Source organism: Triturus cristatus, chromosome 2_1, assembly GCF_964204655.1.
Source record: "Triturus cristatus chromosome 2_1, aTriCri1.1, whole genome shotgun sequence".
Lineage (NCBI taxonomy): Eukaryota > Metazoa > Chordata > Amphibia > Caudata > Salamandridae > Triturus > Triturus cristatus.
In genome coordinates this window covers 975496717-976073432 of record NC_140581.1, presented here as the reverse complement: position 1 = coordinate 976073432, position 576716 = coordinate 975496717, and the positions used below count along the sequence as shown (strand labels likewise).

Below are 576716 nucleotides of genomic sequence, written 5' to 3'. Positions count from 1 at the left end.
GTGGCTCTTCAAACGTGATGAGTCTTTCTGTTTGAACTTCTTGTATTGTAGCTAGAGAAGGGCATCTGCTACAGTGGAGTCCACTAGGCCTACTGTTTAGTATCGGCCACATAGTGTGGTTTGATTAAGTCGATTTAGACAAATCTTTTCTCCATTTTTCCGGCAAGAGGCGGGAGCAGCACAGTTCTTGTTCCGTGTACTGCAAGGATTGGTACAGGTTTTCAGTAAGAGGGTCAAATTCCTTTTTGTCCGCAATTTTCTCTCTTACCAGATCCCCGACTTTTGGGATCCAGACCGGTCTTCCCATGACTACCTTGACTTCCTGAGTGACGATCTGCTTTAGATGGACATTGCTTTGTTTTGTCCTGGATTCATTTAGATCCTGTTAAACAGCCAAACGATCATGGATATCAAATGGTTTTTCATCCGCCACTGCACCTTCACAATCAAGATCAGGTACCCACATTTGTGTCCCAAAGAGTACCTCATATGGAGTGACACCCCCTAGAGAGCTTCTTGGCTGGTTGTTTAATGCCCGCTGAACCCCATATAGGGTGTGACCCAACTACCGCCCTTGCCTAATACCCTAGCTGTTAAAGATTGCTTTCAGTTCCATCTTTTTCTCTCCACAACCGAATATTCCTCAGGATGGTACGGAGATGAGAACCGCAATTCTACGCCCATTCCTTCCATGGCCTCTTTTAAGCCCGAGAGCTAAACGGAGGGCCGCAGTCAGAATGTAAAGTGCTAACTGCGTATGTGCCAATAAAGACACGCAAATCTTTTATAACAGTTTGAGCATCAGCCGAACGCTGAGGCCATACCCATAGGAATCTTGAGCATGATTCCACTGCAACCATAATATATCTGTAAGCCCGTCCATGTGTAAGGGGACGCAGTGCTCCAAGTACACACATGCAAGAGGTTTGTCAGATTTTAGTAATGGCGTCTGTGCCAGGCGTGCAACGGTGGAGCCTTTCATTTGCTAGCAGATGTCGCATTTCAAGACATAGGGGCCTATTAGGATGGCAGGTGGAAAACCACCCCGACCACCATGGATCCGTAAATCAACCGCCTGCCGGCACCGTGGAAAAACCACCGTCCAAATTAAGGACAACCGCCAAAAAACACCAACCACGGCGAAACGAGGCCAAGAAAAAACTAGGCCTGGGCGAAAATTTCGTTCCATTCGCAGAAATTGCGATAATTTGACATTTTCGCGTTCCGCGGAGAGCGCGAAAATGTCAAAAATTCCGGTTTCCGCAGCTTGGCGATAATTTGTTTCGTGCTCGCGCTGTAAAATAGTACATTCTCGCGCGATCGCCTTACCTGAATCCCTGCGTTCGCCGACAAGTTTTCTTGATCCAGCCGCGTTCTCCATGAGATGTTGTATTGTTTTTAGCCATTTGCGCTGTCTCGTGACAGTTCGCACCCGCAGTGACGTCATGCGTCGCACGATCACGTCTTTCTTCTCGCGATCATGCACCGCGAGACAACTCAAAACAAGATGGCCGCGCCCGCAAGCAACCACATGGGTAAGTTGGCGACCCGCAACAATGCAGAAAATCTCGCGAACATGCCGGAAAAAAACTTCCGCATCTTTGCGATATTTCCGCTTGTTTGCGATAATTTTAAACATTTTCGCGATAATTTGCGAAAGTTAATTTCGCAAGTTCCGCCCACCCCTAGAAAAAACACCCGTAGCGGGCAGAGATGGCCAAAATCCGTTCGCGGCGGTCGCATTCGCAGCGGTAAACAATCAATCTGCCGCCAGGTCAGCGGAGACACCGCACGTCAAATTAAGATAACCCCGATGCCCCCGCGGTACGTTCCGCTGTTTCCGACCGCCGCGGTCGCAAACAGTGATGAATGGGAGAGCCGGCGGAAGAGCTTGCAGCACAGCCACCGCTGCAGACGCTCCGTGACAAATATGGCGGATGAAAGAAAAAACCCACAACAAGGCCACAAAGTGCACACAGCAAACTAGCCATGCACCCAAAAATACAGAACACACCCCAATGACACAACCACATGGCAAATACAAAAATACAAATCCCAGGACAACCCACACAACACACCTGACAGCAAAACCTCATTTGGACGCACCCACATAGCTGAGTATAAAACCAGCCCCTTCCCTGACCATAATCCTTTCCAACATTCCAAGACTGAAGCCACTAACCCTGACAACAAAGGATAGGCAAAGCAACACACCAGCACTACTCACACCACACACAGCATCACCACCACTTCCACACCTGTACATCTGACCCCCTGCACATCACACACCATATACATCACCCCCACCCCACCACTCACACCTCTGCACCCATAACCCCTTTGCACGACACACACCATGGCAACACATAAAATGCCAACATTCACAGAGAGTGAGTTGAAGGTTATGGTAGATGAGATAGTCAGAGTGGAACCACAACTGTTTGATAGCCTGGTCCAACAGACACCATTAGCCACAAGAGCACAAACGTGGGCAAGGATAGTCGATAAGGTCAATGCAGTAGGGACCACCCCGCACTCAAAAAATGAAATCATGAAGCGGTGGAAGGACCTGAAGAGGGTTGTCAAACAGAAGAGGAGCAAGAACCGTGAGCTGGCTCAGAGGACTGGTAGTGGCCCTCCCATCCCACCAAAACTATTCAATGCATGGGAGGAGAAGGTGCTTGCCATACTGACTCCAGAGAGTCTCACAGGAGTAGCCGGGGGAGTAGAGGCTGGTAAGTACAAACAAATGCCTACCACCACACTTCTATGTACTGTCTTGCACAACTACAACGCTACACCTCCTAGGCCCAAGTACATTAATCTGTACCACACACTCCCCAACACATGTCTCACAGATCCAACATTCACACACTCACATCCACCCCAAACATAGCTAGCAACATTACCATGGGGTCATGTGCACAGGCAGCCAGCACAACAACTTCCACCAGGCCCCCTTGTCCCACAGCTCAGCAAGATGGAGCACTCCACACCCAGAAGCAGTTGGACGCCATTGGCTCACCACAAACAAACTAACAGGTAGGTAGCCATCTTGCCATGGAGGCTGTTTGGGGGTGGGAGGCCTGCACTACAACTCCCACCATGCACCCTTGTCACCCAGCTCAACAAGATGGAGCACTCCCTCCCACCCAGATGCATGTGGCAGCCATGCTCTCACTACAAACAAACTAACAGGTAGGTAGACCACATCCCTGGGAGGGCTGTTTGGGGGTGGGAGGCCTGCACAATAACTCACACCAGGCTCCCTGACACACACCTGAGAAGGATGGAGGACTCACCCACACCCAGAGGCATTTGCCAGCCATTGAATGATTCACACTCACCTAACAGGTAGGTAGACCTCTTCCCTGGGAGGACTGTTTGAGGGTGGGAGACCTGCACAACAACTCATACCCGGCCCACGGACCCACCCCTGAGAAGATTGGAGACCTGCCCCCCACCCAGAAGCATTTGGAAGCCATTGTCTCACTACAAACAAACTAACAGGTGGGTAGCCATCTTCACAGCGAGGGGTGTATGTGGGTGGGAAGGCTACAGTAATACTCCCACCAGGCACCCAGGCACACACCTGAGCAGGATGGAGCCCTCCACAGCCAGAAGCAGTTGGAAGCCATTGTCCCACTACAAACAAACTAACAAGTAGGTAGCCATCTTGCCATGGAGGCTGTTTGTGGATAGGAGGCCAGCACTACAACTCCCACCATGCACCCTTGTCACCCAGCTCATCTAGATGGAGCACTCCCTCCCACCCACATGCATGTGGCAGCCATGCTATCACTACAAACAAACTAACAGGTAGTTAGCCAGTTACCAAGGAAGTACCGTTTGGGGGCGGGAGTCCTGCACTACAACTCCCACCATGCCCCCTGTCCCACCCCAGAGCAGGATGGAGCACTCCCCCCTGAAGCAGTAGGAAGCCATTGTATCACTACAAACAAACTAACAGGTAGTTAGACCACATCCCTGGGAGGGCTGTTTGGGGGTGGGAGGCCTGCACAACAACTCACACCAGGCCCCCTGACCCACCACTGAGAAGGATGGAGCACTGCCCCCCACCCAGAAGCATTTGGAAGCCATTGTCTCACCACAAACAAACTAACAGGTAGGTAGCCATCTTGTCATGGAGGCTGTATGGGGGCTGGAGGCCTGTACTACAGCTCCCACCATGCCCCCTGTCCCACCCCAGAGCAGGATGTAGCACTCCATACCACCCAGAAGCATCAGGAAGCCATTGTCCCACTACAAACAAACTAACAGGTAGGTAGCCATCTTAACAGGGAGGGGTGTTTGTGGAGACTGTACTACAACTCCCACCATGCCCCCTGTCTCACCTCAGAGCAGGATGGAGCACTGCCCCCCACCCAGAAACAGCTGGAAGCCATTGTCTCACTACAAACAAACTAACAGCTAGGTAGCCATCTTCACAGGGAGGTGTGTATGTGGGTGGGAAGTCTGCAGTAATACTCCCACCAGGCCCCCAGGCATACACCTGAGCTGGATGGAGCACTCCACACCCAGAAGCAGTTGGAAGCCATTGTCCCACTACTAACAAACTAACAGGTAGGTAGTCATCTTCACAGGGAGGCTGTGTGGGGGTAGGAGGCCTGCACTACAACTCCCACCATGCCCCCTATCCCACCCCAGAGCAGGATGTAGCACTCCACACCACCCAGACGCATCAGGAAACCATTGTCCCACTACAAATAAACCAACAGGTAGGTAGCCATCTTAACAGGGAGGGGTGTTTATGGGTGTGAAGACTGTACTACAACCCCCACCATGCCCCCTATCCCACCCCTGAGCAGGATGGGGCACTGTCCCTCACCCAGAAGCAGTTGGAAGCCATTGTCTCACCACAGACAACCCAACAGGTAGTTAGCCAGTTACCAAGGTAGTACTATTTGGGGGTGGGAGTCCTGCACTACTACTCCCACCATGCACCCTGTCCCACACCTGAGCACGATGGAGCACCACCCCCACCCAAAAGCATGTTGCAGCCATTGCATTGTTGACCATCATCTAACAGATAGGTAGCCATCTTCACAGGGAGGTCTTGAGGGGGGTTGCACTACAACTCCCACCAGACAGCCCTGTCCCAACACAAGTAGGATGGAGCACTCCACACTCAGAAGCAGTTCCAAGCCATTGGCTCGCTACAAACTAACAGGTAGGCAGACATCTTCCCTGGGAGGTCTGTTTGGGGGTGGGATACCTGAACAACAACTCACCCCTGGCCGACTCGTCCCCCAGACCATCACGATGGAGCATCCCCTCCTACCCAGATGCATGTGTCAGCCATTGTATCACTACAAACAAACTGACAGGTAGGTAGACATATCATGCTTGCTTGTCACACCCCTGAGCAGTATGCAAGCCTCTACCACACACACACACACACACAGATGTGTGAAGTCAAAGCCAAATGGAAAAACATTACAGGTAAGTAGCCAGTATGTGCACACAGCCATTCTCCTCAAAAAGCATGGTGCCATATGACAACACCAGCCCTCTCATTGCACACACATACACATCGATCCTATTGCCACTCACAGTGTGCACACAGCTAAGCAAATGAAACTTTCACAGCAACCAAAGTGTGACACACCAATGCACATATGGAAGAAAGTCTGGGCACAATCATGCACAGCACTGAATTCCATGTGTAAGTGCCATGGGGCCAGAGCAGCAAGGACCAAATGAGAAAAAAGAAAGCATGGTTGTAGGTACAAATCCAGATATGCACATGACAAGACAAAGGTATGCAGGAGGTGACAATGGCCAGTTCATGCCCAGATGTAACGTCTGACAGGGCAGAGTAAGCCAAAAATAGTTCTCACCGAAATTTGTTTTTTGCTGCGCTAATCCCTAGATAGCACCATGTCCCTGTACTCACAAATTTTGCACATTGTGCATGATAGGTATTGACAACTCACACCAAGTGATGCATGTACCACAGCATCACATCAGGAGGCACAGTAGTGCACATAGAAAAAAATGTGATGATTAGTCAACAGTGTGGTGTACAAACAGTGAATGATATAGAGCTAACACACAGCTTTTGGGGTGCACTACAATGACCATCTCCCATCTGACCCACAGGTGACCAAGAACTCACTGCAGAGGACAACACCAGCAACCTGCAGTGCCAGTCACCCCCCCGTACAGGGACTCTCGGATGTTGACTCTGGGGATTCTCTGGACGATGAGCTCGAAGCCGGCCCATCTGGTGTGCCAGGGCACAACAGGTCCCAGGACCCCATCGTCCCCCCACCACATCTGCTGCAATACCAACGTCTCTGCAGACCCCTGCTGTCACGGCCTGTGCGTCCTCCACCACCACTATCACCATGACCACCACCATCACCACCACCAGTGCTGCCTGTAATACTCCCCCTGTCCCAGAGGATTAACACCCCACACCACCGACTGAGGGGGACAGGGAGAGGATGCGGGTGCCTACAGTGGTGAGGCAACAGGTCCATGGCAGCAGGGAAGGTGGGAGGTGCAGGTTCACTCATAGACACCAAGAGGCTGGGACCCAATCCCTGGACCACATTAACAGAGTCCTTGGGGCATATGAACGTGCCCAGGGACGAACGGGCCGGTCGGAAGAAGTTTTCCGCGAGCTCATCCTGCTGATGAGGTCCATCAACACCCGCATGGGACAAATTGTGGTCCTCTTGGGCCAGCAAGTGGCGGTACTGAGGGCCAGGCCTACGCCACAACCAACACCTCCACCTCCCTCTGGTGGGCTGCAGGATGACAGTTCACCATCCTCCCATGCGGCCACAGAGAGGGGTGAGTCCTCAGACCCCACTTGCCCTACAGCTGGGCCCCTCCCTGCCAAGCAACAAAGGGGCCGTCTGAAGAAAACCCTGGGAGTAACTGGAGGCAACGCACCTGCCAAACGCCAGTCACGGAGCCAGCCATGATGGCAACACTCTTCACCACTGCATTGACTTTTTGGACTGTCCTTCCGCACACTGCTTTGTGAATGGCATCTGTCTGTTGGACTGGGTCACCACATCAATGTTGTGACTACTCGATTATCTCATTTACCACAACTGTCAACTCACTGCTCCACTAATCACATCAATGTAAATGTTCACCCCCTCACATGTCACCATGGAAATAATAAATCCTTACACACATGTTGTTGTGTCTGCTCTGTCTTTATTCCAGAATGTACAGTCTTCAAAATGATTACAATGTACCAGGAGTATGGAATGTATGTAGGCAAGGAGATTTGAAGGCACCTAGGAAAACACAACAGAACAACATTCACTAGTCTGGGTGTGGCATCACAGACATCACACAACACCTACCATTAAGATAATCCAACATGCACACATCACAATGGGCAACAAGTGTCGACATACACATCCTCTAGATGTTCCTAAATGACCTGTCCCAGAAACATTGTCAGCCACCACTAAGTCTACAACCGGCTGCTGTCACAAATCTCACATACACCTTCACAACAACAGCAACATCATCAGAGAATGGGTACGTTGTACATTGTCACCCACCTTCAAGAGAAGTTGCGGGTGATGGTCTGTTGACGCAAGTCAACACCATCCTCCTCCAGGCGAGTATATCAGTGCACTTCCGGTCTTGTCCAGGCAGCAGAAACGTGACTTCAGCAGACCAAAGGTACGCTCCACCACACGACGTGTCCTCCCATGGGCATCATTGTAGCGGACATCAGCTGGTGTCCTGGGATTCCGCAGTGGGCTCCGCAACCAAGGACAGTTGGGCTAATGCGAGTCACCTATGTGTGACAAACACAGATACACATTGCAATGTTGCTGGGTCAGAGGACAGCATGTCACACACACAGCACGCTATTTGACTAGGCATACTCACCCACAGTTCATGCACACTCGGGATGCAGATTAGCCATCAGCTGTGGTACAATGCTGTTCTGCAGGATGTAGGAGTCGTGGGCCGAGCCTGGAAATTTGGCACACACGTGCAAGATGATCATATCTGCCTGGCACACCACCTGCACATTTATGGAGTGGAAATGTTTCCGATTCCTGTAGATGTGCTCACGTGCCTGTGGTGGTACACGCCCAACATGGGTGCAATCAATGGCACCAACAACATGTGGGATGTGTCCAAGGGGATAAAAATCTCCCTTTACAGCAGCCAATTCCTGCCCCCTGGGGAAATGGATATATGTGCCCTTGTAGATCATCATAGTGGACAGAACATCACGCAGCACCATGCTGAACATAGGTTGTGACATCCCACCTGCGCTGGACACCGTATGCTGGAATGATCCAGTGGCAAAATAATGCAGGGCTGCCATTACCTTAGACGTGGGGGTGAAAGCTGTTGGATATGTTCGGCGAGCCTGCAGGTGGGGCTCCAACTGAGCACAAAGGGTCTGTAGGGTGGCTCTATACAGACGGAATTTCCGGATGATCTCCTCATTCTCCATGTCTGCCAGCACGGTGAAGGGACGATGCAGATTTGGTCTCCTCCTAGTTGAGATGAAAGTGGACACATATCAATGCAATACATCATGAGATGGGCACAGCATCTCACGTTTTGGCGGACACAACACCAACAATGACTGTCATCAAAATTGTGTTACAGACCAGCTGACATGTAGGGACTCCTTCAGCTACACTAATCGTACACCTGTCAACTGACTCACAGCAAGTACCTCCAAATAATACTCGCCATATGAGAATGCACATAGGGATATGGCCACATTCACCATGGTAACGCCTGGGAGTATATCATCCAGCATTTGTGTAAAAATGCAACACCACTGTCTCACACCTAGCTGCTGCACCTGACACACCTTCAGGCGTTAGTCGAACCTGGCACACATCAACAACACAATGACCACAGGCTGAGCGTAGATGACGGGTGTGTGCATGGTCAAGGATAAGTGAACAGGCACATATGGACAATCTTCATCTTGAAAAACATCAGAGTGATTTTCCCTGCACTTTTGCATCTTTTGACATGTGCACACATTGGGGAGTCCATAACAACACTGTCCTGTGTACAGGCTCATCAATATCACAAATGACATCTGAGGGAGTACATGTCAATCTAAGAAATCACATACACAAACATGGCATGTGTAGTCAGCAGTGGGGTACATGGCACATTGGCATTGTGTGCACTATGACGTGCCATCAACCATGTGGCCACTGTGCACTGTGGATGACTGCCAGATGGCCATTGACACAGCATGTGTCCATTGGTGCTGTCACAGTCATCTGACACCCAAATCCTGTTCACCAATGTCACTGTATGGCACCCAACTTGCGGTAGCTACCGCCTGGCCCTGTGGTGTGTCACCGCCAATGCCCGGGACACAATCGCGGTAGTGATAGGCATATGCACATGGAGAAATGGCAGCTGGCATGCTCCGTCACCCAAATCTCGGTCACCCATGTCACTGTATGGCACCCAACTTGTGGTAGCTACAGCATGGCCCCTGTGGTGTGTCACCCCCAATGCCCGGGACACAATCGCGGTAGTGATAGGCATACGCACATCATCTTGAATGATTCGGTGGTTGTCCCATCCTCCTAGGACCACCCCAAGCACAGTTATTGGCAAAAATACAATCCCAACCAAAGGCCCTGCAAAGCATTATGGGACGAGATTAGCAGTGGGCAGTGAATATTATAGTATCCAATATCAAAATAATTCTACAAAGAACTGCAGTTCAAGTAGTCATTACTAGATGTTCCTCATGAGTCAAATGCAAAAGAATTGAAATTATTATTACATCAAGCTGCAGTTCCACTAGTCGTTACTAGATGTTCCTCACGAGTCAAATGCAAAAGCTTCATGAAAGGGTTTCAATGCTTTTGCATTGGACTCGTGAGGCACATCTAGTAATGACTAGTGGAACTGCAGCTTGATGTAATAGTAATTTCAATGCTTTTGCATTTGACTCGTGAGGGACATCTGATGCCAGTGGTGACGCATCCATGTTGGCGGGCACAGGGAACGGGGACTCTGCATCATCTTCCACCACACAGCGTACAGTGCCCACCCTCTCAGCCACTTCCTCTGGTGCTGTCCGTGTTCGCACCAGTAAGAGGGGAAGAGTGTCCTTCACCCCAGGCTCCACAGCCCCTGCCTCTGTCCCCCCTGCTGCCATCAGTGCTGAGTCTGAGAACTTTTGCGCCAGCTGTGTGTAGGCCAGACAGCTCTCCTCAATGCATTCATAGACCATGACAAAAAGTTGGCTCAGGTGGTTGCTTTCATGGAGGGCATACATTCAGACATGGGTGGGCTGCACCAGACTGTCCTGTCCGCAGTGATGGCAGCCCTTCAACTGGCACAATCTCGGAGTCCAGCTCCAGTCCCTTTGTCCACCCCCATGCCAGAAGCCACGTCTGATGATAGTGACCATGCTCCAAAGACCTTAAGGTCACGATACAGCACACGTAGCACACAGCAGCAGCCGAAGCGGTGCAGGCCGCAGACACCAACCACACAGAAAACCAAAGCCACACCAGAGCACAAAGACAAAAGCCCGTCAGGCGACACCAGGGGCCAAAAAGCAAAGAAGCAGACCTCAGGGTCACATGCCTCAGAGCCATCCCCAGCCAAGGACTCTCCTGTCCCAAAAGCATCTCGCAAAGACAAGCAGACAATTTCCGTGCCCACTGAGAAGGTGGTGCCTGACAAGGTTACACATAAGAAGGGCTCCAAGGCAGATTCACCCACTACCTCGACTCCCATTCCAAGGCCAGTGAAGTAGGGAAAGGAGGGCACTGTAGGGGGAACACCAGGTAGACAGGAGATGGAGGGGCAAAGGCAAGGCCATGAGAAGCGTAGTACTGGACCCATCATGTCCCCAGAGGGAGGGCCAGCATCTGCACCTAATGCAGCCTTGGTGGTGAGTGTGCCTGTTGTGTCCACACCAATTCCCATTGATCCAAAGTCAGGCAAGCCATTTAGAATCCCCAAGAAGTGGAAAGGCACCCCTCCACAATCTCCCACCCACACTGTGTCTCACATCTGCATGACTCCACCTCCACGTGCCACTACACCACCTGGTCCAAGCAGCCAAGCCACTGATAGCTCTACCTCAGCTGGGCCTCTCTCTCCCCAGTCAAGTGCTCCAACTGTGCCCGACACACAGCCAGCTCCCAGTCTGATTGACAGCCAAGTCTGAATGTTGGTCAAACTCACACACCTATTTCTCCCACAGCGGGGCCTGTGCTGCCCATCGTGACACCCCAGACTCTGTTGCTGACCATGGCAGGGTACAGTCGTACACATTCCCTGTGCAGCTTCTCATGGACTCACTCTGCACTTTGTCCTACTCACTGGCCTTGTCCTTCACTGCTGTGTGCCCCTTGCCTGTGCAGCTTCTCATGTACCTCAGCTGCACTTTGTCCTGCCCATTGGCCTTGTCTTTCAATGCTGTGTGCCCCCTGACTGTGCAGCTTCTCATGGACTCGCTCTGCACTTTGTCCTGCCCACTGGCCTTGTCGTTCACTGCTGTGTGCCCCTTGCCTGTGCAGCTTCTCATGTACTTCAGCTGCACCTTGGACTGGCCACAGGCCTTGCTGTTTGCACCCTGCCTGTGCAGTGTCTCATGGACTCCCTCTGCACTTCGTTTTGACCATTGGCCTTGTTGCTCCTTGCTGTGTTGAACTATTTCCTGTGCAGCTTCTCATGGAATCACTCTGCACTTTGTCCTGCCCACTGGCCTTGTCGTTCACTGCTGTGTGTCCCCTGCCTGTGCAGCTTCTCATAGACTCACTCTGCACTTTGTCCTTCTCACTGGCCTTGTTGTTCACTGCTGTGTGCCCCATGCCTGTGCAGCTTCTCATGGACTCACTCTGCACTTCGTTTTGACCACTGGCCTTGTTGCTCCTTGCTGTGTTTAACTATTCCCTGTACAGCTTCTCATGTACCTCATCTGCACCTTGGACTGGCCACTGGCCTTGCTGTTTTCCCCCGCCTGCGCAGCTTCTCATGGACAAGCCCTGCATTTTGTGCCTTGGTCTTCTCTAATGGAGCCTATCTGTGAAATTTGTGAATAAAGACAGTTGCTCCTGTTGTCTGTTTTGTCAGTGTCCTTACTGAATAAAGTTTTTCCTGTGTGTATATGGTTTAATGTGCCACATGCCCTGTGTGCCACTTCAACATTGCCAATGGCTTGTCTGACTTATTCAATTTTGTACTGGGGTGGCAGGGACTTCAGTTCTTCCTGACTGTGATACTTGTGGGTCCAATGATGTTGTTTTTTGATGGTACGCCGTTGTCATTATCATTCTTTGTTCATGTTGGCTATATTGTACACATGTCAGGTTTGGGGGTACTGCCAGCACTGTGTGGGATTCTTTCCACAGGATTGTAGGCAGGCTGGCCAGGGTCATCATGTCTGTATGTCCTTACTTCCTCTGTGCCCAGCAGTGTAGGTGTATGGTTATGTTGTGCTGGGCAGTCATCACATGGGTTGCTTTCAATGTGTGCACTTGGGTGGTCAAGAAGTGAGCAGTATGAAGGGGTGAGATTGTCGTGAGTGTTGATGTGTGTGTGTGCCCATGCAATGTCAACTACACACACATGTGTCACCCAGGAGTAGAGTGCCTGTTTGTGTTATTGTTCAGGGCTGTGATTGTGTGCACATGTGTGAGTTGTATGTTGTGCCCTGTGCTGTGTGTTGGTATGTCCTTGCAATTCTGGCTGACTCCTACTTGTTGCTTTTGTCAATTGTAAGTATGCAGAGTGTGTGACTGGCAAGTCAGGGTTTTGTTTTGTTGAACAGCTGTGTGTCTTGATACTGTTTGTACTCACTGTGCATACCTGCTCAACCACACTGACATTGTGTGTGTTATGTTCTCATGTATTGCTGTCACATGGTGCTTTGTTGCCTCCCGTGTGGCATGTGGTGTGCGGTGTCATACCATCCCCTATCTGTGCTTCAGATGCCTTGACATTGTGAGTCAGCACTCCCTCTATTTGTGTATGGTACACTCCTGCCATGTCCACTACTGAAGTGCACACCACTTCACTTTGATGTCAGCTGTCCCCTTGTGATGCCTGTGTGTGTGCCTCCCCATCACTTTATTTGTGACACTGTGCTTTGTGTTGCAGATCTTTGGCCAGGAGCACTGTGCCACTCATTACATTTTCCCAATTAGTTATATGTGTTTTTCTTGTACTGTTCAGCAGTCATGGTTGCTCATGTGCAGTTCAACTGTTTGTGCTGCCCAGTCCTCTGGTCAAGTTGTTTCCACTTTTGTGTCCCAGACATGTACATCTGTGGGTGTTGTGTTAGGTGTATGTGTGTATGCTGGGGTACTGCTTGACTTCCTGAGTGTGATGTTATCAGGGTGCTGTTTTGATCTTTGTTGTGGGTGTTCATGGTGTGTCACTCATGGCTGTGTGGGACTGTTACGTTTTGTGTGCGCACACTGCTTGTTGTGCATGCAGTGCTGTGGGTGTATGGTGCCTTGCCCTGGCCTGTCGTGCATCCCCTGGTGTCCTGCTGTGTTTGCTATGTGATTTATTGTCATGTGCATCTGTTATGTGTTTGATGTGGCTGTGTTGTTCTGTGATGGTGCACTTCTTGTCTGTGCTGTGGTATGTTGTCTGTGCATTGTTCCTGACTGATGAGGTTGTGCACTCCTGTTGTGTCTGTGCTCCCATTGCCTTCCCACAGTTTGGCTGCAGAGGTCATGTGTGGTCTTGTTGTGGTTCTGTGTGTGTTTCTGTTGAGTTATGTGTTTGGCTGTTGTTTCTGTGCAGACATTGGTTCTGGCATCCCTGTGTGTGTGTGATGTTTGTGGATACCCCCAGGGAGTGGGATTGTTTGCCTGTGTATTGATTGGCCATTATTGACACCCTTCTGTGTGTCTAACACTGGGGTTGTGTGCTGCAGGTGTGAGGGGGTATGTGTGTAGATTCCTACTTGTGTTTGACAGTCCTGGAGTGTGTCAATGTGCCCTGTGTGTTGTGCTGCTAGCATACTCCTGTGAAGTTGTTGTGTACATATGTGTGGCTGTTCACAGTTTGACTTCAGGGCCTTCCTTTCATCCCTGTGCCTATACATGGGTTGCCTCGCTGTCTCCCTGAGTTGTTGCACTGAGGTGACTGTGGTTTGAGTTCACTCACTGTACCAGCCATGTGTGCTTTGTTGGGGTGAGGGTGTTGTTCTGTGTTCCTTTTCTTGCATGTGATGTACACATGCTTGTTGGTTGTCTCTTTGGCCTTCCATTTGTGTGAACCTCACTTTGGCTTTCCTATATGTAGTGCTCCATTGGTGGTGGCATGTGGTCTGTGTATGTGGCTGTGTGTCAGTGTGGGGTATTTCTGTGTGACTTGGCAGGCTGTGTGTCCAGTAGGATGTTTGTTAATTGTATGTGTGTGTGTTCATTTTGTGCTTGTACTCAGCTTTCTTGCCATTAATGTGGTGCTGTTGTGGTGTGTGGGTTGCCCTGGGCCTGTGCTTCTGTGCTGTGTGTTCCTCTGCAGCCACTCCTGCTGTGGCTGTCTCCCTAGTTGTTTGTTTTGTGGTGCAGGGTTTGGATTCAATTAGCTTGGTGTTGGGCATGCCATGTGCACAGGGGGTGCACATGGCATGTCCCTTCATGTGGGGGGCCAGTGTGTGGAGTGTGGATGTGTCGCCCTGTGTACTTTATGCCCTGCCCATGCCTGGTGCTGGCCCTGCCTTCTGCATTGTGTGACTGTTTTCCCTTGTCTTCACTGCTGCGGTGACGTGACCGGGACATTACTTGGAAATCGCAGTGATGTGTGACCTGGCTGCAGAGGGGTGACTTGGTGGCAGGTAGGACATGTGTGGGTACATTTGTGGATGGGTTCCTGGTCCCACCAGGGTGTCTGGTGTGGCCAGGGACCCTGTATCAGCCCATGAGTTGTATTTTGTGGTTGTGTGTGGGATTGTGTTGTTGCGTACCTGCGGCGGCGTCCGTGGCAGTCCATGAGTTGCTGGTGATGTATCAGGTACAGCACCAGTAACAGGTGAAGAGCTGGATCCATTGAGGTCGGGACCGGGAATCAGGTTTAGCGCTCCGCTGTCGAGCTTCCGCCATCTCTGGTTGGCCGGTTTCTCTGCTGCGGTGCGACTGGCTTTTTGGGGCATCCTGATTTGTACAGCGGACGGGATATCATTCCGCACGGCGGTGAGTTTCCATTGGCTCCCACCACTGTGGTGGCGGGCGCACTTTGATGGCGGTGACAGCTACGATAATATCTCCGTCTATTCACGTTTTTGAACGAGTCCGCTCAGCTATGGAAGTTGTGCGGACAGCCCCCTTTGTGGCTTCATCAGCCAATGAATTCCCTTCAACGTGAACGTATGGATCATGCGAGTACTCGGTAGCTTGGTTTTCAACTCTGCTACCTGTTCCCATAGCGTTTTATGCTTAATTGTGCCACCTTTTGAGTCCCTAAACCTGTTTTGTTCCCAATGCTGTAAGTACTAATTGTACGACTGCACACAGTAAAAAGAATCACACACGATCAGTGTGGGGAATTGGTGATCCATATTTTCAAGTGCCAGTATCAGTGCTTTTATTTCTGCCAACTGAGCTGTGCAGTCTCCTAGAGATTGCGTCCTTGTGCAACTAGGATGGAACTTGCCATCACGCATGCGACCTTTAACGATAGCACATGCCAAAAAATATTGCTGCTTACTTCCTATAGCCGGTTGCGCAGATCCGTCAGTGTAAATAATATATTCATATTGATCTAGAGGCAAAATTTCATTTGGTAGAGGATATTCTTGTTCATATTGCAGGAATGCTTGAGTTTTTAAACTTGGATCACATCTGTATTCAACGTCTGTTGCCGTAAGAGAATTAGCCCATTGTATCAAGCTGGTACCAGAGTTACGACAATAATGCGTTTCCCCTGAGCCAGTGCTCTTTCTCTTGCTACAGCAGTCTGAATGGCTGTCAGTATTTTTTCTGTTGAAGTGAAACCCATTTCTGCATTCGTGTACGTGTGTGATTTGTATGTGATTGGTACAGTTTCTCCTTAATTGAAGGTCAAATAAGTGTATCCGCTTTGACCCACAATTATTCGTATCACCAAGTGGCATACGTTTACGCGTGTTTGGAAGTGTTTGGAAGCAATCATGTCTTCCTGAAGTAAACAAAGAATATTAGTATGTTCTTGTGTCCAATCTCTGGCTGAAAAGTCAGGTTTTATTAAGCCATAGAAAGGTTTTACCCTTTGTGCATAATCTAAAAAGTATGTCCTGACAAAATGTAGGAATCATAGTATTGATTGTACATTTTTTAATGATTTTGGAGGCTGGAGCAGCGAGCACTTTTCTAAAAAGTTAGCTGCAGGACTTTTGCCTTTACTTGACAGCTCATATCCCAAAAATAGGACATGGAGGTGGGCTACTTTCGATTCTTTTAAGTTGAATTTGTAGCCCTCTCTGGCAAATCCCGTAATTATGGTGCTTACCCTGGTCAAGTGCCTCTCTAATTTTCGTCTGCCAGATAAATATAATCCACATAGGACAACGCTTCTTCATCACATTTTTGAAGTAACTCTGTTACTCTTGCTGAAAATACACCGGGGCTGTTTTTATACCATTGGGCAAGTCGACAAAATTGTCGTTGTGACCCTAACGCATTGAATGCCCTCAGATACCTGCTTTCAGGCGCTATATTTTGGCAGAAAAATCCATTTGAGAAATCAAGTGTGGTTTTGTATTTTTTGCGCACAATGTTATTCATTAATGCAACACTATGTGCATTTTGGACAGCAAATGTCTTTGTGCATGAGTTTAAATGTCTGTAATCTAAAACTAGACAATTTGTATTGTTGGGTTTAGGGACAGGAAACAAAGGATTGTTCATTGGAGAGGTACATTTTTCAATGACCCCCTGGTATTCAAGTTGATCTAAGATCTCCCTGACCTGTTTTTTAGCTTCTTGCTTTATTGGATATGGTTTCTGAGCATTAGGTGAAACTTTTAATGGGATACGTGGTAGGTTAAGTTCTCATCCCCCCTGTGTGATTTTTGTACAATGCTAGAGCTTGAGCTACTGCCCACTCCTATGCATATGTATGTTTAAGGTGAACGGGAACGTGGTTGAAAAAATGCAGGAAAAATTATACTTTCTCCCCTGGGGCACTCCATTACAAATGCAGGCGGAGAATCTTTTTCTGCTAATAGGATGTCATAACCAGATGATAAGTACTTCCAAATAAGACCCTTTACTTTCCTGGGCTTGTCCCCTCCATCCGGGGTGTTATTTCATATAACTTTTGTGGGACACTCACCCTGGTGTCTGGTGTTTCCACCGTGATGTAATCATTCAACTCCGCTGTCACAAGAAATTCCTTCAGGTTCAGGTGAGCTATTGTTACTTCTGCCGCACTGTCTAGCATGTCAGAGCCCATTCCCCGTTCAGAAGTTGTGTCCTCAGAATTCTGGGCATGTCTGATTTTCAGACCAGCAACTTTCTTTTTCTTAAATTGAGGTTTTAGAAGTAAAGTATTGAGCGCGCTGCTTGTCTCTGGACTGTGTGCGCTCCTCTCTATTTTCTGACTGTCCTTCTCTTTCTGAGCTTTTCTTCGAGCCCTGAACGGAACAAGATGAACGTGTATCAGTATCCTGATACCTGTCAGGTTTCCTAATATTATCCCTATTCCTAAGATTGTACCTCTTTTCAGAGGGCTGCTGTGGAAGAGACCTACTTTGGGACTGAGATCTTTTTTCTTTAAAGCTTTCTTTTTTATTATCCCACTTCTTTTTAGAAGAAGTAGGTGTCTGCATAGAAATGTCCTTTTCAATACTGCCCTGTAGTTGAGGTTTTAAAGCTTTTCCCGCCAAACTATCCCTGCCTAATTCTGCATATGCAGTTTCAATTATTTTGGGTAGTTCAACCCCCTGTAATAACTGGCCGAATTCCCTTAGGCGTTGGCGGATTGCCACTGATGCAGCTTCCCCTTTAATGTTAGCTAGTATTATGGCTGATACCTAGTCGTAATTATTTAATAACTTCTTCCCTAAGTTTAGAGCAGGTTCTGCTCCATACTCATTTTGTATTTGTCTTAATACATCAGGAATTACTGTTAATATAGAATACCATGAGTTCTGGTATATATGGCAGCACAGACTGTACCCCAAGAGGTGCAATCCTCTAACTGTGGTGTAATCCCCATGGGCAAACAGATTGTTAACATTGTGTTTTTTTCAAATGGTGTGGTGTTTGGGAATACTGCTTCTAACTGGGTTATTTTCTGAGCTTCCCAGAAAGGAATTTGTTCATGTTTTGTGGGCACTTTGCCCATTACCGCGTGTAATGTTTGTGGAGTATTTTAGTTCCTGAGCTCTGTGTAGGAGCTGTATTTGGTGTAATTACTGTTGGTTGGACCACAAGTGTCTTTAAGACGAAGCGTGTCATGTTTCTGTAGAGTTTCATCAACTCTTTGTATTGAACAAGCAGTTCTTCACCTGGCATTGTGTCAATGTCTGGATGTGGTGCATAGGTTGCTAATATCGGCCATTTTGCTCCTGGTCTTCCTAAAGGACCAAGCCTTGCTCTTGTTCTTGTATGTGGTAGGGCGCCATTAAACAAAAAAATATGTTCCTGGTAGGTAAGCAGAATTTCAGTCTCCTCAAACGGAGTGTAGGCCACTGGAACGTCTTCATGTGTGTAATAATGAAAAGCTTTTGTTACAGCATCTGCTTCGGGGAATGTAACCCATGAGTAGAATACCTCTGTTTTGAAATCTTCGTGTGCCTTAATCACGAATATTACTACACCTTCTCTGGGTGATAACCCATGTTTGACAAGTGTAACTGTCAGAGTTTGTCTCACTTTGGCTGCAATTTGTATTGCATCTACATCTTCCTCACCAGACTGATTAAGTCCCTGGGCTGGTTCGTTTATTGGGTTTATGACTCCCTGTTCGTCAGTCATCGTGTTTAAGACACAGAATAACTGTCTAAGGAAGTTATGTAAAGGATTTATGTAGAGGTTTTTTGCACAATTTTGGTAATATTTCCTTCAAGCTTGATTATCCAACAGCCAATAAATACGATATCTAGCCTACTCAGCTGTGGCGGAGTTTCTTCCCACTCCAGACGTCTCTGGGTTTTGTAAGTAGGGTCTTTGAAAATAAGCACGACTGAGCTACTCAGATTCTACTGTTAAATATGTACCAAACCAAACGGTTGGTTGCCATTAGACCACGTTGGGCGCCATGTAGTATAGTTCCAATAGTACCCTTCATGCAGGAGCTACGCATATGTGGATAACATAAACTGTGGGTTTGGTGGCAGACTGACTCTGTACACCCCCGCCGAGTATGTTAGCCTGTTTTTGCATTAGCTAGCTCGCAGTGCCACTAGAATCTCCTTCAATCAGCGAGATTAGTTTTTGGCAACCTCAGAACACAACAAACCATGATTCCTCAGACTCGTGGAAACAATATACTACTTTTCACCCAGTCACTCGTGCTTGCTTGTTTTGCTCTCAAAGAGATACACAGAAGGAGCAGTCGGGCATGTTTACAATAAGAATTTATTGTACCGTTGTTCTTCTCATGTAAAACAAATGTGGTGCTACAACTGTAACACAGTAGCAGAGATATAGAACCAGCAGTACAGTGAATAAAAAGGAATAGTATTGTTCTACCATTTTGCAATAGTCATGAACACATACATGAATATAAAATGCATTTATACAGTAAAGTGCGTACTCCTAAGATGCCTGTCTAGATGTACCTGAGTGTACCTAGCATGTAAGTAGGTGCGAAAGAGCTAATGAGCCTAATTGCCTAGAATCTAAGAGTCAAGAATCCCGCTAGGATTTAGTCAAACCCCCATACCTGAATAGTGAGAGTGTGGGACTTTGTCCTGGACTTGAGTTAGACACCCCGTCAGGGACAGTTAGACCACAGTCAGCTAGAGCGATGACATGCCAGAGCCGCAGCATCCCTGGTGAGTGTGTCGGCCTTGAAGTCTCAGTTCCCTCCTGCTTAGCTGATAGCAAGAGGTGCTGTATTTATACAGTCTATGTGCGTATGTTACCAATTGTTCAGTAAGAGGACGACATTGGGGATTAAACCTTTGTGCGTAGATAGGAGAGGTGAAGTATGCCCCCCTGGAGTGTACTCATAAATTATTCATATGTGCTAAGGATGACGTCGTAGCAATATCGATCAGGCATTACCCACTCTCGTCATAGAACTAGGTGAAAGGTTTAGTCCTGAAAAGGCATCAGTCGTTATAAGGCGTTCAGTCTGTTGGACCCGGCCTCGTAGAATGGCCCTCCGTGCCCCCGCACCACCGAAACCTGGTACCTGCAGCCCAAGCACACGGCCCAGCCGAACCTCCCCACCAGGACACACGCACCGACCCGGACATCCCCGTCCATGGCCTCTCTCCTTTCGGCCACCCCGGCCCGCGTGCCCACTTCATGCACCAAGATGGCCGCCCGGCCCCAGCGCGACCCGGGCCTAGAGGCGCCAGTCCGGCTGGAGGACATCACGCTTCCAGGGGATGAGAGAGGGAGGAGCAGTTTCTATCGCACCTCTGAACTCCCCCGGGACGATGGGTTTCGATCGGCCCTCCGGCCTCCCTGAGGGCTGGCTCCATGCCTGCTGGGTGTCTGGGACTCCTCCCGACCCGGCCCTGAAAGGATCAAAAGACAATAGCAGGAAATCCCGACAAGCGACCCCCAGGTGACAAGACCCCTGCCTGCACAGACTCCGGACATCAAAGAGGGGTCGACCTATAACAAGGGGTGCTCTGGGTCTGTCCGGCAGATTCGACGCTGGAACAACGAGAGCCTGCCGACGTGGTCGCGGCTCCTGGAACTTGGACCCTCCTGAGCCCTGCTGAGTGACTCGCGGCTCCCTGAAGATCGTAAGACCTCCGAACTTGTACCTGAGCCTGCTGAGTGACTCGCGGCTCCCTGAAGATCGTAAGACCTCCGAACTTGTACCTGAGCCTGCTGAGTGACTCGTGGCTCCCTGAAGATCGTAAGACCTCCGAACTTGTGCCTAAGCCTGCTGAGTGACTCGCGGCTCCTTGAAGATCGTAAGACCTCCGAACCTGTACCTGAACCCGCTGAGTGACTCGCGGCTCCGACAGACTCTCACGGTCCCGCCGGACCCCGACTACAACATCGTATCCCCCAGCTCGAGGATTGTGAGCTGTGCGCCGGATACGTCCCTGCTTTGAACCTTTACCAGAGACTGTCCCGCTACCCCCTACCCCTTCCGAGACTCTTGAGCCCGTGCTCACCTTGTACATATTTGCAGTGATAACCTACTTGATAAAGATTGTTTTCTCAGAATACCCGGTGTGGTCACTCTGTGTCGTGTGGTGCCAGAAGTACGATCCTAGATACGAGATTCCTCCCCCTGGGGAGTCTCCCGCCAGTGCCCGGCTACGATACTTCGAGGGTGGGTCTCAGGGTAGTCAGGACCCCTTCCAGGCTCCTCTGAGGTCGCCGTCTAACATTGGTGGCAAGCGACGGGATTCGGGCCCATCACCTAGAGATCGTACCGTGAACAACGGAAGCACTACCGACAAAGATGGCAGAAGGAAGCGCCGTGAGCCCCGCAGAAACCAATGCCAACAGGGTGTTCCAGGTGGAGCAGCTAGAAGAATACACACACAAAGAGCTAAAGCAATTTTGCAAAGAACTTAAAATCGCTACCACTGGTCTCAACACTAAAGAGGATTTGCAGAAAGCACTGAAAGGTTGGGTGGAGACCGGGGCCTCCCGCCCGGAAGGCACGGGGGAGCGCCCCGACGAAGCCGAACCCCCCCAAAGTGAAAGCGGTAGCAATCAGGTGCGAGGCATCGTACCAGACGGGGGCCTATCCCCGGAAGAGCTCGCGGACAGAGAGAGAAGCCGCAATCATGAACTTGAGTTAGCCAAGCTCAAAATCGAGGGCGAATTGAAGTTAGCGGAAAAAAAGCTAGCAGTAGAGCAAATGCGTGTACAAGGCGAACTAGAAGAAAAGAAGCTCCAACGGGAGCACGAAGGAAGGAAGCACCAACTGGAGCACGAACGCAGCTTGAAGGAACTCGAGCTCAAGGCCAGAAACGAGGAAGGGAGGCCCCCGGGAAACCGAGAGACGGCCTCCCCAGCGGAACAGAAGGTCCACATCCCCAAGGATGTGGTCAAGGAATATTATAAAAACGATGACATTCAGCAATGGTTCAGGGCCTACGAGGTCGCCATGACCTCCCATCGGATCCCGCAGAAGGACTGGGGGGCGGGGTTGTGGGGGCGGTTTCTGAGCGAAGGAAGGGACACCCTGCTCGACCTACCCCTCTCCCTGCAGACCTCCTACAGCCACATGAAAGAGGCTCTACTCACAAGATACGGCCTCACCCCAGAAATGTACCGTCAGCGATTCCGGGACTGCAGGAAGATCCCGGGCACCACCTGGGTGGAGTATGTAAACTTTTTCAGTCGGGCCTTCGATGGGTGGATCAAGGGCAGCAAAGTCACCACCCTTGCCGAACTCACTGACCTCATGTTGTGGGAACATCTGGCTGCGAACTGCTTCATAGAACTACGCCAGCATCTGCTTGACAGCAAGCTCACAGATCCCCGGAAGCTGGCTGTTGAGGCCGACCGCTGGACCAACACCCGGGTCTCCCGGGGCATGGTAGGAGAGTACCCCCGAGCCAGCCAGGGACCACCCCGCCAGAGAGGGGGAGGGAACCAGGGAGGGCCGAGAGAGTCCCAGCCTAGCCCCCCGAAGACACAACCTCCACCTTTCCTGGCGCCCCCCCCACCGGTGACAGGGCCCCCTGGGAGACGGGGACACCGGGTGACCGTCACATGTTTCCGTTGCCAGAAACCCGGGCACTACGCCAATGACCCAGAGTGCCCCATGGCCACCCAAGTCTCCCCTACCACCCCTGCGAGACAGATAGCCAACGTAGCCCTGGGGGAGGAGGTTGAGGAAGCCGAGGAGTGGGAACCCGCAGCGATGGCCCTAGTATCCCTGGGAGATAGGGAAATGATCCCTGGTAGCCTCCTACCCTCCAACACACAGAAATACGGGCAGCTCGTCAAGATCAATGGCCACCAAGTAGAGGCCCTGCGGGACACCGGGGCCAGTATCACCGGTGTCCTCAGGCACCTAGTCCCCGAGGAGCAGATCCTCCCCAACGTCTTTTGCCCCGTAATATCCGCAGACAATAGAGAAAGTATGTGTCAGGTAGCCCTGGTGCCGTTTGAGTGGGGAGGGGTGATAGGTAAACTCAAGGTGGCCGTAAGAACCTCCCAGCCGGTCAACTGCCTCTTAGGGAACGACCTGGAGAGCTCTCCCTGGAAGCACGTCGAGCGCAAGGCCCACCTAGGAATGATGGGACTCCCCGAGTGGGTGTGCGCCACCACCCGATCTATGTCAGCCCGACTCCCTCCCCGGAGAGAAGTCGGGAGCACCCCGATCGAAGAGACCAGTACAGTCCCCGCCGAGGGTCCTCCCGTCCCCCCATCAGAAGGGTCCGTCGCCCGCGACGAACCCGCACCATCCGACCCCGCCCCGGTCCCCGAGTTGGGAGATCTACCCGAGTTGGCCCATTGGCGCCACGAGGGCGGGCCCACCCGGGAAGAATTTTGCCGGGAGCAAGCCACTTGTCCTTCCCTGGTCGGGCTGCGGCGCCAGGCCGAGGGCCAAGCCGCAGGTGACCAGACCGGGACGCACCGAATCTATTGGGAAAATAACGTCTTGTACAGTGAGCAGAAGTCGGTGGAGCTGGGATCCGGACGGGTACTGGTGGTACCCCTCCGCTTCCGAGATTTCCTCCTGGGCTTAGCCCACGACGTCCCCCTCGCCGGCCACCTGGGTCAGGACAAGACCTACAGCCGTCTCGTGACCCATTTTTACTGGCCTAGAATGAGAGCAGCGGTAGAAGCCCACTGCAAGTCCTGCCGCACGTGTCAGGCTAGTGGGAAGAGTGGGGGGAAGCGCAAGGCTCCCCTCCAACCCTTCCCGGTCGTCAGTACCCCTTTTGAACGAGTCGGAATCGACATCGTGGGACCACTGGGCCCCCCCACCTCCCAAGGCCACCGTTTCATCTTGGTCCTAGTGGACCACGCCACCCGCTATCCTGAGGCTATTCCCCTACGCACCATTACGGCCCCCGTGGTGGGCCGGGCCCTGATGGGGATCTTTTCCAGGGTGGGTTTTCCCCGCGAGGTCGTGAGCGATCGCGGCACTAATTTTATCTCGAAGTATATGACGTCCCTGTGGCAACAATGTGGGGTGTCCTATAAGTTCACCACCCCGTACCATCCCCAAGGGAACGGCCTAGTAGAAAGGTTTAATAGGACTTTGAAAGGGATGATCGCTGGCCTAGAAGAGCCCCTCCGGCGTAAGTGGGACGTCCTGCTCCCCTGCCTCTTGTTCGCTTACCGGGAGGTCCCCCAGAAGTCCTTAGGGTTCAGCCCGTTTGAGTTACTCTATGGACACCCCGTCCGAGGTCCCCTCAGTTTGGTTAAGGAAGGGTGGGAGGCAGCACCCCAGACCACCCCCCGAGATGTGTTCCAATATGTCCTGGCCCTCCGGAACCAGACCAGGAAGTTCCGAGAACTGGCCGAGGCCAACCTGGCGGCAAGTCAAGAAGAGATGAAGCGCTGGTACGACCAGAATGCCACTCTGGTCGAGTTCCAGCCGGGCCAGCAGGTGTGGGTCATGGCCCCCGTGAAGCCTGGCGCCCTCCAGGACCGATGGACTGGGCCCTACAAAGTGGTTGAGCGGAAGAGTCAAGTCACATACTTGGTGGACGTCCAGTCGCCTCGGGATCCCCTCCGGGTCCTGCACGTGAACCGCCTCAAGCCTCACTTCGAGCGGACAGAACTGAGCCTCCTGCTGGCCACCGATGACGGGGCCAAAGATGAGTCGGATCCCCTCCCCGACCTCCTGTGTGTCAAGGAGCAGGATGGCTCCGTGGAAGGAGTGAACCTCTCCCCAGCCCTCACTGCCCAGCAACAAGCAGACTGCCGCCAGCTCCTAAGACAATTTTCCGACCTCTTCTCCCTGACCCCCCGGGTCACCAACTGGTGTGTTCATGACGTGGACACCGGGGACAGCCCGCCGGTGAGACACCGAGCCTACCGGGTTCCTGACCGGGTCCGGTCCTGCATTCAAGCGGAAGTCTCGAAGATGTTGACCCTGGGGGTGATCGAGCCCTCTGACAGTCCCTGGGCCAGCCCCGTGGTCCTGGTCCCGAAGGCAGCGGCCCCCGGTGTCGCCCCCGAGCTCCGATTCTGCGTGGACTACCGGGGGCTCAATGACGTTACCCGAGCCGATGCCCACCCCATTCCACGAGCCGACGAACTCATTGACCGACTAGGGGCAGCCCGGTTCCTCAGCACAGTCGACCTCACCTGCGGATACTGGCAGATTGCGCTCACCGAAGGGGCCAAGGAGCGGTCCGCTTTCTCCACCCCCGATGGGCACTACCACTTCCGCGTAATGCCCTTCGGGATGAAAAATGCCCCGGCCACTTTCCAGCGACTGGTGAATAGGGTCCTGGCCGGGCTAGAACAGTTCAGCGCGGCATATCTGGACGACATCGCTGTCTTCAGTTCAGAGTGGAGTGAGCACCTCCAGCACCTCCGGAGGGTGCTAACCGCCCTGCGCCAGGCAGGCCTCACAGTAAAAGCCAGCAAGTGCCAGATCGGGCAAGGATCCGTGGTCTACCTGGGGCACCAGGTCGGGAGCGGCCAGGTCGCCCCTCTACAGCCAAAGATCGACGCCATCCTGGCCTGGGAACCACCCATCACCCAAACGGAGGTCCGAGCCTTTCTGGGACTCACGGGCTACTACCGAAGATTCATTCGGGGGTATGGCAGCCTTGTCGGCCCTCTCACAGAACTCACGTCTAAAAGACAACCAAAGAAAGTGCAGTGGACGGCTGCCTGTCAGGAAGCTTTCGATGCCCTAAAAAAAGCCATGTGTACTGCCCCCGTCCTCCAGGCTCCCGACTACGCCAAGGAGTTCATAGTCCAGACCGATGCCTCCGAGCATGGCATTGGGGCCGTCCTGTCTCAAGTGAATGACCAAGGCCTAGACCAGCCCGTCGCCTTCCTCAGTCGGCGGCTGTTGCCCCGAGAACAGAGATGGAGCACCATAGAGCGCGAAGCCTTTGCCGTGGTCTGGGCACTCAAAAAGCTACGACCCTGCCTGTTCGGCACCCATTTCAGAGTCCAAACTGACCATCGGCCCTTGCGATGGCTCATGCAGATGCGAGGAGAAAACCCCAAGCTACTGCGGTGGTCAATCTCCCTCCAGGGGATGGATTTCACCGTAGAACACCGCCCTGGTACGGACCACGCCAATGCTGACGGCCTCTCCCGGTTCTTCCGCCTCAGCGAAGAGAACCCCCCAAGCTGATGGGCAGTTCTCTCCGGCTTTCAGCTGGGGGGGACGCGTGTTGGACCCGGCCTCGTAGAATGGCCCTCCGTGCCCCCGCACCACCGAAACCTGGTACCTGCAGCCCAAGCACACGGCCCAGCCGAACCTCCCCACCAGGACACACGCACCGACCCGGACATCCCCGTCCATGGCCTCTCTCCTTTCGGCCACCCCGGGCCCGCGTGCCCACTTCATGCACCAAGATGGCCGCCCGGCCCCAGCGCGACCCGGGCCTAGAGGTGCCACTCCGGCTGGAGGACATCACGCTTCCAGGGGATGAGAGAGGGAGGAGCAGTTTCTATCACACCTCTGAACTCCCCCGGGACGATGGGTTTCGATCGGCCCTCCGGCCTCCCTGAGGGCTGGCTCCATGCCTGCTGGGTGTCTGGGACTCCTCCCGACCCGGCCCTGAAAGGATCAAAAGACAATAGCAGGAAATCTCGACAAGCGACCCCCAGGTGACAAGACCCCTGCCTGCACAGACTCCGGACATCAAAGAGGGGTCGACCTATAACAAGGGGTGCTCTGGGTCTGTCCGGCAGATTCGACGCTGGAACAACGAGAGCCTGCCGACGTGGTCGCGGGTCCTGGAACTTGGACCCTCCTGAGCCCTGCTGAGTGACTCGCGGCTCCCTGAAGATCGTAAGACCTCCGAACTTGTACCTGAGCCTGCTGAGTGACTCGCGGCTCCCTGAAGATCGTAAGACCTCCGAACTTGTACCTGAGCCTGCTGAGTGACTCGCGGCTCCCTGAAGATCGTAAGACCTCCGAACTTGTGCCTAAGCCTGCTGAGTGACTCGCGGCTCCTTGAAGATCGTAAGACCTCCGAACCTGTACCTGAGCCCGCTGAGTGACTCGCGGCTCCGACAGACTCTCACGGTCCCGCCGGACCCCGACTACAACATCGTATCCCCCAGCTCGAGGATTGTGAGCTGTGCGCCGGATACGTCCCTGCTTTGAACCTTTACCAGAGACTGTCCCGCTACCCCCTACCCCTTCCGAGACTCTTGAGCCCGTGCTCACCTTGTACATATTTGCAGTGATAACCTACTTGATAAAGATTGTTTTCTCAGAATATCCGGTGTGGTCACTCTGTGTCGTGTGGTGCCAGAAGTACGATCCTAGATACGAGATTCCTCCCCCTGGGGAGTCTCCCGCCAGTGCCCGGCTACGATACTTCGAGGGTGGGTCTCAGGGTAGTCAGGACCCCTTCCAGGCTCCTCTGAGGTCGCCGTCTAACACAGTCCCTATAAGGCATTCTGTCCTTATTTGGAGTTATGTCCTTATAAGGCTCATTCATATGAAATGAAGGGGAGATGATGTAGGGAAAGAGTACGATGTTCTCTAAACCTATTTTAGGGTGCTGATATGAAATAGAACACTGCTACCTCCAGTAAGTCCCACACAGCAGGATTACTGAGAGACTGTTGGTGCCCACACCACCTTTTTCCACAAGTCTGCAAATGCGCCTCCTGGTGCACTACTAGTTGGGAGATGAAGTCCCCTTGGCTCTTGAGGGTCCTTGGGGGCCAACTACCCATCTTGATACCTATAGTAAGTCCGACTCAGCTACATTGTTAAGAGGTTGTCCCAGACCATGCCCCCTTTCTCCACTACTTTGCAAACATGCCTCCTGTCACACTACTGGTTGGGGAAAGAAGTCCACTTTAGTCCTGAGGCCCTCAGGAGTAAAGTGGAATTCTTTCTCCAACCAGCAGTGCGCCAGCAGGTGCGTTTGCAGAGTGGTGGAGAATGGGGGCATAGCCTCAATGTCCTCTCAGCATTTCTGCTGTCTAGGACTTACTGGAGGTAACAGAAAAGGGGTACCTGGACCCCAAGGACCCTCAGCATCCAAGGAGCCTTCATCCCCCACCCGTCAGTGTGCAATGAGGCGCATTTGCAGAGTGGTGGTGAAGGGGGCGTGGCCTCTGGTGACTTGCCAGAGTTTTAAAAAAATTGTTTTAAGGGGGGGGGCTATGTGGTCCCCCTTCCCTGGGCTATTTTCCTCCCTGGGGAAATATATATATATATATATATATATATATATATATAGTGGTTGCCAGTAGGTAGGTATAGTTAAGACCTTAATTTCAATAGGAAAACAGTTTTCTGTTTAGCTGAAAAATTTGGTGCTGTTTGATGAAATTTTCAAAACTAGTTTTTTATTTACTTCAGCTGCTGTTTAGTGAGATATTGAGGTGATATGTCAAGCGGGGTAGGGGTCCTAATACACATTTCCCCATTCAATTACCCAAATGTATTTTTGACACATTTACACCTTGAATTGCTGAAAGGAATTACATCAAATTTGACAGAAAGCTAGATCTTGGTCCAGAAAGAGTGCTTTTTGTAATTTGGTGTAAATCTGTTCAGTAGCTTTGGAGCTATTAAGGAAAAAGATTTATGTATATGAGAGGGGGATCTACCTCCCATCCTCCGCTGTGGATCTGTGGATCCTCATGCCAACAACAATGCCATTATCTGTGATAACTTTATTTCGGTCGACCGACCATAAAAGTGCACATGCATACATCAACAATTACAAAGACATGATAAAACAATAAATATACATATAAAGTTAAAAAAGTTAAAAAGAATTAAACTTGAGGTTATCATACAAAGATAGTTAAGTTAAGAAGGTTTGTCTCCTACGCCACATACTGTGCAAATAGCGGGATACAGCAAAGACAATGTTGGGATGAGTGTCATAGATTAGTGACCTGCAAGCCTGCTTAAAGTGGCGAAATCCCAAATTCCTACAAATAGGAGTCAACCAACATTTCCTGATTGCGTGATAGGCTGGACAGAAGAGCAGTACATGTGCAACAGACTCTGTTTTATAATTGCAAGCAGGACAGCTTTCCTGATTTTGAGTCTGCCACTTAGACGAAAAGGACCGAACCGGTAAAGTACCAAATCTTAGCTGGATATACAATTTTCGTGCCAATGGGGGTTCTATTTGATCCATGAATTCCTCTAGTTTGGAGTCTTGCTTAACCATGAGGAATTCTAGGGACAACCTACCCAAGGCTGAAGAGCTCGAAAAGGAAGAAAAATTCTTCATGGATATCAGGGCAAGAAGTTTTTTCCTTGTTATCCCAGGGCAACTTGCTTCCGGGTTTGCCCACAGATCTGGAAGTCCTAATTGGATACAACCTTCATTAATATGTGTAAGCCAGGGGATCTCTTTATATTTAAGAGCAGGCCAAATCTTTGCGAATTCTGACCTATAAGAGGTCAATTCAGGCACTGACCACAGCCTCTTCCAATACAAAATTGGTCTCGCACTGATGATCTCCTCTATTGGTACTAGTCCAAGATCAAGCCTAAGGGGGATCAGCGGAGTGCTAGAAGGAAGCCCCAAAAGGGATCTTAGGAAAGACTGCTCAACCTTGAGGAGAGACACTGTCTGCTTATGCCCCCAAAGTTCAGCCCCATAAATTACTGCCACTCTTGCCTGTCGACAATAAATTTCAAGGGCAGGGGAGACAGGTTTAAAAGTTGATTTTTTAAAAACTTTATTTAAACCCCCTGTCAATTGGGCAAGTTTGAGCGTAGACTTAGCAATTTGGGAATTCCAGCTAAAGTTCTCCGTTAATGTAACGCCCAGATAAACAAAAGTTTTGACCCTTTCAAGGGGAATATCAAATAAAACTGGGTTAGGACGCACCCGCTTAGGGGGGTTAAAAATCATATATTTTGTTTTCCCCAGATTTATTTCAAGTCCTCTTAGCTCACAAAACCTCGCAAAACCATTCAGTATGTTTTGTATGCCCGATGACGTTTTTGACAATAACAGAGTATCGTCTGCAAACATCAATGCGGGCACACGACCTGACACCAATTTAGGAGCGTCATTGTCTACCACACGGTTTAGGTGGTCGACAAGACCATTTATATAAAGGCTGAATAATGTCGGGGCCAGGACACACCCTTGGCGAACGCCTTTTTGAACAGGGAAGCGTTCAGTAAGCTCACCATACTTGCCACACCTTACTTGGGCAAAATTGTTGTTATGGAGCCTAATTAGGACGGCCAATAAGTAAGGTGGAAGGCCCAGTTCTGCCAATACTTGCCACAGTTTAGTTCGTGGGACTAGATCGAATGCCGCCCGCAGGTCCACAAACACTAGGTAGAGGCTGCCACCCTCAACCAGAGCTGTTTTCCAATACAAGACCTGCAGGCGAAAAATCTGATCTAGGGTAGAGGTACCAGCCCTAAAGCCTCCCTGAAATGTGGAAAGAATCCCATTCTCCTCAATCCATCCCATGACCCTGTCCAAAAGAACCCTCCCCATTAATTTTTGTGAGGTGTCGATAAGGCTAATCGGCCTATAATTGGAGGGGGTTAATGGACAGCCCTTTTTAAAAACGGGTACTATTTCGGCCCCAAGCCAGGTGTAAGGTACTTCACCCCCCTGTAGGATACGATTAAACAGGACAACCAAGTACGGTGCCCATATCTTTGGTTGAGCCCTAAATAAGTCCCCTGGCAATTTGTCCAAGCCTGGAGCCTTATTTGGGAGCATTTTTCCAATTGCTATTTCCACCTCAGCCAAAGTGAAAAGTTCAGATGGGGCATAGCACCCTGGGGCTGGTAAAAGATCTGGAGTATCAATAGACAGACTATCAAGGTTGCTTGCGCCATAGAGATCACTAAAATGACGTTCCCAAATTGAAGCAGCTATGTTAGGGGCAGGGGTGTGGGAATGCCCACCAACTCCAGTTGCAACAATGGTCCAAAAGGATTTTATGTCCTTGCAGCCAAGCGCACGTCCCAACTCTTCCCACAGTACAGCCTCCCCTTCCTTCTTCGCTTTGCTGATTGCCTTTTTATACAAAGAACGATTTGCTCTAATTTGCTCCCTGTCCTTAATTTTTATTGCAATCAGCAAGTCCTTTTTGGCTGTGCGGCAGGTTTTATTAAACCACCTATCTGTTAAGGCCCGGGACTGTTTAACCCTTTTAACTGGGTATAGGGTGTCCTTTAATGCAATAACCAGATTGCCATGGATATCTGTAGGGCTACCAAGAGGCCCGACTCTCCCCATCTCTTCTATGAATGGTATTATTATTCCATACAGCTCCGCCAGCTTACTAATGGACATTTGAAGTTCTGGCCACTTTACTCTCCTTCTACAATTTGTGATTGTCAATGGGTCAATCACAAGATGGTCACCCGGAGCAGGATTTTTAAGTCCAAAACTTCCTGGTTTAAGTGTCAGGGCTAGAGCATTGTGATCACTATCAGACCTCTCAATGACCACAAATTCATGGAGCCTGTCCCAATGTCTGGCTTCAATGAAAATGTAGTCAATTGTTGAGGTATGATTTGCTCTATTAAACGTTACATTACCAGGTCTATCTGGCATCACCCTACCATTGCATGCTCGCAGTGATGTAGCTAGGGAGAGTGACTGCAATTGCAAAACAAGGGGGGTCCATACCTTGACCAGAGGGGCCAGTGGGTCAGGAATATTCCATAATGCATCTACTTCATCACGTTCTCCCGTATTTGAGTCCAGAAGAGGCTCAAAGTGGCAGTTAAGATCCCCGCCCAGGATTAACACAGTAGAGGAGTCAAGTAACTGTAAGAGTTTAGACACTACAGTAATAGCCTTTGACTCAAGGCCCCTCTTAATAGGCCTTGAGTAGACATTTATCAGGGCAATGCTTGGGCCGTTCACTACATCCAATAATACAAGTTGTACATCCCGAGAATCAGTTGGAATATCCTTTGCCTTAATCCCCAGATGGGAGCCAACCCATATAGACAGCCCCCCCGATGGCCTTCCCCTACCACTCTTACATGCTAGAATGTCAAATGTTGCAAGACCCGGGGCCGCACTCTCTTTAAGCATCCAGGTTTCTTGCAGCATGCAGATGTCAAAGGAGGAGATGAATGTAACCCACTCAGGGTTGGGGAGTTTATTTTTAAGGCCTGCCACATTCCATGAGATTATTTTAATCCCTTCAACGTTGGGGGTTTGCTTAGTTATTTGAGGTTCCAATAAGTTAGTAGAATAACTCAAAGTTAAGGGACCAGCATCCACCCTCTGTTTGGTTACGCATTCTAGAGGGGGGCATGGGGTAGCGGGAGGGACAGGTAATTCTGGAGTCAAGATCCTCTTCAACAGACTTTGTCGCTCAATTTGTCCGGGATTACCATTTTGAAGCAGCCCGAGATGTACAAGTAGATCAGACTGGGTAGCAACAAGGGGAAGTTTGGTCGTATGTCTCATCTGTCAATCGCAATCATCAAGATTCGAAAGAACCTCATATCGATTCGAGACATCCAGTGGTGTAAGAGGGATCAAATGATCCTGCCTCCCAATACGATTCCCATAGCCCCATGGTAGTACAGTGTCCCACCCTGGAATGCTATCAAGGAACATTGGTTTGGCATTAATTTCAGACCTTTTATACTCTTTTTTATGAAATAGACAAGAATTAGTCAAAGAAACGGAAGGAAGCCCAAGGTATCTTGTTCTGCTCCCTTGGTTTCTGGGGTAAAAAAAGGTTAACTCCAAGGGAGTAATAGAGGTACCAAATGTCTCTGCAGGCCAATTAAGGATATACCTTACAGCCGCAGGGTCCCTAAAGTTAATAAGAATTAAATCCCCCTTAATATCCTTCTTCCTACTTCCCAACCAATCCAGTCGGCGAACGTGAAGAATTTCGCCATTGATGATATGGGGGAGTGGGCGATTTTGACTCAGCCAATGTACAGTCTTATTTTTAAGCTGAGCAAATCCCTCCCTCTTACCATCAGGCAGTTTAGGAACTCTCGCCAACACCACCACATAAGGGACTGCTTCAGGAGGTAATTCAACCTGGGGCTCCCTGAAATTTTTTCCCCTAGCAACACTGGGACTCACGCGCTCATTAAAGCCCGCATTTTTTCCATCTCGTTTATCCCCAACCCTCTGAGTTTCATTTTGGGCTTGTACGTCCAAATATCTTACAGATTTAGGGGTTAATTGGGACAGCTCTTTAGCGCTAGTAATCGTTACACTAGCTCCGGCTGGACCTTCTCCTGCGACAGGACATGGAAGTAGTTTGGTTACAACAGGAGAATGGTCTAACATTACTATATCTCTAGTCTGTCCCATTTTATAGTTGATGGCCGATTCTATATTCCCCAATCTTTCCTCAACCCTCTTTAACCTCTCAATAATAGGTAAAATGAAGGACCTTATAAGGTGCTCAATACTTTCAAGGGGGTCATTAAGTTGTATTTCCTTAGGAGGACAATGTTGGGGGGTGCCTACCTCCACCAGGTTTAGAACAGTATTCGAGGCAACCTTTTTGGTTTGTTCAGGCAACGAGGGAGCTTTAGGGATAGTAACAACAGGTTTGGTGATAAACGTATCACTTCTCCCAAAATCAGTGTGACTAATTTTAGGTCTACATGCATCTCCGCCCTTCTTTCTCCTTTTTTTGGGTGGTGGGCCTGGAACTTTAGACTGCACTAAAGGTCTAGTCTTCCTTTTAGTAGGCTCTTTACTTGGCAGGGAAGAGATTGGTAGCACTTCTGTTCCCGACAAAGACTCACGCGAACAAGAGATAGTTATTACATGTGTGGAATCCAAGGAATTAGGTGGGGAAAATGGGGGAGATAACTCCCGAAGAAGTGCAGGGACACCATCTAATGAGGTCAAATCATCGTTAGACGGGTTCACAACCGACTGGGTATCTTGTTGTAAAAGGTCAGTAGGGGGCCTTTTCTTCAGGCATTCAATTGACTGGCGGCGCTCAGCCCTTCGCTCAGCTAGTATGTCCTCTCTCTCTAAGTCCATAGTGACCTTACTGAAATATCGGTCCAATGTGCCCTTAGCCAAACCACCAGACTTTAAAGATGACGAGAACTCTTGATTCTCAGCCATAGTGTCTTAAATAAGCAAGCAAGCGACCACTACAAAAGAAGGGGAAGGGAGTAGACGACCCCAAGCAAAAAAAATGTCACACACAATATGAGTCCAGGTAACTCCCAATCAAAGTCACTGGCCCACGATGGGCCTATCTCCAACCGAAGACAATCCACAGGTAGCGACGGATGAATCAGCAACAACCGTTCCCCTCACGGTGAGTAAGTAGACTTCAGCGCGCGTCCCGCGCTGCGGGAGGCGACCGGATCTTTTGAGGGATTTCCTCCCCTCAGCTGCGTCGGCGCGCGGGCTGCGCAAAGCCCTCTGGGGGCTGTAGTTTGACCACAGTAGAGCCGTTCCCCTCACGGCTTTCGAGATTACAGGTGCGGGGCAAGGCAGGAGTAGCGACGGATGAATCAGCAACAACCGTTCCCCTCACGGTGAGTAAGTAGACTTCAGCGCGCGTCCCGCGCTGCGGGAGGCGACCGGATCTTTTGAGGGATTTCCTCCCCTCAGCTGCGTCGGCGCGCGGGCTGCGCAAAGCCCTCTGGGGGCTGTAGTTTGACCACAGTAGAGCCGTTCCCCTCACGGCTTTCGAGATTACAGGTGCGGGGCAAGGCAGGAGTAGCGACGGATGAATCAGCAACAACCGTTCCCCTCACGGTGAGTAAGTAGACTTCAGCGCGCGTCCCGCGCTGCGGGAGGCGACCGGATCTTTTGAGGGATTTCCTCCCCTCAGCTGCGTCGGCGCGCGGGCTGCGCAAAGCCCTCTGGGGGCTGTAGTTTGACCACAGTAGAGCCGTTCCCCTCACGGCTTTCGAGATTACAGGTGCGGGGCAAGGCAGGAGTAGCGACGGATGAATCAGCAACAACCGTTCCCCTCACGGTGAGTAAGTAGACTTCAGCGCGCGTCCCCCATTATTACCAGGAAGTGGTGGCAGACATCTTGGAGCTTGGACTTGGCTGAGTCCCCAAAAAAGGCTAAACATACCACAAGGGGCCTGGGCAGAAATTCCCTGACCCCCTAGGTCTGGTGGTGGGGTCCCACCCGGGGCCAAAAATGTCCCCCCCCCCACAAATTCTTGGAGTATCTGCAGCAAAATTAATACAAAAACATGTGCGGACTCCCATGCTTGTTTATTTTCACGACCCCCGGGTGGGCCAGGTCTCAGGGGGGTACAATAGATATATTAGGGGGAAAGGATGCACCCGGCCCACCTCCCCAGACTGATTTCAGCCTTGGGGATCCCTTCCCTGGAGCCCAGCCGATTGTGAGAATGAGGAGGGGGGCCCTCAGCCCCCTTCCTGGCCCTAATTTGGCCCCAGTGATCCCGTCCCCTGGTCTTTTAAAAACAAGTGGGAGAAGGACACGTGCCCCCTCCCCGGGCCGATTTCTGGGTCCCAAAGATTGCATCCCCCAGGTGCCCGGCTGTTATCAAAAAGGAGGAGGGGGCAAGCAGCCCCCTAAGTAGCCCCCTTCCCCATGCTTATTTTGCCCCCGGTGACCCCGTCCCCGTATAAAGAATTGGGAGGGGGCCGTGTGGCTCCTTTCCCTGAGCCATTAATGGCCCTGGGGACCCCATGGCTGTTTCATATACTATGTCCCGGGGTGCCTACTCCCGGGACATGGTGATTTCCCTTTCTGCACTGCCTTGGGCAGGAAACCTGTGTTTGGTCTTGCTTGGTGGGAACAATTTCAAAACTCCTGCAAAGTGGGAGCAGACACCAAGTCTGCTCCCAGCGGGCAGGGAAATAGATGACGAGATTACTCCTCCCTGCAGAAAAGCAGCATTTTTAGCTGTTCCGTGCGCGCAGGAGCACTGCTAGCTCCCACTGGTGGAGGGAAAATGTCTGGGATAATGAAGGTCTGTGGAAATATGGATTTTCCTGACCAGTTATGTCCCCTATCTTGGACCCCAACGGTTCCAGGTGCATATCACAAGTACATATATGTTCCCTCCAGTTCCAGTTATGAAGACGCAAATACATGTGCGTTCACCGTCAACATGTCCTTTGACAGATCCGCCATGAATAGGCCGGATATTCCATTCCTAAATATGAAAGGCCACCGGCTTCATATGGTTCACTTATGCTATTTTACAGTCCAGGCAAGTAGGCTCTGATTCTGTCATCAAACTCTTCTTGCCTTCTGCCTCTGAAAGCTCCAGTCCGAGCCTGCATCTGTGACCATGAACTTTGTCTCATTCTCTGCGCGGCTCACGAAGCCTGACATCAGCCTATTCTCTGCCAAGAACTGTATTTCACCTTCGAATTATCTGCTTCCCCCTCAGCCGATGCATTCCTGCCTAGTAGCTTAAGTAAACATTCTTCCAGTTACCAAGCAAAAAAGGCCTATCTTCTCTGTCCTCATGCAAGTAATTCATAGCCCTGTTACCATGGAATATTCCTACCCCCTCGCATTTAGTGTAGACACTTAGACGCTTGTACATGCACGCACAGTCAGTATAGAATAGATTCTGTCCGAGAGTCCTTCTTTTATGGATAACATAGTTCTTTAAACATAGGATGTTAGATATGATTTGGGATTAGGTTGACTTGACCCCCCAGACTTCTTGTCTCCACACGTAGAGCTAAATGTCAAGTCCCCTTCACCCCCTAGTTACACGTCAATTACACGTCAGACTGCTGCGCGCGCATCCATGCCAAGTATTATCTTATAGATCCACCTATACATGACATCACACCCAATTATGTTCCTTTTTTCGCCTTATTACACCCATTTCTGGTTACGCAGAACAACTCGTCATTTTCCTTATCAATTGCTACGCCTACTGCATTTACTTCATTGTCATGTATGTACTATAAAAGTCATTTCTTGTCAATAAAGTGGGTACTTCACTTCCTGAACCCCCGTGGTGATGGAACTTGAAGCATCCGATTATAATCGATCACCGGAATAAAGCCCATTCCGAACCTCTAATACCACGGATTCTGCCTCTCATTTCATTGAGCTATTTTACTATGTTCCTGTATCAAATTCAGTCCCGGTAAAGGAGAAATATTTACCACATGATGGTGCCCGAACAGGGACACTTTCTCATCTCACGCGCCGGCGGTGCGTTGCAGGCCCGGTCTCCTGCCACAGCTGGACGGACAATAACGCGTACCAGCAGGATTTCCTGTATCTCCCTCCGGTCAAGCGGGGGCGACTGAGACTGCGATCAACACCCAGACGAGGCGGTGAGAAGTGCGAAGTATCCCGACCAGAGCCTAGCTGAGAGAGCAAGATCCGAGGTATACAGAGACCCACCAGTCCGAAGTCAAGCCCAGTGTCCGACGAGTCGAGTCGAGTCGAGTCCAGCCGGAGTCAAGTTCAAGTTACTGAGGCCTTCCGTTTCCGAAGCTACCCGGTGAGTACCATTGCTGGGGAGGCATTTCCGACGTGCACATAGGTTGTGCCGGTCAAGACGGGTTTGGGTACACAAATCCGGTCTGCACTGTTCTAGCAGTGTATCTGTACTGTTTAGCAGTATATCAAGTATTCCGAAGTATTCCGAAGTGTCTAGTTATTGTCTAGTTATTATCGAGAATTAAGCTTGGTGATTAGTTATGCAGACGATCATCATTGTTGTTTCAGTTAAAGGTTTAATGTTTAATGTTTAAAGTGTTTAAGTATATCGTGGTATGAATGACTGTTCATTATCGTGTTTATTGTATTAAGTCTGTTCAAATTCAAGTATCTGGTCAAAATCAAGTATAAGGTCAGTTCTCAATATGCCGCTCTTTTCGAAATTAAGACAGATCACTACCAGAAAAGGGGTTCTCGAAGAAGCCGTCCCTATTCCTCCTAGGGACACCCCAGGGCACTTTATGTATCACAAACATGGCTTAGACGCTATATTATTTCTTGATTTATGGGTAGACTATACCAAGGGATTACCAGAAAGTCAGAGGTGGCCCACAGCGGGGACCTGGGATGCAGAGTGCATCATGAAAGTCGAGGAAGAGTTATGGAAAAGGAAAGTCAGACAGTCACAGAAAGACGCCGTTGAATTATGGCGTAAAGAATCACATAGACGAACAGAAAAAGCACGTAGACAGGAAGAGAAGAGTAAAGAGAATTCCAATAAAGTTCGAGAGAATCTATTAATTGAGGAAGGTATCCGAGTGAAATCAGAACAAGTAGACAGACAAAGAAATGCCCTTATGAATGGTATGTATCCCCTTCTGGCCGAAGGATTACCTAAGGCTACTCCAGAAACACCAAAAGACTTGCCAAACCCATTGTTCCCAATAAAGGTACATCCTAAGGGGCATCCTAGAACCGCAGAAGATGTTTTTCTTTCCTCATATTTAGATGACGCAGCTCCCGAGTATGCTAATTCCGCCCCACATAGACCGCATACCAGGGAGGTTCAACGCCAAGATCCAGTGCCCGTATCCCTACTGCAACAAATCGAGTCACAAGTTCCGGCAAGCACATCTGTTTCTGTATCCGCTCCTACAGCTACTTCTATGGCTGTGTCCACACCTGTAGTTGCTGTGTCACGTTCGACGAATCCTTTTACACCCGACGCCCCAGATGGGGCCGCGGGAGGAGCTACCAATGTCTTTTCTACGCCACCCAGAATAAATAAACTTACTTTTCAAGAGTCAGCGCATTCACGTACACCCAAACTCCTTGGTGCCCGTGCGCTTAAGGAACTTCTAATAGATTGTAGATATGACCCGGTGCCTGGAAAGGAGGACGAAATGACCCTAGCATCATTGCGTATCAGACGAGCCGCAGTGTATTTAGCGAAGTTACCAGGAATGACTGCGCATCTAGATAATATATATCATTTTGTCCAAACAGGGCGAGATCCAGAATGTATTTACAGAGCTATGGAATACCAGAAAGTAGAGATACAGGGGGAACTGTTACGTTTCCTCATAAACTGTGTGATCAGAAATCAAGACCGACCGGGGGTAGACCCGGAAGCCATGAAAATTCTTACAAGATGGAGCCAGAATATATCAGAAGGAAGACATGATAAACAAAATTGTATAATAGCCATGTGCCGAAAGATCCGTAAAGAAATAGAACGCCTACACGAAGAGCGATTAGAGGTAGACGAGTTCGAACAAAACGAGGAAGAAGGGTCAGGACTGCCCACAGGACAGTCGGACACCATAGCCTGTGTAGGTAGAGGAAGATCTTGTAATAGGAATAAGACTAGATATCATACTGACTCAATACATCCGATATGTCCAGATAATAACAGGAATTTTCAAATACCTATAATTAATATAAGGTCTAACGAGCATTCGTTCCAAACCGCCGACAAACTACTCCGAGAACGAAGGGGTTATCATTTCCTCGATTCTATGGATGAACAAGATTTAGCCAGGGCAGCTGTCCATTGGGTGGACAGTCCCGGAAAATATAGTGATGATACAGTAGTACGCACATTTTTGAATCTTACCTCAGATGAACAAAGGTTAGCTGGGATTTATATGATTCAACAACTCATTATACTATATCGGAGTCAGCATTCGGACCCTGGTCCCTTGCCTGACATACTGACTGAACTACTTATGAATAAATGGAGAGGTCCAGGTACTGAATTAATTAAAGAAATTCTAGAATCAAGAAAGCAGTATATTCTTTTCGTATGTTCAGAACATGTTCCATTGTCCGTCAAGGAAAGAACTACGTATCACATAGATAGACAGAATCCCTTACGAGAAGTGCACCCAATAAAGGGTGAGGACAATGAGTTTAAACGCGTATTTGTATATACGCCTATATCAAAAATAGAATTGTTACAAATGAAGAAAGTGGTACCCAGTCATGACAAAGACCCAGCGGGTTTTCACCGAGAAATTAAAGACATGTTACTCATGGGAGAGTATACCTACCCCGACATTATGACAATATTAAAGGTGTTGATGCCTGCTGGCATTTATGAGAAACTCAAGGAAAAAGAGTGGGAGGTAGGTGATCAAAAGATAGAATGGTCAGCATTAGAAGCAGAAGAAAGGGCCCGAGGTCCAGGTGCAGGGCTTGGGGACAAAACTAAGGCATTACCAGGACTACTAGTACAGGTACTGCCACGTTTATTAACTACGAAAAAGGAAGATTGGGGTACAATTTCAGCCTGTAAGCAGAAGCAAGATGAAGACACTAGTGATTACTATGCCCGTTTTGAAAAATGTTTTGGTATAAATAGTGGCATAAAAGCAAGTAGCGAATCATACCCACATCTGTTTGTAACAAAATTAGTAGAAAATGCTCTGCCCCCAGTAAAGAATAGAGTATTAAAATTCGAGAGTACCTGGCAAGGTAACACTCCATCACAAATGTTACAAATGTTACAGTACCATCACAATAGAATTAGAGAGGAACAAGAACATGAACACAGACGCATGAAAGACACGAAAATGAAAATGTTAGTTTTCCAGACAGTTCCAGCTGAAGGACATAAAAGGGGTATGACACATTCCGATTCAGCAGGACCTGTAAAAGGGACATGCAATTATTGTAAAAAGCCAGGCCATTACGTACACGATTGTCCAGTTTTAAAACATAATATCGCCATAGGTAAAACACAAGAAAGATCACGGCCACTCAGACAAGATCAGAAGGAACAAGGAGCTATGCAGCATGCCCAGGCCATGCCAGCCGCACAACAGCCAATACAGTTTGTGCCAGCTGCACCCCCATTGCCTGTTGCTGCCACACAAACAACAACACTACAAATGTATCAGACCGCACAGTATGAATATCCCGAGTATCAGCGTTACGCATGAACAAGCCTCGAGAGGGAAGTTGACTTACCCCTTATTGAAATACCAGTAGACCAAGAAGGACCTTATGTACATAGTGAATTATTAGGCCAAGATAGAAAATTTCTACTCGATACAGGGGCAAGTCGAACGACCATAAAACGTAGTGAAGTTCCAGGGGCACCCCTCTCAGGCTCACAGAATATTTCCCTTGGTTTTGCAGGAAAACCTATTGTTAATGAAGTGTCACAACCTCTGCCACTTACGATAGGACCTTTGACCCGAACTACAGATTTATTACTTACTAAATCATGTCCAGAAAATCTATTAGGAATAAAAACGTTAAAAGCTCTAGGAGCTATAATATGTTGTTCTCCGGAAGGAGTAAGATTGTTTTTACGTGATTTTAAAGGTCACTATGTGTCTAAAGACATGGATCCCCGATTACAGATTTTACCTACACGTCTATGGGCACAAGGCCCTACTGATGTTGGATGCATGAATATTACACCATATCGAGTCACATTAAAGGCAGGAGTGGTGCTACCACGAATGCGACAATACAAGTTACCACCAGATGCTGTAGTGGCTTTACTACAAATCATTGACGAGCTCATTGCCCAAGGAGTAGTTGTGGAAACAGACTCCAATATATGTAATTCACCGATAATACCGATTCTTAAACGAACAGATCCGAAGGCCCCGCCAGTATATCGATTGGTTATTGATCTGCGCGAGTTAAACAAATGCATTGTGCCACAATTCCCTGTGGTCCCAGATATCTCGTCATTACTGACAGCTATTGATTCCGAAGCGACATTCTTCACTGTAATCGATCTCAAGAATGCCTTTTTCAGCGTCCCAATAGACCCGGAAAGCCAATATTTGTTCGGATTTAGTTTAAATGGACGTAGCTTTAAATTCTCACGCGCACCTCAAGGATTTACAGAAAGCCCCAGCATCTATAGCCAAGCACTGAAACGAGAACTTGACAGTATCCACATGCCAGTTAACACTGCTCTGCTTCAATACGTCGATGATCTGCTGATCACCGCAAGAAGCGAACCTGAATGTGAGAAAGCATCACTGACAGTTTTACAATTTCTAGCCGAAAAAGGGCACAAGGTGTCCCCTTCTAAGCTGCAATTCTGTGTCCAGCGAGTTGTTTATCTTGGACACTCGCTGGACAAGGAGGGAAGGCAGCTTACACCCGACCGCATTCAGTTGATAGCTAACATGCCAATACCCAAGACACAAAAGGAGGTGCGGGCTTTCATAGGCCTCACTTCATACTGTAGACAGTGGATCCCGCAATATGCATTTCTAGCAAAACCACTCATTCAGTTGACAACCCAGGAGGCAGCCACACCGACTGTTCTCCCTTGGACTCAGGAACACACACAAGCTTTTGAAAGCCTAAAGAAAACTTTATGTCAAGCACCAGTTTTAGCAACACCATGTTACAGAAAACAGTTTACACTCTTTGTTACAGAACGCGAAGGTACTGCCTTGTCAGTACTCACACAGGAACAAGCAGGAGCACACAAACCATGTGCTTATTTTTCTAGTACATTAGATCCCGTAGCTCAGGCTTTGCCTGCATGTCTGAAATCAGTGGCAGCAACAGCTTTAGCAATCAGACAAAGCGATGCCATAGTGTTAGGACATCCATTGACAGTTCAAGTACCACACGCAGTAGAGGTTCTTGTAAATAGAACACAAACACAACACTTGACCGTAGCACGACTTACAGGGTATGAACTTACATTGTTTCAGCCACATATAGAAATAAGACGCTGTAACACATTGAATCCTGCCACACTTTTGCCAGTAACCGGAACAGACCCACTAGCCCATGACTGTATTGAAGTTATTACTGTAACGACAAAACCCAGACAAGACTTGACCGATGTTCCATTGTCAGATCCAGACTTGACATTTTATGTCGATGGTTCATGCATGAGAACAAATACAGGAGAGTTAGTAGCCGCTTATGCAGTCACAACAGATACTGAAGTCATTGAAACTAATCGTATAAATACTTTGTCAGCTCAAGCCGCAGAGCTCATCGCTCTGACACAAGCCTGTATTCAAGCCACGAGTAAAAAAGTCAACATATACACTGATTCACGTTATGCATTTGGAGTTGTACATGACTTCGGCGTGCTGTGGCGAGAGAGAGGTTATTTAACTTCCCACGGTGCCCACATTCAGCACGGACCCCTCATTCATGCATTATTAGATGCGATACATCTACCCACTGCAATATCAATTATGAAATGTAAAGCCCATACAAAGGTTACTGATACCATTTCCCAAGGCAATGATCTAGCCGACAGAACAGCTAAACTGACTGCTCAAACTCAAACACCCGATATGACTAAGACAATAGTCCCGACACCGACACATTGTATGACAGTTAAAGATCCTACTCTTGACGTAATTGACATACAGACACATGCTACACCAGACGAAATAAAGAAATGGACTGAATTAGGAGGGATCCAAACGGACCAAGGATGGATGATGAAGGAAAGGTCTGTATGGTTCCTTCCTGATTCAATGGTCCAAGTTGTAATTAACACTATACATAGTCCGGCACATCTAGGAGAAAAAGCTATGCTAGACAGCATTCAACACATTTGGTTTAATAAACATTTACGAGCAGCAGCCAAACAAAAGGTCCGTACCTGTATGATCTGTTGCCAGTTCAACCCAGGAAAAAGTGTTCCCGTAGAACAGGGTGGATTTCATCCTCCTGATCACCCTTTTGAAGTCCTACAGATGGATTATATCCAGATGGAACGATGTCGAGGATTCAAATATGTTCTTGTAGTTGTCTGCGCTCTGTCCCGTTGGACAGAGGCGTACCCGGTTTCAGATTACACTGCCCCGACTACTGCCAAACAGTTGGTTCGAGAATTCTTCCCACGATACGGTTTACCACGTGTTGTCTACTCAGATAACGGCCAGCCGTTCTCATCCGAATTAATGAAACACGTTTCACTTCTGTTAGGATATCAGTGGAAATTCCACTGTGTCCGACATCCCGAGGCAGCAGGTCTCGTAGAAAGACATAACCAGATACTGAAAATCAGACTGTCCAAAATATGCAGAGAGAAAGGGGTCGACTGGATAGTAGCATTACCAGTTGCACTCTTTTACATGAGAATGGTAGCACACTCTCGAACAGGGCTATCCCCGTATGAGGTGATCTTCGGTAGACCACCGAATATGTGGGGGACGCCTATACCACGCAAAATAACTGATATTGACTGTAATATGCTGACAGATTACTTGGCTTCCTTGATGTCTGCACTACAATCTTCTCGTTCACAGGTAGCTGCAGCCTTTCCCGACAACACTGAGGTGAAACCCCATGACGTTGTTCCGGGTAATCTTGTCTTTGTGAGGAATTTCGACCGAAAGACTCAGCTGGAGCCCAGGTGGAAAGCACCCAAGTTGGTTCTGCTCACCACAAGAACAGCCGTGAAGATCGAGGGCCGCAAGGGCTGGATTCATTCAAGCCACATCAAGAAATTTCATGGACTATCTTCGGATATAGACATTGTGCCCTGCACTCCCTCACAGATTGATACAAAACTCCCTTTTGTTGAACCTAACAAATCTGAAAATTACAAACTAAAGCTTAGGCCCACCAAGTCGAGCAATTTGATTGTTTAAGTCCTCTCCAAGGTGAAGCGGTTGAATTGTCTCTGACATGTATCCCTTGGACCTGAGTAGAGAAAATATCCGAAAAATGTTGAGACGACAGGCGTATTGTAAATCACTGCGTAGCCACTGCATAGTGACATTATTAATTTTGTTTTTATTGAGTCTTTTAATAATCATTACAAGTATGTTGTTGCACATATATTACCCTATTTCTAGACATGTTTATAATGTTGCTGCTGAACATTCTTTTAGTGACTTACCTCCGCATGAATTGTCTTATAGACTTGCGCTGCGCAATAACACTTTCATTAGTATGTTACATCATTCCCATCAGACTAGTAACGCCACCAATTGTTGGGTGTGTGGCCGACTCCCTCCCTATCAGAATTATGAAGGAGTCCTGCCTTTCTTTCCACATCCATTTACACATAATGGCTCCTGTGGAGCATGGTTTAGTTTAATTAATTCCATAGACTCAGACACAGCAGTTTACCAAGATCATTGGGTATGGGGAAATCTGAACCTTGCCTTACTCAAGGTCTGTTACCCTGGCAAGGAGGGTCGCCCCAAAAGAACAGGAACTGATCTAGAAAATGAAGTATATGGATTAGGTAATTTTACACCTAATCTCATGATTCTAAATGTCGTATCTGAAATTGAACTAGTCTTACCCACCATGTCAGTATTCCCAGCGAGGGGTGAATTATGTGTAAGAAAGGTTGGTTCCATACATATGGGCCATAGTCAATGCACTACTACAGTAGAATTCAGTGATCAAGGCAAATCTTCATTCAGAGCTTATCGCCACTCCTACTTTATATGTGGTCAGACTGCATATATGCGTCTACCTCTAGATTGGGATGGTACCTGCTACATAGCCTTCCTTTTGCCACCTGTTTTCCTAGCACCTCCTGATTATTATAGAAATATTCATTTAGTACACAACAGAGAACGGAGAGATCTCCCCATTGTCGATTACACTGAGACGGCATGGGACAAGTATGTAGATTTTAATAAAGGCATCTTTCCCTATATAGGTACTGTTACTAATAGTAAGCTGATACGTAGATTAACTAGAACCCTTGAAGCAGTAGTGAATGAAACTATTTCCGCCTTAGGCAATTTAACAGAAGAGCAGTCTGCTATGCGGATTGTTGTGCTTCAAAATCGTCTTGTCCTTGACGTCATCCTGGCTGATAGGGGCGGAGCTTGTAGGGTCATCGGATCAAGCTGCTGCGTATTCATACCAGAAAATTCGCCATCTGTATATAAAGCCATCACTCGCCTTCATAAGATTGTAAGCCAGATACACCAGAACCCAGGCACTTGGACTTGGTCCAGTTGGTTTTGGAATGCGGTATCAGCCTGGGGATGGAGAGTTTTATCCTTCCTAGGTATTGGCCTTCTCATACTATTCAGTTGCTGTCTATGTCTACAATGTGGACCAGCGATTTGTGGTCTGTGTGCCACATCGTGCATTCCACATCAAGATTTTCATTCAAGATCCCGGAAGAAGAAAGAAGAACAAATGATGCTATATGAACAGATCAATGGATTAATGAAGATTGATATCTCTTGAAGGGCAAGTAGGGGACAAGGAGGGAATGTGGAAATATGGATTTTCCTGACCAGTTATGTCCCCTATCTTGGACCCCAACGGTTCCAGGTGCATATCACAAGTACATATATGTTCCCTCCAGTTCCAGTTATGAAGACGCAAATACATGTGCGTTCACCGTCAACATGTCCTTTGACAGATCCGCCATGAATAGGCCGGATATTCCATTCCTAAATATGAAAGGCCACCGGCTTCATATGGTTCACTTATGCTATTTTACAGTCCAGGCAAGTAGGCTCTGATTCTGTCATCAAACTCTTCTTGCCTTCTGCCTCTGAAAGCTCCAGTCCGAGCCTGCATCTGTGACCATGAACTTTGTCTCATTCTCTGCGCGGCTCACGAAGCCTGACATCAGCCTATTCTCTGCCAAGAACTGTATTTCACCTTCGAATTATCTGCTTCCCCCTCAGCCGATGCATTCCTGCCTAGTAGCTTAAGTAAACATTCTTCCAGTTACCAAGCAAAAAAGGCCTATCTTCTCTGTCCTCATGCAAGTAATTCATAGCCCTGTTACCATGGAATATTCCTACCCCCTCGCATTTAGTGTAGACACTTAGACGCTTGTACATGCACGCACAGTCAGTATAGAATAGATTCTGTCCGAGAGTCCTTCTTTTATGGATAACATAGTTCTTTAAACATAGGATGTTAGATATGATTTGGGATTAGGTTGACTTGACCCCCCAGACTTCTTGTCTCCACACGTAGAGCTAAATGTCAAGTCCCCTTCACCCCCTAGTTACACGTCAATTACACGTCAGACTGCTGCGCGCGCATCCATGCCAAGTATTATCTTATAGATCCACCTATACATGACATCACACCCAATTATGTTCCTTTTTTCGCCTTATTACACCCATTTCTGGTTACGCAGAACAACTCGTCATTTTCCTTATCAATTGCTACGCCTACTGCATTTACTTCATTGTCATGTATGTACTATAAAAGTCATTTCTTGTCAATAAAGTGGGTACTTCACTTCCTGAACCCCCGTGGTGATGGAACTTGAAGCATCCGATTATAATCGATCACCGGAATAAAGCCCATTCCGAACCTCTAATACCACGGATTCTGCCTCTCATTTCATTGAGCTATTTTACTATGTTCCTGTATCAAATTCAGTCCCGGTAAAGGAGAAATATTTACCACAGGTCACAGGGTCTCCCCCAGGGCCGCCAACCAAAGTGTGGTAGGTGGCACGAGAGTACTCACCCATTGTTAGAAGGGCCCCAAGGAATGGGGTTCCTGGGGTCGAAATCAACCTGGGGAGGCGAGTCGTACGACCCCCTCCTCCTTTGGACATTGGTAGGGCCCCTGGGGATGGGGCCCCAGGAGATAATATCAGCCCAGGGAGGGTAGCTGCATACCCCACCCCTTTTTACAGTATGGGTGGGCCCCGGGGGATGGGGTCAGAGAGGGGGGCCACATGCCCCCCTCCACTGTAAGTATCGAAGCAGGCCCCGGCAGATTGGGCCCGCGGGGCCAAAATGGGCCTGGAGAAGGGGGCCACTTGCCCTCTCCCCTAAACAATGCACTGGGTCCTGAGGGATGGGGTCTCCAGGGCCAAAAAGTAGTACGTGGAGGGAGACCTTGTACGCCCCCTAAAAAATGCACCCAGCCCCAGGAGATAGGGTTCCTGGGCCAAAGGCCGCCTAGTGAGGGGCCAGGGAGTTGTCTGTCTTTGGTGGGCTGGCCATAAGCCAGTTCCCCACTGCATATGACCAAAGGACATATGCAGCATGTGATTGACTGCATGTGCGGGATTGGCCACGCATGGCCAAAGGCCGTTCAAGTTGGCTATTGGAATAATATATGGCTATTAAATGTTACTTTACAATAAAAATCTTTAGATATTCACTGGAAAAACACAAAGGTTGCAGGGAAGTTATAGTTAGGAAATAGCATTAAAAACATAAGTAATTCACTAACAAAACAAAGGTTACAGGGAAGTTATAGTTAGGTTCAGTTTTTGCACACATAAAACCATAGAAATTCAGAAGCTATAATCATCTCAAGAAACTATAACTCGTGCCCTAAGGTAACTGTAACTTGTGCCCTCGCCATGCACTGCTAATAACCCCACATATTACATAGTCATGACATCTTTTATGACATCATTGATAATATCACTGCAACATTTGCAACAAAATTATTAATGAGAAAACTGTGCAATGTCTGGGACGCAAGTTATAGTTACCTTAGGGCACAAGTTATAATAGCTTGAGATAAGTATAGCTATAACTGGGAATTTCTATGGTTTTATGTGTAAAAAATCTGACCCTAACCATAACATGTAAGAAAGTGCCCTCTTTCTGCAGGGGTCCCCCCACTTTTTGCTGAATTGTCGATGTGCTTTGAGTGTGCCCTGGGCTTCTGCTAATCAGGTACCCAGGGGATATGTTCTTTCCCTAAAACTGCATTGAAGGCTAAATCCAATTGGCATCTCTGACCTCAAGTCAGCCCCTGGTAAATGGTACCACAGGTACCCAGGGCACTGTGACCAGAGAAGGTCTCTAAGGGCTGCAGCACTTATTGTGCCACCCTTAGAGGTCCTGTACCCTTGCACACACACCCACTGCCTTTGCAGGCTGCGTATTTTGGTGCAGAACAAAGTGAAGAGTCGACATGGCACACATCTCTGTGTGCCATGCCTACAACCCACTTCCCAAGCATAGATCAGTCACCTCCCTAGCTGGGTGCAGTATACCAGTGGTGAGGGTACAGATGCATGAGCCCTGTACCCCTACAGTGTCCATGTCCATTCTTAGACATTGTAAGTGCAGTGCTGCCATTAAGAGTATATGGTGCTGGGAGTCTGTCACTACAAACTCCACAACACCATAATGGCTACATTGAAAACTGAGAAGTTTGGTATCAAACTTCTTAGCACATTAAACCCACACTGATGCCAGTATGGGATTTAAAGAAAAATGCACACAGAGGGTATCTTAGAGATGCCCCCTGAAAACTAACCCACCACTAGTGTCCAGACTGAGTAGCTGCTTTCAGCTGCCACCACCACACACATTACTGGACCCCTGGGTCGAGAGCCTGCTGCTCTCTGGGGCCTGAAACAATGCACATCCTGGGACGAGGTACCAAACCTCCTCCCCCAGGATGGGCAGGGTTCACAAAGGGGAAGCTTCAAAGGCTTGCCGCCTTTGTGAGCTTACCCAGGCCACGTGTGCTTTCCGCAACTGGTCCCCAGTGGTTCTGACCCCCACTTTGGGTGGGAGAACTGGCAGGAAAAACAAGTGAGGAAGAGAGGTGTGCCCACCTCTGGCAACTCCATCCCTCAGGTGGGGGAGGCGTGGTGAAGCACAACTATCAGTCCCTCCCATCTTGCAGATGGGGGGACTCAGCCAACCAGGGACAGGCTCATGCCCCCCCCCACTGGAGGGTGGCATATTAGGGGGTGTACCCACACCAGGGAAGGGACCCATTGGTCCATGCCTTTTACCTACCTGTAACGCCCCTAAATCTAGTAAGAAGAAGGACCGAACAGCTGTGCAGCAGCTAACAAGAGGAAGACGCCTACTGACTTGGCCCCAGCCCTACCGGCCTGTCTCCACCTCAAACCTGCTCCTGCAAAATCCTGGTGTGTCCTGCAGCCAGCAACCTCAAAAACCCCGGAGTACCTGCCTGCCTTCAATCACCAAGGCTTTGTCTCCCGTGAACACCGGATTTGTTCATGTGCAACCTCTGGCTCCGGCTAGACACCGCGAATGTGCCCCACTCGGCACCCGCCGTCAACAGCCCCAGCTCGAGTGGGCAAATACCACGAGGAAGTCCCCCCCGGCGATCCTGACCCAAGATCCGATGACTCCTGACCTGCCTCAAGCTTCCAGCCAACTCCTGCAGCCTAAATCCAGAAGGTCCCCTCAACAGAGACCAGGAGATGATAAGAAGATTTGATCCCAAAAGGCACCCCTGCACCTGCTGCTCCACGGCCTTGGGTGGCCAAACCGATGGTGCCTAACCAAGCCCTAACTTCCCAACTTACCTCTCAAAGTGGTAGTCACACCCAGAAGACCTTTGTCCCCAAGCATGCAGTGCCTTTGCAAACCGGAGGTTCCCCATTGAAAACAACAGGGCGCCTGACTTCGAAACAGCACCCTGCACCCGGCCGCCCTAGTGCCACTGAGGGTACACCTTTGGTGTTACTTTGTTTCCCCTTTTGCCCTGAGCTAAAGTCCAGGAGCTTTGCTCCCACAACCGAGTGCCCTGCTTGCCAGCAGCTACCAGCCGGAGGCCCCCTATCCCCATTGGATAACATTGGGCCTCTGCACCCGGCCGCCCTAGTACCGCTGAGGGTGTAACTAAAGTGCATCCTTGACCCTGGGGGACCCCTGAGTGTACTCCCAGAACATCAACTCCCACTACCAAATACTTTCCTCAAAACCGATAACACTATTTTTCTCCAAAGGGTTACATTGACTGTTTTTCTGTGAAAAGTTTCCAAGTGTGGAGTTTGAAAACATAAAGAAATTCTTTAAAATTGTACTGTTTAACAAAAATGATTTTACTTACCTGTTTACAGGAAATGTCCCAGAGTTGTATCCAGGTATACTAATCTGAGTAATCCAAAAGTAATTTACCTGTAAATTTACTGAAAGTCCCATTCAAATTATATGTACTCTGTTCTGAAAAGCAGTGCATTATCAGTAACACTACTGTAATCAAATCAAAGTACATTTATAATTGCAATCCAAACTGTGTTACAATCTGTATATTTACTACTAATCACTTCCTTGTGCCAGGCTTGCTTGGTTCTAGGAAATAAAATACCTAAAAGAATACTTTTGATACAAAAACAATTGGTCTGAAGTTCAGTCTTTGAGTGTGTGAATTCATTTGCTGACTGAGTGTGTACAACAAATGCTTAACACTGTCATCTGATACTACTCAGTGCCTGTGTTCTGACACTTATATTGGTTTGTCCTCAATTGGCATACCCTAACTTACCTGTAAGTCCCTAGTATATGGTACGAGAGGTACCCAGGGCCTGTAAGATAGAGTGTCTCCCAGGGACTGAAGCACTCGTTGTGCAACCCTGAGTGAGACAAGGTAAAACAAGACTTCCAGTCTGCCACTGAAGACTGTAAGTGAAGTTTCATACTGCTAACTCAACTTTGTCATTTAAAGTAATGGCAAAGCCCAAACCGCCCTTTTCATATATGTAAGTCTCCCATATAGTAGGCCTAACAAGCCCTAAGGCAGGGTGCTGTGTGTTAGGAAAGTGGAACATCTACTTTTACATGTTTCAGCAGAGGAAAGACTAGCAGCTCCATTGGCAAGTACAGAGTTAAGGGCTGGCACCCCAACCCTGCTAACTTCTGAATGGGACTAGTAAAGTTGGCAGTTTTATATAAAAAGAATCAGTGCATTAAATACAATGTAATGGTTAAATCAAATTTAATGTCACTGGTGGGCAGAGGTCAGTTTTAGAAGTTGCCACTTTAGTTCCCCAAGGTTTCCAGTGCCTGTTTGCTGATGTACACAGGGTTTGTCCTGCAGACAGCTTTCTGCCCTCTTTGGGAGATTTGATAATGACTCCCATGAGAGGACACAATAGGGGCCTGCAAGGGAGAGAGGTGTTACCTCCCTCCCCCAGAAAGCCACACAAGTGTTAGCCTAAAAGACGAGCTTGAAAGGAGAAACCGCCTTTTGAAGGGCAAATGCGTATCACTTGGGAGAGTGGTTCCCTATTATTTAGGCATACAGGCTGGCACTGGGAACAGGAGCCAGTTGTCAAATTGGGTTTTCCAGGGGCATTTAGTCCCTTGGTAGCCTTAACTCTGGGGGTGGGCTGAGAAGCTCTGAGTGTTGAGAGAGGAGTCCCGCCATCTCAGGAGTGGGCAGAATGGGGCATCCTGGTACAGCCAAATGCCAGATTTCCCAGGATGTGGTCATCAGGAGGGAGGGAACCTGGTATCCCATTGACTACCAACCGCATCCTACCCACAGGGCATTTTCTGAGGATAAATAGGGCAACCCTGGCACCCAGAACTCAGATTTCAACCAATTTGGAAGAAGTTTTCTTACATTGCCTCTTCATTTGCATGCGTGCGTGCCTAAGAGACTCACCAGTGTACAGGAACAAACACAAAAATCTGCACAATTAGAGACTTACTTGATAAAAATTACATTGATTGCCCTGCTGCACCAAGGGACCAGCAAAGAGAGGCTGCACCGACGAGGACTGCAGCTGCTGCATCTGGTGGCTAGCGAATAGAGGGACTGTACCTGCCATGTCCCGCTCAAAGAGAAGCTGTCTCCAGAGCCCAGTCAAGCCAAGAGAATGCCAAGGTACAGCTGACTAGCATCCTGTTCGCAGCACAGGGACACAACAGCTGAAGAAGCCTGATGGGGCAAGTTGGTAGCCTAAAGTCTTCAAGTCGCTACTACCGACGCTGTGCAGCACTTAGGACCAAGACCCAACACCCAGGTATGCACCCAAGTTTGCTACGGTCAGGACTGCCATCAGAGAGTTGCTGGGACCCTCAAAAGGGAAGGTATTGACCTAGGAAGGCTTGGTCTGTGACCGTGACAATGGGCGACTGGACTTCCAGCAGACCGGAGAGGACTTCGTGGGACGTCGACCCTGCAACCAGGAGCCCTTCACTATCTTCATGGACTGAGAAGTCCCTGCAGGAAGGCCTCTGTCGACCATGTCGCAACCACTGCATCATCGGAGCATCTTCGGCATCCTTCATCCCTTGCATCAGGACCACTCCATAGGAAACCATTGCAACATGGATAAAGTGCCTGGAACTGAAGGGGGATGGCTTCTTCTGTGAAAGCAACTGTTGCTGGTCCCCCCGACTAGCTCCCTGCTGGAGTTGGCCTCCCCAGGTGCATCTAACAACCGCATTGACACTTACCTACTTTTTCTCTGAGAAGTTTCTATGTGCAATTCGTTGACTTTGCCAAGGCTTGCTCGCAGTTGAGTGAAATTGCCTTGATTTATTATTGCTTGTAAAATCTCTGAGACCTTCCAGTGGATCATTTTCTTTCTAGTGTCCAAACTCTTATAGGAATACAGTCTATTTTTATAAATTATGGTCAGATTTTTTTAATGTTGTGTCGATTTTTTCGTTCAATTGTTCTGGTGCTGTTTAAATGCTTTACACTTGCTCCTCTGTGGAAGTACTGCTACTCAGTGCCAGAGCTACAAAGGGTTGAGCTGAGTGTTTTACAGACAAAACCTACTGGATGTGAAGGGGTTGGTAAGTGTTTTACAGGCTGGGGTCGCACAACCACACAATATAATACACCCCTTTTACAGACAATCACCATAAAACGGGCCCAGATGGGGTTCCTATAGACCTATTCAAACCCCCGGGCCCAAATGGGGTTCCTATAGACCTATTCAAATTAAATCTAGAACTCTGGGCCCCCATTCTAACAAGGGTCCTTAATGCCGCTTGCAGGGTTGGTCTTCCAGCTTCATGGTCTAAAACAATCATGATCCCTATCTTTAAGAAAGGAGATCGTCAAGATGTCACTTGGTACCGACCAATTTCCCTACTAGATTCGGTGGGCAAAATGGCGGGGAGGATTATATTAGAACACCTCCAAGACTGGGCCGAGGATTTCAAAATCCTATCGGATATCCAGTTTGGATTCCGGGAGGGGCTAGGGACTGTTGATCAGGCTCTAAATCTCTCATTAATACTGGGAAAATACACATCTGCGAAAAAAGGTTATGTTTATATGTTCTACGTAGACCTCTCTGCGGCCTTCGATTGTGTTAGCCACTCAAAATTATGGTCCACATTACGGGATATGGGAGTAGATATAGCACTATTAAATTTTCTACGCAAACTTTACTCTAATGCTTCAGCCAGGGTAAGGTTTGGGATATATGGCGAACTAACTGCCCCATTCAATGTGGAGAGAGGGGTGAGACAGGTGTGTGTGCTGGCTCCCTTTCTTTTTACTCTTTATACTAATGGCTTGGAGAGAGCCATGCTGAAGGGGAGTCAGGACCGCTCTCGTGTCAAGGATAGTCAGATTCCAGCCTTATTATACGCCAACAATGCGGTGATCCTGGCAAGAACCCCAATGGAGCTACAAAGGGCTTTAAATAGATATTCCGATTTTATGGGTTCCTTAGACTTACGAATAAATATAAAAAAAACTTTTGTTATGTCTTCTGGTCCCAGGAAAAAAACCAAGAAGGAAATCTATTTGAACCAGGAGAAAATTGCCATAACATCCCAATATCCCTATTTGGGAATTATTATTGTTGGAGCCGGCCTCGTGGTGTGGTCCTGTTCCCCCTCGCTAAACCGCACGAGGTCCCATGCACCTCGGGGCTCCTCCATTTTGGATTGTACGTGACTCTATGTAACCACCTACGTGACCCCGCACCACCCGGCCTCGGTCCCAGCGAGGCCCGACATCGAGGCGCCAACCCCTGGCCCGGGGGATACCACGTGAGCCCTTCCCACTCCCGGCGGAGGGCAGTATCGATGGGACCCCCAACCGTCCTTCCACACCTAGGTGCGATCGCCCCACAGCTCTCTGGGGCCTGGCGCCTCTCCTGCTGGGCGTCTGGCCGCGCCCTGCCCGGCCTCTCCGCCCTCCTGGGCGCAAGGGTCCGGACATCAAAGGGCTCCAGACCTATATCTGGGGCGACCCGGCAACAAGACGACAGTTGTATCCCGGAGTCAAGAGCCCTGCTGATCGGATCGCGGCTGACCCTACGGAGAAAGACTCATCCTGAAACTACACTCTGAGCCCTGCTGACGACGTCGCGGCTCCACCGTGCTTAAAGACCTTCACAAACCTTTGGGGCCCTGCTGACGCTGTCGCGACCCGACCTTGTTGAAACGTACCATCAGAGCCCAGCTGACCTCGTCGCGGCTCGACCGAAGCGGACCTACCACCGGAGCCCTGCTGATTGTGTCGCGGCTCGACCCAAGCGTAACTACCACCCGAGCCCTGCTGACGCCGTCGCGGCTCTCCACGTCCGAGCTGCTTTGAGACCAGCACGCAAGGTCTGGCGCAGAGCCTTCCCGTACCTGGCTGGTACTAAGACTGTCCCGCTACCCTATCCCTCCAAAGACATTGAGACTCTTACTGGATCACTCGATCCTACTGTAAATATTGAAGGTACTACTATTGATAAAGAACCAAGATAAGCAACTAACACAGAGTCCTGTGTGGTGGTGTTACTGGGCCTAGTACGATCATAGGAGAAGGACCTCCCCTAGGGGGCTTCTCAGTAGCGCTCGGCTATAACTTTGCGGTAAGAAGGTGCCCCGGAGTAGTCCCCCCCGACTCCCCGGGGGTCCTCCCTCCAACATTTGGTGGCCAGCGACGGGATCCGAGCCAGATGCAATCGTGCAAGCAAGTAACGCACCCACTACCTAAACCAGACGGAAAAAGAAAAGGGAACCATGGACGGCCAAGAAGCAACCGTGCCGCAACCTTCCAGCCGGAAAGGCTGGAAGAATACACCCACAAAGAACTGAAACAATTCTGCAAGGACAAAGGGATCCCAACCACAGGATTGGGCACCAAGGAAGAAATGTAGAAAGCCCTGAAAGCCTGGGCAGAATCCGAGGCCACTCCACCCCGAGCCGAAGGGACCTCGGCCCGGGACGGAAACCTGCCGACCACAACCCCGACAGATGGGGGGCGAAGCATCCCGGAAGCCAGCCTATCCCACGAAGAAATGCGAGAACGGGAGAGGGTCCGGACACACGAGATGGACCTCGCACGACTCCGGCTGGACGGTGAGCTCCTACTGGCGGAGAAGAAAATAGCCTTGGAGCAACTAAGGCTGCAAGAGGAAATCGAAGAAAAGAAACGGCATCGGGAACTAGAAGAGAGATGGCTAACCCTCGAGCACGAGAGGAGCCTCAAGGAACTCGAACTGAAATCCAAAACGGGGGAGACCAGCACCCCCGGGGCCCGGGACGCGCTGCCACTGACCGAGCCAAAGGTTCATATCCCCAAGGATGTCGTCAAGGAATACTACAAAAACGACGACATCCAGCAGTGGTTCCGAGCCTACGAGGTAGCCATGACCTCCCATCGGGTACCCCGGAAGGATTGGGGTGCCGGCCTATGGGGGAGGTTCCTCAGCGAGGGCCGTGATACCCTGCTGCAACTCCCCGACGCGGTGATGACATCATACGACCACATGAAAGAAGCCCTACTCACCCGCTACGGACTTTCCGCCGAGATGTACCGGCAGCGCTTCCGGGACTGCAAGAAGCTCCCCGGTACCACATGGGTCGAATACATGGACTTCTTCAGCCGGGCCTTTGAAGGGTGGATAACAGGGAGCAAGGTCACCTCGTACAATGAACTGTTCGACCTCATTGTCTGGGAGCACCTCGCCAACAACTGCTTTGTTGAACTAAGGCAACACCTCCTGGACAGTAAGCTGACCGAGCCCCGGAAGCTCGCTGCCGAAGCCGACCGATGGGTCAACACCCGGGTCCCCCGGAACCCCGTGGGGGACTACCAACGGAGTACCACGGGACCTCCTCGCCAGCGGGTGGAGGAGGGGGGTCCCACCGCAGTCGAGAATTCCCGGACGGGCCGCCCAGAAGCCTGCCACGAGGCCAAGCCACCAACCACACGTCCCCGGCCCTGGGCCGAAGGGGGACCCCCATCGCCCGACCTGGACCCCGACCAACAGTGACCTGCTTCGGCTGCCAGCAGACCGGCCACTATGCGAGCGACCCGGCCTGCCCCGTGAACCGACGGAACGGGACCGCTGGGCCCCCTCCCCGACAAATAGCCGCCACAGCCCTGGGGGAAGGAGAGGACGAGGAGGAAAACCGCGACGACGGGTCCCCCGAGTGGGAACCAGCTGCCATGTCGCTCGTCTGCCTGGGCTCCTGAGAAATGGTGCCCCGAGCTGCCATCCCAAGCAACACCCAGAAGTACCAGCAGTGGGTCACCATCAATGGACGACGGGCCGAAGCCCTCCGGGACACTGGGGCCAGTGTGACCGCTGTCCGCTGCCACCTAGTGACCCCAGAACAAATCCTGCCACATGTCCTATGCCCTGTCCGGACCGCGGACAACACCGAAAGCATGTGCCGGATGGCCCGGATCCCCTTCGAGTGGGGAGGAGTGTCCGGCACCCTAAAAGTAACTGTCCGCGACGACGCCCCAGTGGACTGCCTCCTGGGGAATGACCTAGAGAGCTCCCTCTGGGCCCAGGTGGAGCGCCGAGAGCATCTGGGGATGCTAGGGCTGCCCGAGTGGGCCTGCGCCACCACCCGGTCCATGACCACCCAACCGGCCGCTGCCGCGGCCCCCGACAAACCTACGGGCCCAGAACTACCACCCTCCTCCGGCACGGAGGAACCTGAAGATGAGGCCGGGCCATCCGAACTTTCTCCCGACGAGGCCACCTCCCTCAGCGAGATCCCCGAGCTGGCCCAGTGGCGCCACGACGGAGGCCCCACCCGCGAACAATTCCAGCAAGAGCAGAAGGCCTGCCCGTCCCTCGAGGGGGCCCGACAGCAAGCGGCCGCCCAGGCCTCGGGGGACCCCACGGGAACCCACTGGATCTATTGGGACAATGACTTATTGTATAGCGAGCAGAAAGTCGCCGAACTGGGAGCCGGCCGGGTGTTGGTGGTTCCCCTCCGATTCCGAGAGTTTCTCCTGAACCTGGCGCATGACGTGCCCCTCGCCGGACACCTCGGGCGGGACAAAACTTACAGCCGCCTAGTGACCCATTTCTACTGGCCCCGAATGCGGAGAGACGTGGACCATCACTGCCGGTCCTGCCCGACCTGCCAGGCTAGTGGAAAGACGGGGGGTCGAGTTAAAGCCCCCCTCCAACCATTTCCCGCCGTCCACACCCCGTTCGAACGAGTGGGGATCGACATCGTGGGGCCCCTCGACCCCCGAACCGCCCTGGGACACCGCTTCATCCTGGTACTGGTCGACCACGCCACCCGATACCCCGAGGCCATCCCACTCCGCACTGTGACAGCTCCAGTGGTGGGCCGGGCCCTGATGGGCATCTTCTCCAGGGTGGGGTTCCCCCGAGAAGTGGTGAGCGACAGGGGTACAAACTTTATTTCAAAATACATGAGATCCCTCTGGCAACAATGTGGGGTCACCTACAAATTCACCACCCCTTACCACCCCCAGGGGAACGGACTGGTCGAGCGGTTCAACAGAACCCTGAAGGGGATGATCAAGGGCCTGGAAGAGCCCCTGAGGAGGAGATGGGATGTCCTGCTGCCCTGCCTCCTGTTCGCCTATCGAGAGGTACCACAGAAATCCCTGGGCTTCAGCCCCTTCGAACTATTGTATGGGCACCCCATCCGAGGGCCCCTCAGCCTGGTCAAGGAGGGCTGGGAGGCGAATGTCCAAGATGCCCCCCCCGACGTCTACCGGTACCTCCTGACCCTGCGGAACCAGACTCGGAAGTTCCGGGCCCTGGCAGAAGCCAACCTCGAAGCCAGCCAAGAAGACATGAAGCGCTGGTATGACGAAAATGCCTCGACCATCGAGTTCGAGCCGGGCCAGCAAGTCTGGGTCATGTCACCCGTGGACCCCTGCGCCCTGCATGACAAGTGGACCGGGCCCTCCAGGGTGGTTGAGAGGAAGAGCCCCGTCACCTACCTGGTCGACATGGAGTCCCCGAGGAACCCCCTCCGGGTCCTACACGCCAACCGGCTCAAGCCCCACTTTGCCCGAACTGAACTAAGCCTGCTGCTGGCTACCGACGATGGGGGCGAAAGCGACTCCGAGCCACTACCAGACCTCCTGGGGTCCTCGGGCCAAGACGGCTCCTGGGAGGGCGTCCCCCTCTCCGCCACCCTGACCCCAAAACAGCGCCATGACTGCCGGAAGCTGCTGCAACCCTTCGCTGCCCTCTTCTCTCTCACGCCCGGGGTGACCCCCTGGTGTGTCCACGACGTGGATACCGGGGACAGCCCCCCTGTGCGACACCGCGCCTACAGAGTACCTGACCGAGTCCGAGCCTGCATACAGACCGAGGTCGCCAAGATGCTCGCCCTCGGAGTCATCGAGCCCTCCGGCAGCCCGTGGGCCAGCCCGGTGGTCTTGGTGCCGAAGGCCGCCGCCCCCGGCACTTCCCCGGAACTCAGATTTTGTGTGGACTACCGGGGCCTGAACCGATGCCCACCCCCTGCCACGGGCAGACGAGCTGATCGATCGCTTAGGGGCCGCCCGCTACCTAAGCACCTTTGATCTCACCGCTGGGTACTGGCAGATCAAGCTCACTCCCGGCGCCCAGGAACGATCCGCCTTTTCCACCCCCGATGGGCACTACCACTTTCGGGTGATGCCCTTCGGTATGAAGAACGCCCCAGCGACCTTTCAGAGGCTGGTGAACAAGGTCCTGGCCGGGCTAGAAGCCTTCAGCGCGGCCTACCTCGACGACATTGCAGTCTTCAGCGACCACTGGGCCGCGCACCTAGGACACCTCGGAGAAGTCCTGGCCGCTCTCCAAAGGGCCGGGCTCACAATTAAGGCCAGCAAATGCCAGATCGGTCAAGGATCTGTGACTTATCTGGGCCACCAGGTGGGGAGTGGCCAGGTGGCGCCCCTCCAGTTAAAGGTCGATGCCATCCAGGCGTGGGAGCCCCCCGCAACCCAAACCGCTGTCCAAGCCTTCTTAGGCCTCACAGGCTACTACCGGCGATTTATTAAGGATTATGGCAGCATTGTGGGTCCCCTTACGGAGCTCACCTCCAAGAAACAGCCCAAGGCGGTGCACTGGACGCCCCGCTGTCAGACCGCTTTTGAAGCCCTCAAGGCAGCCATGTGTGCTGCCCCTGTGCTACAGGCCCCTGACTACAGCAAGGAATTTGTGGTTCAGACTGATGCCTCGGAGTACGGGGTCGGGGCGGTCCTCTCCCAGATGGACGCCGAGGGCCTCGACCGACCTGTGGCCTTTATCCGCCGCCGACTGCTGCCACGAGAACAGAGGTGGAGCACCATCGAGCGGGAAGCCTTCGCTGTGGTATGGGCTCTCAAGAAGCTCCGGCCCTACCTTTTCGGCACCCACTTCAGGGTCCAAACTGACCACCGGCCCTTGCGGTGGCTCATGCAAATGCGGGGCGAGAACCCCAAGTTGTTGCGATGGTCCATCTCGCTGCGAGGGATGGACTTCACCGTGGAACACCGGCCTGGCAACGACCACGCCAATGCGGACGGCCTGTCCAGATTCTTCCGCCTCGGCGGGGAGAACCCCCAAGGAGATGGGTGACTCTCCCTGCCCTCAGCTGGGGGGGACGCGTGTTGGAGCCGGCCTCGTGGCGTGGTCCTGTTCCCCCTCGCTAAACCGCACGAGGTCCCATGCACCTCGGGGCTCCTCCATTTTGGATTGTACGTGACTCTACGTAACCACCTACGTGACCCCGCACCACCCGGCCTCGGTCCCAGCAAGGCCCGACATCGAGGCGCCAACCCCTGGCCCGGGGGATACCACGTGAGCCCTTCCCACTCCCGGCGGAGGGCAGTATCGATGGGACCCCCAACCGTCCTTCCACACCTAGGTGCGATCGCCCCACAGCTCTCTGGGGCCTGGCGCCTCTCCTGCTGGGCGTCTGGCCGCGCCCTACCCGGCCTCTCCGCCCTCCTGGGCGCAAGGGTCCGGACATCAAAGGGCTCCAGACCTATATCTGGGGCGACCCGGCAACAAGACGACAGTTGTATCCCGGAGTCAAGAGCCCTGCTGATCGGATCGCGGCTGACCCTACGGAGAAAGACTCATCCTGAAACTACACTCTGAGCCCTGCTGACGACGTCGCGGCTCCACCGTGCTTAAAGACCTTCACGAACCTTTGGGGCCCTGCTGACGCTGTCGCGGCCCGACCTTGTTGAAACGTACCATCAGAGCCCAGCTGACCCCGTCGCGGCTCGACCGAAGCGGACCTACCACTGGAGCCCTGCTGACTGTGTCGCGGCTCGACCCAAGCGGAACTACCACCCGAGCCCTGCTGACGCCGTCGCGGCTCTCCACGTCCGAGCTGCTTTGAGACCAGCACGCAAGGTCTGGCGCAGAGCCTTCCCATACCTGGCTGGTACTAAGACTGTCCCGCTACCCTATCCCTCCAAAGACATTGAGACTCTTACTGGATCACTCGATCCTACTGTAAATATTGAAGGTACTACTATTGATAAAGAACCAAGATAAGCAACTAACACAGAGTCCTGTGTGGTGGTGTTACTGGGCCTAGTACGATCATAGGAGAAGAACCTCCCCTAGGGGGCTTCTCAGTAGCGCTCGGCTATAACTTTGCGGTAGGAAGGTGCCCCGGAGTAGTCCCCCCCGACTCCCCGGGGGTCCTCCCTCCAACAATTATCGACCATAAACTACAGTGGAAAGCAGCACTTGAATCTAGAAAGCTTCACTTTGTACGTACAACAAAGGCCATTGTCAGCTTTGCTGAAAAATTGGGCAAAAGACCTCCAGGGGAATTATTAAAAATCTATACTGCTAAATGTCAATCTGTAGCATTATATGGGGCAGGTCTGTGGGGCTATCTAGATACATATTCATTTCAGGTAATCGAGAATGCCTTTCTGAAATACCTTTTATCTCTTCCCACGAGTGCATCGACCTTTGCTTTCCATACTGAACTTGGTATACCCCACATCTCTGATCTAGCTAGAATCCAACCTCTTTTACTCTGGCACCGTATCTGGTCTTCGGATAAGAATATTTTCACACAATCAATAATCCGAGACTGCATGGAGCTGGACTCTGTAACTTAAATTCGATGGTTAACTTACATAAGATCTTTTTTTACTGATTTAGGCATGGAAAAGTACTATCTAGTCCCAACTTCAATCACAGCGGTATCTAGAAAAACGTTGAAAAAGGAGTCTCTTAGCCTTCTCGAAGAACTTCGGATAGCTAAAGAAGGGTCAAAACCAACAGTACAACAAAGCATTGCCCTCCAAATTACTCCTGATATTCAGCCTTATCTAACCTTTGATCTTACCACCTTTGAAAGATTTCTCTTGGTCAGATTTCGGCTGAACTTGTTTCACCATTTGGTTGCCTTCCCAACAAATAACAACTGGGATAAAATTCTATCTTGCTGTCCGTGTGACAACATTTCTAAACAGGCAACAATTCATACTGTTTTTTTCTGCCAATTCTATAGAGAGTATCGGAAAAAATGGTTAATACCGCTTTTAAGACTCATTGGAATTAGAAGATGTCGTCCAGCATTATTGGCCTTACAGCAATTGGATCATGTATGGACAGCAAGGATAATAGTGAAGTTTCTGAAACATATCTTCCGACATCGAATTAATTTATAAGATTTACATGGTGTTCCAGTCTCACTGAAGTTTTCTTCTTTTAAACATAAATTTTATCCTTCTAAATGTCTTTTTATGAATCATCTGTTATTTAACATATACACCTGTATAATTATGTGATGTATTTTTATGTGACTGCTTTTATGGTTTTTTACAAAGACAAAAGCCGAATAAAGTAATTATGACTATGACACCATAAAACTTTACAGAAAGAAGATGAGGTGGATGACCTTTTTTGGAAAGTTTCTTGTAAGTGCATCCAACAGCGCCAAACAAACAAAAAAATCAATTTCAGATGGTAATTGGAGTCTTTTACGGGCCATCAGGATAGGTAGCAGGGGCACCTGTACAACTATAGTGAGAAGTGAAAAAACAAGGTTTTCTTAAAAAACTAGATCACGGTGGGCACTTTCTGGTTTGCTTCACAACTCCAACACGTTTTTACCCAGTTTGCCATGTTCTTATAATTTGTACTAGCCAGTACATTTTAGCCATTTTGTTTGGATGAACTTCTAGGTGTCATTCCTATAACCAAAATATTACTTTGGAGGTGTGTGTCTGCTGCTCTTTCTCATCACAATAGACGCTGGTTATATTTCATCACAACTTTAACACTGAGGAGAAACACGTAACCTATTGAAATGGTGAAAAATTCTCAATTTATGGAACATAGTTTTGCTACATTTATGCTGGTTGCCTCAAGTGGTGGGCACCTGCACTATTTTTTTAGACCAGACAATCATTTCTCTTTAGGCTAAGACCCAAAGCAAGAGAGAGAAATCCATACAAAGGTGAAAGAAGAAGGGAGAGAAAGACAGGAAAACATAGACAAAGAGAGAAATCAGGAATGAAGAAGATACAGGAAGTGTAGTGTGATGAAAGAAAGGCATGAGGTGGAACTAAAAGTCGGCATCCTTCGTTTTCAGCAGCTCTTACATTCGGGCTCCTATAAAGAGGTTAGGTCAGTGCACTTTTTTAAATACAATTCTTGTGCTCACGGCCATTTGCATCCTGGTTATGTTAGCATACATAAGCTCCCAGCAGAACTGGACCATTAGATAGGAGGAGACGTCTCGAAGAAAAATGCCTCTTCTTGACGCGTGTGTTTACTTGGTAGATTAATGTTTGGATCATGCTGAACACCTCTGGGTCATGCTTTGAGTTACTGCTACCTAATCCTTTCTGTCAGATTTTTACCAAACAATCATACCGACAGGCCATTCAATTTCAGTTTTTAGTGTCACTCACACTGTTTTCACTGGGTTTTCTTCCTTTCTGTACTCGAGCTTGGCACATCTGTGTCTTTTGTTTTGCATTACTTTAATCCCTGTAATGTCTTCTTCATCACCATTTAGAACGGATTAGTATGTATTAAATTTCAGATCCGTCTACAATGCTTGTCTTGGCATTTCTCACAAGTCACACCTGTTTACTGCCAGTTTGATTCTTTTATGCTTGTCTCGGAATAAAGAAATGACAGTGATACCCCTCACGGATTAACACCTGCGCTCTGCAAGCTTCATGATGCTGGGCACATAGAGTGTGCGGAAGTGGGGTGGAGTTAAGATGGGGACATGGGGGCTTATTTACAAGCCCCTTGCGCCGCCGGTGCGGCACTTTTTCCCATATTAAAAGTGACTCACCGGCGGCGCAGGGGGCTTGTAAATAAGCCCCATGGTGCCCAGAGCAAGCGTAACAGAGAGAAAAGAAAGACTGAGGGGGTTATTCTCAAGAACGTGTGAAAACCATTGTAAAAGTAACTTAACGCAACCTTCAACATCACAATCCATCGTGAGAAATTTACGCCGTGTTAACCAAGTATTCAGAACACGGTGGTACCATGCGATAGTCTCCAGGTAACGTGACGAATGGCCGCGTTAAAATCAACGCCACGCCGCAAAAATGAGAAACACGAACGCAAAAAAAGCTGCAATGAGGCCAATCGCGATACAAAAATCAGTGAAAACCAGCTACAGGCCTGCAATTCTCACGCGTCAGGTGAGAACAATCACCATAAAAGTAGAAAAAAAACGACATAACAAACAAATGCCAAACAACAGCGAAGCACAATGGACATTGCCGGAGCAAGTACGGAGGAGAACCAGAATGCCACAAGCCCCCCGGAGGACCAGCCTGGGACCTCGGGGTCAGGGAAGGGCAAGGAGAAGAAGAGTAGGAAGAAAAGGTTCAGTCCGCAGGAAAACAGGATACTGATAACGGAGGTGATAGAACACCATCAACTACTGTTCGTCACCTCCACTGTGTCATTGGCAACAAAAAATGGACTATGGCAGTCCATCTTGGACAAGGTGAATGCAGTCGGAGTGTTGAAGAGGACAATGGAAGAGGTCAAGAGTCGCTGGAATGATGTCAAGCGAAAAGCCAAGCTGAAACTCGCCAACAACCGGAAGGCAGCAATGCAGACTGGAGGTGGGAGTCCAGCACCACAGGAGGAGCTGGACGAGATGGAGGAAATGGTGGCCACAGTCATCAGTGGGTAGACGGTGGCAGGAGTTGGGGGACTGGACACTGCTCAACAGGACCGGACAGTCGGACACAACAGCAACATGGTGAGTTAGTAACGACTGGGGGGACGGGGGAGATGGGCACAATGGCACACATCCACAAGTAAGCTGAGCACAGCTGCGGACAAACCATGCCCCAGACCACCAACTCCCACCAAGAGACCAATGTACCCAAGTACGCAACATGTCAGCACTGTACAAGCACAGAAGTGAAAGGCACACCGCATGAAAGGGATAAGGGCCAGCAAAATCAGAGCTGCAGTTGGGACTCCCCCAAAATGCGGCACACACACATCACATGCAGAGCACGTCAACATTTACAATGATGTGGCTCAATCCGGAAAACACCTACAACAGAACACAGGACACAACTGGTGCCACTTGGGTGCAGACACTGGCCAATCACATTTGCCATTGCAGGGAAATGTGAGTTGATAATGCACAAGTACAAATACACACACGTCTGTGGTCGAAATGTCCGCTGTCCCCCATCAAATAGGCAGCTCCTCCCAAACAGCCACAATGTACCCAGTCATGCTGTCTGTATGAAAACATGTGTAATGTGACAACATACATGTGGACACATTGTTAAACTGCATCTCCCCTTCACATTGCAGAGGGAGAATCAACACTTCTGCAGAGCAGCCCGACTCTCTCTTCTCTGATGACGAAGAGGACCACCACAGCTTTGACTCTGACACTCTGCAACTGCTCGTGGAGAGCCTACGCAGCCCACTTCCAGGAGCTGGGTATCCCAGCTGCTATGAGGTGACTCCACCCCCTGCACAGACCACACAGCAGGCAGCACCCCCACCACGGCTGACCCCCATGATGAACACATGGCCTTCCAACGCTGTGTGTTGGGGTGCCAGGAGAATCTGGCAGAAAAGGTGCAGGTGGGCTTCGACCGCTTGACAGACAAACTAGATGCCATACGTGGGTGACTGTATCCCATCAGGGACCACTCACGGTCCCTAACAGACACCCACAGTCTGCTCCATGCTCTCCAACGGACCATGGCTGACATCGCTGGAGCCCTGACTCAGAGAATAGAACAACTGTCCACTCAGAGTGGCTCTAGCGATGTCACACGGGAGTTGGGAAACATGAGGAGGTTAATGGAGACCATGGAGAGGGCGAATGCGGAAAGTGCGGCTGCCACGGCTGCACACCAGCGAGAGGTAGCTGGGTTCCTCAATGACCTCAGGACCATCCTCATGGCATTGCTGCCACAAGGCCTGGCGCTGATGCATGCTGTTGCTACCACTCCATCCACATCTCCGCCCCCTGAAGTGTCACAGTGCGGCAGACCTTCCACCTCCGGGCACTGATGTGTCACTGCCACACAGTGCTGGAGACAGAACACCACCACCCACACGTGAGACACATGCAACAGCAGAGGACAAAGTTGCGGATGATTCTGCCCTCATGGTAAGAAGGACGCAGTAGCATGCATCTCTGCCATAGGGCCGGCTTCAGCTTGGTTCTGCCCTCTGCATTATCACTTTCCACGGTCCCCCGATGCACTCTGCGACACTCACCTTTGACCTCGACATGGACTGCCATATGCTGTTTGATCGCCAATGACATAGCAATCAGACTGCGGACTGAACTCTTCCTCTTCCTTTGCACTTGTCATTCCCTGAAGGACTCTGGCTGGCCCTCCACGGGCCAACATCGTCATGTGGGGTGTGCATGGACCTGTACTGCTCCGGATGCAACACTCCACTGAATGTGCATTAAACATTCATATTCACACAGATGTGCAATGTCTATGTCTAATGTAGGCTCACTGGACTCCTCTTACATCCATGTGGCTCATGTCGTAGAGCAGGGATCACAGGGTGACACATTGCCGAATGCGGTCCGGGTGGAGCTGGCACAACAACAGGGACACACTCATGAGTAACTCACACTCATGAGTTACTTCCTTCTCCAGCCCAGAAACCAAGGCACATTTTGCAACATTACTACATAGCATTCTAGCAGCTAGCTAGGGTGTTTTGTGGGTGACTCCTAGTTTATGCCCTTGCTATCAATGGTGCTAGGTACAAAGTACGGCATTTGTTGTGTGTGCGCATGCAGTTTACCCATCTCTAGCAGGAGTGAAGTTGCTGGGCAATGTTATTCCTGCCACGCCAGGCAAGCATGGCAGTTGTAACGTGCGTCACGTCCCCTTACACAACTCTGGATAGCTGATATTGGTGTATATCTGAAAACGTTGGAAAGTACTCTGGGGGTGGTCTTCCAATTAGCAGTGTTTGAGGCCAGCTTGTCTATTAATATGTAAAGGAGAACCTCAAGAGGAGCTCTCCATCGTGCTGATCTGGTGCGTAGGAAACGCTGCGCCGTCCCATCAGGAACTTGTGTAAATTGACTGATAGCTGGAAGTTTTACTGCACTTACACCATTGTTAGTTACACGGGCGCCTCTTCACGGACAACGCAACGCAGAACACTAAAGGTTTAAATCAAAACAAGGCACATGGGTCGCTTTATTCTAGCCACTTTACTCGAGTATGGTCAATGTGCTCACTTATAGTTGTATTTTTTTATATTCTGACATATAAAACTAGAGATGATACCAACAACGTGGCTCATGTGGGAGTGTCTTGAAATTCCACACTGAGTCATGTTGTTTTATGCATATGAGTACGGCGTAGGACTTGCTATTGTAAGTGTTTGGTTTGCAGTTTAGTTCTTTTGTGTACCAGTTTCATTGTAATTGTATTCATGTTAAAAGTGAGTAAATATACGTTGTAATATTTCTTCACCTAACACGAGGGCCGTGGTACAACAAAGTCAATGGACCTTTACGGCGAAGTTTGATCAAAAGGGCTGTGATGTTTTCTAAGGTAACCAAGACACATCTACTTTCCTGATCTTCTGAAACTGATTCTGCAATAAAAGCGACTCTAGGTCAGGTCTCACCCACAGTAACTCCCTGGAATACCATGACTATTTATTATGGAATAACTGCCCCCTCCATCTCAGCAGAAGTCAGGCCCCTCCATGGACATTAAGTGTGCTTCTTGACTTAGAAGGCTGTGTGGGCCCCATATCTAGTTTTTTGATGGTGCCAAGCTATTCACCATTTTTTTTAACTGTTGAGGGTAGGTGGACATTCGATTAAAGCTCTGTGGCTGATAATTTCAACAGCAGCAAACATTTTCACACAAACACAATCTGTTCAGTCACAACTCTTAAAACAGCTTTCACATGTGATCAGCTAGAAGCAGAAATCCATATTCATTTAGCTTGAAAAAGATCAGTTAAGAAGATTATGTACGTCATACTTTTCAGCTTCTAGAAAATGAGTTTGGGCACAGGTGACCTCGTGAATCTCAATTTAAGAATTTCCCAATAAGTGTTCATTCTCATTTCTACAGATCTCATCACACGACAAAGTGCGCTAATTTCGCAGCCTGTAATTCTGCATTAACCACATTATTCCAATTGCAAAATATTTGCTTTTAATTTTCTGTTAATCGTCACTATAGTCTCGCTGTTTGCAACTGCATACATTTGAATCGCTGGCGACAAATATGCACAAGAGCGAAAAGCAGCTGCCGCCAAAACGCAAATGGGCTCCATTCTAAAAGGCAGATAGACGCTGGCACGACACATTCAATGAACAAACGAGACAATTCAATGATGACGAGGAGACAGCGGGAAGTTACATTACTTTGCATTCTGGAACCTGTAGTTTAATTTTTGTAATGATATATAGGTGTTTAAAATCTTAACTTGAAAAGTGCTGTCAGTTAAATAGCATGCGCTGACTGAATGTGCAATTTAGCTTCTAATGGAGCTCACCCCATCGTCCCTTCAATGCTAGTGTCAAGACCAGTGGTTCCTGAAACTTCAGCAGTACACAGAAGCATGCAGCAGACATGCTAATTCATTACTGGGAATGACTGGACAATGCAAATTTAAGAAAAAGAGTATTAGTGTAGTTATTTTTTATCTTTCCTAAGTTGCCTTAAGATCCATATGCACTCATCTTCATTAAGAACCGTGTGACACCCTTCCTTGTTTTACCTTTCAGGGTCCTCCTCCCCACACTGTAATTAACCTTAGAAACAAAACAGAATTCATATCTCGCCTGTATCTGCAGGTTTCTGCTCGAGTTGATCGCTCGTGTCAATGTATTTTTCTAGTTCTGTCTCTGGATTTTGATCAGCAAGGATTCTGATGGTCATTCAGGTGGAGGGTAGAGGCCGTGAAGGGAGAGGGGCGGGCCTATGTCATTCAAAATCTTCATTATTTTTCCAAAGCTTAAAGGTGATATTCCATGTTTTGAAGGTGTCATCTGTCTCTCGGGCTACCAAAGCCACAGACAGCTGCCGGTGAAGCACTTTCTGCACGTTCACAACTACCAGCGTAGAAGTGCCCAGCTTCACACCGCGTGTTCCAAGGCAGTGTAAATGCAGTAGAGATACCCCTTTGTGAAAGTGATGTTTAACTAAATGTGGGGTGCTTTAAGGCCCCAGACTGGACCAATATGTAGACGGACTGACTTTGGCCCTGTTGTCAGATGCAAAGTTTGTTCCATGTTTACGGAGGTTTTTTCAATCCTATTTGCGAGAGCACAAAGCATCTTGAGGACAAAAACTTGATTTAATTCAGCTTCTGGGAGGTTCTCCCTGCAGCAGTCACAGCAGGGCCAGAGTGACTCTCTGTACTGGATGATGGCTTTGGCACTTCAGGAGCAAATGCACTCAACCTCCAAGCTATTAAAAAGGGCTGATATACAGTGTGGTGAAAGAGCATAGCAGCTTCCACGCAAGAGACAAAAACAAAACAAAATTGTTGTTGGAAAAGGTCCGATTACGGTAATGGTTATGTGCGGATGACGGATAATGGACATATGATTACTAAAGGATTACAGTTTGAATAGGTGTGCATTCCCTTTTTTGAATGAAGTATAAACCACAATTTTTGCCCACTTTGGGTTTGCACCCGCCCGCATTTCAATTAAATGAGTCAAGATGGAACAGAGCGGAGGTCGTTTTTTCCACAAGTTCGGCGGAAGATCACATCCATACAGTTTGCAATAAGAAATGGGACAAACAAGTGACTTTTGATTCATGTTCACTTTATATTGTAATATGAACAGCGGATTTTACAGAGCATATGATATTTCATTTTTTTGCGAGTCTTTTGCATGATCACACTAAAATGTTTCTGTTTTTTGAACAGTGGTAAAGCCATGTCTTCGACGATCCAAATGCTGAACTGTGGGAGTTGTAGTGCTTTTGTCAGGAGGGAGGGGCGTTCTGAAGAGAGTTACCAGCAACAGGTGGTATCAATTAATTAACGGCGAACATGGGAGGGTTTCTAGCAACACAGCGAGTTTAAAAATGAAGGGCGAACAACAACGTCACCAATTCCTTTGAAAAAAATAGATGAAGAGGGCAGATTCACGGCAGGTACGTGTTGCAGAGAGGTTCAAACTAGGCAGGCTTCAGTAACATTGAGCCCATGGAGAACAACAGTGGTTTCATAATAATATGTAAGGTGAAGGTGTGCACCACAGGGCTTAGTTTAAATGTTTCAAAGGCGCTGTATATTTAGGTGCCATAAACGTGACAGAGCAGAAAGAGTAAGAACATTAGAGCAGCATTTTTCTGTGAATGTTTAAAAGCTGGGGAGGATAATGAATACGAAAGAATTAGGAAGGGGTTGATCGTTTAAATAGTAGCATTTCAAGGGGAGTGAAAGGTAGAAAAGAGCTGTGTTTTCTTAAATTAAAATTTAGAATGGAAAGCATTAATTCGCATGGTGCCAGAGGCTGTGTAACGAAGTGGTGACCGTAGGGTTCAGTGTATGGACAGTCAGAACAGCAAGCAGACAGGGATTAGCTAGGGGTTCAGCGATGGGGTTCTAGTTTTACCAATATGAGAGTTTCAAAAAATGATTTTGCAACTAATATGTTTTTTCAAAAAAATGATTGCGCAATTAATATGTGATTTTACTGTTACTTGTAGTGACCCCTGACGAAGGGCTCGAGCAGCCCGAAATGCATTGGGTATTTTAATTAAAGCTGTCGTTGGATGAATTTAATGCTTCAGTACGTGTTATTGCAAAGAGGTCCGGATGGGCACATCAATGGCATTAGAAATTTGGAAAATTGGCATGACACTGCGCTTGTGGAACGAACGGGAGTTAAGAGAGAAAAATGAGCAAGCAAATGATTACACGTCCTAAGAAATGATTAATTGGTCCAAACACAAATTGAGGATTCAAGGATTTCGTCGCTGTGCCTTTGGTTGGGGCGCATGCCGCCCCAAAATTGTTTTTCATATGTACAAAAGTACATGCTTAAAAAAAATTATTTTGAATTAAAGTATGTACAGAAAAGCAGATTGAAATATGATGTACTCAATGATGACACACAATGCAAATAGATCGCATTCATAGCAGGAGAGATGCTCCACCACTTAATTCTCAGAAAAGTCATGCCGTTAAGAGCATCTATTTTGATTATTTTGTATGATGAGTCTACCATTTCCATGCAAAGGCATTCTTTTTATTCAGAATTGGGATGACTTCTCCAACTCTAGATAGTCCTCGGATCGGATGACATCGATCACTTGCCAGGTCAAATCATTTGCCAGTGTCCTGTTTCTGTTTGGATTTAATCAGTGACCGGCAGAGCATTTAGTATCTTGCTGCGACTCCTGCTTCAGTGTTGTGAAATGGTGGGGTGTACTTTTTCTGTTGTTTGATATATGTACTAGTTGGCCAGGACACAAAATACAGTATAAGCAATTGTTGTTTGTACAGTTTGAATAGAATTTCAATAAACATGACTGAGAACCATGATTTATGAATTTGCTGTTAAATGTCACAAGATGCACAATTACCACATGTGTGCTGTCCTAACACTGGTTGTAATCCCCATTGGGCATTGAGGGTCTGATTAGCTGTGGATGGTCTATAAGCCTGTATTAAATAGTCATTGAAAGTTACGACTGTGTTTGACCACCTAAATGGGGTCAGGAAACTTCATTTTGCCCCTGTGGACAGAACAAACCAATGCTTTTTAATCACCCTCGGAGCTGTAAACCCCCAGTGTTAGTATTAAAATGGCTGTTCTTTAGGCTTCAGAAGAGTTCAGCACCCCAGCCGGAACATGTACCTGATGTAGATCACAAAATGCACATGATGTAAATAGGTCAGTGAGTCACTGCATTTGTCAGAGAGATCATTTTGTTACTTGCAGTTTGTAAGTTAAAATCCTAACATACAACAGTGAGCTATTAACTGTCATCTAAGAGCTGCATGCAAACTGCAAGGTAAAAATTATATCGTTATGTTTTTTCCCCCCCAGTCTTTGTTTGATTACCCTAACCTTTCAAAAATAAATTGTTATATTTTTATTTTCAGCACCTGGTAAAGCCTGACAACCTGAACCTTTTCCTAATTTTTGGGCAATTTTTGGACGAAGAACAAGAGGCCCCAACCTCCTTTGCTGCTCTTTCATCCAAGCTATAACCCAGCAAGCAACAGTGTTAAAGGTAAGGAAACTGATGATATTATTTTTTAGATTGGAGTTAGGGCTATGTTTGTGGTCACTCTTCATGGTGGTTGGGGTGGGTGCACATTCTGAACATTGTACCCTCAGTGGATGGAATTTACTAATACTGAGCATTAGCCCTGTGCTTTGGGCACTAACGGTTGTTGAAGGCACTATCTATTCCTTGCCTTGTTCAAGGCCCTCAAACAGTGTCTGTTTCAGTGCCTTCAGCAACCACTATGGCACACAGAGGCAGCAGACAGTAAGGCTGTTTTTTTAGCAGTCCTGTTGTCCAAAGGGGAGCTGTTGGAGATATATTGCGATAATGCACAAGATATATGTATTTATACTGAAATTTGATATTATTGCACCAAATCTTATACGTTGTACTTTGACTATTGACAGGCTTCTTTCATATTGGTAAGGACAGCATCGGCATGATGAATACGGTAGAACAATTAATTACACGGTCATTCCATGCACGGCGTCTAGAAGAGAAACTAAATATAAAGAGATTAGGACCTGATCGGCCTGACCTACAACTACAACAAGTTACCCAGGACAGATGAACATCTTACAAATGTTCATTCTCAAACACCTGGTACACAAAAGCTGATTGGCTTACAGGGTGCCTGTCAAGAAACAAACTGTTCTGCTTCTCCTGCTTTCAGTTTAATGGTGATTTTCCTTGGACAAGAGAAGGAGTGATAGACTTGAAGCATCTGCCTGAAAAAATAAAGAAGCATGCACACACAAGAAAGCATATGGAAAACCTGACGAGACTGGGAATGTTGGGAGACACACCGATTGAGCAGCACATAAGCAATGCATACCGCCAAACAATGCAGAAACACAATGAAGCAGTTGATAGAAATAGACACATACTATCAAAAATAATTGATTGCATTTGTTTCTGTGGTGCTTTCGAACTGGCATTGCGAGGCCATGATAAATCAGAAGGTTCCCCAAATCCTGGAATATTCAAAGGCCTTGTGGATTTAATAGCAAGCATAGACAAGGAAATGGAAGCACATTTAGCAAGTGCTACAGTCTTTAAGGGCACCTCTAAAACTATACAAAATGAACTCCTTGAGTGTATGCTAGAAATTATGAGAAGCCATATTGTCCAAGAGTTGCAAAACACAGACTTTGTGGCTGTTCAGGCTGATGACACCACTGACGTGGCCACACAAACACAGTCCGTATTAGTCTTTCGGTACCTGGACAATGACAATAATGTTGTGGAGAGGTTCTATGGTTTCACTCATTTAAGAGACTCTACTGCAGAAACCATTACTGCAGCGTCAACTGAACTTCATTTTTCCAGAGGTGCATAAAAAAAAAACGTATTGCACAAAGCAATGATGGTGCGCCCGTAATGAGTGGAAGCCTTGGTGGAGTACAGAAAAGAATTAGAGATGTGTACCCTTATGCTCATTATGTGCACTGTTACGCCCACCACGTTAATCTTATTATGCAATAGGCAGTATCAAAGATCTCAGAGGCACGAATTTTCTTTCGGGATGTAGGAGGCATGGCAGCATTCTTCTCACGTTCCCCAAAAAGAACGGAAGCACTCCAGGAGATTGTGGACAAAAGGGTTCCAAGGGGATCCTCAACTCATTGGAACTTTAACATACGTGCAGTCCAACTAATTTATCAATATAGGGAGGACCTTGTGAAATGTTTTGAAACCATAGAAGCCAATGAAACCTTTGATTTCAAAACTCACAGTGAAGCCCGTGGCTTTGCTAGAACACTAAAAGATAGAGAGTTTCAGTTCTTTCTGTTTTTATTTCAAGACATAATGTCAGCTGTCGAGAATTTGTACAATCAGTTACAAGAACGAGAGACAGATACTGTCTCTGTGAAAAGAAATACCGCTATGTTTGTCAAACGCATAAGCAAAGTGAGAGATGAGGATGACAATTTCGACAGCAAACTGCCAGAGACTTCTACTTTTTCAAACCACAGAAAAAACATCACCACTCTGGTCCGAAATGCAAAGGAGATATGTGACATTGTAATTGTGCATGCACAAGAATGTTTTGCTTTCACAAAACATTTGGTGAGTGCCGCATTATTGGAAAGTGAATACTTTGCAAAATATGATGAATCCTTCCCTGAGCATGCTCTGCATGAGGCTGTGGAAGCTTATCCTTTGCTCAACTAAGAGGACCTGAAAACTGAGTTGACTGTACTGTACTCAATGCCTGTGTACCGGAGGGCCAAAGATGCCAGGTCTTTGCTGGCTTTAATTCATAAACTTAATATGGAAAAGACATTTACAGAGACAGTGGCTTTACTAAAAATTGTCATTACCACTCCTTTGACAACAGCAGAGGCAGAACGATCTTTTTCCGCCTTAAAGAGGGTCAAGACATTCCCGAGGAACACCATGCTTGAGGAAAAACTAAATGCTTTGGCAATGCTCTCTATAGAGAGCAAGCTAGTTCAAAATATCTCAGACTTTAACGTTCAAGTTATTGGAAAGTTTGCTGCTCTTAAAGACAGACGTGCTGATTTTAGGTGCAAAAAGTAAACATATGTTGAATGCTGCTAGTTTGTGACCAGTTTAGTTGTTTGTTAAATAAAACAAGCATTTACAATGCAATGGTCTCGGCAATATTATAGGTAGAGCTATTGGTATTGCTCATAATTTTTTATCATTTTTGTATCCCTAAATAAATGGCATTGTCATTTCTATTGGCATTAGCTTTTTTTTGCATATGTGATACCTATTGCATTAGCAGAGAGAGAGTGAGGTAGTGAGGTAGAGAGAGAGAGTGAGGCATTGAAATAGAGAGTGAGGTAGTGAGAGAGAGTGAGGTAGATAGAGAGTGAGGTAGATAGAGAGTGAGGTAGTGAGATAGAGAGAGAGAGAGTGAGGTATTTAAATTGAGAGTGAGGTAGTGAGAGAGAGTGAGGTAGATAGAGAGTGAGGTAGATAGAAAGTGAGGTAGATAGAGAGTGAGGTAGTGAGATAGAGAGAGAGAGAGTGAGGTATTTAAATAGAGAGTGAGGTAGTGAGAGAGAGTGAGGTAGATAGAGAGTGAGGTAGATAGAGAGTGAGGTAGATAGAGAGTGAGGTAGATAGAGAGTGAGGTAGATAGAGAGTGAGGTAGTGAGATAGAGAGAGAGAGAGAGTGAGGTATTTAAATAGAGAGTGAGGTAGTGAGAGAGAGTGAGGTAGATAGAGAGTGAGGTAGATCGAGAGTGAGGTAGTGAGATAGAGAGAGTGAGGTAGTGAAAGAGTGAGGTAGTGAGGGAGAGGGATGTTGTGAGGTAGTGATATATAAGCATAGAGTGATGTTGTGACTGGCCTTTCTTGTGATTGGACTCAATCCTATTTCACGTTGGATATTACATTTTACAACTAACCTATTATTCACTATGAATATATGCCAGCTACTAATTGCTCATCTTATCTTTCAGAATGACTTGAGTGTAGTATGAAGCCCACAGATTTTAATATCAGTTCATGAGTACATCTGGAGCGATGAGGCTCAGCAGACAGGGTGTACTGGCTGCCCGTGCATAATATGCGTACACCTGGATGCTGTGCTTTGTAGCCATTGCTGCAACCCCAGTACGCATACTTTTGAAATGTATTACGTGTACCTTTTCATACTGTACAGTGCGGTCATATCGCTATTTAATAAAAGTGTTCTAGTGAAATAAGGCAACTGTGGTCATATGTAAAACCGAACGATAGATAACACGGGGTTTTGGAAATACACAAACCTCTCCCATTAGTTGTGCTGCCTCTTTTTCAGTGCATTGAAAAATAAAACCAATACAAAGAGAATATCTGTGGGAAACAGAAAGCAGCCTGCTAACAGTATAATTTGCCACCCTTCCAAATAATCAGTTCTCACCCCCTCCCACTAACCTTTCCCTGTCAGATTGCGTTGTGACGTCCTTTGTTATTGTAGCTCCACCTCACTCCCATTCGCCCAGCATATCCCTCGCCGCACCCAAGCACCGACATGCTTATCTGAGTGTTCTGGTGAGACGGGAGCGCAGCAGCAGGCTGCACTTACTCCTGTCTGGGGGAATGAAACTAACATGCACTTACTCCTCTTCGAGGGGGTGAGGCAGACGTGCAGTTACTCTTTGCGGAGGGGATCAAATGTACCAGGAGTGTACCTACTCCTATCTGAGGGGGTAAAACGGGCGTACACTTACCCGTACTTCTCTCTGAGGGGGGATGAGACGGGCATGCACTCCTCTTCAAGGGGGTGGGGGTTAGGCAGACGTGCACTTACTCCTCTCTGAGGGGGTGAGACGGGCGCGCACTTGATTTACTCCTGCCTTCCAGATTTAGCAAGGCATGCGCAGGTTAGGGGCGTATTGTATCCTGGGCATCTTCCCCTCATTTGAATGAATGAATGATTAAACACCAGGGGGAAGATGTGCTGACTGCCGATGTTGTGTCTGCAGGGTGATAGTTTAAAAGCTTTTTTTCCCCAAAGGATAAACTGGTACGTGAAATCCTACCCTGGCGAATCCGGTGCCAATGCTGGGTGCCTGCAAGATCGGCCCGCTATACAAACACACTTCACAAACTGAATGCCACGGACGTGGAGTCATCCACACTGCTGGGGTGGGCACAGTTGGCACGGCGTGGCATCCATCTATTTGTTTATGTGAACATTCCACCGTTATAATGGATTTCCGCAGCAGCCAATTGAGTCCAAAGGGTGGGCTCGTCAGCGTCCCTTGATGGTCACCTGTAAAAGGGCAGTCACCCCTGGAGTACAGCCCCAGCCCACTGGCACCCAGAACGGTGTTTCACGTGAAGATGAAACGCACATTCCCGAATTTTTTTCTAGAATGACTATATAACACCGTCAACACAGGCTCTGGAAACCTAGCACTAACGTATAATACACAATCTATATTGAACTCCTGCATATTACATTATCCAGAAACTATACAGTGGATCGGGCCTGCGCTTGACACCCTGGGTTGTGCATCCTATATTCCAATAGGATCAAAAGAGCTTCCACCGCATGTGTGATCCGCTGCATGTGTGTGGCAAATATTGCAGATCACTCACTGCGATACAATGCTCACGGCCTGCAGTACGGCTGTGTAGGAGTCTAGAAGCCACGTGCCTCCTATATATGGAACGCTCACAAACTGAAGGACTCATATGCTCTCAATGGTTTCACCGCGCGCCAGTGCCACACCAACTGTCAAAGATTTTTTTTTTTAACTCAAATACACAAATAGCACGATATCTCGTGACAAATCTGGACCATCACCACAATACACAACATCTTTACAAAAAGCCTGCAGGAAGGCTCGGTGAGCTGAGCGCTCCCTGCTGACAAATGCGGTGTTCTGAAGATCAAGAGTTCGAATCCGGGAAGGCAGACTCAGCCTTTCAACTTTAAATGTATTGCAATACAGAATAGTGACATCTTTCATTTACAGTGCTTAGAAATGGCACTAGTGCTGCTTGTAGCGCCCTATAAAGCGTTGGCTAGGGCGTCCGACCTCGAATCTGGGGAACTGGGTTCGAGTCTTGGCAATGACGCAGAACATCCTGTGATTCTGGGCAAATCACTTAATCTCCCAGAGACAAAAATGAATGTGTCCTCATGTAATGCAACTGGTGCTATGTAAAGCGCTCTGAAACCCGATTCGGGTCAAGTTCGCGCTATATAAAACTATGTACAAAAAATATATCTGAACGTAACACAATAACAGGTAACACATCCAACCAAAAGGCAGCAGCACAAACAGGCAAGAGATGCAGTGTGTGTGTGGACATGTATACGGGAGATCAGGTTGTGTGATCTTGGGCCTTGAACGATTGTGAGCGCTTAGAATTAGACTAAATGCTTGGTTGCCGTTTGTCCAAAACTGTATATTTACAATTACAATATATAATGGGTACCTTCATGCCCACTGACAGTTTTGTGACTGAGAACCCTGGCGTCAGGCCCTGTGTTTTTGAAACAGTAATGGTCTGTGTTTAAAATGGACAGCATTTCAATAGGTGCGCCAATTTAAAGCACTACTGTGGGTACATCCAATAATGCCCAGGTCTAACAAATGAACACAAAAAGAAAAGAAATGTGAGTGAAGGAGATACAGAGAGTTCTTCTCAATTCACCACCAGCACTGCCGTAGTGACCAAAGCAGAGAAGATGGAGGCGTAAGCCGCGGGCAGCTGCAAAAACATAAAAACACGCTACTATTGCGTGTCGGATCACAAGGTTATTTTTTGGATACGTGAAAAATGCATTCTTTCATTTACTTGAAGTGCCAGCTAAGAAGTATGGATTAAATGAAATGGAGAGTCATGGTTGATCAATTAAACACACATTTGTCAACGTTACTCATTTAAAAAAGCTTCCCTTTGGAATGAGGTTTGAGGTATTTAATCCTTAAGAAAACATTTTACTGTCAGTTTCCAAAAGTAAGGAATAAAATCCTCCCCTTTCAAAACCTTATCTGCAGCCTCGCACAGAGGCCTTTAATTCTAGTTTTTAGCTTGGCACAGCATGCGGCGGGAAGGGTGCTTGAAAGCAAGGACTGGAGGCGCTGGACACGGGCCTGCGCACCCCCTCCCCGTGAGTGCATTCTTCCGGGGTGGACGTGGGGTCTCACATAGAGTGTTTTTTCTAACGTGCGCCCGAGGGTTTCTTGGCACAGTATAACAGATGTTTATTACACCTCAAACGTATTCATTTGATCAGCCTCAGGAGGATGAAAGCCCGAGCGGCCCTGCTGTGACAATGGGGTCACACACAGTCCCAGTGTCCGCTGAGCCCATCAGCCCGTTCGGCTGGGGAGGCTTCTCCGGATACATGCAAACAATATATATATATATATATTTTCTACTTTATCTCGCTTTGCTCAAGTTGTGGTGAAATAAATGGGGTGCCGAGTAGAAAGCTGCGGCGCTTGGCTATACGACCCATCCTTGGGAGGGCCTTGGGGGTGAAGAGAGCCTTTTGCATTACCTTTCCCTGGAAGGGGGGGAGGGATGGGAGGCATGGCTCGGCCTGTCGGCACACACCTCCCCCATCTGTCATCCTGCCTCCCAGGGCCTCAGCAGCCAGGCATCTTCACGGGACTTCAAGCTAATCCCGCGGCTCCTGCCTGTGACAGGTCATTGTTAAACACCCCTTCCCATTTCCACCCCCTCCCCATTGTCATTAAGGTGTGACTGCAAGGAAGCCCTCCCCTCTCAACGCTGCCAGCAGCAGCTCTTGGGAGCCATGTATGCTGTTTTCTGAGGTTTGGAAGAGTTGTCAACTTGACACCATGCCTTGAGACATCGGCTTTCATGTCATAAATCAGTGCATTCTGGGACTTGTAGTATTCCGTTACTTCACTAAAAGCAGCTGGTCAAAGTGATCTGTTAACAGTGATTTGTGAAACGAGAGCACACGACTGACTTTGGTTGCACATCTTGCGTGGGCCTTTGCTAAGTTTCTGGGGCTTGCAAGTGTGTTATGCGGGTACTCAAACACACATGGCAAGTACGGATCGCTTGTGACCTTCTGACCTTCCGTGTCTAGTGTGTGTAATGGCGGGGGTGTCCCTGGCGCTCACTTTATCAGATCGCAGACTCGACAGGTGAACACCGCTGAGAAGGGCACAGGCTAGGGCGAACCACACAAACACGAGACCTGGACCCAAATCTCTACTTCCCCATCATACTGACCAAACTGTGTGCTCTTGGGCACCTCATCCCCGTTTCTCGTGTCAATTATCTGCCAAAGTCAGCAGCTCTTAGAAACAGAACAGAACACACACCCAGCAAAGAAGTGTCACATTTCCATTTATTAAGTGAAGGGGCGATAACTCCCGCCCTCACATCCTTGCATCTAGCGAGTGAGGAAACTCAGCGACGCGTTTATTCACTTTAGAGACTGGGTGTCGCGGATTTCAATTCTGGCAAAGCAAACACCGGGTTTCAGTCTCCTGGGACCGCTTTCATTTAGTTGCGTTTTCCTGTGAATGCGCCTGCGGATTAAACGAACTGCAGATTACTCCCCCAAAAAGCTTTTAATAGCTCTAAAATTATTGTTTTACGTCATTTGGTAATGCCGGTGTTATAAACTTAAAGAAGACACGGAAAACAGCACTAAATACATAGTATGACAGACAACTACCTCTGCCCTCCCCCCCGCGCATCCCAAGCGGTAAACATAGCATTTGAAGCGACTTTTACACTCCATTCCGCTCCCTATATCGATTGCTTCCAGTCTACGGTTTTACGTAGCATTCGCTGCTGTGGTTTCTGTTCATGCAGACCAATGTTCATATCGCACTGACGGAGGCTGCTACCCCACGTCCCCTGGTTCCTTTCAGTAATGTCCACTCCTTCCTTGTCTTCCCCCTAAGCCATTAGCAGCCAATTGATGTTTACTAAGGTGCTTAGTGTGCCGCGGCGCGGACGGCACTGGAAGATAGCGGCCGGGCTGAGGGTGGAGCGCAGCCACCGGGATCCTCGGGAGGAGCCTGTCGGTCTGTGAAGCGCACAGGGCAGCCGGGCATGGAGCAGGCTGCACCTGGGAGCTGTGCACAGGATTCCCGAGCCCGGCGCCGCCGCAACGCACTCGGAGCTTCGCGTGATTGCTCAAAAATGGCGGATGGAAGCTTCGAAACTTTTTCGGATTCAGGGGCGTGTTTCTGCTGTTCTAAAAGGGCGTGGCTAAAAAGTGGAAAGAACAGCAGGAACACGCCCCCGAATCTGAAAAAGACGGAGCCTATTTGGAGGGACGGCTCTCTCCTCCAATGGCTGGCCTCCGTTTAGGAAGCCAGCCAATGGAGGAGAGGCAAAAAGAGAGGCGGGCTAAGGAGCCACTCTCAGAAACATTAAATCTCCGACTTCCGGTTCTGCCTTCGGCAGACCGGATGGTCCTCGACCTAAAAACATCTGTGAGGTACTCAGAAATGCATTATATCTCAAAGTCTGTAATGAAGCTCTGTGGTTATACTGAATAAGCAGCTACCTATGTTATATGACATCTCTTTATTACTGTAATAACTGCATTTTCATAAGTGCTTTATTAACCTTCCTGCTTTCTCAACTTTCCTTGAAAATGCACCATTTCTCCACTCTTTTTTAAAAAATTTCTCGGGGAAGAACACCCCCGAACGTCCCTTAGGTTGTTCGGGCTCACTCGCTACGCTGAAGTATGACAATCATTTTACGCCTCACCACTTTCAAATGTCACCGTCCGCCACTGATAAAAATAACTAGCCTAAAAATTGACATGCGCACACTGCTGCTGGCCTGCTGCACTATTTCCGCGCTCAGTCACTCACTGCCGCAGCCCCGCCCCCACACCCTTCAGCGACGTCCAGATTGAGTCGGGCTTGTCCCGGTAGAGCTGTAGAGCGTTGAACAGTGTGCGAGTGCGCTCAGTGTGCCGCTGAGAGATTTGTTTTTATAAATTTAATGTTAGCGTGTGACTGTCGTCCATGTGCTTAGTGGGGCAACACCCCAACGCCCCCAATGGACACACCGCCACTGCAACCTGGCCACATTTTTGTGTGAGAATAGACCAGAAGGGGGTTATATTTTAATCTCTTATTTGGGAAACAGAAGAATTCAGAACATAAACCCTGCTTTTGCTAATTCAAAATGGGAAGTATTTTTGTGCTTTGAAGCCGGGTGAAAATCACCAGCAGATAACAAATGTGCATTAACGGCAAATGCAGCATATTTAGTTCACTAACATAAAGCAGTTTAAACATGTAATTACCAAGTGCCATATGTTGGTTTAAATATATTGGACCTCAAGCACGAAATGTTTTTATGGTTACATACCCTTATTTTTGATAAATCTGATGGTTTTCGATGACTAAAACACTTTTTTAAATGTATTAAACCCATTTAACGATTCACAAAAGGTTTCACAATTATTTGATAGGTTTAGGAAATATTAAGTAATCGCTGTTTAGAAGGGGTATTTTAAAGGAGTTCCGTCCAAATACTGATTCCTTAAGGTATGTATTAATATTTTGTAACTAGAATCCAGGAGCAAAGCATTAATATTTTACCAGTCAACTCAAAGGCGGTACTAACTCACATGCAAATGGAAAGAGGTCCCAAAGGCACTTCTGCCCATTGTGAATGGTGAAAAACATGTTTTAAGATTAGGCAGTGGTTCCACGAATCTTAAAAAATGTTGTAAACATTTTCATGTTCTTTTTTCAAGCTCATGCCATTTTGCTGCAGGCTGCATTTTTTCCCAAAAATATTGTATAATTTAAAAACAATCACAGACATTGTGGGCCCCTAGCAGGCCACCATGCTTGTGTTTGTAGCCAATTGTAGAGGGTCGCAATTTGCAAACTATAGCATTAATATTGATAAAGAGGTCGAATTGCGACCCACTACAATTCTGTATTATATGAACCAACCTATTCATACACAGGTTGATTTGCAGAATACAAATATATTCAGTAAAATTCGGTACCCGAATTTCGACCCCTTATACTTAATGCAGTCTTCGCACATGAGGTTGACTTTCGCTTTCAGGCATTTCTGAGCTTAATTGGGAAAAAAGGTGTGATTTATAAAAAGTAAAGCAAACACAAGGAGATGATAGATGGAGCGCTGAAACTTTTCAGACACTCACCCCCAGTCACAGATCTGGGTTTACTCCATCATCATGCTTTAGCTCACTTCGCCACCTCAGTTCAGACCCAGCCTTATGAGAACAGTCCAGCCTGAACTGCCAAGCCAGGTCTTCCCTGAACTGGAAACAAGCATCCTGGGACCGGTTTCTGGGTACCACCCTTCATCAGCCAGGCTAGCTTGAATCCAATGGCAAAGTGAGCAAGGGACCCATGTCTGGGCATACCCTGCCAACGTAGGGTGTGCAAAGCAAACACAATCAATCAATCAATCAATCAATCAATCAATCAATCAATCAAGTATTTGTAAAGCATGCTACTCACCCGTGAAGGTCTCAAGGCCCTAGAGGAGGGGGAGGAAGCAGCTACTGATCGAACAGCCAAGCCTTGAGAAGTCTCCTGAAGGTCAGCAGTTCCTGGGTTTGTCGCAGGTGGGTGGGGAGGGTGGTCCATGTCTTAGTGGTGAGGTGGGAGAATGATCTGCTGCCGGTGATCATTCGGCGGATGCGTGGACGGTGGCGAGGGTGAGGTCAGCGGAGTGAAGTTGGCGGTTCGGGGTGTAGAAAGTGAGTCGTTTGTTGAGGTATGCTGGTCTGGTGTTGTGGAGTGTTTTGTAAGCGTGGGTGAGGAGCTTGAAGGTGATCCTCTTGTTGATCGAGAGCCAGTGCAGGTCCCTCAGGTGGGCGATGATGTGGCTGTGGTGGGGTATTCTGAGGATGAGGCAAGCGGAGGCGTTTTGTATGCGTTGAAGTCTTTTATGGAGTTTGGTCGAAATTCCCGCGTAGAGGGCGTTGCCGTAGTCCAGCCTGCTGCTGATGAGGGCTTGGGTGACTGTCCTTCTGGTTTCGGAGGGGATCCATCTGTAGATCTTGCGGAGCATGTGGAGGGTGTTGAAGCAGGAGGAGGAGACCGTGTTGACTTTCTGGGTCATAGAGAGCGTAGAGTCCAGGATGAACCCCAGGTTGCGAGCGTGGTTTGTGGGTGTCGGAGCAGTTCCCAGTGTGGTGGGCCACCAGGAGTCATCCCATGCGGAGGGGTGGAGCCGAGGATGAGGACCTCCATCTTGTCAGAGTTCAGTTTCAGGCAGCTGGTCTTCATCCACTCTGCGACAGCCTTCATTCCTTCGTGAAGATTGGAATTGCCATATGCAAATCAGCCTTGACCCTGTGCCTCATTAGAACAGTCCAGCCCGAACTGCCAAGCTAGGTCTTCCCTGAACCGGAAACAAGCATCCTGCGGCTAGTTTCCGGGTAACACCCTTCATCAGCCAGGCTAGCTTGAATCCAGTGGCAAGGTAAGCAAGGGACCCACGTCTGGGCATACCCTGCCAACTTAGGGCCCGATACACAGAAGTAATCTGAGACAAAATCCTAAACTTACTACTTTTGGTATTCACAGAAGGCATTTAGTAGTAGTTCAGTTAGGATTTTGTCTTAAGTCTGTCTTAAGTCTGTCATAAGTGTGTCTTAAGTCTGTCTTAAGTCTGTCCTTGGTCTGTTCTAAGTCTGTCCTAAGTCTGTCCTAAGTCTGTCCTAAGTCTGTCCTAAGTCTGTCCTAAGTCTGTCCTAAGTCTGTCTTAAGTCTGTCTTAAGTCAAACTTAAGTCAAACTTAAGACAAAATTCTAACTTTACTACTTCTAAATGCCTTCAGTGTATAACAAAAGTAGTACGTTCAGGATTTTGTCTCAGATTAGTTCTGTGAATCGGCCCCTCAGGCCGAACAAAGCAAACGCAAGGAGATGATGAACAGAGCGCTGAAACTTTTCAGACACTCACCCCCAGTCACACATCTGGGTTGAATTCATCATCATTCTTCAGCTCACTTCGCCACCTCAGTTCAGACCCAGCCATATGCAAATCAGTCTTGACCTTGTGCCTCATGGGAACAGTCCAGCCCGAACTGCCAAGCTAAGTCTTCCCTGAACCAGAAACAAGCATGATGGGACTGGTTTCTAGGTAACACCCTTCATCAGCCAGGCTAGCTTGAATCCAGTGGCAAAGTGAGCAAGGGACTCACGTCTGGGCATACCCTGCCAACTTAGGGCGAACAAAGAAAACACAAGGAGATGATGGACAGAGCGCTGAAGCTTTTCAGACACTCACCCCCAATCACAAATCTGGGTTTAATCCATCATCATTCTTTAGCTCACTTCGCCATCTCAGTTCAGACCCAGCCATAGGCAAATCAGTCTTGACCCTGTACCTCATGGGAACAGTCCAGCCTGAACTGCCAAGCAAGGTATTCCCTGAACCAGAAACAAGCATCCTGAGACCGGTTTCTGGGTAACACCCTTCATCAGCCAGGCTAGCTTGAATCCAGTGGCAAAGTGAGCAAGGGACCCACCTCTGTGTATACCCTGCCCACTTAAGGCGAACAAAGCAAACACAAGGAGATGATGGACAAAGCGCTGAAACCTTTCAGACACTCACCCCCAGTCACAGATCTGGGTTAAATCCATCATCATTCTTTAACTCATTGGCCCACCTCAGTTTAGACCCAGCCATATGCAAATCAGTTTTGACCTTGTGCCCTTATGGGAACAGTCCAACCCAAACTGCCAAGCTATGTCTTCCCTGAACTGGAAACAAGCATCCTGGGACCGGTTTCTGGGTAACACCCTTCATGAGCCAGGCTAGCTTGAATCCAGTGGCAAAGTGAGCAAGGGACTCACTTCTGGGCATACCCTGCCAACTTAGGGCGAACAAAGCAAACACAAGGAGATGATGGACGGAGCGCTGAAACTTTTCAGACACTCACTACCAGTCACAGATCTGGGATGAAACCATCATCATTGTTTAGCTCACTTCGCCACCTCAGGTCAAACCCAGCCATATGCAAATCTGTTTTGATCTTGTGCCCTTATGGGAACAGTCCAACCCAAACTGCCAAGCTAGGTCTTCCCTGAAACTTAAACAAGCATCCTGGGACCGGTTTCTGGTAAACACCCTTCATCAGCCAGGCTAGCTTAAATACAGTGGCAAAGTGAGCAAGGGACCCACGTCTGGACATATCCTGCCAACTTAGGGTGAACAAAGCAAACACAAGGAGATGATGGACGGAGCGCTGGAACTTTTCAGACACTCACCCCCAGTCACAGATCTTGGTTGAAACCATCATCATTCTTTGGCTCACTTGGCCACCTCAGTTCAGACCCAGCCATATACAAATCAGTCATGACCCTGTGCCTCATGGGAACAGTCCAGCCCGAACTGCCAAGCCAGGTCTTCCCTGAACCAGAAACAAGCATCATGGGAATCGTTTCTGGGTAACACCCTTCATCAGCTAGGCGAGCTTGAATCCATTGTCAAAGTGAGCAAGGGACCCACGTCTGGACATACCCTGCCAACTTAGGGCGAACAAAGCAAACACAAGGAGATGATGGATGGAGCGCTGAAACTTTTCAGACACTCACCCCCAGTCACAGATCTGGGATGAAACCATCATCATTCTTTAGCTCACTTCGCCACCTCAGGTCAGACCCAGCCATATGCAAATCAGTTTTGACCTTGTGCCCTTATGGGAACAGTCCAACCCAAACTGCCAAGCTAGGTCTTCCCTGAACCTTAAACAACCATCCTGGGACCGGTTTCTGGTTAACACCCTTCATCAGCCAGGCTATCTTAAATCCAGTGGCAAAGTGAGCAAGGGACCCACGTCTGGACATATCCTGCCAACTTAGGGCGAACAAAGCAAACACAAGGAGATGATGGACGGAGCGCTGAAACTTTTCAGACACTCACCCCCAGTCACAGATCTGGGTTGAAACCATCATCATTCTTTGGCTCACTTCGCCACCTCAGTTCAGACCCAGCCAAATACTAATCAGTCGTGACCCTGTGCCTCATGGGAACAGTCCAGCCCGAACTGGCAAGCTAGGTCTTCCCTGAACTGGAAACAAGCATCCTGGGACCGGTTTCTGGGTAACACCCTTCATGAGCCAGGCTAGCTTGAATCCAGTGGCAAAGTGAGCAAGGGACTCACTTCTGGGCATACCCTGCCAACTTAGGGCGAACAAAGCAAACACAAGGAGATGATGGACGGAGCGCTGAAACTTTTCAGACACTCACTACCAGTCACAGATCTGGGATGAAACCATCATCATTGTTTAGCTCACTTCGCCACCTCAGGTCAAACCCAGCCATATGCAAATCTGTTTTGATCTTGTGCCCTTATGGGAACAGTCCAACCCAAACTGCCAAGCTAGGTCTTCCCTGAAACTTAAACAAGCATCCTGGGACCGGTTTCTGGTAAACACCCTTCATCAGCCAGGCTAGCTTAAATACAGTGGCAAAGTGAGCAAGGGACCCACGTCTGGACATATCCTGCCAACTTAGGGTGAACAAAGCAAACACAAGGAGATGATGGACGGAGCGCTGGAACTTTTCAGACACTCACCCCCAGTCACAGATCTTGGTTGAAACCATCATCATTCTTTGGCTCACTTGGCCACCTCAGTTCAGACCCAGCCATATACAAATCAGTCATGACCCTGTGCCTCATGGGAACAGTCCAGCCCGAACTGCCAAGCCAGGTCTTCCCTGAACCAGAAACAAGCATCATGGGAATCGTTTCTGGGTAACACCCTTCATCAGCTAGGCGAGCTTGAATCCATTGTCAAAGTGAGCAAGGGACCCACGTCTGGACATACCCTGCCAACTTAGGGCGAACAAAGCAAACACAAGGAGATGATGGATGGAGCGCTGAAACTTTTCAGACACTCACCCCCAGTCACAGATCTGGGATGAAACCATCATCATTCTTTAGCTCACTTCGCCACCTCAGGTCAGACCCAGCCATATGCAAATCAGTTTTGACCTTGTGCCCTTATGGGAACAGTCCAACCCAAACTGCCAAGCTAGGTCTTCCCTGAACCTTAAACAACCATCCTGGGACCGGTTTCTGGTTAACACCCTTCATCAGCCAGGCTATCTTAAATCCAGTGGCAAAGTGAGCAAGGGACCCACGTCTGGACATATCCTGCCAACTTAGGGCGAACAAAGCAAACACAAGGAGATGATGGACGGAGCGCTGAAACTTTTCAGACACTCACCCCCAGTCACAGATCTGGGTTGAAACCATCATCATTCTTTGGCTCACTTCGCCACCTCAGTTCAGACCCAGCCAAATACTAATCAGTCGTGACCCTGTGCCTCATGGGAACAGTCCAGCCCGAACTGGCAAGCTAGGTCTTCCCTGAACTGGAAACAAGCATCCTGGGACCGGTTTCTGGGTAACACCCTTCATGAGCCAGGCTAGCTTGAATCCAGTGGCAAAGTGAGCAAGGGACTCACTTCTGGGCATACCCTGCCAACTTAGGGCGAACAAAGAAAACACAAAAAGATGATGGACGGAGCGCTGAAACTTTTCAGACACTCACTACCAGTCACAGATCTGGGATGAAACCATCATCATTGTTTAGCTCACTTCGCCACCTCAGGTCAGACCCAGCCATATGCAAATCCGTTTTGATCCTGTGCCCTTATGGGAACAGTCCAACCCAAACTGCCAAGCTAGGTCTTCCCTGAACCTTAAACAAGCATCCTGTGACCGGTTTCTGGTAAACACCCTTCATCAGCCAGGCTAGCTTAAATACAGTGGCAAAGTGAGCAAGGGACCCACGTCTGGACATATCCTGCCAACTTAGGGCGAACAAAGCAAACACAAGGAGATGATGGACGGAGCGCTGGAACTTTTCAGACACTCACCCCCAGTCACAGATCTGGGTTGAAACCATCATCATTCTTTGGCTCACTTGGCCACCTCAGTTCAGACCCAGCCATATACAAATCAGTCATGACCCTGTGCCTCATGGGAACAGTCCAGCCCGAACTGCCAAGCTAGGTCTTCCCTGAACTGGAAACAAGCATCATGGGACCGGTTTCTGGGTAACACCCTTCATCAGCCAGGCTAGCTGGAATCCAGTGGCAAAGTGAGCAAGGGACTCACGTCTGGGCATACCCTGCCAACTTAGGGTGAACAAAGCAAACACAAGGAGATGATGGACAGAGCACTGAAACTTTTCAGACACCCACCCCCAGTCACAGATCTGGGTTTAATCCATCATCATTCTTTAGCTCATTTCGCCATCTCAGTTCAGACCCAGTCATAGGCAAATCAGTCTTGACCCTGTGTCTCATGGGAACAGTCCAGCCTGAACTGCTAAGCAAGGTCTTCCTTGAACCAGAAACAAGCATCCTGGGACTGGTTTCTTGGTAACACCCTTCATCAGCCAGGCTAGCTTGAATCCAGTGGCAAAGTGAGCAAGGGACCCATGTCTGGGTATACCCTGCCAACTTAGGGCGAACAAAGCAAACACAAGGAGATGATTGACAAAGCACTGAAACCTTTCAGACACTCACCCCAGTCACAGATCTGGGTTAAATCTATCATCATTCTTTAGCTCACTTAGCCACTTCAGTTTCGACCCAGCCATATGCAAATCAGTCTTGACCCTGTGCCACATGGGAACAGTCCAGCCTGAAGTGCCAAGCCAGGTCTTCCATGAACTGGAAACAAGCATCCTGGGACCCGTTTCTGGGTAACACGCTTCATCAGCCAGGCTAGCTTGAATCCAGTGGCAAAGGGAGTAAGGGACCCACGTCTGGGCATACCCTGCCAACTTAGGGCGAACAAAGTAAACACAAGGAGATGATGGACAGAGCGCTGAAACTTTTCAGACACTCACCCCCAGTCACAGATCTGGGTTGAATCCATTATCATTCTTTATCTCACTTCGCCACCTCAGTTCAGACCCAGCCACATGCAAATCAGTCTTGACCCTGTGCCTCATGCAAACAGTCCAGTCCGAACTGCCAAGCCAGGTGTTCCCTGAACTGGAAACAAGCATCCTGGGAACGGTTTCTGGGTAACACCCTTCATCAGCCAGGCTAGCTTGAATCCAGTGGCAAAGTGAGCAAGGGACCCACAATTGGGCATGCCCTGCCAACTTAGGGTGAACAAAGCAAACACAAGAAGATGATAGACAGAGCGCTGAAACTTTTCAGACACTCACCCCCAGTCACAGATCTGGGTTGAATCCATCATCATTCATTATTTCACTTCGCCACCTCAGTTCAGACCCAGCCACATGCAAATCAGTCTTGACCCTGTGCCTCATGCAATCACTCCAGTCCGAACTGCCAAGCCAGGTGTTCCCTGAACCGGAAACAAGCATCCTGGGACCGGTTTCTGGGTAACACCCTTTATCAGCCAGGCTAGCTTAAATCCAGTGGCAAAGTGAGCAAGGGAGCAAAGTGAGCAAGTGAGCAATTGCCCAGACGTCAATGAACGAAATCACCTCTTGCAACGTCATATTCTATGCCATCATTTTGAATTGCGGATGATAATTAGTCCTCCCACCATTTCTTTAGGATTTTTGCCTTGGCCCACAAAAAGGAATCTACGCAGACATCTCCAGGGTATTGGGAACCGTGTCCTTTGATAGGCACCACAGTTTATGAAATCTTTAACTTTAAGCAAAATGTTCTCTTATCAAATGTAAGATGTCCAAAAGCGAATTGGGCATGGTTTTGCCAAATATGTTCTTTGTAGTGAGGAAGTAATGAATTATTAATACCTTACCTAAAATGTTGTTTGAAAATGGCAAAAATGAAATAGATCTTTAAAAGTATTGATACTTTAAATAACCTTATCCGTTAATTAGGAAAAATGAATGAGATCAGCTCAGAAAATGTGCTTCACGATGTCTAAATCCCTTAAACAACTACCCTGAGTTTCAGTGTATGAAACTAACACACTTTCTAGGTTTTCGTTCAAATAAGCAAACTAATAATAATATAGTAATAGAGGTTTTCAACACTTTCCACCCAGTCCACAATCAAAACCTACACCCTTCCAACCGGACACAATAAAATGAAGCTCAAACTTTAATTTTAACTTTAATTTTTGTCATAGCTAAGGATTGTGTAGCTAGACAAAAAAGAGAGAGGATTCAATTCTTAATGTACAGTGAAGGGCACTATTGCATCACAATAATTACGCACAAATCTCTTTCAATAATTTATATAGTTTACCCACTTATGGCTGAAAAAAACATTACCAAAGCCAATAGGTCTGGCCTTGGCAAGACGGTGATTTTGTTTTTTTTATTTATTGTTTTAGCAAACATACGTAATCGGCATTTAAAATGTAAATGTATAGAACGAAAAATGCTGCCATCTGAAGGCTGCATACGTTTTGAAAAATAAATAAAAAGAACTGACCCATTGCAAAAAAAATGGAATAAAAGCAGATATAAAAGTAAAGATTGGCCTTTAGCCCTGGCATTGAAGTCAACTACTTTTTTGGTGGATGTGAATATGAGCACAAGCAAAATGCTGTCACTCATGACAAAGACAGCCAGTGACTGAAGTGGGTGACCCATTGACTCCTGCTGCAGGCTGTGGTGGTCAGAAACAAAATGTGAATGAGCTTGAAAAGACAAATGGATAAAAGGGGCTGACTGAAAACCTCTGGGAATTTTTATTTAATTATTTTGTTCATTATGAAACAATAATGAATTAATCAATCAATCAATCAATCAATGACTGATTTCATGGCAAGGCTGGCGGCTAACATTATTGCCATCTCCCTTATTGCCACCACTCACAGAAGCCACTTTAAAGAACTTAGAACACTAACAACAAAGGAGCTTATTACGATGGCGGGCGGACTTAGTCCGCCCGCCACCGTAGCGGTGATTGGGTCCGACCGCCATGCGTGTGGCGGTCCCTCATATTTAATTATTATGGGACTTCCACCGCTGCGGTCGGATTTTGCCCTTTTAACATTGCGGCGGTGGCTGCTGACAGCAGCACTGCAGCGATGTTAAAAAGAGCATGTTATGCATTTAACTGCACTACGTGGCAGGCACTAGACTGTGCCTGCCACTTGGTGCAGTGAAATGTCACGGGCTACCATGGGTACCCCCCAGTGCATCCACACCTCCCCCCAATACAAGGGGGGCCCGCAACAGGCCCCTGATGACATTCTCCGCCAGCCTTTTAATGGCGATTCAACCGCCACGAAAAGGCTGGCTTCTGCAGGCATCGTGATTGTGCCGGCGGAGCCTGTTAGGCTCCGCCGCCCTTGTGAGCATGCTGACCACTCCGCCAGGAAATCGTGACGATTGCTACCAGCGGAAAAGCGTGGGACGGACTTTCCGTCTGCCGCGATACCCACCGCCATCATAATGTGGTGGGGGTAAATCTCATGACGGTGGTGGAACAATCGCCACCGCCGGCCCAGCAGTGGCTATTTTTACGCCATTTCAATAAGCCCCAAAGTTCCAACATTATAAAATGCTAGAATCCCCAGCCATCTTCCTTCTTTTTTGCTGCTACTCCATGCAGATAAGTACAGTTTTGCTATATGTAATCTGAGTAATGATAACATATATGTTAATGATTTTATTTGGATTGAATATGCTGGTCAATGAATAATTAATATGAAAATGAGTAGTGTCTAAGTTGTGTGTGGTTTAATGAGGTGCACCGAGTTTATGACTGTTTTAAATATTATATTGCTGATGTGATTCAAATTACAGTAAACTGCATATGTGAGTTTTATTAGATCTTTTCAGTACTGTTGCATTTAAAACAATAATTTAATTAGATTTGTTACTTTGCAGTTTGAAACTGGCAATTTCAGCCGTTGGGGGCGCGACAGGCAGGAGGTTGCGTGAGCATTTGGAAGCCAGGGTCAGGAGCATTGCAATACAATGCGAGGTCAGGAGCTCGAGCATTTTAATCCAGAGCCACGTGCAGTGATGCATGGCCAAGTCGCAGTGGTCGAAGTAAGCAGGGTCGGCAGGGCACGGCGTGCCCCTACTTCTTTAATCCAATAGATCCCCTTCCTCTACTTTTTTATTTTAAACATACGTCTCCGGACAGCAGAAATATCCAAGGCCTACAGATAAGGTACGGTGTTGGCGAATGGGTGGGCAGAGAAGGAAATGGACTCTGTCTTTCCCTTCTTGCCCGTCGAAGACAAGGACAGTGCCCACTTCTGCTCTGCCGCTGGCAGCTGTCCCCCCTCTCTTTCTTCCTCTGATTCCCTCTCTTTCTGTCTATCTCCTCCTCAATTACTGGAAACCGTGACTTTAAGAAATTGTTCTCAACCTCTCTTTCCTTCTTTCTTTTATTTGTTCCCCTGTGAAATGGATCCAAAAAAGAAAAAACACTTTTGCCGAAAATGTTGTCTTTTTTTGCAATTTTTCTATTCCAAAATGCAGCCTCTGGAATAAAAAGTTCAAAATATGAAAAAATAAATAAATAATTGAAAAAAGCAAAGTGGACAGATTGATTTTAAGCACTCCCAAACACATCAGCGTCACTTGACATAGTTTGCCAGTGAAGCGCTATTTTTATTTTCTTGTTTTTCTTTGAACAGGATTGTCTTACTCTGGTGGGGAAGTGCACCAATCCTCAACGTACTGCAATACCTGATTGATGAGTGGATTGGAAAATCTGCGGCTCTGTGTTCATGGTTGTGATCTTTTTAAACCATACTGCTTACTTTTTGTAAGGCTGGATATTAAAACGGGTCCCTTCCTGCCCTTAACTTTTCAGGCAAAAACACTCATTGATTTCTGATTAATGAGTGTAAAAGCGTTAAGGTAACTATGTACTGCTTACAATTTCACTTGCTTTACCTAATCTTGCATTCCCAATGAGTGTTTGCTTTTTCTAGGATGTTACTTTTTTCAGCAGCATATTGCTCTTGTCTAGTGCATAATTTAAATCCAATTGCATCCAGGTGTTTATAGCAGGGCACAATTGGGTTGTAGTTGAAGGCAGTGCAAGTTTGCTTTCAGCGGGGTAGAATGCGGTTCAGTGGGGAGGAGGATGTGACACTACAGTCAGAGCTGCCAAATTTGGAATTGGGGAACCAGATTCAGCCTTCATGACCAGTCCACCAGACCACTCTTCTGAAGGAGCACATTCCCATACTAGACCTTAGAAGGCACTGCAAGACCTTAGAAGCCCTGGTTTCTTAGCACCAGTAGGTGGACCCTTGTGGTGGCAAGTTTGGTTAACCTTGAAAGCTTGTCCCCCACAATCCATACTAAAGTTCACCTCCAGTCTTGTAGACAGACCTATGAAGCAGCACACCCTAGAGCAACAGTGACTCAGTCTCTGAGGTCACAGGACCCTTGAGAAGGGCCGGCTCTAGGGCAGTGTGACTGGTGTGACCACACCGGGTGATGATTTTGGGTAGGTGCCTCACCAACAATAAAAATGTCATGTCTGGTGATTAATGTTCTTCTTAAAGAGAGGTCAGAGTTTTGTCTAGTGGAAGTTTTGGCTCATAGAAAGGTTGCTCAGAGGGTTAATGTGCCTGTTGCATATAAGATGTACCATGTAGATCACAAAGTGCACATAATGTAAATAGATTAGTGGGTTACTGCTTTTGTTAGAGAGATCATTTTGTTACTTGCCATTTATAAGTTGAATCCTCACATAGAACAGTGAGCTATTAACTATCATCTTAGAGCTGAATGCAAACTGCAAGGTATAAATTAGAGCGTTGTGGTTTACCCCCAGTTTTTGATTATCCTAATGCTGCAAAAAGTGTTCATTTGGATAGAAATCAATTGTGATAATTAACCTCTTCAGTGCCCCGCCCTTTCCCCGCCCTGTGCCGGGCGTTGAATTAGCGGGCAGGGTTCATGACGAGATAGTCTCGTCATGGGCACAGCGCAACCGCGCTCCATGACGAGACTATCTCGTCATGGGCACTGAAGCGGTTAGATAGAGCCCCCAACCATGGTATTATGTTTTAAATTCTGTGTTTGTGTTTCCCCAGATCAATTGCTATTAAACTATACTGCCTACTAGTAAGGTTGTCATGTGACTCCTACACCTTGTAATCCTTAGTCTTATTTGACATTTCCTATACAGTAATTCACAGATATATGATTGATTGTCTCTGTGTAATGTGTGCGATGTAAAGTTCTCTGATACCCTACACTGGTATGAGTGGATATGTAAATCAAATTAAATGCATCTGAGAGAGAATGTGGTCATGGAGACTTGAGGGGCACTGCTAAAGGTTGATAGTGAGGGAATCCGGGGCGGAGGTGGTCATTGGGGTGCACCTACAAACATTGCTGCACAGGGAGCCACCAGCGCTAAAGCCGGCCTGCCCTTAAGCCAGTCCGCCTCACCCCTGGTACCTCCATTGGCCTTGTTTCAGCAGTAGTAGCTACAATTCACCAGAGATTGGCAATGCAGAATTTGCACGCGCACCAAACTAAGGGTCTTATTATGATGGCAGATGGATTGGGCCTGGCCTTCTATAAGGCGGCAGTCCTGCAAATGACATTAAAATGTGGGCACCACCATGGCAGCTGCAAAAGGCAGTGTTAACATTGCAGCGGGTGCTGCTGGCTGCAGCACCTGACTCAATGGTAAAATTGCAGGTTTTGCTTTTCCCTGCACTACGTGGCAGGCACCCCGCGGTGCCTGCCACCTGGTGCAGGGAAATGGTGCCCCCAGGTGCAAAATCCACCTGCCCCTGCAAAAAAGGGGCCCGCAACGGGACCCCAAAGTAAATCCCCGCCAGCCTTTGGACAGGCTGGCGTGGATCCAGCATCCAAATCTAGGCACCGCCTCCATTCTGAGGAGGCCTGGGGGTCCGACAGGCAAACATAACTATTGCCTCTGTCTGACCCGTGGCAGGTGGGCTTTCCGCCCGTCAGCACACCACCCGCCATCACAATCTGGCAGTCAGTAAATGGGCTTACGACTGTGGTAAACCCTCCATCGGCAGCCTGCCAGAGGCGGGTTCACCCCCATCGTAATCAGGCCCTAGGTTTGCAAACTTCACAGTCTCTCTTCTTCATGCACAAGCACTTTTAACAAGTGCTGCCTGCTTTGGGGCCACTGGAATAATGCAGCAAAGGAGGACAAAATGACGCCGCAGTGTTGACTAAATTGTGCAGCAAAAAAAAGGCTACAGCGTAATGCAGCATATTTTCTGACATATTTACACATTAAATATTTTACCTTATTTGTACCAGTGTAGCATACACATGCAGCAGTGAGTAAGGTGATCAATCAACCTTTGCAAAAGTCCAGCCACTTTGCAGCAACACAAGTCAAATGTTTAGTAACTTTTGATCTGTTTGAGCAACAAACAATTTATTAGTGAAAATTGGCAGATTATGCAGCAGATGTTGTATTAAGTGGAAAATATGGCAGAGCCATGATTATATAGAAAACATTTGCAACCTAGGATATTTTGCCATTCATGTTTGAACTCCTCTTGGGAAAAAAGGGGAGGAGAAGTGCTGATGACAGAAACTCTATGGCTCGGAGACAAATGGCTTGTGCTTCCACTTTTAAGAGGATTTGGGACATTGTGTGCTTGGAAACATATCCCACTTTGTGAATGTATTTTAATGTCAGTAACTCATATTAAATCTTAAATAACCATGTGTATCCATTGGTTGAATTATATAACGTATTAAGCTGTAACTAGACAGTGAAATGCCAAACAGATGCTAAAAATTTCAATGTTTTGAGCATTCTGGCCACATCTCTGACTCCGCCCACTGATCCCATCTTCAGGCTATTCAAGTCCGCTGATTCTCTGCTCACAGTTCGCCTACATTTTTCCCCCCACTTTGACCACTGCTTAGGGCACGCACTCACTGCCAGGTGGTGTGGGCTGCATTTCTGTAGACGAGCACAGAGTCTCCCGCTTGAGGCAGGTGAGGCTGCTGCCGATCGGAGCCTCCAGCAGAGATAGCGCATAATGTAGAGGATCTTGGAGCCTCAGTACTGCTCTAGCAGCGGTAATAAAATCATGGATGGATGTTTACTCAGTGCGAAGAGCAGTCATAAAATAAAGATAAAGATAGCCCTCTTATGTTTAGAGCACGCTCGCCTCACGCATCTCATGATGCACAGGCGACCATTTTAGAAATTTGGGATACTCACAACAGTAAATGGAAAAGTTGGCTTAACAGATTGGGATAATTTGACAGTTGTAAACAGTTGGTTATCAATTTAACTAATGAACGGCTGAAAAAATTGGTGATTCTATTGGTATGGGGGAAGGGAGTAGAATTTGCTTTTTGATATTGCTTAGGTGAAAAACGTTTCTTTGGAATTTGGAATTTTTGGGGAAAAAGGAGGCTAAGTGATAATTAAAAATTAAATTTAATGGTGATTATAGTTAATTTATCCTCCTTGTGAGACAGGTGATTATTTGAAAAATGGCAGAATCTAGTGCTCAAAATGGTAAGAAGATGAGTATCATACTGATACTCAAAAAACCAACTTATAACCTATATAGACACTCATGTAGCTACTCACCAACCCATGCAGCCACTTATACACAAAGTGAGAGACTGATACAGATATTTACATATTTAAACATTACTCACTAAGCCATGTATTCACTAAGATACACTTAATCAGTCAGTTATACAATCAATTTTTCAAAAACAAATCATCCATTTAGACACTTATATACCCATTTATTCTTCCATCGACCTTGAGATATACACATATATAAAACATATGCAATTTTCAGAAAAATACACATTCACTGGATGATGTCATCAGTGATGTCATCAGTGATGTCATTTGAGATGTCATGGGTGATGTTATGAGTGATGTCACTGACCATGTCATGAGTGATGTAATATGTGACGTCATCAGCAGTGCATTGCGGGCGCGCGAGTTATAGTTAGCTGAACTAACTATAACGGGGGGATTTCAATGGTTTTGTATGAGTGAAAAGTTCAGCTAACTATAACGCCCCTGAAACCTATAGTTTTTTCAGTGAATTTTTAAGGTTTTTTAAATGCTAATTCCTGACTATAACGTGCCTGAAACCTATGGTTTTTTCAGTGAATTTCAAAGGTTTTTTAAATGCTAATTTATAACTATGCCTACAGAGATAGGACATGTGAAGAAAGAAGAAAAAACGCACAGAAAGAAAAAAAAGAAATGCAGAAAGAAGCAACAGAAGTCCTCAAAGACGAAGAAAAGTGCAGGAAGAAGGATAACGTACAGAAAGAACAAACAGAAGAGCAGAAAGAAGCCTTGTTGCAAAATCATCCTGTACCCTCAACTTTTTCAGACGGATACTGGTGGTAACTGAGTCTGACTAACCAGTTCTAGAGCCAGTGCTATGTTAAAAGACACTCAGAATACAGTGAAAACACCTACATACACTAGGGAACACTATGCGTTGGGGTCCCTCTGTGATTAGCATGACCTCCTCTGTAAGCCCCTAGTATATAATAGGGCAGGGGATTAAAACTACCTATTAAAATGCGCCACAGGGCGTGTTTGCACACGTCACCTCAGGCCCCGTCCCCTCCCTTCCCCACTGTGTAAACACGCCCTGTGGGCATTTTAAGTTGGGAGATTAAGTCCCCTTGAATCCTGAGGGTCCCAAGGGTCCAACTAGACCACTAGGTACCTCCAGTAAGCGCCACAGAGCTGCGTTGCAGAGAGATTTAAAAAGAGGCACGGCCTAGACCACCTCTCTGCAACGCAGCGCAGTGGCGCTTACTGGAAGCACCTGGTGGGCTAGTTGGCCCCCAGGGTCCCTTAGGATTGAAGGGGAATTATTTCCCCAACTTAAAACGCTCCATAGGGCGTGTTTGCACACGTCACCTCAAGCCCCATCCCCTCCCTTCCTCACTGTGTAAACACGCCCTGTGGTCGTTTTAAGTTGGGAGATTAAGTCCCTTTGAATCCTGAGGGTCCCTAGGGGCAAAATAGCCCACTAGGTACGTCCAGTAAGCGCCATTGCAGAGAGGTGTAAAAAGGGGCACGGCCTGCACCACCTCTCTGCAACGCAGAGCAGTGGCGCTTAATGGAAGCACCTGGTTGGCTAGTTGGCCCCCAGGGTCCCTCAAGATTGAAAGGGAATTATTTCCCCAACTTAAAACGCGCCACAGGGCGTGTTTGCACACGTCACCTCAGGCCCTGTCCCCTCCCTTCACCACTGTGTAAACGCGCCCTGTGGCCATTCTAAGTTGAGAGATTAAGTCCCCTTGAATCCTGAGGGTACCAAGGGTCCAACTAGACCACTAGGTACCTCCAGTAAGCGCCACAGTGCTGCGTTGCAGAGAGATTTAAAAATTGGCACGGCCTAGACCATCTCTCTGCAACGCAGGGCAGTGGCGATTACTGGAAGCACCTGGTGGGCTAGTTGGCCCCCAGGGTCCCTCAGGATTGAAGGGGAATTATTTCCCCAACTTAAAACGAGCCACAGGACGTGTTTGCACACGTTAACTCAGGCCCCGTCCCCTCCCTTCACCACTGTGTAAACACGCCCTGTGGCCGTTTTTAGTTGGGAGATTAAGTTCATTTGAATCCTGAGGGTCCCTAGGGTCCAACTAGCCCACCAGGTACCTCCAGTAAGCGCCACAGAGCTGTGTTGCAGAGAGGTGTAAAAAGTGGCACGGCCTGGACCACCTCTCTGCAACGCAGCTCAGTGGCACTTACTGGAAGCACCTGGTGGGCTAGTTAGCCCCCAGGGGCCCTCAGGATTGAAGGGGAATTATTTCCCCAACTTAAAACGCTCCATAGGGCGTGTTTGCACACGTCACCTCAAGCCCCATCCCCTCCCTTCCTCACTGTGTAAACACGCCCTGTGGTCGTTTTAAGTTGGGAGATTAAGTCCCCTTGAATCCTGAGGGTCCCTAGGGGCAAAATAGCCCACTAGGTACGTCCAGTAAGCGCCATTGCAGAGAGGTGTAAAAAGGGGCACGGCCTGCACCACCTCTCTGCAACGCAGAGCAGTGGCGCTTAATGGAAGCACCTGGTTGGCTAGTTGGCCCCCAGGGTCCCTCAGGATTGAAAGGGAATTATTTCCCCAACTTAAAACGCGCCACAGGCCGTGTTTGCACACGTCACCTCAGGCCCCGTCCCTCCCTTCACCACTGTGTAAACGCGCCCTGTGGCCATTCTAAGTTGAGAGATTAAGTCCCCTTGAATCCTAAGGGTCCCTAGGTTCAAACTAGCCCACTAGGTACCTCCAGTAAGCGCCACAGAGCTGCATTGCATAGAGGTGTACAAAGGGGCGTGGACTCGGAACACCTGTCTACAACGCAGCTCCCTGGTGCATACTGGAGATACCTGTTGGGCTAGTTGGCCCTCAGGGACCCTCAGTATTGAAGGGGAATTAATTCCCCAACTTACAACTGGCCAGGGGGCGCGTTTGCAGTGTGCTGCAAGGAGGGGGCATGGCCTCCGGCGCGATGCCGGTCTGTTATTTATTTTATTTTTCTAAGAAGGAGGGCTGTGTGGCCCCCCTTCTGTTTTCTAATTTATTGGCTCTGAGGACCCCATCCCCCAGGGCCTGCACCCTAATTTTTTTTGTTGAAAAAAATTAATTTGGAATGAGGCCGCATGGCCCCCCTCCCAAGGTCTTAATCGGCCGCGGGGACCCAAACCCCGGGTCATGGCCTTTTTAAAAAAAAAAATCTTTAGGAGGGGGGCTGCGTTGCCCCCCTCCTCAGGCCACTTATGGCCCCGGGGACCCCATCCCCCGGGGCTGGCCTTTGTTTTTTATTATTTTTTAAAAATATATATTTATAGAAACACCTAGGACATGCTGGACAAACCGTATGTACCTATCACCATGACGATTTGCGTGATATTCTTTAAAAGGCGACTATGCATACAATGAATCCACGTGGAATGTATTTACACCGCTAGTGAAGCTCTGACGTGTCTGACGCCCTACCGTGCCTAATCCCGGCGCCCCCGCCGGTGGGTACTCTCCAAGTAGACACCCTTGTCGTTTATTTATACAAATATGGGTAGCTATTGACGGGCACATTTAATACACACACATACCAAGCCATTCAAAGGGGATTCGACAAAAATTCGACCAAACTATGTAAGAAACCCCCCTCACGGTTAATAAGACACACATCCACCGCCAGATGTGTAATACTTTTTATTTTACTCTCTGGAAAGGAGACGAACCTCAATTGAGAGTCACAGCGTGCTCCTGGCTGAGCCCAATGCTGTGTTACACCCACCAGTGCCCGCCGAGTGCCACACACCTCTGTGTTGTATTCCACCAGCTAGTGCGTATGCTATGACACTCTCTAGCCCATGTGCACTGTAACACCACCCCGTGAATATTTCATGCCACACTTGCCTTTGCACGGGTTATATTGCCCCATCTTACATGCATTCCTCGATGCCTATGTTATAACGCACAGCGCTATGCCATACATATTACAATCTGGGATCCATATCTTTGTCATAGTGCATATGCAACGTTACACTCCCCAGCACATATTTTATATTACATCTTTAGAGACTAGTTAGGTTACACAACACTGCCCTGTGCAGATTACACTCCAAGGCGCATATCGCATAGCACGCGCTAGTGCCTGTGCTATCTCGCGCTCTCCGATGAATCTGTCATTGCGCACAATGTATTGCGTATTATATTTCACGCCCCGGTTCATCTTATATTACACTTTTTGGTGCATAATTTATACCATATACTATATCTAGTTTTCATTTTCAATCGTGCTCTCAGGACTATGTTCTATATAACACTGCGTACACCCACCCTTTTCACGGGCATTACATTTTGCGATGGGGGTGGAGGGTCAGGGGGTGTTTCTGCCAAGTGAGCCCGGAGTCACAGTCACAAACGTCCTCTTCTTCCTGAATAAATTGAGATTATGCAGCATACTTGTTCATATTTTGAGTAGTTCGCACAGACACACATTTTAAAAACAATAAACTTCCTAATACCCACCTTCTCTGAACAGTTAGCTTGCTGCCCCATCCACCTCCTCCCTATCCTCTGTTGTCTGAATCCATGGACTAGCCTCCTCCCTCCTGCCATGCATGGTCTGATGTGCTGCCACTGCCCTCCATTTAGCATGATGTACCAATCCACTCCTCCTGCCCTCCATTGCCCAATTCTATGGCCTATCATTGACCTCCTGCTTAGCCTCTGTGCTTAGCTTGCTGCCCCCTATTCTCCTTCCCCCTGCCCTCCGATGTCTTTGTGCATGCCCCTGCTCTATCCTTTTTGCCCACCATGTTCCATGGACCTGCCACTCCTATCTACTCTGAGTGTTCTGTTGAGTTGCCACTCCCCTCCCACCTGCCTAGCATTGTCAGATGACTGTAACCTATCCCTGCCACCTCCACCCTGCCTGTCCACATGCCATGCCCCTATCCCCTTCCTACTGTCCTCCATGGTCCATTTTACTGCCACACCCTTCTGCCCTCCCTGGTCTGTTGTGCTGCAACTGCTCCTCCTGCCTGCCCGTGCGGTCTGTTGTGAGGCCCCTTCCTCTGAACTCTCTTGTCTGTGCCCAGGTCCTGACCCTCCCTTCTATCCTCCATGGTCCTTTGTGCATGCCCCTGCACCCTCCTTCTTGCCCATCATAGCCATTGTGCTGCCACTAACCTTCCTGCTTCCCATGCATGGTCTTCTGTGCTGCCATGGCCCCTCCCACCTTCCCTGTGTGGTCAGCTAGCTGCCCCTGACCCCCTCCCACCTTCCCTCCATTGTCTGTGTGTATGCCATCATAGTCTCACTGTTGCTTTCCATGGTGTGTCTTGTTTCTAGTGCCCATCCTGCCTGACCTCCATGGTCATCTAGCTGCTCCTGCCCTGCCCCCTTGCCACCAGCCCTCTGTTTCCATGTGCAGACCCCTATTCCCTCCCTCCTGGCTTGTCTGTTCCATTGTAATGTCCCTGATCCGTCCTTCCTGTCCTTTATGGTCTGTTATGCTGTAGCTTTCTCTCCTGTCTGTCCATTATGGTCAGCTAGCTACCATTGCCTCTTTCCCCTCTGTTCTCTGTTGTCCATGTGCATGGTCCTGTCCCCTCCCTATTGCTTTCTATGGATTGTTGTGCTGCACTCCAGTCCCGCATGCCCTGTGTGGTGAATTGTGCTGCTGCAAACCCTGATGCCTGCCCTGTAGGGTCAGTTTGGTGCACCTCTCCATGTCCCTCCTGTCCTCTGTTATACGAGTCCATATCCCTACCCCAATTCCTCTTGCCTACCATGATCCAATGTACCATACTTGCGAACATTTTGAACTTGGTAAGAGGGAGATTTTGAAAAAAAACTGGGGTATTGATTTTCCCCTTTGAGTTACATTCAAAAAGAGGAGATTGTAGACAGGAGACAGATCAAATAAAGCCCATTTGAGCTTAAAAAAATTGGACGTTTCCTGGCTGAAACGGGTCTGTTGGCATGTATGGTTGTACTACCACTGCCTCTTCCTTCTGCCCACAATGGTCTATTATATTGCCACAGCCTCTCTTGCCAGTCCTGTATTGTTGGTTTGTTGCCCCTGCCCCCCTTTCCACTGCCCTTCATAGTCTGTTGTGCTGCCACTGCCCTTCCTGCCTGCCCACTGTGGTCAAATTGTTGCCTCTGCACTCTCCTACCTGCCTTCAATTTTCAGAGTCCGTGCCCCTGGCATCTGCCTCTCAACAGTATCCCAATGAACAACTAGATTGCTATCATTCTATATTTATTACAAAAGTGTGGAACGCCTGACGTCATCTTGATGTAATCAAACCTGTAATACCTAGAGCATTTCCTTTAGAAATTATATATATGAGAGGGTCTTATTTGCATCAAAATTATGGTTAGTGCTCTAAAAAACTAAAATGAGGACATATTTTCTGAGTTTTCAAATAGCGACAAAGAACTTTTAAATTATTCGTAATCTTTATGTTTTTTATCCAGTTGACAACTTGATTAAATGTTGCACTTAGGGGAGAGGATGTGGTGTTACTTCCAGAGCTGCAGACTTTGCAACTGGGGAACCAGGTTGGAGTTTCTGCTTCAGCTCAACATTCTGTGATTCTGGTCAAATCACTTAGTCTCCCCATGTCTACAACCAAAATGAATTTGATCTTGTGTGATGTAACCAATGCTCATGTGAAGCACTCCAATACCTGACAAGTCTGCACTATATAAAACTGCAAATACACAAAAAATAAGTGGTTTGCACACTTCTGTAATTGGGCTACATGTGGGCTACATCTGGGTGATATATGTGCTGCATTTGGGCTCTTTTGTCTCTGGTGGCCATCTTGGGAGATTTATTTTTATGAAGTTTTTTAATTTCCTCATTTACTGCAGTCTCCTCAGTAGGAAATGCTTTCAGTTTTTTACTTTGATTCCATCAAGAAGGTATTCAGATGTGTCACACATTTGCCATCAATTCTGAATGTTAGCACTCTAGTTGCTCATTAGATCACTGTAGTAAAGCTACTGCTCGCCACGGAAGTCTGCTGCTGGTATTAAAAGTGCATGTTTCAGTCTGCATATCAGAATTTTTTAATGATATAGAAGAGGATTTGAGAAGTCACTCAAAATGTGCCCTAATTTTTCTTTCTTCAGCACAAATCATAATTTCTATGGCAAAATGAAACCCCTCATTGTGTTCCTTTTTAAATTAAATGTTTTAAGTGTTACCAGTTTATTCCAATCAAAATGGCTTCAGGTGTGCCATACTTTTGTCATAAGTAAGACAGTAACCGCTCTAGTTGTTTTTAAGAACACTCTGGGACATTCTGTCATTGGGCTATGCTTGGGCTACATCTGGGTGATATTTGGGCTACATTTAGGTTCTTTTGTCTCTGGTGGCCATCTTGGGAGATTTATTTGTTATGAAGTTTTTTAATTTCCTCATTTACTGCATTTTCCTCAGTAGGAAATGCTTTCAGGTTTTTACTTTGGTTCCATCAAGAAGGCATTCAGATGTGTCACACATTTGCCATAAATTCTGAATGTTAGCACTCTAGTTGCTCATTAGATCACTGTAGTAAAGCTACTGCTCACCAGGGAAATCTGCTGCTGGCATTCAAAGTGCATGTTTCAGACTGCATGTCAGAATTTTTTTATGAGAGGATTTGAGAAGTCAAAATGTGCCCTAATTTTTCTTTCTGCAGCACTAATCATAATTTCTATGGCAAAATGAGCCCCCTCATTTTGTTCCTTTGAAATTAAATGTTTTAAGTGTTACCACTTTATTCCAATCAAGATGGCTGCAAGTGTGCCATACATTTGTCATAAGTAAGACTGTTAGCGCTCTAGTTGTTTGTTAGAACACTCTGGGACATTCTGTCATTGGGCTATACTCGGGCTACATCTGGGTGATATTTGGGCTACATTTGTGCTCTTTTGTCTCTGGTGGCCATCTTGGGAGATTTATTTGTTATGAAGTTTCCTAATTTCCTCATTTACTGCAGTCTCCTCAGTAGGAAATACTTTCAGTTTTTTACTTTGGTTCCATCAAGACGACATTCAGAGGTGTCACACATTTGCCATAAATTCTGAATGTTAGCACTCTAGTTGCTCATTAGATCACCTTAGTAAAGCTACTGCTTGCCAGGGAAGTCTGCTGCTGGTATTCAAAGTGCATGTTTCAGTCTGCATGTCAGAATTCTTTTATGAAATAGAAGAGGATTTGAGAAGTCAAAATGTGCCCTAATTTTTCTTTCTGCAGCACTAATCATAATTTCTATGGCAAAATGAACCCCCTCATTTTGTTCCTTTGTAAATTAAATGTTTAAAGTGTTACCACTTTATTCCAATCAAGATGGCTTCAGGTGTGCCATACGTTTGTCATAAGTAAGACTGTTAGCGCTCTAGTAGTTCGTTAGAACACTCTGGGACATTCTGTCATTGGGCTATACTTGGGCTACATCTGGGTGATATTTGTGCTACATTTGGGCTCTTTTGTCTCTGGTGGCCATTTTGGGAGACTTATTTGTTATGAAGTTTCCTAATTTCCTCATTTACTACAGTCTCCTAAGTATGAAATACTTTCAGTTTTTTACTTTGATTCCATTAAGAAGGCATTCAGACGTGTCACACATTTGCCATAAATTCAGAATGTTAGCACTCTAGTTGCTTAGTAGATCACTGTAGTAAAGCTACTGCTTGCCAGGGAAGTCTGCTGCTGGTATTGAAAGTGCATGTTTCATTCTGCATGTCAGAATTTTTTTATGAAATAGAAGAGGATTTGAGAAGTCACTCAAAATGTGCCCTAATTTTTCTTTCTGCAGCACTAATCATACTTTCTATGGCAAAATGAACCCCCTCATTTTGTTCCTTTTTAAATTAAATGTTTTAAGTGTTACCACTTTATTCCAATCAAGATGGCTTCAGGTGTGCCATACTTTTGTCATAAGTAAGACTGTTAGCGCTCTAGTTGTTCTTTAGAACACTCTGGGAAGCTGCAGGAGAACACACAGCATTCAACTGACAGTCTCTGCCCTTGTTGGATGTACATGATTTACTGAGAATGTCAGACTTCATTCTCACATGACTGAGAAAGATAATGTGAATTTACAGAAAATATGCTCTCAGTTTACCTTATAGATCACCTTCCAAACCTCTGTGGGAAAGGCATGAGAAAATAGTTTTCTCTCAAACATAATTCATGATATCACAGCAGAAGGCTTATTCACATGGTAAAATCACCTTAGAACACACCACAATTCCTAAAATGAGTATGGTACCATCAACAAATGATTTATAATGTAACTAAAGTCTTAAAACCTTCTATTAACTGCAATGCTTTTTAATGAGGTGCTATCATGTCATTTGAGATGTCATCAGTGATGTCACTGACCATGTCATAAATGATGTAATATGTGACATCATCAGCAGTGGATTGCGGGCGCGCGAGATGTAGTTAGTACAACTAACTATATCGGAGGAATTTCAATGGTTTTGTTCGAGTGAAATGTCCAGCTAGCTATAACACCCCTAAAACCTATTGTTTTTTCAGTGAATTTCTAAGGTTTTTTAAATGCTAATTCCTAACTATATCAGGCCTGAAACCTATGGTATTTTCAGTGATTTTCAAAGGGCGGAGCCTAACCACACATCTCATCATGAGATCTGATTGGCTGTCAGTACTTCATCCAAGAAGTGTTGGCAGCCATCTTGGGACCAATATACATGATAGCACCTCATTAAAAAGCATTGCAGTTAATAGAAGGTTTTAAGACTTTAGTTACATTCTAAATCATTTGTTGATGGTACTATACTCATTTTAGGAATTGTGGTGTGTTCTGAGGTGATTTTACCATGTGAAAAAGCCTTCTGCTGTGATATCATGAAACATGTTTGAGAGAAAACTATTTTCTCATGCTTTTCCCACAGAGGTTTGGAAGGTGATCTATAAGGTAAACTGAGAGCATATTTTCTGTAAATTCACATTATCTTTCTCAGTCATGTGAGAATGAAGTCTGACATTCTCAGTAAAACATGTACATCCAACAAGGGCAGAGACTGTCAGTTGATTCCTTTGTGTTCTACTGCAGCTTCCCAGAGTGTTCTAAAGAACAACTAGAGCGCTAACAGTCCTACTTATGACAAACATAAGGCACACCTGAAGCCATCTTGATTGGAATAAAGTGGTAACTCTTAAAACATGTAATTTAAAAAGGAACAAAATGAGGGGGTTTATTTTGCCATAGAAAGTATTAGGGATGCAGAAAGAAAAATTAGTGCACATTTTGAGTGACTTCTCAAATCCTCTTCTAGTTCACTAAACAATTCTGACATGCAGACTGAAACATGCACTTTGAATACCAGCAGCAGACTTCCCTGGTGAGCAGTAGCTTTACTACAGTGATCTAATGAGCAACTAGATTGCTAACATTCAGAATTTGTGGCAAATGTGTGACACATTTGAATGCATTCTTGATGGAATCAAAGTAAAAAACTGAAAGTATTCCTACTGAGGAGACTGTAGTAAATGAGGAAATTAGCAAACTTCATAACAAATAAGTCTCCCAGATGTAGCCCAAGTATAAGCCAATGACAGATTGTCCCAGAGTGTTCTAAAGAACAACTAGAGCGCTAACAGTCTTACTTGTGACAAAAGTATGGCACGCCTGAAGCCATCTTGATTGGAATAAAGTGGTAACACTTAAAACATTTAATTTGCAAAGGAACAAAATGAGGGGGTTCATTTTGCCAAAGAAATTATGATTAGTGCTGCAGAAAGAAAAATTAGGGCACATTTTGACTTCTCAAATCCTCCTCTATTTCATAAAAAAATTCTGACATGCAGACTGAAACATGCACTTTGAATACCAGCAGCAGACTTCCCTGGTGAGCAGTAGCTTTACTACAGTGATCTAATGAGCAACTAGAGTGCTAACATTCAGAAATCATGGCAAATGCGTGACACATCTGAATGCCTTCTTGATGGAACCAAAGTAAACAAGCATTGAAAATGCAATAGATCTCGCCCTCATTTAAATTAAAGCTATTCTGTTTGTAATTAGGTGGCTTTTTAGCTTTGCTTTTATTAGTGTTTTTCAAATTTTCATGTCCATAACATGCATATGTATGCATATATGTATATGTATATGTATGCATGCATTTATATTTGTATTTATATAGATATGCAGAATATATATATGTTTATATATGTATGTATATATATATTCACTGAAAAAACCATAGGTTTCACACATGTTATAGTTAGCGGAAATTTTACTGATAAAAAACCAATGAAATTCCCCCGTTATAGTTAGTGCAGGCAACTATAACTCACGCGACCGCAATCCTCTGCTGATGCTAATACTGTATTTAGACACTTATTTGCCCATGTCTTCTTCCATACATTTTTAGCTATACATATATTACAAATATTTTTTTTTCATAAAGACACATATGTCATCAGCAGAAGATTGCGGTCGCGTGAGTTATAGTTGCCTGCACTAACTATAACGGGGGAATTTCATTGGTTTTTTATCAGTAAAATTTCCGCTAACTATAACATGTGTGAAACCTATGGTTTTTTCAGTGAATTTGCAAGGTTTTTTAAATGCTAATTCCTAACTATAACGTGTGTGAAACCTATGGTTTTTTCAGTGAATTTGTACGGTTTTTTAAATGCTAAGTTACTTTACGCCATTCGTGGCGTGCGCGCCCACTTAACGCAGTTCGTTCCGTGCGCGCACGGTGGGCACGCGGTGCGATGACAAAGCAAGAAAGCACGTCAACAAATCTGTTTCTGCTTTCCTCCGTGACTATGGTATGGGTGCCATTTACCACAACAACTTGCGTTATGACATGCAAGACATTTATAGAGGAGATGGTGTGCACTTCAATGATGAAGGGAACAGAGTCTTCCTCTTGAACCTTAGACTCTGCATCGGTACTTACTTGTAGGTACCACTAAAAAATCATTTCATAAACACAACGGCTCTTTTTAGAGCCCCCTAATATCTAAACACTTAAATCTGATTTTCATTTTTTTTTTTTTTTTTTCCTACCGTACGCTTACCGTAAGATTACCGTACGCGTACCCCGTGATTTTTTTAAAAATCAATAAATGTTTTCTTTGTACTTTTCTGTCCTTCTTTGACCCCCTTACAAATGTTAGGGGGTCTGTAACTCTCCTCATTGCCCCCTTTCCTTGTTTTCACTCTTTTTTTTCAGAGTGAAATACACAAAATGGCGGCCGCCGCTTCCTGGTTTCGGCCGATTCGAATGTTTACTAAGATCTAAGAGCCAATCAGAATCGCGCTCGCGCACGCCACCGTACGCTTACCGTAAGCGTACGGTAAGCGTACCGTAAGCGGGCTCAGATATATATATTGATTTAAAGGCTATTTTCTCAGAATCTACTGAACAGATTTACACCAAACCTACAAAAGGCACTTCCTTGACCTAGGGACTACCTCTCTGCCAAATTTTGAGTAATTCTGTTCAGCCGTTCGGGCTGTAGCTCGTTCTAAAGGTCCTATGGAAAAATGCATGGGAAAAACGCGTTTTGGGACCCCCCTTTTATCTCAGCCCCCGCTTGACGGATCCCCCCGAGACTTTCAGGGTAGGAGCGGAGCGTAGCGCCCCACCTATTTTGAGAAATTCGCGAGGATTCGTCGACCGGCGCCAAAGTTATTCAAAATAGAATGTTGAGGTTTTCCTATGGAAACGTGGTCCTAACTATAACTACCTACTGGCGACCGCCAGTAGGTAATTCACTGAATAAACCATAGGTTTTAGGCCTGATATAGATAGGAATTAGCATTTAAAAAACCTTTGAAATTCAATGAAAAAACCATAAGTTTCAGACCTGATATAATTACGAATTAGCATTTAAAAAAACCTTAGGAATTCACTGAAAAAACAATAGGTTTTCGGGGTGTTATAGCTAGCTGGACATTTCACTCGAACAAAACCATTGAAATTCCTCCGATATAGGTAGTTGTACTAACTACATCTCGCGCGCCCGCAATCCACTGCTGATGATGTCACATATTACATCATTTATGACATGGTCAGTGACATCACTGATGACATCTCAAATGACATCACTGATGACATCACTGATGACATCATCCACGTGACAATCAGAGCACCTCTGGTCCCCCCATTATGATAAAGATATTGCCCCCGGGACTTGGGCCCCCCGGGGGCTAAATAAAAATGAAGCGCGGGAGCCCGAGCTTCGTTTTTTTTTTTTCGTCAGCGGGATGCGCGGACCCTACTCAGTAGAGAGAGAGGTAGAGTGAGGTAGAGAGGTAGAGAGTGGAGAGTGAGTAATACAGAGTAGAAAGTGAGTAGAAGAGAGTAGTATAGAGTAGTAGAGAGTGAGTAGTAGAGAATGAGTAGTAGAGAGTGAGTAGTAGAGAGAGTAGTAAAGAGTAGTAGCGAGTGAGTAGTAGAGAGTGAGTAGTAGAGAGTAGTAGATAGTGAGTAGTAGAGAGTGAGTAGCAGAGAGAGAGTAGTAGAGAGTAATAGAGAGTGAGTAATAGAGTGAGTAGTAGAGAGTAGTAGAGAGAGAGTAGAAGAGAGTGAGTAGTAGAGAGGAAGTAGTAGAGAGTGAGTGGTAGAGTGGGTAGTAGAGAGGGAGTAGTAGAGATTAGTGGGGAGTAGTAGTAGAGAGATTAGTAGAGAGTGAGTAGTAGAGAGTAGTAGAGAGTGAGTAGTAGAGAGTGAGTAGTAGAGAGAGAGTAGTAGAGAGTGAGTAGTGGAGAGTAGTAGAGAGTGAGTAGTAGAGAGTGAGTAGTAGAGAGAGTAGTAGAGAGTAGTAGAGTAGTAGAGAGTGAGTAGTAGAGAGTAGTGGAGTAGTAGAGAGTGAGTAGTAGAGAGTGAGTAGTAGAGTGAGTATTAGAGAGTAGTAGAGTGAGTATTAGAGAGTAGTAGAGAGCGAGCAGTAGAGAGCAAGTAGTAGAGAGTGTGTAGTAGATAGTGAGTAGTAGAGAGTAGTAGAGAGTGAGTAGTAGAGAGTGAGAAGTAGAGAGAGTAGTAGAGTAGTAGAGAGTGAGTAATAGAGTGAGTAGTAAGAGTGAGTAGTAGAGAGTAGTTGTGAGTGAGTAATAGAGAGTGAGTAGTGGAGAGTGAGAAGTAGAGAGTAGTAGAGAGCGAGTAGTAGAGAGCGAGTAGTAGAGAGTGAGTAGTAGAGAGTAGTATAGAGTGAGTAGTAGAGAGAGAGTAGTAGAGAGTGAGTAGTAGAGAGTAGTAGAGTGAGTAGTAGAGAGTGAGTGGTAGAGAGAGAGTAGTAGAGAGTGAGTAGTAGAGTAGTAGAGAGTGAGTGGTAAAAAGTAATAGAGAGTAGTAGAGTGAGTAGTAGAGAGTAGTAGAGTAGTAGAGAGTGAGTAGTAGAGAGAGTAGTAGAGAGTAGTAGAGTAGCAGAGAGTGAGTAGTAGAGAGTGAGTAGTAGAGAGTAGTAGAGAGCGAGTAGTAGAGAGTGTGTAGTAGAAAGCGAGTAATAGAGAGTGAGAAGTAGAGAGTGAATAGTAGAGAGTGAGTGGTAGAGAGTGAGTAGTAGAGAGTAGTAGAGTGAGTAGTAGAGAGAGAGTAATAGAGAGTAGTAGAGAGCGAGTAGTAGAGAGTGAATAGTAGAGAGTGAATAGTAGAGAGTGAGTAGTCGAGAGTGAGTAGTAGAGAGTAGTAGAGAGTAGTAGAGTGTGTAGTAGAGAGAGAGAGAGTAGTAGAGAGAGTAGTAGAGAGTAGTAGAGAGTGAGTAGTAGAGAGTGAGTGGTAGAGAGTAGTAGAGTGAGTAGTAGAGATTATTAGAGAGTGAGTAGTAAAGAGTGAGTAGTAGAGAGTAATAGTAGAAAGTAGTAGTGAGTAGTAGAGAGTAGTAGCGAGTGAGTAGTAGAGAGTGAGTAGTGGAGGGAGAGTAGTAGAGTAGTAGAGAGTGAGTAGTAGAGAGTGAGTAGTAGAGACTAGTAGAGAGTAGTAGAGAGTGAGTAGTAGAGACTAGTAGAGAGTAGTAGAGAGTGAGTAGTAGAGAGTAGTAGAGTAGTAGAGAGTGAGTAGTAGAGAGTAGTAGAGCATGAGTAGTAAAGAGTGAGTAGTAGAGAGAGAGTATTAGAGAGTGAGTAGTAGAGTAGTAGAGAGTAGTCAGTCAGTGTCAGTCAGTGTCAGTCAGTGTCAGTCAGTCAGTCAGTCAGTGTCGGTCAGTCAGTCTGATCTGGCTCTCTGGCTCTAAAGCAGTTCTGCTGACCCAGTTCTATGGCTCTAAAGCAGTTCTGCTGACATGGTTCTCTGGCTCTAGAGCAGCTCTGCTGAGCTGGTTCTCTCCCTCTGGAGCAGCTCTGCTGACCTGGTTCTCTCCCTCTAAAGCAGCTCTACTGACCTGGTTTCTCTGGCTCTACAGCGGCTCTGCTGACCTGGTTCTCTGGCTCTAGAGCAGATCTGCTGACCTGGTGCTTAGGCTCTAGAGCAGCTCTGCTGACCTGGTTCTCTGGCACTAAAGGAGCTCTGCTGACCTGGTTGTATGGCTCTAAAGCAGCTCTGCTGACTTGGTTCTCTGGCTATAGAACAGCTCTGCTGACCTGGTTCTCTGGCTCTAAAGCATCTCTGCTGGCCTAGTTCTCTGCCTCTAAAGCAGCTCTGCTGACCTGGTTCTCTCCCACTAAAGCAGCTCTGCTGACCTGGTTTCTCTGGCTCTACAGCAGCTCTGCTGACCTGGTTCTCTGGCTCTACAACAGCTCTGCTGACCTGGTTCTCTGGCACTAAAGCAGCTCTGCTGACCTGGTTCTATGGCTCTAAAGCAGTTCTGCTGACCTGGTTCTCTGGCTCTAGCGCAGCTCTGCTGACCTGGTCCCTTTGCTCTAAAGCAGACCTGCTGACCTGGTTCTCTCCCTCTAAAGCAGCTCTGCTGACCTGGTTCTCTCGCTCTAAAGCAGCTCTACTGATCTGGTCTCTCTGGCTCTACAGCAGCTCTGCTGACCTGGTTCTCTGGCTCTAAAGCAGCTCTGCTGACCTGGTTCTCTGGCTCTAGTGCAGCTCTGCTGACCTGGTTCTCTGGCTCTAAAGCAGCTCTGCTGACCTGCTTCTCTCCCTCTGAATCAGCTCTGCTGGCCTAGTTCTCTGGCTCTAGAGCAGCTCTGCTGACCTGGTTCTCTGCCTTTAGAGCAGCTCTGCAGACCTGGTTCTCTGACTCTACAGCAGCTCTGCTGACCTGGTTCTCTGGCTCTAAAGCAGCTCTGCCGACCTGGTTCTCTCCCTCTAAAGAGCTCTGCTGACCTGGTTCTCTGGCTCTAAAGCAGTTCTGTTGACCTGGTTCTCTGCCTCTAGAGCAGCTCTGCTGACCTGGTTCTCTGGCTCTAAAGCAGCTCTGCTGACCTGGTTCTATGGCTCTAAAGCAGCTCTGCTGACTTGGTTCTCTGGCTCTAGAGCAGCTCTGCTGACCTGGTTCTCTGGCTCTAAAGCAGATCTGCTGACCTGGTTCCCTGGCTCTAAAGCAGCTCTGCTGGCCTAGTTCTCTGTCTCTAAAGCAGCTCTGCTGACCTGGTTCTCTACCTCTAAAGCAGCTCTGCTGACCTGGTTTCTCTGGCTCTACAGCAGCTCTGCTGACCTGGTTCTCTGGCTCTAGGGCAGCTCTGCTGACCTAGTTCTCTGGCTCTACAACAACTCTGCTGACCTGGTTCTCTGGCTCTAAAGCAGCTCTGCTGACCCGGTTCTATGGCTCTAAAGCAGTTCTGCTGACCTAGTTCTCTGGCTCTAGAGCAGCTCTGCTGACCTGGTCCCTTGGCTCTAAAGAAGACCTGCTGACCTGGTTCTCTCCCGCTAAAGCAGCTGTGCTGACCTGGTTCTCTCGCTCTAAAGAAGCTCTACTAATCTGGTTTCTCTGGCTCTACAGCAGCTCTGCTGACCTGGTTCTTTGGCTCTAGAGCAGCTCTGCTGACCTTGTTCTCTGGCTCTACAACAGCTCTGCTGACCTGGTTCTCTGGCTCTAAAGCAGCTCTGCTGACCCGGTTCTATGGCTCTAAAGCAGTTCTGTTGACCTGGTTCTCTGGCTCTAGCGCAGCTCTGCTGACCTGGTCCCTTGGCTCTAAAGCAGACCTGCTGACCTGGTTCTCTCCCTCTAAAGCAGCTCTGCTGACCTGGTTCTCTCGCTCTAAAGCAGCTCTACTGATCTGGTTCTATGGCTCTAAAGCAGTTCTGCTGACCTGGTTCTCTGGCTCTAGCGCAGCTCTGCTGACCTGGTCCCTTTGCTCTAAAGCAGACCTGCTGACCTGGTTCTCTCCCTCTAAAGCAGCTCTGCTGACCTGGTTCTCTCGCTCTAAAGCAGCTCTACTGATCTGGTCTCTCTGGCTCTACAGCAGCTCTGCTGACCTGGTTCTCTGGCTCTAAAGCAGCTCTGCTGACCTGGTTCTCTGGCTCTAGTGCAGCTCTGCTGACCTGGTTCTCTGGCTCTAAAGCAGCTCTGCTGACCTGCTTCTCTCCCTCTGAATCAGCTCTGCTGGCCTAGTTCTCTGGCTCTAGAGCAGCTCTGCTGACCTGGTTCTCTGCCTTTAGAGCAGCTCTGCAGACCTGGTTCTCTGACTCTACAGCAGCTCTGCTGACCTGGTTCTCTGGCTCTAAAGCAGCTCTGCCGACCTGGTTCTCTCCCTCTAAAGAGCTCTGCTGACCTGGTTCTCTGGCTCTAAAGCAGTTCTGTTGACCTGGTTCTCTGCCTCTAGAGCAGCTCTGCTGACCTGGTTCTCTGGCTCTAAAGCAGCTCTGCTGACCTGGTTCTATGGCTCTAAAGCAGCTCTGCTGACTTGGTTCTCTGGCTCTAGAGCAGCTCTGCTGACCTGGTTCTCTGGCTCTAAAGCAGATCTGCTGACCTGGTTCCCTGGCTCTAAAGCAGCTCTGCTGGCCTAGTTCTCTGTCTCTAAAGCAGCTCTGCTGACCTGGTTCTCTACCTCTAAAGCAGCTCTGCTGACCTGGTTTCTCTGGCTCTACAGCAGCTCTGCTGACCTGGTTCTCTGGCTCTAGGGCAGCTCTGCTGACCTAGTTCTCTGGCTCTACAACAACTCTGCTGACCTGGTTCTCTGGCTCTAAAGCAGCTCTGCTGACCCGGTTCTATGGCTCTAAAGCAGTTCTGCTGACCTAGTTCTCTGGCTCTAGAGCAGCTCTGCTGACCTGGTCCCTTGGCTCTAAAGAAGACCTGCTGACCTGGTTCTCTCCCGCTAAAGCAGCTGTGCTGACCTGGTTCTCTCGCTCTAAAGAAGCTCTACTAATCTGGTTTCTCTGGCTCTACAGCAGCTCTGCTGACCTGGTTCTTTGGCTCTAGAGCAGCTCTGCTGACCTTGTTCTCTGGCTCTACAACAGCTCTGCTGACCTGGTTCTCTGGCTCTAAAGCAGCTCTGCTGACCCGGTTCTATGGCTCTAAAGCAGTTCTGTTGACCTGGTTCTCTGGCTCTAGCGCAGCTCTGCTGACCTGGTCCCTTGGCTCTAAAGCAGACCTGCTGACCTGGTTCTCTCCCTCTAAAGCAGCTCTGCTGACCTGGTTCTCTCGCTCTAAAGCAGCTCTACTGATCTGGTCTCTCTGGCTCTACAGCAGCTCTGCTGACCTGGTTCTCTGGCTCTAGAGCAGCTCTGCTGACCTGGTTTCTCTGGCTCTACAGCAGCTCTGCTGACCTGGTTCTTGGCCTCTAGAGCAGCTCTGTTGACCTGGGTCTCTGGCTCTAAAGCAGCTCTGCTGACCTGGTTCTCTGGCTCTAGAGCAGCTCTGCTGACCTGGTTCTCTGGCTCTAAAGCAGCTCTGCTGACCTGGTTCTCGCCCTCTGAATCAGCTCTGCTGACCTGGTTCTCTGGCTCTAGAGCAGCTCTGCTGACCTGGTTCTCTGCCTCTAGAGCAGCTCTGCAGACCTGGTTCTCTGGCTCTAAAGCAGCTCTGCTGACCTGGTTCTCTGGCTCTAAAGCAGCTCTGCTGACCTGGTTCTCTCCCTCTAAAGAGCTCTGCTGACCTGGTTCTCTGGCTCTAAAGCAGTTCTGCTGACCTGGTTCTCTGCCTCTAGAGCAGCTCTGCTGACCTGGTTCTATAGCTCTAAAGCAGCTCTGTTGACCCGGTTCTCTGGCTCTAGAGCATCTCTGCTCACCTGGTTCTCTGGCTCTAAAGCAGTTCTGCTGACCTGGTTCTCTCCCTCTAAAGCAGCTGTGCTGACCTGGTTTCTCTGGCTCTACAGTATCTCTGCTGACCTGGTTCTCGGCCTCTAGAGCAGCTCTCCTGACCTGGGTCTCTGGCTCTAGAGCAGCTTTGCTGACCTGGGTCTCTGGCTCTAGAGAAGCTCTGATGACCTGCTTCTTTGGCTCTAGAGCAGCTCTGCTGACCTGGTTCTCTGGCTCTACAACGGCTCTGCTGACCTGGTTTCTCTGGCTCTACAGCACCTCTGCTGACCTGGTTCTCTGCACTCACGATGCACGCACCCTACTTCGCGAAAATATATTTAAAAATAATATAAGTTTATTATAAGTACAAATATGTTATTTTTATGACTATCTTAGATAATCTCTTGCCCTAATATATATATTAAAGACACATACATATCAATTTGGAACATAACATTTTTTTGCGGTAGTTAAGCACCCAGTTCTATGGCTCTAAAGCAGTTCTGCTGACATGGTTCTCTGGCTCTAGAGCAGCTCTGCTGAGCTGGTTCTCTCCCTCTGGAGCAGCTCTGCTGACCTGGTTCTCTCCCTCTAAAGCAGCTCTACTGACCTGGTTTCTCTGGCTCTACAGCGGCTCTGCTGACCTGGTTCTCTGGCACTAGAGCAGATCTGCTGACCTGGTGCTTAGGCTCTAGAGCAGCTCTGCTGACCTGGTTCTCTGGCACTAAAGGAGCTCTGCTGACCTGGTTGTATGGCTCTAAAGCAGCTCTGCTGACTTGGTTCTCTGGCTATAGAACAGCTCTGCTGACCTGGTTCTCTGGCTCTAAAGCATCTCTGCTGGCCTAGTTCTCTGCCTCTAAAGCAGCTCTGCTGACCTGGTTCTCTCCCACTAAAGCAGCTCTGCTGACCTGGTTTCTCTGGCTCTACAGCAGCTCTGCTGACCTGGTTCTCTGGCTCTACAACAGCTCTGCTGACCTGGTTCTCTGGCACTAAAGCAGCTCTGCTGACCTGGTTCTATGGCTCTAAAGCAGTTCTGCTGACCTGGTTCTCTGGCTCTAGCGCAGCTCTGCTGACCTGGTCCCTTTGCTCTAAAGCAGACCTGCTGACCTGGTTCTCTCCCTCTAAAGCAGCTCTGCTGACCTGGTTCTCTCGCTCTAAAGCAGCTCTACTGATCTGGTCTCTCTGGCTCTACAGCAGCTCTGCTGACCTGGTTCTCTGGCTCTAAAGCAGCTCTGCTGACCTGGTTCTCTGGCTCTAGAGCAGCTCTGCTGACCTGGTTCTCTGGCTCTAAAGCAGCTCTGCTGACCTGCTTCTCTCCCTCTGAATCAGCTCTGCTGGCCTAGTTCTCTGGCTCTAGAGCAGCTCTGCTGACCTGGTTCTCTGCCTTTAGAGCAGCTCTGCAGACCTGGTTCTCTGACTCTACAGCAGCTCTGCTGACCTGGTTCTCTGGCTCTAAAGCAGCTCTGCTGACCTGGTTCTCTCCCTCTAAAGAGCTCTGCTGACCTGGTTCTCTGGCTCTAAAGCAGTTCTGTTGACCTGGTTCTCTGCCTCTAGAGCAGCTCTGCTGACCTGGTTCTCTGGCTCTAAAGCAGCTCTGCTGACCTGGTTCTATGGCTCTACAGCAGCTCTGCTGACCTGGTTCTCTGGCTCTAGAGCAGCTCTGCTGACCTGGTTTCTCTGGCTCTACAGCAGCTCTGCTGACCTGGTTCTTGTCCTCTAGAGCTGCTCTGTTGACCTGGGTCTCTGGCTCTAAAGCAGCTCTGCTGACCTGGTTCTCTGGCTCTAGAGCAGCTCTGCTGACCTGGTTCTCTGGCTCTAAAGCAGCTCTGCTGACCTGGTTCTCGCCCTCTGAATCAGCTCTGCTGACCTGGTTCTCTGGCTCTAGAGCAGCTCTGCTGACCTGGTTCTCTGCCTCTAGAGCAGCTCTGCAGACCTGGTTCTCTGGCTCTAGAGCAGCTCTGCTGACCTGGTTCTCTGACTCTAAAGCAGCTCTGCCGACCTGGTTCTCTCCCTCTAAAGAGCTCTGCTGACCTGGTTCTCTGGCTCTAAAGCAGTTCTGCTGACCTGGTTCTCTGCCTCTAGAGCAGCTCTGCTGACCTGGTTCTCTGGCTCTAAAGCAGCTCTGCTGACCTGGTTCTATGGCTCTAAAGCAGCTCTGCTGACTTGGTTCTCTGGCTCTAGAGCAGCTCTGCTGACCTGGTTCTCTGGCTCTAAAGCAGCTCTGCTGACCTGGTTCCCTGGCTCTAAAGCAGCTCTGCTGGCCTAGTTCTCTGGCTCTAAAGCAGCTCTGCTGACCTGGTTCTCCCCCTCTAAAGCAGCTCTGCTGACCTGGTTTCTCTGGCTCTACAGCAGCTCTGCTGACCTGGTTCTCTGGCTCTAGGGCAGCTCTGCTGACCTAGTTCTTAGGCTCTAGACCAGCTCTGCTGACCTGGTTCTCTGGCTCTACAACAACTCTGCTGACCTGGGTCTCTGGCTCTAAAGCAGCTCTGCTGACCCGGTTCTATGGCTCTAAAGCAGTTCTGCTGACCTGGTTCTCTGGCTCTAGAGCAGCTCTGCTGACCTGGTCCCTTGGCTCTAAAGAAGACCTGCTGACCTGGTTCTCTCCCTCTAAAGCAGCTGTGTTGACCTGGTTCTCTCGCTCTAAAGCAGCTCTACTAACCTGGTTTCTCTGGCTCTACAGCAGCTCTGCTGACCTGGTTCTCTGGCTCTAGAGCAGCTCTGCTGACCTGGTTTCTCTGGCTCTACAGCAGCTCTGCTGACCTGGTTCTCGGCCTCTAGAGCAGCTCAGCTGACCTGGGTCTCTGGCTCTAAAGCAGCTCTGCTGACCTGGTTCTCTGGCTCTAGAGCAGCTCTGCTGACCTGGTTCTCTGCCTCTAGAGCAGCTCTGCTGACCTGGTTCTCTGGCTCTAAAGCAGCTCTGCTGACCTGGTTCTCTGGCTCTAAAGCAGCTCTGCTGACCTGGTTCTCTCCCTCTAAAGAGCTCTGCTGACCTGGTTCTCTGGCTCTAAAGCAGTTCTGCTGACCTGGTTCTCTGCCTCTAGAGCAGCTCTGCTGACCTGGTTCTATAGCTCTAAAGCAGCTCTGTTGACCTGGTTCTCTGGCTCTAGAGCATCTCTGCTCACCTGGTTCTCTGGCTCTAAAGCAGTTCTGCTGACCTGGTTCTCGGCCTCTAGAGCAGCTCTCCTGACCTGGGTCTCTGGCTCTAGAGCAGCTTTGCTGACCTGGGTCTCTGGCTCTAGAGAAGCTCTGATGACCTGCTTCTTAGGCTCTAGAGCAGCTCTGCTGACCTGGTTCTCTGGCTCTACAACGGCTCTGCTGACCTGGTTTCTCTGGCTCTACAGCACCTCTGCTGACCTGGTTCTCTGCACTCACGATGCACGCACCCTACTTCGCGAAAATATATTTAAAAATAATATAAGTTTATTATAAGTACAAATATGTTATTTTTATGACTATCTTAGATAATGCGGTAGTTAAGCACCCAGCGCGCCCCAGCACGTATATAACATCACGCGGGACCCACCACCGCGCAAGCATCTCATACCGTAATGCGCATGTGTTGCGAATGCGCAGGAGCAGGAGTCGCGTAATGGTCGCATACCTATCGCGCACATCACATAATATTAAATGTATATGATGTAACTGAAAAACACGCAGCCGTCGCACACCGTACGCGGATCCTTCACGACTTTTCTAAAATAGTGGCTAGAATCCACGCACCGACCATGATGTGTGCGCTTTGAGTGCGCGATTTTTTGGGAAAAAATATTTTTTAAAGAAAATATAAATATATTAAGATAAAAAATGAAAACCAAAAATGTATCAATATTTCAGTTTGAATTTTTTTTTATGGTTTTTTTGGCATTTTCAGAAAAATATTTAGGTGCCGATTCCGATCCTGTAAAATCCGGGTACAAATGGTCGTAAGGAGCGTTTTCTCCATCCGACTCGTACCCGGGAAAAACACCTTACAAACTCGCAAGTACGATTCGCACAGAAATACCATTTCCGTACGAGTCGTACAAAAGACCGACCGGCAAAAAAATACCTACAAATCTGAATCTGGACGGCGCATACGTGACGTCCAGACGGAGTCAGGCAGCATTTTACGGACCAGCAAGTACGATTCGTGCCTACGTCACTCCGCACGTAGCATTTTTCACGGGAGCCAAAAACTGCCGGGAAATTGAGGACGACGCGAACAAGGAGCACCGGTACATGACGGACAGCGATGGACCCCAACCTACGCGTCATCCCAGCCCTCATAGCCTACAACCTCGTGTTCAGAAACCGACGCAGACGCCGCAGAAGGTCAGAACAACCCCCAGGGGCAAAGGGGGGGGGGTGCAAGGGGCAGGAATCATAACCCACACCCCACAAAAAACAAAAATGTCCTGCACAATAATTACCTCCATGGTCTGATCACTGCGGGGGGCGTGTCCACCAATCCCACGTCCCGCCACAATGGAAGTGGACGTGGACGCGTACCCGTCACCACCACAATGGTGGTACGGGACGTACCCACGCCCCTCAGAGCGTGGGTACGGTCTGTACCACCATAGCAGTGGTGATGTAGGGGTGCGCGTGTACGGACCGTACCCACGCCCCCCAGAGCGTGGGTACGGGCCGTTCCACGCGTACCCCTACGTCACCGCCACAATGGTGGTACGGCCCGTACCCACACCCCCCCAGAGCGTGGGTACGGGCCGTACCACCATTGCAGTGGTGATGTAGGGGTACGCGTGTACGGACCGTACCCACGCCCCCAGAGCGTGGGTACGGTCCGTACACGCGTACCCCTACATCACCACTACAATGGTGGTACGGACCGTAGCCACGCCCCCCAGAGCGTGGGTACGGGCCGTACCGTGCGTACCCCTATGTCACCGCCACAATGGTGGTACGGCCCGTACCCACGCCCCCCAGAGCGTGGGTACGGGCCGTACCATCATTGCAGTGGTGATGTAGGGGGACGCGTGTACGGACCGTACCCACGCCCCCAGAGCGTGGGTACGGTCCGTACAAGCGTACCCCTACATCACCACTACAATGGTGGTATGGCTCGTACCCACGCCCCCCAGAGCGTGGGTACGGGCCGTACCACGCGTACCCCTACAGCCCCATTACATGATGGATACAAGGCGTACACACACCACGGATGTAGGTGTACGGCTTGGTGCAGCACATCAGCTGTAAATTGGGGGTGGTGTATGCCCAGGACAGCAGTGTACCACAGCAAGGGCGCAAGTTTGCAGAGGAATACCAGCAGTGAACAAGGACATGTGAGGGGTGGGTGCCCATCACTCCCAGCAGTGTACAGAGACATGGGGGTGGGTGCAGAGGACTCCCAGCAGTGGACAGAGACATGGGGGTGGGTGCAGAGGACTCCCAGCAGTGGACAGGGACATGGGGGTGGGTGCAGAGGACTCCCAGCAGTAGACAGGGACATGGGGGTGGGTGCAGAGGTGTTGGACCCGGCCTCGTAGAATGGCCCTCCGTGCCCCCGCACCACCGCAACCTGGTGCCTGCAGCCCAAGTACGCGGCCCAGCCGACCTTTCCCACCAGGACACCCGCACCAACCCCGGACATCCCCGTCCATGGCCTCTCTCCTTCCGGCCACCCCGGGCCCGCGTGCCCACTCCCTGCAACAAGATGGCCGCCCGGCTCCAGCACGACCCGGGCCTCGAGGCGCCACTCCGGCTGGAGGACATCACGCTTCCAGGGGATGAGAGGGGGAGGAGCAGTTTCTATCGCACCTCTCAACTCCCCTGGGACGATGGGTTTCGATCGGCCCTCCGGCCTCCCTGCGGGCTGGCTCCGTGCCTGCTGGGTGTCTGGGACTCCTCCCGACCCGGCCCTGAAAGGATCAAAAGACAATAGCAGGAAATCCCGACAAGCGGCCCCCAGGTGACAAGACCCCTGCCTGCGCAGACTCCGGACATCAAAGCGGGGTCGACCTATAACAAGGGGTGCTCTGAGACTGTCCGGCAGATTCGACGCTGGAACAACGAGAGCCTGCTGACGTGGTCGCGGCTCCTGGAACTTGAACCTACCTGAGCCCTGCTGAGTGACTCGCGGCTCCCTGAAGATCGTAAGACCTCCGAACTTGTACCTGAGCCCTGCTGAGTGACTCGCGGCTCCCTGAAGATCGTAAGACCTCCGAACTTGTACCTGAGCCCTGCTGAGTGACTCGCGGCTCCCTGAAGATCGTAAGACCTCCGAACTTGTACCTGAGCCCTGCTGAGTGTCTCGCGGCTCCCTGAAGATCGTAAGACCTCCGAACTTGTACCTGAGCCCGCTGAGTGACTCGCGGCTCCCCCAGACTCTCACGGTCCCGCCGGACCCCGACTCCGACCACGTATCCCCCAGTTCGAGGATTGTGAGCTGTGCGCCGGATACGTCCCTGCTTTGAACCGTTACCAGAGACAGTCCCGCTACCCCCTACCTTTCCGAGACTCTTGAGCCCGTGCTCACCTTGTACATATTTGCAGTGATACCTATTTGATAAAGCTTGTTTTCTGAGAATATCCAGTGTGGTCTCTCTGTGTCGTGTGGTGCCAGAAGTACGATCCTAGTTGCGAGATTCCTCCCCCTGGGGAATCTCTCGCCAGTGCCCGGCTACAATACTACACGGGTGGGACTCAGAGTAGTCAGGACCCCCTTCCGGGCTCCTCTGAGGTCGCCGTCTAACAAGAGGACTCCCAGCAGTGGACAGGGACATGGGGGTGGGTGCAGAGGACTCCCAGCAGTGGACAGAGACATGGGGGTGGGTGCAGAGGACTCCCAGCAGTGGACAGGGACATGGGGGTGGGTGCAGAGGACTCCCAGCAGTGGACAGGGACATGGGGGTGGGTGCAGAGGACTCCCAGCAGTGGACAGAGACATGGGGGTGGGTGCAGAGGACTCCCAGCAGTGGACAGGGACATGGGGGTGGGTGCAGAGGACTCCCAGCAGTGGACAGATACATGGGGGTGGGTGCAGAGGACTCCCAGCAGTGGACAGAGACATGGGGGTGGGTGCAGAGGACTCCCAGCAGTGGACAGGGACATGGGGGTGGGTGCAGAGGACTTTTCTAAAATAGTGGCTAGAATCCACGCACCCACCATGATGTGTACGCTTTGAGTGCGCGATATTTTGGGAAAAAACATTTTTTTTAAAGAAAATATAAATATATTAGGATAAAAAATTTAAACAAAAAATATATCAATATTTCAGTTTGAGTTTGTTTAAATGTTTTTTTGCCATTTTCAGAAAAATATTTAGGTGCCGATTCCGATCCTGTAAAACAACGGGTACAAATGGTCGTAAGGAGCGTTTTCTCCGTCCGACTCGTACCCGGGAAAAACACCTTACAAACTCGCAAGTACGATTCGCACAGAAATACCATTTCCGTACGAGTCGTACAAAAGACCGACCGGCAAAAAAATACCTACAAATCTGAATCTGGACGGCGCATACGTGACGTCCGGACGGAGTCAGGCAGCGTTTTACGGACCAGCAAGTACGATTCGTGCCTACGTCACTCCGCACGTAGCATTTTTTACGGGAGCCAAAAACTGCTGGGAAATTGAGGACGATGCGAACAAGGAGCACCGGTACCCGACGGACAGCGATGGACCCCAACCTACGCGTCATCCTGGCCCTCATAGTCTACGACCTCGTGTTCAGAAACCGACGCAGACGCCGCAGAAGGTCAGAACAACCCCAGGGGCAAAGGGGGGGGGGTGCAAAGGGCAGGAAACATAACCCACACCCCACAAAAAACAAATATGTCCTGCACAATAATTACCTCCATGGTCTGGTCACTGCGGGGGGCGTGTCCACCAATCCCACGTCCCGCCACAATGGAAGTGGACATGGACGCGTACCCGTCACCACCACAATGGTGGTACGGGACGTACCCACGCCCCTCAGAGCATGGGTACGGTCTGTACCACCATTGCAGTGGTGATGTAGGGGTACGCGTGTACGGACCGTACCCACGACCCCCAGAGCATGGGTACGGACCGTACCACCATTGCAGTGGTGATGTAGGGGTACGCATGTACGGACCATACCCACGCCCCCAGAGCGTGGGTACGGTCCGTACACGCGTACCTCTACATCACCACTACAATGGTGGTACGTACCGTACCCACGCCCCACAGAGCGTGGGTACGGGCCGTACCACGCGTACCCCTACGTCACCGCCACAATGGTGGTACGGCCCGTACCCACGCCCCCCAGAGCGTGGGTACGGGCCGTACCACCATTGCAGTGGTGATGTAGGGGTACGTGTGTACGTACTGTACCCACGCCCCCAGAGCGTGGTTACGGTCCGTACACGCGTACCCCTACATCACCACTACAATGGTGGTACGGACCGTACCTACGCCCCCCAGAGCGTGGGTACGGGCCGTACCACTCATACCCCTATGTCACCGCCACAACGGTGGTACGGCCCGTACCCACGCCCCACAGAGCGTGGGTACGGGACGTACCACCATTGCAGTGGTGATGTCGGGGTACGTGTGTACGTACCGTACCCATGCCCCCAGAGCGTGGTTACGGTCCGTACACGCGTACCCCTACATCACCACTACAATGGTGGTACGGACCGTACCTACGCCCCCCAGAGCGTGGGTACGGGCCGTACCACGCGTACCCCTATGTCACCGCCACAATGGTGGTACGGCCCGTACCCATGCCCCCCAGAGCGTGGGTACGGGCCATACCACCATTGCAGTGGTGATGTAGGGGTACGTGTGTACGGACCGTACCCACGCCCCCAGAGCATGGGTACGGTCCGTACAGGCGTACCCCTACATCACCACTACAATGGTGGTACAGCCCGTACCCACGCCCCCCAGAGCATGGGAACGGGCCGTACCACGCGTACCCCTACAGCCCCATTACATGATGGAGACAAGTCTTACACACGCCACGGATGTAGGTGTACGGCTTGGTGCAGCACATCAGCTGTAAATTGGGGGTGGTGTATGCCCAGGACAGCAGTGTACCACAGCAAGGGCGCAAGTGGGTGGGTGGGTGGGTGCAGAGGAATACCAGCAGTGGACAAGGACATGTGAGGGGTGGGTGCCCATCACTCCCAGCAGTGGACAGAGACATGGGGGTGGGTGCAGAGGACTCCCAGCAGTGGACAGAGACATGGGGGTGGGTGCAGAGGACTCCCAGCAGTGGACAGGGACATGGGGGTGGGTGCAGAGGACTCCCAGCAGTGGACAGGGACATGGGGGTGGGTGCAGAGGACTCCCAGCAGTGGAAAGAGACATGGGGGTGGGTGCAGAGGACTCCCAGCAGTGGACAGGGACATGGGGGTGGGTGCAGAGGACTCCCAGCAGTGGAAAGAGACATGGGGGTGGGTGCAGAGGACTCCCAGCAGTGGACAGAGACATGGGGGTGGGTGCAGAGGACTCCCAGCAGTGGACAGGGACATGGGGGTGGGTGCAGAGGACTCCCAACAGTGGACAGGGACATGGGGGTGGGTGCAGAGGACTCCCAGCAGTGGACAGAGACATGGGGGTGGGTGCAGAGGACTCCCAGCAGTGGACAGGGACATGGGGGTGGGCGCAGAGGACTCCCAGCAGTGAACAGGGACATGGGGGTGGGTGCAGAGGACTCCCAGCAGTGGACAGAGACATGGGGGTGGGTGCAGAGGACTCCCAACAGTGGACAGAGACATGGGGGTGGGTGCAGAGGACTCCCAGCAGTGGACAGGGAGATGGGGGTGGGTGCAGAGGACTACCAGCAATGGACAGGGACATGGGGGTGTGTACATCATTATCAGATGAAAAGTTAGAACAGAAGTTGCGCACTCAAAATTTCTCCAGGTCAATATTTTAAGCAAAATTAGTTGGTGCAAACGAATTAATCCCCCTGAGTAGGGAATTCAAATCGTAGATAATGATAGCACGTTCCTGAATAGGAAAATGTCTTTCGTTATGCACTCAATCTCAGAGATATGATCTCTTTTGTGAAATTAAACTCAGGTAAATCGGAATTTATTCAAGTGTAACTTGAGTTTATTAACCGTTGTTCAAAGTTAATGAAGTCAAAGAATTGTATTCATTCTTTATCAATGCATCATATATCCAACTGCCCAATGCATTTCGGGCTTTTTTTAAGCCCTTCTTCAGGGGCGGTACTCTGAAAGGATAAGGTATAGGGTTCAGTATATATATATACATTTTATAAACACTCAATGGAAAAGAACAATTTTTATCCAAACAATTATACAGTAGATTTTGATTATAACAAACATGGTCATGTTGAAACAGTATTAAAAGTAATACGTTCGTAATGAGTAAAAAAAAACCACAATACCAGTGTTGGTAATTACCAAAATGGAGGTACACTACACATCAAAGTGATGTGAAAATATCCACTTGTTTTACATGTTAAAACAACATACTGTGATGTGCATTTACCAAGGTCATAGGAAATAGTGAAGCCGAAATGGACCAAGAAAGTTTGGGTGGTAGTGTAAGTAAAAAAATTAAATGAAAAAATGAAAATGCCATATAGGACAAAGTAATGTGGTGTGTTTTTGCCAAAATTGTAGGAAAAAGTAAAAACGAAATGAAAAGAAAAATCTAGATGGTGGTGTGGGTAACAAAAATACATACAGCGTGGGGCCTTTTAAAAGAATACAATCACTATCTGACAAGTAACGGAAGATCAAACTTACAGTTGGTATGGTGATGTATAGGTTCTCCTGAACCCGGGAGAATCAAATTGGAAATGCTCCGGTCAGTGTAATGGATGGTAATCATGTGATATATAGACATGTGATAAGGAAAAGTGCGGGAAAACGAGAACTACAAAGAAAACAGACTTGTAGTTCCAAGAGGTAATCATGTGATATGTAATGAAGAAAAATGCGGGAAAAGGAGAACTACAAAGAAAACAGACTTGTAGTTCCAAAAGGTCAATAAAGTTTAGTGAAACTACCCGTGCAAACAAAATATAAAATAATAAACAATATGTAAAATAATAAACAAAAGTGAGTGCAGTTAAATCTGTAAAGGAATTAGGCCAAAAGTAAAAAGAAAAATGGAATAGACAGCGTGTGACACCGAAGAAACACATGTAATTCGAGTGATTCGAACCAAAAGCGATAGTTCAAAAAATGTAAGATATTATCAAATCCTGGAGCTTGTAAGGAAGCGTCAATGTAATAGTGCAATAGTACATGTGTATAAGATGAAATTAGTAAGTTAAATAAAATAAAATAACTGTAAGGTTCAACATGAACTGTAAAGTTACACAAGGTACTAGGGTATCACAAGTCGGGTGGAAAGTTCAAATCTCCAATTTAAGGTGAATAAAGGAGACCTTAATTACAGAAAACAGCCCAGATCATAACGCTCGTTAAGACCTTTCGGATGTATGGAATTCAGCTTGTGGATCCAAAATGTTTCTCTTTGTAATAGATATTTACTATTGTCACGACCCCTCAGCTGGGGAATCTGTTCAAGAACCAAAAATCGCAGTTGACAGATGTTATGCTGATGCTGGTGAAAATGAGTTGCGATTGGTGATTTCGCCTGTTTGGTACGTATATTGCTTTTGTGTTCATTGATCCGTATACGGATTTTTCTCTCAGTTTTGCCCACATAAACCAAACCACATGGACATTTCAACATGTAAATGAGATTCTGACTATTACATGTGGCTGTAACCTTGAGTTTGATCGTGTTGCCTTGTGAAGGATGTTGGATGTTGGTACCTTTGATGATAGAGTTACAGTTACCACAGTTAAGACATGGTAAAGTACCTTTGAAGGAGCTGGTAGTGAGTTCATCAGCTTTAGACAATATTTGTTTGATATTGCGTGATCTTTGGTAAGCAAATCTAGGTGATATTTCAAAAATGTTATTGAAATCCATTTCCATGCTTAACATAGGCCAATACCTGAGGATGGTTTTTTTTATGTTGAAACTTTGTGTGGAAAATTTTGACACAAATGTCATTCGTTGATCAAAAGTTTTTGGTGGTTTGGGTGAAAGAAGCATCTGTCGGGTAGATTTGTTAGACTTCAATATGGCGCTGTCAAGAACTTTAGTAGGATATTTTCGTTGTTCAAATTTGGAAATGCAAGCGGATTTGCTTGATTCAAACAATTCATTGGTACTTGAGATTCTTTTCAATCGTAGTAGTTGTGAGTAGGGCAAATGATTCTTGAGAGATGGTTGGTGGAAACTGTGAAAGTGCAGGAGATTATTGCGGTCAGTAGGTTTAGTGTAAACCTCAGTGGTGAGGTTTCCTTGGTATAATGTTACCTTGGTATCCAGGAATGTTATAGATTCTTTGTTTATACAATGAGTGAATTGAATTCGTTGGTCAACTGTATTAAGTGATTCGATTAATGATTCCAGATGATCAATTGAGCCATTCCATAAGATAAAGATGTCATCAATGTATCTTTTATAAAGGGTAAGATGTTGGGTCCACTCGTGTTTGCAAAGTATGTTGTCTATTTCAAAACGGTGCATAAAGAGGTTCGCGTATGTTGGGGCGGCACAATTGCCCATGGAAGTTCCGGAGCATTGAATGTAAAATGTTCCTGCCCATTCGAAGTAACTGTGATAAAGGGTGAAATGCATGAGTTCCATCAGAAATACTTTGAGATTCTCTGGTTTGTCTGTGGTCATCAGAAATGACTCGATTGCCTCAATGCCTTTATCATGGGGTATGGAAGTGTAAAGTGAGTTTACATCAATGGTACATAGGACGGTTTCCATGGTTATCAAATTTTGAATGGACTCAGGATATTGAGAAAATCAGTAGTATCCTTAATGTAGGTAGTCATCGACTGAACAGAAGCTTGTAGATGTTTATCCAAGTATTTCCCTACGGGTTCATGTAGTGAGTTCACTGTAGACACAATGGGTCTGAATGGCGGTCTTGTGGCGATTTTGTGCATTTTGGGGAGCATATAGATATAGGGTGTAGATGGGTTGCTTTTGATCAGATATGTTTTGTCTTCGTCGTTGATGACACCCTGTTCTAAAGCTGTATTAACGATGGTTTTTAGCACAATCATGAAATCATTGGTTGGATCCGTTGGGGTGGGCATGTATGTATCTGAATTGTTGACGTGATCATTAACATTTTTAGTGTAAAAGATGGTATCCATAATGACCAGTGCTCCACCTTTGTCGGCTTGACGGATGGTAATTTCTGGTTTGTTTGCTAATTCTTTTAAGGCTTGTTGTTCCTTTTTGGTTATGTTAGAGTATGCCTTTTTGTTATGGTAGCCAATTTTTTTGAGTTCTTTATTAACGATTGTTTCGTAGGCATCCAATACTTTATGACTCATGGGTGCTGTGAAGGTGCTCCTATTGCGAAGTCCCATTAGGGTGTTCTTCCGTGGTACATCTGGAATGTTAAGGATGTTTCGAAAGTAGTGTTTAAGTCTCAGTAGACGCATGAATTTAAAGAAACTTATATCAGTTTCTAATTGATTGGAATGGTAGGTGGGAACAAAGGAGGTTCCTTTTTGAAGTGTAGCAATCTGGAGTTGTGTAAGATTATAAGAAGAGATGTTTATCACGAGGTTTTCTGACTGCGCGTGCTCTTGGCCACTGATTTTGTTGATGTTTTTCCTCCTGGATCTCCGGGTGGCCTTGTGCCTGCCTCTAAAAAATGAGATTGTCCCGAACTGCTGGTTGTTGGGCCTTCACTGGCTGTATGCTGTGGGTCTCCTGTCTCTGTTGATCTAAGATTTGGTTGTGAAGTTTGGGGTGCTCTGGTTGTCTTATCTCTACTAGATGAGTCATCGGAAGATGTAGTGTCTATATCCGATCTTTGACCTGTGTGTTGACGTTGTTGTCTTTTGTAAGCATAGGCTTCTGCCCATGTGTAGACCTCTCCTAATTTATAATCCGTACTGTCACGTTTGAATTTTCGTGTTTTCCTTTCATTAATCTCTTTAGTATATTCGTCAAGTTGTTTGTTAAGATCTGCAAGTGTTGCATTCCAATCAATGTCAGAGATTTTACTAGAAATTTCTTCACGAAGTTCATCAATTTCTTTCTGAAGGTCTACAAGAAGTTTGGATAACTCTTCTACTATTAATAATATTAGATCCAGTGAACACTTATTGAGTATTGCTTCCCATTTTTCTGTAAACCGTGGATTATTTTTACATAGAGTCGATTTAAGGGCTATTCTTAACCCTCTTGGGATCCTTTGTACCTTGTGGTAACGTATTAATGTGCTCGCATGGAGCTTTTGGTTGATAGCTCGTTTGGAGGTATATAGTAACTGTCTGATGTTAGATTGAACAGTTGTTGTACTGTGACTGGACCCTGTGGTATCCTCAAAGAGTGCATAAATGCGTTGAGTTTCTTCATTTGTATACGTGAACGTTTGTGTTCTTCGTTCAGAGGTATTCTCTTCTTCATCCATTTATATGTTGGTGCGCTTTCCGTGTCACTCAGGAAAGGGGACTCATATGAAAAGTTAGAACAGAAGTTGCGCACTCAAAATTTCTCCAGGTCAATATTTTAAGCAAAATTAGTTGGTGCAAACGAATTAATCCCCCTGAGTAGGGAATTCAAATCGTAGATAATGATAGCACGTTCCTGAATAGGAAAATGTCTTTCGTTATGCACTCAATCTCAGAGATATGATCTCTTTTGTGAAATTAAACTCAGGTAAATCGGAATTTATTCAAGTGTAACTTGAGTTTATTAACCGTTGTTCAAAGTTAATGAAGTCAAAGAATTGTATTCATTCTTTATCAATGCATCATATATCCAACTGCCCAATGCATTTCGGGCTTTTTTTAAGCCCTTCTTCAGGGGCGGTACTCTGAAAGGATAAGGTATAGGGTTCAGTATATATATACATTTTATAAACACTCAATGGAAAAGAACAATTTTTATCCAAACAATTATACAGTAGATTTTGATTATAACAACCATCTCTCAAGAATCATTTGCCCTACTCACAACTACTACGATTGAAAAGAATCTCAAGTACCAATGAATTGTTTGAATCAAGCAAATCCGCTTGCATTTCCAAATTTGAACAACGAAAATATCCTACCAAAGTTCTTGACAGCGCCATATTGAAGTCTAACAAATCTACCCGACAGATGCTTCTTTCACCCAAACCACCAAAAACTTTTGATCAACGAATGACATTTGTGTCAAAATTTTCCACACAAAGTTTCAACATAAAAAAAACCATCCTCAGGTATTGGCCTATGTTAAGCATGGAAATGGATTTCAATAACATTTTTGAAATATCACCTAGATTTGCTTACCAAAGATCACGCAATATCAAACAAATATTGTCTAAAGCTGATGAACTCACTACCAGCTCCTTCAAAGGTACTTTACCATGTCTTAACTGTGGTAACTGTAACTCTATCATCAAAGGTACCAACATCCAACATCCTTCACAAGGCAACACGATCAAACTCAAGGTTACAGCCACATGTAATAGTCAGAATCTCATTTACATGTTGAAATGTCCATGTGGTTTGGTTTATGTGGGCAAAACTGAGAGAAAAATCCGTATACGGATCAATGAACACAAAAGCAATATACGTACCAAACAGGTGAAATCACCAATCGCAACTCATTCTCACCAGCATCAGCATAACATCTGTCAACTGCGATTTTTGGTTCTTGAACAGATTCCCCAGCTGAGGGGTCGTGACAATAGTAAATATCTATTACAAAGAGAAACATTTTGGATCCACAAGCTGAATTCCATACATCCGAAAGGTCTTAACGAGCGTTATGATCTGGGCTGTTTTCTGTAATTAAGGTCTCCTTTATTCACCTTAAATTGGAGATTTGAACTTTCCACCCGACTTGTGATACCCTAGTACCTTGTGTAACTTTACAGTTCATGTTGAACCTTACAGTTATTTTATTTTATTTAACTTACTAATTTCATCTTATACACATGTACTATTGCACTATTACATTGACGCTTCCTTACAAGCTCCAGGATTTGATAATATCTTACATTTTTTGAACTATCGCTTTTGGTTCGAATCACTCGAATTACATGTGTTTCTTCGGTGTCACACGCTGTCTATTCCATTTTTCTTTTTACTTTTGGCCTAATTCCTTTACAGATTTAACTGCACTCACTTTTGTTTATTATTTTACATATTGTTTATTATTTTATATTTTGTTTGCACGGGTAGTTTCACTAAACTTTATTGACCTTTTGGAACTACAAGTCTGTTTTCTTTGTAGTTCTCCTTTTCCCGCATTTTTCTTCATTACATATCACATGATTACCTCTTGGAACTACAAGTCTGTTTTCTTTGTAGTTCTCGTTTTCCCGCACTTTTCCTTATCACATGTCTATATATCACATGATTACCATCCATTACACTGACCGGAGCATTTCCAATTTGATTCTCCCGGGTTCAGGAGAACCTATACATCACCATACCAACTGTAAGTTTGATCTTCCGTTACTTGTCAGATAGTGATTGTATTCTTTTAAAAGGCCCCACGCTGTATGTATTTTTGTTACCCACACCACCATCTAGATTTTTCTTTTCATTTCGTTTTTACTTTTTCCTACAATTTTGGCAAAAACACACCACATTACTTTGTCCTATATGGCATTTTCATTTTTTCATTTAATTTTTTTACTTACACTACCACCCAAACTTTCTTGGTCCATTTCGGCTTCACTATTTCCTATGACCTTGGTAAATGCACATCACAGTATGTTGTTTTAACATGTAAAACAAGTGGATATTTTCACATCACTTTGATGTGTAGTGTACCTCCATTTTGGTAATTACCAACACTGGTATTGTGTTTTTTTACTCATTACGAACGTATTACTTTTAATACTGTTTCAACATGACCATGTTTGTTATAATCAAAATCTACTGTATAATTGTTTGGATAAAAATTGTTCTTTTCCATTGAGTGTTTATAAAATGTATATATATACTGAACCCTATACCTTATCCTTTCAGAGTACCGCCCCTGAAGAAGGGCTTAAAAAAAGCCCGAAATGCATTGGGCAGTTGGATATATGATGCATTGATAAAGAATGAATACAATTCTTTGACTTCATTAACTTTGAACAACGGTTAATAAACTCAAGTTACACTTGAATAAATTCCGATTTACCTGAGTTTAATTTCACAAAAGAGATCATATCTCTGAGATTGAGTGCATAACGAAAGACATTTTCCTATTCAGGAACGTGCTATCATTATCTACGATTTGAATTCCCTACTCAGGGGGATTAATTCGTTTGCACCAACTAATTTTGCTTAAAATATTGACCTGGAGAAATTTTGAGTGCGCAACTTCTGTTCTAACTTTTCATATGAGTCCCCTTTCCTGAGTGACACGGAAAGCGCACCAACATATAAATGGATGAAGAAGAGAATACCTCTGAACGAAGAACACAAACGTTCACGTATACAAATGAAGAAACTCAACGCATTTATGCACTCTTTGAGGATACCACAGGGTCCAGTCACAGTACAACAACTGTTCAATCTAACATCAGACAGTTACAATATACCTCCAAACGAGCTATCAACCAAAAGCTCCATGCGAGCACATTAATACGTTACCACAAGGTACAAAGGATCCCAAGAGGGTTAAGAATAGCCCTTAAATCGACTCTATGTAAAAATAATCCACGGTTTACAGAAAAATGGGAAGCAATACTCAATAAGTGTTCACTGGATCTAATATTATTAATAGTAGAAGAGTTATCCAAACTTCTTGTAGACCTTCAGAAAGAAATTGATGAACTTCGTGAAGAAATTTCTAGTAAAATCTCTGACATTGATTGGAATGCAACACTTGCAGATCTTAACAAACAACTTGACGAATATACTAAAGAGATTAATGAAAGGAAAACACGAAAATTCAAACGTGACAGTACGGATTATAAATTAGGAGAGGTCTACACATGGGCAGAAGCCTATGCTTACAAAAGACAACAACGTCAACACACAGGACAAAGATCGGATATAGACACTACATCTTCCGATGACTCATCTAGTAGAGATAAGACAACCAGAGCACCCCAAACTTCACAACCAAATCTTAGATCAACAGAGACAGGAGACCCACAGCATACAGCCAGTGAAGGCCCAACAACCAGCAGTTCGGGACAATCTCATTTTTTAGAGGCAGGCACAAGGCCACCCGGAGATCCAGGAGGAAAAACATCAACAAAATCAGTGGCCAAGAGCACGCGCAGTCAGAAAACCTCGTGATAAACATCTCTTCTTATAATCTTACACAACTCCAGATTGCTACACTTCAAAAAGGAACCTCCTTTGTTCCCACCTACCATTCCAATCAATTAGAAACTGATATAAGTTTCTTTAAATTCATGCGTCTACTGAGACTTAAACACTACTTTCGAAACATCCTTAACATTCCAGATGTACCACGGAAGAACACCCTAATGGGACTTCGCAATAGGAGCACCTTCACAGCACCCATGAGTCATAAAGTATTGGATGCCTACGAAACAATCGTTAATAAAGAACTCAAAAAAATTGGCTACCATAACAAAAAGGCATACTCTAACATAACCAAAAAGGAACAACAAGCCTTAAAAGAATTAGCAAACAAACCAGAAATTACCATCCGTCAAGCCGACAAAGGTGGAGCACTGGTCATTATGGATACCATCTTTTACACTAAAAATGTTAATGATCACGTCAACAATTCAGATACATACATGCCCACCCCAACGGATCCAACCAATGATTTCATGATTGTGCTAAAAACCATCGTTAATACAGCTTTAGAACAGGGTGTCATCAACGACGAAGACAAAACATATCTGATCAAAAGCAACCCATCTACACCCTATATCTATATGCTCCCCAAAATGCACAAAACGCCACAAGACCGCCATTCAGACCCATTGTGTCTACAGTGAACTCACTACATGAACCCGTAGGGAAATACTTGGATAAACATCTACAAGCTTCTGTTCAGTCGATGACTACCTACATTAAGGATACTACTGATTTTCTCAATATCCTGGAGTCCATTCAAAATTTGATAACCATGGAAACCGTCCTATGTACCATTGATGTAAACTCACTTTACACTTCCATACCCCATGATAAAGGCATTGAGGCAATCGAGTCATTTCTGATGACCACAGACAAACCAGAGAATCTCAAAGTATTTCTGATGGAACTCATGCATTTCACCCTTTATCACAGTTACTTCGAATGGGCAGGAACATTTTACATTCAATGCTCCGGAACTTCCATGGGCAATTGTGCCGCCCCAACATACGCGAACCTCTTTATGCACCGTTTTGAAATAGACAACATACTTTGCAAACACGAGTGGACCCAACATCTTACCCTTTATAAAAGATACATTGATGACATCTTTATCTTATGGAATGGCTCAATTGATCATCTGGAATCATTAATCGAATCACTTAATACAGTTGACCAACGAATTCAATTCACTCATTGTATAAACAAAGAATCTATAACATTCCTGGATACCAAGGTAACATTATACCAAGGAAACCTCACCACTGAGGTTTACACTAAACCTACTGACCGCAATAATCTCCTGCACTTTCACAGTTTCCACCAACCATCTCTCAAGAATCATTTGCCCTACTCACAACTACTACGACTGAAAAGAATCTCAAGTACCAATGAATTGTTTGAATCAAGCAAATCCGCTTGCATTTCCAAATTTGAACAACGAAAATATCCTACCAAAGTTCTTGACAGCGCCATATTGAAGTCTAACAAATCTACCCGACAGATGCTTCTTTCACCCAAACCACCAAAAACTTTTGATCAACGAATGACATTTGTGTCAAAATTTTCCACACAAAGTTTCAACATAAAAAAAACCATCCTCAGGTATTGGCCTATGTTAAGCATGGAAATGGATTTCAATAACATTTTTGAAATATCACCTAGATTTGCTTACCAAAGATCACGCAATATCAAACAAATATTGTCTAAAGCTGATGAACTCACTACCAGCTCCTTCAAAGGTACTTTACCATGTCTTAACTGTGGTAACTGTAACTCTATCATCAAAGGTACCAACATCCAACATCCTTCACAAGGCAACACGATCAAACTCAAGGTTACAGCCACATGTAATAGTCAGAATCTCATTTACATGTTGAAATGTCCATGTGGTTTGGTTTATGTGGGCAAAACTGAGAGAAAAATCCGTATACGGATCAATGAACACAAAAGCAATATACGTACCAAACAGGCAAAATCACCAATCGCAACTCATTTTCACCAGCATCAGCATAACATCTGTCAACTGCGATTTTTGGTTCTTGAACAGATTCCCCAGCTGAGGGGTCGTGACAATAGTAAATAGCTATTACAAAGAGAAACATTTTGGATCCACAAGCTGAATTCCATACATCCGAAAGGTCTTAACGAGCGTTATGATCTGGGCTGTTTTCTGTAATTAAGGTCTCCTTTATTCACCTTAAATTGGAGATTTGAACTTTCCACCCGACTTGTGATACCCTAGTACCTTGTGTAACTTTACAGTTCATGTTGAACCTTACAGTTATTTTATTTTATTTAACTTACTAATTTCATCTTATACACATGTACTATTGCACTATTACATTGACGCTTCCTTACAAGCTCCAGGATTTGATAATATCTTACATTTTTTGAACTATCGCTTTTGGTTCGAATCACTCGAATTACATGTGTTTCTTCGGTGTCACACGCTGTCTATTCCATTTTTCTTTTTACTTTTGGCCTAATTCCTTTACAGATTTAACTGCACTCACTTTTGTTTATTATTTTACATATTGTTTATTATTTTATATTTTGTTTGCACGGGTAGTTTCACTAAACTTTATTGACCTTTTGGAACTACAAGTCTGTTTTCTTTGTAGTTCTCCTTTTCCCGCATTTTTCTTCATTACATATCACATGATTACCTCTTGGAACTACAAGTCTGTTTTCTTTGTAGTTCTCGTTTTCCCGCACTTTTCCTTATCACATGTCTATATATCACATGATTACCATCCATTACACTGACCGGAGCATTTCCAATTTGATTCTCCCGGGTTCAGGAGAACCTATACATCACCATACCAACTGTAAGTTTGATCTTCCGTTACTTGTCAGATAGTGATTGTATTCTTTTAAAAGGCCCCACGCTGTATGTATTTTTGTTACCCACACCACCATCTAGATTTTTCTTTTCATTTCGTTTTTACTTTTTCCTACAATTTTGGCAAAAACACACCACATTACTTTGTCCTATATGGCATTTTCATTTTTTCATTTAATTTTTTTACTTACACTACCACCCAAACTTTCTTGGTCCATTTCGGCTTCACTATTTCCTATGACCTTGGTAAATGCACATCACAGTATGTTGTTTTAACATGTAAAACAAGTGGATATTTTCACATCACTTTGATGTGTAGTGTACCTCCATTTTGGTAATTACCAACACTGGTATTGTGTTTTTTTACTCATTACGAACGTATTACTTTTAATACTGTTTCAACATGACCATGTTTGTTATAATCAAAATCTACTGTATAATTGTTTGGATAAAAATTGTTCTTTTCCATTGAGTGTTTATAAAATGTATATATATACTGAACCCTATACCTTATCCTTTCAGAGTACCGCCCCTGAAGAAGGGCTTAAAAAAAGCCCGAAATGCATTGGGCAGTTGGATATATGATGCATTGATAAAGAATGAATACAATTCTTTGACTTCATTAACTTTGAACAACGGTTAATAAACTCAAGTTACACTTGAATAAATTCCGATTTACCTGAGTTTAATTTCACAAAAGAGATCATATCTCTGAGATTGAGTGCATAACGAAAGACATTTTCCTATTCAGGAACGTGCTATCATTATCATCATTATCAGATGACCACAACTCCATGGGTGTGTGTACGCATCCCTAACTTAAGACAATGATGATAGTGCCATAACAAGGAGGATGGATGTCCTTCCCCCACTGCATGACACACCACATGTGGGTGTGAGGACAAATAACACATGCATACATCACCACTACAATGGTGGTACGGACCGTACCCATGCCCCCCAGAGCGTGGGTACCGGCCGTACCACGCGTACCCCTATGTCACCGCCACAATGGTGGTACGGCCCGTACCCACGCCCCCCAGAGCGTGGGTACAGACCGTACCACCATTGCAGTGGTGATGTAGGGGTACACGTGTATGGACCATACCCACGCCCCCAGAGCATGGCTACGGTCCGTACACACGTACTCCTACATCACCACTACAATGGTGGTACGTACTGTACCCACGCCCCCCAGAGCGTGGGTACGGGCCGTACCACACGTACCCCTACGTCACCGCCACAATGGTGGTACGGTCTGTACCCACGCCCCCCAGAGCGTGGGTACGGGCCGTACCACCATTGCAGTGGTGATGTAGGGGTACGTGTGTACGTACCGTACCCACGCCCCCAGAGCGTGATTACGGTCCATACACGCGTACCCCTACATCACCACTACAATGGTGGTACGGACCGTACCTACGCCCCCCAGAGCGTAGGTACGGGCCGTACAACGCGTACCCCTATGTCACCGCCACAATGGTGGTACGGCCCGTACCCATGCCCCCCAGAGCGTGGGTACGGGCCATACCACCATTGCAGTGGTGATGTAGGGGTACGTGTGTACGGACCGTACCCACACCCCCAGAGCGTGGGTACAGTCCGTACACGCGTACCCCTACATCACCACTACAATGGTGGTACAGCCCGTACCCACGCCCCCCAGAGCATGGGTACGGGCCATACCACGCGTACCCCTACAGCCCCATTACATGATGGAGACAAGGCTTACACACGCCACGGATGTAGGTGTACGGCTTGGTGCAGCACATCAGCTGTAAATTGGGGGTGGTGTATGCCCAGGACAGCAGTGTACCACAGCAAGGGCGCAAGTGGGTGGGTGGGTGCAGAGGAATACCAGCAGTGGACAAGGACATGTGAGGGGTGGGTGCCCATCACTCCCAGCAGTGGACAGAGACATGGGGGTGGGTGCAGAGGACTCCCACCAGTGGACAGAGACATGGGGGTGGGTGCAGAGGACTCCCAGCAGTGAACAGGGACATGGGGGTGGGTGCAGAGGACTCCCAGCAGTGGACAGGGACATGGGGGTGGGTGCAGAGGACTCCCAGCAGTGGACAGAGACATGGGGGTGGGTGCGGAAGACTCCCAGCAGTGGACAGGGACATGGGGGTGGGTGCAGAGGACTCCCAGCAGTGGACAGAGACATGGGGGTGGGTGCAGAGGACTCCCAGCAGTGGACAGAGACATGGGGGTGGGTGCAGAGGACTCCCAGCAGTGGACAGAGACATGGGGGTGGGTGCAGAGGACTCCCAGCAGTGGACAGGGACATGGGGGTGGGTGCAGAGGACTCCCAGCAGTGGACAGAGACATGGGGGTGGGTGCAGAGGACTCCCAGCAGTGGACAGGGACATGGGGGTGGGTGCAGAGGACTCCCAGCAGTGAACAGGGCCATGGGGGTGGGTGCAGAGGACTCCCAGCAGTGGACAGGGACATGGGGGTGGGTGCAGAGGACTCCCAGCAGTGGACAGAGACATGGGGTGGGTGCAGAGGACTCCCAACAGTGGACAGAGACATGGGGGTGGGTGCAGAGGACTCCCAGCAGTGGACAGGGAGATGGGGGTGGGTGCAGAGGACTACCAGCAGTGGACAGGGACATGGGGGTGTGTACATCATTATCAGATGACCACAACTCCATGGGTGTGTGTACGCATCCCTAACTTAGGACAATGATGATAGTGCCATAACAAGGAGGATGGATGTCCTTCCCCCACTGCATGACACACCACATGTGGGTGTGAGGACAAATAACACATGCATACCCACCCCTGGCAGATGCAGCACAATACACACACTGAGATCATGCCACAAGACTGTATAGTCATGTCACTGCCTACTAAACTAAGAGAGCCAAAGAGAACACACACTGTCACGCACATCCCAGGACTGATAGGAATGTTCAGGTGCTGGGCCAGCCACCAAGATGTTGTCTGTCATGGAAGGAATAGGGTGGAGTTCCCACAGATACAATGCCCACAATTGTGAGTCAGATGTACAAATACCCAGCAGAACAAGTCCCATATGTGTGCTATGCTGGGACTACACACATGCATTGTGCGGAAAAGGGACAATTTCTCCATGAAGGCATGGCAAAATACTCTATACACAAGTACAGTGAGTACCAAGGATGGCACAGACGATGCAGCCAGAGACATTGCTGAGCAGGCATGGCCAGAGTTGAAGGGATCCATCACCAACAAAGGAAATGTAGACACAGGGCAACACAACAATTGTGCAACTCTCTGCAGGGAAGATGTCAGGTGCCACAGAGGAAGGAACACTCCTTGGGACAATGTCTCCAAACACAAAGAGCATACACGACAAAGAATCTTTGCAGAGACCTTGTGATGGCACGCAGATACCAGGTTCCACCCCATGAGCAGCAGACTACAACATTTCCCTGAAACATAACACATGCCCACAACCCCAACTCCTGTAGCATCAGCATCAACATCAATACCTGAAATGCAAGACTTTTCTAACGAAAATAGAAAATGCTTTATTCAGCATGACAATAATAATGTGTAAACGAGACTATTCACAAAGGCCAATGGCCAGTCCATATCATCAGTCCTTGGGGGGGGGACACATGGCCATGCGTCTCCCCTAGCTTGTCTGCACAACAGAAGACTCTGTGTTGTCGACTGGGGGGGGGGCATCATGTGGGGAAGGACCAGGCACCACAGGGACAGGAGGGGGAAGGGTAGGTGTGGTGGGTGCAGGGACGGACGACTCCACCACAGGGGGTGGGGCAGCGCCAAAGGTGGAGGTGAGCACGGCGCTTCACACTTCTGCCAGTTCTTCAAGCGTCTCCCCTGCACCCGGAGAAACAACAGGCCCCAAGGAGGGGGGGGTCGGAGGGTTGGGTTGCAGCGCTACTGGGGGAGGTGGTGGACAGGCTGGGGGACTTAACTCCCCTACCCATGGAGTGCCTTGACCGTTTCCGGCCAGGTGAACTAGTGGGGCTGAGGCCCAGCCCAGCAAAGTGGGCCTCCTTCTCCGAATCTGGGGCAGGGGAGCCAAGGGGAGTGACATCGGAGGGACTGGGGAGTGAGTCATGTGGATGAGGACTGTGGCTGCGTGCCTGCCTGTGTGCCCCAGACCCAGTGGGTGTGCCTGCTTCCCCCTGAGTGTGCGTGTCAGGAGTTGTGCGCTTGCCCTTACGTGGTGGTGTGCTGCTTGTGTCTGGTGGGGTGCATGTGTGTGGATGTCTTGCTGTGCTTGGGACAGGCATGGGTGTGGGACTTGTGGATGGGGCAGGGGTAGGGGGGGATACAGCGCTGCAGGTGACTCACTACTGCCGTCAGTGACGAGTCCAGGGACCTCAGCAACATCCGTTGGTCAGACATCGCTGATGACATGCCCTCCATGTACGACAACATCTGGGTCAGCAGTCTGGTGTGGCCATGGAGGACAGTCAGGATCGATGTCTGCCCAACTTGCAACTGCCGCTGAATGTCCACAGACTCGGCAGCGAGGGCAGCAGGGGGGACAGGGGCAGGGGGTGCGGTGCCTGGCACGAAGGAGACATGTGGTCGCCTAGCACGGACAGAAGGGACCCGAGCCAGTGGGAGGGCGGTGATGGGAATGGAGGGGGCGGTGACGGATGGAGTGCTGCTGCCAGCTGTTTGAGCAGCCTCCGCCACCTCAGGGACTTCAGCCTCGGACCCGTCAGCCTCGCAGTCAGTGTTGGTACTGGGCAGGTCCTCCGCCTCACTCCCCTCGCCCTCCGTGCCACTAGATTCCGCCGACTCCTCAGCAGTGGTGGCACCAGTGCTCGATCCCTTCTCCACGTCCGTGCCGGTGTCTCCCTCGGTGTCCTCCGATGATGCTGTGGGCAAGGTGAAGAGACAGGAAAAAATCAGACACCTGTATACATCTGACACATGAGTCCACACAAAATAGGCAACAGTGCATAACAGGAAAGGCATCATGAGTAACATCTAGAATACTCCCCACATATGTAAGCCCTGCACTCCCCAGTTGGTTGACCCACCATGCCACTTGGAAAAAATGAACATTAGGACACAACAGCAAATAACTTGAAATCCCAAGATCCTGAGAAGCTAGTGTCAGGGATCAGTTGAGCACAGCAAGACTATGAAGGCATGCCACCTCTTCTTCACTGTGAACCCAACAGTAATGTCACACCCAAGGCCAAATACCACATGCAAATGCAGAAGGTGTCCCCACACTCTGAGACCTGTGAGTACTTAGGAAACCCCAAAGGAACACATTGTGATTCCTGGAGAATCACAACCCTTTACACAATGGACATGTCTAGAATGTGTGAATGTGCCACTTTGTGAACAGAAGTTACAGAACACACATGTGTCTGTATAACAGAAGTCACACAAGGAGGTGCACACCAAACTACATGTACACAGTCATTATCTGAGCTGCCAGACTCATTCAAATAAGCCACTGTTAGCCAGAAATGGAGTATCAGCAAGTACATATACATGGCACCACGGTGGTCTGGATGACTTGACACTCGTAAGTTGGTATCGGTAACAACCAAGGACTAACCCAAATGCAACCACACTGTGGGAACATGTATATGTATGAACTCTAAACAAGTTTTGTTCAAACTGTGCCTTACTTTAAAATGTGCCAGCCGCTTCCAGGAAAGTGTAAAGGTGGTGTCTTGTGCACTTCCTTGGGAGACATCTGTCATGCAGGCACATTATTGTCCTTCACAACAAAACAACAAGGTCAAGCATATGAAACATTGAGAGATGTTGACAGGTGTAGTGATTGCCAAGGGACAATTTCCCTGAGTAACAACTTGAATAATGTCATTTGTCACATGGCTATCCGTCACCTGATTACACAGTTGGCTACACATATGACCTACTGACTGTCATCTGGAGTGGCACACATGTCCACACCCAGGACAACAAATAAGCTAATCGGCCTGCAATTGTTTTGTAAAAAAGCCTAGCTGTACTGTGGGGACACCCTCATGGCAAGCCAGAATGTACCCACAGATGTCAGTACACAAAGTCACAACTGTGTAGCATCTGAACCACACACAGGTGCAAAAAATGTACAAGCAGGATACATGATTGTCAAACACTGACCCAGGCTACGAAGCACGAACATTAAGCACTGGCCAACATCACGGGGGCACTGCACGATGACTTTCTGTACTGCGAATCATCACACACAAGTCAGAACTGGCAATGAAACATCAGGGTTGAACATGTACGCCCCTCCCGCACACACCCACCTATACCTGAGTCAATGTGACTGATACCGATCGAGAAGTGACACCTCTTATTCAGGGTTACAATAACTGTGCTTGAAAACTAGCTTCATGAACACGACATCACCTTCTAGGGCTGCCAAAACATATTGGTCACAAACAAACATCAACAGATTGTTGTGAATAGCCACACAGGCACTGCCCAGTGTGAGTATGCACAAGCAAACTGGTGTATCCCTGTCCAGTGGACAAATGTATCACACATGTGAAAAATACTACCTAGGCCAGGGAACAATGCCACAGAGGCAGAGACATGCTGAACCCACAGTGAATGTGCACAGTGTTGGATGACACACATGAGTAGGAGGGCAGGCTGTGTCAGGGGACTGTAGTGGGCACACTGCTCCATGGTCCTGGAATGTGCTGACTGTAACAGGAGCAACTGTCCCGGCACTATGCATATATCCCACTCATGCACATCATGTCTGAGGCCACAACATTGGTAATGCATGCTGCGAGTATGTTCATTTGAAACCTCACACTCCTATGTTGAGACTCAGCATCAGTGCCAACAATTATGCACCCCCGAATGACTGAACAGGACAGGGCACAGGCAGACCACCCCCACACATGATGCTGAAAGCAGTGTGCACCTTGATTAACTGGCAGCCTAGATGACCATGTGCAATAGTGATAACACACAGACCAGGTAACACATGTCAAGAAGGGGAAGGGAGGAAGAACAGCATAGGTTGACTTGGGAGAACAGGATATGCACTGCACATATATAGCCTGGCAGTGTATCCAGGCGACTGAGCAGCTACAAAAGCTGGCGACACACAACAAACACACATGTACCTACCCCCTTCCTGCTGCTGTAACTCCTGTATCCGCCTATCCAAGTCAGGGAAGACCACCACCAGGACACGCTTCATCTGGTGGGTCAGGCGCCGGCGCCCGCCGTGCTTGCGAGGAGGTGAGTCCTTCAGCATGACCCAGGCGATCCTTCGGGTCCAGCACCGGATGTCCTGCCATCTCTTCCTCACTTGTGGCAGGCGCCAACTGCGACCCTCCACCGATTGCACGGCCTTGACGGCATCCTTCCAGATCTTCCCCTTGTGGTAGGCGGTTACCTGTGTGGATGACAAAGTGGGACAACATCACTACACCTGCACCATGTCACAGAGACACACATTTGAACATCTTTGATTTGTTGAACAGGGCATAGTATGCTGCCAAGTAATAGCACCTTAGTCATAGGGACTTATTCCACTGGGGACGCACCAATGCACTACATGGCATAGTAAGTACACAGGTGGCATGAGGGGTGCGAAACAATCCCTGATCATGGCACACACTGTGCATCCCAAGCAACACAAGGCTGATGGACAGCACCGCAAAGCAGTCACATGCCCCAGGCCACTGACAAAACCTCAGCAGAGTACACAGACACACACAGGCACACTTCACTCACCTGCCATTGGCAACAGTGGATGCAAACCTTACTCCGCACACGTGCCACTTGCCAGGGGGGGGTCACAGGTGTGGGGCTAGCTCAGCAAGTCAGACACACAGCACGGCTTACTTCACACATCAGATGGATTGAGCAGTTGCCTCCTCTATGCAGCTGTGGTGCAACACTCCACATATACACTCACCCACATGACAAGAAACATTCACACACATCAATGTCCAGGGGGTGTACACATCATTTGGACACTCTCACCACTCTCACCACAGCTCCACTCAGCTCTCACACATATCTGTGGGTGCAGGCACCTGTCACACCGGGGTGACCACTGAATCACCGCAGGACAATAGAACAAGAATGCCCAAGAGGATTAGGCTGCCTGAATGTTCCATGCACTATGCAGTGAATGTCACAGTAAGCACAATGCAAGTGAGGAGTGCACACATGAACTACATCAAGCCCTGCATGAGAGACATAACCCATCCACCCCCCCCCCCCGGGACCCACTCCAACCAACATTGCATGTCTGTCACACCTGGACACAATGCCAGAAGTGACAGACGCAATAAAGGTGCACAGGCAAAGGTAGTGGAGTCAGCACTCACCTGCTTCCCTGGTCGACCATACAGCATGGGGTACCGTGGGAGGATCACATCCAGCAGGGCCTCGGTCTCCTCCTGGGTGAAAGGCGGGGCCCTCTCCACAGTCCTTGACATGGTGCCAGAGGGAGACAATACAGCAGCAGTGGTATCGACTGACATGTTGTGCAGGCAAGTGCCCTCTCATGGGTTCTGCCTGCCCTATATCTGCCTTGCTGGCCTATTTCATTAACAGGAGTACATGAGTGATTGGTCAGACTCATTTGCATCCTACGTTTCCTCCAATCCCTTTAAACATACACCAGTGACAGCCTTTGCATCTTTCGATTTTGCAGCATCATGTCAAGTCAACAACCACTTTGCAACAATGTATAATGTGGGCAACTGCTTTTTCCAGACCACATGATGTTAAATTTTGAACTTGAAACTCGGTATCCATGACAACCAGCATGCATTTAGGCCCTAATACTTGTCCCTCATGTGTCCCCATTGTAATTCTTAAATCCCCACACAGGTACGGCGCGTTTCACACGTACCCCTAGGGCACCATCACTACAGTGATACGGCATGTACTCACGCGTGTACGGGCCGTACACGCGTGAGTACATGCCGTATCACTATAGTTGGGGGTACCGGTATCACTATAGTTGTGTTCGTACTCGCGCGTGTACGGCCCATACACGCGTGAGTACGTGCCTATCACTATAGTTGGGGGTACCGTAGGTCTGAGTGATAAGGCACGTACTCACGCGTGTACGGGCCGTACATGCGTGAGTACGTGCCTATCACTATAGTTGGGGGTACCGTAGGTCCGAGTGATACGGCACATACTCACGCATGTACGGCCCGTACACGCGGGAGTACGTGCCTATCACTATAGTTGGGGGTACCGTAGGCCCTAGTGATACGGCACATACTCACGCGTGTACGGGCCATACACGCGTGAGTACGTGCCTATCACTGTAGTTGGGGGTACCATAGGCCCTAGTGATACGGCACGTACTCACGCGTGTACGGCCCGTACACGCGTGAGTACGTGCCTATCACTATAGTTGGGGGTACCGTAGGCCCTAGTGATACGGCACGTACTCACGCGTATACGGGCCGTACACGCGTGAGTACGTGCCTATCACTATTATTGTGTTACTGTAGGCCCTAGTGATACGGCACAAACTCACGCATGTACGGCCCGTACACGCGTGAGTACGTGCCGTATCACTCGGACCTACAGTAACACAACTATAGTGATAGGCACGTACTCACGCGTGTACGGCAGGTACTCACGCATGAGTACGGGCCGTACACACGCCCTCAGAGCATGTGTACTGCATTTCAAAGCTTACACTGGTGATAGGAGGCGCACACGAAAGGAATGGAGGTGTCAGACTCGCACAAGGCTGGACCTCAAGTCATTGTCAGTGCAGTCCTTCATGTGCAGGGCCTAGGTGTGTCAGGCAGTGATGGGGCACATGTCTCCTCATGTTGTGGCACTATAGATGTGTGATGAGCTGTTTACACATGCCATGTGTGATGGGGCACTACATGGCACACTTCCCCTTCACACTTTGCACATGTGTGCATGTAGGACACACGTGTCAAGCACTGCATCACTGGTATGGCACATTCAGCAACACCCGCAACTGTCCCCTGATGCCAGGTACACGGGTAATTACACCTGACATGTGACTACCAGCGTGCCATGATGTGACTATGTCATGTGTGGGTCATGTGTTCCCATGACCTTGCCGTTGGTGTTCCGTCAACTCCATCTGCTGTTGCAGCATCCAACATGTGTCTGTGTGCATATGTGCATGACACACATATACGCACACCATGCCACATGTGGACTCAGACGTTACATGTGTCATGATGGTTCGAAGATGACTTCCTGACATGAGGCAATATCTGCGTTCTCTCAATGTCTGTGTCATCAGTTTTTGACATATACCCCTTCATGGAAATGTGTGTTATCTGTCCTTTTTCAGATGACATGTGACCTGTGCGTCTAGACTCCCGCCAGCTGTCTGTATGAGATGACATCCTTCAAATGCTGATATGTGGATGTCTGTCACTCATGTAATGTGTCTGGCTTGTCACTTACACAGGCCCACAGCTATTTTAATGGCATGTCATGTCAACATTGCCATGCTACTATTGTGTCTGGCTCTTCGTAGGAGTATCACCTGGCTGGCCTACGTGTCCCAGATGCATTGCACAGGCCAGACTCTGTATTAAGCAGATGTGTATTAGCTGTTGAACATGTGCTCACCTCAGTGACATTGGTGTGGTAATGTACTCACTCTTCGTTATTCCTTCCAAACCTCTGCAGGGCACCGCCTCTCCCCAGACGAATGCCAGACCTGGATGCCATGCGTGAACATGACTGCATACGCAGATACCGCTTCTCGCAAGAGTTGATAGAGGACTTGACCCGCCGGCTTGCACCACACCTCCAACCACAACACAGGTATCCTACAGCTCTGATCCCCAAGATGAAGGTGATGGCAGCCCTAAATTTTTTTGCCACCGGCACGTTTCAATTGACCATAGCTGATGTTGGTGGCATGTCCCAGACAATGTTCAGCCGTGTCCTGCATGATGTTTTAGAAGCCATGTTGGTACACCTGGATGACTTCATACATTTTCCCACTCGTGAGCAGTTGACACGTGTCAAGGGTGAGTTCTATGTCCTGGGAGGGATGCCTCATGTAATTGGGGGCATTGATGGGACACATGTGGCTTTGGTGCCACCACAGGCACAGGAGGTAGCCTATAGAAACAGAAAACATTATCACTCCATTAATGCCCTTGTGGTGTGTCTTGCTAACATGCTGATATCCCCGCTTTCCAGGGTCCGCACACGATGCATACATCATGAGGCGTAGCAGGGTGCCAGAAATGATGCTGCAGCTGCACGTGGAACGAGCATGTCTTGTTGGTGGGTATACTCTGTTAGTCCTGTGTTTAGCGCTATCTTTGTATCTTATGGCATCTCCTGACCCACTTCTTCACATGATGTTTCCATGTAGGGGACTCTGGCTATCCCAACATGCCATGGCTGATGACGCCTCTCCGCAACCCCAGAACAGCCGCAGAACACTGGTACAACGACACCCATGGGCAGACGAGGCGCGTGATAGAGAGGACTTTTGGACTCCTGAAGAGCAGATTCCGGTGCCTCCACAAGACCGGCGGCGCCCTCCCATATGCCCCGGTGAAGGTCTGCAAAATCTTCCTTGTGTGCTGCATGCTGCACAACATGGCAGTGGAGAAGGCCGTGCCACTCATCCTGGATCCCGATGAGCAGGATCATCCACCCGTGGAGGATGAAGGGCTTGGGCACGGGGCAAGTGAGGATGAGGATGAGGATGAGGACATCTGGAGTCAGGTTATCCGCAACTTCTTCTCATGATGGTGAGTCCCTGTGTCTGAGTGTGCACGCTTTGAGCCTTGTGTGGCATGTGTTGCAATGTGTGTGTCCAGCTGACTGTGTGCTAAGTGACTTGGAGTTGTGTTCTGATGTGTCATTCAAGTGATGATGTCATTCCACACATTTTAGCTGGGACGCTAAATTTATTAAGAGCATGGTGACAACATCATTCCTGTAGAGTACATGTACATGTCTGCGGATTACTAGCTCTTCGCTGACTTGTTGTGTGTCTGTCCTCCCCAGGTTCTTGCGGCTGTCGTCTGCTCATGTCATCATTGCCCTCCTGCTATTCCTCATGAGTATTGCAACGTGTGCTGGATCAGAGTTATATGCACAGACATGGTGAAAAGTCATTTGGGGTAAGGAGTGCAGCATGGCATTTTGTGGGTGGTACGTGTTTGTGATATGTGGGGACTGCTCCTGTGCATGTGGTGTTACCATGCATACATGTCGACTCACCATGGGCCACATGACGTGTTGCATGACTCCCATGAATTGATAGTCACCCTTCCTGACAGTCATCTATAATGGTTTGTGGATTCTGATGAAGGCATCAATGTGTGTAAAACGTCCCTCTGGAACATACGGGATGCTAATGGTAGACATAGTGTGGGACATACCCATATGAGGCTCAATGGGGAATTGTAGACTCTCCGTGTGCAGCAAGGGGTGTTAGGCTCAACCCCTTCGCTTGTGTGCCAGCTCAGTAGGATTTACCACATCTGTGTGTTGAAGGGGGTGTCCAGTGTGGGTCACACATGGTCAGCCAAATGACCTGTGAGTCTGTTCAAATTGATGCATTTCCCTTAGTGTGAGGCTGAGTAATAAAGGTGTTCGTCACACTCCAAGGTGCCTCATCTCTGTCAATGCAGGTCTCTTGCCACTTTGCATGCGGCATATCTGGCATAGCTGTGGAAGATTATGTATAGGAGCCCATGTGTAGTTTAGCAACATGCATGCAGTTGCTCATGGATTGGGCTCCCTATTGGGCATGAAGTACATGGTCGTGTATGTTTTTTGGCATGTTGGTCCACACAATGGGCCATCAACAGCTGCTGAGGGTGTGTCTCCTGTGCGCAGGTCGGCCTTCAGTTTCCTGATCCGGTGTCATGCTTCTTTGGTGATTGTGCATGCATTGTCTCTGGGTGTGCCATGTGGCACTGGACACTCCTTACTTTACACACGCGCCTGTTGGACTTGGCCCTTCTGGCAGGTTCACCCCTGGACTTTTTTGCTTTTTACTGGTGACTTGATGTGGTAATTTTTTGGTTTCTGCACACTTTCCCTGTGTCCCAGGGTAAAGTGCGTGCGTGCTCTGAGTGCATGTGGCGAGATAGGCATGCCCTCCCATAGCAATGCACTGGGAATGTATGTGTCCCTAGTAGTTCCTGATGCGTGGGGTGTGCAGGCCCGAGTTTGGTATGTGCAGACTCGTGGGAGTGAATGCTGCGAGATGATGTGTGCGGCGTGCATGTACCTAGTGTGGGAGTGCCACTCCTAGAGGTGGGCACTTCTGTGTGCAGTGTGTCTGTCGCGTGATTGGCTGGTCATGTCATGTGACGGGCTAGGGATTCCCCAGAGTCAGGATGAGTCACCCAGTGGTGAATGGGGAGATCAGCAGCTAGATGGGTGGGAGGAGTACACCTGGGTCCTGAATAGGACAGGGTTTTCCACACACAATGCTGGCTCCGCCCCCTGTGGTGCGACTGACGACCCTAGCCCTGCCAGTGAATAGAGTGAGGGGCTGAGCACATCAAGGGTGCTCCCCAACCAGCTGCGACTGGTTTTCCCCCTCACCCTGAACCCAGAACAAAGGGGTTTGCTGTATAAAAATGGGGCTGTGTCCCCACAGAAACTGTTCTCTGCCAGGATCTTACCTGAGGGGGGCTGCTGCTGCTGCTGGACCAGAGGACCGCCACCTGGACTACCTCCCTGCCAGGAGGCCCAGTGAGCTGGCTCTGGGTCCAGCCTTGCCCCCCACCCCTGCCCTGCTGCATGCAGGGAAGAACTTTGCTGGGCTTTGTGGTATTTTTTATGCCTAAGCGCTGGGAGCGCTTTATTTGGGTCCCTAAGTGCTTGGAAGTGCTTTGATTTGCTTTTAGCACTCTGGAGCGCTTCATTGCAGCCAGCCGGTGCCCACCCGGCGTTCACCCCGCTTATTTTAATTATTTAATTGGCGGGTGCCCACCCCGCATTGTGGTGTGCTTGCGGGTGCCCACCCCGCTTATTTGTTTATTTTTACGGCGGGTGCCCACCCCGCCGTATATCGCACCTGCAGAGGGAGCCTACCCCTCTTATTGCCGAGTTTTGAAATCACCGCCGCGGCCGGGCTCACAGGAAGTCAGGCGGCCGAGGGCGGGCCTCCGGGACAACCGGAAGTGGAAGGGCGGGAGCCTACCCCGCCTTCGCCGGTGCCGGAGAACGCCGTGACTGAGGGAGGCCACGGTACTGAAGGAAGGAGCTGACGGGAGCCTACCCCGCGCTCCAGTGCCAAGGCTGAGCCAGAAGCTCAAGAAGTGTCGCTGGTCCTAGCGGGGCTCCCCGGTGACAGTGGGAGCCTCACGTATGGCCCCGAAGCAAGGAGACACGGAGCAGGAGGTTTAGCGGGAGCCTACCCTGCCTGCCAGCGAAGAAGTGAGCCCCGTGCATGCTGCTGCCTCCATGAGTGAGACGCCCCTGCAGGAGTCCCGGTGAGTGGGGCTCCAATCCAATTGTTGGGGGCATTGTGTGCCGGCGGAGATCGCTAGTGCACTCCAAACAACAGGGCACAGTTGGTGCAGAGCCCACGAGGCTCCCACACTTTCGGGGGCGTTAATTGTTAACGAGTCCCCTATGTGGACTCCAACGAACGGGGGCAATTTTGTTCGAGCTCTGTGTAGCTCCAACGGTTGGGCATACTCGTTTTCAGAGCCCACGAGGCTCCAAAGAGGCGCATGGTTCTCGAGCCCCAGAGGCTCCAACGAAGGGGCATATTATTATTTAGAGCCTGCGAGGCTCTAGGGGGCATTGCAGTTGTTCAGAGCCCTGGGAGGCTCCAACGTTGGCCCCAGCATTTCTCCAGTTGCCCAGCACTTAGTGGGCAACTGCCACGTGTAGTTTGTGCTATGTGCTCCTGGCTTGCGCAGCCTGCGCTGCCTGGCCCTGACTCTGCTGGACACAGGGCGTCCTTGCCCCTACTAGGCCAGTTGGCCCAGGGACTGCCACAGGTGGGGGCTAATGTGAGTTTTTGCGCCATTGTACCTTTCCTGCACCTCTGAATGTGTTTATGCGTCATGTGCTTTGCTTTACACCTCTGAATGTTATGCATCATGTGTTTATGTGCTTAGACCCCTACAGGTATTGTGATACTTAGGTGGTTGTTTTCTCCTAGTACAGGTGGTGCTAGTGAGGTCCTGATTCCCTGCGCAATATTTTCCTAAGGTGGTTAGGGTTGCGTAGGTGGAACTTACCTGATACCAGTAGTTACTGGTTGTGTGCTACATATGTTATTTTGTACTACAGTATTATTCCTATGTTCTAAAAAGGGCTAATTCCTGACAGTGGTCCAGGTGGCCCTGTCCCCTGTATATATAATCTCTTGTAAATTCTGCCCGTGCCTGTTGGCACATTGTAGAGTGTGTTTTTATCTAATGTGTTGGTATAATACAAAGGCTATTTTTATAGAATACCTTGTGTGGAGTTTCCTTTGTGGTGGGCCTTGGGTGTTGTTGCTGGGTGCGCGCGCAAACGCTTTACACATCGCCTCAGGGATAAGCCTGTCTGCTCGTGCCAAGCTACCAAGGGGGTGAGTAGGGGTTATCTTTGGCGTGTACCTTCCTTGCCCTGACTAGAGTGGTGGTTTCTGTCTGGCTTTGGCGCAAGCCCTAGCCAACCAGAAATCCCATTTCTAACATTGGTGATCAGCGGTGGGATTTGGACTTGCGTTTGCGCTGTACCGCAGCGGCAACTGGCCGCACTACAAAACTCTGCATTTAGATAAATCACATGGTATAGGGATTATTGTTCTAAGATTGTTTTTAATTGTCATTTCTTTGGAAATGTGTTTTTGTGCACTGTGAGTTAGGTGTCCCTAGCTCGGGAGGGTAGATCATCCCCCTTAGTGCATTGTGTTTTCTGGATTCACCAGAGGGTGGGATCCAGTGGTGGCAGCGTAATAGTGTCCAGTACATTTGTCCCCCGCCCTGCGCCCAGAGTTGGTACCTGTGTCACGTGGTGGTCAGGTTGAGGAATCAGGGGTGGTAGAAACTGCCTTACCAGTCCGAGGGGAGGGTTGTGTGTGTGGATGAATGGTGTGTGGCACTAGGCAAGTGAGTGTGAGTTCTCTGGGTTAGAGAGCTTGCTGAATCTTTTTGTGAATTGTGTGCTCCTGTTAGGCTCAGACCCCTAGGTTCCCTGTGTAATCTTTCACCAGAACGTCCGCCAGAATGGAGCCTGCTTTTGATCTCAGTGATCTAATTTATGACAGTAGGCAGGAGTTGGAAATGTTCTGTAGAGAGAGAGACATAGGGGTGAGAGAGTCAGACACTGTGTACGAACTTAGGAGCCACATGATCCAGTGGGTTAAGAGGCAAAGGGATCTTGAGCGCAGTAGAGAAAGAGCCCGGGCCTCACACCTGGAGGGTGGTGGGTCTGTGGGAAGCCCTGAAAATTCCAAAGAGGAGGAAGAAGATGACAGTACCTGGACGCCCGTAGAGAGTGAGGACCCCATAGGTAGGGCGTCCCTTACTGGGTACAGCGTAGGAGGCAGCGCCTCATCCCTTTCCCTGTCCCCAGAGGAGTGGGAAGATAGGAGGAAAGAAAGGGAGCACCAGCTGGCGTTAGAAAAGCTCAGGTTAGAGCATGCTCAGGCTATGGCGCAGCTGGAGGTCAAGAAGCAACAGCTAGAGACTGAGAGGGTCTTGGCGCAGGAGAGGATAGAGAAGGCTGAGATGGCCTCCACTAGAGGCAAAGTAGCTCTGGGGGGTAGACTATCCCCTGCACGCAGTCTTAGTTTTCTGGGCTCCCCAGGGAGGGTTGAGCCCAGTTGTAGTAGCCATATAGTTTCCAGTGCAGGAAATCCCAGTCCCAGTTCCCCCAGTCTGGTACCTGTTCCCCAGGAGGAGGAGTTAAGGTTAAAATTCAGGGGCAGTAGGAAACTGTCTCACCAGTCTTGGGAGGAGTTTGTGGATGGATGTGAGAATGCACTGTTTGCGTGGATAGGAGATCCCACAGGAGCTGATTATGATAAACTGTGTGATCTGGTTCTCAAAGAACACCTGCTCAGTTGTTGTGTGCCGGGGTTGCGCCAACACCTGTTGGGGTGTGGATTGTCTGAGCCATTTGAGCTTGGAGATGAAGCAGGGCGCTGGGAAAGTGCTAGAGGTCCTCTAGTGTCATTAGTGAGTGATTCCAACAATAGTGGGTCAGAGATCCTCCAGCCCAGCGTGGTGGAGGAGGCTCTGTGTAGCCCAGCTAGGTCCCAGGATAGCGAGGAGGGTGTAGGGGCTCACTGCCTGGCTCAGTGGAGCAGGAGTGAGAGGGTGACCGAGGGTCCCCAGACGCACGAAACCTGCCTCAGGACTTGGATGGTTTCTTGAGGGAACGTCAAGTTGGGGACCTAGGCTGTCCTGTTACTCCACTTGAGGAAGATCTCTTAGTGAGTAGAGGACCTGGAGCACCTGTAACCAGGGCTCCTGTGGTTCTAGAGTCTGGCAGTACCGCTCCGGTAGGGAGGGTACAGGAGTCCAGTGTGAGGAGTGATTGGGGGATGAGTTCCCCAGTGGAAGAACCTGTGGGTCAGGGACTGCCCAGTTGGGCTAGGATCCCGTGTAGTGACCAGGGTGGCACCACTTCTGTTCTGGGGGATCTCCGCGCACTGTCAGGTGGACAGGGGACGGGAGATCAGCGCCAGACAGACAGTCGCTTGACATATGTGTCATTTGATAGCCTCAGGGGGATGGAGCGTAAACCCCCAAAAGTCCTGGAGTGCCAGGCAATTATTCCACCAAAGGTTCTAGGCCGGAGGTTGGAAGGCCAGGTTCGGGATCAGCCTGACCTGAAGGGTGGGACATCTGTAATCAGCGTCCCGACCGGTTCTTCTTCCAGAGGTACCGCCCCAGTTGGTAGGGAGCAGGGTTCTGGAAGGGGGTGCAGAGGGTGGGAGAGCCCACCTCTGGCCCCGGTACAACCTGAGGGGTTAAACCCTGGGTTGGAATGGCGTTCTAGGTGTACCCCTCGCCAGAGGAGGAGGAACCCTAGGAGAAGAGGTAGGGGGAGGAGAGCCTTCCCTGAGACTCCTGGTCCGCCTGAGGGTGTAGACCCTAGGCTGGGGAACCAGTGGCAGTCTAGTCCTGTCTTGCAGAGAGGAAGAGTGGAGAATGGCCGCTATGTGCCAGGGGTTACTACCCCCCACTCTGTGATTAGGCAAAGACCGGTGGCACCTGGGTGGCCTAGGGCCTGGTCTTGGCCGCGGACAGCTTGGGAGTACCAGTGGGGTAGCCCAGTTGGTCCAGACGGTGGTGTTAGAAAGAATTCCATGGGTTCACCATGGCGTAGAACCGGAGGGTGTCCCTGCAGTTGCGGGCCCGCGTCCGTGTTCTATCGCCCCAAGCAGGGAAGTCCATCACGGTGGTGATTGGTCTGCCCTGTGTTTTGGCTGGAAGGGGGTTGTGTTGGACTTGGCCCTTCTGGCAGGTTCACCCCTGGACTTTTTTGCTTTTTACTGGTGACTTGATGTGGTAATTTTTTGGTTTCTGCGCACTTTCCCTGTGTCCCAGGGTAAAGTGCGTGCGTGCTCTGAGTGCATGTGGCGAGATAGGCCTGCCCTCCCATAGGAATGCATGGGGAATGTATGTGTCCCTAGTAGTTCCTGATGCGTGGGGTGTGCAGGCCCGAGTTTGGTATGTGCGGACTCGTGGGAGTGAATGCTGCGCGATGATGTGTGCGGCGTGCATGTACCTAGTGTGGGAGTGCCACTCCTAGAGGTGGGCACTTCTGTGTGCAGTGTGTCTGTCGCGTGATTGGCTGGTCATGTCATGTGACGGGCTAGGGATTCCCCAGAGTCAGGATGAGTCACCCAGTGGTGAATGGGGAGATCAGCAGCTAGATGGGTGGGAGGAGTACACCTGGGTCCTGAATAGGACAGGGTTTTCCACACACAATGCTGGCTCCACCCCCTGTGGTGCGACTGACGACCCTAGCCCTGCCAGTGAATAGAGTGAGGGGCTGAGCACATCAAGGGTGCTCCCCAACCAGCTACGACTGGTTTTCCCCCTCACCCTGAACCCAGAACAAAGGGGTTTGCTGTATAAAAATGGGGCTGTGTCCCCACAGAAACTGTTCTCTGCCAGGATCTTACCTGAGGGGGGCTGCTGCTGGACCAGAGGACCGCCACCTGGACTACCTCCCTGCCTGGAGGCCCAGTGAGCTGGCTCTGGGTCCAGCCTTGCCCCCCACCCCTGCCCTGCTGCATGCAGGGAAGAACTTTGCTGGGCTTTGTGGTGTTTTGTATGCCTAAGCGCTGGGAGCACTTTATTTGGGTCCCTAAGCGCTTGGAAGTGCTTTGATTTGCTTTTAGCACTCTGGAGCGCTTCATTGCAGCCAGCCGGTGCCCACCCGGCATTCACCCCGCTTATTTTAATTATTTAATTGGCGGGTGCCCACCCCGCATTGTGGTGTGCTTGCGGGTGCCCACCCCGCTTATTTGTTTATTTTTACGGCGGGTGCCAACCCCGCCGTATATCGCACCTGCAGAGGGAGCCTACCCCTCTTATTGCCGAGTTTTGAAATCACCGCCGCGGCCGGGCTCACAGGAAGTCAGGCGGCCGAGGGCGGGCCTCCGGGACAACCGGAAGTGGAAGGGCGGGAGCCTACCCCGCCTTCGCCGGTGCCGGAGAACGCCGTGACTGAGGGAGGCCGCGGTACTGAAGGAAGGAGCTGACGGGAGCCTACCCCGCGCTCCAGTGCCAAGGTCGAGCCAGAAGCTTAAGAAGTGTCGCTGGTCCTAGCGGGGCTCCCCGGTGACGGTGGGAGCCTCGCGTATGGCCCCGAAGCAAGGAGACGCGGAGCAGGAGGTTCAGCCTACCCTGCCTGCCAGTGAAGAAGTGAGCCCCGTGCATGCTGCTGCCTCCATGAGTGAGACGCCCCTGCAGGAGTCCCGGTGAGTGGGGCTCCAATCCAATTGTTGGGGGCATTGTGTGCCGGCGGAGAGCGCTAGTGCACTCCAAACAACAGGGCACAGTTGGTGCAGAGCCCACGAGGCTCCCACGCTTTCGGGGGAGTTAATTGTTAACGAGTCCCCTGTGCGGACTCCAACGAACGGGGGCAATTTTGTTCGAGCTCTGTGTAGCACCAACGGTTGGGCATACTCGTTTTCAGAGCCCACGAGGCTCCAAAGAGGCGCATGGTTCTCGAGCCCCAGAGGCTCCAACGAAGGGGCATATTATTATTTAGAGCCTGCGAGGCTCTAGGGGGCATTGCAGTTGTTCAGAGCCCTGGGAGGCTCCAACGTTGGCCCCAGCATTTCTCCAGTTGCCCAGCACTTAGTGGGCAACTGCCACGTGTAGGTTGTGCTATGTGCTCCTGGCTTGCGCAGCCTGCGCTGCCTGGCCCTGACTCTGCTGGACACAGGGCGTCCTTGCCCCTACTAGGCCAGTTGGCCCAGGGACTGCCACAGGTGTGGGCTAATGTGAGTTTTTGCACCATTGTACCTTTCCTGCACCTCTGAATGTGTTTATGCGTCATGTGCTTTGCTTTACACCTCTGAATGTTATGCATCATGTGTTTATGTGCTTAGACCCCTACAGGTATTGTGATACTTAGGTGGTTGTTTTCTCCTAGTACAGGTGGTGCTAGTGAGGTCCTGATTCCCTGCGCAATATTTTCCTAAGGTGGTTAGGGTTGCGTAGGTGGTACTTACCTGATACCAGTAGTTACTGGTTGTGTGCTACATATGTTATTTTGAACTACAGTATTATTCCTATGTCATAAAAAGGGCTAATTCCTGACAGTGGTCCAGGTGGCCCTGTCCCCTGTATATATAATCCCTTGTAAATTCTGCCCGTGCCTGTTGGCACATTGTAGAGTGTGTGTTTTTATCTAATGTGTTGTGTATAATACAAAGGCTATTTTTATAGAATACCTTGTGTGGAGTTTCCTTTGTGGTGGGCCTTGGGTGTTGTTGCTGGGTGCGCGCGCAAACGCTTTACACATCGCCTCAGGGATAAGCCTGTCTGCTCGTGCCAAGCTACCAAGGGGGTGAGCAGGGGTTATCTTTGGCGTGTACCTTCCTTGCCCTGACTAGAGTGGTGGTTTCTGTCTGGCTTTGGCGCAAGCCCTAGCCAACCAGAAATCCCATTTCTAACAGCGCCTGTTGCAGTTGTCCTTCTGACATCCTAGTCTTTGTGTGCTAATTCTGGCAATTTGCAAGGAGATGTCGCCTGCTGCTGCGGCCCCTGCAGCAAGGGCCCACAGAGTATCCTGATTTGGCAACACACATGCCTCCAAGATGCTCCTCACTTCCTACCTCCACCCATTCATTTGGCTGTCCTCAGCTTGTCTATGCCACTGTTGCCGCCACGCGGTGCCAAAGGCTGGACCATCAGCACATGCAAGGTGCACATTGCACCACCATCCTGTCCTTGCATAACCCACATCACACTACAGTCTGATGTAGCAGCCACACTCCGAGCTATGTGAATCCGCACATCTAACGCCTGATGTCAGACATACCCTGGGCACACACACGACACCTTTGCATGCTGAGTGTGCAACTCCAACTGCCTACACTGCGCTGCCCCGCCTTCCAGGCCCTGTCACACCAACCAGGTCACGTCCCTAATACTCCCCACCGGCTCTGTAGCCCAGCAAGGGCATGGGAGTGGGACTCAAGGCTTGAGCAGTAGTATGGTGTCATCGTCTGGGACATGGCACAGGTATCATTTCTCAGCATGTCAATCTACAGAGTGTCCAGGACCCCCCTCTCCACCATCACATGTGCACAGCACCTCATCATCAGCTCGTATGCCATTGACAGCCGGGTGCTCCTCACCCTCAACAAAGACACAGACATTTGCAGTTCCATCATTGAAGTATGCATGAGATCCATTGATGAATGGCTGAACACGAGCCACCTGAGGCTGGACTTGTACAGGACTGAGGTGATCATCTGAGGATTGTCCCCTTCCAGCTGGGTCAAGTGCTTGTGTCCCACCCGCAAGAGCCCTGCACAAGCACCCAGCGGCCACACACACAAGATGGTGTGCATCATGTTTGGCTCGCTCACATTTGCCATGCTAGTCCACAGCATCTGTACCTCATGCTGCAACGCCCTCTGCATTATGCACATGATCCACAGATACTTCCACTCCTAGAAAAGACAGACCATCCCCCAGGTCCATGACAACATCCGTGTCAAATACTGGCCTGCCCTCTACGGAGCAAGTACATCCAAACTCCCAGGAAAGTTGTCCACAACCAGGGTGCATCTGCACACCTCAGCTTCAACACTCTGCACCCCAGCCACCTCACCGTCCACCATAGATAGCTGCAATGGATCACTGTCTGCTGCAGGATGACCTCCACACTCCCCACCCACACTCAGGAGGCAGTCCACAACCCCGACCCCAAACCAACCTTGTACGTCTGTCATCCTAGATCCCGTTGGGCCATCTCGGTGCATCCAACCTAGCCCTGGCCACCGTTCTTCACATCCACCGTACTCCAGCATACAGGACATTGTTCTCCCACCTGGCCACACATACCTGGGACTCCCTCCCCGGGAACCTCCACATGAGCCATGACCTCTACGCCTTGATGATACTCTCCCAAATAGGTCTGTCCGCACAGTTTAGCAAGCCCCCCCTCAGCAGCCAGAGGCCATCACAGGTGAGTGTTGTGCTCCATGCCTACATTGAATGATACCTTGTGACCCATGTGTGTCCTGTACCAGACTCTGATCCCAGGGTATGGATGGCTGGAGTTAGTTCAACACTCAGGCACAGTTTGACATTTCCACACACATATGTAGTTGAATAATGCAAAATGACAGGAACGTCTCATGACCAAAGTAATATATTTATTTGCGGTGGGGTACGTGTATTGGTAGATGAAATTAGGTGCTCTACCGGGGGAATAGAATCCAAAGTTCACAGGGGGAGATGGTATCCTTGGCATTGGAAGTCATCAGAGTCAAGGGCACAGTGTTGGTCATCATTGGTCAGACTGTGACCAGCAAGTCCATGTGGCAGAGAATGTCATTGGATGAGGTGCTACTGTTGTGCCAGAGGGCCAGGTGCCAGGCCAGGTGACCTGGGAGATGTGGATGGTCCGCTGACTCTCACGGTCTTTTCAGTGGACGACCCACCTTCCTCCGGGGACCCTCAGATGCAGGCCTTGATGATGTTTGAGACGCTCCGTCAGACGAATCCTCCTCCTCCTCCTCCCTCCCTGTGTCTGGTGCTGGTCTATGCCTGGTGGCACAGGGAGGGTTGCCCATGCTTTGGATGATCTGACGGAGTGATTGGCTCATGTCCCTGTGCACCGCCAGGAGCTCAGCCAGTCTTGCCTCCATCCGTCCTTGGTGTTGTTGATGACTGGCATGATGCTCGACCTGCAGGTTCTTTATCTCATCGAGGGTCCCCTGCATCTCTGAGAGTCTGGACACGACCTGGTTGATGCCTCTGGTGTCACGCCGGTATGAGTCCAGGATGTTGCGTATGTGTGACATACCGGTGTCCTGAGCTGGCTGGTCAGGTTCGCGCCTCCGCGTGCCTCCACTCCCACCACCCCTGCCCACTTGAGCCTGGCCTGCCCTTGTGGGCACATCGGGTCTACGGGACCCCTGAGGGATGGCATTTGCAGGGTTGCCTGCCTCCTCCTGGGTGCCCGGAGAACCTTGTCCCTCCTGGTCAGACTGGCTCTGTTGTTCAGTGCGAGCAGGGCTCCTGGGTGGTTGGCACAGATGTACCTGACGCAGGTGCTGCAGGGGCTTGGGCACCAGAGGGTCCAGGTTGGTCGGGGTCATCCACGGAGTGGTGAGAGTCGTCGCTGCCGGTGGGATCATCGTCACGCGGAGCCTGGGACTGTGATTCTTCCCCCCCAGTGTTGGGGGAGATCGACAACATTGCCCTGTGTGTGTGAGAGAGACAATGTTAATGGTGTTTCATGCGACATCTATGTTTCATACATATTCAAGTTGACACAGTTCCTCCAGGTAGTTGGATATGCCTAGCATTCCTCTCAATGTCCACTTGGGGATGGGTATGTTGCGGGGGACAAATTGGGATTTTCTCCTGAGTGTTTGACCTGTAGATTGTTGGCTATGATGCTTATTTGGCTATGGATTGGTCTTGTTGTGTCACATGTCCATTGTGGGAGTGTGTAAATCCGTTGCCTGCCCCGGGGGTGTGTGCTTGTGTTAGGGGGGGGTTGTGACCAGGCCTGCTGTTGTGTGTAGTGTGAGGTGTCATTGGGTCTCCCAGGTGATGTGTCTGTCCCCTCATGGTGCATGCTGGCATGACAGTGAGTTCCTGTGCTAGATACCTGTGCTTGTGGAGTTGGTGTTTGAGTGTACAGTGGTCCCAAGAGGGCCTTGTGCTGCATACAGCAGGGCCAAGTGTCAGCTACTTTGTCAGTACTTTGCCAGTCCCTGTGCATTGTGCATGGGTATGTACCTATGCCATATGGGCTGAGGGCATTGGTGTCTGCGTCTCATTTTCACAATGTGTTGTGTGGGGCCCACCCTCCCAGCCTCCCGGACATCCAGTCTTGTGTTTGTGGTTGTTGTAGCCTTGGAAATGGCTTTGCCTTGATTTGTGAAGGGTGCATGGTGACATTAGTGGCATGAGCTTGGTTTTTGAGTGTGGTTGTGTGCGGTGAGTGCTTGGGGGAAGTTGCGCTAATTTGGTGTATATGTGGTGTGGACCCCATTGCCCCCATGTTACGTAAGTTGTTTGTGTACTCACCAGGCTCTGCGACTCCTTCGACTCCGTGTACTCCCACCGGCGGTAGCAGGGCCATCACCTTCTCCTCCCAGGGATGGTAGTGTACGGGTCTGCGGGGCGGCCCACCTCCAGTGATGTTACTCTGGGCATATTCTTCGTTCATTTTCCTCTTGACCGCCCTGCGCAGATCGTACCACCTGGCTTGGATTCATGCCTGGTCCTTTGGATGGGCGCAACAGCATTCACCTTATCGACAATCCTCTGCCACATGGCAGATTTTTCAGATATGCTGGTCTGTCTGACCAATGTTCCAAACAGCTGTGGCTCGACTCTGATGACTTCGTTGACAAGGAGGTCCAGCTCCGCCGTTGTGAACTTTGGATTCTTGTCGGTGGGCATGGTGTGGGGTGTGAGTGTGGGTGTGGATGGTTGTGGGTGTGTGGGTGTGAATGTGACGGTGTGTGTGTGAATGTGAAGAGGGGGATGTTTGTTTTGTGAAGGAGGTTGTGTGAAGGTGTGTGAGTGAAGGTGTAGTGAAGGTATGAGTAATGTAGAGTTGTTTCTCTGTGGGGTCTGGCAGTAGTGGGTCTGTTGCAAAGGCTCATGGGTTGTGTGTGTGGGCCCTTTTCATTGGTCCATTTGTGGGTGTGGCTGTGTTTGAATTTTGGTGGGTGTGTTATAAGAGGTGGTTGTGATTTAGGGCCTCTGTTTGCCTGTTTGGATGTGCCAGGTCAGTCATTGAGATGTATTTTGTCATGTAGACGTGTTTTGTGGTGTTGTGCGAGTCGAATTGACCCTCCTTGTGCTGGTTTACAGTGTCCTGGTTCTGTAAGAGTCTTTTTCGCGTAGGGACGATCCGTACATACGCGATGCTGGGTGAGGGTGCTGGGGTACGGTGTTGGAGTGCGGCGCGTACATGCGGTGCAAGGAATAAAAACAGGAAAGAAAATCAATAAATTCGTGACCTGTCAAACTACTCATGCTGTCTACTGCCTAAAGTGCCCATGTGGCCTTAGATAGATAGGTAGCACCATACACTGTGTGAAAGTACAGGTATTGGAACATATGCGAGGGGGAGACAGGGTGTTAAAATTAAGAAGATTAGAGTCACGTTACATCATCAACCTTCAAACAAAGACCCCATATGGGTTAAATAGTGGGGAAGAACTGGTAGTACATCTGGGAACCTAGACAGTAGGATGACCAATGGTCTTTAATGAATTTCATGAGTTTTATACATACAGCTGAATGATATGATATTTTATTATCTGTGCCACAGCATGGTTATTTGAAGAAGAAGCCGATATACGGCGCAATATTTTGAGGAGGATCAAGCAATCACAGCAAAGTGATTGCTTTAGGCCGATACACGGCGAGATTAATTGATTTCAGTTGTATATCAATGCTGAATATCAATATGATAAGCGATTTCGTGGTATCTACTGTCGTAAATAAAATATTACGCGCTCGGAATTTCTATATATCAATATGATCATGCATGAAGCAAGAGGCTGAGTCCGTGGTATCAGGTTCAAAAGGGCTTTATTCAAATAACTCGAGTTAGAAGGGTCTAATTCTCAGAGTATTCTCAAACTTTATTCACAGAGTACAGTATATATACATTGTAATAATATATGTAAGCAGGAGTGCTTCAGGCGGAGCAAGAGAGAATGAGATAAGAGCATGTGGGTGTGTAAGTAGGCGTGAAGGTGGGCGTCCACTTGATGATAATAGGTAAGTGTCATAGGTGGGTGGATGCCTGGAGGGGGTTGCGTGATCAGCTGGAACTTTACTGGAACTTTGCCTTACTTGTGCTCAACTCGAGCATGACGTGTAACTGACGTGTGAAAGGGTTGCTATGCAACCGGGGAGTCTGGAGTCTGGAAGTGAGGCCTTCAGTGTCAGGGCGACCAGCACATCTTGTATTATCTGATATCTAAAGTCTGGAGCAGGGACTGATTTGTGACATAGGTTGCCCATCACCAAGAGCCAATGTGGCATCTATTTCTTCATTTACTGCTAAAGTCTTACATGGGGGCTATGGGCTTTTCACTGACGTGAGCTTTGCAATCGCACAAAAAGAGACAGAAAGGCTAGGCTTTCTCCTTTGCAGATGGGTCGTGTTTATTCCTCCTTCTCCAGGCAGGAATGTGGTTTCGGTAGGAGTAAGCAGATAACCGTGCTCAATACTGTCTCGGCACCTCGGTCAGGGCCCCTTTGGCTGAGGCCCAAGTGTGCAAGGCCAAGGATACGCAGCTGCAGCTTTCAGAGCGTCTGAGGCCTGAAACCTCTTTTCGGCTCTGGCTGAGCCACAATAATGGGCTTTCATGAAAATGCGGGAAAACATGATGCAAAACGTGTAGGCCTCAGAGCAGATTTGTCGTTTTTCTCATGGGAGACTGGATTATGGCAGGCCACGTTATAGCATAAGCATCATGATAGACAGGCCATGGAGGGGAAATACATAGGTTACATGTATGTGCACATGAGTGACGGGGAACACACGGGGACACATAGGCCTTATGATATTTTAATTTCCTCACTACCATGAATTGTCAAAGGTTTACATAAACAGGAAAGTTGGGTATCAAGGTTAATATCGCAATACCATTATTAAAGGGCGCTTGTATTTCACGAGCATTATCCTCCTTCTATATGTCTCTATATATCAATATGACAAGTGACTTTGTTACATATACCATAAATTGTTAAAAGTTTATATAAACATGAAATTTGGGCATTGATGTTACCATCGAAACACCATTATAAAATGGCGCTTGTATTTTACGAGCATTACCCCTCCTTTGTGTTCATGCCTATAACCATGGTGCTTTAAAACATGTGGCTGATGATTGAGAATGGCAAACACTGACGAAGGACACGTTCTGAAACGCGTTTGTTTGTTTGTTTGTTGCGCGTTCAGAAATATATATATATACGAAACGCGTCCTGGTCATCGAAATTGGGAAATAAATAAAGCAAACTGTTCTGGTATAACAGTGGTCTGTTCCCGTAATTTTCCTTCAGGAAAAAGAATTGCGAGTTGCTTTAAGTTTTAACCGGTGAATGGCTGTTGCCTGTTCACAGACCCCCTCCTGGATAGAGGCTTTGCCATAACCAGCTGACTGCCTACGAGATCGCCGAGCGGATACCGCCACGGGCTCGTGGTGAGTGACAGCGGGGACCCCTGGGGCACTACGTGTAGTCCGGAAAAGGAGACAGGCTCAGCCCCTCGGAAACAAACCAACTAAGGAATCAAGGAACCAAGACGAGACGACATGATCCGGCTGTGATGTGAGGCGAGAGAAGGTGCTCCCTCGTATGACTGTGTGGCTGCCCGGTGGAACGGCAACCCAACGGAGGTTGCATCGCAAGAAGCTCGCTTCCGCACGCCGGTAAGAGGAACTGTGTGTCACTGATATTAAAGTTTCCGAGTCGGAGGTATACCCGCATTAGGGGGAAGCAGACGCGGGAGATTAAGCTTTTTTCTCTCGCCTGCGTGATAAGGCCCCCACTGTGTAGTCAACAGTTTGCATTAAACCCGTAATTTAAAATGTCGGCTGACGCGCACAGAGCCCGAGAGCTTGCTGCCGGTGAAATATTCTCTGATGCCTTAGAAGGGGAGGCAATTCAACGAACAGAGGTACAGAAGGAGAACAGCAATGAACCAACTGCGCTGAGAGAACAATTTAAATTGTTGGAACAACTAAAGAGGCGAGAAACAGCAAAATGGTGGGAGTCTCGCTCCCTAAAGAGATATCTGAACGTTGGCAGGATTCCAAGGGGGCTACGCATCATGTTAGCCCCAAGTTATGAGACGCCCAATCCCCAGATGATGGTTGAATGGGGTGAATGCAACCTGGAATCCTCGAGGCACTTAGTCCAGCTCCTCGTAAAATATGCGGAAATAGATGGGGCGGAATTGATAATAAAAATAGATGCCCAAGAGTCGCATATCAAACAACAAGGCAATGACCCCCAACAAGAAAGTAAATGGAGGGAAGAAATGAACAACAGGCTTGACAAAGAAGAGGAAAAAATAAATGCGCAAAAAATCTGGAAATTTAAACGAGATCGCGACGATTATGCCAACGGCCAGATTTTCACTTTTTCACGACGTTATGACTCACTGAGAGTTGCGATCGCCAACAAAAGACAGGATGTGGGAAAAGGGAAGCAAAAAGAACAAACAGAGCCTTCCTCACCATATAGCTCGGCGTTGGAGAGTGAATCCGACAATGAAGGTGTGAGGAACACCATGGGTATTAAGCTGACGGTGGGGGAAGAGCTGGACATTTTAAAACAGGGAAGAAGGGAGACATTGAGGCCAAGACCACAAAATACAATGGCACCACAAAATGCCAAAGGAAACGGGCCAGGCGCAGGGCGAATAAACAGCGGCGAGCCAAAGAAACGAGGCCGCGTACGCGCCCGGAGATATTAGAAAATGAGATCAGGGATTGCAAAGCCCAGGAGGTCAGAACTATTATCAATCTAGGGCAAACCGAACTGACCAAAGCGGAAAATCAATTACTAAGTCTGGGCTTAAGTTTTTGCCCTGAATCTAATTTTAAATACACTCAAACAAGAGCGGATGTGTATTTATTTATTAGAAAATTGAAACTCAAAAAATTCCATATGATTAAACCATCAAAGGAAATGGATAATGGAATGCAGAGTGCGACCAATCCCACCGGTCTCCAAGTTTCTGACCTGGCCCTGTTCTCGGATATACACCATCTTGCAACAGCAGGGGATAGTGTGGAAACAGGTGAACTGTCCCCGCTGGTGAATCAAATTAAACCATACACACCCTTCAAGTCCAAATTTATCCCTATTTCCACCCATGATGGCTTAGACACTTTCAGTGAGCATGTGGCAGTTCAACTAAAGAAATTGACATATGTCAGCAATAAAGTAAGAAAAAGAAAGTACTATCATCAACTAGGAAAATTTACGCAGTTGATATCTAAACTACAGAAGGCGGACCTAGTCATCCGTAATTCAGACAAATGAGGGAACATAGTTCTTTGGCCGACAGCAGAATATCTCAAGGAAGCCTACAGGCAGTTGGATGAAGTGGCATGTTACAGCAAGAGTTCGCCACTCAAATACAAAAATGCACAAGAGACATTGTTCAAGGACTTACTGGCATGGAAAAGCCTGGGTCTTTTAAGTTGGGAAGAATTTAAGTTTATTAAAAAAGAACATCCACTAGTACCATACATCTATTTTATCCCAAAAGTGCATAAAAGTTTGACGGACCCTCCGGGACGACCGATTATTGCTGCCTGTGATGGCCCTCTTGAGAATTTATCACGATATATTGATTACTTTTTACAAGACCACATGAAAAAGTTAAATTCATATATTCAGGACACAGGAGATTTCCTCAAAAAAATAAATAACCTGAGATGGAAAGAAAGTTACCTTTTAGTCACATTAGACGTATGTTCCCTCTACACCTGTATTAAACACAAGGATGGACTAAGAGCAGTGGAATTTTACTTGAGTACAAGACAAATGGAATATGCGGACCACTCCAGAATGTTATTGAACATGCTATCCTTTTGCTTAGAAAACAATTTATTTTTGTTTAATGGGCAATTTTATCAACAAATACGAGGAGTAGCAATGGAGGCCAGCTTCTCCCCCAGCTTTGCCTGTTTATTTATGGGCTGGTGGGAGGAGCTGGTGGTCAGACAGCAATATAAAAATGTGTTTGCTCAAAATGTGATTTTATGGTTCCGCTTTATCGATGATCTTTTTATCATTTGGCAAGGTACAAAGGATAGTGTAATCAACTTTGTCAAAGATATTAACTGCAATGATCTTAATCTTTCTTTTACCTCTAACATCAGTGATGACTCAGTGACATTTTTAGATGTACAGGTTTTAATATCCAACAATATTTTAACTACTACCCTTTTTAGAAAACCTACGGCTGGCAATACACTTCTTCATGCCTCCAGCTCACACCCACCCCATCTAATAAATAGTATACCCTATGGGGAGATGCTCCGCATCCGTCGTATCTGTAGTAATCCTGAGGATGCGGAACACAAATTAAGGGAAAGTATGACTAGGTTTTTAGCAAGAGGGTATAGTTATGAGGTATTGGAAGCCGCCAAGAAAAAGGCCCAATTAAAACCCAGGGAAGAGCTTTTAGAATACAGAAAAAGAGAGGCTTCTTACCCTAATAAAGAACCTGTGCGTCTCATTTTAACATATTCCAAACATGAAAAAGAATTGAGGAGCATTATGAGAAAGAGCTGGCATCTAATTCGTGAAGATCCAGTGATTGGTTGCCTTATGCCCTCAAATCCTCCAATCAGCTTCCGTAAGTCCAGAAGCATGGGGAATATGTTAATGGACAATAGCCAAGAAAGTTTTAAAAAACAGACATGGCTACCTACAAGAAAAGGTTTTTTTAAATGCTCATCCTGCAAGGCTTGCCAGTTTGGTACAAACACAAAAACATATTGCACGGCTTTTTCAGAAATTCCAAGGGAAATTAAGCAACATCTGACGTGCAAACTAGACTTCTGTGTCTATGTGTTACAATGTGACTGTCCCTTAAAATACATAGGCAGTACCAAACTGGCAGTCCACAAACGAATCTTGCAGCATATTAGAGCTATTGTTAACAAGGACCAAAATTACCCTGTAGCCAGACACTTTGAAAAAATGCATGAAAGTAACCCCAAATGTCTTAGGTACTTTGCAATTGAATCAGTTCCCCAGAAGCGAAGGGGTGGAAATAGAGAGGCCACCCTACGTCGCCTGGAAACACAGTATATATTAGAATTCGATTCCAAATGGCCGGGGGGTCTCAATGCAACAGAAGACCTTTATACCTTCTTATAAGCTTAAATAGTGTATCTGGCAACAATATACTGTTACAGGGTGTTTGCTTCTCCCTGGGAATGTCACATATCCATTTGAAGGTTCTTGGGCTTGTTTTTTATGAACATATATATTTTTAATGATTGGTTTTAAAGGCAGGGTAGGTTTTTATTTACCTGGTGTCTTTTTTATTGATCATTTTAAATATGTCACAAGCCATCTTTTAGCTCATTATCTTACTATTGCATTTTTGAATAACCAATGTCAATTGTTTACTGCACTTTATTTGTCTATGTCTCCTACCTCAACTCGCGAAATTTGCACCCCTAAGCATCAGTCACTTTATGTCCTTTTAACACAGTTGCATTCATGCACTTTATTTGATTAACTAGATGTTAAACAAAGTGTTGGACTATTGTGGAAATGTATATAGATTAATAATTTTTTGATTTCTTTCTTTATTCTCTAACACGGCTAAGTAAGCACAATATATAGTAATCATGTGTCAGGAAAAACATCTTTATTGTCATTAATTGCCAACTAGGGGAAATGTTTAGAAAAAACTGAACTTTACAAATAGTGGCATTTAAGCTTTTGAATTTTCAAATACACCTTCTTGGTAATTGTCTTTGCATTAGCAATATATGACTATGTTAAAAATGACGAGACAAACAGTAACTTTTCCATGTTTACTACTAAGGTAATTAGCACTAGCACTTTAAATTGAGGGTTTGTCAATGCGTGTGGTCAGGTGATCAAGGCTGCTTGGACGGCCGAAACGCGTCCTGGACATCGAAATTGGGAAATAAATAAAGCAAACTGTTCTGGTATAACAGTGGTCTGTGCCCGTAATTTTCCTTCAGGAAAAAGAATTGCGAGTTGCTTCAAATATATATATATATATATATATATATATATATATATTTATATATATACATATATATATATATATATATATATATTCCGCTCTCAGAAAGAATACAGGCAAGTAACAATCTTAGTGTCCAGTTTAATCCACACAACGCGTTTCGGCAAAAGCCTTGATCACGTGTGAAAGCGCACGAAAATACAAACACTGATAAAGTTTCACGATCCGGAATAGACATAAACAAAGGACAATCTACCCTTCGAATACCATTGTAAATGGCAGCCATCTTAGAATGGTTAAAGAGACGTAATATGTAAAAATATATACAAAAATTAACCTCAATTGCTAGTCTTATCGTGTCCTACATGTGACATTAGTATTGTTTCATAGCCTGTAGAGCTATAGAATGCATTGGAGAATTTATGCCCACAGGAAAAAGTGTAAAATACAACTTCACAAGAGTGTGTACATTGACTTCATGTTGCAGCGATGCTATACATAAAAGTCGGGAATAGAAATCAGGCAAGTATAAGTTCAAGTAAGATTTTTTTGTGTAAGATCGAGAATCTGATTTGGAATCCTGATTTCCTTTTTATTGTACTTGACGTACATTCACTTTACACCATAAGAATTTGTTGTATCATATTGTATTTTATGCTTTTCTGCTTTTCGCCTCTTTTCTTCCTTGTTTGGATGTGCAGAGGTTACTTATTGTTTTTTATGTTTGTTAAACGTACAGCATTCATTTTTGATGCGGTTTAGTGATTTTAACTATTTGTGTTTTTGTCTCCTTGTCTCTTACAGGAGAAAAGGAAGGGGCCCACTCACATGTATTCACCTGCACGGGCAACCTATCCGGTATGAATACACATTCATCACATTGTATGTTTTCTTTTTGTAGTTGCAACCTACATGTCACTGGTAGATGCACGATCGATATTAGCCACTGTTTGGATATGTGTCCTATACTAGATTTGTGCATTAGTCCCGTATTGCCCCTTTCCCCTTGGACATTATCCCCTATTTAGCTGTGGAGCTTGGGTGTACATTTTGTATTTTGTTCGAGCTGAGGTGTCTATGCTAAGGCTTTTGCCGATTGATTGATTGATGTACTTATAGAGCGCAGCTATCACCCTACGGGCATCTTGGCGCTTGCATTGGGAACCCGTCCTGGTTTTTCCCTGTAAGATAACCCGTACTGGGCATCCCCAAGGTGAAAGCCAGGCATCCCGCCGCGGGGGCCGTTGTGGAGATTAAGCAGGCTTGTTGCCCAGAGCTGCATAGTGTGAACTCGTGCTTAGAGTGGGCACCGAAGCGAGAATTATCGAGCCCGTGGACAATTGGGCTCTGGACCCTGCCGTGTCGGGAATCGAACCCAGGTCCCGGGTCTGATCTCTGCTTCAGGGTATGCCTCCTCTAACCAGTGAGCTACACTTCTCCACATCAGGTAATAGCTTTATCCATAACTTCGGACATGGATTATGAATACCCGCGCATTGGCACGCAGCTACGCGTAGGTGAGACAATTGTACTACCTCATGGAATGATGTTAATTTTTACACTTTCCTGATATACTTGTTTCTTTCTTTATCAACTTAATTTTCCTTATTAACTGAATCTAATGACATAGATAGTGCGAGTATGCGCATTATGCATTGAACTTATACTTGCCTGATTTCTATTCCCAACTTTTATGTATAGCATCGCTGCAAAATGAAGCCAATGTACACACTCTTTTGAAGTTGTATTTTACACTTTTTCCTGTGGTCATAAATTCTCCAATGCATTCTATAGCTCTACAGGCTATGAAACAATACTAATGTCACATGTAGGACACGATAAGACTAGCAATTGAGGTTAATTTTTGTATATATTTTTACATATTACGTCTCTTTAACCATTCTAAGATGGCTGCCATTTACAATGGTATTTGAAGGGTAGATTGTCCTTTGTTTATGTCTATTCCAGATCGTGAAACTTTATCAGTGTTTGTATTTTCGTGCGCTTTTACACGTGATCAAGGCTTTTGCCGAAACGCGTTGTGTGGATTACACTGGACACTAAGATTGTTACTTGCCTGTATTCTTTCTGAAAGCGTACGTAATTGCCTTCTGGTTTGGAATTGAAGTACCGGCACGCTCCACCGGATTATACGCCACCCTTCGTGGGTCCCAGCGTTCCAGTAGGATCTCTTTGGAATTACCTACTGGCGGTCGCCAGTAGGTAGTTATAGTTAGGACCACGTTTCCATAGGAAATCTGCAACATTCTATTTTGAATAACTTTGGCGCCGGTCGACGAATCCTCGCGAATTTTTCAAAATAGGTGGGGCGCTCCTTCCCTGAAAGTCTCGGGGGGATTCGTCAAGCGGGGGCTGAGATAAAAGGGGGGTCCCAAAACGCGTTTTTCCCATGCATTTTTCCATAGGACCTTTAGACAGGGCTACAGCCCGAACGGCTGAACAGAATTACTAGAAATTTGGCAGAGAGGTAGTCCTCAGGTCAAGGAAGTGCCTTTTGTAGGTTTGGTGTAAATCTGTTCAGTAGATTCTGAGAAAATAGCCTTTAAATCAATATATATATCTGAGCCAGCTTACGGTGCGCTTACGGTACGCTTACCGTACACGTACGGTGGCGTGCGCGAGCGCGATTCTGATTGGCTCTTAGATCTTAGTAAACATTCGAATCGGTCGAAACCAGGAAGCGGTGGCCGCCATTTCGTGTGTTTCACTCAGAAAAAAAAGAGTGATAACAAGAAAAGGGGGCAAGGAGGAGAGTTACAGACCCCCTAACATTTGTAAGGGGGTCAAAGAAGGACAGAAAAGTACAAAGAAAACATTTATTGATTTAAAAAAAAATCACGGGGTACGCGTACGGTAAGCGTACGGTAAAAAAAAAAAAAAAAAAAAAGAAATGAAAATCAGATTTAAGTGTTTAGATATTAGGGGGCTCTAAAAAGAGCCGTTGTGTTTATGAAGTGATTTTTTTGTGGTACCTACAAGTAAGTACCAATGCAGAGTCTAAGGTTCAAGAGGAAGACTCTGTTCCCTTCATCATTGAAGTGTACACCATCTCCTCTATAAATGTCTTGCATGTCATAACGCAAGTTGTTGTGGTAAATGGAACCCATACCATAGTCACGGAGGAAAGCAGAAACAGATTTGTTGACGTGCTTTCTTGCTTTGTCAATCTGCGGACAGAAATGATTGGACCAGTTCCATTTTTGCCTTTGGCATATGTTAGAAAACACAAAGGCAGTTTTAGGGAAAAGTGAAAACAGTTGTGCAAAGGTCTCCTTCAAAAGCATTTCCAGACCTACCCCAGTCAAAGTGCCTAGGTCATTGCCACCACAGTGCACTATTATGAGGTCAGGGTGTTGGATGTGCATGAAGGATTTCACCAATGGCATTAATTGGTGCCACTTTAACCCTCTCTGACCAATCCATTTAATGTCTACATTTGGCAAAGCAAGGTCTCTCACCATATCTGTTTTCTCTGCATACTTTTCACTCCAGAAGACACAGCTGTGCCCTACAATCCACACTGTGAACATCTTCAAAGGAGAACTGGATGCACTCAGGAGGTGTCTTTCAGTAGAATGGCAATATGAAAAGAAAGACAGTTTGGAAATGGAGGCATACATATTTTTTTCAAAAAAAAAAGAACTGATTGGCTGTTTCATACCATTCTAGAATAAAAACTAGGCTGTATGTGTAAATTATTAGAAGCATGTTTTGTATTGGTACAGAAAAATGTGTTACCAAAGAACAGTACTATGGATTTGCTGTTAGGTTTGAAAAGTCAAGCACTCTTGCTCTGTGGAATTGAAACATTGTTTGGCGAACTTCTGACCTGACTCCACACAGCAGTGTTCCATGATCTGTTGCTATGGTAGCAGGCAGAAGTCAAGTTGGGGGAAGGGTACTAGGCAGAAGTCAAGTTGGGGGAAGGGTACTTTTGGAAAAGGGTTGGTTTTCAACCAATAGAAATGTGTGATTACATTTGAAAAAAAGGGGCAAGCACTGAGATTTGAAACTAACATGTATATGTGTGGAAAAAGAGAGGGAAAGTTTGCCATTATCTGGTTCTGCTGAGAGGAGAGAGGTGTAGAGAACAGAGATCCTGGGTCTGATAATCTGCTGTTTGAGTGCCACATTTCTTTCACAACTAACTAATTTTAAAGGTGAGTTTAGAGTCTGAGAGGGGATGTATATGGTAAATTAAGAAATGAATAATAGAAATGCAATTCTTTTTGTTGAAGTTGTGTTTATTATTTTCTGTTTTGGGAGAAATTTAAATGTGAGGAACATGTAAAATAATATGGACTATGTTTTCACAATAAATTAAGGTGTACTGGTATAATAAAAGAATAGTTTAAGGGTTTGAGGTTGGACTCAGTAATGCAAATACATTCAGCATCACTAAGGCTGGTTGCCCTTGCTGGAGTGTAGGCAGACACCCAGGTTACAAATTATTCTGGTCTGAAAAAGCAGTTTGGACATGTGCTTTGTAAAAAATCTGAAAAGTGTATTCATAATGTGTCAGTCTGTAAAAGTGTTTATCCCTTGCCAAAAAAAAGAGCAGTAAGTGTGCTTTCAAATTGGCAAAGAAATTTCGTTTTGTGACTAATGTGAAAACATGACTCTGTGTGCAAATAGGAATTACAGGCAGAGATTTATTGGGTATTGCTCTGGTGATTTCACAGTTGCATTAGATGGAAAGGGGGAGCCTTTTTTTGGTGCAGAAGCAGACTCTTAGCACACAGGTAGCTGCTTACCATGTGGAATCATGCACAGTATTCACAAGCGAGTGGGGTTTGAGGTTTCAGTCAGTAATGCAAATACATTCAGCATCACTAAGGCTGGTTGCCCTTGCTGGAGTGTAGGCAGACACCCAGGTTACAAATGATGCTGGTCTGAAAAAGCAGTTTGGACATGTGCTTTGTAAAAAATCTGAAAAGTGGATTCATAATGTGTCAGTCTGTAAAAGTGTTTATTACTTGCCAAAAAAAAGAGCAGTAAGTGTGCTTTCAAATTGGCAAAGAAATTTCGTTTTGTGACTAATGTGAAAACATGACTCTGTGTGCAAATAGGAATTACAGGCAGAGATTTATTGCGTATTGCTCTGGTGATTTCACAGTTGCATTAGATGGAAAGGGGGAGCCTTTTTTTGGTGCAGAAGCTGACTCTTAGCACACAGGTAGCTGCTTACCATGTGGAATCATGCACAGTATTCACAAGCGAGTGGGGTTTGAGGTTTCAGTCAGTAATGCAAATACATTCAGCATCACTAAGGCTGGTTGCCCTTGCTGGAGGGTAGGCAGACACCCAGGTTACAAATGATGCTGGTCTGAAAAAGCAGTTTGGACATGTGCTTTGTAAAAAATCTGAAAAGTGGATTCATAATGTGTCAGTCTGTAAAAGTGTTTATAACTTGCCAAAAAAAAGAGCAGTAAGTGTGCTTTCAAATTGGCAAAGAAATTTCGTTTTGTGACTAATGTGAAAACATGACTCTGTGTGCAAATAGGAATTACAGGCAGAGATTTATTGCATATTGCTCTGGTGATTTCACAGTTGCATTAGAGGGAAAGGGGGAGCCTTTTTTGGTGCAGAAGCTGACTCTTAGCACACAGGTAGCTGCTTACCATGTGGAATCATGCACAGTATTCACAAGCGAGTGGGGTTTGAGGTTTCAGTCAGTAATGCAAATACATTCAGCATCACTAAGGCTGGTTGCCCTTGCTGGAGTGTAGGCAGACACCCAGGTTACAAATGATGCTGGTCTGAAAAAGCAGTTTGGACATGTGCTTTGTAAAAAATCTGAAAAGTGGATTCATAATGTGTCAGTCTGTAAAAGTGTTTATTACTTGCCAAAAAAAAGAGCAGTAAGTGTGCTTTCAAATTGGCAAACAAATTTCGTTTTGTGACTAATGTGAAAACATGACTCTGTGTCCAAATAGGAATTACAGGCAGAGATTTATTGCGTATTGCTCTGGTGATTTCACAGTTGCATTAGATGGAAAGGGGGAGCCATTTTTTGGTGCAGAAGCAGACTCTTAGCACACAGCCAGCTACTTACCATGTGGAATCATGCACAGTATTCACAAGCGAGTGGGGTTTGAGGTTTCAGTCAGTAATGCAAATACATTCAGCATCACTAAGGCTGGTTGCCCTTGCTGGAGTGTAGGCAGACACCCAGGTTACAAATGATGCTGGTCTGAAAAAGCAGTTTGGACATGTGCTTTGTAAAAAATCTGAAAAGTGGATTCATAATGTGTCAGTCTGTAAAAGTGTTTATCACTTGCCAAAAAAAAGAGCAGTAAGTGTGCTTTCAAATTGGCAAAGAAATTTCGTTTTGTGACTAATGTGAAAACATGACTCTGTGTGCAAATAGGAATTACAGGCAGAGATTTATTGCGTATTGCTCTGGTGATTTCACAGTTGCATTAGATGGAAAGGGGGAGCCTTTTTTGGTGCAGAAGCTGACTCTTAGCACACAGGTAGCTGCTTACCATGTGGAATCATGCACAGTATTCACAAGCGAGTGGGATTTGAGGTTTCAGTCAGTAATGCAAATACATTCAGCATCACTAAGGCTGGTTGCCCTTGCTGGAGTGTAGGCAGTCACCCAGGTTACAAATGGTGATGGTCTGAAAAAGCAGTTTGGACATGTGCTTTTTAAAAAATCTGAAAAGTGGATTCATAATGTGTCAGTCTGTAAAAGTGTTTATCACTTGCCAAAAAAAAGAGCAGTAAGTGTGCTTTCAAATTGGCAAAGAAAGTTCGTTTTGTGACTAATGTGAAAACAAATGTAGTAATATATTTAAATAAAATAAAGGAATTTTTTTTAGTTTTTTTCAGGTATTGCTGAAGAACAGTGAACAAAATTTAAGATGCCTACAAAATCCAGAGTAAAAAAAGAGCAGAAAAAAAACCTATATTTGAGACAACTGGAGGACCTAAGTTAGTTGAAGATGCTCATGTTGGGAAGAAGAAAAAATCTTCTGGTAAGCAAACAAAAGATTTTCTAAGGAACATATTCAAAAAAAGGAAAAATGTACAAAATGTCTGTACTGGAAAGAATGATTTAAATCGAAAAGGACAGGAAAAAATTGAGAATTTAGTTAATGCAAATATACCTTCTGCAACTAAAAAGATAAACTTAAACAGAAAAACAGCGTTTAAAGAGATACGTAGAAAAATGTTTCAGAGGAGAGTTATGTCCAATTTGATAAAGGATGTGAAGAAATATAAGCAAAAGGCAAAGTTTTATAAGAGAAAAAAAGAAATTGAAGCCATTGCAGCAAAGGCATTAGAATTAAAAAGGAAACTATTCATTTTAATTTTGAATAGGATGCGTACATTAGACAAAATGGTTAATGTACTGAAATCACATAGCAAAAGGAAAAGAGTAGTGAACAGAACAAACTTTTGTAAAGTGTTTTTAGGAAAATGGATGCATAGTTCAAGTAGTGAACCTTTTTTTAATGAAGAGAGTTATTTTCAAAGTAATAGTTTGCTGCATGCAGTTGACACCAGAGGTCGTGCTTATGAAGTGAAAAATGGTTGCATAATGGAGAAGGAGATAATGGTTCCAAGAGATGAGGTACAAGTGATGGCGGATGAGGCTATGGGGAGACGTCCTAAAGCCCCAGTGTACACTTGGAATTGTAGTAGTATTTGCACTGTGCGTCAGGAATCTATTGATAAATTTCGTGAGTTTCTAAGAGAATATAGCAAAAAAAGTGTGAAACAGAAGATTAAGGTGCTTCAAAGTCTAGATCCATGCAGAGTGAGAGAGAATACTGGTTTGCAGGGTCATTCTCTGGCTTGTCTATCTAGAAAAGTGTGTAATAGTGTTTTCCATCATTTTAGGATGCTGGCTGTTCATCATACTGAAATGAGAAAGTTTGTGAGACGGTTGTATTTTGCTAAAAGTCCAGCAATAAAGTTAGATGAATTGAATAGGGCTCTGTTCCGTGGAACGGTATCAGATGTAGAGAAGGTTGTTGATGAAATTCAGTTTTGTTACTTTGGTCCTGAACAAAACAGTGCAGAGAAGGACACAGTAAATGAGGAAGAAGTGGAAGAAAATGTAGAACCCTCTGTAAGTAAGACATTTAATGATCACATAACACAATTTGCAATAATCTCTAATGAAAGACCAAATATTACTTGTATTTGTTGCCGCAGAACTCATTATAGAAAACAAACCAGGTATGTTGATCTCTACAGAAAGAGTGAAAATGAAGATAATTATAAGTGGAAGGATTTTGCCACCTATATATTTCTTGAAAATTGTTTTGAATTGGGTGAAGTTCAGCGTATTTGTAAATACTGTTACAACAAGTTAGAGGAAAATAGAATTCCGACCAGAGCTGTACATAATAATTTAGAATTGGATGCTATTCCTGCTGAACTTTCTGAATTAAATACATATGAGTCTATACTCATTTAATGTGTTCATCCGTTCCAGACCATAGTACGTATGGAGCCCACAACTGGTAAATTACCTCCTTCAGATTTACTGAGAGGTTTAAAAGGCAGAGTGGTGTATTTGCCCTTGGATTTGAAAAAAAATATGGAAACTATTGATGCGGATACTTTGGAAACTGAACCATTAATTATTCTGGTTAATGGTGTACCTACAAAGAATAAGAAGATTTGGCAGGAGCTGGTAGATGTACGGAAAGTACAAAGAGCAAATTTGTATTTGAAAAGGAATAACAAATGGTATGAATCAATTTATATAGAAGAAGAAGAAGAAGAAGATTTACAAGAAGACACAGAAACACCAACTGGACAAATTGAAAAAGTGGACAAGTCAAAGGAAGAAGAAATTTATGAACATTTTAGCATACATCCTCTTCATTCAAAAGAAGTTATGGGAGACAATATTGATCTATTTCAGATGAAGAAAGCAAAAGGAACTCCCGTGAGTGTATGGGAGGAGAGCTTGGAAGCTCGATGTTTTCCCCAGCTGTTTCCTAAAGGAAAAGGAGGATGATACGATGAACGTCCGGAACAGATTCCAGCTTCTGAGTATCGGACTACAAGACTATATGCTGAAGATCCCAGATTTCGACAAAGTATTCCTTATTTGTTCCATCTTTTATTTGAAAGCGACTTGTCTGCACTGTCTTATGCAGTAAATCACATTTTAAAAAGTGGAGTACATTTACAAAATGTGTCTGCTAAGGATTTTATGGAGAAAGTGCAGCACCGAGATGATCATTTGGAAACACAACTGATCAATCTGATGGCTTGTCAGCGTGGGACAAATGAATATTGGTACCGACGCCATGGTGAATTAAAATGCATGTTACGGAATTTAGGAACTCCAACATGGTTCCTTACCCTAAGCTGTGCCGAGTACGCTTGGGATGATTTACTGGATTTTCTACGAGAGGCAAATTCAAACATTAAAAACATCGAATACAAGACAGCAGGAGAACTGTGCTCATTGGATCCGGTTAATGTTTGCAGATATTTCAATCATAGATTTGAGGCTATGATGTCCTTCATCTGCAATAAAAAAAATCCACCTCTAGGAGAAGTAGTGGATTTCTTTTGGAGAAAAGAGTACCAGGCAAGAGGTGCTCCTCATATTCATATGCTGTTGTGGATCAAGGATGCCCCAAAGTTTGGAACAGATACTGATGAAGCAGTGTTATCTTACATTGAAGAATATGCAACATGTGCTATACCAAAAAGCACAGAAGAGAAAAAGTTAAAGGAGCAAGTTTTACGTTTCCAAAGTCATCGGTGTGGAAAATACTGTCGACGGAAATACAAGAGCAAAGATAAATACTACACTAAATGTCGATTTGGATTTCCTAGACCTGTTCTTTCAAATGGAAGAGTTAACAGTTTTATGTCAGCTGTGAGACATACTATCACAAGAAAATCACCTAAGAATACCTACAACCTTAAAAGAAAAGAAGAATCAAAAAATATAAATGACTACAACCCAATGATTTTATCCATGTGGAACGCTAACATGGATATACAGTATGTAGCTGACAATTCCATTGCTGTTGCTCGATGTGTAACGTCTTACATTACGAAATCAGAAAAAACAGAATTGAAGGAAATGTGGGAAGAGATTTCTCACGAGAAAACTGTCAGTAAGAAGCTGTACAGTTTCAGTTTGAAGATGTTATCGCATCGAGAAATTGGATCCTACGAATGTTCAGATAGGTTATCTTCTGCAAGTCTCTTCGAAATCAAGAAGAATAATTTGGGCAAGTTTAGGCCTTGCAGCAATGAGAAATCGGGTATTGAAATCTGTTGGAGAAATTGAATATTTGGCCGAGAATGACCCAGAAAGTACAGATATTTTGAAATCAAACATGTTGGACACATATTACCCAAAGAGAAGTCATCATCTGGAGAACATGTGTCTCTATGAAGTGCTGCAGAACTACATTTATTCACGGAAAGCCGCAGAAGACATCAACAATGGAAAATATAAAGTCATTGGTGAGGAAGGATGTTTGGTGAAGCAAACAAAAGGAAGTTTGATAAATCACCGGAAGCTGAGTTGCGACACTACTGACAAAAAGGAATTTTACTACTTGGCTCTTTTACAGCTGTTTAAACCATGGCGTACAGAGGATGAACTACTGGGAGAATTTCAAAGCTATGAAGATTCATTTAATGCTTGCAAAGACAGCATACAATGCAGAACATTCACAACTTATCTGCAAATGTTAAATGAAGAAATTGAACAGGAAACTACAATTGCAGCAGAAATAGCTAGAGACAGTTCTCAGGACAGCCAAAGTTCAGGAACACTCAGTCAAGATCCCCTAGGACAACCAATCGTTGAAAATGAAGCATCAATAGCCATGAATGAAGTGGAAACAGCTATGAATCAAGCTCAAGAAGAATTTGTAGACTTACAAAATTTGGAAAGACAACTGAATCAAGAGCAGCAACAAATTTATTAAGAGATCAGAAACAAAATTGATCACGGATTTCTACATGAAAAAAAAGAGTGCTCATGCACATCATTTCATCCAATCAGGATGTATGTAAGCGGACAAGCTGGAACTGGAAAAAGTTTCCTAATAAAAGTCATCAGAAGCTACCTACAGCAAAAAACGGATTCTACTTTGTCTTGTGTGGTTACTGCTCCAACTGGGTTAGCAGCATATGACATAAAAGGAATCACTTTACATCGTTTGCTAATGTTACCAGTGGAGCATGAGAACAAAATACAATACAACAAGCTAACTGGAGAAGCATGCTTGGAAGTTTCAAGAGTATTGAAGAAGATGCAAGTTCTCATTATTGATGAGGTGAGCATGGTATCGAACTTAATGCTTGCCTTTGTGCATTTAAGAATGCAGCAAATTCTGAAGTCAGACTATGACGTGTTATTTGGAGGAAAACACGTCATAGTTTTTGGAGATCTTTTGCAACTTACTCCAGTTAAAGGACAACCAGTGTTTAATACTGTGACACATGAAGACACGAAGAAGTCATTGGGAAGCATCGGTAATACAAATATTTGGTCCTTCTTTGAGTACAAGGAACTTACAACTAATATGAGGCAAGCAAACGATGAAGAATATGGAAGTATTCTGAAAGATATCAGGATTGGACTACTCACAGAAGCTGGCAAAAAAGCATTACAGACTCGGCTGCTACATAATTTATTTCCAAAGGAAGAAATAGTTGCAGAGAAGATATACAAGAACATTGCAGAAAACAAAAGTGTCATCTGCTTAATGCCAACTCTACGTGAATGCTCAATATTCAATGAGGAGCTTTTGAAATTGGAAAAGGAAGATATCAGGAAATTGGAAGCAGTGGACAAAATTGAGGATGGAAGAATTACTGTCACATTAACAGGCACACTGAAAAATAAATTGGATTCACTAGAGAAGAAGATTTCCAAAACAGCTGGATTAGAAAAAAATCTATATGTTTGCATGAACTGTAGAGTATTTTTAAGGAGAAATTTGGATGTTGAAAAAGGTTTAGTTAATGGAACTATGGGAAGAGTTGTGGGTTTTATTAATTATCAGAAAAAAGATGGAATTGAATGTTTAAAAATAAAATTTGATCAGATAGAAGAAGTTAAAGATATTTGTCGTTGTACAGTTCGTTTCATGCTTGTGAAAGACTTATATGTACGTAGGAAGCAGTTTCCATTTTCTCTAGCATATGCTGTAACTATTCACAAGTCTCAAGGATTGACTGTAGATTGTGCATTTGTGAACATTGGTTCAACTGTGTTCAAAGATGGTATGGCATATGTTGCTTTGTCACGAGTGAAAACATTATCAGGTTTATTCATGATAGACTTTGATGATTCAAAAGTTAGTGCTGATACAAACTGTGTAAAGGAGTATAATAGATTAAGAAGAAGCTATGCTCCTCATTTAGGTCAGTATCCTTTGTTGGAGAAACGTGTAGTTTCTCGTAAAAGGAGAAATGAGAATATCTGTAATGAAGATGTAGAGAGGAGGAAAAAAAAGAGGAGTGATGTAATTGCAAGCAAAAAGAATAAGGAAAATGAAGAACAGGTTGTAGGATGTTATTTTGAAAACAGCTCTGGTGTCAACTGCTACGCTAATGTAGTGCTGAATGTTGCATTTTATCTGGAAAGTTTGCAAGAGCAGATAATAGTAAATCAGGGAAAAAGATTCTGTACTGTGCTGAGTCTCCTTTTTGAAAAGCTGAGTAATGATAAAACTCAAATAGAAAGTGCTACTGAAATTAGAAAAGTTTTAGATGTATGTTCAGGACGAACACAGTTTTCTCAAAATGTACAGCAAGACGCACAGGAATTCTTGATTTATTTTCTTCAGGTACTGGAAGAAGAAGGGGTTAACGTTGAAAATTTATTTGGTCTCTCTTATAAATGGGAACATAGTTGTGAAAACTGTTATAATATATGTGGCTCTAATGTTGATTCTGAAAGGTTTATTTATTTAACATTGCCAGAGAGTAAAACAGTCACTTTTGCTAAATTAGTTAAAGATGCTAATCATAGCATGCAATGCAGTGAGTGTAAATCTGACATGTTTTCAATATTAATTTTAAAGGAATACAGACAGTATGTAATTTTAATGATGCAACGATGTAGAGCTGATGGTTCAAAATTGGATACTTTAATAAAGAAGTTTACAGGACAGCAATTATCAATTTCAGGAAAAACTTTTGTAACAGTTGCAATAATTTTCCATGATGGACCTACTGTAACTTCTGGTCATTACACAGTTTATCTTCAATGTGAAAAAGGCTGGACACTGTGTAATGATTCCCAATTGATTTTTAAGCAACGTTTGCCTTTTGATTTAGCAAATTCCTATCTAATCTTCCTGAAACCTAAATTTTAGAGAGATTTGACAACATCTGGAGAAAACAATTTTACCATTTTATTGGATTACCATTTGGAATTTACAAATAAAAAGATTTAACAAATTATCATTTGGCCTAATGGAAAGGTAACCAATTGTAATGTGGAATTTTTCCATTTTTTAAGGAAACTTTGGAAAACCAAAAATTTAGAAAAAATCGGTAACATCTGCACAATTTAAATTTTGGAATGTTATTGGATTGCCATTGGAAATTTTTTCCAAAAAGATTTTTAAAATTACTATTTGGCCATGCGGAAAAGTAAACAATTCTATTGTGGACTTATTTAATTATTAATTAATCTTTCGGAAACCAAAATGTTACAGAGAAACGGTGACATTTGTACAATTTAAACTTTTGTTTTTTATTGGATTACCATTGGAAATTAAACAAAAAAAGAATTTTAAAATTACTATTTGGCCTAAAGGAAATGGAACCAGATGTATTGTGGAGTTATTTGACATATATTATTGTGATTATACTTCTGAAACAAAAATATCAGACGGTATTTTAAAGAAATAAGTATAGATATTAGATGATATTTTTTTAGAAAATTATGCATTTCTTTAAAGTTATGTTTATGAAAAAAGAGATTCTGGGCTTTTTTAAAAACAATCTTTGAGATTGTTAATTTTTTTTTGCCTGCTGTTAAATGATGAATGCAATTGCTTTCACAATTTATAGTGAAATGCAATATTTTCTGAAAACAGCAAAAAAAAGGCAAAAATATTTTTTGAAAAATATGTAAATATGTGTACCTAATTATTAAATGTTTTATTAAATATTAATACTTTTTTCTTTTTTTTCAGATTGAGATAGAACATTTTCGAAAACTATAACCATTTTAAAAGCAATTAAAAATAAATTAAATGAATAAATCTTTTTTTGAGTGGGTATGGTAAGTCAATAATGTCATGGTCCCTTTTTTCCACTTCTCTACAATCACATTTGCAGTTTTTAATTGTAGTCTCTCAAGGACCTTGTAATGTGATAATTGATTTTTAGTGTTTTTTTAAAAATAAAAAAAAATTACGCGTACGGTAAAAAAAAAAAAAGAAAAAGTTAAAAAAAAAATATATAAAAAATAGATGAAAGGTAAGGTTGGCTCTTAAAAGAGCCGTTGTGTTCATGCAGGGACAGAGGAAAGAAAGATTGGGAATATTAGACGGTACGACAAGTGTGCTGATCTATTTTACTGTTCACTAGGGAAACACTGGTCTCCCTATAAGTAATTAGATCATGACAATGGGCGCACCGTACTTCAACCCTCGCAAACCGAGGGTTAATTTCCAGAGGACCAGAAAAAGGAGATGCTCCCCCCACAGATGAAGGGCTCACCTGACCTGCAGAAGAAGGACTCGGCTCTGCAGATGATGGTCCAGGCTGAGCTGCTGTGGATGTGCTTGGTTGATTTACTGAAGGGTTGCCTTCAGTAAGTCGAGCATGTGTCCTTCTGTGTACATCCTTAAGGTGTCTCATCATGGTGTGATTCCCAAAGGAATACTTCCTGTCAGGATTACCTCTTGAAAGTACACGCTTACACAGCTTGCAAGTCACTAAGGGTGCATTTACCTTTTGCTGGCCTTCTGGAAAAGTAAAATAGTCCCATACGTAAGAGGTCTTTTGTTTCCTCGCTCTCTGCCTCAAGGTAGTGCTGCTAGCCTCACTCTCAGAAGAGCTGTTCTGCCATCGTATCACAAAGACAACCCAGCTCCTTCTCCTAAGGGATCACAAGCAGAAATGAGGGGAATGGGTGTGGTGTAGGAGAGTTCTAGAACTGAAAGTAGTTTCAACCAATCAAAAGTTGTGTTTCATGATCACATGACCTACCGTATGCTTACGGTACGCTTACGGCAAAAGTACGCATGCGCGTAAAAAAGACACGCGCTTGCGCGCATGCGCATAACAGTCACTCCCCGACACTTCCGCATAACGTGCGCGTGTAGCGTACACGCGTACGCGTCCCACGCGGAGTACGTGCGGCTACGCAAATTGCGTAACTATACGCAAACAGCATAGATAAATTACGGACATTGCGTAAACCGTACGCTTACCGTAAGCTTACGGTACGCGTACTAAAAAAAAAAATAAAAATAAAGGAATTTTACCTGTTTATTTTATAAAATATATTTAAAAAAACATATTATAGAATTTTAAAAGTTTAACCATAGTCTTTAAAAAAGGATAGAAAATTAAAATAAAAATATGTAAAAAAAAATAGAAGAAAAAAAAAAAAATTAGCGTTTAAAAAACCTTGCAAATTCACTGAAAAAACCATGGGTTTCACACACGTTATAGTTAGGAATTAGCATTTAAAAAACCTTTGAAATTCACTGAAAAAACCATGGGTTTCACACACGTTATAGTTAGGAATAGCATTTAAAAAACCTTAGAAATTCAATGAAAAAACCAAAGGTTTCACACATGTTATAGTTAGCTGGACATTTCACTCGTAAAAAACCAATGAAATTCCCCCGTTATAGTTAGTTCAGCTAACTATAACTCGCGCGCCCGCAATGCACTACTGATGACGTCACATATTACATCACTCATGAGATGGTCAGTGACATCACTCATGACATCACTGATGACATCTCAAATGACATCACTGATGACATTATCCTTGTGACAGAGTGGTAGACCTCCTCTCACCCTAATATAACCTTTGATACAAACATTCAAAAATAGACACTAAAATTTTCAAAACAATGGACATACCAATAACAGTTACAACAACCTATTCAGTAATTCTAAGATCCACATACACATCCACTCATCCACCAACAATCCTATACAGTCACTCATACATGTACTCACACATCATATGTACTCATACACCTAAACATCCTGTAACACAATCCCACTCATCCATAGAGTTACTCACACACATAGTCACTCATGCTAATAAAGAATCAAACATCCATTTACTTGCATATACAGTTATACACACACCAGCACACTTACTTTTACAGAAACTTACACATACTTAGTCTTTTTAACAATCACTTATAGAAACACATACTTATTCATACAGGAACTCTTCCAATCTCTCACTCTCACATATACTCACTTATAAACAACAATAGTCACATATACTAGTTTAAAACATATGTAGTTACTTATGAAGACACTATTGAGACAGTCATTCACTCACTAACACACCCATGCACACACTCATCCACCCATACAGTCCTGCACACATGCTGTCTTCAACACATACAAACAGTGAGTCACTCAATCATGCATCTATGCACTACGTAATACCCCCCACCGCACCATGAAGACACTCAGACACTCATACTGATACTCAAAAAACCAACTATTAACCTATATAGACACTCATGTAGCTACTCACCAACCCATGCAGCCACTTATATACAAAGTGAGAGACTGATACAGGTATTTACACATTTAAACATTACTCACTAAGCCATGTATTCAAAAAGATACACTTAATCAGTCAGTTATACAATCAATTTTTCAGAAACAAATCATCAATTTAGACACTTATATACTCATTTATTCTTCCATCGACCTTGAGATATACATATATAAAACATATTTAATTTTCAGAAAAACACACATTCACTGGATGATGTCATCAGTGATGTCATTTGAGATGTCATCAGTGATGTCATGAGTGATGTCACTGACCATGTCATGAGTGATGTAATATGTGACGTCATCAGTAGTGCATTGCGGGCGCGCGAGTTATAGTTAGCTGAACTAACTATAACGGGGGAATTTCATTGGTTTTTTACGAGTGAAATGTCCAGCTAACTATAACATGTGTGAAACCTTTGGTTTTTTCATTGAATTTCTAAGGTTTTTTAAATGCTAATTCCTAACTATAACGTGTGTGAAACCCATGGTTTTTTCAGTGAATATATATATATATATTATCTACTGGCGGTCGCCAGTAGATAGTTATAGTTAGGACCGTGTTTCCATAGGAAATCCGCAACATTCTATTTGGAATAACTTTGGTGCCGGTTGACGAATCCTTGCGAAATTTTTAAAATAGGTGGGGCGCTCCGCTCCGCTCCTACCCTGAAAGTCTCGGGGGGATTCATCAAGCGGGGGCTGAGAAAAAAGGGGGGTCCCAAAACGCATTTTCCCCATGCAATTTTCCATAGGGACCTTTAGTCCAAGGTACAGCCCGAACGGCTAAACAGAAATTTGGCAGAGAGGTAGTCCTCAGGTCAGGGAAGTGCCTTTTGCAGGTCTGGTGTCAATCTGTTCAGTAGTTCCTGAGAAAATCAAAAGTAAAATCATATATATATGTGGGCGGAGCCAAACCACACATCTCATCCTGAGATCTGATTGGCTGTCAGCACTTCATCCAAGAAGTGTTGGCAGCCATCTTGGGACCAATATACATGATAGCACCTCATTAAAAAGCATTGCAGTTAATAGAAGGTTTTAAGACTTTAGTTACATTATAAATCATTTGTTGATGGTACCATACTCATTTTAGGAATTGTGGTATGTTCTAAGGTGATTTCACCATGTGAAAAAGCCTTCTGCTGGGATATCATGATTGAGATATTTTCTCATGCTTTTCCCACAGAGGTTTGGAAGGTGATCTATAAGGTAAACTGAGAGCTTATTTTCTGTAAATTCACATTATCTTTCTCAGTCATGTGAGAATGAAGTCTGACATTCTCAGTAAAACATGTACATCCAACAAGGGCAGAGACTGTCAGTTAAAAATTTGCGAACATTCGTGACAAGAATTTTCAATTCTATTAAGGACAACGGAGGCGAGGATTATGCTTCTCATTCTTTGCTTTATTCTACACAGCAGCCAATAAAAAAACCTTTTTATTACAAACTACAAATCCCATGAATCCAAAGTGTCATGATACCATAGAGACTATACCCATATAAGGTCCCGTCGAGGCAGACACCTCCTCTTTCTTTGCGTGACCATTAACTGTTAAGGCCGTAACTTGAAACGAAATAGTCCTTCTTGAACTGCGATCCCGAACCAGTGTCTCTGCAAGCTCAAACATCCGGAAATAACAGCTGAACTGTGGTTCCGCGGGACGAAACCCACATGATCACAACAGGTGAGCAAGCTCCACATCTAGAAGGGGCAACCATGCCCAACGAACTCCTTGGACCGCAAGCGATCCTCACCTGCCACTGGAATCTGAAACAAAGATAAAGATTCCGTAATAACGGTAATCTCCCAAACCATGTTCCAATCTGACAGGTATAACTTTTCAGACATAAAACGAGGGGGGGGGGAAATAGAGGATAAAGAAGGCAATACAATGCAATCCAAAATCATCATTAACTGATTTATATATTTATTTATTTATTTTATAGAACTTATAATGCGCAACAGCTACCCGCAGTGGGTTTCCCGGCGCCAGGGATAGACTAAAGAAGAAAGAGAAAACACAGTACCAAGTCAGCACCAGTTAAAACAGCAAGAAGGCTATTAAAAAAGCAGAGTCTTCAGTTTTTTTCGGAAACCAAACAGGTTGGCTTCCAACTTAAGGGCAGTAGGCAATGTGTGCCAAAATTTGGGTCCCAGATAGGAGAAGGACCGACCACCCATTCTGACAAGTTTAAATCTTGGAACAACAAAATCGCCATTAGCCGAGGATCGTAGCAAGCGGTTAGGTTAATAGGCTTGAACAAGACTCTTTAAATATTTTGGGGCCACGCCATGTTTGATCTTGAAAAGATAGCACAGGGCTTTAAATTTTATGCGACTAGGGATTCTCAACCAATGCAGGTCGCGAAGAGCCTGTGCCGCCGAGGATCTCCGTGGTAGATTGCAGAGGAGTCGTGCCGCCGAGTTTTGTACCACCTGGAGTTTATTTAAGGTAGAAACGTCGGCGCCAAAATAGAGAGCATTACCGTAATCAAGGCGAGATATAACTAACGCTTGTACGACAGTTCTCTGAGTGGAGTGAGGGAGCATCCACAAAATTTTCTGCAGCCATCTTAGGATGGCAAAACAAGTAGAGGCAACCTTGGTGGCTTGCTGTCTCATGGATAACTTGTCATCTATAAGAAAACCAAGGTTGCGGACTACAGAGACCGGTTGTGGAAGGGGTCCCATATTACTTGGCCAGTGCTGAGGGCCCCATAACTCTTTGTTCTTTCCCAAAATGACGACCTCCGTCTTGTCGCCATTCAGCTTAAGGAGATGCATTTGCATCCATTCGGCGACACGCGATAATCCATTTTTCAGAACAGAGTCACGGTTGTCTTCACTACTGGAAAGAGAAAAGACAATCTGGGTGTCATCGGCGTATGAAAAGATTGTCAACCCAGCGTCCTCGACGATAGTAGCCAGGGGTCTAACATAGATGTTAAATAGTAGAGGGCTAAGTATAGACCCCTGGGGAACGCCATGTGCCGATGAACAGATGGCTGAAGAGGCTTTCGCCGAAAAGACTTGAAAAGTGCGCTCACTCAAAAATGAGGCAATCCAAGCAAGTGCAGGGCCATCCACTCCTAGGGACCGGAGGGAGTTTAAAAGAATAGAATGGGACACGGTATCGAAGGCCGCACTCAGATCCAATAGGATGAGTGCAGATGTTTCCCCTCGATCAATACCGTGCCGCAGCCTCTCCGTAACCCCAAGGAGAGCGGGCTCAGTAGAATAGTGTGCTCGAAAGCCGGATTGAGAAGGATGTAGAAATTCCGAACTTTCCACTAGTTGATTTAACTGAGAATTAATATGTCTTTCCAGTACCTTTGAGAAAAAAGGCAACAAGGATATGGGTCTGAAATTAGACAAGTTCAAAGTGTCCGCACCGGCCTTCTTTAAGAGGGGGACAACCATTGCATGCTTCCATTCTGGTAACACATAAGACTCAGACAGGGACGCATTAAGAAGTCTCATTAGGACCCGACGGGGTTCAAGATCCAATGACTTTAGAACTCTTACTGGAATGAGATCACGGGGGGATCCGGATCTAACACTATTCAAACAGGTAAGAAAGGAGATATCATCAAACGGCTGCCAGTTAGTAACCTTCGGCAGAGGGGAAGATAATTCAGGCACGCTCAATTGTGCCAGGTGAGGGTCCATTGCTGTCAAGGGAGAACTCATAGAATCATATATGCGTTCAACCTTGGCCACAAAAAACTCAGCGATGGCTATACATTGATCTTCCTCCAAAGCTGGAGGGATCGGGGCAGCGTCTGCTCCTGTTAGCTTTTTTACAACAGAGAAAAGAGTACGTGGGCAATTCTGAGCTTGCGTCACTGTACTCGCAGTGTAGAAGGCCCTGGCTTTTTTACATTGGGAATGATACCCCTTAAGGGCTTCTTTATATTCCGCCTTAGAAGAAGCAGAGTAGGAATGCCTCCATTTCCTTTCAAACACCTTGCACTTGGCTCTTAGGATCTTCAGATCTTCCGAGAACCAAGGTGCAGGAGGATGATGTAATCTAGTGCGCTTAGGTGTTAAAGGCAGTAGAGTAGTTATAGCACTCGTGAGCCAGTGAGATATTGCCGTATTAAGCTCTGAAACAGAAGCATCCGTGTCAGGACAAGTATTGGAGAGATACTGATTGAACTCTACAATATCAAGCCTTCCCCACTGATGAATCAGTTCATTCTTACCACGGCTACCCTTGGCTGGACCCTTAAAAAGGGACAGGGAGAAATGAACCGCGAAGTGGTCAGACCACTCCAACGGACGAGCACTCTGAGAACAATCAAAGTGTAAATTTGAAAAAATAGGGTCCAACAAGTGACCGGCAGAATGAGTGGGCCCAGAGTTCCGAAGTGATAAATTCAGGGCTTCAAGATCATTTAAGAAGTGAGTACTAAGAGTACAGTGAGGATCTTCAAGGTGTACGTTGAGATCACCTAAGATGGTAAAATTTGCCGCTTTAAGAAGCAAAGGAGCTATGGAATCGGCAAAAGACGACGTCCATGTACTCGCGTTGCCAGGGGGGCGGTAAACCAAAAGACCTGAAAAAGTGAATTGAGGATTGATTGCCAATTTAAATAAGGCAGCTTCGCAACCAGGTAAAGGAAAGGCTTCAAGCTTACACACGTAGCGAGATTTACAAATTATAGCGATGCCTCCTCCCATTCCGGTGAGTCGATCTTGCCTTACAATGATATAGTTGCTGGGAACAGCAATGGCAACATCCGGGCCAGAACTGTCATGAAGCCATGTTTCCGTGCAAAATATTGCATCCGGCCTCTCATCCATAATAAAATCATAGATATGGTATTTATGTTTCGAGAGAGACCTACAATTAATATTCCAAAATTGGAGTGGAGGACAAGTAGGCAGAGTTTTAGCAGCTCGTCGGCTCCCACGGGTTTGAGTGCGAGTCAACGCTTTGCATCTAGTCATCTTACCTGTATAAAAATTGCAACCGGAACATTTAAAATTATGAGTCGGTAATATGCAAGGAATACAATTGACATGAAGAGGGGGGCGCAGATTTTTTAGTGCCTCACCTGTGTATGAACAGATTCCTGCAGATGAGTGGCTAACTGCCATGTTTAGGGTAAGATGAGTGGCCCCTGGACCCGTACAGACGCGGACGGGAGCAGACGGGCTAAACTCTGGCGTAAACTCCGGCTAAAGTCCGGCGTCCCGCTGCGCGTGTCCGCTGCGCGTTGGTGTGGCTGCTTTTTATAGTGGTCTCGTGTCCTTGTGACCCTGTACCACTACAACCACACAACAAGCACTGAGCGCGATTCCCTCACCTAAGATGGCCGCCAATCACGAGTCGGGGCAGAAGGACCCGCCAAACGCGGTGGTTAGGCAATTTTACAGTGCGGGTGAGCTGAGGTGAGTGCGAGTCTGTGGGCAGCACTTAAAAACAAGGGAAAACAAGTCAAGTACAAAATAAATATTTAACGAGGTAATTTAAAAAATGATCTCGGATAGTCCGAGCGCTGTTAAAAAGTTTCGCTGGTGGTAGAGCATGGGTGCGTTTTCAAATGGCAAGACGGATTGCACAATTTGTCTGCTTTTTATAGTGGTCTCGTGTCCTTGTGACCCTGTACCACTACAACCACACAACAAGCACTGAGCGCGATTCCCTCACCTAAGATGGCCGCCAATCACGAGTCGGGGCAGAAGGACCCGCCAAACGCGGTGGTTAGGCAATTTTACAGTGCGGGTGAGCTGAGGTGAGTGCGAGTCTGCGGGCAGCACTTAAAAACAAGGGAAAACAAATCAAGTACAAAATAAATACTTAACGAGGTAATTTAAAAAATGATCTCGGATAGTCCGAGCGCTGTTAAAAAGTTTCGCTGGTGGTAGAGCATGGGTGCGTTTTCAAATGGCGATGGATATACATCGCAAGAAACACATAAATTCCGGGTGGGATAATCCTCGCCTCCGTTGTCCTTAATAGAATTGAAAATTCTTGTCACGAATGTTCGCAAATTTTTAATTCTATGTCAGGACCGGAGGCTCCGATTATGCTTGTTTAAAGCCCAGCCACCACCACTGATGCGATATCCACTATAGGTTTATAATAAAATGATTTAAAAGTAGACTCATTAGACCAATTCGCAGTGCTCATGATGTCGGATAGGGTCACCCCTAAGGAAAAAGACTTAGACGCCATTGAGCCCCGCACAGAATGTGCACCAAACTGAGACACATTAATGCCTGCTTCATTCATGAGCCAACGCACCCAACGCGCCAAAGTAGCTGATGACACTGGGCGAAAAGGCTTTTGCAATGCAATGAACATCGGACCCTGCATATCAGAACGGAAGCTAGCTGTACTTACCTCGTACGCTTTGACACATAGCACCACACATAATTTGGGATTATCCGGAAAAGCTGGATAAGTCACTGAAGTGGAATTGGTTTTGGTTCGTCTGGAGATAGAGAAAGTCACCCCTTCTGGGGCGAACTTACGCCCCGCTAGATCTAAAGCTCTGATATCAGAAACTCTCTTGCACGAGACCAAACATAATAGCATCGCCAGTTTGGCGGAAAGTTGTTTCCGTGACAGGAGCTCGTTCGGTGGCCAAGATTCCAAAAAACGGAGGACCACCGTCACATCCCACAAAAAAGAGTATTTTGGATACGGGGGCTTGACCATCCGGATACCCCTAAGCAGTTTACACACCAGAGGATGTTCTCCAATTGGCTTACCCTCCAAAGGAGCATGCCCAGCGGAAATAGCGGATCTAAAATTGTTTTCTGTCCTATATGCAAAACCAGATGACGCCAGCGAAGCAAGGAAATTCATGACCATGGAGACATTAGCCGTAGTGGGATCGACGTCCCGTTGAACACACCAGCTACACCACCTGTTCCATGCTCATGAATACCGCTTATGGGTATTATCGGAGCATGCCTGCTTGATGAAGTTGGAAGCGTCTGCCGAAAGGCCTGGGACCTTCCATCTGTCCCTGAAACTCGCCACGCCACTAGAGGTAGTTGGCCTGAGATCACTAACGGATGAGGAGCCTTGAGAGGATCTAGCAAGAGGTTCCATCTCTGAGGAAGGAGAACTGGTGCTGCACAGGACATTTCCAGCACAATCGGAAACCAAGCCTGAACTCTCCACAAGGGTGTTATCAGCACCATCTCCGTCCGCTGGCGTCTGGCTGGGGCCAGGACCCTGGGAATCATGACAAACGGCGGGAAGGCATAGCAAAGGACTGGTGGCCAGGTTTGAAGAAACGCATCCGAGGCTAGTGCCTCCGGATCCGGACGCCAGCTGTAGAAATCCGGAAGTTGCTTGTTCAGTCGTGATGCGAACAGGTCCAACTGACAGGGACCCCATAGGAGGTTTAGCATCTGAAAGACTCGAGGATGCAAGCGCCAATCGCTGTAATCCCGGAGATACCGGGAATGCCAGTTGGCCACCTCGTTCTTCTGGCCCGGAAGGTACTCCGCTACTACTGACAGATTGTACTGAAGGCAGTAATGCCAAAAATCCTTGGCAATCTCCGCTAGGATGCGAGATCGAGTACCCCCTAGCTTGTTCACGTACCGGACTGCCGATATGTTGTCCATTCTTAGAAGAATGCAGCAGTTCATCGTCTGAGGAGAGAGGCTGCGAATTGCGAACGAGCCCGCCAGCAACTCCAGACAATTGATGTGAAGGGAGAGTTCTTCCGGCGACCAACGACCCCCCGTCGAGATCGGACCGCAGCGGGCTCCCCAGCCCCAACGGCTGGCGTCCGACTCTATCACTACCTCTGGATTGAACCCAAAAATGGCCCTGCATTCCACGATTCCATGTGGTCGAGCCACCACAACATTTCCCACCTCGCGTCCTCTGAAAGAGGGATCTGATCGGTATAGCTGAGGCCTTTGCGGAGATGTTGAATCTTTAATCTTTGGAGAGCTCGGTAGTGAAGGGGTCCCGGAAATATGGCCTGAATCGAGGAGGCCAACAAGCCCACTACCCGGGCTATGGACCGTAAGGACACAATCTGCTTGTTCATGATCGATCTCAATTCTCTCTTGATCGTTTTGATCTTGGGTGCGGGAAGGAGAAGCTGGCAGGTACGAGAATTCACCTGAAAGCCCAGAAACTCTATAGATTGCGTGGGTACCAGAACTGATTTCTGAGAATTCACAATGAAACCCAGATTTTGAAGGAGAAGAATGGACCACTCCAGATGAGTCATCACTAGACGCGGACATTGCGCCATGATAATGACGTCGTCCAGATAGACGATCAGCCTCACTCCGCGCGAACGCAGTGACTCCATGACTGGACGAAGAAGTTTCGTGAAGCACCATGGCGCTGACGAAAGTCCGAAAGGAAGAACAGTGTACTCGTAACAGAAATTGAAGAAACCGGCGGTGAGGGGCGTAAATGGGTACGGCTAGGTAGGCGTCTTTCAGGTCCAGACGGACCATCCAATCGCCCTCCTGCAGCAGATCGCGCAGAAGATGGACGCCTTCCATTTTGAAATGGCGATACACGATCCATCCATTGAACTCTTTGAGGTTCAGAACCAATCTGTGCCCGCCCCCTTTCTTCTCGACCAGGAACACGTTGCTGAGGAAACCGTGGGAGTGGAGGCGAGACTCGACAATTGCCCCTTTCCGTAAAAGAGAGTGTATTTTTCCTGCGATAAAACTCTGATCGAGTTGGGAAAAAAGGATGGGACGGGGAGGGGAATGTTGGACGGGAGTGTTGTACATCTCCAATTTGTAACCTTGAACAGTTTCCAGGATCCAGGGATCCTGCGAGAGCGTCTGCCAAGCCTGCAGAAAAAATTGAATGCGACCCCCCCAACTGTACCTCCGAACAAAGGATAAGTCTCACCTGCAGATCCTGACTCCTGGTGGTTTCCTTGGTTGCCACCGAACCTGCCTCTGCAGAAACGGTTCCGCGCTCGTCTGGAGGGGTAGAAGTTGGAACTTACGGCGTAATTTTCTTGATAGCCTCCTCTGTTGTGGTGTTGACCACGCTGGGCGCCTTGGGGATGACCTTGGCCGAACGACCGCCCGCGATTTCGTCCGGCCCTGGCGAAAACCGGACAGAAGGCTCGTCGCAGCGACTCCTGCACTTTATCCAGGCCGCTGAAAGTAGCCACGAATTTAGTGAGCTCTTTCAGAAAGGGTTGTCCGAAAAGGAGACCCTGGGCTACTGGACCTGCCTCCGAGAAAGACAATTCCGCCAATTTCGGGTCGAGCTTGAGGAGGATCGATCTGCGCCTTTCACTCGACATGGCGCAGTTGGCATTGCCCAACAAGCACACCGCACGTGGCGCCCAACCAATGAGTTCATCGGGATTGACCGGGGACCCTGAATCCTTTGCTTGGAGGCCCAACTCCAGAATTTTTGCCAATGGCCCTGACAAATCTAGAAGTTTATCTTGGCATGAGCGCCAAGCGCGGTCAATGCCTTTCTTCGGATCTTTAGAATATTTTTTAAGATAGGTCATCATGGTCGGGTCCACCTCTGGAGTTTCCGCCACACGGGCTGCCAGGTCAGGCCGGGGGCACTCAGACCTAAGGCGGGCTCTTACGTCCTTTTCAAAAGGGCGCCGGAGGTTTGACTGAAGGTAATCCGCCACTTCCTGCAAGGGGGTCCATACCGTAGAATTGGGGTGAATGATATCTGACGGGTCGAAGGTCAGGTGTCTAGGCGGTGCCGTGGGCTCAGTATGATGCTCCTTCCTAGACTTTTTAGCAGGCTGCGCGAATTCCTCTAGATCGGATTCCTCGTCAGTCGCGGAATCCCCCTTGTCTTCATGAGAAGACTCATTCTGGTCCGAGCGCGCCAAATAAGTGTGATCATTCGCAAGGGCTCTGGAAAGCCGCGCGAAGTCCTCAGCGTGAGGGTTAGAAGCCTTCTTACTAGTTGGCTTGGGGTGGGTACTTGCAGCTGGAAGCCATCCCTGCTGTCGTGCGTAATCATTTAAATGTCGTTTCAGGGGCGCAATCGCCCTTACCAGCGCTGAGCTGACAGAATGCTGCACCCCAGCATCCAAGGCTTCAACGAGCTCTTGCTCAAAGGAACCCGCAGGTTCCGACTCATAATTCTCCTCCTCATAAGTGTATTCAGCCATGGTGTTGGTAACACGTATTCCTTAGAGCACAGCTATGGTGCGATGGGAGGAGTAAATCAGGGGGAGAGGAACAACCCCAAGCAGGCCAGGCACAAAATGTCACCAAAACTTAATTTTAACAGTGGAGGGAGGGCCTGCTACCTCTCTCGGCAGAGCCTATGCAACAATTATACAGCCCGAGGTTTAATTGTTCCTGGGCGTCAGTCGGGGCACAAAATACGGGCTTTGAAATTTGAAAACGAGCGTTTCCCGCTCCGACAATCACTCCGATCGGACCGCGATCGGAAAATGGCCGCCGCGCATGCGCGGAGACGGCCGCCCGTGAAAGAGAGAAAGAGGACGCGCGCGAGTAGAGATGCGCCGTCCTCAGGCCCCAGATACTCCCGCTCCACACAGAATCAGGCCACGGGCACCAAGCGCCTGGCCGGGGAGGCCGAAGCGCTCCCAGCGAAACAGCACCGACGCGAGCGCTCTCACGAGCAGCGGGACGGTAAGAAGGGGGATAACGTTGAAAACCAGCGCGTCAGGAAAATAAATAGGCAAACGCTCTAGCGGAGCGAAATCTCAACAATACAGTATATAAGCATCACAGCAAGCGCGCTACATATAACCAAAATATTGTATACAGTGCGCATCCAACCCATACACCACCCACATAAGAAAGCAGTAAGGGAGAGGCACTTAACTGGCTGCGGAGCAGCAAAGAAAGAGAAGGTGTCTGCCTCGACGGGACCTTATATGGTTATAGTCTCTATGGTATCATGACACTTTGGATTCATGGGATTTGTAGTTTGTAATAAAAAAGGTTTGTTTATTGGCTGCTGTGTAGAATAAAGCAAAGCATGAGAAGCATAATCGGAGCCTCCGGTCCTGACATAGAATTGATTCCTTTGTGTTCTACTGCAGCTTCCCAAAGTGTTTCAAAGAACACCTAGAGCGCTAACAGTCCTACTTATGATAAACGTATGGCACACCTGAAGCCATCTTGCTTGGATTAAAGTGGTAACTCTTAAAACATTTAATTTAAAAAGAAACAAAATGAGGGGTTCATTTTTCCATAAAAAGTATGATTAGTGCTGCAGAAAGACAAATTAGGGCACATTTTGAGGGACTTCTCAAATCCTCTTCTATTTCATTAAACAATTCTGACATGCAGACTGAAACATGCACTTTCAATACCAGCAGTAGTTTTCCCTGGTGAGCAGTAGCTTTACTACAGTGATTTAATGAGCAAAAAGAGTGCTAACATTCTGAATTTATGGCAAATGTGTGACACATCTGAATGCCTTCTTGATGGAATCAAAGTAAAAAACTGAAAGTATTTCCTACTGAGGAGACTGCAGTAAATGAGGAAATTAGGAAACTTCATAACAAAGAAGTCTCCCAAGATGGCCACCAGAGACAAAAGAGCCCAAATGTAGCCCAAAATCACCCAGATGTAGCCCAAATATAGCCCAATGACAAAAGTGTGCAAAACACTTATTATTTTGTGTTTTTGCAGTGTTATATAGTGCAGACTTGTCAGGTATTGGAGTGCTTTACATGAGCATTGGTTACATCACACAAGAAAAAAATCATTTTGGTTGTAGACATAGGGAGAGTAAGTGATTTGACCAGAATCACAGAATGTCGAGCTGAAGCAGAAACTCCAACCTGGTTCCCCAGTTGCAAAATCTGCAGTTCTGGAAGTAACACCACATCCTCTCCCCTAAGTGCAACATTTAATCAAGTGGTCAACTGGATAAAAAAACATAAAGATAACAAATAATTTAAAAGTGCTTTGTCGCTATTTGAAAACTCAGAAAATATGTCCTTATTTTAGTCTTTTAGAGCACTAACCATAATTTTGATGCCAATAAGACCCTCTCATATATGTAATTTCTAAAGGAAATGCTCTAGGTATTACAGTTTTGATTACATCAAGATGACGTCAGGTGTTCCACACTTTTGTAATAAATATAGAATGTTAGCAATCTAGTTGTTCATTAGGATTCTGTTGAGAGGCAGAGGCCAGGGGCACGGACTCTGAAAATTGAAGGCAGGTAGGAGGGTGCAAAGGCAACAATTTAACCACACTGAGCAGGCAGGAAGGGCCGTGGCAGCACAACAGACTATGGAGGGCAGTGGAAAGGGGGGCAGGGGCAACAAACCAACAATACAGGACTTGCAAGAGAGGCTGTGGCAATGTAATAGACCATTGTGGGCAGAAGGAAGAGGCAATGGTAGTACAACCATACATGCCAACAGACCCAATTCAGCCAGGAAACGTCCAATGTTTTTAAGCTCAAATGGGCTTTATTTCATCTGTCTCCTGTCTACAATCTCCTCTTTTTCAATGTAACTCAAAGGGGAAAATCAATACCCCAGTTTATTTTCAAAATCTCCCTCTTACCAAGTTCAAAATGTTCGCAAGTATGGTACATTGGATCATGGAAGGAAATGGGTTAGGGACATGGACTTGGATAACAGAGGACAGGAGGGACATGGAGAGGTGCACCAAACTGACCCTGCAGGGCAGGCATCAGGGTTTGCAGCAGCACAATACACCACACAGGGCATGCGGGACGGGAGTGCAGCACAACAATCCATAGAAAGCAAGAGGGAGGGGACAGGACCATGCACATGGACAACAGAGAACAGAGGGGCAAGAGGCAATGGTAGCTAGCTGACCATAATGGACAGACAGGAGAGAAAGCTGCAGCATAACAGACCATAAAGGGCAGGAGGGACGGATCAGGGGCCTTACAATGGAACAGACAAGCCAGGAGGGAGGGAGGGAGTAGGGGTCTGCACATGTAAACAGAGGGCTGGGGGCAAGGGGGCAGGGCAGGAGCAGCAAGATAGCCATGGAGGTCAGGCAGGATGGGCACTAGAAGCAAGACACACCGTGAAGAGCAACAGTGAGACTGTGATGGCATACACACAGACCATGGAGGGAAGGTGGGAGGGGGACAGGGGCAGCTAACTGACCACACAGGGAAGGTGGGAGGGGCCATGGCAGCACAGAAGACCATGCATGGCAAGTGGGAGGGTTAGTGGCAGCACAATGGCTATGATGGGTAAGAAGGAGGGTGCAGGGGTATGCACAAAGGACGGTGGAGGATAGAAGGGAGGGTCAGGACCTGTGCACAGAAAAGAAAGTTCAGGGGAAGGGGCCTCACAACAGACCGCACGGGGCAGGCAGGAGGAGCAGTTGCAGCACAACAGACCAGGGAGGGCAGAAGGGTGTGGCAATACAATGGACCATGTAGGACAGGAGGAAGAGGATAGGGGCATGGCATGTTGGCAGGCAGGGTGGAGGTGGCCAGGACAGGTTACAGTCATCTGACAATGCTAGGCAGGTGGGAAGGGAGTGGCAGCTCAACAGAACACTCAGAGTAGATAGGAGTGGCAGGTCCATGGAACATGGTGGGCAAAAAGGATGGAGCAGGGGCATGCACAAAGACATCAGCAGCAAGCTAAGCACAGAGTTTAAGCAGGAGGTCAATGATGGAGCATAGAATTGGGCAATGGGGGGCAGGAGGGGTGGACTGGTACATCATACTAAATTGAGGGCAGTGGCAGCACATCAGACCATGCATGGCAGGAGGGAGGAGGCTAGTCCATGGATTCCCACAACAGAGGATAGGGAGGAGAGGGATGGGGCAGCGAGCTAACTGTTCAGAGAAGGCGGGTATTAGGAACTTTATTGTTTTTAAAACGTGTGTCTGTGCGAACTACTTAAAATATGAACAAGTATGCAGCATAATCTCACTTTTATTTAGGAAGAAGAGGACGTTTGTGACTGTGACTCCGGGCTCACTTGGCAGAAACACCCCCTGACCCTCCACCCCCTATCGCAAAATGTAATGCCCGTGAAAAGGATAGGTGAACACAGTGTTATATAGAACATAGTCCTGAGAGCACGATTGAAAATGAAAACTAGATATAGTGTATGGTATAAACTATGCACCAAAAAGTGTGATATAAGATGAACCAGGCGTGAGATATAATATTCAATACATTGTGCGCAATGACAGATTCATTGGAGAGCGCGAGATAGCACAGGCACTAGCGCGTGCTATGCGATATGCGCCTTGGAGTGTAATATGCACAGGGCAGTGTTGTGTAACCTAACTAGTCTCTAAAGTTGTAATATAAAATATGTGCTGGGGAGTGTAACATTGCATATGCACTGTGACAAAGATATGGATCCCAGATTGTAATATGTATGGCATAGCTCTGTGCGTTATAACATAGGCATTGAGGAAGGCACGTTAGATGGGGCAATATAACCCGTGCGAAGACAAGTGCGGCATGACATATTCACGGGGTGGTGTTACAGTGCACATGGACTAGAGAGTGTCATAGCATATGCACTAGCTGGTGGAATACAACACCGAGGTGTGTGGCACTCGGCAGGCAATGGTGGGTGTAACACAGCATTGGGCTCTGCCAGGAGCGCGCTGTGACTCTCAAGTAATGTTCGTCCCCTTTCCAGAGAGTAAAATAAAAAGTATTACACATCCGGCAGTGGATGTGTGTTTTATTAACCGTGAGGGGGGTTTCTTGCATAGTTTTGGTCGAATTTTTGTCGAATCCCTTTTGAATGGCTTGGTGTGCATGTGTATTAAATGTGCCCGTCAATAGCTTCCCATGTTTGTATAAATAAACGACAAGGGTGTCTACCGGGATTAGGCACGGTAGGGCATCAGACATGTCAGAGCTTCACTAGTGGTGTAAATACATTCCACGTGGATTCATTGTATGCATAGTCGCCTTTTAATGAATATCACGCAAATCGTCATGGTGATAGGTACGTACGGTTTGTCCAGCATGTCCTAGGTGTGTCTATAAATATATATATTTAAAAATAATAAAAAAACAGTGGCCGGCCCTGGGGATTGGGGTCAAAAAAATATAATTAGGAGACAGGCCCTGGGGGATGGGGTCATCAGGGCCAATAAATTAGAATAAGAAGGGGAACCACACAGCCCCCCTTCTTAAAAAAATAAAATAAATAAAAGACTGGCATCGTGCCGGAGGCCACACCCCCTCTTTGCAGCACTCTGCCAACGCGCCCCCTGGCGAGTTGTAAGTTGGGGAATTAATTCCTCTTCAATACTGAGGGTCCCTGAGGGCCAACTAGCCCAACAGGCATCTCCAGTATGCGCCAGGGAGCTGCGCTGCAGACAGGTGTTCTGAAGCCAAGCCCCTTTTTACACCTCTCTGCAACGCAGCTCTGTGGTGCTTACTGGAGGTACCTAGTGGTCTAGTTTGACCCTAGGGACCCTTAGGATTCAAGGGGACTTAATCTCTCAACTTAGAACAGCCACAGGGCGCGTTTACACAGTGGTGAAGGGAGGGGAAGGGGCCTGAGGTGACGTGTGCAAACACGCACTATGGCATGTTTTAAATTGCGGATATAATTTCCCTTCAATACTGAGGGCCCCTGGGGGCTAACTAGCCCACCAAGTGCTTCCAGTATGCGCCACTGAGCTGCATTGCAGAGAGGTGGTCCAGGCCGTGCCACTTTTTACACCTCTCTGCAATGCAGCTCTGTGGCACTTACTGGAGGTACCTAGTGGGCTAGTTGGACCCTAGGGACCCTCAGGATTCAAATGAACTTAATCTCCCAACTAAAAACGGACACAGGGCGTTTTTACACAGTGGTGTAGGGAGGGGACGGGGCCTGAGTTAACGTGTGCAAAAACGCCCTGTGGCCTGTTTTAAGAGGTAGTTTTAATCCCCCTGCCCTATTATATACTAGGGGCTTACAGAGGAGGTCATGCTAATCACAGGGGGACCCCAACGCATAATGTTCCCTAGTGTATGTAGGTGTTTTCACTGTATTCTAAGTGTCTTTTAACATAGCACTGGCTCTAGGACTGGTTAGTCAGACTCAGTTACCACCAGTGTCCGTCTGAAAAAGTTGAGGGTACAGCATGATTTTGCAACAAGGATTCTTTCTGCTCTTCTTTTTGTTCTTTCTGCACGTTATCCTTCTTCCTGCACTTTTCTTCGTCTTTGAGGACTTCTGTTGCTTCTTTCTGCACTTCTGTTTTTTTCTTTCTGTGCATTTTTTCTTCTTTCTTCACATGTCCTATCTCTGTAGGCAATTAGAAATTAGCATTTAAAAAACCTCAGAAATTCACTGAAAAAACCATAGGTTTCAGGCACGTTATAGTTAGGAATTAGCATTTAAAAAACCTCAGAAATTCACTGAAAAAACCATAGGTTTCAGGGGTGTTATAGTTAGCTGGACTTTTCACTTGTACAAAACCATTGAAATTCCCCCGTTATAGTTAGTTCAGCTAACTATAACTCGCGCGCCCGCAATGCACTGCTGATGACGTCACATATTACATCACTCATGACATGGTCAGTGACATCACTCATGACATCACTGATGACATCTCAAATGACATCAGTGATTACATCACTGATGACATCATCCTTGTGATAGAGTGGCAGACCTCCTCTCACCCTAATATAACTTTTGATACACACATTCAAAAATAGAGACTAAAATTTTCAAAACAATGGACATACCAATACCAGTTACAACAACCTCTTCAGTAATTCTAAGGTCCACATACACATCCACTCATTCACCAACAGTCCTATACAGTCACTCATACATGTACTCACTCATCATATGTACTCATACACCTATACATCCTGTTACACAATGCCACTCATCCATAGAGTTACTCACACACATAGTCACTCATGCTAATAAAGAATCAAACATACATTTACTTGCATATACAGTTATACACACATCACCACACTTACTTCTAGGGAAACTTACACATACTTAGTCTTTTAAACAATCACTTATAGAAACACATACTCATTCATACAGGAACTCTTTCAATCTTTCACTCTCACATGTACTCACTTATATACACCAATAGTCACATATACTAGTTTAAAACATATGTAGTTACTCATAAAGACACTATTGAGACAGTCATTCACTCACTAACACACCCATACACACACTCATCCACCCATACAGTCCTGCACACATGCTGTCTTCAACACATACAAACAGTGAGTCACTCATTCATGCACCTATGCACTACGTAATACCCCCCACCGAACCATGCAGACACTCAGACTGATACTCAAAAAACCAACTAATAACCTATATAGACACCCATGTAGCTACTCACCAACCCATGCAGCCACTTATACACAAAGTGAGAGACTGATACAGATATTTACATATTTAAACATTACTCACTAAGCCATGTATTCACTATGATACACTTAATCAGTCAGTTACACAATCAATTTTTCAAAAACAAATCATCCATTTAGACACTTATATACCCATTTATTCTTCCATCGACCTTGAGATATACATATATAAAACATATTTAATTTTCAGAAAAACACACATTCACTGGATGATGTAATCAGTGATGTCATCAGTGATGTCATTTGAGATGTCATCAGTGATGTCATCAGTGATGTCACTGACCATGTCATGAGTGATGTAATATGTGACGTCATCAGCAGTGCATTGCAAGTCCAGCTAACTATAACACCCCTGAAACTATGTTTTTTTCAGTGAATTTCTGAGGTTTTTTAAATGCTAATTTCTAACTATAACGTGCCTGAAACCTGTGAATTCTGTGAATATATATATATATATATATATATCTATGCAAAAAAGAAAAGCAGAGAACTCTGGGTAGTTCTCAAGTTTAGGTGGAAAGCAGCTCCTGTATGGAGCACTCTCAACACCAGCGACACTCTAGATCTGCTCACCTCAAATGTCTGTTTTTCTATCAAAGTTTTTAAGCATGGGATTAGCACAGTGCCATCCACGCCGAGATAGAAAAGGACAAAGTCTTTTGCCATTTGTACAGCAAAGTCTTTAAGCATAGGACTAGCACAGTACTGTCCTTGCAGAGCTGTAAAATGACAAAAGCCAATTACCACTTCAGGCACAGTATTACAGCTTTGAATCGGTAAAATACCAACCAAGCCAACCTGAAATGAGTAAACGCAACCCCTGACACAGTGTTTCGCTCTAATAGCTCTAAGTTATTAATATATATATATTTTTTTTAATTTTTACCGTGCGCGCACCGTGCGCGCACCGTGCACGCGCACCGTGCACGCGCGGTGGGCACGCGGTGCGCTTTGCGCACCGCGTGGCCACTTTACGCAGTTCGGACCGTGCGCACACGGTGCGCAGCGTTCGCGGAATTTTTTCCGTTTCCACCGTGCGCGCACGTTGCGCGTACTCCCCGATTTTTCGCGAAAAAAAATAAAAACTTTTTTGGGCCCTTGGGGGTCCTTCTGGGACCCCCTGACAAATGGTAGGGGGTCAGGAACTGTCCAGCCTGCCCCCTTTTCACGTTCTCAACCTTTGTTTTTCACCCCCTCAGAGTGCGAGAGACAAAATGGCGGCCGAAACTTCCTGGTTTCGACCGATTCGAATGTTTACTAAGATCTAACAACCAATCAGAATTGCGCAAGCGCACGGCAGGGTGCGCGCACCCAGCGCGCACGGTGCGCGCGTATAGATATATATATGCTTTTAAATGCTATTTTCTCTGGAAATACTGAACAGATTCACACCAGACCTGCAAAAGGCACTTCTTTGACCTTATGGCTACCTCTCTGCCAAATTTCATGTAATTCTGTTCAGCCGTTCGGGCTGTAGCTGCGACTAAAGTCCCTATGGAAAAATCCATGGGGAAAACGCGTTTTGGGACCCCCCCTTTTTCTCAGCCCCCGCTTGACGAATCCCCCCGAGACTTTCAGGGAAGGAGCGGGGCGGAGCGCCCCATTAGTTTCGAAAATTTCGCGAGGATTCGTCAACCGGCGCCAAAGTTATTCAAGATAGAATTTTGAGATTTCCTATGGAAACTCGGTCCTAACTATAACTATCTACTGGCGACCGCCAGTAGATAATTAATATATATATATATATATATATATATATATATATATATATATATATATATTATATATGACAAACGGATACGGACCACAGAATCGTGCAAAAGTTCAGTTTATTGCAAAATCACCATGCCGCCATGACGCGTTTCAGCCCGAACATGGGCCTTGATCACATGACACGGTAACGTTACATTTCATTGGTTTATATGACGTGAGTAACAAGCAAGTTGATTGGCATTTACTGCAAATAACAAATGACATAGATGACAGACTGCTAGCAAGTAGTTGGTAGTTCCATACTCGTTACAGGTTAAAATTACGTGTAAAATACAATAGGTAAAATTACATATGTATATATATATATCAGCGCTTCCCAACTGAGTCCTTATTATGAAACAAAGTTCAGCACTCACGGGGAGGTTCCGTATCAGTTTGTCTTTAATTAGCAGATAAACCAAACAGCAAGTAACGTTATCTTACCGGTCAGTGTGCTCTTGCTGCTTGAATTTTTTTTTTTTTTTTTTTTACAAAAGAAACGTATGACTCGCAGGACCATGGTACCTCAACACCTACCAGGCCAAGCAGGTGCTGCTCCTGGTTTAGGATATTGGCCCAGCAGTGCATCAGCTGCTGCTGGGTGAGCTGGACCCCTGTGCTGCGGCACACATACAGCTGGACTCGCCCCAGAGAAGCCAATGCTCCAACAGGGCGTAACCCTTACCGGGCCTGCCTCCTGATGTCAACATGCTGGGGGGGTGATGCTGTACCCAAAATATTAGTGCGGCATCCTCCACCTTGCTGATAATAGGACAGGCTGCACCCCTCTGTGCCTTCGTCGCCTACAGGGGGTGCGGGTGTCACTGGTGCTGCCTGTTTCTGCCATGGCGAGAGACAGGAGGTAGTCCAACTGGCATGGGAATGGAAAACTTAGGAAGGAAAAAGGAAACAGGAGAAACACAAAGAACAGGTCATGAAAACAAAAAATAAAGTTGAAAAAGTGACAAGAAAGCACACACAGAAACATAAATACGTACAGGGAAAGACAGATAGTGATAGAAATAAGTAAATAAAAGGTGGGATTGGAAAGTGGGTGTCAAATGAGGTGGATGGGGTAGGATTGAAAAGGTGGGAAAGAGCAGGCCAAAGAAGCTAGGCAGAACAGAATAAGGTCAAACATAAGGTCCACCTCCTTATGCACTGCATGGTGTTGTTCATGCTGATTTCCAGTGCGGAATGTGTTACTGCCTTTCCAAAAACAACACAAATGGCAGCATGTGCATTTTCCACCCATTGACGGAGTTCCACTGAATCTCACAGAATTTTTTGGTGACTGCGGAATTCCACGAAGTGAAATTCCAGGAGTCACTTGGAGGTTAGGATTCACTTCGGACAAGGTTCAAATTCTTGGAGTTTTTTGTGTCCCTGTAACTCAGAACAGGAGGCCAGCCAATTAGCTCTTGAAGTTACTCTGGAAGTCCTGGGTTCCAGCAGCAAGACAGTCTTCAAGCAGCAGGGCAGTCCTCTGAGGATACAAATGCGAAAAGACAATTGATGGACAGAATGCAGAACAATGTCATATATTCACTCCAGTACAGAGATCTGGGCCTAAATCCATCATTTTTTTGCTCGCCAAGCCATTCCAGTTTGGACCCAGCCATATGCAAATCAGTCTTGACCCTGTGCCCAATGCGAACAGACCAGCACGAACTGCCAGGCCAGGTCCTCCCTGGACTGGAAACAAGTATCCTAGGACCAGTTTCGAGCTTTCAACCCTCATCAGCCAGGATAGCTTGACTCCAGTGGCATGTAGAGCACGAGACCCACGTCTGGGCATACCCATCCCACTCGGGGTTACAAATGCAAAAAGACAATTGATGGACAGAATGCAGAACAATGTCATACATTTACCCAAGTACAGCGATCTGGGCCTAAATCCATTGTTTTTGCTCACCATGTCATTCCATATTGGAACCAGCCATATGCAAATCAGTCTTGACCCTGCACCCAATGGGTACAGTCCAGCCCGAACTGCCAGGCGGCCAGGTTCTCCCTAGACTGAAAACAAGCATCCTAGGACCAGTTTCGGGCTTTCAGCCCTCATCAGCTAGGATAGCTTGACTCCAGTGGCATGGAGAACACGGGACCCACATCTGGGCATATCCGTCCCACTCTGGGTGACAAATGCAAAAAGACAATTGATGGACAGAATGCAGAACAATGTCATACATTTACCCCAGTACAGAGATCTGGGCCTAAATCCATCGTTTTATTGCTCACCATGCCATTCCAATTTGGACCCAGCCATATGCAGATCAGTCTTGACCCTGCGCCCAATGGGAACAGTCCAGGCCGAACTGCCAGGCCAGGTGCTCCCTGGACTAGAAACAAGCATCCTACGACTGGTTTCAGGCTTTTAGCTCACATCAGCCAGGATAGCTTGACTCCAGTGGCATGGAGAGCACGGAACCCACCTCTGGCATACCCGTCCCACTCGGGGTGACAAATGCAAAAGGACAATTGATTGACGGAATGCAGAACAATGTCATACATTCACCCCAGTACAGATATCTGGGCCTAAACCATTGTTTTTTGCTTACCATGCCATTCCAGTTTGGACCCAGCCATATGCAAATCACGGGGAACAACCTTTACAACGCAACTATTACAACGCACTACACTTACAACGCATTTTTTACAACGCAACATCCACTACAACGCATTCCATTACATCGCATGACACTACAACACATTTTTAAAAACTACCTTTACAACGCATTCCATTACATCGCATACTACCTTTACAACGCATACCATTACAACGCATAATATTACATTAAAACCCCTACACTATCCAACACTTACCCTACTGTTGCACCCCCTGGAGTTAGAATAGTAATTTTTACCCCCATACTATCCAACACTTACCATACTGTTGCACCCCCTGGAGTTAGAATAGTAATTTTTATCCCCATACTATCCAACACTTACCCTACTGTTGCACCCCCTGGAGTAAGAATAGTAATTTTTACCACGATACTATCCAACACTTACCCTACTGTTGCACCCCCTGGAGTAAGAATAGTAATTTTTACCCCTATACTATCCAACACTTACCCTACTGTTGCACCCCCTGGAGTAAGAATAGTAATTTTTACCCCTATACTATCCTATACTTACCTTACTGTTGCACCCCCTGGAGTAAGAATAGTAATTTTTACCCCTATACTATCTAACACTTACCCTACTGTTGCACCCCCTGGAGTAAGAATAGTAATTTTTACCCCTATACTATCCAATACTTACTTTAAATGCAATGTAATATTATGCGTTGTAATGGTATGCGTTGTAAAGGTAGTATGCGATGTACTGGAATGCGTTGTAAAGGTAGTTTTAAAAAATGCGTTGTAGTGTCATGCGATGTAGTGGAATGCGTTGTAGTAGATGTTGCGTTGTAAAAAATGCGTTGTAAGTGCATGCGTTGTAAAAGTGTGCGTTGTAACGACATACATCCGCAAATCACTCTTAACCCTGCGTCCAATGGGAAAAGTCCAGCCCAGGTCCTCCCTGTACTGGAAACAAGCATCCTAGGACCGGTTACGGGTTTTCAGCCCTCATCAGCCAGAATAGATTGACTCCAGTGGCATGGAGAGCACTTGACCCACGTCTGGGCATACCTGTCCCACTCAGGATGACTAATGCAAAAAGACAATTGATGGACAGAATGCGGAATAATGTCATATATTCACCCCAGTGCAGAGATCTGGGCCTAAATCCATCGTTTTTTTTGCTCACCATGCCATTCCAGTTTTGACCCAGCCATCTGCAAATCAGTCTTGACCCTGCACCCAATGGGAACAGTCTAGCCTGAAACAAGCATCATATGACCGGTTTCGGGCTTTCAGCCCTCATCAGCCGGGATAGCTTGACTCCAGTGGCATGCAGAGCACGGGGCCCACGTCTGGGCATACCAGTCCCACTCGGGGTCACTAATGCAAAAAGACAATTGATGGACAGAATGAAGAACAATGACATATATTCACCCCAGTACAGAGATCTGGGCCTAAACCCATTGGTGTTTTTTGCTCACCATGCCATTCCAGTTTTGACCCAGCCATATGCAAATCAGTCTTGACCCTGCACCCAATGGGAACAGTCCAGCCTGAACTGCCAGGCCAGGTCCTCCCTGGACTGGAAACAAGCATCCTAGGACCAGTTTCGGGCTTTCAGCCCTCATCAGCCGGGATAGCTTGACTCCAGTGGCATGGAGAGCACGGGAACCACGTCTGGGCATACCCGTCCCACTCGGGGTGACAAATGCAAAAAAGGCAATTGATGGACAGAATGCAGAACAATGTCATACATTCACCCCAGTACAGAGATCTGGGCCTAAATCCATCGTTTTTTTGCTCTCCATGCCATTCCAGTTTGGACTCAGCCATATGCAAATCAGTCTTGACCCTGCACCCAATGGGAACAGTCCAGCCCAAACTGCCAGGCCAGATCTTCCCTGGAGTGGAAACAAGCATCCTAGGACCAGTTTCGGGCTTTCAGCCCTAATCAGCCAGGGTAGCTTGACTGCAGTGGCATGAAGAACATGGGACCCACGTCTGGGCATACCCGTCCCACTCGGGGTGACAAATGCAAAAAGACAATTGATGGACAGAATGCAGAACAATGTCATACATTTACCCCAGTACAGAGATCTGGGCCTAAATCCATCGTTATTTTGCTCACCATGCCATTCCAGTTTGAACCCAGCCATATGCAAACCAGTCTTGACCCTGCACCCAATGGGAACTGTCCAGCCCGAACTGCCAGGCCAGGTCCTCCCTGGACTAGAAACAAGCATCCTAGGACCGGTTTCGTGCTTTTAGATCTCATCAGCCAGGACAGCTTGCTTTCGGTCCAGGGAAGACATGGCTTGGCAGTTCGGGCTGGACTGCTCGCATGAGGCACAGGATCAAGACTGATTTGCATATTACTGTGTCTGAACTGGGGTGGCGAAGTGAGCTAAAGATCGATGATGGTCTCAACCCAGATCTGTGACTGGGGGTGAGTGTCTGAAAAGTTAGCGCTCCGTCCATCATCTCCTTGTGCTTTGCTCTGAGGATACAAGGCAGGCTTCAAGCATCAGGGCGATCCTCTGGAAGCAGCAGGGAAGTCCTTTGAGGTACAGCGCGGGCCCCAAGTGGCAGTACAATACTCTGAAGTACAAGGCAGGACTTCTGAGTATCCTCCAGAGGTCCAGGTGTGGCTCACTGGTTAGAGGCGGCAGACCCGTAAGCAGAGAATCGGCCAGGGACCAGGGTTCAATTCCCGACGCGGCAGGGTCGTGGACCAGGGTCAAAACGGACTCGATAATTCTCGCCTCGGTACCTACTCTAACCAGGAACACACTCTGCAACTCCGGGCATTAAGCTTGCCTCATCTCCACAACGGCCCCCCACAGACGCCGGGGATGCCTGGTTTCACCTTGGAGATACCCAGAAAGGGACCATCTCACAGGGATAGCCAGGACGGGTTCCCCAGCGGTCTACAGCGCCGGGATGCCCCGTTGCTGGGGCAGCTGTGCGCTTTACAAGTCTACAACATTTACATTTACATTTACTGAAGAGTTGGTCTGAGTGTTCAATATTTATGTCTGGTGCCTGAATTTGAAGAAGGAGAAAATTCTAGACTTCCCCCACATCTGGTTCTGGAGTTTCCTTCCTCTCCTGCCTAGGATTCGAGAGGTCTAGGGTGACAAAAGACTGGTATCAAGCTCTTTCTGAGTGTCCTGATGCAGCTACTTTGAAATATAATTGGGGCAGGGAACAGCTCTTCCCCTCTCATCGTGGCAGGATGGCCAATCCTGCCAACCCCTAGCCCCCATTTATCTCATTGTCAGGTAGGAATACACAAAGGCCAATGGTCATGTGATCCAGGATCCAGGCTCCAGGCACAAAATGTTTAGGACAAGAAAACGCCAGTTTTCTAAATGTGGCATTTTCAGAATAGTGACTTAAAATCTGACTTTACCATTAAAGAGGATTTTATCATTACAATTCTTTTGAGACCAAACATGATATTTCTACCTGTTCTCACACAAATGTTACCACTTTTTAAAAGTAATAAGGTAGCCCAATGTTATCCTTTGGGAGAGGTGGACCACTTAGTAGTGAAAAATAATTTAGGAGTTTTTCACTACCAGGACATGTAAAACTTACAAGTACATGCCCAACTTTTTAAAAACACTGCACCATGCCCTATGGGGTGTTTAGGGCCCACTTTAGAGGTGACATATTTATTAAAAAGGAGAGGTTTAGGCCTGGCAATAGGTTTATTTTTGCCAGATCGAAATGGCAGTTTAACACTGCACACAGGCTGCAATGGAAGGCCTAAGACATATTTTAAAAGGCTAATTACCTGAATGGCACAATAAGCGCGTCAGGCCCACTACTAACATTTAAGGCCATGGTACCGCACTACTAGAGACTTATAAGTAAATTAAATGAGACGATCTGGTTTAGGACAAATTTACCATGTTTTAAGGAGTGAGCACAAACATTCTAGCGCTGGTTAGCAGTGGTAAAGTACACAAAGTACTACAACTAACAAAAGCTAATTCAGAAAACAGGAGGCATGAAGGCACAAAGGTTGGGGGTGACACTGGTGAGAGGGTCAAGTCCAAATGACAGGCACTTTTGGGGACAGAAGCTAGCAGACATACAGGCCCCTTGACAGGCAAACTAACTAACACACAGAAAACACAGAAGCACATTGATACAGAAAAAATGGGAAACAACGTTTACAACACAGTAATTACATCTCACTACATTTACAATGCAGTCATTACATCGCAACATCCTTTACAACGCATGTCACTGCAACGCAGCCATTACATTGCCTGTCACTACAACGCATGACACTACAATGTAGGCATTACATCGCATGTCATTACAAAGCATACCATTACAACGCATAGTACCCCTACACTATCCAACACTTATCCTACTGTTGCACCCCCTGGAGTTAGAATAGTAATTTTTACCCCTACACTATCCAACACTTACCCTACTGTTGCACCCCCTGGAGTTAGAATAGTATATTTTACCCCTACACTATCCAACACTTACCCTATTGTTGCACCCACTGTAGTTAGAATAGTAATTTTTACCCCTCCACTATCCAACACTTACCTTAAATGCAATTTAATGGTATGCGTTGGAATGGTATGCATTGTAAAGGTATGATGCGATGTAATGGAATGTGTTGTAAATGTAGTTTTAAAAAATTTGTTGTAATGGCATGCGATGTAAATGTATGCGTTGTAAAGGATGTTGCGATGTAAAAACTGTGTTGTAAAGGCATGTGTTGTAAATGTATGCGTTGTAACATCATACATTCAGAAAAAATACACGGGCAAGGAAGTGTTACCTGCCAGGGTCAGGGCTTTTAGTGGAGTGAAAAAGGGAAGGGCATTTAAAAGGAGCATGTTCTATGCAATTAAGGGTGTGGCTTAAATATGCAAACAATTTTTCTAATTCCCATTACATACCACTCGACTGGTATTTTGGTGCCTCTCTGAGCTTTCTGTTATAATATCCAGATATGTAACACAACAACTGACATGCATCCCTGCTTCGGATATGGAGCAGTATGTACAGCTTTCTTTCTTTTCACAGCTTACATTTTCCTATTGCTTGCTAACACAGAAAGCCTTCTCCCACTCTACTCCTAAATTCTGGATGGAAAATTGACCTTGTCTTACTCCTGCTTGAGTCCTCTCCTTTCTTCAAAGTGACACTCTATGTACCTTCCATTATCTGCAAAATTTAAATTTCTGAGAATAGCCTCCTCTAAGTCTCATGCCTGCCTGCATTAGTCCTTCATATTGAAAATTCTGCAATTGGATGATACCTCATTTTATAGATCACAACTTCTCCTCTTTAAAACCCTATCCTTGTAATCTAATATTTCTAATCTCTATCAGCCTATATTTCTTATCAACCATTCACCTGAAACCACATAGCTCCAACAAATGACTATACTACCTGGTATAAATATGTAACACAGTAACTGGAGTAAATGCATGCAATTGTTCTTGAGAGCACATGATTAATCGCAAGAACCAAAAATAACCACTCGAGTAATCACTAATCTTGGGTTTTGGAGTAATGTGCTGTCGTGTCCACTCAGTCGCAATGACGACAGACACGGAGGGTTCTCATTCGAGTGCTTTATTATACTCCTTACACCAGCTTGACTTTTCCCTCAACTCCCGACCTGTCCTCATGCCCCGCCTCATCCTGTCTCTCCAGTCCTCCCCTATCTCCACCCATACTGCTCCGCCCACGCAACCACTAGACCCCTCATCTCTACATCTCCCCCTTTGTTAGCAAAGAAAAGAGTCACCAAGAGTTACATCTCCTCAATCAGCCGCTTGGGCTGACGGATCGTTTGTCGTGGTCGGAGTGTGCGGCCTTCAGGCACTGTATCGGTTTCAGCTCCGGATGTCTGTCCCAGGAGACTGTCACCATTGCTCAGTGCCTCGGGTTGCTGAGTTTTTGAAGGTGTAGTTCGCGACTCGAGAGCCTCTTGCAGAGCCGGGCTGCACTTCTGAAAGTGAGACACATTCCGTGTTACACGCCTGGTGTCTGACTCCGCAGTCAGCATGGTGCCTTTCTGACGAGTGACCGTCAGAGGTTCCGCTCTGAACCTGCTGTCTGTCTTCTTGGATTGTTCTTGCTTAACAACCACGCAGTCCCCTTCGTGGAACGAGAGAGAGCGAGCCCGTCGTCTGCCATCTGCGTACGCTTTCATGCTTTCTTTGCGAGCTTTATCAGTGGCTTCCACCTCCCGATGAACACGGTTGGGAGAAATGGGTCGCAGCGCTCCCTCCCAGGTGGGTATCCGGGTCCTGACCGGACGTCCCAACATGAGTGTAGCCGGGCACTTGCCTGTGGTGGCATGCGGCGTCGTCCGATACGCTCGGAGTACATCATTGAGGGCTGCCTGTGGGTCTCTCTTGTCCAGAGCAGCCTGTTGGAATGTCCTTTTGAGAGTGGCCATGAACCTCTCCGCTGTGCCGTTGGCCTGCGGCCATAGTGGTGTTATCCGTCGGTGTCGCACATTCATGAGCGTCAGAAAGTCACTGAATTCCCGGCCATTGAAAGGAGGCCCATTGTCTGTTTTCACCTCCGTGGGTATGCCCCAGGCTGCAAAGACTTCATCCAGGATGGTGAGCGTGGCAGCTGCGTTGGTGGATGGGACGAACCGGGCGATGGGAAACCTTGAGTACTCATCTATTATAACTAACACGTACTTGCCCGATGACATGGGGCCGTAGAAATCCATGGCCAGTTCTTGCCATACCCCTGGTGGCAGGGGCGTCATCTGGAGTGGAGCGGGCGGGTCACCTTGCTTTACCACTTGGCACTGCAGACAGTCTTTTAGGGTGTGCTCTACCATTTTGTCTAGGAAGGGGAACCAGACACGTTCACGAAGCGCTCTTTTCGTCGTGACTACTCCTCGATGGCTTTCGTGTGCCAGGTTGACGACTCCCTGTCTCAGTTGTTGGGGTATTACAATTCGGATGTCTCGCAACAGTAGGCCATCGGGTGTAACGGATAGTTCTTCGCACACATTCCGGAATGCTTGCCACTCCTGATGCTTTGTGGTATCACCCCGTTCGTCCTCCGACTCTTCGTGTCGCCACCTGTTCGTTCGGACCCTTCGGATCACCTGTTGCAGCATGGTGTCTTGCTGGGTGGCGTCCAGGATGGCCTCTAGTGGGACCGCCGGTGGCCGCGCTTGGTCCACCACAAAATGGACATACTCGTCTGCCATGGACGGTGTGTGACGCTGTGAGTCTTCCGGGTGGCGCGACATATAGTCAGCCGGGTTGGCAGCCTTCCCTGGCTTGTGCACGATTGTGAACGTGTATTCTTGCAGACGGAGTCCCCACCTCTCGATGCGGGGCGGCATTTTGGACCGGGGGTTGCCATAGATGGTGACGAGCGCCTGGTGGTCTGTTACCATGGTGAAATGCTTCCCGTAGATGAACACGTGGAAATGCTCACACGCCCACACCACCGCAAGGCTCTCCTTTTCCGGTTGGGAGTAGGCTTTCTCCGTGTCGGAGAGGCTCCGGCTGGCGTGCGCCACAATGTGGCGATGGTCCATGTCCTTGTCATATTGAGCCAGGATGGCTCCCAGCCCAACGGGGCTTGCGTCCACTGTTATTTCGGTCTTGCGATCTGGGCTAAAGTAGGCCAGGCTTTCCACCGAGCCCACGGCTCTCTTTATGTCCTGGAAAGCTTGCTCGCATTCGGGAGTCCACTCAAAGGCCCGTCCTTGCTTGGTGAGCATGCGAAGTGGGTGACTAATTGTGGCATAGTCCTTGATATATCTTGAACAGTAGCTCGCCATGCCAAGGAAAGACCGCACATCGCTGACGTCAAGTGGACTCTTGGTGCTGTTCAGAGTACTCACTTTGGCAGGGTCTGGTTGCATTCCGGCTCCTGAAAAGATGTGGCCAAAGAATTTCAGTTGCGACTGATGAAACTCGCATTTCTCCCTGTTGAGCGTGAGGTTGGCTTCCAGGAGAGCATGGCATACCCTGTCTAGAGCCGTGTCGTGGACTTGGAGTGTTGCCCCGTAGACTAGAATGTCATCGCTGTAGTTCAGCGTATTTGGGATGTGATGTATCGTTTGCCGGATAGCTTCTTGGAATATTTCAGCGGCTGATGAAATGCCAAAGTTCAGTCTCTTGTATCTGAACAACCCTAGGTGTGTTGCAAATGTTGTGATGTAGCGGGAGCTCTCGTGTAGTTCCAGCTGATGGTAGCCTTTGTTTAGGTCCAATTTAGAAAACACCCTCGCCCCATTGAGGGCGGCAATCATGTCACTTAAATGAGGTCCTGGATGACGCTCTCTCTCAATGGCGGTGTTGGGCATTCTCATGTCCACACAGAGTCGTACTTTCCCTGGTGTTCCTTTCTTCGGTACGATCACGACTGGAGATACCCACGGTGTGGCGCCCTCTGTCCGTTCGATGATGTCGGCGTCCAGCAGGTCTTGCAGCTCATCCTCCACCGCTTGCTGGAGATGGAACGGTACCTTCCGTGGGTGTTGGGCAACCGGGCGGACCTGGTCATTTATGTGAAGGCGGATCTGGCCTCTGTTCATTTTTCCGAGTCCGGAAAACAGCTTTGGGAACTTGTGCATGGTGTCATTTTCACCGGTGACGCGGTACAGGATCTCCACTAGTTTCAACCGTTCAGCGGTTGGTAGACTGAGGAGACAGTCTGCTTCCGGTCCCTCGATGACGTGAATCACGGCCGGAATAGATGTTGTTTGATGCCTCAGTGTCGTCGAAAACTTCCCCAGGCATGGGAGTGGCTTCCTGGACATCCAGGTGTAGACACGCACGTGTGCGGGGTTGAGCCGAGGCCGAGGGTTCATCTTCTGATATTCGGTCACTGGGATGTAGTTGAGGGATGCCCCGCTGTCCATCACAAACTTTGTGTGATGCGTGCCAACGCAGATGTCCAGCCGAGGGTATTTTTTAAGCTGATCTGGATCGGCAATCATGTTGGCATATTCTACGGAATATTCGTGTTCACTTGAAGGTGATTCAGAGTCTCTTGATGGTGATCTTCTAGACGGATGTATGACGTTACAACGCACACTTTTACAACGCATGCACTTACAACGCATTTTTTACAACGCATAATCCATTACAACGCATGACATTACAACGCATGACACTACAACGCATTTTTTAAAAATACCTTTACAACGCATTGCCATTACAACGCATACTACCTTTACAATGCATACCATTACAACGCATTATATTAAATTACATTTAAGGTAAGTATTAGATAGTATAGGGGTAAAAATTACTATTCTAACTCCAGGGGGTGCAACAGTAGGGTAAGTGTTGGATAGTATAGGGGTAAAAATTACTATTCTAACTCCAGGGGGTGCATCAGTAGGGTAAGTGTTGGATAGTGTAGGGGTAAAAATTACTATTCTAACTCCAGGGGGTGCAACAGTAGGGTAAGTGTTGGATAGTGTAGGGGTAAAAATTACTATTCTAACTCCAGGGGGTGCAACAGTAGGGTAAGTGTTGGATAGTATAGGGGTAAAAATTACTATTCTAACTCCAGGGGGTGCATCAGTAGGGTAAGTGTTGGATAGTATAGGGGTAAAAATTACTATTCTAACTCCAGGGGGTGCATCAGTAGGGTAAGTGTTGGATAGTATAGGGGTAAAAATTACTATTCTAACTCCAGGGGGTGCATCAGTAGGGTAAGTGTTGGATAGTATAGGGGTAAAAATTACTATTCTAACTCCAGGGGGTGCATCAGTAGGGTAAGTGTTGGATAGTATAGGGGTAAAAATTACTATTCTAACTCCAGGGGGTGCATCAGTAGGGTAAGTGTTGGATAGTATAGGGGTAAAAATTACTATTCTAACTCCAGGGGGTGCATCAGTAGGGTAAGTGTTGGATAGTATAGGGGTAAAAATTACTATTCTAACTCCAGGGGGTGCATCAGTAGGATAAGTGTTGGATAGTATAGGGGTAAAAATTACTATTCTAACTCCAGGGGGTGCATCAGTAGGGTAAGTGTTGGATAGTATAGGGGTAAAAATTACTATTCTAACTCCAGGGGGTGCAACAGTAGGGTAAGTGTTGGATAGTGTAGTGTAATATTATGCGTTGTAATGGTATGCGTTGTAATGGTAGTATGCGTTGTAATGGAATGCGTTGTAAAGGTAGTTTTTAAAAATGCGTTGTAATGGTATGCGTTGTAATGTCATGCGTTGTAATGGATTATGCGTTGTAAAAAATGCGTTGTAAAGGTAGTGCGTTGTAAAAGTTGCGTTGTAAAGGTTGTTCCCCCTTCTAGACCATCTTGAAGACCGTGACTCCCTGCTGGACTGGGAGGACTTGGAGGAGGACTTCCGGCGGTCACGTACCGCTCGCGCGTGATGGCGGCGCGTCTCGCCTCTTGGTGACCTCGTGGAGGCTTTTTCCTTCTCCCGGCGGTAGTCTCCGCACATGGTCTCAAAATGGTTGTTGCGACCACACTTGTGGCATTTCTGTCCCAGGGCCGGGCACGCCCCGATGTGTGGGAAGTCGTACCCGCATCGGTAACATCTTCTCAATGGCGCCTTCTTCCCATAGTCCTGGCGCCTGCTTCTCTTCCCCGAATCAGGCCGTCGATGGCCGGGGCGACGGTGGTGTCTCGATGGCGGCCGAGCCTGTCGTTCCCGTTCTCTCGACCACCGGCGAGGGCGGTCGGTGCGTACTTGACAGACTACCTCCTTGCGGTCCACGCGTCCTGCCTCCATTGTCTTGGCTTGCTCTTCGGTCTGATCATGGAGCCTCGTGATCTCTTCTATTTCATCCAGCGTGTGACTCTTTTTTAGTAACTTCCTGCGTAGCGTCTCCGACTGGCAGCCGTCGATCACTCGCAGGCGAATGGCGTCGTCCGTCGAGAACTCGTCGAACTCACAGTGGCGCGCCAGTCACCGCAACCTTGTGATGTATGAGCCCATGACCTCATCCTTCTCCTGTCGCGCTCTTTGGAATACGTATCGTTCATAATCTACGTTCTTCTTGTGCACGAACTTCCGATCCAGGGCTGCACGCACACTCGCATACGTTCCCGCGTCTGCGGCGGGAAGTTCCTTTATCATCTTGCTGACATCCTTGCCCACGAGATTTCGAAGTGCGATCAGTTGATCCTCGTCCCCCGTCACCTTCGAGCCCTTAATGTAGTCCTCAAAATCTTCAATCCACTCTTCCCAGCGAGGGCCCATGCTGCTCCCAACCACGAGCGCTAAGGGTTCTGGGGGGCGCAGGTGCGACAGCCCCATGATGATCGGCTTCGCATCCTGGCGCGCTGGGGAACGGGCTGGGGACCCATGGTTCGACATCGTGGTGTGCGTGTGATGCGTGCAGCGTCAGCGCCGAGCAGGCCCAGGGAATCCTTCGTGGAAGCTTGCGCTTTATTTAGGTAGTTTCCCTCGTGTTTTTTTTTTTTTTTTTTTTTTTGTAGTTGCCTGTGCTTGATGAAATTTTCAGTGTTGCCTGACTTCAAAATGGCCGCCCGGGCCTATTCGCATGGGGCGTCTGAGAGTCTGCCTGACTTCAAAATGGCCGCCGGCTGGGGAACGTGTGTAGACGTCCCACGTGGTGCCGGGCTCTCGATTTATTCATTCTGGGGACAGCGCGCTGCTCGGACGGCCCCTCTCATGGTCCGCTTTACTCACGGCTTCGCAGGCAGGCGGGTGGAGTCCTTGAATTCACTGCTCCAATCCGGCCAGGGAGACGCGCGCGTCAGCGCTTTCACTTCTCCTCTTGCTTGTCACGGCGGCAGTCCTCTCCTCTGCAGGGCGCTCGCTCCTTCAGCGCTGGCTCTCACACGCTCCGGGGTGTGTCGCGGGTGGCGGCGCTTTCGCTGGTTCCTTGCTACCAGCCCCTCGCCAGCTTTCTCGGCGTGCTGGTGTTCCGGGAGAGCATCCAGCTCGATCCCACCCTCGTCGCCAGCTGTCGTGTCCACTCAGTCGCAATGACGACAGACACGGAGGGTTCTCATTCGAGTGCTTTATTATACTCCTTACACCAGCTTGACTTTTCCCTCAACTCCCGACCTGTCCTCATGCCCCGCCTCATCCTGTCTCTCCAGTCCTCCCCTATCTCCACCCATACTGCTCCGCCCACGCAACCACTAGACCCCTCATCTCTACATGTGCTACTTGCTGTAAAGTGCTTCATCTTCTTGTCAGAGGCAGTAAGCGCTATACAAATCCAATTACAATTACATTCACAAAGATATACGGTCATACAAAGACATGTATGACCCTAGACAACAACTACTGACACATGGACGAATGGACACAGATACTGACACCTATAACACGTATTCAGTCAACAAGGTGCCCATAGATTAACACACAGATAGACACTTATGTAGAAATAAGAATACAAGTGCGGAAAATAAGCATATACCAACCAATGTACCAAAGGCCAAGACAGTGCCAGAAACCTTACCACCCAGAGCAACTGACATCCATGTATAATTGTGGTACTCTGATGAGCATGTATTTTAAATAGCCATGCACCTTAAGGCACACGAAAGACAGCAAACATACATGCACACATGATAAATGGGATGGTCAGAATGATGCATGGTTGAAAAGATGATCAAATAATGATAACCGATGGATTCCATAAGGAAATATGGAGCGCAATTTGAACAAGGATGATGCAAGCTTCTTATGCACGTATTCTTTAGCTCCTCTGCATAGGAAACGAAACTGGTGTTAAGCGCCAACGCTCATATAGTCCTTATTCTCTCGTTCACCTCTTCTCGGTGAGCTCACAGGCGTACTTTAGTCTTCATGCCAACCCATTCCTTCCTGTGTATCAAGGAGGCGCCAAATACCCATTAGACATATATTGATAACGAACAGGAACTATTGAGGGTCAGGCCCTATTCTTGGAAGTGTACACAAAGAAATGTCACTGATCATAAGGATTCATGTGCGCTTTAACAATCTTGTCAAATACATCGGATTTAAACCTGTTTTCCTTTTAGCAGCCCGCGAGCCTGACGCAGAGAAGGGAGATGGTGGCGTTCTTGTCTGCCATATCGGTGACATTAACTCATCTCCTTTGACGTCAGAGGGCGTACTCTAACACACCCCTTCGGAACACCGGGACCCTTCGCCGCACGCAATGAGAGTTCATTTATCATCCTCAAACAGCACGCCATATGGCCGCGTCAAGGGATCACCAAAGGCCTCCCGCAAATGGAGCTTCTCCCGTTGGGCGTATGGCTCGTGCTGCTCAGCAACTCCTATCCCTGGATTCCCATTGGACACGCTCAACTGAAACATCCATAACACTTATTATCTGCAATTGCCATAGAAGTGCTAGGCCCTCGAAAAATCCAGTTGTATCCTTGGAGATTCACTACTAAGACACGTATCCCACTCACCTTTCCCCATGCAGGCATGATGCAAACATGCAGCCTTTGATTGCAGAGTGTAGAATGACACCACTCTGTTGTCATAGTTACTGCCAATAGATGGGCTGCTGTGGCCACGGCTGCAATCCAAACACACGCAGAACTTAAGATAAAGAGAAGTCCGTGTCTCCCTCTTGAACATGCTCTTTAACATGGGCCCACAGGCTGAGGCGCAACTTGAGCCAAATTTCGAGGGGGGGGGAGGGGGCTAAGAACAATTTTCGGGGGGCTACTTCTTCCTGCAATAGGCAGAGTGGAGATGCAGGGGCTCTAAGGAGGGGTGAAAAACAACAAAGCCTCATTAACACGTAAATGGTCCTTTAAAGACCAATGAAGTACTCGGGTGCGGCTGTGTGCGTGCCTGGGAAGCTGTCACTCTCAGCCCGGGCTGACACACACGAGTGGTGGGGGGGCTTTCAGACCAATGGGCGTTGCGCGTCTGCCCACAGGACCCTCGTACATTGGGCCTACATTGGGCCTGCATCTGGCCTCCTTGATACCCTATCAGTATTAAAACAGGTGTGACATAGAGCACGTTTTCCTCACAAAAATTGTACTGCGTAAAACGTGCTGGAATATATGCTTAGAATATATTGGACATTTCTAGTTTTGCAGCTTGGAATAGAGGAAAAAGTATGCCATTGTCGTATAATCCCTATACCGAAGTGGAACACCGAATAAGGGTTTAACCCCTTCAGTGCCCATGACGAGCTGGACTCGTCATGGGCCGCGGTGGCGCTGTGCCCATGACGAGTCCAGCTCGTCATAGACCCCGCCCGCTAATGCAACGGCCGGCACTGGGCGGGGAAAGGGGCGGGCACTGAAGGGGTTAAACGTAAACCGGAAATCATGAATTTCTTGGGACCATAGTTTCTGCTCCTTTGACTGGCTGACTCACTCAGTCTCTCACTCGTCGTCATCATCATCATCATCATGAAATATTGCATGCCATTACCTTTCTATGACTTGCCAGTATACATTTGCCATTTGTTAGGCTTGGAGTGCACCATCCAAGGGAAGTCTCCCTCCAGCTCGGGAGTCACCAGCTATATAATCCTGGCACAGTCCTTCTTCGCCCAGCAAAAAAGTACTCACGTGTCACCCAACCTGGTGACAGATAGGTGGCCTAACATACACACTACCCAAAAGGTTGTGCCAGGCTTTAAGTGGACCGGGTCCGTCCGGGTCTCAGACACGGTAGTAATCGAAAATGGAAATTGAAACAGGTGCCTATCAGGGGGACTATTCATGCCCTTAACTTTACTGGTACAAACAGTGATTGATTTCCGAACAATGAATGGAAAAAAAGTTTAGGTAAACTATGTTGGTCCTGTTTATATTTCGCATGCTTTATTTAACCCCTTGCATGCTCCTGACGGAACCACTCCGTCATGAGCCACGGGCGCCGTGTGCTCATGACGGAGTGGTTCCGTCATGCTGCGGCCGTTGGCGGCCGCTCCGCCCACGCGGCGCTGTTTCCCCGCCTGAGCGGGCGATCAGCGCAAGTGGGTAGAGTCATGATGGAACCACGCCGTCATGAGCACAGCTCGCCCGTGACTAATGACGGCGTGGTTCCGTCATGAGCATGGCGGCGCCGCGCTCACCCCAAACCCCCCCAGCGCTGCGGCGGAATTCGCGCCGCAGCAAAGGGGTTAAATTGCGTCCCCTAAGTGTTAGCTTTTTCCAGGATGCTGTCATTTTTTCCATGTAGCAGATCATTTGTGTATGGCACATACTCTGAACTAAGGGCCTGATTATTAGTCTGGCGGTGTTGCAAAAGCCAGATTTGTGGTGGCGCAGGAGTGGTGGTCCACCATTTTTCCATTTCCGACTTTGGAAATCGTATCAGTGTAGAATTGCCAGCTGCGCCAGGGAACAGTTGTTCCCTGGCAGTGGTGCAGAAGCGCCACAACACATTATGCTGAGCAGGGTCTGGTGCAATCCTGCTCAGCATATTTTGAGTTCCTGGACCGCCAGCCTTTTCATTGCGGAGGCCCGCCATGAAAAGTCTGGCGGTGCAGGAACAAAGAGGGCCCTACAGGGTCCCCATATCACCCCAGCATGGCAATGCATTCAGGGGAACACAACATGTGCCCCCCTGTCTGCATTCTTCCCAGTTCCTGGACAGCATGGACGTCACTGTCCATGCGTCCATGCCATCCTGGAACTTTTTGGCTGTTTCCATTGTGATGCCTGTTTCAAGGCACTGCCATGGGAAAGGCCAACTGACCGCCGACCTCCTAATACGGCTGGCGGTCCAAGCGTGAGTTTGGTGCAGCTGTGGCGGCATTGAGCTGGCACCGCTTTGCCAAACTCGTAATCAGGCCCAATGTCACTTTAGGTGTTTATAACAGGGCAAAATTGAGCGCTCTGAAGCTGAGGATGAAGTCAGTGCTGGTTTCTCATTGTGCATATGAGTGGGTCCAAGGGGCGTTCAGAATATATTGTCATCCAATCCTTGGCTTCTGTGCAGAGAGCACAGAGCAGTGGTCACGTACTACAGTTGTAATTGTGATTTTGTGCTGAGGAGTTTCCAAAATAATGACATGGTGAAAGTAAAAGGAAATATTACATTCACACTCACAATTTCAGAATTGGAACATTTTCAATACTTATTATTTACAGCAAAATTATCGTTGGTACTCATTTATCTTAAACAGCTAAAAAACATTTGCAAAGTCAATAGTCCTGGCTAGTTTTAGGTGTACAATCTGTACCCAATCACCGAAAGCCAAACAAGATGTGGCACACTAATGGAATCACCACATTTTAATTTATGTGTTTCAGCCACACCCTTGATTACATAGGCCATGTCCCTTTTAGAGCCCCCACCATCAACTTCTTTTATCCCACTTAAACCCTGGTAATGTGAGTGCAGTTCCTTAGTTTGCCTGCAGCAGCACATGCAATGAGACAATGAATCAACATATTCCCACGCTGCTTAAAGAAAACATTAGCAGAGGGCAACACCAGGTGGCATCAGGACATTTGATATGCAATAACTCAACTGTCTTGCAATATCCTTGAAGCCCGTGATACAAATCAATTTAGAAAACAGCACATCGCTTAAGCAATATATGTGATTTCTTCTTTCATAGCATCTCTTTAATATTGTATTTTACCTGAAGATACCTACACAAGTGTATTAAATAGAGAGACACGGCTGACAACATTCAGCTGTTACACAAGCAATACAGCGCAGGCTATTCCAACGAAGAGGCAAAGCTACAGAGCCAGGAACGCGTAAACAGGACTCAAATTTCCCCTTTAATCTCTTTTTTGTGCAATCTCAGATTCATTAACCCTATCGAGCTGTTTTATACAAAGGAAATTAAAGACACTGGTGGACTTGCCTTTTATGAAAGTCAAATTAAAACATAAAGGTGATGATGTGTGGAAAGCTTGAAAAAGGCTTAGCCACCCGTAATCGCTATGTGGCAAACTACAGTTTTTGTGCCCACTATGCCAGTCTAGCTATATGAAAATCTGACTTGATCCTGCTTCAATAAGTACATTCCAGTCTGAATTGCTAGCTTGGACAGGAACAAAAGCCACATCAGAGCAGCATACCTGCCAACTTGAAGAACAATCTCACCAGGTGAGGAGGGGGCAGGGCCTTGAAGAGGGCAGGGCCTTGTGCCAAAAAGTACCTATGAGACAATTTTGAACCTCACCCCACCCCCAAGCCCCCACCTCCCCCCAAAAAAGAGCTTGCTGATACTGGTAATGATGTCCTGGGGTGTTCTTACACCCCTTAATGGACTTCAGCAGTTCAAAGCCTCGGAAAATGAGCTGGAAAACCACTATGTACAGTGGGTTTCAGCTCATTTCCCTGCCACTGGGAGACCATGTGATGGTAGCCGATATCGTTTGTCACACAGTGGCACCACGTGAGTTGGCAGGTATGGAGCAGTTTCAGCCGATTTTGGCCCCATCAGTGAAATTTTGTTTCTCCTTAGACAGTTGGTTCCAATAGAAAGGCCCTTGTACTAGCCTCTAACAGTATATGTTCTTCGCATAGGCCCAAAATATGGCCCCCACCTGGCCTGTGACCAGCGGAATGTGAAATGTGCATCTCTTTCAAGCAGCGCTGTCTCCACCCCTAGCTTGGCTGTTACAAACCACCTAACAAGACTTCATGGCATTGAATCAGTAATTAAGCTATATATATTTTGTAACAGAATACCCGGTGGTGGGGGGTGGGGGGGCTGGGGATTTGAGGGGCACGCCGTACCCATCATTTTTTAATTTTAGAAAAACGGTTTCCCTACTTTTCGTGAAACGACAACCGTCCTGGGACAGTTAATTTTGAGAGCGAAATCCTTCAACTGAATTGTAAGATAGGGAGTCTACTGTGCTGTAAAACCGAGGATGCCAGAAATAGCTAAACAAGCCTTCTTGCCAGGGTGCCTTCTGCTTGAAAGTAATGTAAATGTGTGCAACTGGTCAATCTGCAAACGTAAAGGGGGATTGGAAGCCGGTATTGGCTTTAGCTGATGGAATCACTTGAAGCTTGCTGATGATACACATTTATTCTTTTTGAGAGGTATTGTAAGGGAGCTACGAACTAAGATGTGAAGTGTGTGCTTTTAAAAGACAGTTACCCCCCTAAAACTGCTACCTGATGACACTCATTTATTCTTTTTGAGGGCTAATGTAAGGGATTACCAGCTAAACTGTGAAGTATGTTCTTTTAAAAGACAGTTCTAAAAGCAAAACTGCACTACATACAGACTACAAAAAATCTATATTTTAGAAGCAATTTTTATCTTTATTTTTTGCATGTTCTGCAGCAGCCTATCTTGTGGCTTAAATATTCGCAGTGCTTTCTCTTGGAGACTGGGACCTTGTAGCCTTAAAGAGACACAAGTCACCATTATTCACTGCATCAACCAGGAATCAATCTGAGGCTCTCTGGTGCAGTGCATTAACCAATAGAGATTGCATAATGTACGACTGCACATTTGCCACTGAATAACATAACTTGCATTTAATTTTCATTTAAGCTGTTATTTTATATGTAGTTACCGGAAGGTGAAAGATAGAAAAAGGTACATAATATTTTAGTTTTTAGCCATGCCCAAACGCTCACTCACCCCACACCACTTTGAACGCAGCATCACAGTTCCCATACTTTTTTATAATACACTTTGACCACTGAGGAATAATACTGCTTGGATATTATAACTATTATAAGTGATAGATGTGCTCTCTAAACTAGAACCTCTGTCCTATACAACCCCTCAGGATTATTCAACTTCACGGGGTGTTGGCCAGCAGGGGCAGCATGGCGGACGCGTCTTAGTGGCGCTCCGTCTTATGTCCCCGTAATTCAGGGCTTAATTTGTGCCGGAGCTTTCCGGTGTCTAGCACCGGCACTATCTTGACAGGGCCGGGTCTACACTATTCTTGCACTGCACGTCACATTTTATTTTAACTTGGTAAAAAACTTAGTTAGTGTAGTGTTACAACTTACAGTAATGATATGTATAATATGAAATGATGACACAGACTCTCCACTCGTGCCGCACTGCCGCCTCTGCCGCAGCGTGGTTTTCACACGCTCTAACTCTGTGTATAATTATTTATAAATAATAAATAAAATTAACTCGAGTCATCATCATGGCGCCGATGGCGGCAATGCGCGCGACATCATCGGCACTGCGCGCGCCGCGGAGGCCTTCGCCACTTACTTGTTGCTGTGGGCGGGCCGGAGCCGGAGGAAGACACTGATTTGGGCATTTTTGGGCTGTATTTTGGTTATGCGATGGCGGCTGTGTGCGGCAACGTGCGTAGATATTTTAAATGTTGCTGCCACGCACCAGCATAACCAACACCTGACCCGCAGCGGCAGCGCGCAACAGGCAGCTGAGGCTGAGCTTGCTCAAGTCACCGGGGGCACGAGGCGTTAAACTAAGTCGGCCCTGGCTCCCGCTGCCCGAGGCCCGACTGACCCGTACTCAGCTACTAAGCAGCAGCAGTTGCAGCACCGAGCACCCAGGCGGCCAGGCCTAATTGCAGACGGTGTGTACTGTCTGGCTCTAACTGGCTGCTCTGTGTTCCCGCTTCCCGAGTCCCTGCCGGTCCTAGGTAAGTTCAAGTTTCCAAGTACTACTGCTGAGTGCTGCCTAAATAAATGCCAATAGAATAATCCCCAATGTAATTTTTAATAGGGAGGGGGGCGGGGCGCAGGCCGCGGGGGCCTGCCACAGTACGGACCTGCCGGCTGCCGGGGACGGGTCACGGGATTAAATACTTAGTACTTTACTTACTAGTACTTCTCTCGGTATGACATGTGGTTAGAGCTCAGAGCTGCCCTGCCCAGCGTTAGGCCGGTGCGGCCTGCGAGTTGGCACGACCGCTCGACCTGCTTCACTCTGCCTCCTAAGCATCAGAGAGCGGTGGTGGCTGTGGCAACTCGCTCCTTGACTGCACCTCGGCCTGCCCCTCTCGCTGCTTCGCATCTTTAACAAAGAGAACTTGCAGTGAATTCTTCTCTGAATACTGCAGCAATATGTTCCGCTCTGAAACCATGCAATTACCTATTCTATTACAAACCCAGTGATTACTTATGCCTCCCTCCAACCCTGCAGTGATTCACTAAATGCTGCGAGCGTGACGACATGTGATTATACAATGCAGTAAATAAAGAAATAGAAGTGATGAAGTCTACATTGAGACATTTTACTAACGAGGGATTAAATCCAACTTTCCACCCCTGCTGTGACTTCTCATACTCACCCAAACCCGGAAATGATTCATCAAGCTCACGCAAACCGTATAGTGACTTATCATGCCTACCTAATTCCTACAGTACAGTTTCACACCGGGGGCATAGCCACCAGTGGTGCAACCGGTGCAATGCATCGGGCCCAGAGGTAGTAGGAGGCCCATCTCCGAAAGCCACTTGAGCCCTGATCGTGCACCTAATTAACCATGCTGGAGTTCTGAAGGTGAACGAGCATTAAAGATGGCTTTAAAGGAGGTGTGGCTTGGAAGCTGAGCAACATGGTGGCTCCCTTTTGGCCTCCGGGCTCTTCTCCACGTTTACCTGCATTTCTCAGAATCGCCGGGAAATGCGACCACCTGTTTTTTCACAGAATAAGCTGCCTAAGGCTCGCCTAGCCGATCTCTGTGCCCAGTTCATGTGGGCCGATGCAAAGATCACCTCAAACTATGTAGCTGATGTGAGACTGGCTTCAACAATGCCTTTTATTCTAATTTTAAAGTGTGATAGAAACAAAGATTTTAGTAGAATCAAAACAAATTGAGATAATTTACTTGAAGATGTGCAAATGACGAATATTTGCTTAAACCCAATTTTCTCACATTATCGTTTGTGTGCTACATAATTTTATAAGTAAAAATGTATGTATGTGCATGTGTAGTTGCAATTTCAATGGAAAATGTGGTGTCTGTAAATGATAGTGGCTACCACACCATGCTTTTGTAATATATTTGCGATAGTGACAGCATCAGAGAGCGGTGGTGGCTGTGGCAACTCGCTCCTTGACTGCACCTCGGCCTGCCCCTCTCGCTGCCTCGCATCTACTTTACCCCCCTAGGTCCAGTGAGAGGGGAGTCTTTGCAGCTGAGGATCTATTTCGCTCGAACTATGGTGTTGCGATCTAAAAGAAAATTGTTCCAAACCTGTAATCTGTGTCTAATGGAATCAACGATCGTCGTTTTTTCCTGTCATCATTGAATGCAGCACAGCAGCCTTTATTTTGGGGATTCTGCTTACCTCATACCTGTCTCTACTTACTGGTGTACGTCAGACCTCACCTTCCCCTAAAGTAGTTAGCACTGGTGACAAGAGGGATAACCAGGCATAAAGGAACCAGGACTTCTGTAGGAGTCCCTGTCTAACTATAAACTTAACATTGGAACACAAAAGAACCCTGGGGAGAGCAGGATAGACCCCTACCACGCTTAGACAGAAGCTACCACCTTACATCAGCAAGGCTCGCCTCTCTGGTGAAGGCCCCCTCAAAAGGAAAATTACATAGGGGCTATTACTAAGGGATACTGAGGTAGGAGCTGTGAATCTTCTATCATAATCAGACACAGGGATTATAAATTAGACCCAGTATTCATTTCCCGAAGGCAGAGCCTGAAGGTCCTAATCAAATTGGAAGGAAACTCAAAAACACGTAATTCTCAGATTATATAGATGTATTTTGGTGGGTGTAAGACTTGATGATTACTAACACTCACTTTACTGGATGATGTCCCTGCCAATTGGGGTACACAGGAGCGTAGGATATTTCACATGGCCTAGGAAAAGGAATGCTGGTATATGTAGTACTCACTGAGGAATGATGTGATCAAGGGCGGGCACGTTACAAAAGAAGTCTGTGGTTTGGTGCAGAGCAAGCACGTGATTAATTATCTGATTGGGGTGGGGTGTTAAGAAGCCAAGTAAGTTTACTGCAGCTGAGTGAGTCACAAACGTGGTAGAGATGTGTGCTGCAGCAGTCCGAGGAAATATTAACGTGATGACCTCCTCATAGTAAGATCGATTGGGTATTACATCTGACTTTTAGCAGTGCCAGTTCAGGATGTGGGTGGAGCTAATGTAGTGGGTGGAGCCAGTGGAGGAAGTGGGTGGAGCCGAAGAAAAGTAGGTGTGGCCTCCCAAAAACATTTGAGCACCTGCACTTCATATTTCACAAATTAAGCCCTGCCGTAATTCATAATAATTATCCTGCATTGCTGAGCGCTTGCGGCCAGAACCAACAAGCGAAGTGCCACTAACACCCCTGGAGGACTGTAGATGTTGCTGCAGGACCTGGAGAGCAAATTATCTGAGTAACCTCGAGGTGCAGGCATTTAACGCTGACTCTACAGCCTCAAATGGCTGGATGTACAGCTACCGGCTGGGCCTGCCAATTTCGGACCTGGACAGAGGCGCGTGTCGGATCCGCGCTGAAGAGCACTATGGGACAGCGCGGGGATGTGCTGGTCCCAAGTCATGTAATAACCCGAACGGAATAGCCATTGTACTCTGAGGCTGTGGTAGAAGTACATGGCTCGTCGCAAAATGGGGGACGAGCCGTGCCTGTGATTATCTGCATGGAACAGCTTGACACGTCAGCAATCTTCGGTTATTTGCCTATGTGGGACCTCCACAGAAGCACAAAGCAGGATATTGTGTCAAATGATTGGTTCCTGGACCCGGGGGATAGCGAGGCGCCTGTCCCAGGAACGACTGTAAGAAGTGCGCACTCCGGTCGCGCACAGAAGGTAATGTGCGTGGCTCTCTGCTTACTGTAGACAAGAGGCGATTACAGGCACCCAGACAATGCAATAGCGGAGGATATCCTACGCTCGAGTCTCCCAGAGATAGTGTTTACAGCTGTTGTCCATCTGTGGAATCAACGTAGGGAAAGCCTGGTGGGACTGCACTGAACTACATGAAAGAAGGGGAGCCTTGCTATCTCATCCCACTAAATCTGTGGCCTGCATTTGAATGGCTGATGTGAAATGGGGGAACGGATGTGCGATACTCCGGATAGTAATAATGCCTGACCCACGTTTAGAAGCGGTGGCATGGCGAGTGTGTGCACTGTAGGTATTGATCTGGGTGCGGTGCGCCTAACCAGAACCTCTCGATGAGGAGGTACAGCGGCAACATACTACTGCTTGGCAAGGCTGTGTGCAGCTCGGGTGGCCCGATATTATCAGGTAAGCGAATAGGAACTCCCCTGGCACCACTTAGGAGGGTCGAACGGCGAGGGACTGACGAGTGGTTGCCACCTATGGTCCCTGGAAGTGTGAACTGGTGTGGGGCCAGGTGTTGCTGCAGAGTGCCTCGGTGAGACATTCTGGTGGAGTGGTGGACTTGCCTTGGAGTGTGCAGGACAATGGGACATACTAGGGGCGCTTGGTCAAGGACCTCCTCACAGGCGGCGGGGACCCGTGATGCACACTCACTGCATCTGACAGGGGACCAGCTGGCCCATGGTGATCGCTTGGACGCCATACTGCAGGCCATTGAGCGCACTAGTGCTTCTATGGAAGCCAAACTAGACAAAGTGGCACTGGACCTCAATTTACTACATGCGGACCACCGCAATCTGAAGGATCGGGTTTTTGCCACGGAGCAGGACATTGCGGAACTGAAGCCTGCTATGGAATTCCAAGATAAGCAGCAGAATACCAATGAATTTTGGATCCAGTACCTTGAAGATCGCATTGAAGATGCAGAGGGCCGCTCACGTCGGAACAATGTTCGGTTGAATGGAAAGACGGAAGGCACGGAGTGCCATGACGCGGTCACCTTCCTGGAAACCTGGCTTAACACCATCCTGCCAACTACTGAATTTTCTCCATTCTTCACTATTGTGCAGGCACATTGTGTTCCAGGTAGAAAACCGGCCCTTGGTGACAGAGCACGTCCACTTATTTTCAAGCTCATACATTTCAGAGATCAGGATGTGATCCTCCGGGAGACCAGGAGATTGGATGATATTCAATACGAAAATGCCAAGGTGTTGTTTTTCCCGGACTACACTAAGACGGTTCAGCGACAGCTGGTTTCTTTCTTACCTGTGAAATGTCAGCTCCGGCAGCTCAATATTTCCTATTAGCTGATGTTCCCGGCCAGGCTCTGTGTTTTTTCGGATGAAAAGACCAGGTTCTTTGGCACACCTAAGGATGTCTGGGGCTGGCTAGAAACGACAGGTCGGTTTTCTGGCTCAAGGCCTGCGGGCACAACTGCTACGGCATGGACTGGGGAAGCTGGTGGTAAAAGAGGTCAGAGACGGTGGTCGAGACAGCGATTTCCGGGCCTAGTGGTGGCGCCGGGCCCTGATCAGATCCGTAGGGAGTGGCAGGAAGTGGTGCGCATTGCAGAGAAGATGGTGAAAACAATACCACAAGAAGATGAAGTGGACACTTCCTATCAATCTTCGGGGGATGAGAGTTCCTCAGTAGGGGACTATTCTGATAAGGTGTCCATGAGAATGCCAGACATTACACCTCAAACGCCAAATGGTATTGTATGAAACTGGTTGTTCTGAATATACGTTGCTGAGTACTGATGATTGCATTAATGCGAAGGGAACCTGATGTCCCAGGGATTTTTGTGTCTACACAAAACTAGATGCGGTTGGTTAAATGGCTTCTGGGGGTGTTGACATTCTTAAATTTTCTTTGGTTTGTTTTACGGCAATGCCTATCGGTTGTCTTTGGGGGGACTTTGAGAGTGTACCCTGCATGGTTTCACAACCCCCTGTTCTCCCTAACCTGTTGGAGGCAGTAGGGCAGGCAGCTAGGTTGCGGTCTGCTGTGTTTGGACGATTCCCTGATGTTTTGGGGGTTGTCCTCATATGGTTGTTTCCTTCCCTAGTTGGAATTTCTCATCTCCATTTTACTGCAGGAGTCCGGTGGGGGGACAATGAAAATGACATTGTATATGTTAGATTGTCATACAGTGAATTTTGGAATTGGGCATCAATGTCCATTGTTGTACGCTTTTCGTAGTGCTGTCATGGATCACCTGATACCTGGAATATCCAGGGTCTCCGCACGCCTTCCCGCAGATATGCAGTGTATTCCTATTTAAAGCGTCACAATGTGCATATAGCGCTACTGCAAGGCACATGCTTAAATGCATTAGAAGTTACCCTCTTACAGCACAGGTGGAGAGGTAAAATATATGCCACAGATTACGCCCTGTTTGCTAGGGGGACCCTTATCTGAGTACGTCCTGGGACACCCTTTGCTGTGGATGAGGATTTGACGGATAAGTAGAGCAGATATGTATAGGGGAAGGGTAAATTGGATGGACGTCCTGTACTGCTGGGAAATGTGTATGCACCGAATGTGGATCAGGGCCAATTTCTTGAGCAAATATCTCTTGTTTTAGGGAGGTGGTGTGAGATCCCATGGTTGTTAGGCAGAGATTTTAATAGTGCCTTAGATGTAGGGATTGATGAATCTTTCCCTCCCCTTGGGTCCACGGCTGCCACAACCAATTCTGTGGCATTGAATGGCTGGGCACGGAGTTGGGTCTGGTTGACATTTGGAGACATTACCCGGGGGAGAAGGTATATTCCTTTTTTTCGACCCCTCATAACTTGCATGTTAGACTGGATAGGTTCTTTGGGTCCCCCTGCCTACACTCTTATTTTTCGAAATTGGAATACTGGGGGCACACGCACTCCAACCACAATCCCCACTGTGTTGTGTTGGCTTGGGAGGGCGGGGCTCCCGGTATTCCTACATGGAGACTACAACCGGCCATGCTAGACAACCCAGTGTTTCGGGAGGCAATTGGTGAGGTGATAGGGGGCTACTTTGAACTTAATTTAGGGACTGCTTCCTCTGCGCTAGTGGATTGGGCGGCTATGAAATTCACCCTGAGAGGGAAGTGCCTGGGACCAGGTTGTGGGCTGCAACAACAGGTAGCTTCTGATCTGCTTAAGGTGGAAAGACGCTTGTTGCCATTGTAATCTAAGGTTGTGGTAGATGCTGGGAGATTGGCCGATCTAGCAGAAGTGAGGAAGGAGCATGCAGAGCTTCTTGAACATCAGCGCTGCCTTAACTTTGCAGCGCACTTGGCATCAGTACATGCTAAAGCAGATTGCTCTGGGCCCCTTTTCGCTTGGTTGATCAAACAGGAGCAGTCGGGAGGCAGATTATGGCTCTTCGTTCTTCAGGTGGAGAGCTCCGGTTCACACAGCTAGAGATTCATAGTGAACTGTTGATACACTTCACATCACTGTATAAAGCCAGTCCAAGGGCCTCGCAAAAAGTGATTCAGCAATTCCTAGGGGGACGACCATTCCGGTCCGGTCATCAAAACAGCAAATGGATTTAGATACCCCGCTAACGCTTGATGAGGTGCAAGGTACGATGAGGTCTTTGCCTTATGGAAAGGTTCCAGGTCCCGATGGTCTTCCTCATGAATTTTATAAAATGTATGCAGACCCCCTGAGTCCCCAATTGCTCAAAGTGGACATGGGGGCGCTTGAATCTCTGGCCCTCCCTGCCTCAATGACAGAGGCTACATTGATTACACTTCCCAAATCGGGTATCGTCCCTTGGCACTCCTAAATGGGGACTATAAGATATTGGCGAGCATCCTAGCTAATAGACTATCGCCGCTAGTTCCACAACTGGTCCATCAAGACAAGAATGGATTTGTGCCGGCTCGTAGCACATCGCTTAATATACGGTAACTGTTCAGGGTGATGAGCTGTGCTACCACGGACTGGCCGACGGCTGGCTGCATCGTGCTGGACTTAGAGAAGGCCATTGACACGGTCAAGTGGTCCTTCATGTTTGCTGTGCTTTATCATTACGGGTTTGGACCATATATTTTAAGTCTTATTAGGCTGCTGTATTGGGGTCCTACGGTTCGGCTACGATTAGGGTCTCTTTTCGCGGAGTCTATTTTGATAGAACAAGGGACTCGCCAAGGGTGTCCCTTTTCTCCATTGATCATCACCTTGTTGATTGAGCCATTGGCAATGGCTTTACATGCCTCGGCACTGAACTGGGAGATACGTCTAGGAGATGGCATACATGCCATTTCTCTTTATGCTGATGACATCCAGCTATATGTACAGAATGTCTTGGCGATCCCACAAGTCATTACCACCACGTTGAAATGCTTTGCTTCATTATCTGGGCTGGGGTAAATCATGTCTATACCCTTTAAATCCAATTATGGGGGACCCGGGTTGGGCAGTGAATGGGGCGGTTGTGCAGTGGCAAGCGGTGGCGTTTAGATATCTCGGTGTCCATATCTACCATAGCACACAAGATCCTATGGATGGAAATATTACGAGGGTGGTTACAGCACTTAAGTCTCAAATTGAATTCTGGAAATCGCTGAACCTTTCGGTCATAGGTAGGTCATAGGTAGGGTGTAGTTAATCAAAATGGTTATGCTGCCACGCCTTCTTTACTATTTTGCTACGTTACCGTTCCATCTACCTGTTTCCTTTTTTCGGTCTTTGGAAAGGATCGTTCGTGACTTTATCTGGAACAATTCGCGGTGACGGGTAGCACTGTCTAAGTTGTACCTCTCTCGCTCGAGTGGGGGGCTGGCTCTGCCCAACTTGGAACATTATTATCTGGCATCTCAAATCCTATGGGTGGCAAAATGGGTGGAGGAATTGCATTTATCGGACTCGGCAAAGCATGACCCTCCGTTTTCTATTCCATTCCTGCAATAAATTGAATGAACCTCTCCCCTTGCTGATATTGATAGCATTGAAATGTTTTCACAGGGCACTTCATCCTACCAGGCAAGTCATACCATATGCACCTGGTGTGCCAATCTTAGGTATGCCGACTGTGCAAGGACAGGTTCGAAGCAAGGACCTTGCTCCCTAGGTGGAAGCTGGTGTTACCACCCTGGTAGACTTATATGTCGAAGGAACGCTGCGGCCTTTCCTCGATATCACGAGCGAAGATGGTGTGCCCCCGGGTCAATTTCTGAGTCATGCTTCCTGGACAGCTGCGATGAGACATTGGTGGGGAGATGTAACGCAGGAACCTCCGACGCATCTCCTAGTACAATATATGCATGTTATGGGCACAGGCCGCCACTTACTAAAGTGGTTTGTGGAATCAATCAGGGAACATACCCTAGCTGATTTAACATCGTTACGTGGTAAGTGGGAGCCAGATCGAGGGAGGCCCAATTCAGAGAAAGAATGGTCCATGGTCCTAGAGAGCCCTTTGAGCACGCAACGATTAACTGGAAGGACTGACAAAATTTGATGGAAAGGTGTGCAACCCGCTCCCATATAACTCTTCAAATTGCTTTGCTCCATCGGGTTAGCACCCACAAATTCTAACAGAAATGAACTTTAGGAAAGGATGTTTCGATCCACGTGCCAGGCGGAATATCATAGTTCACCCAGCAAGTTTGTTTTTATAGGTGTCAGAAGAACGCTGGAATATTCACATTTAACACGGGACTGTTGTGAAGTTTATTTAGGGGTTTATTGGTTACTAATGGTGCAGAGATGCATCGATTATTTTGGACACGCGCATGATGGGATTCAACACCCGAACATGTTCTTTAGTGATTGTATGCTTTATGGGAGTTGTAGTGCTTTAGGTAACTCGCATGGATTTACGCTGAACAGGTGGTGATCTCGTTAAGTAAAAAAAGAAAAGAAAAAAAAGGGGGAGGTGATTGGGTAGAGGGGGCGGAAGCGAGGTTGATAAACCAGGTGATTCAATGGTGTTGTGAATCTCTGCTGCCTTCAAGAGAGGAGGACGGACGTTGTTTAGCAGGTATGTGACGGGGGTATAGAAGAAAGCGAGGGGGAGAGCGCGCAATGAATGAAGTGCGATAAAAATGTTTGCGAGAGTACGCGAATATTTATCAAAATAGGATGCTTGTTTTTGGTAGTTGCGTGAAGAGAAGGGTAGATGTTTAGAAAGGCATAAGAATCATGGTTTGACGGAGAGGGAGTATGTAATATCGGGATATTGGTAAAGGGCTCGTAGTGAGTGGCTACCACAGAGGATGGGGAAGAAAATGAGGTTTTGTTTGAGGGCAATAGGTGACGCGGTTACTGTATAGGAATGTTTAGGAAATTACAACTGAATTAAATATGCATACGCAATACAAACACAAGATAAACTATAGGACGCTTTTAAATTTAATCGGGGCAAATAATATTGTTGAATTCTATGTATGTTTTTTTAAAAATGGAGTGGGATTGACAAAACATGTGTCTTAGAAAACACAGCAGTGCACTGTACATTAATGTTTGTTTAATTGTGATTTTCAGTTACCCCTGACGAAGGGCCCCTGGAGGGCCCGAAATGCATTGGGTTTCAAATAAACTGCTTTTGATGAACTTTGCATTTGTACGTATTCTTGACTGAGAGGTTCGGATGGCCCATCTTGAATATGAGAAACACAGAAAAATGGCACTTTCCTGCATGTGGATTTAAACTGTCTAAAAAGGTTGAAATACGGATGAAAAAGGAAGAAAACGGATGATATGAAAAAATGAATTGCAAAGGCAATAGCAACTGTGCCATGGTTTGGGGCACGAAACATGCCCCAGGATGATGTTGCCTAGAGAGCCCCAAGCACGTCCCCAGAAATGCCTGTTTTAACTTATTTCAATTTTATATTGTGCACAGGGCTTATCTCTCCCCGGATAATATCAATCAATACTTTCATCGGCAGGATGAGTGTTGTCCGCGCTGTCAGATGGTGAACACAGATATTTTCCACATGCTCTGGTCCTGTCCTGCTTTGCAGACGTATTGGGAGGGAGTACTGGAAGCGTTAGCCACCTGCACAGGCAGGGAGGTATTGAGGACATGGTAGATGTGTATCAGTGGAGTGTTCTCTAGGAAAAAAAACGCATAAAGCATCCACTAGGTTCCTTGATTTGGTATTTGGACTTTATTGTGGCCAAGCGATTGATTACCCGTAGGTGGAAGTCTGAAGAATCCCCTCCAACAAAAGCCTGGTTCTTCTCCATGTTGAATTGGGTGAAGGCCGAAGCGATTTCCCTGATGAGAGAGGATACGCTGGGTTTGCGTAAATTCCCCATCTCCACTTAATGAAGTGCTATGCTGTGTGCACTGCAGGGGTTGTTGGAACCGGATGTTCCATTGGATGTTTCACTTCCTGGTGATTAGCCCGGCTGACCTGAGCAGGCCCCTGTCCTGAATGGTGCATTGATATATGGACTGAAACCTCTGTCCCCTCTACTGTTTTAAATCGTCGCTTTGTTTTTACCTTTGCACACGGAGCTCTGTTCAATGCTCCTTTAGGGCCATTTCTGTAGGGCAGGTCACAGCTTCAGCTGCACGCTGACACACCCCCCTCACGTGACTCGCATACTCGGCAATATTAGGAGCCGAGACGCGAGCGCACAGCGGACATTCCTTTGATAAAGTCCTTGGGAATTACTGGTATTGGTTGGGGGAAACTGTCGAAACTTGAATATTTGTTTTAAATCGTCGCTTTGTTTTTACCTTTGCACACGGAGCTCTGTTCAATGCTCCTTTAGGGCCATTTCTGTAGGGCAGGTCACAGCTTCAGCTGCACGCTGACACACCCCCCTCACGTGACTCGCATACTCGGCAATATTAGGAACCGAGACGCGAGCGCACAGCGGACATTCCTTTGACAAAGTCCTTGGGAATTACTGGTATTGGTTGGGGGAAACTGTCGAAACTTGAATATTTGTTTTAAATCGTCGCTTTGTTTTTACCTTTGCACACGGAGCTCTGTTCAATGCTCCTTTAGGGCCATTTCTGTAGGGCAGGTCACAGCTTCAGCTGCACGCTGACACACCCCCCTCACGTGACTCGCATACTCGGCAATATTAGGAGCCGATGACGCGTAAGCGCAGCGGACGCGTGCAGCGGGCGCGCCGCGGGCGCGCCGAAGGCTCGCCAAGGCGAGCCCGTCTGCGCCCGTCCGCGCCAGCTCCGGGCCCAGGGCCACTCCCCCTGGCCGTGCAGACCTGGTTTACCAGAGCACTAGGAGACGATACTCCCATTCCCAGCTGATGGATCTTAACTCAGGGGTCCCTAGTGATCGGTGTTTATGTCTGCCCCTCGCTACCTGTCTAATATCCGGACCCGCCACATGTCTAGGCTGTAAATTTGCTCTCCCCCTTCCCTCCCCTGTAAAGCACACTCCTGGCCCAGGACCCATTCGCCATATCCATGTAGCACTCATTAATGCCCGCTCTCTCCCGAGTCACTGTTGGGAAATAAGGGAATTTATTACATCTCAGGAGCTTGATATCCTGTTTATTACTGAATCGTGGGGAGATGCTTCCTCAGGCCCGGATTTCTGTTCAGCCACCCCGGAGGTATTCTGTGTGGTGAGACAGGACAGAACTACTGGGAGAGGAGGTGGCTTAGCCATAATTCACAAAGCTGACCTAAGAGTCAAAACTGACCCTCTAAGTCGACAAGATTGTGAAGCGATACTTTTCTCTATTTCACTTAACCACAATCAGGCCTTTAAAGGGATTCTGTTATATCGTCTCCCTGGCCCACACTCGCGCTTCCTTCGGGCCCTTGAAGAATTTGTAGAACTCTCTATAAGACATCCGGATTTTACCATCCTAGGAGATTTTCAATTTCCATTTGGAGGACCTAGGGGATAAAGATACCTCCCAACTAATAGCTGACCTACATGTGGCCGGCTTATCGCAACTGGTGGATGTTCCCACACATCAAGCTGGACACACGCTGGACGGGTTGTTTACCAACAACCCCAAGCTTTCCCTCTCTTCAGTTAGTTCTGTGGTATGGTCGGACCATTCCGCTGTAATCTTCACCATTCAGGCTAACAACCGCAACCTCTCTAAACCCGCATTTCCATCAGCTCCAGAGCCTGGAAAAACCTGGATCATTCACTTCTCTCCCAGACTCTAGCAGACTCCCGGTACGAGGTTTCCCCTAATCCCAGCGTAACGTCCAGCAGATACCAGGAATGGATTTCTGATGCAGTGAACCATGTGGTCCCGGCTAAATCTTTTATTTCGAACAGGGTATCACCATCTGCTCCATGGTTCACGGATGGTCTCCGCTTACAGCGTCAACACTGTAGGAACCTGGAAAGGCGGTGGCGAAAGCATTATAATCCTGTCGATAGGCAGACTTATAAAGATGCCCTAGCACTATACAAAAAATCTATTGTAAAATGCAAAAGTATCTTTTTTCTGGCCCAAATTGAATCAGCTCAAAACTCAGCCAAAAAGCTGTTTCAGGTAGTTGACATCCTGTCCAACCCCCCTACAGGCCCTCTGACGGAACTCTCTCAAGTTCTGTGCAGTGCGTTGGCCAGTTTCTTTTTTACCAAGGTCTCCAGGATCTATTCGTCATTTTCCCTCCCTACACGTTTCGCTGCCCCTGATCCCCCTTCTCACACGCCCAAGTTCACCAACTTTCTCACGGTCTCAACTGAACACATTAGTAGGTTGGTTACTTCCATCAAGTCCGGCTCACCTTTGGACCCATGCCCCCCTGCGATACTGAACACTCTTACTGAGGTCATAGCACCTCCCCTAACGGACCTTTGTAATTCCATTTTCCGATCAGGCATCTATCCGGAAGTCTGGAAAAAGGCAGTTATTAAACCACTATTGAAAAAACCGTCTCTAGATCCTACTGACTCAGCCAGCTATAGGCCTATTGCTTGCCTACCTTTTCCGGCCAAAATATTTGAGTCAGTTATGAACCTGCAATTATCCGAGTTCATTGACCATCATAATCTTCTAGATGATACTCAGTTCGGGTTCAGGAAATATCATGGCACAGAAACGGCCTTGATAAAAGCTTCCGATGAGATCAGGACCATCATGGATCAGGGGGGGGGTGGCGGTCCTGGTGCTCCTTGATCTGTCCGCCGCCTTCGACACGGTCGACCACTCCATCTTGGTCGACCGTGTCGCATCCATGGGGGTAACTCATCACGCAAAAGATCTCATTGCTTCGTTTCTGGCCAACTGAACTCAAGCGGTGAAACTGGGTAGTTTTTACTCACCCACTTTCACTCTCCCTTGCGGGGTTCCTCAGGGATCCTCGCTAAGCCCCACACTATTTAATATATATGTGGCGGACCTGGCGAGGGTTATAAAAGCTCACAGGCTGCGGCTAACCACCTACGCTGACGACACCCAACTGGTGCTGTCTGTTCAGAAAGATGGTCCCGCAGTCGCCGCTAAATTCCAGGAAGGGATGATGGCCATTAGCTCGTGGATGGCGGATAACAGTTTAAAATTGAACTCGGATAAGACTGAGGTGCTGACCTTTGGTAGGCTTTCTCCTGAGTGGTCTGTGACCTGGTGGCCCAGCGATATGGGTCCCCCCCCCACTCCAGTGACCAAGGTCAGGAATCTCGGCATCATGTTCGATAACAAACTGTCTTTTAAGCATCACGTCAACGCTGTGGCGGCATCCTCCTTCTATATGCTGAGAAAAATCATGAAGTTGCTGCCATACCTCCCCTCAACTGCAGGAAAAACTTTAATTACCACCCTTGTTTTTTCAAAAATGGACTATGGCAATGGCCTTTTCCTCAATGCTCAGGAGCAGGTTCTAGCCAGGCTGCAATCAGTACAGAACGCGGCAGCCAGATTACTGCTTGACGTTCCATTTCGTCACCCTACATCCGCGGCCATACACCATCTGCACTGGCTGAGAGTAAAGAGTCGGATAAAGTTCAAGGCCCTATGCATTGCCTATAAAGCCATTCATGACTCAGGACCTAAGTTCCTGAAGGACGCTTTCCGGATCTATGTTCCCAAAAGAACTTTAAGATCAGCCTCTACGCACTTGCTCCCGGTGCCACGCACCAGAACCTCTACATGGGGAGACAGACGCTTTTTGGTGGCAGCTCCCAGGCTGTGGAATTCCCTCCCATTGGCTATAAAAACTGCTCCCACCCTCATCATGTTCCGTAAGCTTTTGAAGACTTGGTTATTCAACCAGTGATCCCTTCAGATGCCTTTGTTATTAGGAAGTTCTGCATGCGCTGAGACACCCTACGGTATTTGTGCGCAATAAAAATCTTAAAAACAAACATAAACATCATCTCTCTCACAGTCTGATTTTGCTCCAATATGGTAGTTAATAGGACTTTGTCTTCCGATGCCGAGGACTTTGGTTTCCCTCCTTCCGTTGCTGAGGCTCCTGCTTCTTTTCCCACTCCCTTCCCCAAGAGTTTTCCCATGTTTGGTGTTTTCATAAAAATGTTTGACTTTACAGTCAAATTTATGTGATATGGTGGAGTGAAGCCATATGAAAAATGATTATGTAATTTGTTGCATGGCGCATAGTTGCAGTTATGATGCACCATAATGTGACCGTACAGTTTTGCTGATGGAGGAAGTAGATACTATGGCTGATGGGATATGCTGAAAGCTATTATTGATGTCTATGTTCATATGTGAACATGCCGCTATGTTATTGATTTCTTATTTGTACCTTATGACTGCCTACTAGCTCTGTACGGTGCTATCAATGTTGTTATATTGTTTTGTTTTCATGCATACAAAATGAAACATCTTTAATAAACAGATCAAACAAAAAAAGACTATTTAACTTAACACAATTCTGAAACACAAAAGCTAAAGGTGAGGTCCTTGACATTTCTGAGAGCTTACAGTATTACCAGGTTCTTCTGTTTTCAAGAGCAGCAGCAATACTTGCTACAAAGCTGTTTTGTTTTTTTGTCCTCATTTGTCAATATGCCAAAATGTCGAAGAAGGTCCCTTCTACTGGGACAAGGGGTGCCTGGTCTCTCTATATGGAGGGGATGTAATAAGCATCTCGGGTTAACAATTTTTCCCTGTCCGGTCAAAGAGACTAACTTCACTAAACAGGTAAATGAAGCAGTGACTCAGGAAATCAGACCAACCTGTGAAGCATATTACTAATCATAGGACCATAGAAATGACAAAAGAAACAAAAGAAAGAAGACTATACTTAAGGGAGTATTTACAAGTAACTGAGTTATCTACCTAACCAAATTTAAACTCAAGTTGGAAAATACTTCAAGACTAGAGAGTTGAATTTGTTACATGAGCCTCAAACTATGTGTTCCATAATTCCCAAAATGTTGTTCTCTTAACCTTCTTAGTAGCTCGGTCAAGAATCGCAACCCTTTGTATTGATCGAATCCATTCCGCATCTGTAGGGGGCATGGGAGTATCCATTTAATGCACAACTCCCTACGCGCGAGAAGAATTAAGACAGAAATTATGGCTTTTTGAATTTTGAGAAAGTTACCATTTTCCACCCCTCCCGTCAGTACCCCAAAGATGACTATATCCAGGCTCACCTTTAGTTCTTGGCCTATGACCTACGATTGATCTTACCCACTTTATCCCAGAAGGCCTGGATCGAGGGGCACTGCCAGAACATATGGGCTTTGTTCGCATTTTCTTCTCTGCATTTAGAGCATTTTTTCACTTCCTGACTTCCCATCTTCGATAGTCTCTGGGCGTCCAGTAGGCCTTCTGGACAGTCAAAAGATGATTCTTTCTCAGTGGAGCAGAATCACAAAAGTATGGTATTTTTAATGTGAGTCTTATATGATACCAGATCTTGGCGGCTCCCTGAAGAATTTTAACCTAACTTTTTTTTTTTTAAATTAAGGATGGCCAAATTTAAGAAGGAAAGATTCTGATTGGGCTTGAGGATCCTTTACTAGAGCCTTTAAATAAGGAGTTAAGCAGGTACTGTCCTTTAGAAGCTGGCGAACATTCTTTAAATGAAAGGCTCGATAGATTTGGTGTCGATCTGGGGTGATGATGCCACCATGTTCTTTTTGCCTTCATAATTTCTTCAATGCAATTCTAGGACATTTATTTCTCCAGATGAAACTAGTAAACTCCCCTTGTATTCTCTTAAACCAGACTTTCTTAAATTCTAGAGAGATGGTGTTGAACAAACAAGTGAACTTCGGGAGCAGCGACATTTTTAAGAGATTTGACCTGCCAAGAAGGGACAGGGGAAGAGCTCCCCAGGCTTGAAGTTGTTTCTTAACTGATGTAACTAGTTTGTCGAAATTCACCTGAGCTAATTTTTTACAGATTATGAGCTATTTGTACTCCCAGATATTTAATTTCTTGTTTTATCAGGTTACTGCTGTGTTGAGAGTTCCATTGCATCAAATCTGTTTTTTGCTGCTTTATGGAATACCCAGATACACTTCCAAATTGTTCCAGAGTCTCCCAAATATCTGAGAATGAGTTAGGTAGGTCAGCAGTAAAGATCATTAAATCATCGGCATATAGACCAACTTTTTTTGACTAGCCATTACAGACAAATGGATGGATACTCTGACTTGCCCTTAATTTTTCAGACCAGAGGCTCAATATAAATGTTAAACAGGAGGGTGGAAAGGGATCAATCGTGTCTAGTCCCTCTACCAATTTTTATTGATTTAGAGAGGTTCCAATTTACTAAGGCTTTGCCAATGGATTTTTATATACTGCTTTAATTGCTATTAAAAAGCTTTCTCGTAGGTTAAAATGTTCTATCATTTTATACAGGAAAGGCCATCTAACCTTGTTAAAAGCCTTGGCGGCATCTAGGGTCGTCACTGTCAAGGGGTTCCCGAATTCCTTGGTTGAATCTATAGTAGCAATTAGTTCATGAGTCAACTCGTGAAGTTGCCTCCACCTTATGAAACCTTTTTCATCTGCATGAATTAATGATCCTATCACCTTATCCAGTCGTTTTGTCAAAGTCTGGGCATAGATTTTATAATCACTGCTGAGGAGGGAGATTGGTCTATATGATTCACAGACCCTCAAATTTTCATTTGGTTTTAAAAGTATGGTTATGGTAGCCATATGAAAAATATATAACAACAGAAAAGTAACCAACGCACTCCAATAGGAAAAAAGAAATGGGAGGAAGTCCTATTTAAGAGGACGGAATACCATCACCCACCAAGGTGGTATGCTTCATCATTTTCTCCTCTTGGCTGCAACCTAGTGCAACCAAGGAGCTACAACTCCTTGCTAGTGTAAAGGAGGAGCTTGCAGATGTTTTGTTTTTATCCGGGAATAAGATCTCATAAGATCGATGGAGCATGAAGCAGTGTGGTGAAAATACGTGATGCAGTGTATGAAGTGAGTAAACTAAAATTGACTTCCAGGAGACAAACAAATTTATTAGGTATCCGTGGTGTCAAGAGTTAAGAGCAGTCAGGGCGCGATCTAGATAGATGTGTGAACGCATTGGTGAAGATTATTAAATGGGTCTACATGTTTCAGCCACTCTTGATCACTAATTGATCATGGCTTTCTTCAGGACCAGGTAAATACTACTGCAGAACTAAGTGAGTGCAAAATGTCACACAACAAAAAAATAAAAAAATTATTCAGAATGATACAACCACCGCATACCTGTATGATGCTTATAGTAGGAACTACAGGGGTACGTGGTAAAACACCTGTTGGAAAAGAGAAGAAACCAAACTCAAAAATGCATACATGTTACTTATCTGTGTATACAAAAACATTTTCAATCAATGAAAAATGAAACATATCTCAAAAAATGAGAAACGACAATGTAAAAGACACCTTACCCGTATTAAATCGGGAGGACTACCCAATGCTTCTGGTAACAACTCAGGGCGTGAGGCAACGCTCTGTGAACAAAAGAAAGAAACTAATACCACAAATATGGATAGTTCTTATTAAAAATAGTGGACCAAGGTGGCACCACCACTGAAACTTGTTAACCAGGTAAGGGTTTTATCAAGATCACCAACATGGTATAGAATATGCAGAAACACGTATTCAATCTGCACATTCCTAGACAGGCAAGTTCTTGAGGCAAATAGTGACTAGTAATGAAAGTGCAATCTATTGATGAAAAAAAGGGGGTTCACTTTAGGTCTCATACCTTTAAATCACAATAGTTGGATTGGATCAATACTGACATCAGGAGATTATTATATCATAGGTCAGTAGCAAGAGCTGCCTGGGCTGTAGCACAGATGACATGCTACTCGGGGGCCTATGTTTAAAAAAAAAAAAAAGGTCAATAGTATCACAAATTGTAATTTATAGAGGAAACACCATCTTCCTCGTATATGTTGCAAAGGAACAGTGCCAGAGATTAGGTTTTAGCACACTGGCGCAACACATTGTCAGCATGAAAAAAGAGGAGATACATCCCCAAGCACCCGCTGCACTTACCTGTCCGTCGCTACCCCAGGCTCGTTCCTGACTGTCAGGAGCGGTAGCGACCGGACGAGTGTGCGGCGTTAAATATAAAATAAGGACTAATCGATAAGGGTCCTCACCTGTGCAGGACTGTTAGAGTCGCGGGACTACCAGCATCAAGCGGCATGTCATTATAGCCGTGACTCAACGAAGCACGCCATAGCGTGTACAATGATGTCGCCTGAAACTACACAGAAGAGTAGGAAATCTGGGTAATGTCATTCTTCATAGTAAACCGCGGGTTGTAATGCGCGTTAAAGTGCAGGGACCCTCGTAATTCGTTTTCCAAAAATGAAAATATCCACTTTAAGACCCAAGGGTACTGGAGTAGAAATAACCAGCACCCTATATGTATTTGATGGCTTCTCTTACAAAATAGGCGTATGTTTACTCATGGAGCCTTAGATCAACCATCGGAACCACAGACAGAGGTTCCACACAATTATGTAAAACTTATGTAAAACCCTTATAGTTGGTGTATTATGGAAAAATATGGTGCAGGTGCAAAGCCGCCCAGAATGAAATAATGGGACTACAAGAGGGGTATTTGTATAGAATTAGCTGTGTAATTGTTGTGTATCAACCAGCGTCATGTACGATATATAAATGCCCTGCATCCATGTGCCAAGGAAGTACATCCAGCCACAAGGGCCGATACCCACCTAGAACTCATGATGTGTAAGGGTAGACGGGTTCAAAATCAGAATCAGACCCATGTAGATATTATGATTGGGTTAGCACTAGCGTGTGATACTCATAGGTGTATATTCTAGCAGGCGCATGCATAATTATATCTCAAAGGACAGTTCGTCTATAAAAACATAGACGTTTGGAAGCTGTTCTGGCGGAGAGTACAGAGCCTCACATAGGTCAACACAGAAAAGAGAAGACTCAAACTAGGGTCCACGGAATCTCGTCATTCAACCCCTCTAAGTCACTATGTAACTTAAAGACCCACCGCTGTTCTTTTCTGAATACAAACCTAGACACATCAGTAATATGTGCTGGTACATATGGCTGCTCAAGGATGGTCCTCACCATGTCTTCTGGCTTATGTTTGAGCTCCAGGAAATGGCTAGTCAATCTAGTGGATTGTTTCCTGCACCTAATAGTACTTTTGTGCTCCATAATCCTCTGTTTGATTTTTCTTGTTGTCATGCCAATGTACTTTTTAAGACAGAGACATGTTATTAGGTAAATAACTCTTTCGCTGTTACAATTTGTGTGTTTGATTTGTCGCCAAGGTCTCTGGGTCCCTATATATACTTCTGTGGTGTGTTTAGTTTGTGGGCACACCGCACATGTGCCGCATGGATAGTGACCCTGGACCGGTGGCATGTTCCAAAGTGTAGTAGGTCCAGGGGTGGGGCTACCTCTAGGTCATGTATGGACAAGACAATCCCGCAAATTCGCACCTCTTTTAAAAGAAAAAAGAGACGAAGGATCTTGTCCTGTCCCACGTTTAGAATGCGCCAGTGTTTTCGCACGATTCTCTGAATCTGATTGGACTGTGTGCTGAATGTATTCACACAGGTAAGTCTCGTGAGTGGAGGTCTAGGCATCGCAGGCTCTATCAAAGCTTCGCGGTTATTGTTAGAATCTCTTTTATAAGACTGGCGTATCAATCTCCGGGGATATTTCCTGACCATCAGATTTTGTGATAACACGGTGGCATGTTTTCGGAAGTCTTGGCATGAAGTTCCGGGTTTTCGTTTACACCTCTGACTGTAAACCTTCCAGACACCTTCTTTAGCTGGTCCTGTAGCTGATGCAACAATGGGATAGCTTGGCCCATTGTACTGTCCCCCTTGCTTACTTTCCATGTGAAAACCAGTAGCATCTGTGTCAGACATTTGACTAGGCCCAATGTTTCTGCATCAATGTTCATAGGTTTCCCAATTGCTTCCCCTCCTCTTTGAATGACATAGTAATTGATTGGTCTGCACTGCTTATACAGACGTTGCAACATGTAATAGGTTGAGTTCCAATGTGTTGGCTCCTTTATCAGGGCTTTAACTGGTATTCTATTAGCACACGGAATAATCCACAACTACTTCTGTGCTTTAAAAGAATGGATGAAATGAGTGCAGATTCTTCTGCAGGTGGTCAGTATGTTACTGACTATTTCTCCTGTTCTGAGAAAGTCTTGCATAACCATGTTGATACAATGTACCAAACATAGGACCCTGAAATAGCAACTGTCTTCCATGGCCTTGACTATGTTACTACCATTGTCTGTGGCAACAACTCCAATTCATCACAGCCATTCAAATACCTTGCTGTTAAAGTCATCCAAGATCTTTGCAGCTGTACGTTATTTCTCCATGTTGAACATGGTAACTGGTACATGCTGCTGAACGCTCTTAAATCTTTCTTCAGGACCAAGAGTAGATAGCTTTTGCTTTACCCCCACAAAAGAGATCCAGTGTTCAGTAACGCACATGTAATCAGTCACCTGACAACAGGTCCACATTTCTGTTGTCAGGTGGATAATTTGAACAACACGTATGCTGCAAAGCTTGTGCAACCGAATGCGGCACATCATGATGCCACACTGGAACCTCAACTCTAGCAAAATAGGTCCTACTTGGACCCTTCCATTTCAGGCGGATGGCTGCCACAAATCTAAGAATCCCACTCTGTTCACAAAAGAAAAAGGGAGGAGGTCCATCGTTAACATTTGTGCCAGCTTCCCATTGTACATACCTGCTGCTGTGTGGTTGTAGAGCCCATCCTGCCTTAAAATGCCCATAGGAGTAGCCTGGATTTTCTTTTTTTCTGGGGGCACTGACGAACACGACTTTTGAAAAGCAGGTGGTGGTAGACTCAGTGTGGGTCATGTTGGGACTGTCACTGTATGCCGTGGTGTCATCATCTGACTCAGAGTCTTCTTTTGCCATTGTGAAGTCACTGAGGTGGCTGAATCTGCTTTGCATGAGGATGTTACCCTTTTCTTCCTCATCATTACCTCCTACCGTGATTGAACTTGTAGCGAATGCTTCCTGGCTCTCCTCACCTTCACCATCATGACCATGTTCAGCTATTTCTCAATTGTGCTCCTCCCAACGGATTGCGTGATGTTTTTTCATATGGGTTGTTTGGCCTCCAGTACCATAATGTGAGCCAGGCTTACCTTGATGAACACTTGTGTGGCAAAGTGTGCATATTGCAATGCTCTCTTCCTGTTTGCTAATCATAAAAAAGTCACAAACTGGGGAGAAGTACTTTCTTAGTGTGCCACCGCCTGAAGAACAACTGGAGGTAGGGGTGTGTGTCATTGGTTGTCTGTCTGCAATACATACTTCTACTGAGATTGGGGTTGGTGAAGGTCTCAGCCAGTGCTTTGCCAATATGAGATCTGCTGGTGCTACCTGTGCCACATCCCCTGGAACAGATTTAATAGTGATGTTGGACTCCTCTGTGCCAGCTTCTAAAATGAGTAGCTCATCATTGTCATCCTCCTCATCATCCCCTTCCATAATTCTAACGCTTTCAGGAACTTTTCGTTTCCCTTGCCTCTCCTGGCATCTCCCTGACTCTGCCAGGCTCCACTCCATGTCCCTATCATCATAATCATCATCAGAAGTGGTGCTTGGAAAAGATGGTGGAGAAGTACCCTTCCTTTTCCCTGCTGGAGATCTGGGAGTCAGTGATTCTAAATGAGAAGGTTCTTACTCGGTAGGAAGCTCAACCTCCTGTTCTGCTCTAACTTCAGGAAGATCTACTATTGCTGGCTGCTGTCCACTTTGCTCTGTTTCCTGAAACAATTGGATACTACTTTGCAAAAGGGACAAATCAAATTTAGCGTCACTGCTCATCGGCGTCACCATGATTGGAGTGGCTGCCTCACTGACAGACATGTTCTTGGGCTTAGGTTTGGGTGGTGCTATTGAGGGTAACACAGCATACAGCTATATCTCTTTGCTTTATGTCCATCTGTTCTAAAGGAGGCACCTGTGGCACTCAAGGAAGTGCATGGGTAAATGGAATAATAATCTTTAAAAAAATGAAGGTTAGTGTGTGTCTATGGCAGGCAATGTGATCCATGGGAACTGGAATAATCATTACAAGGATGAGTGATGCTGATGTGTTTACAGTGCACAGCAGCCAGGGTGTCCAGGAGGAAATTGAATTATACTTAAAGAAAACGGAATGCTGTTGCGTGGCTGTGTACCTATGGTAGATGGATGGATGGAGGCAAAATGCAACAAAAATTCAAGAAAGAAATACATTAAAAAATAATTACATTAAAAAATCAAATAAAATAATTAAATATCTAAAGTAAAAATATAAATGAAAAAAATGAAAGCATATTTTTAATGAAAAGTAAAAAAAGTTTAAAAATGCAATAAAAAAAATGAACTTTTTTTTAAAAATGAAAATGGTCAATAATTGTCTATGTTTGTATGGGAGGATGAGAAGAAACCTATTGTGAGGCAAGGAGGTGCAAAATAAAAAAATGCATAAAATGCATGTAATATATAAGCACTGTTTATCACAATCATATTCTTAATATATGTGTACTATAATGATCCTCAAGCATAATATTAAACTGATATCACATCCATGCATGCAAGCCTATGGCAAAGGCACGCTCGTAGGACGCACAAAATTGTCACCGGCCAAATGGTCAAACAATAACAGTGAGCAAGGAGGCATGGGGAACAAAGAGCACATGCAAGCCTGTGGCAAAAACGCACTGACTAGATGCACAAAATGTCTGACAGCCACATGGTCAATGACAACAGCGAGCAAGGAGGCTTGGGTAGCAAAGAACTCATGCAAACCTATGGCAAAAACAAACTGGCTGGATGCGCAAAATGACCACCAGCCATATGGTCAAACAACTACAGCAAGCAAGGGGGCATGGGGATAAAGAGCACATGCAAGCCTATTGACTCCACAAAATGGCCCCTGATCACATGTCATATAGAACAAAGACAAATGGTAGCATAGGGTCAGGGTGATGCTATCCTGCCCCCTTTTCTTTTACATTTTTTGTGGGACTCGGTTGAACAGAGTCACAAGATGGTTGCCAACACTTCCTGGTTGAAGTGCTGGCAGCCAATCAAATTTCAGTAGAGTTTCATTAGTCTGTTGGGCTCTCAGATATCTATATTTTTAAAACTTAAATATCTCTGGAACTGCTGAACAGATTTACACCAAATCAGCACGCTTTCTGAACCAACATCTAGCTTTCCACCAAATCTGGTGTCCTTCCGTTAAGTGGTTCGGGCTGTAGTCATGTTCAAAAAAGGAAAAATCCCCATACAAATACCATGAGGATAACAAGATTTGGGACACCCTTTTTTCTCGGCCCTCGCTTGACAGATTGTCAACGTCTCGTGTTTACAAAGGTCTCTGTATATACAATAGTACAACTATGTGGAGCACTCCTACAACTGAAACCCTAACCTACGTGTCTAGGGTGCAGATGTATCTTTTGCCATGAAAATCCCTTCTGGATGATCTAATCCCATTACCTAATGGGTGAGAGTGTACGATCATGTTTTGGTCGCGAACTGGACATCCCTCATGGTGGTGCCAGTAAGCTGCTAGGCGAAGGCATTCAGCAACCCATCACAGGCAGCAGAAGTATCACCTCTGATTATTTTAGGAAACAAAAGGTTATATATAGAAAATGATATTCTTGTCTCAGGCTGAGATTGTAATCGATCTGCCATTGTTTGTATTTCACTAATAGCTGCATCGGCACATGGGTGTAATATAAAACACATTTATGTCGTGCATGTGAGGGCCATGTTCCTAATGTCAAGGTAGCATGATAGTGTGCTCACGAAGTGGTGCGTGTCAGCAAGGCCAGTGTTTCTAAGAAACTAGTCTAAGAGTCGCAAATGTGTGCATAAGGTTAATGTGGCAAAGAGAGAGCAACTTTAGGAAAGGACTGTGTGTATAAAAAAATGGCATTAATTCCCATGGAGCCTAACTCTGACACATGGCACAACTATTTGAAATGTAAATATAACATGTACATAATTGTTCCTAAATTATCTTGTATCATTGCCATCTGTAAACTGTTTGTATGTATAAGGTGTAAAAAATTGGCTTCCTTATTCTTTACTTTGGGCCGCAATGTACCCATATCTGGGTTATTGCCTTTTAAACTTTCCTTGGTGCATTGTATGCCATTAATCTGTTCAAAACACATTTCCATGAAACATCTCTCCAAATTCTATCATTAAAATTGCACTACAAACTTTGAACCAAAACTCTGACAGAGGAACCCTCAGACACTACAGCACCTGACCTGCTATCCCTCTGTTGTTCTCACCCCTCTATTTCAATTGAGGTTTGTGTGGAAACTCACCCTCTGTCACAATGCAAGTCCTAAAAGAACCATAATCATGTAAAACAAAAGCACCGGTGCACCACACGTTCAATACAAGTTACAAATGTACACAGATATAATTTGTATACAATTTAGTTCTAGTACAAAAATTCTTTTTATTCCAAATTTCTTTCCTTAAAACATGATCATATACATGAAAATGTTCCACATTGATACCGCCGATGCGTTTCGTCCTACTGAAGGACTTCTTCGGGGCTGTTAATTAAAAAAAACAACAAAAAATATATAGAAAAAAGAATATACACATAAAACATACAACACATCACTGAATATATATACATAGAAACAAATATTGATCTATTCAGTTAGGGGGCTATATTTGCAATCCTAAGTTCACATAGCAAACAAGCCCCAAAGCAGCAAAGACATAGGCCAAAGACAGACAGACTCATTTGATATATACATATTCTAAAAAACAATAAATAAACAGAAAACAACTATTTTGTCATCCGATTGTATCCATATTTACATTATGTCAATTAAGGAATTACTATCTCAGTGAGTAATACAAGTGATTTAACTAGAGACATTCAATTTGAGAAAGGGAAAAGGCCAGAGAAGAAACAGGAAATTGAAGATCAGAAAGTCGAAAACATCTAATAAGAAGCATTCATCTTTTAGTCAGGGCTTTAATGAGTTTTAAGGGTTGTATTTTACTAAGATGTTTTTAATAATTGGCAAAAGTACCCACCATGAAGTGGCATTAAATGGGATGGTCACCATCGGTTCAAAAGTTCAACGGAAAATCCCAAAAAAAACTGCAAGGGGAACTACCTAATTTATGTTCCCTCTGAAAGTAACAGTTATGCCAATAACCTACAACAAAATAATTGAAGGTTTATTTTACAAAAAAAGAGAGATGAAAATAAGCAGTGGTAAACACATTCTATCCAACAATGATGACCAGATCAAACAGAGCCAAAACTATTTAATTATTACCACTCAATGGGAGATACTTACTAAATAAACTTCAATCTATGACGTCAGTTGAGATATCTTTAGTAAGAATAGAATCTCAATAAAAAGGTGTACATATCATTTGGGGGACTTTGCAAAGCTGCTGACGGATGCCCGATCTATTTACCTAGGAGAATAAAGATAACCATAATTCCCTTTCTTCCTAAACCCAGCAGAGCAAAAAACGAAACTGGTTCACACAGTTATTTGTGTGATTACCCCTACACAGAAATGAACAAAAGTTACATACTATTTTTTCACTGCAACACGTCTTCATGCAGTCATTCGCGTGATTCATCCTATATAGAAAGAAACATAGGCTACATATTAGTTGTTCGCCATCATACGTAGTTTCTAAAAGATTGAATCCTATAAATGCCATGATTTTTCATCAAGAATGATGCTAGCAATATAAGGCTAGCGCTGTGCTATTAGGGCCCCCCTCCTGTTTAAGCCACTAAAATAGTGTCAAGATATAATGGAGAAAAAAGGCTTATTTCTATATTCTTTCAAATCTTACATCAGTATCATATCTCCATCTCCATCGGAACCATAAACTGTAAGTTCATAATTTGTCAATTCTACTGCAGTATATATATGCAGTGTTAATTACCGATAATCTAAAAATAAGGAAGAACATTCAAAATTAATGTAAATAGCCCAGCCTCTAGTCAACCTTTTATAACAAAAAGATACGACACTTACCTAAATAAATATAATACTGAGCTATATATATCAGGAGACTCATAAAATGGCTAATAATTCCTAGTCACTCTTATTCAATAAATATTTAGGGTAGTTGTGCCATGTTGAACTCTAAAATATTTTGTTTCCACCCGACGTACATCATACAACCGCTGTGCCAAATGAAATGCAAAGGAATTCAGGACAGTAAAGAAATCAGAATAAACGACTCATATAGGCAAAAGGTTCAAAAAGTACAGCAAACTCACAAAGTAAACTTTATTAAGTAAAGGAAATGGGGGGGAAGAGGTAGGGAATCCTGTAACGTAATATTCTCAGTCCCATATCAGAGCTGTGCACATCATGATCTAAAAGTCAAATAACAGTACGTCCCCAAGGCAGCTAAGTATCTACACCGAAAGACATAGCCACGGTAACAATCAACACAGGACAACATTTGTCTAACGTGCACTTACCAATATCCGAAAATCGGCAAAGCTCCGGTGCGCCCGACGTCACGGCAGGAAAGACGAGAGATAGATGACATTCCCGTGCAGATTTAAATACTCGGGATAACTAGATGGATTGCGAACAGCTGTGATTACTAACACAGTGCCCCGTGTTTGAAGGCAGCCTCAATCCGGTTCTATGGCGGCCTTCTTAAGCTAGTGTGAGTGTCCAAATCACATGTATATATTAAAAATAGGTATGGTCTAAACCCTCCATTAGTCCCACATCACTTGGCATGGAAGTGTGAAAAAACAGACACCCAAGACACTCAGCAAAATGATCTTTAAATGTAAGGCGTACTGTGATCAACTGAGATTAATTACGCAATATCCCATATTAGAAGGCAGCCTCGATCCAATTCTATGGCGGCCATCTTGAGCTAGTAAAGAGATCTCAGTATAGTATATAATCCAAGAAGCAGGAATGATCTAAACCCGCCAGTAATCCCACATTACTCGATGTGTCAATATAAGAGAAAAAAAGAACGGGCGACCAAATTGATCAGCGGTGTAATCTCCAAATATACGGGACAAGAGATTATATTACAAAACGCAATTATAATCTTATATTTAATGTCCTGGCCACCTTAAAACAAGGAAATGCCAAAACAATCACAAAAAATCAATCATGGCTTATTATTGGGAATGTTTTGTACAAACTTGTGCAGAGCAACAGGTCTTGTAACGACAAGTCATGACTAAGCGATTAGATGCGATCGAGTTATTTTGTCACAGACATCTACTGGCTAGGATGGCAGAGTCAAGAGTGTCTATTTCCAAAAAAAGGCCCCCAAAAAGGGCACACATAGACTTATGTCCTACCCTATTCTCTATCCAGGTACGACACCTAACTTCTGATGCCAGTTTATAAATGCATTTTTTAAAGAGAATCTGAAAGCGCGCTCCACCCCATTGTCTAACTACATGAACGACAAATAGTAAACCAAAGCAATAGGGGGGAAAGTGAAGCAGTTGAGAAAAAATGAGAATAATGAAGGTAGAATGAAGGGAAGAGGGTAACAACCATACTTTGGTTTCCAATCAAATGTGGGAGAAGGAAATATATACATTTTTAATACATATACTTTATTTCTCAATCCCAAACCTATTTAAGTTATAAATTCAAGCATCCTCACTGGGTGCAATTTGACATTTAAGTGAAAACAGGAAGACTTGAGGCCTAAGTGTGATTTCCAAACATAGACCCTTAACCTGTTAATTCCCTTCATGACAACAGAGAAACAGAGAGAACAGAGGGGACCTCAAAACTTCAACATAATGAACATAGAAATCCTATATTCATTATGTTTGATGAATAAGACAAGAAGCAGGAGCAAAAAACCCCTCATAAAAACAATGTATCTTTTAGCAGATTGGCCACAAGAACACACAAAACTTTAAAATGGCACAGTATTTGACAGAACGGCTTGATGACATACATTAATTCTGAGTGAGAATATTTTCCTTTGAATATAGGAAAGTTCCGCCTAGAACGGAATGACACTCCAGAACCAATTTCAAAGGAAATAGTGCATTTCATCATCACTATTATGCCCTAGTTCAACGCATCGAAGTCTGCATATCCATCCAGCTTCATTTTTTCTAAGGGCAAGTTCTCTATCCCCTCCTCTACGGTGAATAGGGATGTGATCAATGCCCATGAACCAAATTTCCTCACTGCCTCCATGATTCTCCTGCATGTGATATGTGAGAGGGTATCTTAGGTCTCCATTACGGAGAGCACGAAAATGTTCTTGGATTCTTGTTTTTAAAGCCCTTTTGGTGCTTCCCACATAGATTTTATTACATGGGCAGCCCAAAATGTACGTCACATACTGTGTTTTACAATTAATAAAATGATTCATATTGTATGTGCGGTTCGTATGAAAGCTGAAGGTTTTGGTATTGTTCCTTTCCAATCTGCATACACTACATTCACTGCATGTATTAAAACCAGTGATGGAAGATGTGAGCCAATTTTGGGGTTTGAGTGTTGTCCCATAGATAGGGCATAAGATGTTCCGTAAGTTCTGACCTTTTCGATATGTCAACTTTGGTTTAGTGGCCAAAGTTCCACGCAGACTTGGTATATCCATCAGCAGGTGCCAATGTCTCCGTAGAACATTGTATACCTTACTGCTTTGGTTGCTATACTGGGTATAAAAAGCGAGGGGTGCCTTTTTAGTCTTTTTTGCTTGATTTGTGGTGAGGGTAATTGCCCCAGGGACAGTCCTGACTCTGCTATATGCTTTTTTCAGAGTCTGGTGAGGATATCCTCTAACCAAGAAGCGTTGTTCAGTCTCCCTGATGTTCTTGATGAAGAAGTCCTCCGTGCTGCAATTCCGTATCATCCGAATCATCTCCCCATAGGGAATGTTATTAATCACATGATGGGGATGAGCGCTTTGAAAGTGCAAGGTACTGTTGCATGCAGTGCTTTTCCTATGGGTACGAATACAATTGTCCTGCACAAAAAAGGTTATGTCCAGGAAATCAATCTCTTCACTGCTGTAACTGATTGTGAATCTGACATTGTATGGGTTCTCATTTAGATATGCATGGTATTCCAAAAGTACTGAGGCAGGTCCATCCCAAAGCATGATAACATCGTCGATGTACCTCCCCCAAAAAATAACATGCTCCATCCATCTTGCAGCGTGACGGCCTCAGGCAAGCTCCCGCTCATACCAACCCATGAAAAGCCCGGCATAAGCGGGAGCAAACCTGGAGCCCATCGCTGTGCCCTGTATCTGTTGAAACCATTGAGAATTATGAAGAATTCTTTTTTTTGATAAGATTATGTCAGTCATTTCCAATAGGACCTCATTATGTGAATAATGGTCTGTTGACCTTTGTCCCAAAAAGAATTGCAGTGCTTTAATTCCAAACTCTTTTTTAATGCATGTATAAAGACTTGTCACATCCATGGTGACAAAAATGAGACTCTCAGACCATGCCAGACCTTCAAACTTTCCCAGGATGTTTTTGGTATCTTTTACGTACGCTGGCAAATTTTGCACTAAGGGCTGTATGTAGTGATCACATAATCCGATAATCTTTCAGTGGGGGAGTTAACCCCAGATATGAAGGGGAGGCCAGGTGGAAAAGAGCCCCCGTTGTGTATTTTCGGTAGGACGTAGATACACGGGAACATGGGTTCCAATACCATTAAGTATCTGCACGCCTCTTCACCTAGTAAGCCAGTCTCCCGCCACTCCATGTATCCCTAAGGGTTTGATGGGGTTCCCTGCAAGTTTGGTATAGCAGGATGTATCTGCCAATTGGCGATCTATCTCCTTTATTTATCATTTTTTAGAATATGTATATATAGATCAACAATTCATTTTAGAAATTATCTTCATTTGATTCTCCATTCTCTCTTTACTCTTTTGTTTTTACTTTGTCCTTGTCTTGCTCTGTTTCCATACCTTTAGCAGTGAATCTTTAAAACATTCCAAAATACCACCCCAACTTTCTCTTGACAATCTACTTTGTGCTCCAACCAGCTCCTACAAGATTTCTTTATAGTTCTATCCTTCTTTTCCCTTTCCTCTTCAATTGCCATGTTATCTCATTTATTAAGCGCCGCAAATTGTGTAGTTCTTGGCATTGGGTCCATATCAGACATAGTTTGTCTCAAGCAATACAATTTTCTTATTTTAAAGGTATCCTCCATTGGTACAGGTTAAACCTCATGATGTGATGTATATTCATTCCATTCAGAGTTCCAGACACATGTCTAATACCCAATCTCTTCCATCATTTCATTTGTTGACCTTCTTTCACTTGACGACTTCTGACTCTCTCCAGGTCTAGGTATATCCTCTTTCTTAGGCTTGGATTTTGTCAATACTCCACCCATTTTTTGCACTAAAACAAACCCAATCAACCTGAAATGGCAAAATAGCATGATTAAACAAACTCAAAAAACAACAACTAATAGCAGCTCTGTCAAAGGTCAACCTATCAAGGTGTGACTATGCTGGCAAGCAACCAATTAGAGCACATCCAGTGGTGACGTCACACCAGTACCAGTGCTGCTCCATGACTGCACAACCAATCACAACACTTTGTTTGTGAACGGTAAGACAATTACAAAGCCACATTAAATGGCATTAAATCAATAAATCCTTGTCTGTTCACCCTAGATAAAAGTTAGAAATTAACCCTTTTGGTGCTCATGACGGAATGGTTCTGTCATGAGCACCATTGCTCGTGGGCTCATGACAGAACCATTCCATAATGTGCACAAGGACACTCAAACTCTCTGCTGTGAACAGCAGAGGATTTCCTTTTTTTTACCTTGGGAAGTGGGGAAGAGCTTGCCCAACCTCCTGAGGCATTTCTTTTTCTTTCTGTCTAATGAGGATCGCGCACATGGCACACTGATGTCATTACATTGAAACTGAAACTGAAGCTTAGTTTCAGTTTCACTATTTTGGTGCTTGTGGGGCTATCTCAGCCCTCCGATTACTTAAACACATGGGAGATTTATCATTTGAAAGGGGAAAATCGCCCCTTTCCAATGATACCCTTCCGAGTGGATCCCTGCTTGGGGATCGCCCAAGGAGGGTGATCCCCAAGCAGGGATCCACCCATTTGCCACCAGGGAGGGGGGAGCAGCACCTTAGGCAAGGATCTTTGCTCCTCCATTATTAATGGAAATATTCAGTCTTTCTGCCCCCCCAAGGCGCAGAAAGCACCGTAGTCACCAGGGATTTTCTTTATAGTTCAGGGATGGGGGCTGCCCAGAGTAGACATGCCAATGCCCCCACTCCACCCCCAAAAATTCCAAAGTCTTTCTGTCCCCCAGGAGGCAGATGGGGCAATAGTCCTGATCTGCTCCCTGGGCGGGGAACAGAAAGCCCACTAGGCACTAGGGATTAGTTTTTTTTTTTTAATACATGGGGCTACCCAGAATGGACATGCCAATGCCCCCACACCAAAATAAATTGCCAAAGTCTTTCTGCCCCCCTGGGAGGCTGATGGGGGCAATAGCCCCTTATCTGCCCCCCCTGGGCGGGGGCAGTAAGCCCACTAGACACCAGGGATTATTTTTTCCCCAAAGTTCAGGGGTGGGGGCTGCCCAGAATGGGCATGCCAATGTCTCCTCCCCAGAAATGACACAGTTTTTCTGCACACCCAGGAGGCAGATGGGGCAATAGCGCCTGATCTGCCCCCGGGGGGGGGGGGGCTAACAACTCACTAGGCACCAGGGACTATTATTTGTATGCCTCTTCTGAGGAGCCATTCATATAATCACCAAAGACTATAACTAAATGCTTTCGCTGTATATATTTTTTGTAGGCTGATCTTTGTCTCACTCTCGTCTCTGAGCACCACAAGAGTGCTGCTGTGCCTTGTGAGTCTTGTTTGAACTGGGTTAAGTCGTGCCACTTGCCTCTGGTTCCAAGTCCAGGGCACATGCTTCTGCAGAGATCAATGCCAATGTAATCGTTGAGGTGACTGTGACCTCGCAGATGTGAAAAGAGTCCCACAGCATCTGAGGACACCAAGAGTGGGAGGTGTCTCTGACGCATTGTACCTGGATGAGACAGCCTTTAAATATGGGATAATTTCAGCAGACGATATCGATTTTCTGTCTACTGACAAACTGCGGGACATGATGGTAGGTAGCCCCACTGGAGAGAAACGTAGGGGCTTATTTACAAGCCCCTTGCGCCACCGGTGCGTCCCTTTTTCCCATGTTAAAAGTGATGCAACGGTGGCGCAAGGGGCTTGTGAATACGCCTTGTCATATTTACATGAGGCTCCAGAACTCCTAATATGAGAAGTGCACTGTGATGAAATGGAAATGGTGTACTACAACCTCAGATCGAGATAATGTACCACAGAATACATGGGCATACACACAACAAAACAGCTGACTTTGCCCCTTCGCCCCTTAGGCATCTTTGTTGGCTTAAGCTTTTTTCCCCCTCTTTTTTTTGAGGGGGTGGGGGAGTAATTAACATTTGTGAGCGTTGAAAATTCAGATTTTACTAGTCATGTCCATTTAAACAGCGAGATGCAGAATCAAAAATCACGTTTTTACTTATTTCTCAAAATTGCAACGTTAATTATTAATGAAGCACCCAATAGCTCTTTGATTTGAATCCCGATTAGAACTCGTGACAAAGTTTAGTGCTGTTCACTTTGTATAACCCCAGACCTGGTAATGTTTAACCTGCATGTTTACCAAGGTTAAGAAAACATCTGCGAATAAGCATGTACACCTAATTCTTACTTGGAACCGAACAGGTTTGTTTGTACTTTGGGTACATAGTAATTAGTGACAAATGACGGTTTACACGAGACCGTAGAAGTCCCGTATAAAATAGCAAAGGTAAAGACATCTTGATTTAATATATAATCTATTGTAATAACTCTTGCCGTTACCAATTAGTTTGTTGAACCCCAGCTTATTTTCAGTTAGTCCAGGGGGGCCACAGGCCATGATATAAAGCTACTGAACAAATTCAGGATATATTTGTATTAATTTACTTTATAAGAAAAATAGGTCTATATGAACAAATCAATATGAATCCCTCAGTTTAATTTTTGAGCAACCTACTAAATGTATAAAATGTTTGCTCCAAATGGGTTGGGGAGGGCAGTGTGCAAAGTCCTCTAAAGAAGGGCAGGCTTTTTTATGAGCTGTGCATGGTTTGTTATTTATGCCCTGTGTGAGATTGGGTTGTGAGGGGTTCTGGTGTTTTGTATGCACGTCAGGATATGATTGGGTGGCATTTAGAAACAAAAAACGCATGCCCAAACCTACTTACACAATATAAGAGTTATAAGAACACTCAAAGTCAGTAAAATAACCTGAGTTGGACCCTTCCTGGTAGCTATGGTACATAGCACACAGGTTTAACTGAGGGCAATGAGTAAAGTATCTATAGTACCAAACAGTAATACATTCAAAACATCACACAATAAAAATCCCAATACAAATTTTGAAAAAATAATGTAAAAGTTATTATACACAATGCACCAAAACAGCAGAAATCCAATAAGGGCAACTATAGATTTGAATTTTTAAATTTTTAAGCAAGACTAGCACCAAAACTTACATAGCGGAAATGAGAGTTTGCAGAAGCAGGTTGATTGGGATGGAGCCCGGGTTAGCTGAACCAAGTGGATTCCCACCAGTTAAAGTATTTAAGTCAAAAAGTTCCAAAAAGTTTGTAAGTCAGATTTCAGAGAGTCCCTTTCAATTTTTAAAGAAAAGCATTGACATTTCTTTTAAGTCCCAACAGAGAATGGGACTTTGTCACTTTTTGAGATAAAAATTCTCCCCGAATGGGATGCAGCTGAAACTGTAGCCGCTGTCTTGGAACCGAAGCAGGATACGTTTAGCAGCTTGGTCCCACTAACGCGTTAAAGTTTTGGTGGTTTCTTGCTGAAACCTGCTAAGTCCCTCTGCAGAATGGGACTTGAGGGCCTGATTTAAATTTCAGCGGACAGGTTACTCCATCACATTGGTGATAAACTGTCGACTGAAATATTAATCCCATAAGATATTATGGAATTTATATTACGGCGATGCAATAACCATCACTGTTGTGACTGAGTAATCTGTCCGTCGAAATCCAAATCAGGCCCAAATTCATTTTTCTGATGGTGTATGGAGCGTTAAACAGAAGGAAGCTGAAATCAAATCTGATGCTGTGAAACTGCTGATTGCATACTTTTTCCAGTGGGTCCTAATAATGCTCTGGAGGAAACGTTTTCAAAAGTTTCCAAACTTTCTTCTGGTACCCAAGCAGCTGCCAGAGTATACTTCTAAGCCCCCAGACTCTCAGCGGAAGGCACCTAGAGACTCTCAGGATGTCATGCAGAGGCATACAGGCAGGTACAGTCAAGGTACAGTTGCCATTGGTCAGCTGTGCATTTCAGAGAAAAGACCTCTTGTAGCTTGCTATTTCAGACCTTCATCAACACCTGTCTGAGGAAAATCCTCCAAATCTGCTGGTCAAACACCATCAGCAACAACCACCTATGGCAGCAGACTTTCCAACTCCCTGCACATGATGAAATCATGAAAAGATGCTAGGGCTGATTAGGTCACTCTCTCCGTAAACCCACATGACACACCATCAGGCAAGCCCTCACCTGGAACCCTCAAGGGAAAAGGAAAAGAAGAAGGCTAAGAACACCTAGCATTGAGGCCTCGAGGCTGACTGAAAGGAGATAGGTTACACTTGGAGTCAGATTGAAAGAAAAGCCCAGGAGGGAGATGGGTGGAACGGCCTGGTTGATGGCCAATACCCGAGAAGGGGTAGTAGGCATAAGTAAGTAAGTAAGCTGTGTTTCCCCAAAGCCATGCAAGCGGACAAACAACTGCCCCTTGGAGTTCACTTTTTCCGGGAAACAAGGGGGAGCTGGCCCGTCCCTCTGAGGCCACCTCTCAGGTCACAGACAGCTGGTTCAGTACTTTTCTGATCTTTCCCAGGTCCAGAAAGTGTTCTGAGGATGGTGTCTTTGGGTACAACATTTAAGCCTGGCACCAGCTGGAGGATGGGCTACAGATTCAGCCCTACTGCAAACATTCGACAGTGCCCCTTTTTCCCTAAAATCAAAGATGGGGAAACCCTTTTCCCTTTGTGCAGAGCCTTTGTGCCCACCCTGGGGTGTAGCCCGGGTAATGAGCAGTCACCTTCTCTGTGATCACCCATAACCTGTTCTGAGTAGCTTCATTCCCACCGGGTTTGTTGCCCACCTAACTATGGAACAAAAGCCTGGTTCCTCCCTCCTGTTCTCCCCTTACATTTACTTGTGAAAGGGCTGACCTGTTTTCAAGATAATGAAGTTCCTGGGTCGACACTAACTGGTCTTCCTGCAAGGGATGACCCCCCACCCCGGTCATTATTTCTGCTCGGGGAACAGTTTTCACACCTCTTCCTCACCTCATTCAGGCCAAGCATGGGCAATTGCTGGAGAGAAAATGCAAATTAGCCTCCAGCAGCTTCAGCCAGAGTAAAGGCAACTTTCTAAAAGTTACATTTCCACTATATTTTTAATAAAAATCTGACTTCACCATTGGATTGGATTTTCATTAAATATAAAAACTCTTCATGGAAGGAGTTTGTAGCCTGTACAGGAAAAAAAGTTATGGATTAAAGAATATAATCCATACTTAGACTTTCCTATGACCAATAAAACTTTCTTATTGATCCTAGTAACAGGGTGGGGGGGGACATGCCATTTCTAACTTTGCTCTAATGTAACATGTTCCACTTTTAATTATGCACCCTACCTTATATGCAATAAGGTGTGCTTAAGGATAACTTAATTATTAGTTCAGGAAATCAGGTTTTCCTACCTGCCAAAAGAGTAATTTTGAGAGGTCTGTGCAGCACTGTTCAAGCTGCTGCTTCAGGCTACACAGGGTAGGCCTGAAGAAGTGTATTCACTGCCACTGTAGTAGAGAGCACAATAGTTGCTGCAGTCCACAGGTGGTTTTTAACTTTCCACGTCAGGGGGATATTTCTGCCCCAGATACTATTGCCTTATCAGAAAAGATATTGCACAATCAGGTTTTAGCCAATTTTCACATGTTAAGGTCCAGAAAAATATAAAAAGTATGGGGTGACCACACAGAAAAGGTCGATTTCCTTTCTAATAGCTTTCTGATTTTGAGTGAGCCTATAGATTACGATAGGTGTTGCTACTACTATTACTCGACATATCACACTTATGAGTTTTGAGATAAGATCAGCAGGTCAGTCCTGCCAATATCTGTAGGAGGAAAATGCCTGGTAAATTCTTGAAAGCACCAACATCCTTATTAGCCCTCAAAAACTCTTCATAAGTAACAAATACTAACCATGTAAAAACCAAATACCTTGTTTTTATCTGGTGTGACAATTCAAGCTGCTGGTACTGGGTAACTCGTAATGAAGGCCTATGTCTACAGTAGAACTAGCAAGTGGAGAGAAACAACCCTTCTTTTCTGCTTCTTCATTTTTCGAGAAACCCTCTGAAAAAGCACCTTGCTTGGCCCTGTGTTGCTTGGTATTTTCGCATACTGGAAAAAATGTATAAAAGTAGATTACAAGACAGTTTCTTTAGTTCCTGGGACAGTAGGTGGCTACTGGGGTGTGTCAATATTCTATACTCTTGTTTATCATTGGTTTCAGGTTTACTATTGGTTTCAGGTTTTAACCCCTTCAGCGCTGCGCGGATTCCCCCGCGGTGCTGAAGGGTTCGAGCGCGGGCGGGGCCATGACGGAACGGTTCCGTCATGAGCACAGCTCAACCGATGCTCATGACGGAACCGTTCCGTCATGGGCATGGAAGGGGTTAAGACTATTTTTATTTGGATGATGGCGCTATACAGCGGAGAGATATATTTTTAAAAGGACCGGATATAGAGAAGTAGGTTACAGAAATCACCTCCCCAAATACTCCCTGCAACTCAGATGCGTGCACACTCATATTGCATCACCTCTTGCAAAGTGTCTGCACTTATGAAAAGGGTCCTGGAAGTGACAATGGAAAGTTGTCCACCCTACTGCTGAAGAAATGGCAAGAATCTCTCCAACCTTTCAGCTTTCCCTTAGTCCCTTGAAGAATCGCAGGTCACCAACTGTCCTGAGTCACATTCCATTTCCCCATATTTCTTAGCAAGCTTCAGATATATTTACATTTGCTTTGTTCAGAAGTGTTTTAGATCATTCTCATCAATGCACTTTTCAATATGTAATGTTTTGCATGTTCTTCAGTTTTATTTGTCGGAGGGTATCCTCTGCATAGCTGTTAAACGTGAGTCCAGGTCCATATATAATGTTCATGGGGCTAGCAGAATATTGTAAAAAAACAGAGGAATGTGTCCAAACCTGTTGTTGCACACACATAATTGTTTTTGTTTTTTAGATTGAGTCATTAATGTAGCGGTCACTACCATTTGCCTTATACCCATTTACTAAAAACCAATGTGATGTAGGAGAGTAGGATGGCCGACCATGTTCAAGGAGGAGCAAAAAATCCTATTTTTTCAAAACAAGAACTATTCGTTCTGGGCACTGATGATTGCAAGGAATGAGGAATTATTGTGCTACCAGGCACCCAACCCTGTAAGGAGCGAGCCATTTTTATTACATTAATGGTAATTATATTAGGATCATTACAACGGCTGGGCCTCTGATAGTGCCCTACAAGGCAACTTTAGCAGCATGGGTATTTGTGTGTCACTTTACAACTAGAGCATCATGAGGACCCTGCAGGCATATGCAACCCACAGACTTGCCTTGTGCAGTGGCATAATGAAAATTGAAGAGACACCGCTGCAAGGTATGTGGAGGGGCCCCCTCCGGGCTTAATCAGGAGCTCTCCAGCTGGAGTACTGTGCTGAGGGGGCCCCCTGGAGCTCTGGGGCTGCGGGGGCCTGTGTTATGCCCCTGGCCTTGTGGGAAAATTGAATTGCGCTCCCTGGGATCCAAACAGTGCATCTTACCCTAGTGTAGTTAGCATTAAGGTAAATACATTTCCTGGCCCATCTCAGTGCTACTAAACACAACTGTTCTCTTTTAGGTTTTTATTTTCGATCAGCCTTAAATCCCCAACCATGGGCGCGATTCATGAAGGTACTTACGTGTAGTAAAGCTAGGAGTGTGGAGTCTCTGCAGTCGGGTGGAATTTCCACACTGATCCCTCTGTATAGCTCAGTGCCAAGACTCCGTCCCGGGTGCAGAGACTCGGCACTTGCCACTTTACTACGCATAAGTTACTTTCATGTTTGTGACCCAAAGTGTTGGCAAAAATGGGCAAAATTCCAGTATTTTGCTTACAGCTGAGGAATCCACCTCTAGTCAAAATTCTCCAATACATCTATGCACACATGATCCAGGTTCCGACACCTCCTTCGTCTAGTTTCACTTATACATTTTCCACCACTAATACATGACAGTTCAAATTCAATCCCAGGCAGGTGTCTGAAGTAAGATTGTGCTCTATCCAACATGCAGGAGCTACCTTTGGAATAGAGCAGGCTGGATTCCATTTCACATGAGGCTTATGTTGACTTCTCAGTGATGCTCAGCAACAATGAATGCCAAGGCATGAAAAACACACAAATCAAAACCCACAAGATGCACAGTAAGTAACTGCGACCCCTCAATGTAAATATTCGATACTGCTTCTGACCACTGGGTGATTAAGAATGTCCTAAGAAGGAAACAAATAACATAATGCAAATGCAGTCATTGTAAAACCAGCTACACATTTTACACTATGTTTACAAACATTTGTGGTCGCTGCCTGCTCTGTAAAATCCAGGATTGCACTCCTCATGTCAAAAGCAGCCACTTTGTTACAGGATCTTAACTTTACCAATTACAATCCTGGGGATCACAAACTTTGGAAATAGCTATAATATAAGCCACACAGAGGCAAATCAAATGGAATTATTACAATAAAATGTTAAAGTTAGCAAGAATGATTCAGAAGTCGGGATAGAAGAATACAGCAGCCGCAAAGATTCGGCTAACTCTAAAATTCAGGGCAGTAGTGGTCAATCTCCAATTGAGTCTATCTGGAGGCTCCAGGTCAGCTGCACCATATTCAGGAGAAACCCAACTCTGTAACCGCGTGAGTCAAAGTTTATCCAGACTAGCTCACGCGGGGACTGTTTTGACTTATAAAGTAAATGCAGGATTGTGACTAATCTCACACATGCACAACTGATGATGTTCCTGATCATTGTTGAACCCAAAGCATATAACGTGCGACAACATTTCTAACCATACAAAACATGAACATGAAAGGGCCCATCTGTTCCAGGCCACTGGTCTTAATGAATTAAACATTGAGATCAGGAGGTCCTGTGCAGAGGGGTCAAGCATGGCTACTCCGAAGGCTTCAGGGTATGGGAACCAATGTGGAGTCATTCCATCTCACAACACACAAGGGTGTCACAAACGAGCACAAGCTGTGAAGTCCGATAGTCTCTCAACATCTTGGGCTCTTCAAGATTTTGCCGTATAACACTGAAGGATAGAGAAAAAATGCCGGGATTGGAACAGCTGCATAACTCGTGAAACCTCTTAGGCAACGTGTTTCACCCAACATGCTTGGCTGCCTTGTGATCAGTTTTTTGTTTCACACATTGGGGCTAAAATTATTAATTGAGACATCCTGTGCAGGTCTGGACTGGCATTGGCTTCAGAAAGTTGCAAGGTATCCAGTTTAGAGTGGGACGGTGTGGCTATTCGCGGGGTGTCCTAGGGTACTCAGTGCCTAAGAATGGAATTCTCTTCCCCTCTTCCCACCACACTGGTGGCATTCCTCAAGATGTATCATTAATGTGTCCAATTGGCTGAAAAGTCACCACTCTGCTCTCTGCTGTGAACCGGTGTTTGGCTCTTGCACCCACCTCAATTCTGATGTGAGATCTTTTTTGGAGATAGGATTTTTTGTCGGAGGGGATAATTTTGATGTGATATTTGCATGCAGTAACTTGACCTCATCAGTAAAATAAACATCTGGAGGATTGCATGGTTTCTTGACTGGTAAGTTGCATTGGCTGTCTTAGGGCCCGGTTACGATGTCTTTCAGAAAGGCTCTGAATGGGGAGCAGAACTAGAAGATTTGCTTTTTGCGACTGTCTACCCCATGCCCACAGATGTGGAGGAGACCACTACCTGGCATACAAACTGGGTGGAGAAAGCATTCATAAAATTAGCCCCAGTGAAAATTGTGCATCCCAAACTATGTCAACCAAACTTCTCCCTGGTACACGGAGGAACTTAGGAACCAAAAACTCACTTGCAAGTGCCATGAACGGAACTGGAGGCAAGAATAAAATGAAGCTGAGAAACAGATAAACAAACAGAGCCTTACGATCTATAAACAACTTTTATTCAATGCAAAACTTATTTTTTGCAAACTGAATTTAACTAGCTAAAAGGTCATCTATAGAACTTTTTAGAACCATATCAGCTGGTGTTTCCCTGTCCACCTAAAATTCAGTCGAGCCAGGAATTAAGTGAGGAGATCGCCACTTTTTTCTTGAATAAGGTGGAGGTCATCTTCTCAACCTTTAACCTCCCTATATCAGGAGGGACAGAAGCTCTAATTGAGGGAATTAGGCCAGTTACTGTCCTCCCTCCCAATTTTGATAAATGTGCTCTACTATCAATAAATGACACAAAAATGCTTCTTACATCGGCTAGATCAGGCTCCCCCTGTGATCCCTGTCCAGTCTTGGTGGTCAGATTAGCCCTGGGACCTATTGCCTTGTCACTGACCTCTGTGTTTAATGCCATGTTTGAATCAGGGAACTTCCCCAAGGCTTGGAAGCTAGCTTTGATACTTCCCTTGCTGAAAAAGCACAAATTAGATCCTAAGGATCCCAATAATTTTCAACCAATTTCACACCTTCCACTGCTGGCACAATTGGTAGAGAAAGCAATGAATTACAGCTCAGTGCCTTTTTATGGGAATAGAATATGCTGGATCCCACTCAATATGGATTCTGAGAAGGGCACAGCACAGTCTTCACTCATAAATCCACAGAAGAAATCAGGGAAGCCCTAGATCAGGGATGGAAGGCAGCATTTATCATGTTGGATCTCTCTGCCGTCTTTGATACGGTCCATCACGACCTTTTGATGGATTGTCTGTCAGTATGCAGGGTCCAGGGTACAGCTTGGAAGCTACAAGCCTTCCTAACTGACAGAACACAAATTGTGTCCCAGGGCAAATTTTACTCCAAGCCCTTTCCCCTACCATGTGGAGTACCGCAGGGGTCATCTCTTAGTACTACACTTTTTAATGTGTATGTATCATCCATGGCCGCCTTGATCATCTCCTTTGGCTTCTGCCTTACCTCCTACGCAGACCACATGCAAGGACAGGAACCAGGAGAAAGTTAAAAGTTCCATGACTGTATGGCTGCAGTCAGGCTGTGGATGACACAGAATTACCTGAAGCTCAACTCGGGCAAAACTGACATCATCCTGTTTGGAAACAATTCCAACTTTTGGGCCCCTAATTGGTTGCAGGAAAAAGTGGGCACTCTTCCGAAACCCTGTAGGAAAGTTAAAAACCTGGGAGTTATAGTTGATGACAAATTAAATTACGGTGATCAGGTTAATGCCGTTGCATCAGCCTCCTTTCATTCTCTTCGAAGGATCAAGAAAATAATGCTGTTCCTGCTGTTGGACAGTCAGCAGACAGTGGTTACATCGCTTATCTTATCAAGGTTGGACTACTGTGATGGTCTTTACTTAAATGTTCAAGAACGACATCTGAATAAATTTCAACTGTTGCAAAACGCGGCGGCTAGACTGCATACCGGCACACCAACATTTGTTTCAATCTCCAAGGAAATCAAAGACTCCATTGGCTACCAATCAGAAAACGGGTGCGTTTTAAATCCTTTTGCACCGTTTTTGAGAACTTACAAGGAACAGGACTGGATTATCTGAAGCGGCGGTTTCAATGGTACATTCCCAAAAGAAACCTTCATTCCCTAGGAGCTAAGATGGTGACAGTTCCCCGCATTAAAAAGTCACAAGGGGAGGGTGAAGCTTTATCATTTGTGCTGCAAAGGCCTGAAATGACCTTCCCTTCAACCTTAGAAATCCCACAGGGTGCAAGATTTTTCCCAACCATCTCTTTTTTCAATGGGAGACTGTGTTTTCATTCGGAAAACAGGCTCCCATTAAAGTCAACACGAGTCCGACCAAACGATGTTGGGAAGCATCATAATTGGTTGTGCTGACTCCCACAGCCCAATTCAGTCGGACACAATTCGTTCAGAACAGTTTCCGAATGACATCGTAATCGGGCCCTTAGTTGGATTGCTAGAGTAATTCAGCTTACAGAAAAGTTTCTTTTATGTTGAGGAATCATCCAGGACTCTGTGTACCCAGGTGCCATACCGACACTTTACTTTCTCCTACAGGGCACAATTTGTCTTCTATGTTTCCTTCTCATCTCCAGATTCTATTTGGATATCTGCTGAAATGCTTTGCTTATATAAGAAAAACAATAGTTTTGCCGGTCAGATGATATCAGTCTTATAAGGCTCACAAAAACAGCCATGATAGAGCTCTGACCGAAGGAAGAAAATAATGATTTTAATAGTAAAGATTATTCAAATAACTGAGAAAGGAATGAATGGTGACACTATTCTCCGGACAAACAATTAAGCTTTTGGAGAAAGCTTACTCCTTCTTCCTGTAACATCCTGAATGGAGTGGCAAAGCAATTTATGAAGGTCAGCTGCAGCTAAGGACATACTTCCATGGTACCTATGGGCAAAAACATGACAAATACTCAATCATATACATATGGTTCATAATCACTTGTCTAACATTTGGATACCTCTTAAATTGTTATGGAAGATTTGCACATGCTTGGATCACAACCATCTATTAAACTGGACCGATCTCAAAGCAAGATAATATGGATATGAGCTCAGCTGTTATGTCTTCCTGTTTCTATGCAAATGGGAAGATGTTAAAGATGTTTCGTAGGTGCCTGTGTAGTATGACACAACTATTTATGTAACGAAGGAAAGTCATTTCCTGGTGTACAGATGTTAGAATGGAGGATGTTTGGTTTTGCTTGAAGTCAATAGCCCTAGTGCCGCAATTGATTTTCTGAATGTCTCCCACAAAGAAGAATTTCTGGCAAACAAGGGTCAAGCATGGAAAATTACTTTATGTAGTATATGTCAGTAGGTTTAAGTAGCTGGAGAAGACTTTCCTACTCACAGGGATGCAAACAATTTAAGTGTGAGACCTACATCAAAGTCAAACACAACAAATCACCCCCTCCCAAGAACAGCGATCAATGGTAGGTAACAAAGTAGCTTTTGCCAGGCAACTTAAACAATAATGGCTACCCAGTCCCATTATCAAACATAGTTACAATCAATGTTTTCGTGCAAAAAAGCACCACATGGAGGTAAAATGCACAAAACAGTGCCTGAAATGACTTGTACCCTTTTACCTTGAAAAGACAAGACATGAAGAACAGGGACTGGTGCATCTCTTACTAAGTGAGGGAGGAATTGGACAAAACCCAATTCATCATACCCTCCATCATAGAAATGCAGCACATTTGGTGGATAAAAGAGGAGCAATTTAACAATGATTGTAAACACTTATCAGGTGGTAGAGGATGGATAGTGCATGCAGCAGAATCTAAAGCTATGTCATTTTGCATGTTATTAGGAATCTGGATCTAAGTGTCTCAGGGCAGTGAAGGTGTACTGGGCCCAACTGTTACAAATGGGGTCATTTGCCACTGATGTCCTCTTGGCGACCATATCTCAGAGCCCCCAACTGGAAACCAGGTATCTCTTTTTAGAACTTGACTCTCAGGTTAGTGAGGCAGAGCATCTCAAGCCATACTCAGGTGAGATGCTGTGGGCAAGAGTTTTAGAGCTCTGTAGCACATTAATAACATTCAATATTTTGCTGTCCAGTCTGTGCACTTTCTCAAGAAAAGTACTTTAATACAAATATGTACTAAAACGGCAGGTGGAAATGCCTATAGCACACCCTCTAAAAAGCCTCATGACTAATAGGGAGCACACATTAATGAAAGGTCCTATAGAACAGGCTTCCCCTCATATGTGCTCTAGGCCTCCTACGTTGCAGAAACCTTTAACCATTTGCATAACATACATTTCAGAATAGCCACCAATGCATGCTCATGTGCTTGCATGCATGCTGATACATGGTCTGTCATCTTGAAATGTTTTTTGTCAAATTTTAATAAAACCCTTTGCAACATGGCCACTGGAGATGTGCAAGTGTGATCACACATGGTGGACATCTTCCAGTTATATTTTTCTAAACAAACATATTGAAAGCAGGCTGCCAGTGCATCTTCAAGCACACATAGACTCCTAGCAAATGTTCGAATGTATTTGGCCTTTCAGTGGACAAAGCAACCAAACATTGGCAGAGCCAATAGTTCTGCACCCACATAATAAAGGTGAGATCTACTGGTCTTAAGCCGCTTCATTGTAGCCAGAAAGCTATTTTTGAAGGAGAAGGGCAACATCAATCATCTTAAGCTGCATTTACTCTGCATATGGAGTCAGCTGGGTCCCAAAAGATACTAGTCAATAAATCTACATAAATTGACATAAATATGTTTTCCTTACATGGAAAGGCACCCGAGTGTGCTTATTTACATTTTTCCTGATGTAAACTAAGGTGCCTGCTAACATCTTAAATACATTATTGTGTTTTCCCTCAATCTAATCCAGTTACAATGCTGAAAGCTGGTCACTTTCACCTTCTTTTAAGCCCCTCCAGAAAGGTTTCTCTATTGCCAGACATTTCCATGAGCCCAAGCTCTAATTTAATAATTTGTAAAATGGCAAAGATTTGAAGATGAATGGCCCTCTTTTACACTTTTCACTATAGACCATTAAAATGAATACAGCCTTCCAGAATAAGAAACTAATTTCTATCTAATATTAGAAGCTTGATTTCACATCAAAGAGACTTGATTAGAGCCAAAATAGAATAGTCCCATGGTGAGCATCAAGCTTCAAAATCCCACACGCAGTGCCTTAGCCGCCACATGCTTCTTGTGGTGGATCGGAAAGAGGTAATTTCTAATTATCTGTAATGTTCGACTACATCTAACATTTCTGTAACAGCCACCACATAGATTTAACCCTCCTGTTTCCAAAACAAAGTAGTTTAGTTTTACCAATGTTGACCGTATGTTTCTACAAATCTCAAATGTACTGTAGCACTTTTAGTTTTCTTTGCAGCCATATGGGATGGATATGGTGAAGCCTGGCAGGCTCCCAACATACCATTCCCCATTTTTAAGGAAAAGCACCAAGAGTTTTGTCTCATCTTGTTTAAGTCAGCCAAAAATAAAATAATGCTGGGTCACAAAAAGCTCTTTTTCAGGTCATTTTGCCCCACAAGTCATTGGGTTAGGCTACCACTCCTGGACCCCTCCATCTCTGCCATTTTATTCATAGGTAATAATTAAATCACATCCAAAAGACGTCCAGATGGGACATTACAAGAAAGGACCTATATGAGGACTTTCCCACAACCAGGGAACTTATTATGTACAGTGCCCCGAGGGCGAAACAGACATGCATGTCTATTTTCTACACCGTCAGGGCACTTTACAATTACAGAATGGACTGTAGATGCTTGTTCATGCCTTCTGTTATACAGATAGCGCTGGCAAACATATAGCACCAGTAATATCTCAAGGGGGCATTCCCTCATATGCATAGGGGAATTATGGCAATGAGATAAACACTTTGCCTCTGTACTTAAGCTGTAATATGCCTCCAGGTGCAGAGGCACAGAAACCTTTAGGAGACACACTGACTGTACACCACAAAGAAGTAATGCAGAGCTAGTGCATCTCCCCAGGGCACTCCTGTGAGAAGGGGAGGGCTTCCCATGTACTGCTCCTAGACAGCCCCTTCAGGTGGGTGCAGTCACTCACTGCACTCATCTGCAGTGAGGTCTCTCCCCCCTTTTAAGTGCACGTGTGTGCCACCTGCACAGTGAAAGGCGGAGCAGCTGCATCAGGCAGCAGCTCTATTTTTACGGATGTATGACGTTACAACGCATGCTGTTACAACGCATGCTGTTACAACAAAAGTTTTACAACGCGAGTGCATTGACAACGCAGGACATTACAACGCAAGTCTTTACATCGACTTGCACTAGATGGCGTGCTAACATTAAAAAAGTGTAATTTAGTATTCCAACTCCAGTCCACATAACAGTAGGGAAGGTGTTGGGATAGTAAACTACACTATTTTTAATGTTAGCACGCCATCTAGTGCAAGTCGATGTAAAGACTTGCGTTGTAATGTCCTGCGTTGTCAATGCACTCGCGTTGTAACAGTTTCGTTGTAATGGTAGTGCATTGTAAAAGTTGCGTTGTAAAGTTTGTTCCCCATTTTTACTAATATGCTGCCCAAACAGAAGTCTCAAGTTTGCGGCTGCCCTAAAACAGCACATTGATTGCAATGGGGTGCACCGTCCCTGTTACCAGCCTGCTCTCCTGTTAAAAGGTGCACTCTGACACAAACATGGGCAGCGCTTCTTTTACATAAAACAGGCCCAGGACTCCTCTAGCAAAACGATTGCAAGGCATTCAAGTGATGCATGCCAGAGCTCATCAATAATTTGCTTAGCTGACCTGCCCACTTCCACACCAAAACCTCTTGAAAGTGGACGATGCTGTAGTGCTCGAATAATCACTAAAGCATCTGAGCTGATTACTGTGATTAGTAACTGGACATGTGGAGGTGGGAGCGCCTTTGAAATAGAACGATTTATTGCACTAAATAGTGTTCGTCACCAGTCAAATCATTTAAAAGCACCTCATTAAGCACACACCACTGACTGGATGATCAATGTTAAAGGCCTAATGAAGTCCAGCTAAATCGCATCAGAAATGAATTTTCTAACAATATGTCTTTCGGAGCTGGGGTCGATCCAGCATGCTTTTTAAAATCGATCTCTAATTTATTATCCAATTTGATCCATTCTTCAGATCTTCAGTCTACTACCTATTTTTTTTAATCAATAACACAATTTTGCAGCTACAAATCCTGTGATTAAAGAATTACAGGGTTTTCCAGTGCAACAACAGCCTGTTTTGAAATTGTTAAAATCACTTTTATGAGTTTGTAAGTCTATCCGACTCATTAAAGGGGGCATGAAGAGGGCATCCTTCTCCTATTTGGCTATTGCACTTGAATGTTGCAAAGCTGTGCAACCACAATTGGGGTCACAAACTATCGTTGGATACTGACATCAAAAAAGAGGGGGGGGGGTATCTGACTGCAGATTAAAAGCTGTCCCCGTTGGCCAGCTTCTCCTTGCTGAATCTTGTCGGGCAGCCTTGGGATGATCAGGCAGTGATTTCCAGGGGATGGCTGCTGACTACCTCAACATGTTCCCAAACGAGAAATACGTTTTTGAAACAGACACTTGTCCGAAAAAAGACAAAGACTGTTTTTTGGGGCGAAACCGTTTGCAAGGATGCTGCTCTGATGTCCTTCACAGACCACCATCCCTTTGCTCACAGCCCTGTGTAGCGGATTTCACATTGTTACCTATCTAATTAATAGTCATTGGGCAAGTTGTTTTGCAACCTCCTGTGAAAGTACAATTTTAGGCCTATTAGTATCAACGTAGTGCTGCATATTACATATCCATTCACAAAATAGTAGACATGCAAATTGCACATTTTGGTTTGAGAAAGGGACTTTGTTTTTAGGGCTCTTAATTATTAAGGGGATAGACAGGATAAGTTTGGTTTGTTCTCTGTAAGCTTGCAGGCACATGCATCAAGCTAAATTGCGCACGCGAAATCAGCGAATCACAAATAAAGCCTGTTTGCGAGTGCAATTTAGCTAATCCCAATGCATGAACCCAAATCTGAGAAAAAGCATGAATTCGCTAAAATAAGGATTCGCAAAATGTGCGGAGTCATACTTTACGAATCCATAATAGCGAAACCTTAAATGCAAATCCCAAATAGCTAATCGCTATTAAGGAGTCGCAAACAAATGCAGGAAAAATTGCTAATAGCGTTTCTTACGAAATTCGCTATTTAGCAAGTGCAATTTAAGGAGGATCACAATCAGGTGGTAACCATGAGTGAAAAGGCCATACAGGTGCAAATCATCAGAAACCTACTTAAACCGACCCAGGAGGCCTCTAAACCATTCACAATGGCAGGGCTCTACCTGATGGCGAGGAGGATGAGGCTCCAGACAGCAGCACAGCGAAGAAGGAGAATACAGGAGTGCATCTTCAGAGTGCACATCACATTGTTAGGACAAACAGATGAAGAAATCTACGACAAGTACAGGCTGAATGGTGCCATGATCCTTGACCTAATAGCAGAATTGGAACCCTAATGCAGCTCGGCACACTCGTAGGACTCATGCCCTCCCCAATCATGTGCAAGTCCTATGTTGTCTACACCTACTTGCTTCCAGCAGTTTCCAGGGGGTAGTAGCTGTTGCTGGAGGGGTGTCACAAAGTTCCCTTTCACGTATCTTTAATTCTTTCCTGAACGCCATGATGACAAGGATCCATAACCACATTAGCTTCCCCACAACCACACAGGAATTGAATAAGACCAAACAGGACTTCTACCAAGTAGCCGTGGTCCCACACATAATAGGATGCATAGATGGTACGTATGTTGCCATTTGTCCACCAGCAGTGAATGAATATATTTTTAGGAACCGTAAATCCTGTCACTCACTCAACATAAAAGTAGTCTGCAATGCCAACCATATCATCACAGACATTGTGGCTCAATACCCTGGAAGCACACATGACTCCTATATATTCAGACACAGTGGCATACACATCCACCTGCTCAGGGGGGATTTTGGCGAAGGACATCTGCTTGGTAAACTTACATAATGATTCCTCACACACAATGGCCAAATGGCAATGCATACTTGTTACTAACCCTTTACTCACTACCCTGTAGGTGACAGTGCATATGCTGTGTGAAACTACATAATGATGCCTTACCTCAACCCAGCCACCCCAAATGAGCAGAGGCACAATGCAGTGCACATCGCCACACGAAATGTCATTGAACGCACCTTTGGGCTGATGAAAAGTCGCTTCCGCTGCATCCACAAGACTGGCGGTGCATTGCAGTACCGGCCCGACACCTGCTGCAGAATTGTGGCTGCATGTGCCATGTTGCACAATATTGCTACCAGGAGGGGCATACCCATTGAACTGACCGACAGTGAACCAGAGGAGGACAATCAGCAGGGGCCACAACTAAGACCAGCACATGGGGCAAGCTCAGCAGAAGAGCAAAGGAGATGTGCAGAAATCACACAACATTATTTCTGAGGTGAGTAATGATGAGACAAGACACACCATTTCTGAACTGTACTATATTTATCATAATTAAATCATGTTGTAGTGTTGAAACACACATATCAGGTGCCAAGTAGCACAGGGATTGCATTCTTGAAAAATTATACAATGACATAATCATAGGACTTGAAACCCAGTCACTAGTAATGTCAGTGCCAATGGTAATCTCACCATGGTTGATTGGCTCTGGACATGCCTGTCTACCTCTTCCTACCACGCACCCCCAGACACCTTTCGTCTGCTTCATCTCCATCCCTCATAGAGGCTACGGAGGGTGTTGTGCTTCATGTGGTGTGCCTCCTGCAAGTGGTGACTGGCACTGACAGGCTACTGAGGCTTGACGCCTCCTCACTCCCCTCTTCCCCGTCACATTGCTAGCCCCAACAGTGGCAGACTGCATTTGTTCCACTGCATTGGTTACCTGGCCCAGTTCCTTGGCCACATCCCCACAACAATGGGTCATCTCTATCTGCATGGAGACGGACCTACGGGACAGCAGTGCAGTGTTGGTGCTCAGGCGATTGTTCGATTGGGTATTGCCTTGTAAGCGCTGCATCAACTGGTGATGCCATCTCCTCTGTGTCACCTGGCCCTCCTGCATCACCCTGGTCAGCTTCTGCATGGCCGCATTTGACTGCCCGTTGCCCTCCACCACAGCTGTAGTGAGTTCCATCACGCAGTCCCTCATTACAGCAATGTTACTTGCCATCTTGATGATTTGGGCCAGCACTAACCTAATGTTTTTGGCATGCAGGCACTGCACCCAGAGTATCTGGGCCTCCAGTCCACCCCAGACATTTGTAGATTGGTCCTCCTGCTGTGTGAAGCGTGACCTTGCTCTGTGCTTCCGGCTTTGGACTGAGCTGTGCCGGACTTGTGGTTGGGGTCTTTTCGTGGGGGTACCTTGAGGCTGGCTTGTCTCTGGTGTTGTTTCTGGCTCATCCTCAGTTTCCATGGTCTGCAGTAGTAGAAATGTGGCCCTGCGTGTAGGGTGGGCAAGGACTGTTGTTTGTGGGACCACAGGTGTTTCAATGTCAGCCACAGCTGGAGTATCCTGGGTGTCCCCGCAGTCACTGTCCTCAGCCTCGCCTTCTGCTGCATCTGTGATGTTAAACAGTGCAATGTTTAATTTATTTGGAAGGGTTGTGTCGTGTCACATTAAGCATACTTTGGCTCTCAATAAATTATTGACTGTCACACATTGTTCACGTGTTTTAACTTCTTATTGTGTGTTTGCCTACGAACCTGCCTAACCTACCTGTGTCTCCCATAATGCATTTGGGTATGGGTGGAAAATGTGGACTGGAGTTGCTTTCTGTACACTTGTGCTGAACTGAGTTGATTTGCACATTTTGATATGTCTCTTGTAATGGTCACATGCATGCATCTTACCTTGAGATGTGCTGAGCGCTGTGGATGTGTCCAGCTGGGTCACTCCCCCCACAGCTTCAGGCTGTAGTGTGGACTCCACCAGGTCCTCCGTGGGTGTGTTTCCAGGCTGTGTTGCTGGTCCCCCTCAGGTCTTCTTGGCCTCCTTCAGTCTCTCAGCAATCCTGTCTTTGCACAATGGCGCAGGTCGTACCAACGCTTTTTTAGGTCGTCTATTGAGCGGTGGGTGACCCCCAATGCATTCACTTTATTCTGGATACTGAGCCAGATTTTTCGCTTCTGTGCCTCTGGGACCTTGAGTGACAGTTTGCCAAATGGCTTGTCATGGCTAATGACTACCTCCTCTATGAGGTTTTCAATTTCCCTCTCACTAAACTTCAGCTTGCGTTTCCTGGCTGGTGTACTCTCCCCTGATGCTGATGTATTCATTTTTAGCAAGGGACAGGTCTGCAATTAAAGTAGTTGGATGTCCTGTTCTGCTCCTGCACTCAGCCTCCTCCTCTCACTCTCACTGAGCACGGAATGAAGCATGACCTGGATGACTTCCTGGTTGTGATGTCTTCAGCATGCATCAAAAGTGACCTCGCTATTTGCGATTTCGCTAATAGCAATTTCGCTATTAGCGAGGTCGCAAATTGGCTTTTCGGAATGAGCGCATCTCAGCGGCTGTATCGTAATTTGCGTTTGCGAATTTTACCGATTCGATAATTATTCTCTAAAATGGTCAAGCATTGGAAATAGCGATTCCTTATTTTTCGCTATTTAGGAATCGCTATTTCTTAGTTTGATGCATGTGCCCCTTTGTCCTTAACGCATTGAACCTGTTTAATATCCATAAATGGCACTGCAATAAACAGAGAAATGTGTACAATTCTCTGTCTATTAAGAAGCACGATCTTCGTTACCTTTTTCCTCCTGTTTAAATGTATCAAGGTAAACACTGAAATCCCTCTTCTTATTACAGCTGTTACCATTTACAGTAGACGTATTACTTACAATTGTCTCTCTAGCTGCTTTGTCAGTCTGCTCTACATCCTTCGTCAGATCGCTGCTACAGTTTTTTTTTGTAAACTTTGTATTGTTTTCCAACAAACAACATGGTATCAGTACATAACAAATAGAGATAGCATTGAATAGCTCCCCACACCATCCAACTAATATGCTATGAACTCCAATATGTGCTTATATAAATCAATTTTCTAATCGTTATACATGGTCATGCAAATATTCACTTTTAATATGTTGTTTTCATGCTTAATGTAGTTGTACTATAGAACAATCATTTGATTGTTTTCTTTCTCCTTAATGCTGAATTCTAATTGCACATCGTTGTTGAAAATTACAAGCGCATTCGCATCCTGGTCTGCAGGTTGCTCCTGTAGTTTTTAAGTTGTTCCTGTTCAAAGCAGGGCACATCACAGAGGTTTTGCAGGCGCACCATCTAAATCACACCAACCCATAGACCAACAATAGGCTCAGAACGTTGGGTGGCAAGCATTTGTTCCTCTCTATGTCTCATCATGTGCGTCTAGCTGCTGCTGCTTCTCATATTGTTGTGTTAAATGTAATCTTTTTAGCAAGCCACTTTGTTTCTCTTAACACCAGTAACGTTAGCCCATTATGAGTGAGATGCTTACATGTACACTCAAAGACAGAAAGTAATAAACTAAGGGGCATATGTATAAGAAAATGTTGGAGCACGGAGCTGTGCCAAATTTGGCAGAGCCGCGCTCAACATTTTCAAAATGCACGGATGTGCCGTGTTCACAAGAATTCACTACACCCCTATGCTTTCCCTAGCGTTGGTGCTAAATTTAGCCGCCTAAAGCCAACACAGGTATCCTTGCACCATCCTGCTTACTGGTGCAGTTGGAGTATACATTACTATTTTAGAAATGGCATTTTTAGAAAGTGGGCATTTCCCTGTGCTTATGACTCTGTGTGCTTTGCAGCATGACTCCAATACATGTCTAGGTTTGGGTGACAGCTACACTTGGTGCATACTTTCCAGACAGCCACAACACAGGAAAGTCTGGGTGTGACAGGGGTTATATCTGTTTTCGTCTGCATGTTGATTGTCTTCCTGGGTTGGGAGAGGGAGAGGTCATTCACACTTTGCATTTGTATAGTTTTGTGTCATGCCCTCACACATAGGGCTGATTTACCCCATTCTGATCATCTGGGGCCCGGGCTGGTTTGAAAGGTATTGTTGCACACATCTAAAGGTTCCTTTGGAGTCACACCTTAATTAAAGACGTTTCTGAGTAAAAGCTCAGGGGCTCTGACCAAATGTTTTTAGACACTGTGGAATTTTTTAACCGGACTTTGCTGGCTCTTAAATCTGCACTTCTGTGCTTCCAGGAGGAAGCCCGATGGGGACTACTTGCTTGGTTGTGCTAGCCTGCCTTCCTGATAGGCTGCTGCGGAGACTGCTACCTTGCAAAACTGCCTTTATGTGCTGCCCTGCAGCCTGCTGCCTGCTCTCTGCTCTGGTGCCCTGCTATTACACTCCGGGGGCTTCTTGGCTTGGTCACCCCTGTTTTTCACCATCACAGGGACGGCAAAGATTGAGTTTTGAGCACCTTGTGATTAAAGGCTCCTGGGTCTGTAATTGGAGCATGAGGAGTGCTCCATTCCCAGAGAGTGTGTGGGAATGCTTCGTACTGGGCCAATCTGAAGAACAGGACATTCTTTGAATGTTGTGGCAACTGAGCGTGTGGTGATCGCCGGATTCCTACTTACGACATGTTCTCACTCCTGATTTAATTTCAACCCCCAATCAGCCCGTGGCTGATCCCTGTTAAGCACCAAGGGAGGCAAGAATCTATGTATGGTTCCAAGACTGCCTCGTTGACCAGCTGAAATGTGTGGTGCTCAGGCTGCATTAGCCGCACCTGCTGAGCCGCTTTCCCCTCAAGGGACATTGCTGAGGCAAGAGGAAGAAGCCTTGTGGCACCAGCATTGCCAGGATTCACTCCTGGCAATGCCCGCTTTCAAGACCTGCCGATGCTCCAAGCACCTTCCGGAGCAGGCCCCCCATGTTGCAGATGGCACCCAGTTCAGAGGAGGCCTCAAATGGGCCTGGACCTAGAGGGAGTGCACAGAGTTTACCATAAGGGTCTGCCTCCTTCCCTTTTGTTTGGTACATACCTAAGGGAGCATTGATCTTGCTCTGCTCCGGCTTGGGGAAAGTCCTTGGGTTCATCCCGGTCTCACAAAAAGTATACAATTCCCACACTATTTCTTGCGTCACTTAATAAATTAAAGAACCTGCATAACTTGCAAAGTTTTACTGATTGTATGGTGTATGTCATTTTGATGCTTGCATTGGCCAGGATACCGAGTACTCTCAGCATTTGCATATTATGCACAGTTTTTATGTATCATGTCTTTTGGTCTATTTTATATGTACAATATATACTATATTTTTATATAATCCTGTGTGAAGTCTCTTTTGTGGTGTATTCATTGTGTTATTGTGTTACACAAACGCTTTACACATTGCCTCTGATGATAAGCATGCGGCAAGCGACCTGGGGGTGTCATGGGTTATCTTTGGTTTGCAACTGACTTGCCCTGACTAGAGTGGTGGGTTCTGCCTGGCTTAAGTACATACCCTAGCTAACCAGAAAGCCCATTCCTAACACATTAACAGTATCTTACCATGATACCAAATACCTTTCAGCATAATGTCTTTAATGAGGCAGAATGCAATGTGTTTTAAATGAAATATAACCAGTTTATGTTAAGATCTAAGAAAATACCCGCAACATCTTGAAAACGTAATAGATTTAAATTTAATGTAATTTTCAATACAGTGATTAGCTGACGATTAACTTATAATCATCCATCCAACTGTATCCTGTATGGCATGCTCTCCTATTACTCGAGCTCTAGGAAACAATTTGGGATTTGAAGTGCATTATAAAATGGCATTAGTATTAATATTAGCATTAATTATTTATTATTTTTATTTAGAGCGTTGTATAAAGTGCAAACAAGATCCAACAGCATAAGAGCACTAGACAGAAAGAACCCCAATCCCGTTGCATAACATATATCAACACAGAAGATATATTCAAAGGAAACTAATGTGTACATGTGCCCTGTCGAATGCCACCCTGGGTGGAGAGATGACGATTAACTGTAATATATGTCAGGGCCGAACTGGGAACCGAAACTGGCCCTGGCAAAATGTTCAACCGGCCCCCCTGGGAGGGGAGGGGGTGCGGCACAGCTGTTTGCTAGGGCCGGTTTCGGCCTATTTTGTTACAGGGCGCTGATATTGCCGGCCCCCGATAACAAAAACGCCCCCCAGAGGCCCCACACCAGCCCTCACTCTGGCGGCCGAACGGGGAAATGCCCGGTGCCCACTACAGCCAGTCCGGCCCTGATAGGAGTATAGATAAAGCGCGAGGACTCCCTGATTTAGGCCATTCCTGAGTCTCCAGTGTTGGAAAGATCAGACAAGACCCTGATTAGCAGGTCTTATAGAAGGAATCTGTTCAATAGGATCAGTATAACTTCTTTCTGAAAGGCTGAGGTTGAAGGGTTTTCATGTGTCTCTGGAGGGAGAGAGTTCCAGATTCTGAGGGCTAACCCAGAGATTATGTGGTCGAAGATCTTCTATGTAATATTAATATTAACGTTTTTCACTATTGTTAGTATTAATATTGCCAGTATTAGTAGTTATTAGTGTTAGTACGACTACTGCCATGTATTTCTTTGTATTTATTAACACTATAATTATCATAATTGTTTTAGTACTTATTTCACTGCTAGCTTGCACTTTTTTATCCCCTCTAAATTGTTTATTGAACAAGGCCTGTTTTAGGCTGCTTTCTCTATCTGTTTGGGCTCCCTTCGCTGCATAACCCTGATGAGGTCATCTACTTTTATCTCTGAACTCCGACTAAGGTGATTGCCACACTGCTGGGTGCACAGCGACAGAGCAGGTCCTGAGTAAGTAACACTGAGGTGGGGAGAGGCAAGGCAGCATGAGTAGAATTAACAGCGGACTCACATACAATACCAATTTTTACTGTTGTGTGTGATATTTACTGCATTTTGTAGTTGCAATTTTGTACAAATTATAGGAGAGCATAGTGTACTATATCTGCATTTCCTACACGCCAGCTGCACCTATGTTCTAGTATTAACTGTTGCATGTGAAATGTGTCTGAGGAAATCTACTGCACCCGGTGAAGTAGTAAAGTATATTTTACAACTACAACGGTATTGGAGAACAGTACTGCTAGTATTGGATTTCATAACGGTAGTATTGTCGTCAATTTATAAAATATGTCTACGTTTTCCTGGGGATTGACATCTAAAAGCTAATATTCTGTAGAAGAGCCTGTGGGATATAAAAACAGTATGTAATGTGCAAATATTTCCAGAAATATGTTGCACTATGACGAAAATCTGCAGTAGGCACAGCAAAGGCCACAATGTAGCGCAGAGTTCAAATGTGCTTTCAGTAGCAGCTTCAGAGTTGCTCAGCCACTGCGGTGCTTTGAGCTGATGAAAGCAAGTAGTTTACAAACGCTGGGCTTTCATGCATAAGTATAAAAAGGCAAGTTAAGTCTCACTATTTACAACTATTCCAGGGCTTTGGAGAAGCAGACCAGCAACCAGGCAAATCAGCTGGAATATTTGTGTCAAAATAACTCGTGTCGTTTCTACAGCCTAATCTGACTGGTTTATATTTAATAACATCCTGGCTGCGAGCTTATTTTACTGAACCAGAGCACATCTGTTGCATATTATTTTCTGAATAGGTTATTTTAAGATCTGGCTTCACAGCTTGCTGTCAACATAACAAGCGACATATAGCATATAAAAAGGGGTTTGAGTCAGTCACCTTCGGCCATAAACTTGCTTAGATTAGTTAGATTAGCCCCCTTCCGGGAGTGATTTACTATGCTGTCTACCACGTTTTTGATCGGACAGCAGAATTTCACTGATTATGAAAAAGATTCTTTGCATTTATATTTGGTGATGATTTGAAAATTATTTTTGCTCCGTTTTTGCTGGATGCGTGGAAGTTAAATAAATAGTGGTAGTGCAAAAAATGTATTTAAATATTGTTTTGTTGTTGCTTTTGGCATTTTGTACTGGTGATGGGGTGAATAGTTCCTCTCAAGGCAACTGATTGTGTAAGAGGGCCACCGTGTCACCATCAAGATGCATCAACCATCTTATATGTTAGGTGGTCTTAGATCTATTCAGAGTACAGGAACACTTTTCTTGGGACCTCCTGCCTTTAGAAAGGAATGCACAATCCTTTTCTGGGAGTGTGAAAAAAGTTTGGAGTTCTGCTTCTACTGAATCGATACACCAAATCCTTGCTAGTGAGTGTTACAAATAAGATTGATCCTTGTAGGTTATAGTTGTAGGTTTATTTGACTTAGTTACAGGTTACAGGTAACGCCCCACTAGGAGCGGTACCCTTGCTTCTCAGCTCATCTACTCCAACTGACCGCATCCAAACACAAACACACTCAACATTCTAATGATCTCACACAAAAATATCAATGAACATCAATAGGGAGCATGCATTATACTTAACAGTACATTACAACACATCCCCCCATTATAGAGACAATAGAAAATGCAATGGACTGTAGGATGGTAAAATCCACAAGCAATACATCCCACAGATTTACAAATACAAGTTTACAAAAACCCCAAAACTTATCTGCTCATTCATCAGGGAAAACTAACTACCCATTCCCCTCCACAACACAATACAAATTTAACAATATAAGTTTACTAATTATTCAAGGACAACTAACTACCTGTTCCCCTGCACATCACAATACACCTACACAAGACCAAGGATAATTTTACCCTCTACTGCACTGGAGTGTTATCTACGTATCCCCTACATAATTCACTTAAGCAGGACCAGGACTTCATCTACCCTCTACTGCATTGGGGTGTAACACACATACCCCCTTTACAATTCATTTAAGCAGGACCAGGGCTTCACCTACTCTCTACTGCATTGGGGTGTAACCATGTACCCACTAAAACATTGGGCTTAACACACTGCCCCTACATCCTTAACCCCTTAGAAGGATGTTCAAACACGGTCTCACTTCAGGACCAATATAACTCAGTCTCTACAGGACCTGGGGTAATACAAAAACACAGATATTCCCTGTTTTTCTGTAGATGAGTACCCTCCCAGGTGGTAGCCTCCTGTGTTGTCTGTATCTAATGCTCACTTTACTCTACTCCTACACTTTATTCACCTACCAATTGCACCACTTTTCTTCCTCACTCCATTCTCTACCTTGATCCCAGGTCCTTACCACCTACCCCATCTCCCTTCTATGCTCAATTACCCAGTCAAGTGCCATCATGCTACTTCCCCCTGTCCAACCTCTACCTGCCTTTTCCTCTCAACAATTCTTTTGTCCCTCCACTTCCTCCTATTCACTATCTTTCCTCATTCTTCTCCATATTGCTACCTCTCCTTAGTATTCCAATTTAACTTCTTCCTGATTGCTCCTTGCACTGTGCTTAGCATTTTGTCACAGGGCATAATTTGAGGATAAGCAGCAATGTTGACTCTTCTCATCAATGTGAAGGTGGGCATGCATCCCTCACCACAATATATATCAGAAAGAAATGCTTGAAGGGCTAAGTCTTTTCTATAACTGTAAGGAAATGCCCCCTTTTCCATGTTCGCCCCCACATTTTTGGTCTGATGATGCTGGTTATTCAACTCTGAGATTATACTGAGGCCTGCTAACAAAACTTCCATGCCAGTGTTCTAACCCTTTACAAAGTGGCAAGTACTGACTTATATATAAGTCCCTAGGATATTGGACACAGGGTAGCAAGGACATGTAAGGCAGCTATATATTATTACGTGGGACATGTATGCTTATATATGCCTTGCAGCAATACCCCTCAAATTGTTATTTGCTGTGGCAAAGTTAGTAGCCTCATTGCTTAACACAAGGTTACCGCTGGCACCTCAGCCTTCTCTAACTTCTGAATGGGACTACCTAACTTGGTACTGTAATGTATCAAATTAATCATGGCTTAAACTCGACCAGTTGCCTGCCACAGGGTGAGCTGTTACCTCCGCTCTGCAGGAAGCCATTCAAGGTGTTAATCTAAAAGGAAAGCTTCAAAGGAGAAGCCACCTTTGATGGGCAAATGGTGACAACACTCCTTAGAGGCTGCTTTTTGTTCCCAATGACTAGCTGGAGACAGGGCTAGAGAGGGAAAACCCATCCCCAGACCGGTTTTCCCATGGACATGTAGCCACCAGGTAGCCACACTTTTAGATTGCTCTACTGAGCTCCTAACTTCCGAGGTAGGGTCCAGACATCTTTAGGGTGGCCAGAAAGGTGCTCTCTGGGATTGCCAGATGTCACACATAGCCGGAAAGTTGTCACCATGAGGGAGGGAACCTGGTAGCCCATTGGCTAGTAACCATGTTGTCCCCTGGGGGGGACTATAATGGGATAAATAGGGCACCCCGGCACCCTGGACCTTTACATCGCCCTTGGTTTGGAAAGAGGACGGAAGAAGTACTGCCCTGCTACACTTGGAACTGCGCAAAGAGATGCTGCATCTTCTACTGGACTGAACCTGCTGGACTTTAGGCTATTTAAGTTTGGACTATGCCTGTGGCTCTTAGCTCGAGGAAATGTTGAATCCCAGACTTTAGAAGTGACTCAAAGGATCAGTTTGCGGATCTCCTGGGACCCGCTCCAGGCACAAAAGAGCTGAAGAAGCCCAAACCAGCAAGTTGCTGTCCACCAGAGAAGATTTGCTGCTAGCTACCTCTGGACGTCCGAAGGGACCATTCCTTGGTGGCCAAAAGTTGTACCCAAGCCAGTCAGACCTAGGAGAGCCATTAGAGTCTGGATTGGTTACCCAAGAGGGATACTAGCCCCCACTAAAGGAGTTTTTGCCAACTGCTGTATCTGGAGGTTCAAAGCCCAGCTGCTGCTGTACTTCTATCCCCAGAAAGAGGACTTCACGAGACACCAACTGCTGTGGACCGAGTCACCCCACATTACATGTAGACCGTGGAACCACCACAAAGGCACCCCTGTGGGCTGCACCACAAACGGAGCATCTTTGAGCATCTTTTCATCCTGCATCCCTATCATTAGGACCACTCCATTAAAGTCTATGGCGGTCAGGCTGTAAAGGCTGGAACTGAACTGGAAAATGTATCTGTCCAAAGTAGCCTGACTGGCCCCCCAGACATTCATCCTGTTGGATTTGATCACCCAAGCCGGACCAGAGTAGTCAAGCTAACTCTTACAAACTTTTGAAAAGTTTATAAACTTTTTGTTCACCAATGCATGTTTGCAGCCGAAATTAAAAGTGATAAAATCTTAACTCCAGAACCCTTTGGTCGATGTTGTTCATCAAGGACTCTAAAAATTCATTAAAATATACACTATGTTCATAATTTAATGTTGTGGTATTTTTCTGTTTTGTGGCTCTCCTGTTTCCTTGTTTGGTAGTTAAAAGCTTTACACTAAGGCCCATATTTACAAGACCTTTCCTCCAATATTGTGTCACAATTTGTAATGCAACAATGGAGCAAACCACTAAATCATGTTTATGAAGCCACACAAAATCAATTTGCCTGACTTTGAATAGCCTTGTAAATATGGAGTTAGCCAAGGCTGCGCGAATTTCTGCATTGCTTTGCTCTGCGCTAGGGAGGCGTGTTATGGGTTGCGGTGGGTGTTTCCAAGCAACACCCATGGATTTTGATGGATCCCCAGATTTACAAGACCATGTCATCCTGTGGATGTGCCAATACCTTATGCCTCCCCAGGGCAGGAGCAACAAGAAGAAACATCACCATTTCTCTTTTGTTTTTTCCTCTTTCTACACATAGAAAGGGGAAAAGTCCTCCCAGGATGGTTTTTATGCAGAAAAGTGCCTCTTCCTGCACAGAAAAATCCTTCCATGCAACGCAGACACCCTTGCACCATGGTACCAGGGTGCCTGCTTTCGCACTAGGCTGCCGAAACATTGCCAGCGCAGGGGGAAAGAACAGGAATGCACCATATATATGGTGTATTCCTGACCATTCCCTTTGACAAAGGGCAACACAGCAAGGTGACTTGCTGCACTGCCCTGCGCCTAATTCTCATAAATCTGCCCCAAAATTCCTTTGTTCATGCCTTACTGCTAGCAAGCCATAGCTAAGGTTGTTTTAACGAGCTTTACTAGACCCAATAAAGATATTGTGAGTGTTTTCCAAAATAAGGCTACCTAGCCATATCATATAATACTACTAGATTCTTACAATAACGTTTCACGTAAAGTGATTATTCCATGCACCTTTTAAAGGCAGATTACATTTAATTTTTAGCAATAAATAGTAGCTCTTGACTGCTACATGCCCAAACTCCTCCATGTTTGTTGCATGCCTGAACTCTCAAAGGAGTGCAGCATGCATGCATCTCCAGAGTCTCTGTTTAGCCAAAAAGGACCTGAAATTATGCATACACTAAGTTCTCCAAGTGCGTAACATAAGGAAACACTATGCTTGAACACCCCCATTATACTTGCATGAGTGAACATTCATTTATCTGATTCATACCCGTTTACCTCCATATCCTTGGCCTGCTCTGCGCCTGAATGTACGCACATCTTCAGAAGTGCTTCATACCTGAAAACCTCATTCACAGGGGCTTCGGCGTTCACTCACCACGATTGTTGAACTGCCCCACATCCCTTTACCTCTTTTGCCTGTATATCAACATGCCACGCAGATGCTGCATTACCCCTCGCCACAGCTGTAGACTTGAACACCCCTAGACCACAGAAAGCCTGCATGCTCGGAGACTCCCGCTACAAAAACAGATTGACGGCTAAAACAAAAGCATACCCGTTGTAGAAAAAAACATGAAGATCCCTCAAACACACCTCAGGGCTGTCCCTTATTTAATATGAAAGTTAACGATTCAGAAAATATTTCACTGTCTAAACTGACTTTTCCTTTTCTGGATACAGGGTATTACCTCTTGCCAACTCACCTTTACCACAGCTATTTTTCTTGGCTCAATTCTCAATGGCAATGATTGTGTATCTTGCTAAAGAACACGCTTTGCTTCTAATAATTAACCTTCAACATTTCATGGAAAGGAGGTGTGTGTGGAACTGCGTCTGGTAAATTGTCTGTCAAATCCACAGGTGTAGTGACCCTTAAAGAGATCAGAACTTGCTTCAGAAGAGAATATAGATGATGCAAACTGGAAACAGAACCAAGTATGCTAGAGTTAAGTGATCTATTTTGTTTTATTTTATCACACTATAAACACTATAAATCCCTTGTCCAACATGCAATTTTGATTTGGAAGCCTGGTATTGGAAAGTGGATTATTAGTAGTGGTAAATATGCATCTACCACTGGCAATAAGGTCACTAACACAGTGTAGGGCTCAGGACAGGCCTCAATAAATTATTCTCATGCTCAAACATGGGAGGCTTTGTTTCTTTAAAATGACACCAACACAACAAAAATCCATTCTAGGGAACCAGAGATATGAATTTTTAAAGAATAAACACATTTTAGCACTTAGTCACATTATGGAGTTTTTGTCCAAAGTTGCTCCAAACTTCTCAAAACTTCTGTAACCTCTTCCTGAAGTTCCTCTTGAGGGTCCAAGGGGTCCAAAACACAATTCAAGGGTCTGGAAGCTCCAAGACAGTCCTGTAAAGTTTGGGACCACAATTCCCACAATGCATATGTCCAAAACCCTTAAATCTCCTCTGGATGCACTCCAGGCAGGGGACTTTTGGTGGAGTTGACGTAGGTGAGCTCTGTTAACCTGTAGCTTGCAGGGAGTCCATTCTTTATTCCTCTTGAATCAAGGTACATCCAAAGAGATGTAGTTCCAGATAATGCAGCAGTCGCAGTCAGTCAGAATGCAGGGCCTGATGGTGCAAATCAAGCTTCCAGCTTGGCAATCCTTCTTCTTCTCTTAGTTTAAAGTAGCAGAGCTGAGAGGCTCTGCCCTTCTCAGATACGTATTCAGTGTTCTCTGGGGTCAAGCAGGTGAGTACTCCTGTCCAATGAGGTGCAGGGCAACACCCCAGAGAATGACCACTTTCTCCAAAGTGTGGCACAATGGTCTCCCAGAGAGAACTATTTTTCCAAAATGCAATATGGCTGAGATCTCAGTAGAGGAGCAAGAGCTCACTGAACCAACCCCTGATATGGCTCATTTCCATAGCTTCCCTCCCTCAGATATCTGCAAATTTCTTCCTTAAGCCTGCCATCTGGCTGGGTCATAGGAGATGGGGGAAGATAGAACTGTCTATTCCTGCCTGTCCTATCTTTCTTTGAAGCCCCATGGTTTACGACCTCTTCCCCCTGCTCTGGCATTCCTCTGCAGCAGGGCTCATCCAACAGATTAGCCTCTCTGGGGGGAGCCACTTATCACTTCATCAAAGCAGCCTGACGAATCGGGGCAGCCCACTGAAAAGGCTGAATTTTGGCTTACAAACATAAACGTCTTATAACTTATTTTCTGTATTCTTTACGATAAATTCAACAATAGCATATTGTTGGATTTATCAATACCATTCTCCACTGTCCTTGAAAGGTAGTTTTCATGAATTCCTAGCGGTAGTTATGAGCTCATAAACTATTGCAATGTTAACCTATGTGGCTGGGGATCTACAATGGGGAAAATGAAATTTCCAATTTCTAAAATACCACGGCCTAGGGACAGTCAGAGTCAGTTACCACCAGTACCAGTCTGCAACAAATGGGGGTGCCCAGGTATTGCAAAGTCATCCTGTGCCCTGGGCACCCACATTTGTTTTTGCTGACTAGTACTGGTGGTAACTGACTCTGACGGTCCTGTGGCTCTGCCTAACCAGGGCCAGTGCTATGGTGAGAACACAGTGAAAACACACACATACATTAGGCTACCCTATGTGTTAAGGTACCCCTATGATTGTCATGACCCACCATATAATTACCTAGTACAAAATAGGGCAGGGGGATTAAAACTGCCTTTAAGTCCCTAGTATATAATAGGGCATGGCAGTATGGAGGTCAGCAAACCATTCTGCACTTACAAGTGTACACTGCTGTGAGCCTGAAGTAATTTTAAAAGCAGCCCTGTGTTGCAGCACTTAATTTAAATTTCAATTGTACCCAAATTTGATGGTAGGGGCACTTAAAATGTGATAAACTACAAAGTGTTGGCATATTAGGTACCCCAAGGGTCTCCTCTAGGTGTCCCAGGGATGGGGGTCCAGGTATATGTAAGGAGTACCCTTATAAAAGAGGTTTAATATGCCCTGAGGATAGAAAAATTTCACATTTCACTTCCCCCATTATAGTAAAGTGCTTCCCAAAATCGATGTTCATGCTAGGAGCACTGTGGAGTGAGGATATATATCATTTTTGCATATCCAGGACCTCTGGTGGGGTGGTCATGTAGCTATAAGCAGGGTCCTTACGGAGGATGTTTCATAGGCCCTGGTGATGGAAACATTGTACATTTCATTTTCCCCATTGTAGATCCGCAGCTATTAGGGTTACCATGGCAATAGTTTATTAATACACTATTTATAGGAATCAAAGAAAATATAATTCAAGGACTTGGGACAATGTATTGATACATGCAACAATAAGCTATTGTTGAATTTATCCTAAAGTAAGCAGAAAAGAAGTTATAAGACTTACTTGTCTGTAAGCTAACATTCAGCCTTCCTGGGGGCTGCCCTGATTGGAAAGAGTGAAGAGAATTAGCCAGGCTGCTATGATGAAGTGATTAGTGGCTCACCCAGTGAGAGGCTATTTCTTGTAAGAGAGCTCTGCTACACCGGAATGCCAGAGCAGGGCGAGGGGTGTAAATCATGGAGTTTTAAAGGGGGTTAGCACAGGCAGGGAATGCCAGGCACATCTCCTCACCAGCTCCCCTGACCCATCTAGATGGCAGGCTTAAGGAAATTTGCAGATGGTAGGGGGAGGAGAGCTATGGGAATGAGCCAAACTGGAGGTTGATTTAACTATTTTTACTCCTCTGCTGCAAGTTTATCCCTATTGAATTTAGGAGAAATAGTGCTTCCTGGAAGAATCTTATGCCACACTTGGAGGAAGTGGTCATGCTCTGGGGTGTTGCCCTGCACCTCATTGGACAGGAGTGCTCTCTGCTTGAACTCAGAGACCACTGAATAAATATGTGAGTGGTGCAGAGCATCTCAGCTCTGCTGCTTGAGACTATACAAAAAAGAAGGATTGTCAAATTGGAAACTTGATTTGCACCATCAGGCCCTGAATTCTGACTGGTTGTGCCTGCTGCATTTTCTGGAACTGCTGCCCTTTGGATGTACCTTGCTTCAAGAGGAATAAAGAGTGGGCTCCCTGCAAGCTACAGTTTAACAGAACTCACCTACATCAACTCCATCAAGAGTCCCCGGACTGAAAAGTGCATCTAGTGGACTGTGAATCGTTTTAGCCAGGTGGTCACAAACTTTCCAGGACCATCTTGAGGCGTCCAGACTCTTGTATTGTGTTTTGGACCCTTTGGATCCTCAAGGAGACTTCAGGAAGAAGTTTTCAAACTTTTGAGAAGTTTGGATCAACTTTAAAAAAAAAAACTCAATAAGATGACTAAGTGCTAGATAGTGTTTATACTTCAAGAATTTATTTCTCCGGTTCCCTATTTTGGATTTTTGTCATTTGGTGTCATTTTAAAGATAAAAATATTTCCTATTTTTATAAATTGGTGTTGATTTTTTATTGTGTGTGGTGTCAATTTACTGAATTGAAGTTTTTAAATGCTTTGTATGCCTGTATCCCAAGTTAAGCCTGGCTGCTCTCAGCCAAGCTACCCAGGATTGAGCATGGGAATAATTTATTGAGACCTGGACTGAGCCCTAGACTATTTTAAAGGCCTTATTGCCAGTGGTAGATGCATATTTACCACTACTAATAACTCACTTTCCAACACATGGCATAAAACTCACTGGCCAATAGATGACAATCTGCAACTTCCACTGCGTGCTTCCTTGGCATACAACTCACTAACCAATGCATGTCAATCTTCAGCTTCCACTCCATGCTCAGAGCGCATATAACTCACTAGTTAATGCATGCCAATCTGAAAATTCCACTCTATGCTCCCATGCATACCAATTGGTAACTTGCATTCCATGCTCCCATGGCATATACGTCACTAGCCAATGCATGCCAATCTACAACTTCCACTCCAAGCCCCCTGTGTATATAACTCACTAACCTATGCATGTCAATCTACAGCTTCCACTCCATGGTCAGAGGGACTATGACGCCCTACCTAACGCATGCCAATCTGTAACTTCCATTCCATGTTCCCATAGTATATAACTCACTAGCGGATGCATACCAATCTACAACTTCCACCACATACTCCTTGTGTATATAACTCACTAGCCAATGCATGCCAATCTACAGCTTGCTCTCCATGTTCAAAGGGCATAAATATCACTAGCTAATGCATGCCAATCTGCAACTTCCACTGTATGATCCAATGGCATGTTACTCAGTAGCCAATGCACACCAATTGGTAACTTCTGCCCCATGCTCCCATGGCATATAACTCTCTGGTCAATGCACACCAATCTACAACTTCCGCTCCATGTACCTGTGCATATTTCTTCCTAGCTAATAAATGGCAACCTACAGATTCAACTCCATGCCCAGAGGGCATATAACTCACTAGCCAGTGCATGCCAATCTGCAACTTCCACTCTTTGCTCCTAGGGCATATAATCCACTAGCCACTGCACATCAGTCTGCAACTTTCACTCCATAACTACTGTGTGTATAATTAACTAGCCATCCATGTCAATATGTAACTTCCATGCTGTTAGACCTGGCACCATTGGCGTGGGTCTCCCTTCCATTTTTTGTTGTTACCTCCAATGTTTTGCTATATGTTTTGCTGGTCTTGATGCTTTGGGCACTGTGCCACTACAATTCAGTGTCACAGTGCAAGCGCTCCCAATGTTAAATTGTTGTAATGGATTAGTGACTCTATGATTGGCTTATTTGGTTTACTTGTCAGAGACTAGTACAATGCACAGTGGGTGCCCAGGGCTTGTAAATCAAATGTTGCTGGTGGGCTTGCAGCACTGATTGTGCCACCCACTGGAGCAGCTTGTAACCTGTGGCTCAGGCCTGCCATTGCAGAGCCTGTGTGCAGCCTAGTGCTGCTATGTTGACTTGGTAAGTGCACCCACTTGCCAGTCCCCAAACCTTCCCTTTTCTACATATTAGCCACCCCTAAGGTAGGCCTAAGGGCAGAGTGCATTGTAAGTAAAAGGTAGGACATACCCTGATGTGTGTGTGGCATGTCCTGATAGTGAATTACAGCCATTTTCGTTTTTCACTATTGTAAGGCTTCCTGTCCCCATAGGCGAGAATGGGCAGTTTGATTATAACATCTTATAATCCTAACTGACCCAGGGAACATGGTAGAAAAACACATTTATTATCTCTGAACTCAGAATGATAAAATACATCTTTTAATGACGTTGGTTTTAACATTCTGTGGTTGAAAATACCACTTTTAGAAAGTAGGTATGTTCTTGCCTAACCATCCATCCTACCTCTGCTAGGTTTGTGTGTTTTCCATGTCTGGTTTGTGAGTGACAGGGGCTGGGGTGGCTCCAGGAGACAGGGTGAGTCAGCACTAGGCTGAATAGACCTATCTGCATTGGGAGTGGTGGGAGGAGTAGCACCTAGGCCTGAATAGAGCTGTACCTGCCTTCCACAATGCTGGCTCTACCTCCTGTGGTGCGTCTGATGACCCTGGCCCACACTGACAAAGGAAGAAGTTGTGCACTGGCAGAATGCACTCAGAACTGGTTTGGACTAGGTACAGATACTCTCTGCCTTCAGAGACAAAGGATTTGTGTGTATAAAAAGGGGGGCTCAGACCTAAGAACTTTAGATCACTTCTGGGAATCAAGAAAAACCTTTGCTGAGGAGAAGAACCAGGAAGCTGAGGAGGAGACTACCCCGGTGCTGTGTGTTTGGGGGACTGCCTGCAGCCGTTGCATCCATGCCAAAGAAAGGAGAAAAAGGACTAAGTGTGCTTTCATCATCTTGAAGAAGAATATCCAAGGGCTTGAAGTGTGATTGCCTCCTGCCTGAAGTCTCAGGGATACAAGACTTCACCCCCAGCTCCGCCCTGAATTCCCTTGCTAGGAATTGAAGTGCCTGCTGTTGTGCTGGGCCTTCTGAGAGACTACATTTCGCTGGGAGCTGGAAGCACGACTCACCGAAGAAGAAATGTGTTGCCGCTGCAGCAGTTGCTGTTGCATCGCTGAGTAAGCGTGCTGCGGCTGTCACCATCGCATCGCCGAAGTGTCGCATCACCGGAGAAGCGTGCCGCCGTCGCAGGGGTCGCCATCGCATCACCGGAGAAGCGTGTTGCAGGGCCTTTCGCAGCTCAGAAGATGACCGAGTCGCTGCACGGCCATCGGGCGTGCACGCATCACATCTATGTTGTCGCATCGTAACCAAGACGCCATTTTGTCGCATCGCACCGGAGCGTCCTCGCATCGGATTGCAGTAAGAAACCGGCGAGTTAACTCCCCACACAGAAAGGAGGCGAGCCTCAACTCCCCTGCGCAGCAGTAAGCAACCGACGCATCCACTCCCCTGAGTGTAAGGAACTGACACATCACCTTCCCTGCGACCCTTTTGTTTGTTTTGCATTACGCATTCAAGGTACTTTGAGAGTAAAGTGTTGCATTTGCAATCCAAAGTGAAATAAGCTATTTCCTACCATTTTTTAGTCTATTTTTGATGACAGTATTGTGGATTTTTGTCATTGGTCTTGTGTTAAGTCTAGTAAAGAATACTTATTTTTCTAAAGCTGTGTGGTGTCCATCTGTAGTGTACTCACTGTATTACTGTATGTGTTCACAAATGCTTTACACACTGCCTCTGAGATAAGCCTGCCTGCTTATGCCAAGTTACCAAAGGGGTGAGCAGGGGTTATTTTAGGAGTGTAGCCCCTTACCCTGACTAGATGCAAGGGTCCTATTTGGACAAAGGTGCAAACCATTGCCAACTAGAGACCCCCAAATCTAACATGCCATGCTCCATGTGTATATACTTCGCTAGATAATATATGCTATTCTGCAATTCCCACTCCATGCTCACTGGTCATTTAACATACTAGCCTCTGCATGTTAATCTGCAACCTCTATTCCATGCCCCATACATATATTTCACTAGCCAAAGCATTCCAACCAGCAACTTTCAATCCATGGATAAGCAATATGCCACTTCCACTCCGTGCCTCCTGTGCATATACTTCATTAGATTATGAATGTCAAAATCTGCAACTTCCACTCCATATTTCCTTTGCATATTAATCCCTAGCCAATTGATGGCAACCTACAACTTGCACTGCATGCTCTATATCCATATACCTCACTAGCCGATGCTTGCCAATGTATTACTTTCACTTCAATCTTGATATGAATATATCTCACAATCCCATGCATAACAGTCTACAGCTACCACTCCATGCTCAGAGGACATATGACTCGCTACCCAATACATGCCAATCTGTATCTTCCACTACATGTTCCCCTGGCAGATATCTCAAAAGCTAATGCATAACTATATACAACTTCCACTCCAAAATCCCATGGTATATAACTCACTGGCTAATGCATACCAGTCTACATCTTCCACTCCATTCCCCCTAGGTATATAACTCACTAACAAATGCAATCCAATCTACAGCATCCACTCCATGCTCAGATGCCATATGACTCACTAGCTCATTCATGCCAATCTGCAGCTTCCACTCTATGCTCCCAGGGCATATAGCTCAGTAGCCAATGCACACCAATTGTTAACTTCTGCTCCATGGTGTCATGGCATATAACTCACTAGCCAATGCTTACCAATCTGCAACTTCCTCTCCATGCCACCATGCATATAACTCACTAACCCATGCATACCAATTTACAACTTCCATGCCATGCTCCATGTACATGTACTTTTTAATAAACTTTATTTACCAATTGAAACATTACAGCAACAATATAATCCACATGAGTGCTCACTGTTTAAGCCATTACTATGCAGCCATAAACATTTTGCAATTTATTCTTCCTAGCATGAAGATATAGAGACATCTGTTGAGTATTTCAATTTACCCCACGGTTCGCTCCCACCCCGAGTCAGATGAATATTTTTCAGAATCCCCCCTCCACCATCACTCATAGAGCCCATATCAGATTTAGGAATCGGCGGAAAAACAGTTAGAACCTGTAGATAAATCAAATGACATAGACATTCTCAGCTCGTGAGCCGCACAGAAAGGAAATTAGCCCACTCCAGTGGGGACTCTGCCCTGTTCTAGTTGTGACCCCGCCGCTTGGTGGTCTGCAGTCGAGTAGCGCCTGAGCAGACCCCAAATGTCTTTTGGTCTGGAGGATCACGGCAACATGGAGGCATACACCTCACTATTTGTATTGCAAAAGGCTAAACTGTGCAACCAGCCTTGAAGAATGGGAACCCTTTTACACCCCCAATTAATGGCAATTTCTCTTTTTGCTAACAGGAAGCTGATGGCTGCAAATTTCCGTACACCTTCGGGAAAGTTTACCACGTAACCCAGTAAGGCCATCTCTGGAACGGGAGCTAGAGACAAGCCAAGCATGTCACCCAGTGTCTGGTGGACCGCCTCCCAGTAAGACTGTATTTTATGGCATGTCCAAGAGTGATGGGCGAAGTCAGCATGTGGTGTGCCAAATTTCAAACAATTATGCGTCCGGTACGGGTCAATTCTGTGCGCTTTCTCTGGTGTAAAGTACATTCTGCACAAGAACTTGAAGTGAAGTCATTTGTGTTGGCTATTTAGGGAGACATCCTTCGTCACTGCGCAGCACTTGTCCCACTGCTCGTCCAGTATGGGTCGGCCCAGGTCCACCTCCCAGCCTTTTGCGGGCAGTGTCATCTTTGATCGAGATCGTCGCAGCGCAGGTTCTATGCAATTTCGAAATAGGGTGTTCACCCCCCTGGCTCTCTATGATTGTGGAAAGAGGAGCAAATGAATCAGGTTCGATAGGGAAACTGGGCAGTATCGCTCGGAGTACGGAGCGCATGCGGCCCATTATAAAACGGTCCATAAAAGTGGTGTCTCAAAATCGATCCTCTTCTGTTATAGAAAATACGTGTCCGCCTAGGAACAGGTCGCCGAATTTGAGGCTGTTAAGGGAGGTAAGCGTGCACTGCACTAGCCTCTCACTCGTGATGGGCATCCAGTGAGCGCTAGGAACTGGAAGGGCCAATGAATACAATATGGGAACCCCCATGACACGTCGCAATTTATATGAGGCCCAACTAGTAGTGGCCACTGTCTGTATGTCGCGGGGGTCTCTGGATATGCCTTTGGGGAGCACTGCCGCCAACGAGTCTGGCTGCACGAAATCCGCCTCAGGGCAGAGATATGGGATTCTGGCATCCGGGTGGAACCAGGTGTGGGTGTAGCTGCATTGAGCTATGAGGTAGTACAGTTTAAGATCTGGAACCCCGAACCCTCCCCTGTCAAAAGGCAGGGTCATCGTCTGCCACCGCACCCTAGGCTGTTTACCCCCCCCCCACACACATCAGTTGAATAAGGAGTGATCGCAATGTCAAAAAGAAACGATTTGGTAGGGAGATGGGGATGTTCTTGAAAAGATATAAAAATGTGGGTAGCACTATCATTTTGATTAAAGTGCCCCAACCTGCTGTGGACAACGGGATCCGCAGCCACTTCTCTATTTGCGATTCAAGGTCGTCAATTGCTTGACCATAATTAAGACTTATCATTTGCTCTTAATCTAAGTGAATGTGGATGCCCAAGTACTTGGCACAATCTGTGCACCACTCGAGTGAGAATTCAAAGTCCCAACTCACTGTGCCGGAAGTGAGAGGGAATACTATGGATTTGCTCCAATTGACCTTAAGGACCGAATATACGCCAAATCTAATCGCCTCTCTGATCAGGGGTTCAAGGTTCGTGTGGGGCTCCCGGATGTAGAGGACTATGTTGTCTGCATACAGGGACATCAGCAGGGGACCAGTGTTAAATTGTAGGCCTCTCTGCAAATGCATATTCTTGAAAATGCCTGACCAAGGGATTAATCGCCTGGATGAATAATAGAGGCGACAAGGGGCAGCCCTGCCTGGTGCCTCAGGATAGAGAGAAGGGGTGGGACAGCAAGCCATTCAAGCATAATCTCGCCGTTGGGTTGTTGTAAAGCAATTCCGCTAGGGCCACAAACTCCTTGGGCATACCCATCCGCTGCCTAATGGAAACGCAAAAGGGCCACTCCAGAGAGTCAAAAGCTTTCTTGGCGTCCAACATTATTGCAGCAGATGGGGTCTTGGGTGTTGTTAAGTGCACCGTCCGGTAGCTCTTTGTTATCAGTATCAGATGCCATGAGCAGGCATGATACTGATGTTAAATTATGTTGTTCTGTGCTCTGAGAACACCACTTGTGAAATTATCGCCTCTCTTTGCAGTGCCAAGTAATGCAATGCGATGGTCTGTAGGCTGCAATGATGTCACGTGGAAAACCGTAGCAGAGATACCAATGATAAGGGGTGGGCGCCAGTAACCTCCGCCACACGGTGGTTGGTGGAGTTTTTGCCAAACTCCACACTCCAAACAGAGTGTGGAATGGCAAAAGTCTGCAAAATCTGTCGCCCACCCCTAATTCTGGGACTCTTTCCCGCAAACCTTGCCCTTTCCTCTCTTGACAGCTGTCTTGGACATTTTTAAGGCTCCATATCTCCTTGACTCCCCTCTTGGGCAGAAATAGATCTGGTGGTCCCATAAACCCACTCAGGCACCCCAACATTTCCAGGTGTGACCTATCCTCCACTACCTTCCATGCAGTGTACTCAAGTTCATTCCCTAACAGACAGTCCACAGTCATGGCAGGGATCACAGCAACGTTCAGAAGACATGAGACACCCACCCCATTCAAGGGGAGCTAGAGCCACAGGATAGTGGCACTCCTAGTTGTCAGCTACTACAGCCTGGTAGAATGTTTTGTGAATCAATTGCTCTGAGGACACCGGATGAGACCTTACAGTAATCATCCTGGCTCCTGTGTCCCACAGGGCCTCCACTGTCTGCCCATTGATGGTGACACTGCCTATACTTAGAAGCATTGAAAGGCATGTGGGCCTTGGGTACCATTTCCTTGTCACCCAGGGACACTAGAGTAACCTCAATGACTGCCTCCCCCTCACTAACTGGGACCATCTCCTCCCCAAGCAATATGCTAGCCAACCCTGGGGATTTCCCTCCACTAGGAGGCTCTGCATTCTTGAGGCACTTGAGATCATCCTTGTAATGCCCATATTCATAAAACTCATAGCACTTAGCGGCAAACTTGTTATGACTCATATCAGAGAAGCCTTTCTTCTGGGGGCCATATTGGGATTGGGACCCTTTCTGGAGAAAACTATTTTGGGGCCCTAAGAGAACTCCTTCTATGTATTCCCCTACCTCTTTCTTCTAGTGGGAACCCTGGTCACCCTTTTGGGAGTCCCCCAGACACCTTCTTGAACAATTCTGGTGCTGACCCAAAGGTCCGCCTCCACAATCTTCCTGGGGTCAGTCAGCTTGCTGTCTACCGGGTAATGGCACAGCTCTGTAAAACAGGTATTAAGCATGTGCTCCCTCAGAATCAGGATGTACAGCCCAGCGAAATCATCTATCTTGCTGCTCCTCATGCAGTCCTTCAATGCCTTGCTGGAATAGTGTAAAAAGTCCACCTAAGTTTGGGTTGGGAGTTTATATCTATCCATGAACCTCTGACTGTATTTCTCCGCGGTCAGCCTAAACTTGGTAAGAAGAAATGCCTTCATGGGGGAATACTTGGTTTTGATCTCATCCTCAAGTGTCAGGAGTGTGTACCTCCCCCTGTGGACATGTGCCTCCACAACCTACCCTTCCCCCAGTACTCCTCTGGGGCCTTGTGTAGCCTCAGAGCTATCTCAGAGGCAGGCTGAGAACCACTTATCTATATCATTTCCCACCACATTACTGGGCACAAGGTCCTTGGAAATGCAAACATTCACCTCTCCATTGGGCACTGCTGGTATGCTTCCACCAGTAATGCTGGACTCAACATGCTTGGCTTTTATGTCCAGTTCCTTCAGTTTGAGTTCATGGACCTTCCTTTTTTCCTCCATCCTTAGCTTGGCCGCCTCCAGCTTGCGCTTTCTCTAACCCCCCCCCCCCTTCCTTCAGTTCCTCTGGCATCAAACCCCTGGCAGATACACTGCTACCTGTTTCATCCGTGGCATCTGTGGCATCCTGGCCATCTGCTGCAGTTGAGTTGGGCTCTCCTGGCAGGTAAAGACCCTGGACTTTATCCTCTCTCTCCTCGTCCTCATTCTCATTGACCTCTTCCTTTTTTTAGGCAGACTGCCACAATTGCACTCCTCAAAATCCCTGAGAGCTACCTGGAGATCCAGCTTTGTAGCTCTCAGATAGTCAAGTCTGTTTTCTGAATTTCAGCAGCTCAGCCCTGCTGAGGGTGTCAAAGTTGAATGACTCCATCTCCATGGTGCAAAAAGGAAGATAGGGCACTTACATTTAGAAAAGAGAGGTTATAGCCAATTGAAAATAACTAAGGAATAATTTAAAAAGGAATCACTCTGGTGTCAAATTATTCAGCTGGGATTTTTTGGTAACACAAATCAGTGTACGGTATTGCAGAAACACAAGTCCTGATCCACACCTCTGTACAACAGTGTGAATTGTGTTGTTAACTGAAATGCAAACCCTAATCAAGCAACAGTGACAATCCCTTGCAGGGTAAACCACAAAAAGTCACAAAATCAACCTGTGCTTAACCCCGGGTAGCTTGGCACAAAAGGCATTCAGGCTTAACTTATAGTGTAAAGTATGCAGCACAAAAACAGTAATAAAGTGAAAGCACCACACCAGAAAAATCCCAAACCAATTTACAAAAATAGAGTGAATTTCATTAGATACACCAAAACAACAAAAATCCATTTAATTGAACTGGAATTATGAATTTTTAAAGTTTGAGGTTCAAAATAGCGTCTACAAGATCAAAGTGCCGATCACAGACATCTAGTCGTGACAGACCGGGTCAAAGTCAAAAGATAAAACCTACTGAGATGGTGCACAGTTTGGAAACAAGAAGTGGATTAGGCCTGGTCAGTGCTTAAATTTGGATTTAGAGAAAAATTAAATGGACAACCAGACATAAATAGAGAGCCAGGGAAGCCCAAGGTGGTCTGGCTTGCTTGGATATCATTAGATGTTCTCACTCAAAATCCTGTGTAACCTACAATCTTTGGCTAAGAACACACATTTTTAATCCATTTCTGTGCAGGGAAGATCCAGAATCTGTGGTAATCCACAAATTTCCTACCACTCAGCATTTCCACACATCTCTGAATAACAACAGTACCCCACTTGTGTGGGTGGGCCAGAAGACCGCAACACAAATGGCCCTAAAATGCTAAGTGGAGAGGTAAGCGATTGGGGTAGCTAGTGCAACAGCCTCTGTGGGCGGTCTCAACCACTCATGGAAATCTACCAACTACAGATATTTTTGAAAACTAGACAACCAGGGCATTTTAGGGTGGTGTGCCTTGCGTTGATCCCATGATGTTTTTTAACCACAATTCCTTGCAAACCATAACCTTTCGCTAAAAACACACATTTTCCACAAATTTCTGTCAGGTAAACATACGGACTGAGCAAAAATACAGAAAATTTCACCAACCCAACATTAACCTTGTCACAATAAAAATGCTTCCCCACTTTTGTGGCTGGGACTCGTGCCTGAGACAGAAAATGATCAATCCAAGGTTAATTGGGGTCCTCGCACAGACTACGAAACTGCTTGGGGATCCATGTGAGGCACACCACCTTGGGCTTCCGCAGGTTATTCGTTTTCAGAAATGCGTGGACTTAGAAGGTTTCCCTGGGCATCAAGTCATGGGCTTAAAATCCAAAGGTACCCTAACTACAAAAAAATGGTTGTTTTAAGTGGAGAAAACTGTCCAAGTTGTTTTTTGTGCAGTTTCCTATCATGGATGGTTGTCTCATTCACACAAGTTGGACTCCATTATATGTAGAGATTTGTGGGAATGCTGGGTGGTTGAAAATTTGTGGATCCCTGGTCCCCGGGGCTACTGGATGGCTTCGAGAGGGGGCGTACACCCTCTCCCAACAAAATCCATGCCCAGGAGTGTTCTTCGGCCCTTAAGTGGCTTGGGGAGGCGGATCCCATGCCTCCCCCCTCAAAATATAAATGTTAGGCCCAAGAGATGAGGTCCTCGTGGCCTTTGTGTAGCTGGAGGAGGGGCTGCATGCCCCCCATTAAAAATAACTGATTGATCCTACAGAGGGGTCCTGAATACTCAGGGAGGAGGTCCACACACTGCCTCGCAAATTATAATTAAACAGTGAATATGAAGTGAGCAGAGTAGTCGTTGATTTCAGATTCACTTCTCCAATTGGGGATTGCACCATACTGCCGTTCAAGGTTATTTAAGGAAAAAATGTTGGTGCTGGCAGTGCCCTTAGAAGTGGCCGGGCACCTTCAAGCTTTTTTTTAAATCTTGAGAACGGCAAAGAGTGCTGCAGCCCCCCCCCAGCAACACAAAAAAACACAGTAAGCATCAATGACTCCAAGAGAGCTTATCTAATTTTCTTGAAAGCACTCCAAGCTGGACTTATATGTAGGTCTGGGCGGTGTACTCCACTCTGTTATCGGAGTTTGCGGAGTTTTCTGCACTCCATGCTCATCGGAGTTCGCGGAGTGCAGAAAACTCCACTCGGCGTAGTGCAGCAGAGTTTTTTTCCCCGCTCGCGAACTGTAAGTTTGCGAGCGAGAGCTGCCATTCGGGCAAAATTTGTACATGAGCGGCAGGAAGACCAGCTCCAATTGCAGTTCACCCTGCACTCTGCCACTTGCAGACCTCTGCTGTGTGTTTTTGTCACTTCGCGGAGTTCTGCGTAGCAAAACTCTGTGAACTACGCCCAGGTCTGTTTAAATTCTCTTCTGCTTGAGTGCAGGGATCCCTTGTGGTAAGTTCTATGTTAACATTTTGAGGACTGAAAAGTGTTAACCCCTTCGATGCTAATGATGGAATGGTTCCGTCATGAGCATTGGTGCACCTGTGCTCATGATGGAACCATTCCATCATGAGGCCAGGGGCACGAAATCCCTCTGCTGCAGACAGCAGAGGGATTTCTATTTAACCCCTGTGACCTTGGGAGCTGGGGAATAGATTCCCCAGCTCGCGAGGCCCCCTCCCTGCTTTCTGTGCCATAAAGATCAGCGTGCACATCGCGCTGTCTTCATTGCACAGAAACCAAAACTGAAATGTGTGTGGGGGCATTAGCCCCAATCTGCATCCGGGGGGGTGGGCGAAAAGCCCACTAGTCGCCAGGGATTTTTTGGGGGCAAATTTGAATTCGGGTCGGGGCTGCCCGAAACAGGCATACCCATGCCCTCACACCCTCCCCCCAAACAAATTGCAGCCTTCATGCCCCCCGGGGAGCAGATGGGGCAGTAGCCCCAATCCGCCCTTCCCGGGGGGCAAAAAGCCCACTAGACACCAGGGATTTTTTTGGGAAAAGTTTCATTAGGGTGGGGGCATTGGCATGCCCGTTTTTGGCAACCCCTACCCTAATTAAAATTTGCTCAAACAAATCCCTGGCATCTAGTAGGCTTTCTGCCCCCCCCAGGGGGCAGATGGGGTCATTAGCCCCCAATCTGCACCCCCGGGGGGGCAAAAAGCCCGCTAGTCATGAGGGATTTCTTTTAGGCAAATTTGAATTAGGGTGGGGGCTGCCCAAAACAGGCATGCTCATGCCCCATCCCCTCCCCTGCAAAAATTACAGCCTTCCTGCCCCTCCTGAGGGGCATATAGGGGCATTAGCCCCCATCTGTCCCCGAGGGGGCAAAAATCCCAGTAGACGCCAGGGATTTTTTGGGCAACTTTTAATTAGGGTGGGGGCATTGGCATGCCCGTTTTGGGCAGCCCCCACCCTAATTCAAATTTACCCAAAAACTCCCTGGTGTCTACTGGACTTTCAGTCCCCCCTGGGGGCCAGATGGGGGTATTAGCCCCCAGTCTGCCCTGCTGGGGGGGCAAAAAGCCCTCTAGATGCCAGGGGTTTTTTGGGGCAAATTTGAATTAGAGTGGGGCAGCCCAAAACGGGCATGCCCATGCCCCCACCCCCTACCCCACAAAAATTGCAGACTTCCTGCCCCCCCTGGTCAGCAGATGGAGCAGTAGCCCCCAATCTGCCCCCCCCCCCGGGGAAGGGCAAAAAGCCCACCAGACGCCAGAAATTTTTTTGGGGACATTTTTATTATGGTGGGAGCATTGGCATGCCCATTTTTGGCAACCCCCACCCTAATTAAAATTTGCTCAAAAAATCCCTGGCATCTAGTGGTCTTTCTGCCCCCCCGGGGGGGCAGAAGAGGGTATTAGCCCCCAATCTGCCCCCCCGGGGGGCAAAAAGCCCAGTAGATGCCAGGGATTTTTTGGGCAAATTTGAATTAGGGTGGGGGCATTGGCATGCCCGTTTTGGGAAGCCCCCACCCTAATTAAAATTTGCCCAAAAAACTCCCTGGTGTCTCAAAGACTTTCAGCCCCCCCTGGGGGGCAGATGGGGGCATTTGCCCCAATCTGCCATGTTGGGAGCAAAAAGCCCACTAGACGCCAGGGTTTTTTTGGGAGCAAATTTGAATTAGAGTGGGGCTGCCCAAAACACGCTTGCCCATGCCCCATCCCCTCCCCTGCAAAAATTACAGCCTTCCTACCCTCCCGGGGGTTAGATGGGGCAGTAGCCCCCATTCTTTCCCCGGGGGGGCTAAAGGCCCACTAGACACCAGGGATTTTTTTGGGCAAATTTTTATTAGGGTGGGGGCTGCCCAAAACGGGCATGCCAATGCCCCCACCCCCACCCACAACAATTACAGCCTTTCTGCCCCCCCTGGGGGGAAAATGAGGGCAGTAGACCCCAATCTGCCCCCCCTCAGGGAGCAAAAAGCCCACTAGACGCCAAAGAGTGCCTAGCTGTAGATTTTGAACCCTAGCTCTGCCGGCACCTAGGGAAACCTACCATACCCACACATTTCTGAAATCTAGACACCCGGGGGATTCCAGGGAGGTATGGCTTGCGTGGATCCCCCAACGTTTCCTAACCCAGTATCCCCTGCAAACCTCAATTGTAGTTGAAAAAATCACTTTTTTCACACATTTTTGTGTGGGAAAGTTGTGGCATCACCGGGGTGACACAAATTTCGTACCACCCAGCATTCCCCCGGGACTCCCGATACAAATGGTGCCTCACTCGTGTTGGAGGCCCAAGTAACAGCGAAAGGCAGGGGCCCAAAACGTATTGAGGCGACATCAAAATTGCCTATCACCAAACATCCTGGTTTTGCAAGGGGGGGTCATCTGGGTTTTTGGCCCCGTGCTCGGCGGACATCTAGGGAAACCTACCAAACCCACACGTTCCTGAAAACTAGACACCTGGGGGATTCCAGTGAAGTATGGCTTGCGTGGATCCCCCAACGTTTCCTTACCCAGAATCCCCTGCAAACCTCAATTTTAGCTAAAACAATCACGTATTTCACACATTTCTGTGGGGGAAAGTTGTGGCATCCCTGGGCTGACACAAATTTCCTACCACCCAGCGTTCCCCTGGGTCTCCCGATAAAAATGGTGCCTCACTTGTGTGGGAGGCTCAAGTACCCGTGACAGGCAGGGGCCCAATACGTATTGAGGCGACATCAAAATTGTCTATCACCAAACAACCTGGTTTTGCAAGGGGGGTCACCTGGGTTTTTGGCCCCGTGCTCGGCGGCAATCTAGGGAAACTTACCAAACCTACACATTTCTGAAAACTAGACACTCGGGGGATTCCAGGGAGGTATGACTTGCGTGGATCCCCCAACGTTTCCTTACCCAGAATCCTCTGCAAACCTCAATTTTACCTGAAAAAATCAGTTTTTTCACACATTTCTGTGGGGGATAGTTGTGGCATCACCGGGCTGACACAAATTTCCTACCACCCAACGTTCACCAGGGTCTCCCGATTAAAATGGTGCCTCACTCGTGTGGGAGGCTCAAGTGCCCACAACAGGCAAGGGCCAAAAACATTTTGTGAAAGGCAATTTTGATGTCGCCTCAATACTTTTTGGTCCCTTGCCTGTCACGGGTACTTGGGCCTCCCACATGAGTGAGGCACTGTTTTTATCAAGAGACCCGGTGGAACGCTGGGTGGTAGGAAATTTGTGTCAGCCCAGTGATGCCACAACTTTCCCACACAAAAATGTGTGAAAAAAGGTTTGCAAGGGATTCTGGGTAACAGAACCTGGTGGGAAGCAGTCAAGTTACCCCATCCTGGATTCCCCTGGGTGTCTAGTTTGCAAAAATGTATAGGTTTGCTAGGTTTCCCTAGGTCCCGGCAGAGCTATAGTTAAAAAACTACAGCTAGGCACTTTGCCAAAAAAGGGTCATTTTTCATTATGAAAATGTGGTGTGCTCATGTTGGGTTTTGAGCCATTTCCTGTTGTGGGCACTATGCCTACCCACACAAGTGAGGTACCATTACCTATTGACTTTTGATGCATTTCTGCCTTCCAAATGAAAGACATTGTGTAAAAAAGAAGTCAGTTTGAAAAATGACCGATAATTCTCATGCTAGTATGAGTATTCCCAATTTCGAAAATGTGCAAATATCTTCTGTTTCTAAACTCTATAATTTGTTACCATTTCAGAAATACATAGGTGTCTTTCATACCAATTTTTCCATGTATACATTTTCCCACAATAATTGCTATATACCCAGTACATAATAAAAAGCCATTGCAAATTGCTGCTCAGTTTTTGACTCTGGGTTCGTCGGGTTCTTGGTGAACCTACAAGTCCTCTATATATCCCCACAACCAGAAGGGTCTTGCAAATGTAACGGTATGTTGCTTTCAAAGAGCTGTCATAATTAGAAGAAGTTACTGGTAAAAACGTTGATACAAAAGGCTGTTTTTTTCAACTAATTTTCAATTTTTCGTATATTTAACTGTTAGTTTCGATAAAGAAACCTTGAAGAATCTACACAAATTACCCCTTGCTGAATTCAGAATTTTGTCTACTTTTCTGAAATGTATAGCTGTCCAGGATCCATTATTGCTTTCATACCCATTTCTACCATTAACTGGAAGGAGGTTGAAAGCACAAAAAATAGCAGAAAAAGGCTATGTCCCAGAAAAATGCCAAAACTGTGTAAAAAATGTTGGTTTTCTGACAAAAGTCTGTCATTCTCTAAAAGCTGGGAAAATGGTGATTTCATCCCCACAAACCCTTTTTTTTATACCATTTGCAGGGAAAAACCCAGACGCTTTCATTTGCAGCCCTTTTTTCCAATTTTTCCCAGAAGAACCAAAATTTAGCTGTATTTTGGCTAATTTCTGGGACCCCTCCTGGGGAATCCACAAACCCTGGGTACCTTTAGAATCCCCATGATGTCGGAAGAAAAGGACGCAAATTTGGCGTGGATACCTTATGTGGTCAAAAAGTTACAGGGGCCTAAACGTGCACTACCCCAAATAGCCCAAAAAAGGCTTAGCACAGGGGGGAACAAGGCCTAGCAGCGAAGGGGTTAAAAAAAGGACAAAGACATGTTGTGTTTTTGTAGAAAGACTTTAATCAAAATATTTTAGGACAATCACTTTTACTAAATATTGCAATGTGTGAATTTTTAAAATGTGTATTTGATTATAGTTTGTGACTTTTTTACAATGTCAATAGGACTGCTTTCTATATATTGATATGCTGACCCCTTGATAAAGGTCCTCAGAAGTCAGTAGGTCTGCCCTACATACACCACATAGTCAGCAGTGTGCGACGTGGTGTTGGACACCCAAACCCATGCTGCGCATGGTGATGGTCATCTTACTTTTTGTTTAGGCATGTGGAATGTTTGAAAACATGTACTTGCCTAATGGACATAGTTCTACACAGAGCATCTTGTCCTGTAAAGAAATCCAGTTGTCCCATCTACTAGCTAAATCATTTAACTGGGACAGCATAGAAAATCTTCTGGTCATCTGCTGCCTCTTAAGTAAACTTGCCCTCTGCTTCTGCCCTTCAGTAGTAAGCAACCTCTACAAACTCTTACAGCAACCTATTCTTTTCCAAATTCCTCAACCATTGATGCTAAACTGGTTTCCTTTCCTCTCAAATATCATGCTCCATACCACTTTCACTGACTCGTCATGGCTGCCTCTGTCCTTTCGTTTTCTTAACCACACTCTAATTACAGACGGAATAGTATTTTCCCCTCCAGTCTCTTGTAACATACTCCATGCCCCTTCATCTACAACACACAATAAAAGTTTCATGGTTTCCCCCTTTGCTTACCTTTTTTCACAGATTTTAGGCCCATTTATCCAAGCTCTCACTACAGGTTGCCTATCTCCTCCATTCGCATATCTCATCTTGACCATAAATTGTTCACTTGTTATCTTGTTAAATTCTCCAATTCACATTGCCCTCCACTGTTTCACCATAGGCTACTTGCATTTCTTTAGCCCCTTTGTGATCTGTGCTTAGAAAGGCTGTCAGCAGCACATACCCCCTTTCCCAGCCCATTTTCCTTTTTATTTTCCACCTGTGACAAACTGACCAGGTGAAAGTAAGGTGACAAGAGCATTATAGGGGTCCTTCAGATGTAGCACGAAGTAAGCAGCATAGGCACCAGGGTAATCGCAAAAAGTAGCACAAGATACATGATCATGTAAGACAAAGTAAATACTGAACTACACTGACCAGACTAGTTCTGAGAGTGGCTAGTCCAGCAACCTATTAGCTGCATCAATGAGGGGATAGCATGGACCTGAATGTGTTGAACAAGATACAGGGAGAGAGGAAGGAGTCACTGTATGTGCATTGGTGAAAGTGAGCACTGGCAAGCAGAATGAAGGACAGTGGGAGGGCAGGCATGATAGGTGCATAGAGAAAGACTTACAGGGACATCCTATGACTACATTGAAGGATGTCCCGAGGGAGGTGGTGTCTGTCATAGTGTTAGGACACAGAGATAAAAATTACATGGGAAACCTCAGTGAGAGGGGAAATGCAGCATCAAAAGCAGGGGCAGAAATAAAAGAGTATGGGAAATACGAGCGTGGTGGTGGCAGAATACTGTGTAGTGATCAGTAGGAGTGAACAGGTCCTTTTTAGGTCTCGCTGAGCCCAGCGCATGCACTGGCTTGGAGAGACATTTTGTATGTGAGTTTTCAAAGTACTGCTGGCTGACCTAGCGCTTGCGTTCACGCGATCGTGCACGCGCGAACCGCCAGCCTTCAGCAGCACTTTGAAAACTTATCAAAGCAGGCATCCTTCCCTGCAGCGACCATCTGGCTCGCCTCTCTGCTCCTCCCTCCTGGCTCCTGCGCATCTTCATTTATTACCTCTCAGTAAACAATTGTGATCCTTCATCCTCTTCAACGATCCACTGTAGCGCCTATCGCTTTTGTCCACTCCCTTCCACAGTGCCTGCCACGTCTCCCCCCACCACTGCCTGCCACCTTTACTGCACTCATCACCCCCTGCAATGCTTGTCCTCCCCACCCATTGCTAGAATGTCACATTTTACCGTCACCTTCTACCATGACAGGTACCAGCGCTCACGACTTACTATGCTCAGTACCTCCCATCACGTATTAGCTCAGTTTACTTGCCTATGACTTTCTAGAACACATTGGTGCCTTTGTATCTATTGACCCTACGGCGCTTGCCGTGCCAGTCAGTCTCTGCGGAATCCATACATGAAGGCTCACCTCCCCCTACCCATCAGCGGCAGCACTCAATGTTTTCTACATTGTCTCGCCCCCACCCCGTCCCCAGCCTTAAGCGCCTGTTATGTCTCGCGCATCATTTTGTAGTGCTCCTTTTCAACCACTTATCTTCAGTTGATTGTTTAGCTTATCTCCTTTCTCCTACCTACCCCTGCGCAAGAGGTGCCAGACCTGCACGGAACTCTAAATATGAAGACACTTTTGGGCTACAGACCAAACAAAGGTGACTAATCTGCAAGCCACCTTCCTACGTGTAACTGTACCCATGACCATCTGGTGCCTTCTCTTGTGCTCCATTATTCATGCACTGGCCGGCATTAAGGCGCAGGGTGTGAGCTCATTCATCCCAGTCTAATGCCTGCCATGTAAACACATAGGGTGGATATTGGTATTTAATGTTGACTGTGGCATCGTATTCTTCTCACATTAATTAGTCGTGTACATGTATTTTACGAACACACGTTTGCCTAATGGCATCGTGAAGCTAAGGAGAGTGGTAGTGAAGATTTAAGAAAAAAATAGTGTGTCGCTTAGACTGAGATGCAGTTAACGATCAGTATTGTTTTAATAACTGAAGCTGACCCTTGCAAACGTGGGAGGCAAAGACAATGAGCAGCGCACAATTTGGTCTTTATTTAGAAGGGTCTTCGGAAGTGTGGCATTGCCTCAAACCACCTTGGAATAATTGAGTCCATGTTTAGCATAGCGATAATTATTTGCTTGTCATTATGGTGCCCACCGAGGACATAATGATGATTATACCTGGACGAATGTGGATATATTTGGCATTGGAAAACTTTCAATAGGGTTCCCTGGCAAAATTGCCATATTTTCGGCATTCCTGGTGTAATGCTACCTGTGAGTACCATTGAGTTGGGTAACAATAAACATCTGTTATTCAACACCAGGATACCCTTTTGGTAAATGTGCGCTTTACAATTACACACTTTGGTGCCGATCACGATCTGGTAAAAAATCCCCCCGTGCGACTCGTATCCGGTCTTTTTACCCTACGAATTGTACAAGTGCCGTACGAACTGGCAATCACGATTCGCATGGTAAAAAGTCCATACGAACCGCATTGGGAATATTTCCCCACACGTCCTCGGGTCGGAAAATGTGTCCGATACGTCCTCGGACGATTTACCATACAAACGTGAAAAGTCAAGTCCGACCGAGGAATCACGATCCATCCCGTGCGTCCGAACTCACAACCGTATGGAAAAAACACCGTCCGCACCGAACTCCTACAGCAACGATGGAGACATGTGCCCGCATACGCGCCCAACACTCCCCCCAGCCCCCTTACGTCCGACACGTACCCCCCGTGTATGTACACCACCACCCGTCTAGGTACACCCCAGTACGTCCGAGTCCTACCCCCACACCTGTACGTGTCATACCCCCGTGTACCCACACCCCAGTACGTGTCGTCCCACCGTCTATGTACACCCCAGTACGTTCCAGTCGTACCCCCACCCCAGTACGTGTCGTACCCCCGTGTACCCCCACCCCAGTACGTGTCGTACCACCGTCTATGTACACCCCAGTACGTTCCAGTCGTACCCCCACCCCAGTACGTGTCGTACCACCATCAATGTACACCCCAGTACGTTCCAGTCCTACCCCCACCCCAGTACGTGTCGTACCACCGTCTATGTACACCCCAGTACGTTCCAGTCCTACCCCCACCCCAGTACGTGTCGTACCATCGTCAATGTACACTCCAGTACGTTCCATTCCTACCCCCACCCCAGTACGTGTCGTCCCACCGTCTATGTACACCCCAGTACGTTCCAGTCGTACCCCCACCCCAGTACGTGTCGTCCCACCGTGTACCTACACCCTAGTACGTTCCAGTCATACCCCCACCCCAGTACGTGTCGTACCACCGTCTATGTACACCCCAGTACGTTCGAGCCCCCCCTCCCCAGTACGTGTAATACCCCCCGTGTACCTACACCCCAGTACGTTCCAGTCGTACCCCCACCCCAGTACGTGTCATACCCCCGTGTACCTACACCCCAGTACGTTCGAGCCCACCCCCACCCCAGTACGTGTCATACCCCCCGTGTACCTACACCCCAGTACGTTCCAGTCGTACCCCCACCCCAGTACGTGTCATACCCCCCGTGTACCTACACCCCAGTACGTTCCAGTCGTACCCCCACCCCAGTACGTGTCATACCCCCGTGTACCTACACCCCAGTACGTTCCAGTCCTACCCCCACCCCAGTACGTGTCGTACCATCGTCAATGTACACCCCAGTACGTTCCAGTCCTACCCCCACCCCAGTACGTGTCGTACCACCGTCAATGTACACCCCAGTACGTTCCAGTCCTACCCCCACCCCAGTACGTGTCATACCACCATCAATGTACACCCCAGTACGTTCCAGTCCTACCCCCACCCCAGTATGTGTCGTACCACCGTCAATGTACACCCCAGTACGTTCCAGTCCTACCCCACCCCAGTACGTGTCGTACCACCGTTTATGTACACCCCAGTACGTTCCAGTCCTACCCCCACCCCAGTATGTGTCATACCATTGTCAATGTACACCCCAGTACGTTCCAGTCCTACCCCCACCCCAGTACGTGTCATACCACCGTCAATGTACACCCCAGTACGTTCCAGTCCTACCCCCACCCCAGTACGTGTCGTACCACCGTCAATGTACACCCCAGTACGTTCGAGCCCCACCCCCACCCCAGTACGTGTCATACCCCCCGTGTACCTACACCCCAGTATGTTCCAGTCGTACCCCCACCCCAGTACGTGTCATACCCCCGTGTACCTACACCCCAGTACGTTCGAGCCCCACCCCCACCCCAGTACGTGTCATACCCCCCGTGTACCTACACCCCAGTACGTTCCAGTCGTACCCCCACCCCAGTACGTGTCATACCCCCCGTGTACCTACACCCCAGTACGTTCCAGTCGTACCCCCACCCCAGTACGTGTCGTACCACCGTCTATGTACACCCCAGTACGTTCCAGTCCTACCCCCACCCCAGTACGTGTCGTACCACCGTCAATGTACACCCCAGTACGTTCCAGTCCTACCCCCACCCCAGTACGTGTCGTACCACCGTCTATGTACACCCCAGTACGTTCCAGTCCTACCCCCACCCCAGTACGTTCCGGTCCTACCCCCAACACAACCTCCTAAGTGCGGAGCGCACCCCAGGCCCCAACATCACCACCGCATGTACGAGTCGTACCAACCCACACACAAGGACAGCACCGTACAACCAAATGGCCCAAGTACACACCGTACACACGCTCAAAACGCACGTACACAACCAGGACAAAACAAAACAACACAAGAATACACCATTCGAATGGCACAAAGCCACTAAACATGTCCAACAACCACTAAAACAACACATTCACTGACCTGCAACTGCCAAAAACAAACAGAGGCCAAATACACCACCACTCCTTATAACCAACCCACCCAAGATTCAAACACAGCCACACCCACCAATGGACCAATAAAAAGGGCCCACACACACAAACCATGAGCCTTTGCAACAGACTCACTGCTGCCAGACACCACAGAACCACACTACAAGCTACACCACATCTTACACTTGCACACCTTCACACAACCACCCTCACAAACACCCCCTCATCACATTCACACACACAACCATCCACACACCCCCCAACATCCACACACCCCCCCCCCCCATCCCCACCCACACCCCTCACCATGCCCACCACCAAGAATCCAAAGTTCAGTAACCGAGAATTGGAGGTCCTTGTTGATCAAATCCTCAGAGTCGAGCCACAGATCTTTGGAACATTGGTCAGAAGCACCAGCCTGGCAGCAAAAACTGCCATGTGGCAGACCATCGTCGATGCTGTGAATGCTGTTGCGGACACCAGACGGACCAAGCAGGAATGCCAGAACAGGTGGTACGATCTGCGGAGGAGGGTCCGAGCCAAGAGGCAGGATGAACACGACCAGGCCAACGCCACCGGAGGAGGGCCCTCCCGCAGACCCGTACACTACCATCCCTGGGAGGAGAGGGTGATGGCCATACTGCCGGTGGAGGCAGTCGAAGGATTAGAAGGACTCCGAGACCCGGGTGAGTACACAAACAACGCACCTCACAAGGGGGGAACGGCATCCACAACCAACATCACCAACAGGCACGCAACCACCACAATCCATCGCATGACTCAACCACACTCCATGAGCACGCACATGCCACTGCTGCCACCATGCCCCATGCACCCAGCTGGACAATGGCAAGTCACAGGCCACAGAAGACAACAACACATGACACGGTAACCCGGATGGCGGCAGGCTGGGCCCAAAAAAGCACATAGTGCAACTCAGAAGCAGACAACAATTCACTCTACCCATATGGCCTAGGTCACAGCCAGACAAACAGTGTGTCCCAACACAGGAATGACTTGCCAGCAAATGGCGGACGCCTTGCATCAACACATGGGGGTGAAGGCACTGTTTTGCACATGACAGCAGCTAATGAACAGCCAACATTGTGAACGAGTGGCAGCACACACCACCACAGCAGCAGCGCACAGACACAGACACTACACCCAATGGGTGCCTGGAGATCAGAAACAAACTCACATCAACAATTCAAGGGCCACTCAAAGATCTGCTAACAGTGTGTGCCCAGGAAGCTGGGCAGAGGTGACAGAGGGTGACACACGGAGGGAGGGAGAGGGGGACAGAGAGGGAGGGAGACGGACAGAGGGAGGAGGCTGACACACGGAGGGAGGGAGAGGGGGACTGAGAGGGAGGGAGAGGGGGACAGAGAGGGAGGGAGAGGGGGACAGAGATGGAGGGAGACGGACAGAGGGAGGAGGCTGACACACGGAGGGAGGGAGAGGGGGACAGAGATGGAGGGAGAGGGGGACAGAGATGGAGGGAGAGGGGGACAGAGAGGGAGGGAGACGGACAGAGGGAGGAGGCTGACACACGGAGGGAGGGAGAGGGGGACTGAGAGGGAGGGAGAGGGGGACAGAGAGGGAGGGAGAGGGGGACAGAGATGGAGGGAGAGGGGGACAGAGATAGAGGGAGAGGGGGACAGAGAGGGAGGGAGAGGGGGACAGAGATGGAGGGAGAGGGGGACAGAGATGGAGGGAGAGGGGGACAGAGATGGAGGGAGAGGGGGACAGAGAGGGAGGGAGACGGACAGAGGGAGGAGGCTGACACACGGAGGGAGGGAGAGGGGGACTGAGAGGGAGGGAGAGGGGGACAGAGATGGAGGGAGAGGGGGACAGAGATGGAGGGAGAGGGGGACAGAGAGGGAGGGAGAGGGGGACAGAGATGGAGGGAGAGGGGGACAGAGATGGAGGGAGAGGGGGACAGAGATGGAGGGAGAGGGGGACAGAGAGGGAGGGAGACGGACAGAGGGAGGAGGCTGACACACGGAGGGAGGGAGAGGGGGAGTGAGAGGGAGGGAGAGGGGGACAGAGAGGGAGGGAGAGGGGGACAGAGATGGAGGGAGAGGGGGACAGAGAGGGAGGGAGAGGGGGACAGAGATGGAGGGAGAGGGGGACAGAGATGGAGGGAGAGGGGGACAGAGAGGGAGGGAGAGGGGGACGGAGATGGAGGGAGAGGGGGACAGAGATGGAGGGAGAGGGGGACAGAGATGGAGGGAGAGGGGGACAGAGATGGAGGGAGAGGGGGACAGAGAGGGAGGGAGACGGACAGAGGGAGGAGGCTGACACACGGAGGGAGGGAGAGGGGGACTGAGAGGGAGGGAGAGGGGGACAGAGAGGGAGGGAGAGGGGGACAGAGATGGAGGGAGAGGGGGACAGAGAGGGAGGGAGAGGGGGACACAGAGGGAGCGAGACACAGGGAGAGCCAATCAGCCGTGTTGCGTGTGTGAATGTCTGCTCGTCAGCAGGTAGACTGCGTGCATGTAGACAAGGGTGGCCAGTGCCAGAAGCCCCCCTCTTCACCATGGCAAAACACATGGCCATGTCACAACCTGTTCACGAGCACAAGGACAGCTACCTGGATCATATAAGTGTGTGGATCCACTCCATGTGCACATGTACAGTGCATGGCTCGCCACACCTGCCCACTCCACTGCTGACTGCAGTCACACTTGACGCAGCAAGTAAGACTGTGCCACACATAGTTAAAGGGGCCAAAGTGGTGCCCAAGGGACACACCCATGCACAAGTGCACTGTGAGTGGAATGCAAGACCAATCCTAATTCCAAGAGGAAATGTGCCAACTGTGAAAATGATGAAACATGGATGTTGCATGGACAAAAATTAACATTGTCTCTCTCACACACAGGTCAACGTCGTGGTGCACCCCCCAACACTGGGGGGGAACACTCACAGGACCTGGATCTGCAGGAGCCCGATCCCACCGGCAGCGACCACTCTCACCACTCTGCGGACGACCCCGACCAACCTGGCCCCTCTGGTGTCCAACCACCTGCAGCACCTGCGTCAGGTACAACTGTGCCAACCACCACCCCCACTCCTGCCACATCCCAGGAGACACCCAGGATCCCTGCCCCAACACCACAATGCAGCCAGGCTCGCCAGGAGGGACACGGTGTCCCGGGCACCCAGGAGGAGGCAGGCGACAACGCCAATGCCACCCCTCAGGGGTCCCGGAGACCCTATGTGCCCACAAGTGCAGGCCAGGTGCAAGTGGGCAGGGGTGGTGGGAGTGGAGGACGGCGGAGGCGCGAGCCTGACCAGTTGGCTGGGGATCCGGTATTTTCCCATGTCCGTAACATCCTGGACTCATACCGGCAGGACACCACGGGCATGGCCCAGGTTGTGTCCGTCCTCGAGGGGATCAAGGCCCAGCAGGCCCAGCAACATGCGGAGCTAATTGCCTGTCTACTGGTACACCAACGGAGGATGGAGGACAGACAGGCTGAGCAAGTGACGGCATTCAAGGGGATTCACGCTACACTCCGTCGGATGGCCGACACCATGGCCGACCCTCCCTGTGCCAGAAGGCGGAGAACATCACCACCCACAGGGGGGGATCAGGAGGAGGAGAGGAAACATCCGACGGAGCATCCCAGACGTCGTCACGGCCTGCTGGTGAGGTTCCCCGCAGGAGGCCGGGTCGTCCACGGAAAGGACCGTGAGGGTGGCTGCTACATCACCATCTCCCAGGACACCTGGCCTGGCACCTGGCCCACTGGAGCAACAGCATCACAGCATCAAGAGACATTCTCTGCCACATGGCCCTGCTGGTCACTGGCTGACAAATGTTGACAAAGACTGTGGCATGGACTCTGAGGATTTCCAATGGCAAGGACCCCAACTCCCCTACTGAACTTTGGATTCAAACATCCCGGAAAGACCCTTACTTTGCCCCCCCACCCCCCCCACTAATAAATCACACTATGATGAGTAGATGCCTGCTGGTAGCATTATTAACTAACATGTGTCTTGTAAAGTCAAAACATGCCTGAGTCATCTTTTGTCTTCAACCATCCACACCCTGGGGCCTGAGTCTGGCACAGGACACATGGGTCACAGTGTATTACGCAAGACAGACATGGAGCACCATACACACCCGTGATGGGCCCAACCAGCTGAGGGGGTTGCCGAACAACCGTGCTGACACACACATTGAGTACAGCAACTGTCATGCGCAGTGGTCAGGGATCCAGTCCAGTGTCCTGGGGGGCACCCAGGCATGTGTACACAGGTGGCAGAACCATGTCCTGCAAGCTGGAGTCCGGTGGATGCCGAGAATGGGGGCCTGGCCAACGTTGGATGCATGGGGATGGCACATGTCACAATAGCAACACAGTCATGGACATCATGCCCAATACACAGTCTCAGCCCACACACACAGCTTGCATCTTGCAACTCGACACATTGACACATAGCAACAATCAGGGAATACCATGCCAGACATGCAGGATGCACCGTGGCAACACACCAGCATTGACTGAGAAGAGGCACCTTGGAGGCATAGGGACACCTTTATTAGACATGTATTCGGGATTGCAGAGGCCACTCGAAGTACACATGAACACATCATGTGGAGTAACATGTGGGTCCAACACTGGCACCCCCCTTCTGCAGCACACATGCGTGTTTGCCATGGAAGTGGCACACAAGCGTCGGGTAACAGCTAAATACCCACAGCTGCACACGGAGAGCCTGCCATACACCATAGATCCGCTGATGTCGAAGTCCCACACCATGTCCAGCCAATGCTAACCGTATGTGGCCAAGGGCAGTGTCACACACATTGATGCCATCATCACAATCCCCTATCCCATCACTGATGCCTGTCAACCAGGCAGACCATCTATTCAGGTGTACACAGCTGCATGTCGTGTCCCATGGGGATGCGACATGGCTGCAGAGGAACAACACATCGACAGGGGCAGTGTGCATACATCGTGAACAACTGCCACACCCATACACCCCAGATGCATCCCTTACCCCATGGAGACTTCCAAACGTGTCCGTGCCTGTAACGCTGAGTCAGCCCACGATGTCATGTCCATGATGAATAGCAGTGCCACAACAATGCAACTAGCAGACGGCATGTGCAGGTACCTGGGGAAGAGAGACACACAAGAAGTCAGCCACAAAAATGCACAGCCACTTGCATGTGCATTTACTCGACACATGTATGGATGACAACATGCTAGGTCATTATAATGACTGGGGAAATACTACCATCACTGGCACCATCACTCCAGTGACACACCCACACACACCTCTGAGTCACGTGCCATACATGCAGGTGGAGACACACATCACAACGCATGCCACACGGGGACCAATGCGTGCACACTCAGACACTGGTACTCACCACTAAGCAAAGAAGTCGCGTATGAGCCGAGTCCGGATGTCCTCTTGCGGCTCCACATCCTCCACATCACTAGCCCCATTGCCAAGCCCTTCGTCCTCCACGGGTGGATGGTCCTCGTCATGTTGATTCAGGATGAGTGGCACAGCTCTTTCAACTGCCATGTTGTGCAGCATGCAGCAGACCATGAAGATCTTGCAGACCTTTGCCGGGGCATAAGGGAGTGCACCGCCGGTCTTGTGGAGGCACCGGAATCGGCTCTTCAGCATGCCAAACGTCCTCTCTATCACTCGCCTTGTCCGGCCATAGGCGGTGTTGTAGCGGAGCTGTGCCGGCGTGATGGGGTTGCGGAGAGGTGTGATCAGCCATGGCATGTTGGGATAGCCAGCGTCCCCTACATGGGAAGCACATGGTCATCGTTAGAAGTGGTGAAGCGGTCGTGCTGGTAGGCGATACAGAATAGAAGACAGACAGACTGTACCCACCTACAACACATGCCCGTTCGTTGCGCAGCTGCATCATCATATCAGGCATCCCGCTACGCCTCATGATGTAGGCATCGTGTGCTGATCCTGGAAAACGAGCACAGACATGTGAAATCACCATGTTGGAGAGACACACCACAAGGGCATTGATGGAGTGGTAGTGCTTCCGATTGCGGTACGCCACCTCCCGTGCGTGTGGTGGTACCAAAGCTACATGTGTCCCATCTATGGACCCTATGACATGGGGCATCCCTCCCAGGGCATAGAATCCACGCTTGACCTCAGTCATCTGTTCAGGGGTTGGGAACTTGATGAAGTCATCCAGGTGAATCAACATGGCCTCCAAGAAATCATGCAGCACACCGCTGAACATGCTCTGGGACATGCCACCAACATGAGCTATGGTATTTTGAAAGGTACCCGTGGCAAGAAAATGTAGGGCAGCCATTACCTTCAGCTGGGGTGTCAGTGCCGTAGGATACCTGTGCAGCGGTTGCAGGTGTGGTGCCAGTCTCGCCGTCAACTCCAGAATCAACGGTTGGGTGAAGCGGTAGAGCCGGATGCTGTCATTCTCCTGCATGGCAGCCAAGTCTGGAATTATTCGGGCAAGAGGCGGCGCTCTGCAGTAATTTGGAAGTGACAAGGAAGAGTGAGTGCACCACGACAACAACTCATGTCTACTGAGCACATGTTAATCTGGCAATACACACATGCTACATAGGGAGTCAGGTATGTGCTACATGGCCAGCACACGTATGGATGCAAGGTGGCACTCCTTCCAAGACCCAGCTACACACGGAGATTGAGAACCTCCCCATGCCACGCCATGGGAATAGCTGTGTCCCAGTGCAAGTGAACAGCCAGACGCAAGACAGGAGTGACATACACCCACACATCAGCAGAAGTAGGATGCCGATTGCAGAGACTGGTCGCGGAACACTGGAGCCACAGGTCACATGACATTACACTAGGACAGCCCACACACCTTGCCATGAAGGTGCACATGTCATGACTCACCACACATTCCTTGTGAGGATGCAGACATGGCCTTGTCACGCTACTCCGTGTCCCATGCATACATGTGCACCTCACATCCGATACCACATGTGGCATGGTGTGCGGAACAGTGTGCAATGACAATCTACACACAGACACATGTTGGTTGCTGCTACGGCTGCAGCTTATGAGGGTGCTACAACATCAACCTGATGTAAATCCCCCACACATAAATGACATAGTCACATTGTGCACTGTGGGTAGTGACAAGTCAGGTGTCATAACCCCTGTACCGGGCATCATGGGACACTTCCGTGTGTTGGTGTCCGTGCCATGCCAGTGACGCTTACCCCAAGTGTGCAGTCCGACATGCACACATGTCAAAGGAGTCAAGGGCATGGCTGGCACACATTGCACCGTCACACAGTACACCTATACACATCTCATCATACATCTGGTGCCTTCTCCACTCAGGAGTCATGTTCCACATCACAGACTGTCACACCTGTGCCCCACACATGTAGTAATGCACAGACGATGCCTTGATGTCCATTCCTGGACAAGTATGTCCATCCATGGACAAGTATGTCCATCCATGGACAAGTATGTCCGCCCTATTCCTACCTGTGTGTCGCCTATCACCACTGTGATGTGTAAAAACCGCCGTACTGCTGCTAAGAGGGCCTGTGTACGTTCCCAAATCACTGTGGGAGTGCTGCCGTATGTGTACCCATCGCGATGGCGAGCGTACAGGCATTTGTACGGTCCGTACCACTACGAGTACGCATACGCGTGCAGACCCATAGTGATAGTGAGCGTAGATGCGTGTGTACGGCCCTGTCACAATGTGTGTCCTCGCGTATGCGTACTCGTAGTGGTACGGGCCGTACACACGCATCTATGCTCACTGTCACTATGGGTCTGCACGCGTATGCGTACTCGTAGTGGTACGGACCATACACACGCATCTACGCTCACTATCACTATGGATCTGCACGCGTATGCGTACTCGTAGTGGTACGGACCGTACACACGCATCTACGCTCACTATCACTATGGGTCTGCACGCGTATGCGTACTCGTAGTGATAGTGAGCGGACATGCGCGTGTACGGGCCGTACCACTACGAGTACGCATACGCGTGCAGACCCATAGTGATAGTGAGCGTAGATGCGTGTGTACGGTCCGTACCACTACGAGTACGCATACGCGTGCAGACCCATAGTGATAGTGAGCGTAGATGCGTGTGTATGGGCCGTACCACTACGAATACGCATACGCGAGGACACCCATACTGATAGTGAATGTAGGCATGCGTGTACGGGCCGTTGCAACGCATTTGGGGTGCCCTAGGGCCCAGAAACGCACCGTACCTGTGTGTGATGCTCCAAATTACATAGGGGACAAGTATTGAGGCCTACATGCATGCTGGTTGTCATGGAGACCAAGTTCAAAATCCGAAATTGTTCTGGAAGGTGCACAGCAGAAGTCAGTTGGAATTCTTCTACATTGTTGCAATGTGTTTGTGGGTCTGACATCATGCAGGAGAATGAAACCGATAGAGAACCCACAGACTTCTAGGTTTGAAGGGATTGGTGGAAACATAGGATGCAAATGTGAGTGACCAATCATTCTGTACTCCTGTGCATGAGACAGGGCAGAAAGGCAGATATAAGGCAGCCAGGTCCCATGAGGGAGTACTTGCCTGCACATCTTTGCATTCGTCGACCCAGCTGCTGCTACTGATTCCCTGGAACCATGTCAAGGGCTGTGGAGAGGACACAGCCATTCACCCTGGAGGAGAACATGGTTCTGCTGGATGTGATCCTCCCACAGTACTCCATGCTGTATGTGCGACCAGGGTATCAGGTGAGTGCATAGGCCACTGGCACAGACTGTCCCTATGTTGTGACTGTGACTTCTGGCATTGTGTCCTGGTGTGACACACATGCCATGTACTGTAGGGGGGGTCCCAGGGGGGGGAAGCCTGATGTCTCCCAGCAGTGCCCTGAGACAGGAGGGGTGGGTGTGGAGTCCTCCCAGCAGTGCCCTGAGACAGGAGGGGTGGGTGTGGAGTCCTCCCAGCAGTGCCCTGAGACAGGAGGGGTGGGTGTGGAGTCCTCCCAGCAGTGCCCTGAGACAGGAGGGGTGTGTGCCTATCACTCCCAGCAGTGCCCTGAGACAGGAGGGGTGGGTGCCTATCACTCCCAGCAGTGCCCTGAGACAGGAGGGGTGGGTGCCTATCACTCCCAGCAGTGCCCTGAGACAGGAGGGGTGGGTGTGGAGTCCTCCCAGCAGTGCCCTGAGACAGGAGGGGTGGGTGTGGAGTCCTCCCAGCAGTGCCCTGAGACAGGAGGGGTGGGTGCCTATCACTCCCAGCAGTGCCCTGAGACAGGAGGGGTGGGTGTGATGCACAGTGTGAGCCTTGATCACTGATTGTGACATTGCCATCATTCCACCTGTGTACCCACTATGGCACGTACAGCTTTTTCCCTCACCAGGGGATGATGTCCCTATGACAAAGGTGCAATGCGTTGGCTGCATGACATGCCTTGTTGTAAACAGCTAATTTGTTCTCATATGTCTCTCTGTGACATGTGGCTGGTGTATTGATGTGGTGTCACTTGTTCTTCCTCACAGGTAGGCGCCACTGCCAAGGAGCAGATCTGGCTGACCGCCGTCAGTGCCGTGAGGGGTGTGGATGGTCGGAGGCGGAGCCTGCCCCAGGTGAGGAAACGCTGGCAGGATATCCGGTGCTGGACACGGAGGATTGCACGGCTCCTGCTGGGGGACTCACCTGAGAGCCACAAGAACCGCGGCCGCCGCCGTCTGAGCCACCTCCACAGGCGTGTGCTGCCGGTGGTCTTTCCAGACCTGGAGAGGCGCTTACAGGCGATGCAGCAGCCGGAAGGGGGTAGGTACATGTGCGTTTGTTGTGTGTCACCGGCATTTGTAAGGGCACGGTAGCATTAATTCACTGGCAGGGTTTAAAGGTGCTGTGCAGATCCTGTTTGCCCCAGTATAGCGCTGCACCCCTGCCACCCTTCCCCTCCTTGCAATGTGTTCCCTGGTCTGTGTGTGGTCACTCCTTCACAAGGTAATGTAGGCTGGTGCTTTGTCCACGAGAACAATGCCTGTAGCATCATGTGTGGGGGTGGTGTGTAACAGCTTTTTGGACCTTGGCTGTGCCCTGTCAAGTGCACTGCATGTGGGTTCCATGTCAGTTGGCACTGATGCTGACTCCAGACATGGGAGTTGGTCTCTCATGTGTCATGCCTTACAGCGCGCATGTCCTATGTAGTGGCCTGTGACATGATGTGCATGAGTGTGCGATACGCATAGTGCAGGGATGGTGGTGTGTGTTGCAGTCATTACCATTCAGTAGCATGTGGTTGCGTGGCCACTACTGTCCCCTGGAGCACCTTTTCCTCAGTGGTGTGTGTCATCATAAACGTGGACACTCTCAGTGTCTACAGCGTAGGTTGTGCTCTGTGCCATTGTCCCCTGGCACCATGTATATAGACGTGCTATTTTGTACAGGTGTCCACTGTGCAGCCTGACCTGATTGTCCTTCTTCATACTCACAGTTGGCAGTGCCTGTGTGTCTTGTTATACTCATCTGAGGATGGGCACTGGTACCTCATTATTTGTACAGGTGCACCTTGGCTGTTTGGCGTCCAATCTTGCATTTTGCCTGCCCCTGTGTTTATCACCCAGACTATGAGATGTTGGTGCCACCTGTGTCTCAACAATTTGCCTCGTGTAGGGGTTGGTTGGGGCGGGCAATGCCTATATGTAAAATCCTGATTTCTACTTGCTGGGTCTGGGCAGTGTGTGATGTTTGTCTGGACACACACGCAAGGTGTAGTGACCGAGTCATGTTGGGCATGTTTCCAGCATTACCTATGCAGCATGTGTCTCAAGTTCGTGGATATGGTCCCTGGTCATCGGTATTTTCACCGACGCTGTGTGGTGCAGATGCAGTGCTGGATTGTCCCCAGGGCCTGGGTGCTATGTCAGACTACGTTTCCTGTCTTGAGCTATTGTCTCATGCTCTCCATGGTGTTGCAGTGGCATGGTGGCTCAACCAACTGTGTGTTTCATGCCCTACATCGGTACCTTGTTTAGTAGATGTCAGGGATCTTCCTTTTCAGGCTATGCAATGTTACCTATGTAGATTGGACTCATGTGACTGATGTGTACAGCTGTCTGATTAATTTCTGTCTCTCCACCCTGCCCACAGCATCGTCGGGGGACACAGAGGGAGACATGGACACAGGCAAGGCGGAGGGACCGAGCACCAGTGCCAGCCGTGACATCGGGGCTGGCACATCGAGTGGGACAGAGGTGGAGGATAGTGCGGCCGAGGACCTGTCGACTGGCACGTCAGAATACGAAGCTGACAGGTCCGAGGAGGATGTCTCCGAGTGGGCGGTGGCTGCACCAGCAGCTGACAGCGGAACAACACCTCGCACCGCCCCCTCAGTTCCCATCAGCCGCCTCCCACTTGCTCGTGTCCCTTCCCAGCGTGCCCGGTCACAGCATGTCTCCTTCCTGCCAGGCACCGCACCCCCTGCCCCTGTCTCCACTGCTGCCGCCAATGCAGAGTCTGTGGACATCCAGCGGCAACTGCAGGTTGGTCAGGCTGCGATCCTTAATGTCCTCCATGCCCACGGCAAAACCCTCACCAACATCGAGGCATTCTTGGAGGGCATTCATTCATCGCAGGCTGACCAACGCAACTTGCTGAGGTCCATAGACTCCACACTGACTGCAGCAGTGGGTCTCCTGCAGCGCGACCTCCCCCCACCTACCCCTGCCCCATCCACACTTCCCACTCCCATGCCTGTCCCACGTACACCCAGATGTCGGCATGCACCCACATCAACAGACACGGGCACCACACCAGCAGGGAAGGTCCACCGCACTCCTCCTGACACGCACACACAGGGTGAGGTAGGCACACCCACTGGGTCGGGGGGCAAACGTGTGACACGCAGCCATAGTGGGAGTCCGCATTCCACCCAGTCCACTCCCTCCAAATCCCCTCCCCTCAGCTCTCCTGGCCACATCTCCCCCAAGGACTCCTTCATGGCCGCTCTGTCCCTGAGCCCCACAGTTACACCACCACGCAAGCGGTCAAGGATGTCCTCGGTCAGGGTGGTTGAGTCTCCCCCCCTGTCTCCACCCTCCCCCGGTGGCGCTGCGACCCATCCCTCTGCCCCCCCCCCTCCTTGGGGCCTGAGGTCCCTTCGGGTGCAGGGGACTCCCTGGAGGACCTTGCAAAGGTGTGTAGTGCCATCCTGGCCTCCGCCTTTGGCACTGACCCACCCCCTGTGGTGGAGTCCTCCATCCCTGCACCCACAACGCCGCCCCTTTGCCCTGATGTCCCTGCGGTGCCTGTTGCTCCCCCCCCCCTGATGCCCTCACCAGTGTGGAAGACGATGCCATTTGACTGTGCAGGCAAGGTAGGGGACACGCATCCCACTGTGTCCCCCATCCAGCTGAGAATCATTGACTGCCCTATGGGCTTTGTGAATATTGAACTGCCTGCGATCCACGGACATTGTGCTCATGCTGAATAAAGCATAATTTTGTTTTCATTCTCACACTACTGCTATGCTGGTATTGGTGTTGGTGGGGCTGCTACATGGTTTTGGGTGGTGTTTAAGGGTTTGGGTGTGTGGGATATGTAGTAGTGTGCTGCTCATTGGTGGGACCTTGGGATCTGTGTGCCATCACAAGGTGTTGGCTAACTTTCTTTGTTCATGAAAGCAGTTACTGCATGGTGCACTTGTCCCAGGGTGTATTCCTTCCTCTGTGTACCCAGCTTTCTTCCCTGCAGGGTGTTCCCAATGTTTAGCGCAGAGCTGTGTCTACATGAGCTGTGTGTGTGACGGAGCCCTTCTACTTTGGCCATGCATGCAGGGCCATGTCTCCACCTGCAACAATCGTGGCATCCTTGGTGATCACTGTACTTGTGTGTGGAGTCTGTTGACATGAGATCATGGGGACATGTTCCCTTGTAGGCAGTATGCATGTGGATAATTCTGGCCTCACACACATGTGTTACACCCCTCCTGTCTCAGGGCACTGCTGGGAGTGATAGGCACCCACCCCTCCTGTCTCAGGGCACTGCTGGGAGGACTCCACACCCACCCCTCCTGGCTCAGGGCACTGCTGGGAGAACTCCACACCCACCCCTCCTGTCTCAGGGCACTGCTGGGAGGACTCCACACCCACCCCTCCTGGCTCAGGGCACTGCTGGGAGTGATAGGCACACACCCCTCCTGTCTCAGGGCACTGCTGTTAGTGATAGGCACCCACCCCTCCTGTCTCAGGGCACTGCTGGGAGTGATAGGCACACACCCCTCCTGTCTCAGGGCACTGCTGGGAGGACTCCACACCCACCCCTCCTGTCTCTGGGCACTGCTGGGAGGACTCCACACCCACCCCTCCTGTCTCAGGGCACTGCTGGGTGGACTCTGCACACACCCCTCCTGGCTCAGGGCACTGCTGGGAGGACTCCACACCCACCCCTCCTGTCTCAGGGCACTGCTGGGAGGACTCCACACCCACCCCTCCTGGCTCAGGGCACTGCTGGGAGTGATAGGCACCCACCCCTCCTGTCTCTGGGCACTGCTGGGAGGACTCTGCACACACCCCTCCTGTCTCAGGGCACTGCTGGGAGTGATAGGCACACACCCCTCCTATCTCAGGGCACTGCTGGGAGGACTCCACACCCACCCCTCCTGTCTCTGGGCACTGCTGGGAGGACTCCACACCCACCCCTCCTGTCTCAGGGCACTGCTGGGTGGACTCTGCACACACCCCTCCTGGCTCAGGGCACTGCTGGGAGGACTCCACACCCACCCCTCCTGTCTCAGGGCACTGCTGGGAGGACTCCACACCCACCCCTCCTGGCTCAGGGCACTGCTGGGAGTGATAGGCACCCACCCCTCCTGTCTCTGGGCACTGCTGGGAGGACTCTGCACACACCCCTCCTGTCTCAGGGCACTGCTGGGAGTGATAGGCACCCACCCCTCCTGTCTCAGGGCACTGCTGGGAGTGATAGGCACCCACCCCTCCTGTCTCAGGGCACTGCTGGGAGTGATAGGCACCCACCCCTCCTGTCTCAGGGCACTGCTGTTAGTGATAGGCACCCACCCCTCCTGTCTCAGGGCACTGCTGGGAGGACTCCACACCCACCCCTCCTGGCTCAGGGCACTGCTGGGAGTGATAGGCACCCACCCCTCCTGTCTCAGGGCACTGCTGGGAGTGATAGGCACCCACCCCTCCTGTCTCAGGGCACTGCTGTTAGTGATAGGCACCCACCCCTCCTGTCTCAGGGCACTGCTGGGAGGACTCCACACCCACCCCTCCTGGCTCAGGACACTGCTGGGAGTGATAGGCACACACCCCTCCTGTCTCAGGGCACTGCTGTTAGTGATAGGCACCCACCCCATCTGTCTCAGGGCACTGCTGGGAGGACTCTTCACCCACCCCTCCTGTCTCTGGGCACTGCTGGGAGGACTCCACACCCACCCCTCCTGTCTCAGGGCACTGCTGGGTGGACTCTGCACACACCCCTCCTATCTCAGGGCACTGCTGGGAGGACTCCACACCCACCCCTCCTGGCTCAGGGCACTGCTGGGAGTGATAGGCACCCACCCCTCCTGTCTCTGGGCACTGCTGGGAGGACTCTGCACACACCCCTCCTGTCTCAGGGCACTGCTGGGAGTGATAGGCACCCACCCCTCCTGTCTCAGGGCACTGCTGGGAGTGATAGGCACACACCCCTCCTGTCTCAGGGCACTGCTGGGAGGACTCCACTCCCACCCCTCCTGTCTCTGGGCACTGCTGGGAGGACTCCACACCCACCCCTCCTGTCTCAGGGCACTGCTGGGTGGACTCTGCACACACCCCTCCTGGCTCAGGGCACTGCTGGGAGGACTCCACACCCACCCCTCCTGTCTCAGGGCACTGCTGGGAGGACTCCACACCCACCCCTCCTGTCTCAGGGCACTGCTGGGTGGACTCTGCACACACACCTCCGATTTCAGGATATGTACGCTTGGAACATACACGGTGGGGGTACGCTCAATGCATTCGAGGTGAGGGTACGAGTCTACTTACACTGTTGGGGTGGGGGGTACGCTCCTTGCATACGCGGGTGAGGGTACGGGTCGTACTTACACTGTTGGGGTGGGGGTACGGTCCGTGAGTCCGCGGGTGGGGGTAGGAGTCGTACTTACACTGGTGGGGGTGGGGGTACGGTCCGTACGTCCGCGGGTGAGGGTTCAAGTCGTACTTACACTGTTGGCATGGGGGGTACGCTCCATGCATACGCGGGTGGGGGTACGGGTCGTACTTACACTGTTGGCATGGGGGGTACGCTCCATGCATACGCGGGTGGGGGTACGGGTCATACTTACACTGTTGGGGTGGGGGGTACGCTCCATGCATACGCGGGTGGGGGTACGGGTCGTACTTACACTGTTGGGGTGGGGGGTACGCTCCTTGCATACGCGGGTGAGGGTATGGGTCGTACTTACACTGTTGGGGTGGGGGTACGGTCCGTGAGTCCGCGGGTGGGGGTAGGAGTCGTACTTACACTGGTGGGGGTGGGGGTACGGTCCGTACGTCCGCGGGTGAGGGTTCGAGTCGTACTTACACTGTTGGCATGGGGGGTACGCTCCATGCATACGCGGGTGGGGGTACGGGTCGTACTTACACTGTTGGCATGGGGGGTACGCTCCATGCATACGTGGTTGGGGGTACGGGTCGTACTTACACTGTTGGGGTGGGGGGTACGCTCCATGCATATGCGGGTGGGGGTACGGGTCGTACTTACACTGTTGGGGTGCGGGGTACGCTCCTTGCATACGCGGGTGAGGGTACGGGTCGTACTTACACTGTTGGGGTGGGGGTACGCTCCATGCATACGCGGGTGGGGGTAGGAGTCGTACTTACACTGGTGGGGGTGGGGGTACGGTCCGTACGTCCGCTGGTGAGGGTTCGAGTCGTACTTACACTGTTGGCATGGGGGGTACGCTCCATGCATACGCGGGTGGGGGTACGGGTCGTACTTACACTGTTGGCATAGGGGTACGCTCCATGCATACGCGGGTGGGGGTACGGGTCGTACTTACACTGTTGGGGTGGGGGTACGCTCCATACATACGCGGGTGGGGGTACGGGTCGTACTTACACTGTTGGCATGGGGGGTACGCTCCATGCATACGCGGGTGGGGGTACGGGTCGTACTTACACTGTTGGGGTGGGGGGTACGCTCCATGCATATGCGGGTGGGGGTACGGGTCGTACTTACACTGTTGGGGTGGGGGGTACGCTCCTTGCATACGCGGGTGAGGGTACGGGTCGTACTTACACTGTTGGGGTGGGGGTACGCTCCATGCATACGCGGGTGGGGGTACGGGTCGTACTTTCACTGTTGGGGTGGGGGGTACGCTCCTTGCATACGGGGTGGGGGTAGGGTCCGTACATATACGTCCCCACGCTATGTGATGCTTGTGCGGCCCGTACCCAGGCCTTTGCCACGTGGGTGCGATCCGTCCCGCCATTGTTGGGGTGACGTGTGTGGGCGTGGTACGACTCGTACCCACGCTCTTCAGGCGTGGGTACGGGACGTACCTGTCTGGTTGTGTTGCCGGTTCGCGTGGTGACGGACTTCCGTTGTGGCGGTCGCTGGCTTTTCAGGACACGCCCCCACCCCCTCGTGGTGACCAGGGCATGGGAGTCAGGTATGTCCAGGCCTTGTGTGGTGTGTGACTTATGTGGTTGTTTTGTGGCCTGCCCTGGTCCTGCCACCCCCACCCCACCCCACTTTCCCCCCTCCCTTAGTTATTCTGACCTTCTGCGGCGTCTGCGTCGTAACCTGTAGAGGAGGTGGACTGCTATGAGGGCAGGGATGACTCGTAGGTTCGGGTCCATGTCTGTCCGTCGCGTACTGGTACTCCTTGATCGCGTCGTCCTGTCGCATACGGGTCCTCCTTGATCGCGTCGTCCTGTCGCGTACGGGTCCTCCTTGGTCGCGTCGTCCTGTGTGTCCGTCGCGTACTGGTCCTCCTTGTTCGCGTCGTCCTGTCTGTCCGTCGCATACTGGTGGTCCTTGTTCGCGTCGTCCTGATTTCCCGGCAGTTTTTGGGTGCCGGAAAATATTCACCGTGCGGGATGACGTCGGTGCGAATCGTAATTCCTGGGTCGTGAATGGCTGGCTGCGAGCGTCCCGACGTCAGGTCGGCGCTTTCCCGGATGGCATTGGTAGGGTTTTTTTGTTCGGTCGGGCTTTTTTACGAATCGTACGGTGATGGTGTACCCGTGCGAGTCGTAATTCCTTGTTTTTATGAATTGACGACCGGGTACGCGTCGGACGGAGAATATGCTCCGTCCGACGGTTCGTACCCGGTTTTTACAGGATCGTGATCGGCGCCTTTATGTTATATTGTTTATTTCTCACTCCCCTATGGGGATACCAGTGGGTACTGAACTGTTGGACTCCAGTAGACCCCGCCCCTACCTCATGCACCGGACACTGGTCACATTACCAGACAGCACCAAAGTGACCCCAAAAAAGAACATTTGTTTGCCAGGTTTAGGGTGCATAATTCATCCTTAGGATGGTGGTTCCGGGTCCTATAAAGGGTTCGTAGCAGGTGCAATGAAACTGCATTAAAATTCCACCACAATTAACTGAATTAAATTACTTTAAGATACACACCAAACCCGTCTTTTTCCTTTGAAGTGTAACAGAGAGAACTACCCATTAAAGTGTATTATTTCATTAGTTTGAGTTGGTCTACTGTGTTGATTTTGTAAGGATAGTTAGTTTTGGCTGCGCTGCATCATGAAGCATCTCATTGGACTAGGTGGCTACCTACTTTTGGATAATTTGGGCCACAGGCCTCCATATTAAATAAATTACAGCACCTGGTGCTTAAGATCTATAATACTGTTTGGACCCCTATCTCTGACTAGCAAGGTGTTAAAGACTTCTGGATTTCACTCCTACACATCATTTAATATGTAATATTTTATTCTCTTTTCATGATTGGGCAGATGTTGTGTGCTTGCACTCCACACAGCTGTGATCATTTTGTTTATGCAGCTGCCTAAAAGTGGACTTTCAGCTTAATACTATTACAGTGCCCTCGATAACTAGATAATGTATGGTGTTTTTTTCTGACAGCAGTACTGATGGGAAGAGAGAAGTAATTAACCTACATGGAGTTCTAGGTCTGGCTTGATAGTGCACCTGATGCCTGATTTTTTTTTACCATATCTGTTCCCATACTATTTACTTGTAATGTTTCACTTTACGATATAACATTCCCTTAAAGCCAGACATATTGGCATTGACAATGTTTGTTTTCTTTCAGCCTTACCATTTTATATTACCTTTTTTCCATTGTTTCTCGTGCTTGCTATGTTTCTTTCTACCACACTCCACCCCGTCTCTCATTTTTCTTCTTTTTTCACTCTGTATCTGTTTCGTTTTTCTTCCAATTTGTTTCTCTTCTTTTTAGGCCTGGTTTGATAGCTCTGTTGTCTTCAAACATTATGTAATGAACCTAAAAATGTGCTTTAAGAAGCACTGCCGTCTTTTACGGTTTGTGTAAACCAACATACACCACAGACGTTCACTTGCATGGCCTCCCCATGATTTACGAGTGAGCAGTAATGTAATCTTGATGCTTCCTAAGTTAGAGATGTCAACAATCCTCCCAGCATCCAAGCACCACATCTCTCTGAGTAAGGATCATGGTTCAAAGAACACAGGCTTGCAGCTTATAGATTTGGAGGATTTCATTCTAGCACCAATGTTTGGAGGCAGATCGAGAACAGTGTTGATGGCAGTTCTATCACGATCATGTTGATCAGCAAGGAATTGTCATGACTCTCTACCCACCTCTCTCTCTCTCTACACACCTCTCTCTATCTCTCTCTACACACCTCTCTCTCTCTCTTTACCTCTAAGTGGCAGCCGGAGCCTGATAGCACTGCTTGTCCTTTACAAAAACAAAAAAAAAAGCATTGGCTTAGCCAATAGGTCTCGCCTTTGGGGCCTTATAAGTGTTTAACCATGCAACAGTTAATGTTGTTGCACCAAGGATATTGTGATGCATAACTAAACACTTATAAGGTCCCAAAAGTGAGACCTATTGGCTATGCCAATGCCTGTTACCTCTGTCACAGGAGTGAGGCCTACAGGCCATCATTTAAAGTTCTGCTTCTTTGTGCTTAACTCAATCTTGGCCTACATTGGTGGGGGAGAGCGCTACGCAGCTCATGTATGGTATCAATGTGTGGGTGTATGTGTGCCTGTGAATAGTACAATATATAACGGATGTAGTGTTGTACAGTGCATGTATGTGATATACATGTGCTGGGTGTATATGTGCCTGTGAATGGTACAATGTATGGAAGACTCTAGGTTACATTTTGGGAGACCCAGATCTAACTGGAGGAACATGAGGAGAGGAGGTAGAGGAATCTCCCCAGACAGATTTGTGTATTGCTGCATTTTTGTAAGCTGGGTGGGAAACACTCGAGTAAGGGGGAGCCAGGCTCTCCAGTACACTTCAAAATGTGCTCGTTGACTCAGAGAGAGGTAACTGGGATGGGGCCTAGGCATATCATACGAAGGAAATGGGCCTTATAAGAGAATCATAAAGAGTAGGGCGGATGCTCTGGGTAACCTTTTGATTTACCTATCACTGTGGCTGACATCCAGCTGTGAACCTCAACTCACTCCCATGGCCTGTGTCATTGGGCAGTCTGATATGTAGTCTGTTAGACTTGGCTTTTTCAGTGGGTTTACCCCCAGACCTTTTGCTTTTTGGCCTCCTGTTTTTGACCCTATTTTTGTTGGTTTTAGGACTCTGAGCACTTTACAGTTGCTATTCAGTGCTAAAGTGCATATGCTCTCTGGGTAAATTGTTAATGTGGATTTGTGTTTCCATAATTGGTTTATTTGATTTGCCTAGTACAGTGCACTGTGTGTGCCCAGGGCCTGTAAATCAAATGCTGCTAGTGGGCCTGCAGCACTGGTTGTGCCACCCACACAAGCAGCCCTGTGAAGGGTTCTCAGACCTGCCACCGCAGTGTCTCTGCGCGCAGTTTGTAACTGCCATGGCGACCTGGCAAGTTGACCAGGCAAGTGCACCCACTTGCCAGGCCCTAACCTTCCCTTTTATCACATGAGAGGCACCTGGGCAGGGTGCAGTGTATGGTAAAGGTAGGACATGCACAATTCACTATTGAAAGGCTATCTGTCCCGTAGGATAGAATGGGGAATACTTTTTATCATCTAACATGTATAACTTACATTTGGGACAAGACAGAAGGATGAAGTTTAGTATGCCTGAACTCAAAATATAAAAGTGCATCTTTTAGTAAAGATGATTTTATGTTGTGTGTTTAAAAATACCACTTTTAGAAAGAAGGTATGTTCTTGCTTAGCCATCCTGTGTGCTTCTGCTGGGTTGTGGATTGACAGTCTGGCTTTAGAGTGACAGGAGCTAGGTATGCATTCTCTCAGACAGCCACTCCGGGCCTGATGTGTGTCCTGCCTTTCCTGAATGAGTCAGGGCTGGGCTGAATAGACCTGTCCTGCATTCAGAGTAGTGGGGGGAGTTTTCACTAGCATCTGAATAGGCCTGGTTTTCATTTCGATTGGGGGGGAGATGTCCCTTGCACCTGAAGAGGCGCTGTCTGCCTTGGACAATGCTATCTCCACCTCCTGCCGGGAAGCTGGACCAAAGAGGACAGAACTGGTTTGGGCTGAGCACAGACATTCTCTGTGCAAAAGAACAAAGAGAAACTGAGTATAAATATTGTGATCTTGACTCCAGAACTTCAGATTACGGCTGAAGTAAGGAACCTGCCAGGAAAAAAGCTGGAAAAGCTGTCAGGAGGAACTGCCACTTTGCTGTGTTCTCTGCTGTATTGGACTGCTGTTTGCTGCTTCTATCTTGGGCAGGGAAAGGACTGGATTGTACGTTCATCATCCTGCTGTTAGAGTTTTCTCCAAGGGCTTGAAGTAGAGCATGCCTCATGTTGGAAGTCTCAGGGAGATAAAATACTTCAGAGAGCTCTTTTGGACCAAGATGACTGCCAAGAAGAAGAGCTGGAGAAGCTGTGAGGAGGAACTACCACTTTGCTGAGTGCTTTGCTGTGTTGGCCTACAGTGGCTGCTTCTGTCTTGGGCAGTGAAAGGACTGGACTGAACTTTCTGCAACTTCTTTCTGTGAATTTCTCCTACGGCTTGAGGAAGAGCTTGGCTCCTGTTTAAGAAGCCTCAGGAAGCGCAAAGAATTCAAGTTCATCTGCTACCAGCACTGAGAACAGTGTGTTTTGTTTTGCAACAGAAGAAAAAGCAACCCGATGCCACCAACAACGCCACTGCTGACTCCATGTCTAGAAGGCACCGCAGAGGGCACCGCTGCACTTCGCACCGCAACCCTGGTCCCACCAACAGTGCCACCCTCCACCACCACTGAACCGCTGCTTGCACCATGACCATGGGTACCGAATTTCGCCCCACCTCCCTTCAATCTGCCGCACTGGTAAACCCGATGACGATGCTCCACACCTACATCAACACCACTGCTTGCACCGTGGTCCATGGGCACCGCTCGTAAGTTCCGATGCACCAGCCTCATTCCAGCACCACAGCCTTGGCCTACCAATGCCGGCGCCATCAACTCAAGTTTGTCAGCTGATGACAGCGCTTCAGGAAGGACAATGCCGCTGCTTGGAACATGACCTGCCACCACCGCAACGAGCTCCGCATCACCTTGCACCGCAGACCCGGTCTCACTGACGCCGCTGGATGACTGTCACTGAGCTGCTGCCTGCATCGCGATCTGAGGGCACCACACAACGCACCACTGCACTTTGCACTGCAGCCCCGATGCCTGCCGATGCCAATGATCCTGACTTCAACCGCGAGGAGTTCGATCTGCAACACGTGCGCCTTCAAGGGCCTGACAGCTCCTGCACCGACGTCCGAAACTGACGCCTGATGACATCGACTCTTCGGAGCTCAATGAGAGGTCGCCGACACGCTGCATTTCTAAAGGTACTGTTTTGCAGGTCTTCCCGACACCATAGCTGGCCCGCGATGTCGCGGTCAGCCAGAACTGTTTGGATTTGTTGTTCACTACACCATCATTGCCCTGGATGGAGCGATCAACTTCAAGGAACTGCAATTTAAGTCTATTTCTGATGATTGAGATTCCTGAGAACTGTATGGTGGATTTTTTATCATTTTTGGTCTTGTTTGCACAGATAAAATATTGGCTATTTTTTTTAACTTGTCTGGTGTCCTTTTGTAATGTTTTCACTGTATTACTGTTGGCTATGTGCAATTGCTTTACACACTGCCTCTGTGATAAGCCTGACTACTTGTGCTAAGCTACTAAGGGGGTGAGCTGGGGTTATGTCAGTAGTGTATCTCCCTTATCCTGACTAGAAGGAAGGGCACCTATTTGGACAAATGTGCAAACCATTGCTAACTAGAGACCCCCATTTCTAACAGAGTCACTCATGTTGTGACAGGTTGCTTTTGGGAGGAAGGCAGAGCAAAGGACAGGTTACTTCAAATGGAAGCAGACCGTCAACATAAACTTCAAATACTCGAACTCTCTATCGCATTTGGTGTCTGGAAATGGACTATATGAAGGGGAGCTTGGGACCCCAAAGATTGTCAACTGCCAGTCAGGCAGTGTGAGGAGGAGAAGCTCTGCAAGACTTCAGCCTGGAATCAGGACTGTAGGCCCAGGCCTACTAATCTCGCAACTGGGGGAAATCAGAGCATCCCTGCTTGCCAAAACCTGTGTGTCCAGTGAGGGAGAGGAAAGCTTTAGAGGGAGCAAGGTCCAGTGACGGAATCCTGGTGAGTAGATCCCATAGCAAGGTGTGAGAAGACTGCTGCTGTATTGATCGAGTCATTGCCCGAGAGCAGGGAGAAGCTGGCAACCTTCAGAGGAGGGCCACTATGAAGTGAGTTGTGATCGTTGTTGAACCGAACGGATCGTTGCCCATGTGCAGTATCAAGTTGCAACCCCGTATGCAAGGTGGGGCCTCCATGATGGCTGAGGCGAAGATTGCTGCCGTGCCAATCGGGCTGTAGTGCATGAGTGATATGAAGCCGGCGACTCCATATGCAAGGTGGGACTGCTATGAAGATTGCTGCTGTGCCGATTGGGCCGTAGCCTGTGTGCAAAAAAGAAACATGACCTTATATTTCACTGGGACCAAACAAGAAACATGGTCTTGTCGGGACAGCAGGTAGAGAAAAGAGGCTGATGTGGTGACCCTAGCAGGCCTGATCCGTGACTGAGGGCCTGCACCAAGACGTAGCACCCTCGTCTACCTGTGGGAGGAACCAAAGAACTTACTCAGCATCGGAGAAGCATCGAGAATCTTTCAGCCACTGCGGCCGCAGGACCGCATGTGGAGGGACTCGAGGACAGCTGACCACAGCCTGCTTGGGCCGCGTGTGAATAACCTACTGGGGACAGCCACTGAAACTTCAACCTCAACCTCAAGGTGCCTGCCACAGGGTGCAGGGATTAAAAGGGGGGCACCATAGGTGGCCCCTCTGCCACCAACCGGAGGCCGCAAAGCAAAGGGGGCCATACTAGGAGACCCCAAACATACTTTTGGATAGGGTTTCCATGTCGGAAAGGCCGGCATGGAAACCGTGCAACGTAGTCCGGACAGTGTAAACCACCGCCTATTTGGATTACGGGCCGGTTCCGGATGGCTGACGGGCTCCACAAGCCCATTGGAAGCCAGCTGGAATGACCGGCTGGTTTCAGTTCCGATCGGTTGAATAAAAATCAGCCGGTCAGAATTGGAACCAGAGGTCGGAGGCCTTACGACCGACATCGCAATAGGCCCCTAAGTATTGTAAGTAGCCTTAGACAGAATCGTCTCAGTATGACAATTCCCACATAACATAGAAGACTGTGTGAACCAGGTACTAACCTATGGACATGTGCTTATTTTGCTTCCGAAGATGGGCTATCTGTAAGGTTTTCACCAAAGTATGAAGGCTGCTGGTAGAATGATCTTTAGCACTTTCAGACCCTGGTTATTTTAAGTGAATAGTGCCTTTTCTGACAAGTGTTGCATAGAATTTACACTGTTCTTAGTAATTATGTTTTAGTACTCCGTGGTGTATTTCTCATGAGAGTTTCACTGTCATCAAACAGTGTAGTACAGAGTAACCTCTCGCCATAGAGTAAACACTGTTTACTGTACCCACTTTTCTACTCATGTCAACTTAATTTCCCATTGCAGGTTTGGTGACTGTGAGGAGTTTGATACAGATTAAAGGTATCCACAGTAGGGTATTCATTTTGGAGCAGACTTTGAGTATATTGGCTTTCTCTGAACAGTTGTATACATATTGAGCACCATGTGGAATAAGGGTTCCCCATGTATCTGTGGTTGATTGTTAATGTGAACTAGGCAACCTGCAAAGTGTGTGGTATAGGGTCAATGTTGAATAGAAACAACAATGAGGTTCCCTTTTCACTGAATTAGAACAATAAAGAACTGATGCTGTACCCAAACTAGCAGACCAGATTCAACAAATAGGTGATCAAGACTATAATTACTAAATTTCCAGGTTGTTAAATTACAAAACATAAATGTGATAAACAAAGTATAAGAAAAACAATATGAAAAGACAGTGGGCCCGATTCCCAGAACTAACTTAAGACAGAATCCGAAACGTACTACTAGTTACTCATTTTGGTATTCACAGAAGGCACTTGCTCATTTTGGTATTCACAGAAGGCACTTACTCATTGATGAGTAAGTGCCTTCTGTGAATACCAAAATGAGTAAGTGCACTTACTCATTTTGGCATTCACCTAAGGCACTTACTCAGCAATGAGTAAGTGCCTTCTGTGAATACCAAAATGAGTAAGTGCCTTCTGTGAATAATAAAATGAGTAAGTGCCTTATGTGAATACCAAAATGGTAGTAAGTTTAGGAATTTGTCTTAAGTTAGTTCTGTGAATCAGGCCCTATATGAAAAAACAATATAAAAAGGAATGCTCAGTGAAAATCAATATTTGTTAAAAAAAGTTTTTTACACAATTATCACAAATGATTTACTGTATCGCACAATTTGTGCAGAACTTTAAAAACATTCATCAATACTTCAACATTTTGATAAAATAACTTGTTTAAAAAGAACAAACTGTTGACGCGGCAATTTGGTGTTAAGGTGTTTCGTCACCTTCTTCAGGACCAAGGTTCAATAGTTCAATAGATAAAATCTGAATAAGCAATATAAAGATTGTGTTAGAAACAAAAACTGTATTAAAAAGAAAAATCATGCCTTCTTTTTACAATTTTCAAATCCACATATTAGCAACTTGGAAATGTATCCTTAAAAAACAAATCCGCGGTAATTTGAACAAACTGATTATTAATGCTAGTTTTATCAAAACGTTAAGGTAGCAGCACAATGCAGTATGCTGCCTCAAAATGGACCAGTACCTCCTAATCAATTAGAGTGAACAAGACTCCAACATACCTTCATTAGGAATACTGCAGCCCCTCGAACGGATTGTTAGGCTAACAATCCGTCCATTACCGTGGATTAGTTTCTTAAGAATACATTTCCAAGTTCCTAAAATGTTGATTTGAAATTTGTAAAAAAAAGGAATGCTATTTGTTTTTGATATAGTTTTTGTTTCTATAGCAATTGGGCTGCTGAATTTTCGGAGGCTTTACTTTCAATGATAAAATACTAACTATAAATTCCAGAATGCAACATACTCTAGGAAAATAATGAAGTCCTACCAGAAGGGATCACAAACAATAAAGGATGGCTTTGGTGCCTTTTGAACTTATTCTTTGTATTTAAGGGAACCTTGTGCTTTTGTATTGTATGCTATATCCAGCGCCACAATAATTTGACTTTTTTCACATTATAATGGATTTGCAGCACAATCCATCATCTGCTGCACAATCTTCAGGGTTGTATTTCTGATAAACTTGTTCCTGAATCTGAAGACATACAAGTAGACCGCAATGTTCACAAAATTGGCTGCAAATTTTTCCTTGAGCCTGAAAAACTGTGGTACCATGTGTGCTTATCGGCTCTGAGATTAAGGATGGCACCAACAAATACTGCGTAAACTTGCAACAAATTGCCATGAGTCAGCCACATTTTCATACAGCCAAGGGACATTCATGCACCTAACAACATTTTATGTCACCATTTTTGCCATTTTAATATTGGTATTGGACAACAGAAACGTTTAAAGGCTGTTTGACTTACCAACTGTCATGCCAGTGCATCACTGAACTGTAACACCTTCATAGCAATGCAGTGTTGCACGCCATTTCTGTCAGCAAGCATGCTACATGCTGCAGTGTTTTATTCACCTCAGCCAACATAACGCGCCACTGTTTTAATTTTTGCACTTGTCCTATTTTTAACAACGTGACAGGAATTTTGGGGCATATTAACAACCGACATATTGCTGCTTTTCCAGCGTGTAGCGCCGGAAAAGCGGTGATCATATTTTCGCGATATTTACAATGCCCCGCTAACATACATTAGCGCATGTTAGTAGCAGTTTTCCTAATGCTTCGCCTTGCATCGCTAATTAAATGCAAAGCAGACCTTCCTGAGGAAAACAATATTGCAATACACGCTGACAGGGCTTCGCCAAATTGACAAGCCGGCAGCCGACCCGCGAAGTGATGCCTGAACTCGCGCTAAGCCCCCATTATCGCCTGATTTTACCATCTGCAAAAAAGCAGATTTCGCGTTATGTCCTATGGGATGTGGATTGTGAAGTTAAATCCACACTTCAGCATCAGCGAGCTCTGCCATTATCGCTGATCATTTATCTACGGATTTCTCGTGTTGAAGGTGTTTTTGGCCGCTATTGCTGGATTTTCTTTTGCCAGTGCGCAAAGCGTTGTTAATTCAGCGCTATCATGGCGATAAAATCCAGCGATAGCCGGTGATAGAAAAAAACATGCTAAGCGCGTTTAGCGATAATTATTGCTACTTGTTGTTAATATGCCCCTTAGTCTTGCAGATACACATGACAAGAATTGAATATATTTTCACTACAATGCTCGCCAATACATACGTACACTTTACAAATAAAAATTACATTTTTGGGAGGCATTGCGTCTAAGCATACTGTACTACATATTTTGGACGCCACCTGCATCGCTTTCAATGCATGTATGGCATTGGTACACATCACACATGTGATGCCTTATACGCTTAAGCTATGTTAAACAAATGAAATACTTTGAGAGCATTAGGTATATGCATACCGCAACAGGTATTCCGTGGCCGCCTGCAATGATTTTAATGAATGAATAGTATGGTGCAAATCATCATTGCATCTGGCGTTTACTGCAGTGTACAAACTTTCAATACTCAATACAAGGGTATAGATGAGCATTATTTTCTGCACAACAAAAGAGGAACCAAGGACACATAAAGGTCCAGCATACATGGTCCAAGTGGCACTGAAATGTGGCTGGGAATGCAGTTCCCATAGGGGAAGGAAACAGTGAGTGCTCAGAGCTCTAATAGGTCAGTTAAAGTGAAGCCCAAGGGTAATTTCCTGTTTGGAATAGGAGCCCTCACACACTGAAAAGAGCGGCATGTTTCATCATAGGGCTATTACTTCTCTTCGAGCCAGCGTTGCAGGAGCGGGCTCTTTGGTGGAGATATTTTTTCAAAAAGCTGTATGTGAAGTGCCTGTGTAGGGTTCTAAGTGTAGATGTTTAAAATGCGTGTGTAGGGGTGGTGTATTACTAAAAAGGATCAGGTAAATCTCAGAACTAAAGACTATTTATTTGGTGAGTGCACCTGTCCTGATTAAAAACAATGTGTGCCACCATTAGAGGTAATGATCTCAGGTGGCTAAAAAATAAAGGGGTCAATATGTTTCTTGCCTCAAATTGTCAATAATGATGTGGGTAATTCTTCGGGACCTGGGGGATTGAATTATATCTAAACAATGCTTGGAACCATTAATATGCAGCACGTGATCCGGAAAGAGAAAATACTGCTGCATTATCTAGGTCCTTAAATTTTAAAGATTTATAATCACATTGGTAAAAAAACATAGACCTGAAGGCCAAGAAGATGTACTTTGCACTGCGTTAGAAGACTTTGATACTTATATTACTGTGTTGCAGTAGACCATTGCAAATGTTTCCACAGCAAGCAAGGGAAGAAAGAGTCCATATAGGAGTTTGTGTTAGTCTTAAAAAATCTGGCAATCACTTGGATTTTCGATTTGGAAATATTCATGATGAATTCATCTGTGACCAAATTCTGATGCATGCAGATAACTATAGTATACAGGACAAACTCTGGCCTAAGGGAGAGTCCTCTCTTCAAGATGTGATAGACATTGACAAGAGGGCAGAACTGACTGGTAGATGTGCCAAAGATGTATTATCTGAAGAAAAAGACAAAGGGGCTAATTCAGTGGTTGCTAAAATATAGAAGGCTAAAAGTGCTTCTTGTGAATCCTTTGGTAGGAAGTGCAGGAAAGTAGGATCTGCTTCTTATGGTTACCCCCACATTTTGCTTCATGTTATACCGGTTTTAACTAGTCTGACTGGGATCCTGCTGATCAGGAACCCAGTCTAACTGCTTTCTCCCTAAACTGTTATGTTGTGTATTTAGGTACACTCCAGATTGGATACTGGGGTACCCTTGTCAGTCCCTAGTATATGGTACCCGTGTACCCAGGCCATAGGTACACCAGAGGCCTCCCCTGAGCTGAAGCATGTATTATGCCACCCATGAGAGGTCATGCAAAATTGAAGCCATTGCAGCCTGTTTAAGTTGGTGCATGCGCCACTTAAGATATAGGTTTACTATATCTAATGGTCACTATACTTAAAACCTATAAGTCACCCCTAAAGCAGGCTTTGACAATCCTGAAGGTAGGGTGTTTGGTTCTAAGTGAGAGGGTGCCACTGCATGAGCAGGACACCCCCACAGCCTACAGAGTACATTCTCCCAGCTTGTTAGTGCTATAGCCATTTACGACATATAGAGTGGCATTACGCGACCGCGTGATGACCAACTCTAAAACGGCTGACAGTAACCCTATTGTGTTTGGCGTCAAACATTGTGGAATCATACCCCCACAATGATTCCACCCCTCAGAAACGAGCTTTGTGAGGTGTCTGGTGTTCTCGGTATCAGCCTTCTAGTCCCGGGCAGCCCAAAATGAACGCTGCCGACCTGAGACACATTTCTGCGCTCCTGCTGCTGAGCCAAGCTCGAGCAGGGGAAGGCAGAACAATAGGGATCCTGTCACAGGGAGGTGTGACCATCTCCAAGACAGGAGTTAGTGTATTAGGCCTGGGTGGGTGCCCTTGCCAGCGACCGAAAGTCTGCATGAGGGGCCCATTTGATGTCCCTGTGCATAGTCCTCTTTAAACCAGTCCTGGGAGCCATTGGCTCCTGCTGTGGCGTGAAACTGGACAAAGGACATGGGAGTAACCTACCTACTGTCCAGACCCTCTCCGGGAGAGGCCCCTGAATTTGTCCAATCCTTTTCCGTGGGTACAAAAGGGCATACCTGGCTGTAGGACCCTAGATTTGACGTGGACAAGATTCTGAACCAGAAACCACTGAACTTCGACGCTCTGGACTTCCCTGGACTTCATTTGGGCATTACTTCGTCTCCCACTCTGTCCAAAGCATTGTCTGTGCCCGTGCACCATACAGGCCCTGTGCAGGACCTGTGGAGCATCAAGGACAACTGAAGATATCTCCCTTGGAGTGAAGGAGTCACTCCCCTGCAATCGCAGGCACCACATCCCGATTGACTGGTCTGCTGTTCCTGAGCTCTTACAAACTCCGAAGGCTCCAACACCACAGGAGGTGGGTTTCCAAGTTTCCCGAGGTCTGAGCTGCCTTCTTACCGCGTTTGAAGTCCGAATCCCTCATGGGGGCTGCAATCACTGTACCCCTGTGCACAGCATACTTTTGCAAGTGAATATGCTTGTTGGTGTTTCTAAAACAAGTGCACTGGGCTCGGAGTAGCCCCAACCTCTGGCACCATTTCCTACAAGGAACTCTGGTCGCAGTCAGCCAGAACTGTTTGGATTTGTTGTTCACTACACCATCATTGCCCTGGATGGAGCTATCAACTTCAAGGAACTGAAATTTAAGTCTATTTCTGATGATTGAGATTCCTGAGAACTGTATGGTGGATTTTTATAATTTTTGGTCTTGTTTGCACAGATAAAATATTGGCTACTTTTTTTAACTGGTCTGGTGTTCTTTTGTAATGTTTTCACTGTATTACTGTTGGCTGTGTGCAATTGGTTTACACACTGCCTCTGTGATGAGCCTAAATACTTGTACTAAGCTACTAAGGGGGTGAGCTGGGGTTATGTCAGTAGTGTATCTCCCTTATCCTGACTAGAAGGAAGGGCACCTATTTGGACAAATGTGCAAACCATTGCTAACTAGAGACCCCCATTTCTAACAGAGTCACTCATGTTGTGATAGGTTGCTTTTGGGAGGAAGGCGGAGCAAAGGACAGGTTACTTCAAATGGAAGCAGACCGTCAACATAAACTTCAAATACTCGAACTCTCTATCGCATTTGGTGTCTGGAAATGGACTATAAGAAGGGGAACTTGAGACCCCAAAGATTGTCAACTGTCAAGTAGCCAGTCAGGCAGTGTGAGGAGGAGAAGCTCTGCAAGACTTCAGCCTGGAATCAGGACTGTAGGCCCAGGCCTACTAATCTCGCAACTGTGTGAGGGGAAATCAGAGCATCCCTGCTTGCCAAAACCTGTGTGTCCAGTGAGGGAGAGGAAAGCTTTAGAGGGAGCAAGGTCCAGTAACGGAATCCTGGTGAGTAGATCCCATAGCAAGGTGTGAGAAGACTGCTGCTGTATTGATCGAGTCATTGCCCGAGAGCAGGGAGAAGCTGTTAACCTTCAGAGGAGGGCCACTATGAAGTGAGTTGTGATCATTGCTGAACCGAACGGCTCGTTGCCCATGTGCAGTATCAAGTTGCAAACCCGTATGCAAGGCGGGGCCTCCATGATGGCTGAGGCAAAGACTGCTGCCGTGCCAATTGGGCTGTAGTGCATGAGTGGTATGAAGCCGGCGACCCCATATGCAAGGTGGGACTGCTACTGGGTTTCTTAGAAGTCCACTTAGAACGGTTCTTAAACTTTAAAACTGCAACCACGACGATCCCATAGTATTGTACGGCACACACAGTCGTGTTCTCACAGTGCATCCGTCCTCCTTGTGTGGTTCCTTGGGGTCCCAGTGATTCTACATCCTCCAGTCACTGTCTTGAATTGAGTCGTGGTTCTTATACCACTATTTTAGTATATGGTGTTGACTCCCCCTGGAGCCCACTGTGTATTAGTGCTATTTACTATTGTTTATGTGCTACAGTATTGTGTGCTTTGTGATTATCTGCATGTAGCAGATACTTTATCGTACTTAGAATGTGTTATATTAATAAATACATATTTTTATAACTGCTGTGTGGTTCTCCTTTCATGTGACCAATACTATAATGTTGCATTCTGGTAAAACAAGCTGCTTAACATTACTTCAAGACTAAGCCTGAAGCTGCTCTCCACAGCTTCCACTTGGATAGCTTTCTAAGGTTATCTTTGACCTCTTAAATCACCATAAGGGTTGTTCGGATTGGTACAGGGTGTCCACTTTAAGTAGTGGACAGCATATACCAGGTCAACTTCTCACAGGAAGTATCCAGATAAGTCGGTCAAAGAGAAGAAAAATATTCCACCTGCAACAGGTAGAAAATGAAGATGTGGCGTTAGTAAACATTTGGCTAATGATAACGAATGCTGGGCATGCAATCAGAAATGCTCAAAATGTGAAATCAATGGTCATTTTTACAAAGTTTGTCAGAGAAAGTAGGACATTCTGCTAAAATAGTGGATCCTGATAATGGATCTCACACCTGTTCTTCTGATGAATCAGATCTAAACATATGTGTGTTGAGTGTAGATGTGGATAGTTTGACTGTGGATGGAAAGAAAAAGAAACCTATGTGTGAAATGTCTATTGGAGGTGTGCATATTTCTATCGTGGCAGACTCTGGTTCATAATACCCAATAGTGAACAAGGAAGTCTGGAACAACACGTTTGCACCTGTATTTTCAGAAGATTTAAAATAATCTGGTGCAGAGAAAGAATATCAAGGTAAAAATATCGAATTGCACAAATATCAATGTAAAAATATCGTGGATCAAGAATATCGACAGTAAAATCCTCGTGGTCAAGAATATCCATATTAGGAAACTAATATCAATTTAAAAAATATCAAAGTGTTTAATATCATTTGTAAAAATATAGTTCTTAGAAATATCGATTTGTTATTAATATTAGGTATTTTAGTATATATTTTATGTGTGTGATATTTGTTTTTTTGTATAAGAATTGCTTGCATTTTTATTATATGTGTTAAAATGTTTGTAGTTAATAATTTTAATTGAATCTTGCATTTTTAGTTCCGTAGCGGGGTGTGGGTTTATAGGGGAATAGGGTGGGAAATAATTTAATTATATACATTTTATTGATTATTTATAGTAGTTATTATTTTATAATTGAATTTTGCGTTTTTAGTTCCGTAGTGGGTTGTGGGTTTTTAGGGGACTAGGGTGGGAAGCAATTTATTTTTATTGATGAATTAATAATTAGTTGTTAAATCATTTACATTAATTAATTAGTAATTAATTATGGTAATTGTGTATTTAATTTTAGGTGTGTGTTGTGGTGTTTATTAGGTGTAAATGGTGAGAAGGGTGGGAAGTAATTTATTTTTTATTGGTGAATTATTAATTAAATAATTAATTTCAATTAGGTAATTAGTAATATATTATGGTAATTGTATAATTAATTTTAGGTGTGTGTTGTGTTTATTAGGTGTAAATGGTTGGAAGGGTGGTAAGTAATCTATTTATTATTGATGAATTATTAATTAGTTGGTAATTGTTTAAAATTAAATAATTAGTAATTAATGATGGTAATTGTGTAATTAATTTTAGGTGTGTGTTGTGGTGTTTATAGGTTTAAATGGTGCGAAGGGTGGGAAGTAATTTATTTTTTATTGATGAATTATTAATTAGTTAATTAATTACAATTAGTTAATTAGTAATGTACTATGGTAATGGTGCAATTAATTTTAGGTGTGCGTTGTGGTGTTTAATAGGTGTAAATGGTGGGAAGGGTAGGAAGTAATTTATTTGTTATTTAGAATTAGTAATTAGTTGTTAATTAATTTAAATTAGTTAATTAGTAATTAATTATGGTAATTGTGTAATTAATTTTAGGTGTGTGTTGTGGTGTTTATAGGTATAAATGGTGTGAAGGGTGGGAAGTAATTTATTTTTGAACACTGAATTATTAGTTATTTGTTAATTAATTTAAATTCATTATTTAGTAATTAATAATCGTAATTGTGTAATTCATTTTAGAAGTGTGCTGGGGATATTATAGTGTTAAAGAATGTGCACCCAATGAATGTTTATTGTTTTAATCAATCATGGTGCCGATTCCGATCCGTTAAAAATATTCCCCGTACGAATCGTATCCGGATTTTTTTATGTACGAATCGTACAAGTCCCGTACAAACTGGCAAGTACGATCCGTATGTTAAAAAATCCATACGAATCGCATTGGGAAAATTCCCCGACACGTCCTCGGGTCGGAAAAAGTATCCGACACGTCCCCGGACAGTTTTACGTACGAATCGGGAAACTGAAGTCTGAGCGCACAAGTACGATCCATCCCGTCCATCCGAATGCACAACCATATGTACAAAACACCGTACGGAGCGAACTCCCATGGCAAGCATGGAGACGTCCAAACATGTGCCCGCATACGCGCCGAACACCCCCCCAGCCCACCCCCCCAAGTACGCGCCGTACCCCCAGCCCCCCATGTACGTGCCGTACCCCCAGCCCCCCATGTACGCGCCGTACCCCCAGCCCCCCATGTACGTGCCGTACCCCCATCCCCCACGTATGTACGGTGCGTACCCCCGTATGTACGGTGCGTACCCCCTATGTACGGTGCACACCGCACATACGGGGTACGCACCGTACATATGGGGGGGTGGTGGTATGCACCGTACATACGGGGGGTGGTGGTATGCACCGTACATACGGGGGGGTGGTGGTAGGCCCTGTACATATGGGGGTGGTGGTACGCACCGTACATACGGGGGTGTGGGTACGCACCGTACATACGGGGGGGTGGTGGTACGCACCGTACCTACGGGCATGTGGGTACGCACCGTACATACGGGGGGGTGGTGGTACGCACCGTACAATAGGGGGGGTGGTGGTATGCACCGTACCTATGGGGGTACGCTCCGTAACTACCCTACAGGGGGTGGGGTTACGGCGCAGACTTGGGGGGGCTGGGGGTACGGCGCGGACATGGGGGGGCTGGGGGTACAGTGCATACATGGGGGGATGCTGGGGTACGGTGCGGACGTGTAGGGATGGGGGAACGGTGCGTACTGGGCTCCCTTTTCGTCGTGCATCGCGGCGTACTTAGCTTTTCTGGCACTTTTTGGGTCCTGTAAAAATTTTGCCGTGCGAAGTGCTGTGGGTACGAATCGTACTTGCTGATCCGTAAAACGCTGCCTGACTCTGTGCGAATATCGCGTACGCGATTTGTATGTGTTTTTTTTGCCGGTCGGTGTTTTTTACGATTCGTACGGAAATGGTGTTTCTGTACGAATCGTACTTGCGGGTTTGTAAGTTGTTTTTCCCGGGTATGAGTCGGACAGAGAAAACACTCCGTCCGACGGTTCGTACCCGGGTTTTACAGGATCGGAATCGGCACCTATATATTTTAAATTCATTATTAATTATGTTAATTAAGTTAATACATTTCAATAAAAATGTTGGTGTGGTGCTATAGGGTAGGAAATCAAATAAATACATTTATGTTTTAAATAATTTGTGAATATTTAAATAAATATTGTTTATAAATGTATTTTTAAATATATATTTTCAAATGTATTTTTTTATATCATATTTGTAGGTTGTGTGTTATATGTAATTAACATTATAATATGTGTTCTTTTTATACGTTTTGGTGCCAATTACGATCCGGTAAAAAAATTCCCCGTACGACTCGTATCCGGTCTTTTTACCGTACGAATCGTACAAGTGCCGTACAAACTGCCAATTACGATTCGCATGGGAAAAAGTCCATATGAATCGCATTGGGAATTATTCCCCACACGTCCTCGGGTCGGAAAATGTGTCCGACACGTCCACGGACGATTTACCTTACAAATGTGAAAAGTGAAGTCCGACCGCGGAATTACGATCCATCCCGTGCGTCCGATGTCACAACCGTATGGGAAAAACACCGTCCGCACCGAACTCGCATAGCAACCATGGAGACATGAGCCCGCATACGCGCCCAACACTCCCCCCAGCCCTCCCATGTACGCGCCGACCCCCCCCAGCCCCCGTATGTACGCGCCGACCCCCCCAGCCCCCGTATGTATGCGCAGACCCCCCCAGCCCCCGTATGTACGCGCCGACCACCCCCAGCCCCGTACGTTCGAGTCGTACCCCCACCCGTGTATATACACCCGTGTACGTGTCGTACCCCCGTGTATGTACACCCGTGTACGTGTCGCACCCCCCTGTGTATGTACACCCGTGTACGTTCGAGTTGTACCCCCGTGTATGTACACCCGTGTACGTGTCATACCCCCCGTGTATGTACACCCGTGTACGTTCGAGTCGTACCCCCACCCGTGTATGTACGCTCTGGGGGTATGCACCGTACATACACGGGGGGGTACGACTCGAACGTACAAGGGTGTACATACACGCGGGGGTACGACTCGAACGTACACGGGTGTACATACATGGGGGGGTACGACTCGAACGTACACGGGTGTACATACACGGGGGGTATGACTCGAACGTACACGGGTGTACATACACGGGGGGTACGACACGTACACGGGTGTACATACACGGGGGGGTACAACTCGAACGCGGGTGTACATACACGGGGGGTACGACTCGAACGTACGGGGCTGGGGGGGGGTACGGCGCGTACCAGGCCACCTACTCTGGTCGTTTCGCGCCGTACTTCGCATTTCCGGCACTTTTTGGGTGCCGTGAAAATATTGCCGTCCGGACTGCTGTCGGTTCGAATCGTACTTCCTGGGTCGTGAAACGCTGCCTGAAAGCGTCCCGACGTCACGTCGCAGCATTCCCGGATCACATTCGTATGTATATTTTCGTCGGTCGGTGTTTTTTACGATTCGTACGGAAATGGTGTTTCCGTGCGAATCCTACTTCCATGTTTGTAAAGTTTTACAACCGGGTACGAGTCGGACGGAGAAAACGCTCCGACCGACGGTTCGTACCCGGTTTTTACAGGATCGTAATCGGCACCTTTATATATTTAATTGTATATTTTTAAAATATTTATTTTTAAGATTATTTTTTTTAAATTGTTTAAATGTTATTAGTAATTTTTGTTTTCCTGCTATCTAATACTTTTCTTACTGTTGCACTCACTGGAGTGGGAATAGTAATTTTTACCTCTCCGCTATCCAAAATGTTCCCTACTATAGCACTCATTGGATTGGGAATAGTAATTTTTACCCCTCCATTAGCCAATACTGTCCCTACTGTTGCACTCACTGGAGTCTGAATAGTAATTTTTACCCTTCCACTATCCAGCACTTTCCCTACTGTTACACTCACTGGAGGGGGAATAGTAGTTTTTTACCCCTACGCTATCCAGCACTTATCCTACTGTTGCACTCACTGGAGTGGGAATAGTAATTTTCACCCCTCCGCTATGCAGCACTTTCCTTACTGTTGCACTTAGTGCAGTTGGAATAGTAAATGCAATTGTTTTGCTATCATTTTCCCTACTGTTGTATTTATTGTGTTGCAAAATGTGGATTTTAATTTTGTTTTAATAGTTTAAAGATTTAATTAATTATAGAATGTTTTAAAAAAATTTAAATTATAGATATATGTATACATTTTATTTTTATATAATTTAAACGTTTAAAAATTAAATAAAGTTAATAGTTAATACATTATTTTATAGTAAATATATGTATATATAAAAATTATTATGTTTGTGTGTTTATATAATTTCTTAAATTAAGTTGAATTTATATATTTAGGTAAAATGTATATTACATTTCATATATTTAGGTAAAGGTAATATTAATATTTTATATTTTTAATATATATTATTCTATTTTAATTCTATTTTTAAATCAATATTTTTTTCATCTATATTTTTAACTTCAATAATTTTGATTCAATATTTTTGTAGTTCAATTTTTAGGCATAGGGAGCCGATATTTTTTACTATCTATAATATTTTGTCGATATTTTTACCATTGATATTCTATCAGTGAACTGAATAATCTGATATTACACCTAAAACATTCACTGGGGAGCCCATTGACATGGTGCGGTACAGGAACCTGTAATTTAAGTTTAAGGACAGAGAAACATATGGAAAATTATATGTTTGTTTTACTAGGCAATCAGTACTAGGTTGGATCAATCAGGGAAAACTTGGCATAACTCTTAATCCCAATAGCCCTGACCCGGTTTTGCTACTACAACCAGAGTAAGAATTTCATCAGAATACATTAAAAAATCCCAAGATATTTTCAGGGACAATAGGAAAACTCAAAGGATTTCAGCAGCATATAGTGTTGAAGACTGAAGCGGCAAAAAATTCCAGCTATTATTGAGGATGATTGGATGAATGCGCAAAATCTGGACAACTACCTTGTAGAAGTTGGTAATAGTATTATTGTAGGGTGGCCAGAAAAATATAAGTAAGGAAAAATGTACTACCATTTTGGAAATTAAGGCACGAGTTGTCCTTTGAAGGAGGGTTAGTCATGAGAATAGGAGAAAAGTCCCTCCTGAAAGTTTAAGACCCACAGTCTTGGTAATTTGCCACGAAAGACATTTAAGTGTAGTTTAAACTAAGGGCAGAGTAAACTATTTGTATTGGTGACCAGGTCTAGACCTAGAAGTTTAAAGGGAAGTTAGAAATTGCGCTTAATGTGAAAATGCTGATAAATCTCAGAACACACTAAAACCACTGTTACATCCCATAAGTAGCCCCAGAATGCCTTGGGAGAGAATAGGTATTGATATCGACGGTCCTGTTTGGGAAAAGAGTGAACAGAAATACCTGGTTCTGGTCCCATGCCTCGGCCCGCCCCTCCCAACACCATTGGCTAAGAGCCTGCAAATGAATAATAAAACAATGCAGGAACATCATTTTATTATACATTTGCTGGCTCTGAACCTGCTAGTGGGACGAAGCTCATCCGCCATTGAGGAGGAGCTGCCACTGTCACCACTATTATTGATATGCCAGGTTATTCGAAGAGAATGTTTGATTGATTCTCGGGTGGGTTGAAATCAGATAAAGAAGGATTCGCAGGTGAGATAGCAACAAATGATTCTCCAGGCAGAGAAAATTTACAAGTACAGATAACAGATGTAGACAACAAAGGGGCATATTCTCAAGGACCTATCGCCGAGTTAGCGGCACTTTATCGCCGCCAAAGTGGCGATAAATTCATCGCACTATTCACAAGCTGGTGCTAACAGCCCATATCACCACTTTTCCTGCGATAGCAGCTACAAACATCAACACAGATGACACCGGCAACTAACGCTAATGAGATGCAGAGTAGGTGTTCCCATGTAAATGCCACGACAACACCACTTCGCAACATTCTCAACGTCCAGCCTGATCGGCGATAAGATCACAAAACATGTGATAAGACGTGTTAGCAGCAGGGATGTAACACCTGCTCCGACCTTGTTTTAAGTCGAATGACACCCTGCACCATAAAGGGAGCTCAGCCCAGAGCCACATCTGAATAACAACAGATGCCATGGAGCTACTCATCATGCAGCTCGGAGCCCCAAGAGGGCCACAACACCCACGACCACCATACCCAGGCCCGCAACCCCCTGGACCACTATAGAGGCAGCGCAGACAAAGACAGCGGACCTTCAGAAAACGCACCAGCCTCACAGACTCAACACCAGAGGATGTCATTGCCCACTACAGGCTGAAAAGGACAACCATCCTAGGCATCTTGACCATCATTGCCCACAGGCTGATGGTACCAACACAGCGGACAACAACATCCCTCCACAGACAAAACTGCTGGCTGTGCTGCACATGTTGGCCTCTGGGACCTTCCAACAAACAACTGCCAAAATCATAGGAGTCTCACAGCCAGCCCCATCAAAGTTCCCCACACCTGTCTTGGATGCCATCATCAGCTTGGTACCCCAGTACCTTCACTTCGCACACACTGCGCAGGAACAGCTGGAAACCAAGCAAGGCTTCTATGCCATAACTGCCTTCCTGCATGAGTTGGGGGCAATCGACTGCACACATGTAAACCTTGTACCCCCTGCCGCCACTGCGCACAATTACCACAACAGGAAGCACACGCATTCCATCAATGTGCAGGCAATAGTGGACCACTGGGGACTCTTCACCAATGTCGTCGCCAACTACCCAGGCAGTGTGCATTATTCCTTCATCCTCCAACAGACCATCATCAATCAGCGCTTTGAGGCTGCCACCCATGGAAATGCATTGCTCGTTGGTAAGTCGCAAATGGACACACCACACACCTCAACTCCACAATCATGCAACTCACAACTCTGGGAATGCACACGTTACAAACTCACACACAACATGCCAAACAACATGGCCACCTACCAGACACGACAGCACAACTTACTGTGGAGAACTGGGCAAGCCATGTACATGAGCCATCAACGGCATTGCACCTCAGTCATACAATAGCAGAATGTGGGAAGAGGTGGGAACCATGCATGTGCGAAGGAGGCAAGTGACACATGAATGAGAATGTACACAATGCTAAGTGTGGCATGCATGTGCTGGCCAGACTGCAGTATGCGGACCACAGACATGCCCATGACGACATATACTGCTGTTGTTTGGAGTGTAGTGAACAGTGGACGCAACCATGTTACCCCAGGCAGTGGGGAAGATCTGGGACAATGATGGGGAAGATGTGGCAGGCGTAAAACACCCTACTGAAGCTGCAGCAGGTATATCCTGAAGGGACCCAATCTTGGACAATTTCTTCACATGACCACAATCAGCTCTGGTGCCCCTACCTCAGTGCACTGCTACTCACTGACCCTACTAATTGGATATTGGGGGACCTCTGTACTTGCTTCGGCTACCAACATGATGCTTTGCAGTTGTTTGTGTTATGTTGGTGTTTTCTGTTTCCGCTTTAATGGTGAACACTGTTCAAGTTGTTGCCAGCACCAACCACTCCCTGAGGGCTGGCTCACACTCACCCCACACCCATCCAGCAAAGGCATCACTGGTCAGGTGACCCTGGCAATAAAGAGTGGCCGAGCGCTCGTTCCCGTGGCCAGTTCAACTGTCTATCAAAGTGTGTCCGTGTGCTCATTATGTATGCATGGTGGCCACAGGCCCTACCACATTACATTGTGCGTTGTACAGCGGATGCAACCATGTTGCCGCAGGCAGTGGGTAAGACCTTGTACATGTAGGTCTGTCATCCCCCCTTCATACGTAAAAGGAGTAGACTGGGCCAGTGTACGGAATGTCCAGCATAGGGGTGTGAATGATTGTCCCAGGGCTCTGGCCGTGGTTCAGTACTGGAAATGTGCAAATGTGTGTGGCTATGTCGCAGAGTGTGTGTCCGCTGGTGAGTTTAAGTGGTCCCTGATGGGAATTAGACACCCACGTATGTAATCGAGTTCTGGCAGTCTGACACCTGGCAGTGGAATGCAATGTGTGCTTCTGTGCGGTGCTGGGAGCCATCTGTGGTGGTGTTTGCTTCCTGCTGTGTGGTCTGTGCAGGGGGTGGGGTGTCCTGGATGCAGCTGGGCTGCCCTGCTCCTGAAGGTAGGTTGCCTAAGATGTCCATGAGCTGTTGTAGGGCATCGGTGTCGAGGGTGTGGAGGTCCTCTTCATCATCACTGATAAGTTGTCTGGTCTGCTCTGCAGGTTTTGTTGATTGTCCCTCTTCCATGTGAAGGGGAGATGCATTTTCACATTGTGTTGACATGTATGTTGACGCATTGTTCATGGTTACCTCGGGACTGCATGACAATGTACATTGCGACTGTTTGGGGGGAGCTAACTATTTGATGCGGTATAGTGGACATTTGAACTACATTACGGATGTGAGGTTGTACACATACATTTTCCTCTCACAGTTTCCTGCTATGCCAGATGTGATTGGCCAGTTTCCACGCACAGGCGGAACCTGTTGTGTCCTCTGTTCTTTCGTGGGAGTGTTGCACTTTGTACCACATAGTCTTCAATGTTTATGTGCTGTTATTGCTATGTGTGTGTGCTGCATTGTGGGTGAGTCACCCCTTCTGCTCAGATTTGGCTGCCCCTTTACCCTTTCAGTCGGTGTGCCTTTGACCTCTGTGCTTCGACAGTGCTGGGATGTTTCGGACTTGGGTGTATTGGGCTCTTGGTCGAGTTGTGTCTCTTGGGCATGGTTTGTCCGCAGATGTTTTTTTGCGTCAGGGGTTGTTTGTGCACGTGAATATGCTGTGTGGCCTGCTCCTTTCTGGATGTGGTCCATACTCAGCCATCTCAGTGTTGTGGCATGCACAATGTCATGATGATTGGACTGCAGCCATGCTAATCGTCGTGTAGTGTCACTTGCATTGCCGTGTGGCTCACAGATACGATTCTTTGCTGGGTTTTGCACGTGTTGGTTGTGATATTGGTGATGTGTGGGGTAGGACCCCTTTGGGCACATTGTGTACGGGGGCCAAGTTGGTGTTTGTATGTGTGCTGCAGTGTGCCACAAGTGTCAGGGACATGATTCAGAGTCATTGTGGGTGTGCAGTGTGCTCTGCTTAATTGTGCATGAGTGCCATTGTGCCTGTCTCCCCCATCCCCCAGTCCCTGGTCGATACTCACCATGTTGATGTTGTGTCAGGTCATGTTGAGCAGTGTCTGGTGCCACGACTCCTGGCCCCGTATCCCGACTACTGACTGTGGCCACCATTTTCTCCATGTCATCCAGCTCCTGGTGTGCCGCTGGACCTCTACCTCCAATATGCGTTGCTGCTTTCATGTTAGCATCAGGTTTCGTCTTGATTTTGGCCTTCACATCCTTCCAGCGCCTCTTGACCTCTTCCATTGTCCTGCTCAATGCTGCAACTGCATTCACATCGTCCAAGATAGTCTGCCATATTTGCGTCTTTGTTGACAATGATACGTTGGATGTGACATACAGTTGCTGGTAATGTTCTATCACCTCCGTGATGATGATCCCGTTTTCCTGTGGACTGAACCGCGTCTTCCTCTTCTTCTTCTCCCTGGCCTTCCCCGACCCCAGGGTTCCTTGCTGGTCGTCTGTGGGGCTTGTGGGTTTCGCGTTGTCCTCTGCACTCGGTCCGGGTGCATCCATGGTGCTACACAGTTTATTTGTTTTTGTATTTGTTTTACACTGCTTTTATAGTGCATTTTCCCACATGACGCCTGGAAATTGCAGGCCTGTCGCTGGTTATCTCTGATTTTTGTAACGCAATTGGCCACATCGTAGCTTTTTTCGCGTTCGTGTTTCACATTTTTTATGCATTGCGTTTGTTTTAACGTGGTCATTTGGCGCGTTATCGTGAGACTATCAAAGGGTGCCGCAGGGTTGAGAATACAACATTACCACAGCGTTGTTTTCCTGCGATAGATTGCGATGTGCAAAGTTGCGTTAAGCAAATCTGGCGATAGTTATCACACATTCTTGAGAATATCCCCCAAAGTGTGTAATTTTGGTCGAGTTGTGGTCAGATCCAAAAAACTACATGATTACATTTATGGTTAGAATAATTTCAGCAATTACAATATGTCATCATTAAGGGTATAAAGTGTAATATATGTGGTATAATATTTTTTCATGTCATATAATTGCATATTAGCTATAATATGGATATTTTTAGACATAGAAACAGCATAGTATGTTATAACAAGAAATAAATGGATATTAAACGTTACACGTTTTGTACCATAAACTGTGTAGCATGCCTATAGCTTACCATTTAGTTTATCTTATAAATATATACATATACATATATATATATTCACTGAAAAAACCATGGGTTTCACACACGTTATAGTTAGGATTTAGCATTTAAAAAACCTTAGAAATTCAATGAAAAAACCAAAGGTTTCACACATGTTATAGTTAGCTGGACATTTCACTCGTAAAAAACCAATGAAATTCCCCCGTTATAGTTAGTTCAGCTAACTATAACTCGCGCGCCCGCAATGCACTGCTGATGACGTCACATATTACATCACTCATGACATGGTCAGTGACATCACTCATGACATCACTGATGACATCTCAAATGACATCACTGATGACATCACTGATGACATCATTCAGAGAATGTGTGTTTTTCAGAAAATTACATATGTTTTATATATGTATATCTCAAGGTCGATGGAAGAATAAATGGGTATATAAGTGTCTAAATGGATGATTTGTTTTTGAAAAATTGATTGTATAACTGACTGATTAAGTGTATCTTAGTGAATACATGGCTTAGTGAGTAATGTTTAAATATGTAAATATCTGTATCAGTCTCTCACTTTGTGTATAAGTGGCTGCATGGGTTGGTGAGTAGCTACATGGGTGTCTATATAGGTTATTAGTTGGTTTTTTGAGTATCAGTGTCTGATGTCTGTATGGTTCGGTGGGGGGTATTACGTAGTGCATAGGTGCATGAATGAATGACTCACTCTGTATGTGTTGAAGACAGCATGTGTGCAGGACTCTATGGGTGAATGAGTGTGTGCATGGGTGTGTTAGTGAGTGAATGACTGTCTCAATAGTGTCTCTATGAGTAACTACATATGTTTTAAACTAGTATATGTGACAATTGGTGTATATAAGCGAGTATATGTGAGAGTGAGAGATTGGAAGAGTTCCTGTATGAATAAGTATGTGTTTCTATAAGTGATTGTTTAAAAGACTAAGTATGTGTAAGTTTCTGTAGAAGTAAGTGTGGCGGTGTGTGTATAACTGTATATGCAAGTAAATGTATGTTTGATTCTTTATTAGCATGAGTGACTATGTGTGTGAGTACCTCTATGGATGAGTGGCATTGTGTAACAGGATGTATACGTGTATGAGTACATATGATGAGTGAGTACATGTATGAGTGACTGTACAGGACTGTTGGTGAATGAGTGGATGTGTATGTGGATCTTAGAATTACTGAATAGGTTGTTGTAACTGGTATTGGTATGTCCATTGTTTTTTAAATTTTAATTTCTATTTTTGAATGTGTGTATCAAAGGTTATATTAGGGGCAGAGGTGGTCTGCCACTCTATCACAAGGATGATGTCATCAGTGATATCATCAGTGATGTCATCAGTGATGTCATTTGAGATGTCATCAGTGATGTCATGAGTGATGTCACTGACCATGTCATGAGTGATGTAATATGTGACGTCATCAGCAGTGCATTGCGGGCGCGCGAGTTATAGTTAGCTGAACTAACTATAACGGGGGAATTTCATTGTTTTTTTACGAGTGAAATGTCCAGCTAACTATAACATGTGTGAAACCTTTGGTTTTTTCATTGAATTTCTAAGGTTTTTTAAATGCTAAATCCTAACTATAACGTGTGTGAAACCCATGGTTTTTTCAGTGAATTTGCAAGGTTTTTTAAATGCTAATTCCTAACTATAACGTGTGTGAAACCCATGGTTTTTTCAGTGAATTTGCAAGGTTTTTTAAATGCTAATTTTTTTATTTTCTTCTATTTTTTAAACATATATTTTTTTTAATTTTCTATCCTTTTATAAGGACTATGGTTAAATTTTTAAAATTCTTTAATATGTTTTTTTTAATATATTTTATAAAATAATCATCTAAAATGTATTTGCAGTACATTTTTTCCTTTTTTTTTTAGTACGCGTACCGTAAGCTTACGGTAAGCGTACGGTTTACGCTACGTCCGTAATTTATCTACGCTGTTTGCGTATATTTACGCAATTTGCGTAGCCGCGCGTACTCTGCGCGGGACGTGTACGCGTGTACGCTACACGCGCACGTTACGCGGAAGTGTCGGGGAGTGACTGTTAAACGCATGCGCGCAAGCGCGTGTCTTTTTTACGCGCATGTGTACTTTTGCCGTAAGCGCACCGTAAGCGTACCGTAAGCGTACGGTAGGTCATGTGATCATGAAACACAACTTTTGATTGGTTGAAACTACTTTCAGTTCTAGAACTCTCCTACACCACACCCATTCCCCTCATTTCTGCTTGTGATCCCTTAGGAGAAGGAGCTGGGTTGTCTTTGTGATACGATGGCAGAACAGCAGAGCCCTTCTGAGAGTGAGGCTAGCACTAGCAGCACTACCTTGAGGCAGAGAGCGAGGAAACAAAAGACCTCTTATGTATGGGATTATTTTACTTTTCCTGAAGGCCAGCAAAAGGTAAATGCACCCTTAGTGACTTGCAAGCTGTGCCAGCGTGTACTTTCAAGAGGTAATCCTGACAGGAAGTATTCCTTTGGGAATCATACCATGATGAGGCACCTCAAGGATGTACACAAAAGGACACATGCTCGACTTACTGGAGGTAACCCTTCAGTAAGTCAACCAAGCACATCCACAGCAGCTCAGCCTGGACCATCATCTGCAGGGCTGAGTCCTTCTTCTGCAGGTCAGGTGAGCCCTTCATCTGTGGGGGGAGCATCTCCTTTTGCTGGCCCTCTGGAAATTAACCCTCGATTTCTGAGGGTTGAAATTCGATGCGCCTCTTGTCATGATCTAATTTGTCATAGGGAGACCAGTGTTTCCCTAGTGAACCTCAAAATAGATCAGCACACTTGTCGCAGAGACTAATTTTCCCAATCTTTCTTTCCTCTGTCCCTGCATGAACACAACGGCTCTTTTAAGAGCCAACCTTATCTTTCATCTTTTTTTTATATATGTTTTTTAAAACTTTTTTTATTTGTTTTTTTTACCGTACGCGTACGGTGCGCGTATTTTTTTTTTTTTTTTTTTTAAAAACACTAAAAATCAATTATCACATTACAAGGTCTTTGAGAGACTACAATTATTATTATTGACTTACCATACCCACTCAAAAAAATATTTATTCATTTGTTTTTTAAAAAAATTGCTTTAAAAATGGTTCTAGTTTTCGAAAATTTTCTATATCAATCTGAAAAAAAAGAAAAAAGTATTAATATTTTTAAAACATTTTATAATACAGTACACATATTTACATATTTATCAAAAAATATTTTTGCCTTATTTTTGCTGTTTTCAGAATATATTGCATTTCACTATAAATTGTGAAAGCAATTGCATTCATCATTTTACAGCGGGCAAAAAAAAATAACAATCTCAAAGATTGTATTAAAAAAGCCCAGAATCTCTTTTTACTTAAACTTAACATTATAGAAATGCATAATATTCTAAAAAAATATCATCTAATATCAATACTTATTTCTTTAAAATACCGTCTGATATGTTTGTTTCAGAAGTATAATCACAATATTATATCTCAAATAACTCCACATTACATCTGGTTCCATTTCCTTTAGGCCAAATAGTAATTTTAAAATTCTTTTTTGATTAAATTTCCAATGGTAATCCAATAAAATTCTAAAGTTTCATTTGTACAGATCTCACCGATTCTCTGTAACATATTGGTTCCCTAAATATTTATTAATAATTTATTAAGTCCACAATAGAATTGTTTACCTTTCCACATGGCCAAATAGTAATTTAAAAAATCTTTTTTGAAAAAATTTCCAATGGCACTCCAATAACATTCCAAAATTTAAATTGTGCAGATATTACCGATTTTCTCTAAATTTTTGGTTTTCGAAAGTTTCATTCAAAATTAAAAAAGTCCACATTACAATTGGTTATCTTTCCATTAGGCCAAATGATAATTTAAAAAATCTTTATTTTTGAAAATTCCAATGGTAATCCAATAAAATGGTAAAATTGTTTTGTCCAGATCTTGCCAAGTCTCTCTAAAATTTAGGTTTCAGGAAGATTAGATAGGAATTTGCTAAATCAAAAGGCAAACGTTGCTTAAAAACCAATTGGGAATCATTACACAGTGTCCAGCCTTTTTCACATTTAAGATAAACTGTGTAATGTCCAGAAGTAACAGTAGGTCCTTCATGGAAAATTATTGCAACAGTTACAAAAGTTTTTCCTGAAATTGATAATTGCTGTCCTGTAAACTTCTTTATTAAAGTATCCAATTTTGAACCATCAGCTCTACATCGTTGCATCATTAAAATTACATACTGTCCGTATTCCTTTAAAATTAATGTTGAAAACATGTCAGATTGACACTCACCGCATTGCATGCTATGATTAGCATCTTTAACTAATTTAGCAAAAGTGACTGTTTTAGTCTCTGGCAATGTCAAAAAAATAAACCTTTCATTATCAACATTAGAGCCACATATATTATAACATTTTTCACAACTATGTTCCCATTTATAAGAGAGACCAAATAAATTATCAATTGCAACTTCTTCTTCTTCCAGTACCTGAAGAAAAAACATCAAAAATTCGTGTGCATCTTGCTGTTCATTTTGAGAAAACTGTGTTCGTCCTGAACATACATCTAAAAGTTTTCTAATTTCAGTAGCCTTTTCTATTTGAGTTTTATCATTACTCAGCTTTTGAAAAAGGAGACTCAGCTCTGAACAGAATCTTTTTCCCTGATTTACTATTATCTGCTCTTGCAAACTTTCCAGATAAAATGCAACATTCAGCACTACATTTGCGTAGCAGTTGACACCAGAGCTATTTTCAAAATGACATCCTACAACCTGTTCTTCTTTTTCCTTACTCTTTTTGCTTGCAATTACATCACTCCTCTTTTTTTTCCTCCTCTGTACATCTTCATCACAGATATTCTCATTTCTCCTTTTACGAGAAACTACACGTTTCTCCAACACAGGATACTGACCTAAATGAGGAGCATAGCTTCTTCTTAATCTATTATACTCCTTTACACAATTTGTATCAGCACTAACTTTTGAGTCATCAAAGTCTATCATGAATAAACCTGATAATGTTTTCACTCGTGACAAAGCAACATATGCCATACCTTCTTTGAACACAGTTGAACCAATGTTCACAAATGCACAATCTACAGTCAATCCTTGAGACTTGTGAATAGTTACAGCATATGCTAGCGAAAACGGAAACTGCTTCCTACGTACATATAAGTCTTTCACAAGCATGAAACGAACTGTACAACGACAAATGTCTTTAACTTCTTCTATCTGATCAAATTCTATTTTTAAACATTCAATTCCATCTTTTTTCTGATAATTAATAAAACCCACAACTCTTCCCATAGCTCCATTAACTAAACCTTTTTCAACATCCAAATTTCTCCTTAAAAATACTCTACAGTTCATGCAAACATATAGATTTTTTTCTAATCCAGCTGTTTTGGAAATGTTCTTCTCTAGTGAATCCAATTTATTTTTCAGTGTGCCTGTTACTGTGACAGTAATTCTTCCATCCTCAATTTTGTCCACTGCTTCTAATTTCCTGATCTCTTCCTTTTCCAATTTCAAAAGCTCCTCATTGAATATTGAGCATTCACGTAGAGTTGGCATTAAGCAGATGATACTTTTGTTTTCTGCAATGTTCTTGTATATCTTCTCTGCAACTATTTCTTCCTTTGGAAATAAATTATGTAGCAGCCGACTCTGTAATGCTTTTTTGCCAACTTCTGTGAGTAGTCCAATTCTGATATCTTTCAGAATACTTCCAATTTCTTCATCGGTTGCTTGCCTCATATTAGTAGTAAGTTCCTTGTACTCAAAGAAGGACCAAATATTTGTATTTCCGATGCTTCCCAATGACTTCTTCGTGTCTTCATGTGTGACAGTATTAAACACTGGTTGTCCTTTAACTGGAGTAAGTTGCAAAAGATCTCCAAAAACTATGACGTGTTTTCCACCAAATAACATGTCATAGTCTGTCTTCAGAATTTGCTGCATTCTCAAATGCAAAAAGGCAAGCATTAAGTTTGAAACCATGCTCACCTCATCAATAATGAGAACTTGCATCTTCTTCAAGACTCTTGAAACTTCCAAGGATGCTTCTCCAGTTAGCTTGTTGTATTGTATTTTGTTCTCATGCTCCACTGGTAACATTAGCAAACGATGTAAAGTGATTCCTTTTATGTTATATGCTGCTAACCCAGTTGGAGCAGTAACCACACAAGACAAAGTAGAATCCGTTTTTTGCTGTAGGTAGCTTCTGATGACTTTAATTAGGAAACTTTTTCCAGTTCCAGCTTGTCCGCTTACATACATCCTGATTGGATGAAATGATGTGCATGAGCACTCTTTTTTTTCATGTAGAAATCCGTGATCAATTTTGTTTCTGATCTCTTCATAAATTTGTTGCTGCTCTTCGTTCAGTTGTCTTTCCAAATTTTGTAAGTCTATAAATTCTTCTTGAGCTTGATTCATAGCCGTTTCCACTTCATTCATGGCTATTGATGCTTCATTTTCAACGATTGGTTGTCCTAGGGGATCTTGACTGAGTGTTTCTGAACTTTGGCTGTCCTGAGAACTGTCTCTAGCTATTTCTGCTGCAATTGTAGTTTCCTGTTCAATTTCTTCATTTAACATTTGCAGATAACTTGAGAATGTACTGCATTGTATGCTGTCTTTGCAAGCATTAAAAGAATCTTCATAGCTTTGAAATTCTCCCAGTAGTTCATCCTCTGTACGCCATGGTTTAAACAACTGTAAACGAGCCAAGTAGTAAAATTCCTTCTTGTCAGTAGTGTCGCAACTCAGCGTCCTGTGATTTATCAAACTTCCTTTTGTTTGCTTCACCAAACATCCTTCCTCACCAATGACTTTATATTTTCCATTGTTGATGTCTTCTGCGGCTTTCCGTGAATAAATGTAGTTCTGCAGCACTTCATAGAGACACATGGGTGCCAATTCCGATCCGGTAAAAACCGGGTACGAACCGTTGGACGGAGCCTTTTCTCCGTCCGACTCGTACCCGGTGCGAAATCCATCCGAAAATGCAAGTACGATTCATACGGAAACACCATTTCCGTACGAATCGAACAAAACACCGACCGAACAGAAACTAAACACAATTCCGATCCTGAAAGGCGCCGACGTGACGTCGGTACGCATCCAGCCTACGTTTCACGAACCAGGAAGTACGATTCGAACCGACGTCATCCCGCACGGTAAATATTTACCGGCTGCCAAAAACTGCCGGGAAATCAGGACGAGACACGCAAGGAGCAGCTGGACGCGACGAACAGACATGGACCCGAACCTACGTGCCATCCCTGCCCTCCTAGCAGTCCACCTGGCGTACAGGAACCGACGCAGACGCCGCAGAAGGTCAGCACAACAACCAGGGGCAAAGGGGGGGGCAGGGGCAGGACACACAACACCAACACATGGTACCAAATCACACATGGCCTGGACATACCTGACCATCAGGGCCTGGACACTGCCAGGGTGTGGGGGCGAGGCCAGCAACGCAAGCGTCCGCCACAACGGAAGTGGATGGTCACGCGAACCGGTACGTACCCTACCCAGGCCGCAAGAGCGTGGGTACGGAACGTACCACGCGTCCCCCTACGTCACTCCAACAATGGCGGTACGGCCCGTACCCACGTCAGAAAGGCCTTGGTACAGCTCGTACCAGCATTGCTGGGGTCATGTAGGGGTACGCGTGGTATGACCCGTAGCCACGCCCCCAAGGCCTGTGTACGGTGCGGACCCCACGGCACCGCAACAATGGGGGGACGCACCGTACCCACCCACCAAAGGCATGGGTACGGCCCGTACCCAGGCACGCAGAGCGTGGGCAGGAGTATGTACGGACCGTACCCCCACCCGTAGAAGTACGGCCCGTACCCCCACCCGTGCATGTACGCCCCGAACCCCCACCCGTGTATGTACGCACCCAAGCACCACCCGTGTATATACGCCCCGAACCCCCACCCGTGTATGTATACCCCGAACCCCCACCCGTGTATGTACGCACCGAACCCCCACCCGTGTATGTACGCACCGAACCCCCACCCGTGTATGTACGCACCAAACCCCCAGCCGTGTATGTACGCCCCGAACCCCCACCCGTGTATGTACGCACCGAACCCCCACCCGTGTATGTACGCACCGAACCCCCACCCGTGTATGTACGCACCGAACCCCCACCCGTGTATGTACGCACCCAAGCGCCACCCGTGTATGTACGCACCGAAACCTCACCCGTGTATGTATGCCCCGAACCCCCAGCCGTGTATGTACGCCCCGAACCCCCACCCGTGTATGTACGCACCCAAGCGCCACCCGTGTATGTACGCACCGAAACCTCACCCGTGTATGTACGCCCCGAACCCCCACCCGTGTATGTACGCACCGAAACCTCACCCGTGTATGTACGCACCGAACCCCCACCCGTGTATGTGCGCACCCAAGCGCCACCCGTGTATGTACGCACCGAAACCTCACCCGTGTATGTACGCCCCGAACCCCCACCCGTGTATGTACGCACCGAAACCTCACACGTGTATGTACGCACCGAACCCCCACCCGTGTATGTACGCACCCAAGCGCCACCCGTGTATGTACGCACCGAAACCTCACCCGTGTATGTACGCACCGAACCCCCACCCGTGTATGTACGCACCCAAGCGCCACCCGTGTATGTACGCACCGAAACTTCACCCGTGTATGTACGCACCCAAGCGCCACCCGGCCACCCGTGTATGTACGCAACGAAACCTCACCCGTGTATGTACGCACCGAACCCCCACCCGTGTATGTACGCACCAAACCCCCACCCGTGTATGTACGCACCGAACCTGCAATAAGAATGGGGTGTGCCAAACACCCCCAGCAGTGCCCAGACACAGGAGGGGTGGGTGCAGGGTCCTCCCAGCAGTGCCCAGACACAGGAGGGGTGGGTGCAGGGTCCTCCCAGCAGTGCCCAGACACAGGAGGGGTGGGTGCAGAGTCCTCCCAGCAGTGCCCAGACACAGGAGGGGTGGGTGCAGGGTCCTCCCAGCAGTGCCCAGACACAGGAGGGGTGTGTGCAGAGTCCTCCCAGCAGTGCCCAGACATAGGACAATATACCCCATCAACAAGTTCAGTGACCTACAAGGGTGATACCCCAGATGCAGGCGGAGCCATCGCTGAGCCAGCATGGCTATATTGAACGGCAACCCTCACACATCCAGGAAATGTAGACACAGCACAGCACAGCATTTGGGAGACACCCTGCAGGGAAAATGGCCTGCTCCACAGAGGATGGAACACACCTTGGGACAATGTCACCATACAGTGAGAGCAAACATGACCAAATACCATTGGCAGAGACCTTTGTGATGGCACGCAGATGGCAGGGTACACCCCATGAGCAGCACACTCCAACATTTCACAGACCCCTAACACATTATCACCACCCCAACGCAGGGAGCACCAGCACCAACAGCAAGTCCAGGAAAGCATCAGTGTGCAAAACCAAAATAAAAGGCTTTATTCAGCAGGAAAATATATCTGAGAAAATGTCCACTATGTACAAGGGCCATGGGCCAGCCCAGCAGCAAAGTCCGGGGGGGGGGTACACATCGGGACGTGTGTCCCCTAGCTTGCCTTCACAGTTCACAAGTCCATTTCATCCACAGAAGAGGGGGCATCAGGGGGGAGGGTGGAAACAGGCACCGCAGGGACAGGAGGGGAAAGGGTAGGTGTTGTGGGTGCAGGGAGGGATGATTCTGCCACAGGGGGGGTGCCAGCGCCAAAGGTGGAGGACAGAATGGCGCTGCACACGTCGGCAAGTTCCCCCAGCGACTCCCCCGCACCCAATCCAACCACAGGCCCCAAGGAGGGGGGGGGCAAAGGGATGGGTCGCAGCGCCACTGGGGGAGGGTGTGGACAGGGTGGGGGACTCAACTCCCCTGGCCGGGTCCCGCCTCCACCGCTTGCGGGGTGGTGTCATCCTGGGGCTGGGGGGCACACTCGCAGTGGATGATGCTGTCACTGACTGTTGGCCAGGAGAGCTAAGGGGAGTGGATTTGGAGGGAGTGGGTTGTGTGGAATGCGGACTCCCACTGTGGCTGCGTGTTCTACGTTTCCCCCCCGACCCAGTGGGTGTGCCTTCCTCACCCTGTGTGTGCGTGACAGGAGGTGTGCGCTTCGACTTCCCTGGTGGTGTGGTGCCTGTGTCTGTTGGGGTGCGTGCACGCTGACGTCTGGATGTGCGTGGGACAGGCACGGGAGTGGGAATTGTGGATGGGGCAGGGGTAGGGGGTGTTACGCAGCGCTGCAGGAGATCCAGTGCTGCAGTCAGTGTGAAGTCTATGGACCTCAGCAACTGCCGTTGGTCAGACTGCGCAGCCGACATGCCCTCCATGTATGCCTCCATCTGGGTCAGCACCTGGGTGTGGGCATGGAGGACATTTAGCATCGCAGTCTGACCAACCTGCAACTGCCTCAGGATGTCCACAGACTCCGCACTCACCGCAGCAGTGGTGACAGGGGCAGGGGGTGCGGTGCCTGGCAGGAAGGAGACATGTGGGGACCGAGCACGGAGGGAAGGGCCACGAGCATGTGGGAGGCCGGTGATGGAACCTGAGGTGGCGGGGGGATGTGGAGGGCTGCCATCAGCTGGGGGGGCAGACTCCGCCACCTCTGGGAGCTCAGCCTCGGACCCGTCTGCGTCATAGTCTGTGTTGGCAGTCAACAGGTCCTCTGCCTCACTCCCTTCGGCCTCCGTGCCACTCCATGTGCCAGACAGGACAGCACTGCTGGCACTGGTGCTCAATCCCTCCTCCCGGTCCGTGCTAGTGTCTTCTTCCGTGTCCCCCGGCGATGCTGTGGGCAAGGTGAAGAGACAGGAGAAAATCAGACACCTGTACACATATGTCACATGAGTCAAATATACATAGGTCACATTGCATAGACTGAAAAGCAACAGGAGTAACACCTACAAAACAATGTACACATGTAGGCCATGGACCACACAGTTTTTCGACCCACCATGCCACTGAGACACAATGGAGATCATGACACAACAGCAAATCACTGCACCTGAAATTTTAGAGAGGAGCCAGCCTCTGGGGACAAATGTGCACAGCACCTGCACCACACTGCGTCGTCAAAAAGGGATGAGCATGAATCATATCAATTTACTCTTGCCGCATGCTGCAAAGGCAATACATGAAAGCAGGCCACACATGACAGGGTCACTGCACCTTGAGCGTATGTCCAGTCAAACATCACACACAGGCTAAACCCAGCAAGGAGGATGAAGCTTCTGACATGTAGGCCTTGTACGCACAAACCACCCACACCTGAGACAATCTCATTGAGACGGCGAAAGTATGTACACCTCTTACTCTGGGATGGAAACACATGGCCTCCACTAATTCATGACTGTACACACACAGCCCCTGGTGGCCATGTCCACACATCATTGACAGGCAAACATCATCAGATTGTCTCAACAACACACACAGGTAATGCCCACTGTGAGTATGCACAAGCAAAATGGGTCCCCCTGTACAGTGGACACATGTAGCAACCTGTAGGTCCTAACAGTTGAGCCCAGGGTACAATGCCACCCTACCCAACCCATGGTGAAGACACAGTGAATGGCCATATTGTTGGATGACGCACATGATACCTAGGAAGAGGTGCCCCAGGGCACAGTAGTGCCCACACTCCTCCATGGTCCAGGATGGACATGACTGCAAATTAAGCAACCGTCCCTGCACTTAGCAGGCCTCCCACTCAGGCACATCATGTCAGAGGGCACACAATTGGACATGCATGCTGGAAGGCTGTACATTTTGGAGACACACCCCTATGTCGTGATTCACAATCAGTGCCAAGTGACATGGACACCACAATGACTGAAATTGGCCATGGCACACGCAAGGTCCCCATACCTGTGGCACATCACCCCCACATAAGATGCTGATAGCATAGGGCACCTGCATGAACTGCCTGCCTAAATAACCTTGTGCAAGAGTGGCTACAGACAGACCAGGGAACACATTGCAAGGAGGGGAAGGGAGGGAGTGAGAACAGCACTGTGCTACTTTGTGGAGAAGTTGACGCACTGCACAATCAAACCCTGGCAGTGTATCCATGCAACTGCACACTTACATTGGCTGGGGACACACAACTGACACACATGTACCTACCCCCTTCCTGCTGCTGCCTCTCCTGTAGGCGCCTGTCCATATCGGGGAAGACCACCGCCAGCACACGCTTCTGGATGTGGGTCAGACGACGGCGCCCACGGTTCTTACGGCTCTCAGGTGAGTCCCCCAGCAGGAGCCGTGCAATCCTCCTCATCCAGCACCGGATGTCCTGCCAGCGTTTCCTCACCTGAGACAGGCTCCGCCTCCGACCCTCTGTACCCCTCACGGCACTGACGGCTTCCCTCCAGATCTCCCCCTTGGCAATGGCGCCTACCTGTGAGGATGCAAAAGAGAGAATACATTAATCCACATGAGCAAAGACACAGAGACACACATATAGAACAATCCTCATTATGAACAGGCCATGGTATGCATGCAACTAATTGCACCTTTGTTATAGGGACATTATCCACTGTGGAAGGCCAAATGCACTACGTGCCAGTGAAAGCACACGGGTGGCATGAGGGGTACCACACACTCAATGACCAGGGATCACACTGTGCCTCACAGGCTACACCAGGATTATGTACAGCACCTCACAGCAGTCACCTGCCCCAGCACACTGATGCTACCTCAGCAGAGTACACAGACACACACAGGTACAGGACAATCACATGGCATTGCCAACTGCGGGTACACACCTCACTCTGCCCATGTGCCAGTAGACGGGGGTGTCACAGGTGTGGGGCTGGCTCAGCACGGCATGCACACAGCACTGCTCCCTGCTCACATCGGATGGCCAGGCCATATCCATCCCTCATGCTGCTTGTGTGCAACACTCCCCATATGCACTCACCCACATGACAGGGGACTAACACACACACCAATGTGCAGGGGACGAACACGGCCTTTGGACACTCACAGCACAGGTACACTGAACAAACACACATCCATGGGTACTGACACCTGTCACACTGGGGGGAACACAGGATCACATCAGGACTGTGGAAACAACATCCCCAGGAGGAGTATGCAGGCAGAATGTGGCATGCACCTTGCATTCATTGTCACAGTAGGCACTATGCAAGTGAGGAGTGCACACAGGAAACACAGCATGCTCTGCATGGGTGACATGAGGCCTTCCACACCCTGGGACCCACTCCAAACAACAGTGCATGTCTGTCACACATGGACACAATGCCAGAAGTCACTGTCACACAAAAGGGGCACAGTCTAAGCTAGTGGAGTCTGCACTCACCTGAACCCCTGGTCGACCATACAGGCTCTGGAACTGTGGGAGGATCACATCTATCAGGGCAAGGTTCTCCTCCTGGGTGAATGGCTGTGACCTCTCCACAGTCCTGGACATGGTGCCAGAGGAATCACTATCAGCAGCAGTGGTCATGGATGAATGGATGTGCAGGCAAGTGCTCTCTCATGGGACCTGGCTGCCTTATATATGCCTGGCTGGCCTGTTCATGTATAGGAGTACAGATTGATTGGTCAGTCACATTAGCATCCTACGTTTCATCCAATCCCTTCAAACCTACCCCAGTGTGTGGCTTTGCATGGTTTCAGTTTTGATAATGATGTCAAGTCAACATCCACATTGCAACAATGTAGATTCTTTCAAACTGACTTCTGCTGTGCACCTGGTGCTCAAATTCAAAAATTTAACTCAGTCTCCATGGCAACCATCATGCATTTAGGCCCTTATACTTGTCCCTCATGTGTCCCCTATGTGTTTTCATACATTTACACACAGGTACGGTGCGTTCCACGCCCTAGGGCACCCCACAAGCAGTGATACCGACCGTACAAGCGCTTGTACGGTCCGGATCACAATATGGGCGCTGGCGTATGCGTACGCCACAGTAGTACGGACTGTACAAGCGCTTGTACGGTCCGGATCACAATATGGGCGCTGGCGTATGCGTAGGCCACAGTAGTACGGACCGTACAAGCGCGTGTACAGTCCGTACTACTGTGGCGTACGCATACGCCAGCGCCCATATTGTGATCCGGACCGTACAAGCGCTTGTACGGTCCGTACTACTGTGGCGTACGCATACGCCAGCGCCCATATTGTGATCCGGACCGTACAAGCGCTTGTACGGTTCGTACTACTGTGGCGTACGCATACGCCAGCGCCCATATTGTGATCCGGACCGTACAAGCGCTTGTACGGTCCGTACTACTGTGGCGTACGCATACGCCAGCGCCCATATTGTGATCCGGACCGTACAAGCGCTTGTACGGTCCGTACTACTGTGGCGTACGCATACGCCAGCGCCCATATTGTGATCCGGACCGCACAAGCGCTTGTACGGTCCGTACTACTGTGGCGTACGCATACGCCAGCGCCCATATTGTGATCCGGACCGTACAAGCGCTTGTACGGTCCGTACTACTGTGGCGTACGCATACGCCAGCGGCAATATTGGCCCAGGGACCCTATACACGCACTCCGAGCGTATGTACGGTGCGTTTCACAACTGTCAGTGGTGACAGGCGGCACACAGACAGGAATGGAGCGGACAGGTATTGCCAAGGGTGGACACCAATGCATTGTCTGTGCAATACCACATGTGTGTGACACAGGTGTGTCAGGATGTGATGTGGCACTTTACCCCTGAGGTGTGGCCAAAGCACATGTACGATGAGCTGTGTACACATGTCGTGTGTGATGGTGCGCATTGTACAACACATCCCCTGCACTCCTTTGACATGTGTGCATGTCGTACACACTAGTGGAGCCATGAGTCACTTGCATGTCCCAGTCACGGACACCCGCACCTGTCCCCTGATGCCAGGTACACGGAATATTACACATGACATGTGTATGGCTGCGTTGCACGCTGCAACCATGTCATGTGTGTGGCATGTCTTTCCATGATTTTGCTGTAGGTGTGTGGTTCAATGCATCAGCAGTTGCTGCTGCCAACATGTGTCTGTGTGTCGATGGGCATGGCACACTGTTCCGCACACCAGCCCACATATGTGATTTGCCATGAGGTGTGTATGTATGCAACTACACGGAGTATCAACACAAGTACATATCCACATGCTCCCTATGTATGTTCTGTCTCGACATGTACTCCTCAAAGGCAATGTGTGTGGCCTGTCCTATTCCTATGACATGTGACCAGTGCATATCGCATCCAACTACCTGTCTGTACCATACGCATACTACTTCTGCACATGTGTGGATGTCTGTGAATCCTGTGATGCGTGTGCATGTTCACTCACACTGGCCCACAGCTAGTCTCATGCCATGTCATCGTGATCTTGCCCCCCTCCGTTAGTGGCTGTCCCTTGGTAGGAGTGTCACCTGACTGGCGTACGTGTCCAGGAAATGTGGCACAGACCTGACTCACAACGTGGCATATGTGTATTGGCTGTGTAACATGTGCTCAGTGCATTGACGATGTCGTTGTACAGTGCTCACTCTTCGGTGTTCCTTCCATTTCACTGCAGGGCTCCGCCTCTCCCTCGACGTATGCCAGACATGGCTGCCCTGCATGAACGGGACTGTATACGCCGCTACAGATTCAGCCAACGGTTGATTGATGAGTTGACTGGCCGGCTGGAAGCACAACTCCTCCCGCGCCACAGGTATCCCAGTGCACTGACACCCAAGTTGAAGGTGATGGCAGCCCTACATTTCCTTGCCACGGGTACGTTCCAACATACCATTGCTGATGTCGGGGGCATGTCCCAGACGATGTTCAGCCGTGTTCTGCATGATTTCTTAGAGGCCATGTTGGTTCACCTGGATGAGTACATTAAATTCCCAATTCGTGAGCAGTTGACAGATGTTAAGCGTGAGTTCTATGCCCTGGGAGGGATGCCCCATGTCATTGGGTCCATAGATGGGACACATGTTGCGTTGGTACCACCACAGGCACAGGAGGTGGTGTATAGGAATCGCAAACATTATCACTCCATTAATGCCCTTGTGGTGTGTCTGTCCAACATGGTGATTTCACATGTCTGTGTTCGCTTTCCAGGATCAGCACACGATGCCTTCATCATGAGGCGTAGCAGGCTGCCTGAAATGATGCTGCAGCTGCGGAACGAGCGAGCATGTATTGTTGGTGGGTAGACTCTGGCAGTTCAGTGTTTGGCGTCATCTTCCAATCTCACTGCCTGTGCTGACACACTTCTGTCCATGATGTTTCCTTGTAGGGGACGCTGGCTATCCCAACATGCCATGGCTGATGACGCCTGTCCGCAACCCCAGCACGGCTGCCGAGCACCGCTACAACAACGCACATGGGCGGACCAGGAGAGTCATTGAGAGGACGTTTGGCCTTCTGAAGAGCCGATTCCGGTGCCTCCACAAGACCGGCGGAGCACTCCCATATGCCCCGGTGAAGGTGTGCAAGATCATCATCGTCTGCTGCATGCTGCACAACATGGCAGTGGAGGAAGCTGTTCCACTCATACTGGATCAAGATGACCAGGACCATCCACCCGTGGAGGATGAAGGCCTTGGTGACGGGGCAAGTGATGTGGAGGAGGAGGAGGCTGTGGAGGACATGCGGAGTCGGCTCATACGCAACTTCTTTGCTTAGTGGTGAGTTCCAGTGTCTGAGTGTGCACGCATTGGGCCGTGTGTGGCATGTGTTGCAATGTGTGTGTCCATCTGCATGTCTGCCAAGTGAGTCAGTGGTGTGTATTGAAGTGTCACTCAAGTGATGGCGCAATGGAAGGATGTTGTCTGAGGGTCATCATTGTCACCTGTCATGTTGACAACATGATACGTGTTGAGTACATGCTTGCGGATGTGCTCCTTTGTGCTGACTCCTTGTGTGTCTCTCTTCCACAGGTCCATGTGCATGCTGTCTGCTGGTGGCATTGTTGTGCTCCTGCTACTCCTCATGAACACAGCAACATGTGCTGATTCAGCGTCACATGCACGGGCAAGTGTTGAAATCTCCTTAGGGTAAGGGATGCCTCACGTCGTTTTTGGTGTGTGAATTGTTTGTAGTCTGTGTGCACTTCTCCGGTTCATGTGTGTTCCATTTGCATACATGGTGATCCTACATGGGGAACATGACATGGGGCAGGCTTCACCTGGAGCCATGGTCAGACTTGGTGACTGTCATGTGGCAGGGGATTGGGGATTGTGATGAGGCCATCATTGTGTGTAACACTGGCCTCGGAAACATACAGGTTGCACCGGGTTGACATGGTGTGTGATTGCCCCATCAGGGCCTCAATGGTGTATAGCGGCCTCTCCGTGGCAGCAGGGGGTGTTTAGCTGTTATCCGTCACTTGTGTGCCAGGTCAATGGGATACCAGCATCTGTGTTGCAATGGGGGGTGCCAGTGTTGCTCCCACATGTTCATCCACATGACCTGTGTATGTGTTGACAGAGTATCATTGTCATTCCAACACACATGACTAATAAATTTGTCCCTCTGTCTCCAAGGTGCCTCTTCCCTGTCAATGGTGGCCTGTTGCCACTGTGCGTGCGGCATGTCTGGCATAGTTTTCATAGGTGGTGCATATGTGTCTATGTGTAGAGTGACAAGATGCTAGGGGTTTGTCAGGGAGTGGGAACTGTATTATGCACAAGATGCACAGTTCCATCCACCTCAAGGCAAGAGAGACCATCCCCCAGGGCAACTACAACATCCGTGTCGAATCCTACCCTGCAGTCTACGGACATGTGCCTTACGACTCCCATGGTACTTGTCCATATACGGAGTGCATCTGCACAGCTCTGCTACTGCGTCGGGCAACCAGGCCACATCAACGTCCAAACGGGATGGGGGGAATGTTTCACAGCCAGCTGCAGGATGACCTTCTCGATCCACGCCCACACTCATGATGCAGCCCACAACCCCAACACAACCATGTGGCACTGTGATCCTAAACTGCATTCTGGCATCTCCATGCATCCAACCTTGGCCTAGCCACCATTCTCAACATCCGCCTGACGCAAGCATGCTGCACATTGTAGGGACACATGTCTAGACATACCTGGGAGCGGCAAGCCAGGTCACTCCACATGATCCCTGACCTCTGCGCATGACTGTTGCTCCCCTGAATGTGTCTGTAGCCACAGTTGTGCGGGAACCACTCAGCTGGTTGGGCCCAGCACAGGTGAGTATGGTACTCCATGTCTGTATCAGATGATACATTGGGACCCATGTGTGTCCTGGGCAAGACTGCGACCCCACGGTTTGGATGGTTGGAGTTAATTCTGAGATCAGGCATGCTTTGACTTCACGACACACACATGTATTGTAATAATGCAGAATCACGGCATCATCTTGTAAGTGTGATTAATTTATTTGTGGTGGGGTACGGGTTTGTGGGGATGACAAGAGGTGCACAGCGGGAGTGTAGAATCCAAAGTTCACTGGGGGAGTTGGTATCCTTGCCGTAGCAAAATGTCAGAGTCCATGCCACAGTCTTCGTCAACATAGGTCAGACACTGACCAGCAAGTCCATGTGGCAGAGAATGTCATGTGCTGCTATTGGGCCAGAGGGCCAGGTGCCAGGCCAGGTGACCTGGGAGATGGTGATGTTCTGCTGACTCTCACAGTCTTTTTCGTGGACGACCCACCTTCCTGCGGGGACCCTCGGAAGCAGTCCGTGACGATGTCTGTGACGCTCCGTCGGATGAATCCTCCTCCTCCTGATCCCTCCCTGTGTCTGGTAATGGCCTTCGCCTGGTGCCACAGGGAGGGTTGCCCATGTTGTCGGCAATCCGACGGAGTACACCGGTCATTTGGGTTTGCACCGCCACGAGCTCAGCCTGTCTATCCTCCATCCTTCCTTGGTGTTGCAGTTGACAGGCATGTTGCTGGGACTGCAGGGTCTTCATCTCCTGGAGGGTCCCCTTGATGTCATTGAGGGTGGACGCAATCTGGTCCATGCCCCTGGTGTCACGCCGGTATGTATCCAGGATGTTGCTGACCTGGGACACTACCGGGTCCTGAGCTGCCTGGTCAGGTTCGCGCCTCCGCCGTCCTCCACTCCCGCCACCCCTGCCCACGTGCACCTGGCCTGCCGTTGTGGGTGCATCGGGTCTCCGGGACCCCTGAGGGATGGCATCTGCGTTGCCGCCTGCCTCCTCCTGGGTGCCCGGAGGACCGTGTCCCTCCTGGGCAGACTGGCTGGGTGGTCGTGTGCGGGCAGGGCTCCTGGACGTCTCCTGGGATGTGGCAGGAATGGGGGTGGTGGTTGGCACAGTTGTACCTGACGCAGGTGCTGCAGGTGGTTGGACACCAGAGGGGCCAGTTTGGTCTGGGTCATCCACGGAGTGGTGAGAGTCATCACTGGCGGTGGGGTCCTCATCCCGCGGAGCCTGGTCCTGTGAGACTTCCCCCCCAGTGTTGGGGGGTGTTCGTCGACGTTGACCTGTGTGTGAGAGAGACAATGTTAACAGTGTCAGATGTGGCATCCATGTTGCATGCATTTCTGATTTGGCACTCTTCCTCTGGGTAGTTGGATCTGTCCTGCATTCCTCTCACAGTGCACTTGTGCATGGCTATGTCCCTTGGCCACAGCTGTCAGGGCTTTACGCATGTGTGAGACACAATCTTAGTTGATGCATCTATTTGGGTACACAGTCAGCAGTGTGGTGTGCGGGCGTAGCGAGCCATGCAGAGGTGCCTTACGTGTTGCACTGTACGTGGCCAAATGGTGTTTTGCCAAGGCAATTTGATGTTGCAGGTAGGGGACTGAAGCATTTGTGACAGGGTTCTTACCGACACAGTGGGTGGGTATACTGGGTGTGTGGTTAGGTCTGTGCCTGCAGCACGGATGGACTCGTGCACAGATTGACACATGGACCGGTCTTCATCTACGGAAGGGGGGGTTGAGGCACTGCCAGACCTGGTCTGCATGCACACAGTCCACCGGCTGACGAGTGGACATGGCCACACCACCCAAGGGTGATTTAGTCTCCCTGTGTCTCCCTTCCTCCCTCCCTCTGTCACCCTCCGCCCTCCCTCTGTCGGTCTCCCTCTGTCACCCTACTCCCTCCCTCTGTCTGTCTCCCTGTCTCCCCCTCTGTCTCCTTCCCTCTCATTCCCCCTCTCCCTCCCTCTCTTTGTCACTCTCTGTCACCTCAGGCCAGCTTCCTGGGCACACACAGTTAGCCGGTCTTTGAATGGCCATTGGCTTGTTCATGTGAGTTAGTCCCTGTTCTCCGGGCACCCATTGGGCAGTGTGTCTGAGTGTAGGCTGCTGCTGTGGCGGTGTGTGCTGAGACTCTATCAGAGCGATGCATCTTCATTGTCTGCTGTTATGTGCAAATTGTGCCTTCAGACCCATGTCATCCTGCATGGCAGCCACCATTTGCAGGCAAGACAGTACTGTGTGGGTACACACAGTTTGTATGGCTGTGCCCTGGGCCATATGGGCTGAGGGCATTGTTGTGTGCTTGTGAGTTGCTCAATGTTAGTTTTGATGCCCCCACTCCCAGCATCGACCACATCCTGTGTTGTGTTGGTGTTTTGTGTGGCCTGTGACTTGGCATGGCCCTGATTGATGCATGGGGCATGGAGGCGCTAGTGGCATGTGTGTGTTTGTGGAGTGTTGTTGTGTCCGGTGGTGGCTTGGGGGGGTGGCATGCATGATTGATTGTGTATGGCATCCCCCCCATGTGCGGTGAGTTGTTTGTGTACTCACCAGGGTCTGGGAGTCCTGGCAGTCCGTGTAGTCCCTCCACCGCCAGCGTGGACATCACCTTCTCCTCCCAGGGATGGTATTGTACCGGTCTGGGGGGCGGCCCTCCTCCAGTGATGTTCCCCTGGTTGTGATTGTCAGTCATCTTCCTCTTGACCGTCCTCCGCAGATCGTACCACCTGGATTGGCACTCGTGCCTGGTCCTTCTGGTGGTCCCAACAGCATTCACAGAATCGACGATCCTCTGCCACATGGCCGTTTTTTCGGATATGCTGGTCTGTCTGACCAATGTCCCAAAGAGCTGTGGCTCGACTCTGAGGATTTCGTCGACAAGGATCTCCAGCTCCTCCTTTGTGAACTTTGGATTCTTGGTGGTGGACATGGCGTGGGGTGTGGGTGTGGATGGTTGTGGGGGTGTGGGTGTGGATGGTTGTGGGGGTGTGGGTGTGGATGGTTGTGGGGGTGTGGGTGTGGTAGTGGAGGTGTGTGTGTGAATGTGATGAGGGGGTGTTTGTGTAGGTGGTTGTGTGAAGGTATGCAAGTGTGAGGTTCAAGTATGGTGGTGTGGGTCGTCTGTGGGCTCTGGCAGCAGTGGGTCTGTTGCAAAGGCTCATGGTTTGTGTGTGTGGTCCATTTTTATTGGTCCATTTGTGGGTGTGGCTGTGTTTGAAATTTGTGTGGGTGTGTTATGAGGAGTGATTGAGTTTTGGGCCTCTGTTTGGCAGTTTGGCAGTTGCAGGTGAGTGTATGTGATGTTTGTGGGGTTGTCGGGCATGTTTGCTGGTGTGGGGAAACTCTACTTGACTCTCCTTGTGTAAGTATGGTTTGTCCTGGTTCAGTACGTGTTTTTTTGGCGTCAGTACGGTCCGTACATGCACTGGCGGGGGTGCGGGGCGTACATACACGGCTGGGGTGGGGGTTTGGTGCGTACATACACGGGTGGTGGTTCGGTGCGTACATACACGGCTGGGGGGGGGTTTGGTGCGTACATACACGGGTGGGGGTTCGGGGGCGTACATACACGGGTGGTGGTTCGGTGCGTACATACACGGCTGGGGTGGGGGTTTGGTGCGTACATACACGGGTGGGGGTTCGGGGGCGTACATACACGGGTGGTGGTTCGGTGCGTACATACACGGCTGGGGGGGTTCGGGGGCGTACATACACAGGTGGGGGTTCGGTGCGTACATACACGGGTGGGGGTTCGGGGGCGTACATACACGGGTGGTGGTTCGGTGCGTACATACACGGCTGGGGGGGGTTCGGGGGCGTACATACACGGGTGGGGGTTCGGTGCGTACATACACGGCTGGGGGGGTTCGGTGCGTACATACACGGCTGGGGTGGGGGTTTGGTGCGTACATACACGGGTGGGGGTTCGGTGCGTACATACACGGCTGGGGGGGGGGTTTGGTGCGTACATACACGGCTGGGGGGGGTTTGGTGCGTACATACACGGGTGGGGGTTCGGGGGCGTACATACACGGGTGGTGGTTCGGTGCGTACATACACGGCTGGGGGGGGGTTCGGGGGCGTACATACACGGGTGGGGGTTCGGTGCGTACATACACGGCTGGGGGGGTTCGGTGCGTACATACACGGCTGGGGTGGGGGTTTGGTGCGTACATACACGGGTGGGGGTTCGGTGCGTACATACACGGCTGGGGGGGGTTTGGTGCGTACATACACGGGTGGGGGTTCGGGGGCGTACATACACGGGTGGTGGTTCGGTGCGTACATACACGGCTGGGGGGGGTTCGGGGGCGTACATACACAGGTGGGGGTTCGGTGCGTACATACACGGGTGGGGGTTCGGGGGCGTACATACACGGGTGGTGGTTCGGTGCGTACATACACGGCTGGGGGGGGGTTCGGGTGCATTCGGGGGCGTACATACACGGGTGGTGGTTCGGTGCGTACATACACGGGTGGTGGTTCGGTGCGTACATACACGGCTGGGGTGGGGGTTTGGTGCGTACATACACGGGTGGTGGTTCGGTGCGTACATACACGGCTGGGGGGGGGTTTGGTGCGTACATACACGGCTGGGGGGGGTTTGGTGCGTACATACACGGGTGGGGGTTCGGGGGCATACATACACGGGTGGTGGTTCGGTGCGTACATACACGGCTGGGGGGGGTTCGGGGGCGTACATACACGGGTGGGGGTTCGGTGCGTACATACACGGCTGGGGGGGGGTTCGGTGCGTACATACACGGCTGGGGTGGGGGTTTGGTGCGTACATACACGGGTGGGGGTTCGGTGCGTACATACACGGCTGGGGGGGGGTTTGGTGCGTACATACACGGGTGGGGGTTCGGGGGCGTACATACACGGGTGGGGGTTCGGTGCGTACATACACGGGCGGGGGGGGTGGTGGGGTGTTCGGCGCGTATGCGGGCACATGTCTCCATGGTTGCTATGGGAGTTCGGTTCGGACGGTGTTTTTTGCGTACGGTTGTGAAATGGGGAGGACGGGAGGGATCGTACTTGCGCAGTCGGACTTTATTTTTCCGCACGGTGGGTTTTTCGACCGGGGACGTGTCGGTGACTTTTCCCGACCCGAGGACGTGTGGGGAAATCTTCCCAATGCGATTCGTATGGACTTTTTTCCGTTCGAATCGTACTTGGCAGTTTGTACGCTACTTTGACGATTCGGACGGAAAAAAATCCGGATACGAGTCGGACGGGGAATTTTTTTACCGGATCGGAATTGGCACCATGTTCTCCAGATGTTGACTTCTCTTGGGATAATATGTGTCCAACATGTTTGATTTCAAAATATCTGTACTTTCTGGGTCATTCTCGGCCAAATATTCAATTTCTCCAACAGATTTTAGTACCCGATTTCTCATTGCTGCAAGGCCTAAACTTGCCCAAATTATTCTTCTTGACTTCGAGTAGAGACTTGCAGAAGATAACCTATCTGAACATTCGTAGGATCCAATTTCTCGATGCGATAACATCTTCAAACTGAAACTGTACAGCTTCTTACTGACAGTCTTCTCGTGAGAAATCTCTTCCCACATTTCCTTCAATTCTGTTTTTTCTGATTTCGTAATGTAAGACGTTACATATCGAGCAACAGCAATGGAATTGTCAGCTACATACTGTATATCCATGTTAGCGTTCCACATGGATAAAATGACTGGGATGTAGTCATTTATATTTTTTGATTCTTCTTTTCTTTTAAGGTTGTAGGTATTCTTAGGTGATTTTCTTGTGATAGTATGTCTCACAGCTGACATAAAACTGTTTACTCTTCCATTTGAAAGAACAGGTCTAGGAAATCCAAATCGACATTTAGTGTAGTATTTATCTTTGCTCTTGTATTTCCGTCGACAGTATTTTCCACACCGATGACTTTGGAAACGTAAAACTTGCTCCTTTAACTTTTTCTCTTCTGTGCTTTTTGGTATAGCACATGTTGCATATTCTTCAATGTAAGATAACACTGCTTCATCAGTATCTGTTCCAAACTTTGGGGCATCCTTGATCCACAACAGCATATGAATATGAGGAGCACCTCTTGCCTGGTACTCTTTTCTCCAAAAGAAATCCACTACTTCTCCAAGAGGTGGATTTTTTTTATTGCAGATGAAGGACATCATAGCCTCAAATCTTTGATTGAAATATCTGCAAACATTAACCGGATCCAATGAGCACAGTTCTCCTGCTGTCTTGTATTCGATGTTTTTAATGTTTGAATTTGCCTCTCGTAGAAAATCCAGTAAATCATCCCAAGCGTACTCGGCACAGCTTAGTGTAACGAACCATGTTGGTGTTCCTAAATTCCGTAACATGCATTTTAATTCACCATGGCGTCGGTACCAATATGCATTTGTCCCACGCTGACAAGCCATCAGATTGATCAGTTGTGTTTCCAAATGATCATCTCGGTGCTGCACTTTCTCCATAAAATCCTTAGCAGACACATTTTGTAAATGTACTCCACTTTTTAAAATGTGATTTACTGCATAAGACAGTGCAGACAAGTCGCTTTCAAATAAAAGATGGAACAAATAAGGAATACTTTGTCGAAATCTGGGATCTTCAGCATATAGTCTTGTAGTCCGATACTCAGAAGCTGGAATCTGTTCCGGACGTTCATCGTATCGTCCTCCTTTTCCTTTAGGAAACAGCTGGGGAAAACATCGAGCTTCCAAGCTCTCCTCCCATACACTCACGGGAGTTCCTTTTGCTTTCTTCATCTGAAAGAGATCAATATTGTCTCCCATAACTTCTTTTGAATGAAGAGGATGTATGCTAAAATGTTCATAAATTTCTTCTTCCTTTGACTTGTCCACTTTTTCAATTTGTCCAGTTGGTGTTTCTGTGTCTTCTTGTAAATCTTCTTCTTCTTCTTCTTCTATATAAATTGATTCATACCATTTGTTATTCCTTTTCAAATACAAATTTGCTCTTTGTACTTTCCGCACATCTACCAGCTCCTGCCAAATCTTCTTATTCTTTGTAGGTACACCATTAACCAGAATAATTAATGGTTCAGTTTCCAAAGTATCCGCATCAATAGTTTCCATATTTTTTTTCAAATCCAAGGGCAAATACACCACTCTACCTTTTAAACCTCTCAGTAAATCTGAAGGAGGTAATTTACCAGTTTTGGGCTCCATACGTACTATGGTCTGGAACGGATGAACACATTGGATGAGTATAGACTCATATGTATTTAATTCAGAAAGTTCAGCAGGAATAGCATCCAATTCTAAATTATTATGTACAGCTCTGGTCGGCATTCTATTTTCCTCTAACTTGTTGTAACAGTATTTACAAATACGCTGATCTTCACCCAAATCAAAACAATTTTCAAGAAATATATATGTGGCAAAATCCTTCCACTTATAATTATCTTCATTTTCACTCTTTCTGTAGAGATCAACATTCCTAGTTTGTTTTCTATAATGAGTTCTGCGGCAACAAATACAAGTAAAATTTGGTCTTTCATTAGAGATTATTGCAAATTTTGTTATGTGATCATTAAATGTGTTACTTACAGAGGGTTCTACATTCTCTTCCACTTCTTCCTCATTTACTGTGTCCTTCTCTGCACTGTTTTGTTCAGGACCAAAGTAACAAAACTGAATTTCATCAACAACCTTCTCTACATCTGATACCGTTCCTCGGAACAGAGCCCTATTCAATTCATTTAACTTTATTGCTGGACTTTTGGCAAAATACAACCGTCTCACAAACTTTCTCATTTCAGTATGATGAACAGCCAGCATCCTAAAATGATGGAAAACACTATTACACACTTTTCTAGATAGACAAGCCAGAGAATGACCCTGCAAACCAGTATTCTCTCTCACTCTGCATGGATCCAGACTTTGAAGCACCTTAATCTTCTGTTTTATACTTTTTTTACTATATTCTCTTAGAAACTCACGAAATTTGTCAATAGATTCCTGACGCACAGTGCAAATACTACTACAATTCCAAGTGTACACTGGGGCTTTAGGACGTCTCCCCATAGCCTCATCTGCCATCACTTGTACCTCATCTCTTGGAACCATTATCTCCTTCTCCATTATGCAACCATTTTTTACTTCGTAAGCACGACCTCTGGTGTCAACTGCATGCAGCAAACTATTACTTTGAAAATAGCTCTCTTCATTAAAAAAAGGTTCACTACTTGAACTATGCATCCACTTTCCTAAAAACACTTTACAAAAGTTTGTTCTGTTCACTACTCTTTTCCTTTTGCTATGTGATTTCAGTACATTAACCATTTTGTCTAATGTACGCATCCTATTCAAAATTAAAATGAATAGTTTCCTTTTTAATTCTAATGCCTTTGCTGCAATGGCTTCAATTTCTTTTTTTCTTTTATAAAACTTAGTCTTTTGCTTATATTTCTTCACATCCTTAATCAAATTGGACATAACTCTTCTCTGAAACATTTTTCTACGTATCTCTTTAAACGCTGTTTTTCTATTTATGTAAATCTTTTCAGTTGCAGAAGGTATATTTGCATTAACTAAATTCTCAATTTTTTCCTGTCCTTTTCTTTTCAAAACATTCTTTCCAGTACAGACACTTTGTACATTTTTCATTCTTTTGAATATATTTTTTAGAAATTGTTTTTTCTGCTTACCAGAAGATTTTTTCTTTTTCCCAACATGAGCATCTTCTACTAACTTTGGTCCTCCAGTTGTCTTCAAATATAGGTTTTTTTTGTGAGTTTTTTGAACTCTGGATTTTGTAGGCATCTTAAATTTTGTTCACTGCTCTTCAGCAATACCTGAAAAAAACTAAAAAAAAATTCCTTTATTTTATTTAAATATATTACTACATTTCTTTTCACAATAGTCACAAAACGTAATTTCTTTGCCAATATGAAAACACACTTATTACTCTTTTTTTTGGCAAGTGATAATCACTTTTACAGACTGACACATTATAAATCCAGTTTTCAGATTTTTTTAAAAGCACATGTCCAGACTGCTTTTTCAGACCACCACCATGTGTATCCTGGGTGACTGCCTACACTCCAGCAAGGGCAACCAGCCTTAGTGATGCTGAATGTATTTGCATTACAGACTGAAACCTCAAACCCCACTCGCTTGTAAATACTGTCCATGATTATACATGGAAAGGAGCTGGGTGTGTGCTAAGAGTCTGCTTCTGCACCAAAAAATCGCTCCCCCTTTTTCCTACTAATGCAACTGTGAAATCACCAGAGCAAAACGCAATAAATCTCTGCCTGTAATTCCTATTTGCACACAGAGTCATGTTTTCACATTAGTCACAAAACAAAATTTCTTTGCCAATTTGAAAGCACACTTACTGCTCTTTTTATTTGGCAAGTGATAATCACTTTTACAGACTGACACATTATGAATCCACTTTTTAGATTTTTTAAAAAGCCCATGTCCAGACTGCTTTTTCAGACCACCACCATGCGTATCCTGGGTGACTGCCTACACTCCAGCAAGGGCAACCAGCCTTAGTGATGCTGAATGTATTTGCATTACAGACTGAAACCTCAAACCCCACTCGCTTGTAAATACTGTGCATGATTATACATGGAAAGGAGCTGGGTGTGTGCTAAGAGTCTGCTTCTGCACCAAAAAATCGCTCCCCCTTTTTCCTACTAATGCAACTGTGAAATCACCAGAGCAAAACGCAATAAATCTCTGCCTGTAATTCCTATTTGCACACAGAGTCATGTTTTCACATTAGTCACAAAACGAAATTTCTTTGCCAATTTGAATGCACACTTACTGCTCTTTTTTTTTGGCAAGTGATAATCACTTTTACAGACTGACACATTATGAATCCACTTTTCAGATTTTTTAAAAAGCCCATGTCCAGACTGCTTTTTCAGACCACCACCATGCGTATCCTGGGTGACTGCCTACACTCCAGCAAGGGCAACCAGCCTTAGTGATGCTGAATGTATTTGCATTACAGACTGAAACCTCAAACCCCACTCGCTTGTAAATACTGTGCATGATTATACATGGAAAGGAGCTGGGTGTGTGCTAAGAGTATGCTTCTGCACCAAAAAATCGCTCCCCCTTTTTCCTACTAATGCAACTGTGAAATCACCAGAGCAAAACGCAATAAATCTCTGCCTGTAATTCCTATTTGCACACAGAGTCATGTTTTCACATTAGTCACAAAACGAAATTTCTTTGCCAATTTGAATGCACACTTACTGCTCTTTTTTTTTGGCAAGTGATAATCACTTTTACAGACTGACACATTATGAATCCACTTTTCAGATTTTTTAAAAAGCCCATGTCCAGACTGCTTTTTCAGACCACCACCATGCGTATCCTGGGTGACTGCCTACACTCCAGCAAGGGCAACCAGCCTTAGTGATGCTGAATGTATTTGCATTACAGACTGAAACCTCAAACCCCACTCGCTTGTAAATACTGTGCATGATTATACATGGAAAGGAGCTGGGTGTGTGCTAAGAGTCTGCTTCTGCACCAAAAAATCGCTCCCCCTTTTTCCTACTAATGCAAATATAAAATTACCAGAGTTGTACACAATAAATCTCTGCCTATATTTCCCAACATGTGTAACCTGGGTGACTGCGTACATTCCACCAAGGGCAACCAGCCTTAGTGATGCTGAATGTATTTGCATTACTGAGTCCAACCTCAAACCCTTAAACTATTCTTTTTTTATACCAATACACCTTAATTTATCGTGAAAACATAGTCCATATTATTTTACATGTTCCTCACATTTAAATTTCTCCCAAAACAGAAAATAATAAACGCAACTTCAACAAAAAGAAATTCATTTCTTAATTTACCATATACATCTCCTCTCAAACTCTAACCTCACCTTTAAAATTAGTTAGTTGTGAAAGAAATGTGGCACTCAAACAGCAGATTATCAGAGCCAGGATCTCTGTTCTCTACACCTCTCTCCTCTCAGCAGAACCAGATAATGGCAAAGTTTCCCTCTATTTTTCCACACATATACATGTAAGTTTCAAATCTCAGTGCTTCCCCCTTTTTTTCAAATGTAATCACACATTTCTATTGGTTGAAAACCAACCCTTTTCCAAAAGTACCCTTCCCCCAACTTGACTTCTGCCTAGTACCCTTCCCCCAACTTGACTTCTGCCTGCTACCATAGCAACAGCTCATGGAACACTGCTGTGTGGAGTCAGGTCAGAAGTTCGCCAAACAATGTTTCAATTCCAAAGAGCAAGAGTGCTTGACTTTTCAAACCTTACAGCAAATCCATAGTACTGTTCTTTGGTAACACATTTTTCTGTACCAATACAAAACATGCTTCTATTAATTTACACATACAGCCTAGTTTTTATTCTAGAATGGTATGAAACAGCCAATCAGTTATTTTTTTTTTGAAAAAAATATGTATGCCTCCATTTCCAAACTGTCTTTCATTTCTTTTTCCCATTCTACTGAAAGACACCTCCTGAGTGCATCCAGTTCTCCTTTGAAGATGTTCACAGTATGGATTGTAGGGCACAGCTATGTCTTCTGGAGTGAAAAGTATGCAGAGAAAACAGATATGGTGAGAGACCTTGCTTTGCCAAATGTAGACATTAAATGGATTGGTCAGAGAGGGTTAAAGTGGCACCAATTGATGCCATTGGTGAAATCCTTCATGCACATCCAACACCCTGACCTCATAATAGTGCACTGTGGTGGCAATGACCTAGGCACTTTGACTGGGGTAGGTCTGGAAATGCTTATGAAGGACACCTTTGCACAACTGTTTTCACTTTTCCCTAAAACTGCCTTTGTGTTTTCCAACATATGCCAAAGGCAAAAATGGAACTGGTCCAATCATTTCTGTCCGCAGATTGACAAAGCAAGAAAGCACGTCAACAAATCTGTTTCTGCTTTCCTCCGTGACTATGGTATGGGTTCCATTTACCACAACAACTTGCGTTACGACATGCAAGACATTTATAGAGGAGATGGTGTGCACTTCAATGATGAAGGAAACAGAGTCTTCCTCTTGAACCTTAGACTCTGCATCGGTACTTACTTGTAGGTACCACTAAAAAATAACTTTATAAACACAACGGCTCTTTTTAGAGCCCCCTAATAACTAAACACTTAAATCTGAATTTCATTTCTTTTATTTATTTTTTTGTTACCGTACGCTTACCGTACGCGTACCCCGTGATTTTTTTTAAAATCAATAAATGTTTTCTTTGTACTTTTCTGTCCTTCTTTGACCCCCTCACAAATGTAAGGGGGTCTGTAACTCTCCTCCTTGCCCCCTTTTCTTGTTATCACTCTTTTTTTTCTGAGTGAAACACACGAAATGGCGGCCGCCGCTTCCTGGTTTCGGCCGATTCAAATGTTTACTAAGATCTAAGAGCCAATCAGAATCGCGCTCGCGCACGCCACCGTACGCGTACGGTAAGCGTACCGTAAGCGTACCGTAAGCTGGCTCAGATATATATATTGATTTAAAAGCTATTTTCTCAGAATCTACTGAACAGATTTACACCAAACCTACAAAAGGCACTTCCTTGACCTGAGGACTACCTCTCTGCCAAATTTCTAGTAATTCTGTTCAGCCGTTCGGGCTGTAGCCCTGTCTAAAGGTCCTATGGAAAAATGCATGGGAAAAACGCGTTTTGGGACCTCCCTTTTAATCTCAGCCCCCGCTTGACGAATCCCCCTGAGACTTTCAGGGTAGGAGCGGAGCGTAGCGCCCCACCTATTTTGAGAAATTCGCGAGGATTCGTCGACCGGCGCCAAAGTTATTCAAAATAGAATGTTGCGGATTTCCTATGGAAACAGGGTCCTAACTATAACTACCTACTGGCGACCGCCAGTAGGTAATATAAATAAATATATATATATATATATATATATATATATATATATATATATATATATATATATATATATATATATATATATATATCGCTTTCTCTGCAGGTTTCTCTGCTCCCTCTCGCCACACATGGGCACACGGACCACGAAGTTAGTGCAATTTCAAGTGTTTATTTTTGATGCCGCCATAACGCGTTTCAACTCGTTAAGAGTCTTGATCACACGGTAACGTTGTGGTCATGTTTTTCATTTTTAAAGTGACATGGTGCTATAGTGATTAGTGCAAGAGTGCACATGTTCATGGACATAGTAAAATTACTATCAACTTCATTTTATCATTGCATAAATGCTTAAATCGATTTACCATATTAAAAACTATACCTTGGTTCATAAAAAATATATATATATCATTGTAATGCACAGCCATCCATATTAATATATACATGTCTTTTCAATGATAAAAAAGTACAAAGTAAAAAAATATATATAAATAGACAGAAACAGCCCCCATTGAGATTGCATGATTCATTTAGTTGCCCACTCACTTGCTATGGGGCACGGTCTTTCAATAGTATCAAGATAATCTATTTTCTCACATGTTGACTCAATAACTGCTTAAATGCAAAAAGTCAAATACAAACAGATCAGCTATCCTTTGGATAATGTGCAAAATACAATGTTTAAACATTTATCCAAGAAAGGTGATTGATAATGTTCCATAGGTACATCTTACAAATATTTTTTATCAGTAGTCCTGGTGTGCAAATAAAAGCAAAATAAAGTGTCAGTGCTTGGTGTTTTTAAAAACCTTTTGCCTTCATGTTTAATACTTGGATTTTCTTCATTGTTTTTCTACTAGTGTTATGTCATTGATACTATTTCGTAGAAGTAGGTGGTGAGCGCACTCGTTTTTAAGTGTACTTAAGTTTTAACGGTATGCGTGCAACTTTGCCTTCTGCTTGCGGGGCATGTATAGGAAATGAGAGTGTTGGCCTAGTATAGAGATTACTAGGACTGCAATGTGCACTGCTGTGAAATACTTTAAATCGTTTAATGCAATTTCATATGCGATTCTCAAAAATCATATGCATTCTTTCAATAAACATTTCAATAATTTATACAATAAGCATCATCAAATGAGTATGTACACAAATACACACTTATTAACCCCTTCCATGCCCATGACGGAACGGTTCCGTCATGAGCATCGGTTGCGCTGTGCTCATGACGGAACCGTTCCGTCATGGCCCCGCCCGCGCTCGAACCCTTCAGCACCGCGGGGGAATTCCCGCAGCGCTGAAGGGGTTAAGTAACAATTTAGAACACAACAAGCTTTTTTAACACGCAATGCATTTCGGGACGTCTCAGTCCCTTCGTCAGGGGTAAGCTGTAGGGAAAAAAAGGAGAATTTCAGATTCTGCGTGTTGCAAGACCGTAAAGTTTCATTAGAGCTATGGTGGAAAGTGCTACCCACACCAAACCAAAGTGACTAGTGTGGCCAAACGAAAGGTATACGATACCTTAAGAGATTTGATTCTGAGGTTCACATGTTCAATCTCTACGGAAACAGTGTAAAATATAATAAGGAAAACTGATTCCGCGCATTGTACAGAATTCTGTTTAAAAGCATGGAATTCACACTTCGTACCTGCTATGTATTTGTATTATTGTACGTTCGCTTTGATGATCGTGATCTGTAAAGTTGATGAAGATTAATGAGCATAAATTAAAAGTAATAAACGGTGATAAACGATAGCTGTAGACCATGTACTTGAAGATTGTGGCTCACCTATTTGAGGTCGTACGTGTAGAGACCAAGTGGCGTTTCGGGAGACTCGAGATAGAATAGGTGACGGCCGTAGCCCGTAGGCGTCTGGAAATAAGGAAATGAAGCCCAGTTACCTAAAATCTAAGGTAATTCTAATACCAGTGAATGCGGGAATTTGGATAAAATACAGCCAGCTTACCGAATCTAGAGGTCGAGGGAACTCCGTCTGTGTCCGCTAACGCTCTCACTCAAGAGTGTACTCCCTGGTTTGTATAAGCCCGTAGGCGTCTGGAAATAAGGAAATGAAGCCCAATTACCTAAAATCTAAGGTAATTCTAATACCAGTAAATGCAGGAATTTGGATAAAATACAACAAGCTTACCGAATCTAGAGGTCGAGGAAACTCCGTCTGTGTCCGCTAACGCTCTCACTCGGGAGAGTACTTCCTGCTTTGTATAAACCGGGATACCGTGCGTGGTGACGTGTAGACTAAACACTAAAAAAGGACTAGGGTGTAGTCGGCTTAAAGGAACCGGCATAGATAATCTGAATATACGTTCATAAATGTAATAGCAAAATATATCGGAAATGATTTTAAAGGCGGATGGTCGTAGTACCCGGTCTATATTCAATATGTGATAAGGGGAAAACAGCAAACAGTCGAACGTGCAGAATCATGTACTAAACGGATGTCATATGTTGGTGTAATCGTCTAAATAAAGATGTGTGAATACAAATTATTCGAACAAACATACGTGCTCCGCTAGAAAGATTGCTAAATCTAGAAGAATGAAATGTGTGATGCGAGATATTCAGAATTGAGTCTACTATGTGTTTATTTGTTTTGGTGAGGATAATATGTCTGGTGAGCAGGTAGTGAAACATTTCTGACTTGTAAAGAGCATCGTTAGATCAAAATATCAGAATACAACATATATAGCAAATGAACAATTTTCAAAAAACCTATTCTGTATCCTACAACATTCTTTATATTTATCTGTGGAAATGATGTGAACTGATCCTACTATAATCAGTTGAAGTGTGATTAAGGTGCTAGTGTGAATTCAATGCTTTGAAATTCTGTGGTTTAAAGCGAGTTGGGATCCCTATGTGGGGTCTGTGTCTCAATTATTTAGAGAAAGCAAGCCATCTCTAACTTATCGTTGAGTTCGTTTGGATTAAGGGTTTTAAGTTTTTTAATCCAAAATGCTTCTCTTTGTAGTAAGTACTTTGAGTTATCACGGTCTGGAAGCTTAGGTACTTCTTCGATTATTTGAAATTTCAGTTGGGCAATTTGATGTCGTGCTTCCTCCCAGTGTGTCGCAACGCTTGAGGTGGTACTTTTGGTGCGTAGTTTACTTTTATGTTCTGTTAGTCTGATTTTCATTTTCCTCTCAGTTTTGCCGACGTACAAAAGTCTGCATGGGCATTTGATGGTATAAATCACGTTTTCAGAGTTACATGTTGTACTGCTGTGTATTTTGATTTTTTGCCCCGTGGATGGGTGCAGTAAGGTATCTCCTGTAATTGCATTATTACAGTGGGTGCAATTCCAGCACTTTTGCGTGCCTTTTTTGTCGCTCAATGCCAAAGTGATCATTGGTTTCTTTCTTTTTGTTAGAATTTCTTTAAGATTTTGTGCTCTTGTGTAGGCAAACAGTGGTTTGTCTTTAAAGAGGCCTTTGAAATCTGTTTCAAGTTGCAACAGATCCCAGTGTTTTGTAATGATCTTCTTAATCCTTGTTGATGCGGTAGAATATTTCGATACGAAAACTGTGCGTGTGCTGGTATGTTTGGGAGACTTCATGAGTAACTCATCACGAGGTCGAGTTTTGACTTTATTGAGTTGCTCTGTTAATAAATTCTCTGGATATCCTCTGTCTATATCATTGTTAATCTGTTGTTGCCAAGTTGACTCGCATGCCATGTTAGTTGAGGAAATTTGTTTCGCTCTCCAAAACTGGGAAACTGGCAAATTCCGAATCAAAGTGGGAGGATGAAAGCTGCTGAATAATAGAGCGTTGTTCTTGTCAGTCGGTTTTTTGAACACGCTGGTGTGAATTTTGCCCTCTTCGATGTTTATCCAGACGTCTAGGAATGAGAGTGACTTGCAGCTGATGGTATCAGTAAATTGTATTCTGGGGTCTATCAGATTTAATGTCCGTATGTTGTTGGTTAATGCTGGTTCTGACTGATTCCAAATGAGGAAGATGTCATCGATGTATCGTTTAAAAAATATGAGGCCTTCTTTCCATGTAGGATCGTTGAGGATGTAATCATTTTCGAACTTTGCCATGAACGTATTAGCATATACTGGTGCTCCTGGAAAGCCCATGGATGTACCGTTCAGTTGTATGTAAAATTGTTCATCCCAACAGAAATAGCTGTTTTGGAGGCAGAACTCAAGTAGTTGTAGAATGAAGTATTTAGGTGTTTGAGTGTTATCTTGTTGCAGTAAAGCCCATTCGACAGCTTCAATACCGTTGGCGTGCGGTATTGACGTATACAGTGCTACCACATCTATGGTACATAGGGTCCAATTTTCTGTGTTTTGGTTTTGTAACTTCTGTATATTTCTGAGGAAATTAGGGGTGTCTTCGATATAAGATTCCCAGTTTTGAACGAATAACTGCAAAAAAGTATCGATGTACCGACCAGGTTTTTCAAATATCGAATCACATCCAGAGACAATGGGCCTGAATGGAGGGTCAGTAAGGTTTTTATGGATCTTTGGCAATAGATACATTTTTGGTCTCCGTGGAAAATCCGCTTTCAGATATTTTTTCGTAGATGAATCAATCCAATTGAGTTCTTCTGCTTTTTCTAAAATGATGTCAAGATTTTTAGAAATTTCCATTGTGGGATCTTTGTACAATTTTCCATAAGTGGCTTCATTCGTGATGTGTTCTAAGACTTTTCTTTCATAGTGTTCCGTATTCATGATTACCAATCCTCCACCTTTGTCAGCTTTAGAAATTGTGATTGCTGGATTTTTGGCTAATCTAATTAGAGCACTTTTTTCAGCCCTACTCAGGTTTTTGGTTTTGTTTGAATATTGGATTTTTTTCATGTCTTGTTGTACAAGTAATTCGAATGTATCCAGGGTTTTGTGTGATACTGGAGCAACGAAAGTGCTCTTAGGTTTTAAAGTCAGAGGTGTAGAATCTTCGAGTGAATCTTCAGTAGAATCTTGGGGGCAGATGTTAGTGAAAAAATTCCGTAGTCTTAGTATTCTCATGAATTTATAAAATGATACTTCTGTCTCCAATTCTGTGCTGTTGTAGGTACTAACAAATGACATTCCTTTATTGAGCACTTTTTCTTCAAACGTTGTCAATTTAAGGGATGAGATGTTTATTATGAGGTTTTCGTTTGGCTTCTCAATCCTTTTTTGCTTTTTTCTTTGTCCTTTTCCTCTCCTTGTTTGTCGGTGCTACTGATCGTTTTGTTTTGGCTCTTGTCCGGTGGTCTTCCTTGTTCTCTGCCTATCTCCAAAAAAGAAGAAGAAGAAGAAGAAGTACTAGGTATCGTGGTTGGTAAGTTCTCTTCTGATGGTTTAGTGGTAGCTTTTGAGCTGGTGCTGGTTTTAAAAGAAACTCTCTGAGTGTCAATGTCTGAGTCAGACACAACGCTTTCCTCTGAAGATGTTTGAGGAGTTTTTCTAGTGTTGTACTACGACCATCCGCCTTTAAAATCATTTTCGATATATTTTGCTATTAAATTTATGAACGTATATTCAGATTATCTATGCCGGTTCCTTTAAGACGACTACACCCTAGTCCTTTTTTAGTGTTTAGTCTACACGTCACCACGCACGGTATCCCGGTTTATACAAACCAGGAAGTACTCTCCCGAGTGAGAGAGTTAGCGGACACAGACGGAGTTTCCTCGACCTCTAGATTCGGTAAACTTGTTGTATTTTATCCAAATTCCCGCATTTACTGGTATTAGAATTACCTTAGATTTTAGGTAATTGGGCTTCATTTCCTTATTTCCAGATGCCTACGGGCTTATGCAACGTTTGAAGAAAAAGTGCTCAATAAAGGAATGTCATTTGTTAGTACCTACAACAGCACAGAATTGGAGACAGAAGTATCATTTTATAAATTCATGAGAATACTAAGACTACGGAATTTTTTCACTAACATCTGCCCCCAAGATTCTACTGAAGATTCACTCGAAGATTCTACACCTCTGACTTTTAAACCTAAGAGCACTTTCGTTGCTCCAGTATCACACAAAACCCTGGATACATTCGAATTACTTGTACAACAAGACATGAAAAAAATCCAATATTCAGACAAAACCAAAAACCTGAGTAGGGCTGAAAAAAGTGCTCTAATTAGATTAGCCAAAAATCCAGCAATCACAATTTCTAAAGCTGACAAAGGTGGAGGATTGGTAATCATGAATACGGAACACTATGAAAGAAAAGTCTTAGAACACATCACGAATGAAGCCACTGATGGAAAATTGTACAAAGATCCCACAATGGAAATTTCTAAAAATCTTGACATCATTTTAGAAAAAGCAGAAGAACTCAATTGGATTGATTCATCTACGAAAAAATATCTGAAAGCGGATTTTCCACGGAGTCCAAAAATTTATCTATTGCCAAAGATCCATAAAAACCTTACTGACCCTCCATTTAGGCCCATTGTCTCTGGATGTGATTCGATATTTGAAAAACCTGGTCGGTACATCGATACTTTTTTGCAGTTATTCGTTCAAAACTGGGAATCTTATATCAAAGACACCACTGATTTCCTCAGAAATATACAGAAGTTGCAAAACCAAAACACAGAAAATTGGATCCTATGTACCATAGATGTGGTAGCACTGTATACATCAATACCGCACGCCAACGGTATTGAAGCTGTCGAATGGGCTTTACTGCAACAAGATAACACTCAAACACCTAAATACTTCATTCTACAACTACTTGAGTTCTGCCTACAAAACAGCTATTTCTGTTGGGATGAACAATTTTACATACAACTGAACGGTACATCCATGGGTTTTCCAGGAGCACCAGTATATGCTAATACGTTCATGGCAAAGTTCGAAAATGATTACATCCTCAACGATCCTACATGGAAAGAAGGCCTCATATTTTTTAAACGATACATCGATGACATCTTCCTCATTTGGAATCAGTCAGAACCAGCATTAACCAACAACATACGGACATTAAATCTGATAGACCCCAGAATACAATTTACTCATACCATCAGCTGCAAGTCACTCTCACTCCTAGACGTCTGGATAAACATCGAAGAGGGCAAAATACACACCAGCGTGTACAAAAAACCGACTGACAAGAACAACGCTCTATTTTTCAGCAGCTTTCATCCTCCCACTTTGATTTGGAATTTACCAGTTTCCCAGTTTTTGAGAACGAAACAAATTTCCTCAACTAACATGGCGTGCGAGTCAACTTGGCAACAACAGATTAACAATTATATAGACAGAGGATATCCAGAGAATTTATTAACAGAGCAACTCAATAAAGTCAAAACTCGACCTCGTGATGAGTTACTCATGAAGTCTCCCAAACATACCAGCACACGCACAGTTTTCGTATCGAAATATTTTACCGCATCAACAAGGATTAAGAAGATCATTACAAAACACTGGGATCTGTTGCAACTTGAAACAGATTTCAAAGGCCTCTTTAAAGACAAACCACTGTTTGCCTACACAAGAGCACAAAATCTTAAAGAAATTCTAACAAAAAGAAAGAAACCAATGATCACTTTGGCATTGAGCGACAAAAAAGGCACGCAAAAGTGCTGGAATTGCACCCACTATAATAATGCAATTACAGGAGCTACCTTACTGCACCCATCCACGGGGCAAAAAATCAAAATACACAGCAGTACAACATGTAACTCTGAAAACGTGATTTATACCATCAAATTCCCATGCGGACTTTTGTACGTCGGCAAAACTGAGAGGAAAATGAAAATCAGACTAACAGAACATAAAAGTGAAATACGCACCAAAAGTACCACCTCAAGCGTTGTGACACACTGGGAGGAAGCACGACATCAAATTGGCCAACTGAAATTTCAAATAATCGAAGAAGTACCTAAGCTTCCAGACCGTGATAACTCAAAGTACTTACTACAAAGAGAAGCATTTTGGATTAAAAAATTTAAAACCCTTAATCCAAACGGACTCAACGATAAGTTAGAGATGGCTTGCTTTCTCTAAATAATTGAGACACAGACCCCACATAGGGATCCCAACTCGCTTTAAACCACATAATTTCAAAGCATTGAATTCACACTAGCACCTTAATCACACTTCAACTGATTATAGCAGGATCAGTTCAAATCATTTCCACAGATAAATATAAAGAATGTTGTAGGATACAGAATAGGTTTTTTGAAAATTGTTCATTTGCTATATATGTTGTATTCTGATATTTTGATCTAACGATGCTCTTTACAAGTCAGAAATTTTTCACTACCTGCTGACCAGACATATTATCCTCACCAAAACAAATAAACACATAGTAGACTCAATTCTGAACATCTCGCATCACACATTTCATTCTTCTAGATTTAGCAATCTTTCTAGCGGAGCACGTATGTTTGTTCGAATAATTTGTATTCACACATCTTTATTTAGACGATTACACCGACATATGACATCCGTTTAGAACATGATTCTGCACGTTCGACTGTTTGCCGTTTTCCCCTTATCACATATTGAATATAGACCGGGTACTACGACCATCCGCCTTTAAAATCATTTTCGATATATTTTGCTATTACATTGATGAACGTATATTCAGATTATCTATGCCGGTTCCTTTAAGCCAACTACACCCTAGTCCTTTTTTAGTGTTTAGTCTACATGTCACCATGCACGGTATCCTGGTTTATACAAACCAGGAAGTACTCTCCCGAGTGAAAGCATTAGCGGACACAGACGGAGTTTCCTCGACCTCTAGATTCGGTATGCTTGTTGTATTTTATCCAAATTCCCGCATTTACTGGTATTAGAATTACCTTAGATTTTAGGTAATTGGGCTTCATTTCCTTATTTCCAGACGCCTAAGGGCTTATACAAACCAGGAAGTACACTCTCGAGTGAGAGCGTTAGCGGACACAGACGGAGTTCCCTCGACCTCTAGATTCTGTAAGCTGGCTGTATTTTATCCAAATTCCCGCATTCACTGGTATTAGAATTACCTTAGATTTTAGGTAACTGGGCTTCATTTCCTTATTTCCAGACGCCTACGGGCTACGGCCGTCACCTATTCTATCTCGAGTCTCCCGAAACGTCACTTGGTCTCTACACGTACGATCTCAAATAGGTGAGCCATAATCTTCAAGTACATGGTCTACAGCTATCGTTTATCACCGTTTATTACTTTTAATTTATGCTCATTAATCTTCATCAACTTTGCAGATCACAATCATCAAAGCGAACGTACAATAATACAAATACATAGCAGGTATGAAGTGTGAATTCCATGCTTTTAAACAGAATTCTGTACAATGCGCGGAATCAGTTTTCCTTATTATATTTTACACTGTTTCCGTAGAGATTGAACATGTGAACCTCAGAATCAAATCTCTTAAGGTATCGTATACCTTTCGTTTGGCCACACTAGTCACTTTGGTTTGGTGTGGGTAGCACTTTCCACCATAGCTCTAATGAAACTTTACGGTGTTGCAACACGCAGAATCTGAAATTCTCCTTTTTTCCCCACAGCTTACCCCTGACGAAGGGACTGAGACGTCCCGAAATGCATTGGGTGTTAAAAAAGCTTGTTTTGTTCTAAATTGTTGCTTAATAAGTGTGTATTTGTCTACATACTCATTTGATGATGCTTATTGTATAAATTATTGAAATGTTTATTGAAAGAATGCATATGATTTTTGAGAATCGCATATGAAATTGCATTAAAAGATTTAAAGTATTTCACAGCAGTGCACATTGCAGTCCTAGTAATCTCTATACTAGGCCAACACTCTCATTGATACTATTTCAACATTGATTGCCCTTTATGTATCCTTCATTTTGCTTGTCAGCTAATTTCATAAATTGTTTTGACACAATTCGTATAACTGTGGAGTCCTTGCAAATCTAAATAAAATTCTCGATTTCTTTGTCTTCGATTCATTGTTTGATTTTTGTATATATAGCAGCTTGATTTCATGTAAATTATGTCACATATGTTTAGACATAAAATATTAAATATATAAATATATAAATATATTTAAAACATTCTGTGTAAAATACATGAAAACAACTGTATATAAAATCCTGATCTTATTTGAGTATACCTTTTCTGTTTGTTTATCGGTACTTGGGTTTTATAAACAGGTGTACATATCTTCAGTGTTATTCAGCCCTCCTGGTAATTTTGAATCCATTTCAAGGATATACCTTGTCTCTAGTTTTCGTAGTTTTGCCTCTCTATTGCCACCTTGTCTACTCAGGGGCACTGAGTTTATTAGATAGTATTTTAGGTCTTGGCTCTTAGAGTTGTGGTGTTCCTTGAAATGTCTTGCAATAGGGTATGTATTGTCTTGATTTGCAATTGCTCTAATGTTCAATTAGTTCTAATCTCTCTGGAATCATGGATGTTGTTATACATATACCTATCTCTCTCTATCTCTCTATCTATCTATCTATCTATCTATCTATCTATCTATCTATCTATCTATCTATCTATCTATCTATCTATCTATCTATCTATCTATCTAGACAGACAGACAGACAGACAGACAGACAGACAGACAGACAGACAGACAGACAGACAGACAGACAGACAGACAGACAGACAGACAGACAGACAGACAGACAGACAGACAGACAGACAGACAGACAGACAGACAGACAGACAGACAGACAGACAGACAGACAGACAGACAGACAGACAGACAGATAGACAGATAGACAGACAGATAGACAGACAGATAGATAGACAGACAGACAGATAGATAGATAGATAGATAGATAGATAGATAGATAGATAGATAGATAGATAGATAGATAGATAGATAGATAGATAGATAGATAGATAGATAGATAGATAGATAGATAGATAGATAGATAGATAGATAGATAGATAGATAGATAGATAGATATGTATATATATAACAACATCCATGATTCCAGAGAGATTAGAACTAATCTAAACTACAAAAACTAGAGACAGGTTATAACCTTGAAATGGATTCAAAATCACTAGGAGGCTGAATAACACTGAAGATATGTACTTCTGTTTATAAAACCCAAGTACCGATAAACAAACAGAAAAGGTATACTCGAATAAGATCAGGATTTTATATACAGTTGTTATATCTATATATATATTCACTGAAAAAACCATAGGTTTCAGGGGCTTTATAGTTAGCTGGACATTTCCCTTGTACAAAACCCTAGAAATTCCCCCGTTATAGTTAGTTCAGCTAACTATAACTCGCGCCCCCGCAATGCACTGCTGATGATGTCACATATTACATCACTCATGTCAGTGACATCACTGATGACATCACTGGTGACATCTGAAATGACATCACTGATGACATCACTGATGACGTCATCCATGTGATAAATTAGTGCATCTTCTCACACCCTTTGATATACTCAATCAAAATTTCAGACGTCCATTCTCAAAACCATAGATACTCCAATACCAATAACTACATACCCACTCATTGACTCTTAGATCTACATACACATCCACTCACTCACCTGTACAGTCACTCATACTTACAGTCACTCAGTACAGGACTATCATATGCATTTACACACCTACATAGACACTCACACACCACCAATCATCCATAGAGGTACTCTCACACCTAGTCAGTCATGCAAATAATTAATCACACTCCCATTTACTCACCTATGCAGTTATACACACACAAGAACACTTACTCATAAAAATAGTACCACATTCTTACTCTCTTATACAATCACTGATACAAGCACACACTCATCCATACAGCCACTCTAACAATCACACACTCTCACATATACCCACTTATATACTCTTAAACACATATATACTGCATTTCACATATGTAGTTTCTCACACATGTACCACTGAGATATACATTGAATCACTAACACACCCATACATACACTCACCCAACCATACACTCCATCACAGATGCACTCTTAAAACCATGCACCCATAGAATCACCCACTCACACATGTATTCACAGAGTCACACACACCCCACCCACACAAACACTCAGGCACCCAAACAGATACTCAGACAACCAATCAATAACCCATAGAAACTCTCATATAGCTATTCACAAAACCATGCAGCCGCTTATACAACAACAGACAGACAGATACAGACAATCACACAGTTTAGTCACTAGTCTGGAGTAAGATACGTTTAATGACTCACTTATAGAGTCAGTCACGCACCTACTAAATCATCCATTCACACACTTATACACCCACTCATTCTTCCATAGGTTTTTCCCTATATATATATTAAACATATTTAAGATTTACAGAAACACACACTCACTGGATGACGTCATCAGTGATGTCATCAGTGATGTCATTTCAGATGTCATCAGTGATGTCATCAGTGATGTCACTGACCATGTCATGAGTGATGTAATATGTGAAGCCATCAGCAGCGCATTGCGGGGGCGCGAGTTATAGTTAGCTGAACTAACTATAACGGGGGAATTTCTAGGGTTTTGTATGAGGGAAATGTCCAGCTAACTATAACACCCCTGAAACCTATGTTTTTTTCAGTGAATTTCTAAGGTTTTTTAAATGCCAATTCCTAACTATAACGCCCCTGAAACCTATGGTTTTTTCAGTGAATTTCAAAGGTTTTTCAAATGCTAATTCCTAACTATATCAGGCCTGAAACCTATGGTTTTTTCAGTGAATTTCAAAGGTTTTGTAAATGACAATTTTGAATGTATTAATTGTTATACTGATTTTTTTGATACTGATTTACTATATTTTTTAACTATTTATTTTTAGATATATTTTTTTAATTACATTATAATTACATTATACATTACAATACAAAATATACTTTCTCAGAATGAATTACTTTAGTTTAAATACTTGGCAAATAGGCAACAGACTTTTAAGTACAGTAGTTACAGTAGATGCAAAGGGAAACACAATTTCAAACACAAAGAAACATTGAGCTCAATGTGAATTTCTAGTGAAATGCAATTAGTTACTTTATGGATTACTTTTCTAACCACAGGACTGGATCCTAGATTCAGTCCTTGGACATCTCATGTAAACAGTTGAGTAAAAGCGCTTTGGTTACAGTAGTTATTTTTAAGGAATATTATTGTATTTTAAAAGTTGACACTTAAAAAATGTTGCACATAGTATCACCAATGTTATCCTATGGCAGAAAATTCACTTAGCATGTAAGTAGTGTTATCATTACTTTTTCTTATTCAGTGGTGGATCCTGGATCCAGCACTGGCCAACCTCCTGTAAACAGTTGAAAGAATGTGTTTAAGTCATACAGACGATTTTTTAGGAATATTTTTAGTTTGTGAAAAGAGACACTTAGAAACTTTTCTGGTGAAAACCACACAATGGATTCCTACGGAAGGAAATACAAGTTACTGGCAAGTACGCTTAGAATTACTCTTCAGGGTCAGTGCTGGGCTAAACGATGCAGCCCTGGGTTCTCTCCTGATAACAGGTGAGTAGATCGGAATACGTAGTTTGGCTGATTTTAGAGGAATATTTGTACGTTTCAAAATTGACACTTAGAAAATTTTCTGCTGCAAACCACACAATGGATTCCTATGGAAGGAAATACAAGTTACTGGTAAGTACGCTTAGTATTACTTTTCAGGGTCAGTGCTGGGCTAATCGATGCAGCACTGGGTTCTCTCCTGATTACAGGTGAGTAAATTGGAATTCGTAGTTCGGCTCATTTTAGCCTCTTGAGTGCCCATGACGAGCTGGTCTCGTCATGGGCCGCGGTTGCGCTGTGCCCATGACGAGACCAGCTCGTCATAAACCCCGCCCGCTAATGCAACGGCCGGCACAGGGCGGGGAAAGGGGCGGGCACTCAAAGGGTTAAAGGAATATTTGTACGTTTCAAAAATGGACACTTCGAAAATTTTCTGGTGAAAACCACACAATGGATTCCTATGGAAAGAAATACATGTTACTGGTAAGTACGCTTAGAATTACTTTTCAGGGTCAGTGCTGGGCTAAAAGATGCATCCCTGGGTTCTCTCCTGATAACAGGTGAGTAAATCGGAATTCGTAGTTCGGCTGATTTTAGAGGAATATTTGTACAATGGTAAAGGAAGGGGGTGGGGCCTGAGGTGACGTGTGCAAACACACCCTGTGGCGCGTTTTAAGTTGGGGAATTAATTCCTCTTCAATCCTGCGGTCCCCTGGGGGCCAACTAGCCCACCAGGTACCTCCAGTATGCGTCAGGGAGCTGCGTTGCAGAGCGGTGTTCAGATGCCACGCCCCTTTTTACAACACTCTGCAACGCAGCTCCGTGGCGCTTCTTGGAGGTACCTGGCGGGCTAGTTGGCCCCTAGGGGACCTCTGGATTGAAGAGGAATTAAATCCCTCAATTAAAACGCGCCACAGGGCGTGTTTGCACACATATCACCTCAGGCCCAGCCCCCTACCTTCACCACTGTGCAAACGCGCCCTGTGGCGTGTTTTAAGTTGGGGATTAAGTCCCCTTGAATCCTGAAGTCCCCTGGTGGCCAACTTGCCCACCAGGTACCTCCAGTATGCTCCAGGGAGCTGCATTGCAGAGAGGTGTTCAGAGGCCACGCCCCTTTTTACAACACTCTGCAACGCAGCTCCGTGGCGCTTACTGGAGGTACCTGGTGGGCTAGTTGACTCCTAGGGGACCTCTCGATTGAAGAGGAATGAATTCTCCAACTTAAAACGCGCCACAGGGCGTGTTTGCACAGTATCACCTCAGGCCCCGCCCCCTACCTTCACCACTGTGCAAACGCGCCCCGTGGCGTGTTTTAAGTTGGGGGATTAAGTCCCCTTGAATCCTGAGGTCCCCTATCAATCAATCAATCATAGGCATTTATATAGCGCACTACTTACCCGGAGGGTCTCAAGGCGCTGGGGGGGGGGAGTGCTGCTACTGCTCGAATAGCCAGGTCTTGAGCTTCTTCCTGAAGGAGAGGTGGTCTTGGGTCAGGCGCAAGTCGGTCGGTAGGGAGTTCCAGGTCTTGGCGGCCAGGTAGGAGAAGGATCTTCGTCCCGTTGTCGTTCTTCGGATGCGGGGGACGGCGGCGAGGGCGTGGCTGGCTGATCGGAGATGTCGTCTGGGAGCGTAGAAGTTGATGCGGTTGTTGAGGTAGCTGGGGCCTTGATCGTGTAGGGCTTTGTGTGCGTGGGTGAGGAGGCGGAAGGTGATTCTTTTGTTGACGGGAAGCCAATGTAGGTCTCTCAGATGTCCGGAGATGTGGCTATGTCGTGGGATGTCGAGGATGAGTCTGGCTGAGGCGTTCTGGATCTGCTGGAGTCTCTTCTGGAGCTTGGCGGTGGTTCCGGCGTAGAGGGCGTTGCCGTAGTCCAGTCGGCTGGTGACGAGGGCCTGGGTGACCGTCTTCCTGGTCTCAGTGGGGATCCACCGGAAGATCTTCCGTAGCATGCGCAGGATGTTGAAGCATGACGAGGAGACGGCGTTGACTTGTCTGGTCATGGTGAGGGAGGAGTCCAAGATGAAGCCCAGGTTGCGTGCGTGGTCTGTCGGTTTGGGTGCGCAGCCCAGGGCGGGGGGCCACCAGGAGTCGTCCCAGGCGGAGGGTGAGGAGCCCAGGATGAGGACCTCCGTCTTGTCTGAGTTCAGTTTCAGGTGGCTGGTCGTCATCCACTCGGCTACGTCTTTCATTCCTTCGTGAAGGTTGGCTCTGGCTGCGGCGGGGTCGTTGGTAAGGGAGAGGATCAGCTGAGTGTCGTCAGCGTAGGAGATGATGTTCAGGTTGTGTTGGCGTGCGATGGCTGCGAGGGGGCTCATGTAGACGTTGAAGAGGGTGGGGCTCAGCGAGGATCCTTGAGGGACGCCGCAGATGACTTCGGTGGCCTCTGACTTGTACGGTGGTAGGCGGACTCTCTGTGTTCTTCCGTTGAGGAAGGAGCTGATCCAATCCAGTGCCTTCTCCTGGATTCCGACGTTGTTGAGGCGTTGCACAAGGGTGCGGTGGCAGACAGTGTCGAATGCCGCGGAGAGGTCTAGGAGGATGAGGGCCGCTGTTTCTCCGTTGTCCATCAGGGCTCGGATGTCATCGGTAGCAGCGATGAGTGCGGTCTCGGTGCTGTGGTTGGCTCGGAAGCCCGACTGTGAGGGGTCGAGGGATCCATTCGTCTCGAGGAAGGCGGCCAGCTGCTTGTTGACGGTCTTCTCGATGACTTTGGCTGGGAACGGGAGGAGCGAGATGGGGCGGTAATTCTTGAGTTCGGTGGGGTCCGCTGTAGGTTTCTTGAGTAGAGCGCTGAGTTCGGCGTGCTTCCAGCTCTCCGGGAAGGTGGCGGTGTCGAAGGAGGTGTTGATGATGTTCCGCAGGTGGGGTGCGATGACAGCGTCGGCCTTGTTGAAGACGTGGTGAGGGCAGGGGTCGGTTGGAGATCCGGAGTGGATGGAGTTCATCATGCGGACGGTGTCTTCCGTGCTGTTCGGAGTCCAGGCGCGGAGGGTGGTGGTGGGGGGCGGTGGTTCGGTCGTGGCGGGCGTCGGTTGTGTGCTGAAGCTGTTGTGTATGTCCGCGATCTTGTTGTGGAAGTAGGAGGCGAGGGAGTTGCAGAGGTTTTGCGATGGGGTGATGTCGTTGTTTCCGGCGTTGGGGTTGGAGAGCTCTTTGACGATGTTGAAGAGTTCCTTGCAGTTGTGTGCGTTGTTGTCCAGCCGGTCCTTGAATGCAGTTTTCTTAGTGGCGTGGATCAGTTGGTGGTGCTTCCGGGTGGCAAGCTTGAGGGCGGTAATGTTGTCTGGTGATGGTTCCCTTCTCCAGGCTTTCTCGAGGGCTCGGCAGTTCTTCTTGGAGCTCTTGAGTTCGTCGGTGAACCAAGGGGCCTTCTTGCTGCCGGGTCTGCTAGGTGGTGTCCTCAGAGGGCCGAGTTCGTCCGCGCAGTTGCTGATCCACTTCGTGAGGTTGTCGGCAGCCTGGCTGGGGTTTGCTGAGCTGGCGGGAGGGTGCTGGCTCAGGGAAGCGGCGAGTTGGTCAGCTGTGATCTTGTTCCAGCTTCTTCGGGCAACCGGTTGCTGGTGGTGGTGGATCGTCGTTCTTCTGAAGTTGAAGTGGATGCAGCTGTGGTCCGTCCAGTGGAGTCTAGTGGCGTGGCTGAAGGCGATGTCTTTGCTGCATGAGAAGACGGCGTCGAGTGTGTGTCCGGCGAGGTGGGTGGGGTGGACACCAGCTGCTTGAGTCCGAGGTTGGCGAGGTTGTCGAGCAGGGTGATGGTGTTGCGGTCATTGTTGTTCTCCAGGTGGAAGTTGAGGTCCCCCAGGAGGATGTAGTCAGCGGAGGGGAGGGCATGCGGGCTGACGAAGTCGGCGATGTCCTCGCTGAATTGTGTGCGTGGTCCCGGGGGTCGGTAGATCAGGGTGCCTCTGAGGGTGGTCTTCGGGTCGGTACGGATCTGGAAGTGTAGGTGTTCGGCGGCTGTCAGGGTGTCGTCGATGTTGGTCGTGATGTGGATGGTGTCCCTGTGGATGATGGCGATGCCTCCTCCCAACTGGTTGGCGGAGCGGTCCCTCCGGGTGATCTTGTAGCCCTCTGGGATGGCGATGGTGATGTCGGGCGCTGAAGAGGCGTTCATCCAGGTTTCCGTGAGGAAGGCGACGTCAGGAGATGTGGTGTCGAGGAGGTTCCAAAGTTCGACGGCGTGCCTGTGGACGGAGCGGGTGTTGAGCAGGATGCACTTGAGGTGGTTGCTGCTGGTGTTCGGCTTGGTGGTTGCAGGTGTGGGGCAGGTCCGGATGCAGGTGAACTTGCAGGCGTGGCAGCTGAAGGGACCGTGGGTGCGCCTCGGGGTGGCACGGTAGCATCCAGGGATCCCGCCGGTGTTGAGAGCGATGAGTTCGGTGGCGTTGTAGGACAGTCGGGTCGTCTTCCGTCGGTGGGGGCCAGGGGTCCTGGCGCTGGGCACGTTCCAGTCGCGGACGGGCGCAGACGGGCTTACCTTTGGCGCGCCTTTGGCGCACAATCGGCGCGCCCGCTGCGCGTGACCGCTGCGCGTTCGTACGGTCGCCATATATGGCGAAGTGCGAGGGAGGGCAGAGCAGCTGGGAGGCGGGAGCGGGGAGGTTACAGAAGAAAAAGGGGCGTGGTTAGCGGCGGTGGCGGGAAGCGGGCAGGGAGGACAACAAGAGACAGGGGGACCGGCGAACAACGAATACAGAACAAATTAACAAAGTAAATACCACAATTGCACACAGAGAAACTCAGCAGTCAGGGGGCACACAACAGGAGACCAAGGTGCAGGAGCACAGCGCTATCGCGTAGGAGACCACGCCGCTCGGTGGCAGGGGGCGTGGTCACATGGCGGTAGCAGGGGCAGCGAGGAGGCACACGCAGCAGCTGGTGGCCGTGCGGCGCGGGGGTGTCCTAGATTAGGTCACACTCACCTGCGTCGCACGGTCGCCATATATGGCCAAGTGCGAGGGAGGGCAGAGCAGCTGGGAGGCGGGAGCGGGGAGGTTACAGAAGAAAAAGGGGCGTGGTTAGCGGCGGTGGCGGGAAGCGGGCAGGGAGGACAACGAGAGACAGGGGGACCGGCGAACAACGAATACAGAACAAATTAACAAAGTAAATACCACAATTGCACACAGAGAAACTCAGCAGTCAGGGGGCACACAACAGGAGACCAAGGTGCAGGAGCACAGCGCTATCGCGTAGGAGACCACGCCGCTCGGTGGCAGGGGGCGTGGTCACACGGCGGTAGCAGGGGCAGCGAGGAGGCACACGCAGCAGCTGGTGGCCGTGCGGCGCGGGGGTGTCCTAGATTAGGTCACCTAGCGGCCAACTCGGCCACCAGGTACCTCCAGTAAGCGCCACGGAGCTGCTTTGCAGAGAGGTGTAAAAAGGGGTGTGGCCTCATTACACCTCTCTGCAACGCAGCCCCCTGGCGCATACTGGAGGTTCCTGGTGGGCTAGTTGGCCCCCAGGGACCCCCGGTATTCAAGGGGAATTAGTTCCCCCTCTGCAAACGCGCCAGGGGGCGCGTTTGCAGAGTGGTGTAAGGAGGGGGCGTGGCCTCCTGCCCGATCCCGATCTTTTCTGCCGGCATTGCTTTTCGACATGGGGAGCAGCTAACATGCTGCTCCCCATGTGGAAAAGCAATCAGCTTTGCTTCATTGAAGCGAGAGCAGGTTTCCCTGCTCTCGCTTCAATGAAGCAAAGCAGTTTGCAATGACAGGGTGGGAGCCGCGAGGCTCCCGCCCTGTCATTGCAAACAGCAGTGTCCTGGGGGTGGGCACCCCGGGACACTGCAGAAGCCGGCCCTGAGGGTGGCAGTCCCCAGGGCCATCATGGGCTCCAGGAGGGGGGCCGCATGGCCCCCCTCCCACACAGCCAAGTTGCCCCGGGGGGTGGCGGTCCCCGGGGCTGGGGGGCCTGAGAGCCCCCCCATCGCAAATACTTTCAAGCTCCGGGGGGTGGCGTTCCCCGGGGCTGGGTAGGCTGCGAGCCCCCCCACCCATTTTCTATAAGCCCCGGGGGGTGGTGGTCCCCGGGGCTGGGGGGGCCGTGAGCCCCCCCATATAGTATCTCTGAGCCCCGGGGGGTGGCAGTCCCCGGGGCAGTGTGGGGGAAATTGGGACCCCCCCACACTTTTTTATTTCTGCCCCCGGGATTTGGCAAATTACCAAAGAAGCGAGGGAGCCCCGCGCTTCTTTTTTTTTTATTTTTGGACGAAAGTCGGGTTGGGTGTGCGAATTTCGCCGATTTTTAAAAAATAAAAATACTTTTTTTGGCCCTGGGGGTTCTTGTGGGACCCCCTCAGCAGGCCTAGGGGGTCAGGGTGTTTCTACCCTGCCCCCTTGTCGCGTTTTGTGCCTTTGTTGTTGTGCTTTCTTGTGCCTCGGTTCTACCGAGGCACAAGATGGCTGCCAACACTTCCTGATTCAGAGTGTTGGCAGCCAATTAGCATTCAGCTCGTGCTCAGGAGGGTTCGGGGAGGGTGCGGGGAGGATCCGCGTATCCTCCCCGGCCATAGATATCACTAACTTTTAACTCTAATTTTCTCAGGAACTACTGAACAGATTTACACAATTTAAGCAAAAGGCACAAGTCTGAACTGAGGACTACCTCCTTGCCAAATTTGGTGTAATTCCGTTCAGCAGTTCGGGCTGTAGCTGCGACAACAGGTCCTATGGGAAATTGCATGGGGGAAACGCGTTTTGGAACCCCCTTTTTTCTCGGCCCCCGCTTGACGAATCACCACGAAACTTTCAGGGTAGGAGCGGAGCAGAGCTGGCCAAAAGTTTGGAAAATTTCACGAAGATTCATCAACCAGCGCCAAGGATATTCCCAATAGAATGTTGCGGATTTCCTATGGAAAATAGGTCCTAACTATAACTATCTACTGGCGACCGACAGTAGATAATATATACATATATATATATATTCCCCGTTATAGTTAGTTCAGATAACTATAACTCGCGCGACCGCAATCCACTGCTGATGACGTCACATATTACATTACTCATGACATGGTCAGTGACATCACTCATGACATCACTGATGACATCATCCTGGTGATAGAGTGGCGGTCGCGCGAGTTATAGTTATCTGAACTAACTATAACGGGGAAATTTCAATGTTTTTTTACGAGTGAAATGTCCAGCTAACTATAACATGTGTGAAACCTATGGTTTTTTAAGTGAATTTGCAAGGTTTTTTAAATGCTAATTCCTAACTATAACGTGTGTGAAACCTATGGTTTTTTAAGTGAATTTGTAAGGTTTTTTAAATGCTAATTTATGTATTTATTATTGTATTTTTTATATATTTATTTTACAATAAACTACCTATGTATATAGTTATAGATTGACTGTATCCTGTAATATGGAATAGCTCAACTCTTTTTTTTTGTATTTGGATAAAGTTGAACAGCATAGGTAATATCTTCTATAAACTTATAAATAGTTGCATTTTTTTTTTTAAAGTTTTTTCGCGCACGGTGCGTGCACCCCGCGATTTAAAAAAAAAAAAAAAATGTTTTCACCCTTCTGGGTCCTTCAGGGACCCCCTGACAAAGGCTAGGGGGTCAGGAAATCTCTACCCTGCCCCCTTTTCACGTTCTCCACATTTCTTTTTCACTGTCACACACAAAATGGCGGTCGACACTTCCTGATTTCGACCGATTCGAATGTTGACTGACATGTAACCACCAATCAGAATTATGCTTGCGCACGTTAAGGTGCGCGCACGGTGCGTTCACGGTGCGCGCACGGTGCGCGCTTCTAGATATTTATGTACTTTTAACTGCATTTTTCTCAGGAACTACTGAACAGATTGACACCATATATGCAAAAGGCACATGCTTGACCTGAGGACTACCTCTTTGCCAAATTTCAAGTAATTCTGTTCAGCCGTTCGGGCTGTACCTTTGACTAAAGGTCCTATGGGAAAATGCATGGGGAAAACGCGTTTTGGGACCCCCATTTTTTCTCAGCCCCCGCTTGACGAATCACCCCGAGACTTTCAGGGTAGGAGCTCAGCGGAGCGCCCCATTAGTTTTGAAAATTTCACGAGGATTCGTCAACCGGCACCAAAGTTATTCAAAATAGAATTTTCAGATTTCCTATGGAAACTCTGTCCTAACTATAACTATCTACTGGCGACCGCCAGTAGATAGATAATATATAGATAGATAGATAGATAGATAGATAGATAGATAGATAGATAGATAGATAGATAGATAGATAGATAGATAGATAGATAGATAGATAGATAGATAGATAGATAATCTTCATTTATTTATGGACAGCACTTGTACACAGGACCGCGTTTCTGTGGAACTTGCACATTTTGTCAACCTAGAAGTGCAGCGTTGATTTCCACTGTCTTCTAGGTTGACAAAGGCTGCAAGTTCAGCAGAAACGCGGTTGTGTGTACAAGTGCTGTTCATGAATAAATAAAAAATGTCCTCCTGAATCGAATGCGGTCATTCTCCTTACAGTGGGGAAAGCTGTTTTGTATACTTAAGAGGCGTATGTGGTATCAGCTCTGTTAGACCTGGCACCATTGGCGTGAGTCTCCCTTCCATTTTTTCTCTGTGCCTCCTCCGTTTTTTCTGGTGATAGATGCTCTGGGCGCTGCGCCACTGCCATTCAGTACCGCAACGCGGATGCTCCCTGTGTAAAGATGACATATGAATTGATGTATCCCTGATTGGCTTATTTGGTCTACATGTTAGTCCCTAGTAATGTGGCCTGTGTGTGCCCGGGGCTGGTAAACCAAATGCTGCTGGTGGGCCTGCAGCGCTGATTTGTGCCACCCACAGAAGCAGCTTGTACAGTGTGTCTCAGACCTGCCACTGCAGTGTCTGTGTGCAGTCTAGAACTGCCATCTTGGCTGTGAAGTGCACCTACTTCCCAGCCCCTGAACCTTCCCTTGGCATCATGTAAGCCACCCCTATGGTAGGGTGCATCGTATGTGTAAGGTAGGACGTGCTCTGATGTGTGTAGCATGTCCTGGTAGTGAATTACACCCAATTTGGTTTTTCACTATTGTAAGGCTACCTGTTCTCCATAGGCCAGAATGGGAGGTTTGGCTATTACATTCTATAGTCCTAACTGACCCATAGAACATGGTAGAAAAACGAATTTAGTATGCCTGAGCTCAGAATATTAAAATACATCTTTTTGTGAAGTTTATTTTTATATTCTGTGTTTGAAAATACCTCTTTTAGAAAGTAGGTATTTTCTTGCCTAAGCCTTCCAGTGTGCTCTGCTGTTATGTGTATTGACTTTCTGGTTTTGGAGGGACAGGGCAGGCTGAGTCAGACCTGGGTTGAATAGAGAGATCTGCATTGGAGTATGGGGAGGGGTAGCTCCTGGACCTGAATAGGGCTGTGCCTGGCAAGGTGAATGCTGGCTCCACCTCCCACTGTGCGTCTGATGGCAGACCCCATCTTTCTGAAAGGAAGGATGCAGCCTGGTAAACAAAGTGCTCCAGGGCTGGGCAGAACTGGTTCTGGCTGGGTTCAGTGACTTGTAGCTTCTGAGAACAAAGACTTTTGGGGTATATATATCTGTGCTAAAGCCCCTACAATTTGTATTCCCCCTGGATCTCAAGACCAACCTCTGTCCGTGGAACTGAAGGAAAACTGCAGGAGAGGACTGTCCTTGTGCTGTGTGCTGTTCCCTGGATTGGCCTGCAGTAGTTTTCATTGGACTGGAAAGAAGAGGGAAAAGGAGCTGTAAGAGAACTTTTTAATATTGAGCCTGCAATCACCCAAGGGCTAGAGAGAGAACTAGCCTCCTGACTGAAGTCTCAGGCCCAGTAGACTTCATTTCGTCGCTAAAGCCTGTTAGCGAGCCGCCGCAGCCGAGGAGCGTCAAGAAATCCGTCGCACGGCTGCCGCTGAGCGCTCGCTGATCAAATCATCGCCCGCACGTTTGTGGGCCCCGAAATCATCGCTAAAGCCTGTTAGCGAGCCGCCGCAGCCAAGGAGCGCCAAGAAATCCGTCGCACGGCTGCCGCTGAGGGCTCGCTGATCAAATCATTGCCCGCACGTTTGCGAGCCTCGAAATCATCGCTATCGCCCGTTTGTGAGCCGCCGCGGCCGAAGAGCGCTCAGAAATCCATTGCGCTGCTGCCGCTCAGTGCTCGCTGATCTGTTCATCTCCCCGCACGTTTGCGGGCCTCGAAACCATCGCTAAGGTCCGTTTGCGATCCGCCGCGTCCAAGAGCATGAGGAAAAACATCGCTATCACGCCGTAGCGGCATTTTGTTGATTATTGACACCAACATCCAGGAACTGTGAGTAAAAGGGTCGCAGAGACCACCGCCCTGAACTGAACTTTGCATTCCCCATTTGAACTATTTTTGCAGCATCAAGAGAGTATTATTTTTGTACTGTATTGTGGCTTCCTCGTTATTTGGTCTTGTGATAAGCCTATATATAAAGATAACTATTTTTTGATACCCACCTGTGTTGTGTCCCTCTGTAGTGTTCCTCACTGCATTACTGTGTATGGTCATAGATGCTTAACGCACTGCCTCTGAGATTAGCCTAACTGCTCGTGCTACGTTACCACAGGGTCGAGCAGGGGTTGTCAAAGGGGTGCAGCCCTTCACTCTGACTTAGAAAGAAGGGTCCCTGCTTGGACAGTGGCCATCCACTGCCAACCAGAGACCCCCATTTCTAACAGGCTCTATTCCGCACCACCAGCGATTTTGATGCACGCCAGTCAAGCCACAAAGCTGAAGTTAAGTTGTCAATGTTGGCACTCACCCGTTCATTGCATTGGAGGATCCACAGATGAATGGGAAGATAGAGGCAGCGTGAATTTGACACTGGGAGCTGAATGGCTACCCTTAGGAGGGACTCCTGCTCAGCAGGAAGCCCGGACATTTGAAATATTGGAATGATAGGAGCTGGGCACCGGAATCGGCATGTGTCAAGCGGTGGTTCCAGGGGATTCAGCATATTGATTGTCAGCACTTGCTCTACAAAGTTCTGGCAGTTTTAAAAAAAATGAAATAAGGTGAGCGCTGAACCATGTTATGTCACACAGTAAAAGCAAGATCTGCTGCAATATCTAATTAAATTGGACGAGTTGCGGGCGGAAACAGTTTGAATATGGGGAAGAATGTATTCGTATTCATATGAACAGTTATAAAAACAGATTGACAAACTGCCAGCAGCGAGACAACAATAGGTGAAAGAAACCTTCATTTTATCAGAGTTTGTGATGGAAGAATTGCAGCGCACACGAAGTCAGTAATGAAAGTGACTAAAATTATTTCTGTATTTAAAACTGCAGAGGAAGAGAAAAAATGAAAGCAGATGATTTTAATGTTATTTTACCATAAGTGACTGCCATACGAACTAGAACGAAATTTAACATTTGAAATGTGAATTGGAGTAACTTTTCTATGCTTATGTTATTGGCCTCACCTGTGGGGGGACCATTCAAAAAGTGGAAATCAACTTCTAGGTTGACAAAGGCTGCAAGTTCAGCCGAAACGTGTTGCTGTGTACAAGTGATGTCTATTTATAATTAAAAATTTCCTCAGGAATCGAGTGCGGGTATTTTCTTTACAGTGGGGAAAGCTGTTTTGTTTACTTAATGTGGTGTGTGGTATCGCCTCTATTTCGCACCACCGGCGATTTGGATGCACGCCCGCCAAGCCACAAAGCTGAAGTTAATTAATATATATATATATATTCACTGAAAAAACCATAGGTTTCACACACGTTATAGTTATGAATTAGCATTTAAAAAACCTTGCAAATTCACTTAAAAAACCATAGGTTTCACACATGTTATAGTTAGGTGGACATTTCACTCGTAAAAAAACAATGAAATTCCCCCGTTATAGTTAGTTCAGATAACTATAACTCGCGCGACCGCAATCCACTGCTGATGACGTCACATATTACATCACTCATGACATGGTCAGTGGCATCACTCATGACATCACTGATGACATCATCCTTTCGATAGAGTGGCGGTCGCGCGAGTTATAGTGAATGTTTGTGACTCGCTATTAGGAAATCACAAACAGCTATGTACAACAGTGTGTTTTACACTGTCTGTGATTTCTAGTGGGTCACAATTGACCTACCTCATTAATAGTCATGAGGTAGGTCATAATTTGCAACCCACTGGGGATCGCCAAAAACACAGGGAAGGTAGCCTGTTGGGGACAGCAGACCACCAGCTCTGTGTTTGCTTTTAAATAAAGCATCTTTTTTTTTTATGCAGCGCGTTTTCCTTAAAGGAAAACAAGATGCGTTTCAAAAAGTATGATGAAAAGTTTTCTTTTCACCCTTTAAGAGTAAGCAGTGGTCCGTGGGACCACTTCCTGCTCTTAAAAAATGTTTTTGCATACTTTCACAATTGGGAAGGGGTTCTTTGGGGACCCCATACGGTTTGCAAATGTGTAACCCCCAAATTGAATTTGGTGATAAAAAGTGAATGTTTTATGACCGCTTTTCGGTCGCAAAACATTTACACATACCACTGTGAGTCGCAATTCAGAAGGGATGCACTTAACACGTCGCTTCCTAATACCGAATCGCTAACCTTTTTGCGATTTGGTATAGGTAACCGAATTTCAAAATAGGGTTTGGTACATAGGAAAAGGCTTTTTACCATTAGCTCACTGGTTTGCAACCGAGAAAAAGCTACCTACATGTGGCTCTAAGATTCTAGAATGTCGGCAATGCTGAGGAAGCGTACAGGGCAGGATGTGTCTGTGCTGTCCTCCCGTAGGCTTTGTGTCGAGGCCGTATTTCTAATAGGCCTGGGCTAAAATTTTGTTCCATTCGCGGAAATTGCGATAATTTGACATTTTCACGTTCCACGGAAAGCGCGAAAATGTCAAAATTTCCGCATTCCGCAGCTTGGCGATAATTTGTTTCTTGCTCGCGCTGTAAAATAATACATTCTCGCGCGCGCGCATTCGCCTTACCTGAATCCCTGCGTTCGCCGACAAGTTTTCTTTATCCGGTCGCGTTCTCCATGAGATGTTGTAATGTTTTTAGCCATTTGCGCTGTCTCGCGACAGTTCGCGCCCGCAGTGACGTCATGCGTCGTGCGATCACGTCTTTCTTCTCGCGATTATGCACCGCGAGACAACTGAAAACAAGATGGCTGCGCCCGCGAGCGACCACATGGGTAAATTGGCGAGCCGCAACCATGCAGAAAATTTCGCGAACATGCGGGAAAAAAACTTCCGCATCTTCGCGATATTTCCGCGTGTTTGCGATAATTTTTAACATTTTCGCGATAATTTGCGAAAGTGGATTTCGCAAATTCCGCCCACCCATAATTTCTAAAAGACTTTTTCCTGAATCTGAAGTTATACGAGTGGACCTCAGTCTTTACAATTTGGTGCTCCCATTCCGCATAATTCTAGTGGTCAGGTCTATAGCTGTCTCTTAAAGAAGGTTCGAAAACTTTCTATCCCTTTCCTCGCCAATATAGACGTCATTCATTCGCTGAATCTTGTGTTTATTTTTGTTTATTTCACGGTTCTATCATTCTTTCGTATGTTCCTTCCTCGATCTTAATCCTCGGTACATTTCTTTTATTCTTCATTTAATTTTTAAGTTTCTTTATTTGTCTGACCGCTTTGCTTCTTAACATTAAAAATACACTGCCACAGAAGGCCGATACTGAAGTTGTTCACAAGCCTAACACTACTCACCCAGTGCGAATGGGGAGCGAGAAATACAGGTTTTACGAGACTTTTTAAGGGCATACGTATTATCGGACGCATGCGCACCTGAGAAGACACCGGGGAGCTTCAACCGACGGAACACCGGGAAGTGGGATAACGACATAGGCTCAGGTTCGGAAAATACTTCATTGTGTACTGACCGAGATTCCTAATGCAGCTAATTCGTATTACTGTAATTTGTAAGGTGCACAGTGGGCAAGGGGGAGAGTGAACCATATGATGAGGAAGTAGACACATCAGGACACACAGTTGTTCCATTCACTGTCAAAATGACATCAGTGCTTTGTAATTTGCTTTTAGGTTTTGGCAAACTCAGTAGTTTGATCCCAATCTTTCCCTAGTTGCAAAATCCCTATCCCGTGTGCCCTACTGGTGATTCTCCGGCACGAACACAATAAAGTAAATAGTCCAAGGGTGCTGATGAGTCACTGTAATGAGTGAGTCCAAAACGGTGAATAGGATTGCAGTGCTACCGGGTTTCACATTACCTTTGGCACCCACACAATTTCTTCTGCACAATTGATCATTGTAAGATTTAGCATCTTTTCAATTCTACATAACAGGGATTAGAAAACCAAGCAGGGCCAGGTGTTCTATGAAACAAACATACATAAACACCAAATGCCCGCACACTGACGCTGTACGACAAGGTATCGGATGGCCTTAAACTCCCCATTTCATGAGTGTTTTAACGTCTGACTGAGCTCCTGGATCTCAGCGCACTCTACTTTGTTCCGGTAGATTTTTTACCCAACGCTGACACCCATATGCAACTCAGACAGCAGTACTTTGAAAATTATGCCCGGATTGCAAAGAACTCAAAAGCGTCACAGCCACTACTGTGGATGGTCATTGCAGTAATCCCAGCATAAAGCTATAATAATTGCGCCGACCACTGCAGCTACTTCTTCCACTCCCAGAAATGCTTGTCGTCTGAGAAGCTGTAAGTAACAATTGAATTTTTGGGTCATTACATTTTTCCCTAACTACAGCGATAATGAGTAGATCAAATTTGAGTTTGAATCGTGTGTTAACAGGTTTCAATGCTATCTGTCACTGTTTGTAATATAAGCCAATGTAACAGTACAATATTTACTGTTCTTTTGACTAATATTTCTATTTCACCTAATATCGAAATATCAATCATTCAATTATTTTTATTTTTAATGCTGATTCTTAAGAGACAAATTCTTGCTGAATGAATGATTAAATACCTAAAAGAATTCGAAAATAAAACCCTTTAACTCAAGCAAATTCGCTTTCTCGACTGTACTAAAAGTCATTAATGATTTTTCATGTCTTTGGACTGATGTAGATGGTTTCTCCTTTTCATTTCTCCTTGTCGAAGAATAAAGGCCATACAACCATTGGCAGGGGTTATTTAATTCATACAATCGAAGATTGAGATAGAGAAAACCCAGCTCCATCAGAAGGCAAAATTAAAAACATGTCAGTAAAGAATATAAGTCAGCAGTGAATCAACTAAGACTGCTATCAAGCTGTGATGCTTAGAAATGTGATCTTTGGGAGGCATTAAAAGGGCAGAGGAGACGCATGGCTGAGGGCAGAGCTGTATGTGACCCTGAAGTAGTGGTCTCTAGTAAACAGTACAGGGGTGAGGGCAGGAAAGCACATGTAGGCTGATATAAATCACCAGGAAGTAGGTAAGATTCGCCCAGGGCACCAAGCTATGAGGCAGAACAATTTCGAAGAAGTGCAGGGATAAAGCCAGCACAAAAGACTTCAAATTATTGAAATTCTTTGACCGTGCTAAGGTGGTGGGGGTGTTGGATACAATAAACGGCATATAATGGAAAAGTGAGCGAAAAGGGCATACTGATAATTGAAAAAGGTGAATGCAAAGGCAACATTGGAAAGGGCAGAGAGGGTATTAAAAATGAAAAGTAGAGAGCAATATGAATCAGAGAGAATCCACAGGGAAGCATTAGTGTGCAGAGTGACATGGCAAAAGAAGGAAGTCATGGACTGGTTTTGTTCAATCCCAAAGCCTTTAAGGTAAAAGGAAGCAGAGGCAAGCGTAACTTAACTGAAGCGAAGGTGTTTCTGGGAATATGATGCCTCCTATGTCATGAATGTAAGACCAACAATAGTAGAAGAAGTAAAAAATGATTTGAAACACAAACCCTGTACCCTGCAGACATTCCCTCATGCATCCTAAAGTAATCATCTAGAAAGCTAATTAATTTATAACACATTCTTCTAAAGCGAATTGTTGCTTACACCTAGAAACTATTAGGAACAACCTATTAATTTAAAAGGTAAGTTAAAATCATCAAAAATGTTGCAGTACTGATGTGCGCTCATAAAGTAGGAGTTTTTCTGGGGCGACTGGCAATCCGACTTCTGACCTGGAAGAGGGTCAGAAAATGTACTTACTAAGATTAGGGAACATCAAGTGATAGAAGCAGACAGACGGGAGACATCCCAGCCTGTGGTGCGACCTCACTGTCACTTTCAACCAAAATATTCAAGTCAATATAATGTAAAAATAGTGAAACAGCTAACAATATTTAACATCCTTCACAATGCTTTTAATTCCCAAAAGATAATAGAAAGAATGCATTGGCCCCAGCGAGCCAGACTTTGGCACGTCTACAAGTGGGGGGAGGAAAAAGTTTGACTCTCCCACTACATGTCCAATACCTTTCCAAAACCCATTCATCACGGGCTTGTCGTTAGGAGTTATGTATTTACAACACACACAGCAGTTCTTCAAATCCTTGATAGTGCACCACCACTTAAGATGAAGGTCATTTATCTTTTAAGGAATATACATTTCAAGGTGACTGTCTGGTCAGACTAGACTAGAAAGATTCCTACTTCTTTATTTCCATCTTGAATCCCACTCACCCTTTCCGAAGTTACAGTGGCAAGGCCAGATGTGACTGTTTGGCTTAGTGCTTTTTGATTTCCCTTGTGCCCCTCAGTGTTTCACCACAGCTCTAAATGCAGCATTGACCCTTTTACAGTCCAGAGGCATTCTTCTCATCATATATGTAAACAGCAACCACGATCCTACCATCTTTGCTCCTCATCCAGATTTTACTATCTCTTGTCTTCTTTACTTTAACTATTTAATCAACTTCAAGTCGTCTTGTACTTTTATTGGTGAGAAACCTTCTGAGGCTCACAAGACTCCATCCCTTGAACTCCCCAGCTTCTTCTCAAGATGATTGCTCTACTTAAACAGTAGCAGGGATCCATACTCTCAGGGGTTACATTAATTGACTCATTTATAGGATGGTGAAAAAAGAGCATTTGCCAATATTTAGTGGATATCCATTCTCTCTAACTTTAGGTTCCCTTCTTTTTTTCACAATAGGTGCTGTGATTTTGACGCTGGTGTCAAGGTCAGATCACTGTCATAACTACCTTTGGCACCACACAACCACTAGATGGCATAGAGTTAATACATATACAGCTAATCTATTCATATATACCTATGAATAGTACAATACAATGTAACTCAATTTTCTTTTTCTTAGTTGTATTCACAAAAAAAAAATACGTTTTTTGGTATATAATGCTGTGTATTTGTTTTTGAGCACAGGAGGAGAGCATACCATCATACTTCTTTGCTGTGTTAACAAAGGGCTAATTGACTGATTTTCCCCATGAACTTTGATTATCTTTTATGTAAAAAGCATTGCACAGGACATATATCCTAAGGTGCCTAGGAGAACTTGCCTGAATTTCAACTAACCATGCAATAAATCATTCTTATTACCGTATAAGTCTAAGAACAAATTGATAGTTGAATTAATTCCTAATTATTGGAAGTAGGAAGATCAAAAGGTTCATTTTAAAAATCCAATATTCTAAACCAATGTTAACTCATACCAGGTGGTGAAAAGGGGTATGCTTACCAGGTAGTGAAAAGGGATATGTATGCAAAGCAGAAAAGACTCACCCTTTTGATATATAGAAGAGGCTTAAAAACATTGTAAAACATATTGGCAACTATTCCCAAAGGTAACATTGCATCTTTAAATATGCATGTGTAAATTTACTTACAGTTTTGGTTAACTCCCCTACTTTTAGATATTCACCATTTATGAGTGTAAAGTTGCTCAAAGATGTAGACTTAAATGTGGAATCCACCGAGGGTAGGATGGTCACGCATTATGTACCCAACGGACGAGTCGGACACAACGCCATTGAGCATCCCATGGCTCCGGAGCCTTTGGCTCAATCCCCCCTGCACTCCCGGTCCCTACTCCAGAGGAACCTTGTGGCAGTTGGTGTATTTGGTGAGGGTATGGTTATCAATTCTTACAAATAGATGTGAACCACCCCCCCTATGAAGGAGTTCTAGGTCCTGAAGAAATGCCACGATCTCTAAGACACTAAAGGGCATGAAACATGTCAACCGTTATCCTCACTTAAAACGCTTGACGAGACTCATAGAAACTCTTTGTGCAAGTACTCTAGGTTTTTAATCATGACATGGATCCTGCTAATTAAAGTTGGATCAGCTGGTTCCCATACTTATTATTACAAATGTACATATTCCCCACACTCTACTCACTTTTGCATATATCCCACACATCCCACACACACCAGTTTCATCAACAGCCAAGATCACAGGTAAAAGATCTTTCGCAAAGAGCCCTGTGGGGCATGTTGGGCATTGCAGCACCGGCCCAACAAGGAGCTGCCCTATGATGAAGCATGACACTCCCGGGGTGTGTGATGGCCCTTGCTTAGGAGCTATCCCTCCTTTTTTTCACCTGTTAAGAAGAGCACACCTCGTGGTTTACAGTTCATATCTTGAGGATCGTGTGCTTGACCTTTATTGCCCCTGATCCCTCTTTGTTTAAGTGTAGACTTAAATGTCCTTGTCTCCTGAAATAGAATATGGAGTAATTAAGAACCTCAAGTACCACAGTAAAGTTACTACTAGTTAAAGGCGAGGCTATCCACAATTATAGTCATCAACCATATCACTTTTTGCAGGTTTGATCCTCATTTCTACTGTCTGACTCATATCAGAAACTCATCTGGTGATGGAGCTCAAATGTCCTGCTTTAGTGGCTGAAGAAGAAGAGGCCAGTTTATGAAGCTCTATATATAGCCATAAAAGCACATATAAAACATCACATCAATACATAAAATTTGTAGATCAATATACTGTCAAAATATAAGGATAAAATCCAGCAATTTGTTTATAAATATTTCCATGTCATTAAAAAAAGTTACAAAAATTTGAGTGGTTTCCTGACAGACTTAAAAAGAATACAATATGTATTGTTTCTCATTAATGTGTTGGGATCGATAGCAGTTGTATAATATATGGTACAGTACTTACTGTGTATCACTACCTTGTTTTCCTAGAGAGATACATAGTTTCTGTCTGACTCTCCTCACAGACACTGGAAACTGGGAGACTATAGAGACAATAAGGTGTCTTGTATGTGATTTCATAATGCTTAACGCCTCTTTTGACATAAAATAACATAGTTTATTGATACTATCATATTTCAGGATTCAGTTATATGGGGACACAACCAGACACCTTAAAGTTGTAAACGTTTATGATATCATTTGGATGTTAGTTCATATTGACAGAATGTAATCTTAGAAATGCATGTTGGCACATTTCAATTGGTTAATCTGAGTTTTGCAGTAATACTGTTTCAGTAATATTGAGCCAAAAAATACTAATGCTTTTGAGATCAGTAATTCCTGTACATGAAACCACTGCATCATTGCAAGTTATCCTTTATGAAATGGAGATTTACTGTTGCTTCTGCACATTAATTGTTTCCTATAAATAGTTTCTGCGAGGTTATATCTGGCAACTATTTCCTCAAAAAAACTCAGCGGGTGCAGTAATACCACACATGAAATTACCACACTTTCAAGAATCCCGAGTCAGATAGTAACTCCCTTTATCATTCAAATTGAGAATTCTGAGAAACTGTGTACGTAGGCTTAGGCATGAATGTTTGTATGTACAGCAAATTGTAAACATCTGCCTCTTCCAAAATGATTTAAATGACTACTCTTTTGTCTTGTCACTTATTATTATTGTCCTTTGACTTATTTATAATTATGGCAGTCAGTGGTTAGGTAGGAGTACTTATTTGGTTGCTGAGATGTTGATAAAACATCTCAAATGTATATCTTTAAACCACAAGCACATATTAATTCTGATTTGCTGTTCTCTTTTGTTTTTTTTCTATCTGTCAATTTACAAACAGAGAGCAGCCTTCAACCATGGTCTACCTTTCTGTGACGCCTCGGGTCTCGCTCACAGACGAACCTGTGAAAATAAGAGTCTCTGATGTGGAGCCTAATCGACTTGTGACCATTCGGGCATCACTTGAAGATGAGAAAGGTTTCTTATTCCATTCAAGAGCTTTCTATCGTGCTGATGCTGCTGGAGAAATTGATCTGGAGCGAGCAGAAGCCACAGGAGGAAGTTTCCAAGGGAGGCTCCCAATGGGCCTGTTCTGGGCCTTGAGGCCCGAGAAGCCCTTCCTCAGGTTGGCAAAGCGAGATGCCTTCGGGAGCCCTTTCAAAATAACACTTGATGTATTTGATTCGTTGCAGTTGGTGTCAAATCCTGATGTTATACCAGTAGCCAGTCAGACAGTGGAGAGATGGTATGTGGCCCCTGGGGTGCAGAGGATACATATCAGAGAAGGGAGAGTCAGAGGAACACTTTTCCTTCCCCCAGGTGAGCGAGACTTTACCAACAGATTGAGCCTATTAGTATGTTTCGTTTCCTTCCACTTTACTCTTCATCTTTTGGTAGTGAACCCTAGCCTTTATAACTATTAATTGTTTTTTAACATTGTCTTTAGGTCGAGCTAGACAGTGCATGCGCTGGCTCTTTGAGCACTGCTGTAAAAAGTCTGCGGGCTTCAAGCCCATCCTCTTTCTTGCCATCACTTTTCATTTGTCTATGTCAGTGTCCTTTAAAAATCCTTGCTTGCTAGTGGTCAGTCCTGCCTCTTTCTCCCTCCTTTCTCTCCTCTGTTCCTCTCACAAAGCAGGGAATTATGCCCCTATGGTTCTTTATCTGTTCTTTGTGGGACAATTTTTTTCTTGCTTTCCTGCTCTGTTACCATTTGTCTGTGTTTAACTTCAGTGCCCTAGCTACTTCCATTCAAATATAGCATTCTTCCTCCCACCTCCTCTTAATGCCACAGTTGTGTTACCGCTGCCTCCCCACCATGTCTCCTGCTCCGTTGCTTGTATTTGGGCTTCCTTTTAAGGGGGATTGGGCTTGTTTTTTTGGTATGCCCTACAAAGGGTTTACATCCCACCCTCCTCTCTTTCCTGGATTTTCATTAATTCCTGTTCGGGTCACTTACTGATCGTCCAGTTCAATTTTTTTGTTGTTGGTGCAGTTTTATGTAGCACAAACTCAACCTGAAGGTATTATAGCGCTTTACATGAGCAACCGCCAGTTACATTACACAAAGTAATTCACTCTCTCATTAATACATTCATTTTTCAGGCAAAGGGAGATTAAGTGATTTGTCCACAATTCACTGCAAACTGTAGGCCTCATTCCTCACGTTTCTCCACAGTCACACACAGTTCAGCTTGATTTACATTCTCTACTTAATACATTTGCAGTTGTTCCTAAGACTTGGCGAGGGTGCGATTATGCACTGTCGATATGCATGGTCTGTTGAAGTTTCACTGCGAGCAGTACGATGCATTACTTGTCACCAACTGTAGATGTCACAGTCTCGCGAGCAGCGCACTAGTGTATTTGTTTTCACTTTCCCAATTAGTGCTGATTGCAACTCCCTATTGCGTCATCACAGATCGGCGTAGCCATATTTTTCAAATAAACTCAACCTCATGTGGGCAGTTACGCTCATGCGCAAGCCAATGCTTCGAACGCTTGGCCCTAGGTCATTGAAAAGTCATCTCATGTGACTGAAGCTGCGCCGCTGCCCATGGAGAGAGTTGCTCTGTGGGCATGGTGACTTCGCTTACAACCACTCAGAGTGTTATCAGGTAATGCTAATTTGTAGCTCTTCTGTGTGTACACAGGGCACTGCCACCTAGGGACAGTAAAGAAAACATGCAGAGAGTCATCTCACCATGGCCAGGGGTAACTTTTCATACCTGTCATTACACATTCTCTTGAAGGGGTACATCTTGTCAATAAAATTTGCTCATCTTATAGAAACATGCTTCCTTAGAGTTTGGGAGGGTCACCCTCTTCCAAATAGCATTGTCCTCTTAAAATTATTATCCTTCATCTACTTACATAGAACCACCACAATAAATATCGGCTTCATGCTCATTCACATGGCAATTAGTTGAGAGGTATGCTCCAATGCGTTACAGTGGGATCTCCTGAGCCCACAAGTGTTCTAATGGCTCATCATTTAGCCCCCAACCCTACATCATGCTTGTGGAGTTGATACTTTTGTCAGGTTTAACAATGTTTTCTAATCTTGCTGTTTTTATGAAGAGCTGTAGGCCTCGGTGATATTTTGGAATGTTTGGTAAACAAAGATATATCATCTGCTCGACTGGCTGTTAAGCCAAAACCCGCTTTATGGTATTGTGACTCACTTTCACGTGTGCATGCTACTCCACCAGCTAGTTGCAACTGTAAAGACGTAAAATTTGGTTTTGCCTGGTGTGTATTCTGCCCACCTGGATCTTCTTAAAGATCCTAAATTCATGTTGTTTACAGGCTCAGGTTAGGAAACAGCCTTCTTTGTTTATATGCGACCAGCACACTCCAAACCAAAACACATGGGTAAAAGACATTGTCATTTACAACGCCAATAGCTCTAACTCTCGCAAATGCGAGACCTATTGCATTACAAATGATTGTTTTAAATGCTATATTAAGAGTAGATAAGACACACAGTGATTGAACATGAAATATCTGAACAATGAACACCATTTAAAAGCATTAGGTGTAATACTAAACAATGACACGATAATTCACAATATGAAATAATTAACCCCGACAGATTAGAGGAAAATGTTTCAAAGCCTCTATCAATTTTTGAATGCTCTTCTTTAGTTTGCGTTAAAATCCCCTTTCCTTTTTGTTTTTCTGCTTTTTTAATGTTACGTTTATCTTAATATATTCCAGTCAAATGAGAAATTGTTACAATATTAGTCACCAAAGGAGACTTTGCAAAAGATAGGATAAGGTGAAGCAGCAAGGGAAACCGGTTGTTTCATGAAAGAGCATATTTTTTATTTGATATTCTGTACCCCAAACACCATTAAGAACAAGAATGATTCCATCCTCACTCACTGTAGAGCAAAAAATAATATTGCCTCTCTTCTATGCAGGCTCTGGCTGCCCAACCCTGAGAGAAAATTATTCCTGCATGGTATGTGTGATAGAGAGGATTTCCTGGTGTTAAACACATCTACAAATATTGTATTCTCTAATTGATGGTAGAAATAATGCATGTACTCAGAGAGTTGACCACAGAATAGCACCAAACATTACTGGCGGGTCCGCAGATAATCACAGCGGCTCACACATCACAGTGGATTGCTGATATATTTATTATTAGAAAATCTTATGTGGTACTGCGTGTCTGTCACCCTTTCCATGCAAACAGCAGCAATAGCAAGCAAGCAGACAGGATAAACAAGAACAAATGTGTTCATAGGCTTATGTTTCAGTGCTACGTAAGTAGGGTTACCACTTTCCCAGAGAAAAACACGTGCTATTTGTTCATGTTTTCAGATTCTGCAAATGGCCAAAAGAGGCAAGGGAATTGCTGAAGGAAGCAACAGAGGTGTAGAAAGAAGCAAGAGAAGTACAGAAAGAGGCAAGTGAGCTACAGAAAGAAGCAAGAGCAGTGCAGAATGAACCAACAGAGGTGTAAAAAGAAGCAAATGGAGTGCAGAAAGAGATAGGAGAGGTGCAAAAAGAGGCAAGAGAGGTATAGCAAGAGGCAGGAGGGGTGCAGAAAGAAGGAAGAAAGTGCAGAAAGAGGCAAGAGAATTGCTGAACGAAGCAACAGAGGTGTAGAAAGAAGCAAGAGAAGTGCAGAAAGAGGCAAGTGCAGTGCAGAAAGAAGCAAGAACAGTGCACAAAGAACCAACAGAGGTGCAAAAAGAGGCTAGAGGGATGCAGAAAAAGGTAGGAGAGGTGCACAAAAAGGCAAGAGAGTTACAGAAAGAGGCAGGAGGGGTGCAGAAAGAAGGAAGAGAACTGCAGAAAGAGGCAAAGGAATTGCTGAAAGAAGCAATAGAGGTGCAGAAAGAGGCCTTGTTACAAAGTCATCCTGTGCCTTGGGCACCCCCAACTTTTTGCTGACTGTTATTGGTGGTAACTGACTCTGACTGACCCTGTGCTGAGCCTAACAAGGCCCGGAGCCAGTGCTATGCTGAAAGACATTTAGAATTCAGTGAAAACATCTACATATACTAGGGTACACTATGGGTTGGGGCACCCCAGTGATTGGCATGACCTCACTTTTAAGGCCCTAGTACATAATAGAGCAGGGGGATTAAAACTACCATTAAATCCCTAACATTTAATAGGGCATGGCAGTTTAGAGCCCAGCAGCCCTTTTCTGCACTTTCATGTGTGCACTGCTGAGCCTGGTGTCACTTTAAAAGTAGCCCTGTGTGTGCAGAAAGAGACAAGGGAGGTGCAGAAAGAAGAAAGAGGTGCAGAAAGAGGCAAGAGAACTTCAGAAAGAGGCAGCAGGGGTGCAGAAATAGACAAGAAAAGTTTAGAAAGAGGCAAGAGAGTTGCAGAAAGAGGCAAAAGAGGTGCACAAAGAGGGAACAGGGGTTCACACAGAGGCAAGAGAAGTAAAGAAAACCAGCAGAGGTGCAGAAAGAGGCAAGAGGGGTGCAGAAAGAGGTAAGAGAGGGGCAGAAAGAGACAAGAGAGGTGCACACAGAGGCATGAGGGGGGGCCGATATTTGCAAGAGGTGCAGAAAGAAGCAAGAGAGGTGCAAAAAGAAGCAACAAAGGTACAGAAAGAGGCAAGAAGGGTGCAGACAGAGGTAAGAGAGGTGCAGAAAGAGGGAAGAGGGGTGCAGAAAGAGGTAAGAGGGGTGCAGAAAGAGGCAAGACAGGTGCAGAACAAAACAAGATCAGTACAGAAACTACCAAGAGAGGTGCAGAAACAGGTAAGAGGGGTGCAGAAAAAGGCAAGAGGGGTAGAGAAATTTGCAAGAGAGGAGCAGAAAAAGCAAGAGCAGTGCAAATAAATGACCAGAGGTGCAGAAAGAGGCAAGTGAGGTACAGAAGGAGGCAAGAGAACTGCAGAAAGAGCCAAGAGGGATGCAAAAAAGGGAAGACGGGTACAGAAAGAAACAAAAGAAGTGCAGAACGAAGGATCAGAGGGGCAAAAAGAGGGTAGAGGGGTACAGAAAGAGGCACAAGGGTTGCAGAAAGAAGGTACAGAGGTGTAGAAAGAAGCAAGATAAGTGCAGAAGGAAGCAACAGAGGTACAGAAAGAGGAATGAGGGGTGGAAAAAGAGGCAAGAGAAGTGCAGAAAGAAGCAACAGAGATGAAAAAAGGGGGAAAGGGGTGGAGAAAGTGTCTAGAAGGGTGCAGAAAGAAGCAAGAGAGGTACAGAAAGAAGCCCGAGTGGTGCAGAAATAAGCAGGAGAGGTACAAAAAGAATCAAGAGCAGTGCAGAAAGATGCAACAGAGGTGAAGAAAGGCAAGAGAGGTGTAAAAAGAGAGAAGAGGGGTGCAGAAAGAGGTACAAGGGGTGCACAAAGAAGCAAGAGAGGTACAGAACTGAACAACAGAGGTACAGAAAGAGGGAAGAGGGGTGGCTAAAGAGACAAGAGAGGTGCAGAAAGAAGCAACAGAAGTGCATAAGGAGGAAAGAGGGATGGAGAAAGAGGCGAGAGGGGTGCAGAGAGAAGCAAGGGAGGTGCAGAAAGTAGTTTAAGAAGTACAGAAAGAAGAAACTGAGGTGCAGAAAGATGCAAGAGGAGTAAAGAAAGAGAAGAGGGGTGTAGAAGGAGGCACAAGGGGTACAGAAAGAAGCAAGAGAGGTACAGAAAGACACAAGATAAGTGCAGAAAGAAGCAACAAAGATGCGGGAAGTGGGGTGGAGAAAGAGGCAAGAGAAGTGCAGAAAGAAGCAACAGACATGCAGAAAGGGGGAAGAGGGGTGGAGAAAGAGGCAAGAGGGGTACAGAAAGAATCAAGAGAGGTGTAGAAAGAAACAAAAGTGCAGAAAGAAGGAGCAGAGGTTCAGAAAGAGGCAGGGGCTATAGAAAGAGGGAAGAGGGTGCAGAAAGAGGCAAGAGAGGTCCAGGAAGAGGCACAAGGGGTGCACAAAGAAGCAAGTGAGGTGCAGAAAGAAGCAACAGAAAGGCAGAAAAAGGCAGGAGAGGCACAGAAAGAAGAAAGAGTGACGTGCAAACCATCAGTACCAATGTAACACCCACATTTAACAATAAGTAACAGGTAACCATTCTAGGTTTACAAAGGACCTTCCACCATGCTGTAACACTTATCGCTGCATTTTTGGTAATGTTTGAGCCCTTTGAGGTAAAAACAAGGCTTTTTCTGTTCAAATCTGCAAATTAGGCAGCACATGATGGATTATGTGGCTAATGCGGAAAATGTATAATTGTGCGAAAGTTGGTGCAGCCAAACAGTCGCAAAATTCCAGTGTCCCTGCTCATACGTCTGACAAGGTCCAAAAGTGCTCCTCAGTGATTCCTCCTTTTTTTCTCATTGAGTTCATAGTTTAGCTTCTATGGAAATGAGGAAGACTAAACCTGAGGTTACCACTCCACAACACAGACTACCTTACCACATAATTGCTCTCCATAACACATAATCCCACTCTACATAATTCCTATACACTAAATACCACATACTTTCTATCCACTTTATTTCACTGTACAACATACCACATAATTCCACTACACACAACGTGCATCCACTACACTCCAAAAAGCATTAATAAAAAACTTTTACATTTACAACGCCAATAGCTCTAACTCTTGCAAATGCGAGACCTATTAAATTACAAATACTTCTTTAACTGGTAGTCACGTTTGGAGAGTGGTGGAGAAAGGTGGATGGGCCTCCAACCAGCTCTCAGGAGACCCACTGAGTAGGACTTACAGAGAGTACCAGGAGGACTTCCTGGCCCCAAAGGTCCCTCAGGAGTAATGTGGACTTTGTCCCCCAACCAGTAGTGCACCACGAGCCACGTTTGCACAGTGGTGGAGAATAAGGGAGTGGCTTCCGAAGATCTCTTAGCAATTCCGCTGTGTGGGACTTACTGGATGTAACAGGAGAGGTAGTTGTCTCCCAAGGACGTCCTTGGGGGCCAACTACCCCTCCTGTTACCTCCTGTAAGTCCCACACAGCAAGATTAATGAGACCTGGTAGAAGGGGGCTATGCTCCCTTTCTCCACCACTCTGCAAACACGCCTCCTTTTGCACTACTAGTAGGGGGATGAAGTCCCCTTGGCTATTGAGGATCCTTGGGAGCCAACTACCCCTCCTGTTACCTGCAGCAAGTCCGACACAGTGGGTTTGCTGAGAGGTTTTTGGAGGCCATTCCCCTTTTCCTCACCACTCTCTAAACATCCCTCCTGACGCACTACTAGTTGGGTGATAAAGTCCCCATTACTCTTGAAGGCCCTTGAGGCCAACTAGCCCTCCTGTTATCTCCAGGAAGACCACCACAGCTGGATTGCTGAGAGGTCAGAGGCCACACACCCTTTCTCCACCACTTTGCAATCACACCTCCTGGTGCACTGCTGGGGGGCTTCATCCCCCAGGACTTGCCCGTTTAAAATATATTTTTTTTAAACGGAGGGGTTGCCACACAGTCTCTCTCCCAAAGCCGATTTCAACTCCGGGGACGCCATGCCCGGGCCGGGTCTTTATAGATAATTTTTTTAAAAGTTAAGGGGGGCCAGCCTAGCCTCCCTCCTTGGGTAAACCTTAGCCTCAAGGACCCCATCCCCCAGGGCTTGGCCTCTCCGGTGGAGACAGCGGGGGAGCCTTAAGGCCCCACATGGTCGCTGTTGGCTCCCTGCCTCCAGCAGAAGCCGGCATTGCTTTTGGACACAGGGAGCTGTTAACATGCAGCTCTCTCTGTCCAAAAGCAATTCTTCTCTGCTTCATGGAAGCAAGAGCATTTGAATGGTCTTGCTTCCATGAAGCGGGGCAATGTTTGCTATGGCTTGGCAATGGCAAACTGCAATATCCCGAGGTGGGCACCACAGGACATTGCTGGAACAGGCCTTGAGTGGTGGCAGGCCCCAGGGCCATGTAGGGCTCCTGGAGAGGGGACCGTGCGGCCCCCGTCCTTTGATCACATTTCCCTGGGGAGGTGCTGGTCCCTGGGGCTACCAGGGAGGCCATAGGGCTGCACCACTTAAAAAAAAATAAAGTATGTGCCCCAAGGAGGTGGTGGTCCCCTGGGCAGCGGGGAGGCCATACGACCTCCACCGCATTAATTTGTTTTAAGTGTGCCCCATGACAAGTGTCAGTCCCTGGGGTAGGGGGGTCCACGAGGCCCTCCACATAATCTTTTTTAGCCCTGGGGGGTAGCTGTCCCAGGGGCTGTGGGCAGGCCCAGTGGGCCCACCTGCATTCATATTTAAAAGTGCCCTGGGGGTAGCAGTCCCTGGGGGCTTTGTTAAGCCCAAGGAGTGGGGCTCCATGTGCCCCCCTTCAATATTCATCAAATACTCCAGAGACCTAGCCCACCCAGGGGTTATTGTAAGGCAAGCACGGGAGCCCACGCCTGCTTTTTAAAGAAAATGATGCCGCAAAGTTGTGATTATCGTGATTTTGCAGCAATTAAAAAAAATTATGTTTTTATGCCATGGTGGTGTCCCAGGTGAACCCCAACACCAAGGCTTGGGGGTCAGGGTATTCCTACCCTGCCCCCTTTTCTTTATTTCTACTTTTTTGGGGGGGAATCCCAAGATGGCTGCCAACTTTTCCTGGTTGAAGTGTTGGAAGCCAATCAGAGCGGTGCATTTCCCTGCACAAGCTAATCTTTTTGCACGAAGGTTTCACGATCATAGATATATCTATATTTTTTCCTAAATTTAAAAAAAAATACTGAACGGATTTACACCAAATAACATAACACACTATCTACGTAACAACATCTACCTTTCTGCCAAATTTGGTGTAATTCCATCAAGCAGTTTGGGCTGTATGTTTGACAACGTGTTCCTATGGGAATTAAAATTACAAACACACCCTTATTTTGTGCCTCTATTTCTCGGTTTTGACTGCACAGAACACCTCCAAACTTCCCATGACACACAGAACTTACTTTCACACTTTTTTGGGGCAAGTTCATGAAAATCTGTCAAACAATGCAAAAGTTATAGGCAAGTCAAAAACTCCTTTTCCTAGGGAAACTAGGACCTAACTATAACTACCTACTTGCGACTGCCAGTAGGTAATATATTTATATATATATATATATATATATATATACACTGAAAAAACCATAGGTTTCACACAAGTTATAGTTAGCGGACATTTTACTGATAAAAAACCATTGAAATTCCCCCGTTATAGTTAGTGCAGGCAACTATAACTCACGCGACCGCAATCCTCTGCTGATGCTAATACTGTATTTAGACACTTATTTACCCATGTCTTCTTCCATAAATTTTTAGCTATACATATATTACAAATATTTTTTTTTCATAAAGACACATATGTCATCAGCAGAGGATTGCGGTCGCGTGAGTTATAGTTGCCTGCACTAACTATAACGGGGGAATTTCAATGGTTTTTTATCAGTAAAATGTCCGCTAACTATAACTTGTGTGAAACCTATGGTTTTTTCAGTGAATTTGCAAGGTTTTTTAAATGCTAATTCCTAACTATAACGTGTGTGAAACCTATGGTTTTTTCAGTGAATTTGTACGGTTTTTTAAATGCTAAGTTACTTTACGCGGTTCGTGGCGTGCGCGCCAACTTTACGTAGTTCGTTCCGTGCGCGCACGGTGCGCTTCGCGCACCGCGCGCCCACTTTACGCAGTTAGTGCCGTGCACGCAGGGTGGGCACGCGGTGCGCTACGCGCACCGCGTGCCCACGTTATGCTAGATGGGCCATGTACGCACGATGCGCTTCGCGCACCGTCCGCACACGGAGGCCTTATTAGGCGCATCGTTGTTAAAGGTTATCTATTGATTGGTCTTATGATATATATGCCATGCACAAAAGGTGCCTTTCGGGCACCTTTTGCACACAGGGTTTGGAAAACGTGGATATTGTTTTTTTTTTATTTATTTTTTACCGTACGCGTACGGTAAGCGTAATCGGCGATTTTTCGAAAATAAACAAAATTAAATTTTTGCCTTTGTGGGTTCTTTGAGGACACCATAAACATGACTGGGTGGTTGGGAGCTGTCTAGCAAGCCTCTTTTATTGTTTTCCGAGTTTGCTTTTGCTCCACTCCCCTCAGAGTGCGAGAGAGAAAATGGCGGCCGACACTTACTGGTTTCGACCGATTCGAATGTTTACTAAGATCTAACAGCCAATCAGAATCGCGCTCGCGCACGTCACCGTACGCGTACCGTAAGCTTACCGTAAGCGCACGGTAAGCGCACCGTAAGCTGGCTCAGATATATATATTGATTTAAATGCTATTTTCTCAGGATCTACTGAACAGATTTACACCAGACCTACAAAAGGCACTTCCTTGACCTGAGGACTACCTCTCTGCCAAATTTCAAGTAACTCTGTTCGGCCGTTCGGGCTGTAGCTGTGTCTAAAGGTCCTATGGAAAAATGCATGGGGAAAACGCGTTTTGGGACCCCCCTTTTTTCTCAGCCCCCGCTTGACGAATCCCCCCGAGACTTTCAGGGTAGGAGCGGAGCGTAGCGCCCCACCTATTTTGAAAATTTCGCGAGAATTCGTCGACCGGCGCCAAAGTTATTCCAAATAGAATGTTGCGGATTTCCTATGGAAACAGGGTCCTAACTATAACTACCTACTGGCGACCGCCAGTAGGTAATATATATATATATATATATATATATATATATATCCAAACAAACAGGAAACCCATTTGGAGTGAGGCCACACAGGAGATAATATGCTCACACATCTTTATTGGGCACCCGGCCAGCAGAACCCCTTTCAAGCAGTCCTTAATCTTTCGCCAGACGCGTTTCAGGATGAAATCCTTTCTTCAGTGGCTAAGGTAAACGACCCTTTGAAGCGCTGTTCGTTGCACACATCACCTTTTCAACACCTGCCTCAGTGGGCGTGGTCCCACTATGGCCTTTCAGGAGTTGTAGTGCGCTAACATTGGCCGGGTGTCCAATAAAGATGTGTGAGCATATTATCTCCTGTGTAGCCTCACTCCAAATGGGTTTCCTGATTGTTTGGATATATATATATATATATATATATATATATATATTACCTACTGGCGGTTGCCAGTAGGTAGTTATAGTTAGGACCACGTTTCCATAGGAAATCCGCAACATTCTATTTGGAATAACTTTGGCGCCGGTCGACGAATCCTCGCGAATTTTTCAAAACTAATGGGGCGCTACGCTCCGCTCCTACCCTGAAAGTCTCGGGGGGATTCGTCAAGCAGGGGCTGAGATAAAAGAGGGGTCCCAAAACGCGTTTTTCCCATGCATTTTTCCATAGGACCTTTAGACACAGCTACAGTCCGAACGGCTGAACAGAGTTCCTTGAAATTTGGCAGAGAGGTAGTCTACAGTTCAAGGAAGTGCCTTTTGTAGGTTTGGTGTAAATCTGTTCAGTAGATTCTGAGAAAATAGCCTTTAAATCAATATATATATCTGAGCCAGCTTACGGTGCGCTTACCGTGCGCTTACCGTACGCGTACGGTGACGTGCGCGAGCGTGCTTCTGATTGGCCGTTAGATCTTAGTAAACATTCGAATCGGTCGAAACCAGGAAGCGGCGGCCGCCATTTTCTCTCTCGCACTCTGACAGGGGGTTGAAAAACAAAGGGCAAAAACATGTAAAGGGGCTGTTTAGACAGCTCCCAAGCACCTAGCCATGTTGAGGGAGTCCCCAACGATTCCCCAAGGCAAAAAAGGGAATTTTAATTTTTTTGAAAATTTCGCCGATTACGCTTACCGTACACGTACAGTAAAAAATAATAAAAAAATTAAAAAATTATCCACACTCTCCCCACCCCATGTGCAAATGGTGCCCGAAGTGCACCATTTGTGCATGGCATATTACTCTAAAGAAAAACTAATATATTACCTGTCACAACGATGCTCATCATATGTCCTCCATGTGCGCACGGTGCGCGAAGCGCATCGTGCGTTCATGGCCCATTCGCGCACCGCGTGCTCACTGTGCGCCCACGGTGCGCGAAGCGCACCGTGCGCGCACGGAACGAACTGCGTTAAGTGGGCGCGCACGCCACGAATGGCGTAAAGTAACTTAGCATTTAAAAAACCGTACAAATTCACTGAAAAAACCATAGGTTTCACACACCTTATAGTTAGGAATTAGCATTTAAAAAACCTTGCAAATTCACTGAAAAAACCATAGGTTTCACACATGTTATAGTTAGCTGGACATTTTACTGATAAAAAACCAATGAAATTCCCCCGTTATAGTTAGTGCAGGCAACTATAACTCACGCGACCGCAATCCTCTGCTGATGACATATGTGTCTTTATGAAAAAAAAATATTTGTAATATATGTATAGCTAAAATTTAATGGAAGAAGACATGGGCAAATAAGTGTCTAAATACAGTATTAGCATCAGCAGAGGATTGCGGTCGCGTGAGTTATAGTTGCCTGCACTAACTATAACGGGGGAATTTCATTGGTTTTTTATCAGTAAAATGTCCAGCTAACTATAACATGTGTGAAACCTATGGTTTTTTCAGTGATATATATATATATATATATATATATATTTATATATATATAATATATATTTTTTTTTTTTTCCTCCGCGCTTGGGTGGCTGCCGCCGCTTCTCCTAATCAGAGGGTGTGTCGTCGAAAGCGGACTACCCTCGCAAAGTCTGCTTAAAATTTACAAATGCCTTGACAAACCAAGGATGATGACGCCGTGTGCTGGCTAAATTCCATTTATTGTCAGTCAGCCAGTTGAACGCATTTCGCCTGACCTGCAGGCTTGATCACCAACAATTGTTACAAAATAATTCAACCATTTTTAATGTTTGTGCTCGTGAAAGGTCACGTGTTATGACTACAAATTAAGTGCATTGGAAAAAAGACTTGTAGTTTTCAAGCTTACAAGAACGCTACACTCTGAATATTCATCGCCGATTATACAATATTATAAAATACTGTCACATGATAGTCAAAAATGTAGTGCTTATCAGCCATATTGCAATTATTCCTAACAGATGCATTTGTTACAAATCATTCTCGTATTAGAGACCACATAATTTTAACAATTCCAACAACGTCTTCTACCTAAATATCCAGGCAGAAAAGACCCATAGGATCTACATTACTGCTAACCTCTATAATAGCGTTACTAATTTGTTTGCGCACAATGAGACGCGCATTCAACTTAGCGCCCGGCTAGCTCAGACCAAAAATATAATATTATGCCCCAGTGGGTTCTGTTGGCATACGAAGATCCATGTGTCTCATGCTCAATATGTCTAGTATTCCATAACATCACGTCCCAGTGGGCATTATTGTTAACTCACAACAAGTCTTATATTTCCAATAAAATGTGAAAAAAAGAAAAATGACAAAGCAAAAGATGGTTAAAAATAGATCGAGGAGGGTGCATGCTGGTACTGATTATCATTATACTCAAGCATACTAAAGCTTACAAATGTGTAATCAAATCTTCTTCCATGTTCATCCCTATCGGGGTACGTCTGTTGAGTGCCAGGATATAACAAGACTCTAGTTTTCTCAGTTTTTTCTCTCGATTACCCCCTCTGGCACTTAACGGTATGCAATCGATTACAAAAGTGTTTCCCAAAATGTGGTCCGCGGACCCCCAGGGGTCCCTGACACATTCCTAGGGGGTCCGCAGGCAGCAGTTTTGAAAGCACTGCAAAGTATCTTGTTTAATTAGCAATTTTGAAAGAACAATAAAAGTGTCAAGATAACACCAGTGATTAATGTCCCTGCTGGAGAGAGATGAGAGTTTTGTCCAGTGGCAGCTTTGACTTATCTAATGTAGCACAGAGGGTTAATATGCCTACTGCAAAGAATGTGTACCATGCAGTTTAAAAAACAGTATTTTATATGCATAGGTCAGTGGGTTACTGCTTTTGTCAGAGAGATTCTTTTGTTACTGTGCAGTTCATAAGTGACAATCATAATCTAGCACAGTGACCTATAAACTGTCATCAAACAGCTGCTTGCAAACTGCAAGGTACAAGTTAGTGACTTATGTTTTTCCCAGTCTTTCATTATCCTGATGCTGCTAAAAAGGTTTATTTGGGTGGAAATATATTTTTATTGTTAAAGTCAATGCTAACCACGGTGTTATGTTCTGAATCCTGAGTTTGTGCTTCTCCAGACCAAGCACTCTTTAAAAGTGCCTACCAGTATGAATGACATGTGAATTCTACACCTTGTAGTCCCCTTTGCCTTGTGTAACATTTTCTATACACTGATTTACACGTATGATTCACTGTCTCTATATGTGTGTGATGTAAAGTGCTCTGACATCCTACAATGGTATGAGAGATGCTATAAAAAAATTATATACAGGTGACAGAGGGGCTATGGGGAGATAAGAAGCACTGTTGGAAGGTAATAGTGGAGGAATCATTGAAGACCCCCCAGAAAGATTGTCGTATTCTAGTGCATAGTCAGGTCTTCATTTACTATTCTTTAAAAGCTAATACAATTCAATATATAATGATAAATGTGTTGTAGACTGCACCATTGTTTCCTAAATGTTTTGGGGGGACAGCCTCCCAAAGCCCCCTTTGTAGTGGTCAGGCTCACTCACTGCACTTGGTGTGCACCGTATGGGGACTGGTCTGAAATCATTTGCCAGGGCTGCTTTGGATTTCCAGTCTGGCCCTGGCAGGAGCAGGAGCCTCGTACTGCGAAATAAAACCAACCATTGAAAAGTTAGTCACGGAGATGCAGCACTAACCTTCCCATTAACTTTTTTCGTTTTTTTGCAAAATCTTTCAATATAAAATACAACAGAAGTGGCGGAGAGTGTAGTTAGCCTCCTTGGCTTAACACACTCCGCCACTTCAGAAACGCAGGGCTGCACCATATTTACAAGAATATGGTGCAGCCCTGCGTTTCACCTGCGCTGGCGTTACACTTAACAGGGGAAGATTGTTTATGTACAGGATGGTCCCCCTTCCTGCCCATACAAAATCTTGAAATGTCGTTTTGTCACTTCTATGTGTGCTGCTTAATACAGCACATATGGAAGTTACAAAATGTCATTTAAAAAAAAAAAAAGATTGTTGATGTGCTGGAAGGGTCACCTTCCTGAACATAAACAATCCAAGGCATTTAGCAAAAACGAGGAGAAATGAAGCATTTCTCATTGTTTCGCCAAGTTAAGACCAGTAAATGGGGGGCTGCGTCAAAATCAATGGGTGTTGCAGGGGAAACGCCCACCACAACACCCACTGCCCACCCCTTTCACGCTAAGCATTGGGTGAAAGGGGGTCTTATTTACAAGGCAGTGTTAAGTGGCTTAACGCTGCCTTGCAAATAAGGCGAAGCCCCTATCGCCGCAGGAACATCTCATAAAGTGATGTTCCCATGGTGATAGGGGCGTGTAAATGTGCACCGAAAATCATTATTAATTCGAGTATTTGTTTTGTGTGCACTTGTGTGTTAATGTTTTTTGAATTACTGCTTTAATGTTTGAAATTTAAATCCTACAAATTGCTTGGGGGTCTCAATGGGGGTCCTCAGGAGTCAAAAGTTTGGGAACCACTGTATTACAAAATAGGATAAGCCTTGCTCATTTGTCTCATGATGTGACTCAAAGTGGCGTGCCACTGGATATGTCCTATCCCCATTCTGTATTGCCCTTAGGTTCTGCAGCACCCTTTTATGGGCCGGATGGATTGTGCTGCCGACGTACCTCATGCCACAAGGGCATTTAAGTACGTAGACAGCATAATCTGTTTTGCAGGAATAATATCCTTTGATCTTTTTTACTCCTTTCGAAAGACCGAAATAATAGGTAGCAGTATTTTTGCCATAGCTACATGCCTTGCCTTTTCTTTTCAGCCAAGTGATTGCTTGACTACTCTGTCGTTTCTTAGTTATCATATTAGTAACTAACATCTGTTTAAAGGAGCGTGCTTTTCTGAATGTAATCTCCGTTTTTTTCTGAACAAGTTTACCTAAAAGCGGGTCATTGAGAATTAGATGCCAATGTTTAGAAAGTATACTCCTCACTTTACCATGATGCTTGTCAAAGGAGGTAATCATTCTTATTTGATTGTTTTTCGGCTGTTGTCGATTGTTCTTATTACGACTGTCATTGAAAAGAATATCCTCTCTGGTGCTTTTCTTGGACCTTACAATGGCATTTTGGATATTCTCCTCTCTGTACCCTCTAGCTCTAAAGCGATTTTGTAAACAGGTAAGTTCTTTTTTGGACACTTCATCTTCACTGCAATTATGTATTGTCCTTAAGCTCTCCCCATAAGGGATGCTTTTAATGAGACTATAAGGATTAAAGCTTGTTGCGTGAAGCAATGTGTTCCTTGATGTAGGTTTCCTGTGTAACTTAGTATGGACTTTTGACTCTTTAACATAGATTGTAAGGTCTAGGAAGTTCACAGAGGTATTGGTAACTGTGCTTGTAAACTTTAAATTGAGATCATTGACTTGCAATTTATCAATAAAATTCTGCGCTGACACTTCAGTCCCTTTCCATATAATGAAAAGGTCATCGATGTAACGACTCCAATGCAACACATTTTCTTCCCATTCAACCTGATAGTTGAACCGGACCACCTGCTCCTCCCACCAGCCCATATGCAAATTAGCATAGCTGGGGGCGAAGCAGGTGCCCATAGCTGTACCGCAGATCTGGTGGTACAGCTCATCATTGAAGAGGAAGAAATTGTTTTTTAAACAGATGGAGATAATAGATAACAACATCTGTGTGTGCGACCATAGTTTAATCGGGCGGTTGCCCAAAAAATGTTTGGTGGCTTTTAGGCCATCCTCATGCCTAATGCTGGTATACAAGGTGGAAACATCAATTGTTACCAGCGGCAGGTCTTCTTTCCAAGGAAGATCATACATTTTTTTTAGTGATGTTATGGAATACTAGACATATTGAGCATGAGACACATGGATCTCCGTATGCCAATAGAACCCACTGGGGTATAATATTATATTTTTGGTCTGAGCTAGCCGGGCGCTATGTTGAATGCGCATCTAATTGTGCGCAAACGAATTAGTAACGCTATTATAGAGGGTAGCAGTAATGTAGATCCTATGGGTCTTTTCTGCCTCGACATTTAGGTAGAAGACGTTGTTGGAATTGTTAAAATTATGTGGTCTCTAATACGAGAATGATTTGTAACAAATGCATCTGTTTAGGAATAATTGCAATATGTCTGATAAACGCAACATTTCTGACTATCATGTGACAGTATTGTATAATATTGTATAATCGGCGATGAATATTCAGAGTGTAGCGTTCTTGTAAGCTTGGAAACTACAAGTCTTTCCTCCAATGCACTTAATTTGTAGTCATAACACTTGACCTTTCATGAGCACAAACATTTAAAATGGTTGTATTATTTTGTAACAATTGTTGGTCATCAAGCCTGCAGGTCAGGCGAAACGCGTTCAACCGGCTGACTGACAACAAATGAAATTTAGCCAGCACACGGCGTCGTCATCCTTGGTTTGTCAAGGCATTTGTAAACAAATATATATATATATATATATATATATATATATATATATATACACACATATATAAATAAATATATATATGTGTGTGTGTGTGTGTGTGTATGTAGATAGATAGATAGACAGACAGACAGACAGACAGACAGACAGACAGACAGACAGACAGACAGACAGACAGATAGATAGATAGATAGATAGATAGATAGATAGATAGATAGATAGATAGATAGATAGATATTACCTACTGGCAGTCACCAGTAGTTGGTTATAGTTAGGACCTAGTTTCCATAGGAAAATCGTTTTTTGTTTTCCCAATACCTTTGGCGCAGGTTGACGAATCCTCGCGAAAGTTTCAAAACTAGTGGCCCGCTCCGGTCAGCTCCTGTCTTGAAAGTTTCTGGATGATTCGTCAAGCGGGGGCTGAGATAAAAGGGGGTCCCAAAACACGTTTTCCCCATGTAATTTTCCGTAGGAAACTCTAGACAAAGCTACAGCCCGAACCGCTAAACCTAATTACACCAAATTTGGCAAAAGGGTAGGTCTTGGTTCAGAAAGAGCCCTTTTTCTTAAATGGTGTAAATCCGTTCAGTAGTTGCTGAGAAATTAAAGAAAAGAAAACTTTCAATATCTGGGCGGAGCCTAACCACACAAGCACAAGCTTGCCTCTGATTGGCGGCCAACACTTCAAACCAGGAAGTGTTGGCAGCCATCTTGTGCCTCGGACAGGGAGAAATAAAAAGGTAAGACAAAGATATATATATATACTTGTGCATGTAAAATGGGAAGAATACGTAGAAGCTTCCTAACATCTGAGTACTGTCTGCCCCTGTCATGTGCTACACGGATACTGGTAGGATGCAGGGGGCGGTGTCTCCAAGCTCTCTGCAGTGAGCGCTCCCCCCTACCCACACCGGTGCATGCCGCAGACGGAGACATGCGGAGAGCCGTGTCTGCGAGGGCCTGAACATTGTAACTGTATATTAACACGGCGCAGCCTGCCACAAACACGTCTGTTGCATTTTGGATCTGGAATCAGGGGTTCAGGCTGCTGACCGTGGGTGTATACCCCACCCCCTCGGAGTTGGGCCCTGTTGTGTGTTCACGCATTTCCTGGTTGTGGAACCCACGCACTGCACACAGCCCGCTCTCGGGTTACACGCTCATTAATAATAAATTGGTTTGCTGGGGTGCAGTGCTTTCCTGCCCTGACATTTTTTTTTAAATAGGGTTAATACAATATTAATTGGTGGCAGTGGTTATAATAATGCGTGGGCTGCAGCTCCAGAGGGCCCCGGCCGTGGCTGGAGGTGAGTGCGGATGGCTCTGCGAATGGAGACAGTGCAGGGTCCCGGGCCTGAGAGGGAGAGAGAGCGGGAGAGGAAGAGGACGAGAGAAGTAGAAGAAAAGAGAGAGGGGACGACATACAGAGGTTAACTGAGAGAGAGCGAGAAAGAGGAGAGAGCGGGAGAGACAGAACGAGAAGAGAGACGTAGAAGAAAAGAGAGAGAGAAGGAACGACGTATACAGAGGTAGGAAGAGAGAGAGCGATAACGAGAAGAGAGAGGGAGAGACAGAGCGAGAAGAGAGAGGGAGAGTAGGAAAAAGAGGAGAGTGATGAGTTGAGAATTGAGTAGGGGTGGAAAGAATGAGAGAGAGAGATGGGATGGGTTAGGAGATGAAGACAAAAAGGTAGAAAGACGACAAGAAAGAAGAGAATGGAGGAGGATGAGAGAGGGAGACAGGAAGGAAGGCGAGGGAAAAGAGTGACAGAGAATGAGAGATAGAGAAGGAATATGAACGAGATGGTGAGACAGTGAGAGAAAAGGCAGAAATGGAGAACATGAGAGCGAGGGAGAGATAGAGGGTGCCGAGGACAGGAAGAAAGAGAAGGGGGAGGCGAGAAACGATGGGGAGGAAGGGAGAGGAAGAGAGAAGAAGGGATAAGACAGATGGGGCGAGAGAAAGAGAAGAGGAGACATTAGAGACAGAGCGAAGAGAAGCGAAACAGGAATGTGATGAGATGGTTGAAGGAAAGCTGGTGAGAGGTGGAAATAGGCGGTGTGCGGGAGGGGAGATTAAGAGATAGCATGAGATGGACAGATAACCAGAGACAAGCGAAGGAGGGGGCAGAGGAGTGCGTGGTTAGCAAGAGACTGCCCGAGACAAGCATGTGGTAAATGAGGGGAAGAGACGAGAGAAGAGAGAGCGACCATCACTGACAGGCTGGTGTCTTGTCAGACTCCGAACCTTCCTGGTATCCCCCCTCTCCCTCCAGGCAGAGTCCTCGTCCAGGGGCTGGGGCCGCCGCCTCCCCCAAGGTCACATTCACTTTAGCTCCTTAGAGTCGACATATCCAGTCTGGGTGAAAAGTCCAGGGGCGACTTTAAAATCAATAAATACACACTTGGGGCCAGCGGGGCCTCACCGAGGCCTTGAGGGGAGAAGCTTCACAACCACTAAAACATCACAAAACCCTTCACAGTCACAAAGAATACACCAGAGCAGCACCCTCACTAGTTCAAAACCCATTTGAATATTTCAAATTGTAATTATGGATATTTCATAATAATGCGACTTTCCACCGTGTACTTTTAATTTGAGAAGGAAGTCTGATTTCAAGGATTTTAATTGCATGGGCTGTGTTTGTAAACTTTGACTTGGGTTAGTGGTTCCCACCTGGCCTCCCTTGACAAATTCCCTGCTCTTGTCTTTAGCAGACTCTCTTCTTCAGAAACATCTGTAAAGACGTTGTTTGCAAACGTTTGAAAACACGCCGGTCTCCGAGGCAGGAAGGTTTTCTTTACCCATTATCTCTGCTAATGGGTACCTCTGGAGCTCCTGTGCCGCGGATTCCCGCGGATGTGTCCCGACACCAGCAGGTGAGGCCTGCAGAAAGCCGCGTCCGCCAACAACCGTTGGCCTCTCAGGTAGGAGGAGAGAGGGCTTCAAGTTGCTAGTGCCAGGGCAGTGGTGAGGTAGGGGATGACTCCAGCACTCTCGAGCACAGGAGACAGATCAGACAATCATTGATGGGGGCCTGGCCACGAGACCCAATTTTTAATATAAATTGAAAATAGTTAAAATACGTTTATTGAGCCAGCAGCATTGTGGATGTTGGAAGTCACAAACCCTGATTGCAATGTTTAGACGTACAGCCCCAGAATACATTCCAATGGTTTGCAAAAACCCAGGACTGGCTGATGGGGCCACAGAAGACAGTTTTTAACTAGGCTGCCAATGCTTAATTTGACCTGTGGTCATTTTGGGGGGCGGTAGCCACCGGCACTCGTTTTTAGGTCTCGCCTGGCGTAGACTGCGCAGACATGCACAGTCTCGCTGGCGAGATTTAATGAGTTAGGGTAGATTTCTGTAGTGGGCTTTAAGCCCCGCCCCTCTTTTCCATTGGCTGGCGTCACCGTTTATGCTAAACGGTGGCCAGCCATTGGAAAAGAGAGTCTAGTGACGTACACTTTTCTATTTTAGAGCCGTCCCAGTTGGACTGGCTCGGTTGCTTTACATCTGTGGTAAAAGCTTTTCTTATCTTTATGGGGCCATGTGTTTCAAACATATGGCCTCATAAAGACAAGAAAGCTTTGCGAAGGAGACCGTGCCTTAGCAGCTCAGCTAGGCATGGCGAGACTCCACCCTCTCTGCCATGCCATTCCCACTATTTCACGGGGACTCGAGAGCACGATGGTAAGGTGAAGCGATCTCTCCTCATGCACTTTGGAGGCGATGAACTCTACGAGCTGTTCGAGTCGTTACCCAACACCGGCCCGGATGACGATTATGACGCCGCCATTGCCGCATTGAACAAGTACTTTGATCCCCAAATGAACCCGGATTACGAGCAGTTCAAACTGCGACAGGCGTGTCAAGGGGAAGCGGAAACCATGGACATGTACTATGCGAGGCTCAGAAAGCTGGCGGCCACCTGCACGGGCATAGACCACAACGATGAAATCAGGGCGCAGTTGATCGCCGGATGCAAGGCGGTATCCTTGCGGCGCCTCATCCTGCGGCGCCTCATAGTGCGTCAGCCAGGCATCTCCGTAGACGAGATTTTGATCCTAACCCACTCGCACGAGCTCTCCGATAAACGGGCGGAGGAAATGGAGACAGTGAGGCTGCGAAACACGTCAGGGGCAGCGACACCCAAGCCAGTGCGGATAAAGGAAGAAGCAGTGGAAGCTGTCCAAAGGCGCCCAGGAGGAGGACCATGACGAGGTACAGGACCAAGGCCCAGCAGCAGGTGCGAATACTGTGGTTTCGACCACGGGGACCAGGAAAGATGCCCCGCGAGAGGGCAGGCATGTGCGAAGTGCGGAAAAGCCAACCACTATGCCAGCGTGTGTCGGGGCGAGGAGGAAGAGCACATGGCAGTGCTCCCAGAGGACGCCCGGGGAGTCTGAAGCACCTCACACTGGAGGACCGGGAGTCCGGAGTAGCACCAGACACGGCTGTGGACGTGGCGTACTATGAGGACGATGATTACGCATTCGTCATTTCATTCACTGGACAGTCAGTCAGGCAAGAAAAGATGACCACCTCCGATGTGCCAAGTCCGCGTCAATGGCTCCGCCATACAGGCCCTGATAGACACCGGAGCGTCAGTTTGACCGGCTGCAGCCCAAACCAACGCTCGTCCCAAGCAGATCCAGGATCTTCACGTACAGGGGCAATGAGCCGCTCCCACTGAGGGGTATGATCGAGGTAGAGGTGTCAAGCGAGCCCCACACGCTGACAGCGACATTCCATGTTACGGATGGTGGAACAGGCACGCTAATAGGATGCCATACGGCAGAGGATCTGGAGCTGGTGTTTTTTGCGAGACAGGTGCACGAAAACCACGCCGAGGACATCATGAAAGAGTTCCTTCAACTCTTCACAGGGCTAGGCAAGCTCAAGAATTTCCAGGTGAAATTACATATCGACAGCAGTGTCCAGCCGAGAGCACTCCGACACCGATTGATACCGCTGCACATCCGCCCGCTGGTGGAGCAAGAGCTGCAGACCCTGGAAGACATGGAAGTCATAGAGAAAGTATCGGGTCCCATGCCGTGGGTATAACCCCTGGTGGTGGCACCTAAGCCCAAACAACTGGTCGCCATTCGTCTGTATGTGGATATGCGGCTCCCCAACCAAGCCATCAGAAGTGAGTGGCACGTGACCCCGACGATGGACGATATCCTCGCAGATTTAAACGGAGCCCAGTGGTTTTTCAAACTAGACCTTAACTCGGGATACCACCAGCTAGAGCTAGCTCCGGAGAGCAGATATATCACCACCTTCTCAACGCACGTGGGGTTGAAGAGGTACACCAGGCTCAGCTTTGGAGTCTCGTCCGCAGCAGAGGTTTTTCAGAACGTGCTCCAAGAAACCCTGTCCGGCCTCATCGGAGTGATCAACCTGAGCGACGATATTCTAATATACTCCAAAAGCCTCGAAGAAAACCACGCCAGGCTAAGAGCGACCCTACAACGATTGGTGGACTGCGCGTTCTACCAAAGCTCCATTGACTTCTTTGGGTACGTGTTCTCCAGGGATGGGCTCAGAGTGGACCCCCGGAAGGCGGCGGCTATCCGGAATGCTCCAGTGCCGCAGAACCCAACCGCGATTAGAAGTTTCCTTGGCATGGCAACCTACTGTGGCTGTTTCCTCCCAAATCTCGCCATGCTGGCGGAACCCCTTAGGCAGACCGGGACGCCATGGGCATGGACGCCACGAGAGGAAGCCGCTTTTCAAGGGGTCAAGAAGGCGCTGTTGGACCAAACAACAATGGCATATTTCCATCCTGGACGGAACACAGAGCTAGTGGTAGACGCCAGCCCGGTGGGGCTTGGCGCGGTGCTTCTGCAAGAAGCACGGCAGGGAATCTATGCGCCAGTCGCGTACGCCAGTTGGGCGTTATCACCAATGGAGACACGATACGCACAGATCGAGTGCGAGGCCCTGGCCATCCGTTGGGCCTGTCAGCATTTTCACCTGTATCTGTTTGGTCTTCCCTTCCGAGTCGTAACCGACCACAAGCCTCTACTGTCGCTATTCAGCGGGTCCAACAGGCTGGTACCACCCAGGATCGAGCGGTGGGCGGTCCAGCTGCAAGCATACTCATTCCAACTGGTTTTCCGCCCAGGAGCCAACAACCTGGCGGATTTCCTATCAAGGCACCCGTCGCAAGGGGAAGTGGGAACACCTTCGGACGACAGTCTAAGGACGGAAGCGTTTGTACGGATGATCGAAGATGATGCTTGCACGTTGACAATCGCCAAAGAGGATCTGTGTGAAGCCATGGGGCTGGACGCCATGCTGCAGCGGGCCAAAGAAGCTCTCGCCAAAGGGCGCTGGCACAGGTTTCTGGACGGAGAAGCCAGCCTCGTCGAAGAAGAGCAAAACGCTAGGAGGCAGCTATGGAAATTGTGTCACGAGCTCAGCACAGGGGAGTCAGGCCTGGTGCTCCGGGGACAGAACATCGTGGTTCCACAGAGCCTTTAGAGACGTCTCGTGTCCATAGCCCATCAGGGTCACCAGGGAGCCGGGAAAATGAAGGCGAGGCTCTGGTCCAAAGTATGGTTCCTGGGCGTGGACCGGCTGGTCGAAGAGGAGGTGCGAACCTGCCACTCGTGTGCCATAACCGGAGCGGACCCGATTCCCGCACCTATAATCACGGAGGAGCCATGTACCACGCCCTGGACCAAAGTGAGCATCGATTTCGGCAGCTTTCCACATGGACGGCACACAATGGTTGTCATAGACTCATGCACAAAATTCCCGGTGGTTGAACTGGTGTCATCCACCACGTTCACGCAGGTACAGCCGGCTCTTGAAAAGATATTTGCAACATTTGGGCTGCTGGAGGAGATAAAATCAGACAATGGCCCGCCCTTCCAAGGGCAGGAGTTTCTGGACTTCCTACAGTGGAGGGCGATCAAACACCGCAGAATCACACCTCAATGGCCCCAGGCCAATGGGGAAGTTGAGCGATTCATGAGAACCCTCAATAGGGCGAAGCGCATTGGGGTGGACCGACACCAAGACCCTGAAACCTGCCTCCATCAGTTCCTGTTTGCGTATTGGCAAACGCCGCACGCAACGACCGGGTGCGCTCCGGCTACCCTCCTTCTGAAGCGGCATCCGCGGGACCTCATCCCTGAAGTGACTAACTGGGCGCCGCGGGACTTGGACTCAATACGAACACAGCTAAGGCGCCAACAGACGAACGACAAAGCCACCATACGCCAAGGGGCAAGAGCCCCGAACATCCAGGTGGGGTCTAGAGTGATTCTGAAAGATAGACACCCCGGCTGGAAGTTCCGCACGCCCTATGAGCCGGATGAATGGGTCATCACCCGGGTAAATGGAACGATGATCACAGCCCAGAGGGGGCGACACACAGTCGTGAGGAATGTATCGTGGTTTAGGGTGGCACAAAGCAGTCAGCAGAGGGTGCTGAGCGACCCCAAGGACGAGGAGGAAGATGAAGTGCCCAATCTTCCTGGCAGTCAGGAGGAGGGTGTCCCGAGTCCAGGGGCCAACATAGTGCCGCAGCCAGGCCATGAGACCAAGAATCCAGGGAGCTCCAGTCACGATGTAGTCGCGGAAGATTCTGGCCCAGCCTGGCCTCCCAGCAGCACTTCACCAGCCCACCGGGAGCCGGTGTCCCGAAGCCAACTGTACCAGCTAAGGCCAAATCCTGTCCCCAGTCAAAAGCTGAAGGACTATGCCTGTCAAGTGGAGGGCACAGTGGGGATGTCCACGAAGCACGGGCCGGTGGCACCCTGAGAACTTTGGACGTTATGATCTCTATCTCTATATCTCTCTCTCTCGTTCTTTCGCTCTCTCTCTCTCTCTCTGTCCCCTCTGCTCTGTTCTTCACTGGACTCTTGTCAGCTAAAGGTTTGGAGGGATGTAGAGGGCCACCCGCCCTCTACGCGTATGAGCGTGTGCACGCACCCCTCGTGACCGGGCTCGGTCCGAGTGTATAAAATAAACGGACCAAGGTCGCACATGACCTTACGGCCGGAGTATAGCCAAGCGTGGTCGTGTCCCCTTATTGTACAGCTCCAGAGTGGTAGGCCGCATGCCCCGTCCCAGCACCCTACAGCTGCTTCTTCTTGGCGGGATATCCAATTTAAAAGGGAGACCAGCTGTTTCATGGCCTGACACCGGGAGTGCATTTCATGCACTCGCCTCCCCTTTCCTATTGAATAACGGTTTACTCTGCCTCGGGCACAGTGGAATGTATCAAATAATCCCACAGCGCCAGCTTCCTTTTTTTGTTCGCAAATACCACAAGACACTCTTTCTTTCTAGCAAATATATTTGCCTGAGTCCCTTTCAGTCCCAGCTGGTGGCCAGAGCTGGTGACTTTGGAACTGGGGAACCAGATTTGAGTTTGTGATTCCGGGCAAATCACAAAATATTGCTGTGCCTGAAACAAATAATTAATCTAGCCTTGTGTAATGTAATCTGGTGCTCACGGAAAGTTCTCCAGTCGAGTTCACGCTGTACAAAACTGCTAAGAGAAAGGACCTATCCCAAGACTGGACGCTTTAATGGTTGCGTCTAATAGAGCAGCTGCTATTGACGAAAGACAGACTGTAGTACTGAAGGCCTCTGAAGGATGAACAGCTGCCAAGTGCGTCCTGGGGCTCAAGGCGAGTGCAGGTAAGCCTCTTGTTTACAACAAAAGGGCGTGTGTAGGGAATCCTTGTGTAATCACACGGGTGTAAGCTCCTACCTTATAGCTGATTTGGATTACATTTACAACAGATACCCGCACACTTCACAGCTTTGGAAGACACGATAAATGTTGTCAATTACACCACCTGAACAACAATCACGGAAACAAAAGTAAACAGGGAATGCAGACAATTTAATATAAAAACAGTGACGCGCCACAATAAAAGTACTCATTTCATTGGAGACGTAAAAATGAGAAACTTTCAAAAGAGATTGCTGTATGCCTCTTGTGTGAAAGGCCCATGTGTGTACCATATACTTCTGTTTAGAATCTCTCTTTTCCTGAATTGGTATAACTGGGAAAATAGATAAAAGGAATATGCACACACTACAATCAGTAAAATATGATGTGGAATAAAATCGAATGTTTAGGGAGACGTGAGGGACAGATGTATCCATAAGTCTGTTTACATTTGGAGTAAGCATCTTATCCTCACCACGGTTCCAAGGCTGGGCCAGAAAAGTTTGGAGAAACCCCTGGATTTCCGACACCACCCTCTAATTTCGCCTGAAAACGGCTCCTACGAAATCCCTTAACATAAACACTCAGGGGATGTCACCTCACTGCGAACGTCCCATTCAACGGGCCACCTGGACTCTTCAATAAAGTGCGAACGTTTACGGGAATCCTATTTTCATACCCCTATGTGTGTATTTGTTATGCGGGGAGAGCTCTGGACGTAAATGTTCATATTTGTATTGTCGCATTTATCATTTCTGCTGAGTGAAACAAATGTGGCCGAGGCAATGGCCATCTAGCTGAAGCGTTTGTCTTTTTCTGAACTGCATTAAATTCAAGGAATATCGGCCCCAGCGCAGCACACTCATCCAACCGCCTAAAATCTTATATAAACATTTTTTTTCTTTATGAAACAGAAATATAATGTAAACATGCCACCTTGCATTTCGCTCTAAATATAATGCATGTGTGTAATGTACAGGGTTACAATTTGCTGTGTTAAAGGGGGCAGGAGGGGGCGTGGGGCGAGGAGGGGGCGGAAGCCGGTGGGTGGTGGGAGAAGTTATATTCACACATCGATGCTTTTAACAATTTAAGTAGTCAACGCTACTAGCGAAGCAGCAGAGGTAATAGTTGTACGACGCCAATAGCACGTCATCTGAAGAGACTGCCGAAACCCTGCCATCGGGGTAGAATCGCTAAAACGCCAGCTCATTGGACGTCCACGCAGTGTGATGACCGCCTCTTTGAAACTATGTTATGGACCAATGAGCCCTGAAGAAGCTCCATGAGAACAAAACGTGTTGGCTTTCCTCATAGATGTTTAATCTGGCCACAATCAAATCCCTTTTAAATATAGATAATACTAATAAAATTGGATGCAAATTGCATTATGGATCTTTTCCGATTTCTTCAAATGAGCATGAATGTTGAACACTGTTCAATACGAAGTGGTCCTCGATATGTTATATATTGATGTCAGATACGTACACAGAGTGCTGAGTAGTATTATTTAGTTTAGGATCAGGTACTGAATCCCTGACAGAGGGTGTGTGGTGGCTGTTCCCTCATATTCATGCACCCACTTTCTCTTAAGTGTTCTCTTGTTATTTAATGACATTTGTGGACAGTGCTAGGTGTGGTTTTTCTTTGCCTTGCCCCTGCCATCTCTTGTAAATCTTTTACTAGCTAAGTAGAACTTTCATGCAAAGTAAGTCTGCAGTTCTTCAACTGGATGCCCGTCCCATGCTAGCTCACTGTTAGCAGACTCGGAGAAGATCAATTTCATGAGCCCTCCCTTCCCCCCCACAGATGCTACAATGGAGCCATTGAAATTCCCTGCACTTTCCAGCAGACTCTGCTTCAGCACATCACCTAAGTGGCTACACTTTTAAGGGCAGGTACTGACCCTTAACAGTCCCCTTTGTTGTCAGGTGGAGGACCCCATCCAGGCTGTGGTGGGGGGTGTCAAGAGCTGTCAAACACAATTAACACAACAAAACCAATAGACATCATAAGCAAAATGAACAGCCTGAGCTAGTCTGATTATTGGCTTCGAAAATAAACAGTTCTCAGGCCGCGTTTATTACACATCAAATCAAACTTGATCAATATTTTCTTCATATTTATATAACTTGGCAAAACACATTGTGACATACTCTGTTTTCAGCAATAATCTAGTCTTGGGATCCTTAACCAACACATCCTTACTGTCATGGTTGACCACCTAGCTGGCCCTTACAGCATCATTTGATTGATTTTGGGGGCCTGTGATCCCCTAGACCCTCAGATATATCATTTTGCAGGACAAACTCGCCGACTTCCTCATGCCATGGGATCCCCAGGCCAATTTGTAATCTGAGCCCCTAACCACCCATGCCAGAGGCAAACCAAAAGAGGGGTAACCCAACTGGCACCCTTTGGGATATGTGCTAGGGCAACCAGGGACAAGCATCAACTTCCTGACATCACCAGTTCTATGCTATAGAGTATTCTGAAGTGCTAGGGATAAGTGCTGTAGCGAGCACCCCTCCGCCCACCCTAAATGCCGCAGTATCACTACCCTTGCTTGGGATAAGATTTAAAAGCAAATCAATCCAGCATTCACATTGCTTATGCCGTTGACAAGGTGTCCAACTGCTTCGAGGTCAACCATGAGTCTAGCTCGCCACAGGCCTGGATGATTAACTGGCCTTCTGTACCCCCTTCACAAGGTGGCTTTCCTAAGTTGCTGAAAAAATGGAACCACAAAAGCCAGCAAAAACTCAAAAAGCAGCCTATTGCCCTGTGTGGATATGAGGTTACCATATTTGGTGAAATACACTTAGCCCAAGAGGCAGCCATGGGGAATTGTCTTCAGAAGGGTTGTGTTAACCAGTTTCTATTAATGGACAGCAGGTGCACTTTTCAGCAGTGTTGAGGGATATGAGGGGCATCATGGCTCACTTGAGGTTTCACCTGTCATGAGCCATGGCCCCTCACACACTCATCTATATTACCTACTGGCGGTCGCCAGTAGGTAGTTATAGTTAGGACCTGGTTTCCATAGGAAAAACGTTTTTTGTTTTCCTAATAACTTTGGCGACGGTTGACGAATCCTCGTGAAATTTTCAAAACTAGTGGGGCGCTCCAGTCAGCTCCTGTCTTAAAAGTTTCAGGGTGATTCGTCAAAGGGGGCTGAGAAAAAAGGGGGTCCCAAAATGCATTTTTCCCATGTTATTGCCATAGGAAACTTTAGACAAAGCTACAGCCTGAACTGCTGAACGGAATTACACCACATTTGGCAAAAAGGTAGGTCTTGGTTCAGAAAGAACCCTTTTTGTTAAATGGTGTAAATCTGTTCAGTAGTTGCTGAGAAATTAAAGAAAAGAAAACGTTTGATATCTGGGCGGAACCTAACCACACAAACACGATTTTGCCTCTGATTGGCTGCCAACACTTCAAACCAGGAAATGTTGGCAGCCATCTAGTGCCTCGGATGTGGGAGAAATGAAAAGGTAAGACAAAGATGTATATATATATTTATATATATATACTTGTGCACGTAAAATGGGAAGAATACATAGTAGCATTCTAACACCTGAGTACGTGTCTGCCTCTGTCATGTGCTACACAGATACTGGTAGGATGCAGGGGGTGGTGTCTCCGAGCTCTCTGCCCGCTCTATGCAGTGAGTGCTCCCTCCTTCCCACACCGGTGCATGCCGCAGCCAGAGACATGCTCCCCTTCTTCCTCGTGTCCGGGGGCTCCATTTGGCTGCTGATGGGTGAGTTTGCCGTCGCGGCGCGTCTTGCTATTTTTAAGCGTTCCCGGATGTTTGGAGGAGCATCTTTTCCATTTTGTTGCTGGGATAATTATGTGATAAGAGCGGTGAGTGGGTGTGTGGATTTCTGTGCAGCATCCCGTGTGCAGAGGGATATTTTTGAAATGACCTTAGGAAAACGTGTTCAGCAATTCAGCATATTTCACTGCAGCGCAGCCCCTATAGCCTCGCCGTGGAAGAAAAGCTGTGTTGCACATTCACGTTTCCCAATCTCTCTAGTGTTTTGCAAGTGGGGAAGAAGAGAGGCATTTACACACATAAGAGGCAGAGCAAAGTATGTACATGCGTCCCCCCACTCGTGTATTTTAGATTCGGAGCTGCAGCAGTTCACTGTATTTGTACTGATGTGTAACTAGTAAGTCACATCTGATTATTTATTTGGACATCGTTTTTGCTATTAATAATTCATAAATAATGGACGTGTATAGCCCTGAAAACCAGCGTCACCAAATTCCAAATACAGTGTCCTGAAATGGCAGGAGGACATGAATCCCGAATTACTAAATCGTTCTGTCACGAGAAGAAGCAACTTATGTACTTGAGGTGCTCAATTCCCCTTGGCGATGCGCTGTTCCTGCTGCCAGGGAAATTGGAGAATAACTTTCACATATGAAGAGGTCTCTCACTACCTGGGATGACCCTAACTATAGGGAAATTATGTGGCCTACCTTGTAACTGGGGAACCCGGTTCAAGTGCCGGCCTCGACTGAACATCCTGGGATTCAGGGCACATCACTTAACCTCCCTGTGCCCAAAACATGTGTGTAATGTAATCTGATTCTCGCGCAAAATGCTCTAATGCCCTTGGGCCAATTCTCGCTATATAAAACTGGAAAAAATAAATAATATAATCCTAGTTCATCAAACCATATGGAGTGAATTCAACATCTCCACATTTCGCGTTTCTTTAACATAATTGACAGTCACCCACTCTGCACATATTTTTTTCCGAAAGCGACCTTGTTGCATGTGCTGCTGTTGGTTGTCTACTTGGGAGCAGGGAATCGAGAAGGTTATTTTATTAAAGGTGTATTTGACATTACAATGCCATTCATTTGTGACCTCTGCATCATTTCTCCCCACTGGTTTGGTGGCTGGTGCACTCAGCATCATTAACAGGTTGCCAGCTATTAGGCCTCAGAATTGGTAGCGCCCTCTTCTATGTCATTCTCCGCCACTGGATCTAGGGCTGCACACACAGGCATTGAGGTTACACTGGAGATGGAAATGGTCCAGGACAATGTCAGGGACGTTGTTGTGTCCCAGGATCATCGCAGGCCTCTGGCGCTGTCTAGCCTTGCAAATTGAAACATCACTTAATTTCAGTGCAGACAGCGTGACAAGAGCTACTGTCCCTTGTTTGATTAATTTGGTTGTATTTTTTATTTCTGGAGGCTCTTGATTGCACGGCCTACCTACCACTTGGGTCCCAAAAGAGCTCAGAAAAATACATCGAAGAACGTTTGTTTGTTTCAGATTGATATCTATAATCAAATATCAGTCATATTGTAATCTTTACCCTTCCCACGTTTTAATAATTCATATAAAGTTTTGAGACTTGTGAACTTGCGTTCTAGCCTCAGGTTCCAGAATTCAGAGTCAGGTATACAAACAGAAGGAAAAGGAGGTGGTTAGTTAGATAAGACACAAAGATGGAGAAGGGTGGGGAGGGATAAATAGGAAGGCAAATACAGTATTGTGTTGTATTGCAGCATTTCTTTGGCACTTACTACCTTTGTGTGAAGCGCTGAAGCACTCGCCTACATGGATAGCACACTACACCATGTTGGGTGTGTGGTTGGAGGGATGATGTCTTTGCATTGATCCTATGTGGGAAGTGTTTCCATATGCATGATGACCACTTAGGTGCAGTTGTCATGTTATGGGACTCAGCCCGTAGTGGTGTGGTGGAGCATGAAGTGTGAGAGCCAGACGCACAGTTTTAGGTTTTCACTACGCTGCTAAGTTTTAACAGCGCTGCAGGTCCCTTTATGATATTCTATATGATATAGACTGCTTAGCTGGTTGTTGCACTGGATTGTCCAATCTGAGATTTTGTGTGTGATTGTGGTCCAGAACTTGCATGGTTGGAGGCTGAGAGAAGTATAGCAATCTGTTAGGATAAGTATTTTTATTACCATCCCATATCCAAGTGAGTTTGTGAGATTGTAATGAAGAGGACACAAGATATATAAATCTGTTGGTGTATAAGCGGCTGCATGGTTTTGTGAATAGCTATATGAGTGTCTCTATGGGTTATTGATTGGTTGTCTGAGTATCTGTATGGGTGCCTGAGTGTTTGTGTGGGTGGGGTGTGTGTGACTCAGTTCGTGAGGATGGACTCACAACAGTTGTCAAAAACTCCAAAAGGAAGATAACAGGCACTCATGGGCACGCACTGGATCTAAAATGCACTTTTTTATTCAGCAGACGAGTTTGGGGACATGCTTTTATCAATGCTTTTATTAGGTGTAAAGAACATGGTTTGATACAGCTGCTTTTAAAAGGTCTCCAAAGGGTGCTCCCATTGGAGGGTTACGTAAGGACATCAAAAAAGGACTATGCCATCCTAGTGCAGAGTGCAATTGTTTTGGACGCCATCTTCCTTGTATCATTTCAATGTGTATCAAATAGCAGTACCGGCATTTTTTGCTATGATGGATTTCCGTATACACGAATAAAAGTTCAGCCTATAATAGGTATATAACAAAAAAAGTCTAAGTATGTTATCAAAGTTTCACAAGTATGCGGTTCAAATACCCTAGTCTTCTCTAAAATAATGAAGCTTTGATTGAGCTGTTCTTTGTCCCCCTCAGAAACAGTAACTTGCTGTAAACAGGGCACTACACTCTTTCCAGCTCACCCAGACCAGCCACTGAACATGTTGCTTCACTGATGATTAGTTATTTGGAAATGTGCCCCTCACTACAGCCACAGATACAATTTCACAGACTTTTAATGCACATCTCCATGAATATATATGATCCACAGTAATACCAAGAACATATTATGCAGTGGGAAACAGTAAATGATAACTTATACCTCATAAATTCACATAAGACATACCTGCTATGAGGGTTGTGTATCATCACCACTATACAGTCAAAAAAACAAACTTTAACATATGAACAGGCATTAAATAAACAAAGAGATCTGTCACACATTGCTGGGCAATTTAGAGAACTTTAATGTAGTCCACAACAGCAAAACCCAATATATATATATATATATATATATATATTCACTGAAAAAAAACAAAGGTTTCAGGGGCGTTATAGTTAGGAATTGGCATTTAAAAAACCTTAGAAATTCACTGAAAAAAACATAGGTTTCAGGGGCGTTATAGTTAGCTGGACATTTCCCTCGTACAAAACCCTAGAAATTCCCCTGTTATAGTTAGTTCAGCTAACTATAACTGGCGCCCCCGCAATGCACTGCTGATGACATCACATATTACATCACTCATGACATGGTCAGTGACATCACTGATGACATCACTGATGACATCTGAAATGACATCACTGATGACATCACGGATTACATCATCCAGTGAGTGTGTGTTTCTGTACATTTTAAATATGTTTAATATATATATAGGGAAAAACCTATGGAAGAATGAGTGGGTGTATAAGTGTGTGAATGGATGATTTAGTAGGTGCGTGACTGACTCTATAAGTGAGTCATTAAACGTATCTTACTGCAGACAAGTGACTAAACTGTGTGAATGTCTGTATATGTCCGTCTGTTGGTGTATAAGCGGCTGCATGGTTTTGTGAATAGCTATATGAGTGTCTCTATGGGTTATTGATTGGTTGTCTGAGTATCTGTATGGGTGCCTGAGTGTTTGTGTGGGTGGGGTGTGTGTGACTCTGCGCATACATGTGTAAGTGGGTGATTCTATGGGTGCATGGTTTTAAGAGAGCATCTGTGATGGACTGTATGGTTGGGTGAGTGTATGTATGGGTGTGTTAGTGATTGAATGTATATCTCAGTGGTACATGTGTGAGTAACTACATATGTGAAAGGCAGTATTTATGTGTGTGAGAGTATATAAGTGGGTATATGTGAGAGTGTGTGATTGTGAGAGTGGCTGTATGGATGAGTGTGTGCTTGTATCAGTGATTGTATAAGAGCGTAAGAATGTGGTACTATTTTATGAGTAAGTGAACTTGTGTGTGTATAACTGCAGAGGTGAGTAAATGGGAGTGTGATTAATTATTTGCATGACTGACTAGGTGTGAGAGTACCTCTATGGATGATTGGTGGTGTGTGAGTGTCTATGTAGGTGTATAAATGCATATGATAGTCCTGTACTGAGTGACTGTAAGTATGGGTGACTGTACAGGTGAGTGAGTGGATGTGTGTGTAGATCTAAGAGTCAATGAGTGGGTATGTAGTTATTGGTATTGGAGTATCTATGGTTTTGAGAATGGACGTCTGAAATTTTGATTGAGTATATCAAAGGGTGTGAGAAGATGCACTAATTTATCACATGGATGACGTCATCAGTGATGTCATCAGTGATGTCATTTCAGATGCCATCAGTGATGTCATGAGTGATGTCACTGACCATGTCATGAGTGATATAATATGTGACGTCATCAGCATTGCATTGCGGGGGCACGAGTTATAGTTAGCTGAACTAACTATAACGGGGGAATTTCAATGGTTTTGTACAAGTGAAAAGTCCAGCTAACTATAACACCCCTGAAACCTATGTTTTTTTCAGTGAATTTCTAAGGTTTTATAAATGCAAATTCCTAACTATAACACCCCTGAAACCTTTGTTTTTTTTAGGGAATTTCAAAGGTTTTTTGAATGCTAATTCCTAAGTATATCAGGCCTGAAACCTATGTTTTTTTCAGTGAATTTCAAAGGTTTTGTAAATGACAATTTTTAATTTATTAATTGTTATACTGATTTTTTTGATACTGATTTGCTACATTTTTTAAACTTTTTATTTTTAGATATTTTTTTTAATTACATTATAATTACATTATACATTACAATACAAAATATACTTTCTCAGAATGAATTACTTTAGTTTAAATACTTGGCAAATAGGCAACAGACTTTTAAGTACAGTAGTTACAATTGTTGCAATGGGCAACACAATTTCAAACACAAAGCAACATTGAGCTCAATGTGAATTTCTAGTTAGATGCAATTAGTTACTTTATGGATTACTTTTCTAACCAGGGGACTGGATCCTAGATTCAGTCCTTGGACATCTCCTGTAAACCGTTAAGTAAAAGCGCTTTGGTTACAGTAGTAATTTTTAAGGAATATTATTGTATTTTATAACTTGACACTTGAAATTTTTTCCCATAGAATCACCAATGTTATCCTATGGCAGAAAATTCACTTAGCAGGTAAGTAGTGTTATCGTTACTTTTTCTTACTCAGTGGTGGATCCTTGATCCAGCACTGGCCAACCTCCTGTAAACAGTTGAAAGAATGTGTTTAAGTCATACAGACGATTTTTTAGGAATATTTTTAGTTTGTGAAAATAGACACTTGGAACATTTTCTGGTGAAAACCACACAATGGATTCCTATGGAAGGAAATACAAGTTACTGGTAAGTACGCTTAGAATTACTTTTCAGGGTCTGTGCTGGGCTAAAAGATGCAGCACTGGGTTCTCTCCTGATTACAGGTGAGTAAATCGGAATTCGTAGTTCGGCTGATTTTAGAGGAATATTTGTACGTTTCAAAAATGGACACTTAGAAAATGTTCTGGTGAAAACCACACAATGGATTCCTATGGAAGGAAATACAAGTTTGAAAAGAAGAGCCTTCATAGGTTTCTTGTAGTTTATATAGGTTTATTTATCATTCAGCATCTCAGCAAAACATAGCTTCATCACCTCAAATCTCTTTCCAGTAACTGCTTCATATGGAATATTTATCTGCTTACATTCTATCCGTAGCTAGGTGACAAACCTATGACATCAGCAATGAACATCTCTACATATCTCCTTTTCATACAATAAAAACAATATGAAAACATACAACAATGAAATATAAAGAAATAACGAAAGATAAAAATTGAATTGTCTTTTTAGGAAAACAAATAATTTATAACTAATATTTACTCAAGCTAATTTATACCTAAAGCTTACACAAAGTTCTAAACTTCTGACTCTATACCTAAAGCTTATTAAAAGTTAAACTCTTTGAATCCATACTTAACACCTTCCTAATAATTTCCTAATACATTTCTAATTAACATTACACAGTCAACACATTTTGACTTTACAATTGACACTTTATGGTTGACATACTTTACAAACATTTCCCAAACTCCAAGTTGTACCATCTTCCAAATCGACAACATTGGATCTCACACCTTTGACTTGAAAAGGTCCAATGTACTTGCTTTCACCTTTACGAACCCACTCATTTTTCTGCACTACAACCCAATCTCCTGCTTGAATGTATACTCGTTTTACACCTTTCCTAGAGTCATATATCTCTCTCATCTTTTCTTGACTTTTTTGCACTCTTCTCAACACTTCCTCACGGTCAACCCATATCTTCTCCTTCTTACACAGCCATACAGGACACTCTTTCTTTCCCGGTTCCCTTCCTTTGAGAGACACAAAAGGAGCTACTCCTGTACTAGAATGGGGAGTAATCCTATGCATCCACAACATTTTTCTCAACTCCTCTCTCCATGACAATACATTAGCGAGAGACAATTGTATGTTTTCCATAATAATTTGATTGACTCTCTCTACTAGACCATTTGCTTGTGGTCTAAAAAGAGCTACTCTCTCATGTGTAATGCCCAACCTATGTAAATAATCTACCATCTCTCTTGATATGAACTGTACGCCATTATCAGTCACAATACTGCCTGGTAATCCTTCCTCAAGAAAAACCTTTTCAAGGAATTTTATGACATTACTGGTACTGATTTCCCCCATGGTTTGTATCACAAACCACTTGGAGTGATAATCAACCAGGACAAGGATAAATCTATCCCTCATTCCTAATTTACTAACTGGCCCAATGAAATCCATGGATAATTTCTCCCAGGGTTTTGATGGAAATTTAGTACATTCTAGAGGGGGTTGACGCACAATCTTTGACTTATCACTATTCAAGCAAAATTGGCAGTCTTTCACCAAAGCCTCCACTTCACTATCAATCCCGGCCATCAGAATGATTCTCTAATTCTTCGTTTAGACATTCCCATGCCTGGATGACCCTCCTGAATTATTTCAAGAATATGTTTCCTTATCTTCCTAGGAGGTATGATCTGCCATCTCCTCATAACGTTATCACCACAAAGACTCAATTCCTCTTTAACTTTATAAAATTCCGTTAAATCTGAATCCTTATGATCATCCAAACTCCAACCCTGAACAATTCTAGGTTTCACTTTTCCCAACACTGAATCACTTTCCATAGCCTTTTCCTATTCTTCAGACGATAGAGCACACACCCCTACATTAACAAGGATGTCACTATTTATATCACCACAAATCTCATCAGAAACCTCCTCCAAGGGCATTCTCGACAAGCAATCCGCAATCACATTTTTGTTTCCCTTGACATATTCAACATCATAATTAAATTCCATAACAGATAATAACCACCTAGATATCCTTGGAGTTACATTTCCTTCTAATCCTTTCCCACCTTTAAAGATATACAATAGGGGCTTATGATCAGTACGCACTTTGAAAGGGAGACCCCATAGATAAAATTTAAAATGACAAAAAACCCCAGCAACACGCCAGTGCTTCTCTCTCTATCACTGAATAGGATCTTTCCGCACCTTGCAATCTTCTGCTTGCAAACCCTATAATTCTCTCTTCTCCACAGATCACTTGCGATAACACCGCTCTAATACCAACACCACTAGCATCTGTGGTCAAAATTGTTTTCCCACTGACTTCAAAACGCCCTAGTGTGGGTGCTTCAGATATTTTTTTTTTTATAAGTTCAAAACTTATTTTACTCTTCTCAGACCATTCAAATGGAGCACCTTTTTTCATAATTCCCCTTAAGGCATTGACAGTCTCCGTAAAATTATTTACATATTTTGAACAATACTCGGCGAGTCCTAAGAATGACCTAAGTTCATCCTTATTTTTCGGTTCTGGTGCTAATGTAACCGCCTTAATAATACTTTTTTTTGGTTTTATACCCTCTGCACTTATCTCATGCCCTAAATAATCGACTACGTTCTTCCTCAACTGGCATTTTTCTCTCTTTATAGTTAAATTATGCTTTTCAAGTCTTTTCATTACTTCCTCAAATAACATGTCATGGTCAGAATGATCCCCACCAGCAATCAAGATGTCATCTTGGAAACACCATACCTTCTTCATGTCCCCAAAAATACTTTTCATTGCTCTCTGAAAAATGGCTGAGGCGGATGGTAAGCCAAATGGCATCCTCTTGTACCTGAACGCACCTAGAGGCATAGCAAAATAATTTAAATGTCTGGATGACTCATGTAACCTTATCTGATGATACGCCGCTGACATTGATAAGACACTAAAAACATGTCCCTCACCCATGGTTGACAACATTTCAGATATGTTAGGTAAGGGTTCCCTATCCACCCAAATATTTTTGTTTAGATCGCGCAAGTCAATACAAAGGCGAATTTTTTTTCCCTCTTTTGGCGCAATCACGATCGGAGCCAACCATTCGGAGGCTTCTATTGGTTCAATAATCCCTTGTTTCAATAAATTATCAATCTCTTGACGCAAAGGTTCTAACATTAAATTGGGTACATTTCTTATTTTATGGACAACTGATTTTGCATTATCCTTTAAAATGATCTTATGTGAAAATCCTTTTAACAGTCCTAAGCTAGAAGTAAAAACATTGGGATATTTTTCAAATAATCTACTGTCATCAGATATGTCTGGCACATTTGCCTTTTCCAAGATCATAACGGGTTCTTTGGCATTTGGATCGATGATGATATTTAAGTCTTTTTGATGTCGCCATCCCAGGAGATCTGACCCAAAATCTGTAATATACACTCTACCCATAACCGCTTCACTTTTAAATCTTAAGGTCATCCAGCACATTCCTAAAATTTCTATTCTTTTCCCAGCAAAGTTACTGGTAAGTACGCTTAGAATTACTTTTCAGGGTCAGTGCTGGGCTAAAAGATGCAGCCCTGGGTTCTCTCCTGATAGCAGGTGAGTAAATCGGAATTCGTAGTTCGGCTGATCTTAGAGGAATATTTGTACGTTTCAAAAATGGACACTTAGAAACTTTTCTGCTGAAAACCACACAATGGATACCTATGGAAGGAAATACAAGTTACTGGTAAGTGCGCTTAGAATTACTTTTCAGGGTCAGTGCTGGGCTAAAAGATGCAGCACTGGGTTCTCTCCTGCTTACAGGTAAGTAAATCGGAATTCGTAGTTCGGCTGATTTTAGAGGAATATTTGTACAATGGTGAAGGAAGGGGGAGGGGCCTGAGGTGACGTGTGCAAACACGCCCTGTGGCGCGTTTTAAGTTGGAGAATTAATTCCTCTTCAATCCTGAGGTCCCCTGGGGGCCAACTAGCACACCAGGTACCTCCAGTATGCGCCAGGGAGCTGCATTGCAGAGGTATTCAGAGGCCACGCCCCTTTTTACAACACTCTGCAACACAGCTCCGTGGCACTTACTGGAGGTACCTGGTGGGCTAGTTGGTCCCCAGGGACCCTCAGGATTGAAGAGGAATTAATTCCCCAACTTATAACGCACCACAGTGCTGAACTAACTATAACGGGGGAATTTCAATGGTTTTGTACGAGTGAAATGTCCAACTAACTATAACGCACCTGAAACCTATGTTTTTTTCAGTGAATTTCTAAGGTTTTTTAAATGCTAATTCCTAACTATAACGTGCCTGAAACCTATTGTTTTTTCAGTGAATTTCAAAGGTTTTGTAAATGACAATTTTTAAATGTATTAATTGTTATATTGATTTGTTTATACTGATTTCCTACATTTTTTTAAACTATTTATTTGTAGCTATTTTATTTTTTAAATTACATTTCGGGACGCGCTCTTTCGAGGACCTTATCTGTGACCCTGCCACCTTGCTCTCGTTATCGCCGTAAGGGGAACGGCCAGTGCAGGGAAAAATCGTACTCTGCCTCCGCCCAGGAAACATCGTGAGGGAGGCCAACGAACTACATTACCCAGAGGCCCTGCTGCTGGGCGCCCGGCTGTGATGAGATCAGCCTGCGGCCAGCTTGCTTAAAACTCCCACAGGCTTCACGCAGCGCGGGACGCGCTCTTTCGAGGACCTTATCTGTGACCCTGCCACCTTGCTCTCGTTATCGCCGTGAGGGGAACGGCCAGTGCAGGGAAAAATCGTACTCTGCCTCCGCCCAGGAAACATCGTGAGGGAGGCCAACGAACTACATTACCCAGAGGCCCTGCTGCTGGGCGCCCGGCTGTGATGAGATCAGTCTGCGCCCAGCTTGCTTAAAACTCCCACAGGCTTCACGCAGTGCGGGACGCGCGCGGGTGGCGCCCGGGCAAAGCCCGGGCCAAGGGCGGGCCCGTCCTTGCCCGTCACTGACCGGAGCAGACTGGGCTGGGCAATCCCCCCAAAACCGTCATACTCCCTGCGCTCGTCCTAAGGTACTGTTGTTTTTGTATTTCACTGGGTCGATTGCAAGATTTACTGCTATTTTAGTATATGCGCTCGGCTATTTGTTTACTACTGCTGTGCTTGGCCTTCCTCTGCTAATCGCCCTCCTGACCCCTATTATGCCATCTAAAGATCCCAAAAGCAGAGCGGCCAAAGAATACCTCACCGGAACGATGGACCAATTTGTAACTAAGGTCAGTTGTGTTATCGACAAAGAAATTATGCTCCTGGAACGTCGTGTTTCGCAGGACCTCGCAGCAGCCAGGAGGTCCTCTATGGGCTACCTCGCCAACGTGCGCTCTCCTGAACAGCATAATTCCAATCACGCCACTACTACTCGATCTGATGTGGATCTTATTACCCAGGACTTGCCATCCAGTGGAACAGTTGCTGTTGTTTCTTTGGAGGACCAGTCTTTGCCCCTTGATTCTCTGCTAATCTCTCCCCGACTGCTACCATCTCCTATTAGTACTGTCCCAGAGCCTGGTATTAGGCAGCTGCGCGCGCGAAATCCTGGGGCAATCCCTAAAACCAAACTAGGGTGCCCATCCTCTAATGGTGGGAAGGGTAAGATCACTAAAAAAAAGCAAAAAACAACAAACCACACTGGTTTATTGAAAAAAAAACCATTTGTTCCCAAGCAGCCTTTACAGATGGCTTCGACAGATAAGGCTACTCTTCAACCACACTCTCCACCCACTAGAATATTGTGTCAGGATGTCGCAGGGGGGTTAAGTGAAGTAGATAAGGGAGGGACTCCAGATCTATTGAATATACAAGATATCCTTGATGCAATCAGGCTTTTGCTTCACCCTGTGGAGGATAGAATACTTAAAATCGAACAGCACCTCTCCAGGATTGAATGCAGCCTTGGGGTCCTGACCAATACTCAAAATAATATTCAGAGACCAGGGGTATTGAACGCGCCAGCTAATATAAGAGCAGAAAAGGACCTGGCGCCCCCCCTAATTCACCCAGTAGTCCCCTCTGAATGCCAACTAGCGACTGCATTTAATGAGTCTACCTTGGTGCCTGCCCACAGAAACCCCAGTCACCCTAGCATAACCCAGCTAAAAGAGGTTACCATGACTCCAACACCCATGTCCCTAAGTGGGGCAAATATCCCCAACCTACCACCTGAAACTGCCCCATATGTTGTCATCTTAGCAGGGGTTCCAGAACTGGACAAAAATGAAGTTGAGTCCCCTACAACTCTGAGGAACAGGGTGATCCACTGGCTTAACAAAAATAGACCATTGCCAATGCATAAAAGAAGTAAAATACTTATGGTAAGAAGGGTCCCATGGGTGGGCCATCTGGCTAAGAATATAAGGGGGGACTGTATCCTAATTAATTTCAACGATCCCAAAACCGTTGAGCACATTTGTAATTGGAGATACCCTAGCACAGGATCATTTATTAAAGCACTCCCCTTGGCTTATTTTTACCCCCCTGGTCACTTTATGGAAGCGTGGACGTATGTCCACCGGAACAGGAGGGGTTTCTCACAGGGGAGTTGGCCCACACCCATACTGACGTTAGATCCTGTCCCCACGGAAAATCGTTATAGCAGCCTAGAGGCTGTTGACTGACTGCAGGGTAATGGAGGTACACCAATCACCTCCCTGACTCCCCTAGGTTGCTGTACACTAGGCCCCACTACACCATTAGAACATCTAGGTCCGGACTCACCAACCCTAATAGATCCACCCCGGAGGCCCACCACCAGCTTTGATCACCACCAAGATTACCCCCCAAGTGCTCCCACTCCTCGGGAAAATTTCCCCAGTTATATCAAGCTTGTTTCCTGGAACGTGGCAGGTTTACGTAGTAAGCTCACTCTTCCAGATTGGAGCTAATTAATTGAGGAACACGACATATGCATGTTCCAGGAAACCTGGAGTGTCGAGCCATTGTATAAGACAGAGTTTTGTTGTTTCTTTGAGCCAGCAATCTCAATCGGGCGTGGCCGCCCCTCTGGCGGACTTATGGTTTGGGTTAGGGCAGACCTTAACCTCAGGATCACACTTAATAGCTGCTCTACGCCAGATATAATGAGAATCACTATTAAAGGCGTAAAGAATGGCCATTCTTGGGAACTTTTCAATGTCTATGCCCGTGGAACCCAAGGGGGCGCCAAGTCTCCAACCATTACATCCCTTTCAGGCATGCTCTCCACTTGCCCTCCTGATTCTCTCTTACTTGTTGCTGGCGATCTCAACTGCTCTTTTGAACCACTTGCTACAGATGATATCCTGGGAACACACGACGAGGACTCTAGATGGGGTATTCCCTTACTATCTCTTAACCCCGTAAAAAGATGGTCCCCGGTCGTGATCCAACTAAATGCCCTAGCACTAGAATTCGGTCTAAGAGCTGCGAATGGGCGCACAGCCTCTGACCCGGGGGGTGCTAACACTTTCAATAGGGTCGCCTGTCAAAGCAGAATTGATTATATTTTGATTGACAGGAGAGGTTGGAAATTTGTTGCTGATATGATAATAACACCTTCAATCAACAGCGACCATAACCCCTTATCACTTAGCATGCGGGAGCTGTGGAATAGACAAGGCCAAACCTCCCTACATGGAATGCAAATGCTCACTAAGATACTCCACCCCTCTAATTGCAACAGTTTCCTCAGGTGGTCCAAATTCGTCCTGTCTAACACAAAACTTGCTGCTCTGGAAAAAATCCTTGTTGATTATACCGCCAGGCTTTCCATGGCATCCAATGATATGCCTGGTTATACCAAAACCTTCGAGGAAACTATGGACTCGATTGGTACCCTGTTCCTCGACCACAGGAAAAAAACGACACCAAAAGTTAAGCCAGAAAACAAGTGGTTCAACAGGGACTGCAGACTAAAAAAAAACACCCTGACCCTCGCAATTAAACCTAATAATCCAGGTGAGGTCAGGGAAGCGAGGCTGCTTTACAGACAGGCACTTGTTTCTGCAAGGAAGGATTGGGATGAGCAATGTTGGGATTCTTTAAAATCTGCAAGCCACTCAAAAAATAGCGAGCTTTTCTGGTCCATACTGAGAAAATCCACTATGCATGATCAGGACCAAATTCCCAACCATATCACGGACAGGGAATGGTTTGACCATTTCAGGAACCTATATGTAGGGGTGGGGCCTGTGGAGGACCATTGCATTTATTTGAGGTCCACAGCTACTCCCACTGACCATTTTTCATTCGATAAGATCGAGAAGAAAGAGGTTGAGATCGCCATCAATAAAATTGTTTCCGCAAAGGCCCCGGGACCAGACGGCATTCCGGGTGACCTATATAAAGCTAATGTTGACGGATGGGCAACGTATTTCGCGATCTTTATTAACACTCTCTTGGATGGCTCCCCGGTGCCTGAGTCTTGGAGGGGAGCTGAAGTAATCCCCATCTTCAAAAAGGGTTCAAGGAGTGACCCAGCGAACTACCGCCCAATCAGTCTTAGAGACTCAGGTCAGAAATTGGTCGGTAGGGTCCTCCTGGAGAGGATCCACTCCTGGGTGGACGAAAAAGGCATCATGACAAAGTTCCAGGCAGGCTTTAGGGCCTGTACCAGCACAATCGACCAAGCATTCAGGTTAGTGCTCCTTTTCTGGAAGGTGGTCACCATTGGTAAGGGCGCCCTATATCTGGCGTTCATTGATCTTAAGACCGCCTTTGATCTGGTTCCCCGTGATCGCCTGTGGCTGATTTTGGAGGAGCTGGGGATCCCCCTTACATCCTGAATCTTCTCATTCGGATGCATGATAACAACTTTGCTCGCATCAGATGGGGAACTCAGGAACAAAAAACCGACAAAATTCCGGTGAACAGAGGGGTTCGCCAAGGCTGTGTGTTGGCACCACGCTCTTCACACTTTTTGTGAATGGCGTAGTCTCTTACTTGCTCGAAGTTGAAGCTGATGTCCCCACATTGGCGGGTGATAAAGTCCCCGCCCTTCTTTTTGCGGACGACACGCTTCTAATTTCAAAAACACCAGCAGGACTACAGAAACTTTTAGATCGCTTCTTTTTGTTCTGTGAGCTGAGAGGCCTTGTCATTAATACTTCTAAAACCAAACTCCTCTACTTCAACCCTACTAGATCTTTTCGATCCACCCTGACCCTAGATGGAAAGCCACTCGAGCGTGTCAAGGAGTTTGATTACTTGGGGATTAGAGTTACAGATAGGCTCAAGTGGCAGCCCCATATTGATAAAATGGTGCTTAACCATAGACGGGTAACAGGAAGTCTGGGAAAGGAATTCCGTGCCTCTACTACCAAACCTATTGCTCCAGTTTTGGACATCTACGCTGCAAGGGCGGTAGGCAGCGCCCTTTATGGCGCAGAACTATGGGGCTTCTGCTGCGTAGATACCCTAGTGACCAATGAAAACAAGTTCTTCAGAGACCTTGTATCACTCCCGAGGGGCACCCGACTAAACCTCTATTGAGCGACCTTGGCAGGCGCTCCATTAGAGATCTAGTCACCCTCCGCCCTTTGTTATACTGGGCACGGCTGTGGCGCACCCCTGAGCTCTCTAATTATGCCGATGGCCTCAGGGAGGTCATGAATTCGCAAGGAGCTCACAAAATTGAGTGGCTGACAAACATCAAAAAACTCTTCGTCGCAACAGGTCTCGCATTTGACCGGGTTCTGGGGACACCAATATCGAAGGAGGCAATTAAAAAAGCATATTGGGCATGGGCTGATGCCCTGGAGCAAAGTGATCCCAATCTTGGTAGACTGACAGAGGCATTTCGTCAACATAAGCTCGTGCCTTTTTTAGAACCTTACCTGGACTTCATTACGAAGCCCAAGGACAGATCACTTTTTATCCAGTTCAGGTCTGGGACCCTTCCCCTCCGCGAAAGTACTAGTAAATGGAATCCCCCGCATAAGACACTCCTGGATTGCCCAACTTGTCTTGGCGCTGTCGAAAGCATTTCTCATTTTCTTTTGGTCTGCCCAGCTTACGCGCCTCCAAGAATGAAATGGCTTAGGCCCGTCTGCCTGCAGCTAGGGACAAGGGACTGTTCTGCTGCCTTGAGAATCCTTAAATCGACAACAAACACTACTATAATTTGCGGGGTGGCCAAATTTTTAGGTTGGGCATGGTTGATCAGGCAGAGGCTAATTAGTTCCAGTTAATTTTTCTTCTTATATCAAAGCTGCCAAGTTTAATACATTTTTTAAATATTTATTGTGTATTAGGCCACTAGATCCTTTTATGACATGCTTTTAAAAGGTATTCTTTTTATGTAACTGTGTTTTATATATTACTGTGCTTTTATGACATTACATGTCGAAATAAAGCTTTGATTGAATATAAATACTTTGCAAATAGGCAATAGACTTTTAAGTACATTAGTCACAGTTGTTGCAATGGGCAACACAATTTCAAACACAATGCAACATTGAGCACAATGGGAATTTCTAGTTAAATGCAAATAGTTACTTTATGGATTACTTTTCTAACCACAGGACTGGATGGATACTAGATTCAGTCCTGGGACATCTCCTGTAAACAGTAGAGTAAAAGCGTTTTGGTTACAGTAGTGATTTATAAGGAATATTATTGTATTTTAAAAGTTGACAGAAACTTTTTCACATAGAATCACCAATGTTATCCTATGGGAGGAAATTCGCTTACCAGATAAGTAGTGTTATCGTTACTTTTTCTTACTCAGTGGTGGATCCTGGATCCAGCACTGGTGCATCTCCTATAAACAGTTGAAAGAATGCGTTTAAGTCACACAGGCGATTTTTAAGGAATATTTGTAGTTTGTGAAAATCGACACTTAGAAACTTTTCTTGTGAAAACCAGACAATGGATTCCTGTGAAAGGAAATTCAAGTTACTGGTAAGTACGGTTAGAATTACTTTTCAGGGTCAGTGCTAGGCTAAAAGATGCAGCACTGGGTTCTCTCCTGATAACAGGTGAGTAAATTGCAATTCGTTGTCAGGATGATTTTAGGTGAATATTTTAAAGTTCAAAAACTCCACACTTAGAAGAATTTCCAAGTGAAAGCAGTCAATGTTAGCCTATGGAAGGAAATTCAAGTTACTGGTAAATACAGTTAGAATTACTTTTCAGGATCAGTACTGGGCTCAAAGAAGCAGCACTGAGGTCACTCCTGATAACAGGTGAACAAATCGGAATTCGTAGTTCGGATGATTTTAGAGGAATATTTGCACGTTTCAAAAATCGACACTTAGAATCTTTTTCTGCAAAATATTTGCACAATAGTGAAGGAAGGGGGCGGGGCCTGAGGTGACATGTGTGCAAACACGCCCTGTGGCACGTTTTAAGTTGGGGAAATAATTCCTCTTCAATCCTGAGGTTCCCTGGGGGCCAACTAGTCCACCAGGTACCTCCAGTATGCGCCAGGGAGCTGCGTTGCAGAGAGGTATTCAGAGGCCACGCCCCTTTTTACAACACTCTACAACGCAGCTCCGTGGCGCTTAGTGGAGGTACCTGGTGGGACCGCCAGTAGGTATATATATATATAGGTATATATATATATATATATATATATATATATATATATATATATATATATATATATATATATATATATTACCTACTGGCGGTCGCCAGTAGGTAGTTATAGTTAGGACCACGTTTCCATAGGAAATCCGCAACATTCTATTTTGAATAACTTTGGCGCCGGTCGACGAATCCTCGCGAATTTCTCAAAATAGGTGGGGCGCTACGCTCCGCTCCTACCCTGAAAGTCTCGGGGGGATCCGTCAAGCGGGGGCTGAGATAAAAGGGGGGTCCCAAAACGCGTTTTTCCCATGCATTTTTCCATAGGACCTTTAGAACGAGCTACAGCCCGAACGGCTGAACAGAATTACTCAAAATTTGGCAGAGAGGTAGTCCCTAGGTCAAGGAAGTGCCTTTTGTAGGTTTGGTGTAAATCTGTTCAGTAGATTCTGAGAAAATAGCCTTTAAATCAATATATATATCTGAGCCCGCTTACGGTACGCTTACCGTACGCTTACGGTAAGCGTACGGCGGCGTGCGCGAGCGCGATTCTGATTGGCTGTTAGATCTTAGTAAACATTCGAATCGGCCGAAACCAGGAAGCGGCGGCCGCCATTTTGTGTATTTCACTCTGAAAAAAAAGAGTGAAAACAAGGAAAGGGGGCAATGAGGAGAGTTACAGACCCCCTATCATTTGTAAGGGGGTCAAAGAAGGACAGAAAAGTACAAAAAAAACATTTATTGATTTTAAAAAAAATCACGGGGTACGCGTACGGTAAGCTTACGGTAAGCGTACGGTAAAAAAAATAAAAATAAAAAAATGAAAAGCAGATTTAAGAGTTTAGAAATTAGGGAGCTCTAAAAAGAGCTGTTGTGTTTATGAAGTCATTTTTTTAGTGGTACCTACAAGTAAGTACCGATGCAGAGTCTAAGGTTCAAGAGGAAGACTCTGTTCCCTTCATCATTGAAGTGCACACCATCTCCTCTATAAATGTCTTGCATGTCATAACGCAAGTTGTTGTGGTAAATGGCACCCATACCATAGTCACGGAGGAAAGCAGAAACAGATTTGTTGACGTGCTTTCTTGCTTTGTCAATCTGTGGACAGAAATGATTGGACCAGTTCCATTTTTGCCTTTGGCATATGTTGGAAAACACAAAGGCAGTTTTAGGGAAAAGTGTAAACAGTTGTGCAAAGGTGTCCTTCATAAGCATTTCCAGACCTACCCCAGTCAAAGTGCCTAGGTCATTGCCACCACAGTGCACTATTATGAGGTCAGGGTGTTGGATTTGAATGAAGGATTTCACCAATGGCATCAATTGGTGCCACTTTAACCCTCTCTGACCAATCCATTTAATGTCTACATTTGGCAAAGCAAGGTCTCTCACCATATCTGTTTTCTCTGCAAACTTTTCACTCCAGAAGACATAGCTGTGCCCTACAATCCACACTGTGAACATCTTCAAAGGAGAACTGGATGCACTCAGGAGGTGTCTTTCAGTAGAATGGCAATATGAAAAGAAAGACAGTTTGGAAATGGAGGCATACATATTTTTTTAAAACCAAAAGAACTGATTGGCTGTTTCATACCATTCTAAAATAAAAACTAGGCTGTATGTGAAAATTAATAGAAGCATGTTTTGTATTGGTACAAAAAAATGTGTAACCAAAGAACAGTACTATGGATTTGCTGTTAGGTTTGAAAAGTCAAGCACTCTTGCTCTGTGGAATTGAAACATTGTGTGTCGAACTTCTGACCTAACTGCACACAGCAGTGTTCCATGAGCTGTTGCTATGGTAGCAGGCAGAAGTCAAGTTGGGGGAAGGGTACTAGGCAGAAGTCAAGTTGGGGGAAGGGTACTTTTGGAAAAGGGTTCGTTTTCAACCAATAGAAATGTGTGATTACATGTGAAAAAAAGGGGGAAGCACTGAGATTTGAAACTTACATGTATATGTGTGGAAAAATAGAGGGAAAGTTTGCCATTATCTGGTTCTGCTGAGAGGAGAGAGGTGAACACAACAGAGATCCTGGCTCTGATAATCTGCTGTTTGAGTGTCACATTTCTTTCACAACTAACTAATTTTAAAGGTGAGTTTACAGTTTGAGAGGGTATGTATGTGGTAACTTAAGAAATGAATAATAGAAATGGGAATTGTTTTTGTTGTAGTTACACATGGTGGTTTCATAATGTGTCAGTGTGTAAAAGTGATTTACACTTGCCCCGAAAAAAAAAAGAGCAGTAAGTGTGCTTTCAAATTGGCAAAGAAATTTCGTTTTGGGACTAATGTGAAAACATGACTCTGTGTGCATAGAAGAATTATAGGCAGAGATTTATTGCGTCTTGCTCTGGTGAATTCACAGTTGCATTAGATGGAAAGGGGGAGCGAATTTTTTGGGGAAGAAGCAGAGGCTTAGCACACACCCATGTGCTTGCCATGTATAGTCATGCACAGTATTTAGAAGCCAGTGTGGTTTTCAGGTTTAAGTCTGTAATGCAAATACATTCAGCATCACTAAGGCTGGTTGCCCTTGGTGGAGTGTAGGCAGTCACAGAGAATGCACATGGTGGTGGTCTGAAAAAAAAACAGCTTGGACACGTGCAATTAAATAAATCAAAAATAGTGGTTTCATAATGTGTCAGTCTGTAAAAGTGATTTCAAATTGTAAAAAGAGATTTTCACTTGGCCCGAAAAAAAAAGAGCAGTAAGTGTGCTTTCAAATTGGCAAAGAAATTTCGTTTTGGGACTAATGTGAAAACATGACTCTGTGTGCATAGTAGAATTATAGGCAGAGATTTATTGCGTCTTGCTCTGGTGATTTCACAGTTGCATTAGATGGAAAGGGGGAGCGAATTTTTTGGGGAAGAAGCAGAGGCTTAGCACACACCCATGTGCTTGCCATGTATAGTCATGCACAGTATTTAGAAGCCAGTGGGGTTTTCAGGTTTAAGTCTGTAAGGCAAAAAGATTTTTTGGTAAAAAATGTAAATATGTGTACTGTATTATAAAATGTTTAAAAAATATTAATACTTTTTTCTTTTTTTCCAGATAGATATAGAAAATTTTCGAAAACTACAAACATTTTTAAAACTATTTTTTAAAAAAAGAAATGAATAAATATTTTTTCAGTGAGTATGGTAAGTCAATAATAATAATTGTAGTCTCTCAAGGACAATGTAATGTGATAAATGATTTTTAGTGTTTTTTTTAAAAAATAAAAAAAAAGTACGCGCACCGTACGCGTACGGTAAAAAAAAAAAAAAAAAGTTTTTAAAAACATATGTAAAAAAAAGATGAAAGATAAGGTTGGCTCTTAAAAGAACCGTTGTGTTCATGCAGGGACAGAGGAAAGGAAGCATGGGAAAATTATTCAAAGCGACAAATGTGCTGATCTATTTTGTTGTTCACTAGGGAAACACTGGTCTCCCTATGGCAAATTAGATCTTTACAAAATGTGCAATGAATATCAACCTTCCGAAATCGAGGGTTCATTTCCAGAGGGCCAGCAAAAGGAGATTCTCCCCCCACAGATGAAGGGCTCACCTGACCTGCAGAAGAAGGAGTAAGCCCTGCAGGTGATGGTCCAGGCTGAGCTGCTGTGGATGTACTGGCTCGTCTTTCTGAAGAGTTACCTCCAAAAAGATGACCATGTGTCCTTCTGTGTACATCCTGGAGGTGTCTCTTCATGGTGTGATTCCCAAAGGAATACTTCCTGTTAGGATTACCTCTAGAAAGTACACGCTTACACAGCTTGCAAGTAACTAAGGGTGCATTCACCTTTTGCTGGCCTTCTGGAAAAGTAAAATAATCCCAAACATAAGAAGGCTTTTGTTTCCTCGATCTCTGCCTCAAGACAGTGCTGCTAGTGCTAGCCTCACTCTCAGAAGAGCTCTGCTGTTCTGCCATCGTATCCCAAAGACAAACCAGCTCCTTCTCCCAAGGGATCACAAGCAGAAATGAGGGGAATGGGTGTGGTGTAGGACAGTTCTAGAAATGAAAGTAGTTTCAACCAATCAAAAGTTGTGTTTCAAGATCACATGACCTACCGTACGCTTACGGTACGCTTACGGTACGCTTACGGCAAAAGTGCGCATGCGCGTAAAAAAGACACGCGCTTGCGCGCATGCGCATAACAGTCACTCCCCGGCACTTCCGCGTAACGTGCGCGTGTGGCGTAAGCGCGCACGCGTCCCACGCGCAGTACGCGCGGCTACGCAAAGTGCGTAACTATATGCAAGCAGCGTAGATAGATTACGGACGTTGCGTAAACCGTACGCTTACCGTGAGCTTACGGTACGCGTACTATAAAAAAAAAAAAAAAAAAAAAAAAAAAAAATCTGGTAATAAATTTTACATGTTTATTTTAAAAAATATATTAAAAAAAAAATATTTAAGGATTTTAAAAATTTAAGCATAGTCTTTATAAAATGAAAGAAAATTAAATTAAAAATATGTTTGAAAAAAATGAAGAATAAAAAAAAAAATTAGCATTTAAAAAACCTTGCAAATTCACTGAAAAAACCATGGGTTACACACACGTTATAGTTAGGAATTAGCATTTAAAAAACCTTGCAAATTCACTGAAAAAACCATGGGTTTCACACACGTTATAGTTAGGAATTAGCATTTAAAAAACCTTAGAAATTCACTGAAAAAACCATAGGTTTCACACACGTTATAGTTAGGAATTAGCATTTAAAAAACCTTAGAAATTCAGTGAAAAAACCATAGGTTTCACACATGTTATAGTTAGCTGGACATTTTACTCGTAAAAAACCAATGAAATTGCCCCGTTATAGTTAGTTCAGCTAACTATAACTCACGCGCCCGCAATGCACTGCTGATGACGTCACATATTACATCACTCATGACATGGTCAGTGACATCACTCATGACATCACTGATGACATCTCAAATGACATCACTGATGACATCTTTGATGACATCATCCTTGTGATAGAGTGGCAGACCTCCTCTCACCTTAAAATAAGCTTTGATACACACATTCAAAAATAGAGACTAAAATTTTCAAAACAATGGACATACCAATACCAGTTACAACAACCTCTTCAGTAATTCTAAGATCCACATACACATCCTCTCATTCACCAACAGTCCTATACAGTCACTCATACATGTACTCACTCATCATATGTACTCATACACCTATACATCCTGTTACATAATGCCACTCATCCATAGAGTTACTCACACACATAGTCACTCATGCTAATAAAGAATCAAACATACATTCACCTGCATATACAGTTATACACACACCACCACACTTACTTCTACGGAAACTTACACATACTTAGTCTTTTAAACAATCACTTATAGAAACACATACTTATTCATACAGGAACTCTTTCAATCTCTCCCTCTCACATATACTCACATATATACACCAATAGTCACATATACTAGTTTAAAACATATGTAGTTACTCCTGAAGACACTATTGGGACAGTCATTCACTCACTAACACACCCATACACACACTCATCCACCCATACAGTCCTGCACACATGCTGTCTTCAACACATACAAACAGTGAGTCACTCATTCATGCACCTATGCACTACGTAATACCCCCCACCGAACCATACAGACACTCAGACTGATACTCAAAAAAACAACTACTAACCTATATAGACACCCATGTAGCTACTCACCAACCCATGCAGCCACTTATACACAAAGTGAGAGATACACTTAATCAGTCAGTTACACAATCAATTTTTCAAAAACAAATCATCCATTTAGACACTTATATACCCATTTATTCTTCCATCGACCTTGAGATATACATATATAAAACATATTTAATTTTCATAAAAACACACATTCACTGGATGATGTCATCAGTGAGGTCATCAGTGATGTCATTTGAGATGTCATCAGTGATGTCATGAGTGATGTCACTGACCATGTCATGAGTGATGTAATATGTGACGTCATCAGCAGTGCATTGCGGGCGCGTGAGTTATAGTTAGCTGAACTAACTATAACGGGGCAATTTCATTGGTTTTTTACGAGTAAAATGTCCAGCTAACTATAACATGTGTGAAACCTATGGTTTTTTCACTGAATTTCTAAGGTTTTTTAAATGCTAATTCCTAACTATAACGTGTGTGAAACCTATGGTTTTTTCAGTGAATTTCTAAGGTTTTTTAAATGCTAATTCCTAACTATAACGTGTGTGAAACCCATGGTTTTTTCAGTGAATTTGCAAGGTTTTTTAAATGCTAATTCCTAACTATAACGTGTGTGTAACCCATGGTTTTTTCAGTGAATATATATATATATATATATCAAAACAATACCCTTTCAGGCTTAGACTGATGCATACAATAACTTCCACACTTGCGACACTCTAAAGTTGCTCACTTCAAATGTCTGTTTTTCTGTCAAAGTCTTTAAGCGTAGGAGTGCCATCCACTCTGAGATGGAAAGGGGCAAAGTCTTTTGACATTTCTAGAGCAACATTTTTAAGCATAGCACTAGCACAGTGCTATCTATGCCGAGCTGTAAAATGACAAAAGCATTTTACCACTCCAGGAATAGTATTACAGCTTTTTACCAATTCAAAACAGTGCTAATCGTATGCTTAAAGACTTTGATAGAAAAGTAGACATTTCAGGTGAGCAAATTTAGAGTGTCGCTGATGTTGAGGGTGCTCTATACTGGAGCTGCTTTCCACCTAAACTTGAGAACTAACCAGAGTTCTCTGCTTCTTTATTGTATGTATGTATATATATATATATATATATATATATATATATATATATATATATATATATATATATATAATTTTTTTTTTACAATTAAAAAACCACAGGTTTCAGGGATGTTGTAATTAGAAATTAGCATTTAAAAAACCTTTGAAATTCACTGAGAAAAACAGGTTTCAGGAACGTTATAGTTAGAAATTATCATTTAAAAACTCTTTGAAATTCACTGAAAAAAACATAGGTTTCAGGGACGTTATAGTTAGAAATTAGCATTTAAAAAACCTTAGAATTCCTCTGAAAAAACGACAGGTTCCAGGGACGTTATAGCTAGTTGGACATTTCACTCGTACAAAACCCGAAAAATGTGGCCGTTATAGTTAGTTCAACTAACAATAACTTGCGCCCCCGCAATGCACTGCTGATGACGTCACATATTACATCATTCATGACATGGTCAGTGACATCACTGATGACATTTCAAATCACTGATGATATCATCCACATGATAATCTGATGCACCTCCTCATACCCTAATATAACCTTTGATACACCCACTCTAAAATACAGACTACCGTTTTCGAAACCATAGACACACCAATACCAGTTAGTACATACCCACTCACTAATTCCTAGGTCTAAATACACATCCACTCATTCACCCATACAGTCACTCATACATGCAGTCAACCATCAATACGGCACTATCATATGCACTCACATATCTATACAGACACTCACACACAGCCACTCATCCATAGAGTTACTCATACACCTAGTCAGTCATGCAAAGAACCAATCACACTCCCATTTACTCACCCATACAGTTATACACAGTCCGTCTCACTTATTCAAACATATACTAACACATACTTACACTCTTATTCAATAACTAATACAAGCACACACACATCAATACAGCCGCTCTCACAATCACTCACACTCACATATAGTCATTTATATACTCCAACACTCACATATACTGCCTTTCACATATGCAGGTACTCACAAATGTACACAGAAGAGCACAACGGCTAACCAAGGTTAAGCACTTTAAAATTAAAATGTATTGTGAAAAATAGGTGCTACAACTCCCAGCACCCGCCGAGGATAGGTGTCACTAATACAAAGAATTTAAAAGAAAAGGAGGTGCACTCAATAATTAATCAGGAGAACCTCTAATGTCCAAAGGATATTCTTTATTCAAAAAACAGTATATGGATTTAAGCACAGCCAACTCGTTTCATTCATTGTTTGCCAAGGAACTTCGTCAGGGCTGATATAATTACACAAAAAACATAATGTAAATAGACGCATTATGTGTGTATGTATATATATATATATATATATATATATATATATATATATATATATTATCTACTGGCGGTCGCCAGTAGATAGTTATAGTTAGGACCGAGTTCCCATAGGAAATCTGAAAATTCTATTTTGAATAACTTTGGCGCCGGTTGATGAATTCTCGCGAATTTTCCAAAACTAATGGGGCGCTCCGCTCAGCTCCTACCCTGAAAGTCTCGGGGTGATTCGTCAAGCGGGGGCTGAGAAAAAGGGGGGTCCCAAAACGCGTTTTCCCATAGGACCTTTAGTCGAAGGTACAGCCTTTTGCATATATGGTGTCAATCTGTTCAGTAGTTCCTGAGAAAATTGCAGTTAAAAGTACATAAATATCTATGTGCGCGAGCGTAATTCTGATTGGTGGTTAGATGTCAGTCAACATTCGAATCGGTCGAAATCAGGAAGTGTCGGACGCCATTTTGTGTGTCGCAGTGAAAAAGAAAGGTGGAGAACGTGAAAAGGGGGCAGGGTAGAGAGTTCCTGACCCCCTAGCCTTTGTCAGGGGGTCCCTGAAGGACCCCGAAGGGTGAAAAAAACATTTTTTTATTTTTTTTTAAATCGCGGGGTGCGCGCACCGTGCAAAACTCTTAAAAAAAAAATACATTTTAAACTGTTTATAAGTTTATTGAAGATATTAACTATGCTGTTCAACTTTTTCCAAATTCAAAAAAAAAGAGCTGACCCATTTCATATTACAGGATACAGTCAATCTATAACTATATACATAGGTAGTTTATTGTAAAATAAATATATAAAAAATATAATAATACATACATAAATTAGCATTTAAAAAACCTTACAAATTCACTAAAAAAAACATAGGTTTCACACACGTTATAGTTAGAAATTAGCATTTAAAAAACCTTGCAAATTCACTTAAAAAACCATAGGTTTCACACACGTTATAGTTAGGAATTAGCATTTAAAAAACCTTGCAAATTCACTGAAAAAACCATAGGTTTCACACGTTATAGTTAGCTGGACATTTCACTCGTAAAAAACCATTGAAATTACCCCGTTATAGTTAGTTCAGCTAACTATAACTCGCGCGACCGCAATCCACTGCTGATGACGTCACATATTACATCACTCATGACATGGTCAGTGACATCACTCATGACATCACTGATAACATCTCAAATGACATCAGTGATGACATCACTGATGACATCATCCAGTGAATATGTGTCTTTCTGAAAAATAAATATTTTTTATATATGTATATCTAAAGGTTAATGGAAGAATAAATGGGTAAATAAGTGTCTAAATGGATGGTTTTTTTTGTAAAATGAATTGTATAACTGACTTATTAACAGTATCTTAGTGAATACAGTGATGTAATATGTGACGTCATCAGCAGTGGATTGCGGTCGCGCGAGTTATAGTTAGCTGACGGGGGAATTTCAATGGTTTTTTACGAGTGAAATGTCCAGTTAACTATAACATGTGTGAAACCTATGGTTTTTTCAGTGAATATATATATATATATATGTATATATATTTTTTACACAAAGAAATCCCGGCACTTTAAAGTCACGTATGTTATTCTTATCGGTTATTAGCCAAAGAAACGGAGAACAAAATATTAATAATGAGAAACTGGCTACGGAACAGATTAGGTCCTCACAGAAATGTATGACAAAGAATAATTTAATTCAAAATTTTACAAAAAGGAAAGTCATAGTCATGAACACAGAACAGAACTCCCTAGTACATTTAGTTCTAGTTGTTAGTTCGTGGATAGGAGACTTATATTCTCCAAATCTTGATCCAAATGGATGACAGCCGACACGTGTTTCGTCACATATAGTGACTTCCTCAGGGCTGCAGAGAGAATGTCAAGATCTTAATTTGACTGGACAAAATTAATGTTTAGATTTACACATTAGTTATTTTGTTCTTTCTGTTCTTACAAGATTTTTTGTACTAAAGAATAAAAAATATAAGAATTCACAAGATAAAGAATGGGAAAAGAGAGAAAAAGAAGTGAATATAAGCAAAAAGAAGTGCTGACAAAGAAACAAAGGAAAAAAGTGATGTAGAGAACGGAGTAGTGAAAAGAAAATTATTATTTGTCCCATCACCATATCAGGCGTGCGGAGAGTAGGTCATTGATCAGGAATTATTTGCAATAGAGTCCGAATATCCAAGGTGAGATATAAGTACTAACCTTTGATTATAAGTCTGGAAAACACTCTAAATGTCAAACATGCAATTATGCTTCTGCCAGACGAAATATTGATTGTAGGATATTTCAAAAACGCGCTCAAAGGTGCGACAAGATTCTGTAAAGAAGATCTGATAGAGAGCAGAAGATTGGAAATAGGCAATGGACAGAAACACACTATTATTATTGGAATGTAAATAAGGTCAAAATATAATTTAAACAAATTAAGAGAATGGGTGTGTACCCGTGATTGTTGCCCTTGTGGTAGTTCAAAAAAGCTGTTTGAATCACAAGGAAAACTCCTGATGTCTGTACCAGTTGTGTTGAGAAATAACGAGTCTCCACCAATAATTTCTAATAATAATAAAAGACAGCAAAAGAATATTATTTTAATATATTAGAGAAAAGACTAAGTTGGTCTGAGGCTTAGAAGTCTTTAAGTGCTATACCTATTATTTAGGAAAGATCGGCCAAGGGTAAAATATCCATAATTGTTGCCCTTGTAATCATTTGGGAAAGTTGTTTGTATCACAGTGGATGGTCCTGGTATCTTTACGGCTTATTTTGAAGAAAAACGGGTCTCCACCAATAGTTTCTAGTAATAACAGAAGACAACATAAGCAAGCATGAACAAAAGGCTCGGTTAGTCTAGGGCTTAAAAGTGTTAAGTACAATACCTATTGTTTAGGAATGGTGGACCATATTGTAAATCCTATTTCTAATAATAAGCTGATATGACGGTCTTCGTGTTGTCCTCTAAATAGTAGTTCCTAAATAGAAAAAATGGATAGTGGGAAAGTAAATTCTCCAAACAATATGTTTTTTGGTTTTTTTTCGGTAAAATCGCAGTATTAAAAGCCTTCTTACTTAATATATTTGTTGGCTCCGCCATGCTAAGTGAAGTCAAAAACCGGCTCTGGTAAGCCCTAAAAGAGACATTACAAACGAAAACGTGTTTTTTAAGAAGGACAAGAAGGCAATTAGTTATAAAAACATGACATGCCAAACGTAACGTAGTTAAAAATATTGTGGACATCAATTAGGATAGAAATGAACATAACGATATAAAGTAAATGCCAAAGACTAAAAATTATGTCAGCACAGTTATAGATGTATAATGGGCTATAGTATTGAACAGTGGTATTTTTTTTAAAAAGAAAAAAAAGAAAATTGCGAAAAAGTTTTTAGTTAGGCTTCAAAGAGGGGGCGATTCACAATTGTGTTCAAATATAAGTTTTGCGAAGACAAAAGGTATTAAAACCTCATAGGGCTTGGAATCCCATGCAAAAGTTAGTCCTGGGATATATTAATTCTCCTAACTTAGTCGTTAGAGAAATTGGTCATTATTTATGGCGATTTATAGAGTTGTATAAAGCAATTGTCAAAGGCCACCATAAATAAAAGAATTGTTGCGTGGTCATCCCACTAAAGGGATGGTATTCAAGGAAACAATAGAATAGAAGAGCTTACCGCGTGATATAGTAGGTAGTGACCGAAAAGTAACTCCCGTGTCTTCTTTCCAGCGATAGACATAGGAACGGCGAGCAGCAGCTTCTTTTATGTGCAAATCAAAAGATGGCGCGAAAAAGACCGGAAGTATTCTGCAGCAAGTCCGCAATAGTAAGTTGATCTATGATTGGCCATTTTCAGTTATATTGTTGATGATTGGTTACACCAAAAGAGAAAATGGGGGCGGCCATCTTGGAAAGGTAAGAATACCCTCGTATTTCAAGTGAAAATACGTGGTTACTACGTTGGACCATATCATCAAAAAGTCCCCCGATGTCTGATTTTAAAAAATCTTCTAAATAAAGTTTTGAGTCACTCTCACAGTTGTGGGGCCAAAATTAATTTCTATTTTAGAGTGTGATAGGGTGTATTCAGTTCAAACATGAATACAGTCTTTTGGTCACCTTTTCGGCATTGACCAATTATGTTAGAAATATTAGTTAATCCCTACGGAAGGAGATTATCGCGGCCATCTTAGAAAGGTAACAAGGCTTTCTTGCTAAAATTGGAACAGGCATTACAAACTTCAGATTAGCATAGAGGTTAGTATCTGTTTTTTCTTCTTTTGAGAATATTTAGTAATGATTTTCTATTGGAAATGAAAAAGAGGATCGTGTTTCGATTACATACAAAATAGTATTAGTTCGCCACCAATATTTATAAATTGTGTATCATAGGAACAAGATGAAAACAAAGAAAAGCATGAGAAAAACTGAGAAATTATGTAAAAGAGAAAGACAAGAGGAAATAGGGCTACTTGTCTAGTATCAATAAAGCTCATAGATAAACATAATATCCCAAACATGGTTTTTTTGTGAAACACAACATAAGCTCCATAAAAACATTTCATTCAGTTAACAGAATAGATGTGGTACATGGTGTGTAACCTCAGAGTGATTGTTATTCGAAATTACAAAAAAAGGGGAAATGAGCATATAAGTTTCACATTCAAAATAGTTTTAGCTGCAGTTGGAACTAATAAGAAACACATCTTAGGCCATATTCATTCACAAACGTACACATTTCTTAATATCAGAAAATTGGGATATGTTGGTAATAAAAATGCCTCTCAAAGTGAATGTTTAGGCTAGGAAAACGTGCAGCTCCTTATCAAAATTGATACCCATTTCAACCGCTCGTAGTTTAATGATCCAATGAGCTTCTGTTCTTCTCAAGTTTAGAGTCCTGTCACCACCCCTTACACCAATCATAGTGTGGGATATTCCATGGAACCTAATTTTGTTCAGATCTGCTAAGGTATGATTATGATTGAAATGAACCGCTAGTGGGTAGCTACCTAAATTATTACGTATTGCCCTAAAATGTTCCTGCATTCTGATCCTAAGCGGGCGAATTGTACTGCCCACGTAGATTAGTCCACAACAGCAAATGATACAGTATACCACAAAATTCGTATTACAGTTTATAAATTGTTTTATACCATATCTTATTGTGGTATTGTATTGGAAATCAGTTGTTTTATTGGCTGCAAATTGGCACATATTGCAATTGGCACATCTATAAAAGCCAGTGGGTTTTGAAGGTAGCCAAGTGATTTCTTTCTTTTTGGGTGGCAGGTAACTGGGACAGAGAAGTTCTCTAAGGGTGGTACCTCTTCGATGAGTGATCATCGGATTATTGGCCACATGTTTCTCTATTGTTTTATCTAGTTTTAGAATGTGCCAGTGTTTCCGAAGAATGTTATAAATTTGGTGACTACTGTACACCCAATTTGATTCTAATAATTGTCTTGATGTGCACCCTCAGATACATTACTACCTCATTCTCTTGTTGATATATATATATATGTATATAGATATTTTGACACAATACTAACATTAAAAAAGAGAATGAAAACTACATGAATATCATAGACAACCCACAATACATAATATGTACAATTAAAAGGACATATTCTACAACAAATGTACAAACAAACATTCATAATACCAACAATTTATCTAAAGCATGTTGTGTATATACATATTAATGTCTAAAGAAAAAAGAGAAAGCTTAAAAATCAGAGCTAGAAAGAAAAGAAAAGTTTATCCTTGGTTAGATTATCTTGTGGTGGGAAGAAGCCAAGGAAAACGTGGGGAAAGCAATGAAAAAGAACACAAAACCACAGGTTATATAACCATAGACATATAAAAAATCCTAATAAAGTAGTGTATAAAAAGACATGGAGAAAGAGCGTCCGATTAAGAAAGTAATCATTTTCAAAATAGGTAAAGGAGAAGAAAAAGAAGACTATTACTTTAAAAACACTATGAGATTCTGCATGATAATAGACAATAGAAAGCCCCTAATCTTATATCTACATAGGTAACAGAACAATTGTCAGAGGAAAACTATTCCGCATAAGAAAGCATCTCACCTTAGAAAAGTAGTTTTGGGTAGGTGAATATAATGACATTCAATCTTAAATTCAGTGTTGAATAAATCCTCTAATCTTTGTAGCAAAGAAAAAGTTCAGAATCCATTTCTAAAACAAATAAAGATCCATATTAAGAAGTTCTAGAAATGACCAATTCCAAAAGGCATGTTCAAAATATCTTACTGTGTACGAAAGTTCTCACCTTAAAATAAAGTCACTGTATACATCAGGTCAAATCTGAAGGTTCCTGAGTGATAACATATCGTCCCAATGTTCCTAGAGCCAAACAAGGATGGACAGAATAATTCAATCCTTGTAATAACTTCAAAGTAACGGAGCAGAGGGAAATTATATGACCCACTTAGCAAAGTAAAGCAATAGGATTTAGGTGGATTCCATTATTGAACACTGTAACAACTACATATTTTATTTAAAAAAGCGCAAAACAACCTACCAAACATTATTCTAACTAAAATTGTTCTTGTGTTGACCCATATATGAAAACACATCAATGATACTGATGTTATCTAGAGGATCCGATTTACCCAAATTCCGTATCATTACGCAATGCATACACCAAAAAGAAAAGAAAAGGGAAAAGAAAAATAACAAGAGGCAATAGAAAAGTATCTAAAATCAACCAGTATACTATGCTGTCAGTCAAATTACATCCCGTTGGGGCATGACTCAAAATACTTTTAAAATCGAAGCAAGATACTTCAAGCGATCGCATGTAAGCAAAAAGAATGAGCCAAGATATATCATAACGGGCCGTAATGTAAAATTCAATTCAAGAAGCATGTATCCCCACATTTGAAAATCGCGCAGGATCTGAGCCGGTCACACAAAAGTGAATTATATACATACAATGTAAAGATAAAGCGCACAGGCAAGTGATTTTTAACAAACCCTTCCTCCCACACTAAGTTGTGCAATTTACGATAACCTTGTGCACATTGCGAAAACCGTGTCAAAACATCGCCCAAAAGGCTATATATTATGAAGGGAAGCAGAGAAGTATACAACAGTTAGGGAAATTAATCCTGAACCGGTCAAACAAAAGTGAATTATATATATATATACGATGCTAAATTTATAGTGCACAAGCAAGTAATGTTTATCAGACCCTTCCTCCCACACTGAGTTATGCAGTTTACGATAACCTTGGGCACATTGCGAGAACCTTGTCAAAATATCCCCCAAAAAGACTATATATTATGAAGGGGAGCAGAGAGGTTAACAACAGTTAGGGAAATTAATAACAGAAATTAAAACAAGAACAGAACAGTAAGTTACTTAATGTGCAATGAGCAGTTTGCGAAACGGCATAGTCACCCGCAATTGTTATTTACACAAATTCGCGCCAGTATTTAAAGGGAAACCCAAAGCAAACGTCACTTGTAGTAGGACGCCAAATTACGTGTAAAGATAACGAAACAGCAGGTAATGTGTCGGCCATATTGTGGTTGCACAAAAATGCGTATAATCAACCAAAATTAAATAACCAGCATCAGAATTTCGAAGAATAATTATATATAGACGATGTTGAAAAATAATAACTGAAAATTATATAGAAGAGATTAAAAAAAGGAGGAAGAGAAATAAAAATAACGGCGAGGGGAACTAGCCGATTCCAAGTAAAGGGTGATGGTAAAAGAAGCAGTACATCACCGAGAGTAACTTTAAAGGAAGACCTAAAGTACATCACCAGGAGTCCCTTTATTGGAAGACCCAAAGTAACTTTGTATCCATCCATTGGATGCTTGAATCGTATGCAAAAAGAATAAGAGAAATACCCACCCCGAAGTGATAAAAAGGGAGTAACTATTAAAATATGGGAAAAGATAGGAGCGGCCATCTTCGAGTGGAGTAAGCCGGTATTTGGAACCATTTTAAAATGCAAACTGGCCGATTTCAAGTAAAGGACGATGGTAAATGAATCCGTACATCACCGAATAGTAACTTTAATGGACGTCCTAAAGTAACTTTGTGTCCATTCTATTGATGTTTAAATCATATGCTATACGAATACGGGAAATACCCACCCCGCAGTTGAGTGAAAATAATGGGAATAACTACTAAAATATAGGAGAAGAAAGGAATGGCCATCTTGGAGTTGAAAATGCTGGTGAATAGAACCATTTTAACACATTGCGTAAAGTTGTCTAATAATAATATTTGGGTCAGAAATAAATTTGAACCACCAATTGTGATTACTTGGTGTACTAAAAAGAGGGGGGGGGGGTTTAAGAGTAAAAAGGAAAAGGAGAGAAAGAAAAAGAAAATATATCTATAATCCCTTGCTGTCAATATTGTAAATATTAATGCACAAAGTTACAGCTGATTCAAATGGCCTATATGTATTACATAATTAGGTCAGGTAATTTCTATCTAATTTTTCTTACAGATATGTGGTGGGATCTCCCGTCCATTGTTTATGTTAGGAAATAATGAAGTTCCCTATCTGTATTGTGTCCGTTGTGTATTGCCTGCAACCGACAAATCAATTTAGCATCTCTGTCTGACCAATAATTCTCTGTCACCACCTCTATCTCCAGTCGGTATATGGTCAATACTATGAAACCAAAATGAGGTGTCATCTGGGTGCATCTCATTATAATGATCCACTAAGGGGTATCTGCTGTCTTTATTCAGAATGGCCCTATGGTGCTCTTGAATACGAGTCTTTAAGGGCCGAACTGTGCTACCCACATATACTAAATCACATTTGCAACCCAACACATAAACGACATATGTGGTTTTGCAATTAATAAAATGTGAGATATTATGTGATTTTGTGGTGTTATAAGAGAAGTTGGTAATCTTGTTTTTATCATAGGGGCAACCATTACAGAACCCACATGTGAAAAAACCCACTGGTTTATGGGGCAGCCATGTTTCTTGTTTGCTTGTAACATAGCTAGGGCATAGCGTATTGCAAAATGTCCTGCCACTTCTATAAGTGACCAATGGTTTGGTAGGTAGACTGGTTTTTAAACTGGGCACTTCTTTCAAAAGAACCCCGTTTTTCTTTAGTATGTTGGATATTTTATTGCTGTTGGTTGTGCATTGCGTCACAAACCTGATTTTCCCATTAGTACTAGACATTGTACCATGTTTTTGTTTGTCTTGAAGGGTATCTTGTCTATTGAGCTATTGAAATCTAACAACAGCTTTGTCAATGGTCTCCTTTTTGTATCCTCTTTTCAGAAATCTTCTTTTAGATTCAATAATGTTACAATTGAATGTTTCATCTTCACTACAATTCCTTCGAATCCTCGTCATCTCCGCATACGGGATATTATTGATGGCAGACTGTGAATGAGCACTTGCAGCATGCAATATCCCATTACATGCCGTTTCCTTTCTGTAAAGGGTACTTTGGATGGTCCCATTTTTTATATAAAAATTTATATCCCGAAAATTGATTTTCTCTTTGCCAGATGTCATAGTTAACCTCACATTGTAGTCATTTGCATTTAGATAATCAAAGTATTGATCCAACTGCTGTTTAGACCCAGACCAAAGACAAATAATATCATCAATGTACCTCCCCCCAGAACACGATGAATTCTGTCCAGGGGGAGGCACGTCTGCTCCAGGCATGCTCCCTCTCAAACCACCCCATTAAGGGGCAGGCATAAGAGGGGGCAAACCCCGAGCCCAAACGGGTTCCAGTAGGCTTCTTTGGGCAGAAATAATGGGTCTGCCTGGAGTGGGAGTGATGTGTTTGTGAATCTTGGGAATAAAATTAAGTATTGGTGTGATAGGATGGTCATTTTTTAGGAAAAGGAACTCCCTTTTGCTGATCAGACCTTGTCTCTTCCATTGGAACAGTTTTTAAAAACCAAGTCTTTGACTTTTTTTAGGTCTGCAAAAGATGCCATCCTGTAGTAATCGGTATCATTTAGATGCGTCATGGCTTCAACCATATAGATATCTCTAGGCCAAAGTACAACATTGCCTCCTTGATCAGCGTTGATTATGATGAGATCTTTCTTGTTCTTTAATTTTTTAATTAAGTTGTGGTATTGTAATTCAACATGTCTCATCTTGTGATGACTACTTTTCACTGTTTTGTTAAGTTGTTTTAAATCTTCCTTCACCATGTCATTAAACATATCAATATTATCAATAAGGGGGACTAATGGGCTTATAAAAGGAGGTCCAGCATACATGCCCAGTTAATCATCGAAAAAATGAAGAGTATGCAGTTCCTCAGTAAAGAGGGAGAGAGAAGGTGTAAGTAACAAGGAGACCGTGTGAAAGAGGAAAGGAGTTCCTCTAGTCGGAACTAGGGTCCTCACACACCAAGCAAACTAGGTGTCATGCTTCATCATATGGACCTTCTCCTCGTCGGGTCGGCGCTGCAATACCCGACAGGCACCCTTAAAGGGGCTCTTTAGCGGAGATCTTCTGTTCCTGGCCGTATGGTGAAGTGCGTGTGAGGGGTCTAGTGGTGTAGATGTGAGTGCGTGTAGGTGATTAAAACAAGTTGGATAATCCAAAAATGAGACTTTATTAGGAATGGCTATCCACTTGATTAAAAACAAAAACAGAGTGGCACCTAGCTGACGTGAGGGTTCGGCTTAGCTATGCTCTTCTGTGGTGGTCAACATGTTTCATGCCTAGCGGTCCTAGTGATCCTTGGCAATTCTTCAGGACCTATTGAAATGTTAACTATCTACACAATGTGGTGGGTGCATTTGTTACCTGCCACATATATTATGGAAAACGATCTCGCCATGTGTCAAATGGGAACCTATTAGAGTGTATATCCCTGCTTCTGTCCGTGTTCGCTGCGCTACCGGGACATCAAGGGCTGTTAACCTACCCAGGCGCCGCTCGAACCGGTTCGAGCGGCGCCTGGTAGGTTAACGGCCCATCCCGGCAGCACCTAATACGACACCAGAACCTTGGTGTCCCGGTAGCTAGCTGCCACTCTGTTTTCGTTTTTAATCAAGTGGATAGCCATTCCTAATAAAGTCTCATTTTTGGATTATCCAACTTGTTTTAATCACCTACACGCACTCACATCTACACCACTAGACCCCTCACACACACTTCACCATACGGCCAGGAACAGAAGATCTCTGCTAAACAGCCCCTTTAAGGGTGCCTGTCGGGTATTGCAGCGCCGACCCGACGAGGAGCAGGTCCATATGATGAAGCATGACACCTAGCTTGCTTGGTGTGTGAGGACCCTAGTTCCGACTAGAGGAACTCCTTTCCTCTTTCACACGGTCTCCTTGTTACTTACACCTTCTCTCTCCCTCTTTCCTGAGGAACTGCATACTCTTCATTTTTTCGATGATTAAACATGGCATCTTTTGGCATGGTGGGTACAAAGGTTGAAGGAGGGCAGAATGGACTCGTAGCTGGACTACCACAGAAAATGCCAGTGTCTAAAAGGATATCTTGAGTAGGTCTAGGATCTGAGTCAGTGTCTGTGGCTAAGCCATGCATGAGTTTCAACATGTCAGAATCCGATGCCTAAAGATTGCGACTTTTATTCCCAGAAACCTCACTCACTATTTTCGATGAGTTCTTTAATTGGAAGAATTTGATTAATTTTAGTTTCCTAATACATTTGTAGATATCAATATGGGATTGAGTGTAGTTAAAGTTGCTCTCAGGGCAAAATGTCAGACCTAGCGAAAGTAATTGAGTTTCCGCAGTGGTTAATGTTGTAGTGGAGAGATTAATGACAGTATTGTCATGGGGCATGATGGAATTTATCATATCTTGTTTCTCGTTCCTCTGCCTCTGAATCCTCCGCCTCTGCCTCCTCGAGTCTGTTCTCCTTCTGCCTGCTTGTGCTGAGGGTGCCTTGGTCGCAGGGTTTGTCGCCGGGCCTCTCGCAAAAAATTCAGTTCCTCAGCAGGGGTGTGTGATATTGGTAAGGCAGTGGACATAGCATTTCCGGACTCACCCGTGTCGTCTGAATCATAGACGCGAGATAGAGAGCTGGCATCCGAGCTTATCAAAACGGAATCAGTAGGCTGGTTTGGTTGCCGTTGCGGAAGAGATGTATTGTCAGCCAATGCCTGTCTTTTGTGGGAATTGAATTTCTTAGAGAACTTAAAAATTCTCCCCGCCTCATAATCTCTCTTATCGCATGTAAACTTAAATACTTTGCGTTCTTTAATCCCGTCTTCAAAATTCTTTAGGCGCTCGTTGATTTCCTCACGGCCTTTTTTGACCTCATTATGTCCGCCCAACTTGTCGAAGTCTGTAATGATTTTGTCGATTTCCTTAAGAATGCTGTCTCTGTCTATTTCAGCGTATTTAATCAGTATTAAGACCATGTTCATTGGAGCCTGTAAGTTATTTGTTGCCCACTCTACAAGCATTGCAGTATGTGGGTTTTCGAACGTGGGAGCAATCATTACTCTCAAACCCCTAGGGACACGATTGACATCCCCATACGTCTCCAGGGATTTTTTCTCCTGCCAATTTGTCAGTTCATTTCTTTGCAATTTTTCCAATGATTTCAAGAAACTTACTTTTCAAATCGTTGTTAGTCATTTTGGTAATAGTACCGCTGCTGCCTGGTCATCCATGACCTCAGGTAAATTATCAAAGAGGGCATCAGCCGCTGCCTTATGATCTTGTAGCGCGTCCGCTGCAGACATATTGCTGGAAGCTATTTCCATATAATACTAAGCACAAGGATACTGTTGCAATGATTGGGCATTTAAACGAAACAAAATCAGTCCCAATCTCTTCACCCATTACAAAACTGGATCATAAATGCAAGATGGCTGATACGCTTACCGGAGAGATCCCGAACAGCCTCCAGTGTGTCCTCCGACTCCTGAATTGCCGGAGTTTTTTCTCCACGTAGGCTACTGCCTCATAGCTTGTGATCCAGTGACGGGGGCAACCTGAAACAAACTCCTTACGGGTTAGAAGTAACTCGCTAGCGCGATGGCGGCTGCACGCCAAGTTGCCCAAGACAAAGAGAGGGTCCGTGAGCTGGAGACAGCCTTCCTCCAGCGGGATTGATATGAGAGCAAATTCCGGTTGTCACCAGACCTCCACGGCGTACAAACACAGGTACGGACCACTCAAGGGACGAAATGAAGAAAAATGCTGTGCTTTATTTAAAATCCATGACTACAGCAACCAGTCAGTCCTGGCCAGTGCCTCAGCATGACACATTTCAACCGAAACAACTCGGTCTTGTTCACATAACGCGCTACAAGACATCATGTCATTAAATAGTGGGAGTGATTAAGAAAAAAATTTGTAAAAACAACGCAGCTGTGTACAATTCAACCAAAGTCACATGACATGTAGACATGGAAAACATACTATCTATCACTACACAACGAGTAAAGAGTACATAAATTGCATTTTAAATGTGGAATTAATATTTAAAATGTACATTAGATATAAATACAAATATTGAAATATAAAACAATAAATATTCAGAACTACATTAAAAAGGAGGTAGAATAAATAATGCGTCCATGAGTGCCAATAACCAGAATGCATGGTATTCAATACATAATGTATATAAATAATAGGCAAACAAATAGTAACACTAAACCCTCAAGACTGATATGTGCAAAATAGTACATGTAAATCAAACTCAATTGGCAAAAGTTATCCATAACGGGAGTGCCCACAAACAGGTAGATTTGGCACAGTCATTTAATGGAGGCTGCCAAATGGGTTTCAGTAGTATGCTCAGGTCAAATTCATAATTTCAGCTGCCAACGCGCTTTGTGCTTCTTGCACTTCATCTTGGGTTTGGCTGATTTCCGGCATGCACAGGCAATTTTCTTGAAGACAGCTGGTAAGTCTCTAAGTACCTGCCCATGCGGGCGTGGCGACCGCATGGCCTGCTGGTACTCGTAATGTTTCAATCCTGTCTGAGTGTGTCCATGCGTGAGTGCATGGGTCTCACAGTGGGTACATGCCTGGCAGTGTGAGTGCATGAGTGGTTCCGTCAGTCTGTGCATGGGTCTCTGAGTGTATAACTGACTGGGTGCATACGTCTTTGAGTGGGTCTATAAGTGGCTGTGTGAGGGACTGTATGGGTGTGTGAGTTTCTGAATAGGTCTGAGAGTGGATGTACGAGTGTCTGAGTGGATCTGTGAGTGGGTGTATGAATGTCTCAATGGGTCTGTGAGTGAGAGCATTAGTCTCTAATTGGGTCAGTGAATAGGTGCATGCATGAGTGTCTGTTACTGGGAGGGCGAGTGTTTGGGTGGGTCTGTAAGTGGATGCATGAACCTTGACTGGGAAAGTGAGTGGGTGTGTGTATATCTGACTGAGTTTGTGAGTGGGTGTGTGAGTTCCTGAGTTTATGAGTGACTGACTGAGTCCATAAGTCTCTGAGAGGATCTGTGACCGAGTGTGGGAGTACTGCATGGATGTGTGAGTGGGTATATGAGTGTCTCATTGGGCCTGTGAGACTATACATGAGTATGTGAGTGGGTCTGCAAGTGGGTGCATGAGTCTCTGAGTGGGTCTGTACACAGTGGCGGCTGGTGACAGTTCAAAGTGGTGAGGTGTAAAAGTTGTGAGTGAATTTTAAGTAGTAAGTGAGCAAAGTGAGGGAGCTCGACAGACAAAATAGAGGGTTGGGGAGTCTCCTTAGGGGTATTTTAAAGCTAATTTCAGTAAAAGATTTTGTGAAAAGCAGGGTTTATAAAACAATTCTTAATGTGTGGTCTTGAAATATGTCAAACCATTAAAGAATGCCCCACATCTTACTACATCCTGCCTCAACATATCTACTGAGGTGAGTTCAAGTTGTCTGCGTTGTTTACGACAGGCCAGTATAGAGAACTCTGGAGCTGAGCGATTTTCAGTGTGTCATAGAGATGTTCACACTACAGGCACATTTTATCCTTGGCCCCTCTGCAGAGCACCTTGAATATGGAAACGTGCTCATTTTGAGAAAGCACATAAAGGAGGTCACACAGATGTCAAAATATGTATAGCAAGAAAAGAAAAGAAATTCATTCTGTGCTTAGATGTTAATGGTACATTGTCCGAGCACAGGAGATACAGAAGTAGAGGAGATGAAAGGAATTATGAGCAAAAAAGAGAACATGTAAACAGTGTTGAAGAGGAAAATAAGCATGTGAGAAATATGCAGATGCTGGATTCCAGAAAAATGTGTGGAGAGAAATGGGTGCACGTTTCCAAGAGAGAGTGAGAATGCAGAGAAAAGTGGTCTGAAAGGGAGAAATGGAAGTGACTATGGTACTTTGAACTGAAGACTTTTATCAATTACACAGATCTTGGTAAAACTTAATTCACAGTGCTTCGCTCCATAGACTTAAAGCACTGTGCCTACCGGGCACATTTTTTCCCCCATTCAGAGTAGTTTTAATTTTCACCAGATTTTTGCTTAACAGGAATTCAGTTGACAAGAAATTATAGTTGTCATTTTTTGTTTTTATAATTAAGGAGCAAGGAACTGTTGTGTTCAACTACGTACATCTAATAAAACAAATCCTCTTTTATTAATATTGATAGTAACATAATCTCAACAGGGGAATTAACAATATTGATAGTAATGTTATCACAAAAAGGGAATGAATGCTGGGTTGCAAATGGGTTTAAAAACATTTCACGCATCTTCTCAGGATCATCGAAGGCCCATAGTGAAAATTCCTTGGTCTTTGAAACATCATACATATAGGTCAATCAGAGCTATTGCTGACCCACCTAGATTTGCCAAACAAAGCAATTAACTCTAACTCCTGCAGGGCTCACGTTTATAAAAAAGTGACAGAGCCTATTCCCTGCCCATGACCAGAAACAAGAGAAGGGACCAGCAAGAGTGTGTCATGCGAGATGCATGTACCGAAACAGAAAGCAACAAGAAATGTAATACCGATGACATGGGACACAAAAGCATACACCCACAAGCACCGAGGAACACTGCAGCAGGTGCTTCCCATTAAAGTTATTCTTAAACACAATGTCCCAGCTTCAAAGGGCGCATAGTTCAAATGCTGGACCTTCACAGCTCTCTTACTGCTATCCCTGTAGTTTTTGTAAATGGCCCCTTTACTTACTGCTGACAGCTGTCTGTTGCTCACTTACTGATGTGCTGGAGTGAGTTGTGGGTCCGGTCAAGAGATTAAAGATGGCGCTCCTTTCTGACTGATCGACTTGGGGGTACCTCTGCTGGCAGGATGACACAGATGAAGCTTTTTTTCTGCAGTGCACTGCTTTGAAAGTCATGGTGAGAGTTGTCCTTCATGGCGTGGCACGCTGCCCTCAGAGCTGTACCCTGCAGTGGCGGATGGTGCAATTTGAAAGTGGTGGTGTAAACATTTGGGATGAGGGACCTGTGGCGAGTGTGCATAACGAGCGAGCCCAACAGTCCCAAAGGGGGGTTCCAGAACATTTTGAAAAAAGAGTGGACAAATGGTGCATTTTCAAGCAAAACATTTTCATATAATGATGTAGGTAGCTGCTTATTCAGTTAAAGCAGAGAACTTCAGAACAGACTTTGAAATAGCAATGCTGAGTTCAAAACCATCGGCTTAAGCAAAGACAACATTTATTATTTAGGTCCTTGAGCACTGCAAGTGCACAGTTACACGACCTATAGTATTTTAGAACGTCACTCTGACACTAAGTAATGACTGCACTAAATATCCACAACATCAGTACAAAACAATTCAAGCCTCAAAAGTACGAAGGGTCAATTAACAAAATGAACACACAGGCTGTGTTTTGGCCAAAAAACAAAACAGCCCCCACTGACCATACTACCACGAAAAAAGAAAACTATTGATGCTATCCCATGAAATCTATTACTAAGGCCTGTGAATTGGTTTATGACCTGACAAATGGCTTGAATGTTAATGCTTGCATTCCAAAGTGTGCCTGCTTGTAGGCTGCAAGCCATTTGTCTGGCCATATAGATGTTGACCGCAAGAACATAAGGTTTAGGAGGACGTGCTGTAAGCTGTGACTAATAAACTAGCCAGTAATATGAAAACAACCATGGGAGACGAAATCAAATACAAATTGAGTGACAAAAACAATGCTGGGGTACAAAGGGTGTTCAAAAGACAAGATGGTGAAAAGACAGAATAAAAACGAAGGGATCAAACAGGAGCGCACCAGAGATTAGATGGTTCCTCCCATAGGCCCACCGTGCAGTCAGTTGACAGGGTCATTCAAAAATGACCCGATACTGAAATTATGTTTTTACAGAAAAAAAGATGATGGGAGATACTCTTTTCTGAATTCTACATATAACTGCATCTGGACGGTGCAAGTAGCAAAGATGTATTCAGAAAAAAAACCTACTAGAACAAATGGCATTGTTCCTAGTTCGTTGTTAACCATGGTGCCAAATGCAAAACCATTCTTAAAGAGTCACCCATCTCTCTTATGGTGGACTTTTACACAACGGGACCTTAGATGCCACTCACCTACACTACTAAACCTGTCTACCCTCTCTATTTCTTTGCCTTTTCACCTCAGCTCACAGTTCTCCAATACAGAGACTGCACTGAGTCTGATACTACACCGCTAAGACACAATATTTTGAGGAAAGAGAGGGGCTAGAATCAGGGAGCAGGAGTCTAGGGTATCGGGTCCGTCTGTGAAATAAGATCGATAACTGAGAGAGACCGAAGACATGGTCATGAAAAGATAGGTGATGTTTGCAGGCCCCAGGTTTAGAAGGGTCTTGGCGGAAACAGGATCGCTCATGTAAGACTACACCTAGCGTAGTGTTGCCATCTTTCCAAAAGAACAAAAACATACCTGCTGGAAATGGCCATTTGGTGTACTTTTAAGAGTGTGCAAACTGAAAGGGCTTGGAAAAAAATTCTTTGGGGTAAATTCTTGGTTGCTGAGCAGGCGGAGAAGCAGCAAGGGTGATAAATATTTCTCCGGTGAATCACCTAGGATCTTTGGCTTTGATGATAAGATCATTCATATTATGCAATTATGAAGGACATTGCGCGCTTCATTTTCTAATGCATGTCATACCAGCATTTTAACAATCACGGAACTGAACTATTCTTTCCCAGTTGTAAAATTTATTTCAATTCCGCTTATCCTTTTGTATTCAGGCAAAGACTAGCATGGCTATTAAAGTTTGCCAATTTTGTGCAAGCTGTTCATTGGTCTCACACTGGTCTCTCGTATGGTGTTCACATAAGTGGGGGATTGTCCTCTTCTAAGTTGTATTTCTATCCATTTTTCCCTGTCATAATGCACTACATGAATCCATTGTAAAAACACGTCCCTAGCAAATGTATTCAGAGCCAGTTACCATAGCCAGTATTCTGGACCAGTGCTCTAAACTTGGGACCAGTGCCCAGAACTAACAATCGTAACCATTAACTATAAATACCTAGTCCGGAAACTAGAGCAGGCCTGTGGACAAATATCGGTGCCCAGTACCAGAGAATGGTACTTCAGACCAGTAGCTTGGATTAAACCGCATGCAGTTCAAAAGGTGCCTAAAAATAGAAATGTTCAGCCTCGCAGCCTTTTATAACCATGCACAATAAATAAACACCAACAAGCACGACAATCGGATGTCAGCACTTATTCTCTGCCAGCATCTGCTTCCGGCATTCTGATCATCATACTCTTTCCAGATCATGCTCTGGGCCTCCACTGAGGACTTCACTCTTCACACTTCTCCTCAGTAGCGAAAGAAAGAGTTCACAATCAGGGGCTGAGATTTCTGAATAAGAGATGGAGGAGCCCGAGCCCCCGCCTACTCAGTCCATGAAGAACTCGGGGTGAGTCACGTGTCGGATTTAGTTGCAGTTGAGCCTCTGCACTGTTGGGTGAACATTTGGTCAAAGGAGGAGGCCTCCCTTAATCAAGAGATAATTATGGACTGCCTCTCATTGGAGCATGCCTTAAAAATACCATGGCTGAGTTATATTAAAGAAGCACTCTGCTCCCTGGGAAGGCCAGATATGTTTACAAATTTCAGATCAATGAGAAAAGGCGACAACAAACGAATTAATGATCTTTTCTTTAACAAGGTTAATGCAGAATGAGAAGAAAAGGAATTGTTAAAATCGACAGTTAGAGCACACACCCTAGTGAAATCCGTCCAAGGAATAGAACACTATCTTACCACTTTAACTAGTCCTTACAAGCATATTTTAATTACCCGTTTTAGATTTAACATGTCTCATCATTTAGTGGCTTCCCCCAATGGATTTTTAGCGCAAACTGAAGATAGAGGACCCTGTGGCTGCGACAATAGGTCCCCACAGGATATTTTACAGTTTGTCTTTTTATGCAAATATTTTACGTATCTGCGGCAACTGTTTCTTATACCATATTTAAAAGAAATGGGTTTTAGACAGGCTCGAATTGCGCTTTTGCACTTGCAACGTTTGCAAAATGAATGCACTTTCTTTGTGGTTACACACTTTTTAAGAGTATCGGTGAGATCCAGGAAATATAGGAATGATTAATAGAGAGGGGTGTTTTGCACAAAGTGCGATGTGTTTAAATAGACTGTCAGCAAAACCAGTTAACTCTGAGATCTAATGTATAATTTAACAGCCCTGTAAGAGGAGTGTCTATTGTGCTGAATTAGCTCTTTTATGACTTTGCTATTTTAAGGTATTGTATCTTTTATGGCTGTATGTTTTGCTAAATAAAGGTTGCATTATATAACTAAATGTTCTCTATCGCCAGTAGGCAATATATATATGTATATATATATATATTCACTGAAAAAACCATAGGTTTCAGGGGCGTTATAGTTAGCTGGACATTTCCCTCGTACAAAACCCTAGAAATTCCCCTGTTATAGTTAGTTCAGCTAACTATAACTCGCGCCCCCGCAATGCACTGCTGATGATGTCATATTACATCACTCATGACATGGTCAGTGACATCACTGATGACATCTCAAATGACATCAATGATGACATCATCCATTGAGTATGTGTTTCTGAACAGTTTTATTATGTTTAATATATATAGGGAAAGGCCTGTTGAAGAAGAAGTAGGTGTACAAGTGTGTGAATGGATGATTTTCTAGGTGCGTAACTGACTCAGAGAGTCATTAAATGTATCTTACTGCAGACTAGTGATTAAACTGTGTGAATGTCTGTATGTGTCTGTGTGTTGGTGTATAAGTGGCTGCATGGTTTTGTGAATAGCTATATGAGTGTCTATATGGGTTATTGATTGGTTGTCTGAGTATCTGTATGGGTGCCTGAGTGTTTGTGTGGGTAGGGTGTGTGTGACTCTGTGACTAGATGTGTGAGTGGGTGATTCACTGGGTGCATGGTTTTAAGAGTGCATCTGTGATGGACTGTATGGTTGGGTGAGTGTACGTATGGGTGTGTTAGTGATTGAATGTATATCTCAGTTCTACATGTGTCAGTAACTACATATGTGAAACGCAGTGTATATGTGTGTAAGAGTATATAACTATCTATATCTGAGTGTGTGAGATTTTGGGAGTGGCTGTATACGCCATAGTGCAAGGATATCTGTGTCATGTGCTGTTTGTTTTTTCTGCAGGAAGACACCGAATTTGTTAGTATTTTTATGAGTAAGTGAACTTGAGTGTGTTTAACTGTATAGGTGAGTAAATTGGACTGTGATTAATTATTTGCATGACTGACTAGATGTGTCAGTACCTCAATGGATGATTGGCGGTGTGTGAGTGTCTATGTAGGTGTATAAATGCACAGAGTGACTGTAAGTATGAGTGACTGTAGAGGTGAGTGAGTGGACATGTATGTAGACCTAAAAGTCAATGAGTGGGTGAGTAGTTATTGGTATTGGAGTATCTATGGTTGTCAAAATGGCCGTCTGAAGTTTTGAGTCGGTGTATCAAAGGTTATATTAGGGTGTGAGAAGATGTACTAATTTATCACATGGATGACGTCATCAGTGATCAGTGATGTCATTTGAGATGTCATCAGTGATGTCATCAGTGATGTCACTGACCATGTCATGAGTGATGTAATATGTGACGTCATCAGCAGTGCATTGCGGGGGCGCGAGTTATGAACTAACTATAACAGGGGAATTTCTAGGGTTTTGTATGAGGGAGATGTCCAGCTAACTATAACGCCCCTGAAACCTATGGTTTTTTCAGTGAATTTCTAAGGTTTTTTAAATGCTAGTTCCTAACTATAACGTGCCTGAAACCTATGGTTTTTTCAGTGAATTTCAAAGGTTTTTTAAATGCCAATTCCTAACTATAACGTGCATGAAACCTATGGTTTTTTCAGTGAATTTCAAAGGTTTTTTAAATGCTAATTCCTATCTATAACTTATCTCTAAAGATATCATGAAAAGCATTCTTTTATAAAAGTACGGTGCACATTAGTTTTGTGGAAAAGCATCTTTGTGATTGGTTAAGAAAAAGCAGTTTCAACGTGGAGTACATATCATAGGATAAAATTTCCTCAGCTCAACCACACCTGCTACTTGCATTTTGAAGGCACTGTTCGAACTTAAAACAATCGTGAACTTTTAACCTGCACGTGTCGTTAAATGTTCAAGAAAATGTTACAAAAAAATATTGTTAAGTTTTAAAAAATTGATGTACTTTTAACCTGCACGTGTTGTAGAATGTTCTAGAAAGTGTGTTGATAGAATACGTTGCACTTCTGACCTCTATGTGTTGTTGAATATTAAAAAAACGGTTCATATGGAAAATTAAAAAGAAACCAATAGAGAAGTTTTGAAACCTAAAAGAATCAAGGAACTATTCTAATTTATTCTTTACATGTATTTATGTGTGCAGCAACAAAATTATAGACATAACAGCACTAGGAAGAGGAAGAAGCAGGGAGTGGGGGGAGGGGGGGAGATGGGCATAATGGCACACATGCACAATTAAGTACAACACACATATAGACTAACAATGGCCAAAATGAAACACACCAACAAGGAGCACAAGTCACACAACCTGCCAGCATCACACCACTGAACGAGCATAAAAGGGAAAACGACGCTGCATTCATACAGGATGTGTACAAAGGCCAGTCGTTGGTGTTGTGGGATGTCTGCAACTGTGGTCATCATGGATGAGATGCCCAGCATGTGGCACATGGTCGAGTTCACTGTGTGTTATGTTGCCAAATGGCTGCTCCTCCCTCCCACGAGCCCCCACACTTTTGTACGGTGCACTGTTGTATCTCGTGCACTCGTACGGCACACCATTGTAATGCCTATTTGCGCATGTCCTGCTACATTCCAACTACAACATCACAGTGCCGTTTGGAGGTGGTACATGCCACTTTACAACATCGACTGCTGCGGCTCTTGTAGCAGGCCACACCAGAACACAGAGACACACTTACTGCAATTCCTGTACACGGACATGTCCGAGACACCCCGTTCCCCTTGCTGGATAGGCACACCCCTGCACTGACCTGTGAACCCCAGACCAGCACACGCCAGTTGTGCATGCAGGAGGATGCGTACTTAGCTGCACATCCAGGCTCACTGCCAACGCTGAGGTGACAGCACACTGTGATGTTGCAGGGCTCGTGCCTATCATGCTAAGACAATGACCACAGGGACACACTTACTAAGATGTGGGTTTGGGGGGCATTGGCGGTCTTGGAGTTGTTGAGATGAGTCTTCTGGCCCTCATGGGTATCCCTGTATCATGCTCATTGACTCTATGGCACCTGTGGGTATTCTGGTGTGGCTCTTGGCTGTGTTCCCTTTCATGGTGCAGGTAGTTGTCCTGCTTAACACCAGCAGAAAGCAGGTGTAAAATCCCTGGTGCTAATGTGTCTTATCGCCGGAATTTGTTTCGCATTGCAATTGGTGTGAAAGTTGTGATGTGATTTTTTTCGTGTGCAGAACAATATACGAACTGAGCAGTGTATCTCGTCAAGATCCAGCACCTGACGCACAATTCCCAATCAATATAAATACAATGAGATTTCTTAATAGATTTTGTGTGTACACTGTAAGTGCAGCCAATACCTCAGTGCAATTCAATACAGGATTTTAGAATTTAGAAGGTGCACCTCGTGTCTTTTTGCACGGGAACGGCTACTCTCCATTTCATTATCAGCACTTTAACGGAAGTAAAGTTGAGATAAATCTAACACACTATTCAGAAGTTGGTGCAAACTGCAGATACCACCAGTTTTTCAGCGATAAGTGCCCCAAAATTTAACACCATGGTGGACTCCATCAAATAACAGTAATAAGAACAAGAAAGAGTCACACAGCAGTTAAGAGAACAACCCAAAACGTAATTTTTTTTTTCAAACTTTATTTTTTATTATAATAAATATATAAACGATAAACTATTTTCAAACTTAATTTTTTTATTAACATATATATGAACAATAAACTAATAAACAAAATGTAACAACAATAATACAAAACAACAAGGGGGAACACTCCTGTGGGGACCATGGATGTCGACGACAGACGTGGAAAATCAGAAAGATTGTTAAAAAAACAACAACATGGTATTCTCAACAAAATACCACAAGAAACAAATCACAGATATATAAAATGCATACAGCTAACAAAATTTTATAAGTTTAACTTACAAAAACTGTAAATGTTGCCGCTTTAAAATATTTACCAAATCTGAGGATTTTTTTTTGCAGAAGGCACCACGCCCACAACGTTTTTCTTCAGTGGTGAGGAAATTTTTTACTTTTCCCAAGGGGCAAACAAAGACCAATGCCACCTTCGTCACTCGCAAGATTTGCCAAAGAGTTCTGTTACGAGGGGATCCTAACAAAAAATACTCGTGCGGCACAGCAAGTATGATGAAACACCTAAGGACCCTTCATCCAAACAATCTTGTGCGAGAAGAGTGCAAACAGATGAGAAACACTCCTGTTCTGTATCTGTAAAAAAGAATCACAAATAAATGTATATTAATAACTTTAAAATGTATACTATTCCGTTACTGTACAAACACATTTTATATAAAAACTGACTAAGAAACTATAGCCCTGAACCACAAGTGTGACGATCGTTAAAACACTACATGCATAGTGCATACTACTTTGAAGCAGTTCATGCCCTAAAGCCTACCTCACTAAAAGACTACATGCTAACTGACTAAATGATTACAGTACTATAAGGAGACACACTGGGTGAGTGACAGGGTGTTTGCTAGAAGAGTATGAATACTAACTATGGAATAGAAGGTGTGAAACACAACTGTGTAGGTGATTAGAGGATTGCATCCATACTGCATAGGCATTTAAAGCAGTCCATGTGCTAAGGCCTGGCTCACTGCATGACTACTTGGGTACTGAGTGAATGATTAGAGTACAGCAAGGAGAGTGCCTAGGTGAATTTATAAGTGCTAGGCTTTTCGCACAGGGAATGGATTAGTACTTGGTACTGAATGGGTCACTAGAGGAGTGCAAAGGCAGTGACAAGTGCTGGACTGTATGGATACTGACTAGGAAATTGAAAATGTGAAAGACAAGTGTCTAGGTGGTTAGAAGACTGCATGCGTAGTGCATAGGGGTTTGAAGCAGTCCATGTGCTAAGGCCTGGCTCAGTGTATGAATACTTAGGCACTGACTGAATGATTAGAGTAATGCAAAGATAGTATCTTGGTGAATTTATAAGTGTTTGGGTTTTAGCACAGTGAATGGATTAGTACATGGTGCTGAATGGGTCACTAGAGGACTGCAAAGGGAGTGACGGGGTATTTCCTGGAAGTGTATGGATACTGACTAGGGAATTGAAGGTGTGAAAGACAATTGTGTAGGTGGTTAGAGGACTGCATGCATAGTGGATAAAGGTTTGAAGCAGTCCATATACTAAGGCCTGGGTCACTGGATGAGTACTTGGGTACCGACTGAATGATTAGAGTACTGCAAGGAGAGTGCCTGGGTGAATTTATAAAGGTTTGGCACAGTGAATGGATTAGTACACGATGCTGAATGGGTCACTAGAGGAGTGCAACGGCAGTGACAGGGTGTTTGCTGGAAGTGAACGGATACTGACTGGGGAATTAAAGGTGTGAAAGACAAGTGTGTAGGTGGTGCATGCATAGTGGATAGGGGTTTGAAGAAGTCCATGTGCTAAGACCTGGCTCAGTGCATGAATACTTAGGCAGTGACTGAATCATTAGAGTACTGGAAAGAGAGTGTCTTGGTGAATTTATAAGTTTTGGGGTTTTGGCACAGTGAATGGATTAGTACATGCTGTTGAATGGGTCTGTAGAGGACTGCAAAGGAAGTGACAGGATGTTTCCTGGAAGTGTATGGATACTGACTAGGGAATTGAAGGTGTAAACGACAAGTGTATAGTATGTTAGAACACTACATGCATACTGCATAGACATTTGAAGCAATCTATTTGGTACTTAGAAACTGACTAAATAATCAGACTACTTCTAGGACAGTGCTTAGGTAAAACTTTTACATTTTCAGTTCTGCCACAGTGAACAAAATAGTACATGGTACTGCACCTTAGTATCAAACTCTGACTCATTTTATCAATGCATAAGAAAAGACTAGCTTCTAATGCTACTAAAACTTGACAACATGAGAGGTTTTAAATTAGTTATCTGTCAGCAAATACACGATGTTACCAAATGCTTCTCTCACAGTGGTTCCCAAATGCACACAGACTCACAGTGTGATTCTAGACAACAACCACTATGCCTAGGAGTTTACCAAAAATCATTCACTACTGTGGAAGTGGTAAGGGAACTGCACACAATCTTCATATTTCAGGACTGCACTTTTATGTCAAAGCCTGACTCATATAATCAAAGCATAAGCAAAGACTGGCTTCTAATGCTACTAAAACTTGACAACATGACCGGTTTTAAAACAGTTTTCTGTCAGAAAATACACAATGTTACCAAATGCTTCTCTCACAATCCTTACCCAAATGCACACAGACTCACAGTGTGATTTTAGACAAGCAACACTATCCTAGGAGTTTACCAAAACTCATCCACTAGTCTGGAAGAGTTAATAGTACTGCACACAATCTACATATTTAAGTACACCACATCAGTGTCAAAGCATGACTCATTTAATCAACGCATAAGCCATAACTGTCTTCTAATGCTACTAAAACTTGACAACATGACATGTTTTAAAACAGTTATCTGTCAGCAAATACACAATGTTACCAAACACTTCTCTCACAGTGGTTCCCAAATGCACACAGACTCACAGTGTGATTCTAGACAAACAACACTATTCCTAGCAGATTACCAAAACTCATTCACTACAGTGGAAGTGGTAATGAAACTGCACACAATCTACATATTTCACGACTGCACTTTGGTGTCAATGCCTGACTCATTTAATCAACGCATAAGCAATGACTAGCTTCTAACGCTACTAAAACTTGACAACATGACAGGTTTTAAAACAGTTATCTGTCAGCAAATACATGATGTTACCAAATGCTTCTCTCACACTGATCCCAAATACACACTAACTCACAGTGTGATTCTAGACAAGCACCACTATCCCTAGGAGTTTACCAAAACTCATCACTACAGTGCAAGTGGTAAGGGAACTGCACACAATCTACATATTTCACGACTGCAATTTACTGTCAATGCCTGACTCATTTAATGAAAGCATAAACCATAACTGTCTTCTAATGCTACTAAAACTTGACAACATAACCGGTTTTAAAACAGTTATCTGTCAGAAAATACATGATGTTACCAAATGCTTCTCTCACAATCCTTACCCAAATGCACACAGACTCACAGTGTGATTTTAGACAATCAACACTATCCTAGGAGTTTACCAAAACTCATTCACTAGTCTAGAAGAGTTAATGGTACTGAACACAATCTACATATTTAAGTACAGCACATCAGTGTCAAAGCATGACTCATTTAATCAACGCATAAGCAAAGACTGGATTCTAAAACTTCACAACATGACAGGTTTAAAAAAAGTTATCTGTCAGCAAATACACGATGTTACCAAACGCTTCTCTCACAGTGGTTCCCAAATGCACACAGACTCACAGTGTGATTCTAGACAAACAACACTATCCCTAGCAGATTACCAAAACTCATTCACTACAGTGGAAGTGGTAAGGGAACTGCACACAATCTACATATTTCACGACTGCACTTTACTGTCAATGCCTGACTCATTTAATCAACGCATAAGCAATGACTGGCTTCTAATGCTACTAAAACTTGACAACATGACCGGTTTTAAATTAGTTATCTGTTAGCAAATACACGATATTACCAAATGCTTCTCTCACAGTGGTTCCCAAATGCACACAGACTCACAGTGTGATTCTAGACAACAACCACTATACCTAGGAGTTTATCAAAAATCATTCACTACTGTGGAAGTGATAAGGAAACTGCACACGATCTTCATATTTCAGGACTGCACTTTTGTGTCAAAGACTGACTCATTTAATCAAAGCATAAGCAAAGACTGGCTTCTAATGCTACTAAAACTTGACAACATAACCGGTTTTAAAACAGTTATCTGTCAGAAAATACATGATGTTACCAAATGCTTCTCTCACAATCCTTACCCAAATGCACACAGACTCACAGTGTGATTTTAGACAATCAACACTATCCTAGGAGTTTACCAAAACTCATTCACTAGTCTAGAAGAGTTAATGGTACTGAACACAATCTACATATTTAAGTACAGCACATCAGTGTCAAAGCATGCTTCATTTAATCAACGCATAAGCAAAGACTGGATTCTAAAACTTCACAACATGACAGGTTTAAAAAAAGTTATCTGTCAGCAAATACACGATGTTACCAAACGCTTCTCTCACAGTGGTTCCCAAATGCACACAGACTCACAGTGTGATTCTAGACAAGCACCACTATCCCTAGGAGTTTACCAAAACTCATTCACTACAGTGCAAGTGGTAAGGGAACTGCACACAATCTTCATATTTCAGGACTGCACTTTTCTGTCAATGCCTGACTCATTTAATCAAATCATAAGCCATAACTGTCTTCTAATGCTACTAAAACTTCACAACATGACAAGTTAAAACAGTTGTCTGTCAGCAAATACACGATGTTACCAAAAGCTTCTCTCACAGTGGTTCCCAAATGCACACACACTTACTGTGTGATTCTAGACAAACAACACTATCCCTTGCACTATACCAAAACACATTTCTTCATCTAGAAGTAGTACTACATTTTAGTATAGAAAGATAACATAACTAATTTCACAAATTCATAAACAATGACTGGTTTCTAATTCTACCAAAATATAAAAACAGCACAGTTGTCTGTCTACAAACACATGAAAAACACAAATGCTTATCACAGAAGGGTTTCTACATGCACACACATTGTAGAGAAAAAAAGTACTCCCTACACTTTAGCAGGAGAAATACATTAGTCTGATTAAAATCTAAATAGTCTACATACATCCCCTCACAAGTAAATAACTCATCGTTCAAGTTATTTTGTAGATTAAGAAGTATATCAATCACTCACCATATTTTCTTTTACAGAATCTCTGCACTGTTCACCTCTCAGCAAAACAAAGAATGGAAAAGTTTCCCTTTCATTTTCCACACATATACATGTAAATATCAAATCACAATCCTTCACACATAAACTCAAAAGCAAAAACACATTTCTATTGGTTAAACATTTCAACCCTTTCCAACTGAAATACATTTCAACCCTTCCCCCAATCTGCCTTCTGCCTGTTACCATAGAAACAGGTCATGGAACACTGCACTGAGCTCACAGGTCACAAGTTCAGCACACAATATTACTAAACAAGACAGGAAGTGTGCTTGACTTTTCAACATATCAGCTTATCATGTATAATGTTCCTTACAATCTGTTTTTGTTAACCAATAAGAATCATACCTTTAAAAAACAGAAATATACGCCCTACCTTTCAGTGTAGAAAGTAGTCATACAACCAATGATTTCTTGTCTTTTTTAAAAAAACATTGCCGTGGATCCGCGCACCCAAAGCGAGAGAATCCGTGCACCCAACGCGTTAGGATGCGCGCACTGTACGCGTATTTCACCGTTTTTTTAAATAAAAACAGGGGGCCCCAGGGGGTCCTTCTGGGACCCCCTAAGCACCTCTAGAGTGTCAGAGTATTTCCACTCTGCCCCCTTTATATGTTTTACACACTTATTCCCCTTGCTTCTTCAGCCTCGCTTCTACCGAGGCAGAAAATGGCCGCCAACAGTTCCTGGTTTCGTATGTAGAGAGACACTCGACAGCCAATTAGCATTCAGCACGCGATTGGGAGGGTGCGCGCTTGGTTCGGGGAGGGTGCACTTACGGTGCGTGTACGGTCCGCGGATCCTCCGCGGCCATAGATATCACTAATTTTTTTACCTTAATTTTCTCAGGAACTACTGAACAGATTCACACCATTTATGCAAAAGGCACGAGTCTGAACTGAGGACTACCTCTTTGCCAAATTCGGTGTCATTCCGTTCAGCGATTCGGGCTGTAGCTGCGACAACAGATCCTATGGGAAATTGCATGGGGATAACGTGTTTTGGGACCCCCCTTTTTTCTCGGCCCCCGCTTGACGAATCACCACAAAACTTTCAGGGTAGGAGCAGAGCGGAGCTGGCCAAAAGTTTTGGAAAATTTCGCGAAGATTCGTCAATCGGCGCCAGACTAATTGGGAATAGAATGTTGCGGATTTCTTATGGAAAATAGGTCCTATATATATATATATATATATGTGTATATATATATATATATATCTAAATCTATCTATATCTATATCTAAATCTATATCTATATATATTACCTACTGGCTGTCGCCAGTAGGTAGTTATAGCTAGGACCTATTTTCCATAGGAAATCCGCAACATTCTATTTGGAATAACGTTGGCGCCGATTGACGAATCTTCGTGAAATTTTCCAAACTTTTGGCCAGCTCCGGTCCGCTCCTATCCTGAAAATTTCACGGCGATTCGTCAAGCGGGGGCTGAGAAAAAAGGGGGGTCTCAAAACACGTTTTCCCCTTGCATTTTCCCATAGGAACTGTTGACGCAGCTACAGCCCGAACTGCTGAACGGAATTACACCAAATTTGGCAAAGAGGTAGTCCTCAGTTCAGACTCATGCCTTTTGCTTAAATGGTGTAAATCTGTTCAGTAGTTCCTGAGAAAATTAGAGTTAAAAAGATAGATATATCTGGGTAGAGCCTAACCACACATCTAATCGTGAGATCTGATTGGCTGTCGGTACGTCATCCAAGAAGTGTTGGCAGCCATCTTGGGACCAATATACATGATAGCACCTCATTAAAAAGCATTGCAGTTAATAGAAGGTTTTAAGACTTTAGTTACATTATAAATCATTTGTTGATGGTACCATACTAATTTTAGGAATTGTGGTGTGTTCTGAGGTGATTTTACCATGTGAAAAAGCCTTCTGCTGTGATATCATGAATCATGTTTGAGAGAAAACTATTTTCTCATGCTTTTCCCACAGAGGTTTGGAAGGTGATCTATAAGCTAAACTGAGAGCATATTTTCTATAAATTCACATTATCTTTCTCAGTCATGTGAGAATGAAGTCTGACATTCTCAGTAAAACATGTACATCCAACAAGGGCAGAGACTGTCAGTTGATTCCTTTGTGTTCTACTGCAGCTTCCCAGAGTGTTCTAAAGAACAACTAGAGCGCTAACAGTCCTACTTATGACAAACGTATTGCACACATGAAGCCATCTTGATTGGAATAAAGTGGTAACTCTTAAAACATTTAATTTAAAAAAGGAACAAAATGAGGGGGTTCATTTTGCCATAGAAAGTATGATTAGTGCTGCAGAAAGAAAAAGTAGGACACATTTTGAGTGACTTCTCAAATCCTCTTCTATTTCATTAAAAAATTCTGACATGCAGACTGAAACATGCACTTTCAATACCAGCAGCAGACTTCCCTGGTGAGCAGTAGCTTTACTACAGTGATCTAATAAGCAACTATAGTGCTAACATTCTGAATGTATGGCAAATTTGTGACACATCTGAATGCCTTCTTGATGGAACCAAAGTAAAAAACTGAAAGTATTTCCTACTGAGGAGACTACAGTAAATGAGGAAATTAGGAAACTTCATAATAAATAAATCTCCCAAGATGGCCACCAGAGACAAAAGAGCCCAAATGTAGCCCAAATATCACCCAGATGTAGCCCAAGTATAGCCCAATGACAGAATGTCCCAGCGTGTTCTAACGAACAACTAGAGCGCTAACAGTCTTACTTATGACAAAAGTATTGCACACCTGAAGCCATCTTGATTGGAATAAAGTGGTAACACTTAAAACATTTAATTTACAAAGGAACAAAATGAGGGGGTTCATTTTGCCATAGAAATTATGATTAGTGCTGCAGAAAGAAAAATTAGGGTACATTTTGACTTCTCAAATCCTCTTCTATAGTGGCAGCACAATGGCTATGATGGGCAAGAAGGAGGGTGCAGGGGCATGCACAAAGGACCATGGAGGATAGAAGGGAGGGTCAGGACCTAGGCACAGACAAGAGAGTTCAGGGGAAGGGGCCTCACAACAGACCGTGTGGGGCAGGCAGGAGGAGCAGTTGCAGCACAACAGACCAGGGAGGGCAGAAGGGAGTGGCAGTAAAATGGACCATGGAGGACAGGAGGAAGGGGATAGGGGCATGACATGTGGACAGGCAGGGTGGAGGTGGCAGGGACAGTTTACAGTCATCTGACAATGCTAGGCAGGTGGGAGGGGAGTGGCAGCTCAACAGAACACTCAGAGTAGATAGGAGTGGCAGGTCCATGGAACATGGTGGGCAAAAAGGATGGAGCAGGGGCATGCACAAAGACATCGGAGGCCAGGGTGAAGGAGAATAGGGGCAGCAAGCTAAGCACAGAGGCTAAGCAGGCGGTCAATGATGGGCCATAGAATTGGGCAATGGAGGGCAGGAGGAGTGTACTGGTACATCATGCTAAATGGAGGGCAGTGGCAGCACATCAGACCATGCATGGCAGGAGGGAGGAGGCTAGTCCATGGATTCAGATAACAGAGGATAGGGAGGAGGTGGATGGGGCAGCAAGCTAACTGTTCAGAGAAGGTGGGTATTAGGAACTTCATTGTTTTTAAAATGTGTATCTGTGCGAACGACTTAAAATATGAACAAGTATGCAGCATAATCTCACTTTTATTCAGGAAGAAGAGGACGTTTGTGACTGTGACTCTGGGCTCACTTGGCAGACCCACCCCCTGACCCTCCACCCCCATCGCAAAATGTAATGCCCGTGAAAAGGGTAGGTGGACACAGTGTTATATAGACCATAGTCCTGAGAGCACGATTGAAAATGAAAACTAGATATAGTATATGGTATAAACTATGCACCAAAAAGTGTGATATAAGATAAACCGGGGCATGAAATATAATATGCAATACATTGTGCTCAATGACAGATTCATTGGAGAGCGCTAGATAGCACAGGCACTAGCGCGTGCTATGCGATATGCGCCTTGGAGTGTAATATGCACAGGGCAGTGTTGTGTAACCTAACTAGTCTCTAAAGTTGTAATACAAAATATGTGCTGGGGAGTGTAACGTTGCATATGCACTGTGACAAAGATATGGATCCCAGATTGTAATATGTATGGCATAACGCTGTGCGTTATAACATAGGCATCGAGGAAGGCACGTAAGATGGGGCAATATAACCCGTGCGAAGCCAAGTGTGGCATGACATATTCACGGGGTGGTGTTACAGTGCACATGGGCTAGAGAGTGTCATAGCATATGCACTAGCTGGTGGAATACAACACAGAGGTGTGTGGTACTCGGCAGGCACTGGTGGGTGTAACACAGCATTGGGCTCAGCCAGGAGCACGCTGTGACTCTCAAGTGAGGTTCGTCTCCTTTCCAGGGAGTAAAATAAAAAGTATTACACATCCGGCGGTGGATGTGTGTTTTATTAACCGTGAGGGGGGTTTCTTGCATAGTTTGGTCGAATTTTTGTCGAATCCCCTTTGAATGGCTTGGTGTGCGTGTGTATTAAATGTGCCCGTCAATAGCTACACATGTTTGTATAAATAAACGACAAGGGTGTCTACTTGGAGATTACCCACCGGCGGGGGCGCTGGGATTAGGCATAGTAGGGTGTCAGACACGTCAGAGCTTCACTAGCGGTGTAAATACATTCCACGTGGATTCATTGTATGCATAGTCGCCTTTTAATGAATATCACGCAAATCGTCATGGTGATAGGTACATACGGTTTGTCCAGCATGTCCTAGGTGTTTCTATAAATATATTTTTTTTTAAATAGTGAAAAACAAAGGCCGGCCTGAGGAGGGGGGCAACGCAGCCCCCCTCCTGAAGATTTTTTTTAAAAAAAGGCCATGACCCGGGTGTTGGGTTCCCCGGGGCCGATTAAGGCCTTGGGAGGGGGGCCACGCGGCCCCCTTCCAAATTAATTTTTTTCAACAAAAGAAAATGAGGGTGCAGGCCCTGGGCGATGGTGAACCCAGGGCCAATAAATTAGAAAAAGAAGGGGGGCCACACAGCCCTCCTTCTTAAAAAAATAAAATAAATAAAAGACAATCATCGCGCCGGAGGCCACGCCCCCTCCTTGCAGCACTCTGCAAACGTGGCCCCTGGCCAGTTGTAAGTTGGGGATTTATTCCCCTTCAATGCTGAGGGTCCCTGAGGGCCAACTAGCCAAACAGGTATCTCCAGTATGCGCCAGGAAGCTGCTTTGCAGACAGGTGTTCTGAGGCCATGCCCCTTTTTACACCTCTATGCATTGCAGCTCTGTGGCGCTTACTGGAGGTACCTAGTGGGCTAGTTTGACCCTAGGGACCCTTAGGATTCAAGGGGACTTAATCTCTCAACTCTGAAGGGCCACAGGGCGCGTTTACACAGTGGTGAAGGAAGGGGACGGGGCCAGAGGTGACATGTGCAAACACGCCCTGTGGCACGTTTTAAGTTGGGGAAATAATTCCCTTTCAATCCTGAGGGACCCTGGGGGCCAACTAGCCCACCAGGTGCTTCCAGTAAGCACCACTGCTCTGCGTTGCAGAGAGGTGGTGCAGGCCGTGCCCTTTTTACACCTCTCTGCAATGGCGCTTACTGGACGTACCTAGTGGGCTATTTTGCCCCTAGGGACCCTCAGGATTCAAGAGGACTTAATCTCCCAACTTAAGACGGCCACAGGGCGTGTTTACACAGTGGTGAAGGGAGGGGACGGGGCCTGAGGTGACGTGTGCAAACACGCCCTGTGGCACGTTTTAAGTTGGGGAAATAATTCCCCTTAAATCCTGAGGGACCCTGGGGGCTAAGTAGCCCACCAGGTGCTTCCAGTAAGCACCACTGAGCTGCGTTGCAGAGAGGTGGTCCAGGCCGTGCCACTTTTTACACCTCTCTGCAACTCAGCTCTGCGGCGCTTACTGGAGGTACCTAGTGGGCTAGTTGGACCCTAGGGACTCTCAGGATTAAAATGAACTTAATCTCCTAACTAAAAACGGCCACAGGGCGTGTTTACACAGTGTTGAAGGGAGGGGACGGGGCCTGAGTTAACGTGTGCAAACACGCTCCGTGGCGTGTTTTAAGTTGGGGAAATATTTCCCCTTCAATCCTGAGGGACCCTGGGGGCCAACTAGCCCACCAGGTGCTTCCAGTAAGTGCCACTGCACTGCGTTGCAGAGAGGTGGCCTAGGCCGTGCCCCTTTTTACATCTCTCTGCAACGCAGCTCTGTGGCGCTTACTGGAGGTACCTAGTGGTCTAGTTGGAACCTAAGGACCCTCAGGAATCAAGGGGACTTAATCTTCCAACTTAAAACGGCCACTGGGTGTGTTTACACAGTGGGGAAGGGAGGGGACGGGGCCTGAGGTGACATGTGCAAACACACCCTGTGGCACGTTTTAAGAGGTAGTTTTAATCCTCTGCCCTATTATATACTAGGGGCTTACAGAGGAGGTCATGCAATTAAACACAGGGGGACCCCAACGCATAGTGTTCCCTAGTGTATGTGGGTGTTTTCACTGTATTCTGAGTGTCTTTTAACATAGCACTGGCTCTAGGACTGGTTAGTCAGACTCAGTTACCACCAGTATCCATCTGAAAAAGTTGAGGGTACAGGATGATTTTGCAACAAGGCTTCTTTCTGCTCTTCTGTTTGTTCTTTCTGCACGTTATCCTTCTTACTGCACTTTTCTTCATCTTTGAGGACTTCTGTTGCTTCTTTCTGCATTTCTTTTTTTCTTTCTGTGCGTATTTTCTTCTTTGTTCACATGTCCTATCTCTGTAGGCATAGTTAGAAATTAGCATTTAAAAAACCTTTGAAATTCACTGGAAAAACCATAGGTTTCAGGCACGTTATATTTAGAAATTAGCATTTAAAAAACTTTAGAAATTCACTGAAAAAATCATAGGTTTCAGGGGCGTTATAGTTAGCTGGTCTTTTCACTTGTACAAAACCATTGAAATTCCCCCGTTATAGTTAGTTCAGCTAACTATAACTCGTGCGCCCGCAAAGCACTGCTGATGATGTCACATATTACATCACTCATGACATGGTCAGTGACATCACTCATGACATCACTGATGACATCTCAAATGACATCACTCATGACATAACTGATGACATCATCCTTGTGATAGAGTGGCAGACCTCCTCTCCCCCTAATATAGCCTTTGATACACACATTCAAAAATAGAAACTAACATTTTCAAAACAATGGACATACCAATACCAGTTACAACAACCTATTCAGTAATTCTAAGATCCACATACACATCCACTCATTCACCAACAGTCCTATACAGTAACTCATACATGTACTCACTCATCATATGTACTCATACACCTATACATCCTGTTACACAACGCCACTCATCCATAGAGTTACTCACACACAAAGCCACTCATGCTAATAAAGAATCAAACATCCATTTACTTGCATATACAGTTATACACACACCACCACACTTACTTCTACAGAAACTTACACATACTTAGGGCCATATGTAGGAAGCCTAATACCGGTCGGTAACGGCCGATTTTCGGTAAATATCCCGTTACCGACCGGTATTTAGGCTTTTGGTATGTAGGGGGCACATTTCAGGATTCGGTAATTTACCGAATCGGTAAAATTACCGAATCGGTAATTTTACCGATTCGGTAAATACCGAATCCTGAAATGAGATCTAGGGGGAGTGTATCGTTGGTGTGGGGATTCGTTATTTACCACCAACTAAAAGTTGATGGTAAATGCCGAATAGCTGTGAAAAAGCATTTTTGTGCACTTTGAAGTGTGCAATGTGGCAGACATACATGCCCTTAGGGCATGTATGTGCGCCACATGTGCACACATGGACGAATCAGGGGTGCAACAGGGTCTCAATGTGACACCCTGCCACCCATGATGATGCCTCCCCCATTACCGATTCGGTATTTACCGATTCGGTAATGGCTACTGGCTTCCCATTCATTCCTATGGGCCTCCAGGCCCATAGGAATGAATGGGAAGCCAGTTGCTATTACCGAATCCGTAAATACTGATTCTAAAATACCGACACTTACCGATTCGGTAATATTTTACCTACATTACATTTACCGATTCATAAATACCGAATCGGTAAAATTCGGTATTTAAGAATCGGTAAATGTAATTTACCTTCATATGGCCCTTAGTCTTTTAAACAATCACTTATAGAAACACATACTTATTCATACAGGAACTCTTCCAATGTCTCACTCTCACATATACTCACTTATATACACCAATAGTCACATATACTAGTTTAAAACATATGTAGTTACTCATAAAGACACTATTGAGACAGTCATTCACTCACTAACACACCCATGCACACACTCATCCACCCATACAGTCCTGCACACATGCTGTCTTCAACACATACAAACAGTGAGTCACTCATTCATGCACCTATGCACTACGTAATACCCCCCACCGAACCATACAGACACTCAGGCACTCATACTGATACTCAAAAAACCAACTAATAACCTATATAGACACTCATGTAGCTACTCACCAACCCATGCAGCCACTTATACACAAAGTGAGAGACTGATACAGACATTTACATATTTAAACATTACTCACTAAGCCATGTATTCACTAAGATACACTTAATCAGTCAGTTATACAATCAATTTTTCAAAAACAAATCATCCATTTAGACACTTATATACCCATTTATTCTTCCATCGACCTTGAGATATACATATATAAAACATGTAATTTTCAGAAAAACACACATTCACTGGATGATGTCATCAGTGATGTCATGAGTGATGTCACTGACCATGTCATGAGTGATGTAATATGTGACGTCATCAGCAGTGCATTGCGGGCGCGCGAGTTATAGTTAGCTGAACTAACTATAACGGGGGAATTTCAATGAAAAGTGAAAAGTCCAGCTAACTATAACGCCCCTGAAACCTATGGTTTTTTCAGTGAATATATATATATATATATATATATATATATATATATTCAGTGAAAAAACCATAGGTTTCACACATGTTATAGTTAGCTGGACATTTTACTCGTAAAAAACCAATGAAATTGCCCCGTTATAGTTAGTTCAGCTAACTATAACTCACGCGCCCGCAATGCACTGCTGATGACGTCACATATTACATCACTCATGACATGGTCAGTGACATCACTCATGACATCACTGATGACATCTCAAATGACATCACTGATGACCTCACTGATGACATCATCCAGTGAATGTGTGTTTTTATGAAAATTAAATATGTTTTATATATGTATATCTCAAGGTCGATGGAAGAATAAATGGGTATATAAGTGTCTAAATGGATGATTTGTTTTTGAAAAATTGATTGTGTAACTGACTGATTAAGTGTACCTCTCACTTTGTGTATAAGTGGCTGCATGGGTTGGTGAGTAGCTACATGGGTGTCTATATAGGTTAGTAGTTGTTTTTTTGAGTATCAGTCTGAGTGTCTGTATGGTTCGGTGGGGGGTATTACGTAGTGCATAGGTGCATGAATGAGTGACTCACTGTTTGTATGTGTTGAAGACAGCATGTGTGCAGGACTGTATGGGTGGATGAGTGTGTGTATGGGTGTGTTAGTGAGTGAATGACTGTCCCAATAGTGTCTTCAGGAGTAACTACATATGTTTTAAACTAGTATATGTGACTATTGGTGTATATATGTGAGTATATGTGAGAGGGAGAGATTGAAAGAGTTCCTGTATGAATAAGTATGTGTTTCTATAAGTGATTGTTTAAAAGACTAAGTATGTGTAAGTTTCCGTAGAAGTAAGTGTGGTGGTGTGTGTATAACTGTATATGCAGGTGAATGTATGTTTGATTCTTTATTAGCATGAGTGACTATGTGTGTGAGTAACTCTATGGATGAGTGGCATTATGTAACAGGATGTATAGGTGTATGAGTACATATGATGAGTGAGTACATGTATGAGTGACTGTATAGGACTGTTGGTGAATGAGAGGATGTGTATGTGGATCTTAGAATTACTGAAGAGGTTGTTGTAACTGGTATTGGTATGTCCATTGTTTTGAAAATTTTAGTCTCTATTTTTGAATGTGTGTATCAAAGCTTATTTTAAGGTGAGAGGAGGTCTGCCACTCTATCACAAGGATGATGTCATCAGTGATGTCATCAGTGATGTCATTTGAGATGTCATCAGTGATGTCATGAGTGATGTCACTGACCATGTCATGAGTGATGTAATATGTGACGTCATCAGCAGTGCATTGCGGGCGCGTGAGTTATAGTTAGCTGAACTAACTATAACGGGGCAATTTCATTGGTTTTTTACGAGTAAAATGTCCAGCTAACTATAACATGTGTGAAACCTATGGTTTTTTCACTGAATTTCTAAGGTTTTTTAAATGCTAATTCCTAACTATAACGTGTGTGAAACCTATGGTTTTTTCAGTGAATTTCTAAGGTTTTTTAAATGCTAATTCCTAACTATAACGTGTGTGAAACCCATGGTTTTTTCAGTGAATTTGCAAGGTTTTTTAAATGCTAATTCCTAACTATAACGTGTGTGTAACCCATGGTTTTTTCAGTGAATTTGCAAGGTTTTTTAAATGCTAATTTTTTTTTTTATTCTTCATTTTTTTCAAACATATTTTTAATTTAATTTTCTTTCATTTTATAAAGACTATGCTTAAATTTTTAAAATCCTTAAATATTTTTTTTTTAATATATTTTTTAAAATAAACATGTAAAATTTATTACCAGATTTTTTTTTTTTTTTTTTTTTTTTTTTTTTATAGTACGCGTACCGTAAGCTCACGGTAAGCGTACGGTTTACGCAACGTCCGTAATCTATCTACGCTGCTTGCATATAGTTACGCACTTTGCGTAGCCGCGCGTACTGCGCGTGGGACGCGTGCGCGCTTACGCCACACGCGCACGTTACGCGGAAGTGCCGGGGAGTGACTGTTATGCGCATGCGCGCAAGCGCGTGTCTTTTTTACGCGCATGCGCACTTTTGCCGTAAGCGTACCGTAAGCGTACCGTAAGCGTACGGTAGGTCATGTGATCTTGAAACACAACTTTTGATTGGTTGAAACTACTTTCATTTCTAGAACTGTCCTACACCACACCCATTCCCCTCATTTCTGCTTGTGATCCCTTGGGAGAAGGAGCTGGTTTGTCTTTGGGATACGATGGCAGAACAGCAGAGCTCTTCTGAGAGTGAGGCTAGCACTAGCAGCACTGTCTTGAGGCAGAGATCGAGGAAACAAAAGCCTTCTTATGTTTGGGATTATTTTACTTTTCCAGAAGGCCAGCAAAAGGTGAATGCACCCTTAGTTACTTGCAAGCTGTGTAAGCGTGTACTTTCTAGAGGTAATCCTAACAGGAAGTATTCCTTTGGGAATCACACCATGAAGAGACACCTCCAGGATGTACACAGAAGGACACATGGTCATCTTTTTGGAGGTAACTCTTCAGAAAGACAAGCCAGTACATCCACAGCAGCTCAGCCTGGACCATCACCTGCAGGGCTTACTCCTTCTTCTGCAGGTCAGGTGAGCCCTTCATCTGTGGGGGGAGAATCTCCTTTTGCTGGCCCTCTGGAAATGAACCCTCGATTTCGGAAGGTTGATATTCATTGCACATTTTGTAAAGATCTAATTTGCCATAGGGAGACCAGTGTTTCCCTAGTGAACAACAAAATAGATCAGCACATTTGTCGCTTTGAATAATTTTCCCATGCTTCCTTTCCTCTGTCCCTGCATGAACACAACGGTTCTTTTAAGAGCCAACCTTATCTTTCATCTTTTTTTTACATATGTTTTTAAAAACTTTTTTTTTTTTTTTTTACCGTACGCGTACGGTGCGCGTACTTTTTTTTTATTTTTAAAAAAAAACACTAAAAATCATTTATCACATTACATTGTCCTTGAGAGACTACAATTATTATTATTGACTTACCATACTCACTGAAAAAATATTTATTCATTTCTTTTTTTAAAAAATAGTTTTAAAAATGTTTGTAGTTTTCGAAAATTTTCTATATCTATCTGGAAAAAAAGAAAAAAGTATTAATATTTTTTAAACATTTTATAATACAGTACACATATTTACATTTTTTACCAAAAAATCTTTTTGCCTTACAGACTTAAACCTGAAAACCCCACTGGCTTCTAAATACTGTGCATGACTATACATGGCAAGCACATGGGTGTGTGCTAAGCCTCTGCTTCTTCCCCAAAAAATTCGCTCCCCCTTTCCATCTAATGCAACTGTGAAATCACCAGAGCAAGACGCAATAAATCTCTGCCTATAATTCTACTATGCACACAGAGTCATGTTTTCACATTAGTCCCAAAACGAAATTTCTTTGCCAATTTGAAAGCACACTTACTGCTCTTTTTTTTTCGGGCCAAGTGAAAATCTCTTTTTACAATTTGAAATCACTTTTACAGACTGACACATTATGAAACCACTATTTTTGATTTATTTAATTGCACGTGTCCAAGCTGTTTTTTTTTCAGACCACCACCATGTGCATTCTCTGTGACTGCCTACACTCCACCAAGGGCAACCAGCCTTAGTGATGCTGAATGTATTTGCATTACAGACTTAAACCTGAAAACCACACTGGCTTCTAAATACTGTGCATGACTATACATGGCAAGCACATGGGTGTGTGCTAAGCCTCTGCTTCTTCCCCAAAAAATTCGCTCCCCCTTTCCATCTAATGCAACTGTGAAATCACCAGAGCAAGACGCAATAAATCTCTGCCTATAATTCTTCTATGCACACAGAGTCATGTTTTCACATTAGTCCCAAAACGAAATTTCTTTGCCAATTTGAAAGCACACTTACTGCTCTTTTTTTTTTCGGGGCAAATGTAAATCACTTTTACACACTGACACATTATGAAACCACCATGTGTAACTACAACAAAAACAATTCCCATTTCTATTATTCATTTCTTAAGTTACCACATACATACCCTCTCAAACTGTAAACTCACCTTTAAAATTAGTTAGTTGTGAAAGAAATGTGACACTCAAACAGCAGATTATCAGAGCCAGGATCTCTGTTGTGTTCACCTCTCTCCTCTCAGCAGAACCAGATAATGGCAAACTTTCCCTCTATTTTTCCACACATATACATGTAAGTTTCAAATCTCAGTGCTTCCCCCTTTTTTTCACATGTAATCACACATTTCTATTGGTTGAAAACGAACCCTTTTCCAAAAGTACCCTTCCCCCAACTTGACTTCTGCCTAGTACCCTTCCCCCAACTTGACTTCTGCCTGCTACCATAGCAACAGCTCATGGAACACTGCTGTGTGCAGTTAGGTCAGAAGTTCGACACACAATGTTTCAATTCCACAGAGCAAGAGTGCTTGACTTTTCAAACCTAACAGCAAATCCATAGTACTGTTCTTTGGTTACACATTTTTTTGTACCAATACAAAACATGCTTCTATTAATTTTCACATACAGCCTAGTTTTTATTTTAGAATGGTATGAAACAGCCAATCAGTTCTTTTTGTTTTAAAAAAATATGTATGCCTCCATTTCCAAACTGTCTTTCTTTTCATATTGCCATTCTACTGAAAGACACCTCCTGAGTGCATCCAGTTCTCCTTTGAAGATGTTCACAGTGTGGATTGTAGGGCACAGCTATGTCTTCTGGAGTGAAAAGTTTGCAGAGAAAACAGATATGGTGAGAGACCTTGCTTTGCCAAATGTAGACATTAAATGGATTGGTCAGAGAGGGTTAAAGTGGCACCAATTGATGCCATTGGTGAAATCCTTCATTCAAATCCAACACCCTGACCTCATAATAGTGCACTGTGGTGGCAATGACCTAGGCACTTTGACTGGGGTAGGTCTGGAAATGCTTATGAAGGACACCTTTGTACAACTGTTTACACTTTTCCCTAAAACTGCCTTTGTGTTTTCCAACATATGCCAAAGGCAAAAATGGAACTGGTCCAATCATTTCTGTCCACAGATTGACAAAGCAAGAAAGCACGTCAACAAATCTGTTTCTGCTTTCCTCCGTGACTATGGTATGGGTGCCATTTACCACAACAACTTGCGTTATGACATGCAAGACATTTATAGAGGAGATGGTGTGCACTTCAATGATGAAGGGAACAGAGTCTTCCTCTTGAACCTTAGACTCTGCATCGGTACTTACTTGTAGGTACCACTAAAAAAATGACTTCATAAACACAACAGCTCTTTTTAGAGCTCCCTAATTTCTAAACTCTTAAATCTGCTTTTCATTTTTTTATTTTTATTTTTTTTACCGCACGCTTACCGTAAGCTTACCGTACGCGTACCCCGTGATTTTTTTTAAAATCAATAAATGTTTTTTTTGTACTTTTCTGTCCTTCTTTGACCCCCTTACAAATGTTAGGGGGTCTGTAACTCTCCTCATTGCCCCCTTTCCTTGTTTTCACTCTTTTTTTTCAGAGTGAAATACACAAAATGGCGGCCGCCGCTTCCTGGTTTCGGCCGATTCGAATGTTTACTAAGATCTAACAGCCAATCAGAATCGCGCTCGCGCACGCCGCCGTACGCTTACCGTAAGCGTACGGTAAGCGTACCGTAAGCGGGCTCAGATATATATATTGATTTAAAGGCTATTTTCTCAGAATCTACTGAACAGATTTACACCAAACCTACAAAAGGCACTTCCTTGACCTAGGGACTACCTCTCTGCCAAATTTTGAGTAATTCTGTTCAGCCGTTCGGGCTGTAGCTCGTTCTAAAGGTCCTATGGAAAAATGCATGGGAAAAACGCGTTTTGGGACCCCCCTTTTATCTCAGCCCCCGCTTGACGGATCCCCCCGAGACTTTCAGGGTAGGAGCGGAGCGTAGCGCCCCACCTATTTTGAGAAATTCGCGAGGATTCGTCGACCGGCGCCAAAGTTATTCAAAATAGAATGTTGCGGATTTCCTATGGAAACGTGGTCCTAACTATAACTACCTACTGGCGACCGCCAGTAGGTAATATATATATATATATACACATACACACACATATATGGCGGTTGGTATATACAAAATGCACATATACAGAAAATATAAACAATATAAAAAATTACACTCCCTTCAAATATGTCCAGACCCGAGCAAACCTTCTAGTTGCTCCAGCCCATTGTGCATAGGCCTCTTCAAATTTCCTTGTGTAAGTCATTTTATTGTACCATTGTATATATGTAGGCTCTCAAGTTGTCCTCCAATTCTGCAGAATCAGAGATTGTGCCACTAAAGAGGCTATTACAATAAAAAAAGTTCATCCCTTTCTTTAGTTTTAAAACATTTTGACTCGGTTTAGAGAAACCTAAGAGCGCCACCACAGCCTCTTGCTCGATTTGGATCTGCAGTCCATTACTAAGAGCCCCAAATATTGTATACCAAAACTGGGTCAACATTGGGCAGAACAAAAAAGTATGGAGCCAGTCGCAGTCAGGAAATATTTTATAGAGGACTTTCGGACTATAGTAAGCCATCCATTGTGACAAGAATAATATTAACTTAAAGTTGACCGCCCCTTAACGGCTTGTTGCCGAGTTGTGAGATCATCTACCACTCAGCCTCAGAAAAGAAGCATTGTTATGTCTTGGAGATTTTAACCAAAATCTTTTTTTTTAAGTGACTTTCCCCTTGATTCCTCAACAGTCTATACCTATTGCTGCCCCCTCTTCACTTTGCTCTAAAGAGAGCAACCGTTAGTTGTGATGAGCCTGCAAGCTCATCACCTGGCTGAAGATGGCTGAAATGCCAGAAACCGGTCCTAGGAAGCTTGTTTTCGGTCCAGGGAAGGCATGGCTTGGCAGTTCGGACTGGACTGTTCCCATGAGGCACAGGGTCAGACTGATTTGCATATGGCCATGTCTGAACTGGGGTGGCAGAGTGGGCTAAAGAACGGTGATGGATCAAACCCAGATCTGTTGACTGGGTGTGAGTGTTTGATTGGTTCTGATGCTCCGTCCATCACCACCCCCTTTTGTACCGCTTTGTTTGCCATAAGTTGGCAGGGTATGCTCAGACGTGAGTCCCTTGCTCACTTTGCCACTGGATTCAAGCAAGCCTGGCTGAAGACGGCTGAAATGCCAGAAACCGGTCCTAGGAAGCTTGTTTCCGGTCCAGGGAAGGCATGGCTTGGCAGTTCGGGCTGCACTGTTCCCATGAGGCACAGGGTCAGACTGATTTGCATATGGCCATGTCTGAACTCGGGTGGCAGAGTGGGCTAAAGAAGGTGATGGATCAAACCCAGATCTGTTGACTGGGTGTGAGTGTTTGATTGGTTCTGATGCTCCGTCCATCACCACCCCCTTTTGTACCGCTTTGTTCGCCATAAGTTGGCAGGGTATGCTCAGACGTGAGTCCCTTGCTCACTTTGCCACTGGATTCAAGCAAGCCTGGCTGAAGACGGCTGAACTGCCAGAAACCGGTCCTAGGAAGCTTGTTTCCGGTCCAGGGAAGGCATGGCTTGGCAGTTCGGGCTGGACTGTTCCCAAGAGGCACAGGGTCAGACTGATTTGCATATGGCCATGTCTGAACTGGGGTGGCAGACTGGGCTAAAGAACGGTGATGGATCAAACCCAGATCTGTTGACTGGGTGTGAGTGTTTGATTGGTTCTGATGCTCCGTCCATCACCACCCCCTTTTGTACCGCTTTGTTCGCCATAAGTTGGCAGGGTATGCTCAGACGTGAGTCCCTTGCTCACTTTGCCACTGGATTCAAGCAAGCCTGGCTGAAGACGGCTGAAATGCCAGAAACCGGTCCTAGGAAGCTTGTTTCCGGTCCAGGAAAGGCATGGTTTGGCAGTTCGGGCTGGACTGTTCCCATGAGGCACAGGGTCAGACTGATTTGCATATGGCCATGTCTGAACTGGGTTGGCAGAGTGGGCTAAAGAACGGTGATGGATCAAACCCAGATCTGTTGACTGGGTGTGAGTGTTTGATTGGTTCTGATGCTCCGTCCATCACCACCCCCTTTTGTACCGCTTTGTTTGCCATAAGTTGGCAGGGTATGCTCAGACATGAGTCCCTTGCTCACTTTGCCACTGGATTCAAGCAAGCCTGGCTGAAGATGGCTGAAATGCCAGTAACCGGTCCTAGGAAGCTTGTTTCCGGTCCAGGGAAGGCATGGCTTGGCAGTTCGGGCTGGACTGTTCCCATGAGGCACAGGGTCAGACTGATTTGCATATGGCCATGTCTGAACTAGGGTGGCAGAGTAGGCTAAAGAACGGTGATGGATCAAACCCAGATCTGTTGACTGGGTGTGAGTGTTTGATTGGTTCTGATGCTCCGTCCATCACCACCCCCTTTTGTACCGAAGAGCCTGCAATAGCCACAAGACAACATTTCTTCACTAGATGCATTATTGGCAAATATCAAAAAAACAATACCATACAGCTATGCCCGCACCTAGCTTGAACTCAATTCAGTCACCAAGACTTTCACTCACTCTATCCCCCAAGCTGATGAGCTCATAGACAGTCTGGGAACTAGACACACACTGAGAAGTAGGAGAGTATACATAGCTTTTTTAAGAAAGGTAGAACTGGCAAAGTAAAAATCTTTGAAAAACTGACCTCACCCACAAGAATTTGTGACATGAGCAATAGGGTGGGGGAGACAATACAAACATATAGAAAGGTTAGGATCATAAAGGGAGTAAATGAAGACAAACTATTTAACACTGACTCCAGGATATCCCACAGTCTATTTTATTAATGGATTCCCTGGTCAGGGCTAAAAGGTATCTCAATACCAGTGGATGGTGGTGAAGCGGGTAGATTATGAACTATTCACCCCTCCACTCTGCAGAGAAGACAACATGTTTCAGGCCGATCCTGTGTCTTCCCCGGCTTTCTTCAGGACTATTAGGTCCCCGTAATAATACCCTTCTTGTCTACACTAATAAGTAGATTGATTACTAAACCTGTAATTTTATGTAGGTCCTTTAATCACACTCCATATAGGATCGAGTTTCACTTGAATTACCCATTCAAACTAGCGCAGGACCGAAAGCTACCCCCTGTAGTCACACATTCGTCAAGGTAGGTTCGCCTCTGTCTCAGTGTCTCTCCTGGTGCCATGTAGTCTGGGCACTGCCAAGTTCCTCAGTACCTTTGATCTCAATCAGGGTACTGGCAGAATGCTCTGAATAATGCAGAAAAAGAGAGATCAGCATTGTCGACCCCAGAGTGTCGCCTTCAGTCCAGGGGGAGGCTCTTTCCACTAAAGAATGCCCCTGCCACCTTCTAGAGGCTGGTGAGCAGGGTCCTGGCTGGTACAGAGATGTATTGTGCCACCTACCTAGATCGCAGAGCTGTCTTCAGCTTCAGCGAACACCTATACCACCTCCAAGAGGTGCTTAATGCCCTGCAACAGGCAGGTCTGACTATCAAGGCCAGTAAGAACGAGACAGCGCAGGGAACTATGTTGTATCTGAGACACCAGGTGAATGGGGGCAAGTGCAGCTACTCCAGGCCAAGATTGAGACCATCGTGGCCTGAGAACCCCCTAAAACTCAGACTGAATGAGGGTCTTCCCGGGCATCCTTGGCTGTTTGTTAAGGGCTATGGCACAATTGTTACCCCATTAACTGAGCGGACTCCTAGAAGCAACTAAAAAAGGTGATCAAGGCAGAGGAGTCAGGAATCCTTTGACGCTCTCAAGGATGCCATGTTAATGGCACCTATACTCAAGTCTCCTCACTTCTCTAAAAAATGATTGTGCAGACAGATGTCCTCCTTGAATCCAGGACAAGCAGAGTGACTCCATGGGCCAGTTGGCTAGACTCCTGTGTGAGCTACAGGGACATAAAAAGCTCCTGAGACCTTGGACCCTGCTGCTAGCCTCTGCTGAAGTGAGCCCTGACCCACCAAGTGGTGCCCCTTAGGTCCTGTATCCTGGGTGTGGCAGGAGAGTGTCTTCCTTCTACCAGAACCCAAAATCTGGGACTTGGAAAATTGTGTATCAAAAACAGCCCTGAGAATCAAAAGGATATAGGGACCTACCTGCAAGCCAATCCGCCAAAGGTGCATTGCCAGTGGGGTTGACTTTGCCACAGCTCCCACTACATTATTCTCTGCTGCAGCAAATTCTCATCTGTGGCTCCTCCCAGAAGCAGTATCCAGCCTTTTAGAGTTTTCTTTGGCAGCCCTATCCTGCTGGGAGAATCCAAGCTCCAGAAATACTTCAAAGTCCGAAGGTAGAAGTCTTTACCAGGCTCAAAGACCACCAGCACCCCATCAACGAGGATAAACTCCTAAGCCAAAAAATATAGCTTTTCTGACCTGGAGCTGTTCCCACCATAAACAACCACCCACTGATTGTCTAGCCACTTCCGCTTGAAAACAACCTCCTCTCAGCTTCAGACATATGCCTTGCTCTGCATAGACTCTACCTTCTCCAGAACTTTTTCTTGAAGTTTCTTCTAAGCCTGACGGTCAGCCAAGACTGAGCCCAAGCCACTCAGCCCTGTTCTCGTGCAACTAGATACCCACAGTTGGTGCTTTGATCTTTTTAGCGCTAGATTTCACTAAAAAGATTTAAAGTTTATAACTTCGATTGTACTGATTGGATTTAATTTGTTTAGGTGTCATTTTGTTTAATAAAATGCTGTCTATTTTTTTAATTGGGTTGGGAGTTTTCTTGTGTAGTGTGTTTGCTGTATTACTGTTTGTGTGCTGCATAAATATTTTATATATTACCTCTAAGTTAAGTCTGACTGCTTTTCTGTCAGTTTACCTGAGGATTGAGCACATGTTAATTTTGTAACTTTTGTGGTTCACCCTGACAAGGATTGTGGTTGTTGCCTGAGTGGGGCTTCCAACCCACTCCAATTTCTTACACCAGTGTATTGTTAGCATGGTAAAAATACTGGTCTTTCAAGACTTAGCAAATGTGCCAAAAGTGTTGATAGAGGAAGGACATTGTATTTGTCACCCCTTGGGTTTCTGGATTACTATGTGTGTTATGCTGGTTCCTCCCTAGTCTTAATATGCCGCTCATTTTATAATTATTTCAGCTCATGTCACTATCATGGTTCAGAGTTTGGTAGATCAATCAATCAATCAATCAATCAATCAGGGGTTTGTTTAGGTCGGCTACTCACCCATAAGGGTCTCAAGGTGCGGACGTGTGGGGGCTGCAGATCCGTAGATTGTCTCACTGTTCATACCTCAGTGGCTATATAAGTGGTGCAAGATTTTTCACTACATTTGGATTGAATTTCAGCAGTTTTAGAAAACCAATAAAGCAATGGCTGTTCCTCATATTGTATGGGACTGACAATTGTCCCATAGTTAGCCTGTTTGGAAATCCAGAGCGATCTGGCAGAGAGGTGATAGAGTGGGGGGAAATGTTTGGGACTTGGAATTTTCTCAAAACAGGAACAAACTGAAAATAGTTCATAGATAAAAAACACTGCCTGGTTATAAATAAGTGAAAACAGAGAAAACAGACGACAGTAATGGTCAATAGGATATCATAGATATTTTAGGAGTATTATGCACACAATAGAAAAGAGAAATAAAATAAGAGGTGGGCATTGCAGAATAGGCTAGAGACAACACTTAGCCTAGCTTTCTAAATCCACTTTTCCTCAGTAAACTGCTAAGTATTCTGTTACAAGTGGTAAAAAAGAGTGAGGTACTAAAACAGATACTACTTTTATTCAGACATGAGCAACTAAATCCCAGTTAAGACTGGGAGAATCAGATGTTTTTTAACAGTATTTTAGAATTTCGGTAAACATAGATAAATCTTCATTTTTGTTTTGAGTGATGAGCTAGATGTTTGTTTTACTTGCTGACTAATTTCAAGGCAGTATATAAATCAATGGAAGCACAGTTGGTATATATCAAATCCTTGGCATAGCATAACTACATGATGACTTTCTTGGTCTCTCCTGGCACCCAATAATGGATCTTTTATGGAAACCATTATCTATATTTCATCTACCAATTGTTACATCTATGCATTTTTATTATTCACTATTTAATGAACCTTTTTTACATCCTCAAAGACTGACTCATATCAATTTTATCTTCTCTTCTGAAGGAGATGGTCCATTTCCTGGAGTCATTGACCTGTTTGGTGGCACTGGGGGTCTCACGGAGTTCCGCAGCAGTCTCCTAGCCAGCCGTGGTTTTGCTGCTCTCACAGTGGCCTACTTTGCGTATGATGATCTGCCAAGCTTTCTTGTCGAGGTGGATCTGGAGTATTTTGAAGAAGCTGTAAAGATCCTCTTGAGACACCCCAAGGTAAGTCCCATTAGAGCTTTCTTTCTCTCAAATGTAGGCCGAAAAAAGGCAGCAGTCACTAGACATCAGAAAGTCAAGTTCCTCTTGTGTCTTCTTGAGTTGAAGCCACAGCTTGGGTATGCAACTAAACACTACTCACTATAACTCATAGTACACCATTTTCCAATTGTCTAGTTTTCAGTTTCTTACTCTCTGTTTATAGTCCATATCTGAACTCTGGAGTTCAAGCCACTATTATAAGCGAGTGCTTAATTTATTGTTTTTGTGATATATTGGCTTGTTTTGTATAAACTATATTTTCATTTGCCATGAGAATTTACAATAACTATGACTTCCAGTTTTACTCAGGTATATATTCTACAACACGCTTCACAACTAAGGGGCCGATTACGAGTCTGGAGGTCTTTGACTGACAGGCTCACGGTGGCGCAGTGGTGGTAGTCCTTGGTCACCCTATCCCGAGGCAGCCATTTAGACTTCCACCTCTGTGCCTGCTGTGACAGGAATCCACTGTTCACTGGCGGTGACGCATCAGACAGGGGTATCAAATATGCAAGGCGGGACTGTCGTGGTCAGCCGAGCATATTATGAGTTTCCCCACCACCAGTCTTTTCATGGCAGTGAGCCTGCCATGAAAAGGCGAGCAGGGGGGAAACAAAGGGCCCTGGCCACCATGGAGATGCATTCAGGGGGTCCAAGGTTTGCATGCACCCCAAGTTCCAGCAGAGCATGGACTTCACAGTTCATGCCGTTCTGAATCTTCTTTCGCGTTCCCATTGCGGTGCCCATTTTCTGGGCAACACCGTGGGAACAGCAAAAGAAAGCACACCAGACATGTATTGTACTCATAATGTGACGGTCGGGCCAAGAATGGCTTTGGCGGTGATGTGCTGGCGCAAAGCCAGCACAGCACAGCCAAACTCGTAATCAACCTCTAAGGTTTTTTCCTTGTAAAGTTAATAATAGTGTCTGGACCAGACCCGCAACTTACTTCAGCACATCAGTAACTGAGCAACAGACAGCTGTCAGCAGTAAGTAAAGGGGCCCTTTACAAAAACTACAGGCGTAGCAGTAAGAGCACTGTGCAGGTCCCGCTTTTGAGCAATGTGCCCAGTGCAGCTGGGGCATTGTGTTTAAGAATAACTTTAATGGGAAGCACCTGCTGCAGAGTTCAACCGTGCTTGTGGATGTATGTTTTTGTGTGCCGTATCATCGGTATTACATTTCTTGTTGCTTTCTGTTTTAGTACATGCATCTTGCGTGACACGCTCTTGCTGGTCCCTTCTCTTGTTTCTGGTCATGGGCAGGAGAAAGACTCTGTCACTGTTTTATAAACGTGAACCCTGCAGGAGAGTTAGAGTTAATTGCTTTGTTTGGCAGATCTAGGCGGGTTAACAATAGCTCTGTTTTATCTATCTGTTTGATGTTTCAAAGACCAAGGAATTTTCACCATGGGCCTTCGATGATCCTTAAAAGATGGATAAAATGTTTTTAAACTCGTTTGCAACCCAGTATTTATTCCCATTTTGTGATAACGTTACTATCAATATTATTAATTTCCCTTTTGTGATAACGCTACTATCAATATTATTAAAAGAGCAATTGTTTTATTAGATTTATGCAGTTGCACAGAGCAGTTCCTAGTGCCTTAATTATGAAAACAAAAGATGACAACTATAATTTCTTGTCAACTGAATTCCTTTTAAGCAAACAAACTGGTGAAAATGAAAAAGTTACCTGGTAGGCACAGTGCTTTAAGTCTATGGAGCGAAGCACTGGGAATTAAGTTTTACCAAGGTCTGTGTAATTGATAATAGTCTTCAAAGTACCTCAGTCACTTCCATTCCTCCCTTTCAGCCCAGTTTTCGCTGCATTCTCTCTCTCTTGGAAACGTGCACCCATTTCTCTCCACACATTTTTCTGGAATCCACCATCTGCATATTGAGAAACGTGCACCCATTTCTCTCCACACATTTTTCTGGAATCCACCATCTGCATATTTCTCACATACCTTCCTCTACAACAAAAGTTAACGTGTTCTCCTTTTTGTTCATACTTCCTTTCAGCTCCTCTACGTCTCTATCTACTGTACTCAGACAACACACCACTCACATCTAAGCACAGAATGAATTTCTTTTCTTTTCTTTTCTTGCTATGCATATTTTGACATCTGTGTGACCTCCTTTATGTGCTTTCTCAAAATTGACACGTTTCCATTTTCAACGTGCTCTGCAGAGGGGCCAAGGATTAAATGTGGCTGTAGTGTGAACATCTCTATGACCCACTGAAAGACGCTCGGCTCCAGAGTTCTCAATACTGGCCTGTCGTAAACACACCCAGGTAGATATGTTGAGGCAGGATGTATTAAGATGTGGGGCATTCTTTAATGGTTTGACATATTTCAAACCACACAATAAGAATTGTTTTATAAATCTTGCTTTTCATAAAATTCTTTATTGAAATTAGCTTAAAAATACACCCGAGGAGACTCCCCAACCCTCCATTTTGTCTGTCAAGCTCCCTGACTTTGTTCACTTACTACTTAAAATTAATTCACAACTTTTACGCCCTCACCACTTTGAAATGTCACCAGCCACCACTAATCAAACCATTAAGGTGAATACATGGTTTGGTCCAGCACAGACCACACTTGGAGCCGGCATATCAGTAAAGCACTAGCATATTGTACACATTTTGTACTTTTACTTGGTTTGTAGAATATTTAAAGTATTATTTAAAATGTTTGAACAGGGCTGTAATTTGCATAAGAAAAGTAGATCGAGGTCTCTAAATGAGGCATAGCCATAGAGCTGCGACCAGGAGTCCTTTACAAGGGGTGTGGTCTATGCAATTCAGAGCGTGGCCTAAATCAAGCGAATCCAGCCTACATGCCCTACCATATACTAGGGAGTTACAGGTACATTGTCGGTGTCAATTGCAATTGCACCTAATTACTATATATATTTTTAATCAGAGCACTGGGCCTGCTTAGCAGAGCCCAGGGGGCAGTCAGAGTCCGTTACCACCAGTATCAGTCAAACAATGGGGTTGATCAGGGCAAAAAGGATGACTTTCTCACAGTCACCCCCAAGAGACCGATCCTTCATAAGCAAATGTTGAACCTGAGCCAGCCAGACCCAGGACTGTCATCTGAGTCCAGATTGGTCACCCAAGAATGAATGAATGAATGAATGAATATAATTTTTCTAAAGCGCGAACTTAGCCCAGGGGCATCAAGGCGCTGCGGAGCAGGATCCTGGTAGAGGAAATCCAACGGTGAGGCACTAAAGGTTCATATTGGGCACAGCAACCGGACAGGTGAAAAGCCAGGTTTTCAGGGACTTCCGAAAGACCAGATGGGGCTCAAGAGAAGAGAGCGTGGAAGGGAGGGAATTCCACAGGTTGGCCCCTATCAGGGAGAAGGCCCTCCCCCCCATCTGACTCTTCTGGCTCTGGGGACAATGACCTGGTTCCTATTTCCAGATCTGAGGGCCCTCCCAGGGCAGTATCTTTGAAACATTTTATTAAAACTTTCTGACCCCTGTTTGTGAATAGCCTTGTGGACCAAACACAAGGCTTTAAACACAATTCTCCTCCCCAACGGGAGCCAATGCAGGCTCCTAATAGTGTCAAATACTGAATGGAATTTAGGGAGGTTCATCACCAGTCTATCGGCAGCATTCTGCACCAGCTGGAGACGGTGCAGAAGTCCTTTATTGATCCCCAAATAAAGAGCATTGCAGTAGTCCAACCTGGACACCACAAGGGCCAACACTACCTGTTTACGGGCAGAGAGGGGCAGAAAGCTGAAAATCTTCCTCAGGGTCCGAATCATCCCGAAACAGGTGGCAGCTGTCCTATTGATTTGAGAACCCAAAGAGAGCGTGGAGTCCATAATAATACCTAAATTCTTGGCAGTAGGACAGGGGCTAGGGCAAGGACCAAGCGAATCCAGCCACCAGGCCGCTGACCAGATGTTAGTCTTGCCCCCAAAGATAAGAACCTCTGTTTTATCCCCATTGAGTCTCAAATAGTTCTCTACCATCCATGCGGCCACCGCTCGCATGCAGTTTTTAAAGTTAAGTGCTGAGGCAGAGAGACTCTCGGTGATGGAGATCAAAATCTGAGTGTCATCGGCATAGGAAAGGACTTCCAGGCCGAAAGACCTTACCACAGCAGCGAGCGGTGCTACGTAGATATTAAAAAGAGTGGGACTCAACGAGGATCCCTGCGGAACCCCACAGGAAAGTTGTATCGGGGCAGAGAAGTATTGTCCCATCTTAACAAAAGGAACGAGGAGAGTAAATTGAATGCCACATCCTCTATCCCGATTTCCCGAAGCCTTCCCAGCAATCTGTCCGGAGAGATGGTGGCAAAAGCTGCCGTCAGATCCAGGAGGATCAGTAGGGTAGAAAGACCAGCATCAACCTGTTGGCGGATGTTATTAAAAACAACGGTTAAGGCCGTCTCCGTACTGTGTTCCCTCCTGAACTCGTGCCGTGACTCAAGTAATTGATGTTTCTCCAGGTAGGAGCAGAGATGGCCATTCAGATGTTTTTCCAGGATCTTGGCTGGAATAGGCAGTAGAGAAATGGGCCGAAAGTTTTTTAATTCTGTGGGGCCCAGCGAGGCCTTTTTAAGCAAGGGTTTAACTACCGCTGTTTTCCACGTGGTGGGTACCTGACCAGAGGAAATAACCATATTGATGATGGTAGTCAGAGGCGGTACAATGGCCTCCCTCCCTAATTTTAAAATTGTGAGAGGACAGGATTCAAGGGGGGAGCCAGATCTAATCCCACTTAACAACCGCTCAGTCTCCTCTTGGGAGATAGAAGGAAAAGAGCACAGACCATATTCCTTAGGAGGGCCTACCCAGTGACCCACAGGGGACTTCGCTTTCGATCCCACCAAGTTTGACTTCTCCAAAGCGGAGTAAATGTCTTTAATTTTAGTATGGAAGTAAACAGCCATCTTATCACAAAGGTCCTGAGTGACCTCAGTTGGAACAGTGGTTGAGGGAGCCAAGAGGGAGTTAACCATGGCAAAGAGTTCCCTGGAGGATCTAAAAGATTGCACCATCTTGGAGTAATAAAAGACCTTTTCCTTATTAATGGCTTCCTTATATTCCTTTAGCCTAAGTTTGTGCAAATCCCTTTCAGCATTAGTCGGGTTCAGGCGCCATTTTCTTTCCTGCTGCCGGCAACCCTGTCTAAGCTTTCTCAGCCTCTCCAAAAACCATGGGGCAGAGGGACGCTTTCTCACCACATAGTGTTTTTTAGGAGGGGCAAGGGAGTCCAAGGCTAACATTAGCCAACTAGTAAAGTCATCGTAGATGGTATTAACATCCACATAAGTGCTTAAAGTTGGGGTCCTTGTAAGGACCTCCAATCTCGAGGGTAAAAGGGATAGCAAAATGATCCGACCAGGAAAGGGGAATAGGATCCAAGACCCTTATCCTAGGGTCATTCGAGCTGAGGGAATCCACAGGAGTCCATGACTTCAAGCAAGACCTGCGTTTCAGGGCAATGGGTTCTCTCCAGATGAAAATTCAAATCACCCAAAAAGGTAGCCTTTAAACTGGCTATAATGGGCTCTATTCGGTTGCTAAAATCATGAGGAAACGTGGCCCTAGGTCCAGGAGGCCGATAAATGACCACCCCTATGAAACTTTCCGTAGGGAGAATTTTTAAGGAAAAATATAGGGCCTGATAGGTATCAAAGGGAGTGGAGAGGACTTTAGTGGAGCAGGAGTAAATGTCTTTATACATTACACCTAGCCCTCCGCCCACCTTCCCCTCTCTGTCAAACCTATTAAACAAATAACCACCTGGAATAGCTTCCACTAAGTCAGGACCCGAACAATCTTTGGCCCAGGTTTCGGTAACAAAAACCCGATCTGGTTTTCGAAGGGTCACAAAGTCGTTAAATTCGCTGGAGTGTTTAATGAGGGATCTGGCATTGAGTAAATATTCCAAACGAAGAAGTGTCAGAGGCGGGGATTTATGCTCACAATCAGCCTCAGAGGGATGGAAAGCAGAGTCCAGAGAAAAGATAGCCGCTCAGTGGGCACATTTAAAACTCGAACCAGTCCCCAAGTACTCTAGGTCTATCAGATTACATTCAGCATGCATTTGGAATCGACCGTCAAGGATCGACTCCCTAGAGTAGACATAGGCATTACCGTGACTGGTCAAATGATGGTCAGGATTTCCAGCACAGGGCGCAGAATTGGCGCAGACGGGCTTCCCTTTGGCGCTCCATCGGCGTGCCAGCGGCGCGCCCGCTGCGCGCGTCCGCTGCGCATTTGACTCAGCATGAAATGTAAGTAGTTGTGACCGGGAAAGACTAGAGCGCCGCCCGAGTCCCTGATCGAAAGTACCAGGGAGGGGCCAAAGAGATCAACTGCCCACTTCCCTCCACATCAATCGGCAAGCCGTGGTGGAACGGGGAAGGGGCACAAAGGTTAAAAAAACAAAACAAGTAACAGGCAAAACAAATGATAGCCCCCGAAAACTGTGGTACAGAAAAATAATCACGAGGTAAGAAAGCTTTTACATTAATGATTTAAAAATTTTGTTCCGTTCACAGCCTATAACTCATTCTACAAAAATTCATCTAAAAACTAGGCCTGGGCCAAAATTCCGTTCCGTTCGCGGAAATTGCGATATTTTGGCATTTTCACGTTGCGCGGAAAGTGCGAAAATGTCAAAATTTCCGCATTCCGCAGCTTAGCGATAATTTGTTTCTTGCTCGCACTGTAAAAAAATACATTCTCGCGTTCGCGCGGTCGCCTTACCTGAATCCCCGCGTTCGCCGACAAGTTTTCCCGACCCGGTCGCGTTCTCCACGAGATGTTGGATTGTTGGTAGCCATTTTACGCTGTCTCGCGACAGTTCGCGGCCGCATTATCGTCATTTGTCGCGCGATCACGTCATTTGTCGCGCAATCACGTCTTTCTTCTCGCGATCATGCACCGCGCGAGTATGAGAAGATTGAGATCTCGAACACGTCATTCTACATCGCGAGCCAGAGGATGAGGACGCGGGCACGTCTAATCGAACGCGAACAGGAGAAAGAGATCCTGAACACGTCATATCCAACGCGACAGGGACAAAGAAGAGAATGCGATCATGTCGGCGGAAGTAATCTGAAGCTCGAGAACTCAACAACGTAAAATTTTCAATTTGGAGAGGAATATCAGTTCTAGCATCATGAAACCTTCTGCAAATGCTGATTTTGGATGAAAACAACTCCTTTTATTGACATTTGGCTTTCCTTTTTTGTGCAAGGAGTCATTTTTTTAAAAGGTGGAGAGAGGGAGGAAGTGACACAGAATCTCCAACTTCCTGTTCCTGTCCAGCAGGCTCCTCCCAGTGCTTTGTCCATCTCCTGCTCATTCTGCCTTTGGATTTGGAGCTGGAAAGATCACTCTTTTTTTCTGCTGCATCATTGCAATTGGATTTGAGGATTTTTGGAATAGTATATGTTACAAGTAAGTGGTTGTTGTGTTTGTTTGATTGTGGGCATTGCAGTTGTTGTAACTACAATTTATTTTTGATAATTAATTATCATCATTCCTTTTTTATTTTTTTTATTTTGTGGGTAGTAGTAGTAGTAGGCCCGAGCTAGCCATGGACATGGCCTCATGGGTGTGTGTGTGCATGATGAAGCAACTGTTCCTTTTGTTGTTTTTTGAATGTATTTCATTTTCAAGCACATTTAGGGCATGGATGGCATTGGATTGAGTTGGGGAAGTGTGCTTTTTGGGGGTGGCCTTTGTGATGTTGTTGGGCCTGGTCATGTGGCTGGTGGCCATTTTGAAGCCTAGGCCTGCAAGCTTGCCTGGCCTTGTCTGCCAACAGGCCTGCTTTTTCATCCACTAGGATCAGAGCAGGTAGCCACAGCTTTATTAATCAAGTGTTTTCTGTGTGGTCTGTTGAATTTAGACATCATTTAGGGCATGGATGGCATTGGATTGAGTTGGGGAAGTGTGTTTTTTGGGGTGGCCTTTGTGATGTTGTTGGGCCTGGCCATGTGGCTGGTGGCCATTTTGAAGCCTAGGCCTGCAAGCTTGCCTGGCCTTGTCTGCCAACAGGCCTGCTTTTTCATCCACTAGGATCAGAGCAGGTAGCCACAGCTTTATTAATCAAGTGTTTTCTGTGTGATCTGTTGAATTTAGACATCATTTAGGGCATGGATGACATTGGATTGAGTTGGGGAAGTGTGTTTTTTGGGGTGGCCTTTGTGATGTTGTTGGGCCTGGCCATGTGGCTGGTGGCCATTTTGAAGCCTAGGCCTGCAAGATTGCCTGGCCTTGTCTGCCAACAGGCCTGCTTTTTCATCCACTAGGATCAGAGCAGGTAGCCACAGCTTTATTAATCAAGTGTTTTCTGTGTGATCTGTTGAATTTAGACATCATTTAGGGCATGGATGGCATTGGATTGAGTTGGGGAAGTGTGTTTTTTGAGGTGGCCTTTGTGATGTTGTTGGGCCTGGCCATGTGGCTGGTGGCCATTTTGAAGCCTAGTTCTGCAAGCTTGCCTGGCCTTGTCTGCCAACAGGCCTGCTTTTTCATCCACTAGGATCAGAGCAGGTAGCCACAGCTTTATTAATCAAGTGTTTTCTGTGTGTTCTGTTGAATTTAGACATCATTTAGGGCATGGATGGCATTGGATTGAGTTGGGGAAGTGTGTTTTTTGGGGTGGCCTTTGTGATGTTGTTGGGCCTGGCCATGTGGCTGGTGGCCATTTTGAAGCCTAGTTCTGCAAGCTTTCCTGGCCTTGTCTGCCAACAGGCCTGCTTTTTCATCCACTAGGATCAGAGCAGGTAGCCACAGCTTTATTAATCAAGTGTTTTCTGTGTGATCTGTTGAATTTAGACATAATTTAGGGTATGGATGGCATTGGATTGAGTTGGGGAAGTGTGTTTTTTGGGGTGGCCTTTGTGATGTTGTTGGGCCTGGCCATGTGGCTGGTGGCCATTTTGAAGCCTAGGCCTGCAAGCTTGCCTGGCCTTTTCTGCCAACAGGCCTGCTTTTTCATCCACTAGGATCAGAGCAGGTAGCCACAGCTTTATTAATCAAGTGTTTTCTGTGTGGTCTGTTGAATTTAGACATCATTTAGGGCATGGATGGCATTGGATTGAGTTGGGGAAGTGTGTTTTTTTGGGGTGGGCTTTCTGATGTTGTTGGGCCTGGCCATGTGGCTGGTGGCCATTGTGAAGCCTAGGCCTGCAAGCTTGTCTGGCCTTGTCTGCCAACAGGCCAGCTTTCATCCAGTAGGATCAGAGCAGGTAGCCACAGCTTTATTAATCAAGTGTTTTGTTTTCTGTGTGGTCTGTTGAATTTAGACATCATTTAGGGCATGGATGGCATTGGATTGAGTTAGGGGAAGTGTGTTTTTTGGGGCGGCCTTTCTGATGTTGGTTGTCTTAAAGACATGCTTTTGTTTTATGTGTCTGGGGTGTTGGTGTGCAATGCATGCACCCTGCAGACCTTTTTGGGGCCTGTGAATGTTCGTATTTCCATTTTGTTGCATTAAAAAGGCAGAGCAGTGTGCTTTAGCATGCATCCTTTACCTGGCTTTTATAGGCCTTTTGTCAGCTCCTGGTGTTTCCCAGGCCCCCGGCTTGTTTGTGATTTGTGAGTGTCCATGTGGGTGGTGGCCTTTTTGGGTGTTTTTTTGACTGTGAGTTATTAGTGTCCTGCTTTTGCCTTAGGCCTGCATGGTTTTTCTATTGGCTATTTGGCTTACTGCTTCCATCCATCCATCCCCTTTGCCAGCAGCTGCTCCATGGATGCTGAGATGCTCAAATAATTTAATGGTCCACCCCACTTTCATTACATTTTTATTTTGGTGGTTATTATTAACTTTCCTATCCTTCCTGAGAGTGTAGTGTGTGGCTGTACACAGAAGTATAACATAGCTCTAGTGAAAAAAAAAGTCATAAATGGCTAGACTATCTTTTGTTTGCACTAGTACAGTACTAAGTAAGCGAACCACAACAACAAATGCAACATTTCACTGATGTTCTTCTCCTGTCTTATTTGCTTTTAGGTGCACAAAAGACAGAGTAGGAGGTGTCATCAGCATCACCCGGCTACCCGTTGTACTGCCAGCCAGACAGAAGTCCTGCTGCGCATCACGTCCACGTGTGACCAGAACTTGTTGTGCATCTGCATCCTGCCTGACATCTGAAGAAGATGGCCCCAAAGAAAGGTACCAGGTCCAGTACCAAGAAAGTTGCCGGTGAGAAGAACGAACAGAAAAAGGAAGTGCCATTAACCACGACTGGTGGTGTGCCGGCCAATGTTTTTTTTGGCACCAAAGCGTTGTCCGGGAACCAAGCTGGGAGCAGCACAGCGGTCCAACCCCACCAACCTAGGCCCAAGGGCTTTAGTGTCGCAGAGGTAGCCAGTCTACTAACGAGCAGCGATGTTGAAGAAATGTCATTACCGCAAAGTAGTACACAATCAAGTTCAACGCAGGCGCAAACTCAGCAGATCAGTGTGCAGCCGCCGCAACAAGAACAGCAGCAGCCGCCGCAACAAGAACAGCAGCAGCAGCCGCCGCAACAAGAACAGCAGCACCCGCCGCAACAAGAACAGCAGCACCCGCTGCAACAGGAACAGCAGCACCCGCCGCAACAAGAACAGCAGCAGCTGCCGCAACAGCCCACCATAGTAGTTGTTGCTCCTGACGTAGGGGCATTTCAGGAAATCGAGCTTCCTGCAGACAAAGTGGAGCAAAGTCAAACCACTGTTTCAGAAGATCTATTGTCTTCCAGACCACCAGCAAGGAAAAGGAGGCTTAGTCCATCATCTTCTTCTTCAAGCCCTGCTTCTGATGATCGTGATGACACTTGGGTCCCACCAGCACGGTCTGAGAGTGATATACGCCACAAGACAATGCTTCTGAAAAGGAAGGTCCCAGAAAAACTTGGAGTTATGGAGGTAGATGTAGAAGAGGGGGGTGATGATGTTGATGAAGACGAGCCAGTCATCACGCACATTACTCCCGCCCCAAAGGGATTAGAGACCAACATTCTCACCCTATCCAGAAAGGCTGCTACTGAGCGGGATGTAGCACGGATCTCACCAACACAGGTTACACCACCACTACCTCCAGCTGCCATATTTTCCAAGGCCCGGCAGGGACCTACATCCAGCTCATCCATCTCAGTAGGTAGTGGTAGTAAAAGTCACAGTGTAGGTGCACAGGGGCACACATTTTCAAACACCCCCTCTAGTTCATCTGGTGTTGAAAGTGGCACATCCAGCAGTGCCAGAAAGTTCTCCTCCCCAGTTTGGGACTTCTTTTCTGTTAGCGCCAAGGAGGAGAACGTTGCTATATGCTCAATTTGTCGGCAAGGTGTTCGGCGTGGTAAGCTTGGTACAAATTATGGTACCGGAGGACAAGCAAGTCATCTCAGAATACACCACACTATCGTGTGGGAGGATCACCTACTTAAGTTAAAAGAAAGTAGAAAAACTCAACCCATTGAAGTTGGTCAGGATGAATCAGAGAGCGATATTATTGCGGTGGCAGGTGAAGAGGGAGGCATTTCTAGCCCTGTCCCCAGTACTGCAGTGGTGGTAACGCCCACATCCTCCTCAGTAACATCAGAGTGGCACCGCAGTAAGAGCCATACTCAGAGTCTGTGTGAGACACCAAGGCGACCGGCGAGTACCTCAATGAGACAATCTGTGTCGTTGAGCCGTAGTGGGTTAATGAAAACAGCACCTCTAAGGAAAGTAAGCCAGCCTACCATTGAGAGCATGTTTAGGTTGGAGGGGCAGTTCCAACGCAACCACCCAACGGCACGATTGTACAATGCGAAGCTGGCTAAAATGTTAGCGCTGGACCTTCTTCCTTTTTCATTTGTGGAAGGGGTGGGTTTCCTTGAATTTGTGTCTGCCATCTGCCCGAAATGGAAAGTTCCCAGCCGGTCCTATTTCGCAAGAATTGCTGTTCCGGCACTACATCATGATGTGCTGGAATTGGTTGGACACGCTTTGCAGAAGAGTGCTGTGCACAATTTCCACCTGACAACCGACATGTGGAGCAGTTGCCAAGCCATAGTTTACATGTGCATCACTGCACAATGGATCTCTTTTGTGGGGGTTAAAGATAAACTATCTGCACGAGGTGTTGTTGACACAGCTGCGATATTTGAAGGTACTCGGAAACATGCAACTGTAGCCATGTTCGCCATGGAGAAATCTCAAACGGCTCAAAACATTTTACACGAGTTTCGCACAAAGGTTTTGGAATGGCTGCAGCCCAGAGGGCTTCGTATTGGTTTTGTTGCCACAGACAATGGCAGTAATGTACTTAAGGCCATGGAACTTGGTTCCTATTTCAGGGTTCCGTGTTTGGCGCACTGCATAAACAATATAGTTCAAGACTTTCTGAAAAAAGAACCCATAGTCAGCAATTTACTGGCCATCTGCCGAAGAATATGCACTCATTTCAGCCATTCTTTTAAAGCTCGGAAGCAGCTGAGGATCATCCAACGTGAACTTAGGATGCCAGTCAAGGCACTCATCCAGGAGGTGGCAACACGTTGGAACTCAACGTATTACATGCTTGATCGTCTGTCCGAACAGCACATGTCACTCCATGAATATGTCTGGAAAAGAAGAGGGGATGCTGCTAGTGCTACTGTTAAAGGCATGATCCTTGACATGGAGCAATGGAGCCTAATTAAATGCCTGACTGAGATGCTTTCTCCTTTTGAGGTCTTCCCACGTGAAGTCAGCAAGGAGGACTGTACAATGGGCCAAGCTATCCCATTATTGCAAATGCTAGAGTATGAGCTGAATAATGTGTCTGAATCATACAAAGGTGTAGAGGACAGAAGGCAAGCCCATGACTTGGTGGAGAGCTTATCCCGGCGCTTAACTGAAAATGTAAGGTTACAAAATAAAATTTTGTCACAAGAACATTACATTTGTGCCACAATACTGGATCCACGTGCAAAATTGTGACTACTGAAGACATTCCTTGCTTTTTCCGACAATGATGTTGCCCGCTACAAAAGATGTATAGCTGAAGCAGCCAGTAAGTTGGAAAACGAATGGCTGCTAATTAAAAGCCCGCAAGATCAATCCACAAGAAGTACTGATACTGAAGCAGGCCATGCAGAATCAAGTGCAACTTCGTCGGCTGAGGGCAGTGCGGTTGGCTCACAATCACAACACTCACCATCACTATCGACTACAGAAACAATAACTGGATCATTAGGCCGAGCACAATCATTATCATTACAGGATTGGTATGTAAAGATGGGCTATTGTAAGCACAGTGCTGATGCACAGAAAAAACAGCACAAAAGCTTACCAGCAGCAACCCTGAACATTGAGCGGATAGTCCAGGCCTATCTGGACGACCCAACAGAGGTGTACGTTGATCAGGTGACGGAAGTATTGTGTCAGATGATTACCTACTACTAGCTGAACCCCCAGAGTTTGAGGACGAGCTATACTTCCCTGACAATTAGGCTCGCACTTACTGTCTTCCTCCCTTTTTTCCCCCTTTGTTTGTGTCTGTTCTTCCGGTTATAAACTTGTGAATCACAACCAATCCATTACCACCGTCTTCTACTCTTCTAATTTAATATACAAGTTTCAGGTGTCTGCTATTTGACAGTACAGTCCTCCGAATCCAGCTCCTCCGCTCCATCATACTAAATCTCCTGCTCAATTCCATTTCCCTCATGAATGATGATTGGATGATGGTAACAACAAATTCAAACTTTCCTCGTCCTTCCAAAACAAGTGGACCATGAATCAGATGACTACTATAGCTATCCTCTTTTCAGAGCCGAGAGAGACTGGCCATTAACTGAAAATAAGATGGAACAGGTAATGATTGATGCCATGCATTGGAGGCAGAGTCGCAGACTGAATGATTTAGATTTTGTTGTGTTTGTTGCGCAAGAATTTATGTAATTGTGCACTGCCACTAATCAACTTTCTACAGAACACACTAATTTTCCCCTTCTTGCAAATAAGAAATTTGTACTTCTCCTGCATCTTGGTGTTACATTGCTTTTAATTCAATACAGGAAGGGGACTCACTCAATCTGCGCAATGCGTATGACTGTGACACAACAGCACCGTCCATCATGATGATGGCGAAATAGACGGCCCGTTAACTTAAGATGAGAAGGAACAGGTAATTATTGATGCCATGCATTGGCCGCAGAGTCGCAGACTGAATGTTGTAGATTTTTTTGTGTTTGTTGCGCATGAATTTATGTAATTGTGCACTGCCACTAATCAACTTTCTACAGAACACACTAATTTTCCCCTTCTTGCAAATAAGAAATTTGTACTTCTCCTGCATCTTGGTGATACATTGCTTTTAATTCAATACAGGAAGGGGACTCACTCAATCTGCGCAATGCGTATGACTGTGACACAACAGCACCGTCCATCATGATGATGGCGAAATAGACGGCCTGTTAACTTAAGATGAGAAGGAACAGGTAATGATTGATGCCATGCATTGGCCGCAGAGTCGCAGACTGAATGTTGTAGATTTTGTTGTGTTTGTTGCGCATGAATTTATGTAATTGTGCACTGCCACTAATCAACTTTCTACAGAACACACTAATTTTCCCCTTCTTGCAAATAAGAAATTTGTACTTCTCCTGCATCTTGGTGATACATTGCTTTTAATTCAATACAGGAAGGGGACTCACTCAATCTGCGCAATGCAAATGACTGTGACACAACAGCACCGTCCATCATGATGATGGCGAAAGAGATGGCCCGTTAACTTAAGATGAGAAGGAACAGGTAATGAATGATGACAATTAATGGCATGCATTGGACACCTGACTCTGAGCTATTGGTCTTTGTGTTTGCGTTGTTTGTTTGTTGTGCAAAAAGTGATGTCAAAGTATACTAGTAGTAATCTATCTTTCTGTACACAATAAAGAATGACTCAAGTCAGTAATATTTATATTTCTACTCTTGTTGTGTCATAAAAATTTTACTTATACTGCAGGCCGATCTTCACAGTCAGTCAGTAAAAGTATCAGAGATGATGATGAAGTCAGGAGGAAGTTACAGGAGTGGCATTAAATGGAAAAGCCTAAAGGTAAACACGTCAACAACAACCACAGCAGACCCAAATGTCTGTGTAGAAGTTGAATAGAGTGTAGCGGTGGGATGACTGCAGTGCATTGATTTTACTAACTTAAACTGTAAAATGCTATGTTTGGAATGGATAATGTGCTTTGCGTTTGTCCAACTCTTTGAGAGAAAAAAAAAGGACTCTAAAGTGTTAACGTAGGATGTGCTAATGCTAAGCACTGTGGGCCTGCTCTCTCCTGTTACTGTTGAAGGTCAATGCTGGAAACAGACTAGAGTAGAGATGATGCATACATGCCACCTCGGAAAGTGTTCTTGTTGCACTACACCATCACTTGTGTATTTGTTTTAACTTTCTTTCTCAATATCCCCTTTGGTTTTCCATCTACAATTACAGGCCAGGCCTTGCCCTAAACTTTGTAAAACATTACAATGCATATTAATTACCATACCAATCCATCACCTTTTTTTTTCCAGCCGGGCAGTGGCGAGGCGACACACCCAAGATTGATGGACGAGAGGAGCAAGAGGAATGCGGAGATGCAAATCCAGTTCACATTTTTGACCAGGATAAGACAGTAACAGTATCCACTTTTATCTTCTTTTAAATAATTTGATTAATATCTTGCATACAATCTTTACAACAGTGTGTTCTTGGAGTTGTTATCACCATTAGGTTTGCTCTGTGTTTACGTTTCTTCCCTACCAATATTTAAAATTTCACAGCCACAGTGGGGGGGGCACCGGAGATGGCACGGTGGCGGCGGGCAGCCGCCAGACGGTGGCGCCGTACCGCTGGAGGGTGGTGGCTGGGGCCCGGGCCACGGGAGGAGGCTTCCACAATTGCAGCCGCAGTCTCCTCCTCCTCCTCGGCTAAGACCACCAGCCGCCGGTATTCTCGCTGGATTGCCTCCAGCTTCCGGCACCGTGCCTTGGCGGCCAACTCCCTTCGATTTAGTTTAGGAGTAGCTGTGTATCAAAAAGAAAAAAACAAGACAATTGTAAAATATACTCTTCGAAAAACAGTAAGACAAGTTAATTATTTATACACATAGTAGCATGGTAGAGTAGCACTATAAAGCACAGTAGTACATAACATTTTAAATCGCGCCCGTCCTTCTTCCTTCCACCCGTCTTTCACTTTTTAGTTGAACAGCGCACCAGGTGCTCTTCTCCATAAAACTTTCAAAGCGGAGTTGAAATTAGATAGATGAGGCCATTGGTTACTCAATACTCTCGCTCCTATGCCAATTAAAGGGATTCTAGTCTTATAGTTCACACTTCAAACGTTCACAACAACTCATACTTACTACTTACGACATCGTATGGCGGGCGGACTTTGTCCGCCCGCCATCCTCACGCTAAAAAGGGTGGGGGTCCCGTGGGGACAATTAATTAGGATGATGCGCCCGGCACAGTGGCTGGTGAATCCTGTTTTTTTTACATTCTGGTTGGCGGTGCCGAAAGCAATGCTAAAAATACATGTTGTGCTGCTTTTCCAAGCACAACATGACGGGCCCCGCACGGAGCCTGTCACGTTTTGCTTGGAAAGGCGGGGGGTACCATAGCATAGGTAGGTACCCTCCATGGGGGCACCCAAGCATACTCTGCAATGTCTGCATGCCTTTCCGTGGCGGACGGCAATGCCGCCACGCAAAGGCATTCCAAAATGCAGATTATATGGCTGGCGGTGTGTTCAGAGAGACACCACCGGCATATTGAACCCTTTTCCGCCTGGTCGACATGTGGGGGGTCTGAATAATTTCTACAGGGATGGCGGAGGTTTGCCCCTGCGGTGTCGGCAGTGAATTCCAGCCGGCCCGGCGGGGGCAATACGTCCACCATCCTAATGGGGCCCTAAGTCACAACTGTACAGTATACATATACATACAGTACACCCTTGCAGTGAGTGTGCTGTCAAGTTCAACAATAGTTAAGGATTATGAATCTAATTTTCCACCGCCTGCCACTGGTGCTGCCACTCCCCCTACCGCTCCATCGTCGGTATTGGCAGCAACTGCCGCATCCTCACCCTCCGCGTCGCCTTGTTCGCTGGCCCCGGCACTGGTGGTCGGTAGTGCGCCTAGAAATCATTACACATTTATTAGGCGTCATATACACCTCCCCCCTATTGATCAGTTGCAAGGTTGAAAAATGAGTTAATACTAACATACATCACTAGTACAAATCAGGTAGTAGTAGAGTAGATACTAATAGTTATATATGATCATTGTAGCCTTTGCTTAATTAGCCATAGCCATGCTACCATTTTACCTTTGTGGCTTTTATTTTTGCACATGTGACGTTACCTTTACCTTGCAGCTTCCTAAGACACCTTTGAGCTCACATGACCTACCTCACACTGCTACTGTCTAGTCTACGCGCTGCGTACAAGCGGTCAACAAAGATTAACAAGCCACTTTTTTAGGAAGTACTGGTGTACTACTGTTACTGTTAGTCCATATTGCTTATCCATAGATGCTACACTTTTTGGCACGGCTGAGAAATGCTTGCAAGTTGCAATATACTAATGCACACCATTTCTTTTTTCGCATTACAGACGCAAGATTCCCTTCTACGAACCAGAGCTTCTGAATGATGCAACAACTACCAGTACTAGGTTCTTCTAAGGTGAGGGGTCCCTTTACTCACATCTTCTTTTATACATTTATATAAACTAAATTGCTATGGGATGGTGGTGCTGCCTTCCACCACTGTTCAGTTATCATGATTTAATTCCCAACTGTATAAGTGTAACAATGTATATTGTTTTAATGTTATTGATTTTCCGGTTGGTGCTGCTAAGAAAACAGTGTACAGACCTTCTCAAATTGAAATAAACATTTTGAACTTACATAGACTTGGTGGTATTTGGTGTGGACTAACTTACACGAGTGAGCAAATTAAAGTAAGGGTGTGCATGTGAATTGCTTCCACGACTGAGAGGTTGGGTGTGTTATGTTCTGGGTTGTCTACTTGTTGTGTATCTTGGGGGGAGGGTTCCGAGACCTAATAGTTATGACAAGACAGTACTATAGTCAAGCAGTGGAATTGTGGTGGGTGCGCAATTTCTGATTGAGGTGTGCAAGGAAGGTCCAACCTACCATGACCAACATCCTATTTTCTGGTGCAAATGTATGTGCAAGATCCCTACAACAGTAGTATGTCCTATAGGGTATCATATCAAAATAGTAATAAATCTGGTAGGGCTGTTGTTGCTGTGAATTTTCAAAGCCTCAAGATCAATAAGAGTAAAAGTAGTACAAGACGACGACCCAACGGATTGGACTCAATGGCTCGAGCTACTGGTGAATATGAGTTTTATATTACAACCTTTCACAAAGAGTGGCACTGGCCAACTGGGCAAGACTAGCTACTACAGTACAGACAGACTGATAGTATGTAGTAGTAGTAGTACTCAGAGTCATCATAGCGGAGGCAGGGATAAGATTTTTGAAACCGTACAGATCGAAGGATAATTGGTGGTAAAAAAATAGCATTTGGAAACAAACAATAGTTCGGGAAAAATATGGGGCAGTAAAAGTTATGGAATAAGAAATATTATTAAAAACAAGAAGACTTACTGGGGCCAGCAGAGGAGCCCTCAGCTGTGTCCTCCTGGTGGTGTTCTTCCTGTCCCGCCGACTGCCCAGTCCCTGTCGGTCTGCCCCTGGGTGCTGATGAACAGGAAAGATATAAGAAAGAGACAAACATTGATGGATGGTGTCAAACAAATACAATATTTTTCAACAACGGTAAAAAAACACTTATGTAAACAACAATTGCAATAACTACATTGACCGATCTCATCTGGTCAACATGTAATATCGGGGGATTCGCAGTTCGACTACTTAAGTTACTATTTATCAACAGTAATCCAGTCTTCCATTCTGATTCCAGAAAAATAAGTTACAACTAAGCCTAAGTAAAACGTACCACCCAACCTAGCCCACCTATTCCAGGCATGCCAATTGTACATTAAGTATGCATTTCCACTGTATTCCTCAACACTGCGTATGGTCAAATCATGGAGGACACATGAACATGACTACATTTTTTGTATACACCAAATTTTGGTTTGATTGATGCTGATCTGCTACTGCTAAGTAACTGCTAAGCCTACCACCACTCATTGAACAAACTAGAAAAGGTTCTAAAGACTGCCGTACTAGCAGCACGTCACATAACTGAGTGAGGGGGCATCACGCATACCACTAACAAATTAGAAGCTCATACAAAGTAGTGTACCTAAACATCAATCCGCCCCTATCTATTAGTGACGGGACAAAGTAAGGAGTGGACTAGAGTCACTGTAGCATTACGTAACTTCATTTCTCTAAAATAAACTCGTAAAGAATTACGCTAAGCAAGCGCAAACGCAAAGCTGCAAACAAGTAAGATTAGTAGTAGCGCAGAAGAGCACCATAATCACAGAAGACTTTTAAACGTTATTAACCTGGAATGTATTGTAAGCAGCAACATTCTAGCTAGTTGGAAGGAAAAAAAATATTCGCAATATATAACACAGAGCAGAAGAACAGACACAAAGTTGTAGTAATTAAATATGTACTCACCAAGCCCCGGGACCTCCACTCCTAGCAGGTCCAGCAGGTCCTGCTCACGGTCCAGGATGTCGGACCACCGGTGCGTCAGCTGTGCCTGGGTGCGCCGGACCCCAGAGATACCCGACACTGTCCGGCGCACCTTCCCCCACCGCTGCCGACGCTCCCGGAGGCCGTACCCGGACCCAGGCCTGCCACCTGCTGCCAGGGTTGAGGGGAGGTGGCGCTGCACAAAGAAAATTAGTGCAGCCAACTCCACCTCCCCAAATAAGGCCCGTGCCTGCACCCCTTGTGGGCGCCGCCTTCTGCAAGGAAGGCGGTCGCGGCTCTGGCTGCGCCGGCGAACAGCCCTACCCTTGGACATGGTTCTGGGGACGGGGCGGTAAAGAAAAGGTAAAATAAATAAAGGAGTAAAGGAAATAAATAGCAGGCAATAGAAAGAGAAAAAGTAGCTAAAAAACAAAAAAAAAGTAGACAAAAACCAAAAATATAGAAGAAAGAAAATAGTTAGAGAAATAATAAGTAATAAAGATCCCAAAAAAGTGGCTATAAACAAAGGATTGAAAAGATTTTAAGAGGATTGAAAATCAGGCCCCAGAACCATGCAATAGAGTGAAAAACAAGATGGCCACGCCCATTGCGACCACGTGCGCAAGTTCGCGCGATATTTTCTCCCCGAGCAAGCGAAAAGCAACGCGTTCAAGTAAAAGCGGTCGCGAACAGGAAATATCGACCGCGAACGGGCACGAACATCCATTGCGCGACCCGGAACAGGAAGTAAGCATCGCGAGAGGGCGGGACAAGTGAAAACAAGCTGGCCGCGCCCGTGAGCAACCGCATGGGCAAGTTGGCGACCCGCAATCACGCAAAAAATACCGCGAACAGGCGGGAAAAAAACTTCCGCGTCTTCGCGAAATTTCCGGCGTGTTTGCGGAGATTTTCAGCATTTTCGCGATAATTTGCGAAAGTTAATTTCGCAAATTCCGCCCACCCCTACTAAAAACATGTTTCTCCAATTAAAAACGTAAAACGTTTTGAGGATAGCACCCAATATATAAAAGAATAGCGCAGCAGCGTGGCACCTAGTACTCAGGTAGTCCACCAGCCTGCAATAAAGTATTTGGCAGGGATCGCTGTACATAGAGACCAGTAGCCCAGCCACAGCAGGCTTTCTACTGTCTTAAGAGGACCCCGACCTATGTGGCCAAAGTCACTCCACCTGACCCATGGACCGAGAAATACCTGCAAAGGCACCCCAGTCAACACCACAGCATCGTGAACATCCTTGAGCATCTTAACCTCCTGGATCCTCAACATCAGGACCACTCCATTGATGTCTATTGCTGTCATGCTGTTAAGTGGGGAACTGGACTAGAAGAGCTCTGGTGCTAGGTAACTGTCAAGATCTACCCTATTTGCCCCACAGACCTTCTCCCTGCTGAATTTGGCCACCCAAGCCAGATTGGAGTATTCAAACTAACTTTTAAAAACTTTTTAAAACTTTTCTTATTTTTACGGTCATCAATGTTTGTTTGTGGTCTGTATTTCCAGATCCCTCTGATGGATTTGCTCATTTGGACTCTAAAAAATCATAAAAATATAATCTATCATTATAAATTGGTGTTGTGTTTCCTTTGTGTTGTGTGCCTTTCTTATTTTGTTGTTTCGTACTATTAGATGCCTTGCTGCTCAAAGCCATAGCTACTCAGGGTTGAGTGTAAGGTTGTGCAAACGAACCTGACTGGACCAAAGGCAGTTTTTGCAAATTTATTCCACAGTAAGTCTGCTCAGCCATACCATATAATAAACCCAAAACCTCACATTAGTCTTTGGAGTTGAAGGCTTGATAGTTCACAAAAAGATGAAATTAGCCCAAGCTGAAAAGAAGGCACCTAGATGAAGTATTACTGTTTTGATTCATATGGCTTTCTCTGACACAGGTTGTAACCAAGGTCAGAGACAAAGCGCTCTGTAATTCCATGCACTAATCTAATATGATTGTGGATGCTTATAACATTTGAGCCAGAAAATTAATCTATTAATACTTTGCTGAGAGTCAATTTACAGGAGGGATACTGATAATTATTCCAGTCTGGAAAAAAGATTGCATGTTTTCCCAAGTGCTGGACTGATTCATGTGATGTATATTTTATGTAAGGGGCAGTGGTTCTGGAACAATTGTCAGAGTAAGGATGCTGCCATCAATGTTACATCACGGAAGTCATAAGAACTGTGAAATATCCAAGCATGACACAAAGAACAAGGGCTGCAATTGAGTCACGCACATTCAGCAAGAAAGGATATTGTATTTTGGAGCACACTGTCACAAATATAGTACTAAAGCATGGTGTGGTAGCACACCGTCATTTACAGATAAAACATTCTTCATTGAAATAGCCGCTGAATTTGTAAAGGCATTCAGTTTTACTGATAAAACTATTTAATGCACAAATGATATTGTGTGAAAATCGTGTTCCATTGAATATTTGTCAATTGCGCATCAGGTAAAGTGTCTCAATTTGTTATGACCCTAATAAAATCTTTATTTCCATCACACATCAGAATTACAAAAAGGGCTTTGTTTGTGCTTTCTTAACTGTTGATATATTGTGGACCAGTTCTGCTGATCATTTACATGTATTTAAATGTTGTTGTGTGTTACAAAAATGACATCCTACAGCCTTTCCTTTCACACCAGCAAGACAAAATCCTCTCACTTTGCAGTCAAAGAAAATTAAGCACAGATTTCAATATGAAATTATTAAGCAGCAATATGTTAGAAGACATAGTCTGACATCTTAACCTCTTTCTTTGAACATAGAGCAAATGTGACAAGATAAAAACAACAGATGCTTTCTTCATGAAGCAACTCCTTCCTAAGCAACACTTAAAATTTTGGGGCAGATTTATGAGCCCCTTGCGCCACTTTTGCGTCACTTTTCCCATGTTAAAAGTGACGCAAAAGTGGCGCAAGGGGCTCATAAAATTAAGTGTTGCTTAGGAAGGAGTTGCTTCATGAAGAAAGCATCTATTCCCTAGAAAAGAAAAGAAAATCCTATTTAAATGTGCAAGTTAATGTTTGCATAAGAGTTCTGAATGTAAAAGTTTCATCCAGTTGGAAATTTAACATGCATAAATCTTACACATATAAGTATTCCTCAATGAAAATTACTGCTGTGATTTTTCAGGAGCACTCCTAGAATTCAATGTTGGTTATTTGCACCACATGAATAACATGCATGGGATAGCAGGTCTCGGTTGAGGTTTAGTTCAGCTCCAGGCCCAGCAGTGGCACGGGGCACTGTTAGTGCCTCCTTAGTTGCCTCTCTCCCACCTTTTTTATGGTGGGCTCACCACTGTGAATGGGCCGGTGGACAGAAAACTTAGAATATGCTTGGTAGTCCCCCGGTGGGACCCACCAGCATATTCCTGCTCCTGGCTTTTGCGAGATCCTGGATCCCCGGTGGACATCGGTCCTATGGCGAGCCCATCACTTCACTCATAATACTGCGGGCGGGCCTGCATTGGGGCAGTAGTCGGACTGCCACTGCATAAGGTGTTCCTATGGACCGCCATACTCGTAATAAGGCCCTGTGTTTAGATTTACAATAGAGCTTGTAGGATTGTGTATTGAGGAAGCAAACCGAGATACTAGTTCACACAACAACCATTATTGCAATATGTTCTGAGGCAAGCCAATTTTTGTACATCCCCTTTGAAGGAAGGGCCATCAATAACTTGACATTATGAAGGTCTTACTTTGTATTGTGCTGTTAAAATAACATTGTCCATGATTGGAGGAGTTATTATTGAACTAGCATGATATTTCCCTTTTGTTTGTTTCTCAGGTTCTAGGCCCCAAGGTTGGAGTGATCTCAGTTTGCAAAGGAGCAGAGATTGGTTTGTCCATGGCGTCTTATCTGAAGCAAGTGACTGCAACTGTGTCTATCAATGGGCCAAATATGATCACTGGAAACTCACTTCGTTATAAAGACATCTGCATCCCTGGTAGTCCCTACAGAGCTGAAAGGCTTTGTTTGAATGAGTCTGGGACTATGACTTTCTCCACCATGATAGGAGATTCGCAAGAGAATGAAAAGAGTTTGATCCCGGTGGAGAAGGCACAGGGTCATATCCTGTTTGTGGTTGGAGGTAAAGATGCAAACTTTAACAGCAAAGGGTTTGCAAATGAGATGCTGGCTAGGATGAGGAAACACAAGAACATGAGAGGCCAGCTCCTGCTCTATCCAGACGCTGGCCATCTTATCGAGCCACCAGGCTCCCCGTTCTGCCCTATGTCAATCAATCCCTTCTTCCCTTTGCCTTTGATATGGGGTGGGGAACTTGCAGCTCACGGGATGGCACAAGAGCATGCCTGGCAGGAGGTGCAAAGGTTTTTAAGAACCCATCTCGAAGTTGCAAACGCTGCTGTCAGCAAACTCTAGAAACAAGTGACATTTGGAATTTGCAAAGGAAATTAGGTCCTGCTCGTTATTGCAACACAAGTTAATGCCTTGATACATTTTAAATATAGGAAATAAAACATATGGATACTGCAAGTAAGAAATACATGCCAAATATAGTTCAGTGTTCCCCTGGATTGAACAACTGACGTTTAACTAATTGTGAGCAACCATGAGGCAACATGCTTGCACTTAATAAAACTTCTTAAATAAGAAAAATTGTGGTTTTATACGGTGTTATTGTTTTGTATGCACATACAGAGTTATGCATGGACTTGCTTAGAGTTTGTGAACGAGCACTGCAAATACAAAACTGTACCGGAAATGTAAAAATCTGATTAATAAATATAAACTGCACACCTTAGACCATAAACGGCTCCCTTTGCACACTTTAATCAGTATTTTAGTCCTTGTTTTAATTTTTTTTATCTGAGTTTTAATGAATAGGAAATAATGTTTAATTAATTTTGAATCTGAGCGAACTCATTTGCGATTTATGAACTACACTGTTGTAAATCTCTCTTATCTCTCCGAGTCTTCTACTTGGCCGGTTGGTGTTCTGTGGCCAGTTTTTTATTCTTTAAGATTGTGCCGCTGGAGCTGCCATTTTGATAGCATGCTCTCCTTGTTTTTTGGCTGCCACCCGCCCTATTTATACATGACGGTGGCATGGATGCAAGCAACGGGCGCGCCGCTGGTGCTCTGAAGGTGCACCAAAGACAAACCTGTCTGCACCCGCATGCACCCGGTTGAGACCAGAGACCAGCCAGCCACTATGCCTAAAATCTTGTCTACACCTCAGCGTAACTTAGAGCTTTCCATTCAGTGAGATGTTCTCTTTGCCCCTGGTTACTAATGTAATTTAAAGAATCTGCCCCTTTCATAAAACCTGTGAAGATGTCAAATCTTTAGAACATAGGGGCTTATTCACAAGCCCAGTGCACCGCAGGAATATCCCTTTTTTTGATGTTCCTGTGGTGCACAGTGCAGACCCATATCTACGAGGCCACTGAAAGCCATTCTGCATGGCTTTTCATGGCCTCGTAGATATGATGTTAGGCAAAGCAGCATTCATCGATGCACTGCCTCACACTGCCTTGGGAGGTGTACCATGGGCATTGCTGTGGGTGTTCCCACTCAACGTCCATGGTTTTTTACGCATTCGCAGATTTACAACATGCCGTAAATCTGGGAATGCGTCAAAACCATGTGCCTCCCAAGGGGTGGCATACCACTTCTATTTGTGAAGGAAGGTGTCCCTTCCTGCACAAAACAACCTGATTTCAACGCAGGTATCTTTGCACCATAGTACAAGGGTGTCTGCGTTGGTGCTTGGCATCCATTTGTGCACCTGCACAGTGTAAGAGGACAGGAATGTACCATATCTCATAGATATGGTACAGTTCTGCCCTTTTCTTCTGGATTAGGGCACAGTCTTAAGACTGTCTTAAGTCTGTCTTAAGTCTGTCTTAAGTCAAACTTAAGACAAAATGCTAACTTTACTACTACTAAATGCCTTCTGTGAATACCAAAAATAGTAGGACAGACTTAAGACAGACTTAAGATAGACTTAAGACAGACTTAAGACAAACTTAGGACAGACTTAAGACAGACTTAAGACAGACTTAAGACAAAATCCTAACTTTTCTACTACTAAATGCCTTCTGTGAATACCAAAAGTAGTAAGTTTAGGATTTTGTCTTAAGTTAGTTCTATGAATCGGGCCCTTCATGCTTATTTTCCCTCAGGAATTTTTGGAGATGATTTCTTATTTTCTCGTAGACCATACCAAACTTATTATTATAGGAGATTTCAATCACTGAGTTAATGAGGAAAATAGTTGCCAGAAGACCTGAAACGTAATAGTTTTTTCAAACAGCTTAAACCTTAAACAACATGTGTATACACCTACACGTGTTAAGGGTCATACGCTTGACCAAGTTTGGGCAGTGAATCTTTCTTTAAAAAATGTAGCAGTCCTACCTTGTATTTGATCTGGAAACTCTCTCACTAACTTTAATCTTTAAGGTATACAACAACACAATCCTGAATCCAGATTAAACAAATATTTCCAGAGCTAGTCTAGAGTGAAATGGACAGTTTTTGCAACACTTTGATGTCTGCTTCTGTTCAAGATGCCCTTTTAATGGAAAAGGAAAAGGAATTTATTTTTGGTTACTCAAGGCCAGGGACACACATGTCCCTCTGTGAGAAATCGGGTTGTGGGTTGAATGGCGTGAAATCCCTGTTCAAGTAATAGCCACAATACCCGTCAGGGTATACCACAAAAGTAAATACATTGACCTGCTTTCACCTTTCTGATAGTACAATATGAGATGGTCCCAGTGAACAATATTAAGCCACAGAACACATTAGAAAAATTATATTCAACAAAATATAAATACAATGCATAGATTGAATGATTGAGCAGTGTTATTTAATCACACCGTTATATCCACAGATGCATAAATTACAAAATCAAATTCATACACAAAGTGCCCAGAAGAACAAGGAAAAGCAAGGGCTGGTAGGGAAAGTCGGTGATTTTGTGAGGATTTGAGTGATGTGAAGAGATGAGGGATGTGCAAGTAATAAATCCTAGTTTCAACAATACAAATTCATGGTCAGTTATTCCGTCATTAATCACAGTTGTTTACATGATTTAGAATAGCCAAGCTACACAGAAAAAAACACAGTAGAACAATCTCTGTTGTTGGTGGCTGGCTCAGACGAAAGTGTCGACGTTTCGACCCCATATATATTGTAGGCTTCTTGGCACCTTAATTGGGGGTCTTCCTCAGGACAGTGATAAGGGAATGGGCACCTAGGGTTCAAGTGAAACAATATATGTAACTACCTAAATGGCAGGAGAACAATAAAAAAACAATAATGCATGGGCGAAGTCCCAAGAATTACCGTAAGGGGCCCTACAGGGAAGGCTGTGGTGAAAAGGATCGGGCACGTAGGCTCCAATACACAAAGAGAGCGGGATACCAGCACCTGCAAAAGTAAGGTGTAGTATTCACACATACATATATATATACATATATATATATATATATATATATATATATATATATATATATATATATTCACTGAAAAAACCATAGGTTTCACACATGTTATAGTTTGCTGGACATTTTACTGATAAAAAACCAATGAAATTCCCCCGTTATAGTTACTGTAGGCAACTATAACTCACGCAACCGTAATCCTCTGCTGATGCTAATACTGTATTTAGACACTTATTTGCCCATGTCTTCTTCCATTAAATTTTAGCTATACATATATTACAAATATTTTTTTTTCATAAAGACACATATGTCATCAGCAGAGGAGTACGGTCGCGTTAGTTATAGTTGCCTACAGTAACTATAACGGGGGAATTTCATTGGTTTTTTATCAGTAAAATGTCCAGCTAACTATAACATGTGTGAAACCTATGGTTTTTTCAGTGAATTTGCAAGGTTTTTTAAATGCTAATTCCTAACTATAACGTGTGTGAAACCTATGGTTTTTTCAGTGAATTTGTACGGTTTTTTAAATGCTAAGTTACTTTACGGCATTTGTGGCGTGCGCGCCCACTTAACGCAGTTCGTTCCGTGCGCGCGCGGTGCGCTTTGCGCACCGCGTGCCCACATTACGCTAGATGGGCCATGAACGCACGATGCGCTTCGCGCACCGTGCGCACATGGAGGACATATGATGAGCATCGTTGTGACAGGTAAAATATATGTTTTGTTTTGAATTAATAAGCCATGCACAAATGGTGCTCTTCGGGCACCATTAGCAGACGGGGTGGGGAGAATGTGGATATTTTTTTGTTTTTTTTAATTTGTGATACCGTACGCGTACGGTAACCGTAATCGGCGAAATTTTCAAAAAAATTAAAATTGCCTTTTTTCACTTGGGGGATCGTTGGGGACTCCCTCGACATGGCTAGGTGCTTGGGAGCTGTCTAAACAGCCCCTTTACATGTTTTTGCACTTTGTTTTTCAACCCCCTGTCAGAGTGCGAGAGAGAAAATGGCAGCCGCCGCTTCCTGGTTTCGACCGATTCGAATGTTTACTAAGATCTAACGGCCAATCAGAATCGCGCTCGCGCACGTCACCGTACGCGTACGGTAAGCGCACCGTAAGCGCACAGTAAGCTGGCTCAGATATATATATTGATTTAAAGGCTATTTTCTCAGAATCTACTGAACAGATTTACACCAAACCTACAAAAGGCACTTCCTTGACCTGAGGACTACCTCTCTGCCAAATTTCATTAAATTCTGTTCAGCCGTTCGGGCTGTAGCTCTGTCTAAAGGTCCTATGGAAAAATGCATGGGAAAAACGCGTTTTGGGACCCCCCTTTTATCTCAGCCCCCGCTTGACGAATCCCCCCGAGACTTTCAGGGTAGGAGCAGAGCGTAGCGCCCCACCTATTTTGAAAAATTCGCGAGGATTCGTCGACCGGCGCCAAAGTTATTCAAAATAGAATGTTGCGGATTTCCTATGGTAAGAGGGTCCTAACTATAACTACCTACTGGCGACCGCCAGTAGGTAATATATATATATATATATATATATATATATATATATATATATATATATATATATTCACTGAAAAAACCATAGGTTTCACACATGTTATAGTTAGCTGGACATTTTACTGATAAAAAACCAATGAAATTCCCCCGTTATAGTTAGTGCAGGCAACTATACCTCACGCGACCGCAATCCTCTGCTGATGCTAATACTGTATTTAGACACTTATTTGCCCATGTCTTCTTCCATTAAATTTTAGCTATACATATATTACAAATATTTTTTTTTCATAAAGACACATATGTCATCAGCAGAGGATTGCGGTCGCGTGAGTTATAGTTGCCTGCACTAACTATAACGGGGGAATTTCATTGGTTTTTTATCAGTAAAATGTCCAGCTAACTATAACATGTGTGAAACCTATGGTTTTTTCAGTGAATTTGCAAGGTTTTTTAAATGCTAATTCCTAACTATAACGTGTGTGAAACCTATGGTTTTTTCAGTGAATTTGTACGTTTTTTTAAATGCTAAGTTACTTTACGCCATTCGTGGCAGTTCGTACCGTGCGCGCACAGTGAGCACGCGGTGCGCTTCGCGCACCGCGCGCCCACTTTACGCAGTTAGTGCCGTGCCCACGTTACGCGGGATGGGCCATGTACGCACGATGCGCTTCGCGCACCGTGCGCACATGGAGGACATATTATGCGCTTCGTTGTGAAAGGTAATCTTTTTTATTTTCATTTGTAAATCAATTGCCATTCACGAATGGTGCACTTCGGGCACCATTTGCACACGGGGTGTGGATAGTGTGGATAGTATTTTTTTTTTTTATTAATTTTTACCGTCCGCGTACGGTAAGCGTAATCGGCGTTTTTTCGAAAAAAAATAAAATTGAATTTTTGGCCTTGAGGGGAATTTGGGGACATCTTCATCATTGCTAGGTGGTTAGGAACTAAATACAATGCCCCTTTAGATGTTTTTTGCCTTTGTTTCTGCTGCCTCACTCAGAGTGCGAGAGAGAAAATGGCGGCCACCGCTTCCTGATTTCGTCCGATTCGAATGTTTACTAAGATCTAACAGCCAATCAGAATCGCGCTCGCGCACGTCACCGTACGCGTACGGTAAGCTTACCGTAAGCGCACGGTAAGCGCACCGTAAGCTGGCTCAGATATATATATTGATTTAAATGCTATTTTCTCAGGAACTACTGAACAGATTTACACCAGACCTACAAAAGGCACTTCCTTGACCTGAGGACTACCTCTGTGCCAAATTTCAAGTAACTCTGTTCAGCCGTTCGGGCTGTAGCTGTGTCTAAAGGTCCTATGGAAAAATGCATGGGAAAAACGCGTTTTGGGACCCCCCTTTTTTCTCAGCCCCCGCTTGACGAATCCCCCCGAGACTTTCAGGGTAAGAGCGGAGCGTAGCGCCCCACCTATTTTAGAAATTCCGCGAGGATTCGTCGACCGGCGCCAAAGTGATTCCAAATAGAATGTTGCGGATTTCCTATGGAAACAGGGTCCTAACTATAACTATCTACTGGCGACCGCCAGTAGATAATATATATATATATATATATATACATATATATATATACCCATCAACAAAGGTGCCTGCTAAGGAAGAGCCCACGACCGGTGAGTATTCAGCTGTAGAATCTTTATTGAAGGCACTGCAAACAGGGAAACCTGATGACATCGGAGAATGAAGTCCTGCTTCCCGACGCGTTTCGTGCTCGATAGCACTTAATCATGGGCTGCAATGTTCAAAGTTCGGGAGGGCGGCAAGACGCAATTTAAGGCATCAGTGTTTGACGAGGATCCCGCCTCAGTGGGCGTGGCCACAACCAGTGGCATCATGGATCATGTAGTCTCTTGTGTAACCCCAGTGGGCTGCATGCCGCTTTCTAATGTATTTCTCCTGCTAAAGTGTAGGGAGTACTTTTTTTCTCTACAATCTTATTGACAGTGTGTGTGCATGTAGAAACCATTCTTTGATAAGCATTTGTGTTTTTCATGTATTTGTAGACAGATAACTGTGCTGTTTTTATATTTTGGTAGAATTAGAAACCAGTCATTGTTTATGAATTTGTGAAATGAGTTATATTATGTTTCTATACTAAAATGTTGTACTACTTCTAGATGAAGAAATGTGTTTTGGTATAGTACAAGGGATAGTGTTGTTTGTCTAGAACCACACAGTGAGTATGTGTGCATTTGGGAACCACTGTGAAAGAAGCATTTGGTAACATCATGTATTTGCTGACAGATAACTGTTTTAACCTGTCATGTTGTGAAGTTTTAGTAGCATTAGAAGACAGTTATGGCTTATGCTTTGATTAAATGAGTCAGGCTTTGACAGAAAAGTGCAGTCCTGAAATATGTAGATTGTGTGCAGTTCCCTTACCACTTGCACTGTAGTGAATGAGTTTTGGTAAACTCCTAGGTATAGTGGTTGTTGTCTAGAATCACAGTGTGAGTCTGTGTGCATTTGGGAACCACTGTGAGAGAAGCATTTGGTAACATCGTGTATTTTTTAGCAGATAACTCTTTTAAAACCTGTCATGTTGTCAAGTTTTAGTAGCATTAGAAGCTAGTCTTTGCTTATGCATTGATAAAATGAGTCAGGGTTTGACACTAAGGTGCAGTACCATGTACTATTCTCTTCAGTGTGGCAGAACTAAACATTTAAAAGTTTTACCTAAGCACTGTCCTAGAAGTAGTCTGATTATTTAGTCAGTTTCTAAGTACCAAATAGATTGCTTCAAATGTCTATGCAGTATGCATGTAGTGTTCTAACATACTATACACTTGTCGTTTACACCTTCAATTCCCTAGTCAGTATCCATACACTTCCAGGAAACATCCTGTCACTTCCTTTGCAGTCCTCTAGAGACCCATTCAACAGCATGTACTAATCCATTCACTGTGCCAAACCCTAATAAATTCACCCAGGCACTGTCCTTGCAGTACTCTAATCATTCAGTCAGTACCCAAGTACTCATCCAGTGACCCAGGCCTTAGTATATGGACTGCTTCAAACCCCTATCCACTATGTATGCAGTCCTCTAACCACCTACACAATTGTCTTTCACACCATCAATTCCCTAGTCAGTATCCATACACTCCCAGGAAACACCCTGTCACTAACTTTGCAGTCTTCTAGAGAACCATTCAGCATCATGTACTAATCCATTCACTGTGCGAAAACTCAAACACTTATAAATTCACCAAGATACTATCTTTGCAGTACTCTAATCATTCAGTCAGTGCCTAAGTATTCATGCACTGAGCCAGGCCTTAGCACATGGACTGCTTCAAACCCCTATCCACTATGCATGCAGTCTTCTAACCACCAAGACACTTGTCTTTCACACTTTCAATTTCCAAGTCAGTATCCATACAGTCCAGCAAACATCTTCTCACTGCCTTTGCACTCCTCTAGTGACCCATTCAGTACCAAGTACTAATCCATTCCCTGTGCGAAAAGCCTAACACTTATAAATTCACCTAGGCACTCTCCTTGCTGTACTCTAATCATTCAGTCAGTACCCAAGTAGTCATGCAGTGAGCCAGGCCTTAGCACATGGACTGCTTTAAATGCCTATGCAGTATGGATGCAGTCCTCTAATCATCTACACAGTTGTGTTTCACACCTTCAATTACCTAGTTAGTATTCATACTCTTCTAGCAAACACCCTGTCACTCACCCTGTATGTCTCCTTATAGTACTGAAAGCATTTAGTCAGTTAGCATGTAGAGTTTTAGTGAGGTAGGCTTTAGGGCATGAACTGCTTCAAAGTAGTATGCACTATGCATGTAGTATTTTAACCATTGTCACACTTGTGGTTCAGGGCCATAGTTTCTTAGTCAGTATTTATATAAAATGTGTTTGGACAGTAATGGAATAGTATCATTTTGAAAGTTATTAATATACATTTATTTTTGATTCTTTTTTACAGATACAGAACAGGAGTGTTTCTCATCTGTTTGCACTCTTCTCGTGCAAGATTGTTTGGATGAAGGGTCCTTAGGTGTTTCATCATACTTGCTGTGCCGCATGAGTATTTTTTGTTAGGATCCCCTCGTAACAGAACTCTTTTGAAAATCTTGTGCATGAGAAAGGTGGTATTGGTCTTTGTTTGCCCCTCGAGAAAAGTAGAAAATTTCCACATCACTGAAGGAAAACGTTGTGGGCGTGGTACATCCTCCAAAAATTCAACTTTAGATTTGGTGAATATTTTATAGCGACATAATTTACAGTTTTTGTAAGTTAAAGTTAAAAAAATGTTTTAGCTGTGTGCATTTTATATTTCTGTGATTTGTATTTTGAGAATGGCATGTTGGGTTTTTTTTAACAATCTTTGAGATTGTGTTTTTTTTGCCCGCTGTTACGTGATGAGTATGATTGAAATCACTATTTTTAGTGAAATTTAATATATTCTGAGAACAGCAAAAAAGGCAAAAAAATTACTTTGTGGAAATTATGCTGTGTTGTAAAAAATGTATTATTACATGTTATAATTTTTTTTTCCTTTTCTTTCACAGATCCAAATTTTAAAATAAGCAATTTATATGAATTTATATTTGAATGAAAAACAGAAAAAAATGTATCCCATTTTTTATTCCTATTACTGTGAAGGTAAGTTTAACTAAGTCTCAATATGCAGAATGAAGAGGCCTGCAAGAAGCTACAAAGTTGAAACACGTTTCTAAAAACACTCTGTTTATGTCGTTTTGAAATCTGACCATAATCAGAGATCATGTGACCTGCAAAAAAAGAGATTTGAGGGGTTCATAATATTTCCCATTTTAGCTGTTGAAGGACCGCAATCATTTCAATCATTCTTCTTTGAACATCTTTGCAGACAAAACTCTGTGCTTACCTTCTATCATTCGCAAGGAAACTTAAAAACGGAAATATGTCACTTTTTGTAACATAGTTATTGTGCAAGATACTATTTCATATTTACAAAGAGAGGAAAAGGCACTCTGTGCACTTTTTATACTCCATGTAAATATAACCTCATCATGCACACCACTTTGTGTTGAAAGGGTGTTCTATAGTTGTTGTTGTGCATGATTGCACTTAATACTCATAGAACAAGACACATGTCTAGATTTATCAGAAATCATAAATCTCGATATGTGTGTGAATGCTGCACCATTCTAAAATTGTAGGAAAGCACAACAAGGAGAATTGTTTTAATGTCTCCACATTTGTATATCTTCAATGCATGCTGAAATGTTCAGCATACATTGAAGAAGAAAAATGCATTTTCTCATTGTTTTAGTGCAGGAAGGTGTGTCTTCCTGCAGAAAAACAAACAGCACATGACATCCTTGCACTATGGTGCAAGGGTGCCTGTGTCACCACATGGCTGCAATTTAAGCAGCCGTGCAGAGAGAAGCATAGATTTGCAACATATTTATGTACATATGTTGCATCCCTGTGCTTCGGAAGTACTACAGCACACTGCAGTTAAAGAGCTTACTGTGTGATGCTGCAGCACTTCCTCATAGTTCTGCACTTATACATTCACCATACGCTACTAATGCATTCATTCAGTCAATTACATACTACACATACATTCATCTAAACTAACACTAACAAATACATTTAGCTCTTTTTTGAAACCAGGAAAGTTAGTTCTTACAAGAACTTTTTTTTCTTCTTCTTTTATAATTTTTTTGGGGTTTTCTGAACAATTTTTACATTTTTTTTGGTTTTTCTGCAAAAACCAAAACAAAAAACAAAACAGGAGAAACCAAACAATGAACTTCAGGGAACAATAAAAATAAAAATAAAAACTAGCAATTGTGACTTTCTTGCCGGCGGCAGATCAGATCGATCGACTGCTCACCATAGCACAAAGTCTTATTGCACTTAGTGCAGAGCACTTTTAAAAATTGAAATTAAGGACGGATGTCCAAGATTTGGGCTGATGGATGCACTCTTGATGTGCTCGGCTGCGATGAGGTTGATGGCGCAGGAGCAGGAGTGTTTCTCATCCGTCGGCACTCTTCTTGTGCAAGATTGTTCGGATGAAGGGTCCTCATGTGCTTCATCATACTTGCTGTGCCGCAAGAGTATTTCTTGTTAGGATCCCCTCTCGATAGGACTCTTTTTCAAATCTTGCACGTGATCAAGGTGGCATTGGTCTTATTCTGCCCCTCGGGAAAAGTAAAAAATTTCCACATCACTGAAGAAAAACGCTTTTTGGGTGGTGCCACCGGCAAAAATTCATCCTCAGAAGTATGAGGTGATGCAGGTGATGCCTGCTGCCCTGAAGCCATTTTTGGTTGAAAAAAGTTAGAGCTAAGTGTAACCTTAGTCTAAGAAATCTTCTTCTCTCCAAAGAGATGGTGCTCTAAAGAAGGTCAAAGAAGAATGATTGAAATGGGTGGGGTCTTTCTATAGTTAGAAGAGGAAGTGTAATGAACCAATCAAATCTCTTTTTTTGCAGGTCACATGGGACCCGCGCACCCTTCGCGTACACAGCACTCACCCAGTGCGCATCCGCGAAATTGAATTAAAAAGAAATATAGGATTAGATGTAAAAATGTATTACTTTTAAGACTAGTTTAGAGTTTGTCTTCAATTAATATTCACATGAAATACATATATATATGTTTTTTTAAATGTTAAATATTTCGCGGGATCGGCGCACCTACCGCGTCATAGACGCACATGACGCATCGCGGAAGCGCGTAAACGTCGCGTTATGTACATCGAACGTGTCGCGTACAGGCTGGGAGTCGTGTACTTGTCGCATTGCAATCGCGCACTAAAGACGTACCCAACTCGTACCATGCGCGGATGCTATCGCGTAGGGATCGAGAACGGTGCGCATAGGGTGCACGGATCCAAAAACATCGAAAAAATATATAAAATACAGTTTTGAACATATAGTTAAAAAAATATTTTGAAAAATATAAAAAAATATGTTTGAAAAACCCATTAAGTTCAAATAACATTTTTTAAATTTTAAAAGAATTAATTGAAAAAATAAGTTTAAAAAATGGTGATAAAAAGTATTTTTAAACAAAAGATAAATAATGAAATTGACACGCTGAATTTGAAAAATATAGAAATCCAATCAAAATCATTAAACATGATATCTTCAGAGATAAGTTATAGACAGAAATTAGCATTTAAAAAACCTTTTAAATTCACTGAAAAAACCATAGGTTTCATGCACGTTAAAGTTAGGAATTGGCTTTTAAAAAACCTTTGAAATTCACTGAAAAAACCAAAGGTTTCAGGGGCGTTATAGTTAGGAATTGGCATTTAAAAAACCTTGGAAATTCACTAAAAAAAACATAGGTTTCAGGGGCGTTATAGTTAGCTGGACATTTCCCTCGCACAAAACCCTAGAAATTCCCCCGTTATAGTTAGTTCAGCTAACTATAACTCGCGCCCCCGCAATGCACTGCTGATGACGTCACATATTACATCACTCATGACATGGTCAGTGACATCACTGATGACATCTCAAATGACATGTATCGTGTCTAAAATAGAAGCAAATATTTATCTGCTCTCACTTCAGAATCCTTAGCACGTAAGGGTTTAAGATCTGGAGATAGAGGGAGAAGAGGGAGGGCAAAGGTTTAGTTAAACTAGGTGTTCAACAGCCGTCGACACTTAAAATATTGCCACCTCACACATGTAATGGCCAAATGCCTAAAAGCAACTCACCGCTCCTTGGTGGTTGCGGGTTGTATTAGGGGGGACAAGCGGTGCTCAATCTGAAGTTGGAAAAAGAGAAGAAAACCGGCATAAGCTCGTATTAACACGAGACCAAAATGATTGAAGACACAAGTGAATGCACATCATTAGGCAGGAGAGCTTACCGCTATGCGCTGGATGAAGTCAGTCTCAGGATGGATGGAAACGAGCAGTCTTCCCATCACTCTTGAAGTAAACATGCTTGTTCTGTCCGAAGTCAGAATGACGTCCCGGTTGCAGACGCTGGATGCTGCTCTAACCGCATCACCGTGTTGCAACCGTTCTCATAGAAAGGGACAATAGACTCATTGTCCGTCTATAGTACTAAAAAATCACAGTTAAGGACTTTATACCGCGCTAATCTCCATGCTGCCATTCCCTTTGCAGCTGGCACTTTGTAGTTGGTTATTATTTTGCATGAATGGTTACGCAATTCTTCTTTTTTGACTATTCCCTATTGCGTATAGATACCGCTTAAGGCCAGTCACCAGCAAGAGGTACAACACTGCGAGTTTAGTGACAATGTTTTAATATACACTTGAATGCACACTATTGTTGTATTTCCCACTCGCAGATAGATTGTATTTCACATAGTCCTTAACTGTGATTGTTTAGTACTATAGACGGACAATGAGTCTATTGTCCCTTTCTATGAGAACGGTTGCAATGCGTGATGCGGTTAGAGTAGCATCCAGCGTCTGCAACTGGGACGTCATTCTAACGTCGGACAGAACGAGCATGTTTACTTAAAGAGTGACAATCATTTTGGTCTCATGTTAATATGAGCTTATGCCGGTTTTCTTTTCTGTTTCAAACTTCAGATTGAGCACCGCTGGTCCCCCCTAATACAACCTGCAACCACCGAGGAGCGGTGAGTTGCTTTTTGATTTAGGCGTTTGGCCATTACATCTGTGAGGTCGAAATATTTTCGATGGCTGTTGAACACCTAGTTTAACTAAACCTTAGCCCTTCCTTTTCTCCCTCTATCTTCAGATCTTAAGCCCTTGCGTGGATTCTGAAGTGAGAGCAGGAAAACATTTGCTTCTATTTTAGATACGATACATGGTGGTTAGACTTGTAATGATCATTGCAAGGTCCGTACTACTTTTGGTTTTTAATTTCCCCATCTGGTCCACAGATTTCAGCCTCACAGTTCCTAGTTGATGATTTAAGACAGGACTGCTGGAACCAGAGTGGATGGGACATGTTTGAATTTTTCAGATGAGCGTAAGTGTTTCATTTTCACTGCTGCATTTGATGGTAGATTTTTTCTTGACCTCCTGTCCCCGATTAATTACTCGGATAGGCATATAAATATATATACGTGAATACTACACCTTACTTTTGCAGGTGCTGGTATCCCGTATCCCGTGTATTGCAGCCTACGTGCCCGATCCTTTTCACCACAGCCCTCCCTATAGGGCCCCTTATGGTAATTCTTGGGACTTCGCCCATGCATTATTGTTTTATTATTGTTCTCCTGCCATTTAGGTAATTGCAAATATTGTTTCACTTGAACCCTAGGTGCCCATTCCCTTATTTACTGTCCTGCGGAAGACCCCCACGTAAGGTGCCAATAAGCCTAGAATATATATGGGGCCGAAACTTCTACATTTTCGTCTGAGCCAGCCACTAACAACGGAGATTGTTCTACTGTGTTTTTTCCTGTGTAGCTTGGCTATTCTAAATCATGTAAACAACTGTGATTAATGGCGGAATAACTAACCATGAATTTTTATTGTTGAAACTAGGATTTATTACTTGCACATCCCTCAGCTCTTCACATCACTCAAATCCTCACAAAATCACCAACTTTCCCTACCAGCCCTTGCTTTTCCTTGTTCTTCTGGGTACTTTGTGTATGAATTTGATTTTGTAATTTATGCATCTGTGGATATGACGGTGTGATTAAATAACACTGCTCAATCATTCAATCTATGCATTGTTCTTATATTTTGTTGAATATACGTTTTCTAATGTGTTCTGTGGCTTAATATTTTTCACTAGGACCATCTCATATTGTACTGTCTGCTACCCAGGTCCCAGTATCTTTGGGTCTACCCTTATATGTAACGTTCACCCTTCTGATAGCTTGGCACAAACGCAATAAAGCCTAAATTAGCGGCAATGTGTAAAGTATTAATGCAGTACACAAACATTAACAAAATGAAAAAACAACACAAGAAAAATTCCATAGCGATTTCGAAACAGAGAGTACATTTTCATAAATTATTTGACACCAAAATCAAAAAATCCATTGAATAGAACCGGTGTTATGAAATGTTCAAGTTTAAGGTTAAATCTAGAGCCTAAATAATCAAAAAGCTAACCAGATATATTTAGTCATGCAAGACCAGGTTAAAGTCGAAAGATATGGCCATATGGATACAGAAGTGGATTGGGCCCAATCGGCGCTTACCTACAGACTCCGAATTTGTAAGAAAATATTCTGAGAAGGTGTCGTTGAGTAAGGCCAGGCAGCAGGTGGTGTCGGGGAAAAGATTATTACGGTCAAGGAGCTGCTGGACAAAGTTAAGGTGAAGATTTCTTCATTTGGACTTAGTCACGTTTTTGGAAGTCGAAAATCTCCAGCGGGACAAGGTTGAAGGCTGCAGCTAATGAGATTTCCATGAAGCCAGATTCTTTTTGGGTGAAGGACCACTGAACAGGATTTGCTGTTGCAGAGACAAAAGTATTGGGAGCTGGGGCAAAGCCAGGGCCAACCGACGATGTACCTTGGACAGACAAATGAACAGGTTGGTCCCAGTCTCCTCTAAGCTCTCAGAACAGTTTTCTCCTATCTGAGCATTTTTAGCACCACCACCAAGGGTCACTTGGGGAATAGGACTCACTCAGGCCGGGTCCAGGTGCAGGTTCAAGATAGTAGGAGAGTTTTTTGTCCCTGAAGTTGTGATCAAGACGCCAGCCAACTAGCCTTTGGAGTTACTCTGGTAGTGCTGAGTTTGACAGTTGAATAGGGCCCAGGCAGCAGAGCACACCTCAGAGGGTTCAAGGCAGGCTTACGGCAGCAGAGCAGTCCTTCTAGGTGCAGCAAAGAAGTCTTCTGATGTGCAAAGTGAGCCACAGAATCAGGCAGCCTTCTTGAAGTCCTTCCATAGGTCCAGAAAGTGAACTGAAGAGTGGGCCAGAGAGTCCTAGTTTTATATCTGGTGCCTCCTTAGAAGTAGAAGTTTCTAGAAAAAGTGCTTGAAGTAACCCGACTCCCCTGCCCTGGCTACAGGAACAATGCAGAGGTGGCAAGTCTTTTGCGTGAAGGCAAGGAACACCTTATGCAATTGCAAGTGGGGCTTAACCCAGCTTCACTCCCCCATCCTGCCAGTGATATCTCATTCGGACACACATAATCCCTCTATTATGTGGCTGTCTGGGAAGAATAAACAAAGTACAACTGTCAGCTACACACAGTCATGTGACCCAGGAACAGGCTGCAGGCACCAAATAGTTAGGGAAGGAAAATGTCAACTTTCTAAAAGTGGAATTTTCAAAATTGTAACTTAAAATCCAACTTTATTATTAAAGAGGATTTTCTATTACAATTTCTCAGACACCAAACACGAAAAGTCCACCTAATCCCAATCAAAACTTAGCTCTTATTAAATGTAATAAGGCAACCCAACGTTATCCTATGGGAGAGGTGGGCCTCACAGTAGTGAAAAATGAATTTAGGAGTTTTACACTATCAGGTGTCTTGCTTTACACTCCCAAATAAAAGAAATTCAGCACTCCCTAGCAGAGACATTCGATAAAGCAAGAAAACACCCACACCAAATGAGGCACATCAAGAGACAGTTTTCAGAATAAAGCGTGGGGTTTTATTAGTACAACCCTCTCTAACAGAATGGCTTTCCCAGATGTCAAATGAGAACAACATGCAAATGCATATATGTATCACGGGTTAAAATGCATGAGATAACACACAAGCAGATAATTATGGTAAAACACATGCAAATAATGAGCACTTACAAGTCAAATAATAATAATGGAGCAAAACATAATCAGATTATAATATAGAAACACTCATAAATCAAATGCAAGACAGCAAAAAAAATAATAATAATGGACGTCCAATTCAAGAAACAAGCACTGCCAAATGCAAGTATTCAAAGTCAAGGAATAACCACTATCAAATGAAGAGCATGTATACACAGAATTGAAGCATATAAAATATATACACTGAATACATCAGATAATGCCAATGAACAAGAACACAGACAAAAACGCATGTAGAAAAAACTCTATATTTATACATATATCTCAATACCAATGATCAGAGAAAATACCTCACCAGCTGCAATATCTTCACCTTAGACCACACAAGACTGGGGGATTCCAGATCACAGTCCTGGGGTCAAGAGACTCCTCGTGCCAGGAAATGCAGCACTGAGCAGACGCGTCCATCTCTCAGGAGGAATTCTGCTTCCGAGCCAAGACCCCCATTTTCAAAATATTCTCATGCATGAGAAGACATCCTCTACAGCGAGGAAACTTACTGGTGCTGGCCGAACTCCATGCAAGCATTTCAAGGCAAAGGAGTTCTCACATATTCTCCTGCGCTCCCACACGTTCCAGCCCCTTATCTTAGTGAAGCTTGCGAAAGTAGAAAACATCTCCAAAAGTACTGAAAACAATTCTGAACATGAATAATCTAAATAACCTTGAGTAACCTGAGGCCTGCTTGTGTGTGTGCAAAACTCAAGCTACACAGAGTCAGAATTCAAGATGGAGTTTATGGCGCGTTAAAGCCCATAGGTAAATCTTCATTTTACTTTGTACAACCTTTTGCGCACCACTTCCTACAACACTATATTCTGAGATAGAGAAGTACATTCCACACATTTTTCTCTCTCATGCTTTCAAACACATATCCCACATGTCCTATTCCTGGCAAGGTTAAGGCAGTCCTACTCTGTGAAATACTCCGACTATGAAGCTACAAGGAGACACAAAATGAAATCACAGGGCAAAATGCAAGTGCAGAAAAAATAACATCGTAAATTCAAGATAGAGTACATTTAAACACATAAAGTCAATTAAAACAATGGTAGTCAAATGTCATCACATGGTCCCAATACACAGGAGTGCATGTAGCAATACATTCTACCCCATGACCTTTGACTAGCATAACATACATATCTTAAAGCAACTTTTTGAGTGAAAGCATCGATATAAAATTAAGCACACATTAAAACGGTGACATTATAAAATCATGTAACATATTCCTTCATTTAACATAGCTCATGTATATCAGATATTAACTCAACTACTGAAATAAATGTGTGATGAACACAAACACAGAGGCAAACATGTTAACTTATTAATGCTCCTAGTGTTGCAATGGCTAATGGCTAATCCTTGAACTTCTACTATTGAAGCATCCATATATATATATATATATATATATTTTTCCTAAAACAATAAATTAGTCTTAAAATCATTTTCATCAAGCTGAACACTTTCTCCTGTAACACTCTGGATATGCAATACTGGATTGAATAAAAATATCCACCATCAGTTATAATGTAAGCTTTGGAGCTGTTTACTCTTAAGTCCAGGTCCGCCATAAAAATGATGCAATCGTTTATAAGGGCTTGCAAGCCCCGCCTGGTTCTAGCAGTTAATACAGTATCGTCTGCGTATAAGAGGACCGTGAGAGAGCAGAAGCCCATCATCACAGTGTCTCTGGCGGATAGATTTAGGCAGGATTCTACCCAATTTATATAAAGGGAAAAAAAACGGAGCTAAAACGCAGCCCTGCCTAACCTTCCGAGTGATGTTAAAACTGCCTGAGCACTCACCCTTCCTGCCAAAACGGACCTGGGCCTTTGCATTCAAATAAAGTTGCCTTATAAAACTAATAATCCATGACTCAATCCCCATCTCTTCCATGTTATTCCACAGCCTTGAGTGAGAAACGCAATCAAAGGCTGCAGAAAGATCAATGAAGGAGAAGCGCAGTGCCCCTTCTTTGCCACTGTATATTTCACGATAATAGTGTTTAAGTTAAAGCACTGGTCGACATTACTCAAACCTTTTTTAAAACCGTACTGTGTGTCTGCCAGAGTGTTATTTTCTACTGCCCATTCTTCCAGTCTATTAAGTAGAATACGCCCCATGACTTTGGCAGCAGCGTCCAGAAGCAATATTGGGCGATAGTTTTGTGGTAAAGACTTGTTCTCCTTCTTGTAAATCAGGACTATAATTGAGGTTTTCCAAGAACTAGATGGACTTAGGGCTATAGAGGCATTATAGATGTCTGTGAGCCGGGGAGCCCAAACTCAGGCTGCTCTTTATATAGGTCCAAGGGGGTACCGTCAGGTCCAGGGGCCTTCCCTTTATTGCTCTCCTCTAGTGCTCTTTCCACTTCATACAGTGTCAAGGATTGAAGAGGGTGGTACAGAGCAGTACTATTTTGCGGTTCTACATTTGTATGCTGTGCGGTCCTCCATAATTCGCCCCTTTTGACGGTTGCGCTACGTATATAATCGAAAAATGATTTACCCTAGCATCTTCCGCTACGTGGACCTCCACAGATGGCTCCTTCTGGCCCTTAAAGTAGCTATTATTAATTACCCTCCAGAATAATTTGCTATCCTTTAGGGCACAAGACCGTGTCATTCCTTCCAGGCTGCTTCTCTAATATGCTTCTTCCTATTTGGCAAGGTCTGTTTAAAGTGAACACGAGCCAATCTAACAGCATGCACATCCTTTGGATTCTGTTTTAGTGCTTGCTGAAGGTGTTTTCCTGCACGTGTACACTTTGAGGTCAAACCAACCTCCCTCGCGAGCATTGGTCGGGAATTTACTGTGGGTCAGAGCTTGTTTCATGCTGCGGGTGATAGCAGAATATGAATTAATAATATTTTGAGGGTCGGCCTCCCGATCAAGGCACTGGGTAATCTCTGGCATAGTCTGCCGACTAACAGATGGTAGAAAAGTAGGGAGATCCACTTTCTCCCATTTGATAGTAAACCTGTTTCTTTCGAGATGATTGGGTCAAACACTGTTTTAGTTCTCTCCGTTAGCCTAGTGAGTAAGAGCATTCTGATCCCTAGCACAGCATGGTCATTGTACCCTAAGAAAATAACCTTGAAATCACTAATTTCTGGATTGAAGGGTTCTGACATAATAAAATCTATAGCGGACTCGTAATCGTTCCTGGAAAAAGTAGGGGCTAGGGTATTCCTCACATTTACCTCCCTATTTTGTATTCTCAGGCTTAGTTTTTTCATTAGAGTATTCAGGGCTGTGCCATATGTGTCATGAACAAAATGCTTAAGGGTTTCACCTTTGATGTATGTGATACCACAGATTGATTTACCTAAATCTGGTCAGTGATGAGTGTTAAAATCTCCAACCCAGATAAAGTTTACTGGGTTTTGGTTTTGATCGACGAATTCTTGGATAGCAAGATCCAGGTATGTTACAACTTTGCTTTTTGTATTATCAAAAGTTATTGTTATGTTATGTTAGATTAATTTTATACAGCGTACAGCTACCCAACAAGGGTTGCCCAGCGCTAAACCTGACAAGGGACCAAAAGCAGTAAAGTGGAATCAGAAATACAGATAAAAATTATTGATTAAATAGCCATGTTTTTAAAAGTTTACGAAAAATCAAATATGATGTTTCATTACGAATTGCAATGGGGAGAGAGTTTTAATTTTGTGCATATAACTCATGGCCTTAAACTTCACACAGTTTTCAACCTTAAGCCAGTGAAGGTTACGCAGGGCACTGGAAGTTGAAGAGTTTTTAGAGAGCTGACATAACAGCCTGGCAGCATAATTTTGGACCACCTGTAGTTTCCGTGTAACATCCTTATTAGATGCCAGATAAAGGATGTTTCCATAGTCCATTCTCGAGGGCACAAGCGCCTGGACTACGGTTTTCTGGGTGGAAACCGGGAGCATCCAAATAATTGTTTTCAACCATTTTAAGATGGTAAAACAGGTGGCAGCCACCTTTACAGCCTGCTGCTTCATAGATAATTTATTATCAATCAGGGCTCCCAAATTGCGGACATACGCGGAGGGCTGAGGGAGATCACCCATTTCCCATCGCCAATGCTGAGAGCCCCAAAGATTTGTATTTTTCCCCAAAATGAGGACCTCGTTTTTTTCGCCGTTAAGCTTAAGAAAATTAGCTTGCATCCACAATGCAATATTTCTTAAACCAGTCTGAAGCACTGAAGGTCCACACATCTTTTCCGTAGAAAGGGAAAAGATGATCTAGGTGTCGTCAGCATAAGAAAACAGGCACAGCGCTGCTTCCTCTGCTATTGTTGCCAAAGGTTTGATATACAGATTGAATAAAAGAAGACTCAAAATAGAGCCCTGGGGTACCCCATAAGAAGAAGGGTACATTTTAGAAGTGTAAAACTTAATTAATAATACGTTCCGCCCCTTGCCCATAGTACATAATAAAAGATGAAAATATGGAGATTCCTTAACACATTTTCAGAACTTTCCATGGGGTGGTGCTCTCTATATAAGTCGCAAGCCCCCCTTTTGCCCTGCCTCTCGCAGTGGGTACTGCTGGTGTAAAAACACCTAGGTGAACGTCAATGTGGTGATCTGACAATTCCCATGTTTCTTGCAGGCAGAAGATGTCAGTATCTGTTAGCAGACTCTGCCAATCTGGAAGCCCGATATTACTTTTACGATCTGAGATGTTCCAGGATCTGAGCCCCACCCCATGTTTTGTTATTACAGACACCCCCTTACACATATCTGTGTGGTCCTTCACCCCTGGACACACAGCAGTCTTTATTTGTGTTAGATAAGAATATAAAGTTAGAATTTCACCCCCACCTGTTAAAAAAGTGGCAGGGGGATTCCTCGGCTTGTAAGTTGAGTCAGTCCTGTTCACTAAGCTCGGAGAGGGACTCAAATCTATTACCCACCCTCCAAGACTCCTTCAAGGTTCTATGAACCTATGCCCACCTACTCTCTCATAATACCCTAGTGCAGTCCTTGAGTGGCCCACAAAACTGCTGGCAAATGCCAGACTCTACAGGTCTATAGAAAAAGCCCAGTGGGACCGCCGTGATGTTGCTGGACTCCAGTACTGTCGTACTGCATGCATAGAGGACTATCCCAGATGTTATAGGGGGGTGAAAATTTAGAATCACACAATCCCCTGCAATGCTATTTGTCCCTCTACCCATCCAGCTTACTCGCCTGACCATTATCACATCATCACAGGTCTTGCTGACCACCTTTCAACCAATTCTTTCCCCAATCTAGTGCTCACATTTGTTTTTTAATGCCCCCAAGATTTCTTGTCATCATTCCGGATTGGGGAGACCCCTACAAGGACTACCACATATGGGGCACAGTCTGTTGGTAGGTCTACTATTCTTGCAATGGGCAACCTGAGTCCATATGCTTGATGTTGATTCAAAGCAGGTGGGGTCCTAATCATTCCATGTGTGTTTCTGATCACCGCAGGTGAATAAATGTTACTGCTGGTCTGGGGGTTCACTTCTCCAAAGCCGTATCCTGCAGGATCCTCCTCTTAGTGTCTGTAGTATGTATTTGAGCTCTCAAATTACAGGGACAATTATTTATTGGGCCTTCAGGGAGTCTAATATGAGACTGTATTAAAGACTCAATCTATGAGAATCTCGTGGCTAAGGAAGAAAGCATGGAAATTATTCTCTGTTCCATGTTTGGCATTAAGTCTTTGATAATGTTACTAATAGATATCGTGGTGTCCTTATCCTGGTGATTGCTTTCCAAGGCGGAATTGCTTTTGGGCTATGCGTCCAGACTGTCTTTTTCTCATACTAATGCCCATTTGTGGGGAAGGAAACTTAGAATGACCCTCCCTAGCTACTTTTAGCTTTAATTTCTTTTATGGGGTGATGTTGTACTCTTTTCTGGGGAGGGAACTTTTGAGATACCGGAGGTAATGTCTAACTTTGATGTGCAAATTTGGGAGGCACTAGTTTCTTGTGTCCCACATCCTAGGGAGCCTATGTTTGTAATATCAGCAGGTTATGACAGCAAAAGGGTGTCTTTTAATGTTGCTTTGAGGGTTGCCTCGAGCTTAGCCTTTGTGTCTTGAATTTAGTTTTTCAGTGCCCCCAAAGCACTTGTTAGGAATTTCTCCAGGGAGCCAGTTATTGCCCCATCAGTCGCATTCAGCTTTCGCTTACCCATTCTCAAACTTTAAACAAAAAAGAACCAGGTACCTGAAGTGATAGAAATGTCAGACTTCCAGCTGAATATACGATGAGATGAGACCAAGGGGGTGGCCCAGCCCAACCTCTTCCAAGCAATGACGGACCGGCACTTGACCCGGGCTTTGCCTGGGCACTACCCGCACACGTCCCGTGGTGGGGGACCAGCAACATTGTTTTATGCGCCTCCGGGCGTGGCGGTGATGACCACCAGCACTCAGTGCAGTCTGGGAGGTGAAGTCCTTGGTGGTAAGTGGTGTGGAGTGGGTCATGGGTAAAATCTGACCCTCCAGGTTTGAAAGCCGCAGGGGAAGTCTCGAGAACTGCATGGAGGAGTGGTACTTTGAGATATGCAGTGTGGGGTGAAAAATAAATCTTTGCTGACTGGGGGATTGAACTAGTGAAATCTACTCCCCCAAAGTACCTGTATGTTTTATTCAACCCACCCATTGGTCAGCTAACCCAAAGTATTCTTAGGGGCACATCAGGTGGAAGCAGAAGCTGGGAATCCGTGGAAAACAAAGAGCAAGAGCACTGATGATTGTACATTCGCAAAACCAGTGAGAGGTGCGATTTAGATCTAAAAAAAGCATTGGGCAGGTGGCAGGGCAATTGATGAATGCCACACATAGATCACTGGGCCTTATGCCCCAGTCCTGATGGAAGTATACGCCAACCAAACTGGAAATTGAACTCAGGGGCTTTAATAAACCCGCATGGCCCAAGACAATCGATACGGATGTCATATTCTGAGATCTCAATAATCTCATGGAATGTGGCAGGGCTAAAAAACTTATGGGAAGCAAAGAAGGGTGTCTTTATTTGGGTACAGGCGACATCCTCTGTCTTCAAGAAACATGGGCACAGGCCCCCACTGCTCTACCAGGTTTCTATGAGATTTTTTTACTGCTTCTCGCCCAAGTCCTTTTGGCCATTCTTCAGGGGTTCTATCAATTTTTATCATGCATACAGCCAACCTATCAGTGACGGTTCTTGACAGCAATTATTCGGATAGCCCAACCTGTTTGTATATACGGTCTGAAAACAAACACAAAACAAAATGGTCCTGATTGTGGTCAACTGTTATTTGAATGGTCCCAGGAAAGTAAGGACAGAGTTGGTAAATAATTTCCGTGAAAGCCTTGAAGACCTCCTTCTATATCATCCTCGTTGCAAATTCATAATCACCGGAGATTTTAATATCAGGGGGCTGGGGGAGAACATTGTTGGAGTTTCCAATGCAAATGTTGAATATGGAATTAATTATTTTATGAAACTCCACAACCTAGTATCTGCTCAGTCGGAATTTGAGGTGAGAAATGAGGAGTTGATATTCCCACCAACCTGTAAAAATGTATGGACCATTGATTATACCTTTGTATCTACAGTTCTGGCTGCTTGATTTGGTCACTTTGACATCTCAAGCAGAGCAGAAAGTGTCCAAAATCCATTAAGGAGCATGCTGAGACTTGCACTAACACCAGCAGAAAAATCCAGTGCATCAACAGGGGAAGAGTCCATGAAGATAGTTAGAAGAATTAAGTGGCTATCTGAATATAAACCTATGGTTAGTACCTGGTTAAAAGAACTGGAGCTCATTTGAACTACAAATCATCTAGAAGGGGCCCTACATGAGTGGGGATGGCTTACGGAGAACATACAAAAGTACCTATTGGAACAGGAGGGTAGGCTCACACCAGCAAGGCCCAGTAATTTTTGCAAGGCAATCATTGTTTCCAAAAGAAGGTTGCATAAAGTGCAGCGTGTCCACCAGTGTAATCCATCTAAAACCACAGCCGCAGCAGTAAAATTGACTAGAAGGTTACACAAAAAAAAACTGTCTGGGAGCAACAGAAGGAAAGAAAGGATAAAGAATGGCCCACAATTTTCTAGTGACTTAAGGATTC

At 45.5% G+C, this 576716-nt stretch overlaps 1 protein-coding gene across 4 annotated transcripts; it reads left to right on the top strand.

The window, feature by feature from the left end:
* Positions 1-284239: 284239 nt before the first annotated feature.
* Positions 284240-552715, top strand: LOC146866146 (bile acid-CoA:amino acid N-acyltransferase-like). Of its 4 annotated transcripts, none has more exons than XM_085633929.1 (4): positions 284240-284308; positions 423162-423640; positions 528015-528217; positions 551728-552715. In XM_085633929.1, exons 2-4 carry the CDS (start codon positions 423178-423180, stop codon positions 552322-552324), a joined length of 1263 nt encoding a protein of 420 aa, XP_085490055.1. In that variant the 5' UTR covers positions 284240-284308; positions 423162-423177; the 3' UTR covers positions 552325-552715. The 4 variants fall into 4 exon arrangements, with proteins under 4 accessions (XP_085490055.1, XP_085490047.1, XP_085490073.1 ...); XM_085633921.1 differs by lacking the exon at positions 284240-284308 and adding an exon at positions 298936-299064; XM_085633947.1 differs by lacking the exon at positions 284240-284308 and adding an exon at positions 417015-417048.
* Positions 552716-576716: the final 24001 nt, after the last annotated feature.

Bases quoted from the DNA above. Each gene is read 5' to 3' on its own strand.
- LOC146866146 (XM_085633921.1), top strand. From the start codon at position 299,033: ATGTCACCCAGTGTCTGGTGGACCGCCTCCCA. The intron at 299,065-423,161 runs GTAAGACTGTAT...ATTTACAAACAG, and splicing joins GTCTGGTGGACCGCCTCCCA to AGAGCAGCCTTCAACCATGG. The intron at 528,218-551,727 runs GTAAGTCCCATT...TTTGTTTCTCAG, and splicing joins TCCTCTTGAGACACCCCAAG to GTTCTAGGCCCCAAGGTTGG.